Here is a 576,716-nt window from a genome sequence, read left to right as displayed (position 1 = left end):
CAAAACAGAAACAAATGCTTGATGAACCTATTTGAACCCTCGACATTTCAGCCCTGTTGGTCAGGGAAGATCTTGCTATTTTCGCAGGGGCATCTTTTTCCCCTTGAAATCACTTTGGAGGTAACATAATTTTTTCCTTGTTACTCAAACATTTCTTTACTTGTCATAAAATAAAGTGAAAAAACCTCCAAGCCCAAGCACATAAAAGCCTTAAATGCATGAACTTTATCATTATCTTTCCTACTGTAGTTCTGTTAGTCCTTAAATTTCATGGTGCTGAAAATGTCCTTTTTTGCATTTGTCTTCTGGATCGTTCCCTCTCTGAGCAATGGTTACCAGAATCTTTTAGAATGACATGTATTTGCTAATTGGATTAAAGGCGAGATAATGAGAGAGATTTTTTTTCAATATCCTGGTGACATTCTTAATCTGGGAAACAGATGTTTCCACACGTTTTTGCATCTTTATGTTCAGCGATTACGGGAAGAAAAGGTTTCAGAATCTTCCTGCAGGAGGGAAGAGAAGTGTGGTAGAATGTATTATTTGTTCACAATTCTTCCTTCTATCCCCTTTATTGTGCCATAGCTTCAGTAGGTAGATTATGCTTCTTTGTCCCATTGACCTTGATCTTGGCCATATGACTTGCTCTGGCCAAGGGAAAATGGGCAGAAGTGATCATGAATGAGTTCTGAGCTGAGATATTAAAAGACATTGCATAGATAAACAATAAGTTTCTTTTGTATAGCATAGGGAATGATATTCAATATCTTGTAGTAACCTATAATGAAAATGAATATATGTATATATATGTATGACTGAAACATTATATTGTACACCAGAAATTGACACAACATTGTAAACTGACTATACTACAATAATAAAAAAAAAAAAAGGCATTGCAAATTTCTGCCAGGCTCTTCTTGTATTTCTGTCATCTATCAAGAAAGGAACATGCTGCAAGAAGCTGCTGATTCCAGAATGAGACCCATACGGAATAGGCCTCAATCTGATTCACAGCCTTAAGCAGAGCTGCCATAAGTGACCCATGGACACATGAGTGAGAACAATAAATAATGTTTTAGTAAGTCACTAATATTAGAGAGAGGGAGTGGCTATTGTTATGCAGCAGCAGCAAAGCATTAGCTGACTAGTACAAAAAAAGTAACTGCCATTTACTCAGGACTCACTCCTTGCCAAGCACCATTTATATTAGCTCATTTATTCTACAAAATTTCCTTCTGAGGTCTACTAATGCTTCCATCTGTCATGAAACATCTGCCCAGAGAAGGCAAGAACCCACAGCTAACAGGTGGTTGAGCCAGAAATTCAAATTCATATGTGCTCATGTCCAAACAGTGATTATTCCATGGCTTTTTCCTACCTTCATGCAGTTTACACCACAAGTGATAGCAACAACAACATAAAAAACAATCTCACTCTTTTATGAAGTACTTTATAGTTCAGTGCACTTTCATGTGTCTTTTTTCATCCATAAGAAAACGTCCAACTACTAATTGAGGTGGTTCTGTTTAATTCTGCTCTAGATTGAATCATAACCCATGAGATTTGAAATGGTAAGTCTTCAGTTTGGAAAGTATTGTGCCTTAGAAACCACAGGAAGGCTTAAAATAGACTGGAATATTCTGAGGTTATAGGTATGAGAGAAAATGTACCAGATAAAAACCAGTTGAGCCAGTGTTTGGAACTTTTCTTGACCAAAGCAGACAGACTCCATAGAAACTACTCGGGATCCTCCCTGTGACCCCACTGCAGGGGACAACCATTCAGAAGGCACCACCAGTATTGTAACTATCAACACTCAGAAGGAATGATATTTTCCAACTCTGGATGTACATTTGAATCACTTGGAGAGCTTAAGAAAAAGAAATACCTGGCTCCTGGTGACAAACTATTAGTGTTTCTGGGTGGGAGGCTGCACATCTGTGTTTTTTAAAGTTTCCCAGGTGATTCTAGTAGTTAGCCAGAGTTGCATCCACTAAACTAAAAGATGGGACACAGAAAATGTATTTGCTGACATTTAACATTAAAAACCAGTCCTATCAAAAGCTCCCAGGAGATTGGAGTGAGCATCAGTTTTGCATATCTTTGAACTTCCTACCCAGTCACTCCCGTATCATCATTCTTTATCATTTTTCTTTCCTCCATTGAATGTTTACTGAATATTTATTTACTGAAATCCACATCTATGTCAATTCCCAAAGGAGTGTTTGCCAAGGGCTAAACTGTAAAAGTCTACAGAGTTTGTAAGGAATTCACTAAAACTGTTACTTGCTCACTTAACAGGAGCACTGTCAGTGGCTTCACTAGGCAAATAAATAAATAAAAGCAAAGACTGTCATTTGTATTGTTTCTATACATGGTTCATACTCTCCTATGATTATTTCGGAGCACTAACATTCTGGTTTAATTTGCATTCGTAAATTTCCAAGGCTTAGCTTTGATCTGCATAGTTGTATGCTAACTTGCTCCTGCATACAGAGACCTATCGTGGCACTTATCTGATTGCCTCCCCAGGTTATGTGGGAAACTTTCTATTTCTTTTACAGTTAGACACAAAACTCCCTTACTGCACTGGTGGCAATGAATTTCAATGCATTTGAATGAAAATAGTACCTAAGATTTATGGAGTATTTTCTATGTGCCAGGCACTATTAGTGTTCTACGTGCATTAACTCATTCAATCCTTAACTCTATGAAGTAGATGATTTATTATCCCCATTTTACAGATGAAAAAACTGAGGCACAGAAAAAGTTAAGTAAGGTGCCCAAGTTCACACACTCATTAAATGATAAAGCTGAAAGTTAAACCTAGAAAGTCTAGTTCCAGGATCTGGATTCCTAGCCACTAGAATATACCGCATCACCCAGTAGGTAGGGGACTGGTGTAAGGACATTTTAGGAGCAGATGTAGAACAAATGACAGTCCTGTCACTGCTAGCGGAAGTGCAAATTGATACAACTACAAACAAATTAGCAGTATCTACTACAGTTGAACATATGCTTACCCTATGAGCTAGTAATTCCTGAGTGTATACCCAACAACAGTGCATACTTAAGTTGATGAAAAGACATGAATTTAAATGTTTATAACAGCACTACCCGTAACAACACTGAACTGGAAACTACTCAAATGTCCATCAAAAGGAAAGTGGATAAATAAATTCTGCTGTGTTTATGCCACTATGCAGCAATGAGAATAAACAACCTCTAACTACACAGAGTAGTAAGGATGGATCTCACAAACATAATGTTGACTGAAAGAAGTCAGGAAAAAAGAGCACATGCTGTATGATTCTCTTTATATAAAGTTCAAAAGCAGGCCAAAAGAATCTCTGCTATTAGGGGTCAGGCTACTGGTTACCCTTAGGGGGAAAAGTTGTATCTTGAATGAGTATTTGGGGGATGGGGTTTCTGGGGTGTGGGTAAAGTCCTCTCTATTAATCCAGGTACTGGCCATAGCACGTGTGTAAGTTTTGAAAGTTCAGTGAGCTGTACACTTAGGTTATATGCACTTGTGTTTATATATACTATATATCAATAAAAAGTTTGAAAGGGTACTATCTGTGATCAAATATTACCTAGAGTTAGAAGATTTTGTTAAATATTTTCAAATACACAGTGCATATTTCAGGAAAATAGTCATTCCAGGAAATCAAAGAGTAAGATTCTGATATCTCTAATTCTTCCCTGCTTTCCTACATATCACAGATGGCAACCTGATGAGGTAATAGTAATAGGAGAAAATGATCAACTCAGTCAGGTATATGGAACGGGTTCAGTGTGCTCGCCTCCAGACAGGAGTTCAAAGGCAGGATGACTAATGAGAGTTGTATGAAGGTATGGTTGGTAGGAGGCATCAGAACAAAGGGTCCCTGGCTTACTCCCTTTGTGTCTCCTGGAGCACCCACTTAAAAGGGTGTGGAGATAGGTATCTTCTGTAGAAATTGTCAAGAATGAGGAAATTGATGTTGAGGGTAAGAAGCGACTCCATGTGACATTCTGCTGAGGGGCAATTCTCTTAAGGAAGGATTCAACGGAAGCGGGTGGGAACAACTCACCCCAAGAATTCTCACCACTCCTGCTCACCTGTGGAATCAACTAACCAGCCACCCCCTACATATTTGAGAGGTACAGCCCAATCCACAAAGCCCCATTCATCCCACTTTGCCTTTGAGAGAGAAAGACTTCATTAACTGTCACAAGGCAATGCCTTGCCAGGGAAAGCACTAACTTCTGTTTGTTTAAGAAGCATGCCTATAAAAAACTTTCATCACTACAGATGCCCTCAGCCAAGTTCTTTCTGGTAAGTTCCACAGGGAACAACTTTTGAATCTCTATCAAAAATTATAATCAAAACAGCCACAAAATTCACTTCTGTTATCAGGCAAGACAACGGTTTCCCTCCTTGTCCTAGCTCATGAACCTGGCCACCTTACCAGATAAATAGAAGCGATGAAGTCAAAACCTCTGTTTTCTTTCCCTTCCTCTGTGCATGGCACACAATGAGGGACAATTAAATATGAGATAACTTGGGCAAATACTTAAGAGTTCTGCTGATTATTCTGAGAGGAAAAATCATATTAAAAAGAACCAGGTTGATTTAATTACTGAATTCACTCATCAATCGTTTAGTGAATTTGTTTCCAGGTCTGATTTCCAGTTGCATTTTAAATTGCAAGCTATTTTCAGAATCAGATTTATTCCTCTCTCTCCCATTCCTCTCCCTCTCTCTCCATTTAGACTCACCACTGCTCACCTGAAGTCTTTCTTTCCCACAAGGGCTTAGTGGGACTGAAGCTGAGAATTCCAACGTGGCTTCTGTGGTAGGAAGAATTTCAAAGATTTCCCTGTAGATGGGTCTGGATATTCAAATATTGTAAAAAGGCCTCCACTCCCTTCTGAGCTACCGCTTGGGGACATTGCTCACCACCTCAGTCCAGTGGTTTGGTGCCCTCAGGTTGGAGATGAGAACAGTTGCCAATTTCAAAGCTTTTTCAATGCCCTTATGACAACAGAGCTGAGGCTTCTAACTCCCGTCATTGCTGCAGACTTGATTTACTAAGGAGATACAGTGTGGGCAGGAAGGATCTGAAAGAGGGAAGAATCTTTGTATTCTATTACAAGTTAATCACTAAAGGGATGTCATCTATCAGCTTAAATTATACATAATGGCCCACCTCTGGGAACTCTGCCTCCCAGATATTGAGCATTAAGTTGAAATATCTTTGTTTAGCTCATAGGAAACATCCTGACCAGGCCCACCTGTGAATGGCTGCAGGAAGGCAGAAATTAACACACCCCTCTGGAGTCTGGCTGGAACCAGGACTTTACCCCCTTTTAGTATAAAAGAAGCCTGAATTCTAACTTGGGGAAGATGGTTCTTTGAGAATCTAGTCCATCATCTTTTTGGTCTGCTGGCTCTCCAAATAAAGTCTCTATTCCTTGTCCCAACAACTCATTTCTTGATTTATTGGCCTGTTGTGTGGTGAGCAGTATGAGCTTGCATTTGTTAGCAGGTCATCATGAAGCAAGGTGTCCCAGGTGGGTCCCCAACCAAGAGTCAGTGTCAACAGAACCCCCAGGCTACAGATACCTGACATCCTGGTCTTACCTGAGTTAATTTGAGATGCTTTTTATTTGGGGGCCAAAAGAGGAGGAAAGACTCCCAGAGAGAGGTGTGAGGGGAGACAAACTCTTGGCCTGGTGTCTGCCCTGTGCCTGATCTGATGAGAGTTCCGAGTCCTCAGAAAGTGAGGGATCAGGGCCTAATGGCTGAAGGGGCTCTGTTCGTAAGAGATTCTCTGACAAGTTGGGCCCAAGAAGAGGTTATGCTCCCCGAGCCCTACTCTGCCAGAGATCACCACACACCGTTGGCACCATGGGGCCTTAAAGTGGCTACTAATGGAGAATGGCAGTTCATAGAAGAGAAATAGGTGCCTACCTGGCAACTGTCAGGAACTGGGTCCTTGACAAAAGGGCAGCTCAGAAGAATGTGGGCAAGTATTTTCTTGAATACCTTTAAGACACTTGCCCTGTGAAGTCAGAGGGATTTTGCGGTGTAGTGATGGGCTAGGAGTCCTTAATTTGGGCATAAATGTAAATGTGACATCATTCATACCCCTAAACTGCTAAGATATGGGAATATTTTAATTATTGTAGAATTCGGTGTGCTCCCCAATCTCTTTGAAGAAAATTGTGTTTTGTTGGACTACTTCCGTAATACTAAGGTGCTCTGTGAAAAGAACATTCAATAGTCAAAATAGTTTGAGAATACTGGATTAAATAACATCAAGCAAGTGTCTTTACCAAAAGACTTCTCATGTCCTTCAACGTGCTAATGGGGTAGCGAAGCCCTGTATTTATCAGGGTAGGCTAGGTTATGTTGCAACAAAAATTGACTCCAAAATTTCAGCAGCTGACATCAAGAAAGGTTGATTTCTCACTAGTTCTGCTGCACATCATCTTTACTTTGGGACCTAGGCTGAAGGAACAGACTTTATTTTTTTGTTTGTAGAGAATGCTCTTTATTTTTACATGTAATAAAGTGCACAGGTTTTCTGTGATTTTCTCTGTAGAAGTGCAGGGAAGTTAATGCCTGTGGGGCAAAGTTTGACCGATGGAGAGATGGGAGATGGCAGAGAGTCAACAGATAAGTTCCCTAGGCATTCCCTCTCTGATGGGCTGTAATGAGGCACAGTTCTTTCATTTAGCCTTGGGGCCACATGGGCGCACCCGAGAGAACCATCTCTCTCATACGGTTTGATGGAAAGTTTGTTGGGAAGCAGTGGCCAGTGTCACAAGGTATCATCTTATGATTGAATCTCATTCTTTTCTCCTCACTTTAGCTGCCCTGGATTATACTCGCCCTCTACCTCCAACATGAAAGCATTAGCATTGAAGCCTTGCCTCAGGCTCTGTTTTCCAGGGTACCCAGAATAACACAATATGGGAAAACATCAGAGCTTTATGGTCTCATAGACAGACCAGTGGAATTGTGCTCCCTTAGGCCTCCATGCTCTTCCTCCATCTTACAAACAGCAAGTGCAAAAGCTGAGCGTGTAAGGAGCTGTCCTTCTTCATGGCTCAGGATCTCTGTGAACATGGTATAAAGAGCACTGGACCTTGAATCAGACTTTGCAGATCTGGATTGGATTTGATGTAAACACCCTGTGTGACCCTGAGCAAGGAGAATCATTTACACCTGAACTGGGCTTTAGAGTATGCAATGTGCCTAAACGATATTTTCTCCTTAAATCTTGAAAAGAACTCTATGGGATGGGTAAGTCTTAGTGTTGTTTTAAACATGGGAAAACTGGAGCTCAGAAAAGTTAGGTGTCTGCATCTGGGTCACACACACACACAACAACAGAGGAATCACCACATGAGGGAATAGCCTCCAACCCCTTCTGGTTCGAAATTATGAGTGGATATATAAGTGAAGGACACCCTGTATCAGGGAAACAAGTCCCATGGTAATTTGGCAAAATAGTATCAAGTATTTCTTTACCCCATTGATGTTAACTAAACAAATCCCCAGAAGGTATGTATAATATTTCTAAATTCAAATGACTTTTGCAAGGCAGGAAACGATTATGTTCTGTCCTCACAGTATTCCAAGTGCTTTTTTTGTCGTGTGTGTGTGATGTTCTATTTCACAAATGATAGAGGTTCTCTTTCTGTCAGGTTAATTGTCTTTGAAAACTACAATCTACTGTCAAGTGCAGAGAGAAGAGTCAGCCAGTGGGTAAACATTGGGTTTATATCATTCAATAATTCACTTATCACAGCATTCGATCAATGCTTTTGATGATGACAAAGAGGATGGTGGTATTTGAGAACCTGCTAGAGGCCCTGTGCTGAGACTGAGTAGGGTAGAGATGGGGTTTCGGGGGTGTAGATACAGGAATAGACATTAGTCAAGCAGCAGCCACCCCTTCCTCCTCAGGATCCTGGACTAGGAAGTCAGCAGAGGTTCTGGTGGCTTTGAGTTGTCAAAACTTTTCATAAGCCAATACAGTCAAACCCCAAAGTTCTCCATTTTAAAGGCCTATGAAAAGGGTTAGTGTCGGGAAAATGTTGCATGAAGTGTACCCAAAATATTGGAGAGTTTGGCAGTAGATGATTTCCTCCCTTCATTCTTGCCAGGTGAAGTTTTGGACCCAAAGGACACCCTGGAGTGTGCAAAGTTAAAATTCTGCTCTAAAAGATACAGTCCCTACCTGCTAGGAGTTTATTCTCCATTAGGCAGGCAGGAGAAACACTTATGTAGAAACTCAGAAGAAAACAAAACATATAAATAAGAAAATGGAGCTAGGTTGGGATCCAATATTCTCAGCGTTGAGTTTTAGCTCTAGCTGCTAGCTGAAGTGACAGGGAATTTAAGAGAATCTGGTTAGTGTCACCCCTGGGAGGCTTCCTTTGGGAACATTTTTTTGAAGACTACCACATGGGTGGCTTCATGGGTGCCTGATTGGTGCCATCGCACAAGGCCCTGTACTCAAAAGTGCCCTGACTGTGGTTTAATATTGTACTGTTGTCCTACTGAAATTCTTAATAATTTCATCTTTGAATTTGGTAACTGAAATCCTATGGGACAATGGAGATGTAGGGGGCAACGGTTTAGATCCTGGCCCACCTTGAGTCTAGCTTGTGCCACCTCCCCACCTCTCCCAATGGGTTCTTGACCATTTCCTCTCCCTGCCTGGCCTCCCCTCTCTGCTCTGTGACCACTGCCACCCTCTACCCTGGCAGTGTCCAGGTAGCACTGAGGGGAAGACATGGAATGGTGTGGATAGGGTAAGATGGGGGTTAGGGGAGAGGAGGTCCATGTTCTACCTGACACAGGTGCTGGGAATGTCATGGTGGGGATCTGGGTTGGATGTGTGCCCCACACGGAGTCTCAGGTGGGGCATGGCAGAAGCTGTCGTCACCCTGGGCTGGCAGCAGACAACTTGGTAGGTGTGAGCCTCTATCCCATCCCTGATCCAAGTGTGGAAGTTGCAATCCCTTGAGGGCTGGCCATTTTCAATGGCTTGGGACAGTGGGCTGTGGGAAGGGGGATTGAATTCCCAGCTGGGGCTGGGGCACTGCACATGGGTCCAGTGGGGTGTGGGAGGGGGAACCTGGCAGTCAGTGGACCACATGCACCTCATCATTAAAAAGGAACTAAGAGAGAGGGAGGGGAAGAGGTAGGAGAGACGGAGGGGAGGGAGAGGGAGAGACTGCAGAGGAAAGGAAACATTTTACATTTTAGGACCTTTAACGGCACTCTTCCTGCTTTTTCAACAAGTGGCCCTACATGTTTATCTTGCACTAGGCCTGGCAAATTATGTCGCTGCCCTAAACTACAGAATATATTTTCAATAGTTACAATGAAAGTACAGGGAGCCATATCCACCATGTTTCCACAGACTGCTGGCCTGGAGAGTGAGGCAGTGCCCACTGGTCTATATGTCCAATAAGCATATAAGTGGCCCCTCTCAGCCCACTCTTATATATTTTCCTTCTGTGTCCTATTGGCTTGGGCCCTCACATTGATACCTGCTGTAAGACCTGGGAGCAAGAATTTGGAGTTGTTCTCCTTACTGGTCCTGATCCTAAAACGTAACAAAATGTGTGCTTTGTTTTTCTTTTGGCTGGGGATGGGGGGAGGTAATTAAGTTTGTTTATTTATTTATTCTTGGAGGAGGTACTGGGGATTGAACCCAGGACCTCCTGCATGCTAAGCACACACTCTACCACTTGAGTTATATCCTCCCCCTGATCCTAAAACTTAAAGCTCTATATCTCATCGTTTTGCATTTAGACCATGTGGGGCTTGTCCCCACTCCCTCTTGCCTTCCTGCCTTCAGTGTGCATGTGCCTTGCTGCCTTCCAAGCCAGCTGGAACATACCAGCTAACATTCAGGCACAGGCTTTCTTGCTTTAGATGGTTTTGCACCACAGGTGGGTGAGACCAGAACAGACATGTTCACGAAACTTCCCAGAACAACCATGCTGGAGTAGCGTTTAGTAGAGGAGGAAAGACAGGAGAAAGGGGCAATACATTTGTAAAGTAATATATAGTTGTTACCATTTCCCCTTCAAGTGTTAAAATGGAAGCCTAGTAAATAATCTAATAATTAACCAAAACGCACACTTCTGTAGACAAGTCTAAGGGGAACCTGATGGTGTCAGGCAGTGGGAGGAAAAAAAGAATCAAACTTCTGCTTTGAGAGAGTTTGATGCATTTCCCATTCCAAATTAAAAAACAAAACAAAATAAAAAACTCCAAATGAATTTCGCTTTCAGGATTCATGGATAGGTTAGGAAAGAACTGTTGGGTCAGCTGTGCTGAATATTTTCTTCGGTTACTCCCATCAGCAGTTGAGCGCATCAATTTTGGAAGGCATCCTAGTATGTCTCATTAGGCTGTGTGAAACTATTGATGTCAGAATATAGCACTCTTCTCCCTTCCTTTTTCATCGCTAATTAATGGATTAAAAGTCCACTATAACAGTGTTAGAATCTATAGCCCAGGAAGAAGGTGGTCCTAGACTGTTGCCTAGTTGCGTCTGGTCCCGTCCAGTGCTGCCAATGCCTGGCCGTCAGTGTGCATTATGAAGGAGACAACAAAAACCCACCAGACATCTGGAGTGCTTGCTAAGTTTAGAGGCATCCACTAATGGACTCCTGTTTTTAGCGAAATGGAAGTTTGTTATTTAGAAATTTTGTTTTGAATTATTAATTAATGTAGAAATAAGAAATGCTTGGATTTTTAAGCCTGATCAGCTTGGGTCCATAAAGTCATTCTGCCTATTTTAAGATGAGGAAAGGCTGTCTGTTTGTCCAGAAGAGAATCGACTAGCTCTTGAGTACCTTGTGAAATAGCAAATGATGGACCATTTTAAGTGGGTTGGTTTGGTTAAGTCGACAGCCTACTCAATATTTTAATTCTCTATTTACAGACAGCCCAATGTTGTGAAATGAGCATAAACCCCAGTTCTGGTGGCATCTAGCTGTTCATAGCCCTTGCTTAGTGCCTTTCATTCTAATCGTAATAGCTTTTGCTTACTCAGTGCTTGCTATGACCCAGGAATCACATTTGATACTTTCAACATGCAGTTTTATCTTCACAACCATCTTATGAGCTAAATATTATTATCCCCATTTTAAAGATCAGGAAACTACCATTTAATGGGGTTAAGTAATCTGCCCAGGGTCTCATAGCCATTGAGGAATAGAGCCACGGCTTTACCATGTTTGCATACTCCCAAATTCAGGCTCCAGGGCTTAAGGAAAAAGGGAAAAGGCCATATAAAAATTGTTGAGTTCTAAACTCTCAAGTTGTAAAACTTGGATGATCCGCATAGGACCCATCCTTCTGGCATATTTCCAAAGCTGGCAGAATCCACCTTGTTCAGGAAGAGGGACACACACACACATACACACAAATACACTTGATACAGATGCACACACAAAGTCCTTGGCCATTCACACCAGGGCAATCAGCAGACACCTGTATTCTGGGATCATTCATGCTCAAAGCCGAGTTATAAGGCAGACCAACAGGATAAGTGCTCCCAGCATCAATCTGTAAGGGCAATAATATTCCTAATGGAAATTAGAAATATGGTACCATTTAACTCAGCTCTCCACATGTGACTACTTCTATAACCATCAAAATATAAGTTGGCTCTGCTCTAGCCACGTAAATGGTAGAAAAGAAAAAAAAAATTATCCTGGTGCCAGCACTGCTCACCTACTAAGAAACTGTTGCATTAATATTGAAAGGATATTGTATGAAGTACACCACATTCTTGGTCTGCCTCGAGTTCCAACGTGTCTTGGTCCAGATCTGTTTGTGCCATGGGTGGTCGACCCCACTTCTGGCACCAAAGTACCGGAGTCTTGAGCGCTATGCCTAGTCGTCTATTTCAATTACACTATCTTAGTCATCTATGTGTGGTCCAATGCATGGAGTCCAGTGCTTGTCTCTGCACTTGGACTTTCCCTCTGATCCAGTATGGAATTAGGGGAGCAGATCTTGATTGTCTTGCTGGCCTTCAAGCCTCTCCTAAGTTTGACTTTACATACTAGGTTTCCATTTTGGCTTGGGGTAAACTACTTTTCTCTTCTTGTTACAAGGCCAGCAGACATGCTACTGAGTCCATCGAGCCTGGGCCTGGACCGGCCTAGCCTTTGGCCACTTGGGCCAGTAGCCTTCTCTTGCTTCCCAAGCATCCCAGGAATGTTTCAGGGGTACCCCTGCTTGTTGAGTGTTCAATATCTGTCCTCTCCTCTGAATGTAAACTCTTCATTTACCACTCTTTCCCCAGCACCTTGCGTGTGCCTGCCATATAGAAGGTGATCAGTAAGTATTTGTTGAATAAATGGCTGGATATTTATTTACTTACTTGGCAGGTACATGGCACTTACTATGTGCCTAGAAATGGCGTAAGGATTTTATACACACGAAACTCATTTAATTTATTGTTTTACTTTGCCATATCCCCCACCAGACTATATATTTAGACTATATGTTTCTTGAGGACAGAATTTGTGCTGGTCTCTAGTACAATGTCTGAAAATAAACATATATTGATTACATGAAGACACCTATAGTTTTAATTTTGAAATTATATTTCTGAATCTTCGTCTTTCCACTGGAAGCAACGTGAACACTCGCATATCTTAGTTAAAGTAGGATATAATTCCCATATTTGTAAATTCTCACATTTAAATGGCTGCGTCATGGCCAAATTATTTTAATTCGATTCTCTTGAATGAAAATATCTGCTGCTGTAAAGTTTCATGTTCTGCTCTTCTCTTTTACTGAACTCTATTTTGTCAATATCCTTTGCTTTGGGTCAGATTTACTTTGAAAAAGGTAAAATAAAGACATTTTTGGAAGGAATTTCAGCAGACAATTATAAATAATGTGGCTCATGGAACTTCAAAAGATGCTATGTTTCCTCCCATTTTGTTTCCATGATTGTTATATATAACTTCTAGATCCCATCAATCTGGAAAATTCTCTTTAGAAGAGAAATTTCTCTGCTGGCACGACACACACTGCTTCATCACAGGTCAGGTATGTTCAAAATGTGTCCAAAAAATGTAATACTTTACGTGGGTTGCTCAATGAAAAACCAATTTGCTTCTCTTGCAAGGGCCTTTGCTAGGATATTCAAACACAATTTCATTCAATTGAAGTTAGGTGGTCCCTTCTATCTCCAACATGAGGATATTGAATTAGTTCTTGGCCACTACTTTGAGACTTTGGAAAGAAGGTGAAACTTGAAATCAAGAACTGTTTTTGGAAGATCAGCTGGAACCTGCCTCTTCTCTTGCTCTTGAGGAAGATAGTTTTGAAAGGGTATTAACTTCTTATGGGGCCAGGAGCCTTTTAGTTTTTGCTGGAAATGAAACTTCCTGAGCTTTTTTTTTTTTTTTTTTAAAGACAGGATTATAACAGAAAAATCTACATGGCAAATATTCCAGTTATCTATTGCCACATAACAAATTACCCCCCAATTTAGGGTAATTTTATACATATTAAAATTCCATTTCATTTTGCTCACCATTTTGTGGGTCAGAAATTCAGGGAAGGTTCAGCTGGACAGTTCTCAATGGGGCTGTCACACAACTGCAGTCAAATGTCTGCTCTGCCTACAGTAATCAGAACCTCGACTGGGCTGGACATCCACGATGGCTCGGTCACAAATCTGGCAGCTGATCCTGGCTGTCAGCTAGGAGTACAATTACGGCTGTTCACTGGAGTACCTACATCCTCCCCTCTCCACATCCTGACCTTTTTTGATGCCCTTGTTCTGGTTGAGCGTCCCAGAGCCGTAAAAACAAAATTTGAACCCTTCCTCTGTAGCTTCTGCCTCTGGGCTTTCACCTTCTCCTCACTTTCACATCTGATATCTGCAACCCTGATACTTCAGCTGAAGCTGAGGTGGGAAAATTCCATTCTAACCCACTGTTATATAGATTACACTGTCATATTAAACGTAGACAATAACCGATTTTTTAAAATAATAATTTCTGCATTCAAAAAAAGAAACCCACAAACCTCAGCCAACATTTTATGAAGTCCAATGTCATTTAAGACTCCTGCTTCTTCAACTCAGTTCTAGAGATATGCTAACAGTGTAATTTTTCTCTAATCCTTGGCAATTTTTTAGCCAGAGATCACTTTTCATCATGTAGCAGTCATTTCCAAGGCATCTCTGAGATATGTGGGGCCAAGTACAGTGACTTACATTTTTGCATTTCTTACTCCAGCTGAATTAATCTAAGTGGAGAAGTCCATTGGGAAACAAGTTTAGAGGAACAAAAGCAATCTCAAGTGGTCTGTCTGAAGCAGCTCCAGTGCCAGTACTGCTTTGTGTAGACTCATTTACCAATGGAATGTTTAATATAAGTTGTAGTGTGTTCATCAAAGTCATGCTTAAACAGGCATTTTAATTACAAGAGGGTATTCTTTCTTAGTGGTTTTTACATAGTCCTTTAGAAGAGAATGTATCTTACTTTGATAATCAGAATATATTATTTACACATGTATAGGTTTACATACAACACACAGACACATATAAAGGGTGAAAGAATGGGATAGAAAATTCAAATGGTCTTTACAGTGCTGTCCAATAGAAATATGATGCTATGCACATAATGTAATTGTGAGTTTTCTAGTAGCCATGTTAAAAAAGTGAAACAGGTAAACTTAAATTCAATAATATATTTTATTTAATATTTTTTATGTATCCAAAATATCACTTTACCATGTAATCAATATAAAAATTATTCATGAGATATTTTACATTTTTTTTCATACTGAGTCTTTGAAACCTGGTGTGTATATTACACTTATGGCAAATTTCAATTCAGACTAGTGTCGGGGGAAGGGTATGGCTCAAGTGGTAGAGCGGGAGCTCAGCACCCAGGAGGTCCCAGGTTCAATCCCGGTACCTCAATGATGATCTTATAATAGATGAATATTAAAGAGCTTCTTTTTTTTTAAACACCTTTATTGTGGTATAATTCCTGTACAGTAAACTACACAGATTTCAGATGTACAATTTGATGAATTTTGATAGATGTATACACCTATGAGACCACCACCATACTCAAGATAGCTAACATTTCCATCGCTCCCCAAGGATTGCAAGTTTCAGACTCCCGATTTATTCCTTCCCACCCTCTTTACCCTCTGGTAACCATAAATTTGTTCTCTATGTTTGTGAGTCTGTTTCTGTTTTGCAGATGAGTTCATTTGTGTCCTTTTTTTAGATTCCACATGTAAGTGATATCATATGATATTTTTCTTTCTCTTTCTGGCTTACTTCACTTAGGATGATGATCTCCATATCCATCCATGTTGCTGCAAATGGCGTTATTTTATTCTTTTTTTATTGCTGAGTACTATTCCATTGTATATATATATCACATCTTTATCCGGTCATCTGTCAATGGACTTTTAAGTTGTTTCCATGTCTTGGCTATTGTAAATAGTGCTGCTGTGAACACTGGTGTGCACGTATCTTTTTGAACTATATTTTTCTCCAGATATATGCCCAGGAGTGGGATTGCTGGATCATATGATAAGTTTATTTTTAGTTTTTAAAGGAACCTCCATACTGTCCTCCACAGTGGCTGCACCAGTTTACATTAAAGAGCTTCTTATTAGTCCTTGTTGATTGAACATGGATTTGTTTTTATGTGCTTGATCAAAATTCTGGAAAAATTCAAAATTTTGCACACACACACAAAAACTCAGTTATTTAAGTAGAACATCCTTTTTTGTTTTGTTTTGTCTTGTTTAACTTTTTTTATTGAGTTATAGTCATTTTACAATGTTGTGTCAAATTCCAGTGTAGAGCACAATTTTTCAGTTATACATGAACATATATATATTCATTGTCACATTTTTTTTTTGCTGTGAGCTACCACAAGATCTTGTATATATTTCCCTGTACTGTATAGTATAATCTTGTTTATCTAAGTAGAACATTCTTGTATTTGTCATCCTACAAAAGTTGTGTTTATGAACTGAACTTCCCATTCCTTTTAATGATTTGTTAAATCCCAGAGCAGTTTACTGCATCTCAGAAGCATGAGTAAACCCTAAAGGAGAATGGATTCGTTCACTTCATCATCTGAAGTATGGAGACCACTGCTCTCCAATATTTATTGGTACTTATCTCTTGAGGTAACCCTTCAAATCAATAGTTCTTTTCTATTTTTAATGTCCTTCTGCCATTAATCCATTCTTATGTCCATTTTTCTTGCTCACCAAAGATTTGTGCAGAGGCTTGAGTGTTTTTCTAGGGTTTTTTTTTTCCCTCCATAGGAGCAGATTGTATTTCATTTGGAGTGTGTTAAGTCACACTGGGATTTAAAGATTGGCAGTGTACCTTCATTTTAGACAAAAGAGAAGTAATTCTCAGGTCTGCTGTATGAAAAATAAAAGTTGGGTCTTATGTGTCTTTTTTTACTACTGTGGTAAAAAAAAAAAAAAGCGCGTAACATTGTTTACCATCCTAACTATTATTTTTATTCTTGTTTTTTTATTGAAATGTAGTCAATTTGCAATGTCAATTTCAGATATACAGCAAAGCAATTTAGTTTTATATATATATATATATATATATATACACACACACATTTTTTTTCAGGTTTTTTTCCATTACAGCTCATTACAAGAAATTGAGTATAGTTCCCTATCCTGTACAGTAGGTCCTTGTTGTTTATCTATTTTATGTATCCCTTTTAACTATTTTAAGTATACAGTTTAGTAGTGTTACGTATGTTCACATTGTAATGCAACCTTTTGCATCTTTGTGTACTTTTTTTTGGTGCATCTTAATCAGAGAAGCAAGTATCCTCTCACCCTGTGTAGACAGGACAATTTGTGGTCTCAGGCCTCAGACATGGTTGAATGGGGAATTTAGAATTAGGTCATGGGCCTGGAACAAACCAGGGAGGCATTAACTCCATCCAACCTACTGTGCAATGGAGGCAGATGAGATGTCCTCTCTCGTCACTGTGAGGTTAAAGGATGGGGTATTATCTTTACTACATTACTGCTTGAGTTTCAGAACACTCTGGGCAAGGGTCATGATGGTGACCTGTGCCCCTAATGTTTCTCCTGTGACACTCAGTCATCTTGCACCCTTTTGCTTTTAGACATCAGTAGATGGGTAAGACTCAACTGATGGTGACAAAGCCAGAATAGAGACATGTAATTTCAAAAGCTCAGATCGTTCAGTTAAACCACATTTTAATACCACCTGTCCAGAGAGACCCAATAAATGTATTTTTAGGCACTGATGTTCAGAAATCTGCATCTTAATAGATTCCCATGTTAAACAGTGTCAGCTTGTGACTCTCCTAAAAAGTCATTTTCGCTGCTAGAAAACTTACCAGCCAACATGCATGATCAAATGATAGATATGAAACCATATGAATTTTAGATCACAGCTGGTGACCTCAATTTAGCAATCGCTAAGTGATTTCTTAGTTTTCCAAAGACATTTCATTGTTACCAATTTTGTATTTTGAAAAAATTTTAACCTAACCAAAAAGTTGCTAGAATAGTACAATGAATTCCTGCTAGCCTGTACCTAGATCCACCAATTGCTAACATTCTGCTACATTTGTGTTTTCTCTCTCATTAGACATATATTTTGTTTATTGAGATGAAATTTACATAACATAAAATTAACCATTTTAAAGGGAACAATTCAGTGGCATTCAGTGTATTCACAATGTTGTGTCACCACCACCTCTATCTAGTTTCAAAACATTTTCCTTACCTCAAAATAAAACTCCGTGTACAGCAAACAGTCACTCCCGTTTACCTTCCCCTCAGCCCCTGGCAACCGCCGGTCTACTTTCTGTCTCTGTGGATTTGCCTATTTTGGATATTTCATATAAATGGAATCATACAATATGTGACATTTTTGAGTCTGGCTTTTTAGCAAAATGTGCTCAAGGTTCCTCCACAGTGCAGCATGTGTCTGGACTTTCATCACAGATACTTTCATCACAATACTCAGTTGTAAACTGAGCACAGGGGAGCATCCCATCACCTATGTTCTCCTGCTCCAACTTCACCCCACAAACAGGCTGGATAGGGTCTTGTAGTCTTGAAACTGAGCAGGACCCTGTGGGGCCTTCCTGGGGAAGACATCCCCTGCCCATGTCCCCTGCCTCTTGTTTGTAAAAAAGCTTTAGCTTCCTAGACGGTCCCTGAGTTCCAAAGTGCAAATTTAATCAGAGAGGTGAGAAGTACAGAAACAAACAAACAAAAAATAACAGTCAAGCAAAACAAAATAATAATAGTTGAGCCATAAAACAAAGTCAAGGACCTTTAGTTCCTCCTTATGTGCTATAGATATTATCCTGAGCTATATCCTTAAGCTGTTTTGCAGATACAAAAACTCCCACCAGGAGGAAGAACTTAACTGCATGCTGATTGAAAGCACACAGACCCCAGACCGGTTGGAGCCAGAAGGTTGATGATGTTAAGTTCCAATACACCACTCACTTACCTTAACAACAACCAACCAGAAGAATGCCCACAAACTGATCACACACCCTACAACCCTCACCCCCAATGTTGACTTTAAGAACGCTTCCTAAAAGCCACCAGAGAGTTCAGGTCCTTTGAGCGTGGCTGCCTGTTCTCCTTGCTTAGCCCTGTAATGAATGCTGTACTTTCCTTCCCTACAACCTGATGTAACTAGATTGCCTTGCTTGAGTCTGGCACGTGGACCCAAGTTTGGTTCAGTAACGGTCTTTTAAGACAAGTAGTTCCTTTTAAATCAAGCGCCTCTTTGGGGAAAGGGTGGGTGTTTTTTCAGTATATGTTCATCACATCCCATAAGCTTATGTAACAGTTTAAGTGGGCATCAAGAAGAAAATAACCAAAGTAACCACACTAAATAGCTATGTCGCTCTGGATATGCCACTTAATCTCTCTTGTCCTTAGTTTCTTCATCTATAGAACGGCCAGACTGGATCCAAGCCCTAAGAGTCGTTGTAATGAAAATTGCATGACTCTATTCTCCAGACAATCCAGCTTATCCATTCCTAAATCTATTATTCCAAAGAACTATTTTTCCTCTGTAGTATATTAGAGCAAAATTCATATTGATGAACCACTGGGTGTGTGACCCTAGAGGTTATAAACTATAGTTTGGATAAGTTTACAATTCAATTGGAGCTCATGACAACAGGGGGTACTCGGAACCAGAGGACAAACCTGGTTAAGAGAGATTTCAACACTGAGCCACACACATACCCTGTAGAGAAATTGGTAAAAATGCCAACAAGAAATATCAGTCTGCCCTCATTTTCATGTGTCATTGCCCTCTTTGATTTGACAAGTCATCTGTGGGTCAAATGGCTACAGAATGCTTTGGGAAAGCAAGTGGCATTTTAAAATTAAAGTTTAACTAGCTAGTACACCAGACAGAACATCTTCTCTTGAATTTAATTTTAGTGCTGGATTTATTTTTATTTGTCCCAGTATTTTGTTATAAAACTTTTCAAACACACAGCAAAATTGAAGAACTTTTGCAATGAACCCCTGTACACCTACCTCCCAGAGTCTACCATTAACATTTCACTGTACTTCTTTTATCACATATTTATCCATTCCTTTATCCATTCATTGATCCATGTTACTTTTTGAAGGATTTCAAAGTAAATTACAGACATCAGTATGCATGTCATTAATTAGAATTCAGTATTTATTTATCGATTTTTTATGTAAAATATACATACAATGAAATATATAAATCTTAAAATATGTTTTCATTGAGTTTTGACAAATGCACACATTTGGGTAGTCCAAAATCCTATCAAGGTAGATAACATAGCATTTATTTTTTAATTTAATTTTTAATATAAATAGTGTTTTCAGAAATACAATAGCATGACTAGTCTTAAACTGAAAGACTGCAGTCACCTGCTCCTTCCTCCCAATCCCACTTTCTGCTTCTCAAAGGCAACTACTTTCAAATCTTTTACATGTTTCTTCTGGTAATTCTTTATATATCCCTGTGTAGAATGTTATTACTTCTATTTCTTATGTTCACAATTTTAGAATCATCCATCGATTAGCTACTATGGAAGAATAGGATTTAGCTATCTCAACCAATTCCCTAAACATACACTTTTTCTTCCCTCCATTCCCAATATATTTATAACAAAAATTTGGTTAAATTAATATTCTGTGTTTATATTATTTTAACAATTTAAATATTGTTCATAATAGACAGTAGATATGATCACATTCTATAGCCTATCTAATTTTGGTTTTTTCCAAGTTACTAATCACCTGTTTGTTTGCTTTTTGAATGTATCTCTCATCAATTCATCTCTAAATTCTCTAAGAAAACTTTAAAATTCCTTTCAGTGTGGTTTAACCCATTAAATAATGCATCAGTTCCATTTTCTCTTGGAGGTATCGCTCTAGTCTGTATTATTTGTTCCCTAGGTTCATAGCAGGGCTGCCCCCAGGACCCTCCTACACCTCCTCTAGACTGTGTTGGATTCCTTATTTCTGGATCCTATGTCTTCCTCATGGTTTCTGCCCTCCTTTTGATGAAACACGTCTTGTAGTAGTTTCTTGAACTGGTAAACTTTGAGAGGCAAACCTTTTGAGATCTTGCCTATCTAAAAGTATTTTTATTCTACTATCATATTCCAGTGATCATTTTTCTGACTATAGCATTCTAGATTGGGCATCAGTCTCCCTCAGAAATTTGGAGATAATGTTCTACTGTCTTCTAGCTTTCAGTATTGCTATCTGAGGTTATCTGCTTCTTAATACTTTATATACACTTTTGGAACATTCTGTACCCAAGTGTTCTGAAATTTTGTATTTATATGCCTTGGCATGCTCATTCAATCCAGAAACTCACATCCTTTATTCCTTAGGGGATGTTCTTTGATAATTCCCTCTGAGGGAATATTTTCTCTGTTCTCTCTTTCTAGAACTCTTATTAGTTGAATGTTTGACTTCTGATCTGAGCCTCCAATTTTATCTTTTTTTCATATAAAATATGCTTTAGTGAATATTGAATATGTCAAAAAATTATCTTTATAAAATGTTATAATTTATAAAGGATAACAATTTAATTATTGTTAATTAGGGTATGTGAGTGATATCACATTGTGGTTTTAATTTGCATTGCTTTATTGTTAATGAGGTAAGCAGTCTTTTCATGTTAATTGAAAATTTGTATTCTATTAAATACTTGATCAAGTCTTTTGCCCGTTTTAAAAAATTAGTTCTTTGTCTTATTTCTTATCTACATCTAGGACATCTTCATATATTCTGAATACTAATCTTTTTTTTTTTCTGTTACTTATGTTACAAAATTTTCTTCCAGTTTGTGGCTTTTCCTTTCAGGTTTTTAAAAAGTATCTTTTATTGAACAGAAGATATTAATCTTTATGTTATTTTGATCTTATTTAAGAAATGTCTCTATTCTCAAGTCATACAAATATTTAGATATCATCCACACTATCTCCTAAGAGATTTTGGATATTGCCTTTTGCATTTAACTTCTTAATCCATTCAGAATTTATTTTAATTTTTTTCCATGTGGAAAACCATCTGGAACTGGTGTTTTCTCTGTGGAAAAATTTGACTGATGATTCAACTCATTTAATGGTTATGAGGCTACTCAGGTTTTCTATTTCTTCTTAAATCAGGTTTGGTAAATTATGTATTTCTAGAATTCTATCCTTTTCAACTACATTAAAAAATTTATATACCTAAAAAAAGGAAAAAAAGAGGACACTAATGAACTCATCTACAAAACAGAAACAGACTCGCAGACATAGTAAACAATCTTATGGTTCCTGGGGGGAAAGGGTGTGGGAAGGGATAAATTTGGGAGTTTGAGATTTGCAAATGTTAGCCACTATATATAAAAATAGATTAAAAAAACAAATTTCTTCCGTATAGCACAGGGAACCATATTCAATATCCTGTAATAACCTTTAATGAAAAATAATATGAAAATGAATATATGTATGTATATGCATGACTGGGACATTGTGCTGTACACCAGAAATTGACACATTGTAACTGACTATACTTCAATTATAAATAAATTTTAAAAATTTTATTACCTTAAAGTAATGTATAATGTCCTTTTGTTACCTTTTAAAATTCCACAGCATCTGTGGTTACACTCCTGATATGGTTCATTCTTGCCATTTTTTCTTCCTTCTTGCTGTATGTTTGTCTGTTTTATTAGTTTTTTCAAAGAACTAAATTTTGTCAAAACTCCCTATTTTATGCCTTTAATTTAATTATTTTTACTGTTGTATTTATTATTTCTTCTTTTTACCTTCTTTGGGTATATTCTGTTCTTTTCTCATTACTTGAGTTGGATACGTATTTTACAAATGAGTTCTACTAAATACTCAAGGAAATAATAATGCTAATCACACACAAATGATTCTAGATTATAGAAAGAGAGGGGTTGTTTATCAACCCATTTTATGGAGTTAGCATAACCTTGATACTAAAATTTGACCAAGAGAATATGACAAAGGAAAATTATAGGCCTAGTTCTCTTACAAATATGTAGGTACAAAAATCTTTTTAAAAATCTAGCAATATATAAAAATGATAAAGACAAGTTTTCCTCAACAATACGGTTTCATTGATTAGAAAATCAATGAATACAATTCTCCATAAAACCAAAATAAATAAGAAGAAAAGGCATATGGTAATCACTAGAGTTGCAGAAAAGCATTTGTTAAGGACATTATCCACTAATTTAAAAAATTCTTAGCAAATAAGGAATGGAAGGAAATTTTCTTTACCTGATAGAGTACCAAAAATACACAGAAAATATCACAATTAATAGTAAAACATTGAAAATATTCCCCTTAAGATCAGGAGCAAAAAAAATGGCTGCTCTCACAGCATCTTTCCAACACTGTACTGCATAGCTTACCCAGTGCAGTGAAGAAAGACAGAGAAACAAAAGGTAGAAGAATTGAAAAGAAATAAACCAAAATTTATTATTCACAAATGATATTATGACCTCCAAAGAACCCCCCCAAAAATCTAGAATTAATAAGAGAATTTAGCAGTTTTTCTGTATATAAAACAATCAACCTACAAAGAGCAATTGCACTTATATACAACAGCAATCAAAAGAAAATTTAGAAGAAAACAATTGTAGTTTCTAAAGATATAACACACTGTAAAATAAACATGACAAGAGACGTGTCAGACCTTTAATGAGAAAGTAAAAATTCTGCATTGTAAAAAGCAAAGGAGGTCTAAATCATTGAGAAAAATACCATGTTTATTATGGAGAAGCAAATTCAATATTGTGAATTCAATATTGTTCAATATTGTATACATGTAAGTTGATGCAATTCCGATGAAAATTGCAAAAGGTGTCTTTCATGGAGCTTTTACAAACTGACTAAACTATTTGTTGATGATCAGAGAAACAAGAATAGCCCAGATAGTCCTAATAAAAAGAACTAAGCGGAGGAACTCATCTTACCATTTTCAAGAACTATTTGAAACATACAGTAATTAGGAGAGTGTGATATAATATACACCAATGGAAATGAATAGACAGCCCAGAAAACAGATCTCTGTTGGGGAAGAACCGCTTCAAGGACCTTTTTTGCCTGCCCAGTGCTGTCACACGAGCAAGAAATACATTTCCATTGTGTTTCAGCCATTTTATGATTTTGGACCTATTTTGTGAACAAGTTGGCGTATTTTGATACAACTTCTATTGCTTTAGTAGTTACCCTGTAAATTTTGATATTTGAAAATAACATCAATATTTAAATTAAGATGTTTGCCTTTCTGTTTAGAAATATAAGCACTTTAGAGTACTTTGACTTTTATAACCCTCCACCTGATTTACATGCTACTGTTATTGGAGATTATGGTTCAATTTTTTAACCTTATGAGACATTATTGCTTTTGTCCTCTATGATGTTTTAGATTACCCACATATTTATTACTGTATTTGCTCGTTTTTTAATTATATCTCCAGCCTTTCATCTGAGATCACTTTTTTCTATTCACAATACATTCTACACAAGTTATTTTATGGGGACCTCAGTTGGTGTCAGATTCTCAGTATTTGGAAATGTCTTTATTTTGCCTACAGTCTTTTTTCTAGGCAGCAGGGAAGAAATTCAATGTGTTAAAAGTTCACATTGAAATCAAATGCAACAAAATCAGGATACAGTTAGACCTTGATTAATATATCCTCGAGCAACAAAGATCCTGAAAGCAGAGTGAAGTGAAGTGAAGACTTGTCCAAGTGCTCTTTTGCCTCAACACAAGGTAGGCAGCAGTGGGGGAGGCGTGACATCACCCCTCAGATCCCTCCATGACAAGCCAGGAGCCTCACAGAGCAGAGAGCAAGGTTGCACTGTGCTGAATCAGGTGACCCAGTCATCCGGGAGTGGGGAGGGACTGTCCATGCCACGGGTTTGTGCTGACCCCATTTTGCTTCACCTGGTAGGGAAGGAATGGAGTTTCCTGCCAAGCTCTGGTGGAGCTTCAGCACTGCATGACCTCCGTTTCTCTAATTCACCTGCTTAGGGGCCAGACTCCTAGACACTGAGCCATGGCTGACAAGAGCTAGTGGTCGAAGTTTAGAGACCTGCAACGTTATTTTCATATCTCCTCGATGGGTTTCCTGACTTGCCATCTTATGCTACTGCTGCCACCTAGCTTTAACCAGATATGGATCCAAAGATGATGTTTACCGGCCTCAGAAAAAAAAAGCTCACAACAGTGAGAAGCAGTAAGGCCACAGAACAAGGCCGAAAGCCTCCATTTTCTAACCCCTTCAGTCTGACTCTCCTCCATTCTCAGGAATTATATATAGTCATTTCCATGCCAAGATCAGGGCACTTGGAGAGTTCTTAAAATCAAAGGGGAACAAAGTGAGGCTTACCCAGATTAATCCTATTCCAAAATAATTTCCTCAACCATCTAAAGCCTATGAGTTCTTAATGAAAGCTGTGAGCTTTGTTTTGGTTCACCAAAAGAGTGTTTTCCTAGTAGTGATAAACCCAAGTATCACCTGGGTAAAGTGTTAAAATTATAGATTCTCTCAGCTTTAGTATACATTCTGAATTCTTACCTCTAGGGCAGTGCTATCCCATAGAAGTATTGTGTAAGCCACATGTGTGATTTTAAATTTTCTAGTTATCACATACTAAAAAAATGAAAAACAGGTGAAATTAATTTTAATAATGTATTTTATGTTATTTAAATAACATTTGATTTTAATAATATATTTTTAATATATTTAAAATAAACTTTATTTTACTTAAATATATTTTATTAATTTTAATAATATATTTTATTATGATTATTATTTTTTTAACATGCCAGCACTATTTTTTAATCTTTATTTTTTATTGAAGTATAGTTGATTTACAATGTTGTGTTAATGTCTGGTGTACAGCATAGTGATTCATTTATACATATATACATACTCCTCTTTATATTCTTTTTCATTATAAGCCATTACAGAATATTGGATATGGTTCCCTGTACTATACAGTAGGATCTTGTTGTTTATCTATTTTATATATAGTAGTATCTACAAATCCCGAATGTATTTTATAATTTAGAATATAAAGAATATATTTTACTTATATATCCAGAATAGTACCATTTTATCATATGAGCAATAAAAAATCATTGACATGTTTTATATTCTTTTTTCATATAAAATTTTAAATTTCTTTGTGTGTTTTGTACTTATGGCACATCTTCATTTGGACTAGCCACATTTAAAGTGCTCAGTAAACAAATAGCTAGTGGTTACTGTTTTGGACAGTATAGTTCTAGGGGAAGGCCCTAGAAACCTGTATGTTTAAAAGCATCTCAGGTGATCCTTATCAAGTAAGTTTGGAAAATGCTGCTTCAAAAAATGGTGGACACTAAACAATGAGCTTTTGAGCCATCTATGGCCTCATAGATCCATGTGTAATGTTGGAGGGGAAGAAGCCTTAGAGGTCATTTGGGGCAATTTCCCCCTTTTACTGATGAGAGAACAGAAGTAATTGATTTCCCAAAGTCATTTGTTCTGCTGGAGTCGAAGCTAGAACTAGAATCCAAGTCTCCAGATGTTCCATTTTTATTCTTTCCAATGCAGTTATGGGTGTTCTTTAGACTGTCTGAATTATGTGGGGAAAGAACTGTCAAAGAGATATCTGGTGTACCCTACCTCAATCCACATTTGATTTTGAGGCAATGAAAACACCCCTTATTGAGTGTTTACTATGTGCCAGGCACTGGACTATGTGCTACTTACATGTTAAATTTAAACTCTCACAACAAATCTGTAAGTATTAAGCCCATTTTAAGGATGAGAAGAGTGGGGACAGGTTCACAAATGGTAAGTGGCGGGGTGGGGGTTGAACTAGGGTCCAGCTCCTAGGCCATGTCCTTCCCAGCCTGCAGTCCTCAAAGACAGGATGCCCTACCTATACGTGCAGTTGAGACAAGAGCTGGAGGTTCTAACACTGCACCAAGATGGAGTAATGATCTTCCACTGGCTTGGGACCCAGTCACTGCTGCCATGGTTCTTCCTGATGCTTGGGAGCATTTCTCCACCACAGCCCACCTTTTCTGAAGGTTGCCAATCCCCCTCAACCCCTTGCTGTGGACATGATCTGTGTCTCACAGCCATCATGGCAAGGATGGAAAAAGTCATCCTGCCCTTTGCCTCTACCCTACATCTCCATTCATAGCGCCAGTGTCTAAAGCTCTGGTGGTTGGATTTCCAGGTTCTCAGTTCAAATTGCAGCTGGGGAAGATTCCTCACACACACAAATTTGCCGTTCATTGAATTTGGAAAATACATCCACTGGAGGAACACGATGAGGTTGCCATGCCTCTGTATTTGGTTTGGCAAACATCTAGGAGACCTTTCAAGTATTTGGGGTTGGTATAATCTAGAACCTAGTCATTAGTTTGGAATTGAGTGGGTATTTTCAGGAAAATGAAATTGGCCTGTTCTGATTCATATACACACACAGAACTCAGGAAAATGTGTGTCTAGAGGGGGTTGGTGAAAGTCTTAAAATTGGTATACTGAACTCAGAATAAGCAAGGTTATTCTTCCATTTCCTAGAAGGATGGGGAGCTTGGAGCAAATGCAATTTCTCCCCTTCACCCACACTGCAGTGTTTTTTAAATGGGTAAAATCAGGTTAAAATCTGCAACAAGCGATCATGGAAATTAGCCTTATAAGAGAAAGTCAAGAATGGTATGCAGAGGGATAGTATCAAAAGTGAGGACAAGCACAGGACTTTGCCTTTGGGACTGGGTAAATGCACTGACCACAGGGATTGTCTCATGGACAGACCAGCAGCAGCAGCAGCAGCAGCATTTCTTGGGAGCTTGTTAGGAATGCAAATTCTTGGGCCTCATCCCAGACCTACTGCATCAGACCCTCTGGGGTTGGAGTCTAGCAATCTTTGATTTGACCAGTCCTCCAGGTGATTCTAATACTGCTTTTGGACAGTAGTTCTCAGCTACTGGTATATTAGGCTTGTACCCTGGGGGCATTATGGGAAAAGTGCCCAGGCTCTGTCTCTGAGACATTCTGATATTTAATTGGTCTGGAGTAGGGCCTGGCCATGTGTACAGTTTTAAAACTCCCCAGGTGATTCTAATGTGCAGCCAAGGATGAGAACCACTGCTTTAGGGAATGACGTCCTTAATCCTGGGCCCAGCTCCGCCCCGACCAGTGTGACCTTGGACACGACATATTAGCACCTAAGCTCTGGTACCTCTCAGAAGGCACTGGGAAACCAGTTGTCACTGATCTCTAGGGCATCATCCAGTTCTAACAAGCTTGGGCACACTAGCTGGTGGTGACCCTGGTTTCCTCCTAAGTCCCTGCCTAGTGCTGGTTAACTGGGAAGTCATGCCACTTACGGGTGGAATCCAGAGCAACCACAGGCATCCAGAACTGAAAGCGCTGACTGGCAGCTGAAAAATAACATCCCCAAGGAGTTGATATGGTCTGTTCAGCTTGCAGAAATGACCATCTAGAAAGCTCCCAGCCTGTTATCATCTGAAATGATGTATCAGTGGGAAAATTTTCTCTTTATTTCTGTAAAACTGTTGACAGGCCAAAGGTTTAAAAAATTTATTATTGCTGGAGAAGGTTTTGCCTTGCTACTCAAAGTGTGGTCCTTGGATGGGCAGTGTCAGCATTACCTGGAGCTTGCTAGAAATGCGGAGTCTCAGGCCTAGATCTACTGAACCAAATCTGCATTTTAACAAGATCTTCAGGTGATTTGTAGGTACATTAAAATTTAAGAAATGATACTTGGAGCATGTAGGAAACTTTTTAGTTTGTAGCTTGTTATAGACTGAACTATGTGCCCCCCCCAATTCATGTGTTAATGTCTTAACCCCCAATACCTCAGAATGTGACTGCATTTGGAGACAGGGCCATTAAAGAGGTAATTAGGGTAACTGAGGTCCTGAGGGTGGGCCCTAATCCAAAATGACTGATACCCTTATAAGAAGAGAAAAAGACATGATGGGCGCTAATGCACCGAGAAGAGGCCATGTGCGAACACAGCAAGAAGGTGGCTGTCTACAGGCCAAGGAGAGAGGCCTCGGGAGAAGTCAAACCTGCCAGCTGCTTGATCTTGAACTTCTAGCCTCCGGCACGGTGAGAAATAAATTTCAGTTGTTTAAGCCATCAAGTCTAGTATTTTGTTATGGCAGTCCTAGTAAACTAACACAGGGCCTCTGCTAGAGCCTAAGCTTCATAAGATTTCGTTCACTGATGTATATCCCTAGTATCTGGCACATAATAGGCATTCGATGAATATTAATTGAATAAAAAATAAATGACAAATTCCCACTGATTTGGCATAATTAATCCAGGGACAAGTTCATAGACTACATCTTTGAGAGGGAAAGATTATAGGGTGTTCTGTTCATTTTTTTAAAGAAATAGTATAAAATTCAAGGTATAACCTTTTTCCAAATAAGGCCTTCCAGAAATCTGGGAAATTGCACAAAATCTCCAGTGCTTACCTTCCTTTCTCTATGCTGAACTCTGTAGCACGTTTTGCTCTGTGACCAGTATCTTTTTAATCTCAGAGAGAACTCAGCATTCTCAAATTTTTTTCCAGCTTCATTGAGGTATCACTGACCAAAAAAGGTTTTGTATATTTAAAGTGCACAAAGTGATGGTTTTATATATGTATACATTGTGAAATGATTACCACAATCAAACTAATTAACACATCCATCACCTCACATGGTTACCATTTTATGTGTGCTGAATACACCTAAGGCCTACTTGCTTGTCAAATTTCAAGTATCCAATACAGTATTAACTATAGTTACAGTGCTATACGCTAGATCTACAGAACTTACTCATCTCAAAACTGAAAATTTGTACACTTTGACCAACCTTTCCCATTTTCCCCACAACCCCCAAAGGCTTGGAAACCATCATTCTACTCTCTGCTTCTATAAGTTTGACTTTTTTAGATTCCACATATAGGTGAGAGTATACAGTATTTGTCTTTCTATATCTGGCTTATTTCATTTAGTATAATGTCCTTCAGTTCATCCACATTGTCACAAGTGGCAGGATTTCCTTCTTTTTTTTTATAGCTGAACAATATTCCATCATATGTGTATAACACTTTTCTTTATCCATTTGTCCATCAACAGACACTTAGGTTGTTCCCATATCTTGGTTATTGTGAATAATGCCGCAGTGAACATGGGAGTAAAGATATCTCTTCAAGATACTGATTAAATTTCCTTTGGATATGTATGCAGCTATGAGGTTGCTAGATTATATGGTACTTCTATTTTTAGTTTTTTGTGGAAACTTCATGTTTTCTTTAATGGCTGTACCAATTTACATTCCTGCCAACAGTGTACAAGGGACTTGTACCCTTTTGTCTATACCCTCACCAACACTTATCGCTTGTCTTTTTGATGATAGCAATCCTAGCAGGTGTGAGATGATATCTCACTGTGGTTTTGATTTGCATTTCCCTGATGATTCATGATGTTGAGCACCTTTTTGTGTACCTGAGGGCCATTTGTATGTCTTCTTTGGAAAAATGTCTATTCAGTTCCTTTGACCATTCTAAAATCAGATTATTTGGTTTTTATGCTATTGAGTTGTGTGAGTTCCTTATACATTTTGAATATTAACCCCTTATTAGATAAATGGTTTGCAAATATTTTCTCCCATTCCATAGGTTGCCTTTTCATTTTTTTAATTGTTTCCTTTGCTGTAGAGAAGCTTTTTAGTTTGATGTTTCATTTATTTATTTTTGCTTTTCTTGCTTGTGCTTTTGGTGTCATAACCTAAGAAATCATTGCCAAGACCAATGACAAGGAGCTTTCCTCTGTATTTACTTCAAGGAGTTTAAAAGTTTCAGGTCTTATATGTAAGTCTTTAATCCATTTTAAGTTAATTTTTGTTTATGTTGTAAGATAGGGGTACAGTTTTATTCTTTTGCATGTGAATGTTCAGTTTTCCCAATACTATTTATTGCAGAGACTACCCTCTCCCCATTGTGTATTCTTGGCACCCTTGTCAGAGATTAGTGACCACATATGCGTGGGTTTATTTCTAACAGTTTGGTGGAGACTTTACGGTGTTCTGTATATAAGATCATGTCATCTGCTAACAGAGACAGTTTAACTTCTTCCTTTCTGATTTGGACATCTTTTATTTCTTTTCCTTTCTAAATTGCTCTGACTAGGACTTCCAGTACTATGTTAGAAGTAATGGAGTCGGAGGGCTGCTTCAACAATCACAATCAGACTGAGGTCGGCAGGCCTTCCTTTGAGGGCATGGACTGCTCCTCGACCTTGGCAGAGAGGGGCTAGAGGCTGCTTCAGGGTCCACAGCCAGGACCAAGACTGGTGGGCCTGTTACCCAAGGTATGGGCAGTATGGCTCTTCCCAGGTCCCTTAGTGGATAGTGCTGATGGCAGGACCAAGGCCAAATGGGACTGTGGCCACGTCCACAGAGAGACGGGTCTGTTTCTGGGTCTGTAGCTGCCACCTGGGTGTGTGCCAAAATGGCCCTCCTCAGTCTCCGGCTCCACCAGGGTTTGGCGACCTCCTATCTAGATCGCAAAGCTGCCACAAAGGCATTTTTGTTGGTGGATGCTGCCAAATTACTGTTGCCATGGGGGTATAAGTAGGGGACCTCCTATTCTGCCATGTTGCTGACATTACCCCCTGTTTCTCAAAAATTTTTTACAACTATGGTTCATGTGCTCTCTTCCCAAATGTGGGCTTTATCCTGCAGGCAATTGGAAGCCATTGAAAGATTTTCAAACAACAATATGACATGAGCAGATGCTTATTTTAAATGGACCATCAGTGACTGCACAGAGTGGAGATGTAGCTTTGCCAGTAGTCCAGGCAGAGGTGGAGGTGAGCTCTGGAAATGGGGCAGTGGGAGCTGAGATAGAAATGAAGAAAAGAAATAGCCAGGTGACAAAATCAACAGGGCTTGGGGACTGACTGAGGTAGGGGGAGAGAGATGGAGCTGTGGAGGCTGGTTCTCTGAGGGGATATGTGGTTAGAGATGACTCCACCTGGGACAGAGGAGGATAGAAGCGGAGCTCACTCTGACCGGTCAAGATGTGCTCAGGCTGAGTCATGGTGAGGAGAGGCTGGAGAGGCTATCCACCTGGACTAAAGCGTTTTCCATATTCTCTTTTAAAGAAAACAGCCAGTGTGGATCACACTTTCAAAGCACTTTATTTATTTTTTTTAAATTAAAGGGTCAAAATGAAAGATCTGGGCACCCAAAGGAACTAGTTTCAATTTTTCAGAAATTATGGGATGGGAGTTTCCTTGTTCCCTGAGAAATCCCTATGATATAAATATGCCTTCACATGAAGTGAATTACATTAGTCACACAGGTTGTCCATCAGTCGTTTTTAAGACTCTTGGGGACTTAGAAGTTGTGTATTTATTTTATGCATCTGAATCTCTACAAAACTGTTTTGGAGAAACTTTGGCCTTAGCTCAATTTTTCAATGACATGTTTGAGGTCAGAGGTGAATGTAATCATCTTCTTAGAACACAAGTGGATTTCCTAGAAAAAGAGCAGCAGGGAACACCATGAACAGAATTGCCTCATGCTCTTGGGACAATCTATTCACCACCCAGGTCACTTGAGAAAAGAAACCAAAATCCATGTCCAGAAAGTGAAGAGGGAGGGAAAGGCAGAGTTACCAGAGCCTCCAAGTGCTTTTGCTGGTTGAGTCCACTTCAACATTCACCACAAACCACTGTGAAAATGAAAATGGCACTTACACACATCTATTTTTAATATTATGGGATGTAGAAAGTCTAGCTGAGTTTGTTAGCATCCTTCTCGGTGGTTTTTTACATTTAGTGACCTTCAGTGAGGTGTTTGAAAAGCCAGTCCACCTGTTAGACTTGCTACAGGCATAGAACCCCCACATCAAGACAACAGGATGTGTACCGAGTGCCAAGCATATGTAAACTCACCACTGGTGCTTTTCTTTTGTTAGGTGAGCTGAAATTGAACTAGATTTCAAAAAGTAAGATTCCATGTAATCGTCACCAGGGTGTATTGAGAACTTACAAAGTGCTAGGTGCTATTGTAAGTCCTTTACATTTGCAAAGTCATTTGCTCCCACACACAATCCCATTTCACAGATGATGGTGTGGAGGCACAGAGAGGGTCAGTCAGTTATCCAAAGCCGCAGCCAAGAGGCGGAAGAACTGAGATTCAGACACAGAATTCTGGAGCCTGCCCTTTTAACTCCTATAATATGCAGCCTCTACCACAGAGCAGAGACCCCAAAAGAGGAGAACGGGGAGGGAGATAACTCAATGCATTTATATCAGGGTTCTGGCAGGCACTGGGTGGGCATGGCAGGGATACAGAGGTGAGACAGACATATGCCTCCAGGAAGTCACTGGTTTGTAAGAAAGGGTGAGGCAAAGACACAAAGAACACCACCAAGGAGCAGAGCAAGAAAAGCGCCCTAAGAGGAGCACAGATGGATGTGAACACGGGATCAAAGGAGGAAAGATTTCTTTTTTAATCAGTAAAAACTCCCTAGAGGAGACAGAGCTAGATAGTAATTCCTTCTGGCTGCAGTCAGTGCAGGTCAGAGGTAGGAAAGCAGCGAGGGGAGAGGTGGAAAGAGAGGCTGGGGCCTCGTTTTAGGGGGCTTAGCCCTCTCCCCGCGCTGCACTAGAAGCCAGCGCGCTAAGCTGAGCTCCGGAGGGCGAGTGTCCCGGTGGGAGAGTCAGCTGTGCCTGTCTCCTCGCCCTGAATCTTACCTCTCCCTCGCACTTTTGTCATGTTGATACCTGTTGCTTCCCCTTGCCCAGCCTCATCTCTGCCCCGACTCTTTTCCCCCTTTAAAACTCTGGCCAAGCATGAAGGAAAGCCTCTTTCTCAGCTTCTTTTGCCGAGTAGGGGCATGCTGTCACTTTCAAGAACTGTGTATGTCCCAATGCCAGGGTCTCCTGACTTTGACTTTCATCTGTAAACTAGGCATAATGAGCAATGATTGAATGGGTATTGTATAGGAAGAGCCTAGCCTAGTGTCTGGCACATAGTAGACACTCAATACATGGAAGCAGTTATTAAGATCATTTAGGCAGATAATTCTGAGCAGCGTAAGTATAGTTAGTAGGGGAAAGGGAAGCTAAAATAACACTTATTGAGCACATACTGTGTGCCACATACTGTTCTGAGTACTTCTTATTTATTAAATCAATTAAATCTCACAATAACCCTCTCAAGTAGGTACTATCATCCCATTATATAGGTGAGGAAAGTTGAAGCACAGAAAGATTAAGTAAATTTTTGAGGTCACACAGCTAGGAAGCTGTAGATGAAGTTTGAACACAGGCAATCTGGCTCCAGAGCTTTTACTCTTAATCTTATTTTTTTGTTGAGATGTCATTGATTACAGTTAACCCTTGAAGAGCATGAGTTTGAACTTCCCGGGTCCACTTCTATGCGGACTTTTTTCAATAAATACATGCTACAGTACTACACAATCTGCAGTTGGTCCAATCTGCAGATACAGAACCTCAGAGGGCTGACCGTAAAGTTGTAGGTGATTTTCAACTGCTTGGGGGGTCGGTGCCCCTAACCCCCGCATTGTTCAAGGGTCAACTGATTCGTTTCAGGCAACGAAACGAATTACAAACCTAATCATTTGATATTTGTATATATTGCAAAATAATCACCAAATATGTGTAGTTAATATCCATCATCATAGTTAGGAAATTTTTTTCTTGTGATGAGGGCTTTTAAGATTTACTTTCTTAGCAACTTTCAGATACACAATATAGTATTATTAACTATATTCACCATGCTGTGCAATACATCCCCATGACTTAATTATTTTATCACTGGACGTTTGTACCTTTTGACCTCCTTCACCCAGTTAGCCCCCTTCAGTCTCCCTCCCCCAGCGCTTGCTCTTAATTACCATGTGTACCACCTCTAAGCAGAGAAGTCTTTTAGAAGGGAACTTTCAGAAGGGAAGATGAGGAGTTCATGAGGCCAGAAGCAGACCTGGACTAATCTAGTGCCCAAGGGCATGCAATCAGTTGTATGTTCTAAGAAATTACATCATGTCTTGAGAAGTTATGAGATATTTGAGAAACTTGAAACATCTCATACAGTGGATGCAGAATCACTCCGATTTTGGACTGTCACTGTTAAACTATGAGAAGACAAGTGAACTTCCACTTGGTCTTTCTTCAACTCAGAGATTCTACTTCTTCAACTGTTATACCAATGTCATCCATGTCAGAAGTGCTCTCTGTGTCCAAGTCTTAAGTAAGTAGAAATTAACAATAGGCACATCTGACTCCAATATGGAATGCCTGTCTGAAAGTCAATCACAACTCTCCACATCTTCCAAAGAATGACTCCCTCGCACGCCCTCCAACACTATCACTCACCAACAACTCTTCTGTCTTCCTTTGGTGAGTTCGATAAACCTTTCTTATACTACCAATTCAAATTTATTTGCTTTAAAATTGTTTATTACACACAGAAACATGGCTTCACTGTTCAAATGATCTATTTTTCTATCTGCAAAAATAGTTTCAGTATCTGGGGTTGGGATAGAATATACCTTGATTTTTTCCACTAATATTAATGGAAACTTTTTTTTAAATTTAATAACTTCACTTAGCAGCAGGGCTTTTAGGATAAAACACAGAATGGGTTGTTTTGGTCATGTAGTAGGAATTTGATATGTGTTTGATGAATGAATGGGTGCATGCATCAGGGAAAGTCACAGGAGGAAGGAGTTTCAAGACAGAGAAAGAGAGACGGTGCTGCTCCCTATGGCAGGAACATGTAAATGGTATATTCTTTTATTTCTACTCTCTTATTTCAGTCTCTTAGTAGCTATTTGGGAGGTTTTTTCCTCATTTGGTCCTTTGAAATCTAAGATTATGAGATCTAGAGATCAATAATCTTTGATTTTTATAAGTAGTCTCCTTTTGAAATGGTAAAGGTCTACTATGTCCATCTCCAAGTTCTACTAAGCTACCCTCCCTCATGAACCAGGCCAGTCCTCAAGACTAGGGATTATGTGATTAAAGGCCTGTGTTACATTGTGGACATTGCCTGAGAAAGGTAAAAAATGAATCCATTGGAAGACATTAAAGTATTGGCATTAGTTAGTGCCCTGAGAGGTGAGTTCTCCTCTGCTATATTGTCCAGAGGTTGAAACTTGGCCCTGAGAAGTGTATATTTGAAAAGAGGCCCCTGAAAAGACCAAAAAGGTCTTGTGTAGGTGCTAGATTCCTGAACCTGGGAATGGGTTGATGGGAAGAGCTATAGACTGAATGTTTGTGTCCCCCCAAAATTCATATGTCGAAATTCTAACTCCCACTGTGATGGTATCAGGAGATAGTGCCTTTGGGAAGTGATTAGGTCGTGACAGTCAAGTCTTCACAAATGGGATTAGTGGCCTTATAAGAGACATGAGAGGACCTCTTTCCTCTCTGCTCTCCACCATGTGAGGACACAGCAAGAAGGCAACCATCTGTAAAGCAGGAAGAAGACTCTCACCACAACCCAACCATGCTGGCACCCTAATCTCGGACCTCTCAGCCTCTAGAACTGTGATGATAAATTTCTGTTATAAGCCACCCAGTCTATGGTACTATGTTATAGCAGCCCAAACTAAGACAGGACGCTATCTAAATAAAAGACAAACACTCTAAAGATAAACAATCAACTTCATTAGTTTCAGTGGAGTTGGCTCTACTTGTTGCATTTAATATTACTTAGAATGTGTTATCCATTGGCTAAAGATCAGACACATGGTCATAGAGATTTTTTCATTCCAGTGGAATTTGTTAGAGTGAGCTTTGAATTCTTTTTCAAAAAACCAAGCAGTGCCCATGCAAATTAGAAGTCCAGTCTTGGACATTGCCTATGGTGGACACTCTTGGCTGACTACCAAATGGCTCTGTTACCTCCTTTCTCCATACCAAATAGAACTCTGATTTTGTTTAAGCTATGTGTTTCAAGGGAGGTCAGGGCACTTCTAGCCCCACAGGATGAATCTTGAGTAGTCAAAGGCAATCACTGGTAATTGGTTTGAGAACAAATTTGTGACACAATTCTGCTCAGTTGGATATAAAGGAAAGTCTTCTGGGAAAGGGTTTTCTTCACTCAAAGAAATACATAGGGAGACACTGGTCTTTCTGCCTCTGTCCATGGCTGGGTTAGTAGGTGATAGTAGGCCCTGCTGCAGCTTTTTTACAGCCATGAGGAGACTAACTTGTGGACCAATATGCTGAGGATGGCAGAGAGGAAAGAGAAAAAACCTGGGTTCTTGATGACAGAATTAAATTTCGGAATGAACCAACCCTAGAACTTCCTTCCTACAGACTTGTTGCACAAGGTAATAAAGGTTTTTACTGTTTAAGCCCCTGCTACTCAGGATGTGGTAAGATTACCAGTAGCATCAGTATGCCTGGGAGCCCCTGGTGATTCCTAGCCACATTAAAATTTGAGAAGGGCTGGTTTAAGCTGTTTCTAATTAAATTTCCTGGTACTGGCAGGTAGAAAGCAAACTGATACGCTATCTTACAAGCCAATAGCAAAGATCTTGTTTTCATACCACCAAGAAGAGGATGCAAGGTAAAGATGAAAGTGTTTCTATCTATGCAAGTCTTTGAAACCTATTAGAAAAGTTCCCTGGCTCTTTAAACTGCTTTATTTCTAATATCGAGAGGAAACAACTTATCACGTAGTGAATGAACTTTTTGGCTTCCAAAGGCAGTGAAAACTGTTCTTAAAGTCACTAAAAATGCAGGCTGTACAAACACCTCTTGAGTTTACATCTCCAGGTAAGTGAAGACTAAAAGGAGCAAGAAATGGAAAGAAAACAAGGCATCGAAAGAAAAATACCATATGATATTACTTACATGTGGAATCTAAAGTAAATGACACAAATGAAGTTATTTACAAAATAGAAACAGACTCACAGACATAAAACAAACTTATGGTTACCAGGAGGGAAAGGGAGTGGAAAGGGATAAATTGGGAGTCCGGGATTTGCAGATACACACTAACAACTATATATAAACTAGATCAACAACAAGATCCTACTGTACAGCACAGGGAACTATATTCAGTATCTTGTAATAGCCAATAATGAAAAGGAATATATATATATGTGTGTGTATAATTGAATCACTGTGCTGTACACCAGAAACTAACATTGCAAATCGACTATACTTCAATTAAAAATAAATACATAAATAAAATGGGAAAAAAAGAAGTTCTAAATCACTTACTTGGTTTAGATCAATAAGACATCTCAGATTTCCTCAGAAATGTAGTTACTCAAAAGTAACTGCAGTGCCCATCCAGATTGCAAACATGTTAATAGTACAAAATGAAATAATTCTGAGTTGTAAGAGAAAACAAGCTATTCTCACAGCATTGTTATTCCTGAAAAGACTACTCAGATTTCTTGAGGTTGCCCAAATCAGGTGATTTCATAAGTCATTCTGTGTTTACCCTGAGTTTAAGCAAATGTTAACAATAAAAGAGGCCACTTAGTATGATTACTTAATGGTCCATCAGTAGACTTTTAATTTCAACAAACAAATTCTGCAGCTTTTTTTTTAAGGAATCTTCTCTGCTCTGTTTTGATTGTCTTTCAACAACAAGCTATTGGGAAATCATTTAAGTCAGTGGTTAGTATGAAAACATTGTTATTAAGATTATTTCATAGCCTGCGTTCTTGAAATCCCATTCATTACATTTGAGAAAGAAACAGCTGAGCAAAAATTATTTTGAGGATTTAAAGGTTAAACCAATGTAACATTTGGTGATAGTCTTTAAAAAATTAAGGCCTCGGGTTCACAAATTTCATTGGCATTTCACATTAGAAAAATCACCGTTTACACTATGGAATCACTGGGAGAAAAAAATGGAGATACACTATTCTACAGTGTTCATAAAAGCTGTCACGTGACATGATACAAACCCAAAAGAGATTCCAGAAGAGATTCCAAAAGAATAAGCAAGCCACTTCAAAACTTTGCTTCAGTCAGTTATTATCTATGGGAAATGATAGCCAAAGCTAATCAGAAATACCCCTGAACAAGATATTTTCACATTTCCCACTGAAGAACTGACAGAGACAACTTTTTCCCAATAATTCACTTGGAATTTCGTGGCTCTATTTGTACCTCGGCTCCACAATCCTTTCCCCTTGGGCTGCCTGCTTTACTTTCCTCTTTACCATCTCCAGGGATGGAAATGTACCAGAGAAAGAAAGGGAAAAAAGTTGAGACACATCTTTGGCTTCAAGGGTTCACTGAGAGACTTGCCTCAAGAGGAGGTGGCAAGAGATGAATGGTGTTTGTGTGCTGCACGTGGAGCTCACATATCTGTGTCCTCCTGGACTCTGTTCTCACGGGAACCTGGCTCTATTTCTTCTATCAGTTGCATCTGTGATCCTTAGTATTCAGACAAAGATGAGGCTGAAGAGTTTCATGTGGAATGATCAAATACTGGTATCTACTGTATATCTGCCATGAGAATCTCTAGCCTGTGGGGGATGTGAGGATACAGGTACACAGGGCTTGTTCCCTACCCTCAAAAGACACTTACAGTCTAGCTCAGGAATAAAAACTAAGTCACAGTGAAGTTTTTGCTTTTTCTTCTTTTCCCTCAAACTTTTATAGCTTGGAAAAAGCTTTTGGATCATTGAGTTTAGCTGCCCCCTTCCACAGATAAACTCTTTGGGCCTCAGTTTTATGAAGAGACTTATGGAAGGTCTCATAGATGCTGAATAATGGCAAGAGAACGCTGGGCTTTTCGGTTCTCAGAGCAGTGCTCCCTTTTTGTCCCTCAGTGCCTCTCGGTGAATAATCTCCTTGGAATCCTTTGTTCACACAGCTTCCGGGATGCCAAGCTCTCTTGCCTTTCCTCCTACTTCACTGAAGGGTTTTTCTTGGTCATCCCTGCTGCATGCTTTTCAACTGCCCAAACTGTAAACATTGGAGGGCCCCAGGTCTCTCTTCTCACAGCACTTCTCCATTTCCCCTCCCTCCCTTCCCTGGTGATCTCATCCAATTTATAGCTTAAAATATTATCTGTGTGCGGATGCATCGCCCCGTTCATTCTAGATTTACATATCCATCTGTGCCTACCTGGCATCTCTATTTGGATGTCTAAGAGGCATCCTTAAACTAAATATATCCCCAAACTAACCCTTTCTCTTCTCCCTCAAACCTGATCTTCAGAGAATCTTTCCTAATTCAATAAATGGCAACTCTCTTCTAAGTTTTCAGGTCAGAAACGTGGGCATCACCCTTGACTCTTCTGTTTCTCTTACACCCCATGTCTTCTACATCAGCAGCTTCTATTGGCTCTACTTTTGTAATAGAAAAGAACAAATCTGACTCCATATTAAATCTGTTCCTTTGACTTTAACCCTGTGCTCTGTTTTCTAGGCTTACTCTTGCTGGTTCTGTACCTTTTGTAAAAGAATGTTGCCTACAGCCTGAAATATAGAGGAGAGCCTGTTCTCAAGGCTCTGACCTTTAAGGATATTAAGGATATTTTCCATTCTTATAAAGATAAGAAGTTGCAGAATAGAAAAAAAGTTTGTTTTGTTGGAGATTTACAGGGACACCATGATATGACCCACATGGACAGCTGCAAGAACAAAAGATTCCAAGAACAAAGAATTCCTACACCAAGAAGTTTGCAACAACAAGCATACCCCCTCTCCTTTTTAGTATAAAAGGAGCCTGAATTCTGACTTGGGGAAGATGGTTCTCCAGGTCATTAGTCTGCCATCTTCTCGGTCTGCTGGCTTCCCAAATAAAGTCATTATTCCTTGCCTCACCATCTGGTCTCCTGATTTATTGGCCTGTCAGGCAGTGAGCAGAATGAGTATGGACTCGGTAACACCTTCAACATACAACCGAGATCTGACAACTTCTCAGCACCGCCATTGCTACCATCCCAAACCATGTCACCATCAATTGTCAACCAGATTATTGCAATAACTTTGTAACTGGTCTCATACTTCCACCCTTCATCTCCTAGAGCATCTCCTTAACATAGGAGCTGGAAGGATCCTGTTAAAACAGAAGCCAGATCATATTCCTATGTGGCTCAAAGCCCTCCAGTGGCTCCCCTTCCCACTTAGATTAAAAGGCAAAGTCCTCATAAGGGCCCTCCAAAGGCCATCTGTGACCTACTTCCTTGCCCTCCTCCCTTCACCGCCTCTTTGACTCTATCTCTTGCTCTGCTCTGCTCTAGCATGCTGACTTCCTTTTGTTCCTCAGTTATACCAGGCATAGCCTCACCTCAGGGCTTTTGCACTTGCCATGTTTTCTGCCTGAATATCCTCCCCCAGATAATCTATACTGCTTGATTCTCTCAGCTCTTTTACACCTTTCTCACATGTCAGCTCAGTGAGTCCTTGTTCACTTTCCATATATATAAAACTCCTCCCCCATGTCTGTATTCTCTATTCTCATCACTCTTTGATTTTTCTCCATTGCATTTATCCCATCTGACATACCATGTCTTATATATTTGTTCACTATGTTAGTTACGGTATTGCCAAATGGCTATAAACAAGAAACTCCAAAATACCATGGCTTGAAGAATAGAGAAGTGAACAGTCTAGACCGGTGGAGTATCTCTGCTCCAGACATTCAGAGATTTGGGGTCCTTCCATTGTGTTGCTCTGCCACCTCCTAGGGCACTATTCTCATCCACATGATTGAAGCTGGGTTACTACCTGGGCCAGGTTCCAACTGGCAGAAAAGGGGGACAAGAACGTGAAGGAGGCCCAACCAGTCTGAAAGCCCAGTCTAGGAAGTTGTGTAAGTCACTGCCACTCTCACTTCATCAGTGAAAACTTAGTGTCATGACCATACCTACCTCTAAGGGAAACTGGGAAATGTAGGTTAGCATCCCATTTTCCAAGGAAGAGGTGGAAAATAGATTTTTGGTGGACAACCATTAACATTTGTTATCTGTATCCTTTCTCCCCATTAGAATAGGAGCTTCATGAAGGTAGGGATTTTTGTTGTTTTATTCACTTCTGTATTCTGAACACCCAGAATAGCTCCTGGCACATGAAAAAAGATCAATTAATATTTGTTGAATAAATGCAGGAGTTGTGGCTGTGAAGGCTTTCCTCCTGGAGTTTACCACAGCAAACATATCTCCCCCAGGATAGCCTGCCATTGACTTTTTTGACTTTATCACATGAGAGCTCAGTAGAATACTTCATTCAGGGAAATGGGGTCTAAGATTTCTCTTGCTGCATCTCACTAGTGAAACAGTTGAAAATATACATTCACTAGTATTATACAGCAGCAGCCCCACAAAGGGTCCCCCTGTCTATTGAAAGATGATCTTGGCCAAAGAAAGAGGAGTATTCTCCCTGGTTCAGTAGACGGCCCTAGAACAGTGATTAGAAATACAGCTGTATTAGAAATACAGCTCCCTGCCCCTAACTATGGGGGGTGATTGTGTTGCTAATTAGCCAAAATTAAAAGGACCCAAAGAGCCTGAAGAGTAGCCGGAGAAAGTCTCTGATGGTCTGTGAACTCAAGCTCCTGTCTCCCACACCCGCTCCCTTCCCCCGGGCAGACAAAACTCTTCCTCAATTCACTCCCTTTCCCAGACAAAGCATAGGTACACAACAGTTGTCCTTCAGATTTCAAAATATAGCTTTTAAAAACTTACTGAGTAACCCAAAGTTCCATGCAACAACCTTATAGGGTCAGTCGTATTTTACCAAAAGTTTCCTAGTGCAAACAGATGCCTGTGATGTAAGGTTTGGCTCTATCGGGCTCCAACAGTGGAAGGGAGGAAATAACCATGAAGCCCGGGAACAGAAAAAAAGTTTCCTTCCTTCAGGAGAAAAAGAATCCCAACACCATTTGCAATTTAAACTAAGCAATGAAACAAAACATGGGACTACAATTTCTGTCTCTTTAGCAGTCTTTATTTATCTATGTTTGTACTAACATTTTCAATGGGTGTTGTTCTAGCTATCAACTCAAACCCAAAGAATTAAGCTCTAAAGTGTTAAGCTGGCTAAAGTCATTTAAAACCAATAATAGTGAGGTGTTTGGGGGCGGAGCAAGGGGAAGTGAATTTGTTTTGCTCTTCACAGCTCAAAGTGCAAAGATTGAAACTCCAAATCCTCCAAGTGATTTTTATAAACAGAACCAAGATGGAGGCATTATCCCACCTCCTTTTTGGAGAATATGTTGCTAAGTCACAATATGTTGATGAGGTCTGGTGTGGAATCCCTCTTAGTAAGAAGACCAGTTGCACATTTGTTTTTGGAAATTATTCTGAGATGCTTATCTATGGTTCTGAAGCCTTCTTTTCAGGTCTTTTGAAAATGGTAAATGCTCAAAAGTCTTTAAAGATTCTGACATTTTAATTTGTATGCCTCCCTTGTTGAATATTCTGGGGCACTGAATAAAAATATTAGAGAGGAAAGCAGCAGTGAATAAATAGAAAGAGTTTCAAGACGGTGTTTTTAAAAGAAAGGGGGAAATTAAAAACACACACACAAGTCAGCAGATCCATTATCTGTGGTTAATGTTTGTTTCCATCCACTTCCAAACGATTATCTTTTGGCCTGTTTTTACATTATGCTTTAATAATATTATTCTTTTAAATCCATTCTTTCAGATGTTTAAAAAGGTATTCTTCCATGAGAATATTGTTTGTGTTTGAATTTCATGAAAGTCCTGGATAACACCATTCACGGGGACCTGAAGGCAGACCCTGCCATGCAGACCCAATCTACGAGAAAGCATTTTACATTGGTTTCTTGTTTAGTTAGAAATCTGTTAATGCTATTCTGAAGGGAAAAAACTAACAGCTTCTATTGAACATACTATACTTCTATTTTCTCCTGGAAATAAAATTAGCATTGCCTTTTCTGATTTTGATTTTCATGCTTAAGTTTAGATTTTGGGTGGTAAAGGTTTTATGTTAGCCATTGAAGGAAAGTCTATGTCCTCAATCACCAAAGAGCACCTAAAAGTTGAACCTTAAAAAATAAGTAAGTGTCAGTCATGAAATGTCCAGAATGGGCAAATCTATAGAGACAGAAAGATTAGTGGTTGCCTAGACCACAGGACTGGGGGTGAGGGGAGTGACCACCAATGGGTGCGTAGTTTCTTTTGGAGGGGATGAAAATGTTCTTAAATTAGATTGTGGTGATGGTTGCTTAATTCTGTGAATATAGTAAAAAACATTGAACTGTACACTTTAAATCAGTAAATTGTGCAGTATGTGAATTTTATCTCAATAAAGCTGTTCAAAAAAAAAGCATGAGCCATGACAGGCCTAAAACAATGTTCAAGCAATGGCCCCCCAGCCCCGCACACCTTTCCTGCCTCCTCCCTTACAACTCCATCACTGGCCTCATGAAAGCAGGACACATGGAGGCATCCACTAGGCTGGCCTGAATGGAAAGAAGAGGCTTTCTTCAGCAAGAGAGATTGAAAATAAAAAAAGGAAATTTGGATCATTATTGTTTCCATTTGTGAGAAAATGATTGTTTTCCTGAGTCATTGTCACCACACACATTTCTTAAACACTGAAAGCAAAAGTCTGTGAGTCCCCTCAGAAACACGAGCGACAAAGTCTCACCCCATACACCCTTGTTCACACCTCTGCTTGGGCAAGTGACAGTGTGTCATTTATCTTCAGGGATAGACAATAAAGGATTTCAAAATGTTGGAAATACATTTTAAGTTTTATGAGAGAGGCTAGCATGTGAGTGGGGAGGAATTCTACAGACTCCATAGAACTACCAGCGTATGAAATGAAGAAAGTCAAGAAGGAAGCAAAAGGAATCCTCAGTATTTGATCTGCATACAGTTGTTTGGACGTAAAGGAAGGTACAGTGGCCACATTCCCCACCCCCATCCTCTTTGCCCACTTCAGGATCCTAATTGCCAAAATGAGGAAGGGCAGCCGGTCTTGGGGGTATGGAAGGGTTTGCTGGCGGGGGGGCTGTGTGTAAGATGGGGTGTGTGCACACATGTCAGTTCTCTATTTACCGCTTTTCTCACAGCCTGCCTCAGGGAGGGAATGAAGATCATAAACCACTCACAATATTCAAGGGTAGGATAATTTTTTAAAAAGATTTCCTTAAACATTGACTGGATATTTAATAAGGAATTAGTGTCAAACATTTTTAAGAAGTGATAATGGTGCCATGATTATATTTTTGAAAAAGAGTTCTTATCTTTCTGAGATACACATTGGAGTATTTATGGATGAAATCATACTATTTTTCCGATTTGCTTCAAAAATGTAGGTGAAGAGAAGTAGGTGGGTGTAGAGGATGAAACAAGACTGGCCAGGAACCACTCATTGTTGAAGTGAGTGCAGCAAGTGACGGGGTTCATTATACTGTTCTGTCTACTTTTATAAATGGTTGATCTTTTCCATGACAAAAAGTTTAAACATTTTGAGAAAACAGATTTTCACAAACATTCAGAACAAAAGTTAGGGCTCATGGCCAAAGATGCTAGAAAGGGGGCATTTAGTAGAAATGAAACCCTTGCCAAAACAATATTCTAACATGACAGTAAAAGAACAGTTGCCAAACATGAATGGAAATGCTACTCAAAATCAAGTTCAAGTGGATGACAGCATTCCAGCAGTGTCTACCTCTGTCACCCATTTCAGAAGGGACTTGACCTAAATAGGAAGTGGCCCAGCTGAGGCTAACTGGGAGTAGTAGGCCGACGCCGGGCAGTGCAGAGAGCACTGGCCTGGTGGCCTCTTGGACTGCACACGCTGCCAATCCAAGAGGAGTTTCCCAGCTGAGTGTAGGAAGAAGGGATTTAAGAAAAGAATGGAAAAACAACCTTTTTTTAGGTTGGAAATTATTCTGGTTTTGTTTTTTGTTTTTTGTTTTGTTTTTTTTTTTTTGAGTGGAAGGACAAGAATTAAAATTTAATTCTTCCCTATGTGAACAACATAAATATCTTCCCTTATAAAACTTTTTATTCCTTCACTTCACATTCATGCAGTTTGAGCTGTCTATAGTATGACACACATTGGGATTTTAACTCACTAGCATCAAATTGATCAGGGCCTTATATTAACTGGCATTTTGCTACATTCTCTGTTCAAGAGAAAATTTAGACTACTAACCAAAAAGAGTATAGGAGGATTTGTTCTTTTTCTCAAAGAAATGTACATTTTTACACCTAATTCACATCCATAGTTATAGTATTTTATTTGTAACTATACTCGCGATCAGGGGTCACTTTCAGTAAAAGATTAAACAGTTTAGGCTCTGCAGGCCCAGTGGTCTCTGCCATTACAGCAGCCTTGGATGATACCCAAACAAATGGCTACAGCTGGGTTTCAACCAAACTTGATTTACAAAAACAGGTGGCAGGCCAAATTTGGCTTACAGGCCATTATTTACCAACCCCTGATAAACTTTATCAATAAAGGGCCTGTATTAGTTTCCTATTACCACTGTAACAAATTCCCACAAATGTAACTGCTTAACACAGATTTATTATCTTACAGTTGTGGAGGTTAGAAGTCTGAAATGGGTCTCTCTGGGCTAACATCAAGGTGGTGGGAGGGCCGTGTTCCTTCGGAAGGCTCTCCAGGAATATCCCTTTCCTTACCTTTTCCAGTTTCTTCAGGCTGCCAGCAGTCCTTGGCTCATGGTTCCTTCCTCCATCTTCAAAGCTAGCAATGGCTGTCAGTCTTTCTCACATCACGCCACTCTAAAACTCCTCTTTAGACTCTCTCTCTTCCACATTTAAGGATCCTTGTGATTACATGGCGCCCACCTGGATAATCTAGGCTAATCTCCCCATTTTAAGATCTGCTGATTAGGCACCTCGATTCCATCTCAATCTTAAGTCTCCTTTGCCATGTAACATACCACATTCACAGGTTCTGGGAATTGGAACATGGACATCTTTGGGGGAGCCACTATTTTATCTATCACAGGGCCTAATAGGAAATAACCCATTCACTAATCACACACTGGATAGGTTTTTGCTCATTCTTGGCAGTTGGCTCATGTCATGGGAAGGATGAGGGTACATCAACAGAGGAAGAGTAACACTTCCAGTTTTAAAGACAGGACAGGGAGTTGACTGTGATACAGAGGACTGTGAGTGCAACAGTGTATATCGGAGCACACTGGGGAGGCAGTACGGGACACAAATGAGAGTGGGCTCTGGAGTACAGTGACGCACATTCCTGCTCTGGCACTTAGGAGACCTTGAATCAATTACTTGACTTCTTTGTGGCATCATTTTTCCCATGGATTAAATGGGAATAACAACCCCTACCTTAAAGGGTATTGCACATATTAAATGAAATTAAACAGGAAGCAACTAGCACAATGCCTACCCTATAATTTAACACTATTTCTGCAGAACTATGGGATTGATTCTACTTTGAGTTGAACCATGTCCCTTTGAACACAATAGCCACATGGAGAAAGCATGCTATGACCTAATTTCCCTGCAAGGCCCATTTTGATTCTACCCCTACTATAGCATTATAATTGGGTCCTAATTATGAAGTCTAAAGCAACATTCAGAGAGCCTTAAAATAGCACTATACATAAGCATCTAGTTAATAAAACCTTTCTCAGGGTGATAATACCTCAGAATATTTACTCTCAAATTACTCTGGCAGATCATTCACTGGGGACATTGCTGAGGGCTTGCCAAGTACAGCTCTCATCGTATGTTAAAAATAGATGTCAGAAGGCCATTTAATAAATGCAACAGCTTTTATTGTCTTAAGCAATGCTATTAAATTGCTTTAGCCAGGATATGGGATAAAGCTTTTTCAGATATAAAAGCTGTATTATTTTTCTCATTTTGAGAGTCAATCACACAAGATGTTTTCAACAAGCAGAGTTTCAACTATTTGGTGCATCATATATGTCCTCTGGCAGTAAGGTATTTGTAAAAATCTCATTAGCATCTCTTAATTATTTGTGTTTTAGCATTTTACAGAACTTGATAAAAAAGGCAAAATTAGTTGCCCAAGGCCATCAAAAAAAACTAATGGCAAACCGGAGAAATGTTGACTTGCAAACTGGCCACATACACAGAGGGCAAGGAGCGACCCAAGAGGCAGACCACACCAGACTGGTAAGTGGCAGGTTTAATAAGCAAGGGAACTTATCTATGAGGCTTGTCTCGGGCAGCTGCAAGACAAGTAGATCTCCACACCCACCCACCAGAATCCTAAAAGTTTATAGAGACCTTAACGGGATTCAGTCACACACACAATCCAGATGGTCTCATCTCCACATTGCTATCTCAAGGCCATATCCTTGGGGCAACTTCTGGGAGCGGGGAAGGCAGGTGGAACACATTCCAAGGGCAGGGGAGGAAATGAGGAGCTTCTAGTTGACCAGGTCCAGCTGAAGGGTGGAATCCTAAATCCCATTTTGATGCCCCAACCACTAGCATACTCACTTGTAGCATTAAATGAAAACAAGTCATTCCCTCATAGAGAACTTCCATAATCACAGGTGAAATATTGACATACCGCATCTGAGTCACTTTTCTGTGGTCTGTCTGAATATCAAAATCTGAAGCCCTCCAAGATGCACACCTATTTTGTTTTAACAGAACAAAATCTAGAGTGAAGAGATCATTCTCAAATGCATAGTAATTTGACATTCAGACTGTTTTCATGGCAGTTCACATAGAAAGGAATTCTTTGAAGAAAATTATTCCGACTACTAATAGCTTTCTCCTTCCTCATCCCTAGGGCTTCCCATGTTTTTTGAGTTCTCCACTTCAGAGTAAATCCTTAAAGTGAAGCTGACTCATGTACCCCATGATTAACTGTAACTTCTTTTCCTTTCTTCCTTCAGATCCTTTCCACAATGTGACTATTTCCTGTGGCAGCTAGCCAAAATTCCTCAGCCAGCCAAACTAGGCGAGAGATGACCACTTTTTTAGTAAGGGAAAGGTCTTTGAAAGCAGTTTCAAGATCTCCTATGAACTTGGAGGATAGGCTACTGTCTAATTATATTTTTAAAAATTTAATTATAATAGCAATAAAATGAGCAAAGGGCACAAACCGATAAAGTGGTTGTTGACTGCTTCACCTAGCTATTTAAATCTGTGTCAATGGTTTTGATGATTTGTTTATCAAAATAAATTTATAAAATGTAATAAAAAGTTATCTTATGTCCAAGGAATGTATGTTAGTCAACCAGATTCCAAAATTTAAGCCCTTGGAAGAACTGGCCACAGGCATAAAAGGATGTCATTTCCATGCTGTGAATATTGAAGAATTTGTTCCTTCTTCATATTTGCAATATCTTACTCTTGTTTCTTTTAGCTAACACATGTGTTTTGAGGAGTAGCTCTCAAAAAAATTCCACATTTTTTAAATAATAGCACTCACTGGTAGTAAGAACATGAAATGAGCCGCAGACACTTCTGCTGGAAACTAGAATACCCTTTTTGCTATTTGGCAATAGTGTATCAAAAACCTTAAAACTATGCATCACCTTTCATTCAGATATCCCATTTCCTAAAATTTATTCTTGTAAACTATCAGTAAGTCATGGGGAAATGTATACTTTTGTACAAAGAGGTTCATCACAGGATTGTTTATAATATAAAAGAACTAAAAACAGTCCATCCCCAAATTGAGACTCAATTAAATAAATACATTATAACAGAGGTCCATATTACAGGATACATCTATTCACTAAAAATTGTATTTTAAAAGAATTTGGTAAAAATATTTAAGATATGGTATTGAGTTGAAAAAGTAAATTACATACAACACTTGTACAGGCCCCATGACTGCAGGGAATTGGGATGGAGTGGGGGTGGATCTTAGACATGTGCAGAAGTCCAGTTACCAGAACCGGGACATAAAGTTGAGGCTAAACTAGCAGCCATGGTGACGTGTTGAGCCCTAGAGAGACAGGCTACATTTCCTTAAGTCTCTTTTGAAGATGTCAGAATTGTTCTCATTATACTCTGGAATTCTTGTCTTGCTCTCATGTAGTCCAATTTACCATCTCTTTAGTGCTTCCTTCCAACCTTTGGCTTCAGGGCTTCCCTGTCCACCCAAATCAGCTTATCAAATGCCTTTCTTAAACAAAGACAGTTCCTTCTTTTAGAGAAACTTAGGGACCAGCTGGAAAGCATGATATCTTTGCTTGCTCCACTGCACAGATATTCTTTGTGTCAAAACCTGCTAGGTATTCCCTGGAATGACTAAAATGAAAATGACTGACAACACTAAGTGTTGACAAGACTGTAGAGCAATTGGAATGCTCATCAGCTGCTAGTGGAAGTGTAGAATGATGAAACAGTTTGGAAAACTGAGAGTTTCAATAAATTTTAACACACATCTATCTTGTGACTCAGCAATTCCACTACTAGATATTTATTCAAGAGAAATAAAAAAATAAATGTTCCCAGAAAGATTTGTACAAGAATGATCATAGCATCCCTAATCAGAATGGCACAAAACCAGAAACAGCTGTATGTTTATCAATAGAAGAATGGATAAGCAAATTAAGGTACATCTATACAATAAAATACTACTCAGATTTCATAACATGGATGAATCTTACAGACATTATGCTGAGTAAATAAAAATTGAACATAAGAGCGTATATTAAACAATTCTATTTCTATGAAATCATAGACTAGACAAAACTCATCTTGATGATAGACATAAGAAAGTGAGGTAAGAGAAATTTTCTCTCTTTTTCCAAGCAATGGCTACATGGGTGAACATAATAGAAAAACTCACCTAACTGTGTACTTACAAACTATGTATTTTACTATATGTAAATTTTATCTTTTTTTTATCAGAAGAGGAACCACCCAAAAATATAACCCACTAGGACACATTTGGACCTTAAAATGAGTAGTTCACACCCACAGGGGAAAAGGTGGGAATTAATATTTGGGTTTTGCTGTGTACCAGGCTCTGTGTGAAACACTTAATCAGACTTCCCCCTGAAATACTAGGTAATTCCAGGAACCAAATTCAATTCTGTGACATTTCTTATCAGGCCCTTTCAAGAGTAAGCACTTCACACATTTTAATGGCAGATGAACTTTTAAGGAATTTTCATTTCTAGAGGGACTAATAATTTTCCCAATAGTTTATCTTGAAAATGGTGGTAATACTCATCAATTTACTACCACAGTAAAGAAAGTATTTCTACATAAATGCCTGATGAATTTTATTTGTCCCAACAAAATTATATTTGTCAGTTGAAGAACTTAAATTGGGATTGAAATGCTAAATTTACATATGACAATGATAAGTGTTCCACGAACTGGAAAGCACACCAAACAAAATAATAAATTTTCCTTTGAACCACAACAAATCTTTTAATAAAATTTTATTTCAAGAATATAACAATCCAGGAAAATTCCAGATGTTCATTTTATAAAGCCAAAAGGAAGAATAGAACAAGAATAATCCATAAAACAGAAGTTGCTATTTGGGGGAAAAAAATGAAGTGTTCAGGCAAAAAAAAAATAGATTTAGATTTTCTTAAGAGATAAACAGAAGATGAAAGGTGGCTGGTGAATAGAATCTATTATCACTGCTCTGGTTGACTACACAGATATGACCCTTGGCACTTTAATTTAGTGCAAAAAGACATTTGTGATTTCAAGGAATTTACTTTTTTAAATGTATTCATCTCTTAAATCATGTAAAAAACAAAAAAAATAAAATAGAGAAAAAAACAGTACAGAAAATCACTGTGATACTAAAGTCAAACAAAGACACTACAGGAAAAGAAAACTACAGACCAATATCCCTTATGAACACTGATACAAAAATCTTCAACAAAATATAGCAAACTGAATAGAGCAGCATAGTAAAAGGATTATACAACATGACCAGGTGGGATTTATTTCTGGAATGCAAGAATGGTTCAACATATGGAAATGGATTGATGTAATACACCACGTTAACAGAATGAAGGAAGAAAAACCACATAATTTTCTCAACTGATGCAGTGAAAGCAATTGACAAAACTCAATATACTTCCTCATGATAAAAACACTCAACAGACTAAGAATAGAAGGAAACTACCTCAACATAACGGAAGCCATATACCAAAACCCTACAACAAATACCATCTTAAATGGTGAAAGACTCAAAACTTTTCCTCTAAGATTAGGAACAAGGCAAAAATGCCCACTTTCACCACTTCTACTCAACATAGTATTGGAAGTTCTAGCCAGAGCAGTTAGGCAAGAAAAAGAAATAAAAGGTGGCCAAACTGGAAAGTAAGAAGCAAAATTATCTCTGTCATCAGATAATATGATCTAATATGTAGAAAACGCTAAAGATTCCACAAAAAAATCTGTTAGAGCTAATAAGTGAATTCAGTAAAGTAGCAGGATAGAGTCAACACACAAAAATAAGTAGCAATCCTATACAGCAATTAAGGACCTGTCACCTTTCTGTCAGCTGAATCCAGCAAGATTTTTAGGGGGTGAGGAGAAAAAAGAAGAGGAGTACAACATATTTGCACCATGTATTTCATGCAAAATCCCACCTATTTTTAGATATAAAACTAGCTCCTGTGGGATTATTATTGAAGATATGTAATCTATGTAATCTAGAATCCTGCTGTAATTCTGGACCACGTGTGATTTTTCAGGATCACTGTGAACTAGACCTAGCTCCACGTGGGGTTGTTAGTAACAATTGTTTTGAAAAAGTCTTAGTTGGAGATAGCTGTCACTGGTCTACCTTGTTAGAAGACCAAGTGCCCAGAAATGGGTCCTTTGATCCTGCTTGAGTGATTTTCTAACAAATCACTCCTTCTTAGCAGTGAAAAAAAAACATCATGAGATTCCATACAGTCCAAATAAGATTTAAATTATGACAAATGCCAAAACTTTATTGGAAGACTTGAGAGAACTACTTGACTTTTTCAAACAGTTTCCAGTCCCTAGGCTTTTCAAGTCTTAGCTGGAAATACTAGAAATAGATTTTTTCCTGATGTTTTGAAGTTTACCTACCAAAATCACAGAGTGATTCTGGTGCTTTAAAAAAGAAGAGTTTGAATGTGATCCTGTAAAACAAAGTAGCGTGTAATGAAATGATTTAAAATAACCTAGTAAATTCATTATCTGTCCATTATATTTGGCATGATTACAATGAAGCTGCATTAAAGTGTAGGATCTGTAAGAGAAATATGAAATGGTCAGGTTTCAGAACTATCTGATTTCTTAATGAAGAACATTAGGGCATTTAGTTGGTTGAGAAACAGTAGTTCCTTTGAATTGCAATTTAACTCAATATTGGCTTTTTGTGGTTTTGGTGTATTTGATATTTCTTCACAGTAGGAAGTCTACCAGGCTTGAGACAGAAAATCTGAATTCTAATTTCAGATCTGTTGCACATACTTTGACTTTGGACAAATCAGTTAATCTCTCTGAGGCTCAGTTTCCTCATCTGTAATATGAAGGGACTGTGTTACAATATTCTCAAAGGTTTCTTCTAGCCCTAAAATACTGTGACTCCATTCCCCACAACTCCCAGCCCTTTCTGATCCCTATAGCTCCCTCCTCTATTGTAGGCTCCCTCTAGGCTACTCCTGTTGCCTCTACTTCCTCCACTGCCCAGGGTTATTCCCTGTGACAGCTGCCCATCCTGTCCTGAGCTTCTTCCTCAGGGACACTGATTAAAACTTACTCTCATGTGTCCCAGAGCCATACTATTTATGGATGTAAAGAAGTGAAATGATGCTGAGTATTTGAGCTACTGTGGCCAGGTCAGGGTAGGGTAAAGATCAAGCTCTGGGGCCTATAAACTGCCGGAAGCCTGTTCTTTGAGAATTGAAGACCATATGCTTGTTTCTAACGTGGGTCTATCTGTAAGGAAGGTCCTGGTGGGTTGAGAGACTAGGGAAGGGAGATGCTTGCCTTGCTTTGAATGAAATCAAAGGGAAAGACTTTTCCCAACATGAATAAAAATCACTTAACCAGCTACTTCAAATTTTAATTTGCACTTATGTGAGTGAAACAAAGTATATGCAGTTGCATGTATGTACATAATTACCCATTATGTATAATATTATAGTACATAATTTATCCATCGATACTTACACCAAAAGCAATAAAACACACAAGTGTTTTCTTTTTTATTTTTGCCTGTGGAGGTCTCACCCAAAACCCTTGTGTGTTTGTCTAATTTCCTCTCATAGCTTTCTTCTCCCCACTGTGGGCTGGGATGGGAATTTGCTGGGCAGTGAAGACGCCAAGACATTAAGAATAAAAATTATTGGGGAAGAGTATAGCTCAGTGGTAGAGTGCGTGCTTAGTGTGCACAAGGTCTTGGGTTCTATCCCCAGTACCTCCATTAAATAAATAAATAATTACCTCCCCCATTAAAAAAAAGAATAAAAATTATTTCATAATCCCATATATTGTCTCTCCTCCCCAATTCTCATGAGTCAGTCAGCAGATTTATGCTATAACCCTGCTGCCATGACACCCACCCTGCTGTGACCCTGACATAAGGTTATAGAAGTGCATGTGTGACATTCACAAGCTCTCTTGAACCAAAAATCTTCTCCACTCAAAAGCCAAGTTACCCTGAATATCTCCCTCCTCTCCTGGCTGGATTGACATGGTGGTAGCTCTAGAAAATCTAAAAATCAGCGTGTAATTGTGCACATGTGTGTGTTTATCATCCAGCCTGAGTGATTGCATCTTTTCTTTTAACACACTTCAGTGAGAAATGTCTCTGGCATATAGCCTAAAACTTGATTTTTCATTTTAAACAAAACCTTATCTCTCACCTATCAATATCTCGGCCCACATGTTGTTATGCCAAGACAGAAATACTGAGTCTGAGAAAAACCAAAGTCAAGGAAATTCTCTGTCGTCTCCTTTGGTACTCCGCCTCCCCACCCCCACCCCCGTGTCTAGACATTGCCACAGGCTTTGCAGTTACCACCCATTTTTTCCCCCACATTTCATTAATAATTGTACAAGTCAAACAATAGCTAATCTGGCAATTATGTGCAAGTTAAAACTCTGGAACATGTTACCCTGAATTGCCTGCCAAATCACACTAAAATTTGGATCAGTGAAGGTGCGGAAAGATTTTTCAAAAGTTTGTCCTGCCTTTCTTCCTGCTTTTTGGGCTGACTTCTAAAAGGAACCGGAGTTCGTGGTTCTAAAAGCAAATCAACAACAGCATGAAACCTGTCTCCTTGTGTCTCTGTTTTTCATAGTGAAACCAGAGTTTGAAACCCAGAGTTTGGGGGTGGGGGAAAAAAAGGGGGGGGGAGTGAGGCGGAGAGTACCCACACCCTGAGATAATTGCATCAGGGTAAAAGAATGAGCACCACACCCCAGACAGTCAGCTTTCTGGGGTCATTTAATCACGCTCTGTACACCTGTGCTATGAGGGCAGTGCAGCTGCAAAGACAAATGCTGTTGGGCTGAGAGGCCAATGTTCCTGTTCCCCCTTAGATTTAGCTACTTCCAAACGTCCAAGATTAGCCGCAGAATTTTTGAGGAGTGAAGTAAAGCAGAAGCAGGACTGGGTCTGCGGCATGCTCTTCCAGAGTCAGTCTCGGAGCCAAAGCTTGTCCTCCACACCCCTCCAACCTGTGCCCGGGCTTCCAGCTGCCCGCGGGATCTCAGCAACCCGCGGCCGTGGTGTCCTGTGCATGGGGCGAGCTGCATAGGCAAGGGTCTCCAGTGACCTCCAGAAGTACCTTCAGAACTCAGATTCATCTCCTAACAATAGCATCAACTCTGCCCACACCTCCTCCTCCTGGGTTTCCTCACTTCCAGTACTCCCAGTAGATATTACTAAGAAGTAAGAATATGAATGCTCGCAGGAAGCAGAACATCTATCATTTCTTCATAACTGATTTCCATGGAAATCCTGGAGAAGAAACAGAACGGAAGTTGATTGAAGGACTCCTGTAGGCTGAAGTCTAATTCTCTTGAAAGTTCAGTAAGGGAGACCTTACTAGACAATCTCAAAGGCCAATTCAGACCTAAAACGCTTCAATCCTTTGCTGGCACACCTGATTGGGATTTGGATCTGGATTGGGAGCAAGATGTAATATACCAAGGCCATGCTGGGTTCTTTATGCAGGAGACGGAGGCTGAATGCTGAACTTCTTGGGTTCAAAGGACATGGTTGGTTGTTAAATCTTTCTAGAGATTTGGTCTACCTCACAGCTAGAGGTAAAGACTCAGCATTTGGGCAGGAATCCTGGGATGGTTCTGAGATTGCCTTCAATGATCTCGAAGCTACCAGAAGAACCCAGAGTAGAAGAGGACCTGGGGCTGGCCTGGAGCCTCTGAAAGAAATTACTGGCAGAGTCTCTTTCCTGGGAATCTGCTTCAATCTTTACCTTCATCTATTATGTCTAATATACTCTGTCTCTTCTCTCAGTGGCTTTTTCTCTCTATAAGAGGAAAGGCGTCCCATTGGTAAGGATTCAAAGATGAAGAAAACAAGAACTTTGTACCTGAAGATCTCTAAGCCTAGACAGAAACAACCACTCTAAAGTGACAAGACTATAATGGAAGGATGAAAGAAGTGTTGTGGAAGTAGAGGAGGAAGACTACTGATCTGACCTCGGGAAGCTGGAAAGACATCATAGCAAGTCCCTCTCTTGCTCCAAGCTCCTACTTATCCTTTGAGATTAATTCACCTCTTACCTCCTCCTTGTCTTCTCCCCTCTATCCCTTTCTGAGGTTCCCTCAACCCGATGCAGAATGAATCCAACCATGGTCCCACAGAACACCTATCAAGTTCATTGAGTCTGAGGAAATTTCTGCAAGTTAGTTAAAGTGGGAGTCAGGCCCACCAGATGCCTGATGCATGAGGCTAAGGAACCTCTTGAGAGAGAACCTAACCAGGGACACAAAGAGCTTGAGCTAATGCGAAACCTTGGTCATCCGGCAGGAGAGGCAATCCAAGAGCCAAAGGATGAGAAGCAATTCTGAGTACAACATGATGTCTGTCACTCAGATTTTCTTACCTCCAAACTCCCAAAGGAAACTCACAAATTCAGGAGCTGGAAAGCCATAAATGGAATCCAGAAGAGCTGTTTCAATAAGAAGTTTTCAAGGATTCAGATATCAGCTGCATGCTTTGGAAACATTCTGACACTCTGAAACACAAAGGAAAGATGGATATTCTCCCCTTCATTGCTGCAGACCACGGCTCTGGAACCACAGAACTCTGATGAGCCTGGCTGAGCAGCAGTGGCACCTGGCAAAGACTTCAATGCCTAGAGTAGAGAGACAAGCACCTCATGAGACAAGACAGCTCCACGGGGTTGTATATACCAAATTGTGGAGCCTGATGCATTCATGGGTCATGAAATTAATTTGGTGGGTCATGACCAGCAGTTTTTTGATAGACTAAAATAGGATGAAAAACATCAGAGTTCCTCACAAATAGTAAGTTTTATGTAAGTAGGTATATACATATATGCATCTGTGTGAGTATATGCAAATACGTACTGGGTCTTTATGTAAAATATCTCTTCCTGTGGGCCATGGTTTAAATCGCAAACGGATTGTCTGTGGAGCAGAAGTAGTATCTAATAGAAATAATAGTTATTTTGTACTTAAGTTCATAAAGATTCTCAGATGTAGTCAATAGGGTTTGCAAGGGCTAGCTACACTGTTCATTATGGCAGCCACTAGCACATGTGGCTATTAACATTTTTTTTGCATTCTTTTTTTATTGAAGTATAGTCAGCTTACAATTTTGTGTCAATTTCTGGTGTACAGCACAATGCTTCAGTCATACATATACATAGTTCCTTAGTCATACCAGCCACATTTCAAGTACTCAATAGACACATGTGGCTAGTGGCTACTGTATTAGACAGTGCATAAATGGAACATTTCCAGCATCTCAGAAAGTTCTAGTGGACAGCACTGGGCTTGCTCTAAACCTAGTGGACCATGGGCATGGAAGCCTATATATTTTTAAAGTTCTTCAGTGACTGGGGAGTGCAGTCAAGGTTGATACCATTCTTGACCCGAGGCAGCAGAAAATACAAATATGGAGCTTGAGAAAGAGGTTAAGCTGGAAATTGAGATCTGGAAGCCATCAATATGTCAACTGTAGTTGAAGCAAAGAGAATGGATGAGCTCATCCATGAAGACTGGAAAGTAAGAAAAGAGTACCAAGCACAAAACCCAGCAAGAAGCAAAACTAATAAAGGAGCCTGAGAAGTGGAGGTCAGAGAACTAAGAAGGAACATTATTAAGTGTGTTTTTTTGGTCATGTAACAGGAAATTCAGAACTAACACGGACTCCAAGCATAGTCCATTAGGGCTCCAACTTCACGTCCCTGAAACTTATCCAGAATAGTGTTGGCTTCCACCTCAGGCTGGAGGGAAAATGGCTGCAGAAGTTCTTCAAGCAAGCATTCATTCATTGTCAAAGAAAATAGAACCACCACGATTGGCTTAGACTAATCATATATGGGTTTGAATGAGTACTGAGGTGTCCCTGGGACCACGACAAAAGAGAAGCAATAGAACTGGGTTTCAGAGAAGCCTAGGAAGAAAGTAAGGTGACAAGCAAAGTCACAGTGCTGCACTGAGGTCAGAGTGCATACCTTGCACATAATGGAATTGAATGATTTTTAAAGTACATTGTTTAGTGGCTGATCTTGATGAACTTGGCTTATCTAAGTGGAATCAGCTCAAAATTCTAGCAGGTCACTCAGAGGAAAGAGTTCAAGAAACAAGAAGTATCATAATAAAAGAGGACAAGAAAAAAAGAAGGGAAAGTCAAGAGCAAAGAGAATCAAAAAGTGCTTTGAGTTGTCATTAACAGCATAGAAGACACCCCCCTCCCTGCCCCACATCCAGCCAAGGAAAAAAAGTTAAAATAAATCAACCATATTCTACAGATACAGAATTAAGAGCAACTGTAACTTGTGACTTATGGTAAATTTAAAGAACATCAGTGTCTTGTTGTACTTAGTGTTGCCAAGGCAACCCCATAGCCTTGTGAACTTTGGCAAAATGCTCCTTGGCCAATGGAGAAACCATCTCTCAGAGGCCTCAGCTGGCCATTGCCTACTATGCAGATCAGCTCCTTGATGCTATTCTCAGAACAAATTTTCCAGCAGATGCTAAGTCAATGAAAACACACTGAAAATTGTAAGATAATTTATTTTCCATCTGTTTTCACCTGTACTCAATTGAGGATACCAGCTCATAGCCCAGGCAATATATAACAGAGGCCAGGGGCTATTCCACCCATATTTCATAAAGTGCCAATTGTGCCAATTTTAGCATTGCAGCTGTAAATAACAAGACCCTAGAGTCACAGGGAGTGATATCAGCCCCCAACATACATCCAGAGCTGAAAGAAGGCTAGTGTGTCCATATGGATCATTGTGTTAGTGATGTTGCTGAGCTCACCAAAGCTCACGTGGTCCAGCCTGATTTCAGGGCTCCTCTGTACATGCTCCCCTCCCTTCTCCATCTGGGAATTGCATATACTGTTTCCCAGGGCCCAAAATCGAAGAACCAGGCACTAGGAAATCTGGTAAGAAGAGGGGAGCAACATCATCTCCACTGACATAATCAGGTAGTTTCATTTTTGTGTGACTCAGGGGGAAATTCAACAGCAAAGCACGCTGGAGACATGAGTTGAACACTCTCCTTAAATTCTGTCAACAGCATTTCATGGTCTTTGAAATAAAGATCAAATTTTTAACGTGGCTTATGAAGCCCTCAGGATCTGCCAGCCCCTCCAGCATCCTCCATGCTGCCTCTCACGTCTCACAGTCCTCTATCCTCTGATTCTTTGCCAGAGGAGGCCCAGTTTCCTCTCGAATCTTCTCTACCTCACACCCAGTCTTCATCTAGTTTATTCTTAATAATCCTCAAAAGCTTAACTCAAACATCACTTCCTCAAAGTAGCCTCCCTCCCTTCCCAGATGAGAGTGTCATGAGTATGGCGACCACGCCTGTCTTGTTCGCTCTCCTCAGCTCTCAACCCAGTGCTTGGTACATAGTAACTCAATAAATATCTTGCTAAGTGAATGACTGTGGGAGTGAATTTCCATTCCTTACATCTTTACCGCTAAGGAGGAGTCATCTGTTAAATATCAAAATAGAGCAAAAGTTTTTTCTTATGCTATTTTTTCCATGCTATTTTCCTCCTTTGTTCAAACACTTTTTAGTAATAAGTTTTATGGAGATGTAATTCACATACCATACAACTCACCCATTTAAGTGTACAATTCAATGGCTTTTAGTATGTTCACAGTTGTGCAACCATCACCACAATCAATTTTAGAACATTTTCATCACCCCAAAAGGAAACCTTGTACCAATTAGCAGCCACTCCTCATTTTCTCTCAGCCCTATGCAATTTTCTGTCTCTATAGTTTTGCCTTTTTTGGACACTTTATATAAATGGAATCATGCTGCATGTGGTCTTTTGTGACTGACTTCTTCACTTAGTGTAATGTTTCAAGGTTGTAGCGTGTATCGGTACTTCATTTTATTGTCAAATAATATTCCATTCTGTGGATTTACCACACTTTATTCATCAGTTGATGGACATTTGGGTTGTTTCCACCCTTTAGCTATAATGTTGCTGTAAACATTGATGTTCAAGTTTTTGTGTGGACATATGTCTTTATTTCTCTTAGTATATACTCAGGAGTGGAATTTCTGGGTCACATGGGAACACCATGTGTAACCTTTTGAAGAATTGCCAAACTGATTTCCAAAGCAGCTACACCATTTTACGTTCCTACCAAAAATATATGAGGGTTCCAATTTCACCATATCCTCGAAGAACTTAAGAGCTGACTTTTTGGTTAGAGCCATCCTAGTAGGTGTGAGGTGATATCTCACTGTGGTTTTGATCTGCATTTCCCTGATAGCTGATAATGTTGAGCATCTTTTCATGCGCTTATTGTCCATTTGTACATCTTCTTTGGAGAGATATCTATTCAGATCCTTTACCTATTTTTTAATTGGGTTATTTTTAATTACTAAGTTGTAAGGGTTCTTGATATATTCTAGATACAAATCCCTTCTCAGATATATTATTGGCAAAATTTTTCTCCCATTTTGTGGTTTGTTTTTTCACTGTCTTGATGTTGTTTTCTGAAACACAAAACTCTAATTTTGATGGGACCAAAATTGTCTACATTTTCTTTTTTAACATGTGTCCTCACATGGTGGAAGGGACAAACTGGCTGTCTGGGGCCTTTTATAAGGGCACCAATTCCATTCATAAAGGCTCTGCCTTCATGACCTAATTGTGTCCCCAAAACCCCACTTACTAATACCATTACCTTTGGGCATTAGGCTTGCAAAATACAAATTTTGGAGAGATACATGCATTCAGACCATAGTACTTGTCATCCTCTTGAGTTTCCTTTGAGTTCCTCTGCATTTGTCTTTTATGATGTTGACATTTTAAAAGAATACAGACCTTTTCCTTTTTTTCAATGGAATGTTCCTTAGATTACAGTTATAGTACATCCAAAATACTATATGTGTTGTGTCCTTCCCAGGTTATCATGTCCCTTATTCATGATGTTAATGCTGATCCCTTAGTCCAGGTGTGACTCAATTCTATTCAATTACTAATAGTCTAAAATTTTACCATTTGTTCTTCCTCTGTTCTGAATGTATATCGTTAAGCTTTTTCTCTGTCAATGATTTATTATTTCACCTTGTGTCAGTTCTTGCTGCTTCTAATTAATTTATTCAATCTCTAATAACATTGTTCTGGTCTCAGTTTGCTTCCTTAACTCTGACATCTCCCTTAGTAGCCACATCTGCTGTTTTAGCATTTCATCTTGATTTTTTGTCTTATTTTTATTTTCTCATTGGCAGCTGTCTGGACCTTCTGTTTTCTTTGACATGTATGAGTGAATTTTTGATCCTCTTCTAACTTACCTAAAACTCATTTATCTTCTTCATGTAGCTCCAGGCTGAGGTCTAAACAGTGTTCTATATACTTTTCTCTATACTGATGGTAAGGTCATAGAGGTCGAGGTAGACAGTTCAGCTGGAGTTCTGTGCTTCCTTTGCTGGGGGACATGAACTGTCTTTAAAGAATTTCTTCTGTGTTCTATAGGAGGTGTTCAGACCTCATACTTGGGGACATAAACTGTTTTTAACATGTTGTATCCTTAGGCTTGGAATTATGCCCCCAATTTTGTATGAATCCATACTAAATGGTACACTCAGGGTTTGTTTGTTTTTTTTTTTTTTTTTCTGTCTCTGATGAAGCACTCAGGTCTCTTTGCTGATAAGAGCCCAAATCATCTGTTTCTTGCTCCAGCCACCCTTTTTCTTTCTTTCTTTCTTTCTTTCTTTCTTTCTTTCTTTCTTTCTTTCTTTCTTTCTTTCTTTCTTTCTTTCTTTCTTTCTTTCTTCCTTCCTTTCTTCCTTTCTTTCTTCCTTCCTTTCTTCCTTCCTTTCTTCCTTCCTTTCTTTCTTTCTTTCTTCTTTCTTTCTTTCTTTTCTCTTTCTTTCTTTTTTCTTTCTTTCTTCCTTCCTTCCTTTCTTTTCTCTTTCATGACACCAGATAATACCTCTTATCTTCTATGCTTGCTGTTGGTAAATTTTTACTATTTTTAAAAATCCCATGTTTTTTCATATTAAGGGGAAGAGATTCTATGATTGGCTTCATCCTGCCACCTTACTCTAGGTTTCTCTCCCTAAAGTTTCTTTGGGTCTTTTTAGGTTTTATGTGCTATTTAGAAGCAAGAAGAAGATAATAGCATCTGAGACAGTAATCGTAAGTCTTCCTCAAAGTGCAGACACTACTGACTAGAGTTGGAAAAATAGTAAGTAAGCCCTCTACAGAGGAAAGTCAATTAAGAAACAATATAGTAGAACTGTGCAATTTCAAATAGATGATATTTGAGGATAATGATGGAGATAATTCACCTTGAAGAAAAAATGATATTCTAACACATGGCAAACGGCTGGCCTCTTATACATTCCTTTGAAAAGAGACTTCAAAGAATCAGATTTGGTGAAAGGTGCTTCAATATTTCCAAGAATGTAAGGGAGTTGCTCAGGTATACAATGCAGTTCATGTATGTGTGAGTGTGTGTTCATGCGTGTGTGTATACACATATAATTTTTCCAAATTTCATTTTAAGGAATTAAGGATGTGTTTAAAGGATTCCTTACTAAATAACTCCTTACTGAAACAAATCATAGAATTCTAGTCAATTTTTCCAATAATGCAGTTGTTCTTAGCGCTGGCTGAACATTAAAATCACCTGGGGAGCTTTTAAAAAACACAGATGCCAGGACCCTACTCCAAAAAATTCTGATTCAATTAGTCTTGGGTGGGGCCATGTCATTTAGTATTTTTGAAAAGCTCCCCAGGTGATTCCAATCAGCAGCCAGGGTTGTGAGTCCCTTGTCATAATGTAACATTTAGCACCTTATTAATAATCCAGAGAATCTACTAACGTAATATATTAACCCCCAAAATGGATAGTAATGAATAGGAAAACTTGTAAAGTTCCTGAAGATGTTTAAAGAAAAACAACATAATAATCACAATATTGTTCAGATCTTTTTCGGTTGGGCCTCCAAATGTTTTATAATGAAAAACAGTATACATTGATTAATGGAGCAGAAGTTTATTGAATGTAATAATACCTTGAAGCTGAAGACTAAAAAATAGTATGTTTTTAGTTTTTCTCTTTGTCAAGATTGTCCGTGATCAGGATATCAGCACATCCAGTTATTCGTCAGGCTGAGAGACACTGTGAGCCTTCCACAGTAAAATCCCACTGATGTGTTTTAGTTAAAATAGGAGTAAAAATGGATCCTTTCTGAGGAAACTATTTCTCAGGAACACAAATGAAAATTATAAATAAGATCTCTAAAAGATTTAAGGAAATAAATTTTCCCCAAAGGATTGACTACAAGGGAATTAATTAGGCTTATTAGATGCCATAATTATCTAATCACTGAAACAGGGTCCCTAGAGATCTCTTCTACTTTCTAGCTTAGATTTAATTATTGCATGTATTTAAAACAATATAGATTTTTTTTCTCTATTAATCGGGACTTTTTTAGCTACAAATAACAAATCCAATTAAACTGAAGTTAAGGAGGAAAGGAATTTATTGGTCAATTAACTGAAAAAAAGACAGAGACTGACTTCAGGAAAGGCTTGATCTAGGGGCTCAAACAATGTCATCAGAAATTGACCTTGCTCTTTCCAACTCTCTTCTGTTTTCCCTCTAAGTAGACTCCATTCTTAGGTGACTGTCTCCTCATGGTAGCAAGATAACTGCCAGTAGCTCTAGGCTTTCATACAACTGTTCAACAGAACATCCCTCCATCCCAGGAATTCCAATAAAAATCGTGGAGTTGAATCATATTGGCTCAGTTCGGCCTGACTTTGGTCATGTGCCTTTCCTTAAACCAATCTTTGTATTCAATTGAGTGTATTACTCTGATTGGCCAGGTTTGTGTCACATGTTCCACATGCTCATTCCTGGAACTGGGGTAGGGTCAGCTGTACCTGAATTACAAGACTGAGGGTGGGATACAGGGTGGTCACCCAAAGAGGGTTAGGTTATTATCAAAGGATTTGGGGAATGCATGCTGAGCAAAAAAAACAGAGTTTCACTACAATTTAGAAAAAAAATTCTTGAAATGCAAATGAAACTTCCCTGCCTTTCTTTCCTCCAATTTCTCAGTTAGCTGTAGCCAGTGAGGTTTTATGGTATCTTAGAAATTATCTCATTTTTCAAAATTCAAACATAATATCACATAGCCTTTTTGTATAGTGAATAAACCATCTTCTGATAAGAGTTAGGCACTTAAGTAATAAATACTGTAGGGGTTATGTTATATCAAGCCATTAGTAAACTTCAGCATAATACTTTTTTTTTTTTTTTTTTTGCCTCAACCAGCGCTAAGAGCTATTTGGTAGGAGAAATGCAAGTTTTTAAAGAATAGAGTAACATGGCTAAAACACTGCTCTCAAAACACTCCTTAGCCGCAGAGACAAAAGGCCCTATGTCTAAGTTTCCTTTGAACCCAAAGCCCATGTCTTGAGATTATTTTCAACCTAGGAGGAACCCTTCTAAATGCAGATATGAATATATAGTCCCTCAGAACACCATCAGCTTCCACGTTCTGAAATGGACTGTTAGAAGTGAGTTAGTGACCAGTATTGAAAGAGTTCATGATTTGTGTTTTGTTAGTCCCAGTTGTCATGGCAACCAATTGGTTCTACATAAAGCCTGAAGCCAGCGGACTTGTAATGGAATACATTCCTCTGAGTGAGTCAAAGCCTTGTTGAAAAGGAAGCAATCACGGTGTTATGGAAATAAATCATAAACTCCTATGAACTGCTCAGGGTTGAAATAAGCAACTTTTTTGGAATCACATTCCCCCTCCTCCCACATATTTTTGATAATAAGTAACTTGGCAGTGTTTTATTTCTGATGACACTGTCCATCATATCTTTGAAAAGAGGCATAGTAATATGTGGCCTGCCTACCTCGTAAAGTTTCAGTGAGGATCAGTCAAGAAAGTGTGTGTGGAGGGCTATGAAAACTGCAGTGGGCCACACTAAGTGACTAGTGCTGTAGGTGAAGAGTCCTTAACATTCAGAAATGGAAGTTGCAGATATTATTTTAACCCACCCCTGAGCCATTAGAGATTACTTCCTATGACACACATACTAGTATTTTGTTCAGTCTAAAAACCCAAGTGATGAAACTTCCGCTGTTCCCCGGGGCGTCCTACTCCACCACAGGGCCAGAAAGCTTACGCCAGTAGAATATAGAGTTTAACAGCTTGGACTTTGGAGTCAGGCAGATGTGGATTTAAATCCAGCTCCACTGCTGTGTAGTTATGGGAACTTGGGCATGTTACCTGAAGTCTTTGCATTTCAGTCTCATCTACGAAATGGGGGTAATGGTGTCTACTTTATAGAGCCATGAGGAAGATTCAGTACAATCATGTTAACAAAAGCACCTAGCAATCTCTGGCACAGAATAAGAAGTGAAGAAGTGTCAGACATTGTCATTAGCTTTATTCCCGTTGGGACATAACCATCTTTACTTTCTTGCCAATCTTTGGATTAGTTTCTACCAGATTAAATTGCTTTTTCTACTTGATATAGTCTGTTGCTTTCAAATAGTACTTCAATATTTTCTGCTATTTTAATCCCCGCCTTTTGTTATCTCATTGATTAGGATAAATCACTGACTAGTTTATCTTCAAAAAGTAGATTCCGTAAAAAGATTGTTGGCAATTTTAGATACCTTTTACCCACTATGATCATTAGCTTTGTTGGGCCCAACTCACCACCGTGTTCTTATAGGACCTCATTGGCTCGTAAATGAGAACGTTTTTCAAGAATCAGTAAGATAGGCCACTTCTGGCAGGCTGTATAGTAGGGGTCAGCCACATGCTCCCCCATACCCTCAGCTGGCATGGTCCACAAAGCCAAGTTGCACTTTGGCAACTTTGGCAGTGAATTTCACTTACTGTTTATCCATTACTTGAACAATCTTGTTAAATTCCTGCAGTTTGGGCTTATCTGAGCTCTTCATCATTTTAGTGTTTAGTGCCTGAGCAGACTGATTTCTGCTTCTAGGAACAGTCCTTTGAAGATGAGCAGAAATTTCAACAAACGCTCAAGTGCTCTTCAAACTCAGGAATTGGTGAGGTCCTTGAGCTGATTCTTCTCATAGACTCAGAAGAATGGTATTTGAAGCTGCAAATTTGCATAGGTCAGTTTTTCCAAGAAATGTGGTCCTTCTTTTGGATAATTAATTTGGAGAGGTTGGCATTTTCTTTTACCTGGCCACATTTGTTTTCTCCATCTCCTTGGAGACCGATCTTAAAATAGTTTCTCTATCTCCATCCTTCCAGCATTTTTGTCTATGCTCTTCCAGCCTCTTCATTAATTTTAATACCAGGCTGATTTTTCTTTGCCATAAAAGGCTTTTAGCTTCTTTAATAGCTCTTTGACTCCTTCTGAACTTGCTTCTCTAGTGCAGGGTAAGGTTTAACAAAAGTGTTTTTTTTTTCTTTTTTTTTTTTTTTTTTTACAGGCACATCATGTCCCTTAGTGACAGACATTCTAAGCAAGACACTCTTGGCCTCTTTCTTTTACCAGCAAACCTCAATAGTTGGAGGGAGGAGTGGTCGAGGGTGGCTAACAGTGGTCAATTCCCAGAACAGATTTTTTCCTCCTTACTCGAGGACACCTTTTGGACCTCGTGTTCAAGCCAGAAGTATTTTGGGTGGAAAGGAGACAGGACATTTGATAGCTTTGTGTCTGGTAAAATCCTTCCCAAATAGCACTAGATTCTCATCTCTTCTTTGCAATTGCTAATGGTTAAGATGTTGATTCTACTACCCTCTCCTTGGTCTGCACTTTGAACCTCAGACCACTTCCTTTGAAGCTAGGCATCTCTTTAGTTAGAACCACAATCTGAAGAGAAAATGCTTTTGATTAGAGAGGCAATTAAAAAAAAAAAAGACTATGTGCTCCAAAACGATTTTATTTCATCCGACCAACTAGCCTGGTTTCTATTTTGAAAAATGTTGATTGTACACACACACACACAAAAATCCAATAAACTTGCCAGTTTCCAAATGCCACAAACTTTAAGGCAATAATATTTAATGAGTGACTTATACGATATTGGTAAACTCAGGATACCTAACTTCATTGGAGTGTGGCCTTTAAATTGCAAAGTTATTATTTAACACTAATTTCCTTGCTAATGGAGCTGTAATTTTAATTCAGAGAAAGGTTTCTCAACCTCGGCACTATTGACATCTGGGGCTGGATCATTCTTTGTCGCGGAGGCTGAACCGTGCCTTGTGGGACGTCTGGCAGTATCCCTGGTCTCTCTCCACTAGATGCCAGCACATCCTCAGTCCAGTGGTAATAATCAAAAATGTCTCCAGACGTTGTCAAGTGTCCCGGGGAGGAGGGGGCACCATCGCCCCTGATTGAGAACCACTGATGCAGAGGACCCGGTGAAACAGTTTTTCCCTTGCTTGCTTTTCTGGACTATGAAAATCTTAGAGGCCAATGAAAGATGAGAGCACATTAGGTCTTGGAATGTGCTATTTTGATTCTATTATTATAAAATCCTTGACTTTTCTCAATTGAGATTTTTAGAAAAACAATTAAACTTCCAAATATAGCTGCAATATATAAACACTGGTCCCTGGCACGTCTCACCTCCCTGCTAATGGGTCAACAGGAACAGAATTTTTCATGAGGTTTTCCAAGAGTTTGCAGGGCCCTTCTCTGGCCTAGTTCACTGAGGGCCAGGGTAAAACTACTCATTAGCAGAGTGACTAATGCACAGGCTTATTAGTTGAAATAGTCAGCGAGGGGAAAAGGAGAGTAATGTTTCCTGTGTACTGTTTTCTCTTTTAAAGCAGAATATGCAGTAGTCTAATAAGTGGCCACATCCAAGCTGGTTTTATAAACTGGCCAGTTTGGTCTTTGCTGTCCACCGACCCTGAAGTGAAAGGGAAATGGTGGCGTCCCAGGCAGTCTCTGCTCTACGAACTGTTCCTCTCTCTGCTCCATCCCCTCCTTTCCCTCTGCGGGCTGCTTTTTCCTGACTTGGGCTTCATGGTTATTCTGAAGAGGGGTTGCGGGCAGGGGCCCCTGAAGGCAGGGAAGCAAATGTGAATTAGAATCACCCGGAGAGCTCTTTACCTCACACAGACCCACCAACCATCCCACCCACAGGGTCCCGCCTAGAAATGGAGCAACTGAGGAGAGTTTAAGGAAGGGACGATTTGCAGAGAGACGGTCAGGGTTTAGGGACATCCCAAAGGAAAGCTCAGCACCACAGGGCAAGTAACAGCAGGGAGCTGGTACCACCCCTCAGGCTGGAAGGGCAAAGAAGAGAGTGGTGACCAGAGCCCAGATGGGAGCGGCCGTCTTGTGGGAGGTGTTTCTTACACCACACAAACCAACAAGCCCGGTTGACTTGCCAGGGAGGGGACCTGCAGAATAAATCCCCCCTCACTCTCCCCTTCCGTCCAACTTCCTGCCGCTATCTCCCCTTGGCTAAAGTCACCAGAAAAGACAGGGCAAGGGAGCCTGGTGATGCAGTCCACATGGCAGGAAGCAGGGTGGGGTAGGATGGAGGCTGGATCTGGGAAGCAAATGAAAGATACCCAGTATCCAGCCTGTGCTGCAATGGCAAGGAACATCAGAAGCCCTCGGAGTGGGGAAGGCTCTTGTTTGAAAATTCTCCCCAGTAATTCCTCTGTATCCCCTGGGGTTGAGATCAGCTCCCTTAAAGCATGATGGACTATTTCAAAGCTCTCTGATCTCCTCTGAAGGGTTCCATTGCTGAACCACCCAGAAATAGACCCAACTTCTACAATCACCATTCCACTCCCTGCCTTTTCCACTGTTCTTCTGATTTCTACATGACTCTGCTGGGAAATCATCTGCCAGTCTGTTTTCTCCTCACTTAAACTCCAAGTCAAAATCTTCTATAAAGCAAACATTTCACTTCACACTGCAGGTCAAGAATATTCCTAGGGTGCTTCCAGGACAGGCTTTGGGGAGTGAGAAGCAGACTGGTTGAAGTTCGGAGTTATGGCTGGGTAGAAGTCAAAGCCAGGACTAACTGCCTTTACTATCCATCTGCTTCTTAGAAAAGTGCAGGCATCGTGATCACATGGGCAAACTTTGTGTAGGCTTCTGGGGTTTGTTTTGTTTTGAGGTTTTTTGGACAAGCGCACAAAGTCACCCTGCTGTCTGGAAAAGCTGCTATTTCGAATTAGTAGTGCTAGAAAAAATTGAAACCCTAGAAAATCGGAGAATTCCATTTCATATATCCATCTAAATTTGAAGTGTCTCCCAAAACATCCCCACTATTCAGAAATATCAGTGACAATGTGGTTTTTTTGTCAACTAGTAAGGGAGTTTTACAGGGCATGATGTACAAGCTAATTTAAATACATCAGTCTTCTCACACAGCAAAATAAGTAAATCTCACAGAGAAAAATGGATACTACAGTTTATATCATAAAAACACGATGGAGAAGAAAATGGGGAGGGGGTGTAAGAATTACCCTTCAGTTTACACTTACATTTACAAAGGTACTTATTTTGTGATGGTTACACTTAGGTAACTCGTTAGTGTCCACTCATAATGAAAGCATTGATTTCATAAGCATCTTTGAATTTTACAACCTCTGTATTACATGTAAAGCAAGAAGCCAAGTTTAACCGCGTCAATGCCTTCAATTTAAAAAGAATTAGAACTAACAAACCCAGGCAGACCTAGGAGATATTGCGGGTTTAGTTCCAGACCACTGCAGTAAAGGAAAGATTGCAATAAAGCGAGTCACATACAATTTTTGGTTTCCCAGTGCATATAAAAGTTATATTTACACTCCTGTAGTCTATTAAGTGTACAATAGCATTATGTCTAAAAAAACAGTTTTCATAATTAAAAATACTTAGACTAGACTCTTTCTGTTGTCCCTTCAAATGTCAGCAGATGATGACGCTTGGCCTCTGGGACCAAGTGCTGTGACATTTGTAGTCACTTTAAGTTTGGGATTTTCGACATCAGCTGCCACTGTGCGCAGAAAACAGTAATGCCTGAGGTCAGAAGGCGAATTCCCTCAGGCAGAGACAATAGAAGTTGGGGAAGTGGGTAATCACACACTTCAATCAATGGAGGATTTTCTCTAAACATGAGTGAATACCCAGTAATCACTACTATAAAGCTGATTATAATTTTTTGACAATGGAAGCAACCTAAACAGCAATCAACAAGTGATTGGTGAAATTATACACTCTAGGCAACCATTAAAAATTGTTATGTTTGGACAATTTTATTGACATGGGAAGCTGACATCATGTATCATGGAGTGAAAAAATGGGAGGTTACACCGCGGCATGTATAGAGCGTAATTTTCTTTAAACGGAAACAACAACAAGATGCAATGCCTGACCCTAGACTGCATCTGGTACTAGAGGTGAAAAATGCTATAAAAGACATTATTGGGTCAACTGACGAAACTGAAACACAAATGGTAAATTAAATAAAAATACTGTATCAACATTAGATTTCCTGATGTTGATAACTGTACTATGGTTATTTAAGAGAACATTCCTTTTCTTAGGAAATGTTCACTGAACTTTTCTCCAAGTTTAAAACTATTTCAAAATAAAGAAAAAAATTTTAAGGAATATTTAGGAAGTTCACAGAACCTCTGGGGCGTGGGGATGTAGCACAGAGATTCAGGCTCAAACACAAGGGAACCAGATGACGGTTGTCCAAACCATCAGTGGTCTGCTCCAGCCAAGAGTAGACTACTTCTCAGACAGACCCTGCAGCTCCCACAGATGACAGTGGGGACTGGATGCCCGAAATTCAGCCACTGCTGCCTCCAAAGAAGGCACCAGAAATTGGGTTCCTCATATCACCTGCTCCAACACATTACTGGTTTTCAGATCCAAGTCTTATCCAGGTGCATCTGATTGGGGGAAAGTAGCTGAACTTTGGAAAGCAAATGTATGATTTCAATTTTTAAAGTCAGCATCCATGTATGAAGTTCTCCAAACATAAGATGAGTGGGTGTTCAAAAGATGCCAAGTGGCCACAGATGGGACAAATGTCACCAGAAAACAAAAGTTATCCTGTAATGATGACTTTTGTGGAGTCATCCAGCCTGGGTCTGAGAAGCCTTCCTTGTGCTCTTCCAATCACTTTCTCACAGAAGCAGCTGCCTAAGGCTGGCCCTGACACAGCAGCCGTGAGCTAGTCACTGTGCACCTCAAATCTATGACAGAAATGCAAAGAGAGCATCAATGAGACATCACTACATATCCACCAGGAAGGCTGACACACTAAGTGATGCTGAAGATATGGAAAACTAGGGCTCTCTTACATTGTCACTGGGAGTATAAACTGTTACAACCACTGTGAAAAAGCTGAATCTCTGCACACTCTGTGACTGAGCAATTCCACTCCTGGTATCTAACCAACAGCAATGAGTTCTTATGTCCACCAGAAGACATGCACAAAGTATTCATGGGATTGTTATTCATAATAGCCCAAAACTGGAAACAACACAAGTGTCCATCAATAGTAAAATGAGTAAATATTGCAAAATGGAATACCACACAGCCATCAAGAAAAGAATGGACTACCCTTGCACACAATCATATGGATGAATCTAGTCAAGAACGTTAAGAAACAGAAGCCAGACCCAAAAAAGCACATGATTCCATTTGCATGAAATTCAAGAACAGATAGACATAAGTGACATGTCAGAATAGCAGTTATTCGTAGGGTAAGGGTGGGAGATACTGAGAAGGGACATGAGGGAGCCTTTTAGGGTATAGAAATGTTCCGTATATTGATCTGGGTGGAGGTGTCACAGGTGTATACCCATAAAATTCAGGCTGTCTAAGATCTGTGCACTTACTCTTTGGAAATTATATCTCAACTTTGGAAGTAAAAAAGACTACAGAACTAGAACCACAAATTTTTAGAGCTTTAAGAGACCTTTCCTATTAAAAAGAAAAAAAGAAAGAATAGTCATTTGAAGAGAATGAAGTCTCCTCGAGCTCTGAAGTGACTTTGGTGTCATGCTATGATCTCTGCCAGATTTAGCTGTTGACACCATTTTCCTGACCCTGCCTCACTCCTTCCCATCCTTTCAGGAAAGTAACTTTTTGCAATGAAACCCTATGAAACTAGTTGAAAATGGTTGTATGGAACAGTCCTGCATATTTGCACAGTACTTTGCCATTCACAAAGAATACGGTACCACATTTGATCCTTGCAACAACCTTGGCAGATGGACAGGGATGAGTGTTCATCTTCATCACCATGGGAAAGATCTGGAGCTCAGAGAGGTTAAAAGGTCATTTATACTCAGTGCTTCTGACTCCTAATTTAACGCCTTTTTAGTGGTTTTCCTAAGTGCTGATTTCCATGCAGTCACTAAATACAGCAAGTCATCGTGGGTTGGATTCTGAACAAAAAAAAAAAAATGCTATAAAGGACATTATTGGGACAATTAGTGAAATTTGAATACAGACTATATGGAGAGAAGAATATTGTATCCACCACTTTCAAATTTCTTGATTTTGATAATTATATTGTGGTTACAAAAAAAAACTTTATAGGAAATGCATGCTGAAGTACTCAGGGTGAAATGTCATCAACTTGTGTAGAACATGTCTACAATTTAATCTCAAATGGTTTTTAAAGCTTATATCTATTTCTATTTCTATTTCTATTTCTATTTCTATTTCTATTTCTATTTCTATATATAGAGAGAGCACAAATGTGGCAAAATGTTAACCAAATGTGAATGTAGGAGAATGATGTACAAGTATCTGTTGTATTGTTCTTGCAGCTTTTCTGGTGGGATTAAATTTTTCTAAATAAAAAAAATCTTTAAAAAATTCAAGAAAAAATATTTCTTTCGGGTAAAATCAAGTTGTGCCCTCTGTGGTGCACATCAGGGTAAACCGCAGTCGTCTTGGGCAGTGTAGAAGAACGTGACGGAATTGCATCCCTAACAGATTTATGAATTGCTTCATTTCATCACTACACAAGGGAAATGTTCTTTCTCTCATTAAGTTAGCACAGTCTAGTGGACTTAATAGAAGGACTTGCTTTGTTGGGAACCATCGTAGTTTTCACAGAATTCCTTAGAATATTCTATTATAAATCTCTGAGGGCAGGGAAGAGTCTGCAACCTCGTGATCCCTGCTGTCTTTGTTAATACCGCCAGAAAATGGCAAGACCTTGGAGGCATAGCCATGCGCTACATTCAGGGACACTGAGTCCCAGGGACAGAGGCTCCAGCTTTGCTAGAGTCCCATGACCCAAGTGTGTCTTGGAAGCACCAGAACTGTTGGATTTGAAAGGGAGCATCGATCCCGTCCAGGACAGGAAAATGGTTGGTGATCATAAAGCAACTGCACAGCTGTGACGTAGCAGCTTGTCGACTTCTTGTGATGTTTCCTTAGATGCTGTATTGTCCACACAGTTTGTTCAAGAGATGACTGAAGGGGACGCTAGGGAGGAGATCTGGTTATCTCTTAATTATTTATTCTTCATTTCTACTTCTTTGACCTATGGAAAGAACCAACAGGTTAGGCAAGGTATTGTGTGATCAAAAGATCTGAAAGGTGTGCTTGGACGGGAGATGAGTAGGGCATGGGGGTGCCTGGTGTAAGGTTAGTGACAGTATCGCTCTGCTATAGTGACAAAAGAAAAGGAGCCTCCTGCGGAGGGTGGTTTCCTGCCAACAGCAGCTTACATGCTAAGCACATTATAATGACTATCTCATTTTGTCCTCACAACAACTCTATGACCTAGGTAAAATAATTCCCATTTTACAAATAGGGAAACTGGAGCTTAGAGAGGTTAATAACTGCTTGCCTGAAGATACACACAGCCTGACTCCAGAGTCCAGGCTCTCAGTCCCTCTGCCATGCTTGGAGATGACCACTCACGACCCACTTTTAGCTCCTAGCTTACAGAATAGGGCATGTGATTTACTAAAGGAGGATGCTATTCTGTGGTGTACCAGAAATGTAAGAAGATTATCCCAGCCCAACAGAGCACAAGAAAATCATTAATTCCATTCTTTGCAATAGGCAGCCAAACCCTCCACAGTGCAGATGACTAAAAGACAGAGCTGTTGTGCTCAGGAGGGTGGGACTGTGCTGCTAAATGTCCTGGCTGGTGAGTCCTCCTCTCCTACAAAGAGTGAGGTGCTTCCAAACAACACCACTGCCTCCATGGATGTGTGACTTAGGTAAGTCTGCCCAAGTCACACACTGCGCCTCCACCAGGGCCTGAAAAGAGCTGGTCCCACACTAAAGGCAATTTGTGAAACATAATTAATTGCAGATTCCTTCTGGAGCTGCTTAAGCTCCTTGATGTCTCAGATGTGTGGCCAGGATGGAGCTCTCTTTGGCAGCTGAGGATCCTTCCGCCTCCAGCTGGAGAGAAAGTCCAAAGACAGAAACCAAGGGCATCACTCAGGTCAAGTTTGGCCTTCCCAAGACTTGGTGGGGCAGGCTCAGATGCATGAATGGGGCTTTGGGGAGCCTACCCTTCCAGCAGATCCAAACCACACAGATCACAGAGATCTATGGAAAATAATGTCTTCCTGATGAGCTGACTGAACATGAGTGATAGTCTCCATTTAACTCAACAGCACTCTGGGTGGGGAAATGAAGGGAAAGAGCCTTTTCCCGCAGTAAAAGGGGCAACATGACCAGGAACCTAATGGGAAAGTTTTCCCAAGATAATTTTGCTTTCTGTTCAGAGAAGCCCATAAGCTTTGATTCTGCTGCTATAGTGTTTCCAGTTATATTTATTTTCTATTATTATCAAACCACAAGACTAATATGAATACAGCTCTGTATAAATTTATTTCTCCCCCAAACCCTAAGATGCAACCATTATAGATTCCATTTTGCAGATAAATAACCAAGTTAATATAAGTTTGAAAGGATTTTAATTTTAATGAAGGTCAAGTCAAACTTTGAACCAGAGGACATCCAACAACACAGATGAATGTCAAAGATACTGAACCAAATGAAAGAAGCCAGGTAAGAAAGAGCACAAACTATATGATTCCATTTCAATGATGCTCAAGAACAGGCAAAACTAATCAATGGTGAGAGAAATCAGGTGTGGTTACTTCTGGGACGGTAGTATTGGCTGGAAAGGGTATGAGGGAGACTTCAGGGATGCTGGAAACATTCGAGATCTTGATTTCAGTGGTAGTTTCGCAGATGTACACAAATGCACAAATACATTGAGCTGTACTTCTACAATTTGTGTACTTTATTATATTTAAATTATCTCTCAAAAAAGCATTCACAATTAATTTATGACAAGGGAGCCAAGAATATACAATGGAGAAAGGACAGTCTCTTCAATAAATGGTGCTGGGAAAACTGGGCAGCCACATGCAAAAGAATGAAACTGGACTCTTTTCTTACACTGTATGCAAAAATCAAGTCAAATTGGATTACAAACTTGAATGCAAGACCTATAAAACTCCTAGAAGAAAATACGAGGAGTAAGCTCTTTGACATTGGTCTTGGCAGTGATTTTTTGGATCTAACACCAAAAGCAAAGGCAACAAAAGCAAAAATAAACAAGTGGGACTACATCAAACTAAGAAGTGTCTGCACAGGAGAGGAAACCATCAACAAAATGTAAAGGGACCCTACAGAATGGGAGAAAATATTTGCAAATCATTTATCCAATAAAGGGTTAATATCCAAACTATATAACAGAAATTTTAGAGAAGATTTAAGCTGTTAACTCCAGCGCTTTTGAAGAAGCAAAGCCCCGAACTGACAATCAGCTTTTATTTAGATAGCTGGGAGCAAATAGTTCTTATACCAGTTACCATAAAAATTCAGTGAATCTATACTTGTTCTGTTTGTTGACCTCATAATGTTGCCCTTAAAAATAAAAGAACAACAAAAATTCAAAAAGTTTCCTGAAGTCTTGAAAGGTTTGCTTTAGTGGTTCCAAAGACTGTTGGCTTGTAGACTTGGAACGATCAATGTTTATTATAGGAAGTTACATTTTTTAGAATATTTGTTCACTTAAAGTTGCAGCCTCTGTTCACTATGAATGATTGATTTTACTCAACCTTCTTTGATTACCTGGATGGCCATGACTTAGATCTAATTCTAAATTATTCAATCAGTCCAGAAAAGACTGTGTGTTCCATGGAATTAAGAACATAGTTAAAGGCATTCTCCCTGAAAGGACATTTAGAAGGCAAATAAAGTGACCAAACAGATTCTCTTAAAGCACAAAAAAGAATCTTGAGGGGTGAGATAACTAGTCCTGGGTTGCCTGGCTACCAAATATCAGAAACAGGCTGGAGCTCAGGCTTTCTGTTTCCTGATCTCATCTTTCTGGTGTCTTGTGGCTCTTTGGATTTTTTCAATCTTATTTTATATTTAAAATGCAAATGTGTATAGTAAAAAAGTTCTGCTTCAATGTAATAAAATTAGATATTAACAGAAAAGCATGTCCCTCACCCCCCAAAATTTCTGATCTGGAAGTTTAAAAACACATTTTTCATTAACTCTTGAGTTATCCTATTCCACTCCTGCTCCCACCCAAGACCAAGGGTACTGCAGCTACAGAGGGCTGGTCTTTGAACACTTCATGCTTTGCCAGCCTTCCGTGTGCTTTGCAAATGCTTATCCTTCTTCCTGGAATAGTCTTTTCCCTCCTCCCTACCTGATGAATTTCTGTGGCTCCTTTAATACCTAGCACAGGCATCACTTCCTCAGCAAGCCTCCCCCAAGTGCCTCAGGCAGAATTTACTCCCTCAGCTGCGTTCCCTCAGACCTCTGGGTAAGGATTTATTTGTGCTTGTCTCTCCACTGAACTGTGAGCAGCTTGTTACAGGCAGGGCCTGTGTCGTGTTCGCTATTCTGTCTCTAGTGTCCAGCATATTAAGTGACTGATAATGTTTGTCCTATGAATGAAATAATTTCTTGAGGTGCAGTTTTAAGTAAGAACACGTAATCCTAAGCATGCCCACTCTGGAGGGGCAATTGTGAACTCTGCACATCTAGGGGGGCCAGAGCCATCTGGAGAAGCACCATCGGATCCTCAGTGTCCAAAGACTCCTGCCCACTCCATCCTGCTCTGTGATGGCAGCTCATAGAAGGAAGACTTTCAGTTTCTTAGTGTGGAGCTTCAATAGACCAAATCACTTTTTTTATTTTTCTAATATTGGCCATCTCCCAAAGCCTACTGTGTATGAGTTGAAATACCATATTCCATCAAAAACTACTCTTCTTTGGTGTGGAAGATAGGAATAAGGGAGAAGGGCTGGGAGGAGCCCATCCTTCTATACAGAACACGTTCCCTATACCCAGCATCCTTGAAGGTTAACAGGCTCTCACCCGAAGGCTGTTGCTAGCTTTATGAGAGTAGGAGATACTGACATTTCACAACTGCAGTTTCTCTAAAGATTAACAGTCTCCCATGCCCACCTCCCTGGCATTCAGAAAGCTCAAGTGATTCCCATTCTCTGTGGCCCACAGGGCAAAGACAGGAAGGTGTTCTGATAGGAAATCTCAGTGCCAAACCCCTCTGGAGTCAGCAACCACATTCAGCAAATCAACCTAGGTGAAGTTTTTTAAAAGTCACAAAGGTGAAAAAGGGTAGAGAAAACATGACCTTCAAGAAAGGAAAAAGAGAACCAGACAGGAGTCTTTGCATAACGTCATTTCCAATGAATGTGGAAAAGCCTCTGAAATAGACAGGTGTGAGTTAAATGTCTGAGTCTTAAATATACTAAATTATTGTATCAGTGAAGGTCCCAGCAGAAAAGAGAACATACAAACTGGGTAAGTTAAGACATGCATAATAAAGGGTATATTCACAAAGGATTGGGCAAGCACTGCAGAATTCCACAGGAAGGAATTCCACGGGAAGTACTAACAGTGACCCCTCTCAGCTTCTGTCTCTTACTGGTGTCACTCACTGGTTGGACCCAACAGGAAGCGAGAGAACAAGGGGGTCGGTGGATATAACTCATGCAGGTCAGCCTCCTGGGACACAGGATGGGGAAGGGTGGAGAAAGTGGAGAGTGGAAACAAGATACTCAGCACCACAGCAAACCCAAACATGTCAGATGGGCTTATGCCCCACCTTTGCTGAACACATATCCACTGGGACTCTCCCTTCTTTACTTCCTTCCACCCAAAACACCTGCTCATGTCCTGTACATTTTACAACCCTTTATTCGTGTTTGCTGTCCAGTCTCTGGGTGTCTGTGTCTTTCACGTGCTTTGACCTTTTGATGGACTCTCCCTAAACTTACCAGTTTTGATAGCCTACAGCAGCAAGGAGGTACTGACGTTGGAGCCAAGACAGAAGAAGGTAGCTGTGCAAAGATCTAGGGGAGACTGTTCTATGAAGAAGGAAACATCAAGTTCAAAGTTCAAGTTTTGTCCCTCTGAGACATAAGGGAGTTTGGAGTGTTTGAGGGACAGACAATGCATCTCAGCATCCAGAGCTGAATGCTTTGTTACTTGTCAATGATTGGAATGATCAGACCTGTTATCCCACACGTAGGCACAGGGAGTCCATTGTTAGATGAGGAAAGGAAGGCTTGCTTTGACAAGCTGTTTCGGTTCTCTGGACCTGTTTCCTCATTCATGAAGTGCAAAGCTTGACTCAAGTGTTCATTCCTGAACTCACGTCCCACTCTAAAACGGTGTGACTCTTCTCCAGATCAACTTCTGCTGAAGCCCCACCTAAGACAGCTAGTTACAGTGAGCAATACCACGGAGTGTAAAATATTTCTCCAGCCACAAAAAGCTCACCATTTAGTCATTAGTTTTTAAAAGTAGATGTTAAAGTCTTGAAATACAACCTTTGATCTAGCAGTTCAACTCCTAAGGATACATCTTAGGAAAATTACCATAGTTGAACACCTCCCATCAAAGCATTGAGATTAATAGATGAAATTAGAAGATGTAAATGTCCTATGGTGGGGAAGTGAATAAATAAATAATGGTACATCCACACAACAAAATACCATGCAGTCATTAAAAACCATGTTGTAGAATAACACTTAACAACACGGACATGGTTCATGAGGCACAATTTAAAAAGAGTTGCAAAACAGTACCTCCAGTACGTATAATTTTTGTTAATACTAATATATATATGTGCATAGAAAAAAATACTAGAAAGCAAAAACACCAAAGGATTAAGTCGCTAGCAGTTTCTTGTCTCTGAGCTTATCTATATTTTCCAAAGTTTCTATAAATAACATGTATTTTCTTACTTTTTAGGCGATGCATTATTGGTTTATGTAGTCTAAGACAGCATTTCTCAGTCTCAGTAATGTTGACATGTTGGACTGGATCATTCTTTGCTGTGGGGACTGCTCTGTGCCCTGTAGGATGTTTAACAACATCCCGGGTGTCTACCCATTAGATGCCAACAATCCCCCACCCCCTGGCTGTGACAACCAACAGTGTCTTCAGACATTGCCAAGTGTCCCCTGGGAGCAAGATCACTCCCGGCTGAGAAACAACAATCTAAAATAATCTAAAATCATTAAAAAATGATAGTAGTTAATGACCATGACGTGAAATAAGATTATTCAAAAGTTGCTTCAGAGTTGCATGACTTTTTTTTTCACTTTGAAGAAACCAATGTCATGTCACCATTTAACCTAAAGTAATATGTCTTCCAGAAGATGAGGCCACTTCCTCAAATGTGTAAAACAACAGCAAATGACAGGTTCCAAGACATCATCTGTTTAGTTCTAAGAAGCTTAGACTTTACAAAGTTAAAGTCATGGTTTACCAACTCCAAAAAAAAAAAAAATTTTTGAAGTCATGCCAACCTCATGGGAGGCCCTCATCTGTTCATTTCTCATCTGTCCTGACACTGGAGGAAGAACGTGAGATAAACAGAACCCCCTGTAATGTTCTATATCAAAGACTTCCTAAGTACCATAACGTTCAGTGATTAACTGTGATTCCACGGAGGGACGTAAATGCAACAACGCAAGAGAATTCTCCAAGGGGTTTGCTAAAGTTACGATTCAGCCTGAGTGGAAAAGATTCCATCAAAATGTGCTTATTGAGCACCTACTGTGTGCCAAACACTGTCGTAGGCTCTGAGGATACAGAGGTGAACACCGTACTCAAGATGCTGACCCTGGAGGAATCCCCCACTCTAGTGAGGGGGGCAGATGATAAACATGGGCACATGTATGCAACAAGCTAATTCTGTGAAGAGAATTACACCCCATGGAAGAGAGTCGCTTGCTGGCAGGGAGGGGAGGGGGTCCCTTTAGCTGGTCAGCCTCGCTGAGCGGTGCGCTGGGTGAGGGCTGATGAAAGCGTGCCTCCGAAGCCCTGAGCTGGGAATGAGTAGAGTATTTGAGGAAAAGAAAGAGAAGCGGCTGGACTACAGCAAACATAAGGCAAGGGAAAAGGGAGGAATTTGGAGGCCAGGTCAGGTGGATCCTTCAGCGGTCTTAGCAGGAAGTTTGGGTTGCACTTTAACTGGAAAGGTGCTGCCGGCTGGTAAGCAGAGGAGGGCCAAGATCTGGTTGACGCTTTTCGCAGTTCCCCGCGCCCTGACCCCGGGTCGGAAGTGAACCCGAGCAGGACGAGAGTGGCACGGGGAGATGTGCCCTCCGCAGAAGCCCAGGTGAGCCTCGGGGGTGGCGGCGATTCCCGAGAAGAGCTGGCGCCGCGCACAGACCCTGCAGCGCCGGTGAGCTGTGCCAGCTGTGGGCGAGCAGGGGCGACAGCCTGGGGCTGGGGGCTTGGCAAAGCGCTTGGACTGCTTGAAGCCGAAGCTCCAGGGAATGAAGCAGTGACTAATGACAGACAGCACGAATGCCAGGGCCTTGTAAACCCATTTTTATTTTTAAATAGGCTAACATCCAGGAAGTAGGGCATTTTGTAACTTCCTTGGGAGTCAGAGCCAAGTGGCGCCAGGAGCTCCCGGCTGTGTAAGCAGCACAGAGCAGAGGCCAAAGCACGGCCGGGCTTGCGGGGAGAGGCTCATTTTCTTACTGGAAAAAATCCCTATTCGGTGGCTGATGGCTGAAACACCACCATTTGAGATGTCTTTTTGGTTTAGGTTTTTAGCTCAGGACAAAATGCAAATTCCCTTCCAAAAGGCACAGCAGAAGGCAGTGGTGGAGACTGGGCCCTAAGGAGCGGTGTGACCGTGAATTTCAGGGCTGTCAGAGGTCTAATGGGATAGATGATCATTTCTGGGTTAGAAACAGCTTTCAGGCTGCGGCACCGGAAGTGCTGAGGGTGTTCAGGGGGTGACCGCTGGGGGAGCAGATTTTGACGGGGTGAGGGGAGCTCAGGGAAGAGCAGTCCAGTAGGGGCCGAAAGAGCAGGTGCGAGGGCAGGAAGGCAAATATGGCCACATTCCCTGAGGCCAGCCCTCCTCCTGTGTCTGGTCTGCAAATTGGAAGGCCCTGATCTCCTCCTCCCATGGCTGCTCGTCCAGCTCAGCCTTGGATAGACCAGGAAGCTCCCTCCAGGGAATGAATCCCCCTGAAAGCTAATAGGCAGCTCTCCCAGGCTCCTCTGGGTGAATGACGCCAACATTTAAGTTAAAAAATCAAGTTCCAGAGCAATGAAATGACAAAGATTTTTTATGGCTATTGAAAACTCACTCAAACCTAGTTTTCTCAATGAATTTTATCCTTTTTGATATACTTTGCTATTTTTCTTATCTTTTAATTCACTGACTTTTAAAAAAATCTCAAACTTGGAAGGCATTTAATTGAATATCATTGTTATTTCTGTCTCAATCACATTTCCCTCCTCATTGCACCCTACCTGTCCTGCTGTAGGATACAGGAGCCCTGGGAATAGAGCTCAAAGAATCTAGATTTTTATGCTATTCATGTTTTCTTCCCTCCTTGTTCACTGCCCTCTCACAGTTTTATTCATTCTTTCTTTCACTATTATGCATCAGCTACTGTAGGACAGGCTGGGGGAGGTAGAAAAGTTAGATATTTGGTCTCTGCCCTAGAGGACCAATGGTGGGAAGTGAGTATAAATAAGCCATTAAAAAGCAAAGAATAAGCACTGTAATTAAGATATGTCCGAAGCACTTGGAAATATACATACTATACATATATATGTATATATAGATATTTTTATTGAAGTACAGTCAGTTTATAATGTGTCAGTTTCTGGTGTACAGCATAATGTTTCAGTTATACATGAACATACTTATATGCATTTTCATATTCTCTTTCACCATAAGTTACTACAAGATATTGAATATAGTTCCCTGTGCTACACAGTTTGAACTTGTTGTTTATTTATTTTATATGTAGTAGTTATTATCTGCAAATCTCAAACTCCCAATTTATCCCTTCCTACCCCTTCCCCCCCCCACCCTGGTAACCATAGTTTTGTTTTCTATGTCTGTGAGTCTGTTTCTGTTTTATAAATAAGTGCTTTTGTCTTTTTTTTTAGATTCCACATATAAGTGATAGCCTATGGAATTTTTTTTTTTCTTTTTCTGGCTTAGTTCACTTAGAATGATGATCTCCAGGGCCATCCATGTTGCTGCAAATGGCATTATTTTATTCTTTTTAATGGCTGACTAGTGTTCCATTGTATAAATATACTACAGCTTCTTTATCCAGTCATCTATTGGTAGACATTTAGGTTGTTTCCATGTCTTGGCTGTTGTAAATAGTGTTGCTATTGGGGTGCATGTATCTTTTTGAAAATATATCCCTCTGGATATATGCCCAGGAGTGGGATTGCTGGATCATATAGTAAGTCTATTTTTAGTCTTTTGAGGAGTCTCCATACTGTTTTCCATAACGGCTGCTCCAAAACACATTCCCACCAGCAGTGTAGGAGGGTTCCCTTTTCTCCACACCCTCTCCAGAATTTATTGTTTGTGGACTTTTGATTGATGGCCATTCTGACTGGTGTGAGGTGATAACCTCATTGTAGTTTTGAGTTGCATTTTTCTGATAATTAGTGATATTGAACATTTTTTCATGTGCCTAATGGCCATTCATATGTCTTCATTGGAGAAATGCTTGTTTAGGTCTTCTGCCCATTTGTGGATTGGGTTGTTTGTTTTTTTGTTATTAAGTTATATGAGCTGTTTATATATTCTGGAAATGAAGTCCTTGTCAGTCTTATCTTTTGCAAATATTTTCTCCATTCCATAGGTTGTCATTTTGTTTTGCTAATGGTTTCCTTTGCTGTGCCAAAGTGTATAAGTTTAATTAGGTCCTATTTGTTTATTTTTGCTTTTATTTCTATTGCCTGGGTAAACTGTCATAAGAGAACATTGCTAAGATTTATGTCAGATAATGTTTTGCCTGTTTTCTTCTAAGAGGTTTATAGTGTCTTGTCTTATGTTTAAGTCTTTAAGCCATTTTGAGTTTATTTTTGTGTATGGTGTAAAGGAGTGTTCTAACTTCATTGATTTACATGCTACTGTCCAGTTTTCCCAACACCATTTGCTAAAGAGACTGTCTTTACTCCATTGTATGTTCTTGCCTCCTTTGTCAAAGATTAATTGACCAAAAATTTGTGGGTTTATTTTTGGGCTCTGTATTCTGTTCCATTGATCCATATGTCTGTTTTTGTACCAATATATGCTGTTTTGAATACTGTACCTCTGTAGTATTGTCTGAAGTCTGGGAGGGTTATTTTACCCAAAGCAATGTACAGATTTAATGTGTCCCTATCAAATTGCCCAGGACATTTTTCACAGAACTAGAACAAATAATCCTAAAATTTATATGGAGTCACAAAAGACCCAGAATTACCAAAGCAATACTGAAGAAAAAGAACGAAACTGGAGGAATAACCCTCCCAGAGGATTACTTTAAATAAATTTAAATATTGTTTAAACAAATATTGTTTAAAGTTATTTATAAATTATTATTTAAATAAATTGTTTTATTTAGAAAATATTTAAATAAATTAAATATTATTAAATAAATAAATTTAAATAAGTAAATTTTAATTTATGCTTTAATTTACTAGCTAAATAAATCCTGTAAGTTAATCATCATGTATGTCATATCCTTTCTGCTTATAAATCAAAAGACTTTCGTTACAAAAATGCAAATTATTCCTATTGTTTGTGTTAGAATGTCATCTAATGGAAAGTTTATAGAAACACAAGAAGTATAGCTTTGATTTCTTATGTTAGATTGTCACCCTGTGGAAATTTTCTGAAAGTTCAGCGCCAACCTTTTCCATTTCTTATGTTAGAGTGCCATCTAATGGAATTTTTATATAATTGCAGCGCCGGTTTTTCTATTTCTTGTGTTAGAGCGCCATCGTGTGGCGATTTTCTGTAATTGCGGATGACATTATATAATTATTTTCTTTCTTGTGTTACAGTGCCCCCTAGTGGATTCATCGTGTAATTGCAGATCGTGTTTTTCATACTACCGGTATCTCCTGCTTCCTGAAGTTGTTTGTTCTTCGTTTCTATGAAAGACTTACATTAGTACCTATTTTCAATAACGAAAGACGTCTGAAGAGGAGTATTTTTGCTCTTACCAAAAAGAAACCATTACTGTACTAATGTTGGTCTGTTGTTAAAGTGAAGTGGTATAACTCGAACTTTCAGAGAGCAGGGATACGCTCTGCTTTATGCCATTTCTGCTTGCAAACGTTTCACAGGAACTTTACCTTCAGATAGGTGTGTAAACCTGTAACAGTAAAAAAAAAAAAAGTGTTCTGCAATTGCATATTAATTCCACCAGGTGGCACCCCAGCATGCCATCTGGTGGAAATACCGTGTTACTGCAAAATAGTTTTCCTATTACTCAGGTTAGAGCGCCACTCAGTGGAATTTTCCTGCAATTGCAGAACAGATATGTTTTCAATTTTTCATGTTAGAGTGTCACCTGGCAGGGTTATCTAGCAGTTGCACAAAAAAAGTATATATATTTTTGTTAAAGAGTGCCACCTGGTGGAATTGTTATAAAGTACACCAGTAGTCCTCAAACTTGGCATCCAAATCACCTTGAGAGCTTTTTCAAACCAAGATTTCATGTCCCCATCCCCAGAGTTTCTTATTCAGGAGGTTTGGGATGGGATCTGGAGATTTACATTTCTAACGAGTTTCCCAGTTTATGTTGATGCTATTTGTCTGGGACTGCATGTTGAGAACCACTGGAGTACCCACTTCTTAAATATTAGTTTCACACATAACTAGGTTTATCTTTTTACTGTATAATTTTTATAATTCTTTCAGTTTTGAAGAGCTGTCAAGATTGGAAAACTTTGCTCTCCTGAGTCTTTCCAAAGAACCTAGGATACCTGTTGATTAAATCTACCAGTTGCTTTTGATGCCAGTTTTTGCAAACTTATCTAAGCCATTTTACAATGTGGGATAGATTTTGTTGGTTTTCTGTATCCCCCAGTCCTAGAATAGGCACTCCCTACATACCTGTTGGATGAATGAATGAATGAATTTGGACCTTCAGCATGGCCAGGTTCTTAGGATAAATATGGCAGCTCCCTACAATTGAGGTAGGAGGAAACTTTGTCTCTTTCCTTCTCCACAACTTCACCATCATGTTAACAATGAAAGAAGGAAAGAGTGTATAAGGACTTCTCTATTAGAGGGAGAACTTGGGAATGTATAATTCAGGTAACGAGAATCATGGTCTTTATACTAAAAGATGCCCCAGGGAGATGGAAAATCAAGTTTGCCAAGCAGCTGAGGGGGAGGGAAGGCAAATCAGTGGGGAATATTCCTCATTCAACGGGTGCTGTGTTTCCAATCTTTTCTCCCTGTGGCAGACATCTGTCCTGTTTTGGTACAAAACTCAGCGGCTGAACACAACAGACCTTCATTATCTCCCAGTTTCTGTGGCTCAGCAATCCAGAAGCAGCTGAGCCGGGTGTTTGGGGTTCAAGGTCTGGAGAGAGTGCAGCCCACTTGTGGGCGGGGCTGCGGTGGGCGCGGCCAGGAGGGGCGGTTCCCAGCCCACTCACGCCGGCGGCGGGCGCCACGTGGTCGGTCTGCCTACCCTGCTGCTCCGCGGGGCGTCAGGCTTATCCCAGCACCCGTGATCCAGAGACGGAAAAAAGCCTACTGCCTTTATGACCCAGCCTCAGCAGTGACAGAACGCGGCTTCTGCTGTGTGCCGTGGGTCGGTCGGTCGCACAGACAGACCAACCCTGGTCCCCTAGGCGGGAGGAACGCGCGAGAGTGTGAATGCCAGAGGGCGGCACCGCTGGAGCCAACGCGCCTGCGCCTGCCCCTGCGCCTGCAGACTCGGATGCCGCGGACCCGCCGCTGGGGAAGCTGTGTGAGCAGTACCCTTGCCCGCCAGGCCGATGCTGTCCTCTTGGGGGAAGAAAATCTTGCTTCCCTGTGCTTTCTTCAGTTCCTCTCACATGTCCCTCTTTCAGTATTCTCCTCTCCAGGAAAACCACCATTTTCTCCCCTTCCCAGCCGATTCTCTCAACCTAGGTCCCTCCTCCTCCCCTCTCTTCCTTTTTTTCTTAATTATCTTCTTTCTTCCCTCCACGTTCTTTTTCTTTCTTTCTCTCTTATGTATTCATTTTTGAGAAAGCCCAGGAGGATTTTAATTTTCAAAATGATTGCAAGGAATGTGCCTAAGAGAAAGGAGGAATACGAAAGTACTGTGGCCCTTTAAGATTCGAGTTCTTCACTCTGAAAAGACACCTACTTCGGCTGCCAAAAGACACTATTCTTTCAGAGCTGAGGCCTGAAAGCTGCCAAGAGAAGCAAATAGCTTTTCTCAGTGAAATATTTTATTGGAGGCACAGAGGCTCATTTCGGGGAAATCCTGTCATTTGGGTGAAACCTCACGTCCCCGTGGGAATAAAGCACAGCTGATTCTGCTCACCCTCTCAAGGAAAGGATTCACAGGGACCCTTTCTATGAGGTAGTCTTACACTGCTCTGTTGTCTTTAGAAAAATGCAAAATTCCTTAAAATCGAGGTACTTTGGAAACTGCATAGAATCGTAGTCTCGTAACATGAGACTGATTAAATACTGCTCATGCAGGCAAGGATTTAAAGCAGACTTTGAGCTGGTCCCCAAACAAGCCATATCATCATTACCTGAGAGCTCGTGGGAGATGCAAGGTCAGCCCCACCCAGACCACCTGGATCGTTAACCCTGGGGTTGGCACCGCCAAGCCCACTGCAAGAGCCTCTCTCGAGTGAGGCTGGTGAGCGCTAAGTTGAAGAACCACTGGTTTGAGAAAACCATGGCCCGAAAGTACACGTTGGGACCCTTCCATGAATGGAGGAAAAGAGCGGGGCGGCACCAGCAGGTAAGACAGAAAAAATAATGGGATGTGACATGACTGCCATCTTTGCTTAAATTTTCTGGGTATGAACAGACACATGGGGCTGGCATTCTTTCCCTGGCCCCTCGACCGCTCGCTTTCTCCTGCATCCCCTCTGCTCAGCCACCTGCATACTAACAGGAGTGAACTCTTCAGAAGCATCTCCTTCTCCAGAAATGAGGATTCACTTTAAGGAACAGTAGCTGTGTGGCTTGGGGGTGGGGGTGGGGCGGGGAATCCAAATGACGATAAATGGGAGAGGTGACCAAGGACAACTCAGGGAGTTTTGTGTTTTTGAGGCTGGGGGCTGTGGGGTGGGGGAAGGGGTCATTTCTTTACCACGTTTTGAAGCCGAAAAGCTTTTAAGCCCAGCCACCGGCTGAGTGGAGCACTGCTCGTGTGCACCACTAGGGGTCGCCAGCAAACTGCGCTCAGTCCTGTCACAGCCCAATGCCAGCTTTTTATAACAAATACTTTGGACTACATTAGAGCCAAAACGTAGTGTTTGCATGTTTGCACCTCAACATAGAATTGTTGTGACCGCGGCAGCTGCGGGTGGAGTGGAGTGTTAAATCACTGACTTGAATACCACTAACATCATTGCTACTGGCAATAGGATTTTTCTGCAATGATAAACAAATCTTGGAAAAGCCTGAAACAAAACGTAATTTTTTTTTTTGCAGGGGGGAGATAATTAGGTTTATTTATACCCTACCCTGCCCCCAAAACAAATTATTGACATAATTTTTCCTCACTTTACGTAGTGAATACCTTTGTATTCCTGGAGAATTCCTTCAGAAGCTTTTTTTTTCCTTCAATTTCTCTGTAGAGTTAGAATCTAGGTCCAGCTATTACATACAGCTTTTTTTTTTTTTTAATTGAAGTACAGTCAGTTAGATGTGTCAATTTCTGGGGTACAGCATAATGTCCCAGTCACGCATATACATACACATATTTGTTTTCATATTCTTTTTCATGAAAGGTTATTACAAGATATTGAACATAGTTCCCTGTGCTATATAGAAGAAACTTTTTTTAAATCTATTTTTATATATAGTGGCTAACATTTGTAAATCTAACTCCCAAATTTATCCCTTCCCACCCCCTTTCCCCGGTAACCATAAGATTGTTTACTGTGTCTGTGAGTCTCCATACAGGTTTTATTTATTTGTTTTTATTTAATTAATTTTTTTATTTAAGTACAATTACAATGTGTCAATCTCTGGTGTACAGCACAATGTCCCAGTCATGCATATATATATACATACATATTCATATTCATATTTTTTTCTATTAAAGGTTATTACAAGATATTGAACATAGTTCCCTGTGCTATACAAAAGAAACATTTTTTAAAATCTATTTTTATATAGAATGGCTAACATTTGTAAATCTCAAACCCCCAAATTTATCCCCTCCCACTACCTCTCCCTGGTAACCATAAGACTATTTACTAAGTCTGGGAGTCTGTTTCTGTTTTGTAGATGAGTTCATAGTGTCTTTTTTTTTTTTTTTTACATTCCACATATGAGTGATATCATATGGTATTTTTCTTTCTCTTTCTGGCTTAATTCACTTAGAATGACAATCTCCAGGTCTATCCATGTTGCTGCAAGTGGCATTATTTTATCTTTTTTATGGCTGAGTAGTATTCCATTGTATAAATATACCACAACTTCATTATCCAGTCATCTATTGATGGACATTTAGGTTGCTGCCATGTCTTAGCTATTGTAACTAGTGCCACTATGAACATTGAGTGCAGGTGTCTTTTTGAATTAAGGTTCCCTCCAGATATATGCCCAGGAGTGGGATTGCTGGATCATATGGTAAGTCTATTTTTAGTTTTTTGGGGGAATCTCTATTCTGTTTTCCATAATGGTTGCACCAAGCTACATTCCCATCCGCAGTGTAGGAGGGTTCCCTTTTCTCCAGACCCTCCCCAGCATTTATCGTTTGTGCACTTTTGAATGATGGCCATTCTGACTGGTGTGAGGTGATACCTTATTGCAGTTTTGATTTCCATTTCTCTGATAATTTGTGATATTGAGCATTTTTTCATATGTCTATTGGCCATTCGTATGTCTTCATTGGAGAGATGCTAGTTTAGGTCTTCTGCCCGTTTGTGGATTGGGTTGCTTGGTTTTTTGTTATTAAGTTGTAGGATCTGTTTATATATTCTGGAAATGAAACCCTTGTAAGTCTCATCTGTTACAAATATTTTCTCCCATTCCATAGGTTGTCGTTTTGTTTTGCTTATGGTTTCCTTTGTTGTGCAAAAGCTTATGAGTTTAATTAGGTCCCATTTGTTTATTTTTCTTGTATTTCCATAGCCTGGGTAGACTGCTCTAGGAGAATGTTGCTAAAGTATGTCACAGAATGTTTTGCCTATGTTTTCTTCTAATTTATTGTGCATTTTCTTATATTTAAGTCTTTAAGCCATTTTCAGTTTATTTTTGTGTTACATACAGGCTTTAGATACAGGTTTTTCACCTACATGATTGTCCAGAGTAACATTTGAAAGTCATGGGAGAAATACAGAACACTTCTGTTGCACAGGATGTCCGCGAATCTAAGTTCAAGGGTACCCCCCCATCATTATGACAACAAACCCCCACCCACAGAAATGGCCACTGTGAGTCACTGGGGGCAGCTCTACTCCCACTGAGAATCACTGGGATGAGAGGAGCAAGGATGAGAGAGGAGAGACTAAGAAATGCACATCTAGGCTCAGCTTGGGTGGAGGACCACAGCCGCGGAGATGCAGCCACGGGGCTGGGGGGCCACGCAGGCAAGGGTGCACATGTGCCCTGTTGCGCGCCAGTGTGAAGGGGGAGCACACGGACTTATGACAGCATTCACTTTTTGTCCAAGTTCCACTTTTTAGTCCCTCCACCACCACCCTTAGAGTCAACAAAATATTTAAATACCTAGAAATCCGTTTTTTATTGGTATAATTTTTTTTTGGAGCCCCAAGTGAATTTCTGAAAATGGATATAAGGCTTCCTAAGGAGCAAAGTAGCATTATGAATCAGATCCCTGAAATGTTTGCATACTGTTGGACCCAGTAATGTCACCTTGAGAATTTTATCCTAAAAATAATAATTTGGATGAGGTGATAGCTACAAATATGCTCAAGCATGGTTTATGATTGTAAAAAGGAAAACCATCTAATTGTGCAACAATAAAGGATTGGTGGAATAAATTGTAGCTACAATGGAATATTAGGAGTTAAAAATCAGGTTGTTGAAAATATTTAATCATTTGTGGGAAGGGGTTACAAACTATTAGGTACCTTCTGATCTTATTCCTATAAAATTTTTAAGTGTGTAAATGTGTAGCAAAAGTATATTGCTGAGAAAAGATATACTGACATTAACAGGGGTTTGTGTGGCCTGTATGGTTGTAGAATATTTTGGTTTTTAATTTTGATTTATCTTTAGTTTCCAGAATTTCTACATGGAACAGGTTTCTTCTTGTTTTTGTATTGCTTTGCATCTTTTTTTTTTAATTGAAGTATTTACAGTGTTGTGTTAATGTCTGGTGTACAGCATAGTGATTCATTTATACATACATATATCTATTCCTTTTCATATTCTTTTTCATTATAGGCCATTACAGAATGTCGGATATAGTTCCCTGTGCTGTACAGTAGGATCTTGTTGTTTACTTTATGTATAGTAGTATCTACAAATCCCAAACTCCCAATTTTTCCCTCCCCACCCCCTTTCTCCCCTGGTGACCATAGGTTTGTTTTCTATGTCTGCAAGTCTGTCTCTGTTTTGTAAATAAGTTCATTTGGGAATGCATTTCTTTTGTAATAAGAAAAATGCTGGTTATAAAATGATGAGAAAACGCTTTATGAAAGAATTCTATCATAACTGTTTGGTACAGTCCATAAGTGCCCCTACTCTGTGTTTCGTAACTCCCAGTTTTAGTTTCTTAAAAGCTGGCAAGTTTCTTAAGATTGGTGAAGTTTATTGACAGTCAGGCCAGTTAGACACACAGTTGGCAAGGCCTGGTGGATTTTTGTGAGTAGAGAACTTGACCCAGAAAGAAGCTTTGAGCTGCAGGATGAGTTCAAAGGCCGCCGAGCACCCCGATCCCACCTGCCATTGGACATCTGCCTTTGGCCAGGTTGTTTAATTAGCGACCTTTGACCGAGTACAACAGAGGCGGTGACAGAGGTTGTTTGTGTTTCTCTAGTGGTGCTTGCTGGTGGTCCGCAAGCGGCAGTTAACTATTGACTATAAGGATAACATTCAGCCCTTGAATCTGCTGAGTACGCAACCGGTTCATTCTCAGAGTGCACCTGGAAGACAGAAGTTTCCAAAAGTGGCTTTACTAAATGAGGACGGTGAGGCACCAAGGGGTGCAAAGATTTGCACATTTACCAAATTCTAGTGTAGGGCTCATTATGGGTCGGGCACTGTTCTGAGTACTTGACAATAGTGCACATGAGCTTCGTAACAGCCCAATGAGCAAGCCCAGGCGCTGAGAGCTTAGGCAACTTGCCCCAGGTCACCCAGCTCATAAGTGGTTGAGCCAACATTTGAGACAAGACAGACTGATTCCAGAGTCCAGACGCTGGGCTGCCTGTCCACAAGCCTATGGTTTCCAAAGGCTGCTTCTGTCTGGGGATCAGCCACAGAAAATGACTGACAGTAACTTGAGGCCACACTCATCAGGCACGGTTTGCATGACGGGAAGCAAAGCCGGACTTAGAAGGCTGTGCCGTGTGAGGCAATCTGTGGTGTAGTGAGAGCCAGCCCAGGTTCAGGCTCACATCCTCTCCAACCTGAGCACACCCATGCTTCTGTGGAAACACTACGGCTCCTCTTTCAATTGGTTTCCCTTGGGGTCCTGTCACAAGTGGGTACATCTTATCTTCCATACGTACAAAATGCAAAGCTAATGTTAAAATCCTTCTTTGACTTCCCGTTATTCTTAGGACAAATGTCTGAATCCCCAGTGAGGCTAAAAGGACCAGGATTATCTACTGTCAATCTTGTTTCCATTTCTCAAAAGCATCTTTGACATGGGACTGCATGAGTCTTGCCCTCTTCCTGCCTCGCCTACACTGGTTAGTCAGTACAGCTTAGCTAGCAGATCGCATCTAAAAGGCTTTTCCTCAGCCTCTCCTGACCTCCCCTGACCCCTCAGCCCTCCATAACACTCTTGGCAATGGCAATGGAAATGCATTCATTATATGTATACTTTTATATGTAATTTATCCATTTAATATCTTCCCCTTCCCCCAGACCCTGGACTCCATGACAGCCATCATGTCCCTGACACCTACAACTCCAGGGTCTGCTTTACAGGTGTTTGGTGTGTACTGTGGAAGGAAGGAATGAGTATTCATAAATGTTTGCAGTTGCCTGACATAAGCAAGTCCTTCTGTCGCATCAGTACACTGTAGCAAATACTGAAAGGTGAAATGTGGATTTTCTTAAAACAACTGAAGATAATTGTTTAATATGTAACCCCTGATGTCTGGCATCTGTACTGCTCTTTCTGTAATGAGACATTTTCAAGTATCAACAAGAGCAGAGAGAAGAGTACAAGGAACCTCTATTCAGGCACCACCAGCGTAAACAATTGTCAGCTCATGGTCCATCTTGTCTCCTCTGTATGCCCAACGCAGCCACCACTGTCACTGGATTATTTTAAAGCTACTCCCAGGCACTGTATCATCTCAACTGGAAAAACTTCAGTATGTAACTGAAAAGATAAGGACTCTGTGTAACATTACTTTAATAGCATTGCACATCTAAACAATTCTTTAATACAATTAAACATTCAGTCAGTGTTGAAATTGCCCAAGTTATCTGATAATTTTTTTTTAACAGTTGGTTTGTTTGGGATCCAGGCAGAATCCACAGGTTGCATTTGGCTGATAAGTCTCTCAATCTCTTAACAAGTGACAATTCCTGCATCCTTTTTTTTTTTTTCTTTTTTCTTTTAATCTTACTATTTGCTTACTAAACATACTAGGCCATCTCTTCTGTAATACTTTTCACATTTGTTGATGTTACACATTGCATCCTGTAAGCTGGTTACAAAGTCTGAAGGCTTGATGGGATTCTAGTGTGATTTGGAGCCAAGAACGCTCCCCAGGTGGGAAGGCATTTCCCTCGTGTTGCTTCTTCCTGTATCTTGAGCTACACTGTCACAGTCATTGATCTTATGGAACTATACACTTGGTCAATTGTTTCAAGTCGCCTAGTCATTGTTACTTTTATCGGGGGCTCACTCACACATTTGGGAGTGCAAGAAATAGTAATCTTGTAAAAAAAAAACAAAAAGGCAGACTACAAGGAATATAGCTAGTCACATTAATAAGGTCACAAGTAAGTATTTGAGCTAAGAACTTCCAGTGAGTGGGCCCCAGTATCTCCCCAGGTCGTCTGAACAAACCTAGTCTGTTCTGTACCAGTTGCTGTCTTTAAAGAAAATGATATATCGGCATTGTACATGAAGTTCACCAAAGATGTGTGCACATACGAGGTGAGTAGTGTGTCATTGTGATCTCGTACAGGATTGCGAAAGGAATGTTATCTTCTAAGGAGTTACATGGCTGGTGCTGGAAGAAGAAACATTGATTTTCATGGTTGAGCAGGTATTTCTGGCCTTGAGGAGGTGGGGTTAATGCATCGTGTAGCTGCACAGTGCACACTAGGGGGGAGGGAGGAGGCCTGAACGGGCAGAGAAAACATTTTTGTTTAAATTTTTCTTGTCTTGCCTTAAATATGAATTTTATTTCATCAGACCGAAAGTTTGTACTTTTGAGCACCCTCACCCATTTTGCCCACTCCTCTACCCCCTCCCAGAATGGTCTTAAGTGATCTTGGAAATAGAACTTAAGACATGTCACTTCTCTGCTCCTATCCCTCCAAGGGCCTCCCGTCCCACTCAAAACAAAATTCAGTTTCCTACCAAGAAAACACAAATCCCACTGGGGCCCTATGTGTTCTGATCTGTCTCTTTGCTAAGTTGGCTTTCTGCCTGCTTTCTGCCACCATTGCTGCCTGCTCTTCTGATGATTCCTCTAACATACAAAGTTCATATCCACCTAAGGGAGTTTGTATTTGTTGATCCCTTTGTCTGAAAAGCTTACCTTGGGGGTCTTTGCATAGTTGGCACCTGAGGGCACTCAGGTCTCTGCTCACAGGTCCCCTTCTCAGAGGAACGTTTCTTGTTTGTTTGTTGCATTTTCATATTTTTCATTAAAAGTTATTACAAGATATTGAACATAGTTCCCTGTGCTATACAGCGGAAACTTTTTTAAAATCTATTTTTGTATATAGTAGCTAACATTTGCAAATCTCAAACTCCCAAATTTATCCCTTCCCACCTCCTTTGCCTGGTAACCATAAGATTGTTTACTATGCGAGTCTCTTTCTGTTTTATAGATGAGTTCATAGGGTCCTTTTTTCTTTTTTAGATTCCACATATGACTGATATCATATGGTATTTTTCTTTCTCTTTCTGGCTGACTTCACTTAGAATGATGATCTCTAGGTCCATCCATGTTGCTGCAAATAGCATTATTTTATTATTTTTATGGCTGAGTAGTATTCCACTGTATAAATATACCACATCTTTATCCAGTCATCTGTCAATGAACATTTAGGTTGTTTCCATGTCTTAGCTATTGTATATAGTGCTGCTGTGAACATTGGGATGCATGTATCTTTTCAGAATAGAGTTCCCTCTGGATATATAAGTCAGTCGCATCATTTGCAAATATTTTCTCCCATTCCATAGGCTGTCTTTTTGTTTTGCGTATGGTTTCCTTTGCTGTGCCAAAGCTTTTGAGTTTAATTAGGTCCCATTTGTTTATTTTTGCTCTCATTTCTATTGCCTGGGTAGACTGCCCTAGGAGAACATTGCTGCAATTTATGTCAGAGAATGTTTTGCCTATGTTTTCTTCTAGGAGATTTATCACGTCTTGTTTTGTATTTAAGTCTTTAAGCCATTTTGAGTTTATTTTTGTGTATGGAGTGAGGGAATGTTCTAACTTCATTGATTTACATGCAGCTGCCCAGTTTTCCCAACACCATTTGCTGAAGAGACCGTATTTTCTTAGTTGTATGTTCTTGCCTCCTTTGTCAAAGATTAATTGACTGTAGGTCTGTGAGTTTATTTCTGGGCTCTCAGAGAAGCATTTCTGATCCTCCTCCTGGTACTACCTGTCCCATCACCCTTTTGTATTTCTCTTCGTACCATTTGTTGCTAGTATTTTAAGTTCATATGTGTTTATATGCACTTGTTAATTACCCTCTTTGGGCTGTACGTTCTGTGAGAGTAGAACTTATGTTCTACTTGTTCCTTGCTGTATCCCCAGTGCCTGCTCCAGCATCTGATACATAACTGGTACACAATACGTAAATGTTGAATGAATAAATGAATGAGTTTATTTGTGTTCATATGTCCCATAGTGCTCTTAGACATATACAAACCATATCACCCTGTGGATGAAGGATGTCACCTGCCATATCAGTAAACAGAGGATGTTGTGGCCATCAAGCCATCAGCCACTGCTGCTGCTTCCGACTATGCCCCCTGAGGGGATTCAGGATACAGAAAAGCAGGCTACTGGCCCTAAATAGGTAAGATACCGATCAAATGAATGATTTAATGAGCCCAGACTCTTGCATCTTCTCATACATAGAAAAGCACTAAATTCATTCACTTGAGAGGTCTGATTTTCTTTAATTTATAGTAATCTTTTGATATTCAGAATCCCTGGTTTTTGTGGCAAAGCTTCCTATATATCCTGAGTCCTCCCTGACCTCTTTGGCGCAGTCCCTCAGAGCTATCTGAGAGGCTGTCTCCCAGGCTTAACTCCTCAAAAAGTCAACCAAATAAAACGTAATTGTCAACTTTAGGTTGTGCACTTTTTTCGGTCAACAGTCTGTATGCAAATAACTCCCAAAGTCATATTTCCAGTCATATGTTCCAGATTTACCACTCCAGCCTCCTAGCGGACATCTTCAGAGAGCTGTTCCACTGCCACCTCCAGGTCAACATATCCCAAACCATAACCTGGACATTTGGCCTCCAACCCTTTTCCTTCCCCTTTCTTCCCCCAGCATATTCAATCAGCAGCAGCGTCTGCTGAAATCATGCTGTGCAGTGGATCGCATTGCCATCCCTGCCTTTTAATAGCCCCCTCTCCCTCCCTTAGGGAGCATTCTTCTCACCATAACCTGGTCATAGAGGTGGACGGAATCTCCACGGTCTGAGTCCAGGTTCCTGCCAGGGCCCAAGTCATTTTTAAAGCCATTTGGACAGCTGGTTATGCTTTGAGCTCCTGCTTTGAGTACCTTTGGTGACACCAGCAGGGAATTATCACATTGCAGAGTTCTCATCGTTATACGGAACTGAAATCATTTTGTTCTCACACACTCATACAATAGCTCTTTCTCCGGGAATGTGACAGGCCTGAGAATGTGTGAAGATGGATCTGATGCTCTGTGGTTTTATGTTCATCCAGTTTTCAATCTCCCTCCTGACAGGAGGATTATACTTTACCCTGTTGGAGTCAGACATGGTTGGGTAGCTAGCTCTGGTCTATAGAAACTGAGAGGAATTGGCAGGTATCACTTCTGGGTAGATACTCTGAGAACCTGTTTGAGTGGCCTCCCATCCCTCTACCATGAGACAAGCTAAGCTTCTCACAGAGGTGGCTCCATCAGGCTGGGTTCCAGAGTGAAGACGACGTGGAGCAGAATCCCAGGCAAGCCATGAGGTGACGAGAGTCAAGTGATTGAAACGTGGAGGTCCATTGTTGGCAAAACCTAACCTAACCTAGCCCAAGTTAGTCTGGCTTTTTCCTCACTCCTTTCATCATTCTTCACAAGTCACAATTTCAGCCCCCCACCATTCTGACCACTGTCTCTGGCGTTGCACCCATTTTTGTCATTATCCCCCTTAAAACCCAAATCTGAACCCAGTACCCCAGGTCTAACCCCACTTGCGCATAACCTTTGACCTGGGAACCCCTCTAAATGGAGCCTGGAGTTGCTTTTGTGTTTGTGTCTTTGTGTGTGCTTTTATCATCAGCTGTGTCATACTATTAACTCTTGTTGAGCTTGTGAACTGATAATTAGAGCCAAAGGTTTTTCCCATTGGTCTCTCAATATTCCCCTGGGGAATGGATTTTTAGATCTGTCAACAAAAAATTAATAGCCAACCTAAGAAAGAAATGGAAGATTTTATTTGAGCCAACCTGCAGATTATAACCTGGGAGACAGTCTCTCAGAGAGTTCTGAGAACTGTTCCAAAAAGGTAAGTGGGGGAGACCAGTGTATATGTGATTTTAGAGGAGTATGTGTAATCAAGCACACATCTTGGTAGAAGGTTACTGCTATGCACGAGGGAACAGATATCTTAGTTAATGGTTTTAGTGCCTTTCTAAGTATGTGAAGATGCAAGAAACAGAGTTTATAAAATTTTCTTCTGAAAATATCTAGCTATCTGAGCCAGTTCTGCCAATTTTCCCAGAGCACAAAATGCCTCATCCTGATCTTCACCCTGAATTCCTTTTAGGGTGTATTTTAGGTCAGCAAATGCAGTGGCTAATGACTTGATTCTTGTAGAACTGGATGGTGGGCATCATTCTTTATTTCACAATCTCCTCCCTTTATGTCTTAATTTCAACCAAGGGAAATTGGGAGGTATTTCATGACCAACTTTTCTCACAATGCTAGGAATTCTCATTCCCAGGTCAGGTGAGGATTTTGTTGATAGGACCCTCAATGTGCTATTACTGGACTAGACCCTGTTAACAGTAGCCCAAAGTTTCTGGACCACCCGTCTTACTGGTTTGTTATGGTCCAAGCAATGGTTCCCTCGTGTTCCTCCTTCCTGTATCTAGTTATACTATCACAGTCATTGATCTTATGGAACTATACACTTGGTCAATTGTTTCAAGTCGCCTAGTCATTGTTACTTTCGTCCGGGCCTCACTCACACATTTGGGAGTGCAAGAAACAGTAATCTTGTAAAAAAAACAAAAAGGCAGACTACAAGGAATATAGCTAGTCACATTAATAAGGTCACAAGTAAGTATTTGAGCTAAGAACTTCCAGTGAGTGGGGTCCAGTATCTCTCCAGGTCGTCTGAACAAACCCAGTCTGTTTTGTACCAGTTGCTGTCTTTAAAGGAAATGATATATCGGCATTGTACATGAAGCTCACCAAAGATGTGAGCACCTACAAGGTGAGTGGTGTGTCATTGTGATCTCGTATAGGATTGAGAAAGGAATGTTATCTTTTAAGGAGTTACATGGCTGGTGCTGGAAGAAGAAACATTGATTTTCATGGTTGAGCAGGTATTTCTGGCCTTGAGGAGGTGGGGTTAATGCATCGTGTTGATGCATAGTGCATACTGGAGGGGAGGGAGGAGGCCCGACCGGGCAGAGAAAACATTTTTGTTTAAATTTTTCTTGTCTTGCCTTAAATATGAATTTTATTTCATCAGATCCTAGGTGAAGTAGACAGCGCAGCCTTTTACAACTGTTACATGACCTCTTAAAGACAAATTAGCGGCAGAACCATTTACAGAAACCAGATGGTATCTTTTGGCCGCCAAGGCTATTTATCATCTGGTATATTAAGCGAAAGCTGCAAAGCTGCGGCACAGGCAGGACTGAGCGCTGGGTAGAATAGGTCTTGTAGGATATTGAATCCTGCATAGCTCAGCTTTGGTGCAAAATCCAAGATGGTCTGTTGCCCGCGGGGCCCCACTTTCCCACGCAGGCGCCTTCAGGTCCCCAGGTCTTGACCCGCCCACCCGGTGGCTATCTAGGGAGCCCTCAGCCGCTCCCTCTCTGGCTCCGACACCCAATGGGCTGCCGCGAGCCTCTCATGTGGGCGGGGCACGCCCTGGGGGCCGATCTGGTTGGCCCATGACTCGGCGCCGCGCATGACGTCTCTCCGTCTCCGTCGCGTCGCGCTGTCGTTCAGTCGTAGCGGCCACTCCGGGCGCCTGAAGGAGACTTGGAGACACCTGGGCCACCTTGCTTGGGTCGCTGGGAGTCGCCGCCGCCGCCGCCGCCGCCGCCGCCCGTCTTCCGTCGTAACTGCTAGCACTCCATGAGGAAGATGCTCGCCGCCGTCTCCCGCGTGTTGTCGGGCGTCGCCCAGAAGCCGGTGAGGCGGCGTGAGCTTCGCGGAGTAGGGCGCGAGCGAGGCCGAGGTGGGGCCGGAGGCCGCCAGAGGGACGGGCGGGCAGGGCAGGCCGGGCCTCGGGCACGCGGCATGCTCGGGGAGTCCATGGCCTTGGTTTTGCCACCACGTTGTGTGCTCAGCTCGCGACCCTGGGAGAAGCGGCGGCTCGGCCCACCTGGGCCGACTCGGGGAGGGGGAGCTCGGCAAGGTCCGCGTAGAGGTCAGTCGCGGCTCCAGGTGCCGGACTAGTCGGTGCGCTGCAAAAGTGCCCGTTCGTTTACTGCAGACAGAAGAGGGAGCCTTGGGCTTCCTCGAGCCTCCAGTTGGTCGTCTTTTTCCGGTCCACTCATTTTAAATCTACCGAACTTCGTTCCTCTTGACCGGGAATCCGGAGACTGAGTGGCTCCGTTTAAACACCGGCTTCACCATTTACTAGTCCTGTGACCTTGGGCAAGAGTCGCCGCTGCCCTCCCCCACCCCCCACCCCCGCCAAAACAGCCAGATGCTGAGTTTCCTCATTTATAAAATGGAAACGAGTACTTAGCCCGTGGGATTGTCTTGAGGCTGAAACGAGTGACACGTTAGCGCCTGGTAGGTGCCGTCTGCGTTAAGTATTATTTGTGTGCCCGGTTTTGTGTACATTTGTTGAACACCAGCTCTCGGCTCTCTGGAGGGTTCATTAAGGATTAGACACCCCAGAAACACGCTTCCTACCCTTTCCTCTCCCTCAACGTTGAGCTTTTCTTGGCAGACAGTTCAAGAGCAGTCAGGCAGAAGAACCCAGAGGAAAGCTCCGTCCACTTTGCATACACCCTTCTGCGGGCGCGCAAGCATACACAGAGACACACTTAGGGTAAAAGTAGCTAAAGAAAACGGCAGTGGTGCTTGGCAGAGTGGGATTAGAGGTTAGTGCTATTTCTGGCGCCAGCTTTTAGATGTGCCTAGTCTAAGTTTGGAGCATTTTGACTTATAGGCCCTGGGGCGTAGTATTACTTGGTATAACTGCAGCCAAGCCTTTGACTTGCAATTCTGGCTCTAGTAACTCTCCAAGACTTTGTGGCAACTTTGCTTAGTATGGGCAGAGATCATCAAAAGGTAGGAAATGTACACCTCTGGGAATGCCACTGACTGAAACAATTACAAAACACTATTGGATTAATCATTATTAGTATTTAAGTTGTAACTGGATCTACCTGAAGGACTAGCGCATGTCACCGTTATTTATTTCTGCATATACCCATGATATAGCCAACATTTATTGAGCTCTTAATATGTGCTAGTCACTTGGCTATTTAATCTCCATAACATTTATTTTTAGTTGACCATAAGTAATAGAAACATATTTTCAAGATTATACAGGGTCTTAGTTCTGTATTATGTTAAATTGAAAGGACTACATTAAAAAAAGAAAAACTTTGAATTGGTGATGTTCTACAGGGCAAGGAAAATTTGTGAGTTTTCAAATTACTCTTACTTCTGTGTCCCTAAGTACAGAGAGAAGCTATTACTTAAAATCAGCCTCATTCCCTCAGCTGTCCACAATACTCCTGGTTGTGTTTTTGTCTTTCAGCAATATGTTGACATGAAAGGCAAATTGCACTTCATCTTCACTTCAGTGAAACTTTGGCCTTTTCAAAAATCGTATAATACATCTCAAATCGAATAGAAAAGACATTTGGGCTACTGGATCTGTTAACTGGATAAAACAAGAATGGAATATAACTTAGTTCTTATTGAGAGAAAAGATTATTACAGTGGATTCCTGTGCAGAACATTTTTCTCTTTTAATTAATTAATTTTTTAAATGGAGATAAGAGACGTTGAACGAGTTACTGTCCGTTACTTTGAACCACCCTTCTTTTTGGCTGTTTTGCATGTGTTTCCTGCTGCCTGTATATGGGCATTAATTATACTAAGGCACAGGGAAAAATACTTTGAAGAATTTTGTATTAACCCCAGATTGTGTGTCTGTGTGCTGAAGCCCTGTTTAATAGCTCCCCCTCCATGCAGCAAAGCAAATCAGCTAATCAGTATTTCCGTAAGCCATAGTAAATCAGGAGATGTCTCCAGAGTGTTCAGTGCACTTTGAGCTCTTGGGTCCAGTGTGCTCATTCATCTGTCAGGTTTCAGGTGTGTTAACACAGGGCTACTTAGAGAGTTTAAAGTGTTTGTTTTGGAATCATCATAGACTTCTACTTTCTCTTTTTAACGTATACTTCTTAATGCTAAAAAGATGATTGTTCGCCGAAGGAAAAAGCACTTAAAACTGTCAGTCATGGGCTGGACAAGTTTCTTGTTCCACAGCATGTGAGGTCCTCAGTGATTCTGGGTTTGACACTTTGATTTGCAAAAGTGTCTTTAAAATTAAGACAGCATATCAGATGTTAGTCACATCAAGATAAATGACCAGTTTCTTATCTAAGCATGAGTGATACAAACATGTTTAAGGAATTTATCTTTTAACAAACTCACTGTATGAATCAAAGTTGGTTTACTATCTTTATTATCTTAGAGAATCTAAGTGGAAGTGTTGTAAATTGAAAGATGTGTTAACTTCTCAGGGTTTGAGAACATCAAGATTTACTTGGGGCTGGTTCCTGCGGAAGCTTTGAGACACTGGCCCACTCTTTCTTCCCTCAGCTTGCCACCCTTCAGCCAACCCACCGAAACCTTCAGGAACTAGATGCTAGCATGACAGAAAGTTGAGTCTCTAAAATGAAAGCAGAGAGTCCAGTGTAACTTAAGCTACTTAAGAAGTACCTGTGATTTCATCTTAGAATGAGGTTGAGTTTTCAAAGAGCTTATTTCACAGAAGGTTAAATTGCATTTTAAAATTTTATTCTTTGTCTTATTGTTTGTATTCCCATTATGACCCCTTTTGTGAGATTTGGTTTTTTTAATTAGTAGGTAAGATTTGGTAGAATCTGGAATTTATGAAATATTTTCGTTTCACTTGAATGATTCCCATATATTTAGGAACTTAGCTTTTATTTTTCAAAGTTTGAATACACTTGTCCATGGTCTCTCAAAGGAATCCTTTTTTTTTTTTTTTGAGGTCCCTTTTTTTAATTCTTATTTTTTATTGAAGTATAGTCGATTTACAATGTGTTTCTTGTGTTCAGCAAAGCCATTCAGTTATACATATACAAATATATATGTTTGTTCAGATTCTTTTCCATTACAGCTCATCACAAGTAATATAGTTCCCTGTGCTGTGCAGTAGGCCCTTGCTGTTTTTATCTATTTTACATATAGAAATGTGTATCTGTTAATCCCAAACTCCTAATCTATCTTTCCCTCCCTCCTCCCCAACCCCCATAACCACAGTTTCTTTTCTGGGTCCATAAATCAATTTCTGGTTTGTAAATAAAATTTGTATCTTTTTTTTCTTATGATTCCACATATAAGTGACATCATATGGTATTTGTCTTTCTCTGTCTGATTTACTTAATATGATAATTTCTAGGTCCATCCATGTTGCTGCAAATGGCATTATTTCATCCTTTTATGGCTGCATAATATTCCATAGAATATATATATATATATCATATCTTATTTATCCATTCATCTGTCGATGGACATTTAGGTTATTTCCATGTCTTGGCTATTGTAAATAGTGCTGCTGTGAACATTGGGGTGCATGTGTCTTATTCAAATTAGAGATTTCTCTGGATATATGCCCAGGAGTGGGATTGCTGGATCATATGGTAGATCTATTTTTAGTTTTTTAAGGAACCTCCATACTGTCCTCCACAGTGGCTGCACCAAACTACATTCCCACCAGCGGTGTAAGTGGGTTCCTTTTTCTCCATACCCTTTCCAGCATTTATTATTTGTAAACTTTTTAATGATGGCCATTCTGACTGGCGTGAGGTGATACCTCCTTGTAGTTTTGATATGCATTTCTCTAATAATTAGCAATGCTGAACATGTTTCATTTGCCTATTGACCACCTGGGTGTCTTCTTTGGAGAAATGTCTATTTAGGTCTTCTGCCCATTTTTTTAGTTGGGTTGCTTGTTTTGTTTTGTTTGTTTTATATTAAACTCTATGAGTTGTTTGTATATTTTGGGAATTATTCTCTTGTCAGTTGCATCGTTTGCAAATATTTTCTCCCATTCTGTACGTTGTCTTTTCATTTTGTTTATGGTATCCTTAGGTGTGCAAAAGTTCTTAAGTTTAATTAGGTCCCATTTGTTTATTTTTGCTTTTATTTCTGTTACTTTAGGAGCTGGTTTAAAAAAAAAGTATTGCTGCGATTTATGTCAGAGTGTTCTGCCTATGTTTTCCTCTAGGTGTATTATGGTATCTGTTCTTACATTTAGGTTCTAAGGTCCCTTTTATAAGGGCACTAATCCCGTTTATGAAGGTTCCACCATTATGACCTAATCACTTCCCAAAGACCTCACCTCCTAATAACATCAGATTTAGGATGCTTCAACGTGTGAATTTTAGGAGTACACAACATTAAGTCCATTGCAGTAGAATGTTTAAGCTTGTTTGGATGCAGTTATGATTTATGTGTCCAATGATGTTTCTGTATTCACAGTTGCTCCACAGATTTCTTTTTTTCTTCTTCCAGTTTTATTGAGATGTAATTAACATATAGTGTTGTACAAGTTTAAGGTGTACAGCATAATGATTTACATACATCATGAAATGATTATCATGGTTGTCATTTAGTGAACATCCATTATCTCATAAAGATACAAAGTTAAAGAAATAGGAAAAAATTTTCCTTGTGATGAGAACTCAGGATTTACTCTCTTAACTGAGTTCATATGTAACATACAGCAGCCTTATTTTTATCATGTTGTACATTACATCCCTAACACTTACCTATCTTATTACTGGAAGTTTGTTTTGACTTTTGACTGCCTTCATCCAATCCCCCTTCCCCCTACCCTAAAGGAATCCTATTTAAGAGAGCAGCCATTTATGGCTCTCCAGAGAAAATGAATGGTAATCTTTTCAACAATCTCAGCAGTTTAAAATAATGATATATTCGACTTTTGATAGGACTTTTAGCTTAACTTTAAGTTACCTTGGCTCCTTTCACTCACTATATTAGTGATTCTTACTATTTTGGGGATTTATCTTAATGAAATGGGGAGAAAGTAAGCAACTTCCTGGCAGTCGTACTCTTTGACCTCACCTTCCTGTTATTTGTTATATAGAACTGTCATTCTTCGTTGTTTCCACTATAGGATGGAGTAAGAAAAATTTTCCTTTTCTTGGTTACTGTTGCTTGGCTGGTTTGGTCTCCAATTTCCCTTCAGAAACTGCAGTTTCTGTAGCAGTATCTGGAAACTTATTTTGTAATATAGAAAACATTTCTGGCCCCACAAAATAATTTGTTAATTGTCAAAAATAACACGTCCATTTCATGATTACCAGACATAACCTTTTGTTTGTCACCTTACAACCCCTCTGCTTTACCTGTTCCCAAATTTCTCAATTTTCTTCACTGTATTAGATGTATTAATGGACTGTCTCTATTGCTAACATAACTGAAGCATTTATTTCTCCTATTTAAGGTTTTTTCTTTCAGCGATATCATTGTCTTTGTTGGCTTTATCAGATAATGGTGTATTAATGAGTGAAGAGATGAGTAGATAATAGCTTTCTGTCAGTTGGCTTGTATGCTTGGCATATCAACCTTAACCCTTCTCACCAAGGTCAAGTCCAGTGCTAGAAGTTGAATGATAATACACTGTATGAACATATCAAAGGTACTTTTTGTGGGATTTGAAGAATGTGCTTCAGGTCTCCAAGAAAAGAAGTCTTGTTGGTTTACATATCAGTGTGACGTGGCAGAATGTGGCTAAAATAGTGCCGTACTACCGACTGGTTAAATCTGGTCTAACGTGGACCTTAGCCAGCACAGAGTACTTTTGCTGTGAGCAGGTGTTCAATTGAAAGAGTGTAAAGGAAACATTTCCTTCAGCTTTCTATCCCCCTATGCAGTGACAGTCACCCGAACATGAAGAAGGGAGCACTGTTGCAGAGAACATCTCCCTTCTAAGGCTTCAGGAGGAGCCTGCCTAAGATACAGGCTGTTCAAATCCTAAAACATCCTTCAAATCCTTTGTTTTAAGTCAGGGAATGCTGAGCATCTTTTCTTTTATCCTGTACATTTCTCACTATGGTGTTTATCTTATGCTTTGAGTAGTTTAAAATATTTTTCTTAAGGTACTATTGCATAGAGAAGTTATTTGCCTGAAATAGGAATGGAATCATAGTTTTATTTGAAGAACAGTTCTGAAAGTGAAGCTTTAGTTTGCTCAGTATATCTGGTCATGATTATGAATAGCATAAATAAACAAAGCCCACAGAATAATCACTTCAGTTTGGCCATTGACTTTATTATATTTTCACTATAATTTCTTTGGAAGCAGAGTAAATAGATAGGTTTGGTTTTTTGCTCCCTTCCTTTCTCCTGTTTGCCTTCAGATGGGGGTACAACTGTGTTTCATTAGCCAAAGCAAAGATTCATTTTGGAAGACAAGATCCTAACACAGTGAACAGAATGAAAGAGAAGTCTATGAATATGTTAGTGCTTATTAAAGTTCTAGGACTGCATCCTGATAGCTGATTAATAAGAATAATGACTCAAAAATAATTGACAGTAAAGAGCACTAATATATTTGTGTATTTTGATCTTTCAAGGCAAGCAGAGTGCTGGTGGCATCCCGTAATTTTGCAAACGATGCTACATTTGAAATTAAGGTAAGAGATGTTTTCCTTTGTGTTAAAATTTTTTCCATAAGTACACTTTGATACATAGTTTTACCTTTGGGATAAAACATTCTGATATTCATGCTTTTACATCATTTTATTCCACATGTTCTAGAATCAGATTTGGAGAAGTTCAGCAAAGATTCGAATCTACTCTTCTTACTTAGCAGCTTGCTGGTGGTTGGTGAAGGGTAGTAAGCTAATAAAATTAAAGACATTTTAAAGTTTAAAATGTGATTCGGTAAAATGTTTGAATAAGAAGATTCTTAGAGTGCTTCTTTTTGAAAGTTTGTCTTTCAACCTACAACTCAGTTAACTTCTAGGAGTTTTCAGTGAAAGTCATCTTAGAAAGATTTCCTTCCTCTGAAACCCCATCCCACTGCACAGTGAACGCTGTGATTTAAGGAGTCAGAAGCAGTATGTAGCATTTCTGATGTGCTTGTCTGCTGGTTTTAAGTTAAATGTTTACAGTGGAGTTAGATCTTACAGTAGATTGGCAGTGTTTACATTGTAGTGACCGTGAGAGAATTGTCTGATTACATTTCAGAAATGCGATCTTCACCGGCTGGAAGAGGGCCCTCCTGTCACTACGGTGCTTACCAGGGAGGACGGGCTCAAATACTACCGGATGATGCAGACTGTGCGCCGAATGGAGTTAAAGGCAGATCAGCTGTATAAACAGAAAATTATTCGTGGTTTCTGTCACCTGTGTGATGGTCAGGTGAGTGGCAGTTTTGTAATAAAACTGTGTTATTTAGGAATGTAAGTATGGTGTGTATTTTTTGTTTTTTACCCTGCTTTACCTATTAGAGGGTTTGAGGCTGGTATTTTAGAACGAAAATGGGAATACTGAGACCTGCTATGAGCTTATGCTGAAGAGTTTACTTATGCATCACGTTGCTGACTTCCTTTGCTGTATGGCATTGTGATTACCTGTACTGGATATATTTTTGTGTTGTGGGTTTAGGCCAAGGTTTACAAAATCAAAAGCCTACCAGGCATTAGTTAGGTAGGATAAATGAGTGAAGGCTGCCAGCTATACGAGGAATTGAGAATGGTGACAGGGACTGGTGGTGAATGGAAGCAGGCAGCACCTGCCGGTCGCCCACTTCAGGGGAAGTCATGACCTGGTTCCAGCCAGCCGGTGCCACATGGAAATACAGGGCTAATACTTCCTATTTGTTTTTTTGAGAGAAGACAGAAGTCTCAATTTTCATGTGAAATTCCCCCAACACTTTAATGTTGACATCTGATTCAGGATTTTTTTCTCCAATCACTGTACAGGCTTAAAGGAAACACCATATCTGGGTTGCCAAATTATGGCTCTGGCTTGAGCCTTATCCTTTACTCTGTTTCTGATGAAAAAATACAGCTACTTGCTGTGGTTATTAATGAAGAGTTGTACTGGGCCAAATGTTTCATAATAGTCTAGGAAACCTTTTATCTAGAAATGTGTACTGTATTGACTTGTTGCTGCTTTTTCCTTGAATGCAGGAAGCTTGTTGTGTGGGCCTGGAGGCTGGAATAAACCCCACAGACCATCTGATCACAGCCTACCGGGCTCATGGCTTTACCTTTACTCGTGGGCTTTCTGTCCGAGAAATTCTCGCAGAACTTACAGGTTTGCTATTAATTTACAAAAAGAGGAAATTAGTGAATTGAGTTTTCAAATCTCTTACTAAGATGCTAACCACTTATAAGTTAACATTAAAACCTTTTTGAGGTTTTAGAAAAACACCAAAACCCAGAAAAATCATCTCCCTTTTGGTGCTCTGGTACCTCTGTTATGCTTTTGAGTAAACTAACCATTTTTGAGGTTATCTGAGTTCTCGGTAAAAGTTTTAAAAGGTCAGCTCTATAAAATCAGAATAGTGTTTATCATTTAAACATGCCAGCAGAAATCTAGCAGTCAAAGAAAATAAATTGAGTATAAGCATTTCATTGTGTACACGTAGAATTCTAGGAATCTTGCTAATACTCCCTTGTCACCCTTGATTCTTGAACTGTTTAGTGTACCAATATAGGAGAAATGGGAAGATGTTTGTTACTGGCAGAAAGAAAAAGTCTAGGTTACCACGTTAACATCTGAAGGAAACTAGGTGATTAGATAGTTGGAAAGGTTGGAAAGATCAAGGACATGGGACTGGTTTGACCTTTATTATAAAAGGACCAGGAGACAAGGAGGAATACATATTTGCATAGAGGGACAGGTGCTTATATAATTGAATTGGCTTCTGAGTTCTAATGGTTGAGCCTTTAAGCAAATACTTGGGGTTTTTGTTTATTTCATGTATTTGGTTTTTTACGTGTTATGTGTGTGTACTGCCATTTCTAGGACGAAGAGGAGGTTGTGCTAAAGGAAAAGGAGGATCGATGCATATGTATGCCAAGAACTTCTACGGGGGCAATGGCATTGTGGGAGCTCAGGTAGTTGAGGATGAAGATTGCATGGTTTCCTGGATTTGACCCTGGCCCACGTCTTTGCAGTATTTCATACCCAGAGGACTTCCCTCTGAAGTTTTTTAGTATTTCGAGTGGCTTGGTGTGCTTTAAATGACCCATTGCTTCACACCCTACCACTTGAAAATTTAATAAATAGATCTGAACGTGATTTAACGTTTTTCCTTTTACATATTTGTTGTGTTTTATAAGTAAGCAGGAGCCTCTAGTAATAGAGCTATACCTTCACCTTTTAACTTATATTTCAGTACACTGATTGCCTTGTCGCATCCTCTTTGCCCACTTCTCTGCCTGCTGTAGACCATGCTGGCACTGGTGCGAGGCCAGGAGAGGCTGGTCGTCAGGATTTTAGGGGCCTAGTTTGAATCTAAAACCATCTTCTGTGATTGTGTCGTCCTCCTCAATTAGTAAATAATGAACAAGTAACAGTGTAAAATCATATCTACGTTGTTTGGTTTACTTTCTAAAATACTAAGATTCTAGCATTTTATTGTTTTTATTTTTAAACCCTTGGTTTCATTTTGGGGTTTTGTTTTTGGATTAGTAGTTGAATCTTTGAATCAGAGATGTTATTGCTTAATAGTTGAAATAGAATATGATAATAATTATTCATGTTATTTCACCAATTTGGTTATAATATTGGGGGTGGGATAAACAGAGACAAGGTTGGAGTAGGGAGAGTTTCTAGGGACAGTGTCATTTCTAGCTCATAGTCTGGCCAGGGGTTAACATTGAGAGCATCAATTTCTCCCCTTGTGGATTTCTGTGGTTTATTTCTTGGTTGTTCTTAATATTAGGTGCCCTTGGGAGCTGGGATTGCTTTGGCCTGTAAGTATAATGGAAAAGATGAGGTCTGTTTGACTTTGTATGGCGATGGTGCTGCTAATCAGGTGAGTGTGTATCTCTTTGCAATAATGATTATAATGTTTTCCCCAAAGTGTTGACTATTTTTAGTGGAGTTTGTGGAGAAGTATTGTGTTACTTATTAGTTGAAGTGGACATTCATATGGCAAGCTACAACTTGGTTTTATGGCCGCAGGTTAGAGATTTACATCTTAGCATTGTTTCGCAAGCACTTTGTGTGGGTGCACTCCTGAGAAGGAGCGCTCCTTTGTTCTACTTCCATGCTTCACAAACTCTGTGGTGAAGGACCATTTTACTTTTTTGTCCATTGTAAACCAGGTCTTAAACCAGTACTGTAATGTACAGACTCATTCTCTTGGATGCCATGGCATCGTCAGACACCTGTCATGGTTTCTGAGCCATGACTCTTTCTGCTTTCGTGTGACAGTCTCAGTAATCAGCAGTCTGTAGACGACACTCTGTGAGGCCCTGCTCTGGATGCTGATTCTCAGACACTTGTTCACTCTGGTTATCCAGAGGGTCTCATAGAATTCATAATAGAGCATAAAATTAGATAGCTGTACATGTTTACATGTTGATCTTTTCCCATTGTCGTCTGTACTACCACCTTGGCCCCACAGAAACAAGTAGTAGTATTAGGTTTGTCACTTAGTTGCAGAGAGATGATGCGCTTGCTGCTTCTCCCCCTACCTCCCCCCCAACACACACACACTCTCCTTTGCCTCGGAAGTGGACTTGTAGATGAGGGGAACTTTTTCTGCCAGGTAGAGCAGCAGCTCTTGTGGATGATGAAGTCTACAGAAAAACAGCAAAATGAAACCACTTGATCTTTTATACACACTTCCAGGGTCAGATATTTGAAGCTTACAACATGGCAGCTTTGTGGAAGTTGCCTTGTATTTTCATCTGTGAGAATAACCGCTATGGGATGGGAACATCTGTGGAGAGGGCAGCAGCCAGCACTGATTACTACAAGAGAGGCGACTTCATTCCTGGGCTGAGGGTAAGGCCTCCTTTCGTGGAGTTGGGGCTACACTCTCATGGCCTAGTGTCTGTGTGCCTGCCCTTAACCTCATACAAATTGAAGAGGTCTGTTTTCTCAGTGCATGGGCAGCTCATGTAAAATGAAAATGGTTTTAGGCAGTTGCATTATGCTGTGCCCTTTCCTATTTATTAACAGGTAGATGGAATGGATATCCTGTGTGTCCGAGAGGCCACGAGGTTTGCAGCTGCCTATTGTAGATCTGGAAAGGTAAGAGTTTCCTGTAGACCTCTAGGCTAGAGATTTCTGATGACATTTATCTGTCTGAAAAGAATGCCTCCCACATGTCTGTTGTAGCTATTTAGGGGTAGCTGTTAATTGAGGTGAATAAGATGGAAGCAGAGTCCAGTTAAGTGAATTGGTTCCCTCTGTAAATAACGTGGTCCTGGTAACTCATCTTTTGGGGAATATTCCTTGTTTCCCCCATTTGGGGTAAATCTTTTCTTCCAGTGCTTAGTGTTTTGCCTGTCTTCATTGTGACAGGTTTGTTTTATTACATGCCTCTAATTCCCCTCCCCTCAATTAATCATAAGCCCCATAAGTGAATAGACTGGGGACACCCACATTGCCCAGCACAGACCTTTGTTTATGTATTAGGCATTCAGTATAAGTTTGTCTATAATGTAACCATAATATTTAATTTATAGAATAGTCTTAGTCCTGCTGTTTCAGTCCTGAGAATCATGATCATTCAGTTATATTACTGGAGGGGAGAAGGGAACAGTGAGATTGTCCTAAAAAGAGGGTTACATGCCATCCAAGCCCGTGGGAAGATGTTGTTCTCCCTAAATCAGTGTTCCACAGCCCAGAAAGCGTGCTCCCGAGGTTTACCTTTCCCTCATGTGTGTTGGGCAGTAACGCAAAGAAGATTTGACTGCAGTGATGAAAATGGGAGAGAGGACGAAGTGGGGAGGGAAATACAGAGCTGTTGAAGAGAAAATGAGAAGAGAATAAAATAGCTGATGGCAGGTTGGTGGCAGTGGACTCAGTGGTCTACATCAGGAGTCCAAGATGAGGGGGTTCAGGCTCTGGGTGATAGGTATCCTCCTCTTCTCCCCCAGTTCCTGAAAGAATAGGTGGCGTCCACCCCTACGTGGAAAGGATGAGTAGGTTATAGTGTGTATTGACGTTTCCATCCTGACCAGAGCTTGATCTTGGAATTATGGGAGCAGCTGGAAAAGTCCCTTTATCCCCATCTCCTTAGCCCAACCCATTGTGCTTCCAAATAGCTACTGGATGACAGAGCAATGACTAGCTGACAGTTAATGAGGGATTGATAGGTCAGCCAACGCACTAAGCAGTTTTTATGTATTCCTTAATCAGCGCAACTCTGAGTTAGGTTATGACCGTTTTGTAGGTGAGGAAACTGAGGTACAGAGTTAGCTACGATATATTACAGCCAGGATTGGAACCCGGGCACCTGGATTCAGAGCCCCCCTAATTTTTAAGTACTACACCAAACTGCCCAGGGACCCTAGATCTACCCCATCCCCTCAGTATTCCAAGTTGTCTCCCGGGAGGGGGCTAATGCAGCATGAGCAAGCTCCTTGGTGGTAGCCAGACTCGCAGAGGTGGGGTCAGGTATCAGGTCATAGGAGCCTCCTAACTTTGTGACACACTAGCCAGACCTGCGTGAAGCAGGATTCGTTGCCAGCCCCTACGAAACACTGCAGGAGATGGGTGTGAGGTAGAAATTTCCCCTGTGCAGCCTATTTTTATGTGTGCTGAAAAGTGCAGAAGGACAGGAGAACTGGAGGTTTGCTTTTAATCTTGTGTTATGGTGTATGTTAGTGTTTTTCACTAGCTTAAAAGGGTCAGAGAATGCTTGTAGATGATTTCACCTGTGACTAGGGGGAAAAGAGTGGTTTATGGACCCTGAAGATAAAGGCCATTCCTGCTGTCTAATAAGCCTTGATGCATTAAATTCGAGCTGTTCTTATAGAATTATATATCAAATGCAATACTGATGAAACAGACCATTGTTTATGTAATGTCATTGGGGTCTGTAGATTCAAAGTAAGCTGCAGTAGGTAGCTTTTACTAAGTTCCTGTTAAAAATAAGGATGAAACATTTGATGAATAGGTATTAGAAATGAGAAGAGTTAGGAAAGAATCAGTCGCATAAGAAGAAATTCTTAACTTAGGAGATGTAATGAGAGTATCTGTGATCCTGAAAGGGTGTGCATTGGAGGCTGTGCACAGCGTCTCTTCTCACCTCCCCTGGGTTCCGTTGTAGGGGCCCATACTGATGGAGCTGCAGACTTACCGTTACCACGGACACAGCATGAGCGATCCCGGAGTCAGGTATAGTTATGGGAAAACTGAGCATGGTGTCCAGAGTAGGGGGGCTTGAAAGGTGCTACTTGTATGAAAAAGCAAAGTGTTTCAACATTTGCTTTTGAAGCCAGACACCAGTTGGCTTCATGCATTCATTTAGGAGTTAGTCTTAGCCTGAAAGGAGTACCTCCCAGTACATTGGTTCTAGTATAGAAAACACTCTGAAAATTCCTGCAGTATAGAGTATGTACATGTTAGCATGAGCAGCAGTAAGAAAACAATACAGAGAGAAATTGTTGTCTAAAACAGGTCTGATGATAGAGTAGACGTGGGGGCATTTAGCTTTCGTAGGCATTAGCCCAAATTAGCATACTCCTCTGGCAGAGTCAGTTTGAAAATGTTCTCGCTGGTATGGAGCGAGGCCCGCTGGTACGTGGGGATATCCCCTGTGTTGAAACAGACCAGTCAGTCAAAAAAAGATAGGCTATACTAGGAAGATAGGAGTTTTGTCACTTAGTAACTCATGTTACTCAGTGGCACGTGGGGCTACTGTCCCAGAGTATGGCACAATTAAAAGAGTAGGTTTAGTCATAGTAAGCCGTAATAAGCCTTTGAGTGGAATGAAGGTCTAAGGGAAAATGTTACAAAGAGGAACTTAGATGGAAAGCAGCCCTTTGTGTATTTTCAAAAAATGGTAGAGCCTTTGTTTTTAGTGTTATTGCAGATGATATAGGACAGGGATGTACTGTTCAGTCAAGAATTGGGAAACCTGGTCCCCAGGTTGTCGCCAGCAACAGTGCTCGAAGCTCTGAAGGGAGAAAGGAAAGGCACATTTACTTCCTGCTTGGCATTCTGCTGCCTCAGAGTCTATAGCTATCACTACACAAAACCGTCTCCACTGTCCCCACCCACTGAACATGTAGGAGCCCAGAAGGGGGGGACAGTTGGGATATAAAGAGGCTGCACTACTACCTTCATACCCTACGTCTACATCAAAGAAGCAAATAAAGACTTGGCCCCTGTTGTCAGAAGACCAGAGAAGCCAGGGGAATTGCCCCTGTAGAGTTTTCCATAAAAGAGCCGCTCTTACGGAATGTAAGGCTGGCTTCTTGTATTTTGAAAGTACAGCTCTGCATTCCTCTGGTGACATCAGCATTGATACGCTCCTTCGTCTCCGAAACGTACTTCTGTATTTCACAGACTGTCTTTTCTGTTCCGGAACTGTTCTTACCTACTTGTACCTGTGTTTCCCCCCTAATAGTTATCGTACACGAGAAGAAATACAGGAAGTAAGAAGTAAGAGTGACCCTATCATGCTTCTCAAGGATAGGATGGTGAACAGCAGTCTTGCCAGTGTTGAAGAATTAAAGGTATAGTCACTTTTGATGGTTTAAAAGTCTGCCTTTGAAGGTTGGCTCTCCTTTCTGAGCAGTTTTTCTCCCCAAAAAATGCTGTCGCTCCTAGGTGAACTAGCTGATGGGGAAGTTCATAGCATTTTCATGAGCCGTTAATCAGTCATAACTGGCAAAGCCTTTAAACTCCTCCCATAGCACAGTTCTTTCTTCCTAAAAATGCACTTTGGATTTTTAGTTCACAAAGTTGCCTCGCCAGGGTGTATCTGGTTTAAATGTTGATGTCTGTATTCCGGAATACTTCTGTGTAGCTGGGTGTCATTTTTAAAATAACATCTTCAAAAGTAGCAACAGTGTATACTTCGAATACTAGTAGAAGAGTTACAGGTAAAGTACCAAAAGGTTCCAAGTAGAACTAGTTGGGTGCCTGAGCTGCTGTCTATTCGGAAATCTCCTGAACTGTAATCTGATTTTTAGGAAATTGATGTTGAAGTGAGGAAAGAAATTGAGGATGCTGCCCAGTTTGCTACAGCCGATCCTGAACCGCCTTTGGAAGAACTCGGCTATCACATCTACTGTAGTGATCCGCCTTTTGAAGTCCGGGGTGCAAACCAGTGGATCAAGTTTAAATCCATCAGTTAAATGGGGAATGGTTACTATCCATCGGTGGGCTATTTGGCAGCAACTGTAAGGAATGCTTTCTTTGTGTTCTCAAGTTTGTTATGGAGGAAAAACTCATAGGAAGAAAGTGTGTAGATTAAGATAGTCATTGCATGTGGTCTGTACAGTGTTGCATTAAAAAATGTTATTGCACACTTAAGTATTAGTATGGATATTATAAAGGTTATTTTAGATTTATATAGGTTATTTTAGATTTGTATAGGTCTGAGGTATTTTAGAGACCTATTTAAGAGTTTGTTTAACCCTCCTTCAAAGTATTTCTTTAAAGTAGTTCTATTTGATTTAGTTGTATACTATTTTAACAAATGCCTTTTTAGTTACTAAAAGGAAAACAAGTCCTTACGTGCCTGTCCACCTCTGCCATGTTTTTGTGTGAAGGGAATCGTTCGCAGTACCTTACTGTGCACAGACGCCTCTGTCCTTGTGCATTTTGGTGCTGAAGCTTGTTCACACTGAACCATCGATTCTCCTTAATAAAACACAATATTTATTCACACCAGGTAGGGGGTGGAAGGACAGTTCCATTTTTAAATAAGACTACTTCATTTCAAAGGCCAAATAAGTTAGGTTTCTCCATTTATACATTCAATATAAATACGAAGCTATTTTCTTAATAGTTTTCTATTGACATTCATATCAAACAGTAAATATAAGGCATATTCTTATCAATTTTATCTTTTTCAAATTTAAGTGCAATGCCAGTTAATAGTAATGTATGTAATGTGTATATATAGAAAACAGTGATTCCCAGCCTTTGTTATTTTAAACACCTATAGTTCCACCTTTCCAGCAAGTGTTTTTCATAGAAGTAAATTAAACATCCTTTTAAGAATTCCATAATAGTCTGGGATGTCACGAATAGGTTTTACAATCACTGTTCTCACAATGCATACAGTTCTCACCTTTAAAATATGCTGATAAATGACAGGTTAAATTTTTACCATAAGTCTTTAAAACTTCAAGTTCTTAAATTGTTCATTGAACAATGGTGTTTTACCTGTGTAAACACAGCAGAATTCGTGTGTATGTTAACAGAAGCTTTACCAACAGAGATGTCAGCTCTTTGCTCCCTCTGTCCCCTGGCTTACCGGATTAAGCCTCCTCTTGGGTGGCTGGGGCTCCCTGAGCCTGTCTTCTGTTTTGGGAGACCACAGTCTAGAGCAAAACAAATGAGAGTCTTTAGAGTCATGAGGAAAGATAACTTCAAAGCAACACCACAGAAATACTTCTTTTGGAGCTGTTATGGCCAAAGCTGTACTATATATACTTTTAGACTTGTCTAGATTTGCTGTCTAGTCTTAAGATGCAATCCGTAACTTAAAAACTAAAATTGGAATATGTTCTCTTTACATATATGAAAGTGACACTTGTGCCTTGGCAGGAGTGGGACACGGCCTTAGAGGTATGCGCAGGAGTGCTGCTGGGTCTGTGCAGAGTGCGTCATTTAAGATGACACGTGGAAGAATAAAGAAAGAAGGGTTTGAGTGTAGCACACCAGCATCTCGTGTCTTTCTTCACTCCACTCTCAGCCACGCCAGGATGGCAGTCTCCTGACTTTTTCTACTAGGCCTTTTCGCAACTTCAAGTTTGGAAAACTCCAGTGTTTGGAGCAAGGTTGGGTAGTTTTTGGGGAAGAGCGCGGGGAGGAGCGGAGGGGAGGGGAGGGGAGGAGGGAGGGAGGGAGGGAAGAGTGCAGGGAAGGAAGAAAGGAAAGAGGGAGGGAGGGAGGGAGGGAGGGAAGAGGCGAGGAAGAAAGAAGGAAAGGAAAGAGGGAGGGAGGGAGGGAGGGAGGGAGGGAGGGAGGGAAGAGGCGAGGAAGAAAGAAGGAAAGGAAAGAGGGAGGGAGGGAGGGAGGGAGGGAAGAGGCGAGGAAGAAAGAAGGAAAGGAAAGGCAGGGAGGGAGGGAGGGAAGAGGCAAGGAAGAAAGAAGGAAAGGAAAGAGGGAGGGAGGGAGGGAAGAGGCGAGGAAGAAAGAAGGAAAGGAAAGAGGGAGGGAGGGAGGGAGGGAGGGAAGAGGCGAGGAAGAAAGAAGGAAAGGAAAGAGGGAGGGAGGGAGGGAGGGAAGAGGCGAGGAAGAAAGAAGGAAAGGAAAGAGGGAGGGAGGGAGGGAGGGAGGGAAGAGGCGAGGAAGAAAGAAGGAAAGGAAAGAGGGAGGGAGGGGGGGAAGAGGCGAGGAAGAAAGAAGGAAAGGAAAGAGGGAGGGAGGGGGGGAAGAGGCGAGGAAGAAAGAAGGAAAGGAAAGAGGGAGGGAGGGAGGGGGGGAAGAGGCGAGGAAGAAAGAAGGAAAGGAAAGAGGGAGGGAGGGAGGGAGGGAAGAGGCGAGGAAGAAAGAAGGAAAGGAAAGAGGGAGGGAGGGAGGGAGGGAAGAGGCGAGGCAGGAAGAAGGAAAGGAAAGAAGGGGGGAGGGAGGGAAGAGGCGAGGCAGGAAGAAGGAAAGGAAAGGGAGGGAGGGAGGGAGGGAAGAGGCGAGGAAGAAAGAAGGAAAGGAAAGGGAGGGAGGGAGGGAGGGAAGAGGCGAGGAAGAAAGAAGGAAAGGAAAGAGGGAGGGAGGGAGGGAGGGAAGAGGCGAGGAAGAAAGAAGGAAAGGAAAGAGGGGGGGAGGGAGGGAAGAGGCGAGGCAGGAAGAAGGAAAGGAAAGAGGGGGGGAGGGAGGGAGGGAGGGAAGAGGCGAGGAAGAAAGAAGGAAAGGAAAGAGGGAGGGAGGGAGGGAAGAGGCGAGGCAGGAAGAAAGGAAAGGAAAGAGGGAGGGAGGGAGGGAAGAGGCGAGGCAGGAAGAAGGAAAGGAGGGAGGGAGGGAGGGAGGAGGCGATCGCCTGCCTCTCTGCCTCTCTGCCTCTCTGCCTCTCTGCCTCTCTGCCTCTCTGCCTCTCTGCCTCTCTGCCTCTCTGCCTCTCTGCCTCTCTGCCTCTCTGCCTCTCTGCCTCTCTGCCTCTCTGCCTCTCTGCCTCTCTGCCTCTCTGCCTCTCTGCCTCTCTGCCTCTCTGCCTCTCTGCCTCTCTGCCTCTCTGCCTCTCTGCCTCTCTGCCTCTCTGCCTCTCTGCCTCTCTGCCTCTCTGCCTCTCTGCCTCTCTGCCTCTCTGCCTCTCTGCCTCTCTGCCTCTCTGCCTCTCTGCCTCTCTGCCTCTCTGCCTCTCTGCCTCTCTGCCTCTCTGCCTCTCTGCCTCTCTGCCTCTCTGCCTCTCTGCCTCTCTGCCTCTCTGCCTCTCTGCCTCTCTGCCTCTCTGCCTCTCTGCCTCTCTGCCTCTCTGCCTCTCTGCCTCTCTGCCTCTCTGCCTCTCTGCCTCTCTGCCTCTCTGCCTCTCTGCCTCTCTGCCTCTCTGCCTCTCTGCCTCTCTGCCTCTCTGCCTCTCTGCCTCTCTGCCTCTCTGCCTCTCTGCCTCTCTGCCTCTCTGCCTCTCTGCCTCTCTGCCTCTCTGCCTCTCTGCCTCTCTGCCTCTCTGCCTCTCTGCCTCTCTGCCTCTCTGCCTCTCTGCCTCTCTGCCTCTCTGCCTCTCTGCCTCTCTGCCTCTCTGCCTCTCTGCCTCTCTGCCTCTCTGCCTCTCTGCCTCTCTGCCTCTCTGCCTCTCTGCCTCTCTGCCTCTCTGCCTCTCTGCCTCTCTGCCTCTCTGCCTCTCTGCCTCTCTGCCTCTCTGCCTCTCTGCCTCTCTGCCTCTCTGCCTCTCTGCCTCTCTGCCTCTCTGCCTCTCTGCCTCTCTGCCTCTCTGCCTCTCTGCCTCTCTGCCTCTCTGCCTCTCTGCCTCTCTGCCTCTCTGCCTCTCTGCCTCTCTGCCTCTCTGCCTCTCTGCCTCTCTGCCTCTCTGCCTCTCTGCCTCTCTGCCTCTCTGCCTCTCTGCCTCTCTGCCTCTCTGCCTCTCTGCCTCTCTGCCTCTCTGCCTCTCTGCCTCTCTGCCTCTCTGCCTCTCTGCCTCTCTGCCTCTCTGCCTCTCTGCCTCTCTGCCTCTCTGCCTCTCTGCCTCTCTGCCTCTCTGCCTCTCTGCCTCTCTGCCTCTCTGCCTCTCTGCCTCTCTGCCTCTCTGCCTCTCTGCCTCTCTGCCTCTCTGCCTCTCTGCCTCTCTGCCTCTCTGCCTCTCTGCCTCTCTGCCTCTCTGCCTCTCTGCCTCTCTGCCTCTCTGCCTCTCTGCCTCTCTGCCTCTCTGCCTCTCTGCCTCTCTGCCTCTCTGCCTCTCTGCCTCTCTGCCTCTCTGCCTCTCTGCCTCTCTGCCTCTCTGCCTCTCTGCCTCTCTGCCTCTCTGCCTCTCTGCCTCTCTGCCTCTCTGCCTCTCTGCCTCTCTGCCTCTCTGCCTCTCTGCCTCTCTGCCTCTCTGCCTCTCTGCCTCTCTGCCTCTCTGCCTCTCTGCCTCTCTGCCTCTCTGCCTCTCTGCCTCTCTGCCTCTCTGCCTCTCTGCCTCTCTGCCTCTCTGCCTCTCTGCCTCTCTGCCTCTCTGCCTCTCTGCCTCTCTGCCTCTCTGCCTCTCTGCCTCTCTGCCTCTCTGCCTCTCTGCCTCTCTGCCTCTCTGCCTCTCTGCCTCTCTGCCTCTCTGCCTCTCTGCCTCTCTGCCTCTCTGCCTCTCTGCCTCTCTGCCTCTCTGCCTCTCTGCCTCTCTGCCTCTCTGCCTCTCTGCCTCTCTGCCTCTCTGCCTCTCTGCCTCTCTGCCTCTCTGCCTCTCTGCCTCTCTGCCTCTCTGCCTCTCTGCCTCTCTGCCTCTCTGCCTCTCTGCCTCTCTGCCTCTCTGCCTCTCTGCCTCTCTGCCTCTCTGCCTCTCTGCCTCTCTGCCTCTCTGCCTCTCTGCCTCTCTGCCTCTCTGCCTCTCTGCCTCTCTGCCTCTCTGCCTCTCTGCCTCTCTGCCTCTCTGCCTCTCTGCCTCTCTGCCTCTCTGCCTCTCTGCCTCTCTGCCTCTCTGCCTCTCTGCCTCTCTGCCTCTCTGCCTCTCTGCCTCTCTGCCTCTCTGCCTCTCTGCCTCTCTGCCTCTCTGCCTCTCTGCCTCTCTGCCTCTCTGCCTCTCTGCCTCTCTGCCTCTCTGCCTCTCTGCCTCTCTGCCTCTCTGCCTCTCTGCCTCTCTGCCTCTCTGCCTCTCTGCCTCTCTGCCTCTCTGCCTCTCTGCCTCTCTGCCTCTCTGCCTCTCTGCCTCTCTGCCTCTCTGCCTCTCTGCCTCTCTGCCTCTCTGCCTCTCTGCCTCTCTGCCTCTCTGCCTCTCTGCCTCTCTGCCTCTCTGCCTCTCTGCCTCTCTGCCTCTCTGCCTCTCTGCCTCTCTGCCTCTCTGCCTCTCTGCCTCTCTGCCTCTCTGCCTCTCTGCCTCTCTGCCTCTCTGCCTCTCTGCCTCTCTGCCTCTCTGCCTCTCTGCCTCTCTGCCTCTCTGCCTCTCTGCCTCTCTGCCTCTCTGCCTCTCTGCCTCTCTGCCTCTCTGCCTCTCTGCCTCTCTGCCTCTCTGCCTCTCTGCCTCTCTGCCTCTCTGCCTCTCTGCCTCTCTGCCTCTCTGCCTCTCTGCCTCTCTGCCTCTCTGCCTCTCTGCCTCTCTGCCTCTCTGCCTCTCTGCCTCTCTGCCTCTCTGCCTCTCTGCCTCTCTGCCTCTCTGCCTCTCTGCCTCTCTGCCTCTCTGCCTCTCTGCCTCTCTGCCTCTCTGCCTCTCTGCCTCTCTGCCTCTCTGCCTCTCTGCCTCTCTGCCTCTCTGCCTCTCTGCCTCTCTGCCTCTCTGCCTCTCTGCCTCTCTGCCTCTCTGCCTCTCTGCCTCTCTGCCTCTCTGCCTCTCTGCCTCTCTGCCTCTCTGCCTCTCTGCCTCTCTGCCTCTCTGCCTCTCTGCCTCTCTGCCTCTCTGCCTCTCTGCCTCTCTGCCTCTCTGCCTCTCTGCCTCTCTGCCTCTCTGCCTCTCTGCCTCTCTGCCTCTCTGCCTCTCTGCCTCTCTGCCTCTCTGCCTCTCTGCCTCTCTGCCTCTCTGCCTCTCTGCCTCTCTGCCTCTCTGCCTCTCTGCCTCTCTGCCTCTCTGCCTCTCTGCCTCTCTGCCTCTCTGCCTCTCTGCCTCTCTGCCTCTCTGCCTCTCTGCCTCTCTGCCTCTCTGCCTCTCTGCCTCTCTGCCTCTCTGCCTCTCTGCCTCTCTGCCTCTCTGCCTCTCTGCCTCTCTGCCTCTCTGCCTCTCTGCCTCTCTGCCTCTCTGCCTCTCTGCCTCTCTGCCTCTCTGCCTCTCTGCCTCTCTGCCTCTCTGCCTCTCTGCCTCTCTGCCTCTCTGCCTCTCTGCCTCTCTGCCTCTCTGCCTCTCTGCCTCTCTGCCTCTCTGCCTCTCTGCCTCTCTGCCTCTCTGCCTCTCTGCCTCTCTGCCTCTCTGCCTCTCTGCCTCTCTGCCTCTCTGCCTCTCTGCCTCTCTGCCTCTCTGCCTCTCTGCCTCTCTGCCTCTCTGCCTCTCTGCCTCTCTGCCTCTCTGCCTCTCTGCCTCTCTGCCTCTCTGCCTCTCTGCCTCTCTGCCTCTCTGCCTCTCTGCCTCTCTGCCTCTCTGCCTCTCTGCCTCTCTGCCTCTCTGCCTCTCTGCCTCTCTGCCTCTCTGCCTCTCTGCCTCTCTGCCTCTCTGCCTCTCTGCCTCTCTGCCTCTCTGCCTCTCTGCCTCTCTGCCTCTCTGCCTCTCTGCCTCTCTGCCTCTCTGCCTCTCTGCCTCTCTGCCTCTCTGCCTCTCTGCCTCTCTGCCTCTCTGCCTCTCTGCCTCTCTGCCTCTCTGCCTCTCTGCCTCTCTGCCTCTCTGCCTCTCTGCCTCTCTGCCTCTCTGCCTCTCTGCCTCTCTGCCTCTCTGCCTCTCTGCCTCTCTGCCTCTCTGCCTCTCTGCCTCTCTGCCTCTCTGCCTCTCTGCCTCTCTGCCTCTCTGCCTCTCTGCCTCTCTGCCTCTCTGCCTCTCTGCCTCTCTGCCTCTCTGCCTCTCTGCCTCTCTGCCTCTCTGCCTCTCTGCCTCTCTGCCTCTCTGCCTCTCTGCCTCTCTGCCTCTCTGCCTCTCTGCCTCTCTGCCTCTCTGCCTCTCTGCCTCTCTGCCTCTCTGCCTCTCTGCCTGCCTCGAACCTACAACCTCCTGCTTACTAGTCCTAGCTCTCTACCCCTAACCTACAGGCTCTCGCTAGCTACCAGAGTTTCCCCCTCACTCACCTTTAACTCCTCAACTAACGAATGATGCTGAATCCCTGGTGCCTCAGGCTGGGTTGCAGCTGAGGAACCAGGGACCCAGCATCCTCCCTCAGCTGGGGGAGATAAACCTGACTTGACTCGGGGAAACTGAGGTAGCTAGCGAGAGCCTGTAGCTCAGGGGCAGAGAGCAGGGCTAGCAAGCAGGAGGTCCTGGGTTCAAGCCCCGGGGAAGGACAGAGGAGTTTTTGCTGGAAGCAGAAATCATATTCCATTTTTAGATACGTGGAGTCAGAGTGCTAACTACGTTTCTAACTTGCTATCTGTGCTTATGAAATTTCCCCAAAGGTCTCAATGAACTTATGGGCCTGATTTCCCCAACAGACTACTCTGGACTTGATGGACACTGATTCACCATTAGGATCAAAAGTTACATCTCACCCATCCTTTTGCTCAGTCACAATGATCACAGGTAGGCGGTTGGTGAATGTGTAATTCTGGCCACTGTTTGCCTTGCCATAATGCCACGTAGACCAGAACAGCCATCTGCTAGGTTTTGAGGTTGTAATTCCGCCCATGGGTGCAGAGGTATGCCCGATAGTTAAACACTTATTTTACCTCTTCCGCCTTGAGTTTAAGGGTTATCACTCATCATAAAGTTATTTCAAGTCTTTAAAAAAAACCCACTTCATTTCAGGGACATCCTTCACACAGACCACTTATCCATGTAACTTAAATGTGGTTCAACGACATCCATTAATTTGGAAGTGTGGCTCTCACTCTGACATGAGTTCATTGCACTGAGCCATGTAGATGAATGATAAAAATCAGGCCCAGCAGACGCTAGTCATTCTTGCTAAACTCAAATCCAGTTTTTTGGTTTGTATGTTTACTAGTTTGGCAGACTTTTGATCCTACTTAAGTTGGGCATGTAATAACACATCCACGATAAGTGGAACTGTTCCAGTGTGGACTCATGAACCTGCCTTTCGAAACGCCTGATTTGTTCCAGCATACCTTTCCCACTACACTTGTCCGCAGACGATGCCCTCCACCAGGACCACGCCACCTTGCAAACACACCCTGTACTTCACATATAGAGGGAAAGGCTCCCTGATGGCTTTTAAGGTTTCATCTTTCCGTTTAGCAAAGGTACAACATTTAGACTGTGAGCACACTTTTTGATCATCGAGATTAGACACAGGAGACAATAAACTAACAATGCAGGTTTCTATACCCTGCTAAACTATCGCTCAAGAATGAGGACACAGACAATCTGGGAAAACTGTGATGGAAGATAACGTCTACAGTATCTCATCATCACCGCCTGAAAACAAAATGACTAGGAGAACAGAACCAAAACCCACAAACAAGAGCTACCAAAAAAGAAAAACAAAACACTAGGTGGTAAGCCATCTTGAGCCCTAGCATAGTGACGGTACAGAAAACCAAGGCCAAAGTGGCAGACAGAGCAGACTTGTGGCTTTCAAAGGAATATGCTTTAGATGATCAACTGATTATGCAGCAGGACCAATGGAAGCCAGCGGGCAAAAGTGGCTCAAGGAAAACAACTCTCAGTATAGAACTCTACACTCAGGAAAGTTTATTTTACTTATTCACATACATTTTTGTTGAAGTACAGTTTACAGTGTTGTCCAATTTCTGGTGTACAGCATGAGGGGCGGGGGGCAGCGGCTTCCCCATGTCTAGACCGGAGGTCTTCTGCTTTCAAAGTCTCTAGCATGCCGTGATGGTCTGTGATGGCTTTCTCCCCTCCCCCACCCCCTTCACAGTCTGTAAGGGAAACTCATTTTTCACTCATCTGTCTCTACATTTAAAGCACACCTCTTATAGATAGTATATCGCTAGGTCTTATTTTTCCTTATACATTCTGGTAGTCATCGACTTTTATTGGCGTGTACAGTCTTTCAGGGGTATGGAGGCGGCGGCCCCAGAACTGAAACTCTTACAGGCACTCAAGTCTCAGTTCAATGGATGCGACTCGGCTCCATAAATGGATCAATCCATTCATCTTTGCCTCCTTTTACTCTGCCGCCTTTCTTTTCCTGATCTCTTTACTCCCAAGGTAAAGGCTACTTAATACCCAGCCCAAGTTCCACTTCCTCCATTGAGCCATTCACTCAGGGCTCAGGGGGTCATTCATTCACGGAGCACTGAGTGATTAGGGGCCTCCCATGCGGTACTCACTCCAGGTAGTAGTAAGTGCTCTGATGAACTAAAACGGGGATGTGAGCGCGAGCAAGGCTACGGGCAGCAAGGCATGGAAGCAACGACAGTACAGACCGAATGACCAGGAAGGCCTGCGGTTTGCAACTAGGCATCAGAGACAGCGCTGACCCCGACCTCTAGCCCAGTGTGGCATCTGGACTAGCTGGTTACCAAAGTGATTTCCTCCTATTCTTGAGCACAGATGCAGCGGGACTACATTTCCCAGCCCCGCTCGCAGCTGGGCGTGGCCAGGTCTTGCGGTCTAACAGTAGCATGTGAACTTCCAGCACAGCCCATAAAAATCTCCCACCCGTTCTTCACATTCTTGAGACCTGAGAAGTCATAGACCAAAGATGGTAGAGTCACCGGATAAAAAGAACCTGGATTCCTGAACTCCGGCTAGGAGACGAGCCACCCACCAATGAAGAAAAACCCATTTTGGACATTATTATGCAAGTGAAGAAAAAACCTGACTTGCATTAAGCCACTGTGACACTGGGGGTTGTCAGGACAGCTCACATTGCACTGACTGGCTGAAGTCGCTGTGTCATTGCCGTGGCTACTCCTTTGGCCCTTCCTCAGCCTAGGACACGGCCTCACCACGCGCCCGTTTAGCTTTGCACTTCCAGGTTTCCTTTCCTTCCTATAGGTCCCACCCCATCAACTGGGATGGCAGCAGGGCAGAGGCTTGTCCTTCTAAGGTGAGCGCTTTGACGTGCTAGCTGCCCTCACTGCTGTAGCGTGGCAACGGACGCGCCTAGGCCCTGTACGGCACGCGTACCTTTAGGTGGGGGAACGACGAATGCTTTCTCTTAGTTTGCTTAGAACACATGCTTTCTAGACTCCCACAAGTGCAGTCTTTGCCTCAGTCCTTCCCCAAATTACGACCACGTCTGACCTGGCGGGGCGGGGGGAGTGTGCTAGTGCTGCTCGCGCTGCTGCCGCTGTTGCCGCTTTCTCAGGACAAGGACTATTCCTTGTGCACCAGGCACACTGTCAGGCACAGAGTAGGTGCTCAACGACCGCTTGCTGAAGGAACGAGTAGGGCCACTCAATGCTGTCAAACACACTGGGATGCTATGGAAATAATCTGCAGACGTTTCTGCTCTTCAGAAAACATCTTTAAAGCCACCCCCTCAATTTACAGTCAGCCGTGACAAAAGCTTGTCCTTGAAAACCAGATGCATAGATGGCAGGCTAAATTATGAGTCGCTTTGGGGCATCCAGAGGAATAAGGATGGTGCGAGAGGGCACGCTAAGTAGGACTCTGCTTGCCTGCTGCTCTGCTAAGTGCTTTTACCCTCCTTTGATTTCCGGATGCTGTAAGTGCTCCATTTAACCCTAGAGAACATGGCAGAAGGCAGGAAGCCCACTGAAGTGGCTCATTGGCAGCCAAACTGTGGAGTTCAGTTCAATCACCATCTTTTCCCAGAGTCCCCATCTTCTCACCAGTTACACCTGAATCCCGACTTCCAAGTTTTCTAAGCACTGAATGTGCATGTACAAGTGACTGGGCCTATTGCATTTGGCCCCAAAAGCCAGAGCATAGGCTCTGGGAGCAAGTAGCCATCTGTCGGCTGAGTAGGTGTGGGGTTTTAAACTTACGTGTCTGCCCAAACAGATGTTGAGCTGCTCCAGGCCCGAGACCATGTCTGGCTTAGCTTTGTGTCTCAAGCCCCCACCACAGGGCCAGAGGTTTCATAGGTGCTCGATAAATGTTCGTTGAGTAAACAGTGAAGAGGCCCATGCAGTAGCTCCGATCACCATGCCCGTCCCGTCGACCCCTTATGATCTGGGGGGCAGCTTAGAGGATGACTCAGTCCAGAAGAAACATAAGTCAGGTGGACACCCAGAGCAGCCTTTAATGCATTTGTGATTCATCTGGTTCTGAATGTACTGGTAGTTCATTATTGATCAGCATTCTGGAATCTACTGGAGTGCTTAACTGGTTTAACAGAGAATAACCTCAAGTATGTTAAGGCTCACTAGAACTAGCCAGATTTTAAATGGTCTCATACACGCACGCACGCATGCACGCGCAAGTGGGAAATCACTCACCATTAGATCTGAATTGTAACTGAAGATGATACAGTTGAGTGTTCTGTTCTAGAGTTTGCCGTGAAAGATTTTGGTACTCTCTTTTTGTTCCAAAAGTCTGGTTAAAAAAAAAAAAAAATCCATCATCCAGAGAGAGCCCAACACCAATTTTAATTCAGACATTTGTAGAACCTTAGAGGGTTTTTTTGTTTTTTTTTTTAATGGCATAATCCCAACGGTCAGGCTTCTGCAAAGTCCTGTGATCAGGTTTCAGCCTGTACACGGGCACCTTCTTTGTATTGCCTCCTCTTGAAAACAAAGACCAGCACTCGGGGTAGGTATATTTTGTCTCAAAATTTATCATGAACCAAAAGAGAACCTGATGGTGTTCAGTAGGACTCAGCCAAATAATTTCACCTTGTCTAAGTCAGGTCAAGTCGCTAAAACTAATGGTCAGGCTCTTTCCTCCTCACAGGAGACGAAGCCAAGGAAACGGAAGCCCTGCTCCCATTGGAACAGCTGGGGGAGAGGAGGGACCGCAAGAAAGGTGCTGCTCTGATGGTGGGAGGAACACTTACGGAACCCAGGCCTGTGCTAAATGCTTCATGGGAACTGGTCTCACACACCCGTCAGGACAGACCTATTACTCCTGCCAGCCTCACTAGGGGGTAGCTGCCTTCCTGCTGTGCCCAGCAACAGCTGAGGCATCGCTGTACTACAAGGGCAGGTGTGTCTGTAGGAGTCACATGTTTGGCAGCCATTTGCAGTTGAGTGCTGGCTGTTATTACTAATTCTACTGAGATGGAAGATAATAGGATGCCAGTCAACAGTGGAAAGGAATAACCTTGAACCCATATATAAACCATTTTATGAATTTGGTGATTATAAGCCTTACCAGAAAAAAAAATTTTTTAAAGAAGTGCTAAGCATTACTATCAACTTTCACATTTGTCGTATTTTTAAAACTTTAAATCTTGCCACCACCAGTTAATTAAAACTCCAGGTCTTTCTAAAAAGAAATGATTAGATTTATTTGAGGTTAGACTTCAGAGATCCCTAGGGGTGTATATAACTTCTTCCAAAATAGGTACACCTGACACTTTATCGCCTGTTAGATATTAGTCAGCTTTCCCAATGAGCATATGGCAACAAGGCATCACTTGGAACCAGTACCAACTAGTGTGCTATAGCTGTGGTTTATATATTTTGCAACCCTATTGATGATGTGATTCCCTAGAGCAATTGGGAATCATTTTATTTATTTCACAAGCTTTTTTTGAACAGCTACTATGTGCCAGGAAATGAACAAAACAGACCGGTTTTGTTGGGGGAAACTCCTGGCCATGCCAGGGTTCCTTGCCTGGGAAGGTAGACCACAAATGCCTGCCTAGGGATCATGACAAATCACAAGGCAGAGATTGAAAGACGAGAGGGCAGATTTCTTCGGGGTCAGGGTTATGGGATATGCGTCAGTTGACGAAGTGCTACCCGCCTCCCAACTCAGCTACTTAAATCACGGTGGGCGCAGATGTCCCTTGCCGAGCTTCTGGACCCACACACCCTGCTAATGACCCCATCTTGGTGAACAGACATCGAGAAAGAACTCTGGAATGTTGCTGCCTTTAGTGTGGCCTGTGGCAAGGCACAGTACCTCTCTGGCCCTGTGGTGGGGGCTTGAGACACAAAGCTAAGCCAGACATGGTCTCGGGCCTGGAGCAGCTCAACATCTGTTTGGGCAGACACGTAAGTTTAAAACCCCACACCTACTCAGCCGACAGATGGCTACTTGCTCCCAGAGCCTATGCTCTGGCTTTTGGGGCCAAATGCAATAGGCCCAGTCACTTGTACATGCACATTCAGTGCTTAGAAAACTTGGAAGTCGGGATTCAGGTGTAACTGGTGAGAAGATGGGGACTCTGGGAAAAGATGGTGATTGAACTGAACTCCACAGTTTGGCTGCCAATGAGCCACTTCAGTGGGCTTCCTGCCTTCTGCCATGTTCTCTAGGGCTAAATGGAGCACTTACAGTATCCTAAAATCCAAACAGTCCCAGGTGAATCTGATTGATGGATGAGCTGTCAAAGTCCAGGTCCACCTTTAGCTTTGATACCATGGATGCCATCACCCTGTGCTCTGAGGAGCGGATGAAGTCCCTCAGGATCCCAATTATTTGTTGACGTGGCCGACTGAGAGATGCAACTCTTCAGAACTCTGATCACCAACCCCCACCAAAAAATAAATCATTGAGAAAATCAGAGAGGGAGGGAAAATCCAAGAAAGACTGTGGGAAACTCGATTAACCAGACTGTCCATTATTCATTTCCTAATGGAACTGGAGAATCCCCAGGTGAGAAGTGGTCTCCGGTCCTGGAATTCCCTCCGTATCTTTCCTGTTGGGGGGCTGTGTAGCCCCATCTCCCCTCTGGCCCGCATACACACAACTAAGTCCCTCAAGGAAATGGCCCACCATCCTGCTTAGCCACTTGTAACACTTCGCGCCTCCACCCCAACAGCCCTTGTCAGAAGGCACACTTCATAGTGGCGTAATGGCCTCTTGGTAAAAGGACCTTTCCCCATCCCAAATAAAAAGTCAAATATTTCTATCCATAATTTTTCTCCCTAATGTGGCTATTCTCTCAGCTTCTTAGGGCAACTCTGTCCTGCAGCTGCGTGTTAACTCAGCTCCAGGGCTCAAAATGGGGGTAACGTGAGCGCCACGCTAAGGCAGGCTGTGCGCTGCCACTTGGCCTGTTTTCCACCAGGAGGCAGCACTGCCTCATCAATGCCCAGTTTCACCGCAGTGTTCCGCAAATTCAGGTTTCAGTGGAATCTTTTTTTTTTCCTTTTGTTTTATTTGAAGAGGAAAGGACATTGGGATATACTTACAGTGGTTAGTGTAACTGTGCGAGTGTTATAGGGTAGCAGGAACATCAGTCCTCTTTGGACCTGTTCCGGGACTTGGCCAAGGGCGGAGGGAGCAGGATTAATTAGCAGCTCCCAGCGCAGCCTCTACTTGGGCCACGCACTCCTACAGGTTGGAGTCCACCTGGTTCTGCTCCTCCCAGAGGATTTTGTACAGGATGGCGCTGCGCTCGTTGTCCTTGTGCAGCAGGAAGAGGGTCTCTGTCCTCGGGGGATGAGGCTGCACTCCGGTCTTCTGAGGCATAGCTGTCATCTGAAACACTGCGGATAAACACCCTTAGGGACCCACTGAGTACCCCAGGCAGTCTCCACACCGGGACACCATGGGGGCGGGGCTAAGAGGTGACTCCTCCGCATCCTCACCATCAAGAAATGAAACTGCAGGAGGTCCAGAGAGCATTTTCTAACCCCCGGAGCACCAGTGTTGGGGGATGGGGGAGTGAGTGTAAGGGAGAGAATAAGGGATGACAGGGGAGGAGGAAGGGGTGGGAGGGAAAGGGAAATGAGGAGAGGGAAAGGAGGAAGAAGGGACGAGAAGGGGAAGGAGAGGAAGGGACAGTGAGTGACCGCACTGCCCTCCTTGCTTGCACGGTTGACCAGCTGCCTAGCTGCCCTATCGACCTTGCAAAAAAGGCTGCACAAGCCTTTCATGGCCATCTGGTTTATACCTTGGAGGGACTCTGTCCCCCAACTGGTTGGGGGCGGGCTGTACCTGAGCCTGTGCTTGGGCACCTGGGCCTTCTTGAAGAACCTGTCAGGCTGGGCATCTGAGTCAGGGCAGACTGAGCTGTGCTCGCTGCTGCTGCCGCCCACCGGCTCCCGCGACAGGGACAGTGCCAGCACAGAGCCCCAGGCAGCCCCTCAGGCCAGGTGACCCACCCAGGGGCCTAAGGCTGTGCTGCTCTCACTGGGGATGCAAGCAATCACCCCAGAATCCTGGGGAGATGTAGGTTCTGCTTCAGCAGGTCCGGGATGGGCCCGACACTGCATTTCTAGCCAGCTCATGGAAAACACTGGGGTAGCAAGTCACCTTCTGGGAACAAGATGCTGAACTGCTCTGTCCTGGCTTCTGACCCCATCCATGCCAGGGCCACTCTAATGTCACACGCTCAAGAGGACTTACTGCCCTACAAGGGGCTGCTTGCTCCAGGGACCTGCGGGACAGACACTCCTTAATCAAGGTTGGGAGCAGCACAGGGTGACAGGCCGGGCGCCAAAAATGAAGCACCAGGCCCTCCAAGTGGAAAACACACGAAACCGCAGGCAAGGTGCCTCTCACCTCCCTCCTCGGCACAGTCCTAGAAGAAAGGCTTTAATGGAGAAGGGAGTATGTGAGGGCACATCGCTGTCACCTGTGGGGCTCCCTGTGTCTCTGCCAGGAAATCAAGGGACATTCACTCATTGGGTTTTGACAGCTCCACGCCTACTGCACCAATCCCTGCCACCCGTCACAAAAACGGGCACCGCGGGGGAAGCTGGTGTGCTCTCTCTGAGTAACAGACAAGCCCCGGCCTAACCCGAGCCCAGCTGTCCAGGTAGGCCTCACCTGCCAGCCTGAACGCAATTCAGTTCTTCTTGCCCTTGTTCACCTGCCTTAAGAAAACCTCTTGGAGCAGGCCAGCAGCAGTGACACGTTTGTGGGGGTCAGACTCAAAACAGAATAAAATGAAGGCTCTGGCTTCGGCTGAAAGGGTTTCCGGAATCTCAGGGTGAATCTTAAACATCGGTGCCTGCATTTGAGAGAGGTAACACGATGGGTCAGTGAGGCCTCGGGCAAGTCCAGGTGTATATGCCGACAACACAAAGCTCCTGCACCTGCCATCCTAGGAGGGGCTGCTGATGGATTCCAATAACGGCCTCGATGACTCGTGCCCTGGCTGCCCTCTAGAGACTCTGCCCACTTGGCTGTGGGGGAAGTGATACTGGGGGGCTCTCAGAGCCTAGACCTTAAGAAGCCTCGGGGCTTCTACTCTAGTCCTCTTGAAGCCCTGAGACCAACAGGCAGGGAAGACACCCAGGATGAAGGGCCACCACGTGCAAGTGGCCCTCCAAGAGCACTGTACTGCACTCAAGCCACCACACAAGTGAGTCCAGGCAAGAGCAGTGGCAGAGCCGACCATCAGCCCACAGATTTGTGAGAAATCAAAGGTGATCGTTTGAAGCCTCTGCAGTTTTGGGGTGGTTGGGTGTGCAGCAGAAGAGAACTGAGATGAGGCTTGGACCACAGCCTGTAACACGATGCTCTGAGGGTGTTCAAAGGCACCTGAGATCTGCTCTCTGATACCCAGGGTCTCCAAAAGACACCTGACACACCTCTCAGTCTCTGCATTCACAGCCCAAATCTCCAACCTACAGCTGTAAACCACAAGCAGACCAAACCTGGAGGCTGCTAACTCACAGCCCACACCCTCATCCCCACGGGGTACAACCGGCTGAGGGAGGAGGGCACTGCCCTTTCCTGCTTGGGCTTCTGCTACAATTTCTGCTTCAGCTTCCACTTCTGGCTAGCTCATCATTCTCCTGCTACAGGCTCCCTGTCCCTGCGACCTGTAGGGGAGCAGGAGTTGGGATGAGTTGTCACATCTCACTGTGACATGAGAGTGCTCATCCATCCTGCATAACCCCCACCCGTGTAACTGCTCCCATCAGGGGTGGGTGGCTCTCTAGTCATCTGAGCGGTTGTCATCTTTAAAGTTTGCAGTCTTGTCTTTTCCAAGCCCACTCAATAAGCCAGGAGCAGCAGCCATTCTGTCCTGCGGATCCACCCATTCCCAGCCCCTCGACAACCATGGGGCTGGCAAGGCCTCCTCTGCCCCCTCAGAGAGAACAGGGCACTGCCAAGAGGGGACGGCAAGCCTCCAACTTCACAGCCTAAAGTCCATCTCCCAGGGGCACACCCACCGTTTCTGCCCCGCTGCTCCTCGTGGGCAGGACGGACAGCTCGCGAGTTTGGGATTGAGGAGAGGAGGAGGGGGGCGTTACTATTCAACGAGCACAAGTTTCAGTTAAATCAGATGAAGAAGTTCTAGCGATCTGCTGTACCTTCAGTCAACAATACTGTAATTATGCACTTAAAAAAATCGTCAAGGGTCGATCTCATGTTAAGTGTTCTTACTACAATCGTGTAACAGTTTTTGAAAACAAGTTTTGGATTTTGAGACACTAAACACTGCATGTTTCAACCCCTAAGACCTGAAATGCAGGGCACGTTCCATGTGGCACCTCTCACCTGAGGGGGGCCAGAGACAAAAACTCTGGACAAGAACTCAAAAGAGGAAACGGGAGCATCTCCCCTGGCTCTTGGAAAGAAAAGAGCAAACGTGGGCACCACCCCAGCACCCTGCAAGCACGTTACTTTTACAGGCGCTCTACTCTCGAGGTCCCTGTATTTGTTTCTTAGGGCTGCCGCAAACTGGGTGGCGTCAAACAATGCAAATGTATTCTCTCACAGTTCTGGACGCTGGAAGTCCAAAATCAAGGTGCTGACAGGGCCCCACTCCCTCGGAAACCTGTAGGGGAATTCTTCCTCGCCTCTTCCTAGCTCTGCTGGCTCGCTTCTAGATGTGTCACTCCCATCTCTGCCTCCACGTGGCCATGTCCTCCCTGTGTCTCTCCATGACATCTGTGAGTGTCTAGCTCTGTGTCCCAGATTCTGCCTTTTAGGAAGATACCAGTTCTACTAGATTAGGGCCAGTATGATTATCTCTGCAAAGATCCTATTTCCAAAGAAGGTCAAATTCTGAGGTACTAGGGTAATGACTCCAAAATATCTTTTTCCAGGGAGGGGACACAGTTCAATCCATAACAGCCCCTTTGGGAGAAAGACAGTTCCCTGTTTCAGATACTGCCCACAAGACTCTTGAAGTTTTCTGAAGGATTCTAGAGTTTCCAGAAATAATTTCTATAGTCTTTGCAAAGAGGACACACGGGGCGTTATTTACTTAAGAATAGCTTTCTAGTTTGCAATAAAAATAGACCTGACATACCATCCAAAAGCACCTGCATCGCTAACTAGCTAACCAAACACAAGAGCGAGGAAGAGGGCCAGGGGAGCCGCTCGGGCCCTGTGGACCAACTGAGGAGTCACAGCCTCCAGACGGGTGTCCAGAGTGTGGCAGGAGTTGGCAGCAGACCAGAGAGCAGAAGCCATGGCTCTCGGGGGCCCCGGCGTTTCCCCGGCACCAGCTGGCATTTATTCTGAGGCCTGTGACTGAAGCTGCAGGAAGACCTTTGCTGGCCCCAGCTGGCTGCATCCTGGACAGACACTGACAGGCTGGGGAGGTCACTGCTGTCCACCAGCCCTGGTGTTCAGGGTCTTGTTGGGATTGCAGGTTCTAGGAGACACTTGTCGACTTGAGGTCTTGGCTTTGGGGTGACCTGACAGCTTCTGGGAGGCTGGGAAGTTTGGAGAACCTTCTGCAGGGGCTGGGCAGAGGAGCGCTTGGCAGAGAAGCCAGAAGCAAGGCCTCTGGAACGACGTTCTATCAGGCTGCTTCCATGCGCTGCGACCTGGTCATCCAGAAATGCGGCCACTTGGCCTTTTGTGACTCTACTCTCTTCCTTCCTAGCTTTGGGCCAAACGAAAGTGCTCCTCAGAAGGTTCTCGGTGCTGGTAACAGGCTCGGAAAGGCTACAGCTGCTCTTCAACTTCTCCAAGCATCCAGGGAGCCCCAAGCCGCACACCCGGCCTTGGACACACTGGGCTGCCCTGGCATCAGCTTCCCTTGGGGTGGCAAGCATGCATGTCCCTTCCCGAGGGAGCGTGCCCAGCGTAACCCCCCACTGGCACGGCCAGTCAGTTCCACGTGGGCCTCAACACCCAGGTCACCCTTCCTGTCAGCTCTGGGAAGGTTTTCAGAAGGACAAAGGAGACAGTATCTAATACTCAAAGTTCCCTCTCTCCAAATCTAGTCAGAAGTGTGTCCTCTAAAGACACAGACCCATGTGACCTCTGAGCCTTACAGTGTAAAAGCAAATACAAATTAACTAAGAGGTTTAATTGTCCTGGTTGGAAATAAAGGAAGAGACCTCCCCACACACCTTTCTTAGAGCATGCACTTTAGGAAACCTGTCTGTCTCTTTGAGATGTATGTAAATCTTTTTAAAAGCTAAATAAGCCTCTTGCCAGAAGTGTCTTTCTCAAGGACCTGGGGGCCATCCCTTTGAAATGTCATCATCAGGGCAGACAGCGCCCCAATTTGGGGGTTTCTGTGGGAGGGCAGGAGCCTAACTTCAGTGGAACCTGACTCCAAAACTACCTCCCGTCCTAAAGATTTGAGAGGTTGATTTTTCCTCTGGGTAAAGCCGATTAGCTAACACTAATGTCACCCCAGTTACCAGGGGAATCTCAGATGAACTACTGTGACCGGTGGTGCTGTCTAGTCCTTGCACCCGAGTAATAGTTAGCAGCTCTCTTGAGAACATAGACGTAAAGCGTTGTATCTGCTTGGCTGTAGGGAAGGCCGAGAGTTCTGCCTTTCCGGGCTATTAGCAGTTTGCCTGTCATGCACATCACCTTCTGATTTCATGCTTATTCAATAATACACTGTTTTCTTTCCCTTTCACCTCTGGGGAGAGATTTCTGGACTGGGAGGAGATTTCTGATTTTAATTCTATTTCCCCAACACCAGCAACCTAAATCACCAGAGATGTCTTACTTTGAACACTGCTGCCTGTGGTTCACCGAGCTCACGGAACGGAGGTCTGCTGGTGGCCATCTCAATGACAGGGCAGCCCAGGGACCAGATACCAGCTGGGACACCGCATCCACAAGGTCCTTGATCGATAATTTTGGGCGCCATGTACTGCAGAGTGCCTACTGGGAAAAAATGAAAGATCATGGGCACCATCTTGTTTAAAACCTAAGGGGCTGATCAAGGAGGTGAAAGACTTCAACATGGAGACCTACAAAACACTGATAGAGGAAATTAAAAATGACTTAAAGAAATAGAAAGATATCCCATGCTCTTGGATTGGAAGAATCAATATTGTTAAAATGCCCACACTGCCCAAGGCAATCTATAGGTTTAATGCAATCCCTATCAAATTACCCAGGACATTTTTCACAAAACTAGAACAAACAACGCTAAAATTTATATGGAATCACAAAAGACCCAGAATTGCCAAAGCAATATGGACAAAAAAGAATGAAGCTAGAGGAATAACCCTCCCAGACTTCAGACAATACTACAGACCTACAGTAATCAAAACAGCACGGTATTGACATAAAAACAGACATATGGATCAATGGAACATAACAGAGAGCCCAGAGATAAACCCACAGACTTACAGTCAGTTAATCTTCAACAAAAGAGGCAAGAATATACAATGGAGAAAAGACAGTCTCTTCAGCAAATGGTGTTGGGAAAACTGGACAGCAGCATGTAAACCAATGAAGTTAGAATATTCCCTCACACTGTACACAAAAATAAACTCAAAAAAGCTCAAAGACTTAAATATAAAACAAGACATGATAAACCTCCTAGGAGAAAACATAGGCAAAAACATTATCCAACATAAATTTTAGCAATGTTCTCCTAGGGCAGTCTTCCCAGGCAATAGAAATAAAAGCAAAACTAAACAAATGGGACCTAATTAGACTTACAAGCTTTTGCACAGCAAAGGAAACCACAAGCAAAACAAAATGACAACCTATGGAATGGGAGAAAATATTTGCAAAGATAAGACTTACAAGGGCTTCATTTCCAGAATATATAAACAGATCCTACAACTTAATAACAAAAAAACAAACAACCCAATCCACAAATGGGCAGAAGACCTAAACTAGCATTTCTGCAATGAAGACATACGAATGGCCAATAGACATATGAAAAAATGCTCAATATCACTAATTATCAGAGAAATGCAAGTCAAAACTACAATGAGGTATCACCTCACACTAGTTAGAATGGCCATCATTCAAAAGTCCACAAATGGTAACTGCTGGAGAGGCTGTGGAGAAAAGGGAACCCTCCTATACTGCGGGCAGGAATGGACTTTGCTGCAGCCATTGTGGAAAACAGTATGGAGATTCCTCAAAAGACTAAACATAGACTTACCATGTGATCCAGCAATCCCACTCCTGGGTACATATCTGGAGGGAACCGTAATTGAAAGAGATACATGCACCCCAATGTTCATAGCAGCACTATTTACAATGGCTAAGACATGGAAACAACCTAAATGTCCATCAACAGATGACTGGATAATGAAGTTGTGGTCTATTTATGCAATGGAAGACTACTCAGCCATAAAAAAGAATAAAATAATGCCACTTGCAGCAACATGGATGGACCTGGAGATCATCATTCTAAGTGAAGTAAGCCAGAAAGAGAGAAAAATACCATATGATATCGCTTATATGTGGAATCAAAAAAAAAAAAAAAAAGGACAAATGAACTTATTTACAAAACAGAAACAGACTCACAGACATAGAAAACAAACTTACAGTTACCAGGGGGAGAAGGGGGTGGGAAGTGATAAATTGGTAGCTTGAGATTTGCAGATACTAATATATATAAAATAAAAAAGAAGTTCATACTGTACAGCACAGGGAACTATATTCAATATCTTATAATAACCTTTAATGAAAAAATATGAAAACAAATATATGTATGTATATGCATGACTGTGACATTGTGCTGTACACCAGAAACTGACACATTGTAACTGACTGTGCTTCAGTTTAAAAAAAAAAAGTTAATGCACTTAAAATAAATAAATAAATAAAACCTAAGAGGACCATTAGTAAATAAGTGTGTGAACTTTAACTCTCATATTAACGACAGATGGGGTCTGGGCTCATGCATAAATGATGTTGTTGCATCTTTTCGTTCACCAGAGACATACAATATGCCTTCCATTAAAGGCATTTAATACTAGTCACATTGAGAGAAGATTCCTTAGATCCTCAAAGGATAAATGGGACCAATTCAATTCCATAAACACATATTACTGCATGGCAGATAGAGGGAAACCACAATATAAGAAACACAGTGCCTGACCTTTACAAGCTGCCTAGTGGAGAAGACAGACATGATGATGGTGGTGATGACGAGGGTGGCAGTGGTGATGGTGAAATGTAGTAAGTGTTCTAACAGGTGTACACAGAGGGCACTGACAACATGGATGGAAAAGTGCTTGATTCTGCCTGGTTTGAGTCAGGGGAAGCTCTAGCTGTGTCAATTTGAGTCTCTGAGAAATAAATACTAGGACAGAATTAGACATACAAGAGATGTACTGGGGAGAAGGTATACAAAGGATAAAGGGGGCGAGAGCAGGCAGGGCAGGGAGAGCTGTCAGACCCCAATGCAGGTCTGGCACCTGCAAAAGGAAGGGGGAAGGAAAAGTCTCAGGTGGCAGAGCAGCTCTGACACAGCTTTAGCCAGGCCACCAGGGAAGCCCGGACCCAAAGCTGTTCATTGGAAGAGTGTCACCAGGGTTCTAGTATCCCCACCATGCTCAGTCACTGGCCGGGAGCAGGCAGGGCAAAGCGTGACCTTGCCACGAGCGTGGTGGCTGACCCAAACAAGTGGTGGCTGGGACTGCCGGTGAAGTAGACACCTGCCATGAAGCTCGAAGACGTAGACAAAGGAATAGGAAGACTTCTAGGAAAGGGGAAGAGCTCTAGCCAAGGCCTGTGGGTGTGAAGTATAGTGATTCTGGGGAGACGGGAACCATATTTGACATAAGGCAGGGGGTGCAAAAATGAAGGAGGCAGTGACCTGGGTGCAGCCCAAATGGCAAACTGTGTTCTGAAGGCTGTGGCTTTGGACTTTCTCCTGTGGATCACGAGCCACCAGAGGTTGCCACAGGGAAGACGATGATCAGATACTGTATGGAGAGGAGAAAGGGTTATTGGAGCGATGGGGCAGAGAGGTCAATCAAAGGCTCTGGGAATAAGATCTTTGGTTTTCTTTGAAACTAAGCCTGAAGAAAGGGGAAAGGGGAAATGTGGAAGCAACAGTAGCAGGTGCTATGTGCTGGCAAAGAGGTTTATAATGAACAGCAAACTCAGAGATGATAGTGGCCAAGGTGTGAATATAGAACACTGATGCCCAGAGACATTCCAGTGCCTGTCTCAAGACCACACAACCAAAGCAGGTTTCCTGAGTCCTGATGAATGACAAAAAAAGGCCCATTGGTTAAAATAAGTTTGGAGATGCCACCTACTACCTGCTCCTCTGAAAGATCCAATGTCTTACCATTTCTTTCCTGTAAGGATTTTAAAGGCTCTAGAACAGCTCTGACCAATAGGATGTTCCGTAACAATGGAAACGTTCTGTTCTGTGCAGTTCAGTGTGGTAGCCACCAGCCACATGAGACTGTTGGGCTCTTGAAATGTGACTGGTGAGACTGAAGACAATTTACAATTTTTTAAAAACTTCAATTTTATTTAATTCTTCCTCATTTAAAGTTAAATGTAAATCGGGTTGCATCAGTGAGTGCAAGAGATGAGCATGGCAAAAATGACAGCTTTGGGGTCCTGAGCTGAAAGCCTGGTGCGGAAGTGCTCAGTTGGCTGCAGGGCTGGGCAAGCTGGAGGCTCGCGGTGCCTGCTGCAGTGTTAGGAGATCTCGGCGCCCCAGGAAGGGAACTTCCAGTGACACAATATCCCCTACAGGCTCCCACTACCGTGAACAACACAGAGAGAGGCCTTGGCAGGGAATGTGCCTTCTAACTAACCCATAAATCATTAACTAAGAAGACTTGACAGAGCTGTTTATTAAGCTGTTCTCTCTTGGCTCTGCCACACCAGCTCTGGGATTCTGCAAACCACACTTCTGCCTGGCGTCCGCCACTAGGCGGCTGGGTCAGAGGAGAGACAAGAGTGCACGTGCACAAGCGCCAAGAAGGAGGGGCTGCTAGCTCCTTCCTGCCTGCTCACTTTCTTCTAAGCAAGCCTCACTTTGGACCCTCAGTTGGTTCCAATAGCAGCGCTTGGCTCATTTTCAGCTTTTTCTTTTTTTTAACCCCCCTCATACTACCAGAGCCAGCCTCATCTTGCCCCGTTCAGAGTTACCTGCTCCAGCCCAGTGGCGCCCCCTCCTGAAAGGTGTGACTGCCACCCTCCTCTTTGCTCCCCCAAGCCCTAGGGATGTGGGTTGTAGCCATAATGTGACTTCTAGCCATATAATTGGGAGGTGTAGAGCAGTCATGGAAAACTGGCTGCTCCGTTTTATTTACTACTATATTCAAAGGGAAACTGTCCACTCACAGCAAGCAGCCCAACAAAGAGAGACGGATCCACACAACTATTTCCGAGAGTCGAGGTTCCATCTCCAGGCAGTGTGCACATTGTGGGTGTGTACCAGCTGTACTAAAGGCTGGCTTCTGCAGAGAAACCCAAGTGAGGACGTCATGGGGGGCAAGTGAATGGAGAAATCCTGGGAAATTTGCTTAAATCTGGCTCTCTTAGGGGTTTCATGTCTTTCGTAAACTGCATTTCCCCCAGGGTATGCCCACCACACTGGTCCCTCAATCAGCCAGCCAGCCAGCCTTGGCCCTAAGGTGCAGCGATGCAGAGTTCAAAACAACGCAGGAGACCCACAGGTGTCAACCCAATCCCCTTGGGACATGAGATCCATTGCGGTCTCCAGGACAATTGTCCAAGCAAGTTTTTCAAATTATCAGCAAAGGACAGACATGGCACAGGACAATAATTCAGGAGTTATGACTGAGGTGCCAAGATATGACCCAGATACCAAGGAAAGGGGTGAAAGAGAAACCACAGACGCATGTTTCTATGGGGGCCTCAAATAACTGGTTACACAACACGTGGGCCCCTAGCCCCGGGGTCTCCCACCAGATCAAGGTTTAAAAGGGTTGAGAGAGGGACTGGAAGGGGGAGGTTGAAAGCAACTTCTTTAGACAGCTGTGCTAGGAGGTCTACCCTCTCTAGTTACAGAAGTCAGGGAAGGGCTGTCCCCAGAAGGGTGCGGGCCCATGGCGGCTCAAGAAACTCAACATCCACTCAGGATAAATGCACTTGAAAGGAGGCCACACATGTTAGCATCTTCTATAGGCCTCTTGAGGGAGCGTTAGAGCCCAAAGTTTCCAAATTTAATATTAATGAAGTAGCAAAAAGAGAAGTAAGGTGCAGCTTTCCATGGTCCTGGGGCCACCCCGGTTGCCCTGTCCCAGAGATGGGCCTGGAGGGAGGGGCCACGACTTCCTCCTAACCCAGAGCCCATCCCCACTGGGCGCACTCAGAGCTCCACATGTATGTGTCCCCTGCAAAGAAGCTGCACATGGTTCCCATGGGAGCAAAAGCAGCTGACAGCAGCAGAGTGGGGCCCATATGGTCTGGGGACATCGCCACATCCTCTTGATGAGGGTGAAAGATGCATGAATCTTGGACACCAGATTCTAATTGTAGAAATACTGCTTTAGGGTCTTTTAAAAAGGAATCCCGCCCAAAGATAGCCTTCCAGGGCTTGCTTCCCTCAGTATGAAAAGATGGAGGGGTAGGTACAGCGTGCAGGGTAAAAGATCAGGGTGAGGGGGTTGGGGGCGGTCAGCCAAAGGTCAGGCCCCTGCCCACGACCTGGGAATTGTATTCAGAGGGATCCGGCAGCAAAAAGGTAACAGCAACCATCAGCCAGGCCAAGAGTACAGGAAACCAGCCTAGAACGGTGCGAGTCAAGTGACAACTTTCTGTCCCCCTTTCCTCTCCTACTCGCAGCTGGTGAGTAGGGAAGGAGGCGAGGGAGGGAGGGAGGGCCGACACCCCGACTCCCCGGCTGCCTGCCACAAAGCCAGCAGGGGCAGGGGAGAGGAGTCTGCCCCTCGAATGAGGACCAGTGTGCTGATGAGCACAGGCAGACCCCGGAGACACCGCGGGTTCAGTTCCAGACCACAATAAAGCACATTTGGCAATAAAGCGAGTCACATGAATTTTTTTGGTTTCCCAGTGTATATAAAAGTTATGCTCACACTATACTGTGGTCTATTAAGTGTGCAGTAGCGTTATGTCTAAAAAATAAGGTACATACCTTAATTAAACAATGCTTTATCGCTAAAAACATGCTGACCATCATCTAACAACGCAGGGTTGCCGCAGACCTTCAATTTGTAAGAAATGCAGGATCTGTGAAGCGCAATAAAGCCAACCACAATTAAATGGGAGGGACGCCTGTGTGTCAGCCGGGACCCTTTCAATGACTGGATTCACATTGCGTTTGCTTCTCGCGGTGCCATTAAGACTTACTCTTTGTTATCTCAGGGTGACTGGAAAAGTCATGGAAAGGATTACTTCCGTGAGCAGGATGGAAAGGGCCGTGGGAGACAAAAATAAAAATAAAAATCACACCCTTTGAGTCTGACAGGTTCAACATGTTAGTTATGCACATAAACTCGATTCTCTCAAAAACTCCTGCCAACTCTAAGAACCTGTGACTTCTAAGTGCAAATTAGCATTTATTTAACACAGACTTCAGCTGTACTTGCTATAAACCAGGTACTGGTTAAAGCACTTCATCAATATTAACTCATTTAATCCACATAAAAACCCTATGAAGTAGGTATTATGATTATCTCTGTTTTACTTATGAAGAAACTGAGACACAGAGAGGTTAAGTAACATGCCCAAGGTCACACAGCTCGCAAGTGGTTGAGCCACAATTTGAACCAAGGCTGTTTACAGCCATAGATCAGAACAGAGGTCCCGTCCCGAGTTCCACTTCGGGTATCTACCAAAGAGACATGAAAACATGTGTTCACATGAAGGCTTGTATGTGAATGTTCACAGCAGTATCATTCACAATAGCCAAAAAGGGGAAACAATCCAAATGACCATTAACTGACAGATGAGAAAACAAAATGTGGTCTATACAATGGAATACTATTGAGCCAGAAAAAGAATGAAGTACCGATACACACCTCAGCACGGGTGAACCTCGAAAAGATTATGTGAGGTGTAAGTAGCTGGATACAAAAGTCACACATTGTATCATTCCATCTATATGAAATCTCCAGAGCAGGAAAGTCTATACAGAGAGTAGATCAGTGGCTGCTGGGGGCTGGGGAGAGCATGGGGACAGACTGCAAGGTGACACCTTTTTGGGGTGATGGAAAACAGGCAAAAATTGGATTGTGGCGATGGCTGTACAACTTGGAAAATCTACCAGAAACCATTGAAATTGGCACTTTGAATAGGTACATTTTATGATGCGTAAGTTAAACCTCAATAAAGCTGTTGCAAAACCAAAAGCAAAGGGGGCTGACCCTGGCCATAAGGGCCCTTCCTCCTGTTGTGGCCTGTTTACACCTACGGGGAAAACCCTTCGGAGGAACACAGGATAGGAGGATCTCGGGCCAAGAAGTTGCCTGAAGATTTTGTCTCTCCTTCCAGGCTCTGACAGCCTCCAGGCATTTGCGTGGAAACGCCCCACCATGTCCACCTGCACCCAGTCGGAGCTTCGCACTGAGCAGCTGAAATTTCTTTACAGAACTGCTCTGTTTTGCAAAGAGTAATTACATGCAGGGGAATTTCCTACCCAAAATGAGACCCCTTCTTTATTATCCCCCAAACACCCCTGCATTATTTTGCAATGCAAAATTCATGCCTCCTCAAGCCAATTACTTGGGAAAATGTGATATGCAATAATGAATTATACATGCGTTTTTCTTATGAATTTTTTTCTCCTTGGGGATGCTAATTATGAGATAAATTGTTGGGGGGTTTATGTCTTGAAATAATTCCTTGTCATATCAGAGCCCCTCTTGCTACCTATTGCCAAGCTAATTGGTGGCTTCCAAAGAGAAGGGTATAAGTCATTTTCAGTTAGGCTAGTGAAAAAAATATACTGGGCATACATATGTATGTGTATATATATACATGCATACTCACTGACATATACGTGCTGATACATGTATATTTACATCAGAAACAATGAATGAAAGTTCAATACACTCTTTGGGAGACTCTGGTTGGGTCCTTCGTGCAATATTTTCCCATTTTGAGGTGCATGTACCTCCCTTGGTGTTACGACTGAGAAGTCATTTCTGATGCATACAAGTTCCATTTAGAAAGGGAATGAGTCTCCACTATGGGTGTCCAGTGGCTGACATACAACAAGTTGCTTGTTGAAGAAAAGTCTTTCAAAGCTGAGACATTATTTACCAAAACTGATGCCAAGGCTGTCCACGCTACAGTTTGGTGCTATAGAGATAGAAAACAGTCATCCGTCTCGTATAGCTTATTTCAGAGCTATACTATTATAAGCACTGTTTCATAATTTTATCAAGCAAGATTTTTGTGATCCTTTCCTTGAAACTTAGGCGACCATAAATCTTTACTTATTCAAAGTCAGTGCTTCTTTCCAAGGATCAAAGTTTCTGTTTCACTTTTAGGCAGAAATTTGAAAAAGCCAAAGGTAGCTTTTGAGCATCATTCTACTCCCTGGTCGTGTAAATGGAAAGCTAGCTGGCAATTTTATACCACTCTTTGAATCCAGTCCCTCTCAATACTTAAATGATTCCATCACTGACAAATGGAAAAGAAAACCTAATGGCTCAAACCCACTTAGAATACCATATTCCCCAGAAGAATGAGACTCTCTTGGAAACATAATCATACCAAAAACACAAGGCACCAGAATTAATTAAAGTAACAGGCTATTTTTATAAAAGACCAATCAAATGTCCTAATAAATTGTCTGAGTATACCTGTTATTTGGAACTACCCACGATTCTGAATAATGTGCTATTAATTTAAAAGAGATGCTGCCGTTTGGCTAATTGGTTAGAAACCCTCAGAAAACCTCAAGCAGATCACAACACCTACTCAACCTTGGAAGACAAAGAAGAATGTAAGGCAGTGTCGTTGCCACAAGGAGCTGGCAAAGTGCATCATTATGCCAGAGTTCAAACGCTTTAAAGCTGAGGACAATATACCATTTACTTCAGTTACCAATCGCCCACACTGCACTCAGGTGCTCAGTGAGTAACTCTCAAAGGACTGCAGCTCCAACAAGCCTAACACCAGGATGGGCACCTCATGCTAAGCTCTGTTCTGCCTACCAGCAAAAGTCTACATACATGGATTCACTCCTGCAAGATGTTTAGAGGTTCCAACATCAGAGATTTTCACCACTCTGCTGTAGGTATTCACCAGAACGTTATCACCCTTTAGAAAAGGAAGAATATCAAATGCTTAAAGACAGATTTAAATAGACTAACATATAACAGATCTGGAACATAACAAATGGTCATGAATCTCTACGAAGACTAAACTCTGTGCTCTGGGGACTGTCAGGCTCAATCCTCGCCATTCTGTGAACTGGTCCACCTGCAGACACTGCCAGCAGCTTGCGTGATCCGAGATGCCCCAGCAAAACCTCAGTGGCTCAGACAACTACCTTTCTGTCTCTGTGCACAATCTGGTTTTCATGGAGATACTTGAGGCCTTCCAGGATCTGCTTGATGTAAAACTTGATGATAGGCTTCTTCATTGGCTCCCATTTTGATCACGAAACAGCAGAAAGGCTTCCTGGAAATGGACACAGCAGAAAACTCCTGAGGGCGATGAAGATTCAACGATAAGGGTTCAGGGAAATAAAGTGAAGTGACGTTTCTAACCCAATGTAAGCACTCGCGCTCACATCACTGTATCTGGGCTACATGAAATCTCTTTCCTCCCTCTCTGTTGCCTGTTCTCAGACACGCGAGCAGCTCAGCCAGAGAAGGGACTGGCGGTGAATGAGCACATCACCCTCATCAGAGGTGAAGGGTGGAAAGGAACCCCTGGTAACCCCTGAAACACGGTCGGGCCACCTTTGGGCTCAGCTCTGTTTAACTGCACAGAGTCAGGAAGAGAGCGCAACAGTGCTCTGAACTGGGGAGGGCTGGCCCGACGCTGTAGACCTTGCACAACCGTGTCAGCCATTCGGCTTGTCAAAGCCACATTCTATACCTCACCTTGAAATCAGAGGCAGATAGGACCAGAGCGAGGGGCCCTTTAGGGAGACAGGGACCAGGAGAGGAGGAGGTTGGGACTCTGTCCTTACTGTGAGAAGCTCCCAATGCCAGGTCCCGGCAGCAGGACTGTCTTAACAACGCCCCCTACCCTCCTCCCTGCCACCACCCCAATTATACTATTAAACAGTGAACCTTTGGGCCAGAAGAAAACCTCCCTTCCCTGCATTCTGACCATGTGTTTCAGAGATCATCACCCAGGCCCTCGGCATCAGCTAGTCTCGGCTTCACCCTTACGCCCTTCTATTGCCGTGGAACCTCTATAAAAGGGGGGTGGCACATCTATCTCCAACTCTGTTGTCATCCTCAGACCTCATGTCTGGAATATCAATTCATATTTTCTGCTAGACTATGAGCAACTTGAGGAAAGAAGAAACTGTACTTGATCTTTCATATAACCCTCAAAATCTAGCTCACTGCTCATCTCTTAAGATATACAGTTAGGCTTTTAATGGAATGGTAGGCTCTGAATAACTGTGGGTTGAATGAATGAATACAGATTTCTAACTGAAGCCTTTACATCTGCATTCAGATTTTTATTAATTTTACCATTATTTTCTTAAATGAGCACTTACTGAGCTCTTGCCCTCTGCCAGGCACCGTTTTAAGAGCTTTATATACACTGTCTCATTTACCCTAGGAAGATTACTCCCATTATTATTACCACTCCAATTACCGTAGTAATGACTACTCCAGTTTTACAATTCATCTCTTCAATAAGAAGCCTGAGATCACACAGCTTGCAGATGGAGGGACCAATTCAAGCAAGATGGTCCGGCTCCAGATCTGAGGAACTCTTACCCCTGTAGTCTACTTCCTGCTTTCGGGGATTTTATGGATAAACCACTGGTGTTCAATTTCACTGTCAACATGTTATTTCGTGATGTCATTTAAAAAAACCCTCTGTCCCCACTTCTCCAAACCATATTTCAGCTCATAGACTGTGAAGGCCTCAAGGCCAGAGACCATGGTTTATTCATCTCTATGTCTCCGGCGCTCGGCCCAGCAGCTGGCGCTCAGTAGATCCTCCATGAATATTTGATGATTGAATCACCAGACCAGGAATAGACTGTTTCTGTGACATTGGAAAATTTGTATCCAACTCCTGTGAAAAACAAATGCTCTCCCATATCTAAAACGTCTGTCATTTTTTAATGACAGGATGGATCATGATGTTCATATCCTATTTTCATCAGTGATTTTCACAAGGTGAGACCAGAAGACCAGTGACCACTCACCCCCAGGCACCTGCTCCATAAATATCGTAATGTAGCCGTGCTCGGACACAGAGCCCAGGTACTGAACGATACCGCGGTGCTTGAGGTACTTGTGCAGGGCTATCTCCTCGTGCAGCGGCTGGGAGTACCTGGGAGGAAAAACAAAGCCAGAGCCACCTGCCAAATCCGGGGGCTTAGGCTCCACGTCGCACCTCGCCAGTGCCTGCTGGCCATCCCTTCTTGCTGGAAACGTTCTCTCCTTTGGCTCCCATGACACTACTCAGCTTCCCATGTGTAAAACAGGGGTTATTAGTATCAGCCACGCAGGGCTGCTGGGGACCAAAGTGTGCCGAGTCTCTCAGGCTCCCAGTGGAGTGCCTGGTGTGTGGGAGGTTAACCCAATGAATGGCTACTGCTATTACTATCGCTACTGTTAGGGCCTGAACCCCCCCAATCATACTTGGTCTCTCTCAACAGCCCTTTTTCCTCTGCTCTCCCATGAAGGGAGTTCTAGAAGGTTCTGTCCTCAGCTGTCTTCTAGTCTCATTCCACAGACTCCAGACTACAGCAACAGCCACCTAATGGGCCTTCTAGCCTCAGCCTCTGGCCTCCTCAGTCTATTCTCCCCTGGCCACTATATTCCCTCTTTCCAAAACACACACCACATACCACTTCCTTTCATGAAGTCCATATAAAGACCATATTGCTTAACACGGCACACAAGGACTTTCCAACTCAGATCAGACTACATCTTTAAAAATGTTTGCCTCATCTCAAGAGCACCCCCTCCCACTGCCTCATATCCTACATTCATGTCATGACAATTTGTTGTCCTCTGAATACACTCTGCTTAACAGCTCTGTTTTCCCTCAGCAGAGAACGCTCTGGCCTCCTTTTCGGCCAGATGAACTCCTATTCGTCCCTCAAAGGCCAGCTCAAAGATGGCTTATTTTTTCCAACTTGCTGCAACTCAACTAGAAAAAGTAATTCACTCCTCTCCTATGTTCTACACACACTCTGGGAACTTCTCTATTACAGCACTTGTCATCTTGATACCTAGGTAAGGTATGTGCATTCCCCACCAAACCGGGAGCACCCTAAGATAAGGACCGTATCCTAGTCACATTTCAGTTCCCAGTGCCAGCCCAGAATCTGGGAGGGTGACCAATATCATAAGTTCAGCCTGTAAATTTAGGGAATGGGACAAAACAGTCTCTAAGGTCCCTTCTAGCCCTAAAATCCCAGAAACAACTACCAGCAATGAAAAGCTGAAACAATGGTTACAGCCCATTGAAGGAGGTGGTAGATGCGAGAAATTTCCCCCAACAGAAAACTGCAACACCTTATCCATCCTGAGAATAAGAGACACAATACTGGACAAGGAATTCGAGACTGGATCCCAGTCTTGTTTCTACACATCCTTGGAGAAGTCATTTAACCTTCTGAGCCTTGGAAGAAGTTGGATGAGTTCATCTCAGGCCTTGCCTTATGATTCAAATACCGTAACATGCAATTTCATTAAAAATGAATGAAGGAATGAGTGGACGAATGAACAAAGGAATGATGAAGGGTCTTACAGCTGCCAGAAATCACTTGTAACCCATCCTAATAATTCACTGACTACCTGGATGGAAGGATGTTTGCACACGCCCATCGGCATCCAGCACTGAAGGCAACGCTGCAGATGTGGCCTGAGCACTCCTTTGGAGCACAGAGCTATTACTCCTTATACTGTGGCCATTACTGTGTATGAAGCTTCTCTACAAAAACACCTGACAGTCAATACGTTCTAGTTTAGAATTGGGTGGGGTATGAATTTAAAAAGGAATAAACATTTCATCAGACTCTAAAAAATGTGGAATAAATAAATTGGTAGTACTGAGGGTTTAAAAAAAATAGCCCCAAATCTAGGATGGCAGGGTATACAAAAAAGTCCGTAAAGCTTATTTTTCTTTTTACCACATTTAATTTTCTATAATGATACATCTGAAAAAATAATAGCCGTTTAAAATGGGTACAATGTAAATTAAAGCATAGTCACATTTAAAAACATTTGCAAACATACCCAGAAGGAACCCTACTTCAAAATGACACCTGCACCCCAGTGTTCATAGCAGCACTATTTACAATAGCCAAGACATGGAAACAGCCTAAATGTCCATCAGCAGATGACTGGATAAAGAAGATGTGGTATATTTATATGATGGAATACTATTCAGCCACAAAAACCGACAACATAATGCCATTTGCAGCAACATGGATGCTCCTGGAGAATGTCATTCTAAGTGAAGTAAGCCAGAAAGAGAAAGAAAAATACCATATGAGATCGCTTATATGTGGAATCTAAAAAACAAAACAAACCAAAACATAAATACAAAACAGAAACAGACTCATAGACATAGAATACAAACTTGTGGTTGCCAAGGGGGTGGGGGGTGGGAAGGGACAGACTGGGATTTCAAAATGTAGAACAGATAAACAAGATTATACTGTATAGCACAGAGAAATATATACAAGATCTTGTGGTAGCTCACAGTGAAAAAAATGTGACAATGAGTATATATACGTTCATGTATAACTGAAAAATTGTGCTCCACACTGGAATTTGACACAACATTGTAAAATGATTATAACTCAATAAAAAATGTTAAAAAATAAATAAAATAAAATAAAATCTCAAAAAAAATGCAAACAAGTATCTACAAAAAAATGTAAAACTTCAGATTTAGTTGCTGGGTGGAAATAAAACTACAGTCTTCTTTTAAAACGTGACTCTGCAATCCACATGCCTCTAAGTGAAGTTGTTCCATTTTTACAATCTATTAATAACATGCAGAGAACAAAGGCAGATCACCCTTATTACACGAGAATGACAAATTTTTGGATGACACAATGCTTTCCTCCTCGTGCCTCTGCACCGTCAGTGGCGGGCCCGGGATTAGGGGTGTGGAGGTGGCAACAGAAGGAAGGCCCACCCCGACTTGCCTGCTATCTCTCTCTGGGATCTCTTTGATGGCTGTTCGCACTTGATTGCTCAGATCTCTCCCAGCATACACTATCCCATACATGCCCTTTCCCAGCACCACTCTCTCACCGTTCGCACCATGGTCATACTCATGCTAAGGAAGAAAAAACAAGATAAAAAAGCATGCAACTTGTGGTGGAGAAGTCCCGTCAAAGCCCAAACAGATTTTGTCCCACATTTTTTTAAAAATTTATAAATAACGTGATTTGAGTACCTGGCAGGTCACATTTCTTGGGTTATGTACTTTTCATTCAATAATTACTTTATAGGGGTAGAATTCTCAGTAACTCATATATTCCTAACATGATGCAATGGAAGGCAAGAAATTTAAAAGTATGGCTCAAATCTAACGCAGTGGGCTCAACTTTGGGAGATTTCTCCCCACTTTAATGCTGCAATTTAAAAATGTTTCTAAGCAGACCAAGTACCCCAAATAAGTGCTTTCTTGCATGATCCTTTATCAACTTACCAGGAAAACAACCACTTTCGATAGATAGCCTGGCAATAAAATGAAAACTGTCTTAATACAAAGTACATACATTGCCCCACCCCTGTTTTTAGATGTACAGATCTAACATTAAATACATACGGCAAAATCTGACTTGTAATCAATATTGCTATTTTATTCCCCCGATCTTATCATCAAAAATTGTACAGCTTGCATTCTAGTTGGTTCTTCTCAATGATCAAAACAAATGTAACTCAAGGTTGAGCAATATTTATTTAAAGCAGAGGAAGCAAGGGTTTCTTTCTATTGTTTTCTATGCCTGCTTACAGAAGCGCACAGAATGTGTCCCTTCCCATCTACTTCTGGGGATGCTCAGGACCATTAAGATCACAAGTAGGTCCCATCACTGATTCAGTCAGACATCAGCCTGCTCCGTAACAGGCTTTCATCTCCCACTTTTCCCTGTCCCCACATCTGTTACCTTCAAAGTGCATCACTCAGTTCATTTCTACAAGAAAATTTGATTCTAAACTAAGAATTCGAGTACCTGACTCAATTATTCAAATGAATCCCTTTGATATTTTCCGAAAGAAACCTCAAAGAATTAATTTCACCCTAACTTAGAAGTATACGAAAATCTCACTAAACTGCAATCATCTGGAGGACCTGAATGAGTGGCAAGTCTGAGTAACTGTGCAAGAATGAAACATCTGTATGGTGCTGTACTGTCTGTGGACTACCACTGTGCTGTCCAAAAGAGCTATGATGATCCTACTGTCTTAACAATTATATTAATATTACTATATTTAATATATTATGTGCCAGCAGATGTAACTAAAGTCATTTTAGGTATAAATGAAAAACACTGCTTCTAGTTGCCAACTCTTTCTCTTACAGTCTCAAAAACACTATTAATTAGCTTAGAAGAAGCTTTTCCATAGGTTGAGTACAAAAGGGAATTTTTGTCTAGTCCATGCCAAATTTTTCTTACACATTCTGGTTGAGAGGATCCCAAAGCAGTAAGGTTTTTCTACAGAGATGCATTGAACTTAATCTCTGAAAGTCATGGAATAGTGACTGCTAGCTCATTCAAAAATGAGTATTTAAAAATATATACATATAGGATTTTCACACCAAAAACAGGACATTTTCTTTAAGTATTAAAGACAGAATAAGTAACTTCTGCCATGTTGTAGGTCTTCTGTGACTCACCTCTAAGGTGTCCCCGTCGGATTCTCCCTCCAGCCCCACTGTACAGCCCGCTGCACTGGTTATCATCTCTTTGACCAAAGAGCAAAACCTAGAACACCAAGATGTTGCTAGTTAAGATCACTCCTATTCTCTACCTTTAACTTTACCTTATTACCTTAAACCATGATTAAATATAAACCAAGCTTTTATAAGTTATGGAACCATCACTCCACTCTTTGATTTGACATGGTTCTTTATTGGTTATCTAATCTAGTTCAAATACTCACGGGATACTTGAATTCTCTCTATACAGTATCCCCACCAACTGGCTGGCCAACTGATACCTGAACACCTCCAGTGACAGAGAACTCACTACCTCACAAGGCAGTTCATTCTTTGGGGAACTCAACGAGAAATCCTTCACTTATAGCGAACTAAGACTTCTTTCATGTGGGTCCCATCCACAGACTGCTTCAAATTAGTCCCCTTTCTATGTAACTGCCCATTAAAAACGCACATAGATTTATTATGTCCCTAGAAGTCTTTCCTTCTTTTTCCCTCAACGTTTCCCCCAAGACTCGTTTATGAGTCACTTCACTAACTGGTAATTCTTCAAAAGTGTCCCTGTATTATTCTTCAAGTCTGGCCGTGAGCCCAGTGTTGCAGGGATGATTTAAGCAGTGGTAAGGATAGTGGGACCATCACCTCTTGAGTTGCCAACACTCTAGCTCTTAGTGAGAAATAAGGTCTAGTATAAGGGGAGGGGTGAGAAGGAAATGCATAAGGTGGCCTCGTCATTCTGCTGACACCAACTAAGCTTAATGTCAACTATCAGTCACAAATCTTTCTCACGAATGCTGCTGGGCCACATCAGCCACTCCCCAGACTTACGTAGTTGTTCATTTGCATACAAATGATTTGACTCAGATTTGTGTTTAGTATTCTCCCTTAAGATAGCAGGGAAGAATATTGTATACTTTAAGATAATTTCCACAAAACATTACAATGTTCTTTTTTCTAACTAACCCCTCCCACCTCTGCTTCTTCTAATCTTTGAAAGCTGGTAAACCTAACAGTCAGGCTTCTTAGGAGACACATGGTATGCACTCAACAGAATAAATATAATTTAAAAGATAGTATCAACTGTTGTTAAGAATGGGGAGTAAGGAGAACTCTCATGCTGCTGGTGGGAGTATAAACTGATACAACCACTTTGGAGAACTATTGGCAGTATCAACCAAAACTGAATATAAACCTACCCTATAATCCAGTAACTTCACTCCTAGGTATATACTGTACAGAAATCAATGAACATGTTTACCTAAAGGCAAGCACAAGAGTATTCTTAGCAGTTTTATTCATAATGGCTCCAAACTAGAAACAATTCAAATGTTTGACAGAATAAACTGCCATATATACTCACACAATGGAACACTACAGAGCAATAAAAATGATGAACTGATACTTACATCATGGCTGAATCTCACAGATATTAATTGAAGGGAAAGGAGTGAGAAATAAGAGTACATACTTGATTCTATGTATTTGAAGTTTAAGAAGAGGCAAAAGTAACCACTAGTGATAGAAATCAAAATAGTTACCAGTGCAGAAGGGTTAATGACTGCGAGGGGGCGTGAGTCACCTTCTGGGGTGTGATATACTTATCACACTTTACACACTACACTTATATGTACGTTACACCTCAATTAAAAATTATTTAAATGTATGGCAAGAAAAGGCACTGAAGATACAATGAGGGTCAGAAAGGTAAACTTTATAGTAAAGGGATGTCCTGCCTAATATTTGGCAGCATTTTTCAACTCTAAATTGAAGATTGTGACCCAAGGCTCCCCTGGTCTGACATTTAGGCTGATTTCTAAATATGGCGTGATAATGATTGTCTGATACACACTAAATTTAAATATTCTCAAATTACATGATGCAAACGCTCAACAAACTAGGAATAAGGGAATCTTCCTCAACCTGATAAAGGTTATCTATGAAAAAGCTACTGGTAATATCATGTTTAATGGTGAAAGACTGGATGTTTTTCTCCTAAGATCAGGAACAAGACAAGGATGTCTGCTCTCGCCACTTCTACTCAACATTATATTGCAGAGTCTAGTCAGGACAGTTAGGTAAGAAAAATAAAGAAAGACATTAGGTGGGAAAGGAAGAAGTATAACTAGCTCTATCTGCAGATGACATGAACTTGTATATAGAAATTCCTAAGGAATTCAATAAAAACTATCAACTAATAAATGAGTTCAAGGTTGCAGGATACTAAATCAATATACAAAAATCAAGTGTATTTCTATATACTAGCAATGAACAATCTGAAAATGAAGTTAAGGAAATAACTCCACTTATAATAGCAACAGAAAGAATAAAATAAGTATATATTTAAAGATAAAAGGATAAGACTTGTACACTGAAACTACAAAAATTGTTGAAAGAAATTAAAGAAGACCTAGACAAACAGAAAGATATACTATGCTCATGGGATGGAAGACTTAATATGGTTAGGATGGCAATGCTTCGCAAATTGATCTACATATCCAAAGCAATCCCTGCCAAAACCCTAGCTGCCTTCTTTTGCAGAAATTGACACGCTGATCCTAAGTCACAGGGACGTGGAAGTACCCACAATAGTCAAAACAATCATGAAAAACAAGAACAAAGTTGGAGGACTCACATTTCCTGATTTTACAACTTATTACAATGCTATAGTCATCAAGAAAATGTGGTAATAGCATAAGGATAGACATATAGATCAATGGAATATAAGTGAAAGTCCAGAAATAAATGCTTACATTTATGGTCAACTGATCTTCTAAAAAACTGCCAAGATCATTCAACGGGAGAAGAAATAGTCTTTTCAACATATTTTGCTGGGGCAACCACATATCCACATGCAGAAGAATGAAGTTAACTCATACCATTTTTAAAAAAAACAAAAGGAACTCAAAACAGATCAGAGACCAAAATATAAGAGCTGAAAGTATAAAACTCTTAGAAGAAAACATGAACACCATAGAAAACCTTGAGTTAAGCAAAGCCTTCTTAGATATGACAGCAAAAGCACAAAAGACAAAAGGAAAAATAGATAAATTGGACTGCCACACAATTTTAAACTTCTGTGCTGCAAATGACACCATCAACAAAGTAAAAAGACAACCCTCAGAATGGGAAGAAACACTTGCAAATCACAATCTGATAAGGGCCTTGTATCCAGAATATATAAAGAACTCTTAAAACTCATTAGCAAAAATACAAATAATCCAATTAAAAATGGGCAAAGTTTGGAGAAACTTGGCAAACACCACTTTTGCTAGGTGAGCCACGTTAATATCCTCAGTAATCAGACAAAGATACTGTCTTCTGATGTGATGCCTTAAGAAGGACACGGCATCACTTCCGTGGTGTTCCTACCCAAAATGCACAACACTAATGTCATCATGAGGGAACAGCAAACAAACTCAAGGTGAAGGATTACACAAGACAATAAACTGCCTGTACTCAGTGCAAGCAGTAAGTCAATAAAGACAAAGGAGGACTGATGAAGAACTGTTCCAGATACAAGGGGACTATACAGACATGACAGCTAAATGATAACATGTGATCCTGGATTAGATCATGAAAAAATCTTTTGTTTCACTGTAAAGGACATTAGTGGGACAATAAGTAAAATTTGGATAAGGTTTGTAGATTATAGTACCATATCAATCTTAATTTCTTGATTAGATAACTGTACGGTGCTTACATAAGTGAATGTTCTTGTCTTCAGGAAATACGCACTCAAGTATTGAGACGTAATGGAGCATTATATCTACAACTTACTCTTCAACAGTTTCAGAACAAAATAATCATCTGTACATAGACAGAATGTAAAACAAATGTGGTAAAGGGTTAACATTGAGGAGTCTGGGTGAAACATATGGAAATTCTTTGTACTTTTTTTTTGAAACTGTATTGGTAGATCTGAATACTTCCCAAAATAAAAGGTTAAAAATTGTTTTAATTGGGTGAAGGATTTGAGGAAACAGTTCTCTAAAGAAGATACATAAATGGCCAATATGATCATGAAAAAATGTTCAGAAACATTAGTCAGTAGGGAAATGTAAATCAAAACCACAATGAGGTTCCACCTAATACCCAACAGGATGGCTACAATGAAAAGGACAGACAATAACAAATATAGCAAGGATGTGGAGAAAGTAGAACCTTCACACACTGCTTGATAGGAATGTAAACTGGGGAAACAGTCTGGCTGTTCCTCAAAGTTAAATATCAAATTACCATAAGACCCAGTAATTTGGCTCCAAGAGAAATTAAAACATAAGTCCACACAAAAATTTGCATGTGAATGTTCTTAGCAGCATTATCCACAATTGCCAAAAAGTGAAGACAACCCAAATGCCTTTCAAATAATGGACAAATCAATATATCCATATAATGGAATATTATTCAGCCAGAAAAAGGAATCAAGTTCTGACACATGTTACCACATGGATGACACTTGAAAACATTATGATAAATGGAAGAAGCCAGACACAAAAGACCACATATTGTATGACTCTATTTATATAAAATGTCAAGAATAAGCAAATACATAAAGACAGGAAGTAGACTCAGTGGTCTACTGATTTAGGATTAGAGTTTGGGAAAAATGTTAGGTTGTGGGAAAAATGGAGAGTGACTGTTAATGGATACTGGATTTCTTTTGGGGGTGATGAAAATATTCTAAAATTAGATTGTGGGAGAGAGAAGCAAGATGGCGGACTAGATGGACACTTGTAGCTCACCCTCTCCCACAAATACACCAAATATCACATCTACGGACCTACTCAGCCAACCAGAGCACCTGCCGAACTCCAACAGAACGTTGCCCTCTTCGAAAAACAAAGATGCCAAAAATCTGGTAGCAGAAAAGGAAAAAAGAAAGAAGGAAAAGCAAAACAGTGCGGGACTGATCTCACGGGGAGGGAGCGGCAAAGGAGGACTGGCACTCGTTCGCTGGGTCTCCCCTCTCCAACGGAGAGGCCAGCAGGATGGAGGGGGAGCCTCCAAGGCTCAGATCTGCCCCGAGCACTCCTTGACTGACAGAACTGAGTTAAACAGGCACAAAGGGTCCCCGTGACACCCAGCCTGAGATGCGAGCCAGCAGCTGGGGCCAGGACAGGTCGCCTGAGCCAGGAGGAGGACTGCAGTGGCTGTACTGAGGCAGCCCCGGGGGGTTACGTGCTGTGGCTGGAAGGGGATACGGAACAGAACAACCTTGGTCCCCCATAAATTGTGAAAAAGCAAAGCAACATGGCTGGTGTGCCCTGGGGGGAGGGGTGCCATAGCCTTTGTCTCCTCAGACCTACACCGCCATTACTGGCACTTCTCGCGGGAAGAGAGGCGGGGCTCAGCCACAGCCGCCATCTCCTCCTGTGCGCAGCGCCCAGGTGGGGGGTGGGGCCGAGGGAGGGGGCGCAGTCTGCTAGCCGACAGCCACTGGGAGCAGCACAGACAAGGGTGCCAACAGAGGGCCTCTGGAAACAGCAAGCTGAGTTCGCAAAACAGGGCGAAGACGCAAAGACCTCTTGATAAAATCATTAAGAGCACACTGTCTCCAGGAGAACTAGATAACTGATACTCCTTAAGCCACAGTGCCAGAGAGATATGAGCAATATGAAGAAGCAGAGGAACCACTCCCAATTAAAAGATCAAGAGAAATCCCCTGAAAGCACAATCAAGGAAATAGACATTGATGGCCTACTAGATCAAGATTTCAAAAAAGGAGTGATTAAAGTACTGAAGGAACTAAAAGAAATAGTGTTAAGAGATATAAAATATGTTAAAAATGAAATAGAAGCTATAAAGAAGAACCAAGTAGAATTAGTAAACTCATTTGCTGAGATGAGAGCTGACCTAAAGGCTGTACGAAGCAGGCTAGATAATGCAGAGGAACGAATAAGTGACCTAGAAGACAGGACAACAGAGAGCACCCAATCAGAACAGCTGAGAGAAAAACAAATAAAAAACAATGAAAACAATATAAGGGACCTATGGGATAATATAAAGTGTGCCAATCTATGCATAATAGGGGTTCGAGAAGGGGAAGAAAGAACAAAGGGGATTGAAAAGGTATTTGAAGAAATCATGACTGAAAACTTCCCAAACCTAAAGGAATCAGATATCCAAGTACAGGAGGCTCAGAGGGTCCCAAACAGGAAGAACCCAAACAGACCCAAGTCAAGACATACCATAATCAAGATGGCTAGAGTCAAGGATAAAGAAATGATCCTAAAAGCAGCAAGAGAAAAACAAAGAGTGAGTTACAAGGGAACCCCCATAAGACTCTCAGCTGATTTCTCTACACAAACACTACAGGCCAGAAGGGAGTGGCAAGATATATTCAAAGTCCTGAATGAAAAAAAGATGCAGCCTAGGATACTCTATCCAGCAAGGCTATCCTTTAGAATAGAAGGAGAGATAAAGAACTTAACAGACAAGCAAAACTAAAAGAGTTTAGCAACACTAAACCCATGCTAAAAGAAATATTGGCAGGTCTACTCTAAATAGAAAAGAAGCAGGATGCTACAAAAATGAGAAACTCATAACTGGAAAGGAGATAACTGCCATGAATTACAAAAAGAATAAGCACAAAATTGTAAAAGAAGACATCTAAATCATTAAGAGTGGGAGAGGGAAGCAAGGAAAGCCACTGTGGAAAACAGTATGGAGATTCCTCAAAAGACTAGGAATAGACTTACCATAGGACCCAAGAATCCCGCTCCTGGGCATATATCCAGAAGGAACCCTACTTCAAAATGATACCTGCACCCCAATGTTCATAGCAGCACTATTTACAATAGCCAAGACATGGAAACAGCCTAAATGTCCATCAACAGATGACTGAATAAAGAAGCTATGGTATATTTATACGATGGAATACTATTCAGCCACAAAAACTGACAACGTAACACCATTTGCAGCAATATGGATGATCCTGGAGAATGTCATTCTAAGTGAAGTAAGCCAGAAAGAAAAAGAAAAATACCATATGAGATCGCTTGTATGAGGAATCTAAAAAACAAAACAAACCAAAACATAAATACAAAACAGAAACAGACTCATAGACATAGAATACAAACTTGTGGTTGCCAAGGGGGCAGGAGGTGGGAAGTGATAGACTGGGATTTTAAAATGCAGAATAGATAAACAAGATTATACTGTATAGTACAGGGAAATATATACAAGATCTTGTGGTAGCTCATAGCGAAAAAAAAAATGTGACAATGAATATATATATGTTCATGTATAACTGAAAAATTGTGCTCTACACTAGAATTTGACACAACATTGTAATATGACTATTACTCAATAAAAATGCAAAAAAATAAATCATTAAAAAAATACCTTTATATTAAAGAAATAATAAATAAAATAAAATAAAATAAAATTAGATTGTGGTGATGGTTGCAAAACTGTGACCATACTAAAAAAAAGACTGAACTGTGTACTTTAAAACAGGCAAACTGCATGGTATGTGAATTATATCTCAGCAAAGCTGTAAAAATTATTTTCTGTAAGTTAAAATTTCAGGAAAAGCAGCATAGCAAATTTTTTTCCACAACAAAGACCCTTTAAAAGTGATTCACCATAATTAGATTGAAAATATCTGAATCAGCTATAACTCAACTACTGCACTGGTCTTCAGTGGAAAAGTAGATCTCAGAGCCATCAGAATTATCATGGACATAAAGAAAACAACACCATTCATCAAACTTGGATATGCTATAAAATTTCAAAACATAAGAATGCTCATTATATATGAATTATATCAATTTCAATTTTTTGAGAAAAATACAGTAAGAGCTTTTTTTTTTTTCCATTTTACAAATTTGAAAGATTCGTTAATGTTTTAACAAATACACCCCCTCCAAAATTGACTTGTTTCTCTTTGAAATTTAAATAGCAGGGGCATTTACCTTGCTTATGTTTGAGTTTATATTCATCAACTGACTTTAGAATGTATCAAGAACTTATTCTACATTCACTGCTAAGCAAAGCATATGGGCAGCAGAAAAGGGAATAAAATATGGTCTCTGTCCTCAAGAGTTTAAAATGTCATAAAAAGGTATTTGTGAAATAATTTATTATGACAGCGAAGGAATTTCTAGACTTGAAAAATATTAGGACACAGAATTTGTGGTCACATGAGGGAAGTAGAAATAAACATGGCATCTTAGCTCAAAAAAGCCCTTTAAATATTATCTGGTCCATCCCCACCCAAGGTTTGGATCTGACTCTACAGCTCCTTGAAGAGGTAATATTCAGCCTGTCTGGAATATCCAGTGACAGAAAACCACCATATTCCATCTCCTGATGGATTTCACTGCTATAAAGTTCTTTACCTACATAGTGCTACCTACAGGTGGCACTATGGAAAGGGCTGGATTCTTTTCTATGATTAGCCCTTCAAACAAATGATGCCACTTTATCTTGCCCTTTCTAAGTCATCTCTTCCTTGAGATTACAGCTTCTTTGACCATTCTTTACGTGTTATGGATTACATGACAAATAATGAGTTGAAACAGCAATAGTATAGAGTGATTCAAAAAGAATTAAAACTAGGTTATACATAAGTAAGTTCTGAAAGCTGATCTCTAAAGGAATAATCACAGTTAGTTGGACAGCACTGGGAATGTTCAACGCATGCTCTTTATGTCACATTGGCTGCAAGGTCTGATTCACCTCAGGCCCTTTGCACATCCCTGTTGATGGTTGAAATGGCAGCAAGAGGTATCCCTTTGAGAAGGTACAAACGGAAGGGTCTTGGCTCCATGTTATCTTACAACTTCGTTTCTGAGTACTACATTTTTGAAAATGTTCAACACCTTTTCAATTATATTTTCTGAGCTGTATTATTCAGACACACTACCCTGTTCTTAAATCACTTCCCGTCCTCTAAAGTGATGTAAACATAATTCTAATGTAAACACTGATGTGTCTAGGAAAGAATCATGCTGCATCTGGAGGGAATAGGAATTCATTCAGTGGCCCGTGGTCTCAGAATCAGAGAAAAGACAAAGTTCTAGTCCAGGCCCTTAATTTGATGGAAACTATGAAGAAACTGAGACCTAGAGAGGTTGAGTGATTTTTCTCAAGGTCAAACAGCAAAAGAGGAATTAGAACTCATATCTACCTTACTTAGAGCTGCTCCCACCCTTGGATGTGCTGGCAGGGTGAGACTCAGAGTACAGCCACATGGTTCAGGCCTACGGGGTCACCATTCCTGATCCAAAGAGCAAGTACCACACCTCTCCTGGGAATATACCACCCTACTCGCCTGCTAATAGCAATGCCCTTGGTTCCAATACTCTGTCCGGGAAATCCCAGCCAAGTTCATTACCAAGTAACTTCCAGCTTCAGTTCTTGGGGGCCCTGAGCACTTGAACATCATCGGCTCAAAGAAGTAATACTTTGTTTCTATACACATAACTTCATTTTTTAAAAAAAGTTTAAGACAAGAGAGTTTGGTCTGTTGGATACAAACAAACAAACCCACTCTGCTACAAGCCAAGCAGCCCTTAATAGCAGCACGTTATGAACAAGGTTGGGCAGAGCAAAAAAGAGAAACTAGTCCATTTTGGATTCTGTTAAAAATGAGAACATCACATATTGTAAGTAAGTAGAAACATTAAAGTGATAAAAATTATCATTATTTGTATTAAAGCAATAGTTACATTTTCTCTTACGTTCTTACTTTATTCCTCTAATGGAAGAGGCTGTAAAATTCCATTCATGAATTTGTTTCTGTAAGTATCAAAGACAAAAGTCAGTAGCTTGATCTTTTCCATGCAAAGAATCATTTTTGGTTTCATTCTATGGACAATCGCTTCTGCTATTTTTTTACTTTCAATAGGATTTAGGGGTTAAAGCAAGATATTTCACATAACTTGAAACACCAGAAACATTTTCTAATGTATTGTAAAATTTCATTTGTATCTCTAATGCAGTTTAGAACAAATGATGTGACTTTGAAATAGAAACAATAAGCACACAGTAAGCAGCCTTTCATCTTCTGTCAACCTACCAGGAAAACTCTAAGATGAGCTTGGGAACAGCCCACTCAAGTTGAATGACCCACAAAAATGTCTGGAGAAGCAAGGATGTGGCAGACACTAGTCAGTGTTCACCAATCTATTTTTTTCTCCCTAGGCACATAGCTGGACTACATTTCCCAGGCTCCTATGCAGCTAGGTGAGGTTATATGATGGAGTTTCTGGCCAGTGGGATGTAAGCAAGAGCGATGTGTCCCACCTGTGGGCCTGGATCATAAAAACCTCCATAGCAATTCTCTAGTCTATATTCACTTTCTTATCCACTACGAGATGGAATGGGAACCCTGCTAACCCGGACACGACACGAGGCATAGATAAACTTTTATCATGTTAAGACAGTGGTATCTGGGGGCTGTTTGTTTTAGCATCTAGCCTATCATGACTGATACAAAGGCTACCTGGGATGTCAATCTATACAATGCACACTTAAAAATATATGTAACTCTGTTCTCTCCTTCTACCACCATCGCTTCCCCTTAAACTTTGTACATAGCTAAGCCTCAGAGGAAATGTCTAAATTCCTAGTTTTAGAAGAGCCATAGGCTACAAGATCAATACCTTACAACAACAGAAAATAATTTTAAATAAAATACATTTGGTTAGCCTGAGGAAGGCCATAAATGACCAGCTAAGCCCGTCTAAGAGCAAAATGACTCGGTATATGGCTCAGGAGGACAACCATGAGCGGCCGGGTGACAAGTTTCCTGCCATCCTGAAATGACGGAACAGGGACAGCTGGGAGGATGGTTCCCAAGGGGAGCAGATGCATTCAGACATGTTGATGAAGCACCTACTGTGTGCCAGGCAAGGCACCGGCACTGAGGACATGGCAGAGAACAACAAAATCCCTGTCCTCATGGGGCTGACATGGGAGCTGGGGGAGACAGGCAATAAATCAAATAGCAAATAAAGAGCCTGGTGGAGGGTGAAAGGTGCTATGAAGAAAAATAACACAGGGAAGGGCATTAAGGTGAGGCAGAAGTCAGGATGTTCCAGGCAGAAAGCTAAAGGGAGTGACACCGGATCCAGAAATGATTAGGGAATATCAAGAGGGCCATTACAAGTGGTCCTTAAAAATTATTATTAAACTTTTAAACTGAAATATAGCATATATTCAGAAAAGGGTACTGTGACCAGGTCCATAAATTTCCACAAAATGAGTATCACTACAACCAGCAATCAGCAGCCCAGAAGCTTCCCTCCTACCCTCTGTTCCCAGTCATCACTTTCGACCCAAAGGCAACTGCTATTCAGAGCTCTCCCAGCACGCAGAGTGTTGCCTGTCTAGAATATTATACAAATGGAATCGCGATGTCTGTGCTCCTGTGTCTACGAGTGCAGTTTTTCATGATACATGTGGTGGCAGAGGGAGGCCTGGGTGCACTGCTTCTGACTTTTGTCCTGGTGGGTCAATCGGGAAAGCTGTGACTATTCTCCTGTCCTCAGGCTCCTACTCGGCAGCATCCTCATCTTTCCTGCGAGGATACTTTACCGGATCTAAATCACGCTGAGGAAAGAGATTCGAGGCTTCAGCTTTCCAGGTCACTGTCAGAAGCCCCCTGTACAAGTGCACTGGAAGCAGAGCCAGGGTGGACTCTGGAGAAATGGGCCAGGAAATCAGAGGAAGGGGATGCCTCCAGGATCCGCTGGGTGCTGACGTAGACTCTGCCCTCCTACCCTGGAATGCTGACTTCTTGGTTGGAGTGGGGGATCCTTTTGTGTTAAAAGCATAGACTTTTTATGTAAATTTTTCCTCTGGTTGATGTAAGTATAAAAGGCACCCCAAAAAGAGCTTTCTAAAAATAGCAGCCCTTCCTGTATGGACAGCGATGGTGGCCACTATGCACCTGCTGGTGACTAAGGGGCCCAAAAGAAGCTGGGGGCGAAATGCTGCATTTGCTCATGCTCTGGGCAGCCTCCTTGCATCAGTGTGCTGGGTGCAGCTCGCATCAGCTTGGGAAGGCCAATTTTACACATCACTTCCTAACCCCATGCTCAGTGACCCGATGGAGGTTGCTTGAAACTGGCCGTGATGGGAGTATTTACACCACAGAAATCAGCAACCACCACAAATCAGCCCTCTGGTTCCTGCCTCCCCTGGAAAGCTGGTAGTTCAACATTTATCAGCGTAAGTTTCTGAATCCTTGGCTGATGGAGCAGAACTTAGCCTCATCTTCCAGCGGTGCTGTCCACGGGTGAACATGTGCCTATGTCTGACGGCTTCTCACCGTCCGTAGCCCACTGGGAACTCTGTGTAGAGAAACGGCATTTCACTCTAGGCTAATCTGCTTGCTCTCACAATCTGCAGAGTTTCAAAAATGTAAATGAAGGCAAAAGCAAAGGCTTCCTCCTCAAAGTAAAAAGGCAATTTATATTTCTCTCAGACGTTTGCACTGACAACTACCAAGCACTGTGCAAAACATTTCATCAGTCAAGGAAAACTAGCATTTGCTGCTTATATAGTCCTTTCCATTTCTTATTACGGACTCCAGGCAAACAAAGTAAAACATTTACAACCAGTGAGATGGTATATGTACCAACGGAAATTTCCTTTAAAGGCCTGCAATAATTATAGGTTTGTAAAATTCCATGAGAACAAAATCATTTTGCTCTAAAAGCAAGAAGAGTCGCTTTAACAGGATTAGTTTTTTCCACAGCTCCTTGTGAAAATATGAGCTCTCTGTTACCTGTATCAATGGAAGAGTGAGGTTACAGATGAGAATTTTGAAAATTCTCTTGTATCAGTGGCATCAATGACACAAAAACTAAAAAAAGCAAAGTTGGCCTCTAGCACAAGAACTCCAACACTGAGGACAGGGTGCTTCATGGGGGTAGCATCTGGAGCAGGGAACATAAGTAGGGCTTTGGGGGTGGGAGCTTGCTAATGGTCCCTTCCTTGAGTTGTACTGGTTACTTGAGTGTGTTCATTTGGTAAAAAATCCATCAAATTGTACGTTTATGAGTTATGCACTTTTCCGTGTGTATGTTATACTTGGATGAAAGGTTAAAAAAAAAAAAAACCCAAAGAGGCAAATCTAGTATAGGTTTCATGCATTCTTCAAATGAGACATATCTGTATGAACACCACATATGTATCTTATTCTTTCTCTCTTTGGCACTCAAATATTTAAAGCACACAGCACAGGAAAAAGCCTCCAGCACATTACAGCAGCTCGTCTTCGCTAATGGCGACTGACTCTCTTATCAATGAGAGGCAGGTAGCTTCACTGTTAACTATTAGACTAGGTTACTGGCTTACATTTGTGCCATGGACTGAATGTTAGTGTCTGCACAAATTCATATGTTGGAGCCCTAACTGGCAGTGTGATGGTGTTAGGAGGTGGGGCCTTTGGAAGGTGACTAGGTCATGTGGATGGAGCCCTTGAGATGGGATTAGTGCCCTTTAGAAGAGGAGACAGGAGAAGCTCCCTGTCTCTCTTTTTATCATGTGAGAACAGGGCAAGAAGACCACCATCTGCAAACCAGGAAGAGGGTTCTCATCAACACCTGACCATGCTGGCACTCTGATTTCTGATCTTCCAGCCCCAGAACTGTGAGAAATACTTTTCTATTGTTTAAGTCTCCCAGTCTATGGTATTCTGTTACAGCAGCTCAAGCAGACTAAGGCAACTTGAAATACCATTCATGACTATATCTTTTTGATATATACCCTTATTGAGACATAACTGATATACAAAGAACTGCACTTATTTAATGTGCATAATTTCATGAGTTTGGACATAGGCAAATACCCATGATACTATCACTACAATCAAAGTAAGACACATAGCTAACAACTCCCAAAGTGTCCATGTGTCTCTTGGGTTTTGTTTTCATTTTGTGTGTGTGGTAAGAACACATGAGATTTGCCCGCCTAACGGATTTGAAGTGCACACCCCCATACTGTTAACTACAGACACCATGCTGTGCAGCAGCCCTCTATGACTGACTCATCTTGCACAACTCAAACTTTATACCCACTGAACAATGGGAAGTTGTGTCATGACTATTTTTCTGCTAAGGAGTTTCTAATATGATTTTGAGCCTCTCCTTATTCTCCAATGATCTATTTAATTTTTGAAGATATTGCTATTTTTACCTGATTAAGACATAATAGCTCAGACTCGTGTTTCCAGGGGAAAAAAAATCCTTTTTTGCCAAGTTAATGGCAGAACTCTCCCCACACTCCATGAAAACATATACATAGCAAATAGCTCCATGTAACACACTTGTCAAAAGTGCTACCTCTTTTTATTACTACAAACTATTTTGTGAAAGAAAAAGTCTGATGAAGTACTTCAGACACATCTTGAATCCAGCAAGTCCAATTCTGGAAATCTCTGCTCCTGAAATATCTGCATGTACATGGTAGGGCATAACCCCCATGATGTGCACTAGCGTGTCTACCATCAGCTAGAATGAAAAGTTGAGACCTAAATGTGCACTAGCAGGAAAGTGGTAAGATAAATTATGGGTCACCCACACTCAGAAATGTACCACCATGATATAGAAATACAGGGAATATTACACTTTAAAAAATTACGTGGATCAGTGTGTGCTGTACAAAAAAATGTCCGTGATGTACATATGGATCATTTAAAAAGAGTAAGTTGTGTTAAAATGGCCATACTGCCCCAAGGCAATCTGCAGATTTAATGTGATCTCTATCAAATTACCCAGGACATTTTTCACAGAACTAGAACAAATAATCCTAAAATTTACATGGAATCGCAAAAGACCCAGAATTGCCAAAGCAATATTGAAGTAAAAGAACGAAGCTGGAGAAAAGACCCTTCCAGATTTCAGACAATACCAGAGAGCTACAGTAATCAAAACAGAGCAGTATTGGCATAAAAAACAGACATATGGATCAATGGAACAGAATAGAGAGCCCAGAAATAAACCCACAGACCTACAGTCCATTAATCTTCGACAAAGAAAGCAAGAATATACAATGGAGAAAAGACTCAGCAAGTGGTGTTGGGAAAACTGGACAGCTGCATGTAAATCAATGAAGTTAGAACACTCCCTCACACTGTACACAAAAATAAACTCAAAATGGCTTAAATATAAGACAAGACACGATAAACCTCCTAGAAGAAAACACAGGCAAAACATTCTCTGACATAAATCTTAGCAATGTTCTCCTAGGGCAGTTTTCCCAGGCAATAGAAATAAAAGCACAAATCAACAAAAGAATCCTAATTAAACTTACAAGCTTTCGCACAGCAAAGGAAACCACAAGCAAAACAAAATGACAGCCTACAAAATGGGAGAAAATATTTGCAAATGATGTGACTGACAAAGATTTAATTTTCAGAATAGCTCATACAGCTTAATAACAGAAAAACTAACAACCCAATCCAAAAATGGGCAGAAGAATTAAACAAGCAATTCTCCAGTGAAGACATACAAATGGTCAATAGGCACGTGAAAAAATGCTCAATATCGCTAATTATCAGAGAAATGCAAATCAAAACTACAATGAGATATCACTTCACACCAGTCAGAATGGCCATCATTCAAAAGTCCACAAATAATAAATGCTGGAGACGGTGTGCAGAAAAGGGAACCCTCCTACACTGCTGGTGGGAATGCAGTTTGGTGCAGCCATTGTGTAAAACAGTATGGAGATCCCTCAGAAAACTGAAAATAGACTTGCCATATGATCCAGCAATCCCACTCCTGGGTATATATCTGGAGAGAACTCTAATTTTGAAAAGATACATGCACCCCAATGTTCGTAGCAGCACTATTTACAATAGCCAAGACATGGAAACAGCCTAAACATCCATCAACAGAGGACTGGATAAAGAAGTTGTGGTATATTTATACAATGGAATACTACTCAGCCATAAAAAATAATAAAATAATGCTATTTGCAGCAACACGGAAGGACCCAGAGATCATCATTCTAAGTGAAGTAAGCCAGAAAAAGAAAAAAATACCATATGATATCACTCATATATGGAATCTCAAAAAAAAAAAAAAAAGAAAAGAAAAAAAGAGGATACTAATGAACTCATTTACAAAACAGAAACAGACTCAAAGACTTAGTAAATAATCTTATGGTTACCAGGGTAAAAGGGGTGGGAAGGGATAAATTTGGGAGTTTGAGATTTACAAATGTTAGCTACTATATATAAAAATAGATTAGAAAAACAAGTTTCTTCTGTATAGCACGGGGAACTATATTTAGTATCTTGTAATAAGCTTTAATGGAAGAGAATATGAAAATGAATATACGTATGTATATGCATGACTGGGACATTGTGCTGTACACCAGAAATTGACACATTATAACTTATAGTACTTCAGTTTAAAAAAAAGTAAATTGTACTAAATATAAAATAGATAAACAAGTTTCTACTGTATGGCACAAGGAACTATACTTAATATCTTGTAGTAACCTATAATGAAAAAGAATATGAAAAGGAAAATATGTATGTATATGTATGACTGAAACATTATGCTGTACACAAACTGACACAAAACTGTAAACTGACTGTACTTTAAAAAATTTTTTAAAGAGTAAGTTGCAAAATAATGAATATATACCATATGATATCACTTTAATGAAAGTGCTTCTCCCCCCTCTCTATATATATTAAATATAAAATGGATATATGTATACACATACATTATACAAATATAACTGAGCTTAGAAAAAGGTATAGATGGAAATCTACCAAATCATTGGCAATGGGAATATAGACCAGGTTTGGGGGATTTGGAGGGACTTGCACTTTAATCCTTATCCAGTTATATATAATATATATGTATACACACATATTTTATATATATATATACACACATACATACACACACACATATGTACACATATATAACATACACACACACACACACACACACATGTACACATATAAATATATGCTTCCTTCCATCTGTGATTCCACTCTCTTGTATACTCCTGTAACTCAGAAGTTAGGTGTGGGTACCTGTTCTTTCAAGGACTACAACATAGTTGACTTTCCTACTTGAAAACTGAATTTTTCATTAAATAATACAGAATAAAGAGCGCTGTTTATGATTTTTTTTCTTACCATTTCCATGGATGAGACATGCCACAGAGAAACCATCCTCTCCTCAGCTTCATTGTTTATAGAGACAAGAAGTAAGAAGGCTGGTAGACTTTGGTTGGTTCTATCACCAGAACCTAAAAGAACAGATTTCTGTAAAGCATGGGAACATGCCACATAGGTTACCCTGCCCAGTGAGGAAGTGGGAAGCTCTGGACCCCACAGATATATTCTTCAAGTACCAACGATGCACCAACACTGCTTTAGCACCCGTGGATGTGGCAGCCCACAACATAAGTCCCTTCCCTGTGGGAGGTCCATGCTCTGATAGGGCAGATGGGGTAACCAACACAGAAGATATGTAATATGATAGCATATAGACCTCTGAAGAAAATAATGTAGAATAAAGGTAGGGGACACTTCTTTAGACAGGGTGGCCAAGAAAGGGTGCCTGAAGAGGTCACAGAGGAAAAAGAGGAAGGCTACAGTTTTTGTGAGAAATGAGGAGGTAAACTGGATGATCCACAGGTAGGTACCCAAGTCAGCAAAAAAATGCAAGAGGATGAAGAGTGAGGTGACATTCCATCAATCAAATTTTATTTTGCTGGGGGAGAGGGAGGGAGGGAAGGACAGGAGGAGGGAGAGATGTAGAGGAGGCAGGTAAAAAAGGGGGAAGGAGACAGAATGAATTTCCAAAGCAAATAGAGGAACACGTTTATTGCTAAACCTGGGTAGAGATTACATGAATGTCTGTTCCGTTATTTTTTGTACCTTTCAGTATAACTAAAAGAAGATTTAATAACTTACTACTCAGGAACAAAATCATTATCATAATCATTTCAAATAATGTAATCTTTTGTTAGATGTTTCATGAAATTCTTAAACACTGAATGGTCACAGCATAAATATGAAACACAATTATCTAAAGTTCAGTTTCCAGGATGCTTAGATGTCTTACTTGTGACTCTTTTATAAGATGGTCACAAAAAGGAAAAAAAAAAAAAAGAACCTCAATGAGAAGCTAAAAGCAATTCTGCTTTTCAATAAAGTTTTAAAAATTAATTAGTGGCATTGGAGGCAAATCAAAGGTCAACAGGAAACAGTCTGAATTCCAAAATTTCACTACTAGTGCTGCATCGTTTTAGAACAGAGTTTCTCCACCTCAGCACTATGGACATTTGAGCGGGGTAACTCTGTGTTGGGGGCGGGAGGCTGTCCTGTGCAGTATGGGAGGTTTAGTGGCATCCTTGGCCTCCACTTCACTAGCTGCTGGTAGCAACATCTTCCCAACCATTGTGACAACCAAAAATGTCTCCAGATGTTGCCAATTATCTCTAGGGGACAAAATCACTCCCAGTTGAGAACCACTGTTTTAGAGGCTATAGCCAACTTTTTCTAGTGGGTTGATCTATCACTGGCCAATTCTACATAAAACTGATGGATACCTTAACATTTTCAATTACTCTAAGGTTTTCTTCCCTTCAGAGTATTCAATAATTAGATAGTACCAATCCCGGTTTCTTTTTTTTTTAATCTTGAAGAAATGGATTTAGCATCTCTTACTGGAAATCTGAGTCCACTGGTAACTTCATTTGTTGCTTCAAAAATTATATCTAACCAGAAGTTCAGCCATTCTTGCCTGGGTGAATGTTCAATAATGGGTTTCTTGAAGCGTTGAAGTTCTGAACTAATGATCGCAGGTACCTGGAAAAAATTACAAGCGCCAATAAATTAGATTCCCAAAGAGAAAAGTCAATTCTACTCCCTTTACAAGAAATTTCCCAAAAGCTTCATTTGCTTAAATTCATATTATGTAGCAAGTGTTTCTTAATCATTTGGCAGCCACATACTTAATTAAAAGAAACCCAAATGGGGCAAAATAAGCTTGTCCAACAAAATCATACAACATGGCTTTTTACCAACATTGGGCTAATCTCAGTTTTGGTACATTGTGTTCAAAGCATACAGACTGGCAGGCATTTGCTATCTTAATTAACAAAAGCAACTGCTTTGAAGCTCAAAGCAACCACAAAATGACAAAATTTCAAACTCAGTGTCTTCTTTTCTAACTACCCTTTTAATTTTGAGGTAATTTTAGATTTAAATACAGTTGAAAGATAACAAATACAGAGAGATCCCATGCACCCTTGGCAAGATTTACCCCAATGGTAGCATCATACAAAATTCTACAACACTATCACAATCAGGATACTGACAATGATACAGTCAAGATAGAAAACATTTCCATCACCACAAGGATCCCTCTTGTTTCCCTTCTATAGCCACACCAACTCCTCCTCGCCCCGATCCTCACTTTGACCTCTGGCAATCACTAATATGAAACTCAATGTCTTTTCTTCTTTTATTATTTTTTGGGGGAGGAGGTTAATTAATTACTTAATTATAGAGGTCCTGGAGATTGAACCCAGGACCCTATGCATGCTAAGCACATGCTCTACCACTGACCTATACCCTCCCCCCTCCTCAATGTCTTCTCTCTCTTTTTTTTAATTAGATCTGACCAGGGGGATTTTGAATTTATGAGGTCTTCAATCTCACCACACCTTTACTATCTTCAGGCAAATTGAACTTTTTGAATCACAGTTGCTAAGCAGTGATGGTCACATCCTCTCTGGTAGTGAATGGAGCTGGGGAGAGGTGGTTCCACTAATAGTATCAGAGTACTATTTTGCCCTTTGAGGATAAAGTCTGGCGCTATCCTGGGAAGGCAGATCAGCTAGACTCTGCGTGACTTGCTTGGATACTGAGCAGTAAAGGATTAACTCAGCAGGCCTGGGTTGTCCAAACTACACATTCCAAAGAAAGGTCTGGCTCTTGACTGGCTTCTGAGAGATCACTTCTCAGTCCTTGGGACATCCTGCCTGCTAAGAGTGTCCTTCATAATTGTGCTTATATTATTGCTTGCTATAGTCTCATAATTGATGCTCAGTTGATATTTGTGTAATGAATAAATAATGAATGGTGGATTTTCTCCAAAATACTGATAGTGATTATCTCAGGGAGTGTCCTTTCTAATGGACCTTAATGTCTATTGGGAAATCAGCTCTTGTCCAACCCTCCCAAACCCTGCTGAGTCACATACGAAACACAAATTTTTAATTAAAATGAGTCCGTATAGAACAGTAGTTCTCAAAGTGTAGGCCCCACACCAGCAGCGCCAGCTTGTAATTTGTAAATGCAAATTCTCAGGCCCTACCTTAGACCCTCTGAACCAGAAATCCTAAGAGGAAGCCCAGCAATATGTGTTTTAATCAACAAAGGTGATTCTGATACATGCCAAAGTCTGAGAATCACTGAAGAGAAAAATAGACTGTGCACCTGGCTTTTCTTATTCCATTATAAACCATGAACACATTTCCAGGTCTCCAAGTAGTCTTTCTTGCACATTTCAAGGGCTGTAAAATGGGCTAACCTAGGGCCACTACTGGGCCACCATTTTCTTGACCATATCTATTATTCGTGTTTTAGTTCCAGTCTTCATTTGTGATGAACATCATTTTCTTGGTGTACTTTGAGCTTTACTATCTGCATGACTCACCAGACTGGAGGTTTCAGTTTGAACAACCTCTCTGCTGCCTGGACAGCCTTCCCAACATCACTGGCCAACATGCTGACATTGAAGAACTGACTCACATCCCACTAACTGTTCATTTTCTCCAAGCTCCCTTTTCTTCCCAACAAACTGTTCAGCCGGACATCTTAAGAATTCGAATTTTAGATAAAGTTATGAAAAATCTTCCTAGTATCTATCATAGTATGCAAGCCTTTAGATAGAGGAGAAACCAGGCATTTCATTTTGGCTACTGCCTCAGGTGTGCATCAGAGAGTAACTGCTCTTTTTGAAATATAATGCTAGTTATTTGAACATAATTTTTAATGCTGAACTTGTGTTACCAAAGCATGTCAACATCTGCAGTAAGAAGCAGCTTTACCTATTTTCCTTAGTTCCATGGAAGTTTCAAATTGTTGTCCAGCAACTATCAGCAAAACTGCAAGGTTAATTCCAGAATAAAGAGATGACTGGAGCTCAAATCCTTTGCGATACCTGTAATTACAGAACCACTGAATTCTTATCATATCATCTTATGATGATAGAAGAAAAAGAGTGTAAATAACGGCACAAACCAACCTTTTCAGGAAAATTTTTACTACTCTAATTTATTTTCCGGATCTCCTCCCCCAGCCAGCACACCCATCTTTACAGATAGTTACGTGCAGCAGCTGAATGGCTTCTTTAACATGTCATAATAGCAACACAGTAACTAACAGGAGAGAGTTTTAAAATCTTTCTTCGTCGGGTTTTTTTTTTTTTTCAAATAAAAGCCACGAGCATCGTATAAAATAAAGGAACTATATTAAAGTGTACAAAAGAAATTTAAAACCTATTAAAATTCGACCCCCCAAAGTAGACCACCATTTGATGTTCAAATCTCATTTTTAAAGTTACACCCCATTTGAACACTGAGCTTTTTTATTTCATGGAAATCACAACAGGTACAGGTTCTTTCTCTGCAGTACATTTGTTTGCTTATATTACAAAATGGAATCATTTTGTCACATATGAAGCAGTACTGCCAAAATCCTGGACCCCAAAGAGCAGTGGCGTAAAGTGAGAGAAGGGACAGGGATCTATTACATGAGAATAAAGAACAAGATCCAAAGCTGCAAATACCATTTTTATACCAAAAGGTTAACCATGACATTTTTAATTCTTACTCTTTTTTCTATACATAAAATGTTTCTTTCTCTTCCACGAGCAAATAGAAATATTATGACCAGGGAAAAAAGAATTTAATCAATGAAGTAATGACACAAAAATGTCTTTTTGTAAACCAGGAGTGATTTTATCACTCAGTTGACAACAGGAGAATTAAACACCAACAAAACATCAGTTGTGGAAGGGAGAATTTATCAGTTAAATCAGAAATCATGAAATCAGTTAAAACCTGATTTGATGAATTTTGGGACATAAGTACCCTCAGATGGACCAGAGGACATTAAGAAAGTCCTTCCAATCCCAGTCAACAAAATTTCAATGAAATTAAAACCTCTCCCCACTCCTCCATATGTTTTGGAAATTTAAAATTACATACGTTATTTGATTTTTTAAATTTTCTTTTACTATGAAAAGTTATCTGGGAAGAGGGCAGAGAGGGTGACTTCTTTATGCCTCTTATCCATAAATCAAACAGGTCCAACTTGCAGACAGACAAGACTTGAACTCAGAGCCAGGGCTGCAACTACAGGTTTGTGTAGGACCAGCCCCACGTCTCCCTGAGCTGCATGTTTCACTTCTGAGAGCTAGACGATCCCCGAGCTCTTACCAGAGCCAACATGCCCTGACCAGAAGACTAAGATTCATCTGCTCCTGTGCCACTGCCACTCCTCATGACGTGGATGGAGAAAGGCTCCTGTGACTTCCTTGAAGGAGCTGTAGGCAGTCATTTTCTGACCTGGGGTTGAATTCCTGGCCACCACAGTGGGAACACAGCTTTCTACTTTGGCCCTACCAAACGTTAATTTCCCTTCCTTCACCTTCCATTCAATACCCTGAGTGACTCCTCCCCACCATACAGTACACTGGGTACTACCGGGACTAACTAAGAATAAAACAAGTTCCCTGTCCTCTAAGAACCTGTCCCATGATGGAGGTGATAAGATCTACACACAATTAGTGAAAATAGTACATTTTCATGGATGTGGTAAGTAACCTGAAACCACACAAATCCAAGTCTAGAGAGACTCACAGAAGACAAAGAGGTTTGAGATGTGGCATGAAGATGGATAGAATTACAATAGTGATTTGGAAAGGGAACCCCTAGCATAGAAAATAGTAAGAGCAGAGATAGGATTTGGGGAGCTCTTAAGGAACTTCAGTTTACTTGGACATGTATCAGGTGGTGGGAAACAGAGTTGGGGGAGTTGGGAGAAAGTCTGCAGAGCACCTAGAATGGTGATCTAAGAGTTTGAAGTTTTATTTCATAGGGAGTGGAGAGCCATTGTGGGTCTTTGAACTTTAGGGGGAATAAGCTGTCAATCTACGAAGGATAGACTTGATAGACACAAAGCCCAGAACCTACTTGGGATACTGTTAGAACATACCTAGCAAGAAAGTAAAAAAAAAAAAAAAATGTTGCTGATTAGGTGTGGTGGTGGTGATGGGAAAGGACCGGCAGGGAGTGAGTGAAGACTCACAGAAGGGTGACTTGGAATTGGGAATTGGGAACGGACTGTATGGGGAGATGAATGAGTGAAAGTTATCAAACACTAACCAAAAGTGTATGCCTAGAAGGCTAAAGGATGGTGGTAAGAAAGAAAGACAATGGTTTTGTTTCTTTTTTTTTTTTTCCCCTTGTGGAGAGGAGGCAATGACTTCAGGCTTAGACATGCTGAGTCTTAAATACCAGCCCCTGAGGTAGAACAGGTGGGCAAAGAGAGGGCAATGTGGTGCCAAAGCTTAGGGTGGAGGCTGGGCTGGAGATCAGCTAAAGGTTCCAAGGTATGAGAGTGACTGGGATCACCAGGGGAAAATGTGGATGGAGAGAGGAGGGCAGGCGACAATGTTCAATATGCATGGAAGGAAAACAAAGAGGAGGGGTGAAGGGGAGAGGAAACAGATTTAAATGACACTGAGTAAGCCAGAAAGAGAGAGAAGAATACCATATGATATCACTTATATGTAGGATCTAAAAGAATGACACAAATGAACTTCTTTACAAAACAGAAACAAACTCACAGACATAGAAAACAAACTTATGGTTGCCAGGGAGAAAAGGGGTGGAGGGATAAATTGAGAGCTTGGGATTTGCAGATATTAACTACTATATATAAAAAAGATAAACAATAAGGTCCTACTGTATAGCACAGAGAACTATATTTAATATCTTATAATAACCTATAATGAAAAAATATATAAATATATAAATAAATAAATATATATATATGTATATATATGTATATATATACATATATATATATAAATGAATCACTATGCTGTATACCAGAAATTAACACAACATTGTAAATCTACTATACTTCAATAAAAAAATTTTTAATTGGCACTGGACCAGTGATACCAAGAGCTCTTCATAGAAACAGATAACGTAGGCTGTTGGCTCTACCTTCAAAACATATCTAGTTTCTGACATCTTATCATTTTCATCACTACTACCCTGGTTCAAGCCACCATCAGCTCTTCTCTGAATTTCTGCAGTAGTCTCCTAACTGTTCCCTGCTTCTGCCCTTGTCCACATGGTACATTATTTAATAGCCACAAATTCTTCCCATCCCACTATACACACGACTTTGTCATGTCTCCGACCCATAGGTGGCATCTATTTCTCCACCCCTTTGAATATGGGTTGCCTGAGTGATTTGCTTTGACCAAGAACATGTGGCAGAACTGAGCTCATTTCAGTTCCTGGGCCTTAAGAGACTTTGTGCTTCCACCTTCACTCTCTTAGAATGCTGCCTACCAGGATTAGAACCACATGCTAGAGAATGGAGGCTCACCACCAACAGTCAAATATGTGTGAGGCCATCTTGGACCTTCCAGGCCTACTGACTCTCCAGCTGACTGCAACTTGAGGAGTGAGTCCAGCACTTGAGGATTAGAACCAGCAGAGGAACTGCCTGGGCAATCCACAGAATCTTGAGAAATCATAAATCATTGTTTTAAGCCACTAAGTTTTGGAGATGCTTGTTATGCAGCAAATGATAGCTGATATATCCCCTAAAATGTATTCTTTGCATAACAGTGAGTGTACTCTGGTTAAAAGGTATGTCAGATCTTGTCACTCCTCTGCTCAGAACACTCTGGCATTCTATCATCTCATTCAGAAGAAAAGGGTCTTCTTCTCTCCCATTTCCTGCCACTCCCCCCCTTGCTCCCGCCTCACCATCCTTGGGCATGCTCAGCACACTTCCTCCTCAGGGTCTTTGCCCTTGCTGTCCCCTCCCGCTGGAACACAGTTCCAAGGCTCATTCCCTCACCATCTTTACATCTTTATTCCTCTTCACTGACTATCCTATATAAAATTGCAGACAACTCCTCCAAACCCTCCGTTCCCTCGTATCTGCTTAACTTTTCCCCAAGGTCCTCACCATCAGCTGACATCCTATATATTTTACTGTATTTGTTGGTCTTACTTCCCTTACCAGCAATGCAAGGTCCTTGAGGGCATGGATTCGTATCTGCTGTGTCTTTATCCCCACTGCCTAGAAAAGTTTTTGGCATACAGTAAACCCTCAATAAACACTCGTTGAATAAATGAATAAGCAGGAATGAACATCTCTCACTGAGAAGATGATGCCCTGACGGTAGTGGAACAAGGTTCTAGAAGGAGTAGATGGAAGGTGTGTGCTGAGCCTCCTTGCCCCTATAAATGAGTAAATTTGGGGGAAGAATGTCACCAGTAGAAAACCCTGTTTCTAATGGTTTCCTTTGGGAAAAAGGAATCTGGAAATTCCCAAACCACATTTATGGCATTTTTTCACTGCCAGCACACAGGAGGCAGACATAGGGAAAAGACCTGGATCTTTAGCTACTGGAATTCTATTCTTTGCAGAGCTGATTAGAGCTGAGGGCTTACCTCTCAATGGCGCTGTCGAGGCTGGCATCATGTTTGCAGTCTGAATCCAAGAAGATGTCCTTGTAGATCCTCTGCACAGGCAGAACATGCTGGGAGCTGGGTGGTCACAGCTCTGCAGAACTTGGAGCATGATCTGCAGAGCCTTCTCATGATCGCCTGTGCTGTTTCTCCTGACAAGTTCATGTCATAAGATGACAAATGTTTTAATCAAGACACAGGAGTATACATGCATTCATTCTCTGAATGAGAATGCCACTGTTACATTAGGGCTGGTGTAGGGATACTTGGCTTTAGCAGGAAAAAGACATCTAAATTATATTTCATTTTTCCTATGTGAATGAAACAACTGCTTAAGATCAACACCAGTAAGTCTCAGTCAATCATACTCAGTCCCTACCTGATCCTTTCTCTTTAAATTAGACCTAGACTGTGGATGAAAGCATATGCAGATCAAGATATTTAGAAAGAAATAATAATATGGCGGCCTCCTGTCGCTGGATGGAGAGTAATGATTTCAGAAGCTAAGCCTGAATCATGAGGATGAGACAGTTTGACAAAAGATTATTTTGGAAAAGTGGCAGGGTCCTCAAATTCAGAAAGTCAAGATAAATTTAGAAATCTTGGCATTTCTTGAACTGAAATGTCTTGCCAACCTCAAACAAGGAAGGACTGTAGTAATTCCTATCACACCCACCAGAATAAGAAATTTAAGAAATTATTTCTATATCCATCAATCATAGCCTTCTGTATTATTAAATTATATGGTAAATTTTTCATTTTACACACAGGAAATGGATTCCTTAGACAGTTGTTAAAATAATTTTTTTCCACAAAATAACTGGAGTTTGTGGTTATGAAATATTAAAAGTGTTCCTGTGAAGGTTTGGAAGCATATGTCCATCAGAAGTGAGGACTGAGTAAATTAACTAAGAACAATGATATTCATGTTCATACTATAATATAAAATATTTGTAAAAAGGAATGAAACAAATTTTATATAGTACTGCTATGGAGAGCTCTCCAGAATATACTGTTCAGACGAGGAAGCAAGGTTTTGAATACTGTGCACAGAATGCTCCTTCTTTATTTAAGAAAAGGGAGGATGTGAATAAATACATATATCTGCTTTTATTTCTTCAAAAATGGAAGGATAAAACAAAAGGTAATAAAAGCCGATTCTGATAGGTGGAGGGAAAAAACATGATGAAGAGGACAGGGATAGATACAAGTTACATTTCTTAAAATCTGATTTTGAAATTACCTAAGATTTTTACATAATTATAAATGAAAGTGAAGTAATTTCTTAAATATTGCCTAAAAACACTGTTTGCCAATAAACATACCATCCGAATTTGTGGCTGGGGCAAAACAAATGAACCTATGCATCTGGCTGATGGCTGACTCATAAAAGAGAAACGAATTTATCATGGGATTTAAAAACACAGCAGTTTGACTGTATTTTCCTAAGAAGATATAACTTAAGGAAAAAACATAAATGTAAAGAATTCTTAAACAGTTTCCAGTAACCACACTGTTGGTGATAATACTGATACAGGTATTTTGAAAATGTTATATATTTACATTATAGAATACAACAAACAATATTAATATCATTAGGAACCAGATTTTTCAGCATAGGAGTTACAAATATGAAACCAAAGAAATTATGTAAAAACCCTATAGTCCTAAATTTGAATTGGAACATCAGTATCATGAGATGGTTTCCCTAGCTCTGTCTACCAAAAAGGTCCAAAGCAATGGCCAACTCAGTAGCAATGAGAACCTCCAAGCCCTGATTGGGGTCTGTAAACATCATTTCTCACTAAAAGAAACCAGGACTCCCTGAAGGAATGGCTGATCCCAGCTATGTCTAAGATGATCTTGGAACATTTCAACACACAAAGAAGCAAAGAAGCTACTAAGCTCGTATCAAAAAGACTTAGGAGCCAACTTGAATCAGTTTTTGGCCAAAGAGGGGGCAATCTGAATGTTAAGAAGAACAATAACTATAAAGAATGGAAACATATCAACTATCACTAAGATGATGAGTTCATTACGATCTTATAAAACCTCACTGGTCACTTCTGAAAGATGTTAATGAACCAATTCATTGTTTCTGAAAACTGATCAAGGCACAAATTAAGCATATAGCCTCTTTTTTCCATACAAATTGTATATCAAGGTAACCAAGTTGATGAGGAAAAATTTCTCCTTATAAAATATTTGGGCTAATAACTCAGAAATTAATCATGAAATTCAAATATCACTGTTTTACAATCCCTAATGAAAAAACAGGTCTAGGCAATGATTGTCAAGGGTCACTAGCATCACAAAAAGAGAAAAAACAGATAAAGTACACAACCAAATATTAAGTATTCTTTCCAAAAAAAAATAAATAAATCAAACCAGAATCTGAAATAAGCCTCTAGACCTAATGACCAACTTGCACGGGGGTCGGGGAGGGACTTTTAAAATTACATCACAGGGATACGATCAGCAAAACCCATAAATTTGGAAACTCTACAGGACAAATGCTTCTTCAACAAATAAATAATAAGGAAAAAAAATAAGAGAAGGGGAAATCTATATACTAAATAAGAGTTAAGTGTCATATCAACCAAATATAACGTATAGACCTTGTCTGGATCATGTCAAACAGACCCACCATCAAAAAAAAAAAAAAAAAAAAGAGAGAGACGGACAAACAAACACACACAATTTGGAAAATTTGAACACTGATACTAAGAAATTATTGTTAATTTTTAGGTATGATAATATAATCATGATTATCTATTATAAAAGTCTCCTTAATCTTTAGGGACACATACTGAAATATCCATTGAAATGGCTTATCTTTGCTTCATAATAAACCCAGCGTTGGGGTATGGTAGAGTGGGTGGCAGTGAGTGAGAAACAAAACTGGCCTGTGATGATAATTATTGAAGTGGATAAGGGGTAAATAAGGGGGTTCGTTATATTATTCCCTACTTTTCAATATATTTGAAATTTATATAATAAAAAAAGGACAAGGTACTCATCCTGACTCTTCTGGAATCTATAATATAGAAATACTTACATAGATATTCAAGAATTTTTGAATAAATGTTTATTATGGCATTGTTTATAATAGTGAAAAACTGAAGATGATCCACATGTCCACTAACAGAAGAGTGGTAAAATATATTTTGCAACAACCAAATTATTGAATATCATGCACCCCTTAGGGCCAAATCCACACGGAATTATACAGAAGAACATCCGTAAAGTTCATGGGGAAAAAACTGCGGAACTAAATGAATAGCAAGACCCCATTCTTTGCATTAAATACTATTTACATATATGTTTATGTGCAGAGACAAAAGTCTGGAAGGACACACATTAAATTGTTCAAAAAATCATTGCTGAGATTTGTACAAGGTGTTCCTGTGTATATTTTACTAATAACTACTCAAACAAAGGAATAAAGAGATTTTTAAAAATTTCTTGGTAATTTTACAACAGGCTCTTTCATGCTTTCTTTCCTGAGGACCTGTACCTCAAAAGACTACTGCATCATCAAAGAAGACAAATTAGTACCTAAAACAGCCTTTCTCAAGGGTTCTGCTAGAGAATTAAGCCCTAGAGAAAATTATTTGATTATTCAAGTGACTATTTTCTCCATTCTCCCAAGGATGGTACATGACCATCCCATTCCGGATGTCTAACAGAGTTCATTCAATTGATACAATGAATGCCTTATGACATTAGGGCTTAATTCTCTTGTGGAACCCAACCTGGACTGAAAAGGACTAATCTAGACACTTGGCATCCTTCTGGAAGCCTGCAATAATTAAGCCTCTATTTCAACTCAGACCTTTTCTATTTTCTACCTTGGTCTTGTTCTAATACATTTGATTCTTCTTCTCTTTGTCCATAGAATCCAATTTTACCAGCCTGCTGACCAGATCTTTTGATGAACAGCTCACCCATGATATTCTTTAATTTTTAAGAGCCAAAAAATACCAACTCAACTCAAAATTTACTAAAGCATTTAAATAATGTCCTGAGTCTGTGGTGAGAAAATGAAAAAGGTAAAAACTTTAATGAGGTACAAAATTTCTACATCTGTTATGAGCCAACTTTTGAGGTGTGAAATATTCAGGATTTGGAAAAGAATGTACTTAACTCGTTTAAGTGCTTAATTATTGATATGAGTTCAGGTTTGGTTGGTTTTCTTTAGACCAACTGCATCAAGATTTCCCTTGAATTCTTTCATTAACTTGAAACGAACCCTTGTTACTCAAAACAAAAGGTCTTTTGAGGATAAACAAAACAAAAAAAAATCAAACATTTGCAAACAGTGAAAAGCAAAGGGATTTTCAGCTTAAAAGCCACTTTAAGACAGGTGCTAAATGGCTAATCCCTTTAGTGGTTAATAATCAATTTTCAGATCTGCTTATCATTTTCAGATCCCAAAGTATCCAAGAACAAGCCTACAGATACATACTCCTGTGCTTAATCAGTCCAGCCACAGCCATTTCTGACAATAAAGCCATTTCACAATTTAGGAGAGGAGGTTAACTAAGACAGTGGGGTCTCAACCTTGGCTGCATACTATAATTACCTGGGGAGCTTTACAAACCTTGGTGTCCAGGCTGTACCTCAGACCAATTAAATCAATCTCTGGAGAAGAGATCCAGGCATCAGTGTTTCTTACCCTGGACATTCTAATTCAGTAGGTCTGTATCACTGCTAAATCCACTGATTAATTCTCAGCCTTTGTCTTATCTGACCTACCAGCAGCATTAGACAGTTGAGCACTCCCTCCTCCTTGGATCACCTTCTTTATTTGGCTTGCAGGGTACCACACTTTCCTGATTTTTCTCCTACTTCAGCCTAATTCTCTGGTTCCTATTCATCTCCCCGATCTTTTAACATTGGAGTGTCCCCAGGCACAATGCTTGGACTTTTCCTCTTCATATCCCTTGGTGATATCATCCAATGTCACGAGTTTTTCAAACCATCTATATTCTGATGACTCCCTGATTTCCATCTCCAGCCAAGAGCTCTCCCCTAAACTCTAGACTTACATATCCAACTACTTTCTCAGCATCTCACTTGCATGTCTAATACCTCAAACTTAACATATCCAAAATGAAACTCGTGATTGTCCCATCAAACCTGTTCTCACAATCTTTTTCATCTCATTTAATAATGGCTGGTCCATTCTTCCTGTTATTCAAGCCAGAAACTTTGGCGTCATGCTTGATTCCTCTAATGCCCTTTATTCAGCCAACAAATTCTGTTGACTTGTATTTCAAACCATATCCAAAATTGGCCTACTCCTCATGACTTCTACAATGACCACCCTGGTCCAAGTCACCATCATTTTCTGCTTCTACTCTCACCCCTCTACAATCTATTTTCAAGAGAGCAGTCAAAATGATCCTGCTAAACTCTTAAGTCAGATCATATCACTCCACTACTCAAATCTCTCCATACAAATCATCTGATAAGAGGTTAACATCCAAAATATATAGAAAACTCATACAACTCAAGAGCAAAACAAAAAACAAAAACTGATTAAAAAATGGGCAGAGGATCTAATAAACATTCCAAAGAAAGCATGTGTATGGCCAACAGACACATGAAAAGATGGTCAATATCATTAATCATCAGGGAAATGCAGAAACAATGAGATATTACCTCACACCTGTTAGAAGGGCTATCATCAAAAAGACAAGAGATAACAAGTATTAGTGAGGATGTGGAGAAAAGGGAACTGTTGTGCACTGTTGATGGGAATGTAAATTGGTACAGCCATTATGGAAAACAGTATGGAGGGTCCTCAAAAAATTAAAAATAAAACTCCTATGATCCAGTAATTCTACTTATGGGCATTTATATAAAGGAAATGAAAATACTGAGAAAGATATCTGCACCTTCACGTTCATAGCAGCACTATTTACAATAGCCAAGACATGGAAGCCACCTAAGTGTCCACTGATAGATGAATGGATAAAGAAACTATGAAAAAATATACATATATACATACATACACAATGGACTATTACTCAACCTATAAAAAAGAAAGGAATCTTGCCATTTGAATAACATGAATGGACCTTGAGGGCATTATGCTTGGTGAAGTAAGTCAGACAGAGAAAGACAAATACCGTATAATCTTACTTATATGTGGAATCTAAAAACAAAAACAAAATATAGATACAGGGGACAGACTGTAGTGGGTAGGAGGTGGGCAAAATAGGTGAAGGGGGTCAAGAGTACAAACTTCGAGTTATAAAATAAGTAAGTCTTGGAGATGTAATGTACAGTGTGATGACTGTAATAACACCATATCGTATACTTAAAAATTGCTGACAGATCTTTAAAGTTCTCATCACAAGAAAAAAAATTTTTTTAACTATGTGAGGTGATGTATGTCAACTACACATTGTAGTGATCATTTCACAATATATACATATACTGAATCAATATATTGTACACTTGAAACTAATATAATGTTATATGTCAATTACATCTTAAAAAAACCCCAAAACAGTACCTCTTCAGTAGCTCCCATCTAGATCAATCGTCAATTCTCTTATAATGCCCTGCAAGGTTCTACAAGATCTGGTTCCCAGTTGTTTCTCCAACCTCATCTCTTACCATCCACCCACCCCCATATCACCTACTCTGCTCCAGCTGCACAAACCTCCACACTGTTTCACATGCTGATCCCTCTGCCTGGAATGTTCTTCCCCCATATGTTTCCATGGTATGTTCCCTCATCCGTTTTTAATCTTTTTTCCAAGTTATTCTCTAGTACCTGAGGTCTTCTCTGAGCACTCAACTTACAATTGCAACCTCCCTGTCCCACTAGCCTTCCCTATCACCCTAACCTGCTTTAATAATTTTACTTATTTTTTGATTGTCTCTTCCCGTTTGAGAATGTAAGCTCCAAGAGGGAGGGATTTTGTCATCTGGTCTATTTACTGTGGTGCCCCAGTGTTTAGAACTGGATCTGACACATAGTAGGTGCTCAAAAAAATGTCTGTTGAATGAGTGACAAACCAAGCAGGACTAAATACTGACATGGAAAGATCTCCAAACATCAATTGCTAAGTGAACAAAGGAAATAACAGAACATCTCCTGTATGGTCTTGAGATGCAGTATGACATAGTTTAATAGTATGTAAATGCACACAAAACTCTCTGAAAAGACATACACCAAATTGACAAGAGATGTTACTTCTGGAATAGAAACAGGATCAGTGATTAGAATTATAAGGGATAACTGCTTTAATTTTTTTCAATTTTTCACAAGAACATATGGACATATCCATATATTATTTATGCAATAAAAATGCATAGAGTAAAAACCCAATACTGGACTGGGAATCATGTAGAGCTAGATTTTGGTGAGTTTCATACCATTTCCTACCCATTTGAATTTGAAGCAAGTTACTCTCCCCATCTATGCCTCAGTTCTTCACCTGAAAAGTAGGTTTGACTTTGCTTACCTTACAAGGTTACTGTGAACTACAGATCTGCCAGAGCACGGGTGTGTCACCAGCCGTCCTGCCTTCCTGCCCATCTGTTCTACATTGTATGTCTATGAGAGAAAGTTCATAGGGACGGAGACAGAGTTCCAAAAAACCTTACTTCTAAGCCAGACCTGAGAATTAACAAACAAAGCAGCTCATTAGACTACTGTCCTTTCTAGAGAAAACTTTTCCTTAGGTGCCCCATCAAAAACCTTTGAAAAGACCTTCTGCTTCCAATCAGGATGTAGAAGAATGTGAAGGGCCTTCGACTCCTGTGGTAACAATAAAAACCCAGACAATATAAAAATTATACTGAATAGAAGGAAGAACATCCTTGATTAAATGAATTCCAGAGAAAAACGAACCTTTCAGAGGTGAACACAGAGCTGTGATAGCTTCCGTAGTTGGGTGCCTGGTCTAGGTATGGATGAATGGAAAGTTTCACAGAGAAACTTTGTAAGGACAAGGAGAAAATCAGCCAAGCCTTGAACAATATTATGGACTGATGGGATAGAATGGGATCTGGAAGGGTCCCCAAGCAAACATAGATTACGTAGCCTAACAATTCTCCTGCCTCACACCCATCCCCTGAATTTTGCCAAGAAAATCACAGTGAAGGAAAAGTCCAAAGGTAGAAAGATACCACAGCATTATCACAACATTCAGATCCTGGGGCCCGGCAAAAGTGGAATCCAAAGATATCAGAAACGGCAGCCCAGAACTTTCTCTGCTCAAATATTGACAAGATCAAAAAGGCAGCAGCGAGGCAAGGGGTTGGGGCTTGAGCTAATCACAAATGAACTGAATCTGCTACTGGATTAGCAGACAGCAACTTTAAATCAACTATTATACATTGTTCCTATAAATGTAATGTACGTGTATGTGTGAAGAAAGAAGGTAGTTTGCAAGAAAAATGGAAACTCAAAAAACAAATGAATGGAAGTCCTAGAGCTGAAAAATTCAAAAATATAAAAACAAATCACTGAATGGGCATAATGTCAGATCTGGACACTACAAAAGAAGGGATCAGTGAACTGAAATACAGGTCAATCGAAATTATCCAAATGCGGCTGGCTGGTGGGGGAAAGTGACCAAGAAAGAACAAAGGAGAACCTTTGGGGATAAAACATTCTATAACTTGATTGTGGTGGTAGTTACATAGGTGTATTACTTTGGCCAAAGTCATAAAATTGTGCACTTCAAATGGGTGCATTTTGTTCTATGTAAGTTAGACCTTAATAAAGTTCACTTAAAAATATATATAGACACTGTGTAGTGTTTCTGAAAGTTGTGTCCTGTGGGCCAATCATTGGTCTATTTGCCTTCAGTACATTCTTCTTTCCCATGCTTTGCTCTGTATCACAGGGGAGTTGACTCCTCTAGGCTTGTTCCCAGGCTCCCAGTTCAGCTGATTATAGGCAATGAGCAGCCAGTTGGAGGCACTGGTGGATGAGTTACCAGAGGAGGGGAAGAAGGAAGAAAGCAGAGTAATGTTTCTCTCTTTTTTTGTGTTTTGTCTGGTGGTTTTAGCAACCAGCTGCATCTCTTCTTCAAACCTAACTCCCAACAGGCTGGCTCACAATACTGGTTCTGGTAATATCATCTCTTTTCTGTGTCTATTCAGCCAAGGGAGAGATGGTAGCTTCTTCCCGCTGATGCAAATTTCTGAGCTGCCTCAGTTCCCTGTTTGCCTTTGCAGTCTTTTACCACCTTATAATCAGTTTCCTGTATTAAACTTCCTCTGTTTTAAATACTTAGAGTGGTTTATGTTTCTTGATCAGATAATGACAGATATACATCTGCTACAAGACAGCAGGTGCCCTACTCCTGCCAGATACCTTAAATTTACATAAGAAGAAGGGGCAGTTAGAGGCATCCTGTGTTTTAGTGTGAGCAGTGTCCAGAGCCAAAGAAACACACAAACCAGAAAGGTTGCTTTCCTGCTCTACAAATAGGACCTAGTTTTGTATCAAGGCAGAACCAGTATTAAATCATCCCACTCTTGCTCCCATCATCCCAACCATTCTCAGTCTCCTCGGATCATAGAATCTGTGAAGACTGAATCCTACACTGGGCTGGTGGGCCCTGATGAGCTGGGCATCTCTCAGGCCAGCTTTCCCATTTTCACAAAGGCAACAGGAGCTGAAGACTATCCCTGCCTGAATTCTTGGTTCTGCTCTCTGATACACTCCCAGGGATCTCCACACAGATGGATCCAGTAAAATTCTATTCCTTATTTGCAAGTTGGAGCAGAGACTAGGATGTGTCCACTAAATCACATCTATTTTTTTTTCCCCTGAGCACTCAGCCAAATCATATTTGCCAACTTCCCTTGCAGTTAGATTGGACCACGAGACCAGATTTTGGATAGTGAAATGTGCTAAGAAGTAATAAACATCAGTTCCTGACCAGACTCAAACACATCTCCCTGGTACAGTCAAAAAGTGGAAACGATCCAACCATCCATCAACTGATGAATGAATAAATAAAATGTGGTATAAGAGTATAGTGGAATATTAGTCAGTCATAAAAAGGAATGAAGTACTGACACCTGCTACAACATGGATGAACCTTGAAAACATTTTGCTCAGTGAAAGAAGCCAGTCACAAGAGATCGCGTAAGATTTTGTTTGTATGACACGTCCAGAACAGGCAAACCCATAAAGACAGAAAATAGATGAGTGGTTTCCTAGGGCTGGGGAGTGAGGTGGGGTTATAGGGAGTAACTGCTAATGGATTGCCAAAATAGATTAGTGGTAGTTTAGGGCTGGAGAGAGAGGTTAGGGGAAAATGGGGTGGGGTAGGGGTGGTGACTGGTAACAGGTTCAGGGTTTTGGAGGGAGAGATGAAAGTCTTCTAAAATTGATTATTGTGATGGTTATGCAACTCTGAGAATGTATTACAAACCACTGACTTGTACATTTTAAATGGGTGAACTGTATGGTATGTGAATTATATCTCAATAAAGCAGTTACAAAACACACAAAACATCCCTGGAAATATACCATGGTCTCCCTTGTCATTTGTCTGAAAGGAGATCTGAGGAAGTAAGAGAGGACAGAGCCTGAAAACGGAAAGACTCGATCATCAAGTAATCACCTAGAGAAGAGACTGCCCAATCAGAATACACCCACATTGGAACACTGCATAAGTGAAAATAAACTTTCATTATGTTAAGTCACTGAAATCATGATGCCATTTGTTATAGCAGTTACCCTAATACACAAGTGAACAACACTAAGGCACAAATTTCCTTGGTGAAAAAGATCAGCTCTCCTCTGAGTCTGTTGAATCTTGTTTAACAGACACCTGGAATCCCACACTAGGATGACTTCCATCACCACAGCCTCTGACCTAGCCTATGCAGCCCTACACTTTTCTGAATTCCATGCTTTGGGCCCTGCCCTCCGTTACCTTTGAATGGTAGTATTACCAGTAATTGTGTTTTTATATTTATCTGTATACAATGAATATGGATGACTCAGCTGTCTCTGCTTTTATGCATATAAAGAAAAATGCAATAGATTCGCTTTCTACTACCAAACCTTTACTCAGATACTCATCGTACGGATCTCTTCCAATTGTATAGCACAGTTTGATCATTTAGTCTTTTATTCATTCATTCATTCATTCATTCAATAAATACTCACTGAGCACCTACTGTGTGGCATGGGGCAGACAATGGCCTAGTATACCATGGCCCCTGCTCCCCTCAGGCTCACAGTCTAGTGGGAGGGATGATAAATATAAAATAAGTAAGCATAGAAATGTGAGCACTATGAAGGAAAAGAGCAAATGCTATGAGAATAAGTAAGAGTAGGGACATGGCTTTTAGATGTGGTATTCTTTGCAATATCAACCTCTCTCAGAAAGGGATATTTAAACTAGATCTTGAAGTGCCATTTGTGACAACATGGATGGACCTAGAGGATATTATGATAAGTGAAATAAGTCAGAGAAAGACAAATACTGTATGATTTCACTTGTATGTGGAATCTAAAAAACAAATGAACAAATATAAGAAAATATAGACCCATAGATAGAATAAACAGTGGTTTCCAGAGGGGAGGGAGGAGTTAGGGGTATGAGTGAAATAGCTGAGGGAAATTAAGAGGTACAAACTTCCAGTTACAAAATAAATGAGTCATGGGGATAAAATGTACTGCATGGGGAATACAGTCAATTACGTAATCTCTTTGAACAGTGACAGATGGTAACTAGATAGACTTACCATGGTGATCATTTTGTAACGTATAGAAGTATTGAATCACTATGTTGTGCACCTGGAACTAACAGTGTTGTAGGTCAATTATACTTCAACTTAAAAAATACAGAGACATTGGGAGGAAATGCATCAAAATGCTAATGATGGTTATCTCTGTGGGGCTGGGGATTATAGGTGATTACTCTTTATGTTTTCATGTATTTTTAGTTATCTGCAATGAACATGTATTGCTTGTAAAACTGGAAAGAAAACAACAAATGTAAAAAGTAAAAAGAGCAAATGTCAATAAAACAAACAAGACTCTGAAGGACGGTCGGGTTACAATGAGCATTCCAGACAGGAAATTTCTGCAAACACCCACAGGGGAGAACAGGCTGCTGCTCTTAAGAGCAGAAGGCAGATGAGGGTGGCTAAAGAGCAGTGAACTAGGAGGAGCAGGATGGGAGGCAAAGCAGAGCCAGGTTTCTCAATCAAGGGACTCCTACCCGGAAGAACTGAGGAGTTGTTCACTAAAGTTTCACATTTTACTCCAAATGGCTTTCCAGATCCTATCTCTTCGCAACAAACCTTCCTCAAATACCATCGTTGAAGATGACATAACACTGATGGTTGAGATTCTCTGCTGGGAAACAGAAGGGCAATTAACATTTATCCAGCATCTCCTATGTGCTAGGCACTGTGCTGTAGTTTTTTACTTACGATATTCTTATTTAATTATTAAAACCATCCCATTAATTCCCATTATCCTCATTTCTTCCACAGCAGTCCAGCCCATGGTTTTGTGGGCTATCAACAGCAAAGTGGCTTTCAAATATTTCTCAAACCACCCCAAAGTTAAATGTTCTCTGGACAACCAACTCCTGGTCAGTTAAGAGCTACAGGCCACTATTTGGCTAAATGACAAGTAGTTTTTCTCATTTACTTTAAAGAGCCATACTTTCTATAGACTAAGCCAGTAAGTCACTTCACACTTGCTGTGTTGCCTCTTCTGCAGTCTTTTTTCCCCCAGAGGGTACAACGTGATGATTTAATATACATGTACATTGTGAAACAATTACCACAGTTAAGTTAGTTAACACATCCATCACCTCACATAGTTACTTTTTTTGTGTGGTGAGAACACTTAAGATTTACTCTCTTAGCAACTTTCAAGTATACAATACAGTATTATTAACTGTGTAGTCATCATACATTACATCCCCAGAACTCATTCCTGACTAAAGTTTGTACCCTTTGACCAACATCTCCCCATTTTTTCTATCCACCACCCCTGGCAATCACCATTCTACTCTCTGGTTCTGTAAGCTTGAAATTTTTAGATTCCACATATAAGTGAGATCATACAATATTTGTCTTCCTGTGCTTGGCTTATTTTACTTAGCATCATGTCCTCCAGGTACATCCATGTTTTTGCAAATGGCAGGCTTTCCTTCTTTTTATAGTTGAATAATATTTCATTGCATATATACATATATATTATATATATACATATTATATATATAATATATATATATATACACACACACATATATATACATACACACACACACATTTTCTGTTGCCATTCATCTGTTGACCAACACTTATGTTGTTTCCACATCTTGGCTACTGTGAATAATGCTGCAATCAACAGGGGAGTGCAGATCTCTCTTTGAGTTACTAATTTCATTTCTATTGAATATATACCCAGAAGCGGGGTTGCCAGATCATATAGTAGTTCTATTTTTAATTTTTTTAAAAACCTCCATACTGTTTTTCATAATGGCTGAACCAATTTACAACCCCACCAACAGCGCACAAGGGTTCCCTTTCTCCATACTGACCAGTACTTGTTATCTTTCTTCTTTTTTATAATAGTTATCCTAATAGATGTGAGGTGGTACCTCATTATGGTTTTGACTTGTTCTTCCCTGATGATTAGTGATATTGAGCACCTTTTCATATATCTCTTGGCCATTTGTATGTCTTCTTTGGAAAAACATCTATTCAGGTCCTCTGCCCATTTTTTATCGGATTTTTTTCTGTTGAGTTGCATGAGTTTCTTACATATTTTAGAGATTAACCTCTTATCACACAGATAGCTTGCAAATATTTTCTCCCATTCTGTAGGTTTCCTTTTCATTTTGTTGATTGGTTCCTTTGCTGTACAGAGGCATTTTAGTTTGATGTAGTCCCACTTATTTATTTTCGCTTTTGTGCCTGTGCTTTTGATGTCATAGTCAAAAAAATCAGTGTCAAGGCCAATGTCAAGGAATTTTTCCCTATGTTTTCTTCTAAAAGTTTTATGGTTTCAGGTCTTAGATGTAAGTCTATAATCCATTTCAAGTTAATTTTTGCATATGGTGTAAGAGTCCAATTTTATTCTTTTGCAGGTGAATATCTAGTTTTGTCAACACAATTTATTGAAGAGACTGTCTTTTCTCCAATAGGTATTCCTGGCGCCCTGTCAAAGATTAACTGACTAGGTATGTGTGGATTTCTCTCTCAGCTCTCTATTCTGTTCCACTGGTCTGTGTGTCTATATCATTATGCCAGTATCATACCATTTTGATCACAACAGCTTTGCAAAACATACAGTTTAAAATCAGAAAGTATGATATAGTTTTGTTCCTTCTGAAGATTACTTTGCCTATTTAGGGGTCTTTTGTCTTACACAAATTTTAGGATTGTTTTTTCTATTTCTGTGGAAAATGCAATTGGAATTTTGATAGAGATTCTATAATCTTTTTATATCACACTAGGTAGCCTCCCCATTTGACTTAAGAAATGAAAGGTGGGGATAAATGGAGGAGTAACCGAACTTTTGGAATTTAATTTTATTATTTATTTTTAGTGGAGGTACTGGGGATTGAACCCAGGACTTCGTGCATGTTAAGCATGCACTGGAAATGAATTTTTATTAACAGCCTTCTAGCTGCCAGGGTCTGTGCAGGACATTTGCATATGGTGTATCTCATTTAATCCTCACCACAGGCATCTCCATTCTGGTTTACAGATAAGCAAACTCAGGTTTAATCAGTTTAATTACCTTGTCAATATCATATTGCTATTAAGTGATTCAAACATTAAAGCATATGCTCTTTACCCACCCCACAATGACTCCCTATAAAGCAGTGGTCTCAAGCAAGGCTGATTTTGTCCCTAGGGAACAGTTGGCAATGTCTGGAGATACCTCTGGTTGTCACACAACTTGGGGGGGTGGTGCTACTGGCATCTAGTGTGGAGACTGGGACTTTGCTAAACTTCCTACAATACATCAGACAGCCTCCAAAACAGAGAATTATGCAGCTCCAGATATCAATAGTACAAAATTGAGAAACATCCTATAAAGTAATAAACTGAGTTTTACCAAACATAATATTCTTTTTTCTACAAATAGCTACATTCTAACAAACCCTATCCCATTCAAAATCATCACCTCAAAGGACCAGATATTTATCCCTATCCCAACAATGTTCTTATGCTAACAACACTTCTACCAACATTTCTTTATGAAATTCCTTCCTTTTAAATATCTTCTTTGGTGGCAAATCTCTATTTTCCTAGTAGTTTTGATAATTGGAAATGGTCAAAAATTCTCAAACTTGGTAAAAATATGGGTCATCAAGCTACACAGTAATCATCACAGCCATAGCCGAGCACCTGCTTCACTCCAGAAGAACCTCTGTCAATACTTACTTCTTGGTAGACGTTAGTGTCCCATTTTACAGATGAGGAATCTAAGGCTTCAGGAAACTTAGTGGCTTGACTATATGCCATGCCACTTAGGTATAAGAGCAGGAGGCGGGAAGGTATAGCTCAAGTGGTAGAGCGCATGCTTAGCATACACAAGGTCCTGGGTTCAATCCCCAGTACGTCCTCTGAAAATAAAATAAATAAGTAAACCTAATTACCATCCACCCCCACACACAGAAAAATACAGGAGCAGGAATTCAAACCCAAATCTGTTTGCCTTCAAAGCCCACAGCAATGATACTGATTTCCTATGCACCCTGTTAACTGCTGTACAAGCCAGCTCTGAAGAAAAAATATCGCCCCCCTCCCAGTGATACAATGATATTCTGAATAATGGCAACATTGTCGAAATAAAGCAGAGAACTGCGGCACAATTAGTTTGAAGAGAACAAGTTACTTGTCTGCGTAAGTTCAAATATGTAATGCACACTCGTGGCTGCATTTTGAGATCACCGGTTAACTTTAGTCACCACTAACCAGCTCTCTCCTTCTTTAGCACAAAGCCCTTCCACTGGCACACAAATAAGTCAGTAAATGAAGGAAGGGCAAAAGAGAGGGAACCGAAGCAGGAAGCTGACAGAACAGGAAGATAACACAGGCTCCAGAAGGCCAGCCGGAGGAATGAGGACACTGGGAGTGGTAAGTTCTCCGGATATTTATTTTTCAAAAGGAAAATCTGTATTATTGGCAAGGCCAGTGCTCAGAAGCTCATGGGTTGGTCCATTTCTCAGGAAAAAAAAATGCAACTGGTCTTTTGGTAGGAAAAGTATATATCATAAAAGTGGCTACCGTCTAATGCTCTTGTCATATATGAAAAAGCAAGATGTATAAAAAGCATGGCCCTACAATTCCAAGAGGCCCATGGCTTATTGTGGTTGTCCGTCAGGCAAAGAAAATATAAGCTAAAGCTTTCTGGGAAGTTTCTTTGATGACGCCATGATATTATTACACTAGTGTATGTAGAGCATTGTGCTAAAATTAGGGAGTTCTGGTCCCAGATCACTTATTGACCAGCTGTTTCATTTTAGGCCCTTCCCTTTCCTTCTTTTTTCCTCCTCTCTAAAATAAAGGATTTAGACTAGATGACTCCTTATAAGGTCACAGATTTTGTGCTGCTCTTCACTGCCAGGAAAACAATCACCACAAATATGCATTCTTCTTTTGCAGCATGGTTTTAGGAACCTGGAGACAAACGCACTATAAAAGTAGGGTGATATCATTTTCCTACTCTTTGCAAACATGTAATAAAAAAATGGCTCTTTACATGAACATACAAATGAATACGGTGAGATCGCACGGTGAACAGAAACAAAAGAAAAAGAAAAGGAGGCTGGTGGTTACTGCAGAGACAACAAGCGCACACCGTCCCTCCACCTGAGCAATGACCTGGCTGGGGAGCCCAGAGGCCGAGGATGAGGTGACTGCTGTAGATTCGGGAACAAGCCTGCAGCCCCTCTGACATGGGCTGGATTCAGTAACATTCATGTAATTTCCACTCCGCCCCTGATACACACATTTCTAGGGCCCGCGGAGTATCTTCCTCTCCCCATCACTCCCCTTAACTTATTTATAGAGCGACTCATCAGCTATTCCAATAAACACATCACGCATTCAGTTTCACCTGCACTTGCTGAGTAATTTAGTGAGCTCAGTTTTGCCAGGGTTGGCGGTCTGGACCTGAAGATGCAGGGAGTAGAATATGAGCACACTCCTACTTTGCGACAGGTGAGTTTTGCTGTTTTTAAATCTAGGACTTTGATCCTCCTATTCTTCCAGACCATGCCTCTGCCTGCTGCGTGAACTGGTCAGCATCTTCCGGCTGCATGAGCATATCTAGTAAAGCCCTGTCTGTAAAAGCAACATCAAATAAAAAATGTTCATTCCATGCCATTGGGAGGCAAGAAATTTCACCACTAAAGGAAACCTGAAGTAGCTTTGAATGGGCTTCTGAATTCAGAGAAGGGAAAGCTATCAGGAAAAGACTCAGCTCAAGGCAGCTTCCCTAATACAGGGGGTCCTTGTCAGCTGAGGATTTGATCATTTGTTATTGCCAATCTTCAGTAACATTTACGGCCATGATTTGCTCCACTTCATAGGAGTTAAACGTCAACTCTAATGCAGGAAAATTCATTATCTGTCCATCACTATGTTGCTCTTTATAGGCACATGGTGATCTCCGTCGACTTTCTCAGAAATGTGCATAATGCCAAATCCTACTGCGGCTACACTGACAGCTGGCCAAGTTATCCCTAGAGCGAAGACACGAAATCCAGGATCTGACTACATGTATAAATGAAGCAAACATTGCCACGCTACAGGAAATCCCTCTGTGGTTCGAGAAAATAAGGTTCTTGGCATTGAAGGAGCCAGCCTGGCCTCAAAATGTATTTGTGGTGATTATCTTCCTGGCAGTGAAGAGAACCACTGTCTAACAGAGGACCATCGGACCAGAAGGAAAAGACCCATCATCAGAGAGAAAGGGGGCTCTCTGGGGAACAATCCCAGCCATTCTGCTTCCAAATGGGAAACACATATCATCCGGGGATCACTTCATCCTGCCACACCCACTTCTCTTAGATACTGACTCTTTATTTCAAAACATATTTCATTCTTTTATTACTTTGAGTGGAAGGTAATCAGATTATTTCATTCTGTTTGACAACAGTTACCTCTCCTTGGTCTGGGAAAAGACTTGGTGGTGAGTGACTTAAATGGCTTTCTTTTTTTTAATCTAACAAACTATTTTTTAAAATAGCATTAGTGTGCCAGGCATTCTTCTAGAAAATTCACCAGTGATAACTCATTTTATCCTTGAGTCAAGGATCAATCAAGTATAATTAAGTACAAATAAAAGCTGAACACACTCCTCTGGAGGAACAGAGTTACAGGACTTTTTTTTCAGGCTTAAGGAAGATGCCCTTCCCAACACTCCTTGCCCTGGGATGCTGAGTTTAAGGACGACTGTGGAGAGATGAGGCACATTTTCACAGAGACCATGAAGCCTCCCCTCAAAAAGGAATCAAAATCCTGACCACCACAGTTTGTCAGTGTCTAGTACAGCAGGACACACGCATGTGCTACGTACCCAACAGAAATATGTCCATATGTGTGCAAATATCATGTGCAAGAATGTTCACAGCAGCACTGTTCTTAGTATCCCCAAGCTAGAAACGACCGAAAGGTCTATTGGTAGGAAAACAGATCATTAGTTGTGGAATATCCATATAACGAAAAACTCCATAGCAAGGAGAACGAACCAACCACATCCAACAGCATGGACGAACCTCACAAACACGATGCTGAGTGAAAGAAGCCAGACACAAAAGAGTACATACCGTGTGATTTCACCTACACAAAGATTAAGGACAGGAAAAACTCATTTATGGAGACAGAGGTTGCAATAGTGGCTGCCTATGGAGGGGTGGGGACTATCTGCAAAGGGGCATAAGAGAACTTTCGGAGCTGGGGGTGGAAATATTTCATATTTTGTTTACATGTGTATATCTATTTCTAAAACTCATCAATTTGTATGAAGACCTATGCACTTCACTGTCTGTGCATTTTACAAACTTCAGTATGAAACAGAGATGCGGCCTCACAGGCATTACAAGAATCCTGGAGCCGTGGGGTTCTGTGTTGTTGCTGTCCCACAGAGGCTGCCAGTGGCAGGTCTACAGTCTGCAGCCTAATCCAGCTGCTGTAGCAAAACAAAGCCTGTGAGAAATCAGACACAAGAGTCCTATGACTCATGTCACTGCCAACCCTTACTTTATTCATCCCCTGTGGAAGACGCTGGCCGTGGAGGAAGGTTGCTAGGGAGGTGCCAGAGCTTTGCTTCTCAAGCCACATTTGAAACCCTCCCAGAGTTTTTTGCTGTTATGATTCAAGCATGACCAGTTCCTAGCCCCGGCAGAGGTCAGGCCCAGCGGAAAGGCTATCTGGGCCTGGTTCTCACCATGTTCACATAATGCTACCCCTCTTCCTATATATTATCAGAGGAGGAAGGGTGACTGTAGGACTAAGACATTTACGCAGCTGGGATTTTGTGAGATTCGATATGGCAAACCCCTAGTTATCCTCCAAATCCACAGTAGTTGAATTTGGATGGGCACATGGCCACTCATCTCGAGACTACATTTCCCAGCTTCCCTTACAGCTAGATGTGGTCATGTGACTATGCTCTCATCATTGGAATGTAAGTAGAAGTGGCCTGCGCAAATTCTACTTGCTTTAAAGGCAGTTGCTTGCCCTGGGCTTCTACTCTTTACTCCTTTCATTAGGCTGGAACACAGAGTAGCAGTGACCTAGCTTCAACTAGAAGAGGACGACAGTCTCGGGAATGAAAGAGCTACAAAATGGACAGAAGTTAGGTCCTTGAACAACTCCTGGAACAGTGCTATGCACCACTAACTGGTCCACTCACCTCTAGACTATGTGAAAGAGAAATTTCAATTTTATTTAAATCATTGCATTTGGGGTCTCTTTGCTACAGCATCTTAGCTGATGCCCCTGGCAATAGCTTTTGAGGCTCATTGTCTCCAGGTAGGAATTTCCAAGTCTCACATACTCTACCTAGCCCCTTAATTTGTATTTCAAAGTTCAGATTATACTATTACAAAAAGGCAGCACCCTCATTCCCCATCACACAATGTGAGTTCTGTTGTTTAAAGTAGCCCCACCCTCCCCACCCCACCAGTCTCCAGGTTATTCTCAGCTCCTTATACGTGTATACAAGGTCCTTCCAAGACACAGTCCCACCCTCCACACTCTGCCTCACTGCATGCATTTGCTTCACCTACATCTTGCGCCCCGGATGTTTCCTGAAGGCACACTGCACACGAAGAACTCTACATTCACACTTCTGGCCGAGCAGAATGGCCTTTTCACCACCCCCATCCTGCACTCTCTCCCACTCATGGAGCAACTCTTACTATGTCTTCAAAACCCAGCCCAAAAGACCCCAGAGAAGCTTCTTTAAATCCCCTAAGGAGAATGACTTCCTCCCTCCACTATGCCTCGATGTTCATGAGGATGTCTATCACTATGAGCTGTAGGGATTTAGTTACATGTCTGGCCTCACAGCTAGAATATATGTTCCAAAGACAAACTCCCTGAAGACTAAGACCATGCCTTACCCATTTTCATAACCTTGGCATTCCAGCTCATGATCTGGCTCATATTCAGTGAGGGTTGAATGAAAGAGGGAAACAGAATTTAACAGGTGGCAGGTTTCAAAACTCTATACGTACATTATCATTCTTACCTATTCAGTGCAAATGCATAGTGGAATTTAATATTGTGCTGGTCGGCCAAATCACATGTCAGCAGGGTTTCCAGTGTTTCTACCAGCTTCACTATAGCATCGTAGTCCTGTTGGCAAGAGGTCCCGAGATGAGAACGAGGAAACACCGCTCTTCACAGATTTTCTTGAACAGTTACAAACATGAGACCAGCATTTAAATACAAGCCTCTCCCTACAGACAGCACTTAGTGAAGTTAAGGCTCTTGAGAGAACAGCAATGAGATTTAAAAAAAAAAAAAAAACCAACAAGATGCATGAAAGAGAAGACAGAGAAAGAATCCACACTATCAGAGGCCACAAAAGGACCAAGGGAAGGAGGTGAGATTCAAAGCCAACAAAAGAAGGCAAATGATCCAGCAGCTAGGAAAAAGCTATGACATTTTGAGTGCAAGAGAGTCAACACCACCAGCAGGGCTGTGGGCTAAAATGAACTGGACATAAATATATAAGAAATCTTTCAGGCATTTGCCACATAAAGTCCTTCCTATTTTTCAGAAACAATCAAATTCATCTAAACCTGAGTCTCTCAACCTTGGCACTGCTGATATCGGGGGCTGGACCCTTCTTTATGGTGAGGGCTGTGCCGTGCAACACAGGATGGTCAGCAGCGTCCGTGGCCTTGACCCACTAGATGCCAGCAGCATCTCCCCCTCCCTCCTGAGTTGTGACAACCAAAAATGTCTCCAGACACTGCCACATGTCCCCTGCTTGACAACAACAGCTCTAAACTACATAATTACCCAGGGAAAAATGGCTACCGTGTCTGTCTGAGCTGTGTCCCCTCTGAGCAGAGCCATCTGCTACTCTTTCAGCCAGGCTTAGAATCACTGTTCCTGGCCAACTCGATGACAGCCGGCCACAGTTAGCAGATGAGGACTTCCCACTGAACTCTCATGCCTCTTTAATGGCTTTATACCTCGATGCTGCTGCCCAAGGAAAGGGAAAGCAGAGTATTTCAAGAAGCTTCCAAATCACCCTTGAGCCTGACAGTTCCACCAACGGAAAATTATAAATAGGAGAGATGCGTGAAACAGAAGGAAGCCTGCAGCCCAATGGAAGAAAGACTTCAAAAAAGTTCATTCCCATTCTCTTGTTGCATGGGGCACAATTTAATCATTGTCATAATTCCTAATAGCACCTGCTATTAAAATCAATTAGATGCATCTGTTTATCACTAGGGGCATGAGTTCCTTAAGTGGGTGATTCTGTTCTTGGTTCAGGTCATAAATGGAAGCCTCACTCGTTTAAAGACTCGTGGCCAACAACCTCCAGTATGGCTTTGTAGAACTCTGCAGGTTACGTGCATTGCCCTGCGTTCCTCCAAAGGAAAGGAAGGCAAGACATCCTTAGAAATGGCTCCACGGCACTAAACTTGGAGGGAGGAAATGACTCATTTCCTCCCCCCTTTCACTAATAAGTGGTGGTAAACAAAGAAGGAAGTGACAACGGCCTAGAGGAAGCTGCAGAGCAGAGGAGTTAAGAGCAAGGGCAACAGAGCTGGCTGCTTCAGTTTGAATTTTGACTTTGCCACTGCTGAGTGACCTTAGGCAAGTGACTTAACTTCTCTGTGTCTCATGCTCCGCATTTGTAAACTGGGGATAATCAGAGTATACACCCCGTAGGCTTGTGAAGGGGATTAAGTGAATTACAATTTGCAAAGGGCTTGGAACAATGCCTAGCACAAAGTGCACATAAACTGCTCAATTCTGAGATCCTTTTATCGAGGAGTACTGTCAATGAGATTTTGTTGGAGCAACCTTCTGATATGACAAAACCCTCTCCAATATTTCCACCACAACAGGTATGCTAAGTGACCTATGACCTACCCACATTCCTATTGTATCTACAGAATAGCTACCTAACCACACACCAAGTGTAAGAGCACTTCACAGAAGGAATTCCCCATGTCAAGGGAGAACTCAGCATGCATTAGCCTCAGCTAAACATATTTCATACCTGGATATTGCGGTAGGACAGCAGTAAATTAATGACAATGTCTGCGGTCAGAACCTCAGTATTATCCAGGCAGAGTTTGATCCGAGCCAGCTCCTTCACCAGTTCATCACCCTGGTATTTCTCTCTGGCTCTCTGGATGTCATTTAACAAGGTTTCTTTGTAATAGACACTGGAGAGGGAAACAGGAAAACCTCTAGTTGCATTCACATGCATCCAGGACTCTGTTTACTCTAGCAGCTGAAACCAACTCGGTTCTCATTGACATGACAGGCTAACACATGGGAGCCTCGCCTGGGCCTGAGCCTCCCTGCATCAGCCAACAGGAGACACGTCCTACTTGTGAGTCACATTTTGCAGAAACTAACCACTCAACAGTAACAAAGAAAAATCAGTTCATTTCGACTTAGAAAATATTTTCAAAGTTGATCCCATATGTATTTGCATGTATTTGGATGACACAGAGGCCTTGCTATCCACCCCACCCCTCTTCCCTTCCTCTGGTATTTTCAAACTCAGAGGCCAAGAAGGTACCTTACTTGAACAGTAATTTCCCCCACTGTTGAGAAATTTTCAAAAGCTGAACAAAACTCCAAAGCCATGAAACAGAGTAAAATGAGAACCTCTTTAAACTATATGTATCAGGTGTCCCCAGCGAATAATCATAAAGCCTTTTTCATTTGGTTGAGAGCCAGAATCTGGACGTGTCCACCAGCAATCCAAGAAGCCGTGCCTGGACCCTTACAGACAACCTCTGCCTTTATCCGCCACTCTCCTTGTCATTTTCAACAACCAGAATGCTTTTCTAATGTAAAACATAACTTCCCTCATCTGGGCATCTGGATAATAACATGGATGGATGACAACACATAAAGCAGTTTAAATCCACACTGGAATGTCTCACCATAGCCTCTCAGAGAACCAATGCTAGGATCTGGTACTTGGTTTAAAATCTTTAAAAATGACCTAATTTGGTACAAGGAGGCCAACTTACAATGACCATAGATTAATTTAAATTGCCCACTTTCCCAGTAATTTTTTTTATGGAGACTAGGCATTGCCAAGCTGTAATACTATCAACCCATTAAGTAGCTGAAATAATTTAACTGTAGAAAGTAAAATGAGTTTGTTTACTAAAAAAAAAAGAGTAAGTTCAATTAAATACTAGTCTTCAGAGAAGGAGAAACAACACATAAGAATAACAAATGTTACTCACTTTGAATAGTTTTTAAACGATGCCCCCCAAAAGTGTATACAGTACACAGCCTGGTCCAATGCTTAAAATAAGATCTCAATTAACACTTCAAGAATGAAGTGACGCCCCACAGCAAGCACTCTGATGTAAAAATATCAGTGCACTGCTTTAATTTTTTTATTTCCGTATTTGTCTATTGGTTAGTACCCAAATGATGAGCCAATTAGCAGATTCTACTAATGTTTAAAATTCTATGATTAATCAAATGAGTCATTAAGCTGGGTGAAAGCCATTGGCCATTTGGTGGACTATAAAAAGGCATCAAAGCTATTAAAGTGTTATTAGGTTAGCCTGACAAGTAAAAATTTACACTTTAGTCTTGTTTTCAAGGGTAATTCTGAAAAATAGCTTTAATAAACTAAGAAACCTAGTAAGAATGGTAACTTGTAAGTAAATAAACAAAACACTGAATAAAGTATGGCTTGGGGACATCATATATGCAATAAACATGCAGCCATTTCTCCCTCTAGAAACCAGGAAAGATGCTGCTAATCAATGTGAACTTGGAAATGGCTTCAAACCCCTTTCCAGCACAGGGCTCCGGGTGGCTTTTACCAATCTATCAAAGTTGGCACTTGAGCTGAAAACTCATCCACCATCCCCGTTACAGATGTGTTAAACCATAAGCACCATAAACCCTCTCGCTAACCCTTGCCAGGTACCTAGTAGGTCAAGGGATGCAATCAGCCAACAGGTATTTGAAGTTCTTTGAAATTAAACCAAATAAAAAGAGTTGTTTTCCTACTGAAACATACAAAAAACTGAATGAGAAACAAACTTGAGTCCACCTCTTGCAAAGACCTTGCTCATCAAGCGGACTTAAGCTAGCCTACTTCCTTGTCAAACCTGAAAAGACGATATGGGAGAGTTTGCTCCCGGAGCTTCACTAAAATGTTCACTGAACAATCAGGCAACAGTTAGCAAAGTGTGACTGAATGAGGCTTCCCAGGAACGTGCCACGAAAGGTTCCCCCATTTGTTTTCTACATTGGCATGTAGTCACATGTGTCTGGGTTTCCAGTCTTCTTCTCCCATTAAAGTCTGTAGCAGAAACCCTGTGTCCGCAGAAGAGGTGACAGGATAGAAAAGGGGAACAGACGGTTAACGAGCGCGCACCGGACATCAATCCTACAGCTGTAACACTCCACGGTTCAGGGAGCCACTGCGCCAGCCAAAGGGACGTGAGGTCCCGTACATTTCATCTGAAGTCAGTTCTGCCAAAGCTTCGGATTTTCATTCATTTTGGAAGGACAAATCCCTCTCCTTATAACATAACTTTCAGGAGTAAATCCTTTAAATTGGCTGCAGGCAAAATAACTGGATCCTTTGGTTGAGTAGAATAATTTTTCTGCCTTTAAGCTTTAGAAGAACATTTTAAGGACTGGTTTCTTGAGCACTGAGGCTCAAAGAGGTGAGCAGACTGTTCCAAGGCTACATGACGAGGAATCCCCTAAGCTGGGATTCAAACCCAAACCTGTCAACCCTTGAATTCGTACTTCACACCTTCTCCAACATAAATCTACAAAGAACACATCACAGGATACCATGAGGTCAGGATGGCTTCAGCCTGACTCAGTGCATCACAGATTTTAGAGCCCAAGAACTTACGGTCAGAATGACTTTGCTGATGCACTTTAACAACCTCAACAGCTGACTGGGTTGGGGGTGGGTAGGAAATCATGTTCAGAAATGATCTTGAAACACGGAACCTCAGAGTTAAAAGCACTGAAGAAAATCAATGACTTAAGTTCCTTATTTTCTAGATGAGACAACTCCAGAGAAGTTATTTATCACTTACCAAGGTTGCACAGGGAGTTGGGGCCAAATACAGGCTCAAACCTGACCTCAACTTCAGTCTTTTTCTCTTTTGGCTACACCCAAACAGCCAACTTAGTGAGGTAGTACGGAACGATAACGGATTCCAGGTTGACTTAAAAATGATTGGCCGGGTTCCCCACCCTCTGGGCACTATGGTCCCTTAAGGGTACATCATCCCCATGGATGTGAAGAGAAAACTCTGACAAAGCTCCCAGGGTTGTTGATGTCTGACGGGAATTACCATGAGGTCACGTGGATGTCCTTGAGGATGCTGGTAAACCAAACCTGTCCACCAGGGACACTCACAGCAGACCCAGGATGGTGTCCCACTTGGGCTGCATGTACCCTGAGGCACGCCTCTAGGCATCACTCTCGTAGCAAAGATAATCAATGCACGGTGTCACAACATCCGGGATGAAATAGTAATTTCCACTAGATGCCTGGAAAACAAGAAATAAAAATGCTTCACAAAATAATTGATGCAGAAGCATGACCGTGGATTTGGGCAGGTGGAACCCTGATGGGACCAGAGGATGAGCAACAACTTGCACAATATGACTATGAATCTATCAGGCGCAAAACAGGAAGCCGCTCAATTTCACAAGCTCTAATACATGGACGTCTGACAAAAATTTGGTTTCAAATGCTGAACTGATCTCTGTCTCTGAACTTCATCAGCAGAGATTTTGGGGTTTTCAGTCTCAGAAATCACATCATTTCATTACTTGCCCTGCCCCGCCATCAGAGGGAACGTGAGCCCATTGATAACCAAGCATTACAATGTAAAGGCTTATTTTCTTTCTTTCAGCACAGATGGAAAGGCCTTGTTATTTGATAATTTAACCACAGTTGAACTATTTATAAACTTTGTTGGGTAAAAACTGTTTGGCAGGAAGCAGATATTAATAAATAAAATTAGTCTCAGAGATGTTTTGAAAAAAAGGATCTGTTGTAAAATTTTTATTGACAAATAATGCTCAGGTAAAACAGTTTCTTTTCCCTATGGAGGAATTACAACTTGACTATGACTCGTGATCCTTTGTGAAGCGTAAACACTACTTTTAAAGAGCATTAAGCCAACCCAGTTTTTAGCCTGTCTGGAGGACTAAAATAAGTTCTTATACGACATTCTTCTGTCATAGTCAATCTTCTGTCTGTACTGTCAAAAAAAGCAACTAGGTTAGAATTTCAGACTTTTAAATTCCTACCTCTTTACTAAATGTTAAAGAATTTACATGATGTCAGAAGTAATTCATCTGATTGCTTTCCTCTAATTTTTTAAACTAAACTAAACTAATGGAGTTATTTAGCTATTTTGGCAGGATGCAGACATAACTTTGGCACGCATACTTTCACCAAGAATGAGAAGTCAAATCAGCAATACAGCTTCTTCTAAATTAAAAAAGAAATTCATTCATCACAGAGAAAAGTGTCACAATGCCACAATCTCCAATCAAACAGAAGTCCTGGGAAAACTTACCACATTGGGGAACTAGTTTCAAATACGTATCTGACAGACATTTTAAAGTTTTCCTTTTGAATAAGATGTGCTTGCAGAAACACAGGTGGCATTCTTCTTTCTACGTAAATTTAAGATGTAAATAACTGCCTTGAAATTCTCCCTTTTGCACCTTCTAGGGTATCTCTAGCCCTGTCTATACATGTCTTTAGGCCCTAAAATATTTTGTTAAGCAAAAATGACTAGTGCTGCTCTAGTCAAACATATTTTAGACTGTGTCAGCAAACGTTTTTTGTAAAAAGCCAGATGGTAAATATTTTTGGTTCTGTGGGCCATACAGTTTCTGTTGCAGCATGAAAGCAGCTGTAGACAACATGTAAACACATGAGCATGGCTGTGTCCCAATAAAACTTTATTTATGGCCACAAATGCGAATTTCATCTTTTTACACGTCCTGAAATATTCTTCATCTGCTGATTCTTTTCCAATCATTTAAAAATGTACAAACCAGTGTAAAATCACTGGTTATACAAAATCCAGTGGTGGGCCAACCCTTGTCTAACACTAAGCTTTCTGATCTTGAGGTCCTGGGTTCAAACCCCAGTACTTCCTCTAAAAATAAATAAACCTAATTACCTGATGTTTCATTATTTCTGGTACTACGTTTTATGAAAGTACTTAACCTGCTGCAAAATAGCAGCTGGACACTGTCCCTGTGAGCACCAGATGCTGGTGTTAAACATGTCAAACTACAAATGACAGTGTCTTATCAATAGAAGTGGCAGAATGTTGGGTGTGTTGGTGACACCTCGGTAAAGAAGGAAGAAGGCTCGTGGCTACGTCCCAGCAATCGCTGGGCATGGCCTACATCAGAGGAACAAAGACTCTCCCCTCCTTGAGAGTATCTTCAAATTCTCAAAGACAAACTCAAATTGCCCAGCAAAGTAAGGTTCTGGTAGGTTAGAGACGAATTTCTCCCTCATCTAGAACAAGAAGACTATGTTGCTGAAGTAAATTAAATGAAATGCTATTTATACACTCAGAAGTTAAACTGGTTGTTCTTCCACCAGAAATAGGTTGAGTTCACGGTAAAAGATTTCCCAGTTCAGACTAAGGGAGAAAAGAGCTGTGTGAGTCAGTGAAGTCCAGAAGGTAAAAATTATCTTTGAAGAAATGAAGTTCGCTATTTTCACGAAGTTAGAATAAGACTGGACTAGTGCCGAGCTCTCCCCTCAGAAACAACCATAACTGGTAAAAAAGATATTTTAAAAAAAATCACTTAAAGCCTCTATAAATTGTTTTAAGAGCATACAGCTATGGGAGGAACATTTATTCAAGAAAATCCATCCAATCTCGGTAAGAGCAGTGAGTCTAGCATTTGAGCTCTATCCTGCTCTTCCCCTTACCCTCTAGTGACGGTTCTACTCTGGATGGGTACAGCCTAGAAGTCGGGGCTTCCCTCTCACCCCCAACCTCCAGTCCAGTGACAGTTCCTCCCTGGGAAGGCCAGGCCACCAGCATGCTCATTCACCACAGTCCTGTGCGGCAGAAGCCCTCCTCCAGGCAAGTGTGGTCAGAAAGACCAGGGCTCCATTTCTCCACCCAGTTCCCCTTGCGGGGCGGAAGCTCTACCCTAGGTGAAGCAGGCCGAGAATACTGAGCCCTGATGGTTTATGTCCCAGCTCAAATAGGGCGTAGGTTCCACGCCAGGAGAGGCTAGCTCAGGAGACCAGGGGCTGCTCCCCCTGCCCGGCACCTCACTCAGAGCAGGGTCTCATTGTGATACAGGCAGGCTGCTACCCCCTCCCTAGGTCTGGATCGGTGGTGCAGAGGCTCTGCTTAGGGGTAGCGGCATGATGTAAGAACAGAGAGCTCTGCAGCTCTCGCTAAGGGGGCTGACTTTACATGGAACATAGCACGGGGAAGTGCAGACCTATGGGCACTGTCAAAAACGATGGAGATTTTCGTGGCAGAAAATTAAGAGGAGGCTGGTAGCGGTATGATTGCAACAGGTGAACGGTAGACCAGCTAGAAGTTTAACAAAGAGAAACAGGGGAAGAGAAAGCTATGAAGGCTTTCCTGAGGTCAGAGTAAACCTTAAAGACCAGCCTTAAAAACTACTCCTGCAAAGGAGCCCAGTGTTAATGGTATCGGACTGTGGAACACTTGTATCTCAGGGCGTTGTCAAAAACAATAAAGCAACCGGCTAACAACAAGAGGAGACTAACAACCGGATGTAGTATCAGTAGGGGAAGATGAGTCAGAAACTTGACAGGGAAACTGGGGGAAAACAGAGTCCAAGAGAGCCCATCTATAACCACTGTCATCCCTGGGCGGGGATGGGAGGGTTAGGGTGGCCGTGTACATGCCCAAGGCTACACCTTCCGAGGAGTGACATCAGAGGCTGCACACTAAGCAAACAGACTTCAGTGAACCAGTCTAGTGAAGTCACTAAATAAATAAATAAACCAGCAAACAACAACATCCCAGATGCAGGAGGGAGAGAAATCAGTATCCAGAGTTGCTATGATATATTATCTAAAATGTCCAGTTTTCAACAAGAACAACAAAAAACACAAAACAGGCAAAGAAACAGGACAATGTGATCCATGTACAGGAAAAACAGCAAACAAGTGACTGCCTTTGAAAGGCAAGTACTGCACTTAGGAGACAAAGACTTGAAAACAGCTATTACAGATACGTTCAAAGAACTAAAGGAAACCATATGTAACAAATTAAAGGTATGATGACAATGTATCATCAAATACCGACTATCAATGAAGAATCAGGAATTACCAAAAAAAAGAAAGGAATGGAAATTCTGGAGTTAAAAATTATAATACCCCAAATTAAAAATTCACTGAAGGGGCCCAAGAGAAAATCTGAATGGAAGAAAGAATCAGCAAACTTCTATATACATCAATAGAGATTATGTAAGCTGAAGAATGGAGAGAAAAAAGAAGGGACGCAAATGAACAGAGCCTGAAGGACTGGGGGACATCATCAAGCCCATCAACAAACACAAGTCACAGTGGGAGTCCCAGCAGGAGGGGAAAGGAACAGAAAACTACTGAAAGAAATCATTTCTTCAAACTTCACAAATTTGATTAAATGAATCTACATATCCAGAAGTTAAATAAATTCCAATTAAGACAAACTCAAAGAGATCCACACCCAGATACATCACAGTCAAAATTTTGAAAGGCAAAGTCTTGAAAGCAGCAAGAGAAAAAAGTGTATTACAATGTGCAAGGGAAGCCCAATAAAATAAGCATCTGACTTTTCATCAGAAACAATGAAGGCTAGAAGGCAGTAAATGACATATCCAAAGTGATGAGAGAAAAAGAAAAGTCAACCAACAATCTTGTATCTAGCAGAACTATTTCTTAAAAATCAAAGTGAATCGAATTTAACCAAAAGTACACAGGTCTCTAGAGAAAACTTCAATACCTTAATAAAGGATCTGAAAGAAAATCTGGGGTGAAATAAAGACATTTTTCAGTTAAACAAAAACTGAAATAATTTATTCCTAGCAGACCTGTCTTACAAAAAATACTAAAGGAAGTTCCTTGGGCTGAAAGCAAGTAACACCATATAGTAATTCTAATTCACACAATAAAAACAAAGTATGCAATAAAATTAGTCACACAGGTCATTGTAAGAGACAATATAATTGCTAATTTCTCCTTTCTTTTCTTAACTGGTTTAAAAGACAATTGCATAAAAAAAGACAACTGCATAAAATGATGTGTATAATCATATGTTGGAGACTATAACATATAGAAATGTAATATATTTGATACTAACAATACAAAAAAAAAGGTGGAAACAAAGCTGTATTAGAACAAGGAAATAGCACCACTTGATAACTTGAATGCACAGAAACAAATGAAAAGTGGAAATGGTAAACAAAAAGGTTAATATAACAAACTCTATAAATATATACTTATTTTCCTTTCTTCTCTCAGCTCTGTTAAAAGATAATATTATATAGGGTAGTAATTGTAACAAAAATATTTACAAACATTACAACTAAATAACCCTAAGTCTCCATAACAGGTATATAAATCAGAGGTGCAAGAATCCAACCTATTTGGATAGAATCGTTAAAAGGTCTTAAAACGATTTCCAAAACAAACATTCCAGTTGAAATCTTTTTTTTTTTTTTAAATTGAAGTATAGTCGATTACAATGCTGTGTTAGTTTCTGGTGTACAGCATAGTGACTCAGCCATATATATATATATCTATATATGTATATATATATATCTGTATCTATACATAGATATATATATATATATATATATACACACACACACACTTTTTCATTACAGGTTACTACAAGGTATTGGATATAGTTCCCTGTGCTCTACAGAAGAAACGTGTTGTTCATCTATTTTATATACAGCAGTGTGTATCTGCAAATCACGAACTCCCAATTTATCCCTGCCCACCCCGTAGTCACAAGTTTGTTTTCTATGTCTGTGAGTGTTTCTGTTTTTTGTGAATAAGTTCATTTGTGTCATTTTTTTTAGATCTTCTGAAATCCTGTTGACATTCTTCCTTTAGCAAACCTATTCTTCCCAAACAGCATAAAAGTTAACTCTGCCTCAGTCCTGCTCAAATCCTAAATAATGAAGTGTGAAAAAATAAGACTTTTAATTTTTGTCACAGGTTATGGCTTAAGTGTAGGCAGAGCAACAGCGGCTGATGAAGCCCTGCCCACAGCTGGAGGGGCTCTGACCCCCTGAACAAGCGGTTAGCCTCAGGTCGAGAAAAATAAGGAGAAAGAGAAGGAACACATGAACTCTGAAAACAACTGATTGGTGTTTAATGAACAGGATGGAGGAGGCAGCAGGAATCTGGAGCCTTGGGAAAGTAAAAATACTTCTTTTGAGAGACTCTTTCATAAAGTGTATAAAAGCTTAAGAAATTTTATAGAAAGAAATTGGGGCTAATGACTACATTTTAAAAAGCAATTCATAAACTTTCAAATGAAAGCACAGGCTCTGGAGTGCAGTACTTTTGTTCTTACAAAGAAGGGGCCCAAACATCTTCAAGTGATGGAACACATTCAGACTTCTGTGGGTGGGGAGACCCAAAATTAAAAGAAAAACATTGATTAGCATAACACATGTTCAATAGCAAACCAGACTTAAATATTTGTAATCATTGCATTTGTAAATGGAAACATCTCAAGAATCCAGCTCATTAAAACAAATTTAACAAAGGCAGCTTAGTTTCCTACATAGAGGGGCATTACAGCCAGCATGCTAGGCACGTTAACATGTAAACCCTTATTCCAAACACTCTCTCAGTATTTCCAAAAGGATGATTCTGATACAGTAAATGAGGTCAGAGAGCAGAGTAAAAGCCACTGGTCTCTGATACCATGAGGGTAGGGAGTGGAGGAATCTGTTCTCTGAAGTTTTTAGTTCCTAGCTTAGCAACTGAGATTTCCACAACTACTATCATCTACAAATATTACCATAATGAACAGTTTGTCCTACAGCATCACTAAGTTAAATAGGCGTTTTTTAAAAAGCTCTCATTACAGACAAACTTATTTACGAGACAGACTCACAGACATAGAAAACAAACTTGTGGTTACTCTGGGAGGGGGTGTGAATTGGGAGCCTGAGATTCGCAGATACACACTACTATATATAGAACAGATAGACAGCAAGGTCCCACTGGATAGCACAGGGAAGTGTGAACGAAAAATACTGCAAACCTTATCAGTAAATAAAGAATGCTGAAGCCATCAAGTCATCAGCTGCTGCCACCAGCCCCCAGTGAGCTCTGGGTGCAGACAAACCTGCAGCCAAGCCCCTGCAGCCTGAGGGGACTCAGAATAAGAAAGGACAGGATACTGGCCCTAGATAGCTAAGTGCTTGTCAAAGGAATGAATTCAATGAGCCCAAATGTTTGCTTCCTCCCATACATAGAAAAGCACTAAATCGTTTAACTTGAGATGCCTGGTTTTCTTTAGATAACAAGTAATCTTTTAATGTCCCAACTACCTGGTCTGTTTTGTAAAACTCCTATATATTCTAGCTCCTCCCCTACGTCTTCAGAGCAGTCCCTCAGAGCGACCTGAGAGGCTGTCATCCTGGGCTCGAAGGGGTTTGAGTCCTCAGAAATGTCTGCCAAATAAAACATAACTCTCAACTTTTAGGCTGTGCATTTATCTCAGTAGATAGAACTATATTCAATACCTTGTAATAGCCTATAATGAAAAATAATATGAAAAGGAATATATATATATGTGTGTAACTCAATCACTATGCTGTATACCAGAAATTAACCAACATTGTAAACCAAATATACTTCAATTAAAAAATTTTTCTCAAAAAAGTTCTCATTACAAGAGTGGTTGTATCGTCTCAAACACCGTAATTTTTAATGCCTGCCTAATACACCTTCTGGTGAATATATATAATGTGCTTCATTTTCCTACTGTTTAACTTTGTTTTGAAATTTTTCTTACTATACACTGAGACAAACACCTTCACATACGGCATCTTTATACTGTGGTCTTTTCCTAAGAGTAGCTTTCCAGGAGTGAGATTACTAGAGCAAGTTCAATGTTCTTGCTATGTGTGGCCAAGGTGCTATCAAAAAGGACGGAACAATTTACACTCTCACCAGCAGTGAGGGTATTTCAATTTTAGCATCCTCTCGGGAGAGGTGGGTAGTGTTGTTTTTTTACCCCACATTTCCTAGGTAGGTAAAAAAGAAATACCCTATCAATATTGAAATAGGAAGTCAGTATCAGCTCAAGCATAGCAAGATGATGGAGAATTCAGATGGCCAAAGACTGAATCTGAGTTCCACTCCCATACTAGATGTGAGACAGGATGGAAGGGGGCAGGGCACAGCCATTCAAGGAATGCTACAGCAATTAACATCAAAATGGTGAAAGAGTTGACCCCCAGTGGGCCTTGAGGCTCAAGATGTTAAGAGATTTAGCTTCCAGCAGATCCTGAGCTTCATTATACACCCATTGTAATATATTAACATGGTGAATAACACTCCCACAGGCACCATGGCAGTCCCAAGGCTAGCCACAAAAGGTCAAAGAGTGGGAAATGGCCAAATTCCTGGGAATTCCAGCCCCTTCCCCTTAGACTGGTCCTTCTACTTATTAGCATATGAAGCCACCAAGCCCATAAAAACCAGCAACACGGTGACTCGTGGCCACCCTCTCTTTCTCCCTCTTCGGAGACAGCCCACATTCTGTCTATGGAGTGTATACCTACTTTTAATCTGAGCACCCAACCCCCACACCTCGTGGCCTTTCTCTTGCCTTTCAATGTATCTCTCTGAATAAATCTACCTTCATTCAACTGTGGCTCACTCTTGAATTCTTTCCTGCACGAAGCCAAGGACCCACACTTGGCGGGGCACGTCCCAGGGGCTCAACTGAGACATGGGACACAGCCCTCCTCACGCCCACATCTGTTTTCCTGCATCAGACGGATGACCTTGGAAAATGTATTTATCCTTCTAAACTTCAGTTTTCTCACGTTTAAATTGAGGACAATAATACTGTCAACTTCATTAAGTGACAGAGGCTTAAATATAACCATAGCCTATAGTGGACATTCAATAAGTACTATGTTCAGTAGTTCTAGACCAGACTGTGAATTCTGAACCTGGGGCCCATTAAATCTTGGGAGTCTGTGAACTTGTATGAGAAAAAAAAAAAAATTGCACTTTTGTCATCATTGGCCTCTAACTGAAATGTAACAGTGCTTTCCATCAGGAATATAGGTAACATCTTTGTTTTAGCAGGACATGGGACTTTTTCACTAATAGAAATCACAGAATTTTTCATATTACATTACAGCTCCTGCAGAGATCGCAAAATAACTTTTACACTCATCATTACTCCAAAATTATGACAGTTTTTAAACTTGCTGTTTGATATTATTTGAGACATTAATAAAGGAGGACATAGAATACAATACACAACTCTTAAAATATTGATAACTATATTTCAGTGTGTGAACGAAAAATACCGCAAACCATATCAGTAAACAAAGAATGCTAAAGCCATCAAGTCATCAGCCGCTGCCGCCACCCACCCCGCCCAGTGAAGACAAGCCTGCAGCCCAGCCTCTGCAGCCGCTCACAATGGTGCCCTCTGAGGGGACTCAGAATAAGAAAGGACAGGATACTGGCCCTAGATAGCTAAGTGCTTGTCAAAGGAATCAATTCAATGAGCCCAAATGTTTGCTTCCTCCCATACATAGAAAAGAGCTAAATTCTTTAACTTGAGATGCCTGGTTTTCTTTAGATAACAAGTAACCTTTTATTGTTCCAACTACCTGGTCTTTGTTGTAAAGCTCCTATATATCCTAGCTCCTCCCCTACCTCTTCGGAGCAGTCCCTCAGAGCCATCTGGGAGGCTGTCACCTCGGCTCGAGTCCTCCTGCCAAATAAAACATAACTCTTAACTTTTAGGCTGCACATTTATTTCAGTCGACATATCCTAGCTCCTCCCCTAGGTCTTCAGAGCAGTCCCTCAGAGCGACCTGAGAGTCTGTCCTCCCAACTCAAGTACTCCTGCCAAATAAAACATAACTCTCAACTTTTAGGCTGTGCATTTATCTTAGTCGACAAGTGTAACTCATCTCCTCGGTAACCTTTTGTATTTATTTAAGCATGTTAAGATATATTGAGAAAAGGTCTATAGGCTCCTCCAGATTGACAAAGGAGTCCCAGGCCCCCAAAATCTAAGAGACCCTGCTCTGCACTCTAAGCAGCTGTTTCCCATAGAACAGCCTACCTGCAGCCCTAAAACATCAGAGCGTCTTCAGTGGGCTTCATGTATCAAGATTTCCATGATAAGAGAGTGATTCCCATCCATAAACAGTTGCCTGGATTCTCCAGGACAGCCCAGGAGAGCAGAGTGTGTCAGAGTCTCAAACTAACTGTCCATCAGGTTCGATCATGGCCACTATGCAAGGATACCTAGGACTCGCCGGTCACTGGGCTCCTCTGCAGGCACCGAGGAGGGCCAGTGCACAAACGCAAGCCAAGGGGCCTCATTACCCCAGCACTTATGTTTATGTATGGCTAGGAGCAGGTCACAGAAATTGGTCAGTTAACAGCACAAGTCTTATTAATTAATTCTCTGGAGCAAATAAAATATGTAAGAATTTATCTCAACAGACTGCATAATGAGACTTTCGGCTTGATTTTTCAGACTACATTTTAAAAATAATGATACAAACATTTAATCAGTCAACAAATGGCCTAGTCAGAAGAGCAGGGAACATCTAAGGCAGATGGAAGGTAGCTTAATACCACCCAAGACAGGCTGACCTCTGAGCACTTATGCAAGAAAGCATATCTTGACTGATGGCAGAAAGTGGTACTTTGGAGCTTGAATCTTAAAATACAAAAGGGTTGCAAATCCTTAGTGAAAACTGAAATTTAAAAAGCACAGAAAATTGTTCCCAAGAAAGTTTAGGAAGCAAATCAATAAACATAAGACAACATAAAAAAATTATTTAACATAACCATGTGTGACAAAGTCAATTTATTCAGGAAGCAAATCCAAGTCAGGCACTACTCCAAAAAAAAAAAAAAAAAAAGATTACAAGGTTTCAGCATAATAGATATAATTCTAGTTAGTTAAAGAAGAATTCAAAAAATCCACATGCATGCACATCAGGGGAGTGCAGAGTTTTTGTTTTTTTTTTTTTAAGATCAATGCAAATAGCATTCTACATTGCTGCTTTTCTATATTTATCTGATCATAAGAGGGACAAATACATACACAGACGCTGAGTAACAATTTCAATTGGGTAATCAGGCTATTGTGCCACTGAAAGTTGAATGAAGATATCCCTGCTGGAAACATGCCATGTAGCACCAACTGAGCTACTGTAAGAGTCCATCTGCTTTGTTCAAACAACAGAATGGCTACCATAAAGTCAGAATTATTTCAGAGCTGGCATGAATCACAGTAATCACCTGATTAATAATCATCTCACTTTCTAGAGGAGGAAACCAATTCCCAGCAAGGTTAACCAACTGGCCCACAGATGACTAGAAGCCAGGCAAATCTCATGTCCTCCACCTCCAGTCCCAGGATTCTTGTCACTAACTGTCAATCCGGCTTAATTCCGAAACAGCCTTAAATAAAGACAGACATGATATACAAAACAAAATGCCCAACACCAGCAAATGGGTGAGTGGTGAAGTTTATGGTATGTGAATTACATCTTACTCTAAAGAAAATAAATGGGTATCATGGGACACACAAGACTTCTTCAATTGGTAGGCAGAATCAAGTATTTATATTTTGGTTCCAACATTGGCCCTGTGAAATGTGACATTACTCCTGTGATACTCAAGAGGAAACTTTTATGGTTCACACCTCCAGCGTACTCCAGTTTAACAGAGAACACAGACCATAGGCATGAAGGAAAAGAATGACAAGAAAACTTGAACAGAGAATTTATGATGAGGTAGAAATAAAAAATAGCTACACAAATGAAATAAAGGGCCGATATTTTTACATAAATCATAATCAATGTGTAAAATAAAATTCTCCCTCTCCTACTCTGAGAGCTAGCCTTCTTGTTTGAAATTGAGTCTTCACTAATAGAGGTAGTAGAAATTCTAATTCTGAATCCAGAAAACCCAAAGGATATAGAAAGTAGAAAAGAAATTTAAATTGCCCTTTTACCAAAGTGTCCCTAAGCAATCTATATCATCCTGGATAATTTTGGATCCCAAGTCAGAGCAAATTGAAGAATTGAGGAAGGCAAGAGGGAAAGACCAGGAAGACATCCTGTTACCTTTTATGAGGCACATTTAGGCCTCGAGTTTAGAGTAAGGTAGAGCCAGGCAGCTTACGTACAAGGTAAAGTAAAAGCCAGGTAAAAGACTTCCTATATTGTAGACAAATAATCCCAATGTTGCCAATGTCTGTTTCTCAAAGAATTTCCAATTTATTTGGAACATAGACATAACTATTTTGATGAGAACAATGAGTTTCTTTTAAATCTCATTGGCTTTCCAGAAAAAAAAATAATCACCTAGTCCAGAGGTCAAGAACCAGATTAGTTTTTTAATAAGGTGTTTTCAGTAACATGATCCTAGCTTGGAAATTTAACTCTGCTTTTAAAAGCAGAGCTCTGAACTCTGGCTTTAGGACACGACAGATGAAAATAAGGTCTAGCATACTTTTAACAATTCCTTCTACAAGTATGGAGTGGAATAGCTGATGTTCTAGTACTTTTCCCAAGGGACAGGAAAAGTCTATGTCCCCGTTTCCTCTCTGGTGAAGCTACGTATAGCTTCCAAGTAACTGCCCACCAATTCAATGGGAAAAATTATTTCTGTGCATCTCAGCCTTAGATACATTCTTGGGGTATATATGACTTATTTATTTCCTAAATGAAATGATTATAATATGGTGAACACTCAGGCTCAGGCACACATTCAGACCCTCTTCAAGGAAGGACGTGTTACCCCAGCTACTGGAAACACTGCAGCTCTCACTCCCTGCTGTCAGCCTCTTCTGGGACTGCCTCAGCTACAGAGAGCACCCCACCCAAAGTCACACTCCTTCCAATGAGGGATGGATGCAGGAGTATAAAGGCTTGGCCATCTCATCCCAACTCAGAACTACTCAGAAAGGTCATTCCAGCTCAGAGTTCCCCATGGGGTCAGCCAAGGCTGTCCCTGAACATGTCTCCCAGCTTGATTTCTCTCTCTACCCAGTCCTGCTTCCTTCCCTCCTCTTCCTCAGTGATCCTCCCAAGGGCACTCCTCAGTAAATCTCCTGTTCACTAAACTCAGTATCAGAGCCCACTTCCTGGGGGGAATCAACCTGCAAAATACACTGTAACTTTGAAGGTATGGTTATTTTTACAAAGGAAAATTAAAACAAAGAATGCCTGTGGACTATGTATAATAATAACAAACTACCAGGAAGTTCCAAGGTTTAATCAAGTAGTCTCTCAGGGTTAGCTCTATTTTTACAAAGGCACAACCTTGATCTTTCATTATAAAAACACATCTTCTGAAGTAATAAAACCCTGAAAGTGGCTATCTTTGTTATCTCTAAAGCTGTAGAAAATAGTGTAAGAATTAAAATGGATGAGAATAATATAAGAAAAGAAGTCATTTTTATGGAATTCTGAATTCAAAAACTGAATTACATTTTTTTTTATTATTAAAGACCCATTTTATTACAGTGGAATTAACAGGGAAATTTCATTATCTCTGTAACAAACATTTTTAGGTAATAACTAGACTTATGACTGATAACATTATACTAGGATATATCCAAATTTTAGGACTTTTATATAATACTGCATTACATTTTTAACTCAAATATTGAATTATGAAGTAAAATATGATAAGTATTAGAGATTTTTGTGAAGTGTTTTTTAAAAATAAATCCTAAAAAGAAAATTAAGAAAACAATTTCATTTACAGAAATATCCAAAATAACAAAATATCCAGGAATAAATTTAACCAAGAAGGTAAAAGACTTATACATGGAAAGCAATAAAACATTGCTGAAAGAAATTAAAGAGGACTTAAATAAATGGAAAGATACCTGTGTTTTTGTATTGGAAGACTTACTATTTTAAGATGTCAGCACACCCAAATGATATACAGATACAGTGCAATCACTATCAAAATTCCAATGGCCTTTTTTGTAGAAATGGAAAAGCTGATTCTAAAGTTCATACGGAATTGCAAGTGGCCCCAAATGGCCAAAACAATGTTGAAAATAAATAACAAAGTTGGGGGAACCAGATTTCCTAATTTCAAAATGCACTATAAAGGTACAGTAGTCAAAACAGTGTGGCACTGGCATAAGGGTAAAATACAGATGAATGGAATATAATTTCAAATCTAGAAACAAACCCTTATATTTATAATCAGTTGATTTTGACAGAGGTGCTAAGACAACTCAATGGGGAAAGAATCATCTTTTTAAGAAATGGTGCTGAAACAACTGGAAATTCACATGCAAAAGAAATTGGACCCCTACCTCACACCAGACAAACAAATCGACTCAAAATGGATCAGAGAGAAGTGTAAGAGCCAAAACTATAAAACTTTTTCAAAGGAAACATAGGATTAATTCTTTGTGACCTCAGGTTAGGTTAAGAGTTCTTAGATGCAACACCAAAAGCATGAGCCATAAAAGAAATAATTGGTAAGGTCTCTGTTAAGGGCCTTGCTTTCAGAATATACCAAGAACTCTAACTAATAAGACAAAAAATGCAACTAAAAACTAAGCAAAAGATTTGAATAGACATTTCACCAAAGAAGACCATGAATGGCTAATAAGCACATGAGAAGATGCTCAACATCATTAATCACAGGAAAATATAAAACCACAATGAGATACCACTTCATACTTACTAGAATGGATACAGTATTGGTCAGGATGTGAAATAGCCAGACCTCTCATTGCTGGTGGAAATGCAAAATGGTACAACCACCTTGGATATCATTTTGATAGTTTCTTAAAAAGTTCAACATATATTTACTATATGATCTGGCAATTCCACTCCTAAGTATCTACCCAAAAGGAATGAAAACATATTTCCAACACAAAGACTTGTACTTGAGTGTTTATAGCAATAGTATGAATAATAACCAGAAAGTGGAGATAATCAAATGTCCATCAACTGGGGAACAAGAATAAAAAACAAAAACCAAAAAACTCTTCCTTCTTCAAAGTGCTGAGAGAGTAGCCTCAGCACTTTGAAAAAATTGCTGGATTTATTTTATTAAGAAACATATCATATCCAAAGAATATATTTAGCTTATATACAAAGTATAAAGTATAATGAAATGAAAGCTCATGCATCCACCATGCAGCCCAAGAAACAAAGCATTATCTGTACTGCCTCCCCCTAAACCCGTCTCCTCCCTCCTGCCTAGAGAACACCTCTATCCTGATCTTTCTATTTATCAGTTCTTTGCATATATCTGTGTAAACATATTACATATTACTATACTGTATGAATTCCTAGACAGTACATTGTTTAGTTTTACATGTCTTTGAACTTTATATAAGTAGTGTTATACTGTATGTATTTTTTGACTTGCTGTTTTTGGTGTGAAACAACCAGCTTGTCTAGCTCTAAGTTCATGCATTCTCACTTCAGCATATATGGTAACTAGATGGCAATTTCTTTATCCATCCTGCCTAAAGACATTTTGTTCATTTTTTTCTTTTCCTAGTTCAAACTGGTGTAATGAACACTCCTGCACCATGTTCCTGGTGCACATGTCCACCATCAACTCGACAACACAGATCAAATGCCCCTGGAGTTGTGTCCAAGAGACACCTTATTCAAAACAGAGAAGCAACACAGCACATCAATAAAGAGCATGTTTAAATTTGCCTGGCAGCACTGGACACCATTTCAAATCTCGTCATTTTTGAGAGAGTAGCAGAGCTCCAAGTTTGGCTGGACTTTTCCCACTATGTGGAGCAGAAACTTTGGGAAGTAATGTCCAAACACATGCTCGTGCTGCTGTGACTCACAGGAAGTCATTGAAAATCCCAATGAAACAGAACAGAGGCGAGGTGAACAGGGGCATGAAGAAACAGGGCAGACAGAAGCTGTGTCAGTGCCAGGCACCACTGGCTCTGGGCAGAGGCACTGGAGGACCTGAGCCCGAGCATCAGTAAGCCCTGGATGTGCCTTTTATTCTCTAACTTGTAGGTTGCCTATTACATGCCAGGCATTGTGCTCTGTGCTAGGGATAGAAGTGTGAACAAGAAATAATCCCTCTCCTCAAAACAACGTATAATACACTGGGTGATGCGAAGGAAGCGGTGGTTGAAATCAGGGTGAGGAGGGCTCCAGTGAGGGGATGAGGCACCCCTGGGAGGGTACCGAACCCACATTCGGATCGAGGGTGGTCAAGGAAGGTCTGGAACCTGAGGCTCCATAAGAGGCAGGCAAATTAGGGTGTGGATGGGGAGATGGAATGGGAAGGAAAAAGAGTCACAGGGAGAGAAGGCAGCAAGTGCGAAGGGCCAGGGGTAAGGCGGGGTGCACATGTTGGGGCCACTGCAAATCATTTCACGGGACCAGAACACCTGAGCAGATGAACTTGGAAGGGTTAGTAGGTGGCAGGCAGTGAAAGAGTCTGAAGGCCAAGTTGAGAGGGTTGAACACTAGCTTGAGGCAATGGGAAACCTATGGTAGGTTTTTTTTTTTTTAACTTATTATGGAAAAGAACAAATACATATATCAAAGTTAACTGAATAATGAAGCCCCCTGTACCCCTCACCTCCCTCAACAATTATCAACTCAGCCAGCCTTGTTTCACCTCTACTGTCATCCACACCACCCTCTTCTATACTATGTTAAAGCAAATCCCAGATATCATATCATTCATCCTCAAATATTTCACTATGTTTTGTTAAAAGAACTCATTTTTCACATATGTGTTATATGTATGACTGAAACATTATTCTGTACACTGGAAACTGACACACTGTAAACTGACTTCACTTCAATAAAAAATAAATTTAAAAAGAACTCAGAGAAAAAAGACAAACAACCACAGCATCAATGTCTTATTGTTATCTTAAAAAAATAAACATTAGGAGATTAAACAAGAGACTATCATATCCCAATTCACCCTTTAGAGGTTACTGCTCAAGAAAGGACAAATGTATATGCTGAGGAAACACTTTTACAACCAAGTCTGGTTAATTTATCTCCAGTGGATAACCACTCCCCACAGACATTTGCTCAGAGTCAAAAACCACAATGCCGCTGAATAAATTAGGCATTCTGCCTATTTGATTGTTCCCTGGACTCTTTTACCTACTCAAATTAAAAGGAATGTGTTTCCTAGTGATGTTATTAAGAAATGGCAACACAGATGCTAATTCCAAGGCCATGGGGACGGCTATAACTGCTTAATAAAGGAAAGGAAGCGAACAGAAAAGAAAGACAAAGAAAAGCAGTGGGAAGGGGCAGAGGGCAGGTATGAAGGACTGCAGCCCCACGTCATGCAGGTCATTTTCATAGGAAAGCAGCAACTTGGTGGAGTAGCTTATTGCCAAGTAGATTAAATTTTGACCTGGTGATATGACTTCCTTCTTTCCTCTACCTTCTCAACGTTCTGGGCTGGGACCTGTACCCTGGCCTCACCACCTCCACTAAGGAGCCCCTCTGTGGCTCCACCGAGAGTGGAGATGGAGACTTTTCTCAGTGCCTCATTGAAATAGGACAGACTGACACTGCTAGTCAAAAAAATTCTAAGTGATTCGTGTTCAACCGGAAAAATGCCTCAAACCCAAAGTTGGCATTTTTGCCTGCCATTTGTCACTCAGGCCAGTTGACTGAGTTTACTTGGAGAATTTATACCACAACAATATTCAACCAGCTTATTTTTAGAACTTTTAAGACACTAAGTTATCAGACTTATAAATGATAAATATGATAAAATATCAGATTGGAATTTTTTATTATATATGCAAAATTGAGGGGTTTTTCCTAAAGACACTATAAATTACCTAAAAGCTTTAATCATCACAATGGTCACTTGCTTTGCCATTTAAAAAACACCTCCACAGACATCTCAGTTGAATTTCAGAAGCACCCTGTGAGGCAGGCAGGGTTAGTAACTGGTTCCACATGCAGGTGGGGAAATGAAGCAGAGAGAGAGCAACATTTCACCCAAGGTCACACAGCCAGGGCACGACAGAGTCAGGGCTCAAACTGAGCCCCCCAGGGCCCGGATGAGGCTCACCACTTTCCAGACTTCCTTTCGCAAACCCAGCCACTAGCAGGGAGGGAGACGCAAAACAGTTCAATCAATCCTAGGCAAACAGATCACAGTGAAAAAGGCAGGTAGAAAATTCAGATTTTCATTTACAAATGCACCCTGTGCTCCAATTACCTTCTAGTCCCCCCTCCCCCCTCCGTGTAGGCGAGTCTCAGGGGAGAAGCCTGCACAGAACAAAACATCCTCCTTGATAATGGACCACACCCCCCCACACACACACACACACCTATCTTGGCTTAACAAACCTTGAGAAGTGATACCACATCAGAGACCCCACATCAGGGTACCACATCAGGGACTGCAAAATGCCAAGGCTCCCGTTAAAATCTACTCTTAGTAGGAAAGTGTCTGAATTTAAAAGCCAAGCATCCTTCAAGCAAGAATGAATTATAATTATCCTACTACATGTTTCTATGAAATAAGAAATGATATAGAAGATTTTAGTTCATTAAAAATTTTTGAACATTATTTTAGTGAAATGTCTTAAAAGTACTAAGTAAAACTGCAATTTCTACTGGAGTTTAAAAGTATCTGATTTCCAAAGCAAAGCCTTAGTCAATAAAATGATATGATAGCAAATGATTTCCCATATCGTAATCCTGGGATTGTACTGGCTCATACCAGTTCTTTAAATATATTCCAGCTTATTCTAGGTTATCTGTAAACCTATCTCACTCCTAGCAGAAAAAAAGATATAATGCATATAAGAAAGACTGGCTGTGTCTAAATGAAAACTAGACTTTAGAATAATTTTCCTGCCAAAGACATATCTGACAAAACCTGATTGGATTTATGGCAACGTTGGTCATCTAAAATCTACCTAAAAACAACAAAGCATAGATTTACTGGACAGAAGGCATCTCTACTAACTCCTACCATAATTTAGATCTTACTTCATCCACTGCTGCTCAATTCCAACATACTTGAGGGCAGGTCAATGGAAAGAATGTTGTGAAGTGTCATTTAAACTCAATTTTCCCATCTTGTAAGGAGGAGATAACTGACCAATTCAGTGTCAGGAGGTCAACAAATCCTAACCAAGCACCACATGGGACGGGTACTAGTTGCCTGGAGTATCAAGTTTCAACTGGGAAGTGGGGTGGGGAAGAGTGGGGCCATCAGGAACCTATATCTGGTCCCCTATCTTTTGCTTTTTAGTATCTTTTTTGTAACAATGGCCCAAAAAATCATTTTTATACTTTTTAATTATGACTGAGATGTGTCCACTTACTAGTTTTTTCAAAAGAAACATGCCATATACAAGCAAACCATTTACTCACTGAGGTGAACGGACTCATTGGGCTTAATTTCAGACCACTCACAGCGAAGTATTTGTAATATAAAGTGTAACATGATTTAAGTCATGTATTTACACATTTAAGTCATGTATTTATACACTTATATGCTGCTCTTCCAACCAACAAAGCAAAAAAAATGTGCAGCATTATAATGCAAACTTGGGTTCATTCATCACTTATTCTAAATTGTATTTTTTATTGAAGCATAGTCAGTTTACAATGTTAGTTTCAGGTGTACAGCAAAGCAATTCAGTTATACATGTTTTTTCAGATTCTTTCCCGTTATATGTTATTATAAGAAACTGAATATAGTTCATCACTTTAAATAGTAACAATTTCATCACCGTCATCCATGATGTTACACCTTTCAGTTCCAACTGTGGGTTCCCTGGCAGCCTTCGAATAGACTACATCATATATTCACCTTTGTCACCTGACAGCTCCTCTTCAGCTTCCTTCAATTCTTTTAAAAAGGAATCTGCTTTGACATGACTCTCTTTGGCAAGTGTTTTGAGACATCTTTCTTAAAGGCTTTTCTGACCAGCAGATAATGACCTCCTCTTCTAAAAGGTCTGTGTCATACATCGCCTTCAAGATGTCGACAATTTTAGAGACGAGGAGAGCTTGACGTACTGCTACCGCACACTGCAAACTGTGAAGAGGGTACTGCTGAGCTCTTCTGTTAAGAGTGTCAAAACTGTAGGAAATTTCTTAATTTGCTCTCTGATCGTCTGATTAAAATGACCATCAGTCAACACCAGAGGACCCGTGACTTTAACATCTGCTTCAACAATAATACCCTCTTTCTTTTTCTTAAAAAACTCAATTGCTCCTTCAAGATCATCGTGAGGTGCCAGGACTTTTGCATGACCGCTGATTTTTAACCCATACTGTGCTCTAAGCTTCTCAAGTGGTGTCCATCCCTACAGCCTGTGGAGGGGAACTGAGTTCATCCGGTGGTGGTAGTGACTCACTGCTGGATGAAGGGCCACTTTCCTTTGTCCTTATCCCTTCTAATTTCCTTTTTTTTCTCCCATGTACCAATTTCCTTTTTCTTAGGTGGTTCTTTGAGAATGAATATGCAGCGTTTATGATCTCCATCAAGCATGCCTCACTAGCCACAGGCTTTACAAAAATTACTTAGCAAGGACAAGTATTTTGGATGCAAGATTTTCATTCTCAGGACAGAAAACATGGTGTTTTTTGTTTGTTTGTTTTATTCTGTTTTTGTGGGGTGTTTTATGGTGACAGTTTTTTTTAATTTTTACTTATTTTTGGGGGGTGGTTAATTAGGTTTCTTTAACTTTAGAGGAGGTACTGGGGATTGAACCCAGGACCTTGTGCATGCTAAGCATGTGTTCTACCACTTGAGCTATATCCTCCCCTGAGAATATGTTTTTTAATGAACCCATCCAATAAGTCTTGAAACTTTAGCTTCGTGAGATCCAATGACAATCCTATGGTCATTCTAAACATCAAAGTGACCTTTGGTCTCAGCCCACAATCAAGATATTTGGAAGGGTATGTTGGAGGCCAATCAAGCACCTTTATGATGTCAACCATCTCCTTTTTTCCCATTTATTCTAATTCCTTTGCCCCGAGCCTTAACAGCCACACAGAGTATCACATATGGACAGAACTGGTCTGATACAACGCAGCGGGCACTGGGGATATTTTTGCTTACTGGTAAGCTTGATTGATATGACACAGAGATGCTTTACTGTATTCTGGTTACTACTGCTGCATGACCAATCCTCACAACATTTAATGATACAAGTTTGAGTTTGGTTCCAAGTAAGAGGGAATACATACACTCCACCCTGTCTCTCTCCATGAGTGCAGCTATAAAAGCTGGACAGAATGGATGGAATAGCTATTTTAGGAGTATGAAAAGTAAGTGGTAGCAAGCTGATTGGAGAAGACAACCAAATTTCAAAGTACCACCAAATCAACAGCAAGTTTCACACTTTCCCCCAGGCTCCCCCAGCCTGGACTAAAGGCAGCCTAAAACCCAGCAGTGGCTGTTGGGTAAGGACACAGCACCAGGAGAAGCCCTCTTAAAAACATTTTTAAAAAGGCAGGAAAGGGGACTCCTAATGCTCAGAGAGAGTGAGGGAAATTCTCTACTATTTTTCATTTTTTTCTGTTCTCTTGCACCTCCAGGCCCCCTGCAGTCCCACAGTGGTGAAGCAGAGGTAGTCAGTGGTAGTGGGGGCCTACAGGTGCCTGGAGCTCAGAGAAGGGAATCTTTTGCTCTGATTGGAGGAGCTGTGGTCCCAAGGGTGGTGGTGGTAAATCTCCACTGCTTTTTTTTTTCTGTTTCTAAACTCCTGGTTTCAGACATGGGCCAGTTGTGGGAAGAGTGAGGCCAAGTGGGGTAAGAGAAGCCCCAGCTTTTTGGCCACGGGACTGCAAAGGGGAGCCCCAGTAAACCAGAAAGCACAAGGCTGAACAGCACTAAAAAGGATCTGAAATCGGAATTGACACAACTGAAATAAAACTTGGCAGCTTGAACCAACTAGGCTGACTGCCTGCTAAAGCAAAAATGTCAGCAGACTCCATGGGCTTTATAAACAAGGGCCAGAATCTCATAATAATACTCCAAACGTTCAGGATATAATCCTAAATTGCTTGACATTCAGAGAAGCAGGAAAGTTTCAACTCACATGGGAAAAGACCACCAACAGACTCCAGTGACAACATGACACAGACATCAGAATTATCTGACAATGACTTTAAAGCAGTTATTGTAAAAAGTCTGCAAGAATTGAGGGCAAACACTCCTGAAAAGAATGGAAAAAATAGAAAGTCTCAACAAATAAAGAACCAAATGGAAATCTGAGGAATGGAAAATATAAGCAAAAGAAAAAACAAACTAGATAGGCTCATAAGAAGAATGGAGATAAGAGAGGGGTCGGTGAACTTAAAGATAGTTCAACAGAAATCATCCAATCCGAACAAAAGACCAAGGGTTCGGGCCCAAATACAGAAAGATGGCACAGAAATCAAGACCCTCCCCCAAAGACGCATAAACCAGTAAGATACAAGGGGGGAAGGGTTACAGATAGATAGCTTTCAGAAAAAAAGGGAAATATTCTCAACTTCATTCAGAATAAGAGAAATACAAACTATAATTAATTGAGATACCATGTCTCACACATCAGATTAACAAGAGTCCAAAAGATTGGCCACCTGTTTCGTTAGTGAGGCTGTAAAGAAAGACAACAGGATAACCCACGGATAGGAATCTGACACTATCTACCAAAATTATAGGTACATTTCTTCTTTAATACACAAATACCACTCTTGACTACCTAATCACAAATACACCTACAGACGTATTAAATGGCACATGTATCAAGTTATTCATTGCAGCTTGGTAGTAAAAAAACAAAAAACAACAACAACAAAAAACTATACATCCAAGTGTCCCTTAAAAAGATATTGGTAAAATAAACAGACTGGGTGGGAACACAGCCCCACTCATCTGCCAACTTCCTGAGCCACAAATGCCTCTAGACATGGCCCTACCCACCAGAGGTCTAGAACCAAGCTGCACCCAGCAGTGGGCAGGCACTCACTCCTCCAGTCCAGCCTCATCCACCAGGGGCAGATACTAGAAATAAGAAAACAACAGCCCCAAAGCCTGTGGAAGGAATCCACAAACACAGGCCAGACTCTACACTGGGACCGCCTGGACCCTGGCCCTCGGGTGACAAGAGACACACAGTAAGTCTCCCACAGAGGGCCACTTCTCCAAGGTCAAGAAATGTAACTAACCTACCTAAAAATACAGATAGAAAGACAGACAATATGAGGTGGCAGAGGAATATCTTCCAGACCAAGGCACAAGATAAAATCCCAGAAAAAGAAAGAAGTAATGAGGAGATAGGCAATTTATCTGAGGAAGAGTTTAGAGTATTGATGGTGAAAATGTTCAGAGAACTCAAGAGGAGTATACATGCACAGAACGACGTTTTGAGCAAAGAGTTGGAAAATATACAGAATACCCAGAGTTGAAGAATAAAATTACTGAAATGAATAACACACTAGGAGTAACCAAGAACAGACTAAATGAGGCAGAAGAACGGATCAGTGAGCTAGAAGACAGATTAGTGGAAATCACTACTGCAGAACAAAGAAATGAGGATAGTTTAAGAGAACTTCGGGACAACATAAAGTACACTAATATTCGAATTATAGGGGACCTAGAAAGAGAGAGAGAAAGATCTGAGAAAAATTCTGAAGAGATAATAACTGAAAACTTCCCTAACTTGGGAAAGGAAACAGTCACCCAAGTCCAGGAAGCACACAGGAACAACCCAAAGAGGAACACACCAAGGCACATAATAATCAAATCAACAAAAATTAAGGATAAGGAGAGAATATTAAAATCAGCAAGAGGAAAGCAACAAGTAATATACAAGGGAACTCCCGTAAGGTTATCAGCTGATTTTTCAGCAGAAATTCTTCAGGCCAGAAGGGAGTGGCACGACATATTCAAAGTGATGAAAGGGAAAAACTTACAACCAAGAATACTCTACCCAGCAATGCTCTCATTTAGATATGATGGAAAAATCAAAAGCTTCACAAATAAACAAAAGCTAAAAGAATTCAGCACCTCCAAACCAGCTTTACAACAAATGTTAAAGGAACTTCTCTAGTCATCAAAGCACAAGAAGAGAAGAAGAAAGAGGAAAAAAAAAAAAAAAAAAAAAAGACCTGCAAAAACAAACCGAAAACAATGAACAAAATGGCAATAAGAACATATGTATTGATAATTACCTTAAATGTGAATGGATTAAATGCTCCAACCAAAAGACACAGACTGACTGAATGGATACAAAAATAAGACCCATATATATGCTGTCTACAAGAGACTGACCCACTTCAGAGCTAGAGACACATACAGGCTGAAAGTAAGGGAATGGAAAAAGATATTCCATGCAAATGGAAACTAAAAGAAAGCTGGAGTAGCAATGCTTCTACCAGACAAAGTAGATTTTAAAATAAAGACTGTTACAAGAGACAAAGAAGGACACTACATAATGCTTAAGGGATCAATCCAAGAAGAGGCTGTAACAATTGTAAGTATATGTGCACCCAACATAGGAGCACCTCAATATATAGGGCACTTGTTAACAGACATAAAAGCAGAAATCGACAATAACACAATAATTGTAGAGGACCTTAACACTCCACTTACATCAATGGACAGATCATCCAGACAGAAAATCAATAAGGAAATATAGGCCCTAAATAACACTTTAGACCAGATGGACTTAACTGACATTTGTATAGCATTCCATCCAAAAACAGAATACACATTCTTCCCAGGGGCACATAGAACATTCTCCAGAATCGACCACATGCTGGCCCACAAAGCTACTCTCAGCAAATTTAAGAAAACTGAAATCATACCAAGCAACTTTTCTAAACACAATACTATAAGGTTAGAAATCAACTACAAAAAAAAAAAAAAAAAAAACCCTGCAACATGTGGAGGCTAAGCAATGCTATCAAACAACCAATGGATCACTGAAGAAATCAAAGAGGAAATCAAAAAATACTTTGAGACAAATGAAAATGAAAACAAGATCCAAAACTTCTGGGACACAGCAAAAGCAGTTCTCAGAGGGAAGTTTATAGAGATACAAGCCTACCTCAGGAAACAAGAAAAATTTCAAGTAAACAACCTAACCTTCCACCTAAAGCAGCTAGAGAAAGAAGAACAAACAAAACCCAAAGTCAGTAGAGGAAAAGAAATCATAAAGATTAGAGCAGAAATAAGTGAAATAGGGACTAAAGAAAATAGAAAAGATCAATGAAAATAAATCTGGTTCTTTGAAAAGATAAACAAAATTGATAAACCTTTAGTCTGACTCATCAAAAAAAAAAAAGGAGAGGGCTCAAATTAATAAAATCAGAAATGAAAAAGGAGAAGTTACAACCAACACCACAGAAATACAAGGGATCATAAGAGGCTACTATGAGCAACTATACGCCTACAAAAAGGACAACATAGAAGAAATGGACAATTGCCTAGAAAGGTACAATCTCCCAAGACTCAACCAGGAAGAAATAGACAATGTGAATACACCAATTACCAGTACTGAAATTGAATCAGTAATTTAAAAACTCTCAACAAACAAAAGTCCAGGACCAGATGGCTTCACGGGTGAATTCTACCAAACATTTAGAGAAGAGTTGACACCTATTCTTCTGAAACTATTCCAAAAAAATTGCAGAGGAAGGAACACTTCCAAATTCATTCTATGATGCCACCATCACCCTGATACCAAAACCAGACAAAGGTATCACAAAAAAAGAAAATTACAGGCCAATATCACTTATGAATATAGATGCAAAAATCCTCAACAAAATACTAGCAAATCAATTCCAATAATGCATTAAAAGGATCCTACACCATAATCAACTGGGATTTATCCCAGGGATGCAAGGATTTTTCAATATCCACTAATCAATGTGACACACCACATTAACAAATTAAAGAATAAAAACCATACGATCACCTCAATAGATGCAGAAAAAGCTTTTGATAAAATTCAACATCCATTTATGATAAAAAAAAAAAACTCTCCAGAAAGTGGGCAGAGACAGAACATTCACCACAACATAATAAAGGTCATATATGATAAACCCACAGCTAACATCATACTTAATGGGGAAAAGCTGAAAGCATTTCCTCTAAGATCAGGAACAAGACAAGGATGCCCACTCTCACCACTTTTATTCAACATAGTTTTGCAAGTCCTAGTCACAGCAATCAGAGAAGAAATAAAATGAATCCAAATTGGAAATGAAGAAGTAAAACTGTCACTGTTTGCAGATGACATGGTACTATACATAGAAAACCCTAAAGAAGTGACCAGAAAACTACTAGAAGTCATCAATGTATTTGGTAAAGTTGCAGGATACAAAATTAATATACAGAAATCAGTTGCATTTCTATACACTAACGATGGAATAGTAGGAAAAGAAATTAAAGAAACAACACCATTTACCATCCCACCAAAAAGAACAAAATACCTAGGAATAAACCTACCCAAGTAGGCAAAAGACTTGTACTATAAGACATTGATGAAAGAAATTGAAGGTGACATAAACAAATGGAAAGATATACTGTGTTCTTGGATTGGAAGAACCAATATTGTTAAAATGGCCATACTGCCCAAGGCAACATACAGATTCAATGCAATCCCTATCAAATTACCAATGACATTCTTCACAGAGCTAGAACAAAAAATATTAAAATTTGTATGAAAACACAAAAGACCCCAAATAGCCAAAACAATCTTGAAAAAGAAGAACGGGGCTGGGGGAATCACACTCCCTTGACTTCAGACTATACTACAAAGCTACAGTAATCAAAACAGTACAGTACTGGCACAAAAACAGACACATAGATCAATGGGACAGGATAGAAAGTCCAAAAATAAACCCATGCACTTATGGTCAATTAATCTATGACAAAAGAGGCAAGAATATACAATGGTGAAAAGATAGTCTTATCAATAAGTGGTGCTGGGAAAACTGGACACTACCTGTCAAAGACTGCAATTAGAATATTCTCTAACACCACATACAAAAATAAACTCAAAATGAATTAAGGACTTAAATGTAAGACCAGATACTGTAAAACTCCTAGAGGAGAACATAGGCAGAACACTCTTGGACATAAATCACAGCAATATATTTTTTGAACCAGCTCTTGGAGTAATGGAAATAAAAGCAAAAATAAACAAATGGGATATAATTAAACTTAAAAGGTTTTCACAGCTAAGGATATCATCAACAAAATGAAAAGACAACCTACAGAATGGGAGAAAATATATGCAGATGATGTGACTGACAAGGGACTTATTTCCAAAACATACAAACAGTTCATACAACTCAATATCAAAAAAATAAGCAACCCAATCCAAAAATGTGCAGAAGACCTAAACAAGCAATTCTCCAATAAAGACACATAAATGGCCAATAGGCGCATGAAAAAATGCTCAGCATCGCTAATTGTCAGAGAAATGCAAATCAAAACTACAATGAGATATCACCTAATACCAGCCAGAATGGCCATCATTCAAAAGTCCACAAATGATAAATGCTGGAGAGGGTGTGGGGAACAGACGACTGGGTAAAGAAGTTGTGGTGTACATTTATACAGTGGAATACTATGCGGCCATGAAAAAGAATAAAAGAATGCCATTTGCAGCAACATGGATGGACCTGGAGATTGTCATTCTAAGTGAAGTGAACTGGAAATAGAAAAGAAAAGTATCATATGAGATCGCTCATATGTGGAATCTAAAAGGAAAGGACACAAATGAACCACTTATTATTTATAACTTAAATGATTGATTTCTTGAATATGTGTAAGCACATTTGACTGTCCTTTATGATCGGATTATTGCATTCTGTTCATTCTTATTTTGTGGTTGGCTTTACCCCTTAGATGACTATGTAAGTTTGAAAAGCTAAAGCTCTAAACCATTCTTAGAAACAATGATCAGTACTTATATATAAACTAAAAAAAATGTTAAGTATATTGTATATATGTATTTACATGCAATATATTGTATATGTGCAGTCAAATTGTAACAATCTACCTAATAAAACTGAAAAATGAACATAAATAAAATAAACAAAAAAGTATTGGTAAAATAAACAATGATACATCCACCCAATGAAGTACTATTTAGCTATAAAAAAGAAGGAAGATTCCTATATTCTGATTTAGAAAGGTGTCCAAACTGTTAATGGAAAACAGCAAGGTGTGTAACAATGCATTTGGTCTGGTACCTTTTGAGTAAGAAAGGGAAGAATGTATACTTGAATGTGCTTGTATTTACACAGCAGAAATGGTCAAACTTCTGTAAAGGACCAGATAGTAAATACTTCCGGCTTTGTGGGCCACATAATCTCTTTTTGTAGCCCAAAAGTGGCCACAGATGAAAGGGTATGTTCCAATGGAACCTTACTTAGAAAATAAAGGCAGCCAGCTTGCAGGCTGTAGCTTGCTGACAACAGACATAAATGAACACTATAAGGATCATTAGGAAACTAAAAATAAATTAGAGCAAACAGCATAGATGAGATAAAAATAGAGAAACTGGGCTTCAATATTAAAAACTTTTGCATTAAAGCACAGTATCAAGAAAGTTAAAAGCAGCGGGGAGGGTACAGCTCCAAGTGCTAGAGCGCATGCTTAGCATGCTCGAGGTCCTGGATTCAATCCCCAGTACCTCCTCTAAAAACAAATGGACCTAATTACCTCCCTCCACCCCAAAAAAGGAAAGTTAAAAGATAAACCACAGAAAGGGAGAAAATATTTGCAAATCATATATCTGAGAAGGGATTTCTCTCCAAATTATATAAACAATTCTTACAGCTCAATAACAAGATAACAACCTAACTAGAAAACAATAGACAAAGGACTTGAACAGACATTTCTCCCAAGAAGATATACAAATGGCCAACCAACACATGAAAAGACATTGAACATTCTTAGTCATTAGGGAAACGCAAATCAAAACCACAAAGAGATACTACTTCAAACCCACTAGGATAGCTGTAATTTTTTCAAAAGGCAGAAAATAACAAGTGTTGGTGATGATGTGGTGAAATTGGAATACTCATATGTTGCTGATATGAATGTTAAGTGGTGCAGCTGCTTTAGTAAAGTTGTTTGGAAAGCAGTTCTTTAAATGGTTAAATAAAAAGTGTATGCACCCAAGTGTCCATCAATGAATGAATGGATAAACAAACTGTAGTCTATCCATACAGCAGAATATTTTTCAGCCATAAAAAAGGAAATTCTGATACATGCTACAACATGGATGAACCTTGAGGACATTATGCTAAATGAAGAGTCACACACACACACACACACACACACACAAATACTGTATGATTCCACTTACATAAGGTAGCTAGAGTCGTCCATCTCAGACAGAAAGTAGAATGGTGGTTATCAGAAGCTCAGGGGAGGGCAGGGTGGGGAGTTGTTGTTTAATGGGTACAGAGTTTCAGTTTTATAAGATGAAAAGTTCTGGAGATTGGCTACACAATAATATGAATGAATTTAAGATTACTGAACTGTACACTTAGAAATGGTTAGATGGTAAATTTTATGGTGTGTTTTTTATCACAATAGAAATTTTTAAAGGAACGTTAGAGTTGCCAGGACCAAGCTTCACCCAGCAGTGGGCAGGCCCCGGCTCCTCCTGCCAGGAACCCTGCATAAGCCTCTAGTCCACCCTCACCCACCAGGGGCAGATACTAGAAATAAGAAAACAACTATCCCAAAGCCTGTGGAAGGAGTCCACAAACACATAGAAAGACAGACGGTATGAGATGGCAAAGGACTATCTCCCAGGCCAAGGCACAAGATAAAATCCCAGAAGAAGAAATAAGTGATGAGGAGACCGGCAATTTATCTGAGAAAGAGCTTCAAGTAATGATGGCGAAGATGTTCAGAGAACTCCAGAGGAGTATAGATGCACAGAGTGAAGTCTTTAGCAAAGAGTTGGAAAATATAAAGAATACCCAAACAGAGTTGAAGAATAAAATCACTGAAATGAATAACACACTAGAAGGAACCAAAAATAGACTACATGAGGCAGAAGAATGGATCAGTGAGCTAGAAGACAGATCAGTGGAAATCACTATGGCAGAACAGAAAACAGAAAAGAGAATAAATAGGAATGAGGATAGTTTAAGAGAACTGGGAAAACATGAAGCGCTCTAATATTCACATTATAGAGGTCCCAGGAAGAGAAGAGAGAGAGAAAGGATCTCTCCAAAAATTTTCTCAGATCATCACTGAAAACTCTCCCAACTTGGGAAAGGAAACAGTCTCTCAAGTCCTGGAAGCGCAGAGAGTACCACACAAAATCAACCCAAAGAGGAACACACCAAGGCACGTAGTTATCAAACTGACAACAATTAAGGATAAGGAGAAAATATTAAAATCAGCAAGAGAAAAGCAACAAATAACATACAAGGGAACTCCCATAAGGTTATCAGCTGAGTTTTCAGCAGAAACTCTACAGGCCAGAAAGGGTAGCACGACATATTTAAAGTGATGAAAGGGGAAAGCTTACAACCAAGAACACTCTTTCCAGCAAGGCTCTCGTTCAGACCTGATGGAGAAATCAAAAGCTTCACAGGTAAACAAAAGCTAAACGATTTCAGCACCACCAAACCAGCTTTACAAGTAATGTTAAAGGACCTTCTCTAGCCATCAAACCAAAAGAAAAGAGAACAAAAGGAAGAAAGAGGAAAACAAGACCTACAAAAGTTCGGGGGTTTTAGTGGTTCCTTATAAACTTTGGAATTGTTTGTTCTAGCTCTGTGAGGAATGTCGTGAGTATTTTGATGGCGGTTGCACTGGATCTGTGGATTGCTTTGGGTAGTGTGGCCATTTTGATAGTGTTGATTCTTCCAATCCAAGAGCATGAGAAATCTTTCCATTTCTTTGTGTCATTTCAGTTTTCAGAGTATGGGTAACCTCCTTGGTTAAGTTTATTTCTAGGTATTTTGTTGTTTTTGATGTAATGGAAATGTTTCTGCCGGTTATAAAATTCTGCTTTTTGAAGTGCAAAAAAATAAAGTGAGTGAAGGGCCGCAAATGGCAAAGTATCCTTCTTTCTTATGGTGAGCTGTATTCCATTACATATATGTGTGCTGCATCTCCATTATCTGTTCAACTATTGATGTAAACTTAGGATGCTCCCATATCTTGGCAATTATAAATAATGTTGCTGTTAACAGCAGGGTGTATGTATCTTTCTGAGTTAACTCTTATTTTGTGGTTGGCTTTATTCCTTTGATAACTATGTAAATTTAAAAAGCTAAAGCTCTAAACGTTCTTAGAAACAATGAACAGTACATATATGTAAATTAAAAAATATATGTGGAGTGAAAAAAAATGAGCTATCAAGCCATGAAAGACATGGAAGAAACTTAGAAGACATATTACTAAATGAAAGAAGCCAGTCTGAAAAGGCTACAAACTGTACGATTCCAACCAAATGACATTCTGGAAAAGGCACAGCTACAGAAACAATAAAAAGATCGTGGTTTCCAGGGGTTTGGGGAGAGGGAGGGAGGGAGGAATGAACAGATGGAGCACAAGGGATTTTTAGGGCGATGAAATTATTCTGTATGTTACTATAGTGGTGGCTACATGTCATTATGCATTTGTCAAAACACATAGAATGTACAACATCAAGAGTGAACCCTAAGGTAAACTATGGACTTTGGTTGATAATAATGTGTCCATGTTGGTTCATCAATTGCACCAAATATGCCACACTGATGAGGGATGTTGAGGGAAGGGGAGCATATATGTGTGGGCGGGGAGGGCTATGTGGGAACTCCGTATTTTTCTGCTCAACTCTGCTCTAAACATGAAACTACTCTAAAAAAAAAATAAAGTCTATTAAAAAAAAAAACATTAGAGTTACCATATGACCCAGAAATCCCACTGCTAGGCAGGTATTCAAGAGAAATTCTAACATATGTCCACACAAAAGTTGAACAATTACTCACAACAGCCAAAACTGGAAACAAACCCAATGCCCATCAATTGAAGAATGGAAAAATACAGTACAGTGTCATCTATACAACAGAGCATTATTCAGTAGCAAAAAAAGTAACATAGTACTGATATATGCTACAACATGGATGAATCTTGAAATTTTAAGTGAAAGAAGACAGTCACCGAAAACCACTATCACATGATTCTGTTTATACGAATAAACAAATCTATGGAGGCAGATAATCTTCACTCTTGGCCAGGCTGGAAAACAGAAGCAATCACATTCCAAGGTGCTGCTGGCATTCACTTTTTTGATCCAGGTGCTGGGTTACACAGTGTGTACCATTTGTGAAAATTCATAGAGCAGTACACTTAAAACTGTACCCTTTTCTATATATATGCTGTACCTCAATCAAAAGAAAAAAAAATAAAGAGCTTATCAAAGCAGGGTTTTGTGCTTTTTCCTCACCTCCATTCTTCAGCACAGGACCAGGAATGAAGTTAGAATGGAATCTCCAACCTCAAACTTGGGGATTTTTTGTTGTTGTTGTTTGTTTACCAATTGCAGGAATAGAAGGTGACCCTACTACATGATTGTCCAAAGGATTTGAGCCCCTAGTCTTTATTATTTCACAAACCACATTTCCTTCCATACTGAGGTTCTGGTGTGTTCACTGCTGGGAGCAAGAGGAAGACAAACACATGGGGGAACTGACATCTGAGCACTTACTAAGTTCAGGGCACTGTGCTTCAATCTCTACCTAGAGATTTTTTAAATGAGGCTCAGAGATGTTACATAAGTTATCCAAGGTCACACAGCCAATAAATGACAGGGCAAAAATTAAAACCTGAGCCGTAAAACCAATGTCCTTTCTCTTCTGCCACTCATATTACCAGAGGCAGTGGGTCACAACAATGGAACACAGGGTGGTACAGTTTCATCATGGATCTGTTTTGTCAGTTTTTACCCTGGAAGGCAGAAAGACAATTTGCCTAAAGGACAACCTGCATTTCGTGTACTTTCCTGAATGGTGAGATGAAAAGGAGGCAGCCATGGTCCTGCCAAGTAGATTCAAAGTGCCTGGAGGACTCATCCTGGGGCAAGACCCATCTCCTAGATGCTTGAGGCAAGGTGTCAGGCATGGTTTATCCAAAGTCCCCTGTGTCAAATCTAAGTTGAAATGAATCACAGCCCTCAATGTAAAAGCTAAAACTATAAAGCTTTTCGAATAACACACAGATGAGTATCTGCAAAACCACAAGCTGGAAGTAGGCAAAGATTTCTTATAGAGGACACAGAAGGCCACCTTAATAGGAAAAGATCCTAAATTAGATTTAATCAAGATTAAAATTTTCTGCTCATCAAATGCACAAGCAGATGAATAAGCAAGCCACAGTCAGGGAGCAATTGTTCAGAAAATATACTTCTGACAAAGCACTTGAATCTGGAATAAAGAACATCTTCTAACTCAATAATAAGACAAGTCAATTGAACAGTCTCCTCAGCAAGTGGTGTTGGGAAACCTGGACAGCAGCATATAAATCAATGAAGTTAGGACACTCCCTCACACTGTACACAAAAATACACTCAAAATGGCTTAAAGACTTAAATATAAGACAAGACATGATAAACCTCCTAGAAGAAAACGTAGGCAAAACATTCTCTGACATAAATCTCAGGAATGTTCTCCTAGGGCAGTCTACCCAGGCAACAGAAATAAAGGCAAAAATAAACAAATGGGACCTAATTAAACTTATAAGCTTTTGCACAGCAAAGGAAACCATATGCAAAACAAAACGACCTACAAAATGGGAGAAAATATTTGCAAATGATGTGACTGACAAAGGCTTAATTTCCAGAATATATAAACAGCTCATACAACTCAATAACAACAACAACAAAAAAACAATTCTAAAATGGGTAGAAGACCTGAACAAGAAATTCTCCACTGAAGACACACAAATAGTCAATAGGCACATGAAAAAGTGCTCAATATCACTAATTATCAGAGAAATGCAAATCAAAACTACAATGAGATATCACCTCACACCAGTCAGAATGGCCATCATTCAAAAGTCCACAAATGACAAATGCTGGAGAGGGTGTGGAGAAAAGGGAACCTTCCTACACTGCTGGTGGGAATGCAGTTTGGTGCAGCCATTATGGAAAACAGTATGGAGATTCCTCAAAAAACTAAAAATAGACTTACCATATGATCCAGCAATCCCACTCATGGGTACATATCTAGAAGGAACTCTAATTCAAAAAGACACCTGTAACCCAATATTCATAGTAGCATTATTTACAATAGCCAAGACATGGAAGCAACCTAAATGTCCATCAACAGATGACTGGATAAAGAAGTTGTGATATATTTATACAATGGAATACTACTCAGCCTTAAAAATAATAAAAGAATGCCATTTGCAGCAACACGGATGGACCTAGAGATTGTCATTCTAAGTGAAGTAAGCCAGAAAGAGAAAAAAAATACCATATGATATCATTCATATGTGGAAAAAGAAAAAAAAAGGACACTATGAACTCATCTACAAAACAAACAGACTGGCAGACATAGTGAACAATCTTATGTTTACTGGGGAAAGGGGGTGGGAAGGGATAAATTTGAGAGTTTGAGATTTACAAATGTTAGCCACTATATATAGAAACTTTAAAAAATGTTCTTCTGTATAGCACAATGAACTATGTTCAATATCTTGTAATAACCTTTAATGAAAAAGAATATGAAAATGAATATATGTATATGCATGACTGGGACACTGTGCTGTACACCAGGAATTGATACATTGTAAATGACTGTACTTCAATTTAAAAAAATTATGTACAAGAGCAAATGTAGCCCTTCAAAAAAAAACAAGGAATTATTTCATTCTTTTTTATGGCCAAATAGTATTCTATTGTATAAACATACCACAACTTCTTTATCCAGTCATCTGTTGATGGACATTTAGGTTGCTTCCATGTCTTGGCTACTGTAAATAGCATAGCAGCTTTATTTGTAATAGCCCCAAACTGGGAATAACCAAAATGTCCTTCAACAGGAGAATGGCTAAACCAACAATGGTATTTTCATGCAATGCAGTAGTACTTGGCATTAAAAAGGAACAAACTCCTGATAACATACAACAATATGGATGAATCTCAAAAAAGCCACACTGAGCAAAGGAAGCCAGACACTGAAAAACACACACTGAGTCCACCTACGAAACTCTAGAAAAAGCAAATCTAACCTAAAGTGACAGCATATGTCATTGCCTGGGGCCAGGAATGGGAGTGGAAAGGGTAATGAACCAAAGGGGACATTAGGGAACTTTCTGGGCAGATGGAAACTATATCGTGATAGGGTTTGGTCATTTCTCAGTTGTACAACTAAGATGTGTACATTTCAATGTACATACATTTTACATTAAAATGTTTAAAAGTATTATTTAAATATGAGATGAGGAGTGGGTAGAGGTCAAGAAGAAATAAAAATGGCAGAATGTTAGTAATTGTTGAAGCTGGGTAGTGGACATGTTTGAAATTTTCCATAAAAAAAAGTCGAAGAGGAGAAAAAAATCATCTACATCTAATGCTCCTGCTTTTCCCTTGCAGCTCCGTGTCCAAATCTGCCTGGCCCCTGGGCTGCCATCCCGCAGACCCCAATTCCTGAGTGACCTCTATTCCCTGCCAAGGTCCACCACCCAGCTCCTTCCTGCTCTACAACGCTCCACCAACAACCAAACCCAATAACCGCCAGGCATCTTTGCCAAGCACTGTCACACCCAGGAGCTCAAGATCTGTGCAAGGCACTAGGAGGCGAAGTTTTTCAGCTGCTTTTGCAGGAGTTCAGTCCTCTCCCAACTATACTATTCGACTGGGGTTTCAATAGCCCCTATCTCAAAGCCTGATACTCAGAACACTTGAAAAAATAGTTTATGGCTCGTATCCCAAAAGTATGTCTGTAAGGTGACTGCTGGGAACCAAAAATACATTTTCCCCTGTAACAAATAATATATAGCCAATAATGCAGCAGGCCAGTCCACAAATATCTATCTACCCACTGCATGCACACAAGGCTCAAACAGCAACTATACTATTATGTATAAAACAAACCACAAGGATTTATTGTACCACATGGGGAATATAGCCAATATTTTCTAATCACTATAAACGGAGTATAACCTTTAAAAGTTGTGAATCATTATATTGTACACCCGAAACATGTAATACTGTACATCAACTATACTTCAATTTAAAAAATGCTACAGGTGTAACGCTTCTCTCATCAGCCAGTTCATGTGATTAAGAGTTGAGGAAAGTTCCAGGCTCAGTGCTGAATCAGTAGCAGTAACAACAGTTCAAAAGGAAGGAGGCTCAGGGAAGGGCCCCCATGGGCAAGCCAGCAGCCAAGTCCAGCAGAGGACAGCTGAGGTCCGGCCGGGGGCTCGTGTGGTCTGGTCCCTGGGAGTACGGTCAGCATTGCCTGGGCCTGACCAAGCCAGCAAGGAGGGAGGGAGAGAGGAAGAAGGATTCTGACTTACAACCCCATCTTTAATCTCCTACTGCACTTACTCAAAATAAAATCTCATGTCTATTTTAGAAAATAAACATTACAGAAAATGTGGACGAACAGTAAGAGCGAGTATTCACAGCACACAATTCAAACCACTGTTTCCATTCCAGTGTGCCTGATGTCAGTTCTTCTAGTCTCTTCTACTGGATACGTACCACCTGGGTGAAAGGTTCAGGCCGAGAAATGTGTCATTACGATGTATCTTACTTTTTTAATAAAATCACAGTCGCATTCTATCTACACCTGGCCATCATTTTCAACATGCTTTCTAGAGGAAACCACTCGAATTTCCTTTTGAGGGTACCCAACAAGTTTTGCTTCATCTCAATAGGAGAAACCAAGGGTCACCTGTATCCACTGAGAGTTATTCTAAAAAGGAGCTGGATAGATATTCCTAGGAATCAGAGTAGCAAAGGAAACTGCATCTGGTTCCCTGCTATTGAAGAGTTCGCTGTCTGGTAGAAGATCAATTATTCAATCAATAATTATTTAATCACAATTGTTTTACTTGCTAGGAAAGAAAACTGCAGTGTGTATAAAAGCTGACAGAGAGTGAGGAGGAGTCCATGGAGGCTTCCTTAAAGACCTGAGATGTGAAGGCTGAATAGGTTTTGGGCAGAGGACTGCCAGGTGGCAGACGGTGCCAGGATGTGGTGGCTTCTAAGCAGATGATATGGACTAGAATGTACCAAGATTGGCCCAACACTGAAAGACCAAAGCTGTTGCCAGTAACCTAGACAAGCGAAGCCAACACTTGGACCAAGATGGTGGAAGGGGCAAGTAGGGAGAAGTGAACCATTTGGAAGAAATAGACTGGATTTGGCAATGAGGGAGGGGATGGAGTCAAGACTGACTCCTAGGTTTCTGACTTGAACTGCTAAGTTGATGATTTCACTCACCAATGTTTACTTATATTATTGCCCTTATATTCTGGTGGAAATAGATTGGGCCAGTCTCCTGACCATGTGTAAATGGCACACAAAATGTGCATTCTACAACCATCATAACCATGTGTCCCATAAGACTGTCTTCCTTTGAACTTTATGCATTTTCCAGAATAGTGAGGACAGAGTATGCACCAAACTATAAGAAGTCTTAAGACGTCTTTAAGGCTCTTTCTTGAGCAGGAGCAATGTGGATTAGTCTATTAAAGTTAGTTGAGAGACACATCCAGGCATTTCCAGCAGAATGCACAGCAAGCTAATTTAGTCAGGATAAGCTAGGCTATGCAGCCACAACAAACTCCCCAAATTTCAGGGTCTTCACTGCCATCTTGAATACACAACTTTCAAGTTTGCTGTGACAGAGGCAAAGAGAGGTGGAGGCGGTGTACCACCTACCCTTCTCAGTTGCTTTCAAAGTGACACTTGTGGATGCTGCTCACATTTCATTGGGCAGCACTGGTCATAAGAACCCAAGCCAAGTGCAAGGGAGATTGGGAAATGTGGAGGAATATATGGAAGCCTAGTGGGCACTCTCTATGCCACACGACGCATCAAGCTAGTGAAGAATCTATGAATAACATCATGGATGGTGCCTGTGGCAGTTTCCTTTCACAACAGTATCCAATTGTTGCCTCCTTACTTAGGTTGAATTCCTCCCTGCGGTTCCTCTGCAGCCCATCAAATCACCCAGGCACTGGTGATGTATAATCTCTGATTTAGGCCCACAAAGGAGCACATCAAATTCTACAAGGAGATGGAAAACAATCCAACCTTGTATAACACAGCCTCGACTTGTTATTACAACAGGAGATAGATAGGAAGTGCTTAAATTTCACATCTGTGATCCCCTCAAAACATACTTGAAACAATTCAGTAGACCACCCCCCACAACCATTTTTCTAAAGCAGCATCATCCGATGGGACCTTCTGCAATGAGGGAAAATGCTCCCTTTACTCTGCCTGCTGAGCTCTTGAAATGTAACAAGTGCAAATAAGGAACTGACTTTATTATATTTTAATTAATTTAAATGTAAACCGTCACCTGTGGCTAGTGGCTATCAACTGAATAGTGTGGTTTTAGAACTTTTTACAAAGAAGCCCAAGTGACAGATTTGTATCTTTTTGGTGGAGATACCAAAAATCTGTGAGTGGTAGAGATTAGGAAGCCAGGAGAGATGGAGGGTCATCTGTGTAAACTCAGTAACCTACTTATTGGAGCTGTGCATATCCTTTGTCAAAACTGTGAAAAGAACTTATTTACGATGATGTACTGGGAAATGATTTATTCAAGACCAGGCTAAGATCAACCAAAGGAGGTACATATTGCAGCTAAAAATTCTAGGCAATCCGGACCCAGAGCAAGAAAAGGTGATGTGCCCACTGAATAGCTTTGGAATGGAAAGCCCAAGATTTCTGCTTAAATGAACCTTCACGCTCAGCCAGAAGGAAGCTGTCCTGGTAGTACACGAAGCTCGCTCTCCGGCTCTCCGGCTCTCCGGCTCTCACCATCTCTCTCCCCACATCTCTCTCTCTCTCACACACACACACACCACCCCAGAGAAACACAGCCATTGCACATCAGTTTTTCAGAGTTGGCAGCAACAGGCAGGAGGCTACAGTTGTGCCTGATGGCAAAGGGGAGATTTAACCATTCAGAGAAGAGTTTGTCCAAACTCCATTTTCAGAGGAGAATAAACAGAAGTTGAGAAAGCTGAGTGGTTCCGGGTGAAGTGGCCTCCTGAACAACTTTTCTAAAAAGATGTTCTGCTGAAAAGTATATCCTGAGTGGTCAGAAATGTCAGGTGAGTGTTTTCAAAGGGCGCAGCTGCCACTTGTTTGAACAAGCCGGATACCCCGCCCCCTTCCAGCTGAGGAGGATTTGCTCCGCAGCCAACAGATCCCTGCGAAGAATGGATGATAATAAACGAACTTACTACTTCAGCACGTGTAGCCGGCACCTTAAGGAAGCTCCCCATTAACCTTCTCCCGAGCTTTTAGATTTAGGGCAGGTGTCTTACTCCCTTTTGACCAGCGGAGAAAACAAGGCACAAGGACTGCCAGGTAATTACCATCTCACATACAATGCTTGTGAATGTCACCCAAGGACCAGAGGCTTGTCATACAGATTCCAAAGGTTCAGTAAGGAAAACAGCCAAGCAACAATCGTTGCACACTTGTAAGAACTCTTGCCATCCAAAAGTATCAATTTAAGGCTGGGTTCTTAGGGTACCTTTATTACAGTCAGCTTAGTGTCCCATTCTGGCAACGGAGATCCTGAAGCCCGAATGCTTGCGCATTATAGGATAAAATACATCCGTCACACTGGTGGTAGAGCACAACCCCACTGTCAACGTCTGTTGGGAGCAGAACACTGGGGGCATTTCTAAGAGGCCCGCCCCACCCACCCACCCCCGCCCCAAATGTAACACACCTGATTCTCATTCTTGGCTGCAAAATGGAATCACCAGGGGAGCATTAAGAAGTCCTGAAGCCTGATTTTGATGTCACTGGTCTGAGACAGTCTGGGCATCAGTTTTAAAAGCTCCCCCAGGTGATTCTAATGTGTAGCCAGGATTGGGACCCACTGCTGTAAGGAACGCCAGGAATAGTAAAGTAAAACTTGGATAACCGGTGAGGAGGGGGTTCAGCCTCGTCTGTTTCTCGGATCATCTGATGTTAAAGGGAACTGAAGAATAAAGAAATCTAAATGCCAGAGACCTCTATTCTTCTTATCTGTAAAAGGGTACAAGGCTACCTACTCTCCTCTCCCCAAAAGGTAGGGCGGTCCTGTCGAAAAAGTCAGGGGGTGCAGGATGGGGAGGAGCTGGTGCCATGGCTTGTGTGAAGATAAGGAAAGCAGGCAGGAGTGGGGTGGGGGCGAAGGGGGCTCCGGCCTCACCTGCGTCACAGACGTCGAGCACGGCCGTCTCCCCGAAGTCGAGCTCCCCGAAGGGCACGGAGGTGAGGTGGGCGCCCTCGGCCTCGCAGGCCCGTAGCAGACACTGCCGCGCCCCCGCCTCAGGACCGCCGGCCCGGCGCCCTGGGGGCTCTCGCTGCGCACGTACACTGCCCGCAGCGGCCGCCGCGGCCCGCTCCCCCGCCCCCCGCGCCCTCCGCCGGCCTCGCGGGCCCCGCTGCGCTCTCGCCCCACCCCACCCCCACGGCGGCAGCAAGCACTGTGGAGACTCAGCCACCGCCCCGGGCGCCCCAGCCGGCGGAGCCCCGCTGCCGCTGTCCATGTGGCCGCCCTGCGCGCCCTTCCTTGTCCCACCTCCGCGCGAGTGGCTGGCGGCTGCGAACCGCAGGGGGCCAAAAGCAGCCCGGGCACCCGCTCCTGGGGCGTGAGAAGGGAGCTGGGGGCCCCAGCGCCCGCCGGTGGCCCCGCTCCGGGCAGGTGATGGCGGGGGTCCTGGGCTGCACACGGAAGCACCAGCCCCGCAGCCTCCGAGCGCCCTTTGAAGGCCCGCGCGCGCGAGAGGCGGGGGCTCCGGAGGCCTGGGCGAGCGGAGGGCGTGGGGAGGGCTGGGAAGGGCGGCGGGGCAGGAGCCCGCAGAGCGCCCCCTGCCGCCCCCCTTGGGCAGCTCCCAAAGAAGGGCGGATTCCTCAATTTGAGGATTTTGTTGTTGCTGCCCTCCCTCCCACTTGAACAACGTTAGGAGCCTCAATTTCCTTTTTCCTCAAAACAATTTAAGGCTTTTCAAGCAGGGTAAAAGCTCTTTCAAAGCGGTGGTTGGATGTAAATTTTCAATTCCCAACTAATTACAGGCGTAGTTTTAACCCAGAATCGAGATGAGAAGATGCTTACTTAAAACATCACTGATTTTGTTCTCTTTGCCCCCATTTGCCAAGAGCATGGCCCTCCTGAGCCCATGTCCTGGAGACCCGCTAGTCCTGATCTCTGTGACCTTGACAAAGCACCATGATGCACCAGCATCAAATTCTGTTGGCCTGGAAAATAGACTCCAAGTAGGCTGCCTGCCCAATCATTCAAATGCTGTTAACCTAAAGGGCCCTTTACTCTGGATCTTACCCACCTCACAATTTTAGTCCCAGATATTAAAAAGTAGTTGTCAGCCGAGGGAGGCTGAAGGGGGATTTGAGGAGGTGAGCTGCCCAATTGGAAAAAATGCCCAAGGAGCTGACATGGAGCAAAACAGCACTTTATTGCAGTACAAGCAGGCGGCGCACGCTCAGGTGTATGCACTTGTCCTTCTATTATGCTAGTGGCGCATGTGAATTGTTTATAATGCTGGCTCATGTCACTAGCGCATGCATACATTTACTTCTTACCTCATACACATGCAAGTTATTGTGAACTTTGACCTGGGTCCCACGGCCTACTCACTTAAGACTGCCGACATTCTACCCCCTAGGTCGTGGGGACCCTGGCCCATAGAGCGGAGCCCTGTGCCCAAAGACCACAGCAACAATATAGTGAACAGCATCTAAATAGGCAGCTACAATGGCCAGGACAGTTAGGTCCCATCTCCAGGAGGAGGTTAAGGATGACCACCAATTTTTTAAGGGGGTTTTGAGTTACATGGTCTATGTGATCTAGTTTTTGATCTATGTTTTGTAGTGTCTTAGTTATTTTTTTCTGGTGATCTGGTACATAGATACAGCATTTAATATGTAATATAGCACACGTGCTGCCTTGGCTTGCAGTGAGCATATCTAACACCATTTTGTTTTGTAAGACCTCCTCTCGCATTTGGGTGGTCTCATTTAATAATTTTTTTATGGCTTTCTTAGTAACATTTAATGTAGCTGATATGTGTTGAGCTAAAGCTTTTTTACCTGCAACTTTATACTGATGGTCCTGGCACCAGGGAGGAACAAGGCCATGGGATAAAACCATCAAGCTGTATGCTTTTCACGGTGTTACTGGGTGTGTAGCGGATCCCAAATCACAGGGCTCTCCGTTTAAGTAGGCTGGATATGCCCAGGCAAGTATGCTTTACCCCAAGTACAGTGCCTTGTCCATTTAGCCGAGATACGTGACCATCCATGGGTGCCACATACCCATAGATACCCTGGCAGCAGGAAATCGGTAGGTTTTCTGCCAATTATGTGCCATCTATCCCATCAAGTGGAGGCACTTATATTGTGAGTGATGTGGGCACATAGCCCTTTGGGGAGCCACCCCACTGCGCGGTTTGGGGCCTCGCGTTTAAACTGCTGCTCGATACAGAAGGGGCTTAGACTTGTCCATTTTATATGAACAAGTACTGCCATAGAGCAGGTTTCCCTGCCTTTTAAGTACTGCTACAGAGCAGGTTTCCCTGTAATAATTTTTCTAGTGGGCTCATACCAGAACGCTTTAGTGGCGGGATGTAGTGCTACTGCAACCCAAGTGGGCAGACTGCCCTTGCAAGAACCATCTGTATACCAAGCAGTTTCCGGGGGTGGCCCTTTCCCTTCACGAAAGGGACTAGGTGCGGCGTCCACTCCCTGATGTGGGAGCGTCTGTACAGCAGGTGCAACAAATTTTATAGGCCCTAACACCGGCTGCAACTCTGCAGCCAAGGGGCTGGTGGCGTATCGGGCCCACTGTTTTAAGTAAGCACCCCACTTTGTCAGAGTTGCGGTCTGTGCAGTCCCTGATTGGGATTGCCTTGCCCACGTATGTATCCATCCTGCAATGGGGTACGTGGTTTGTACCTGGACCTCTTGCCTCCCCATCAGGGGTTTAGTGGCTATTAAGGATATATAAGTTGTTAATATATATATATTGAGAAACAATTGTTTCTCAATTAAAGAATAATGATATTCAGCCCCTTTTTATAGCTGAGACCAGAACCCTACGGGAACCTTTTGTTGCCCATGCTTTTGCCATAATCCCCAACCATATCCATCATTGTCCACAAGGACTGTCAGTCAGAAAGGGAGGTCTGGATCTATAGTGCGCAGCGCCTGCGCTTGGGCCACTGCCCTCTTAGTTTTTACAAATGCACGTTTGGCCTCATCTGTCCAATCTCAGACTTCTTCCTTTTTAGTCAATTTATAGAGGGGTTTACCTATTTGGGCCAAATGAGGGATAAACACCCTCCAATATCCCAGAAGGCCCAAGTAAGTCGGTAACTGTTTAACCGTCTCGGGATGGGAATATGCCTGGATCTTGCCTATTACCGCCTCAGGCAGCACTTCTGTCTTACCCGACCAGACAACACACAAGAATTCGACAGAATATCCAGGTCCTTGCACTTTGTCCTCGTTTATGGTTTACCCCCAGCCCGCCAGGGCTTCTCGCAGAGCTGTGGCACTGGTTTTCAAATCTGAAAGAGAATCAGAGGATAGCATTATGTCATCTGTATAACAGAACAAATGAACAGTGTCCGTTTTGCTCCATGTAGCCAGGTCCTGGACTACCGGGCCATGGCACAGTGTGGGGCTATGCAAATATCCCTGTGGTAACACAACAAACGTCCATTGTCTGCCTTTCCAGGTGAACGCAAACTCTTTCTGGCTCTCAGGGGCTATGTCTATAGAAAAGAATACATTGGCCAGGTCAACCACGTAGTGGCAAGTACCCAGTTTATGGGACAGCTGATCCATCAAGTCTGTTATATTTGGCACAGCCGCATGCATGGGTGGGGGGGGGTGACTGTTTAGTTTTCTGTGGTTCACTGTCATCCTCCAGGAGCCATCTGGTTTCCACACTGGCCACACTGGAGAGTTATATGGGCTATGTGTTGGCCGAATAATACTGGCTTTCTCAAGTTTTAAGGTAGTCTGTCCTAGCTGTTTTCATCACGTGAACTCTCAGGTGAAATTTTCCTTGGGTCGTCTGTATTTGCAATCCTAGTAAAATGTCTATTCCCAGGATATACTCAGCTACTGGGGATATATGTACTTTATGTGCAGCAGGGGGCAAGTGGCCAATACCCAAAGTCAGAGTCACTCATTTAACTCGCATTTGCTTGCTTCCGTATCCCGCTTTATCAACTCACGGTCCCCGAAAGCAATCTGGATTTTTATACAATAATGTAATTTCGGTTCCTGTATCTATTAATGCCAATGCCTGCTGTTTGTTTGTGGGGTACCAGTGGATAGTCAGTTTAACGTGTGGCCTCCAGTCGCCTGGGTTCCCTACGTCCTGGACACCTTGGCCTTTCCCCTAGTCTGGGAGGAAATCAGTAAGGGCCACCTCTCGGGCCTGTAGGGAGGTCAGCAACAGGGTATATTGTTGCTCAGGACGTAATTTCTTTCATAGGGTCATCAGGATCTCCAGTTTCACCTGCTGCTGCACCACGGGTCGTAGACGCAGCGGAACAGGGCGGGGTGGGGGGGGCCTGGGCTTACCGCTCTCGAAGCAGTGGTGCAACTGGAGCCATGCAGGCATCTTTCTGTCATACCGAGTCTCTGCTCGAGTTCCTCTTCCTTGTGCTGTAACTGCTCCACTTGTATCTGTAATTCTCTATTTCCTCTGCTGGTATGGCATAAGACCGATCAAAACATCCAGGCTATCTTCCTGGCCGCCTCCCAGTGGGCCTGTGGGACATTGGTTTCCAACAACTCCAGAGCCTTCTGGACGTCATCTGGTGCGGGGTGGGGCACTGTATCCCAATCTTTGGGTGCGGCCCATGCCAACAAGTAAGCCGCCACCAGGTACCATAAAGAGGTAGGGGGCCACATTGTTTTCATCCGAGCCTCCCCGTCACAGGAAGGGGGAACAGAAGGGGCACTCATCTCATCCGGCCGGCTACGCCAAGTGTCAGCCGAAGGAGGCCGAAAGGGGATTTGAGGAGGTGAGCTGCCCAACTGGAAAAATGCCCGAGGAGCCCACATGGAGCAAAGCAGCACTTTATTGCAGGACAAGCGGGTGGCGCGCACTCAGGTATACGTACTTGTCCTTTTATTATGCTAGTGGCGCATGCCTATTATTGCTTATAATGCTGACTCATGCTAGTGCCACATGCTTATTGTTCATAATGCTGACTCATGTTATTAGTGCGTGCGTACATTTACTTCTTACCTCATACACATGCAAGTTATTGTGAACTTTGACCTGGGTCCCACGAACTACTCACTTAAGACTGCAGGCCATAGTACTACCACTGCAGGTAGTAATTGTATTTAAAAGATAGGATGCATTGGACGTTGTCACAAGGTTTTCATTTTTTTGTGGGGTTTTTTTTTTTTTTTCATTTTAAATAACAGTTTTGAGATATAATTCACAAACCACCCAATTCACCCATTTAAATAGTTTTTAGTTTATTCACAGAGCTGAGCAGCCATCTCGATACTCAGCTTTAGAACATCTTCATCCCTCCCCCTCCAAAAAAAACCCCCAGTACTCATTTGCCATCACTCTCCATCTCCCTCAACACCCCTCAGCCTTGGGCAACCACCAATCTACATTTTGTCTCTATATATTTGCTTATTCTGGACATTTCATATAGATGGAATCATACAGTGTGGACAAAGGTTTTTTTATTTATTTGGGGTATATAACTAGGAATGGGATTTCAAGGTCATATGGCAACTCTATCTTTAAGCTTCAGAAAAGCTGCTTTCCACTGCGGCTCCACCATTTTATATTCCCACCAGCAATGTACAAGTGTTCTAATTTCTCCACACTCTCACCAATGCTTGTTACTGTCTTTTTGATTATAGCCATCCTAGTGGGAGTGAAGTGGTACCTCACTGTGATTTTCATTTACGTTTCCCTTAAAGACCAATGATGTTGAGCATTGCATCATGTCCTTATCCTCTATTTGCATAACTTCTTTGGAAAAAAGTCCACTCTGACCCCTTGCCCATTTTTAAATAGGGTACTTGTCTTTTTATTATTGAGTTGCAAAAGTTCTTTGTATATTATGGATACAAGTCTCTTGTCAGATATGTGATTTGTAAATATTTTCTCCCGTTCTGTTGGTTGTCTTCACTTTCTTGATGGTGTCCTTTGCAGCATAGCACAAACCATTTTGACACAAGCAAGGTAGGACTTACCTTATAAAACAACACTTTGGCTTCTCGTCATGTTTCAGTAATAATATAGTCCATCCCTCCACCTCACCCCCAAAAGAAAGCAGAAACTGCCAGGATAAAGCTTTAGAGAAATCCTAATTCCTGTCCTGGTAGAAATTAGCAATTTCACCAGTGACATCAATGTGCACCGACTTTTGTGGCCAGTGAACGGAAAATAGGCTCTGCGGAAATCTGTAAAACACACCGATCAGAACTGGAAAGAGGAAAGCTAGAGAAAATTTTCAACACTTCTAAGATTCTTTTTTAACTATGATGCTATAAAAGGACACCTTTTCTTTGTAAACTTGTAATGCATAGTAGTAATTTTCCTAATGTGCCTGTTGATCTGAGATTATTTCAATGACTGGCACAGCCTTTGGAAGCCTTTGTGCTGATTTTCTAATTGGAATGTTTGGTTTCTTACTGTTGAGTTTTGAGTGTTCTCATATATTCTAGACTGGAGACCTTTGTCAGATACGTGGTTTGCAAATATTTTTCTCCCAGTCTCTAGCTTGTCTTTTTATCCTCTTAGCAGGGTCTTTCAAAGACAGAGCAAACATTTTTAATCGTGATGAGGCTCAATTTATCAAATTTTCCATTTATGTATAATACTGTTGATTCCAAGTTAAAGAACTCTTTGCCTAGCCCTAGGGCTCAAAGATTATTTCCTGTTTTGTTTTTTTCCCCCTAAAAGTGTCATAGTTTTGCATTTTACATTTAAAGTCTACTCTGAGTTAATTTTTGTATAAGGTGTGAGGTTTAGGTAGAGGTTCAGTTTTTGCCTTTGGATGTTCAATTGATCCAGCACCATCTGATGAAAAGGCTCTTTCCTTCATTGAATTGCTTTTGCCCCTTTCTCAAAAATCAGTTGGGCATATTTGTGTGGGTCTATTTCTGGGTTCTCTATTCTGTTCCACTTACCTATGCATCTATCCCTCCACCAACACCACGCTGTCTTGGCTACTGAACAGGCTATACAGTCACCCTTACTGTTGGGTAGAGTGAGTCCTCCTTTATTTTTCTTTTCCAGGATTGTTTTAGCTAGATTTCCAGGATTGTTTTACTAGAGCCTGCGTTTCGCCATAGAAATTTCAGAATAAATTTGTCTATGTCTACAAAAAACCTTGTTAGGATTTGTATAGGAATTACATAAACCTATAGATTAATTTGGGAAGAATTAATATCTTTATTATGTTGAATCTTCTAATCTATGAACATGGTATTCCTTTCATTTATTTAGACCTTCTTTGGTGTCTTTCATTAGAATTTTCTAATTTTCAGCATCCAGATATTGTACATAATTATGAAGTTTATACCCATGTATACGTAACAGTTTTTTAGAGTGAGTGCAAACGGCACGGTGTTTTAAATTTCAGGTTCCACGTGTTCATTGTTACATGTAGAAATGCAATTATTTTTGTGCATTGCTTTTGTATTACATGACCTTGCTGAGCCCACATATTAGTTCAGGAGGGGTTTCTTGTTTTTTTTTTTGTTTTTTTTTTTTTTTTTTTTACCCTCCTTGGGATTTTCTATATAGACAATCATGTAATTTGAAAATAGGGATAGTTTTCCTTCTCTTTTCCAACCTGTATCCCTTTTTTTTCTTGCCTTATTTCTATGGCTAGAATTTGCAGTTCTGTATTGACTAAGAACAGTGAGAGTGGGTGTCCTTACCTTGTTCTGATCTTAGAAGGAAAGCATTTAGTTTTTTGCTCAAAGTATGATGTTAGTGCTAAGTTTTTTGTAGATTCTATTTATCAAGTTAAAGAGATTTCCTTCTATTTCTAGTTCACTGAGAGTTTTTGTTGTGCATGGATATTGGATTTTTTTTTCAAATGCTTTTTCTGCATCAATTGATATGATCACATGATTTATTCCTCTTTAGCCTACTGATATGGTAGATTACATGGGTTGATTTTTGAATGCTGAACTTGCATACCTGGAATAAATCCCACTTGGTTGTGGTACATAATTCTTTTCATACATTGCTGAATTTTATCTGCTAATATTTTATTAAGGGTTTTTTGCATCTAGGATCATGAGATATACTGACCTGCAGTTTTCATTTTTTTTTGCACTGTTTTTGCCTTAATTTGGTATCAGAGTAATACTAGCCCCAAAAATGATTTGGGAAGTGTTCTGTCTTCTAGTTTCTGAAGAAGAAAGAAGAGATTGTGTAAAATTGCTTTTACTTCTTTAAATATTTGGTAGAGTTCTTCAGGGAAACCATTTTGACCTGGAGATTTCTTTTTTGGGGCCTTTTAATTACAAGTTCAGTTTTTTTTTTTGTTTTGTTTTGGTTTTTTTTGCATTAGTTATGGAATCTGTTAAGATTTTCCATTTTATTTTGGTTGAGTTTTGATAGTTTGTGGTTTTTGAGAAATTGGTCCATTTCTTCTAATATACTGAATTTATAATCATAAATTTGTCCATAGTATTCCCTTATTATCCTTTTAATTGATACAGGGTCTGTAGTGATATTTCCTTCTTGACTTGGTGATTTGTGCCTTCTCTTTTTATCAGTCCTGCTACTTATTCAAGTAAATGTAAGTATTTAAGTCTGCTGATGAGCCCATCAGAAACATTCTTCATTTCTGTTACTGTTTTTGATTTCCAGCCATTTGATTCTCTTATAGTTTCTATCTCTGCTTAAATTACCTATCTGATCTTGCATATTGTCTACTTTTTTCATTAGTGCCTTTAACATAGTAATCATAATTATTCTAAATTCATTCTTTGATACTTCCAACAGCTGTGCCATATCTAAGTCTGATTCTGGTGATTCCTCTGTCTCTTCAGATTGCATTTTCTTGCCTTTTGGCATGCCTTGAAATTTTTTGTTGAAAGGCAGACATTTTGTATAAGGCAGTAGATACTGTGGTAGTGTTGAGGTTTATTGTCTCTATGGACATCAGAGACACTGAATCCCTCTAGTGATCTTTTTTGGCCCTCCCTCTTGGTTGGGGGGCTCCCCTTTGTGCTGTTCCCCAGTCTATCTCCTGCAGCTCTCCCTGCTGTAATCCACTGTTGTTATTCCTGGAGACTTGTTAGTGTGCTAGTGGAGCATGGTGGAGAGGTGTCTCTAATACTACAAGGCTCAGTTTCATCACAAGTGATTCTGCTTCTCCTCCAGGTATAGAGCTCTCCCTCTACCTCTTTCCCCAGAAGCTGTGGGTATCCAGCAGTGTTCTCAATCAACAGCCTTGAGGCTCTTTTCCCTGAAGATTAAATCTTTATTTTTTAGGTGAGATGGGGACTAAGGCTGAGTAGAACTGATTCCTGCAGCTGCAAAGGTATTTCACCAGTGCCCTCAGGCCAGGTGCTGTTCCTGCAGAATAAGCCTTTTGTTCCTTAAGGGAGAAGGGTCTGAGTGGAATTCTTAGTGATTCCTGAGCCAGTGCCTCCAGTGTGCACCATGAGTTTTCTCTGGATTTTCCCTGATCCCCCCATAAGAGCCAGGGGGTGGTTCCTGGACAAAATGTCTGCAAAAAGGTGGACCCTTTCCTCCAGGAGCACCATACTCTCAAGCTAGTCCATACTAAGCCTCCAGAAATTTGTTAAAATTTCTAGTTTGATATCTTTATCCATTTCTATAGTACGTGGTGGCTTCTGTCCCTGGTAATCAAATGCTCAAGTCCTATGTCTTAAAAAAAAAAAAAGTGACTCTCTCTCTCCAGATTTTGAAATGGCTGTTTGTTCTGAAAACTCAGTTCTCTTTGACTTTCCAGTCTGTCCAGATTTTTTCTTGTTGTAAGCACAGGAGGGACATCTTGCAGCTCTCTCCATCTCTGAACTGAAACTGGAAGCCCTATTCAACCATATTTGACCTACAAATGTCAATTCCATATAGGGCAACCTAAGAGACCATGGCATAGTTTTTGGACAGTCCATCTTGTTTTGCTGCAGCCAAAGTCTAACTAGAGATTTCTGGAAAAGATTGCTATGGATTATTCTATACACAATTCATGGAGCGTAAGATGACCCCTCCCCCCCATGACAATGGTCCTCAAACTTGAGCATGCATAAGCATCACCAGGAGGACTTGTTAAAACACAGATTGCTGGGTTCTTCTGAAGAGTTTCTGATTCAGTAGGCCTAGGGCAGGGCCCAAGAAGTTTCATTGCTGCCAGTTCCTGGTTGGTGATGCTACTAATACTCTTTCAGGGATCACACCCCAAGAACCCTATCGGGTGTCTTGGAGGCCCAGGGCTCATCTACAGGTCTTACTTATTCATCACTCTCAGGGCAAATGGTCAGCCCTGAGGGGCAGCAATTAGGTTCTCAGCTGACTTCAGAGAAGTGTCAAGAGTAAAGTGTCAAGGAATATGCTTACCTTTGAATACATTCTTTCTCTAGAGTGAATCTAATTTAAACATAATGCTTTATGTCTTAAAACAGAGGTCACCATGCAGAAGACCTAAACAAGGAATTCTCCAATGAAGACATACAAATGACCAATAGGCACATGAAAAAAAAATGCACAATATCGCTAATTATCAGACAAATGCAAATCAAAACTACAATGAGGTATCACCTCACACCAGTCAGAATGGCCATCACTCAAAAGTCCACCAAATGACAAATGCTGGAGAGAGTGTGGAGAAAACTGCTGGTGGGAATGCAGTTTGGTGCAGCCATTATGGAAAACAGTATGGAGATTGCTCAAAAAACTAAAAATAGACTTACCATATGATCCAGCAACCCCACTCCTGGGCATATATCCAGAGGGAACTTTAGTTCAAAAAGATACATGCACCCCAATGTTCATTGCAGCACTATTCACAATAGCCAAGACATGGAAACAACCTAAATGTCCATCAACAGATGACTGGATAAAGAAGTGGTGGTATATTTATACAATGGAATACTACTCAGCCACAAAAGTAATAAAAGAATGCCATTTGCAGCAACATGGATGCCCCTGGAGACTGTCATTCTAAGTGAAATTAAGCCAGAAAGAGAAAGAAAAATACCGTATGATATCACTTACATGTGAAATCTTAAAAAAAAAAAAAAAAAAAAAAAAAAGACAAACTTATTTATAAAACAGAAACAGACTCACAGACATAGAAAACAAACTTATGGTTACCAAGGCGGGAAGTGGGTGGGAAGGGATAAATTGTGAGTTCAAGATTTGCAGATACTAACTACTATATATAAAATAGATAAGCAACAATTTATACTGTATAGCACAGGGAATTATATTCAATATCTTGTAGCAACTTATGGTTAAAAATATGAAAATGAATATATGTATGTTCCTATACGACTGAAGTATTGTGCTGTACACCAGAAATTGACACAACATTGTAAACTATTTCAACAAAAATATATTTAAAAAAAGAAATAATTCAAATAAAAAAAAAAACAGAGGTAGCCATGGTTTTCTAATAGAGGATGAAATCTTAGATAGGTGTACAGACCATGTGAACTTGTTTTAAGATCCATGGTGATGTAAGCACATTCCTTCAGGTCCAGGTGTTGGCTGAGACTCAAGTACAAGTGCCTCTGAAGGCTTTCTTCGTAACTGTTTTCTTATGTCATGAATCCTCCTGAATGCTATAGTTTTGCACTTAGAGTTTTGGTAAAGGTAAAACTAGGCAGCTCGTATTTAAAGAATAAATTCCATTTGGCATGAGTCATAATGACCCACTCATCTATTCAGTCAACAAATATGTATCAAGTGCTTACTATGTACCTGGCAATGTTTTAGGTGCTGGGGACATAGCAGTGAAGAAAATAAAGTCACTGTCATCATGGTGGCTTCATTCTAGGGAGAGGAGACAGAAAACAGACAAGTAAGTGTGTGTGTGTATGAACGCAGCAGGCTATCAATATGAAGGTTTGCAAGAGGATCAAGGCTAAAGTTGCTGTTTTATTCAGCAGGTTAGCAATGGCCTCTCTGATGTGACATCGAGCAGTGACTAGCCAGAAGGAAAAGATCCAGACTTGGCACCCATGGAGGTTTAGGTAAATACAACTTTAGAGGTGGATGGGTGGTTAGTCACTTTTGTATACTAATGGTAAATCAACTATGTTTATAATCAGGCAAAAACTATTCTTGCTAAAAATCTCAGGTAATTCAGACTCACACTCCACTTCTAGGAACTGTCTTAAGGATAAATTGGAAATGTGGACATAGATTTATGCCCAGAGATGCTCATCATAGCTTTCTAACATAAAAAAATGGAATTAACGAAAAATGCCCTTCTTTTCCTGACCTCCACACCCTCAAGGCTCCGCAGTTCCAAAGCCCCTGGACTCTTCCCTGTGGTCATGTTCTCTTGCTGTAGAAGACTTGCCTGCTTACCTGTCTATTTCCCCCGATTTGAGCTGCCTGAGGACAGGGGCTATGTTGCATTCAACACCTATCATGGTGTCCGGCACATTGTAAGCAACTCAATCCATGTTCAAGAAAAGATTGGTTAAATACTCTCCGGCATATCTATAGACAGAGTATTATACAGCCATTACAAGTCACGTTTCTAAAAAATTAATGACAAAATAATGATAATACGAAGAATAAAGAGTAGATTATAAAACTATGTACACAGAATAACCTCCATTATGAGACACTAAAATGATGAAAAGCTGTACATGAATTAAATCAGGACAATTTCTGCTTTTTGCTTTATACTTTTAATTTTCTAGTTTGGGTATAATATTAGCTTCATAAAGTAAATTAGTTAAAAATACTCAAGGTGACTGACTGGGTTTTACATGTGAGTCTACAGTCATCACTCTGGTTCTCTAAACCTTGGAAGATTCGTTGGTAGGATTCCTGTGAACAGGCCCCTCCTTAGCATGTGCTATCCTCTATTACCTTGATGGTTCTCACCCTCAGCTCTGCCTCCTCATTTTGTCTTGCTCATCACCCCCTGCCAGATACTCAGCACTAGATGTGTGCTTTTAAGACTTCTCCCTCTTGCTTCATTCCAGATTCACTTCCTCCAAGGAGACTGCCCTTAGTGCGGACAAAAAAGGACATTTCTCGAGAGCCTCCTGGGGCCAAGGCAAGGGGACGGGTGGGTGTTCCATACAAGGGTCTCTGTGCATCGACCTCCCTTCAGCAAACGCCACGTTCCCGGTGCTCTCAGATTCACCCCCAAACTAAGGAATACTCATGAAGCTTGAAGAGAATCTACTCCACTTCTCCTAAGACAGATGTCTTCTCAGTTTTCCTTTCTTTATGGTTTTTCTGTTCGGCTTCAGGATAGCCTTATCAGTTTGGTTAGTTTAAAAATTGGTTTGTAAACCTTTTAAAGCTTTTTCTTAAAAAAAAATTAGTAACAAATGATAATGAAGTTTTGCTTTCCCCAGGCACTTCCCCATCAATGAGCTCAAAGCTTGCTAACAAATCTGTTTCTTGGAGCATTAGTTATATTCTCTAGGGGTGACAGAGAAGGGAAGCATTCACAGCTTAACTGACATTATCTGTATAACTGAATTCAACGTGTTGTCATCTAAAGAGAGCTGCCCCATGAAGCTGGTTCTCCGGGAACTCAACGCTTCTTTTTCAGTCAGTTTTTTCTCTTTCTATTTTTGCCTCAGAAAATCCTAGCCACAACCTACCAGGTTACCTTGTTCCATTGTGTGATTGAAGTATTTTACCACCTGTTGTTTCAACAAGAAAAATGAAACAGCCCATTTTACTATGAATTCTGAATTCACAAGTATGATTAGAACACACTGTCATTTATGGGAAGGGGCTTCCCCCACAGCCACTCCAATTTGGGGTCACTTAAAACAGCAAGAAATAAAACCACCTCTCAGGAGTCGGCATCTACTTCATGGATTCTCCTTGGATTCAGGGGCTGCCTTCTGCTCCACGTGGTGGACAACAAGCCTTGGTGACCCTGGGGACAGAACTAGGAGTGACATCAGAGGTTCATCACCTTGAGAGACATGACCCTCTCTCTGTCCTTACACCACGGACAAACATTTATCTCTGGCCAGGAAAGAGTCTTCTCTGCCTTGGCCAGTGTGTTTCCTCATTAGAGCCAACTTTGGGGACGGCATCTTCTTCCCCAGGCTTAGGTCATACGCACTAAGCCTTCCCTCTGCTGGACACCGCCATCGGCCATGCTCAACACCTATCACCCACACATGCAGTGTTTTGTTATAGTTTTCATTTGTACAAAACCAAAGAGAAAAGCTTTTTTTTTTTTTTTTTTTTTTTTACCAAATCCTCTTGGTGCTAAAACATCTTGACATTAATTTGTGCTAAAATAACTAGAGAACTAAAACCTAATCTAATACAAAAAAAGAGACCATGATGACCTCAGGTTACAATACAAAGGCCTTCGTGGGACCTGGGGATTATTTTTGTACAGATAATGGCAACTGTAAGCAATAAATTATACACCCTGTGGTTTTCCCATCAAGAAACTGGCTATGAAAGGAAATAAAAACCCCACTATTAGTAACCAAAGACACAAACGTGATGATAGACATAGCCTGTCTTTATAGGAGAAACGAATCAGGTACTTAAGTATGCTGTCTAGATGGCTGTGTATGAATAAAAGTGGCTTTACACAATTATTTGAATAATAATTTAATGATTTTTTACACTAAAAAAGAATTTAGACCTAACCAGAATTTTCTGCTTCAATATGAATGTAAAATTGAACAACTTAGAAATGGAATTCACAGCCACAGAATTTAATGGATTATTTCTCTTTACTCGGGAAAGATGGAGGGGCACTATATTCCACGCCTTCTGAAGACATTTTTCTAAGGGTAATGAAACTGTGTAAAATGGAGAAAAATGACTTGAATTCCAAGATATCATTCCTCTTTGACCATGACAACTTTGAACAAAAATATTTTCACAAAACTTCATTTTAATCATCTTCTTTACAAACCACAATACTTAAGACTTTTCTAAATACAACTTTAGAAAATGAAGCAAAAAAATAATCTCCATAGATGCTGGTCGAGTCCATGCTGAATGCAAAAGAATTTTTTCAAAAGTGATACTTCCAAGCTTTTCAGAATTCTTGACGGGTCCATTTTCTAAAGAGTAAAGATGGTGACTATTTGGGCAGTGGCTCGTCCAGTTCCATGATGTAGAATCCTCTTGCTGGTTAGCCCATAGGGCAGTAATGAAGCTGGATAGGCCACCTTCTCCTCCTAGAACTGCTTCTCCCTCTCCTTATACAAAGAAAGCCAATGGCTCTATGAGGAGAAGGCGACAGCCCTCTATATTGCAGGTCGCCAGTGCCCCACGAGGGCGCTCCAACCTCTCACTTTAATTATTAACAATCCTACTCTGTATACACATTATATAAAACTATAGTAGGGATTTGCATGATGAGTAAACGAGAAATCCAAATGTCAAAGATTCCAATCTTCATTCTTATATTAGGTGGTGGGAAATCTCTGAAGGCTTCAAGTTTAATGTAGAAATGCTTAGAATAGTCAAAGGGACAGGAATGTTTTATGCTGCCCTTGAAAACCTGGTGCTCCTGGCCCTGAGCACACTGAGAGCAAGGCTGCTGAAAAGGCAGTATGTCCAGATATGAGGGTGAAGGATGCCAGGCTTCTTTCTTTGCACGCTCCCTCCCCTTACCTGGGCTCCCACTCTGGAACCCTGCCTGGAAGACCAGGGTGTCCAGGTTCTGTAAATACTCTAGAGGAAGCAGCGGCCTCAAGCAACAAGGTTGAGTATGTAGGTAAGAGGGAGGCGGGGGCGGGAGAGGGGACGAGACATTTGTTTGTAATACTTTCGGTGATCAAGAACATGTGGTTTTTTGGTGGTGGTGGTTGTTTTTTTTTTTTTTGCATCACTCCTTCAGTGTTATCAATTCTCATTCTTTGTGGTGGTGCAAATCTACTAATGTTTAGTAGTTTCACACTAAAACTCAGAAAATAGACAAAGCAGCTTTTTAGAAACACATCAAAACATCTTCAGGAGCCATTAAGGGACCACCCCCACCCCCACCCCAATCCCCAAACAATCTTGCCATACAGAATGTGCCCCTTATTTTCAGCTAAGGATGAGAAAACAGTTACATAGTCTAAGGCTGAACTCTTCATTTGCTACAAAGATAAAGCAGACAAGCAAATACCAGTTTCCTCAGGTCGGTGGGAAAAAGCAGTACCATAAGAGCGATCCAACCCGCTACACTTTAACAAGAGCCTCCCCCCTTTCTCTTGGGCCTGAGGAAGGGGTTACAAGAGAGCAAGGCAAGTGACATTATGTGAGTACAGTTTGAACAGCAGCACACACGGGTAACCCAGAGCAGGAAATAATACAACTCCCCCCCCCTTTGTTTTCATTTGCATTTTACTTTTATTTATTTTCGCTTTAATAATGCATATTCTGTTCACTCAAAAGGTGCAAAGGACAGGAAGCGGGGGTTTAACTTGGCTGATGAAAAATCAAGCAGGGCTGACATTTCTAGTTCAAGAACTTAAAACTAGGAGAAAAGTCGCAGCTGGTACCAAAGAGCACACCCAACTTCACAGCTGTCTCCTCTTACGACCTTTGGTTAGGCAAGAGAAGCTTTGAAGACAGTGGCCTCTAGTGGACTTTGATAAGTGGCTAAAAAAAGTGTGTGTGTGTGTGTGTGTGTGTGTGTGTGTGTTTTAAATCATGGTAGCTGCATCACAAAAGCTCCAATCAAGAGGGTGGTAAAAAGAAGGCACAGATCATTACAAATACCAGATTTTCTCTTTCTGTTTTTGTAAATATACCATCATATATAAGCTAAAATTTATCTTAGGGTGGTGAGGTTTGCTGGCAGGGGAAGGGACAGGTTGGACCTAAAATTGCATATGTAATAGAATCCTAGGGGGGGACACAAAGCCAGGCAGCTTTCCGCCTAAAGCAAAAGAACGGGATGCTCGCTCCAGACTGTATGTAATACAAACACTGGGAGAAATCTGTGACAAAACACGATTAAAAAATGATAAAATTATAAAGCTTGTAAACGAATAATCTAAAATTACATTTTATTCATGGAAAATATCATCAAAATAGTACCACCATGGACTAAACTGCCTGAGTTTTCATTTCACGTGTGAGATCTCATAGTAAAAAAGCCTTTAGCACAATTTGCTCTAAGTCACAACCAGTGCCAGACCCAGGACTATACCATGGGGAAGAGAGTCTCCTCTTGGATGGAATTTGTGTTGTGCTATCAAGACTTTTGTGCTAATCTTTCAAACAGGGACGTGTTGGGGCAAACCTTTAATCTTTTGGCACAAGGTTATTTTGGCTGGGGCGGAAAATTTGAGTCTTGGACTCAGGATGAATGATGCGACATTTCATTTATCAAGTATTCATTTTGATTGAAGAGCTTTCTTGATGTCATTCACTTCCATCTATGAAGGAAAAACAAGAGCCGAACAAAATCACAATGAATCGGCTGGCTGGAGAAAAGCTGAAAGATAAGTTGATTGAAAGAAAGTAATCCACTTGACAATTTGAAAGGTAAAATGAGTGAAATGACATGTGAATGAAGAGTTGATAGCCATGTCAGAAATGACATAAACCTAAAGAAAAGGCGCACCAACACGATGCACTAGGAAAGGGTGGATGTCTGAATTCTCAGGCTACCAGTATTCCACATTTGTCAAAAGCAACAATACAACAACAATTCCAGTTTCTTGGCCAGAGGCTGGAGCAGGCTGTCCGGACACACTGGACCATCTGGCAGGGCTGGAAGGCAGCTGTGGTTGGGCACAAGGGGTATCTATCAGCACCCCCAAAATGAGGACAAGCAGTTACCAATCCTTTGAGCAGCACGGATCTGTCACCGCCAAGGGCCCCAACTGGCTGAGAGCTGAAAGTCTACCATTTCCCACTCCTCCACCCTCTCTGCCATTCGGTAATGGCTGAGTTAGATCAGAGCGGGGTAGAGGGGGACAGAGCTCTGATGCCCTGGCAGGACTGCCATAGCTGCCAGGGAAAAGCAAAGAGATAAAGAGCAAGTGTTGAGTGCGAACAGCTATGGTCCCTGGAGTCCTGATGGCCGTATGATGGAAGCGCCAAGGAGGTCTCCCCGGGGCCATGCCCTCTGGCGGTCACTACAATGAGGCCTCTGAAAACTGGGGGGAACTTTTCCACAGAGAAGATGTTTCAGATAAATTCCAAATAAGAAATCCAACTAGGGGCACGTTTGCTAATGTCCCCCTTCCCCTAGACTTCCTGGACCCAGGAGACAATGTGTAATAAGGCTATATAATTCTAAGAAAATTGTCACAGGAAGCGCGTCTAAATCTGCAGAAAAAGTCACTGTCATTTATTTTCAAAATAAAGCCCTGACTCTGCTCCCACCCCCAACTGAGCCTCTTAAGGGGCAACAGGACACTAGGGACCTACCTGCAACCGAAGCCTGATTTTCTTCTCTTCATCCAACTCCGACAGTAACTGCTTAATCTCCCGTCTGGAAAGCAAACAGCGATAAAATTAAACAAAAGCCCAGACTTCCCCAATAGGAGATAAGAAGTCTCTTATCACTTCCAAATCCTTCTGATCCTTTTACAAAGAAAATGTGGCCAGAACATTCTATTTTCTTTGCACAGCTACGGCTTGAAGTCTGTTGCAGATGGAAAGGCTTGCCATTATTTCCGGGCTCCCAAAATACATAGTCATCAAACAGTAGGTCCGAAACGACCTTTGAAATCCCTCAGTCCAAGCTTCTCCTCAAAGAAGAAGATGGGGGAAACTGAGGCCCCGAGAGGTGGCCTGACTTGCCCAGTGACTAGACTCCAGGCATCCAGGCTCACACTCTGTCGCCTCCCCTCTAACTAGTCCTCTATTACGGAATCACTGGTCTTTCAATGTATTTACATAATAATATTCATTGCAGACAGTTTCACTACTCCATTTATATTTCCTTTATTGTCCCAGAGTTTTAAATTACTAAAAGGCTAGTGGTAGGTTTTCACAGAGTCTCACAAAATCCTACAAATAGTAACAGTCGAAAATGTGGAGGTAAGATAACTGAGTAACGATGGAGTAACTACATCATGGAGGAAGCAGACACGCGTTCGGACACAGTCTTGTGCCCCTTCCAACACTAAATCATGAAGCAGAACTTGCAAACTTGCAAACTCAGGGCTCTATGTGTAGGACGATGCAACCAGCCTAACTCTGGTCAGAGAACTGTCCTCCATTTTAGGGTAGCAAACACTCCATTTTACACATACATTTTTACAAACTGGATTAGAAAAGCAAAAAACAAAGACTGCAGAAACAGCACAACAAAAAAGGGAGAAGTGACGCAGCATTTGCTCACTTCAGATGAGCACCATGACGGCCCCTGTACTTGGGCCAGGGTCCCAGCACTGCCGTCAACATGCTGGGTTTTCTGACACGAGCCAGCTGTGATCCGTTACTGTATTTACTGAAGCACACGCTATGCATCACTGTCTCAGTGGGCACCACCCAGGGCTTAGGAAAGGAGAAGATGGGACCCTAAGCAGACAGCACGCCTCCAGGAAGACTCTGGCAGGCAAAGCCTCGAGCCATCCAGGTTGGGGGAGTTAGTTGCGGAAGAAGGTGCGAAGAAAGTCACTATGTCTTGAGCTAGTGACATACGAGCTTCCTCCCCTACGAGGGGGGAGGAAGATGGGGGAGTTGATGGAGAAGAGCCAGGACAGAAGCAGGGGGTGAGAACCGCACATTTGGGGATGAGGGGCGTCGACACAGACTTCAGCTGAAGGCGGAAAGGAAAGTGACGCTGAAGGCAAGGAGGGGAGACTGGGGGGGACGCGGTGCCCTGGGGCACAAAGGCCAGACTGAGGAAGGCAGGCCTTGGAAAGGGGCCACTGTGACATTTGACTCAAGATGTTGGCGGGGGGAAGGTCAATTGCAGGCGACTATGTCCAGCTTCACAGTGGAGAGAGGAGCATGGGGGGAGCAGCCCCAAAGCACTGGTGATTCTGCACTCGGACTCGGGCGCAGGCCTTTTCAGACGTGCAGCACAGTCCTAGGCACTTCTCAGAGGGAGGGCCCCAAGGGACGGAGCCCTGGATCCAGGTCAGTCTGACCCAATGATAGTCTTATTCAGAAGGCTGAGAACCAGTACTCTGGGATGGACTGGGGTTATGGCGTCACTGTCTAGGCAGGGGACCCGTCACCTGGACGTGGATGGGGCTTTTGGGTATTTAAAGAGATAATGCACAGGGCCAGATAGGAGCTGGGGGCTTGAAGGAGTTAGGGGCAGCCTGGCTGGTGCCCTGAGACCCTCTCTGATCCCATCTGCTCTTCTGCATATTTATCAGATGAGCCCCTTCCAGGGAGGGGGTAAGTCTAAGGGGCCCCAAATTCATATGACATTCCCAGCCCGAGGCGGGAAGTGGGACAGAGCCACAGTGCTCACAGCCCGCGCCGCTCCCTCTGCGGGGCACTCTGCTCTTCGCCATCGTAGGTTGGCTTTCAAAACCCTACTTAGGAAATGCCCCCTTGAGATGCCTCGCCATTCCCTCAGGAAACAGCTAACTGTTCCCTAAACTCTCTGCATCTCAGCTTATTCAGGTAAGTGCCCCCTGATTTCTAATCCTTTCACCATTGTTTTTTTGTCACTGCACACAGCACCCTGAGAGATAGACGTATAATATTTATTTTTGTTCACAGGTCCCTCTCCCCATCTCAGTGCCCCTTGATGGTCAGAGATGTGGAGAGTGTGTGCGTGCAGGCACGCAGGATGAGCCCCGGGGTCTCCTGGAGAGAACATCCTGCTGAGGTTTAAAGATTCCCTGCGTCTTTTTCATACACCGCAGCCCCGAAATGCAAGCCAATTCCTTCATGAGGCAGCTAGTTGAAGACATGGCAATTTTTCTGATGCTAGAAGCAAAGCTGGCTGTTGGGCTTATTAAGAAGTGGTGCATGTACATTACTGTGTTGGATGGGAATCTGAAGATCTTTCTTTTTAACAGCTCGCTAAGCGCATCAGTCCTTGTAACCAACTCCTCCCTGCACGCTCCACGGCCAGCCGTGCCTTCCCGCGTGCGGCTGGGCCAGCTGACGTGTGGAGCAGAACTAAATGAAGCCTCTCGGTTCACACGCCCATTCCCACCCCTGCTGCCACCATCACGGGGTGGGGGGTCCTCACAGACAGGCTGGGACCCAGGCTGGCAGAGCAGGCCCTGACCCGGTGGAAAGCACCACAGGAGGCAGTGAGAGAAGGGGCCGCAGACACTCACTTCTGCTGGTCCTTCATGGTCTCGATGGTGCTCCTCAGCTCGCGGACCTGTGTCCTCAGCTCCTCCAAGGCTGCCTGGCTGCTGGCCACAGGCTCCATCTTTGGTTTTCCTTCCGTGCCGAACAGAGATGGGGAGTTGGCTCTGTGTCCAACTGTTCCCAAAGAGGACGACAGGGGGGAAGATGCTGCTGAGGACAGAGGGGCTGGCCCGCCGCCGCCCGCCGCCATGGTCCCCGGCTTGGGCGGGAGGGGTGCTTTGTTGTCAGAGACCTGTGACGACGGGGGACAGAGAGAAGTCAGGCCAGGGGTTCATGCGCTGCATTTCCCCGTCCTGTTTACTAAGACTCTCCAGCTACATCACTGTCCCCACGTCCCTCCACATGCTCCACTCACTCATTTGACCTTCCTCCACAAGCGCTCAGAGGCCCACGTGGTGCAGGCATCCCCCTAAATATTTTCAATCCGACCAGCTAGTCTCTAACTAGTTTAATGTACACGGCCAGAGGTCCATGTACTCACTAGGCTCCGCAAACTCTGCAGTGAGCAAAACATTTTCTTGGCCCTCAAGGAGCTTAGAACCCATTGAGGTACAGACAAACAGACCGACACACCACAGATGAGAGGAGAGTCTGCCCACAGGAGGGAAGCACACAGAGCTGCAGAAGCCCACCAAAGGGACCAAGCGTCCGGGAGGGAGGAGCTGACAGCCCCATCTTGGAGGAGGAAGATGAGGGAGCAGTCAGAAAAGAGGCAGGCTGAGGGGAGAAAAGAGTTCTAGGAGGAGGGAACGTGCCAGGCAAAGGCCCAGAGCCTGGAGAGTGGATGCATTCACGGGAAGCAGCCAGCCACGCGGCTGGAAGGTCAGAGATGGCAAGAGAGAGGTAGGGGGTGCTCGGGGGCTGGTGGAAAGGGTGAAGAAGACCACGTGCCAAGCAAAAGATCACTGTGGCTGCAGACGGGCTGAAGGGCTAGCAAGTCTGCAGGTCTAGAGAACTGCTGGGGGACTCTCATCTAGTGACAGCTAGAAAGGGTGAGGGTTTGACTCAGGCAGCGGCCAAGAGAATAGAGAACAGACAGCTTTGAGAGATGCGGCAGTGACAGGCTCATCCAACGCAAAGATGTAGTCCCTACCCTCCTGGAGCAGACACCCCAAGACCAGGAGGATGTGGTCCTGGACAGGCTGTAGCGGGTGAGGAGGAAGTACAGATTGAGGGCCAGGGAGGCGGGGGATGGAGGAAGGAGGCATTAAAGTTGGATCTTTTCATGGGAGGACAAACAAGTTGGAGGCCCAGACAATGATCTCGGATTTGGGCACAGTGAATTTTAGGGGCCTGAAGGAGAGCCGGGGGAAGGCCAACGGGCAGAGCCAATGATTCAAAGAGTAAGGTGGGCCAGAGCAATCACCAGAGGAAGTGGCAGCCATGGGGGTGGATAATACAGAACGAAAAGAGAGGAGGCTCAGTGATGGAACCTGGGGATGCCCCAAACTGAAGAGGTGGAAAGAAGTGAGAGCCCTTGGGGACAGAGTGGTGAGAGAGGGGAGGAAGCCAGGCAGGAGGGGCCTGAGTTATGGACATCTCCTGGAGGGGGAGCTTCTAGAAGGGTGCTGAGAGGAAAATTGGGGGGGAGGGCCCATTTGGTGGAGCCAAGGGAGACTGAAATCTGACCAAGGCAGGTTAGGGCCTGAATGGGAGGTGAGGTGTGTGGTCTGCAAGTTGAGAACTCTCTTTCCGAACCATCAGCTGAGGAAGGAAGATGGGAGGGAGGGAGGGAGGGAGGGGGGAGAAAGGGGGAGGGGGGAGAGAGAGAGATCATGGAGAAGCCTCGGGAGGCAGGGAGGAGATAGGCTCAAGGAAGGGCTTTGCTTGCTTTCAAAGATGGGGGAGACCCTGAGCTGGAAGCTATCTCGAGGGAAAGAGCCAAGGCTGAAGATGCAGGAGAGAGGCGGGGAGGCCCGATAGAGAAGTGTCCTGAGGGGCCAGGAGGGCACAGGGAGTGGGAGAGTCACAGGTGGGAGGGAAGAGGGGCCAGCGGCAGGCCTGGTGAGGGGCGGCAGCAAGGGAAGGTGAGATGATTGGCAGGTGGGGAGGGGGCAGGTTGTAGACAGGACGTCGGGAGGGGAGGGGAGGAAGGGGAGGCTGGTGGTGGAGCTCCCAGGGCAGGCGCCAAGATGGGACCAGGCTGGCAAGATGAGGAGGCAGAGTCTGGATTCAGGCTGTGCCAGAGGGAGAAACTGGGCAGAGTCAGCCAGAAGCAGATGGGCCATCATTCCCAGCCTCTCTGCTCGCCTTTTCTCTGCCAAGTTATCATTGAGGAAAAGCGCTTTCTGCTGCCAGGGATAGCAAGCTAGCATCCTGTGCTTGTTGTTAGTAGGAGCCATAGTAAGAGGGAAGAGGAACTGACATTTCTGGAGCACTGGATATATGCCGGACGTTGGCTGGACAATTGAAACAAGGATCAGTTGGCACACACGTCTGACGGAGCAGGAAACTGAGGCTTAGGGGTGTGGCTGAGAAATCCCCCAAGTCTCACTGCTAATAAGTGGCAGAACTGAGATTTAATTCCCTGCCTGTCAGCTGGACCCTCAAGCCTGGTATGGTGACTCTGAGTCTGAAGACTGATGCTCTCCTGACCTTACGTTCTTCACTTATTTTCTATTCCTGGGTTTCTACTCTCCCCCGTTTCCCACCCTGCATCCGCCTGCGCCTCCCCAGACCCACCAATGTCCTCACACTGACCAACTTCCGGGCACTTCCTGAAACAATGCTTCTCTTAGCATTTCCTACGTGACTCACTCTCCCAGCCCACTTCAGCTAAGAAGTGCTTTTTTAAGTCCCCACAGAGTATAGGCCACCAAATGTCCTGATCAAATTAGTTCAAGTGGAATTTCTAGAAGCAATAAACAACATGAGATGACAACTCCAGGGAAGGGAAAAAGGCTAATGGGATAGAACAGTGCAAATCAGAAACGTGAAGAGCCACTGCCCACCAGTAGATGTCACTAGAGAGACACTCTAGGGATGGAGGAGCACCTGCAACTGTGGGCATACCTATGGTCACCAGAGAAAAACGGGTCTAAATCCAATTTCTGCAAATGGAATCCTTTTAAAAAGGAAGTGCTTCAGTTTTGTGAATAATTACAATCGATCTGTTTTACAGGATCATACTTTTGCTGACTATATCGGATTTTAAAGAAAATCTATACATGTAAATTCTTAAATCTACGAAAACGAAAATTCTACATCACCTTTGACTTCTTTGTGTTAATTCCTGCGTCAAGTGCCTTAAGAAGTGACTTCACTTTTCTGCCTTTAGACAGAAAACAGTTGCTAATGTTGACAGAAAAATAATTCCAATTGACTGGGTTCTCTTAGCATGAAAAAAATGGAATTTTAAAATCGTACTTCACATTCACAGGATGAACAAAACTTGTACGGGGAACCCTTCAGAAGCCACACACAGTTGCTAAACAATGTCTTCTCTGTTCCTCACAAGCTAATAATAAAAGAGCTATACCATCCCCTGGGCATGCAATGAAGTCAAAATGTTTTCAGACTACACATTTATCCTAATAAATTAATCCAAATCAGCATTTCTTTAAGAAACCCTTATAGTGATTCAAATTCATGAACTGCCAACCATAATTTGTGACACCGCTAGTTTTGAACATAAAAGTCACAATCTGTGGGCAGAGAGCCTGGCATTTAATATATTTAATGTATTCTTTCTAGACATCCCTAGGCTTTTAAATTTGTTTTGGTTGTTGTGATGGTGATGATAGTGGTGGCGGTGGTGTGTGATGACGTCTGTAGAGGGGGCGGTGACGTATAAAGAGGAGATCAAACCACAAGAGAAAACATGAGAAATGAACTCTGAACCTGTATCTCAGGGATTCTGCTCAGTTTGGGAGACTTGTAACATACCTTAGGGATTTTGATGACCAAAATAAATCACTGTCACTAAAGAATGACAAAAACCTGCATTGTCTGTTGCAGTGGACTGAATGTTTGTGTCCTCTCAAAATTCGTACGTGGAAATCCTCACCCTCACTGTGATGGTATTTGGGAGGTGGGGCCTTTGGAAGGTGATCAGGTCATGAGGGTGGAGCTCTCATGAAGGGTAAGATTCGTGCCCTTTTAGAAGGGACCCCAGAGAGCTCTCTCATCCTCTTTCCTCCGGGTGAGGATACAATGAGAGAAGTTGGCAGTCTGCGACCCTGAAGAGAGCCCTCACCAGAACCTGACCATGCTGGCAGCCTGATCTTGGGCATCCAACCTCCAGAAATGTAATAAATAAATTTCTATTGTTTATAAGTCGCCCCATCTACGGCACTTTGTTTCAGCAGCCCCAAATGACTAAGACAACTGTTTATCCTCGTTGGGTTTATAACTCATCATCAGAGCACACATGAAAAGGCAGGGATCCCGTGCTATTGGGACGCCCTCACCACGGCTGGGCACTCACTTGGGATATGGTAACAGTCTTTGAAGTTTTCTTTGACGTGTCCACTCCTCTGTGTGCAAGCGAAACGTGTTCTTCTTTATCTTCTTCAGGACTTGGGGAGTCAAAGATATCAGGGCTTGAAAGCGAAGACTGGATAAAGCCAAAAGAAAATGCTTTTTGTCAGAATTACGCCTTAGCTGACATAGCTTTTGTTAACATAATGCTGTATGCTTTTGAAAGCACTCGACACTACTATTCCGTTTGTCTCCTCATTACAATCACGAGGCAGGAAGCGTGCTGTTATCTGTGTGCTGGAGAGAGTGGCAGGGCTGGGACTAGGAAGCAAAGAGTTCCTAGACCAAGGATCTTTCTATGGGCTCTTTCCACCGGTGCCTGTTGGTCATTTCATCCATGCAAGCATCCGTCATCCACCTTTTCCTGCTCCCTCCATCCCTCAGAGCCTCTCTCTCTATGTCAGCATTTGCTACTGTGTGCTAAGCACTGAGCTAGGTACTGAACTTATTAACATGCCAGCACGGTCCCTGCTCTCAGGGGGCTGACAGTCCGGTGGAGAAGGACACTCAGGTCGAGAGGAAGCTGCCTCTAACCTGCCTCTCCTCCATTCCCTCCTGATCCTTTTTCAGAACCATTGAACCTGCTGCAGAGTGAAGTGCCTGAAAGGACTTCTCTGCGAGGAAACCATTTCTGGGGGCAAGGGAGCAGCAGCCCTGCTGTCAAGTGACCAGAGTTCCCGCAGCCCTGGAGCACAGCTCTACCTGCCAGCACAGCAAGCTCACATCTGCTCCTAAAATGCTGTCCTCATTGCCGTGGACAGTCCTCATCCACTGCGGAGTCCACCTCTGCTAAGGTATGTTTACAGAACTGCAGCATCTTTTGGTAAAATATGGGGATAACACTCCTATCCTTCCTGCCTCACTGTGAAGATCCAAAAGCTGGATAAATGTGAACCAATTCACTGGAATCACTCTGTCATTTCCAGGTTTTAGGACAAAGCAAAGGAAAGAGTTCCTGTGGCAAGGAATCATTTTAAAGGAAGGCTCTTGCAGAGATATCTGCAGGTGAGTTCATACTCAGCCTCTCCTCTCTACCTTCTACCGCTATGGTCAAAAAATTGTCACATTTAGCATCACCACTTGGTGCCATTATAGAAAAATCACGCCTACAAACACTGCTTGTTTCCTTCTGTTTACTACTAAGGCCATACATTTAGGGAATTTTTAAGCAACATTTTAAAATCAAAAGGTCTTGTTTGTTAATCTTCATTTAATCTGAAAATCCAATTACTTCGAACAACACCCCCCAGCTAAGCTTTCTTCTTCATCTAAGCTTAATTGCTTAACCACCTTGCAATGCCTCTATCCTCTCATTTTGAGATTTTATTCAAAGAGCCAATTTCCTCCTACAGAACCTATGGTTCATGAGCTGCCAATCAAAGCTTGCTCTCTGAATTCTATAAACATAAATAGCTCAAACTAGGGTGAGAGGCCACAAGCTGGGGAGTCAGGACTGATATATCTCCTTGATCATTCCCTCTAATGGCCTTTTAGGAATATGTCCATATCCACTAATCCCATTCTGCTATGAAAAACTGACAGGTGCTACCAGGAAGAAGAATGAACATGAATTGAACGTATACATCCCTGTGGGGATGGACAGGAATGCAGGGAGAAAAGTGTTTATACTTCTTTAGAGCACACATGTATCTTGTTGTCTTAAGTCTGCAAATAAAATCGTTCCATATAAAATGCCAAACTGAGCCACTGTGCCTTAAGCTTCCCGTGGGCAGGGACCACGTATGTCTCATTCCCAGTTGGAGCTGTGGTACCTGGTACAGAGCTGAGCCTGCAGGAGATGCCCATCAGTATCTGTTGCATGAGTGAGTGAACAAATGTGTAGTCTAGAAGTGGAGTGAAGATGCCGTGCGCCCTCCCCTAAATATAAACCAACTCTCAGACATGGGATGTATGGACCAAGGGTGGGGTGGGGATGCTAATTTGAATTTCCCTGTCTTTAATTCTGATGCCCCAAGGCCCTCTGGATCTTGAAAAGTTGGGAAGAATTTGGAGGGGAAACAAAAGTGATGAAGGATTTGTAGAGAAGATGTGGGAGGTAGGATTAAAAATTTAAATATCGAGCCACTAAGAAGCGATGATTTAGGTTGTGTGTATATGAGGTGTTTGGGAGCGTGTAGGGGGGTGAGAGGGAGGGAGAAAGAAGGCAGTATTGACACAGTACTCCATAGAAGAGTGAAAAAGTAAGCCACTTTCTCAAGTCTTTCTCCCCAAAAGATGTCAACACATAGGTAGATATGTTTCCTATGAAGAGGAAAATAGGACGACTGAAACCAAACTTCCAGACTCAGCGGATATGAGAGAAGAGGCTCAAAGGAAGTGGCATTCTTTTTCTTCTACATGATGAGCCCTTAGGTAGGATCAGGGATGAGGTGAAAGTAGAAAGTATCCTAGGAAACCTGGACAAGGTTAATTCCTTGGTGTATCTGGGTGACGGTCCAAGGCCTTTGGCCCGAATTCCCAGCAAGGACAAGGCAATGTCATATATACAGAGAGATAAATAGATGGACAGACAGACAGACAGATATACACATACACATACACTGCCTGCAGAAGCATCAAGATTTTTCTACGATGACATTCACTTCAGTGTTTATGATGAAGAAGTGGAAACATAAATGTCGAGTATTCACAGGCGAGGACAGCAGGTAGCCATTCACCGTGATGTGATGGAAGAAAGTGTGATGACTGGGGGAAGGGGTGCCATGTAAGGGGGGAAAAGCAACTTTCAGAACAGTGCGCCCTATGTGATCCCATTTTTGAAGAAAGAATGGCTATACAGCAAGAGGTTAATAGTTCTTAGCTGTGGGGAGCAGGATTACAGGTAACTTTCTTCTTTATGCATTTTGTTGTTAACAATTTGGTACAACAGATGTATTACAGGTTTCTAATAAGAAAGGAAGTTATTCAAAAAGATCCAAATGAAAAACTTCTGCAGGTTATCCGGAGCCTTCTGACTGTTCTTTCCTGCCTGAGCAGGTGCTTCATATGTTAAAACCCAATCTCCTAAAGGTCTGTGCGGGGTTCCCCAGAGGGTGCTGAGGACAGCACTTTGAGAAAAAAAGGCTTGGCCACTGCCAGGCACCATATAGTGGCCGATTTTTTTTTTTTAAGTAAAATTCTGCTTTGTTTGCAGACTGAATCAGCTTTGCTCTCCTTTTCCACCAGAAAACATGACTTTTTTTCTTACCCATTTCCAGTTCAAACAAGAATCCCTCTGGAAGGAGAGAGAAAGGAAGTGGGATTAGGGCGTTCCCACTTCGCGGGCAGATACAGAAAGGATAAAAAGAAAGAAATACTGCTTGATTCCAGAAGACTCTCAGATCACTTCCGGTCAGTAGTGTAGCGCATGCCCTCCCTCTCCCCAGCGTGTCCTCATGTCAGCCACTTGCAGAAGAGTCCTTAGCTACAGGCTCTAATCCTTCCTGCTTTCCAGCTGTCAAGAAGCGAGGAGGCACTTACGGATGTGAGAGACTGTGACGGAGGCCGCCTCCCCGTGGCTTTTGGTCTGCTTGTGGTTGGGTGACTGAGTTTCTCAGTAGATGATACCACGGAGTCAAAACCTTCTAGGTCTAAAACAAAAGTAAAACAGATTTTTTAAAGAACAACAATAGGAGTGAGGGAAGGTTTTGATAACATGCCACATGCCCCTCTTTTCCTTAATAATCATGATTTGCATCTGGATTACACTTTGAAGTCTGTTTACATCCTTTGGTCATTCATATACGTGACTCAAACTGAATAACACAATCATTTCCTCCTCGGTTTAACAAGCTAACATGGCAGAAAGAGAAACATGATTTTTTCTTTCTCTCTTCGACAGCTATATTCATAAATCTTTAAAAGCTACAGAAAGAGCAGTAAAGGAGGAATCCTCTTCCTTCCACAAATCCAAGTCCATTTTGGTAGATAAAACATTCTTATGGTCGCAATACAATCAGCAGTTATCACAAGATACAACATCCTCGGGCAAGTGAATGCTGGTCGCTGATTCCAAAAGACAAGAGAGGGCAGCCTCCTCGGCTGGCTGTACCGCAACACTCTGACCATCACCCTACCGTTAGACTATTCACCCCCTGGAGGTGGAGGGCAAGCTTCTGTTTCCCCGGATGGCTCACAGAGTCCGACACCGTTCTGTTTCCAGAGGCATCACTCAGTGGGGACAATATCCTCTTCAGTCATCAGTCTGCTCATTCATTCACCCCATGATGAATGAGCAACTACTCTGCGCCACTCACGGAGTCAGATGCTGAGGCTACACCAGTGAGCACAGCAGAAACGAGCCTGCCCTCAGAGAGCTCCCATCTCTGTGACTGACGTCTCAGATGAACGTAGCATCGTTCAGTCAGGTCGGCGCTGCACCTGCCACGTGTCCAGCAGGAAGGCCTTTGCCTTTCCTTTGCCACCTCCTTCAACAAACGCTCAGGCCAACCTGGTTCTACAGCGTTCTGGGGATTTCCAAATCGAGTGTACACGTGTGTACAATGCACAAAGGAATGGCCAGCAGAAAAGGGCCGGCCCTCAGACTCATCATGGTGACGCCATCACTTCCTGACGGGTAGACTGTGTTTCATTCGCCATGCCAGGCACTGCCTTCCCAAACCATTTCATTCACTTTCCTAACAGAGCCCCAGTTTTGTTTCAGGACAATGCACCCAGCTGAAGCATGTTTGGTCTAAGCCAATGATGGCAATCCAGCTCCTCTTTGCCAATGACTGGTTTAGAGGTGGCTGTGTAGCCCAATTTGGGTGATTGAGAAATAAAAGGAATTCCACCGAGAGCCACTGAGAAAGAGATTTCCTCTGCCTAGAGTGAGGCAAGTGAGAAGAAGGCCATCCGTGTTGCTGCTTCTCCCTCCTTCCTGCTTGGGATGCTGCTGTGTAAGAATAGGCTGCCTGGAGCTGTGGCAGCCATCTTATGAGCAGGAGGGAAATGCTCTTGGAGATCTTGGGGATAGCAGAGCAGACCAACGGAAAGAGTTTAGGTGACTGAGCACCCCAATGAGCCACTCACCAACCCTGGAATGACCTAAGGCCCAGACTTCTCACCGTGTGAAATTAATAACCCCCCTGTTATTTCAGCTAATTTTAGCTTTATTTGGAGCTGAAAACATCTTAACTACCCTAACTGCAAATATGTTGGCTCAGGACAGAAAAGATAAAAACGATGTGTATGTTTTTCCCTCTATTTTGGGGCGAGCTCTTTTGTTGAGGATTATAAGTGGTCTGGCCGTGTGACAGCTTTATTCTATTAATGAACAGGCAGGTGTTGTCTGCAAACCACTTCCTTTAGTAGAATATGCAAAACCAAGGACAAGTCATTGGTCAGGACAGACCACTACATTACACCTGGGATTATATTACATGACTTTATTCTAAGCACCTGGTGACTAAATAATTACTCAATGTGACTCATCTTATTGGGGCAAAGCAACTGTAACAAAAGGTTAACACTCTGCAGAGACACAGCACAAGAAAAGTATCCGTGGCGCTCTGAGGCCAAGGAGGAGCCAATCAGCACCCAGCGCCAGAGTGCGGCACCTTGCCGGCGGGCTCAGTAGGGCTCAGGGAGGGCCGAGGTCCCTGCTGCTAGGCGGCTTCTCCAAAGCCTGCTCGCTGGCCTGACCCTCTCAGGGGCCTTCCCTTCTAGAGAACCTTACTTTCCTAAAAGATTCCCCTTCAGACCCCACCCCAGGACTCGCCTCTACCAACTCCACATTGTGTGAAATTGAGAGTCCCAATGACACATATGGATTGATGCCAGAAGCCATCATCCAACATCCCCCAATTAATCTTTAAAATCGCCTTTTTTCTGATTACAAAAGTAATACAGGCACAATGTATAATTTTTAAAAGCCATAAAATTGTAACAGCAAAACAAAGTCTACTATAATCTTACCAGACCGAGACTAACACTGTTAGTATTTTGGTCTATTTCCCTTCAGGCTTTTTTCTATAAATAGATAGCCTAGTTCACATTATCTGTAGGATTGCATTCTGCTGATTTTCCTTAACATTGTACGCGGTGACTCTCAAAATCCTTCATAAATATGTTGATTGTTGCAGAATCTTCTATTGCATTGCAATTCATGATTCAGTGAATCCCCTTTCTCTGGGCAATTAGTTTCCAAATCATTCCCCCACCCTCCGATTTTTTTTTTCTTACTAAGGAAAGTTCTGCACAAATATCCTTGCATACACTCTACAGACGATGAGTTTAGCAGGTTCTCCACGCGGCTCCCCAAAAGGGCCCTGGAGAAAGGGAATAAGGGACAGGACAGGGAGGTCTGCTGGCGGCGAGGTGGGGGTGAGGGGTGTGGAGGACCGGAGGAGCACACGGCCCCCAGGGGAGAGGAGCGAGGACACACAATTGAGAGACGCTGAGCAGGCAGCTGGGAGGAGGTGAAGGACAGGGCCAGTAAAGGTTCCAGTAAACGAGCCAGCACCGGGGGCCTTGGCTGGGCGCTGCCGGGGCTGAGAGGGACCACTTCGATCAAGGTTCCCACCTGGAAACTGAAGCAAGCTCTGAAGGCAAAACCCAAGCAGGCTGAAGCAATTAGAGAACAATTAATGGCCAGCTGACTCTGGTTCTCCACCTTGGCTGCAGAGGCGAGCCATCTGGGTGATTGAAAAACAAAAGGCTCCTGCCAGCCTGGCTCCCCTCCCGGGGCTGACAGAATGGGTCTGGGGCGCAGTCCAGGCACAGGTAGGTTCTCCGTCTCCCCAGGTTTATTAGGATGTTATTAGCAGCCATGTAGGGAAGCACTGCTCCAGCAGAGGCTGGGGGCTGCGGAGAGGCAGGGACAAGTCAGGACCCGACCACGTGGAGAAGGGGGTGCGGGGCGAGGGCCGCCGGTGAGCAGGGCCTTCCAGGGCCTGGGGGAGGCGCCGGGAGCAAGGCTCCTCACACAGGGGTCCTCTGCTGACCTGCTGGGTGGGCAACGGAAGTGATCAAAGTGGCAACCAGAGGTTTGGGTGACCACTGGTGACAAGTCAGAAACATGGCAGCTGGAGTGAGAAGGAGGTCCTCAAGGGGCCCTAGCCTGCAGGGAGGGGCGGGAGAGGGGAGCAGATGGGATGGCCTCAGAGTGTCTCCTAGTGTGCAGGGACAGACGAGGCCATACCCAGGAAACTTCTGCGGGACTCCATCTGTGCTCCCCCACCCCCTGTCCTGGGCCTACTGAAATAATGAAGTCTCCAGGCGAGTCGAGGGGTTGACAACGTGTGAGATCACAGTCTGTCCTAAGTCACACTGTCAAAACAACTTGGAGGCATGGTATCTGTCTCCCGCACCAAGGCTGTGAGCCCGGGAGGGTGGGGCCCCACCTCCCTGCTCTCAAAGTCCAGTGCCTTCCTGGGGAAAATGTGCTTAATGTTCTGTGAACAAAGGGACAAATGAACCAGCCAACGAATGAACTGACTATCTCAAGGAAGAACTCCGATCGCAGAGGTGTTGCTTACAGAGGTGGCCGCTAGCGGGCGGCAGCTGCGGGGCGGAAGGCCGCCTTCTGTTGGGCCCATTTCGTTTTCCTGGCTGAGGTCTGCACTTAAAAAAGCCGCGCAAGTTGAAGTCTGGCTACACTCAGCCAGCATCTCCGTGACAGATGGCCCAGGAGACACCTTGTCTCTGTCACTCAAGAGTAAAGGGAGGGCCGGAGTCCTGCAGGGGAGCTGCGCTCTTAAACTCATCATGGGGATTCAACGACGTCGAACTTTCTACAGTGGGAGCTCGTAAAAGAACTTTTGGGAAATGACAAAGCCCAACTGCCAGAAAGAAGACACACTGAGGATGAGGTCACTGGCCGAAAACGGAACCTCAAATCTTGAACTTCACCACACTTCTGCTTTCTGACAGTGCAGGGGGAAACTCTTCAGTACTGTAATGTACATTCTCAGGGACACAGAGCAGTGCTCTCATGACTGTGGCCGTGGTAGCTGAGATGAAGGCAGAATTTCCATGACTAACCCATTGTGGTGTGAAGAAAATGTCCCAATTTTCATGGTGGTTTTGAAATGAATCAGGCTGAAACTTGATATAAGCTTTCTCAGCCTGGCTGGGAATTTTTCCTCTTAATAAAAAATGATTCTAATGCCAATCCAAAACTCTTGAACTGGCAAATGTTGGGTATTTTTTAAAAGTTAGTTTCCTAAGGATGAGAGGCCCTTGGCTTTCTTGATACTTGGAAGACTAACCCTTCACAGACATATGGGGATAATTCGTGTTGGACGCAGAGTCGGCCTGGAAAGGCCTTTGACTCTTCATGGCACACGGAGGTGCCCATTTTCCATGAGTTTCAGTCACACCCTATTTAGTTCAATTACAAAATGTGGGCTTCTTTTCCATGGATGGGAAGGATGGTACCAGTGACCACAGGTGACCTAAAACACATCGACTGAAAACACAGAGGAGAGAGTCCAAAGTCTCAGATGGGCCAGCTGTCACCAAAGGAACAGTTTGTGAGCTCCTCAAAGGCTCTGTTTACTGTAGCTTGCTGCTTGGGCTGGAGAATGAGCTCAGGAGAGGAAGTTTCCTACATTTGAAGCCTGGCATCGTCACTCCCTCCCAGTATCTCTGTAAGCTAGCCCATCTCCTCCAAGTCCCTGTCAAGGATCATTAAGGCTGCTGGAACTTTTTGCCTGGAACTGCTGTAATGGATTTCTCACTCCGAGTCATGTACCACTCCACAGGCTGCCACCAGAGCACCTCTGTCCCTCGAGTGACTGCCTCTCCTCCCCTCCCCTCCCCCTTCCCTCCCTTCCCCTGGGGCCATCAAGGCTTGGCTTGGCAACTAAGACCTCTGCTAAGAATCCAGACTGTACCCTAAAGCTGACTTGGCTGCTCCCTAGGCGCTCATCACTCCAATCTCAGCAATTAGCACCCTGAACTAACAGCTTTGCTGACCTGTCTCCTCTACTAGCCAGGGAGGAAGCCGTGGCTTTTATCTCTGATTTTCCCAGGCCTAGCATCATTCTTGGCTTGCGGTGAGTGTTCAATAAATGATTATTAAATAAATGAACAACCAACCTTTTGGGGCTTCAGTTTTCCCACTGGAAAACAAAGGAGAGAATTACCTGAGCTGTGCAGGGTTATTCTTTTGTAAATGAGAGGTTATATGAAAATCCTTTCAAATCACACAGGTAGAATTTTGTTTTTCTACACCACTGACAGAGTTGTGGGATTTGGGAGCAGAGATCTAAGAGCAAGGCTGAATCTTTAAATACAAAAAAAAAAAAAAAAAAAAAAAAAAAACCAAAAAACAAAAACCAGCACAAAACCATGAACAATGTTTTTGTCTTTTTAGGATTTAAGATGAGAAAACCCTAAACCCCGAGGGCTGCAGGTACCTTCTCCACAATGAAGAAGCATCTCAAGGGAATCTGGGCAGAAGTAAATCTTGCCCTGCATGTCAACTATTTGCCTAGTGTGGAAAATCTGTGCAGACTACAAAGACGGGCCCATTAGTAGGGGTCAATGAACACCTGTGTTAGCTGAGTCACCAACTGAAAAATTCTCATTTGAGCAATGATTCAATTCTGCGCGAAATGAAGCCCTCCAGAATGTGTCAGGATAGAGCAGATCTGCTACTGTGTTTTCATTTATAAACCAGGTGTGAAGTTTTCAAGACACAAGGTGCTGAGAGTAAACAGGTCTGAGCTACCGTTCAGCTACCCTGCTCCTCCACACTTCACACGTGCATGCTCGTTTAGCACTCATGAAACCCCACGCCCTGCAGGCTACTCTATTCCGTAAAGGGAGAGGTGGGGGTCAGATATTAGACAGCTTGATCAAGGGCACAACCAGAAAGTGGCAGGGCCTGCATTCAGATTCATGCTTGTGGAATTCTGTCCACTGCAGAGCACTGGGCAGACAGCAGGAGACCTTCACCTTACTTCTCATCCAACCGAAAGTGAATTCTGAGAATTGTTTCTACATCAAGAACCAGAAAAGATGCCAGGAAATGAAGTTTTCATGTGTGTGAAGAAACCAATCTGTCCTCTGATAACAATCTATCCTCTGATAAACTGTATTTTTAAAAGGACTGAAAAGGGGGCCGGGTTTTTTAAAGAGCTCTTTGGCAAGAAGCGTAAGTTGTTAAGCCAGTTCAGGGACAATGTTGGGCTATTCAGTACAAACTAACTTTTACATGGAAACTTGTAGCTCAAGAATAAGAGATGGAGATATAGAGTTTATTTACTCATTTACTTAATCAAACATTATTAAGTATCTACTGTGTGCCAAGCAAAGTGAAACTTTTGCAAGTAAAAGGACAGCCACTCTGTATCAGTGCTATCCATTAAGACTAACTGTGATGATGGAAACCAGCTATATCTGTATCATCCAGTATGGTACCACTAGCCCCATGTGGCAACTGAGTACATGGAATATGGCTAAGTGCAATTATTTAAATTAAATTAAAATAGCCACATGGGACTAGTGGCAGTGAAGATCTCTAACGTGATCCTACATCACGCGATTTCTTCTCATATATGTTCAGTTCATTCATTCAGTACATATTTCCTAAGTGAGCAGTGTGAGCCAGGCTCTGGGCTAGGTACAGGGGAGGGGTGCGGGGGTGAACAAAACAGCCACGGTCCCTGCCCCACAGAGCTCAGAGCCCCCTGAGAAAGAATTTTACAGACACAATTACAAATTCTGCTAGCCATTACGAGAGAAAGGTAAAAGAGGAAATTAGCAGCGATAGCATGGTGACCTAATTTAGATCAGCAGAAGGGTTCGGGGAGGGGATGGGGCACGTCTAACAGAAGTCTAGCCCTAAGAAGAGCTTCACGTGCATCCGTAACAAGCAATGATAAGTGAGGGAAAGTAACGTTTCACTTCTGCATTGCTTTAAAAATTGCTCACTGCCGGCCCAAATTTGCTGTGCAAAATGATGTAGTAAATAATGTATGTACGGGAACTCTTAGTTATGCTGTTATTCACAGGGATGTTAATTGCCACAACCTTTTCGTAGTGCTGTTTGACAACACCTATCACGAAGTATAAATATTCACTTTCAGGTACTCCACTTCCAGAAATTAATCCATAGAAATGTTTGTGTAAGTGTAGAGTGACATTTGTGAGGCCAGTGGTGTTCAGACTGTTTACCAGTGTACCTCCCAAAATAATTTTCAAAGCCTATGTACCCCCCTCACACATCTTAAGTGGATGTCTAAAATTTTACACAAGTTTTAGTCACAAAGGATATAATTTCTGCTAAATTCTAAATGTTGCTATTTTAAAATAGAACTATTGCTCTCTTACATATATTCCATATAAATCTGAATACCACAGCAGTTTAACAACTGCCATCATCCATTTTTAAAAAATCATGAACAAGCTTTTCTTCAACAGTTGGAAATTCTGCACCATTCCTTCCCCTCTTAGAATTCCTATCTCCATCCTACTTCCACTGCTGAATTTACTCTAATGTAATAAATTTTATGCTTTTGTTAATTTTGTCCTCTGTTAATTATTTTTCATCTTTCTCTGCTATAAGAACATGTATATAAATTGGAAATGATAATTTTTTTATTTCCTGAAAAAATGGCTAAGTGTAAAAATTACTTTTTTTCTGGACTAAATTATCATTACAACTATTATTACTCTGCAGATGATCAAAACATGTATACATGCACTACACATTTTGATAAATAATTTAATAGCATAAAAAAGTAGGATTTCATTGGGCTTTTCCCCCAATCACTTCATGTACGTATGTGTGTGTGTGTGTGTGTGTATACATATATATATATATATATATATATGACTATTATCACCAGAATGACATGGTTTGGGATTAATTCTATTTCTGTTTTTCATTTTATAGATGTAGGTGCCAAGAAACTTTGTTAACATAAAAATAAGTAGAAGGAGGGGGAAGGCTATAGCTCAAGTGGTAGAGCACATGCTTAGCAAGCAGGAGGTCCTGGGTTCAATCCCCAGCACCTCCCCTAAAAATAAACAAACAAAACAAACCTAATTACTCTCCCTCAAAGAAATAAGTAGATGAGAATGGAAAGAATTTTGTTACCACAATGTCACTCAATTCTTTGAACTCCTTCTGAGTTATACATCCAAAGTCAGACAGTGGGCTAGCATCACCAAGAACTATTTTTAACAATCTGTCAATGAACAGCTCAGTGGGTACCTCCTTCAAAATTTTGTTGGAAGCAAAGAATTAGAAACCAACCGACTTGTAAATGGATTTTTTGGTCCAGTCAATATTGTCTTTCAATTTCTCAAGTCTAACACCAATCTCAGAATTGTTTCTGAGTTTGCACCAGGGGTTTTTATACCCCTGGAGTGGGCAAGAGATCGGTGTGCCATTTGAGGTGGTAGAGAGTGGATGGGAAAGGGGAGTTAGAAAGAAAAAGCAGCATGACACCAGGGCTCTCAGGAGATGAGTCTGAAGAAAGAGCGCATAAGAAGATGAGGCACTATTCATGGCCAGGTAAGTCTCTGTGGTCCCCAAGGTATAGGTGATCCTATTTGCAGATCACTGTCCAAGGGTGATCTTTGTAGTTTTGCTCCTAGTGAACTGATTACGGTAGAATCATACAATGGAATATTATGTAGTCTTTAAAAGTATAAGGTTGATGGATGTGACTTATGTGGAAAGATATGTGACATACATGATTTAGTACAAAAACAGAATTGTGGACTTGAATTGTATTATAACATGATCATATTTTTAAAACATCCATTCATCCATCCATCTAATCACAGAAAGACTTCTAAAAGTGTGTACAACAAATTAACAGCGATTATCTCAGGGAGACTCTGAGATACCAGGGTACTTTCACTTTCTAACTTCTCGTGTTCTTTCGTTTTTTTTTAAAGTGAGCACCTTTTCCCTTTGTAACTGGGGGTGGCGGTGGGTGGAGAGAAGCTCTCTAAAATAAAAAGACAACTGAGTAAATCACATATGAAACAATTTCCAATGCTGCAATCAAAATCTCAGTCAGCTGACTGATGTTATGTGTTCAAGAACTTTCCTAATTTTCAGTAACAGTAGTCATGATAAGAATGTAGGTTGATATCTAGTTCTCTCTATCTGAACTGCACTTATACCAACTACCATTCAGAAAGTGCCTGTTTTCTGTCAGCCACACCACACCACGATGTCTAAATTTTACAACCCTCTGAGGCCAGTGGGCATTACTAACTAACCCTGTCACATAGAAAAGGAAAATGGAGCTCAGAGTCACTCAACCTGGACTGCAGAGCTAGGAATTCAAATCCAAGTGCACCTATCAAAACCCCACGGTTTATCTAACACATCACCACTTCCCTGGCTGACCCTATGGGACTATCTTGCCCCTCTCTAAGGGTTTGCTCTAGGAACTCAAACTTATTTTGGACTGCAAACATCCTAGCCTTTTACATTTTTTTGTAAGAATCTGGGCCAGAAAAATCATAATAAGTATTCTTTAAAGGTGAATGAATAATTTTTTAAACCTTATAAAAAAGTTCTGCCAAAACTGTGACTGATACCTATAATTATTAATTACTTTAATTTCCATATGGCCAGCCAATCTCTTAAAAGCAAAAATCTTTAGGCCAAAGATAACCCTACATTAGACCTTAGAAAGGACCAAATTATCAATTCTAGGTTAAAGGAACTAACAGAACTAAGGGAACTGAGGTGAAGAGACAAATGGAAGGATAAGCTGTTTCATCCTACAGAGGGTTCAGAGGTTACCAAAAGAACAGTTTTCTCCACGTGCAGAAGACTCAGCTAAAAGAAGTAGAGTCAGAAAAATAAGACAGCAGGGCTGAACTCGGCCCCTTCGATCATTTCTTCCAAGCCCCTGGTTTAAGGATTAAAAAACCAAGATCCAAAGAGGTGTGACACCCTGCCGATGGCCACTTCAGCGGGATGTGCAACAGGCAGGCAGAGGCCACGTGTCCTTTTAGGAAGCAAGATGAACGGAACACTTCATCATTTTCAACCGCACTCTACTTAGAGACAAGAGGAGTGGTCAAAGAGGATAGAAAATGTTACTGTGAGTGTGAAACAGTAATATCCCAATGTCCAGAATTGCATGGACACTGAAATGATGCTGAGGACAAAACTCGAGGAGGAAATTCCTCCTGGCTGAAGCACAGCGCTCTTTCTCCCGCACTGGGAGAGGCAGGGGCCCCTAGCCTTGGGGGTAGGCATAGGACAGACGGTTGTTTTCCGGAGTCACCCCAAGAAGTGATACACACCCATGACAAAATGACCTCCAGTGCAAATAGTGCCAAGAAAAAGGTCAACATTGCGAGTCTCCCAGTAAGCCCAATGTGTTCAATTTTTAAATTGGAGGTTCTATCCTTTCTTCCAGGCGATGGCATTTGTTTTTTAAAATGGGCTTCATTGGTAAAATAAAAATGAGCAGTCCCACAAATCGAAAGCCTTTTGTGGGGGGGATTCAGGGTAAATGAGCCTGAGAAATTCCAAAGACGATGAACCACCTCCGGGGAAATGACTTGGGCCTGGGGAGGTGATGGGGGCGCCAGTATATGTTGACCCATCAGGAAGCTGAATAAAGAGCTTTTTTTGGTTTGAAATCAGGGTTCCCTATTAACTGACACCTCATCCTTAGCTTCTCACCACCAGATCCAATTCCCTTCTCCTGGGCCTCCCAAACTCACTGCGCAAGAGTTCATCACTTTTCTCATGTTATGAACCAAAGGTAGCGGGAGGCAGAGGGCGCCGAGGTCCCCAGACCAAGCCTCAGCAAGAGCCCATGGCTAGAAGTTTGATAACTCAACTTTCCTTGTTAATCAAGTGTAGTTTGTCTACACTGCTTTTTGCATGACAAAGGGTTACTGGAGCGTTTTCCAGCAGGTCCTGTCTCCCTGTGGATATTTACAAGTCAAACGGAAGCCATAGCTGGGCTCTGCCAATCCGTGAATCCACAGCCAGTGGGCGGAGGAGGGCATCGCAGGCCAAGTAGATGCCATATGCAATCTGAGAGTGGACTGTCACTTGTTCCTTTCTGGCTGCCACATTCATTTGCAGCTCAGAGGCCTCCGTGGGGCACACTGCAGATGTAACAAAGGTTACTGTATACGTCTCTTTGCTGTGGGAAGACTATTTGGAACCCACTGGGCATCCCTCTGCATTTGTATTCTCAAAGCTGAATCTGGTCTCAGTGTGGAGCAAAGGCACATGCATTTGAGACACTGGGCTGAATGATGAATGCCAGGGCCCTAAGAGGCAGGTGACCAAAATACCAGGGGGGGACACATTGCCTCTGCACACAGTTAAGCTTCTGGGGCTGGCCATCAGTCCACACAGCTAGCGGGCACTGTGACTTGCTCCAAGCCAAGAGCCATCTGAACGGATGCTTGCTGCCCACCCAAGTGACCCCCCACGTATCTCAGCGCTCACTTTTCCTCAGGATAGGCTGGTGGCCGCAGATGGCCTTGGCAGGATGGCACCGTTCGCTTGCTGTGCTTTAGAATAATTCACATCACCAAATACATCACTCCCAGGAGGTTATGCAACATTCATCATCGTCGTCCCACTTTGATTTGTTTAACCTCCACCTGTGTTTCGATAGTATTCATGAGACTTTTCCCACTGGCGCTTTGGATGTGGATTGCTTTTGTGCTTATTGGATGTGATGGGTAAAAGTAGTTTGTGGAACCCATAAAACTAAGCTCAAATCCAACCAGTGTGACAGGTTGCCAAAGGCCAGGACTGCCCTGTGGGGGGCAAGCAGGCAGAGGTGAGCACCTCAGTTTTGGTTTAAACCAACTTTTCCAATGGTGAAGGTCTGTCAGCAGACACCTTCCACTGGCACCTGGGATCAGAGTCTTGGAAGTGCTGAGAAGGACCATCAGCCCGTCTCCTCTAGGACTGTGAGGTGATTTTGAAACCAGTGCTGGTTGCCAGCTTGACCTCGTTTACTCAGCACAAACCTAGGCTGTGAGCCCTAAGAGTCTTAGGTGAGTGGTCAGGAACCAGGGGAAAGGGCACTGGAGGGGGAGGCTCAGGCATAGAACCTCTTCTGAGCCAAGGCCAAGTCCAGAGGTGCAGGGAGGAAACCAAAACTGGTCAGAGGGACTAACCCGGTTCAAGACCTGCCAGTTAGAAGCTCAACCTGTTTCATTTCCCTGGTGTAAAGTTTTTGACCATCAGCACAATCTCTTTTGCTTTTTGCCCTCACACTTGAGAAATGCATATTCCTTCTCAAATCATCCTGATATAAATTGAAGTTTGATCATGGCCGGTGTCCCTGGATAGGAGCCAGAGCTCCACACACGCACACCCCACAGCCTCATGTACAGATTTGATGGCGACACAGCAGGGACCACGGCTTCCTCTCCTCTGCACTGGTAATGCCAGCCACGTTCCTGATCCCAAAGGCCATGTCTGAAGGTCACTGGTAAAGAGACACTGTCTGTAAGAGCGAGCTGTGGCTCTCGAATGAAAGGTCTCACGTCAGAGCAACTAACCACAAGAGAGCCCAGAGGTGTGGCTCGTTCACATACATGCTCAGCCAGTAGTCCTTCTGGAACACTCCAAATGTCACTCCTGGGGTTCTTTAGGGCAGGCAGGACACAGTATATGTTGACCTATTAAACCTGAGAAATTGCTCAACAACCTGAAATGCTGCACCCTCCGAAAACTGGCTCTCCAGCTCCAGAAGGAGAACTTTAAAATATGAAAAAGGGGGATGGAAAAACCAACAGCCCAAAGCCAGGGAGCTAAGGCTTCCCCTAAAATCTGTCCAAGAAACCATAAGAAACAGTTTCTTATAGTAAAAGGCAGAAATTTCAAAATAAGTTAAAATTTTAATCACTTGGTTTATAGAGATCTGGTGTCATATTAACAAAAATCTTGTGCTACTGATCATGATTAAATTGCTTCATACTATATGTCTTAAAAAGCTTTACCATATTCTATTTTGGCATTGATTAATTTCACGTTTGTTGTTCTTTTATTTAATATCCATTTAAACATTGCATATTAAATCTTGGGAGAGTATCTAATCCCAAATATAATACCCTTTCTGTATGAAAATCAGATGCAAATTGTATTTTTTTTTTCTAGGGCAAGGAGAAAGAGGATGAGTGTTCTCTCAAAAGTCATGGCAACTTCCTTGGTCCGTGTTTAGGTGAAATATTTCAAATATATTGACTTTTTTGTATACAAAATTACCAGTTTCCAAAAGCTCTGAAAGCATTTTCAAACTATGTTTTATAGAGATTCTCAGGAAATTAGATGGCCCATTCCAGGACCATGAGGCTGTACTCAGTTGGTGGGGGGGGGGGGGCACATGGTCCCTGGCCCAGCTATTCCCAGTTCACCACTGGATTCCTGGTGCTGACTGGGCTTTCTCAACTTCGGGGTCGGATCAGTCTTTGCTGTGGGGGCTGCTCTGTGCACTGTGGGATGTTTAACAGCATCCCTGGTCTCCACCCACTAGATGCTAGTAGCAACCCCACTCCCACCTCCACCCCCATGTTGTGACAACCAAAGATGTCTCCGGACAGCACCAAATGTTCCCTGGGGAGAACCGCTGATAGAGACCAACCTCGTGCACTAGAAAATATGGGCTCATGGGTCAGGGAGAACTAGGTTCAAATCCAACTCTGCAAGTTACCAGCCAGTTAACCTTGCCCAAGTTACCTGGCTTTCTTTATTCTCTGTCCCTTCCTGAGAGGCATCACACCTCCCTCATGGGGGCTGGTGAGATGCGCGATGTATAAAATACATCAAACATCTAGCAGGCACCCAGTGACTCTTAGTTTGTTGTTTCCTTTCCCTTGCTCGCTCCCATTGCTATGATTTATCTCACCACTATAACCTCAGGACAACAGTAAAGGGAGATGAACAGAGGGAACATACGCCCTTCACTGCACTGGAGGAATGACCCCAGGACTAGGACATTGTGCACACAGCCATGTTACTCAGAAGAAACTATCACAAATTGTATCTCAAAGAGGAATCAAAGACGATGAAAGCATGTCCTATCCCGAAATATTCTTAGAAAACACTGCTAAGCCTTCCAAACACTTGGTGATTATTCTATCACCACAGCTGTAATGACGCTTATCAAAGCCCAGGTGAGCCTCAATTTAAGAAAACCGTGTAAAACAGTTATTTAACACATTGAGGGAACCTGTGTTACAAAAACGATTCCACTACAAGCTTTTAGAGAGCTTTCTTGACACATCTAAAACATAATCCTATTTATAAAAGACTGGTTTATAGACAACTCAGAAACAGCAGTATAATGGCTTTGAGTCTAAATAAACACAACTGTTTCATAAAGTGAGGCAAAGGGGCGCTTTTAATCCCATACTTAAAAGTTAGTGGTGTGTATCTCTTTTTTTGACATTGAGAGCTCAAAGTGAATGCCGAGAAAATTTCCATTAGCTCTTTTTTCAACAGCTTTATTGAAGTATCATTTTTATATCATAAAGTTCACCCATTTTAAGAGCACAACTTGATAATTTTTAGTATTTACAGAGCTGTGCAACCATCAGCCCAATCCAGTTTTAGGAACTTTCCAGCACCCCAAATCAGCTAGCTCTTACCAGCATTCCCAAGGCATAGGTAGAAAAGTGCTTTTCCATTTCCTGGTCTGAATGAACAGAGGCATCAGTGACAGGCCTGAGGAGAAGTTGAAGTATGCCTCCAAAGCTTTCAAACCAGTTCCATGTCGTAAGACCATCGACTGTAAAGCTAGCAACACTTGGCCCCCAAATTGACTACCATGTGAAGCGTGGGTCTGTGGGTCTGGCTGAAAGGGTGGAGGGCAAGCAGCTTCCTCAAGGGAACAGGGGTAAAGAGACAGAAATGGGAAAAGTCTGATGAGATTTGAACAGGATGGAAAACAACCGTCAAAACAAAGAGGGCAAGCAACTGGGGATGAGAAGGGCTTTTTCAAAGTCAATGAGTTGAAGCTTAGTTCCCAGGCTGCTTTGCACCTGGAGGCCCGTTGCTACGTGCTTTAGTGGGAAAGGAACAGAAAACCTCTGTCGCACAGAAGTCTCACAGTAAATCCCACCATGCCGTGGGAACAACAATATACTGCATAATGAAAGTAAACGTTACGGCACTTAACTTTGTGGCCTGTAATCTCCCATTCGATCGGAACAGAGGCTCTTTCGTCAGCAAGAGAAAACCGGACAATTTAATTTTCATTTCCATTCATGCGCAGGCCTGTGTTGGAGCTCGTCCACATCTCCTATTATGTTACTTGAAATATGGCCCCATAGTTTGATACAAACAGTATCTCAAACTGACATCAACAACTTAGTTTTGGACCAACTGATTTCATTCTAAATTATCTTGGGCTGACAGATGCTGGTAGCTGCCCACACGAGATCTGAAAAAGTCATGTTCTCTAATTTAATATTATAATAATTTAAAATTATAGCTTTATGAAGAGGAAACACAGATGTATTTATAGCTAACGATGATGATTTCTAAGGCTTTCAAGGCTGTATTCTGTTATGCACTGAAGCCCACATTTGGACAGCTTTAATTGTCTGAATCACTAACAAAACCTTCTGGTACAAATAATTTCCTTCTTGATTCAAAGCAATGAACAAATGCTACAAAAGCAGATATACCAAAGCAGCCCTGAAGAGAGCCAGCCCCCCGGCAATGTCCTAATCTTGACTGACAAACCTGCAAAGAACATTTCTGCATTTGGGCCTCAGACACTTTGCTTAAAATCCTCTCCACTGGCACCTGTGATGTTGCAAGAGCCCAACTTTCCCTTAGGTGCGGGCTTTGCACAGGGTTTGGTCCTCAGTTCTTGGTCCTTCTTTCTCTTTTCTCATGGTAAAGATTTTACTTCTCTTCCTGACTTTATCTCTTCTAAGCAAGCAACAACATTAATAACAAGCTTCTCTGTCTTTTGGCAGCTCACAAAGTGAATTTACACAATTCTGGAAGACAAGGTGAGGAAGCTGGTAGAGATGTTAGTATCTTTATAGGAATATATACTCTCTGACTTTTATATAGGAATATATATATTCTCTAATTTACACCAACTCTCTGAGCATATATATATGTAGCACTCAAACCCAGGTCTGCAGATACCAGCCCTGCATTCGTGTCTCCTGGAAGGTTCTAATCTCCACTGCAATCCCTGCCCATCTCTCCAGCCTCGGCCCTCCACCTTAAGTCCTCATCCGGCATTGACATGGAATGTCTGACCAATTTCAATGTCAACATGTTTAAATTCATTCTGTTCCCCCACCCCTAAACCAGTTCCTCCTCCAGACTTGCTTATTTCTACCTAAGTCATTTTCCCCCCACCAGTCATCCAACCTTAAAACCTCAGCGCTAACCAATCACTCTCCTCCTGCCCACTCCCAATCCCTCTGTTGCTAAGGACGAGTAATAATTCCCCTGCATCGCTGCTCCCACGTCTACCTCCTCTTTCACGATCCTCTTCTGAGCAGCTTCCTTCTGGCTCTCTCTCACTCCCTCTTACCCAAACTATCAAATACCCTGACCCCTTGATGCCCATCTTTCCTTCATCTGATTGGTCCCACAAAGCCCCATCAGTTATCACCTGAATTTTTAGACCTGATCATGTCACTGCAGTGTCAACCGTCAATGGCTCCCGCAGCCTACAGAATAAATTACAAATCCATCCCTCTCAAACTCAATCCAGTCTTGACTTACATTTCTAGGTCAGCACCCCACTCCATGCCAGCATGAACCCTCCACCGCAGCCAGGCTGACCCATGCTCAGTTGTCAGTGCTCCCCATGTGACTTCCCTGCCTGCCTCTGCCTCTACCGAAGAGACTCCAACTTCCAGATCCAGCTAAGTTTGTCCCCCTTCACGGAGCCCACCCTAAAATCCTGGGCACCAAGCAGCAGCCCCAACTCTGATCAGTATTACTTTCTACCACTCAGTTGGCATTTAGACAGACTGTCAGTGCGACACTGTCCACTTGCCATCTTTGGGGCCTCAAAGCCTCTGGAAGGCAGGGCCTGGGTAAGAGGGCCTTGGCATTCATTCAACCTTGCACTTGAATAGTAGTTACTCAAGTATTTAGTGGTTGCTTATGAGGCTGCCAATCACCATTTCTGGCAATGCAAATAATCTATACATTAAATTATTAATTTGAGGAATTATAGTCTTCTGAGATTAATGTCTTCTTGGCAAAATGAGAGTGAAGCAAACCTCGGCATCGCTTTCTGGGCTCCCAGGTACATACAGAGTATGAAAAGCTTCCGCAGATCAATGCCCACAGCGCTGCCAAACTAGCTTGTCAGACCGAAAAACCTGGGATTCACATTCTGGCGACAGTCACCTTAGTTATTGCTGGACCCAAAGAAAACAAGGCTCAAAGGCCAATGCTCATCACAAGCAAGCCACAACCGTGTGTATCCTGGAGGTGGGCGAACACCTCCCGTCCTGTGGGGGGCCTCGTGTTATCTTCAGTGATGCTTCGCCAATGGGCCAGCCCACCTTAAAGGGGGCTAAATGCTGAGGCACAGCAGTAAAACCAGAATTCAATGAGGCTCACTCTGACAATTCCTTCTAATTCCCAGCCAATCGCTGCTCTGGTCCTCTCTGCCCTTTAACCACGCCCAAAGCTACAGCAGGCTAGTGTTTGTATTATCGTTGCATTAGTCCAAGCTCTCAGAAGCTCCTGACCATGCCTCTCGACTGGGCTTCTCAAAGGCTAACTGAGGATGTAAAACAGCTTCTGGAACCAGGGCAAGCACTTTTGGTATTTACAGTCACAACAACACATCTGACTCCCAGGCGGTCATAAGATCTGATCAGAGACTGCAGCTCAGCAGTTGCAAAGATGCAACTCTATGAGCAGGTTCAGAAGAAAACAGCGCCCTCAAAAGAGTAAGCCCAAGTGACGAGAGTGCTCCTGTTAGGCACTCAAGCGCCTCTTAAAAGGCCTGCCAGCTGTGGGACATCTGTTTTTAAATTGAGCAGCCAGTGCAAATAATACTGGAATCTTCCATGTCAAATCAATCCCGATAATGACTGCCAGGGGTTAGGGAAGAGGAGGGGGGCAGGACGGAGGGAGGTGTGGTTAGTGGTCATAAAAAGGCAACATGGGGGATCCTAGCGGTGATGGAAATGTTCTGTTTCTTGATTGGGATGGTGGAGACACAAACCTACCCGTGACCAAACTGCCTAGAACTGCATGCACATGAGTTCTAGGACAGCCAGGGAGTCTGGGGGGCTGCAGCAACGTCAGTGTCCTTCTTGTGACCTTGCACTATTGTTTCATAAGATGCTACTCCTGTGGGAGACTGGGCAAAGGGTATGCGGATCTATCTGCCTTGTTTCTTACCACGCATGTGAATCTCTAATTATTTTGAAATGCAAAATTTAACATATAAAAGCCACCTCTGCTATGTAGAATATGAGAGAGTGCTAACTTATGACCATGGTGGGTCCAAACAAAAGATGGAAAGCTAAAAGAAATTTAGTCTCTGAATCTAGACCTCTTAAAAGGGCTGTCACCCAAGTCAGACCCATAGTGGCCTCGACCAGCACACAGCTGACCGCACACCACCCACGCACACCCCCGCTGAAGCCCTCTGACTTGTTTGCCCACAGACTCCAGCTGCCTTCCCACTTGTCACATGGTAGTATGCTGACCTTGGGAAAACTCACTCATGTTCCAAACTAAGTGGCAATTATCGCAAAGATCATTTTTAAGTCAAAGTCAAAACACTCAGTGCTGTGTCTACAGTGAGCCCGGCAATGCTGCATGTCCACCCATTCACCTTTTTACACTAAATACATAAATCACTGGAAAGTATGAATATAAGTGCTAATGCCCACTCTTCCAAAAGGTTTAGTCATCATTTCTTTGCAGGAGACCATGCAAGGAATTTCTCCCAAGGCCAGGGACAGTCAAACTCCCAGGCATTCTGCTTTAATGTGGAAACCATCACTTCCCTTTTTTACAAAACTGCAACATCTAAAACCAACTGAGAGCTGTTAGCCTCGCATTTAAATGGCTGTGTTTGTTCTTGCCAGGCTGCTAGAAGGGACAAACTGAGCCCCACAGTTCTTTTCAAGTTCTGCAAAGAAAAGCAGGAATGCGCTCTGTACTCACCGATGTCATTGCTGCGGTCCGAGAGGTCCTTGTCCAGGATGCCGGATATCGAACTGCTCACCAAGTCAATCTTTGGACCATCACCCCTACATTAAAAACACAAGTCCAGGCGTTTAATAATTGGTGTGTATCCTTGTTATTTTGTCAGCTTCCTTGCTGTACGCAAGTTAGGGAGGGGGCTGCGTGCGGGTCAGGCCACACTGTCGCCTGTGGTGGGGGGCCAGTGGGAGCCAACGAGCTGTCCAACCACATGGGCCTTGGTACAAACCGGCCGACAGAGTGGATGCCCTCCTCTCCCGCACACATTTTCAAAGATGGCTATTTTAATAACGACTGTTCAGCAGTGCACCTTCAGCCACAAACCCTCCTGCTGGTCTGCAGGGTGCGACGTAGGGCCTGCTCCCGCCCCATGGCCAAATAAGCACCAGCAAACGATAACCAGGAGCTTCCCTTTTAAGGAGCCAGGAATTTAGCCAATGCTGCTTGTCAAAGGTCGGCTACTTTTAACCTTGGGAAAAAAGGTTTCTGGCCTGAAGCTGAGGCATCAGCCTGGCTGTTGACAGGCACAAGGTGTCAAGTTGAGGTCTGGCAGCCTGAAAGCTGGCGCCGGGGCACAGGCCTGTAAAATGAGACAGTCGTTGGGTGGGTGCCTCTATGCCCATCAGGACACGAGAGACTTTCCTCTGTATCTGGGCTACGAGCAGCCCTTTGGGATGGGGACAGGCCCCCAAGATGATGAAAGAAACAGCCTAGTCGGGCATAAGTAGAAGGTTTCTCCAAATTCCTCCAAAAGGGCAGCTCTTTGGACCCTTTAGTGGGGAGTGAGCCCTGAATGAGATTACTCAAGGTCTGTGATGGCAAGTGAAATAGGAGAAGATCCTCGCCCTTAAAATGAGAGGGAGAAGCCAAGGAGTTGTTCCCAGGAAAGCAACAGAAATCGTCCATCTCACAGTCCCCGGTGGTCACCCTGTGGCTAAACTACACAATGAGTAACAGATGCTCCATGAGCACTTGACCAATGCCCATCACACTGGGGGCAATGAAAGGGCCAAGCCAGGTGGTACCTACTCTAGATGGTCTCATGGTCTAAATGGGAGAAAGAGACAGACAGACACTTATAAGCCCACATGGGACAGGCTGTGTAAGATACAGGCACATCGAAGTCCTATGGGAAGAAAGAACAGGGTCCATGCAGGGATGTGCATGGCAGGGCCAGGAGCACACGCAGGAGGTGGTGTGACAGTTGGGCCTTGGAGGAAAAGGGAGAGAGGACATATCTGTAAGAGGCATGAGGGAGCAAGGACTTCAGGGTAAGGGGCAGGGCCCGGTGTGGCCAGGGGTTCTCAGGGCTAAAGCTTGAGGTCCCCAGAGAGTAGTGAGAGGAGACAGGCTGGGCTGAGTCCCACAGGGTCCAGTCTGTTCTGGAGGCAGTGCGGGCGGAGGAAAGCAAAAGTCAGTGGACCTGTGGGAGGTGACAGGGCAGACTGCTGGGTTCCTTCCTCAAGAAGAGGTGGTGGGGCGGCATTCAGTGAGACAGGCATATCCCGGCAATGGCGGAGAAGGCCCAGTGGAAGAAGGTCCGCCTCCCTCAGCTCCCAGATGAATAAGACTGACTCTCAACCTCAAGCACTCGCAGCCAGAAGATGAAAGGTGAGAACTCTAGGGAACCAGGGTTGGGCCAAAAGGCCTGGTCTCCATCTGGAGAAAACCCAGCTCTCAAGCTGTGTGTGTGTGCATTAGGAGACTGCCTCACTTCAACCTCTTAAGGCTGTGAGCCCCCCTGGGCCAGGTTTCCATAGCAGACCCCCTCCACCCGCTGGCTACCAAGGCTCAGGCCCCACCGGGCACACTGCCCTGGACAGACACCGAGCCGACAGGAGCGGCGGGACTGAGGACATTTATTTGAAGGACTTTTATATAGTCATTAAAATGATATTTTCAAACAATTCGTGACAACAGGGACGAATGTTTATGTTACAATGTCAAGGGACAAACGTAAGTTAAAGATGACATACACATCATGCACATGCACCTCCACACCCTTCTGATAGAATAGAAGAGAGAATTTGTTCAAGGTTGGAAAAATATGTGTATTTGCAGTGGTTATTCCTGGGGAGTCTGATGAGTGATTTTTAGCACTCAGCTCAGCACCTGGTACGTGGCAGGAGCTCAAAACTACTTGTGGAATGAATGAACATTTGCCCTTTTTTTCCTGAAGTGAGAATGCATTATGTATCTGTAGAATAATTCCAATTTTTTTTCCAAAGGACATAAAGTTGCATGACATTCAGCATGATCACATCTATGTAAAACCAATGAAGAACAAACCAAATCATACACAGGAAAAAGATGGGCAAGAAACAGTCCAAAATGTTAACAGTGGTTGTCTTTGGGATAAGACTATAGGTGAATTTTTCCTTCCTTTTAAAGTTCTGTTTTTTTTAAGCTCACATTTAACAGCAGAGGTTCGCACAATTCAGGCAGCTTATGTTCACTCTCCTTTCTCCCCGACAGGATCATTCAGGTAAAAGATGAGATTGCATGGCCCCTACCTACAAACTCTCCTCTAAGAAACTTCCCAACCACAGGTGCCCTGTGATCACCTGTGACCACACCTGGAACTCACCTGGGAACCAGATAGGGGAATGTGGAGTTACAAATCCTAGACCTGAGAGGTCCAGGTCATGAGGAACCCCCTCACCAAGAAATACAAAGGACCACCCCTGCATGACCCCTCCCCAGACTGTAAAGCACCAGCTGTATTCTGACAGGAAGGAGATTGGGGTTCCCCCACCATCTCTCTAAATGAGCCCAGATCCCTCATGCCAAGAGCAGACACAGGCTTGTGACTGAAATGATCTTCTATACAGGGCCAGCGGCAAGACTATTTTGAAAACACAGTAGGTGTAGCTTAAAAAAGGTTCTGATCCTTCCAAGTAGGGAAGCTGCAGCTGGTGTTTTGACAGTGTTCAGACTGTGGGTGTGGAAGCATTTTACAATGTCTATTTGTAAATGCCTTTCACTGTATTTATAGACGCTTACAACAATGCTAATGAATTTCAGTTTTGAAAAATACCAGAATTTCTGAAATTCTCCAAAGCTCATGTTTGAAGTGGCTGACACCCAATGAAGCTGGAGCCCTCCATGGTCCCTGTTCTCCTCCACTCGGCCCAACACACGGGTACCGTTTTGGCAAAAAGGATGTTACTAAATTCAACCAAAGAGGAAAAAGCTCATCCTTTTGTAATTTACTAGCTCCTGCAAGGATTTTTTTTTTTATGGTGCATTTCTATGCCTGCAGCTGTTAAATAAAAGGAGAAAATAGAAGAAAGCAGGCATATCACCATGTATCCAAAGATATCAGAACAAGGCTGCTCTTACTCATCTCTGATTTTTAAATCAAAATAATGTTACTTTCTTGTATTTCTTCAGCAGTGTTGGTTATGGTCGCAAATGACTGGCATAGGCAACTAGCCACTAAGAGTCCCCTTGCTTTGCTGGCCAGGGAACTTAAATCGCAGAGAATGGGTTGACCAGCCCAGGGACGCCCAGCAGGTATAAGTGGAACGGACAGTCCCACAGAAAGAACAGCAGCACCTGTGGTTTACTGACCACCTACCAAGAGCTAAGCCCTGTTCGTGCATGATTCAGGTGCCCCAGCTGCCTCTTGAAGTACCTTCTCTGTGGGGTGGACACGGGGCCGCACCTCCCAGAGCCCCTTTCTGTGAAGGGCTGGTCACCCCTGCTGCTGGGAGTGCTATCAGCCTCTCCGGGGACCACCTCAGCTGCAAGGAGCCCCTCAGCCTTTCCAGGGCGGCCCATACTCCACTGTATAAAAGTCTCAGCCATCTCAGTCTGATACAGGACAACTCAGAGAGGTCATTTTAGCCCCAGAGCTCCTGTGGGGTTGGCTGAGGCCTTGGTGAACTAGCATCACAACCTGACCTCTCCCTCTGCCCAACGCGGCTTCCTCCTCCCTCCCCACAGGCACGGATGCTGCCTCAAGACTGCGACCTAGAGAAGCCTACCTGTGAGCCCTTCTTTTTACCCTACAGATCTGGAAACTCAGGCTTGACGAGATGAAGCTGCCTGCTGACAAAGGTCGCAATAGTAGTAGAGTGCTGGGGTCGGGATCTGAACCTACTAACTTGGACTCCAGAGCTCCAGGTCTTGATCACTTCTCAAAGCTGCTTCACTCAGCCTCCTGGTCCTGGAGATGGTGAGTCACCAAGGATGCCAGGCAGCCTGTGTCACTGCAGCTCAATGCCAGCTGGGTAAATCCCCTTTGCTCCCTGAGTTAAAGAGTATTAATACTAAACACAAATCACACACCCGACCCGCCCAGAGGGGCCTGGTCTTCCCACTCAGACCCGAGACACGAGACGGGGCGTGTGAACAGTTGGAAACGTGGAGGACGTGCCATGTGCATCCCTTGAGAACATGAACTCAGCCAGCGGCATGGCCCAATTTAGCCCAAGTTGGGACAGTTAAGCCAAGGCATGTGGCCTGGAAAAGATGTTGAAATGCACAGGAAGCTGAGGCAAGCAAACAAGTACATAAGTACACGAGCAGCAGCACTAACGGCAGCAACTAAAAACCACCAAAAAGACCTCACGACCCTTCTGGAGGTGAGTGGGGATGAAGGGCAAAAACAGAGTCCACGGCTTCCTACCGAGCAAAAGACCCCAAGCCCAGATGACGATGGCTCTTTTTGGCAATCTCCCCTCCCTGCCCTCAAAAGGATCACTTATCCTAATGTAAATATTTGGGTTTTAACTGCCTAAACATTGTCATAGGGGGCTAAAAAAAAAAAAGGCTGAGAAAGAAAGAAAAGGAAAAAGAAATAGAAAAGCCCTGTCCCCTGTACTCTGGAAACCACTGAGGTGCCCCTCTTGAATCCTCAGTTTTTCTCCAGCTTTAATCCCACCTAGGAGTTGTCTACTAGTACGGATGGAGGATGGCAGATGGCAGGTGTGAAGGTCCTAAAGGAACAACTGGAGTTACCCTCTGTTCTCTCTTGCTCCAACCCCGCAACCCTGTTTTATCAGCCCCTTCGAATGTAAAACCACTCAGTCCTACCGCTCACCTCCCTCATCCCGGGCCAGTCGCGCTGAGGATGCGAGGCCAATGGAAGTGAGCACTTCCTCCCTGCTTTCCCGGCTGCCCACTCATCACATCTCAGACTTGGGCTCTGACCATTAAAATTGGGTAGAGATTACCCAGCTCAAGCCCCCATTTTATTACAGACAAGGGTCCTGTGCTCCAAGGCCAGAAGTTATGTGCCCAAGGTCACACAGCTAATTGGTGGTGGAGCTGAAACCAGACAGAGAAGCTTCCTGACACCAAGTCCTGTCTCTGCCCACCACACTTGGGATGGTAATAATCAAAATGCACGTTTGATGCTTCTGGAGATCTTTCTCAAATAAGCAATGATAAGAGGGCTCCGCCCATGGGTGGAGGTAGCAAGAGACAAGTCAGTCTTTCAGAAGCCATCTGCACTGGGCCATTACTGCCCCAGAGAGGTTGAATCCTTCCTTCAGGAAAGGATAAAATGTAGCAGCAGAGAACTCCTCCCTCCCCTCTCCCAGGAATTCAGATCCCAAGTCCCTGCTGATCCTGTGGAGTCCCTACATGCCCACCTTGTGGCCTAAAATGTCCCAGGAATCCCAGGTATCTTTTGACTGCAAACTTCCTATCTCAATGTGGGGTAGCCCGAGTGAGGCCAGGGGCGCAAGAAGCGGGAACCAGAGTGGTTTTCCTGGCAGCTCTCCCCTTGCATTGCGTCCTTGTTCAGATGAGCACAAATAGGCCTGGCTATTTATAGTTGGTGAAGACACACTGGAAGGTGATGGGACATTGCCCACTCAATTCCCCTCCAAATTTCTGTTCTTTGTGCAGACTGTGTGAGTGTGTATGGAAACAGGCCTCCATCCAGAGCCCAGCCAGGGCATGATAAGCCCCACAACCCTGAAGGCAACGGGATGACGTTACCCGCAGCCCTCATCTGCAAACCCACAGCTGGGCATCATGGAGGGGCAAGGAAGGGGCTTTTCAGATGCCTGGATGGGGGAATCTCACTATCATGCAACTAAGCTGGTGGAGTGTCACCAGGAGGAAGAGTATCCAAAGCAACAGCCCGTGGGAAAAGCTTTATACAAACCAATTAGTACCCGGCATGCATGAGGTGTTAGTATCTCCTCATGATCCCTTGCCTGCCCTTGGCCATCACCAGCAAGAAAATCAATGTGGCTCAGCCTGGGCTGAGGCTAAACCCATCACTACTGTTGGATCTCGCTGCAGGGAATACAATTCATTCTAGATGTGGGTGGAAAGAAATCTCAGAGAGGTTATACATACAAATGAAGTAAGGCCAGCAAATAATGCAGACGTTTCTACAATGTAACAAGGTATTTGCCCCCGTGCCCTGTGGGATTCCTTGCTCCATAAATTACCTGCCCTCCCTCAGTCCCCAGCCCTCCCTGAGCACTGGCTTCCGCTGACGCCCTAGCGGCTTCCTCTTTCAGTCCCTAGAGTCTTCTGGATGTGCGGTCTGAGGGCGTCCGGGTTTCCTCGCTCCCTCAGGACTACCAAGCATAACCCGCTTGTCACCACGTGGAAACTCCTCTCCCTCCAAGGTCACCCACTGAGCTCTCTCTAGGGAGGAAGAAAGATTTGCTGGGGGCCTCACAAGTGCCAGGCGAGGAACTAGGTGTCCTAGGTGTGGCGGCGGAAACTGAGTGTCAGGGAGGTTGCGTACCTTGCCCAAAGCCACGGGATAAGGAAGAAGAGGAGTGGGGCTTGGACCCTGGTGTGTCTGGCTCCAAAGCCCAGGAGGCAGTGGGTGGGCAGGAACCATGTCTGGCCTGGTTAGCATAGTTAACTACCACCTAGAAAAGGGCCTGGCCAAATGGAGGCACTTGATGAATTTCTGTAATGAATGAATGACACCACATAGACGCACACACACTCACTCCTCTCTTATCACTGAATCCATCCATATCTGGCACCCATTTTCCATCTTTGTCCCACAGCCGAGTTCCTCACAAGTCTACACATACTTGGTTGCCTGCTCGGTTTTCCTTCGACACAATCCCAAGTCTGCCCCCAACCACTGAACAGCAATGGCTTGACTGGGATTACCAAGGGCCAACTCGTGACCAAAGCCTATGGGTGCCTTTCTGCCACCCCGGCTGGCACTTTGGTGGCAGTTCTCACAGTGCAGTCGGCTAACCAGCAGGAGCAGCTGCCCTGGGAGTTTGCTAGAAATGCAAATTCTCAGGCTTTAACCCTGACCTCCTGAATTAGAAACTTGGGGAGCAGCATTTGGGTTTTAACAAGCCGGCAGGTGATGGCGATGCACACTCAAGTGCGAGATCCCCTGGTCAGTAAAGGCTCTACACCCGGCTTCCTCCGGCTTCCAGGAGCTCACAGCCCACCCACCCTTGCCCATGGCTCCCCGTCCTTCCTGCCCTCTGTAAATAACAATTTTCCCCACCGTCATCTTCACTCTCTCCTCTACTTCTCCATAATCCCCTGGAGTGATGATAGCCATCCCGTGCTTGTAACTACCATCTATGAGCCAGCGACGCCCACCTCTGTAATTTCTAGCCAAGCTCTCCCTCCTGAATTCTCCGAAGACATGTCTTGGTCCTGACTTGTAGAAAAGAAGGCAAACACTCAAACACCACACACGGCCTCCCTAGGAATCTTTGAAAAGACATTTAGAATACTTGAGTAATCCAAACTCAGAATGATGGCCTGACCACCCAGGTGCACGTTTTATCTGCCTGCTTAGGGCAACATTTGCTTGCACTCTAGCTGTCTCCTGTGCTCTCTCTCTCTTTTTTTAATTTGATTGATTAGTTTCTAGCTAATAAGAGTAAAGATCTCTGTTAATGCTTTCTTTTGCTGTGCATGGGGACCACACACCTCACAGAGCCACCAGGACCCTAGAAGCTTATTTTCTGCTAATTTGTATCCTAAGGGGCTTGAAGCAGCTGGGATGCCTGTGTAAATCTAAAGAAAAATTAACTTCCGTGTGGGTAAGTTGGTCTCCAGAGAGACATTTGCCCTCCCCTAAGCACTTAGTTGATATTTGGCATCTAAATGTTTACTTAATCTTTGCCTCAAGCTAAAATGTCTCAGAGCTCAACAGTCACCCATCTCCCAGTGCTTCTCAGATACCCAGGGCTCCCTCTTCATTACAAGGAAGACATCTGCAGCTCCACTGCCCCCTCATCCGTGTTCTAGTTCTCTCAGGATAGCCTTCAGCCTTTCACAGGAAAGGTATCTGGTGTGTTGAAGATTTAAAGCAACAGGCCATCTCCAAGTGGCACAGGTCTGGGAAGTCACGAGGCCTCATGTCCACAGCCTGGTGTCCAAGACCCAAATGCCCATCTTCTCACTGAGATGCCTTCTCTGACACAGGCTTCCACATCTGAAGTCAGCGGACAGTGTCCTCTGGAATGTTCGAGTCGCAGCAACCGACTCCTCCCATTGGAAACCTCTTGACCGAATGCCCCCTGACTATTGAACCTTGCTTGTCACTGACTGTCATCAACTCCCAGAACACACTGACATCCACCTGGGTGGATATGGGCTCTAGAACATCAGCCTCACATCACTTCAGCTCTTGCCATCTTCCTGAGCTTATGACAGCCACATGGGTGATCCATCCCCAGTGTCAGCCCTTCCTGTCCCCGGTCCCTTCAGCTGTCATGACCTTCATCCATCCTCAGTCACCCACATTCAGGGCCCCTCCCTCTGTGGATACGTGCATCTTCAGACCTATTCTGCATCTGAAATTGTGGGCACCATCCTTCCCCTTTTGACCAGTATCTCCCGTATTTCTGGCCATTGACTTCTCCCACTTCCTGCTCCCACTCCAGCCTTGCTCACTTCACCTCCTCTTACTTCTTTTAGCTTCACTTCCTTCTCCTCCATCTCAGACCCTCTATCACTCAACTCCCCACCACCCCCCACCACCAGCCCCACCCATCCCCACCCTGCCAGTCACCTGCCCCTCCACTCAGAGAGCACTGGCTGCTTTGTGCTATGGCCGACAATGGGCACAGCTCCCTCGCAACTGGGACCAGAGGTCCTGCTCCCAGCTTGCCTGCTCTTTGTGAATAAAACAAAAAATTATTACAACTTGGGGTGTCTGGGTTTGGGAGAATTAACAAACCTTTTCTGGTCTAACCAGCCTGCTTCTACCTCTTTCCCTGTTGGGTTTATTTTCTTTTGAAGGCACACACCTGTTCTGCCCCTCAGGTTTCTGGCTCGCTGCCTCCCACTGCAGGCAAATCGCTAGAGCTCAGGACAACCTCCTTCTCTTCAGCTTTTCCTTGGATTTTTCTGTTATGATCAAATATCAAAACAAATGAGTAAGCTCTATACTTTTGAAACTCCACCTTCTCAAGTGTGAAGACAGGGGCACACAGAATGCTCTTTGTACCACAACTACCTTAGTTATGTCATGGGCTGGATGAGATGGGCCAACCCTGTCTTCACACTGTGAGATGGTAACTGACGCAGCCTCAAGGCATGGAATTTCAAACAGAAGAGGCACTTCTGACCCAGAGGAATCTCCTATCATCATTCAGTTTTTCAATTGACTCTGTATTAATTTTTTTAAAGTCTTTTTTTCCTGTTAAAATTCTACCCCTATTTACTGTCTGGAAGTAAGTGTGTTAATGACCGCTGCTTGCTGAGATGGACACAAAATCACACCGGTGGTCTAGTGCCCGTAGACATGAGCGCGATTCCTGAAGGCCGTGATCTGCAGTGACTGAGCCCCACCGTTACTAAGATCCAGAACAGTGCCTGGTACACAGTAGTCCCTCAATCCATTTTTGTTAAATAAACTCATCTAAAAATGACTCCTCTCTTCCTAAACTTCTGTATCCCTTTTTCTAAAAGATGCTAGCTCCTGTTTAAATAGAAAGAAATGGATCTCTTCTGGAAGCCACACTTGGCAGCGAGCTTTCTGGCTGGCGAGAGGAAGTTTGAGCCCAGACACTGCAGCTGGAGCGGCAATGCCTTGTTCCCAACAAGAATAGCAAACAGTGACTGTGTGTCCATGTGTTCAACCATCCGTCCATCTACCCATCCAGTCAGGTAAATCCTGGTGACGATTTGGGTTGGCACAGCAGACAATACCCCTTCTCCAGGGCACCAGTGACACAAAACTGTGTGACCGACGTTAACATTCCTACCTCAACTAATTTGACAGAATGAAACAAGTTCATAAACCAATATATGGGTTGGTTGTTCAATGTAACTGCTCAGCAAAAATTATGAAGGGCACGAGATACTAAGAAACAGTAAGTCTTTCTTTGATCTTAAGTTGTTTCATGTTGAAATCTATGGCACACTAGGTGACTTAGAACATAAGACACACACACTACAGAGCTTGTACAGGGGCTGGGAAGGATGACAGCAGAGCAAAAGTGAACAAAATGTAAGCCCTGACACCTCCCCGCCTTTGAGGAACCATGGCATTCAACAAGTGTATTAAATGAGCCACTACCATATGCTCAACCCCATAAAGCATGTGGAGATGACAAAACACACTCCTGATCTGCTTTAAATCTGGTAAAGGAGTCCGGGGGTGTGAGCAACCCAAGTGGCAAAGCCTGGGGCCCTGCACCAGGCTAAACATGGGGTGTCAGGCATTTGGAGGAGAGAGCAATCGTGAGTGGTAAGAAAAGGCTTCCAGAAGAGGGGCATGCTAACTGGGCTCTGAAGTCAGGGAGCATGAACAGGTGTACAAGAGGCAGCCAGGGAAGGAGGGAGGCACTATTGCAAACCCAGGAGAATCCAGACCTGGGGTTCCCACAACATGGATGGAGGCCAGCCGTTGCGCCATCACCTGAAAGCTTATTAGAGATGTAAATCCTAGACCAACGGAATCAGCAACCCTGGGGGCGGGGCCCAGCAAGGTGCGCAAACAAATTCTCCGGGTGACTCTGATGCACCCGCAGGTTGGAGAACCACTGAGTTGGAGCGAGCACTGTCCTCCTTTCAACTGGCTGAGCAAACGGCCAGAGAAGGTTGCTGCTTCCCAAGCGCTCCCAGCCTTGCCCAGGTCTGGCACTTTCTAGGATCGTCAGGAAGGAAGCGTGGGGCTTTCCTCTGCTCTCTCCTTTCTGTAAACCAGTGCCTTGGAGGTGGGGCAGCCGCAGGCAGAGTGGGAGGTCGGGGGCCTCTCCCAGGCTGCTCAGATGTCACACACAATGTGAAGAACAGCTACGCTTCCCACTGGCTTCTGTATGAACATTTCCTGTGCATCTTTCTCGGTGGCTCGGACTTCAAATAGACAACTGGATGTTGGGTGAGCCGGAGGCAGGGAAGAGCTAGGCAGAGGCGGGAGGTAAACGGGGCCTCTGTGAACCCAGAGGGTCGGCCGTTACCATTCGCTCCCTGCGTCGGTGCAGGGCTAATCGATGGCTCGCAAAGCCTGCACCTATCTCATAACGAGACAGTTGAGAGTAACCTTCGAAGGTGAAGAAGCCATTGGAATTGCACTTCTCTTCAGATCATATTATTAGAGAGAGCAGCAGAAATATTCTGGAAATTGTTGTTGACTTCACCGACGTGACTGCGGCCCCTGGAAGACTATAAGCACTCGGCAGAGCGCGGTTTCAGTGCTCCTTTCACCCGCCACCAGGTGACGCGCGCCCTCTGCTGCTCCGTTCTCCCTGCGTGTGGAGCTCGTATTTTCTTCTGAAGCACCTAGGTTGATATAACCTTTTCCTTCTAAAGAGAGAGCTTCTGGGCCAACTATGCTACTGGGGTGGCCCTTGCTAATGTCATTTGGGCTATCAAGTGGCCCCATCGTGCACATGCCAGTCAGCAGCAGAAGTCACAACCTGTAGGAGCCCAACCAACTCAACAGTGGCCCTGGTCCCATCAGTGTCTCTGGGGGCCGTCATTTGATTGGACCTGGGGAGATATCTGCAGAACGACCCAGGTAAGCCAGCCGCTCCTCCAGTGGGCTCCCACACATCTGAGATGACGGCGGCTGTGTGCTTGGCCGGGCAGCCGGCCTTCCGCACGCAGGCTCATGTGCGTCCAGCACGGCTGGCTGAGATTCGAACATCTCACAACCACTCACACGACTGCCTGCCGCTAGATTTGGGTAGGTGGGTGTTGTTGGAGTAGTAGTTAGTATTAAGAGGAAATGAATCATGCTCCGACATGGACGAACCTTGGGGACATCAGGCTAAGTGAAATAAACCAGTCACAAATAGTATATGACTGCACTGACATGAGGCATGGAGAGCAGTCAACTTCCTAGAGACAGAAAGCAGAAAGGTGGTTGCCAGGGGCTGGGAGAAGGTGGAAGAGGGAGTTACTGCTTAAGGGATGCAGAGTTCTTGTTTTGCCAAATGAAGAGTTCTGTGGATGGACGGCGGTGATAGTGGCACAACAGTGTGAACGTATTTCAAGTCACTGAACTGTAAACTTACGAATGGTTATGATGGTAAATTTTACCCTGTACTTTACCACAACTTAAATTTTTTTTCTGAAAAGTAAATGAGCTATTTTTGTTTTACTCCAGTATACCCAGTTTGATTCACAATAATACAAATGACAATAAAAGTAAAGTTGATTTGCAAGCATGGGGCTACCTACTTGGGAATTATATCCTTCCCATCCTTTCAGACACATTCCATGATCATCCTCAGCCTACAGATGGGGGAGGTGAGGTCAGGTGGCAGGACGGCTGAGGCTCTCCCTCCTCCTATGAGGTGGGGTGAGACGGGAGCCCGGAAGCCTGCCTGACTCCAACAATGAGGGCTCTGAAGCCCCAAGAGATTCTCACCACTCAGACTTAGCTCAAGAGAACAAAAATCCGGTGAGTGTGTGTTGACAGGTCCATGTAAAGACCTCTAGACCATCACCTTGCTCTGGTATATATTACATCAACTCATATAATATACACGTAATGTAGAAAGTTCTAGCAATGGACTTGTCGAGAGAAGGCAACACTTTGTGATATGCATCTCAGTTCTGGAAGGCACAATGTCTGAGTCCATTCCTAATGCATGTGTCCAGCCACCTAGTGAAAGAATTTGAGTTTTTGTCAGGCCCATCTCGGCACTCGTGCTTGTACAAAGCATGCCCCTGGCCGTTGAGGGTCTCATAGTTCAGAGCCATGATAAGATGATATTTGCCAGATGGGCTCTGGATTTCACACAGGGCTGTGCAGGCAGGGGCAGGGGAGCCTGGGAGTATGGAGGGAGGCACCCTAGAGTAGGGAGAGGGTCAGGGGACGGAGCTGCCAGTGAGACGCACAAACCCGAGACCAGCAGGACATCCAGGGATGCAGGCGGGCATGCCCTCTGCACTTCCAGTCTGAATGGCAGCTGGCCTTGCTCTAAGGAAACACGGGGGAAATCCGCATGGGTGAGAAGGGCCTAGGTGCTGGGACCTGGCTTCTCATCTGCTAATCCTGAAACCCACGCTGCACCTCCCAGCCTCGCACCCACTTTTGCCTGAGCACAGGAACAAGGACCCAAGTGGCTGGAGTCCTGTGTCCCATCGCTGCCCTGCCTCACCCCACCCCTGCCCTCAGCATCAAGAGTGGAGCAGTACCTGGTGTGGGTCAGGGGACCCACCGGTCGTTCTGGCCTCCTCGGGGGCAGCGCGCCTGGTCTGCTGAGAGAGTTGGTCTTGGGTGGCCGCGGCTTTTTAGGCGGGATGGCAGGAACAGAAGGCTTCTGCAAATCCAGTTTTGGCTCTCTCTCTGGTCTTTCTTTAAGTCATTGTTCAAAGAAGCATAAAGAAGACAGGTAGATCTAGTGTAAGTGACAGTACCACAGTGAAGACTGCTTGTTCCCCGCTTAAAAAAAAAACCCTGATGCCACCTGCCAGGGTGAGGATGGGCGGTGAAGAGCGTCATCTCTTCTCTGTCAGGTTAGGAAGCCCTACGGAGCCGCAGCCCACTGTGCGCCCGTGTTCAGGCTGGTCCCTCTGCCTGAGGGCCCTTCCGGCCACTGGCCAACCTTGGAAAACTCCTACTCACACTTCATCAGGCCTACTCACCAGGCCTGGCTGAAACATGACACCGTCATGTTCCCTTCTCAACAGCTGGAGCCACCCTCAGAGGTGGACTTTCCTACTTCTTCTCCTGAGCCGCAAAGGACAGCTCTTTATAAACAGGCTCCACTCGAGGACTTTCTGGGCATCTGCATGCTTGGCATGGTCTGCAGGCTGTCAGCCCCCAAGAGTAGGGCCCACGTTTGGTCATTTCCCTAGAACCTGCGTGGTGCCCCGCACAGAGCAAGCGCTCCGTCCATGGCTGATGGGTTTGGTCAGTGACCCTTGGGACCTGCTGGGTGTAGGGAGGAAAGAGGCCTGACTTGTCCCAGGTTGGCCTGAGTAAAGCACCGTTAGCTTCACAAGAGCGGGAGCATTTCAGGGAATAACAACTAGTTCTGGAGTCTTCTGTGCACAGTTTAACCTTGGAAGGTAAACTGGAAATTCACAGGTATTTGGTTTCCAAGTGGTTTTGGAGTAAGAGCTATTTGAATGAAGTTAAAGCCAGATCTGGTGGCCAAACTGAGCAGCATTTGGTGGCAGCTTCATGGTTTCTGTCCCCAATTAGCCTTGCTCTGCATGTGGTATAAAAAGCACAGATCCATGTGCTTCTTTCTAAGGACAGAACTTCAGAGAGTCACCTACTGCAAGACGGGCAGCTTTCCTGTGTTCACTGGGAAGGTGGGACTCTGAACACATTTTCCTTGCAAACACAAACTCATGTTGTCTGGGTGACCAGGCCGATTGGCAAAGCTTCAAGAAGTCTATCAGGGATTATACAGATATCACTGTGTTCCTCCCCCACAATCTTCCAGCAGGGGAAGTTGCTCCATCCAGGAATGCTGGGAAGTCTTCTACTGGTCCACAAGGACCAGAGAAGGGGCCAGAGGAGGAAGGGCCCGGCTGAAATACAAAGAAGGGGAGATTCCTACGGCTGGGATGGGACGGGAGCTCTAGCAGCTGGCAGAATGAATGGGAGAGCGGGTTTGTGCCCACCTACTAGGGAGGCCAATTCTCAAGGTGGGGTGGGTTCACTGGTTTCCCTGGTGCTTTTGCCCAGGCTTCTGCCTTCCTGACCCACTGTGGTGCAGAACAAGGCATCATGGGAGGGGAAAGAATCAGAAGCGTGCAGCCACTTGGCCAGCCAACTGGGGTGGTTGTTCACACGTAAGCTGAGTCCATATGCTAGTCAGCACGGAGCAGAGCAGGCAGTGTCCTCAGCACAGAGCCTGGCTAGGAGCCAAAAACCAGCCAGGTGTCCTCTGTGAGGACAGGGGCACTGTTTGGTTATGTCATGACGCATACTTTTACCAAAGAACTATTTGTACAGTACACACTTAGAGCTCTTTTCTCAGTGGTCTGTGACATAGACCTGGCCTTGACAATGAGGTGCCACAACTCAAGGTTTAACTGTTCACTGTGAGAGACAGAAGTACAATTTCTTAAGAACTCACCATGTTGGTCAAACTTTTGGCAGGCTGATATAAAATATTAAATTTCACACTAAAATTTCATGAGGCCACCTAGGAGCACCTCCAAAGAATTTCATTAATTAATTCAGCATTTCTCTTGTGACTCACAAATAACTGCTTTTTAAAATGGAATTTGCTCTGCCTCCTGTTCATAATAATAACATCACAGTTTTACCATAAAATGTGTGATCAATCAAACCTTAGACACCTAATAAAACAAGTCCTCTCACAGCATACAGATTTCTTTGGGAGGAACACTCAGACCGTGGGAGTCAAACGCATTCATAAAACTGACTGTGTGATACAGGTTAAGGTACTTCCTTGAAGATGACATCTTTGACCCCCTTAAGGGAACTGTGGGCACTGGGCTGCTTCTCCCAGTTTTGCCATGCCACCCCTCCCTCAACATTCCTGACCAAGGACATGTCTCTGTAATATAGTAGCCAGAGTCCAAGACCCAGCAGAGACTGACCGTTTTCATTTGTCTGGATGGGAATTTCTCTAAGCCACATCCACCCATCACCAGTTAATGAGCACCTGGGGCACCAAGCCGGATGGAAACCACAGCAGATACATCTGGGCCCTCTAGGAACTTACAGCTGGCATCCCGACTTCGGGATGCTGCTAGTGTGGGGACGACAATGATGCAGGAAGATTGGGATGGAAGAGCCCCAAGGTGTTTTGTGACTGGGCTGGTTGTTTTTCATTTGATGAGAAATTCTGGCCCAAAGAAGCACCACATAACTCTCTCTCTTATTGCCTTGGAAACAGGAAATTAAAAAGCAATCAAAACAAAACCATAATCTTCATATTCCAAAGAAAAAGCAAATTCTGTGGGTAATCCGGATGAGCCCTGTAACAGACAGCTTTGTCTCCTGCTGTTCCGTAAGTGTCAGCGAAGACTTGATTTCATACCTTTCTCTTCTGTTCTGTTTGGAAGCGTTTCTGGTCTTTCAGGAGGTATCTTTTTAATTTCATGTTTTCTTTCAGTGGTACCTGGGGCGGGGGGAAGGATAACAACCATTAGGAAGTGTTCCTCCCATCCATTTATTAGACATACTAGCATTTTAAATATTTATCAGGTATGGCAAAGTCAATAGTTTTTTTTTTTTTCCTAAGCTGAGTGCTAGTGTTATCTGGCAAACACAAGCTGCTTAGAAACAGAGCAGAAGCCATTGCTGGCATATGTCATTAAGTTGCTTGCCTATACGTCCTTTATTTATAAGAAAACCACTAATATTTCTTGGTATTTAAATCTGACTTTCTTAGGCATCAAAGTAGTCACAGGAAATCACTTGGTGTGGGTGGGGAATGTATATAAATAAGCAAATCCATGGGCATAAGAAGATTGCTTTTTCACGCTACCAAATTTGGACTGGTTTGTTATGTAGCAAAATTAACCAGAACATGTATTTTTTAAAACTGGATTATAGTTGACTTACAATATTGTATTAGTTTCAGGTGTACAGCATAGTGATTCAATATTTTTACACATTACATAGCATAAAAAGTTATTAAAATATCACTGGGTATATTCCTAGTGCTGTACATTACATCCCTGTGACTTATTTATTTTACAGCTGGCAGTTTGTACCACTTAAACATATTTTTAAGTGGAGGGATGTGCAGAGAAGATACGGTGGTTTTCCCTAGGTCTTTTCAGTCTGCATCTGAATCCCTCAAGTATTACATTTTCCCATATGTACCAATTAACACTTCCTTTTTATGCACATGGACTGTAGCTGCTCCCTCAAGTGGGGTCTTCATCAGTGTCAGTGGCCTCAGGCACGGTAGAGCACTTGGAAAATAGATAAAGCATGAAACCCATCACAAGTGTTCCCCTGATTTATGGACTTGGGTGAGTGCTTGACAAACTCCTTACATGATCAAACCTATGGATGGATGCGTGGTAAGTAACTCTTAATTACGTATTATCAGAAGCCAAAAGAACTTAAAATAAACTCTCTTGAACACACTTTACATAAATCTCCTTAATGACTCACTATAAATTAAACACTGTACGTGATTTCTGTCAATTCCATATCTAATTGTTTTGGGCCAAATAATCAAACTTGAGGAAAGGTGATGACAGGGGAAATGAGTGTATTTATCTCCCTGCCACAAAGTAGTTCCCAGGATCATGCAGCAGGATAAATGAGCAAGTGAGTAGTAATCTAGGAAGGTTAAATACCATCTTGCTTTGCCCTACAGAGATCCAGAATAACCTTTGGTAAAACTGTTTTAAAAGGATAAGAATTTGCCTACCATGCTACAATCTAGTCTCCTGATGAGAAGAAGTTCAGTATCACTCCTAGAGACACAGGTGAAATGAACAGTCTTCCTACCATGAAGAATCCAACCCTAGTCACATTCTAGGCTACTTGAGTGTGGACCACTTAACTCATCTCCTTGGTCTCTAACCTGTCACCAAGGCTTCAAGGAACAGGGTCTTCAGGAAAAAACAGATCAATAGTCTGCTTTCATTTCAGCACAATGACATATTTATCCAGCCAGAACCACTAGGTGGCAAAATTAAACTGCTCGACACAAACGAGGGCGGGGGCTGAGCAGGAGATGTAATTAACATCCCTTTTCAGGGCTTAATCTCTGTAATGCTCAACTCCGCTGAAGGGAATGGGAAAAGAATGTGGGGTCCAGCTGACTTTTTCCCCTAACTTCGTGGGCCAAAAGAATGGAAAAAAAAATCATTCCTAATAAATCTGTTGAATAAACCAATCCGGAAATGTATTCATACTTTAAATGCTATAGAAATATAATTATGAACATACAGAACTAAAAATACCCCCAGTCTTCTTCAGTTCTAGTTGTTAATTTTTCAAAATGCCACTTAACTAGTTATTCATGAAGGAAGTTCTCCCTATAATTAGTTTTTAACAATTATAAAGAGGAGCTCTATTGGGAACTACAAATACTGATCTTTATGTCTGAGAGTCCAGGGTGCAAAGGATTACCAAGTATCCAACAACATCAAGTCTTCCTCTATTATTCAACCTTGACATTTGAACCACACAGAAAAAGTGAATTAACTGGACTCCTTTCCAGATTAGAAAAGAATCATGAGGGAAAGTATTGCTAGAAAAACATTTTTGGGGGGTCTGGGGTAAGCAAAGTAAGTACAAATTTTGGTTAACCACACGGGACAGAAACTGAAAATTGAGCGCAGCTCTCCATGCACAGCGCCGCTGTGACTGTGGGAGGCAGCTCCCCTTAGGCTGACCCTCCACCGACAGGCACCGGCAAAGGAGACAATTCATTCTTCTCTCTTCAAAAGTGGTTTATTAAAAAAAGAAAAACAAAGCAAACAAAACTGGTTTATTCAAACACAAAGTCTTTGGGAGGCCAGATTTTTACCCCTGTATATCTGGGATACATTTTAATGATATGTTTATTTTTTAGGGAAAACAGTAGTATATTTAAAACCTGCCTGCTGAGACCAAATCCTTACTTTCCAATCTGGTCATCTGTGGCATGTGACTCTAAGACTCCTGAGTTCTACCAAGGATGCTATAAATATACACAGAGAGAAAGACAAACATCGTGTTGACAGAACTGAAAGGTATATTACCTGCCCCTTGCTTGATGACTGGAGCGGATGGAGGAGGTGGCTTCTTGGGTCTCTGAAAAATTAATCAAAGTGATACTACATGAGATTGTTGGCAAGCCCGGCCGCTCACATAAGGACCACAGACAGTGTTTTCTAGATGTAGTTTGGACAGTCCAGAGAAGCTCTCCAAAAAAATTGAGCAATTCTCTCTCCAGGGATGTCAGGTTTTGGCACCTTTAAACAAACACTAAAATAAATTCAGGCTGCAAAACAAAGCTCTGATGGACAAATGAAATACCATTTCCCCCTTTCTAAATTTGTAACAGCCTTCTGGAAAAGCACGGCTCAGCAAAAAATGGCCTGCAACCAGCAAGCACAATGGTACTCCTACACTGAAGTCGCATTTGCAATTAAGATTTAATCTGCTGAATAACCAAGCAATTCAGAAAGAGTCGCTGGGATGGCTCTAAATTAGATCTGCTCTGGATGTGGGACCTGCAACAAAATGCAGGCTGGGGGGCCCCTGCACCTGGGTAGGGTGCGAAGCCTTCTGCCCCTTTTCAACCCAAGGCTAGTAGGTCCCTTGCAAAGTCCCCCACAGACCAGCTGTACCCTGGAGAACAAAATGGAGTTTCTTTGCATATCAGCCACTATTTGTTTTTCTCTCTCATCCTATCACTCTGGAGGTGACGAGGCAGCAGTGCAATCAATGGCATCTCCTTGCTCACCCAGGATTGGCTGTAGAAAGGAGACAGTCAAGCTGGACTTGGCAAATGTCCTGGGGCTGAGAGTCCAGCCAGGGCACAATTCTTGGACACCATTCTTGGACAGGGGAGAAGGGAGCCAAAGGCAAGGGGAGAATCATCTCATCACCTAGATCATTAAGGAAAGATGGAAACGGGGACGGTTTGCGCATATGATCCATGTCACTGCTGACACTTCAGACCCTCTCTGGGTATCATATACTTGTGACTTTAAAAAAGCTCCATGGACTCTCCTCTGCACAGAGAATGTACTGCTGTGACACTGCTGTGGGGACCAGAGAAAGCACCCGGTCATCCTTGGCCCCACCTACCAGTGCCTCCCTGTGCCTGATACATTACCAGGGCACAGGAAGAAATGGTTTGCAGTAAGACCCAGAGAATATGAGACCCACAAAGAACCTTCTCAGGAAGTAGCACAGCATGTAGGCTCTGCATTCGATGACATCTCAGCTTTGCTCTTTACTAGCTGGGTGATTTGGCCAAGTGACCCCAAGTAAAACTACAGCATGGTGGGTAAGAGGTGGGGCTTTAAGACGTGACTGTTATTACACATTGTGGCTCTTTCCATTTTTAGCCATGGACACTGGGCAGGTGACCTCACCTAGATGAATCTTCCTGACTGTAAAATGGAGATAATATTACCTCCCTCTTAGGAGGAGGAGATTTCACAAACAGAGGAAATCAGTAAGCACTGCCTTGTTCAGTCCTCGTGACAACTCTATAAGGAGTGATATTATTAGGCCCATTTTGCAGATGAAATAATTGAGGCTTCGAGAGATGAAGTCATTCCCCAGGTCACCATTAAATGGGGCAGGGGGCTGAGAATCCAGCCCAGGGCTATCTGACCCGCAGGCATGCTCTTAACCACTGCGAAGGGTCCCTCCTGCCAGATGGCGTCCGCAAGACAAACTATCTCTCAGTCATAAACCACAGAGAGTTTACAAAAGCACAGGGAACTGTAGTATGTTAACATTAAGGAAAAAAAGTATCAAATTGCAGCTACAGTATGAGCTCAACCATGTTACAATATATACAGAAAGGGGAAAAGACTGGGAAGAGAGAAATTTATAGTGCTGATCTCTTGTAGGATTATGAGTGCATACATGTGTGTTTCCTTATTATTTTTCTGTACTCTCTATATGCGTATAAACTTTATTATAAAAAGGAAAGAAAGAAGGATACTCCAAGGGCCCCTCTGCATGGGAACAGGCCCCCCCACCAGATGGATCTGTTCTGCTCACAGATCTTACCACTCTTACCCCTGCTGCCAGTCCCTTCTAGCTCTCTCCCTCGATCCTTCCTTTTGATTCCTCCCTTCTCAGTCTTTGTATAAGTTAGGCTGGGGTCGGATGTGTGTTTACCTAATGAAGTTATTATTGAAACTCTGCCAATTAACCCTTCTTAACCTCAGGATCAGAGTAATATCTTATGCGTGAAACTGCCAACACCCCATGACCTGATTTTTCCCAGCCAAGCCTCAACAATGCCCACCCCCTGGATGTCTTCCTTCCTCTCTGTTGTTGGAACACTTTTCTAACCAATTTCCCATGAACCTCCACTTACTGAGGCCGTTCCCCCAGCGACCTTGCCTCAAACCACAGGGCCTCAAATAAAAAAAGACAATTACAAGTCATCATATTTTCCAAGATTACTGTTTAAAGAAAAAAAATCCTTAATGTTGTGTCAGATTTGGCATGTAGCAGACACATGAAATGCAACCGGCAGAGTGGAGGGGCACCGAGAGAGAAGGAATGGGAAGCACTGTGCTGACAGCCTTTGGAGACCAGGGTCAGGCCAAATGTGTGCTTGGATGGCAGAGGAAGGAGGCAGAGGTGTGACATTGTGCTGGGAGGCCTGGCAGCTGCGGAGGCAGGTGGGGCAATTTTGAAAGGAAGGAGCAGTTTGTGAGCTGTCTGTCTTGCATCCACCACGCTTGATCGACGCTGGCCAGGTGCCGGCTTTGCTTAGCAGCAGAGGAGGTTTACCAGTTGTTGGTTTTTTTTTCCCCCCCTTGACTGATTTCAGCCTCTGGTTCCATCAAATTTAGCCTTCCTGCCTCCTTGGATGAGAAATGATGCCACGTTTTCCAGAGGATATGTCTTGCAAGATAATTCTGAACAAAAATCGGGGCCAGGGTTCCCTATAGCTCTAGACCACCCCCACCCTGCAAATGATTCATAAAGTATTCACATGAGCTGACAATGATTTTTTTTCTTTGAATGCCACAGGAAGATAGGGCAGTGAGGACAAAGCAGGCAGACTGGGGAAATCTATAGCAAAATGTGGCAATAAAAAAATTCATCATGGGAGTTCATGATTCTCAAATAAGAAGACGTAAACACAACATGTAATTGATTTTCCAGGTTAAGCAGTAGGTCAACATTTTCTCTATTTAGTTAACCAGCATTAACCAGCTCCTGAAGGTGCACAGACAGAAACATCCTTTCAACTCAGTCAAGTATTTTAAGTCATGAATTTTTTAGAGGCACTTGTTCTATTTATTCTCCTCCCTCCATAGTGAAAATAAAACACTCCAGCTTCAAGCTCAGGTGGCGTCATCCTGTTCCATTTACAGACTGATGCTAAGAACAGAGGACATTACAGCTCTGAGTGATCAAAGGGTCCCCTTTAAGCTGAGAAAACTGAGGCCAGAGGGGCCATGTTAACAGCTAGTTGGTAGCTAAAATGGGCCCAGGACTCACATCTCTCAGTGTCCAGACTGGAAATTCAGTAAAAAAGAGTCAACATAAAAATGTTCATAACAAAATCAATGGGCCAACATTTTCTGATTTCTGGGAGAGCAGAATGCCTTCCACGGTCCTCACAGGTGCAGAGCATCCAGGCCTGTGTGTGCCTGCGTGTGAATCTGCCTGTGGGTAGATCCGGCTTGGACAGAGAAGCAAACACCATTCTTCAAAGGCTATGTTAACTAGATTAGATTTCGTACCATTATTACTGGGAAGGAAATAGATCTGGATGTTCTGGAGTGAAGACAGCAAGAAGGCAAGTTGTGCTTCCAGCTGAAGCATTTCAGAAGTGACCCTGCCCTTTGTGCAGCAAGTCTGGCCAGTCCCAAATGAAGGAGCTTGTCAACTGGCTCAACTGTCCTCTCTGGCAGGAATTCTGATTTGCCACTTGGCCTCTTAAGCCCATTTGCCTTCATATCTCTGGCCCCAGACATGTGATTTGCTGAAAATAACCAGAGGAGAGTACTCCTAATGGCTGGGTACCCTTCAGGGGGGGAGGCGCTTTGTTAGAGGACTATGGTAAATTTCCCCAAAGCAAATTTTAGCTTGATTTTGAGCCCTGGGAAGCCCTACTCCAGGCATTTAAGTTCTCTGGAGGTGTCTCTCTTTGAGGCTGGAGAGTGGACACCAATGGACAGTTCCTGACCAAGGCCCTCATGGCTCTAGCAACACATGGAGGCCTCCACTCTGCCCTTTCCTCTCCTTCCCTGGGTGGATTGACAAGACCTTTGAAGAGTACATCTGGGGCTTTGCTCCTCTGCACCCTACAGAGTCCCCAGCCCATGAGATTCCCCAGGAGCTACCACAAAACCTGCTCTTGGCAGGCTCTCTCTCAAGCTTCCTCTCCTTAGCCTCTGGCCTGGTGGCTTACATCCATGGTCTCCCTCTTGGCTAGGCCCCTCCAGACTGCGGCCTACTGGGTAGCCACCCAGGCTTTGGTGTTTGGTTTTTCCCTACACTCTCAACTCACCCCCTTAGCTCACTCCTTCACTCCATCTACCCCACCCTGAAAGTGATGCCTTGACTCCATGTCCAGACCTCACATCTGGATGATGGATCTGGGCCCCGCTTTGTCTGGGAAGAGAAATCTGACAAGGGATCTGGCTTCCTCTTGCCCCTCCCATGACTCTTCCTCTTCTTTCAGACTATTACAGGAAGGAGCAGAAAGTAGGAGGGGAGGGAGAGGAGGGAGAGGAGGGAGAGAAACTATACCTTGTCATTAAATGACCAAATGACAAGGGATTCCTGAGTGCCAACTAGGGTATCAAGCATGCTGCTAAGGACTGAACGTTTGTCCACTGAATGGACACAAAATTCTTACGTTGAAACTTAATCCCCCATGGGTGGCCTCTGGGAAGAGAGTAGGTCATGAGGATGGAGCCCTTGTGAATGAGATTAGTGCCATTATGAAAGAGACCCCAGAGAGCTCCCTCATCTCTTCTGTCACATAGGACACAGCAAGAAGACAGCTATCTATGAATCAGGAAGTGGGTCCTCACCAGATGCCAAATCTTGGACTTCCTAGCCTCCAGGACTGTGAGAAATAGATTTCTGTTGTTTATAAGCCATCTAGTCTACGGCATTTTGTTATACTAGCCTGAACTGACTAAGACACACACACTGTTAGACCCCATGAAGGAGAAACCTGGGACACGGGCTCAGCCTTCAAAGAGATGACAGTTCAGATGGCGTGATGAGAGAGAAGCACTTTAGGCAAGAGTAGACTGAATGAGGGGCTCAACCAGGAGAGCACAGGCTCTAAATACCAACAGAGAAGCAAGAAGGAGAGCCACCTGGGCCACTTCAGGGCAACTCAGCGGGGGCTCCGCCATTTGGTCAGACATGGGCAACACCAAAGTCTTGATGAGCCCCATCTCTGCATGTGAAATTACCCAGAAAATTAAATGTACAGACAAATAATGTCATAGGTGAATTTTATTCATAATGCTGCTTCTTATAAGCACATATTTCTTTCTTTTTGGAAGACTAAAAACAGGGAAAGAATTCATTGGGCATCTTCAGAAATTAGAAAGAATATTGGTTCTCAAAAGGCTGAAGGACATAACTAGGAACAAAGAAAATTTTGGCTGAGGACAGTTTTATAAACTGGATTGTCAGATGATAGGGGCTAAGGTCAGGGGCCTCCTAAGATCTTGGTAAAGAGAATGCAGTCAGAATTAAACCACAAAATTCAGCTACAGTGGATTAGCCATTATGGGAAAGAAGCAAGAGACGTCCTTTCCTGCAAAAGTTTGGAACTTACAAAACTCCTGCTGAGCAATCTTAAGGTTGGCACTCAATTGTAACAGAGACTGTGGGGAACCTACTTGACTGTACCATGATGTGTTGGAGATTGACAATGGACGGGAAGAGTCCCATCAGGCATGAAAATAGAGGAAAATGGTGAGTTGCGGAGGCCATGGGGGCAGCACTCTTGCAAACATCATTTGGGCTTAGCTGAACTCAACATACAGTTCCCTTGGCTCCCCTTTCCCTCAGTGCATGAGGGGGCCCCTAGCTCTACCTGCAACACCCTTCGTGAGAACAATTAGCTCCTCTTCTTTTCATTCCTTGCTCTCCCAGAAAGCACCAAGTAAATGCAGTTTCCTGTAGCATCTGGCTTCTAAGGAATCAGGCCCGCAGGGAGCAAATGCCCAGGGTAGGCAGACCCACCGCTCCACATGGGCTGACACTTTAGTTCTTATTGCGATCAGTAAACTGGCAGTCTGCTCCCTGGTAAGTCTCTGTGAGTTTGCAAATGGGACCCGGCATCAGTCACAGGCATCCTTCGAAATCTTTGAGGGCAGGTTTCTGTGTCCCTGAGGCTGAGAGGCAGACCCTCCACTAGAGCATTCACTAGGGAAATACCTCTGGGAATCTGAGCAATGCCCCAGTTCTCGGCACTATACAAACTCAAACTCAGAAGAGCCCCCCCAAATCAGTGCATACTAGTGCATTCTGGTGACCTGAACAGTTTCTCTTAAAAGAACTGGATCCTGAGACTTTCTTAAGATACCATCTTACAGAAACATCACCTTTCAGAATACCTGTTCTATATTTTTTTTAATGACAGTAAGATATTGTTTCTGCTGTTCAGAGTCCAAGGTCCCCGTTTTGCTTCAGTCATGACAGAGCATGCGTGTTGCCTCATCAGCGCTGTTGGAATATTTAATCTTTCCATTCTGATATTCAGTTTTATTGTCAAGGCTCAAAATAAACAGGCAGCCATTGAATCTAGGTTCTCTCATAAATAGCTTACATAATTGCTCCAAAATCTGCACCAAGAGACCGACTGGTACTCTCCGGGAACATCTTGAGGAAAAGCCGCAGAGCCTCTGCTGCCCTGGTGAGAAGAAACGCACTGAGCGCCCTTGGAAAGAAAGACCTCCAGGAGTTCCGAAGGCCCCGCAGTAACCACTGGAATCCGTGCCCCAGCAGAAAAGACGCCAGCCTCATTAGGATGCTTTGGTGATGCTACTGATTCAAGAGGTCTGCTGTTGAATAAAGGCTGCTTGCTGCTGTCTACCCTAATCATCACAGATCGTCCTCTTTTCTGGGTGAATGACTGCAACCCCAGCCACTGGCAAGACAAGATGACATCTGCTGAAACCGATGGCAGAATAATGTTGCAGACGCTGTCAGCCCCATAGTGCACTTGTGTTAATGACGCTAATCATCTTTACACAGTCACCTCAGCACACCACAGCCCCGTCTCCAGTCACACTGTCACCAACACGCCGGGGGCAGCAATAAAGGCTCAAAAAACAACCAATGCAAAGCCGGCTGGTGGGTTTTACAGGCCAGAGGGGATGAAAAGGATGTAATACTCTGAATCTTCTAAAAGCTAAATGTCACATTATCCAATCACTCCTCAGCTGTAGGTATTACTTTGACAGGTGTAACTATTGTTTCCCTAAAATGGAGTTTTCTGCTGCTTAGGAACAGGGTTAAAAGACCTATCAAAGAGATGGTGGCAGCCCGTCTCGGGTGGGAAAGATGCCCATGGGCCCCAAAGAGCGTGCACGCCTCAGCGAGCAGGCCAGGACGAGCCTACTCATCACTGACAACTTCGCTCTCTCAGCGGGAGTCCTCCTGTAACACCTTACGTAACAGAGCAGAGCTTCCAGAAAAGTGTGCCGTGGAGTCTCTCACTTGAGTGAATTTATTGCCCCACTAAAACACAAGTGGGGACTTGAAGACAGGGTGCTACAATGTAGGCAACACAGGCTTCGCCCACGTGTTAAAAGAATAATCCAGATTTTACCTTAGCCTTCAAAATCACACCACCTCAATCGGCAGCAAGTGGGAGGCAAATGTCTAGCAGGATGGCATGATTGCTAAGACTCCTTGGCCAAAGGGAGGGGAGTCACTAGAAAGGAATTGGCATCCAAATGCTTCGGATGTGAACACCCTTAGCCAGGTTCGCAGAGACTGGGGAGAAGGGTGAAACGGGCAGTCTGGGTGACCCCCTGCAGCCCCAATCTAAGCCCACAAAGGCAGCCACTGTGTGTCCTCCTCACTTCCCATCCCCCGCACAGAGGCCAGCCCCAAGAAGGGACCCAATAAGTACAAAGTGAATGAATGAAAACACATAAAACATCACTGTCAGGGATCTGCTGATCCTGCCAAAACATGCAAAATGACATGAAGATTATGTCATCCTGTGCTCACTTGTCTCTACAAATATATATTATAAAGCACTAGATTCTCTGAACCTAAACTTAATTCCTAGAAAGAATAACAGATGTGGAACAGAACATCCTTTAGTTAAACAATACAAGCAAGCAAGCTATCAAAAAGCCTCAGAGGTGTGGCCCCTAGCTTCAAACCAATCTAAGGATCTACAGGCCATAGTCTTGGTTGGTACCAACACCATCGAGTTTCTTGAACAACCATATTCATTCATCCAAGCAGTGTACACACCAGCAATGCTGTTTAGTATCCTTGGCAACCGATCCACCAGTACTGTAGCTACCTTTCCCAAGCCTCAGCTCCGCAGGAATGGTGGTGGGTCAAGGAGGTGCTATGTGGGATGCAGGCCATCCACTTACCAATGGAGCACCCAGTGATTCTTGCCATTTCTTTGGGTGCTTAAACGTTCCAGGTACTGCGCCAAGTGCTTTATACACATTACCTTGTTTATGCATGCCACAACTCTAGAATAAGGCTCAGCGATGAGGAAACTGAGGCTTGTGGAAGTTAACAGACTGGTTCACACATACCAGGTACAGGGCAGTCAAGGGCTCAGAACCCAGGTCCAGCAAAATAAAATGCCGGGGCTTTTAGACAGTGAATGTCCCCACTCCACATCCCAAGCCCTATCATGGAAGCCACAATTCTGACAGCGTGCAGTGCACTGAAGTCAAAGCCACGAAGACTTACATTCCCCTCCTTTTCAAAGTCGGGTGGCAGTAACTTCACGAAGTTATCGGGGAACACTCCTCGTCTGCCGTTGAGCTCGCCTTCCCACCAGCCGACGTCGATGCAGTCCTAGGAAACAGGAGAGAGCAGAGAGTGAGAAACAGGGCGAGCACCCCACAGAGAGAATGGAGGCCCTTTCCTTGAGGCTGCTATCAGTGCGACGATGGTTACTAACACTAAATCAGCACAGATCCCAAAGTCGGATGGGAAAACAAAAGCTTAAGTGTGCTAGAGTGGCTGGCTGGGACTCAGCCCGGTGCTGCGTTTAGAGGCCCTGGATTAATACGATCCTTTTTTTTTTTTCTTTAAAGATAGGAGGGTATGTATTTTCTTCATTTTAATTTTACTGAAATAAAATTATTTCATTAACTGCAAAAGTGGTTTCGAAAACATCACATGCACAAATGTTCTCTTTGATTAGCCTGTCACAAAGCTTGTCGGAATTAAGAAAGGCTTGGTGACAGTCAGCCAAGTGTAAGAAAAATCACACCCTACGCAAGCTCATTAATGTACTCCCTCCTTTCCGCGCTGAGGGGGCACAGTTGTCAGCATGAAAAGCCCTTCCCCCACTGTAACGAACTCCATGTTTGCTCACTACATGAATGGATACATCTATTCATTCTTCCAGATCAAACCTGTTTCCCTTTGAATAATCCCTATTCTGTGCATCTACTTGTCAATCATGTACTGAGCACCAACTCTGTGCCAAGCGTTAGGGAGACAGCGAGGGCTCAGGCTTTGCAGGTTTCCATCCTGAGCCTAATAGCCTCCCAGGCACTCAACCTCAGGCCACAGAACTACTTCTGTTTTTCCCTACATCCAACTGGTTGGAAGCCTGATTTGCTCTAGTTTGATGAGATCTCTTGCGTTTGTCCTCTGGGTCCAATGCCACTTCTACCGCCCCAATCCAAGATTCACCTGGCTTGCCATAAACCTACCCACTTGGGTATTTCTGCCTTCCTGGTCTGTGTACAATATACACACCACTGTCAAGTACACGTCCTTGTGTAAAAACCCAATTCTCAGACTAAGATCGACAACTTCCAGCTAAAGCCCAAAATGAGCAAAGGCTTTCCCCCAGATGCCAGAAACACCGAGGACTTTTAAAAATAAATGCTCAAGAAAGTAAGGAGATTCCTGCTCAGGGCCCATGGAGACACACTCAGGGTCCTCCACAGGACCAGGGGGGTTGGGGAAGGGGCCAGGAGGGCTCAAGCAGCAGGGGCGCAGCTGGCCTAGGGCCTGGCAAGAAGCCCCCAGAGGACCATGGCTTATGTGAGTCACGTGTGCCTTACGAGAGCCTCCATTCCAACAAGATGAGAAACACTTCTGAAGTTTTCACCTTTACTCCCCCAGCCCAGTGCACAAGGCCCAATATAATAAATATTCATCAAATCAATGAAGACTCTTTCTAACCCTGAGTTCTGTGTTTTCCTGTAGTCCAAGACTAGGATTCCTGCAGGACAAGACAGCCTCCATCTACCTCAGCTTGTGATGGTTCTCCATAAGTCAATCATGAGAAGTAAACACTCGCCGCCTTCTCTTCCCTAGTGGTATCTGTTACAAGGACAGACTGACCCTTTAGAGAGAACGTGGGTTTGGGAAATGGGCCCCCACTCAAAGACTATAAATTCTAGTCCCAACCAACACCAAAAACCAAAGACACTTGAAGCATCAAGTTCAGATCTACTCAGAACAAAACAAGGTTCAAAAGACTAACAACATGAAAGAATGCTTATCTTTCTTGGAAAATGACAATGAGAAGCCCAGGTAACTAATCAGGTCCTGCCCAGGTCACATCACCCCCTAAACAATCTAGCATCAGTCCCTAAAGAAGGGAGTCACAAACAAGGGTGGTGGTGGCAGAATCTGATGCTTTCTGAGGTTCTTCCAACTCTGAGAAACTGTTATGTCATCAACGATACCAGAAAAATCTTAGGACAGAGTAGGGGGTGGAATTTCTTCACTCCTAATCCTTAGACATTAAGTCTTTCAATCCAGAGCCTCTGTTTCTGAAGAAATGTCTGGCATATTGTTTTTTTTTTTTCCTTCTCTTTTTCTGGACAAGTCCTTCTCATCTTCAAAACCCAACTTGAAAGTCACCTTTAGGCAAATGACTATAATGAAAGCGTTCTCTTTCCTCTAACACTCAGAACTGTGTTAATTTGCACTTCACGATATTTTATTCAACAAACCTCTAATAAATGCAAACTATATTTAAGTTCATTCTGTAGGCACCAAACATTAAACATGCAAAAGAACACGATCCCTAATTCCAGGTAGCTTAGAGATTTGTGTGAAACACACACGTGCGCATGCACGCACACACACGATATCCAACGTTCTTTTTTGGTAACAGGTATCAACCATGAGCTCTGGTACCAAAGAAGAGAGAATCATTAACAATGTTTCAAATAATCTTAAATCTTTTCACATGTGAACCATTGGCTTATGTGAGGACTGGACTTCTCTCCACATTCATTTCAGACCATCAGATAATAGAATTCTGTCCAGAAAAGGCAGTCAAATACTGTTTAGCACTACATTTCTTTTAAAGGCTGTCTTTCAAACTTGCTAAATGGTGCAAATCCATTAGCTTTATGCAAACAGTCACCCAGGAACCACTGTCATAAAGCCTTCTGCTTCGTATGTGAGAAAAACAATAAAGAAAAATTTAATAAGCAAAAGCATATCCAGAATAACTTTAGAACTTATGCACGCCTACAGGGGAAAACAGTGAATGTGACATTATGTTATACCTCCCATCAGTGGCAAATAGCTCAGATGGCTCATCTAGATTCTGCTTTTTAAGGAAAACATTAATAGCGCTGATCATTGAGTACTTCGAGGTAAGACAGAGGCAAAGCATGAAGGCAGAACACAGTATGTCTAATTGTTCTACTTGGTATAAGAACAAATACGAGGCTCATGGATAAGGTTACACATTCAAAAAAGAAGACTGCCAGTGTGCCTTAGAAAACCAAGAAAAGTGAGAAGCGAGTCCACTGCAGGACAGAAAACAGCCACAGGGTCAAGATGCCCAGAGTGAGATAGAGATTTAGAGAACTGAGACTTTTTTCCCCCTAGCAATAGAAGCTAATTTAAGGGAAACAGGAAAAGTTTTGACAGCAAAATGAGAAGTGAAAATAAGTCCACTTCAACAAATCAGACAAAAGAACTAGGCTTTTGGTGGCAGTGATGAAGAGAGAATTATTTGCACAAGGGCTCTGCTTCCAGAAGTGGAAAAGAGCAGCAAATTCAATGTATTTACTGAGGACCTAAAACATGCAGGAGAGGAGAGGAATTCAGGGGGAAAAAGAAAATCATCATGTCCTTATGGGGCTCCCAAGCTCAGAGCCCGGCGGGAAAGGCAGACACAGTGAGTCAACACAGCACAGAAACACGGGCAGGAGTCTGGGCCGGATTAAAAACAAGCAGGACCAAGAGAAATCAGGCGGCCTGGAAGAAGAGAACGAGGGCAAGAATTCAGGTCATGAGAAAGGTCAAGGGCGGGATCACCAAGTGTGAAAGAAGGGAAGACGTAGAGTGGGAAGCTGGGGTCATGGAAGACAATATTCAAGAATTGGCACTTAGAGTGAAGGCAATGTGCTTGGCTCCCCGGAGGCTCCCAACCAAGCTCTACTGAAGAGTGTCATGAGGGGTGAGGCAAGATGACACCCACTCATGAGACCAGAATGTCATCAAGGTGTGGTGGATGTCCCCAAGGAGGATGGCAAGGAGTGAAGGCAGGACAATGAGGCCGTAGCTGACCACTAAGGAGAGAGGCAGTGTGGCCAAAATACTGGAAGATTTTAGGGTGACCATATAATCTATTTCTAAACCTGGGGCACCATTAATAATTATATCAGGACCACAGGCATAACCCAAGATGATGGCCACCCTAGTGGATTTTGAGACTCTAGTAAGGATGAGAAAATGGCAGTATTGGCAGGTGAGGGGATGCCCTTTACACGAGGCAGGAGTCTGCAGCGAGAAAGAGTAAAAGATCAGCATGTAGAAGAAAATTTCCAGAACACTGATAATTAGAAATAAGATCTATTCACATGAAAGCAGATGAAAGTAGACCCTGACATTCATCAAGAGTCACAGCGTGTGGAAAGAATTCTATTTCTGACACAGAATGTTCACTCTTCTATGATCAAGTCCTCTAAATGGTCAAAATGGTTTCTCTCTGCCTCATCACCAGGCAGATATTAGAGTAAAATATGGAATTTTTCCTTATAAAATACAAACGATAACTTTCTTTTTAAGGAATGAATAAATAGAGCCTTAAGTGTACTGTACTCCAACCTCTATGTTCTGCAAGATATCTCAGAGAGAGGAGGAAGCGAGCAAACTTGGGTCATCTGATACTTAAGTGGTCCACTGGTAATAAAAACTCTGGGTCTTAGTTTCTTGATTCAAAGGAAAAGATGTTTGAGGTGTGAAGAGCAACACAACTGCTGGTGGTGGTTGTCATCATTACTAGGGGCTGGGCCCGGAGACCTCGAGGGGCAATGAGGCTGGAGAAGCGTCTTAATTAAGCACACATGCATTTGTCATGTGACTCAGCGCCATCCTCCTGCGAACCGCCCCCCCTCCTTGGGCAGCAGCTCACTCACTTGGAGGGCCCAGGGAGGGATGCTCAGGCCCCAGGGTGTGTCTGAGGAGGGAGGCCTGGCCCAGACCTCAACGTCATGCCTTAGTCTGCTTCCTCCTGCCAGAGGGGCCCTGGGGAATGCGGCCCAGTGAGCTCTGCCGTGTCTGCCTCTCATTTAGGCACTTCCAATCTTTAGAAAAGACACACTTGCCACCTGGCTTGTAAATTGTAAAACCTGGCTACAACCTCATCTTGGGCTCTATGCTGTCAAGAGTGCAAAGCAACATCTTAGACCAGTGTTTCTCAAAGCTGGCCGCGCATTTAACATCACTTGGGGCTATACCCCATACCAATAAAATTGTAATTCCTGGGGGTTGAGACCAAGAAATCAGTGCTTTTTAAAGGTCCCTAGGTCCTTCCAATGTGCAGGCTGAGAATTAATGATTTAGATCAGTGCTTCTCAAATGCTAATGTGCATACTATCCACTTGGGGATCTTGTGAAAATGCCGATACAGATTCAACAGGTCCGGGGCTGATCTGAGATTCAGCATTTCTAACAGGCTCCCAGATGATGCCAATGCTGCTAGTCCACACTTTGAGTAGCAAGGTTCTCAAAAATGGTAAGCTCCTTGAGTGAACCCTCCTACACTGCTGGTGGGAATGCAGTTTGGTGCAGCCACTATGGAAAACAGTGTGGAGATTCCTCAAAAGACTAGGAATAGACTTACCATACGACCCAGGAATCCCACTCCTGGGCTTGTATCCAGAAGGAAATCTACTTCAGGATGACACCTGCACCCCAATGTTCATAGCAGCACTATTTACAATAGCCAAAACATGGAAACAGCCTAAATGTCCATCAACAGGTGACTGGATAAAGAAGTGGTGGTATATTTATACAATGGAATACTACTCAGCCATAAAAACCGACAACATAATGCCATTTGCAGCAACATGGATGCTCCTGGAGAATGTCATTCTAAGTGAAGTAAGCCAGAAAGAGAAAGAAAAATACCATATGAGATCGCTCATATGTGGAATCTAAAAAACAAAAACACAAACAAACAAACAAAAACAAAGCGTAAATAAAGGACAGAAATAGACTCACAGACAGAGAATACAGACTTGTGGTTACCAGGGGGGTGGAGGGTGGGAAGGGATAGACTGGGATTTCAAAATTGTAGAATAGACTACACTGTATAGCACAGGGAAATATACACAAAATGTTATGATAACTCACAGAGAAAAAAATGTGACAATGAGTTTGTATATGTCCATGAATAACTGAAAAATTGTGCTGAACACTGGAATTTGACACAACATTGTAAAATGATTATAAATCAATAAAAAATGTTAAAAAAAATGGTAAGCTCCTTGAAAACAAGAAATCTTATTTTTATACCTCTGTACCCACCAAACACCTAGCACAGTGCCTGGCAAGTACGGGTTATGAATAAATATTGGCTGAATGGGTGACGTGATGGATGGCCCAATCTCCCCCCAGGCTGCTAATCTACTTCTCTCAATTTTCAAACATTAGAAGTCAAGTCAAGTTGAAGGAGGAAGAGGCAGGTCTAGATTAGCTATCCAAGAAACCTTCACCTGTACAACCAGGTTTATTGGTTGGTCTGTACTGAATTTATTAATTTGTTCATATTTGTGGTAACAACTTAAAAGTACCTTCAAAAGGGAGGCCACATTTTCTCAGACATCATAAGTGCCCTATTTGAGTTCGGACAGGAATATATAGCTCAGAAATCAACACATCAAAACAAAAAAATGGACAGATGAAAATGGCTTCACCTGCTGGTCCAAATGAAAAAGAAAGGCACTCTGCCTGGCCACTTCTCCTAGTGGTTAGCTGTCCCCACACTCCCTAGTACCAATTTCCCAAAAATTATCCAGCGTGGCTGTTTTTCACGATCTTCTCTGATGACCGAAACAGTATTAGAGGAGAAAGTGAGTGTTGTAAGACTTCAGTGTGGCTGTCAAGTGAGCCCCTGAGTGCCCCAAGGGGGTCTCACACCCTCAGCATCCCACCAGCAATATGAAAAGTGCTGTTTAATACTTCCTAATGAACGCCTTTTGCATGGAGCTTCGGGGGGCTGCTGAGAGAAAGCTTCATGGAACCCGGAGCCCAGGAGCACTCAGTTCTGCCTCTGCTTGTTAACGCCTCCCCAAGAGATGCAATTATTCTGCACGGCTGGGATTTCTGCTCAGAATTTCCAACATCCCATAAGTCAGTTACTAGAGCAGGCTCTTCAATGTCACGGTTTATGAGGTAACAGGAAAAACGAGAACTACAGTCTATCGCAATGTCACAAGAAATGCCTGGAAGATCATAGTTAATGAGGGGAGCCGAGGAGACCGTCCCAGGGACGAACCCACTCAACAAAATGTCACAGCGCAAACATCCACATCCCAGGGCGGGTGAGGGTGAGATTTAGGTGGCCATTCACTGTTCTGCGGTACTGGGAAGGCATGACCTCAAAGAGATCATCTACTGACCGTATTGGGCGAGAGCTTACAGGCTCTGCTGTACTAACTTCTGACTTTTTCATTTTACATGTTGAATAGCTGGTAACAAAAAATTGGATGAGTAACACACAAAAAGCAGTAATCAAGCTTCCTCTTGGTCATGTCAGTATTAATTGAAACACGTACTGATGCTTGCAAACTGTGCTCAGAAATGAAGCCATGTCTTCTACAAGCTACCCATACCATACCTCATGTTCTCCTGCTTCTTCATACACCTGGTAATGTGTGGCTGTATATCCTCAGTGACCGTGCATGCTACGCTGTAGAGGGACTGGATTTTGCTGTCTTCCTTACAAGAGTGTGGCGCTTCGTTCAGGTGGGCATGTCACTTGCAGATCAGCCTGCCCAGTCACAGCCTGGTTTCAGGCTTCATTAGGATGGGTCTAGGGTATTGTTACGGCTGACTGTTCTGGGTTCTCAATTGGATGCCAAGTGTGTTCAGCAAACTTTTTCTATTCTGCTTGGCCAGAACTCCAACATCTCCATTCACTGGTGACCTCCGGGATATCTCCTCAGCTCACAGCCCACCCACATGCCCCCTGCCCCCCAGATTCATTTTCTGCTGGGCCTGGTGGAGTCTTGCCCTGTTGATACACAGCTTAGTATTTGGCCAAAGATTCCAGGGAGCCCTATATATAGACTTCTGGAGCTCTCTCTTTGCACAGCTTGCTCCTCTGCAATTCCCTACCCTGAAAAAGTCCATCCACCTCAGCAGCCCTGAGGTACCATCCCTGTTTCCTCTATCCAACAAGCCTTCTGCTCTCTGTTTGGGCTCCAGTGCCCTGTGCTGCAATTTAGAAAGTGCCCCCAAGCAAAAAGCCAGGGTTTACGTGGAACTCACTTTACACCCCCCCTTCTCTCAATGCTCTGCATTGTCCAATGTCTAAAAACAGCTGGTTCATGTATTTTGTCCAATTTTAAAGTTGTCCATGGCAGGAGGGTAAGTCTAATAACCTGTACTCCAACATGGCCGCAACCAGAAGGGATATTCTCACTTTAAAAGAGTATGTCTTTAATTAGAGTGAATTTATTTTATGCTAGATGTAATAGGACTTTCAGCTCTCTTTAAAAGTCTGAGCTATTTCAAGGTCTAATTCCCAAAAGAAGTCCTAGAGAAAGAATTTCTGAAATAAAGATACATACAAGCGTTTTTAATTATCTTGGAGTTTCCTTTACTCGTCATATATACCTTTCTCTACCAAGGAAGGTGGAGAATTCCCGAAGGAAAAGTAGAGTCAGTGTTAAACATCTTTATATGGAAAAGTTAAATATATGCATTTAAGTTAGTGCCACCCAATCTTTTCCAGGTAACAGCACACACATAAAATGATAATGTTTTGATGACAGGTGGCCGGAGGCCTAACATTGTTGGAGGCCATCAATCCAGAGTAGGGGTTCCACCCACCTAAGGCCCTTCACATCCACCCAGGAGAGCTGCGGGGGGGTGGGGGGTGTCACTCTCCTATACTCCTATAACCCAATCAGAGCACATGGGTTAGGAAATGTTACAGAAGTAACCTCTGAGTCCAGATGTCACTAAGAAATGAAAAAAAAGCTGAAACCAAATCTCAGTTCCCAGAAAGAGAACAGAGCTTTCACAGGCATTATGAGAGGCAGGCAGACAGGAATCAGGAAGGCCTGAGGGGATTTTCACAGGAGACAACCCAGAGCAGAAGCCCCAAAGGCCCCAGTGCTCACAGCTTATTTCCCTCCCAGAAAAAGATGCTGCTACCTGGAGCCTCGCCAGAGAACAGCACCCAACAGATGCTGCCATACTGGCCCAACTCCAGGGTCACCATTTACACTGGACGTCTCCTGGAGCTGGGGACATGGCTGTATAGTTTGTCACAACAACTATACAAGAATTGCTTACTGATTTCATTCTTTCATTTGCAGCTTATACAATCTGAAGTCTCAGGAAATGTTTATACTTTTAGCCTTTTTTCTAACAGTAGAATGAAAGACTTTATACCCCCATAAATCTATTTCAAAAATCAGTAATCATGTGAAAAGGAGGTGTTTGCAGGGAGGGCCTTTCCTGTGTACTTGTAATCTGGCTCTAAGAATGATCAGAGACGTGAACATGTAGGGCACATGAATAAGTCATATACAAAATGTCAATCACCAAGGTAGCATTTTTGCATTTTTGGGGTCCTTTTAAATATAATCAAGTAGGTGAAATTATGTAACAATATGTTTTCATAGAAACTTCTCACTTTTGACTTGTTACGTCATTTATGTTGAGAAGATCACTTAATACTTTATTTTAGAAGCTGTTTCTAATGGCGCCTTCAGCTCATCCAAAGCTTATGGCTAATTGCATAATTTACTTCTCAAGGCTGTGCATCCTACAGCTGAGTGTTCATCTTCATTTATGTTTAGAGAACTATATTGATCCTGCATCCAAATACATGCTCTTCTTCCATTAAAAGGAGAGTAGATATAATAACAAATCATTTTCCTTCATTACAAAGACACTGGCATTTATAAAGCATCTTTCATTATGTTTTAAGAGATGTTCTTAGCTCCTATACCACGTCTAGGAGACACATGAAGGCTGTAAGCGTGAAGGCAGGGGAGTATCTTCATTTCGCAAATAAGCACTGTAAGGAATAAGAAGTGAAGGGCACAGCCTTGGTCATTATGAAGAACATCCGAGTCAGCTGCAGCAGCTACTGGTCAGTTCTTACCTTCTATCTTCCCTTTTCACGAAACAAATCTACATTTCTTTTAAGACTATTAGGAAAATTTATTCCTTGGCATAAAAATTTGTTTGGAGTCTCTTCCTCTAGACACAGTAAATTTAGCTTCCAGGCCTGGGCAGTGGGCGAAATATACAATTCCCAGGTCAAATCCTGGTCCTCAGGCTGCTCAGCTGAGTCCAGGCCTGACTGGTGGAGTGAGGCTACATTTGTTCGCCACCTTGGGGAAGAGGGGGTTCAGGGGTACAGAGGTGGGGTGCAGGGAAAGGCTCTGCTGGGGGGGGGGAGTTCACGGTCTTGTATTACAAAGTATATTCCCAGGAAGACTCAGAACAAAACCAAGGTCCTTGAAATTCATGCAATTACGTATCAAGCAATTATTTACTGAACACCAGGGCTCAGCTGGCCTTGTAAGAAACACAGATCAACCAACCACATTCTCTCAACAGTATCTTTGCAGAGCAAAAGTTTTTAATTTTGCCAAGGTCCGATGCAGTAGGTTTTTCTTTCATGGATTGTGCTTTTGGTGGTATGTCTAACAACTCTCTTCTCTTATGTTTTTATAAATAACTTTTTAATGTCTTATGTTTTATATGCAGCTCTGTGGTCCATTTTGAGTTCATTTTTGCATAATGTGTTAGGTTTAGGTTAGGGTTCTTTTTTTTTTTTTGCCTATCGATGTTCAGTTGTACCAACACCAGTTCCTGAAAAGATTATCCTTTCTTAAATTTTCTTTGAACCTTTGTTGAAAATTAATTGGCTGTATTTTTATAGGTCTGTTTCTAGACATTCTATTTCAAGGGCCAGCAAACTACAGTCCATGGGCCAAATCTGGCCTGCCACCTATTTCTGTACAGTCTTCACGCTAAGAAGTTTTTACATTTTCAACTGCTTTTAAAAAATCGAAAGAATAATATTTCAAGGAATATGAAAATGACAGGAAATTCACATTTAAGTGTCCATAAATAAAGTTTTATTGGAACTCAGCCACACCCATTCATTTCTACCAATGACTGCTTTTGCATAGTTGAGATAGATCCTGTATAGCCCATAAAACCTAAAACATTTACTCTCTGGCCCTTTACAGAAAAAGTTTGCTAAGCCCTGGTCTAGGATAGGAGGATGCTTATATACATCCATGTAGAATCTCAGGGGTTCTCTGAATGCCACTATAAAAGAAATACTGTAAGGACAGAAGCTTTAAATAGAACCTCTGAAAGCCCTGAGGAAGACAGAAAAGGAATGCATTTAATAGCCAGCTATCCTTTCCAACTAGGACTCAAATATAAAAGCCCTAAGTAAAACTATTCTTAAAAGGATGAATTTTACTGCACTATGTAGTTAACTATAAAATGGGGGAAATTTTAAGTCTAAAATGTATTTATTTTTAATGACATTTTCTTAAATATCTCTGTGAGTCATAAACTAAGAAAAAACAGTTGTAATGTGAAAGATGACAGGTTAATGTCATGAATATATGGTATTTTTATTAAAATCAATTGGAAAATGACACATAAATTTTTCAACTTGAATCATTTTTTTAAAAGGCAAACACCTAACAGATTAGCAGAGATTAGAAAGAATGATAATATCCAGGGATGACAAGAATAGGGAAACATTCTCATACAATCCTGGGGGGAGACTAAATTGGCACAATCTTTCAGAACATCATTTAAATGCCTTTAAAAGACACTGAGGCAGCAATGCATTTAGCAATTATCATCAGGAAATAATAACAACTGCTGACATTTATACAGAATATACTATAAGCCAGGCATTGTAAGTGCTTTACCTCCTTTAACTCATTTAATCTTTACAACACCAGGAGGTAGGTACTGTTATCCCCATTTCACAGATGTGGAAACCAAGGCACAGAGAGAATGAGCAGCCCACCCAAGGCTACACAAGTAGTAGAAAGTGGCAGAAATAATTATGTGTACATGGATTTACAAACAAGGTGATGACTACATGCAACATGGTCTAAAATGCAGAAAAATTAGAAACAAGCAAAACATAAAAGAGGATTGCAGTGCTCCATTCATTAGGATGCTAAGGAGCCATTTAACCATGCTGACAAAGCTAGGCATGATATATCTTGGACAAAGAGGATTACAAGAGTGCATATGATATGATCTTATTTTTACTTCAAACTATAATTGTGTGTGTGTGTAAAAAGTCTGGAAGAATATACCTCAAATATTAAGAGCAGTATCTGAAGGTGGTGAGGTTATGGGTGATTTTGACTTTACTTTGTATCTCTATTTATCTGCTTTCTTCTCATTCATTCTCCAAGAATAAGTATTACTTACATAATTTTCAAGTATTACTTAAAAGTGTATCCCATGGCACTTTCCATCTCAGAGAAGTATATTCTAATAAAATGCAAAGATGAATGGAAAGAGCTTTGAGATACTTTAATAAGATAGGGTCTACACAACCATAATGAATTACTTTCATCCTAAGAAAAGTTCAAATAAATAATAAAGGGGAATTTCAGGGAAACCGCTTACGTGCTGACCTTAATTTCAGGAGAGTTCAATATACCAAGAAAGAACTTCCAGGTAAGGGGCGTTTGTCTTTTCCTCTTCCTATCATAACTTATCATAGCAATAACTATAATTTAACGTTCATATCTCTAAAACACTTTCAGCCACAACATCTCATTTAATTCTCAGAACAGTCCTCTCAAAGTAGTACAAATAGAAAGCTTGGAAATAGAAAACAGGAAGAGTTTCTCTAATTCCTTAAGACACCCGCAGAGTTTTCTGCGTGTTGCAGGAAAAAAGTATCCCAAGATGTTCTGGCAAGGATTACTAATGCCCTGCCACTAAAGCACAGGACTCAGGAGAGAGATGACAATTAGGCTGAACAAACACAGGGTCCCTTTAGCCAGTTTTATATAATTTGAGAAGGCACACAAATCTGGGGATTTGTATCAACTGCGAACTCATCTGTCTTTGAGAAATCTGCAATTATCAAAATTTGGGGGTGGCAATGTTTTGACTGTCAACTGGTAAACTAAAGGGAAATTGTCTCCCACCGCAAGTCTGACTTTTCCCATCCTCAACCGTGTCTCTGTGATGGGAAACAAGCTCAAGAGGAAGAGTTTTGATCAGATACACTTATGGTGCCAGGAATCTTCCCATCTGTCCTGGTGTCCTGGTTACTTTAAAGAGGAAGATAAAACAGCAGCAAATTGTACTCCTTGGGGTTTCTAACACTCTAAGGAGGAGACAGACTGTGACTGCTGTCCTCAGTAAGGACAGATGCAGTCTAACAAGGCAGGCTATACTGCAAGAAATGCATCCTAGGACATAAATGACTCATTTGCTGAATGCTGACATTTTTCAAACGTGTGTAAACCTAGAAGATCCCAGACCTATGCTTAACTTCTTCATTCACTCATAAAACACGTCCTTCTAATGGGTCTGTCAGCATGTCATCATTTTCAGGGTGACACCTGCTAATTTACTCCTCACCCCTGAAACCACATTTAATCCTACATTTTAGCTCTGCTAAAAGCTTCAGCAGTTCAGAGAGAAAGGGCCAAGGCCAGCAATCCATTTAGCTGATTGGCTTTCTTATACCAAGCTGGGACACTTTCTCAAGACTCCTAAAGCCACTTCTCTGTGAGGAAACATCCTTACTTCCTATGGGGTGGGCAGCAAGGAGATTTGGAAACATTCTTCTCATGAATAAATATTACAATTAATGAATTTATGGGAAGGAGGCAGGAAGGGAAAATAAACATTAGAACAAACAAAAACTCTTATCATTGTAGAATGACTTGGGAAGGAGCTCAGGATTTCTACCCTCCCTCCCTCCTTCCTTCCTTTCTTTCTTCTTTTTTTTTTCATGGTAACAGCAAACAGAAAACTAAGTGATACCCAGGTCCTGAAGAAAAGAGGAAGGCAACATAGGCGGGGCATGGGAAGAAAGCAGAAGAACACAGTGGGAGAGGAGGGCTTTGGGCACAAGAAGAACCAAAGTCAGCCCTGAGCTGAGCGCATCATCTGATTCCCTAGCATTCCATTTTTGTAGTAGTGACGATGGAATCAGAAAGTCCTGGTTGATCCTGACTCCAAGAGATCAGAGACATGGACACTAAAATGTCTGAAACGGATAGGGGGGATGGCGTGGTCATATTGTTTTCCTGATAAAGTAATGAAAATGCCATTAATCTAGAAAGAAAACCCCAGGCATTTGCCCTAGATATCTCTAGTAACAAGGTGTGACTCAGTAAGTAGGCAAGAGTCACCTCGGGGAGTGACTGAACCACACCTACCACAAGCATCCAACAGCCCCACAGGAAACAGCGCAGTCCCGCCCTGCCAGCCCCCACATTCAGGGTCAGGAGATGCCTCTGCCGGCTCTGCTGCTGACTTGCTCTGAGTCCCTTGGGAAAATCACTTACAGGCTCTCCTGTTCCTCCTTTGTGATCTGGACCGAACACCCATGGTCCTGCCTAACTCCCAGGGCAGCTATGAGGATGCGCTCGGGGACACGTGAGGAATAGGAGGGGTGCTGAAGGGTCCTGGGCTCTTGCTGCCAGTCACCCAGAAGGGTCCTGTGTTGGGACGCTATGGTCCTGCAGGTCTATTGAGCTATTATTAAGTTAAAGGTTCAACCATCGCCTGGGAAAGTGGGGAGGGGAACATGCTGCGGGAGAGATGGAGGAAGCTGGTGAGTTAGTATTCAGTCCTAACTCCACCCTCACAGCAGGTCTAGATCCAGATATTTGGAAATTCCTAGTTGGTATTTTTTCGTAGTGGTGACCTTATACTACTTCTACCTTTAGCTACTCCTCTGGGTTCCCTTTTTGCGAGGCGCATAGATTGGTTTTCTTCCCTGACTATCAACACTGGCTCCTTCTCCGTCCCTCCAACCCTGCCACTCTGTGACTTTAGTCAATAAAAGTACCTTTCTTCGGGCTTACCTTGATATTGTCAAATAGGCTTATACCATGAAGAAACGGGGCAGGGAGGGGGAGGGTTGTTTGCTTCATTAAGGGTCTAAGACACAGACACTCTGGGGAGCCTTTTTATAAGAAATACCCAAAGATCTTTGTTCATTAGAGTCACGTGGGAAGCCCTTCCTCCCAGGTTGGGGGTCGGGGGCTGGGAGGAAAGGGCCATTGCTCCGAGGCCAGGGGCTGTCAGCCAAGGGCAGGGACATTGTTTCTCTCCACAGATGGGCTCCCTCTGCCCCAAGTGGCAGCGGCCAGGGCAAGAGGCATCCTTCAATGGCGCCACCATCACAGCTGAGCCCCTCCTGACCCCACCAGGCTGCTCCCAGTCCTTCTCCAGGGAGCTTCTCTGGTTGGAAACCAGACCCGGAGGCTTCTGAACCCTTTCAAGCACGCTCTGGGCACAAATCAGGAAGGCAGGGATGGGGGAGGCAGGAACACAGACGAAGGAGCTATTTTTGAGTGACTGGAAATAAAAGTTAAACACAGGTGTGTTCTGCACCCGTGGAAATGTTCCCAAATCCACAAGAATTCTTTATAAATAAACTAAAAAACAAACCATTTGGATTGCCACATTTCATCCTCGTTTCCAGGGACACACACAAATAGTTCGGGCCTTTGCACATTATTTCAGGAACCGAGGAGGGCTTACAGGCACCCACTAAAGGTGTCTGACTCATTTTCTAGAAAGCTATACGAAGTGACAATCTGGGGCTAAAAATGAGGGCAACGTCTGCCCTGTGACTCCTGCCACAGCTCAGAAAAGAAGGGCAAAGAGAAACCACTTTAACTGACTATAAAAGGAAACCAGCACCAGAACAGAGGATACATCGAGAACTTCTACAGAAAAACCATCAAATTTAGAGAACGGAAATTGAGGAATTTCATCTCAACTCATAATAAAGAAGCATATCAAAATGCATATTCAACAAATCATGGCAAAACTATCCACTCTGCAATACGAAAAGCACACAGTTGTCTAAGTGAACTTCTGGGCGATCCCTATGCTCAGACCAAGAGTAAGAATTTTCTAGGAAGCAGCGTTTGACAGACTCAGATTCTATTTCCCCCACTTTCAGCAGGCAAAATATTTATGGCAGGTTTTCCTTCCCAGTTCTTGCTGAAATATCACCCATTGCAAATTCCTACCCAAGGAGAATTCTTACTTACTTTAGGTGTATTTTTCACCACTGTTACCCACCTCGTTTCACGGCATTCCAGCCCCCAGCAGCAAGCTGGACCCAGCCACAAGAGCCCCTGCATTTCCATTTCCGAGGTCAGAGACAGAAAAATTAAATTGACAATTCCTAGGATTACAGGCACCACTGATGGGCCCCTCCCCACGAGAGGCACTTTATACACAGCATCTTAGTAAATCCTCATGGCAGCCCTGTGCGTTTAGCTTTATGACGATAGAAAATGAGTCTCAGAGTGGGTAAGTGACATACCCAAAGACACAGCCAGGAAAGGTGGAGCTGGGACTCAAACCCTGGTGTCTCTGAGCTGGCAGCCCAGGTGGTACTTGTCATTTTAACATGCTGTTTCTAACAAACTGGAAGACTAGATCAAGGCTGGCAGATATTTTACGGGAATACAAGTCAAAATCTGTAGAAGTACAGGCATACAAGAGAACTGATTTCACAGATCATATAAAATAACAATAAAAACAAAATGATAGAGCCTCAGGGACTTTTTGTAAGGAACAAGCTCAAAATGGGCCCAAGCACATGACGCAGCATGAGTTAAGACTGGCTATATTATTAGCGATTGAAAACCAGCTAATGGGTAGGCAGAGAGCATCCCACACAACGAGAACACGGTCTGGGTCAAGGTAGGGAGGATGCACGAGCAGGAAAGGGACAGCCCGGGAGAGTTCGCGCAGGACGGCAACGTAGCAAGGCCAGCAAGTCAGACGGTGGCCAGACGACCTGGCCACACGAGTGCCCGGATACCAAGCCGGACCTCACAGTGAGGGAGAGGAGGTTACTAAGGGCCTTCACTGGAGCAGAGCGCTGTCACAGGAGGATACGAAGAAGGGGTTGGGGTGCCAGGGATGAAACAAGTTCAAACTGAAACTGGGGAAAGCATCCTTCCATTGGCCACCCAGGGCTCCCCTCCAGCGCCAATGCTGTGGAAGGTGCTGGGGAGAGGAAAGGGGAGGATGCTCGGCTGCCTCTCCGCTCCCCTAGCCCAGGGAGGTGCAGACCAGTCTGGGCCTGGCTCTGCCACGGACAGAAGTGGCTGGGAGGCAGGAAGGCTGAATCCTCAGGTGCTGGCACTGCTGGGCTTGGGAGTACGGGCAGGGCAAAACCAGGAGGAGCAAGTGTCCAAGTGACAAGGGCGCTCGAGCCCGAGGAGCAGGATGAGTGTGCGAGCCAGGTCAGAGGACCAAGTGGACAGTGAGGATGACAAGTGCTCATTTTGCAAATGTCATCATAACACTTGTAAGCTGCTTCACAGGGTCCAAACTGCTTCTAAATCCATTCAGTTATGGAACCAGGGACATCAGATGCAATCCTCAGGACACTCTTGAAGGTAGCCTTCCATGCCTGCCCATCCCTTTCTCCCTAATGTGCAGGTGGGACCAGGAAAGAGTCCCTCTCTGACTTTTCTTTAGAACTCTCCAGTTCTTATCAGATTGGATCTCAGGCTGGGAGGGGAGGTAAGAATGAAATCAGAAGGAATGTGTTCTCATCATATACAACCAAACAACAAGGACTAGACCATAAGATGTTAAGGTAGAAATAGATGTGTTCAGATAAGAGACCATCATCCATGCTGGGTTTTTTTCTTTTCCCCAAACCTTACTAAATATTACTGTACATCTGGTTTTCAACTGAAAAGAGGGTGAACAAACAAAAACGAAAACAGGAAAGTGAGCACCCTCACTGCAAAGACCGACAGTTGTTTCATCCTGTGGTCACTTTATCATCACAGGGGAAAAGTGCTCCACCCCCGGCCCTGTGGTAGTAAACCCAAGCATCTGTGCCAACAATCCAAGTATTCATATCGTGCTTCACACCCAAAGAACGTATTTGGTTGGAGGTCTGACTTAAACTAGGAACTGCGCTGGGCCTAGGAAAGCAGCGTGCAGTGCCCAGGAGGGCGAGGGGCAGGGCAGTAAAGAAGGAAGGAGCGCTCTGCTTCCTCGGCAGGAAGGAATGAGAAGGGTGGCGTCTCCCTTCCTCTGATTTCCTCCGGCCATGTTCAACACCTACAGGGATGAAATAAGTTCACAGAAGAATAGTTCACAGGTGCAAAGATGGATGAGTTTTTGGGCCATCAGCCAGAAAGGCGCTCTAGCACTGTCCAGCACACCACTTTCATATGGGGAGACTGAGAGGGCCAAGCTCTCTCCCGAAAATAATTTGACCTTTGCAAGCTGTTTAACCTCTGGCGTCATTAATTCCCTGGCATCTTTGGCTCAGGCTCTTTAGAAGCCATTTCTTAGAGGTAACTGTCCTTGATTATAAGGTTACAAAGGTAAATCCTACCAATCACTAATGGACACACTTGGGGGCGGGGGATGGGGGACGGGCAACACCATGGCCCCTTCTCGCTCTGTGATGGCCAGAGGCAGCAGGACCCAGGACCTACTTCCCACCTTAAACCCTGGCTCTCTCTCCCCTTTGCACGCTGCACCCTCCACCCCATCAATGCTTTCTGGCCCTGCATGAACTCAGGCCACCCGGATGCTCGCCCGTCACACCTGTGCTAAGGGAATTTCACATTGCTTGCCGCTCCCCTGGAGGCAAGAATAAATGTACCTTATGCGTTCTAAAGACTGCCCTGCTTTTCGTCATATTCAACCATCATAAAAAACCCTCCACTTCAGAGAAAAGGCCATACATTCTAGGAATTACTTAAATTTAGTAGGTGGATTTTTCAATCCCCTACCTGGTGAGTACTACTGTATGAAAGCATGAACAGTTATCTGGTCCAGGCCCTGTTAAGCTGTGTGACTTCACAGAGATGTTTACAGGGCTCTGTCTGCAATGATGATAAAATCGTCCGATCTTCTTGGCCCAAACAAGACAGACAAAATTCTCTCAGGCATGCTGTCTTTGATCTGGACGGTAAACATTCTTTAGGCCTTTTCTGCCTTTTGAAAACCCCTCCTGGGAGACCTCACGACACAGAGCTTTGCAGCCAGGGCTGCCACGGAGGGTGGGTTCTCCCGCCAAGGAGGCTGCCTTCCACCTTCTGGGTGAGCCCTTCTGGGACAGGGCCATGCAAATCTGCAGCTGGCTCCAAGGCAAACAGAATCTATTCAATTTTCAAGTTCATTCATTCACCTGAATACATCTGGCTTAGCCTGATCAAGAGGAAAGACACGAGATTCTTCCTTGGGAGTTTAGGACCACGAAAATCAAGTGTTTCAGGGGCTAAACATAAGCTGGTACTATCCAACCAACACCTCAAAGCAGTTCATGGTTTAGAAGGCAGGAAGGAACCTTTCTTTACCTTATTGATGAGTGTGACTATATCTCCTTCTTTGATTGTCAATTCATCGTCATTCTGTGCCTCATACGGAAAAATTACTTTGCAGTAATCCTTGGCTGTAAGAAGAAAAGAAAACACAACCTTTAAAATGCTTTCTCTGATGAGCTGGCCCATTAGATGTTCACATTACCTTCAGAGAAAAGCACACTTAATGGACAGGACATAACTACTGCATAAAGAAAGAAGGGTCACCCTCAGAACACAACCTAACCTTGCTCATTTTTGGTTCATGCACATGTATTCTCATTTTTTCCCTCACAAATCATGACATCATGAAAGCCTGCTTTGCCTCTCTCAGGCAGAAGAGCAAAAAGGTTTCCTTGTTCTCGGGAAAACAGATGTGTATTTTTATATTCTCTTTATTTTTTACACCATTTAATATGTTCTTCAGGCACACACATAAGCAGACTTAATCTACAAAGAGCAAAAAGCTTAAATTTTGTGCTCACTGCCTCCTTCCACACACCACTAAATCAGAAATGGGGTAGCTGTATATGTTACAAAGCCGAGGCATTACTCAAAAGGATGAAAAAGGCTCCATTATGGTCCGTCTTAAGAGACAGATGTGAATGTAGCTGTATGTGAACATGTGTCAACCAGAGATGGCCAACATATACTGACCAAATGCTCTTTACACACAAGTGTCCACGGGGTGAACTTTTCATATCTGTCCCATGGTCTCTGTGGGAAGCTGCCTACTCAGAAATGGGGCTGTTCGTCAGCAAGGAAATGCACCAGCTTTCACCAAAGAGACAAAAACACTAAGGCCACTCACAATCCATTCAAATCTGTCCTGAATTATATGCTTTTGAAAGTCTACCTGGTGTTAAATCTTCTCTATTTACACAAAAGCACCAGTTTAGATGACAGTGCAAATGTGTGTAAGGTATTTGGGAAATTAAAACTTAGAAAACAGGTTTAATGACTCAGGAAGGAAGGTGGAAAGAAAAATTCAAGAGAATGAGTCTCTACTGGGACAGGTATTTATTATTCTGCATCAACGTCAACAACTGTAATGGTTTTGAATGGCCTGAGATATTTCCCAAGGATTAGGCCAGTTCCTGCAGATAGATTATAGCCTAGAGCTATGTACGTAAGTATCAATTATATTGTCCCTAGTACAATTTTTATCACTAAAATGTGGGTTTTGTAAAATTATAGTTAATGTCACATCAATAAAAGAGAGTGATATATAAAATCAAGGCAATAAGAAATCTGTAATACAGACACACTGTGGTCTAGGGTTGGGACAGAGAGTAGGGAGGGGAGGAGAGAGGAAGGGGGAAAGGAAAAGGGAAAGAGAGGGACTTACTTTGTTTACAGATGTTTTTGTTTTCTGCCCAATGGCTTGAAGGTATCAGTTACATCCCCTGTCCTGGTGCTAGAAACCTCCTGTCTTAGGTGCTCTGGGAAGCTGATGCCTTTTGTTCCTTAACTCACACTAAGAGTTAAGTTCTAAATGCCACCAATACCAATCTGCACAAATATTCCTAAGCCCACATAGTTAACCAACGTTCCACGTCTCTTAAGTTATCGCAAATCTCCCAAATTCTGAATTGGCAAATGTTCTAAAGGGAGGGGGGAAAAGTTAAGCATCTTTAAATTGGATAATGACAGCTCCTTCCCAATTTTCCTATTGACTGTGCTAGTGAAATATGACTACCCAACTTCAAAACTTACAATAACACTGAAATAAACACAGTATTATTGAAGAACTTCCCTGCAGAGTCCTGGCTTGAAGAATAATTTGTTGGATCAAAGTCATGGAGACGTTTTACACAGAAGATAAGACACCCATGACCATCAAAGAAAAAGGAACAAGTCATGTTTCTATTCCTTTCCATCCAAAAAAGTTAACAAAGTGTGGCAGACACCATTAGTTAACTTCCCAGCCACCATTACCATTTTCTTCCCAGTTCATAGAATCCTAATTTGTTCAGGCATTATACTCAGGAATAGGGAACCCTCCCACAGCCCTAGGGATGAGTAAAGTACTCTAGGCAACTAGTATTAATTTTATTCCCCTTTGCTGGTGCTTGGTTGAGGGGTGAGCATGTGATCTACTTTCAGCCAATGAGATGTGAGAGGAAATATGCTGGTGGGAGGGAGGGCTGTTGGATTTTGTTCCCAGATGAAAAAAGAAACATGAGGGAAATAGTTGCCCCTGCCCTTTTGCTTTTAACATTGTTTCATCCTTGTTGGAAGACAGTACAATGTTTGGCGCTATCACGGCCATATTTCAACCACGAGAGGAAAGCCAAGAAAATCAAAGAGAAGGTGAGCCTAAGCCCTGAAACTTTTGAGATGTCTGTCAAAATAACCAACTTCAAGGGGCCTATCTTTGGATTTCTTGTTATCTGACTTAACAAAACTCTCTTGCTTATCATTACTTTGTGGTCAGATAGGTATTTATCACTCAAAGGAGAAAGCTCCGTGACATGAAGGAACTCAGTAGAAGGAAGAGGACACTTCCAGCAACTTCTTCTGAAACACCTGACTATAATCTGCCTCCCCACCCAAACCCCTCTTCTTATGTACCTCTGTCATTCCCTTTTTCCCCAACGCTTCCCTTGCTATCTCAAGACCCGACCCTGTAGTAGGTCAATAAATGACCTTGGAATTGACTTGTAACCGACATAGTGAGAAAACACAAGTACTAGCATGCCTTTAAAATTTCCCGGGGCCATTATGTTTTATGCCCACAGCTTCCCCATCAGCTAAAGAAGGGCAGGTGTCCCTCTGCCTTTTGTAAAAAACAGCTTGAATGACATATAATTTATAAACCATAAAATTCACACATTTTAGTTGTGCGGTTTGAAGAGCTTTAATAAATTTATAGTTATGTGACCATCCCCATAACCCAGGTTTAGAACACTCCCACCACGTCACTATGCTGTTTATATGTGAGGCATTAGACACAAAATTACCTAGAAAAAACCAATTTTAGATAATAGGAGGAGATACTGGGGCTAGTGGCTACCGTCTGTCAACTACTTCTCTCCACGAAGTAAGTTCACACGGCATGCCAGCCCCTCTTCGTGTCCCCAGAACCTGACACAGCGCCCACTCAGTGTTTCTAGATGGTCTATGGCAACACCTATAAAGCGGAGGAAAATCTGAGGAACGGCAAAGTAGAGAGAGAGGATTCTGGGCTAGAGGTCAGGACAGTCGAGACTGGGTTTGGTCCCACCTGGTCTTTCCCAACCACACGACCTGAGGCCTTCACACTGCAGCTCTGGACCTCACGTCCTCAGGTGTACGAGAGGCCAGCCAAGGAGGGCCAAGAGGAGAGAGTGGGTAATTTCAGCAGGACGCTTTTGGCAAATTGAAACTTATTCCAGAACACTAATATAAAACAACTAAAAACTGAGCTGCTCTGGTTAAATCTGAGAGTGAGGCTGGCCCATCTCCCACCCAGGGCCCCAGAAACATTCCAGTGAAGTGCTGGAGGTGTCAAGGAACACACTGGGCTAGCCCGATGCCCCTGCCGGCTCTGCCATATCAGGGCTCTGGTCACAAGGCCTGTAACTCAGAAACTCCTTCCTGACCAAACATGACAACCATTAACCTCACATTTGAAGTTATTATGATACACTTGAAAATAAGAATTTGGTTTTACTCCTGAGGCATGGGGGCTCTAATGCAGCAGTATTGGAAAATCAGAACACTATGTTGGTTTGGATATACCAATGATTTTAAGTTACTCAAAAATAAATTCGTATGCCAAAAAAATTTATTAACTCTGAGACAGTGATTTTAATTGTATAGTATATGGAACAAAGAGATGTACCCTACTTTAATTCAAACATTTATTGAGTCATCACCATGAAAAAGATATTGTCAGTTCTTGGGCCTGTGATATACAAGTCAGACCAACCACCCCCTCCCACCCCCACATGGAAGTGACAACCTAATGCCTAGAGAAAGGCCAGGGGAGAAGAAGGACAGTAAGAAAAGACAGATACACGAATAAGCATCAACTGGCTGTGATGGAGCACTGTCACGGGGTTGCAGAGAAAGGCAAGACTGCACTCAGGAGAGAGCTCACAAAAGAGGCGGCATTTGATATGTCCTGAGAGAAGAATATAAGTCCAAATCCTTTTTGAACGTGGGAAGATTATACATTTTAAATGAGTAGCAGACAGAGATGGAGAGGAAAGGACTGAAATTAATTTTTAGAGGCAGGCATTTTCCATCTATTCATCAATTAGATGGATTTAATTAGTCCAAGATCAAATAGGAATGAATACACATGCACATAAAGAAATAGAGGCACAATTTATCCAGTGATTAAGATGATTTTGTCTCTATTTTTTCTTTAGATTTAAAAATACTAATAAATTAGCATAAGACTGAAATCTTAAGTCAGTTCTTCAGCTTTTTGTGTTGTAGAGTCCTTTAAGAATCTGATAAAAAGCAATGACTCTCTCTTTCTAGAAAAAGGGAAAAAAATTTAGACACATTTAAAGGTGCAAAGAAAATGTGGTGCACAGTATCAGAAGGTTCGAGGACCCTGAAACTCTTGTCCATATCCCAGTTAAGAGCCCCTTACTAAATAACGATAGGCATTCCAATTTCAAGAAACACCAAGAAGTCCAGTCGTAATTCACACCCCCTCAAAAAAAAACCCATTATGTCAATCTCTAAATTTCAAGCAATTTACATGAGATTAAAAACAGACAGTTTAAAGAACTGAACTCACATGCCCACATCTCATGACTCCCTTCAGCTGGTTTTATAATCTATTCATATAAAAAATAAACAAACAAACTTTAAAAAATACCCTCCACTTAAAAAAAGCAGAAGAAACAGAATAAACACATCAGCAAAGAGAACATACACACACACACACACACCAAGGAAATAATGTTAAATCTAGGGCAGTTTTTTGGGTTCAATTTAGGACTTAAAGATCAAAATCCCATGTGTCACAAAGTCTGGTAGGAAGCCTTCCAGAACTTTCAGCAGGGGTGAAAAGTACCAGGTCATGCCTAGATTTGGAAATTTTCTCTTCCTTTGGGACACTCAAACAAAAATATCAAGCTTGGCGATGTCTACTTCCACCCACATGAAAATCTGAAAATTCTTTCATTAAACTGACAAATATTATCTGAGACATAGTCCCTTATCCAGAAGCCCTGAGGACAGAATTTTTCAGATTTTAGAAGGAAATACATTGCACATTCTACATAATATGTCACATCCCCAGGTGGGGTCTAGGGCTGCACCCAACCATCAAATTAAAATTTTGCAGCAAATAGGTGATTTGTCACCCCAAGCGGGATAAATAAGGACTATACCTAGATACATGTTAGTCCAGAACAAGTTTTCTCACCCAAGGAGTGATAAAACCTTTCAGTTTTCTGAGCTTTTTGTATTTTGGAATTGCAATAAGGGTGTTGACTTCTACCATGTTCTGGGGAAAAGTGAATAAGTTAAATAAGACTAGTATCTGGTTCTGAAGGAGCTAGCTTATAATCAAGGACAGGAAAGAAGGTGTGTAGACACAGAGCTCTGGACAAGGCAACAGTGAGGAGAGGATGAGACAGATGTGTTCAGCTTAAAGGATCAGAGATTCAGAAATGGGGAAATTACTTCCCAAAGAGACTCAGGGTCCCTTCTTGGAAGAGGAAGATGGCGCCGGGCCCTGCCTGTACAGTGCTCTAGGACTGTGAGTAGAGAAGGAAGGAGCAGGAGTGTCTCCCAAGCATTCCAATGACTCGGGGCACCTGTTTCTTCTATGCCTTCCCAGGGTATCCCAATCATCAGATCTGAGGTGGGAGCAAGAACCACCTACTATACCAGCCCCCTGGTAAGTCTCAGCAGCAGGGATGCTTAAGCATCCTGAGTCTAGGTCAGTGGCCCTCACGCTTGAGTGGGCAGTGGCTTTAGGTGGAGGACTTGTCAAAACAGAACCCCCAGGGTTTCCGATTCCACAGGGCTGGGGCGCCGCCTGGGGATTTGCATCTCTAACAAGTTCCCAGGGATGCTGATGCTGCTGGTCTAGGGGCTGCACTGTGAGAGCCACATCTAGCAAAGACTCAATGCTAGGAAGGAGCAACTGTGGAGACCTGGACGGTGAACCAGTGTGGCGGCGGTGCCAAGGCGGCGTGTGCTGTATGAGAGATTTGAATGGGAAATGCAGTTCTGGGTCAGTCTGAGGACCCAGGGAGAGTGAGGAGGGGATGAATATGAGGCCTGTCATGTGTTTAATAAATATTAACTGACTGTCCAGTGTGCGCCCGACAGCAGAGATGCAGTGGTGCCCTCCCGGAACTTACTACCATCTACACCAGTGGTTCACAGCTGGGTTAAGTTTGCTTCCCAGGAGACACTGGCAATGCTTGGAGACATTTATGGTTGTCACAACCTGGGGGGGGGGGGGGAGGAGGTGGTAAGTGTCATTGACATCTAGTGGTTAGAAGCCAGGACTCTGCTAAACATTCTACAATGGACCCAAGATAGCCCCACAACAAAGAACGATCTAGTCTAAATGTTAAGAGGGCCAAGGTGGAAAAACTCTGGTCTACACTTAGATTCAGACAGGAAAATGAAACACAACACGTTCATCATTACGTTGTCATCTCCAGTCCAACATCTTCCTTCATGAAAAAGCTGACCATGACCCCAAACCACATTGACCACTTCTGGTCCTGGATGCTGCTGGGAATGTGACTTTCAAATTATTTCACCACTATGATTTATGCTACTTTTTATTCTCCCCCTTTAAAAAGAGGGAAAAAAATTTAAAGCAATAAAAATCTGATGAGCAAAGGATGCCTTTCTGTTCTGTAGTGTGGAGCAATCACGGCTCCTCTCAAAGGCACTTTCTCCCGCTCAGATGACGAGAAGCTCTGAGTCTTTGGCAGGAAGGAAATCCACCAGGCTAGCAGAAACGGAGTTTGCTTTTTCCTTCCCAGAGGACTAGGTTTGAAATCTAGGTCATCTGCAGCATGGGTAGGTGGGGCACCCTCACAGGAAGACCCCCGCCCCTCCCACTCTGAATCTGGACAGCAAGGTCTGTGTTGGGGTCACCTGAGGAAAGATACCTCCCAGGGAGAGTGGGGACCCCAGAGACACCCAGCCTAGGGGCTTGAATTCACATCATGTGTGGGAGGCGCTAAAGCACTGTGTAGGAAACGTTTCACATTGGATGTACCTAAATTCCCAAGCCCAGGGGTGAGTAAGCTTTGGGGAGGATAAGTGAGCAAAAACATCTATCCTGGCAAAATAGCTGAAAAGAGTTCCCAGGTTAAGGCTGGGGAAAAAAACCAACATAAAGAATATGACCCTTTTTTTCTCCTATTCAGACATGTGGTGAGCAAGTCAAAATTAGCTCAAACTGAGAAAGTAAAAATCCACAAATGCGGACACAAATTCGGATACAGCCAGATGCAAAATGAACCGGAAATAGTATCTCTCCCAAGCACACGCTACAGCTGGAAAGAGTCCTAGCAACCGCCTTCTCTGGGTGACTACCGCTTTCCTATTCCCTGGAAAAGTCTGTCCTCTAAGACCACAGACTATCAGAAGCTTTGCTTTCCTATATTGTATCAGTAAGAATGAGTTCCAAGAAACAAGTCACTTTGACACAGAAAAGAAGCCTTGGTTCCCTGCACACGTGCAGGGCCTCATATAAGGGGTTCTGGACACAGCCCCACACATCTGTCTTAACTCAGTGGTTCCCAAAGAAACAAGACCTGGGTCCAGCTCACAGACCAGACTCGATTTTCCCATTCACACAGCCCCGTTTTGCTTTGACCCTCCCAAACCACTGCTGCTTCATTTACATTTCACTCAGTTTCACCTCTCCTCCAAATCTGTAACTGCTCTTTTTTCTTTTGTTTGGTGCAACGCTCCACAGGGCCTCCAGTGCAACCTCCTCGTTGCAATAAACCCCTAAGCCTGACTGTGTCAGACAAGCCTGGTTTGCCCCTGGCACTCAGGCTGACTGGGCTGGAGCTGTGGCTGGAAAGAACAAAGGGTCTGTCAAGCCCCACAGACCAACTACTGCTGACCACCAAAAATCCAAAATACGCTCCAGGGTCTTATGTGAACAAGTGTGTTCTTTTCCTTCTGGTGACTGTGCATTTGGGAAAAGAGATCTGTGGCTACCATGCTGCTTTTACAAGACTCTGAGACAGAGCCTGGTAAATTGCAAGTCATTTTGAATTCTCCACTTGCTCAGTCACCACTGCTGTCAGTGCCAGTGAGCCCATGGGACCTTTCTGGACTGTATGGTGGGGAGATGGAGTAGAAGACACAGTCCCCACCGTGAGGGACCAATTACAGCCACGAGGCACTATGTGTCACTATCACAGGGGACAACTCCTAAGAAGCGAGTCAAATGCCAAAGTGATCAGAAAGGTGGTAGAGGTGACTGGTGATAACGTGGGGGGAGGTTAAGCAGGGAACATTTAGCCTTTGCCCCCCATTATCATGTATTCAGAAGCCTGACCTGCCTTTGTACAAATTCAGTAAAGGATGATTTTTTCTCTAACCCACCTGCTCCCATGATCCTGTGAATCTCTAAGACTGAACTGTTTGTTCAGGAAGATGCTAAATAATCCTTTCTCCAGGCTATTTTTTTTAATCTCACGGAGGCCACAAATCTGCACCAATTGTAGTAAGAAAGAGGGGAACTCCAGATGTGGCAGGCTGGAGGAACCTTGGGGCACTTCATTGATGAATATTTAGACAGTTTTCCTCTTGTTATGAAAATTATGGCAATCTGTTCCACAGCATGCATTTCAGATGAATTTCAATATCATAAAAGCTTTATTGGGGGAGGGGAGATGATGTGAGCTGTTTAAATAAATCCTGATCAGCTGAGTTTCACTTTCTCTCAGAAGATACCAATTCACATGACCATTTTTTGAATCATCAGAACTCGTACTTGTGACGTGGACTCGTATTTTAGTGTGCTAAGGAGCCAGCCTGGCGGGAAGGGACTTCTCTCCTCTGTACCTCTGGGCAATTTTTGTTACACGTGTGACTTCCAACCAGAAGGAAGGAGATGGTGCTGTCACCAAGCTCATGGTCATTTCTGATAGTGGGTCAGCACTCCATGTCCTTCCACCTGAACTTGGGTGTTGCATCAAATTCCAGAAGCAGTGAAAGGTTCCAAATGGAGGGGACTTTTTAGTGAACTTGGATGCCTGGTGGAAATCATGGGAGAACAAACATCACAGAATTTGCTCTTTACAATGAAAGGCAGAGAGTGTGGGAGGGAAGAGATTAAACTTCAGAAATTCTTGCTCTGGGTCCACGAAAAATGTCTGTCAATAAACATCTTTCAAGGCTTCGCTGACAGTGATAATTCGGCCTGACCTACTTCCCTGCTTACATACAGATTTATACCTGAGACATCTATGCCAAATGACATCTTATATTCTACTGAATTGTTCACCTCTTTCTTTAGTCTTTCCCACTGGCTGATCAAGTCTTCTGAATACAGAAAACTCTCACTCTAAATTGTGAAGCTTTTGGAATTCAATCAGAGAGTGAAGATGCTGGGAGAAACCTTAGGGCTTCTCTCTAGTACAACCCTCTGACTTCACAAACAATGCAGACAATGAAAAGAGAGGCCAGAGAAATAAAATGATTTGCCCAAGGTCACATAGCTAGCTAATAACAGAGCTAGTCCCAGAACCTGTGCTTCCTGACTCTTGGCCAAAACCCTGTAAAACACCACCCACCCTGTAAAACCACTCTTTATTAACAACCTGCCCCTACTCTGTGATGCATCTGGAGATGGACGTAGTTAACAGATCCTTGTAGGACTGAACCAAGCTTGGGCTGAGTCAGGATCCTCCCACAGGCTCAAGGGAGCTGAGCATTCAGAACTGTATTAATATCCAGGCCTGGGAAGCCCATCTTAGATCCCAGAATTACTTTCAAACTACGCTGTCCAATATGGTGGCTGCTAGGCACATATGGCTACTGGGCATTCAAAATGCAGCTCGTCCAAGTTGAGCTGCAGAATACAGGGAAAATACACGCTGGATAGGGAAGACGCATATGAAAAAAGAATGAAAGCATCTCATTTGATAACTTTATGTGGGTTACATATTGAAAGGATAATACTTTGGATTACTGAGTTAAAGAAATATATTTAAATTAAGTATACCTGTTTTTTTAAACCTGTTTTTCTTTTTTTTTTTTAAATGTGGCCAGAAAATATAAAATCATGTATGTGGTTCCCATAGTATTTCTACTGGCCAGCAGTGCTGTAAAACACAGCTAATTGCCTCCAACCCCACCGCCTAATCCTTCCAAAAATGACTTGAGTCTCTTGCCTGCAGACATTACAGAGGGTGGAAAAAAAACCCAGCAAGAACATGCTCTTATCTGAAGGCCAGTTCTTGAGGCCCAAGGATTAGTCATTTCAGCATGCCCTGCAGACTGTTGTTTTGTGCCACATCCTTACAAGTGACTCTCAGGTCCCTCCTGCTCAGCCTGCCCCCAAAGCAACTCACAAGTCATGCAAGGTTCTATTTACTCTGCAGAGAGAGGAACAATCTATAGGGAATTTCTATTTCACTTCTATTGAAACTCTTTTCCATTAAAGAAAAATTTCCCTAGTTCTCAGATGATTATTTCTGCAAACATGAGTGAGGCTGGTGAAGACCGCTGGTTGTCACATGTCATGAGGATGGACTATCCCAGGGACCACATTCCAATTACCTTTGGGGTTTGACATGTCTTCCCCACCTCCTGCCCATCCCCCACTCTAGCAACTTGCCTTATAACCCAGATCATTTATAAGCTTGTCAATAGCCAGAACTCCAGAAGCAGCAGCTGAATGGAAAGGACAGGCTATTGGCCAACACGAGAAAATGTTATCAGAAACGGTTTAACTTGTAATTCTTGAAAAAAAAATTTTAGGACTCTTCCAAGAATCTTGAAGGTTTTAGTGTCTAAAGGCAGGTTTTGGAGGGAGGGCATAGCTCAGTGGTAGAGTGTGTGCTTAGCATACAGGAGGTCCTGGGTTCAATCCCCAGCACCTCCATTAAATCAATCAATCAACAAATCTAATTACCTCCCTACCCCACCTCCAAAAAAAAAAAAAAAAAAAAAAAAGAAAAAATAAAGGCAAGTTTGGCATGCTAAGCCTACAACCCATATGAATAAATGCAGGACCAGTTTCTTTTTAGGACCATCTATAAGCTCAAAACAGTGGTTCTTGAAGTGTGGGCCCTAGTGCAGGAGCAGCGGATGCACCCGGGAATTTGTTGGAAAAGCAAAATTTCAGGTCCTACCCCAGACCTACTGGCCAAGAAATACTGGAGGTAGGGCACAGCTCTCCAGGTGATTCTGGGGCACACTCAAGTTTGAGAACTGCTGGATTAGATCATTAGACTACTGTGCTTTCTGCCTATTATCTGGAGTCTGATTGTACCATCAACAGGTAAAAAGCATACAGACCTCATCTGACCCTTAAACATTAAGACAGTGCTCGAGCAGCTGCATTGGTATCACCCATGAACTTCTTTATCTAAACCACCATTTCTGGCTTGGCAAGTCCCGGAAATTCATTTTCTTATGTCTAAGGCAGTATTCCTTATTTGATCTCAAAACTACCTGTTTGGCACTGCAAAAGGAGTTCCTGGTATGTTTTTTTGCAATTAAAAGAATAAATCTATGGCTGCTCTTACATTAATCATAATTACATACACACGATACATCTTCCCTCAATCTTTGCCTTCCCAAACTAGATTAATACTCTGTCCACGCTATCCTCGTAAGGAAAGCTGGAGCTGAAAAAAAAAAAGAAAGTAAAATCCCTAGAAGGAATTGAAGTCCTTGTTTCTGACTAGAGCACGTTCAGAACATTCCAGTTATTAGAAGAATGACTAAAGGAATTGGAGAATTGCCAGATTTAGCGAATACAAACACAGGATGTCCAGCTACATTTGAATTTCAGATAAACAACCCATATTGCATGGGACATACTCATAACCAAGAATTTGCTCATTATTTATCTGAAATTCAAATGTAACTGGGTATCCCATATTTTATCTGGCAACTCTAGAATCAAGAATACTAACCATTGGGCAGGTTTGGGGAGACAATTGTCCTAAAAAGCTTAAGACTGTTAGGGGAAAAATGGGCTAACATCACTAGAGATCCAGAGACTACAACTCCTGGGTAAAAATTACAGAAAGTGCATACGTGGCTCAAGAGAAGAAAGGCATCTGATCTGGAGGGATTCAAGCAGAGATGTGCTGAGGAGGCTCGAAGGACGTCAAGCTGTGGGAGTGTTGGTTGAGTGGTTAGGCTGGAAGATAAGGCCTCTCTGACTCAAAGGCTTGTGAATCCTTAAATTGCTTGAGTTGCCATTCTCTAGAATCTTCCTGCCTCCTGAACTATGCAAACTGCTCTGGGTAGACACGGATAAGCCCTGGCTCGGCATGTGGGTGAGCTATATATGGCAGGAGAGAACCCTGTTCCATCAAACTAATCTAACTTGTCCCTCCACCCCATCCACCCACTGGTAGGACCTAATGAAACATATTTGTGCATTTTTTCCAGTGTGCTTTAAAAAGCCATTAAGATTATGTAAGGATGTTTCAAAAGCGTGTCAATGATTAGAAAACCCTTTGCTGCTTTCAAACATAAAATAAAGAGGAAACTCACTCTTTGTCCTGCTGTCCATTTCTGTTTTTGACGAGTCTGGAGTAGCTGTCGTTGGAGGTAACTTCTTGCCAATAGTCTGAGGGGGGAAAAAAGAGGATTTTACTTATCAAGATGATTCTCTCCATTAAGCAGAGGATTAAAAAAAAAATCCAGATCATAATGACGAAATGCTCACAACTGGTCCTAAAAAGCGTACACTTCAGTTTCTGTACTGCTCTGTGTATTGGCTGCCCTGGTTCAACAGGTCTGAACCTCAGTGAGAAATAAGTGGGAAAACCAGGTAAAAAGGGCTTTATACTTGCAGGCACTCCGTACCTTTTATCCCCATTCCTCCTTGGTGCTTATTAAAAGGTTGATTCTGTTCAGTAGAGAAGATGAGTACATTTCCCCTCATTTTATGAGAAGCTGACCGAATCTCTGGAGGCACAGCACCCAGCCCAGAGGAGGGGCTCGGAAGTGCCTACAGTGTGGAAGGATGGCAGGAAGAAGGAAGGGATAAAAAGACAGAAAGGAAAAAGGGATGGAGGAATGGACGGCCAGAAGGATAGACAGATGGACACGCAGGAGGAAGGACAGGTAGAGGCCAGAGTGTCCAGAGCAACTGTGCCTTGTTGTGTCTCCTTCTAGCCATCTCCGGTTCCACCTGCCTTGCAGCTGTGAGCAAACACGCTCCTGTCCTCCAGGCCGGGTCTGTCTGCCCCCAGGGTGGAACGAGGAGGGCCAGCAGCTCCCTCCCCCATCCCCACCAGGGCTCTGGGAAAGGCCAAAGTGGCAGACCTGAAGCATCTAGTCAGTAGTTTAAAAAAAAAAATACATGAGTTTGTTTTGAGTTCATTTCCTTTCCTTCATTCATAGCTAATTCCATTATCACTCACTATTTATGAACCATCCCTAGAAAAGACTGGATATTGTCTCTGACTAAAGGTATTCCCCCGAACACAGGTAACTCAGCTGCTCAAAGCAACAAAAACGAAAGACAAGATGACAAGCAAAACGATGGCTCCAAAGGTGAGGTCTACTCCCACTCTTCTCCTTGGCCATCGCATGTGGGTGATCATGATTAATGCCTGAGGAAAATGTCCACCGATACCAGGGCAACAGCTGTCAACACCAAGCAGCTGCGTGCATCAACCTCCCCAACAATTAAGAGTTTCCCCAGTGAGAATTCCAGCCACTGGGAAAACCAAACACATCTGCCCCTTGAACAGACGAAGAGGAATGAACTGCATAATTCAAAATCTGGCACGCTGACATGTTTCTTCAAATACAACGGATTCACCACAGTTTTTAATTTGAAAAAGTTCTTCATGCTTCAAATGCAGAAACTAACATTAAAGATGAATAAATCACAGAAAGAGGGTAAGATAAATCTAATCCTCAGCCCTTCGTGAATTTTTAAAAACATTTGTGACAGAAAGCCTTTACATTTTACACGGTGACATTTTTATTTAGTGCCACAGGGCTTTCTATATTGGATAAAAAATGAAACCCCAAATATGCCATTCCTCAACCGCCACTAAGTACTCAAACCAATCACACTGTGTGATTCCGAGGAAACATCAAGGAGGAAGAAAGCTTGTTATTTGGCCATAAGGTTAAATTTGATGAAAAACTGTTCTGAGAATTATCTTGAAAAATCAGGAATTGACAGTCAAAATAGATGCTGTCATAGTGTCATTCATATTTCTGTTCACACATCCAACAGTATCCCCATCGTTCTCTTTTTCCCTTTTGGCAACCAGAATAAAGCATCACTATCGTTAACATATTAGGAAGAAGAAAACAAAAACAACAAATACTTCCATTATTACTGACAGTAGGGAGAGGAAATCAGGAAAATACAGCGGTGAACACTACGCCCAACCTTAGCTTTGTTTCCTTTCCTGAAAAAAGGGAGACCTCCAATGGTTTGGGTTTTAAGCCAGATGTTTCCTTTAGAGAAACTTCCACAGGTTGTGTATTTTTACGACGCCCTCTTATTTAGTAACAAAAGGAAGTGCTGCCCTCCATCTCTGGTGTCCTCATTTGCCAGGCCGTCTAAGCCAACAGACATCAAGAAAGGCCACCAGTTTGGTACACTTACTTCCAAACAGAAAGACGTAAGAAAGCAAAGCTTACTCTATTGTTTTTTTTTCTTGCTATTTCAAAAAACACAGCCCATTGGCCTCTGCGTGGATCCCAATATCGGGGTAGGGGGTGAAGCTGATCCTGCACTCATTTTCTGGGGCTGCTAGATCTTAACTCCTTTCTTCTTCCTCCTGGACCATGATTGAATGTCCAGAGTAAGGCAAGTTCTTCCCCTCTCAGCCTGGTCTTCCAAGGGTCCCAGAGATGGGAGCCGTTCAGGTGTTTTTCTCTTCTCTAGGACCGAGACCTAGAGAAGTGTGGTTCCCAGACCAGCAGCACCAGCATCACCTGGAACTTGTTAGGAAGGCAAATTCCCAAGCCTCACCCCAGCCTTTCTCAATCAGAAACTCTGGGGATGGTGCCTGGCAGTCTCTGCCTGAACACACCCTCCAGGAGATTCTGATGCATGTTCCAGTTTGAGAACCACCAACGTGGATGTAGGAGAGATTCTATTAGCACTAACCAAATACCTTTTCTTGGATAAACAAGTTAGGCACCTATTCTCATACTTAGACAAATAATAGAACATCTTCTCCACTCTTCTTCCTCTCTTCTCTACCTCCTTCCACCAAATGCATTCCACCTTCTCTTTTTCACTGGCATGAGAACTCGTCATTGCCAGTAAATGAGTCAGTTCAGAGAGGAAATGGAGTTTAGTAGAGCAGACAATGTGACAATATGACTGAGGGAGAAAAGGAGGGGAGCATAGGTGGCCATGAGACCCTTCTCCCAAGGAGTACTGAAAGGACGGATGGACAGATGGAAGAATGGATGGTAAGAGTGGTTTTGAATCAAAAATGGAAGACTGCATCTAGCCTCTCAGGGCTCGGACTACCTTGAAGACCAAGTGGGCAGACCCCCTTGACGGTACCAACCTTCCGGGACAGCCAAGCTCTGCTGCTACTCTGTGGCGTTTCCCTTTACTGGCGTCTTGGGTAGGGCATTTCTTCATTGTAGACTCACACACTGAAGGGCAGTGAGCAACCCTTGCTCCTGCTCACCAATGGCCTACAGTGCTCCTTCATCTCGTGTCCACCCCAAACACCCTACATCTTTCCAAACACCCCATTTGAGAACCTCTACCCCCTGCCCTTCCTCTAAATACAAGAACAAAGACAAAAGGTAGTGAATGACTGCTTTCTCACCAGGCTTCCAGCTTCCCTACCTCTGTAAATATTTTTGGTCCACTGGGCTAAACATGAACAGAAACCCCAACTTGTACAGGGCACATGTCATGAGAGTGAGGCCTAGCTCCAGTACACACAGAGGTCATAGACAACTGAAGGGCCACCACAGTGCAGGTCTGAGGGAACAGGAAAATCAGAGTATCATATCCCTACATCTCTCATCACCCTACAGGCAGTAAAGAAGGATGCTAGGCTTGCAGTGGCTCTGGAAGAGGATCAGGAGCTCCACTTGAGGTTTCCTTGGCACAGTTCAGAGTTCCTGCCCTCCTGGGTATCATAAAGAAGATGGTTTATCCAGGACAAGCAAGCGCCATATACCGAGGGGCAGCGTGTCGATGCTGCTCAGGACGCAGCTCTTTCACCTCCCAAGAGGTCTGCCAACAGGCCCATTTTACCATATGCCTGCTGAAGGAAGGATGGTCAGGCTCTGCTCTATAGCTCAGGCCAGTGTTTCCTTTTCTGTGCCGTGGCTAAAGACTTCCCAGTACCCACATCTGCGTTACTCTGGTCTGACCACCCCTCTCAGCTCAGAAGCTGCTGCTTGGTCTGGGAGTGGATGTACACATGGATGGCTGTAGGCAGCTGAGAGCTCTAGAGACCATTACTAACAACCTACGTCAACCCACAGTAATCACCAAGTCGGTGTCAACTTTTGTCTCTCCTGTCACATCCTAATCTCCATTTAAGGCTTGATTTTTTTAAAAAACCCGATTCTAAAAAGTAGATAATTCAAAAAAGTCTTCCCTTTGAATATTTAAAAGCAGAAGTCCCTCTCTTGTTAGCTCGCTTGACAAAAGTACTAAATGCAGTTCGGGAGGGGGTGGTGGTTTTGTATACAGTAGGAGCATCACATATACTCTCAACTCTGTATGAGCTGCTAATACAGCATTAGGAAAAGATAATCCACATATGATTTCAGTTAGTGGAACAAGTAATTTTTTTTCTTCCCTGTGCCAAAATGAAGAAACTAATACTTGTAGGAAAGACAATCACTAGATTCTACTCTAATGGAATCCAGTTCCCTAATGACTAATATATCTGTTTCTCTTCATGACTGCTGGAACATGAGACCAGGATCCTGTTCAAACCAAGCACAAAATCCTCTGACTTGATTCTAATTCAGATGCAAACTCTTATGAGTGTAAAAAAGTTTCCAATTATAGGGTAATGCTAAGGAGAAGAAAGCATGGTTATCCCAAAGCCTGGTCATATACAGAAACAGAGAGACACAGGTTACAGGAGACAGCGATGGGAAGAGAGACGAAACAGCACCTGAATATGACCATATGCACAGCCTTTTGGTTCTCCTTTACCACCGTAACTCAGAGAGACTCACAACTGCATTTAAAACTCACTGTGAACTTTCTTAAAATTGAAGTTAGTTGATCTACAATGTTGTGTTAATTTCAGGTGTACAGCAAAGTGATATATATATATATATACACTCTTTTTCAGATTCTTTTCCATTATAGGTTATTACAAGATATTGAATATAGTTCCCTGTGCTATACAGTAGGTCCTTGTTGTTTATGTATTTCATATGTAGTAGTGTGTATCTGCTAATCCCAAACTTGTAATTTATCCCCACCCCCTTTCCTCTTTGGTAACCATTAAGTTTGTTTTCTATGTCTGTGAGTCTGTTTCTGTTTTGTAAATAAGTTCATTTGTCTCATTTTTTAGATTCCACATATAAGTGACATCATATGATATTTGTCTTTCTCTATCTGACCTACTTAGTATGATCATCTCTAGGGCCATCCATGTCGCTGTAAATGGCACTATTTCATTTTTTATGGCTGAACAGTGTTCCATTGCACACACACATACATACATACACACATACCACAACTTCTTTAACCAGTCATCTGTAGATGGAGATTTAGGTTGCTTCCATGTCTCAGCGATTGTAAGTAGTGCTGCTATGAACACTGGGGTGCATGTATCTTTTCAAATCAGTTTTTGTCTTTTCTGGTATATGCCCAGGAGTGGGATTGCTGGATCATATGATAATTCTATTTTTAGTTTTTTAAGGAACCTCCATACTGTTCTCCATAGTGGCTGCACCAATTATAAACTTTTTTATATCTATTCTTACACACTCCTTTCATGAATATCTATGACTGGTGGTATTATGAAAAGTCTTCTTGGTGCTCAGCAGAGGGTGGTAGGAGCGGAGCAGAAGCCCTGCGAGCCAGCTGATGTCAGGACCAGAAGAGAACTAGCACAAGAGAGTCTCTGTACAACGGAGCACCCGTGCACTTCTAATGGAAGGCTTTTCTACTTGCTGGGAAATTTACATGAGTAACTGTCAATTCGTCTGCTTTTGGTTGGCCCAGCTTAAATTAAACGACTTGATATCAACAGAAGATACACCAGAGTAAAATACAACTCAAAATTCTAAAAATCAAATGCATGGTCCAGTAAAAGAAAAATACATTTGTGGTACCATTCTAGGGATAGAGGTTACCTTTGAAATACCTACATACCACTGTGTTAATTCCGACATCTCCAAAGAGGCATGCTTCACATAAGTCTATTTTAAACTTGGCTATAAGAAAAAATAAAATGTAAGAAGTAATCTTTTGATTATGAAGCTGGGCTTAAGACTTCCAGTTATTCATGTAATATTTATTTCCCTGGTTGTCTTGAAAAGTTAGTGATAATTCAAGTTACATTAAACCTCTTTGCCCAATCACAGTTAAAGACCTTGTCAGATTCAGAATTGCTTTAGAAGCATTTGTTAACTGTACACTTAGAAGTTTAACTGCTTTTCTCCCCCGTTCTCTTCAGAAATAGTGCCCTCCTTGAGAGGAGGACACAGATGTTAATCATTCTCTTATCTCCACAAAGTTGAGGGTCAGGAAGTGTCTTGTCTGCTGAATGGAGCTGGGAATTTGGCGATGCCATCCACTCACCCTTGCCTTAGCGTTAGCATCCTACCACAACACAACAGGTAAATGAGGTGAGCTGTCCTCCTTGACAAACTAGACTCCTCTTGGAGCCCCACTATTTGTCACTGTCCTGCTCTTTCCAGCCTGGTCTCTGGTGACAGCACATTGTCCAGGATGTCTTCCTAGACCTCTGTTGCCTCTGCTTACTCCCTTGTTCTCATGCACATGACCCCGATCTCTTATTAATTATTGGTCACCATAAAGAAGAATCCATTCTCAGCCATGTTTCTGGTGGACCTCTCTCTGACTATGACTTTCAAATACTCATCTAGCCTGCTCCTTCACACTCTCTCAAGTTCTTATGTATTATGATCAAAAGACCCTTACTTGGAGGGGTCATTATCATTCAGGTATGTGTATGCACAGGCGTGCACGCGCGCGCACACACACACACACACACACACACACACACACCCCATTCTCTTATTCTGAAATCATTTTCGAAGTTTGTTCCTAAGATGTTCCAGCAACCAACCAAGCACCAAAACACCTACCACCACAATCTGATAAATTTGCGAAACACAGACTACTTGCTCTAATCCTTGTATAACAGCATATTAAAGGCTCTGACAAGTCCTGTAGTTACTGTTTAACATTATCTCAGTGTTTTCTAAACTCATCTGAACACAGAAGTCCTACTTCTTGTGATACCTATCAATGTATCACCAGAATGAGTAGTTTACAGAATAGTGGGGTGAGCATCACATCACGACCTCTGCTTCCTAAATTCTCTGTCCCCTAGACTCACACTTGGAGCCCTGCCTTGACTACTCTCTTACTGCACCTTCCCATAACAAACCCACCACCCAGCATCTGCTTTCAGATTCATCCCTTACTCTTTGACCCCAGCCTAGGACTTTGCTGCTATCACAGGGATTATTTCAGTAGTTTTCTAGACAAGGATTCTATTCCCCAATTCAAGGCACTTCATTTGCTCTCCCATAGACTCAAATTTTAATCACCTTCCACCATCACCCCTTACTACGTCTACTTCAAAGCACTCAGAATATATACTGCTTCTCAATGACTATCCATGTAAATTCCCAAAGCCCTGAAGAAATTTAAAGGTTTACTTCCAATTACAGCAACCTGTCATGTTTCTCAATGGCTGACATCTTTCTCTTGTCCTCTTAAGACTAACAGCAAAGTTCCTCTGGATATAAAACACCTAATCCCAACTTAGATGCTTCCTTAGGTCTTCCAGGGTTTATGCTTTTGATCTTCCTAATGGAAACTTTAATATCTATCATTCTACTGAACATGTACATATGAAGTCTGTTCTGTATTTGTATATGAAACACACATGCACACATACACACACGCTCTAAGACACACATGTGCATTAGTAGAAAGGTGTACCTGACAATCTGAGCCAAATTATAGCATTTATCATGCACTTGAACTTCTGCCAGGATCTGATCATTTGGTTCATTTGTTTTGCTTTTTGAATACCTCACGAGACCATGCCCTGAAAAACCAGAAAGAACCATCCAACACATTCACAGGAGGGGTAGGATTGTCTCTTTGTTAAAGCAAAACAACTTTCTGAAGGTTTAGTAGGGGCTTCCACTTGTGCTGGGGAAATGCTGTGTTGAAAAACGAATCAAAACCTACTTAAGTGCTCAATGAGGTGGAGGATGTGCATTTAGACAACACTAAAATCATAGAAGGCAGCTCTCCAAACGTCTGCCAGGCTATGAAAATCCTGTTCCTATTTTACCCCCACTGTTCCTGAGAAAGGAGCCTGCGTGCTATTTTGTTGTAGGATCATCTTATTCACAGAGAATAAACAAGCCAAAGTAAATTTCCATTTCATATACTACTTAGGAAAAACACAATTCGCCATTATGCTTTTTTTGTCATTTGTAGTTTTTTGAAGGGGGTGACTAGGTTTGTTTGTTTGTTTATTTAATGGCGGCACTGGGGATTGAACCCAGGACCTCATATATGCTAAGCACGTGCTCTACCACTGAGCTATACCCTCCTTCCCATCATTATGCTTTAAAGAGACCATTTTCCACTGCTATGACAGATAAAAGGAAATCTTAAATCTTTCTTCTACCAGAGGATGAGTTTTACCTTTTGATTAATAAGACTTTCCTTTTAGATGCATTTGGAGAATTTAAGAAGAATGTCGATGAGGAAGAGAGAATGACAGGATGGCAGGAGTGAATACCACAGGGCCAGTTGGAGTTTTGTTCATCTACTGCTTTAACGTGAAACCTGCTGTATATACATGGACCAAGTCCTAATTTCCCAATCAAGTTAGCTGTATAAATTCAATTAACACACAGTGAAACTAAGGATGTAGAAGAGAGGCTGGAGGAATATTTACACTGTCAACTTGTCCATACTTCGTAGTCACAGCAGGGATACATCAGTGATTGTGAATTGGTGTGAATACAGATGGAAGAACACCCAAACTCTGTTATGTTCCTGAGTCTACATACATGCATTCTACAGAGGCAATGAGTGCCAATGGTGTACGAAGAACATTACGTTCAGACCCTGATTAGAGAGGCTCAGGGAAGCACAGTGGAAAATCTACTCTAACGTGAAGAATCACAGTGAATGTGTTTCTCAGGTCTCTGATGCTGGCGTGGTGACATGAGTGAAAAAAATCATAGGCCTGTGGTAGTTTTGAACAGTTAGCTTACTGTTAAAACACCGATCAATCTACCATCTGAAAACGAAAACATTAAAAAAAAAAAAACAGGCACAGAAGAAGCTCTTGACACATATGAAAAAGCATCTTTCTAATCGGACAAATTTAAAGTAAATAGTTTAGTCAAATATGTCTCCATAAATGTCTTAAGCTAGAGACAAAAAATGGTAAATTTCTTTCCCCCAAAAGGAATTTCGAGAGAAGTTTTTCTGCCCTTCACAGTAAGGGAGGGAAATGAAATAGTTTCCATCAGAAAAGAGGTAATACTTGGAGCAATGCTTTGTTGCTCGGTTTTCAAGTCAAACTGCTACTTGAAAGGCTAGGGCAGACAATGGAATATTTTTCAGTCTTAAAGAGAAGGAAATTCTGATATATGGTACAACACAGATGAACCTGAGGACATTACACTAAGTGAAATGAGCCAGCCACAAAGGGACAAAAAATAGTGTATGATTTCTCTCATGTGAGACACCTAGAGTAGTAGAATTCACAGAGACATAAAGTAGAATGGTGATTGTCAGGGGCTGGGGGCAGCAGGAAGGGGTTGTCACTGGATACAGAGTTTCCGTTTTGCAAGATGAAAGGCATTCTAGAATTATCAGAGAACTGCAAATCAAAACTACAATGAGGTATCACCTCACACCAGTCAGGATGGCCATTATTCAAAAGTCCACAAACGATAAATGCTGGAGAGGGTGTGGAGAAAAGGGAACCCTCCTACACTGGTGGGAATGTCATTTGGTGCAGCCATTATGGAAAACAGTATGGAGATTCCTCAAAAGACTACAGATAGACTTACCATGCGATCCAGCAATCCCACTCCTGGGCATATATCCAGAGGGAACCTTAATTCAAAAAGATACATGCACCCCAATGTTCATAGCAGCACTATTTACAATAGCCAAGACATGGAAACAACCTAAATGTCCATCGATAAATGACTGGATAAAGAAGCTGTGGTATATTTATACAGTGGAATACTACTTGGCCATAAAAATAATAAAATAATGCCATTTGCAGCAACATGGATGGACCCGGAGAATGTCATTCTAAGTGAAGTAAGTCAGAAAGAGAAAGAAAAAATACCATATGATATCACACTTGTATGTGAAATCTTAAAAACAAACAAACAAACAAACAAACTTATTTACAAAATAGAAACAGACTCAAAGACAGAAAACAAACTTATGGTTACTGGGTTGGGGGAAAGGGCGTTGGGAGGGATAAATTGGGAGTTCAAGATTTGCATATACTAACTACTATATATAAAATAGATAAACAACAAGTTTATACTGTATAGCACAGGGAACTATATTCAATATCTTGTAGTAACTTGGTTAAAAAGAATACAAAAACAAATATATGTATGTTCCTATATGACTGAACTATTGTGCTGTACACCAGAAAAAGACACATTGTAAACTGACTATACTTCAATAAAAATACATTAAATTAAAAAAAAAAAAAAAAGAAAGGCGTTCTAGAGATGGATGGTGGTGATGGGTGCGTACCAATGTGAATGTAGTTACTGTCACTGAACTGTACACTTAACAATGATTAAAATGGTAAATTTTATGTCATGTTTATTTCACCACAGTTTTTTTTTTCAAAGGCTTAGGGTATCCTCGTCTTTCCTCACAAGCCTCTCTCTACATAGGAATATTGACTAGAATGGCAAAAAATTGCTCCTGAGGCTCTGATATCCTGATATTTAATATTCAACCACAAAAATAATCAGGGGTGCAGACAGCATGTAATAAGGTGAGTTAGAGAAAAAACCCATCTTTGTCCAGAAACTCACCTTAGTCTTACAGGAAACGCTCCTTTTACTTCTATGGAAGATACCCTACTGCTGATCAAAACAATCTCTACATCTGGCTAATGCTAGATAGCTCTGGCTTTAATCCTCATCTGGGCTCCCCAATTTTACAGGAGGAGAGAAGAGAAAACTGCATCAAAGGTTAAAAACTCAATGATATTGTTTTTGTATTTTATTTTTATTAGAAAGAACGAGTTCACATCACATACTTATTCAAAAGAGGAATTTTCTAAATATACTCAGAGTTTAGGCACTACCTTGGTTACATCTTCTAGACATAGAGCGGAATACTTAGAAAGATGACCCCAAGGTGCTCCGAGAACGGAGACCTTCAAAAAGAGATCAAATTCAGCTCAGGGCACTTCAGTTACTAGTTACTAAGACATTAAACAATAAAGGGTGAACCCAAATTGTGTGCCTTCCGTGAAAGTATCCTGGATGCCAATTGTTGGAATTCTCTCTCACTTTCCCCTGTTCCTACTGAACTTACTTTGAATCTCTGGAACAGCACTCACTACCCTCTGCCTTCTACTTATGACCGCTTATGTACGTGTCTGTGTAACTGACTGGGATTGTAAGCGCTGCAGGGCAAGGAGTCTGTCTTGGTATCCTTGTATTCTGTGATGTGCCCTGCACACTAGAGGTACTCAATGTTCATCATTTAGTTCGGTCAACAATAAATTCAACATTCATCAAAGAACACTCAGATTTACAACAGATGAATGGATAAAGAAGATGTGGGGTGTATACACACACACACACACACACACACATATGAAATATTGCTCAGCTATAAAAGAAATGAAATAATGCCATCTGCAGCAACATGGATGGACCTAGAGATTATCATATTAAGTGAAGTAAGTCAGACAGAGAAAGACAAATATATGATATCACTTACATGTGGAATCTAAAAAAAAAAGAAGATACAAATTCTATTTACAAACCAAAAACAGACTCACCAACATAGAAAACAAACTATAGTTACCAAAAGGGGAAGGGCTGGAAGGGATGTATTAGGGGTTGGGGATTAACAGATATACATTATTATATATAAAATAGATAAACAACAAGGACCTACTGTATAGCACAGGGAACTATATTCAATTTCTTGTAATAACCTATAATGGAAAAGAATCTGAAAAGAAAATATATATATATATATGTTTGTATATGTATCACTGAATCATTTTGCTGTATATCTGAAATGGACATTATAAATCAACTACAATAAAAATTTGTAATTAAAAAACCCCAAAAACATTCAGATTTAGGGAGAAAAGTACGACATGCAATGCGTTTGCTAGGTGCTAGGGACAGAACAATGGAATAAAGCAACCCATTCCCCCTTTCATGGTAGCATCTGGTGGTAAGAGTGAATTACCATTAAGTAGGAATCCTCTCTAAGATCAGACTTACCAGCTCCGTGATCTTGGGCAAGTTACTTAACCTCTCTAAACCTCAGTTTCCTTGTCTGAAATGGAGATAATGTGTACCTCATAGATTTTCTAAGACGATTAAATGGAAAAATGTAGATAAAGTGCTTAATCATTATTACGGTTATTGAATTTTATTGAATAAATTAAAAAAATCAATCATCATAATGCCTCCTTATGAATCTAGTTACAAAGAATGACTGTTTCAATGACAACAGCTTTTTAAAACAGCAGGTTAACCGCCCCGTCTCTTTGCTTGGGGACTGGAGAGCCTGGAGCAACTTTTACAAGACAGTCACACAGCAGAGATGGGCTCAGAGAAAAGCGGTAATTCTGAAAAATGAGCAAAGAAGAAAAGCAACAGCCATCACCATGGAGTCACTGCCTGGGAAGAAAGGCAGACAGAACACAGAGGAGAAATGAGTACTGGAGCCAACAACCCACAGAGCTTTCAGGTCAATAAAGTTTTGGTTAAGGTGGCGCCCAACAGCGAGTGGCCGGAAGACTGTTCCAGAAGCCCCTCAAGTACAGGCCTATGCTTCTGGCGGCATCCAAACTGTTATCTACTGTTAACGATGGAAAAACAAGGCGTGTGTCTGGAGAAAACGGCCTGTTGTCAGAGAACAGAAAGCCTTTTATTGAGCGGTTTGATACTCAGGAGCAAACACACCACCATAGAAAATCACCCCAAGCCATCTTTTACAAAGCCTGGCACCCATTCAGTCACGGATGAAAAAATCCGAAATCGCTAGGCCAAACAGATACTCCTCCCAAGGCAGTTAAGAAACAGGGGCAAACTGAGACCATAAACTCACGTGGTACAGATTTCTAAAGCCGCTCGTGGACATTACTGACAGACACTTCGACGTGAAAAGCTGAATTCACAGTCCTCTACCTGGAAAGGGCCAGGCTTTCCTGCCAAAGGCTGCTCTTAAAGGCTTCTTTCAAAACCAGCCAGGAAGGGCCAACTGGAATTCTGTTTGGATCCTATAGGTAGCACATCCAATTCAACAAACCTTTGTAGAAGGCCTACTGCTCCATGGCCCACAAGCACAAATTACTTTCCTATGTTATTTTTTATTTTTATGTTTTCAAGAAAGTGCTGTGTTCTCATCTATAATATGAGAGATTGAGGCATAATGTTGACAGGAGTCAGTGCAGCCACCAGACTCCAGCTCTCTCAGACCCTCTAGCTATCTGTAGCTGTAAAACTGAACATTCTGCAGCCTTTTAAAAAGATGTCTATTGAAAGTTTGTAATGACATGGGAAATTATATACAGTGCTGAGTGAAAAAAATATATACAATTATGTGTACGAAAAAAATATGCATGTCGTAGTATGATCGCAACCAGTTAAAAACGTAGGGCAAGACGAGTAAAAGTAAATACAAAAAAAAAAAAAATGCCAACAGTGTAGGCCCCAGGGTAATTAAATTCTAGCCCTTTTTTACTTTCTTTTTCATTTTTCTACTTTCCAGTGATTCTACAAACCAGTGATGACTTTTACAATAAAAGTTTTAAGAAAATAGCACACACTAACACAGCTAAAAAGGATGGCCTATCTCTCCACATTATCGATGCCTTTCCATAAGGTCTGACTTGATTTGCAACACTTCCTCACTAGAAATAACATGCAGCTTTCATTAGTGTGTCATTATATTTCCTTTTCCAGGTCTTCAGTAAGGATGTGAAGAACATCAGTTGTAAAACGAGTTATGACAAGATCCCACTCATATAGAGCATCCCCGCCATTTATCATCACGTTACTTATAGTTTTTCATCAGTTTATATCCTCAGTGACCAAGTGAATGATATAAAGTCATTTTCAATTAACACTGTTCACTCAATAAAGTACTGTCATTTTATCAAATGTTTTCAAAGTCAAAAAATATTTTTCCTGCTCTTCTTACTAAACTCACGAATTCCTATTCATACATGTGAAAGGGACTGTAAAAAGAGTTGAATTTACTTTGCAACTGTTTTTCATGTATGATTCCTCAGAGATTCCTCATTTCCCAGGATATGAAGAAGTCGTGATTTAAGGAGTGTGATCTATATAGGCATAGGGTCCACAGCTTAATTGTTCTGTTTTCTACCAGTTCTCCAGTTCTTCACATGTAAAAACTCTTTTTAATACAAACCAAAGTAATTATTACAAACAGTTTCTCAAACAGGAGAGAAAAATAAATGTGGTGAAAACCAGCCCCCCGCCCAAATTTTAAGGTTTGATTTTTTTCCCCTGCTCTTAGGACTATTTACTTAAGTATATCAAAACCTTAAAAGTCATACAGATTTCACAGTTCTTTTCACTTCTCAGCTATCTGACAGTCATCTCCACTTAATGTGAACATAGTTGGATTTTGCAGCCTTTCAAGAATCAAGCCTAACTTTTTAAAAAAATGGCATTCAAGTTTGTGGTGTGGATGAATTGAATAAATGCACTTTTAAGAGGAACCCTTTTGTAGAATAACTTCAGGGCTGCTGGAGCAAAAATTCAGTCTGTGCTTGGCTGTCATTCATATTCATTCATTCCTTCAAACTTTAGTTTAGTAGCACGTGTCAGGAGGAAAAAGAGTTCTCTTAAGGCTATAAATTCTCTTTAGGATGCCTGATGAGTTTTAGGCAAATCAGATCCTCACCATATGAACAAATGGTATGTCTTTCATTACTCATTTCGCATGTTCTCATTTTCTTGTACTAAAATGTTTTCCCATTCTCCTCGTCTTTCTCTGTAACATATACAAAAACTCCGAATCACACAAAATAGAGAGGAAGAAAACCCTCATTTAAAAGACAAAACAAAACATGAAATCACCTATTTTAATTATATGTTTCCTTAAGTGGCACTTTTTGTGGTTATATGTTATTTTCTAAAGGTATATTTTGGTTTTTTATGGGGGTGTGGGGAAGACAATGTGCACAGCAAAATATCCCAATCGATGCATTTTCTAGTCTTGAGAAATTCAATGGAGAACGTTCATTTCAGCGCTCTCCACGTTTGAGTTCCCGAGAGCAGCAATTCCCCTTTGTGCTTTCCACAAAGGCTCACTATAGGCTTGGCACAGAGAAAACAATACAGATTCACGGGAGATGGTGACAAAGGAGAACAAACACCAGAAATGGTGCTTTGGAGTTTATAATCCATTCCCTACTCCCGAGTTATCATACTTAATTCATTTCAGACGGATGCGTTTCAGATGATCATCTACCCAATTCGACCGGGACTTTCAGTGAAAGATTTCCACACCCTTCCTGCCACAGGACAAAGAAGAGCTTATCAGTGCTCACTACTGGCTATTTATCCCTTACTCCCCAGTGGGCCACCATGCCTCAAGTTAAAGGGGGATCCCCTTTTTTCAACCATCAATGGTACCAGAGAACAGTCAGCCATTAGCCCCCACATAATTCTCCATTTCCCCCTCAACTCTGTTTAGCCTTCTCTCCTTGCCACAATGACCATCACTTCTCCACATTCCTGAGCAATCTTCTGATTTTTTGTTTCCTAATAATCTTCATTCACTGTCTTCTGTCATTGCCTCTTAGGATACCCTTGCCTCTTCCTAGTCATTCAATCTCATGACAAGACAATTAACCCATGTTAGACCTTCATTTCATAAGGAGTTTCTAGACTAATGTCAGGCTTGAGCTACACACAAATATACTGCTCTGTGGCCCCATAAAACCATTTTTAGTACCTGGAACCTATGATGCCCCCCGACCCAGCTGGAAATCTTTCGGTTTTTCATTAATTTTCTCAAGACCCCTTGTCATCTCTTATCTGAACCACTTTTCTCCTCTCCTGCCTAATGACCTATGACTGAAGGCTCCAGTCAGAAAAACCTGGAGTTGTTTGAGCTCTTGGGCAACGAATACAAAAATTACACCAAAATGTCAGAGATCCCATAATCCTTAACTGGAAAGCATAGTAAAGTCACCCATCAGTTACATGCTGCTCACCTCTATACTGCAAATCGACAATACAACATGTACTGCTTAGGCAGATCAGTTACGTGCACAGGCATAGAGTTACCATCTTTGTAATGTCTCAGCCTCTTCTGAGTCAAAAATAACAGTATCTGTATTCACATCACTTGAAAAAATAGGGTTCTAAATTATGAGCAAGTCTACCTTCTCTGCTTCTAACAACACCTGGATGTAGAGAGAATACTGGGGTTTGAAGCAAAAGAAACTAAATCTAAAACTGAGACATATAAGACATCTAATGTGGCCAGCTCACCCAACACAGTAACTGGACAGTGTTAAGTACTGTACCACGAGGACAAATTTGGACAACTTCGGGAACTAAAGTCTTGACATGTTACATCATTACCTTATTATCAATTCTGTTAATAGTCTAGAAAAGATACCCAAGAAGTTTCAGAAAAGCTGTCTCTAGCAGAGAGAAAAAATGAGAACCTCAACTAAGAAATCAAAACAAAAAGAAAAGACTGAGCAGATGCTACCAAAACAAATGGAGCAAAACATATTAAAATCACTGGTGGGTGAAAATGCTTAGTAAGTGAAAGAAGAAAACAAAAAATGAGGCAGTAAATCCATCTTTGCCACCTCTAACTTCCTCATCTTAAATGAGGAAAACAGAAATACAGTGTCTAAGTGATTGGGACCCCAAATGCCTGCCTTCAATTTTCCATGCACTGCCTATTTTATTCCTAAAAATTCAAGGATTAGTTTAATTGAGGCGACACTCTGGAGTCACAGGCCATCTGTCAGATGGCTTAACGATGGCCTTTTGATAAAGAAGTAGCTCTTAAGGCAATTCTGGCAAACTACTAATATGTAAATTGTTAATTTTATAGCCCAAGTTGAGACAGAGAGAAATCTCTATTAGAGGTGTAAGTAGGGGTTCCTGTACTTCTGCATCCAAGAGCATTTTTGTGAGTATACATTTATTTAGGATTTAGCCTCCAACATTAAAAGTCTGAGTTGAGAATAGGCTGTCATCTCATAGTTTTTAAATGGCCTCAGATGCCACAGAAAAGTAAAAAAGAGGTTGCTGAGTGACTATCTGATCTCTGTGATCAAAATTCTTTAAATGTAAGCAAAGACATACCACCATGCAGAGTAAGCTAGATGGCTTGTTTTAAAGTTGTCAGTTTTCATAGGACATTAAACTTAATCATCCTGTTGAAGTCTAGTTGCCTAGAACATCATTTTCCAGCTAGTGAAAAATCTCAGAGAGAAAAGGACAAGCTCGGTAAATTAACATCATCATTTTAATGGCCACATAGAAAATTTTAAAACCTGGAATTTCAGGAACCAAAAGCGTCTACAAACTCTAGGATTATAAATATTATGAAATAATTATTAATATAAGAATAAAAGCGAGCCACGATAAAATACAGATACTTCAGCCTGCCCCACTGAAGAATGCCAATTGAAGCAAATGAATGCTTCAGCAATTAATGTGTCAAAGGAAGGACTTTCATTTCCTGTTGCCAAGGAATTTCAGAGCAGAAGGTGAGGAAAGAAAATCCATCATAAAACTGTTTTTCCCCACAACATAAGATAACACAGGTACTAGTATTTAGAATTAAAAGAGTGCAAAAGAGAAATTCATCTTTTCTCAAAGAATGCTTTGGAATCTGCTCTCTAAAAACCTGTGTGGGGCTAGGTGAGAGGCAGCAGCCCGTCACCCTTAAACCTCTGAATCCAACCAACCACTGAGGCCCTCCACTCATCTTTTCTTCAGGAGCTGCAGGAACAGGGGGAACTAGTCCTCCCTTTAAGCAATTTGTAATCTCTTGGGACTGTGTAACCGACTGGCCAGTTATTGGGGATTCTCAGACAGAAGACATTTTCCTCAACACATTATTCTAAGAAGAAGAACAATATCCTTTCCTCTTAGTAAAAGGCAGTATGAACATATGGTAAACACCGATTCCAACCACAATGTAATACCATTTCACACCCATTAGGATGGCTATTATTTAAAAAACAAACAGAAAATGACAAGTGTTGGCAAGGATTTGGAGAAACCAGAACACTTGTGCAATGCTGGTGGGAATGCAAAATGATACAGCCACTGTGGAAAACAGTATGGCAGTTCTCCCAAAAATTAAAAATAGAATTACCAGATGACCTAGTGATTCCACTCCTAGGGATATACCCAAAAGAACTAAAAGCAGGGACTCAAACAGGGTTTGAGTATGCCAGTGTTCACTGTAGCATTATTCACAGTAGTCAAAAGGTGGAAAAACCTAAATGTCTATCAATGGAGAAATGATTAAACAAATTGTGATATATCCGTGCAATGGAGTATTATTCAGCCTTAAAGAGGAAAGAAATGCTGACACATGCTACAACATGGATGAACCTTGAAGACACTATGCTAACTGAAATAAACCACAAAAGGGCAAATATTTTATGAATCCATTTATATGAGGGCAAATATTTTATGAATGCATTTATATGAGTAGTCAAATTGGTAGAGACAGAAAGTAGAATGGGGGAAGGGGAAGGGGATTGAGAGTTATCATTTAATGAGTACAAAGTTTCTGTTTGGGATGATAAAGTTCTGGAGATGGATGGTGATGATGGTTGTATAATGATGTGAATATATTTTATGCCACTGAATTGTACATTTAAAAAGGAATAAAATGGTATTGTGTTATATATATTTTACCACAATAAAAAGATTCTACATTTTTACAGAGTACACAGAAAGCTTTTATGGGGATTTCCACTGGGAAGTAAAGCTGAGTGTGGGATTGAGAAAGTCTTAGTTTTGTTCTGTTGGATTTTTTTTAACTGTATACTTGGGTTATTTTCATTGAAAACAAAACAAAGCAGAATTAAGTGAGCCTGTAAATTCCTCTTTTAAAAATTCAGCCAAAGGGAATAATCAGGGAAGGTACAATGATGCATATACAAGAATGTTGTTTTTCATATTAAAAATATGACAGCAACCTAAATAGTTACTGCATGGGGATTAGTTCGGTAAGTGGTGGCACATCTTGACAATGAATGATCATGCAGCTATCTGACAGAAAAGGGGGGCCCATAATATGTTAAGTTTTAAAAACAGGTGACATTGAATATGACCTCATTATTGTATGAAGAGTGATGTGTGTACTGCATGTACAGTCAGGCTCAGATAAAAGTCTGCAAGGATACATATAAAATGGTGACTATAGTTACTCCTGGGTAATAGGATTAAGGGCCATTTCTATTTGTTTCTTCACATTCTGTAACTTTCAGTTTTTATTATTATTAAAATTGTTGCAAAGGGCTCCTGTAGTCAGAGAAATAACAGCTATTTCCATTTTGAGAAACAAACAAGCAAAAAGTTTGGGGGGCACTCAGCACAATGAGTAGTTTATAGGTCACCAACCTTTAAAGGTCCTAGGGGCCACCCTTCCTGTCCCATCTCCCGGCCCTAGTCTGAGGGAGACAAAAAAAGCTCTCTCTCGAGAGAAGCCAATGCCATCGCCAAGACTTTTCCATATTTCACAACTTACAATCCATCAAGTTTTCGCTCATTTCCCAAATGAAGAGTCACCATGTGAATTTTGCACATAAATACCTAATTCTGATTTTTACTTTTCAGAACTCAGATCGGTAACATCCAGCAATAATAATAATCAGTAAATTTAAGGTATCTTTCAATAGGAAAATTCTTTCAAGCCATTGCAGATTAATCTATTTTTTATTTTAGCCAACTGCTGCCTGCACTCACACCCTTCTACAAGTAACAGACGCCATTAAAAAACTTTTCAAGAAGTCCTCCTACTCTTAAAATAATGTGTTAAAATAATTTGCTTCCTTTTTGTCATATTATTTTTCTTTTTTTTTTGTAATTTTGTAAACATTGTAAGTTAAAGCTGACAGAAGAAAGACATAAAGGGACATATTTTATAGATATCACCAACTCTCCCGTTAACATTTTTTTGCAACGAGAAACAGCAATATGGAAGACATATGACGCATTGTAAGCCTCACTTATCCTGTGGTTTAATTAGGGAATTTTATTTTGTGTTTGGAAAATGACAGACTTCTGCTTTTAGATAGACAAATATGAACAATTCACAGAGAGAAACCAGACCACCTATTAGCAGCAAACTTTTAGAAAATCAAATAATTGAGTGTCTCTATTTTACTCTGTATATGAGCCAATGAATATAAATGGCCAGGACTACCAAATCAGTCAAAAATCTTTACCTTGATAAAAAGCAGTTCAACAGCACCCAGAAGTCACTACTCACAGCTTCTCCACTTCCCAGGAAAACTTCAACGTCCACACCCCGCAAGACAGATACACCCCAGAGCTGGCCCGTTCTGCGTGGACGTGCTCTCTCCTAAGCTAACCTGGAGAGCAAGCTGGGTTTGTTTACTGCACAAACATCTGTAATTGCTAAACATTTCGGTGACATGGTGTAACAGTTACTGCTTGTGCAAACTGCCCATCCAAATTACTCTCTGTAGCACGAGCACATGAAAACTCAAGACACAGAGAAATTGGAAACATCTGTAAAAATTAATGGCCGAACTGACCAAAGGGGGGGGGGGCGGCATTTAAAACAGCTAAATAGTTCCAGTGCAGCATTTGACTTTTGAGAAGAATCCTCCACATTATAGGTTGCTCCTTAGCACATCCACAGCCCCCTGCTCCTTGGGGGATCTTAGCTGCAAACACTTCATTTTAACCCACCAAGGCCAACCCATTACAAATCTTGTTACAGAATGGTATAGATAAGACATAAGTGAAGGGAATTTATTCCAACTCTAAAAGAAAAAAAAAAGAAAAAAAGAAAAGGAAATACCTCTTCTCCCATCATGCAGGCAGCCTCCTCTCTTCAGTTTGAAAAGGTCCCAGAACTACCCTGGAACCCTCCCACTTCCTTCCAACAGCCAAAGGCACAGAGCCTGAAGGACCCAGCCTAACCCTGAGTCATACTTGGGACCAAATGAGCAATGGGGAGAACAAAGCTCGCATTTGTTTATGGTTCAGGAAGCCAGAGCCGATTCATGGCTTGGGTGGCTTCGCGAGAAGTCCTCCTCCCTCGCCCGCATCGCTGCAAGAATCCAGGCTGCCGCCTCCAACCCACAGGTGTGACCATCCGGACAAGGAACACACCGGGGAGTGTTTATTTGGCAGGACCTAGCCACCACTCCTGTTTAAAAACGTCAGCAAGAAAAATAAAAAGCCCACTCTCAACAGATAACATGACTGGAAGGGGACGAGGGAGGTCGAAAATATATGGTTTGTACAATGAAATGCCCATCGTGGAAATGCCTGTATTTTAAAGAAATCAAATTAGCTGTACGACACAGAAATTACACAGTAAAAAAAGAACTGAAGAAGGAAAAACAGCCGTGCCTTTATAGAAACACTTCCCCTAGGAAAAACAGAGCAAGACTGTTGCCAGTCATGTCATCAGCCGTATCCTAGTATCCTAACAGGTTGGAATAAAGTGTTTCAAGAGCAATCCTGTTTCTTCCCCAGATGAGATATCATTTTAATTACCATTGTAATGAATTCAGAGCCCAGTGGTTAAGAGTTCAAAACTCGAAGAGCCAGAATGTCTGAGATCAAATTCCCAGCTGGGTCACTTCCTGGTTGTGTGATCTTGAGCAGCTTATTTAACCCCTGTTCACCTCAGTTTCCTGATCTATAAAATGGGGATAATAACACCAAGATACAGGGTTGTCTGGAAGATTAAATAAGTAATATAAGTAAAGGGCTTATAAAAGTGCCCGGCACACAGTAAGTAGCCTATTAGCTACTATGACAAATTCATGACGACTTTACAAAGCAGGATACCACATATCAACAGTATCCTCACCTGACCACAGTTCTCATATACATAGACTTGGATGACTGGTCTGTTATTAAGTATGCTTAATTTTTAAATTTAGCATTTATTCGAGATTTATTAACCACTCGTGGTGTGTAAGGAGCTTTGAATAAGATGCTGTCCCAGTCCTCGAGAAACTGGCAATCTGCTTGGGTGAGTAAGACCTAGATCTGTTCGTGTAACACGCCAAAGAACATGTGGGAAATGTCACTTGGCTGTAAATGGCAAGTGTGATGCAAGTGCCACTGAATTAGTATGTGGAATCAGAGGACAGATAAGAAATCACCTTATCAAGACCTAATTAGGATGGGAGAGATGAGACAAATAATCTGTGCAGAAGAAGAATTAACACAGATACTCCTCCCTAAAGGAGCTAAGCTTAATTCCTCGCTCCTTAAGGGTAAGGGGCACATCATTACTTCTTTTCAAAAAGTCGAATGTAGAAAAGGGGAAAAAAACATACCAGCTTGACAGTGGAGAGACCTGACGAACACCACCTCAGCCAAGTGATGGAGGTCAACATCAGCAGTGAGAAGTCACGTGGAGAGAATGTACCCTTGAGCCGATATGATGAGGAGGGCCCTACACCTCTGTGGTCTTCCTCCTTGAAACTCATCACTTCAGCACGATCATGAGGAAAACATTAGGCAAATGCCAATTTAAGGACATCCTACAAAACTCCCCCAAATTGCCAAGGTTATCAAAGACATAGCAGGTCTGAGAAACTGTCACAGCCCAGAGGAGCCCAGGGAGACAGGGTAAGCAAATGTAATGTGGTATCCCGGCTGGGATCCTGGAAGAGAAAAGGAACTTTAGGTAAAAACTAAGGAAATCTAAATAAAGGACAGACTTGAGTTAATAATCATGTATCAATATTGGTTCATTAATTGGGACAACTGTACCACATTTATGTAAGATGTTAACAACAGAGGAAACTGGGTGTGGGGTATGTGGGAACTCTGTATTAACTTCCTGACTTTTCTATAAATCTAAAACTATTCTAAAATAAAAAAATTATTAAAAAACAAATTCAGAAGATAAGTCTGAATGTGCACATATACATAAATAAATAAATGTATACGTGCGATTTATAGACACCCATGATGCTGCTCATGAGTATATATACATAAATGTACTTAACAAGGCCCTCCCAATTTCATTTTTTTAATCTTTTTATCCTGAGCCTGGCTCTTAACATAGATAGTCGAACGCTGACTCCTGGCTTTTTGCTTTCCATAATACACAAAAGAGTTTTCTTTGAAAGGAAACTTGGCTCTTCTGTCAGTTCTGCTGCCAACCCAGGCTACGGCGGCCCAACTCAAAGAGTGTGCATGAGGTGGGCCCATCTGCCCCTTTCCAAGAGCTACTAGAAGTTCCTGGTGCCTGGCCAATTAGTCATCAACCACGGAGCCCTGGGACTGGCAACTCTCCCAGAGACTTCCTCTCCCAACTCCAGTCCACACTGCCCAGCACCTCCCCAGTTATCTCTCTAAAGTGCCAATCTGATCATTACATGGCCCGAGGGAACCCCTCCCCCAACTTGCCAGCCCACCCAGAAGCACAGCTTGAGAGTGGACTGCCAGAGACCTGGGGGAAGAGGCTCAGGCTCCCCTCCAACTGCCCCCCAATCCCACATCCCCTGCACTCCAGCCAAAGCCAGCCCTTCTCCATAACCACTCTCTCCTTGTCCATGTACACACTGCCGGCACCACGGACCCCAGTTACCTTTTAACACTTTGCTCAAACATCACTTTTCTTGAAAAGATCTCCCCGACATCCCACCCCTTCCTTCTGGACTTCCAGGAAAGGCAGATTCTCTATTGTCCTTCCTCTGTTCTCTTTGATGTTTTGGACATACCTCTGCCAGTCTACTTCCCCTGCATCATAATGACTTTTTTTTACATATATATTTTTGCTTTCTTTTTTAACTTACAAAGGGTAACATTTTTTTTCTTTTTTAAAAATTAAAAAAATTTAATGGAGGTACTAGGGATTTAACCCAGAAACGCATGCATGCTAAGCACACACTCTACCACTGAGCTACACTCTCTGCACGATAATGACTTTACTACATGCCCACTTCTCTCCCATGTGGGCACAATCAGAAGCGCTAAATGAGAGGCCAGTATGTGACAGATGATCTCAGGCGTGAGGTGTGGGAGGAGGCGTTAACTTCATTCCAATTAACTACACCAGACTCCCCCCACCCCCATACAAATAACCTGTCAGGTGAAAAATCTGCACAAATTATGCTAACACAGCATCCAGGCAAGCCGCCTAGCCAATCCTTATCCAAATGGACTGCCATTCCTCAGCTCATTTATCTAGAAATTCCAGAGCTGTCACTGCTGATCCATAAAATACATTCAATAAAGCTTCAGGGAATGCAGGAATGAGCCAATTAACAAACAAATGGAAAAGTAAATCTCTAGCCAGACTACAAGCAGTCCCCAAACAGAATAAGTCTTCCTGTACAATGGTGACTGGATTAGGACAAAACGTTATCTTCACATACTTGGTCACAAAATATTGACTGAGGGCCAGGTTTAGTTTAACAATGATTTTCCAAGGAACTGTCAATACAGTGGTGACTAACAAAGACAAGGTCCAAAACCGTGCCCTTACTTTCTAGTGGCTGATACTGAATACTTGGTGATGTCAAACAAACAGCTACCACAGATGCAGCAAAATTCATTTCTACATCTCCGAGTTTTAAATTACCCTTAATAAAAAGGTAAAGAAATGATCCTGGAAACTGCATTGCTTTTTATAGGCATGCCTTCTGTTCTAATAACCAGAAAGGCAACAATAATAACTACTAACGTTAATCAAGTGATTATTATATGCCAGGCACTGTATCCATTTTTTGTGTTACTTAATTCTCTTAACAACCATATGGGCCAGGTCCTCTTGCTATTCTGATTTTACAGATGAGGAATCTAAAACACTGAGTGCTTAAATAATCTGCCCCAGGAAGAGGCATAGTTGGCATGTGAACCCAGGCAGTGTGTCCTGCATGCTTAATGACCACCGTATTTCTAAAAACACAATTTTAAGGCCTCCTGAGAAGGTGATTCTTGGTGACCACCTGCTGCAATTAAACACTTTTTAGAAAATACACTAAGCTGAATGTTTTAGAAAGTATGCATCAAACATACATAAAACAGTAAACAACACCTAACACGTCAAAGAGTAACCCTGTATACTGTTTTTGCTTCCCTTTTCCCACCACCAGCTCCCTCCTGACTCTTCCTAGGCAAGGAACCATTAACACATAAACTGAAGTCTGAAAATCCAAGACCCTTCATTCAGCCCAGGCAAACGGTGGGCATCTTAGTAGCATCTGCTCGTTGAAAATCATGGGTCTTTCAACTGCTCAAGAGATGTCACATAACCTTATCTTTCAACCACTATGAGAGACATCCAATACTACAGGTCTCAGATCATCACAACAAGGTTTTGACCCAGTTATGTTTCATTAGTCAAAGCATATACCATTAGCTCCTGGAAATTCCCCAGAGCTTATTTCTAGTCTTCAAAGGATTAGAGACATAAATTTCTCATTTTTAAGGAACTAGGATCATCACTTTAGATGTTTACATGTTTTAATTTTACATAAGCACACATCTTGATGAATTTTTACTGGTATGGATAAAAAGACTGCCTGAGTTATGGGTGACGATGTTAAAATTTCTCTTCCTGTAATTTGACTGATTAAAAAAATTGATTAGTAGTTCATCTGTATGTGACTGTAATTCTAATTCTCTAATTCTCATGTAAAAGCTACAATATTGATATTAAAGGCATTAATTTGGATGACTGTGATTCTATAAATGAGATTCAAGATGATGAGAGCTGAAAAAGAGACAATGTCTAGTTATGGAACTTAGCAGAAAACGTAGAAAGAAAACAGAATCACTGCAAAAGTGTCAGAAGTCACTAATGGAAATCAACTAAGACAGAAGGACCATGGAGCTTCCTGAAGCATTTCTTCATAGGGAATCCAGTCGAGTAAACAACCAGCCTGGAAAAATATCTTCCCCAGTCTGGCTGTTTGAAGAGCCCAGGCCAAAAAGACTGCTTTCCTCAATAATTAAAGGGGCCAAGACTACTTGTGTCTAGAGAACTTAAGCGTGGAATCAGCTGGCAGTGAAAAGCCAGGATTATTTTACAAAAGACTTATCAGGTTAGGTGGGTCCTGGGACTCACCTGAGCATCTGTAATATATCTACCCATGTGTAATACCTGACACTCCTTCCCTGAAGTATTTGGCCAGGAGTGATCATCTGAGTGACTCATGAGAAGGCAAGGAGTTCAGAAAAATAGTAAGGCCAGGCTGGGGTCACAGGGAAGCAGCCTGATGAGGAAGTTCCCTCTCAGGTCCACAGGTAGGAGACAAGGTATCAGCCATATTCATGAGAATAAGGTCCTGTCTGGGTTGCCTTCTAGCTTATAGTCTTCCAACCCAATCTCTAGATGGATGACTCCAAACCCTACATCTTCAGTTCTCTCCCCATTACCAGGCTTATTTATCCAACTGCCTAACGGATGCCTCCACTTGATGGTCCCACAAGTACCTCAAAATTCAGCTAGTCGAAAACTGAACTCACAACCTTCCACCCCAAATATCTTTCTCCGCCAGTGTTCTCTAATCAGGGAATGATACTGCCATCCAGCCAGCTGCTGAAGTCAGTTGCCCAAGGCATCATCTTCCAGTCGTCCCTCCCCTTTATCCATCCCCCACATGCTATCAAACTTCTTCATTCTACCTCCAAAATTTTCCCCCAAAACGTTTATTAGAGAGAAAAGCTGCTTCTCTTATCTTGATGCTTCCTTCCACGTAAAGAGGAATCCAAATAGACGTTCTCTGGATACTCGTGGCCTCTGGACAGAACTGAACACTCCTGGAACTCTCTGTCCCCCTATTTACTGTCTCCTGCAAGAGTGAAATGACTTCTCTGATACGTGAATTTAGAAGAAACAAACTGGGCATCTTCAGCTCAGCTCTTTTCTTTCCTCCTCTTTGAAGGTGGCCTTCTCTGCTGTTCCCTACAGGGCAGGCCCTTCTACCTCACATGGGTCTGCCCGACTTCAGTGTTGCTGAGACTGGGTGGGTGAGTTTGCCTAATTCTGGAGATCAACCGGTAGGCCCATTTGGCTCTTACCCTAATCTATATACCCTCAGACTTTGCCTCCATCAGCAACAACAGTGCAACGTAACACAAGTAGAGAAAGATGTGCAAATCATAAAAATATAACTTGAGAAAGTTTTACAAAGTGAAATAAGACCTACATAAGCAGATGAATATATCGTGTTCATAGACTGGGAAGGCGCCAATGCTCCCCTAAACGTATCTATAGAGTTAATGCAATCCCAATCAAAATCCTGAGGATTTGGGGTGGGGGAATGACAAGCTGATTCTAAAATTTATATTAAAACACAAGGGAACAAGAACAGCCCAAGAAATCTTGAAGAAGAGAAGCAAAGATTGCGGACTTAAACTACCAGATACCAAGGCTGACTATAAAGCTACAGTAGTTACAGTAGTATAAAATGGCCACAAGGACAAACAGATCAACAGAACAGAGTCTGGAAATGGACCGACACATACACAGCCACTTAAATGATGACAAAGGTGATATGTCTGTGCACTGCAGAAAGGGTGATCTTTTTGATATAATAGTGCTAAGTCTACTGGATATCCATACGGAAAAAAACGAACAAAAATAGTATTTTGATTCTCCATCCACTTACTCATCTTATTCATTAACTGGTTTAGAGCCTACATTGGGGGGGCATTTATTGGGAGAGCCAATATAAGTTTCTGTTAACCTCTCCCCTGAATTCTAGATACCCTGTCTTCTGTAATCCACTCTGCCTACTGCAGCTTGGAACATTTTCTCTAAACCACCTATCTGATCATGTCACTCTCTTGCTGAGAACTACTTCCCCATTGATAGCTCCCCACTGCCTCAAAGTCAAGTCCAAACTCCTGAACAAGTCTCACCAGGCCCTGCTTTTTTCTCTATTCTCATCTTTCCCCACTTCCGGCTAGAGCCTCAACACATACTCTGGGCGATTTCCTGTTCCCTTTGAGGCATTTATACATGTTGCTCTCCCCACCTGGACAACTCTTAAGATCGTTTGCTTGATGACTACGTACTGGACCAATGGTTATCAGCCTAAACATCACTTCCTGTAGGCCTAAAAACATAGGCCTTCCAATAGGTCTAAACATCACTTCCTGTAGGAAGTGGGTACACATACATGAATACACACTCTCCAGCCTCCCTAACAATTCGCCACTTCCTGCCATGCCCAAAGGCTACCAGGGCACAGGACTGTGTTCTCAACTTGGTCATGGCATTCCCCACACTGTATTACTATCGCTTGTTTACTGTTCTGCAGCTCCCGGAGGGGTAGTGACCCGGTCTTGTTTACCAGTGTTACCTCCACTGCTGAGCATACAGTGAGTACTCAATAAATACTAGTTGAAATGAGTTTCATTTACAGTGTCCAAGTATTTTCAGCTATATAGCATTTTTTAAAAAGCCCTATGAGGTAGGATAAGTATAAAGAGTATTCCCATTTTACACATGATCCAATTGAGGCTAAGTGACTGTCAAGGTCAACCAGCTAGGATAATGGTACCACGCCCTTCTAATTTTATTATACATAATTTGGTTCACCTTTAGCCACACTGTATTTTCCACTGTTTTGATGTAACACATACCTCTGGGCTTAGTTTAAATGGTACATTTTTACCTAAGGTTCTTTTTTTTTTCTTTATCAAGGGAAATTTCCAACATACACAAAAACAGAGTACAGAGTACTGAACCCCCATGTATGCACCACCCAGTTTCAACAATTATCAACTCCTGATAATCAACTCTTGTTTCCTCTGTGCCCCACCCACCCTTCCATCTTCCAAATTACTAGAAGCAAAATCCCAGACATTAAATCATTTCATCTGTAAATATTTCAATTAAATGGTGCATTAAACAAATCATTCACAGGCGTATCCAAATGGCAGTATTAAAAAGACTCATAAATGGGGTCCTTCCTTACAGCTCAATAAGAGAAGCGAGACTATGCATTATTTGCTTGTTGCTGGTGGGGTGCTTTACACAGGCTCTCTCCTGGTGTCAGCATCCCAGCACTCTGGGTACGGTGGCAGGGATGAAAGCGTGGGTGAAATAAAGGCAACACTGTCAACCGACTTAGAAAAATGGATCTCCAAACTTCACAAACTGGAACGGAAAGTATACTAGGATGCTTGCAGCTGTTAATAATTATCATAGTCCTTTTCCCCCTATGCAAGTTATCAAACAAGCTATGTGAGAAGCTCCGCTGCCCCAGCCTGAGTGGAAGACCTGCTCGGGCTTCACCTGACAGAGATGCTGTCACATACAATCCAGTCTGCGCTTCCGCACAATCCAAACAGTGAGCTCAAACTTCCTTCCTTAAACATAAATCTTGGACACAGAATCATCTCAAAAGTGATGAGAACCAGGTTGTACACTAGTAAAACATTATCACACTCATCAGCTCCCATGCCAGGTTGTGCAATAACATAATGGATCCCATAAATCTATGTAACTATCCATGGCGCCAACGACAGGGGGTGGAGAGAGCTCTGAATCCTCTCAGATGCCATAAAATTGTCTGCAGCCAGTTAAGCAGGCTGGGAAGTTTATGTTTTCCCCAGAGGCTTCACAATGAGAAGCAGGTTAAGGGAACTGCCAGCACATGGTTTCATTCTGCGAACAAATCGTGAATCAAGATGCACACATGCATGTATGTGTATGTGTGTATATATATTATTCTGATGAAGTTAACATTTCATGTCACTAAGACCAATGCAATAAATCTTCTGTTTCACAAAGATGCAGTGAACCATGCAACAACTATCTGTCCAACTAAATAACTGTTATCTGATCCCACCCAGACCCCTCATTTTATAGATGCCTGTAATCTCTAAAGTGCTATATTAATACAGTTTGAATATTACTCATTTAACTAACACTTACTGAGCACGTACTATGTGCTACACACTGTTCTAAGCACACTGCATACAGTAGTGAACAGAACAAAGACTAAACATAATAAAAAAAACATTGTTAGTAGGGGGTACATGCTGTGGAAAACAAAAAATGCAGTGCAAGTAAGCGGGATGGGCCATGAGGGTAGTTTCAGAAGGAGTGGGAGTCAGGGAGGAGGAGCAGGCAGCCAGGTGGGCAGGTGGGAACAGAGCGTCCAGGCAGGGGATACTGCTGTGGCAGAGGTCCCCAAGTGGGAGCGTGCCTGGCAGGTGTGAGGAAGAACGAGGCGGCCAGAATGGAGCAGGCGGGGAGAGAGCAGTGAGGGAGGAGGTCCGAGTGGTAATAATGGTCAGGTCGTCCCAGGTCCTGGGCCTCACTGGGGATTTTCACTTTGGTTCACAGGGGAGCCTCTACAGGCGTGCGAGCAGGAGTGGCATGATCTGCCTCAAGGTTTCAAAGGATCACCCTGGCTTCAATATTGAGACTAGATTGGGGAAGGGGGAGGGGAGAAGAAAGAAGCCCTATTAGGAGGTCACTGCCGTGATGGCGAGAGAGCAGGAGGATAGCAGAGGTGATGAGCTGTGGTGGGTACCAGCTGCACTTAGGAGACAGAGCTGATAGGGTTGCCTGATAGATCAGGTGTGGGATGTGAGAGCAAGATGGGAGTCAGGGACAACCCTAGGGCTTTTCTCCTGAGCAATGGGAGGAGGGGAGACACTGCCTTCTACTCAGATGGGGAAGGCTGTGGGCAGAGTGCTTTCAGGGGGACGATGATGAGTTTAGGTTTAGACAAGCTGATGAGAATTGAAGATCTCCGAGTGGAGACGTTCAAGTCAGCAGTTGGACACATGGCTCTGGGGTGCAGAGGAGAAGCATGCTGAGGTATCAACTTGGGAATATTTCTTTTTTGCTGATACTGCTATTAATAATAGCAATTTATTATTAGTGGTTAAACCAAACATTAATAGCAACAATACAAGTTACACACACACAATGTCCTCCTACACAGAGAAGAACAAGATCAAGAATCATAAAACAAACAACAGAAATTAACTGTTTGGTGACTGAGTTCTATTCATTTCAACCACTTGAGTAAAATGAAGAAAAACTGCATCATCGTTCCTTCCCAAGATGGGATCTTGCTCTTCTGTAAATATTTATGGGAATCTGGAAAGGACCATGTGAAACAGAAATGAACTCACAACCTGGGGTACTAACTAGATAGTCTTCAGATCCTGAGAAATACCAAATCAATTACTGAAAGAAACAATGCTGGCTCAGAGAAGCTTCAACAAAAGAAGTTTAAATGAAACGGTCCTTCATTTCTAAGTATCTGCCCCTTCTGCCTTATTCATCTCTGGGGGTGTTAAGTGTCCAAAAAGTTTCCATTCTAGATTCTGTTTCTAATGCATGATGACACTGGGCAAGGTTGCTGGGGGATGAGGGGGTGGGAGGTGGGTGGAAGTTCTACAGCTGCAGAAGATGATGTAACTTTTAAAAATTCATCTTACCGAAAAATGAAACACATTTAAAAGCCACCAATAAACCTGCATTAGAGATGTTGCCAATGTCCCATCCCCCGAGCCGGCTGGCACAAATGTCAAAGCAAAAATTTCAACACTAAATCAAATTAACAAACATTCCTTAAGCACAGCATGAGTGTAGCTTATTACAATCTGGAAAATTCCACAGTATTTATCAAATCCTAAGCAAGGCTATGATGCTTAAAAGTGTACCACTGTAGACGTCATTGACAGCCACAAGCACGATGGCTCTGGGTGTGTTGCTGTGGCAACCGCGTACTCAGCAGCAACACTCTGTCTGCCTCTTGCTAACCCAGAACCAAGGGCAGGAGAAAACAGCCAGCTTCCTGATGGTAACAACCCAGGGATTCACAGCGTGGGCCACCTCCACCATTCACACACGCAGGAGACTTCTTGCGGCAGTCTGAAATCAGTCCCACCTACCACGGAGAGAAAAAATGCACAACCCCTTTCTCTACTGCAGAACCAGTCAACACACTCAAGCACAAAGCACCAGAGAAACGTACAAGGAGAGGAGAGAGATGGGCGGGTGCTTGAAAAGTATCAAGGTTATAGGTTTAGCTGGGTCCAAGCATGTCCAGGGACTTTTCTGAGAAGGAAATAGAGAAGGGCTGGTCTATTTGAAAAGTCATCCTAAGAAACATTCTACAGAGAGGTGATCAGTAAGAAAAGCAGCAGCAAACGAGGGTATGAGCCTTTCGAGGAAAAGTGTACCCACACAGAAGAAGAGCTGCACACGAGGACAATGAAACCCCAAAAGAGCCACAGGAAGTCTCAGATGCCCAGCCCTAAGAGGTAATTTTGGATACGCCACATTATGCTGAAATAAAACAGAAACTGTCGAACATACCTTTTCCACTGGTAGAAAGTCATTTTCTACTTCAATCGACCTTGGTCTTAGTTTTATTGGCTTGTCTTTGAAAATATCTCCAAAGCCCACTCCCTTAACTTTCTTCGGCTGGATTGCGGCAGTTGCGACTGTCCCGTTGGCACCCTCGGATTTGGTACTGCTCGAGTCACCCCCATCACTCTCGGAGCCTGTAGTTTCCCTTAAACCTGTCAAAAGTGGGGATGGGGAAAGAAAGAGCTCAGAAATCAGCCACAGCAGTGAAGCATCTCATAGTCAGCCAGGAACCACCGCTGAAAGTGTCACTGGGTATGGATAACTTGCACTGGGGTTTTTCCTTTCAGTGTGTGAATATGTTGCACTGGAGTCGTGGCTCTGAGTTTTGCCCCATCTCCCCACCTCCAGATTTTAATTTTAAGAAGTGAATCAAAACTTTTCAGAAAATCTAATTTCAAGGCAGATCTCTCTGTACATGTGACATTTCACCTCTCTTTAGCTGGAGCCTGGTTCTCAGCCAAATTTGTTTTGCTACAATCTGTGCAGTAACAACCCTTCCCACCCCCTCCTCACCTCCTCGCCCAGTCAATACCACATACTGTACCTCAAATCTCTATGACTCATGTCAATTAGCAATTAGCACTGAAAGTAACATTTCCTAAAGGGAAACTGTAAAGCTAAAAACCATTTAAACATATTAGCAATTAAAGAAACCACACAAAATTTTGACTGCCAAAAGAATGAAATCTCTTTGGATGGCTTCACAAGGAATAAATGCACGCAGACATGTTTCTCTAGGAAAGCATTAAGCCAGACTTGACATTGAAACACTTTCACTGGCAAAATGACTGTATTTGTTAAAGTGGGAAAGGAAGCTGCCCTCCTGGAGGCTAGAATCCTTCCCTCATCTAATAGCCACGTTTCCCCAGAGCTGAACTCCTTTCCAAATAAGAACACTGTGGGGACATGACACCTGTCCTATGACCTCCGGTGGCATGTGCTGGAAGTCATAAAATAGTTATCAGCAAGACAACATGGACACTTACCTCCCCAGATTCTTTATTCCCCAGGATCTGCCCACAATCATGTTCCTAAAAGGAGAGCCTATTTGTTTCTAGTTAATTTCTGGGTATACATTTTTACTTTGATGGTCAGTACATTAGTCATGCCATCAAAGGGCAGGATTCAAAGGATATTTTATGGAAAGTCTGCCATTAAGCCTGTCTCTAAAAGCCTCTAGATGTGTAGAATAGCTCCTGAACATTGACTGTGTATCTCTGGATGACAACGATACCCTTGGGATGAAAGTACACCATCAAATTTTGTACTCTATTAGCCACAGTGTACATTATCTTCTTATAGGTAAGGTGGCCTCCTAGTACATCAGAATGATACACCAAATAACTGCTCACATAAAATGTCATAAAATGTTGCAGTCACTCAAATAAAGAAGTCTCAGTGCAGGAAGAAACTGTTAAATGAAAACAGAAAACATAGAAAGGTCATTATAAATTGCTAACAAGTTTTAAAATCAAATCCTTTAAACAATGGCTGTGTTTGTTGCTGCTGCTATTTTCAATAAAATGGTATTTATAAGCCAAAAGAGGTGGGGAATCCCTGGTGTACATTTTAATTAACTAAAGAACAGCACTTGTGAGCAAGAGCAGAGGGCAGAACAATGAGGAACAGCCTACCACAAGGGGGTCGGCTGCAATTTGCAGGACTAGATTCGAGTGTGCAAACATGGAGACCTCCCTGGATTAGCTATCCATCCGTGTGTTTATCTGTTCATTGTTTTTGGAAATATCCCTGCTGGAGATATAATTTTGGAGTCTAAATATTGTGTCATTTCCCCTTTAACATGTTCTCATTTTGCCGTATGGATTCTTTCTGTGTGATAAATGGCTTGTATATTCTTTTCTGGTTTGGAAAGAAGAATTTCAGAGTGGAATAAAGAAATGGTTAGTGAAAAGAAACCATCCCATGTTCCTCCCACCCCACCCCCACCATCACCACCACCACCAGCAGAAGGCAGCAGGGCAAATGGATTAGGGCAAGTCTGTTTTAGTTCTTCAAAGAGAAGAATTTGAAGGATTCTTTTATCATTCCTCATTAGCTAGAACCGCAATATTTTCAACCATTGCTACTCTGATTTCACTGGGCTTCTGGTTTTAGGATTTCGCTGCCTTCTGGGCTCATCTTGCTAATTTCATATCAATCATTGTGAGAAATACTCTTTATGTTACACAGGGAGAGGTTGCATGGTCACTCAACCACACAAGCATGGGCTGGGAAGGAAACACATGGCAGATATTTCTCTGGAAATTATGGCAGCCTGCTTCTGTCATTTTTTTTTTTTGGCTTGGGGGGAGGTAATTAGGTTTGTTTGTTCATTTGTTTATTTTTAACGGAGGTAAGAGGGGTTGAACCCAGGACCTGAGTATGCTAAGCATGTGCTCTACCAGTGCGCTCTACCCTCCCCCCATCACTTTTAAGTACTATGTAAACTAAATATCTGAGTATCTGGATTGATGAAATAACTCAAAATCTAGTTCCTTTCCTTTGGAGGAAAAGAAAGGTGGCCTTCCCTTTTCACATCTGTTTGGTGCTGTATCTTATAGCTACTGGTGCCCATTACACACAGTATTGTGTAAAATGTCCCTGTGTCATGCTCAGAACGCCAGGTGACACTCAAGGGCAGTGCAACCCAAGTGTGGTCCATGGACTGGGGCCAGTTCATGAAGGGTTCGTTACTGTACACAGCGACACAAGCACAGAAAGTGTCCGTGTTTGGAAATGCTTATAGCAGTGTGTGCTGGGGCGACTTCCAGACGTGTAGCCAGCGGACTCATCTAGGTAAACAGGGCACAGACCAACCTTGGTCCGTCTACTACCACGGGGAGGCGCAGGTGGTATAGCGCATGCGTAGTGAAGGCACGTATAGCAGGACCAGGTATCTGGCCACAGGGGAATGGAAATAAAAAGACACTTCACCGCACACAGTTTGAGAAGTGTGGCTCTGCTGTTCACATCTGAGCCTTCTCTTTCCTCACTTGTGTCTATGTATGCCTATGTGTACATGCACACTAAGGTGGATGTACACCTTTCTTTCCAGGTGAAAAAAGAACAAAGCTTCCTTAAGTGTGCTTTGGCCAGTCCTATAACAGGCCAAATTATACAAGCATCATTTCCAATAATTTCCTTGCTAGTCCAGCACTGATCAATTCAGACCCGTGAGCCATTTTTATTTATTTTCAATTTTACACTCACACGTGTAATGCTTCCTGTGCAGCAGGACTGTTCTAAGAACTTGACGAGATTCATTCATTAACCTCATTCGTCTCCTTTCCCTCAACTTTTGGCAGCTTTATTTCACAGCACAAAAGGCTACACGCTGATCCTGCCAAAAGAAGTCTGCCGTGTGGTGATTGGCTAAATGAGCAAAGCAAAACACCCTCTCAGGCATGGACTTGTCACGCCAAGTTCTTCTTTCTTTGAATCACGCGATGAAGAAACAACTTGTTGGTTTCCAATGACCCGCTCAGTAAAAGCAATAACCACGAGAGGGTGACATCTCCACGGGAAGCCATCTTACACCACCCCAGAAGCCCAGAGATACTGGTACGAATACATATGCCATGACAAATGTCACTGAGCCCTTCTCTGCACGCATGGTTCATGCACGCATGTCACACACATGATAGAGGCACAAAGCAAACAAGACAGCACCGGGGGCTGGTGATGGGAATGCTTCTGCAGCACACACCAAGGAGACGGCACTTATCTCAGGCAAATAAGTCCATGTCCTTGGATCAGAAATTCACACAGACACTTGGCAGAAGCATGAGCAGCTCGGGAAAGTGCAGCTGCATCAAAAACCACAAGTACCCAGATCTTGTCTTTACAATTGCCTCCTGCTGTTAAAGGTCACTCACTGTAATAGCGTCTGTGGCCCTCCGTCTTTCCCGGTGCAGCTCGGTACAGAATTGTCCCTTCAAAGGTAGTCTTTCCTGACAGTGAATGAGAGAAGAGAAGGGGAGAGAAAAACAAGAGAGGGGGGAGGGAGAGCAAATGATGGCAAAAGAAGGAAGAGGGAGAGTCTTTAACTGAACTTGCCTTCAATGAATCCACTGTAAGAGCTTCATCCGCAAAATTAATTAGAGACCATTAGGCAGAATTTAAGAATGTTACAGAATGAGCCCAAAGTCCCCATGCAACCGTGATGGCAATGAGCCCTGGAATTGGGGCTCGCCTCTGCAAATGACCAGCATGTAGATTATGCCCAATTTAAACCTGGAAGCCATTTCAATGTTATAACTCGAGAATAGGAAAACCTCAATTAACCAGAGGAACTCCAATCAATCGGATTCCTCAGTTGAGTCAATCTTCTCTTTGGAGAGTGTGACCCAAACATACTATAAATTTCCACCCACTATCCTTTGTCTTCTACCCTTAGAGCCCTGTATGATACAAACTGGTATTCATTACCCCAAGAGTCTAAACAAGGCACAAAATTCTTTTTCGAACATTTTATCATCCTCAGTACATTTAAGCAAGAAAATATACTAATATTTTAGAGGGGGGTTTTTATCAATAAGGTTTGAAACCAGTCGTGGCTTCCACGTTGATGTAAGGGGTTTTCTCCTTAGCACCAAGGACACCAGAAAACCCTATTTCTTGAAACATCTTAATTGAGGTTTTGTCCTATCAGTCATGAGACTTGTACTTAAGCATGAGGACATAGGACTCACCAGTGTCAAATGTCAAATTATCTTCTTTTTTTGTTGTTACAAGTAGAGGTTATTAATAGCATAAAGACTGCACACATGGCCAAAGCCCAAATCTCTCTGGAACCATGAGTAAGTACACAGAATACAGACAGTCTGCCCCAGTCTGAGTGTGCACATGTACACACACACATACGCACATACGCACACACACACACCCTACAGAGAGTACCATCAGCAGGTAAAACGGTGTGATAAAGACAAACTCAATTAGTATATGCATTCCTCTAAATTATCCAAGAAACAGTCTCTGTTGTGGCTTGTGAGCTAAGTATCAAACTGGAGGCCAGTCAGATAGCTCCCTCATAACAAGTCTGAGGATGAAAAGGTAGGCTATACTTACAGAGAGGCAGAGAGTGGAAGTGAGGGGGGGGGGAGCAAACTGCTTCACTTTTTAGAGAAACTCTTTAGGAAAATGGGAAATCCCATAGGAACCATCATGTCCACTTTCTGGGTCACGGCACCCCTAATACATTGGAAAAGATTTGGAATGAAAATACACTGAAAAGAATTGGAAATGATGAGGTCAACAAATTAAATGGAATCAGGTATTTCTAATTTCTGGGTCCTACAGACATAGGGTAACACCGTTGTTTTGAAATCTGCCCTTTTTGACAGATGTGTTCTGTCCAATTAAAGCAAAAACTTAAGACGTTCAAATCACTGACTACATAAGAATAATCTAAAGAAACAAGTGTTCCCAATGTTCTTGTTAGGCTCGTAGCTCTTGAGGACTTTGATGACACCATGGAGCAAGTAACAGCTGCTAGTTTTTATTCGGGCAAATTTTTATTCTGCTTAACTTCCATCATGAAGGTAACATTACTCTTAGGGAATGCAGCTGTTTGCTGAGCCAGTTCCCCACCAGGACTGGATGGCAGTAGCCCTTTTGGTGTCAGAAAAAGTAAGTGTAAGAAAAAGAAATCAGTATTTCAATAAAGTTTCTCCAAGTACAACAGAACCTCCCTATGTTCTTCCCCAGGACCAGGTCTGAGAATCACGAAGTAGACATGGCCCTGATGTCTCTGAGTGGCTAAGCATTTCTGTAAAGTTCCCTGTCCACTGGCAGCAAGGTGATGGGAAATGGAGCCTGGGCTGGGGGTGAGTGAGGACACACTCACTGTATCTAAAGAGCAAAAGAGATGGGCAATTGGAAAGTTCATGAATATGAATGCTGTTTATTTCATGGGGGAAATACTCTACCATCACTATTAAATATTAGTACTTAAAGGCAGCAAATGCTGTAAAAGGGAAGAATTTTAAAATTTCAACAAAAAATCATATGCTTATGCTAGCATCTAATTTGCCTGAAATTCTTTTTCTTCACTTTTATAATTGCTCTTTCCTGCCAACAGAACATCATACACAAAGCTAATACTAAAAAGAAAAAAGTATAGAGACATCAAAGTGTGGGGCGTTGTCAGCCTGGCTTTAGTTCTTATAGGTAGGGAGCACTAAGTAATTCACTTCCTACAGCTAATGAAATACAACATTTCTGTATCATGGGAGTGGTTTGCCCTCAGTTTTAAAAGGCCATCTCCATCTTTGTCTTCCCTTGACAAGTCACTAAAGAATCTGAACCAAAAATTCAAAAATAAGGAATTAAGAAAATAAGAAAGTCAATTCAAACTGAAATCTCATGGTTATTAATGGTTATAGAAAGAAAATGCAAACTTTCCCTCTGAAAATTAAGGGAGAGAACTTAAAATGTTTCTGTAGCTAAGTAATTTTTTTTTTAAATATTTTTTACTTTTACAACAATTATTTTATAATCTAAGAACAAAACATCCAAGAGTTTGTTTTTACCTAATTTACTCAATACTTGTTTTCACTCTTGATCTGTTACCTGGGAGCCCATTTCATTCTTTTTTTTTTAAATTCCTTATTGGTACCATTTAGCAACCCCTAATGAGTGAATACATCTGGGTAATAATCATCAGTGGCTGCTGATATTCAAAAAGAAAGACAGCCAGACATTATGAGCTTCCAGACAGACTATCCATCACCACCTATGAAGCAGATTTGTCCCCTCACCAAATATATCTCTCAAACCTGAATTTAATCAAGGCCTGAGATATAATTATCAATTTATAGGAATAGAGAGTAAATGGCATGGCAGAGATGAAATGAGCCAAAGGCAGACTGTGGGAAACTAATGGACAAAAGACCTCAATTTCTTCAGTAAAAAGTAGCAAGGGGAAAAGGAGATATGAAGGAAGAATCTACAGAGTCAGAGAGTTGAGACATGTCAACCAAACTAAAATGCATGGACTTTCTTTGGATGCAGATTGAAACTAACAAATTGTATTAAAAAACAAAAAAGTAGAAGACTATTAGTGGAAAGTGAACACTGACCATATAGTTAATTACTCTGAGGAACTGCTATTATTATTATTATTATTATTATTATTATTATTATTATTAGGAGTGATAACAGTATTTAAGATACCATTTTATTGACACATACTGAAACATTTGTGGATCAAATTATATGATATCTGGGGTTTGCTTCAAAATAACATGGGGGAGAACTGTACAGTGGTATAATTACAACGAACTGGCCATAGGCTGCTAATTGCTGAAGCTGGGTGATGGGTACACAGGGTCTCATCAGACTATTCTGTTGACTTGTGTATGTTAGAAAATTTTTATAATAAAAAGTTTATAAAAGGCTTTCTGAAAAAGCACCTTTAAGGTTTCATAAATTATATGAAAAATAAAGATGCTTTCAAATTTAAATATACAGCAAAAAGTTTCTGCTACTAACAATGAACTGAGATAAAATGTTTAAATCAACATAGCAACCAATACATTTGCTGTAACTCTTTCCTTAATAGATTAGCTTACCCTGAACAAAGATCTAAAGTTTAGCGCTTTTCATAACCAACCACCATATATAAAAATACATTAGGGTAAAAGAAAAGCCAGTTCAAGCAATTTGCACCTGTCATTCAAAGCTAAAAACACCTCCTCAGAGTAAGCAAGGATTCAGCAAGCATTTAGTGAACACCTACCATGTGTCAAGCTGTCTCGGCACACTTCCTTATAAATATAATGCATTGTTTCTTCAATTGCACTCATCCCTTATTTGACAAAACTCAACTGAATAACTATCCTCAAAGAGTTTCTGGAAGTAGAAATGTGAAGAGTACAAATATCAAATAAGTGTGCACACACAGGGGTATGTATTACATGTGTGTAACAAAGAAACGTATAAGGTTACACTGTAAATAAAGTTTTCTTCATGTGTACCAGGGTACAGGTTTTATCTGTCCTAAAAAAAGAAAAACCTCCTATAATATCTACTAGCAGCTAAGTTGAGAAGATTTTTATATGATGTCACTAGGATCTCTAAAAATTACCAAAATGGTGCAAATAGGAAGTATTAGGAGTTAGACTTACTCCCAGAGCTGTGTATTAAGCAATCTCTTTGAAAACTAACTGTAATTTATGAAGGGTAGTTAGTGGGCTGGTATAACAAAGGCCTTTATTAACTACAGTTCAGCTCATACAACAGTAAAGAGCTAGATATCTTTTGTGCATTAACTACTTTTGTCTTTCTCAGTTCGATGATAAAAGGAAATGTGCATTTACTGTAGTTAGACAAGATGTTATCCCCGGGGGAAACTGCATGAAGGATTCACAGGGCCTCCCTGTACAGTATTTTTTATTTTTTTTGGTAACTTTCTGTGACCCTATAATCATTTCAAAACAAAAAGGTGTTTCTTTTGTAAAACATCTTGAAACTACTAACCCCATTCTCTGAGGGATAGGGAATAAGCAGATTTAGTCTAAAACCAAAGGCTCCACTTAGGTAAACCCTACCAGTATACATAATTTCTGCAAGTGATCTGATCTAATTATATATATTTTACCATCAGAGTTAAACAGCTACTGAACAGCCCATCAGAACACTAAGAGATGGTATTTTTCTCTCTTTCAGGGGATTATTTCAATTTAGCAAGCCACAGGGACATTATAACCACATCTGCTTTCCTGTGAAGCCCTTTGTGACCATTGTTGTCCCGACATCTCCATGGGACTGGCCTCTCTCCGCCTTTGTATCCCACTGTTCCTCAGGTACCCAGCTAGCAGAGCACCTGGGGCACTTTCCCAAACTTCTGCGAATCTGTGCACCCCATTTCCGCAAAGCAAGCTGACTGAAGACAGGGACCTTCGCTGACTTGTCTCTGTAGAACCCCAATGTCTTGTACAGAGTCCTAGTAACAAGAAGGGCTAAATAAAGGTTGAATGAATGAAGAATAGAAGAAAAGGAGGAAAGGAGAAAGGAAAGAAGGATGGATGGATAGATGGATGGATGGATATGGACAGACAGATGGAGAGATGGAGAGATGGGCCCTCCTCTCCTTAACTGCACATACAAAAAGATTACAAAAGCCATGTAGTTCTTTCACAAGCATCCATCTTTGTTAAGAGACCATGCATCTCAGGGACCTCAAAACCCCCAAAAGGGAGGGATCCTGTGACAAATAAACATGGCTGCTGCAATGACTGGACTCTCCTAGTCCTGAAATGACAGGCTTTTAATTGAATGAGTGTGGGGGAGGGCAGTCTCTAGAAGAGAAACAGCCCCTTCCAGGCATGTGACGGAAGGCTAAGTGATTGTGGAGACCATTCCACTCAGCCTCCTAACATCTTGCCCCAGAAATTCCAGCACCATGTGCTTTGAGCTCAGGGTCAGGCAAGGGTCAGGCAGGGTCAATGTCCACATTAATGGCCTGGAGTGAGAGGAGACAGTTTATTTCAACAGCTCCAAAAGTACAAGAGGCATTACTGCTCCGAGCTCCATCTCTGAGAGCATACCCAACGTGGCAGGACACCAAGAGGTCGAGGTTCTCCCAAAGATGTTGTACAGTACCTCCCCAGATCTCCTTTTCTCCATCAGTAGAAGAAACCCAAAGTAATTACCAAATGCAGAGACAATGCTTCGGTCAGCCTGGTACCAATCAGTACTCAAACAATTTCAACATACTAAGTGGCTGTCTCCGAAGACTTTATCATAATTAACAATGAAAGTGACCATTTACAGAGGGCCTTTTATGGGTGAGGTGGTTTATATACATTATTTTTGGAACTCATAACGCACTTATCCACAGAAATAATGGTACAATGACCCAATGTGGTCCTCCCTCCCAGAAACCCCATTTAATCCACTATATCCCTGAGATACAGCATTGCTATTATAGGACACAATTCCCAGGTACAGTGTATAAAAGTACACAGCAGGGCAGTTGGAATTCTAATGTGCAATTTGGAAGCTACAGCCACTCCCACTATCACGGAGTCAAGGACACTTTCTGCCCCCCTGGCCATAGTCATTAGCTGGCCATACTGGCAGAGAAATCTCCTTGCCCCAAACCAGAGAAGGCAGAAGCCACTTCGAGATGCTTCATTTGTTCCAAAATCATCTCCTGTCCTTCCCACCACAGACCCCAGAATGGAATGGGCTTCAGGGGTTGGGGGTCCCAGACTTTGGAAACAGAGGGAAACGATGTAGCTGAAGCCACTGAGCCAACTGGCCAGCGCTGCTGAGACACCGAGTGAAGGAGGTCACCTGAGCACTATTCCAGAAACAGCTTTACCTCCAAACTGGGAATCTGCCCAACCATGCTACTGGTTAAATACAAGAGACAAAACTAACTTGAAGATCCCACTCAAGTTAGATTTTTCCAAATGGAAAAGAAAGCTGTTTCAGAATTATTTTGACAGGACTAAACTGTCCTCCTCTTGTTAGGAAGGAAAGTCTGCGGCCCCAGGGAGTGCTGACCCGCTATGACACAGTCGAGCCTCTATGACATTCACACTCATGACCTTGGCTCAAGACGGCACAAGAGATACACAGACGCCCACGTAGGAAGTTGGGTTAGCGACTGGGAGAATAGAGCTTCCCGGTCCTGACCTTTGGCTCCGTGAGCTGGAAAGGGCAGCAGAGAAACTGGAGGGAGGAGAGCTTCTGGCCCTGGAGAGAGAAAGACCTGGAGTTCGTTCTCACCATCGCAGAAGGACACTCATGCTCACCGAGGTGGGGCTGGACTCTCAGCTGGCTTGGCAGCCTTTAAAGGGAGCTGGCACCCACTAGTTCTGAACATCACACTTCTCACCACTGATGATGTGTGTGTGCGTGCGTGCGTGTGCGCACACGCGGTATTTCTCCAAGTTCCTCAAGAGGTGCTGAGAAATATTAACAATCTCATTTGATTCATTTTAGAAATAATGATTAACTTGCAGTGAGTGACACTGGAGAAGTATATGGCAGCACAGCACTATGGGCCACCTCGGGGGAGCACTAGCACGGCGTGAAGGCTGAGCTATCCGAAGACGTTCACAGTGTGAGTCTGTGTGCACGTAAAGGTGTGCACGTCACACCTCTACAAGGATATAACCCCACTAAACCATGGTGGGTTAAGGCAGCATAACCAAGAAAATACTCATGAGCTTCTGTCACAGCACAGGCAGTGGAATAGAGGGGAGGCTGGAGCAGCACCCATGGTTGCCCCCACCCCTCTCCTGCATGGTAGAGGACTTCCTTACTTGACTTGGAGAGCTGCTCATCCTGGGAAATGCCGAGGTCATCCGAATCCCCCGACAGCTCCTTGATGAAGTTGGAAGGAAACATTCCAGTCTTTCCATTGAGAACACCTTCCCACCATCCTTCTTCTACCTGCGCAGATGCGAAGAGAAGAACAGAGAGGCAGGGTTCAGGTCAGACGTGTTGCTTCCCAGTTTGCTCTCCCATCTGTACAGTGCAGAGGGCAAAGCCCACGTGGGAAGAGCTGTAGGACCCAAAGTTTACAAGTTAACAGGGAATGAGAAAGCAGACCTCATAGAATCTTAAGATTCAGACTAAGGAAATGGGATTTAACCTGGGGACCACAAAAACAAGAGGAAAAGAATTAACACTTAATTTCCACTAACCTCCAACTGAAATTTGTCATTTCCTTTGATTAAGAATATAGGTAACATACCATAGTAATAGTAGGTCTTGTGACTTGACACTAAACAAATCATATTTTCATATCACATCATAGATGCTGTGGGTATTTCAAGATATTCTTTGCACTCAATGCTACTTTGAAGTGGTGACAGTTATTACATCTACTAGGAGACCTTATTATTTAATGTATTAATAAGGAATTATTTATTATTTATAATAAAGAAGTACACATAAATTAGTATATCAAAATTTGCTTTTAAAATAGCTTGATAGCTACTTCAATATAAATGGGTCCCTTTGTAATCTTGTATGTTTTATTTTATGCATATAAACCATTATTTAAAAACTGAGAATGGCTTTCCCTGTCTACCAAAATGAACTAGACAGCCTAACAAAAGCAGTTAAGAATCTGTGGAGAATATGAACTCAATCAGAAGGTAGAAGGACTCCCTGCAGGTTTCTAGAAGGTTCTAGATTACCCTGAGATGAACTAATATGGGATGAAGGGAGGTTGGAAGGGCAGCCAGACGGCAGTCATCTGGGTGGGGGAGTGAAGGCTGGATTTGGGGAAGGGGTGAGAATGAACAAGGCAGGTACAGATTGGAGGACCTGTGAGGCATAAGCTGGTCTTTAACAACCAATTAGCTGAGATGAATGGAAAAATAAGTCATCCCAAGATTTTGTGATGGAGCCACTAACAGAATAACAGAAGTCAGAATAGGAACTGGCTTCTTAGGGGAAAATAACAGGGAATTTTGAGAACAGGGAAGTATTCAGTGTACTGTATGGTACGGTATAACAGAAAGAAATCTAGAATCTTCGGAATTTTTTTTTTTTACCATGTGTATGTATTACCTTCTCAAGTCAATAAATACAATTTAAAATCTTAAATAATTAAAACAAAAAAAGAAAATTAGAGTTAAAAGTCCAGTTCAAATCCCATCCCAAAACTTAGCAGATGTGTGACTCTTCAAATTGCCTACTAAACTGACCCCTGGTTTTCCTATCTATACAATGGGATAATTAACATACTCAATCAGTGTTAGAAATAGATGCATTATGATTCTGTACTAGGGGCTAGGGACACAGGACTGTACAGGGCATGCTCTTTTTTCCCCTCAGGAAGTTGACAATCTACCAAGGTAGAAAGGGCACATGGTTTAAAGATGGTAGAGGATGGGCGTGACCAAAATTTAGCAATGCAAGGTATACAGACAAGAAAACGCCATGACTTAGCACAAACCAAACTTGTTACACAAAGTTAAGCTCGCCAAGATCTGGGATGCTAAAGGAAGGTTTGGAGAAAAAAGGAATTAAAGTTAAGATTGGCCTTGTAGAGCAGAAATGACAGGTGTAAGTAGGGGAGGGTGTGTGTGAGACATTCAAGGGACGCCAATAGAGCACGTGTTAGGGAGCTCATGGGATACAGACTCGTAGAGTGGCCATTGTATCTGCGTGATAACTGAATCTTCGGGAAAGAATCCAGACAACGGCACCCATACGTGACTGACCTTATGAGTATTCAATATCAAATAGTACCATTTAACAGCATTTCAGTTGAAATCATTCCACGTTTCTATGCCAACTCAACAGACATGTATTATTCTTTCAAGGAGCTTTTTACAGGATTATGGTTAGGAAGCTTTGCCATAAGCCTGAATATAAATAGTCACCGGATTTGTAGCATGGGGTCCTTTGTGCTTGCCCTGAGTAAGGAACCATAAGATGACTTTCTCCCTCCCAGAAATCACAGGGCAGAAGGGAAAGACCAAGGGCATGTACCACAAATGAGCAGTCCCTGGTGTAATCCCTGACAGCGCACGACAGCTGGGCCAATTCCATTTGATTCAGTTCGACAGTATCTAAAACCTTCCTGCTCCCAGTAATAAGCAGCTCCAGCCCAAGATCCCTGAGGGAAGTGCTCCTGATGTGTGGGATTGGCAGGCTGCCTGCTGGGAAAACAGGGGTGTCTGCACCTCACCACACCCCCAGATGCCCGAATCACGGTCACAGCACAGTCTGAGAGGAGTGGCCAACGGGAAACGGCAGACATCTATCATTAGCCTCACAGTGGGCGGAGGAGCAGACAATCAAACTACTGCTCATCGCCTGGGGGGTACAATCCCCATTACAGGCGCCACGGAGGGGGTGGGGGTCTGTCCCCAGGAGCAGCAAGAGCTGTTCAGCACTATTTCTTCCTATAGCCTGCTGCTTTGGTTGTGAGATTCAGGCTGCAGATAGGAGAAAAATGATCCTTACCCTCACACTACCACTCTTCAGCAATATTCTAGTTCAACTTCCTGCATAAAGATAAGGACACTGAATCCCATAGTGACTACATTCATTCATGAATGGATAGACGGATGAATGGATGGATGGATGGATGGATGCATGAACGGCAGGGAAATCAATTGGGGGAAATCCTCCATGGGGGCCAATGAAGCCCTGATTCCCCCACAAAAGGAATTTTCCTTCCTGTGAGAAGCAAAAGGGACCAGAAGAGCCTGACTATATTGGCCACTGTTCTTAGTTAGGTAGCGCCACACCCAGGTCGGTGTGCCCCTCCCAATTCCACCCATATTTACGCAGAACCTATCCTGCATTGCCTCAGGACCTCGGGACAGATTCACTGGTGAACAAACTTCACCCTTGAGAAGCTTCTACAACAAGAGAGGAACGTACAGAGCCTGCCTACCCCCTGCTTAGAAATTGAGATGCTTATGCCCATGTTTCTATATTTACAGAGAAAAAGGAATGTGTCCCTTTGTAGTAAAATGAGGACTATGGATGTTACTAAGGGCTTATAATTTCTGCTCCTAGAAAAGTAATAAAATGGGACAGACACCTACCTTCTCCCTGCCAACACACACTCATCTTCTGTAGGCCTTGGCTCTAGGCTGAGAACAAACCCCCTGTGTCCCTCTGTGACCAACTCAGCCGGCTCTGGAGCCCGTGGCTGTGTCCCCAGAGAGAACCCCACCTTCAGCCCAGAGCTGGGAGCAGGGCAGATTCACATGGGAGTGTTTGAGAAAGGCACAGTGAAACCACTTAAAACAGTTTGTGTCTGTGTGTCCTGCAATTCCCAAGTCTTCACAATCACCAGCATCTAACTGGGTTCAGGGCTCAACGAGGTAGTTTCTAGCTTTTAGCCCTGTTGTAAGTTGGGGAAGCAGCTGGGTGAATTTCAGTCTCTCCACCTCCACCCGATCTTACAAACATTGCCTACAATTGTAAGGCACTGAAGAGGATGCCTGGGAATACAAAGATGACTGTGCTGTCTGGGATGCCGAGATGTTTAGAAAACAGGCACAGCTATTTTATCACACTTTGCTTTATTGCATTTCACAGGTATTGCATTTTTAGTGTAAACATAACTTTTATATGCACTGGGAAACCCCCAGATGCGTGTGACTCACTTTATTGTGATATCCACTTTATTTCAGTGGTCTAGAACCCAACCCGGTATCTCTGAGATATGCCTGCAGGGCCTACTTACCATTGTTGAAGTTTCACCTGCCAACTGTACCAAGAAAGGGAACAACAGATTCACCAAGTCTAAAGTCTACTTCAGGGTATGAGTAGCGAGACAGAAAACTCCATTTAAGGGCTGCAATAGCTTTTTACATCCAACTACCTTTTGTTACCCAACCTCAGGCAGAAGCACACTGGAGAGGCAGGTGTGAGGAACGCATGGGAGAGGGAGAGGCACATGGGCAAACAGTCAGCGTCACTGCTCCAAGAGATGTTTTAGCATTCTTTCCAGAAAGAGAAATGGACAAATCAAGCTTTAAGGAAAGGCCCACATCTCTACATGACTAAAAGTTCCCTCAAAATGTATTCATACTTGGTAAGTTATATGCTTCTGGGAATTCATCGGTTTCTTCTAGGCTGGCCAATTTGTTGGTAGATAATTGTTCATGATAGTCTCTTACGATCACCTGTATTGCTGTGATATCAGTTGTATGTCTGGTATCAGTTGTATCTGAAATAAATCATTTCTGATTTATTTGGGTTCCCTTCCTTTTTTTCTGGGTGAGTCTAGCTAAAAACTTGCCAATTTTATTTATCTTTTCAAAAAATCAGTTCTTATTTTCATTGATCTTTGCTATTGTCTTTTTTAGTCTCTATTTCATTTATTTCTGCTGATCGTTGTTATTTCCTTCCTTCTACTAACTTTGGGCTTAGTTTATTCTTTTTCTAGTTCCTTGAAGGCATTATGCTAACTGAAATAAGTCAGAGAAAGACAAATATTGTATGATCTCACTTACATGTGGTATCTTAAAAAAAAACACAACAAACTCATAGACAGAGACTCATAGATACAGAGCACATACTGGTGGTTGGCAAAGGCAGGGGGTAGGGAAGAGAAGCAAAACAGGTGAAGGGGGTCAAAAGGCACAAACTTCCAGTTATAAGATAAATAAATCCTGGGGATGTAACATACAGTATAGTGACTATAGTTACCAAGACTATATTGTATATTAGAAAGTTGCTGAGAGCAGACCTTCAACGTTTTCATCACAAGAAAAAAAATTGTAACTATGTGCAGTGACAGATGTTAACTAAACTCACTGCAGTAATCATTCTGCAATGTACACATATATTAAGTCATTTTCTTGCACACCTAAAACTAATACAATGTTATATGTCAATTATCTCTCAATTTTAAAAATGTATTCAGAAATAGTTAAATGAGAATTTCAACACAAGTGCTTTCCCCTAGGTAGGAAAATTTTGGAAAATTTTTAAAAACTAGAAAAATATTAAGATAGTTCTTAAAAGGTTTTAAAATTGAGATATAATTCATTTAAGTGTATAGATCTTAATGGTACAAGTCAAATCATTTCGACAAATGCATACACCCACGTAACCCACACTTCTATCATTGTACAGAGCATTTCCATCACTCCAGTGGATTCTCCTGTGTGACTTCCCAGTCACTCTACCTCCAAGCAACCACCAATCTGATTTCTATCGCCTATGATTGGTTTTGCCTTTTCTAGAACTTCATGTAAATGTGCTAAGACATAGTTTTACCTTTTGAATATTGCTGAAAAAAATACAAATTGCTTTTGGAAAACATCTTTTTCTATTACTGGAATTACTGGAAAAAATATTTTTAAGGGAACCACTTCCTGACGGCATAAGCACTTACACTATTTTCCATTTTAGTTGCTTTAAAGAACCATCCCAGTTGATTTGGGGACATGGAAAGCTGGTTGTACCAAATATAAACAAGTGTTATCTAGGTCCTAAATGCCTGAGCCCATCTTTCCCTCCAATTCCTATGTACTGTCTGATTACCTCTTTCAGACAGGGCCAGAACATTCCATACATATAGGAAGTTGATTTTTATTCCCTCCCTTTGTTCTTCTGAGAATAAGGCTATTCCATAGGAGAGGTATCCCTCAGAAGAGAAATCTGCAGGGTAACTCAAAGGGAAATGATTTAAGAAAATATATATGATTTCTATTTAAGACTTAAGCAAACTCTGTCCAGTGAGACAGAGCAGCATCTGTGATTTTCCTGACAGGAGAAAGGGTTTCTGGTGGGGCTCTTACAGACATCCATTAGCAATCCCGGAAAGTCTTGTCCTTCAAATTAGCTCCAGGCTAGTCTACCGGTCCTCAGATTCCTAAATGACTCTAGGCTAAGTTCTTACTATCATTCCAACTTGCAAATATGAACAAATAATAAACCAAGTCAGAAAGATAACCTTTCTGATGAATCAATATCCTGAAGTTTTATTCTGTTACTATTTCTAGATGAACAACTTGTCTACGGGGATGCGTTAACCTTAGAAAAGCTATATGTAAGGAAACTTCGAATGGGTGTTTCTTTAAAAGTTCAGCATGGACAACAATATAACTTTTTATCTCAACCCCATGTGATTGCATCTGCCAGCTCCTGCTTCCTGTACTCCACACCTGCTCCCCAAGCTTCACAGATCATCTTCAATTTCAGAGCAAAGCTGTACTAACATCCTGTCCTCCATCCTCAAGACTAGCCCTGCACCTTACACAATACAAACTGTCCTTGCTGAATTAATCTATTCTTACCTTCCACACATCCAGTTGAAATGTCACCTATTCTAGGCAGCATCATCGTCCCTCTCGCTGAGTACCTTTGTTTTTAAATTCCTCTCTCATATGTCAATATCATTATTTTCCACTTAAATCTTGGGTTATTAGTTACCTTCTTAGCTGAGTTTATCTTACCCTCCCAAACATGTTTCAAAGCAGAGTTCCATTCAATAAATCTTTAGATCTCTAAAAACACAGTTTCTTTCACCGAGTGAGCACTCAAATATTTGATAAATCCCATACCTATGACAATCTATTATAAATCCATTTAAACTTGCAAAGATGTTACTTTTATATGGCTGTAGCCTGTTTTGTATGCTGTTGATTTTAATTTAATCACCATTTCTTCTAAACAAGGCTCCCCTCTAGTACCCTTTTTAATGGAGGTACTAGGGATTGAACTCAGGACCTCACACATGCTAAGCACGTACTCTTACCACTGAGCTATACCCTTCCTTCCTCCTTAAAATGACTGCTCTACCATCTCTGTGCACTAGGAAATCAGAGACGTACACCCCAAAGTTATTTGGAGAAATAACCGTAGAGCAGCTTGGGCTCTTTAGATGATTAAATTCTAATAAACAAAATTTTACATTAATGTTATCTTTTTTGGAAAAGGGATACAAGTTCTTCTAAAGCAAAGGGCACCTTAATAGGTAAGAATTTAGGTATGCTTTGATCACCTATTAATCAGTCACCTTTTAAATGAACTTGACTTCTCATGGGCAAGCATAAAACAAAAGGCATCTTTTTTCACATGCAAGTCCTTAGAATTCTTACACCAAAAACGAAAAGAGGACAACTGCCCATCCACACCCATAAAGGTTGTCTGATTGAGTTACAGTTTTGAAGAATTTCAAGGATCTCTTTAACTCAGCTGAGAGAACCAAATCTCCTTCCATGGACACAAGAAGTAAGATGCCTACATTTCTGGGAAATGCAAGTTACCTTCTTTGCAAACGACAAGACCAAGTTAAGCTCTAAGTCAGAAACTGCAGCCAGCAGTGTCTAGCCAGCATGACTGGGGGACCACAGGGAAACCAAAAAGCTAACCACAAAGAACAAATAACAGCCAGAATCTCTGAACATCCCTTGGGTCACCACTAGGAGAGACCAGATGAGACCAAGCTCATCCAACATAAGAAGTGTGGCTCCTTTCCCAGGCTCCAGATAACATAGACAGGAAAACAAAGAGGTTTCAAAGCACTTTGAAAAAAAAAAAAAACAAGAACCAAACACCAAAAAACAAGCCAGTTTCAAAACTCCAGAGGCCCTCAAATGCCATTTCCCCTGGTAACCCTGTCCACAGGCCATCTCTGTTCTTTCCATTAGATCTTCACCTGTAATGATCAGTCCTCCCCACTCTGGACAAAAATGTCACAAGTATGTAATTACATGATTTCTTAAAAAATACCTCCCAGGGATTCAGCCTGCTAGCTTTCTTTTTGAATTGGCAGCCTAGTTCCATTAATATCACAATGACACTCTTCCCCCTCACAGCAGACCACGCCCCCACCCCCCAGCCAGGAGGCAGAAGCACGGTAAGCACTTTCTAGAGCAACCTTCACTTTACCAATTCACTCACCAAATGGAGACCACCCCATACTCCCCATTTCTCCTCTAAGCCATGCTGCACAGGCCCATCCAAGCTGAGTGCTTGAAGTTGTGACTTCTGCCAGAAGAGCTGTTCGCCCTACCAAGGGTCAACGCCATGTCCACACAAACCTGCTTCGGCTTGTTGCCCTTACTGCGAGCACACAAGTTCGTTAAATAGCACAAAAAGATATAAGATTGAAGAGACTGCATTAGTGGTGAGAAGGGATATGATAACAATTTGAAGGTTTAAAACAAAAACAGTGCCAAATGAGGTGTAGACAAGACAACTAACTAAAAGAGATTGGGGATGAGGGACTGTAGCATTTTAGAAGAATTATTAACTCCACTTGCTTCACTTACCCTGTTATCAATCCACTTTAAAGAAACCGATGGGAATCGGAAAGAATGCATTTTGGATTTGGAGAGGATGGAACTCAAACCAGCAAACCCATAGTTAAGGAAAATGCCTTGACCCTATGAGGCTGTGTGGACAAATGGCAAATGAATATACATTTTTATATTTTAAGCTAAGATTACATGTTAAGATACACATATATCAGTTTTTAGGAGTCTCTACTTGATTCAACTGTTTCTAAAAGCCAGTCCATACATTCAAAATCCTCCTAAGAGTTATCTCTTGAGGGGTAGGGTGGAGTACAGGCATTTGTATGTGTATAGCTTTGTAATACTATAGAATTAATCTACTAATCAATCAATCAATCAAAATATAACATGTTATATATATATATATATATATACACACACACACACACATACATAATACAATGTTATATTTTTATTAACCAATAGATTGATTCTATAGTATTGCAAAGCTATTATTATGGTCTTATCTCAACCTGTCCCTGTGATTTAAGGGTTTTTGTTTATTTGGGATATTTATTTTGTTTTTAGTCTTCAGTGGAATTAGACAATAGCTACCCACTGGCATTTATTCAACATCCATTATAAGAGAAAAGGACAGATTTTTATATTGTACAGTGACAATGGCCCAGGATCTGACCTATTACAAGTAAATTGGAACAACAGGAAAATTAATTTTTGATGATATAATTTTTAAAAGATGGATTAAAAGGTTAACCATTAGGCTTTGTTTTACATAAATAGCACAGGCTTCACCGTGAGTTTTCCTTTTTCCTACCTGGGGCAAGCCCCGATGAAGCAGAGCCCTGCACGGGCAGGGGTGGAAGGAGGCTGGGGCCGGAGCATAACAGCCCTGCAACCACTCCTCTCCTTTAGTGACCCATGCTCAGCTTCCCTGGAGCCAACAGGTGAGAGCAGGCAATATCTCCCAGAAATTTACTAATTATTTTCCTGATCTTGATTTGTATTTCTTCAAACAACATTAAAGGGAAAATCATCTTCTATGACATAACCATTTTCAATTCTTGTTCCCTTTCAGACTTTAATCACGTGAAAAGAGATAGATTTACACTGCCATATCCTAGGGTATGCAATTCTGGGTTCTGATCTGTTCATTTACTTTGAAAAAAAACCTTTTTCATACTTCCATTTATTCATTTACTTATTCAGCAACCATTTATTAAAGTACGTATTAGGTTTCAGGCACTATTCCAAATACTTTGAATATAAAGATAGATAAAAACCAGATCCCTGCTGTGGAAAATCTCTCAGGTTAGTAGAATACAACAGATAATTACAATGCACAGCAATAAATACAGATTTAAAGCCTCTGTGTTTACCATCTTAATGACTTCACAATCTTCTAGCTGGATAATATAACTTACTTCACATAACTATTTTCTTTCTTGATGATTTTTCACTATCACAAGCATTGCTGCAATTAACATGTTTCACATACTTTTTTCTGTTAGCTATTTTGCATGGATAAATTCCTAGCAGTGAGATTACTGAGTCAAAGGGTATTAATTCAGATTTTTATAGTTCTTGATATACCTTGCTAAATGGCCTCATACAAGGATCATAAAGCTATACAAAGTCACCAGTTCTTCTAAGCACTGCCAAGTCTTACCACTAAATATTTTCTTAGGATTTTCAAAAGAAGGTGCTCATCATTGTCTTAAGTTGATTATTTTTAATAGCAGGGCAGAACATTTTCTCAATGGTTAAGATTTTTATTTCCCCTTGTGGGATGAGTGCTTATGGCAGATTTATCTATCCTTACCGTTATTACAGTAGCTTCCTAATCTACTGTCATATTTTACATATATAATAACTTTTCATCATAATTTATTGCAAATTTTTTCTTGTTTGTTGTCCTTTTTCTTTAGCTAAACTCACTTCAAATCAAACCAACGTTAGCTCTCTTTTATTATTAGTCACAACTGTTTATTTTTAACCCTGGAACTTCATCCATGGTTTCGGTCTTAAGAAATATGTCCTTCTACCATTGCATAAATATTCTATTCTGTTGTTCATCCGTTTTTCACTCATTCAACTTTCTACAAATGTCTCCTACGTGCCCTTCTTGGCACCAGGGATACAAAATGATGAAATAATGCCATACTAATACGAATTATCCAGAACTGGGGAATAGGCAAAGGGGTTATGGCACGTCCTCCCAGTACCACGCTGGGAACCCCATTAACTGATTCTCTAGGGATGTGTGTCTTTACTTGACACACTAGTTATTATTTATGAGGATAGTTTACAACTCTGTTAGCACAGATATTAACGGGTATAAAACCAAAAGCGATGCAAGTGACTCCTGTCAGATGACGATGAAAATAAACTTTGACCAGCAGAGATGCGAGTGATTCATCCCCTAGAAAAGATAATCCCAAAGGTTACAGTCTCGCTGCCTTATAGGATACTAGTGTAGTTTTGCATTTAACTTAGCATTTTTTCTTTCATTCATTATAAACACTTGGCTCTTCCACAGTTCTCCTAGAGCCAGCCTTACCATCTTGCAGATCCCCTCCTTAATGAGTTAAATAAAGCTTTGATGCCTGCTCGCTTTACGTTTATATGAGAGTCAAGAACTCTGGCTGCTAGCATCAGCCCTGCCACTTCCACCCATGTCACAGTTCACTTAACTGCCTCCTTGACTTCCAGCTTCCTTTTTTTTTTTTTTTTGTAAATCATGGGTTTTTGTAAGGTCAAATGGTATTCAGGAAACCAAAGCAATCAGAAAACTGTATTTCTATACACAGATATATGTGTTTAATCAGAATGAATGCTCGGATTCTAAGTCTAAAGCCCAGGATCCCCCAGGCCTGAGGGGGTGGAGCCCAAAAAGCCCGTGCCAGCATCCAATGGGACACTTCACCGGCAGGGCTGGCTCCGGGCAGTCGGGACCAAGCAGGAAGGAGGGAATGAAGCACCGTGGAAAGAATAAGACCTGGCTTCAGCCCTCAGTCCTGCCTCTTCTAGGCTCTCTTGAGCCTCTTCATCTACAAAATAAAGTGGTTATGAAGAGCCAATAGGACAATGTGTAAAGGATCTTGTCACGCCTGTCACATCCTAGGTCTTCTCTAAATGTCACTTCTTTTCCTTCCCTCTGAATCCACTGTGTTCCTCATGATGAATACTGACTCCATCCTCTGCAGATGGATCAGGGTCACTGTGGATACCCAGAGCCTATGAGCAACTGAAGCAGAGGAGAAAAGCTGAGGCCTCAGGTGTGAATTTCAGAGGTACCTAGTATGCTGTTGGAAAGACAATAGCTTTAAATGGCCCCACATCTGCTCTCAACGGGCTTGGTGGCGTGCCTCTCTGGAGGAAATTTCCCTGAGAAGAGACTTAGCTAGATGATGTCTAAGGTTTCTTGAGTTCTAACACCCACCACAGCCTGGCCAACCAGCCACAGGTGGGTTCTGACAGCCCACGCGAGGCCACCGCACCCACCCGCCTGGCCCACATACCTCTCCCACCACCTCTATGATGTCGCCGACCTTCAGCTCAAGCTCATCATCGTTCTGGGGTAGGTAGCTGAACGCCACCTGGCACCGGCGCCTCCGTCGCTCACCTGGATGGGAAAAGTGAAATATTTGGATACAGCTCATCTAAAAATTAGATTTTAAAGAGAGGCGTCCTAGGCATGCAGGCAAATTAAGCTGACTTGTCTCAAATATGCTCTCTGGGACATAGCTAGAGGCATGGCAGCTCTGGTCTCTGAGAGAGAGGCGGGAGAAAGCAGAGCAATGCTTCTCGGTCTTTTAAAGCTGCTGGGTCAGAAAGGCATGGATGTGAGAAACCGATCCGTTGGCGCAGAAGGCAAAACCCCACCCCTGAAGCGCAGGAGCACAGTGTTGCCTTAAACGGTTTTCTGTGGATAGGGCTTTGGATTTGCTGCTGGTGATTTTGAATGAGAGCTGATGTGATATGGGAGAGTAAAAAGAATGGTCTGCTTCAAATGCTAGCAAGGCAGAGGAAATTTTCCCCAAATGTGCAAAAGAAAAGATAAAGTATCCTGGCCTTTTTCTTACTCATCATCACCCTTTCACATGCTGGAACTCAAGGCTGATAAGCAAAGGCTGATTAGATTCCAGCCGGCTCTAGGTACCGTTTCAACCCCACAGGGGTTCAGCAAATCCACTTCTGTCCTCTTCCCTCTGTCCCGGGGGATCCATTAGCAGGATCCTGGCTGCTTATACAGAACCAGCCCAGGCAAATCAAATAAAAGCCAGGGCCACTCTTCACTTGACCGAAGGACACTCAAGGTCACAGCATCTCACTCACCTAGTGTAGCCCAAATGCGAGGCCCTGGCTTAGAGCTGGTAAAAGTACAGATGCAACTGTCCACTCTGCAGACATGCGTTGTGGGGAGAAAGAACACACATGGGGTACGTGTGATAGGGGCGTGGGAGGGGGCGGGGCAGAGACAGACAGACAGACAGCAGTGGAGGCCCGAGCTGGGAAGAGGTGGAGAGGAGAGGGACTGAGACCTGTGTTGCTCAGAAGTCTGTCACTCAAGGCTTGACCGCATTCCTTCCTGTTAACACAGGGCCTAGAAAACCAAAGGCATCAACGACTTCAAGGAAATACATTTAGAAATGCTGACACTGTTTTTGGACACTGCCTACAGGGATTCTCTTCCTTTTCTAATCTTTCCCTGAGAAAGCAAGTTCCCACAGGAGTGGTCACAGGCCACACTGTACAGCGTGACATCGTACAAGGGGGAGGCCTTGGCTGCATCTGATCCGTGCTCTTGGATCAGTATTTTTCAAAAGCCAGTGGCCTCATTCTCTCTGGTCCATTTTTCTCCACCTGAACCTCCCTAAGGAAGAATGGAGTTGAAGAGAGAGAAGAGCGCAGAAGTTCAGAGTCAACATCTCGTCTAATCACATCCTTGGTGACGACATGGATATACTCCACCCCTTTGTGCAAAATCACGAGCCGCCTGGCCTTGATGAGAACAGACGCAGAGCTCTCTGGCCAATTCCTAGGGGCTACCTGCACTGTCAGAGGGCAGAGGAGGGCAACTCTGGATGGCCTGGCTCTCCCAGGGACAGAGGGCCCACCCCAATTGGCTCTCCCCAGGCGGGAAGTCGGTAGGAGCAGTACTGCCCAAAGACCTCCACCAGATTCCCTGGCTTCCAACACAAAGGAAGGTAAATCGAACACTCTGTCATAAAGGACACAGACATCTCATTCTAGCTGAGAAAGTCCAGATGACAAGGTGATCTTGGCTCCCAGCTCCTACTCCCTGTGACTCTCCTGCCCCCGTATACACCTCTTAAGATGAAGTTCTACAATAAACTTTTAAGAGATTTGCTAGATGTTAAAAAATAAACCCTGCAGATACAAATCCGGACATGAAACAAGTAAACATGACATGTCTGAAACCCGACACTCATAGCCACAGAGGTCACCAAAGTCCTGACCAAAGTGACTTAAAAATAACATCTGAAGACCTAGTGTTAACTGAAATCATAAAACTTAGTTATATGTAAGTTCATGTCGTCACAAAACCCTCTGTAAAAAATAGCAACGAACTCAACACTACACAAATGGCAAAGGAGAGGCGATATATTCTTTAAGAAAAGATGAACCCAGCTCAGGATCTGGAACAGAATAATATTTCTCTCAAAGCAAATCTTTCCACCGGCCTCCTATAAAGCCCTGTCTGGAATCAGGAAGAACAACATACTAATTTCTCTCCGCCAGGCTAGTCAATATTTCTTAAAAGCCTCTAAGAAAGCTGTTCAGCTGGTGGCATGAAGACCTATAAAGCACACTGCCAACATACAGGACCAAGAAAAGTGAGCCCTACAGGGAGGTATCCAGTGGTTGCGGGTGGGAAAGGTCACGTGACCTGACCCCAAGCAGAAACCATTCTTCCCTCTGGCACAGGGATAGTTTGTGATCTTTTCTAAAGCGCCTCTGATACCCCTCACCCTAACTCATCCTGCCAACCACATGAGTTAAAAAGAAAAAAAGCCAGAATGAGTAACCATTTTACAAATGAGGAAAGTGGGGCTCAGTGACTTACCCAAGGTCACCAAGCTAGTAAGTGGCAGTATCTCCTTGGCCTGAGTTCAGAGCCTTCGCTCCGATGCTGGATGAACCAATTTAGTTCAAATTCGTCCCCAGTTTTCTGCAATTTGTACTTAACTTCTTCCTGCAACATTGCATAACACAGCCCCAGGGCTTCTCTGTGGCTCTCTCATTACAGATAACTCCCAAACTCCTGTACCACTGCTCTCCAACCTCACCTTCTGCAGGTCACTGTTTCAATCTTGTCTGCCAGTTCCACCCAACCTAAAACCCAGTCTGGGGCAGGGAGATGTTTGCCATTAGGAGACACTGCATTTCAGCAGCCTCCGTCCATCTTAAATCTAAGGGAGTTTAAGGATGTCATTTGCCATTTTTTCCTCTCCTGGCATTTCACTGATGTTTACCAGCTGATCTTGACCTTCCTCGAGGAAGTATGTAGACAACAATATCATCTTCTTTCAATAGCTGGTATAAATTGGAGGGGAAAAAAATGTATGACTTGCCCAAGGCTATGGTTTGGAATTCTTTCATTTTAAGCTACCACCTTCATGCCCAGAGGCCAGTCCACATGAACTCAAGTTAATACATTTCACTGAGTTTTTTTCTTTTTTCAGTATGTGTATTTTCTAGGCAGGACCACTTAACTCCTTACACATAATTGAAAGAAGTAATGGACACAAGTTTTATGGAGATTGAAGCAAATGTATATGGGCAGATGGCTTACCAAAAACGCATGACTAGGGCAGACTTCCCAAGGCATACCTGATACGCCTCTACTTTACTGCCATGTTGTATGACGGCCACAAGACACACATGCATGAACACGCATTCATCTAGAGGAACACGGCACACACAGATGGCGAGGCAGACACGCCCAACTCTCACGCGACCTCATCACCACCTTTCATTCATGATCAGCTTTGTTTAATAAAATAGTAATAGCTAACATTTATCGAGCACCTACTGTGTGTCAGAGACTACCAAGCACCTTAAATGCTTTAGTCCATTTAGTTGTCGCACTGAGCCTCTGGGATAGATCCTGAACCTCCTTTCACAGACAGGGAGACTGAGGAGGCACATAGAGACTTCAGCATTTTACCAGTGGTCTTACGCCAAGAAAGTGCTAGAAGGGCCTGGGGTTTCAAGTCAGGAGATGCAACTCCAGAGACTGCCTCCCCTGTCTGACTATTCTTAAGAAGAATTCTCGGCTCTGAGTTTTGAGAGTACAAAAGGGGCCAGCTGGGCTAGCCTGGTACACGGTTAAGATGTGAAACCGAGAAGTGAAAAATTCACAAATCAGGAGTGTTGCCTTACAGCTGCTGGGAACTGGGGCCCGTATTTTAATGAAATGAAGCTGGTTGGAGGGGGAGGAAATGTCGTATATTCACAGTCTCTCAAAATGACATAGTAGAAACTGAAAAGGGTGCCATGACCCAGCCTCAGAAAAAGCACACACATCTGTATTTCAGAGCCTTCCAGAGCCTTACGACATGTGAAAACTTTACTAGGTCAATTCATTCAATGACCACAAAAATATAACAACAAATAGTGCCGTGATTGAAAAAATCTTTGGGTCAACTGAAAACTTTCAGCACTCATACAGTCTATTTTTTCACATCCCACAGCCTCTGCGACAGAACAAGAGTATAACTATGAGGCTTTAAATCACTTGATATTACCAAGGAACTCACTAAGTTAATCCAACAGATCCCCACCATGTGCCTAGGGAACACAGCAGGATCCTGACATCATTTAACAAAAGAGAAAACATTTATAAAATCAAAGAAGAATATCAGAAGAGGCCCCTAATTCTCAGGGTTACTTCTGGCATTTTCTCCAGACATGGCCTGGGGACCACCTGTGTCAGGATGCTGACGTGCAGGGCAGACGTACGGAACTGCCCTCTCTGAGGTTGAGGCCAGGGACCTGACTCCACAAGTGACACTGCCCACAAAAATCTAAACCTCACCAACGAATCAGAGCCACTAATTACAAATGACAACAGGAAAACACTTTGTGGGAACAAGCAGTCTCCCTTTGGAGGATGCTAACCAGCGGTTCTCAGTCTTGGCTGCACATTGAAATTACCTGGGGAACTTTCATAAAACTACTGATAACTTTCTAAATAGCAGCCCCTGAGGAACTAGGTCACCATAGAAAAATGACTTCTTCCCAGGCCAGGGCAAAGAAAACACAAAGCAAGGCTGGAAGATCTGGTTATGCCGCAACTGACCAAGTGCTCTAACGCTTCAGTGGTAATTTCAAAAGGACATAAGGATCAGTTTGATGGGGCTCCCACTGGCTCAACTGGGGACAATAACAGCATATACTGAAGGGCTTACTCATTTCAACAAAAAATTCATGAGCCCTTACTGATATATGCAATAGGGAGCAAGGCTGATAGTTAGCTAGAGGGATGGATGGTTAAGATTAGACAGGTAACTAACGGCCAAGAGGGGAAAGACATTACAAAAGAATGTCAACTAATAAATGTAGAAATGATAGAAACAGAAAATCACCTTTTTATAACCAGAATCAATTGTTGCTAAAACCACTGGGTGAAATCTTGATGGGGCTTAGGATATTTACAGAGTCTCAAAGCATCTCCTCACAGATGACTCAATTACAAAAGGAAATGGTCCCCTTCATATGAAGAAACCTGCCAGACACAGCCTGAAAGTTCACGTCACCAATGATGGGACAAATTGACATCAGGTGCCTCCTTATGTGACATGCTAAGAAGGGCTTAGCATCACCTTCAGAATGCCCCTGCCCAAAATGTTTAACCTAAATCTGACTGCAAAGAAACAACCATGCAAATCCAAAATGAGGGACAGTTGACAAAAACTGACCCTTTAAAAACAATCTTTTTAAAATCAATATCACTGAAGATTTTTAAAGGTTAGGGGACTGTTCCAGATTTTAAAACAGTAAAGAGATATAACAACTAAACATAATGCAATCCTTAATTGGATTCAGGGTTTCCTTTAAAGGTTATAAAGGACATTATTGGAAGAACTTGGGAAATTTGAATATGGACTAATATTAGATAATAGCATTATATTAATGTTACATTTCCTGAGTGTGTTAATTCTATTGCAGTTACATAGAAGAATGTCCTTGCTCTGAAGTATTTAGGGATGAAGTGTGTTCTGTTCTCTGTAACTTACTTTCAAATTGTTTAAGAAAAAAACAAAAGGCATGTGTGTGACACACACATACAGACACATATATACACACATATATTACATACAGTGAGTGAGTGAGGGAGAGAGAGGGGGAAAACAAATGTGGCAAAATGTTGACAATGGGCAAATCTAGATGGGTGCTCATCGTACTGTTGTTACAGCTTTCCAATACATTTGAAATTCTTCTCAATAAAAATGGGGGAAAGGAAAAAAAAACAGATGCCTGGGCCCCACCCCTAGATTCTCTGATGTCACTGGTCTGGGGTGCAGCTTGGGCACCTGAATTTTAAGAACTCCCTGGCTAATTCTAACATCCAGCCAGGGTTGAGAGACATGTAGACAGACCAGTTGTTCAAAAATGAATGGGACACTTCCAGGACCATGACATACAGGTCCTATATTCAGCTTCTCCCAAAAGGGAGAAAACTCATACTTATTTGGCAGTGACATCCTAATACATAACTCAGGGGAATGCTGCTGTGCTGGGATTTTTATTTCATAGACCTTTGGGACAGTTGTACTAAGCAGTCTCCATCTGTGGAAATGAGTTCCTGAGGGCCCTGGGGTGGGAAGACGGTGATCTCTGCTACCGTTTGTGAGCAAACACTGCTGGGGGTGCAGCCACTCCCTAACTTACTGAGCAGTATTCTGGATTCCTGAAGAAGCTGTTTTTGAGTCAGAAACATCAGTTTATGCAAGGGGCCAGGTTTCCTATTCCAGGATAGAAAAACAATACAAAGTGAATCAAATAAACGTGAAGAGCCACCCTGTATACTCAGGACATCCAGTGGATGCTGGGTGCAAGGGAAGAGAAAACGGAATTACTGATCTGGTGGACTCAGCATCACACTCTCTCCTGGAAAGATTCCCATGCATCATCTGTTTCCAACATAATGTAACTCAGAGGAAGAGGAGGCCACTTCAGAGGATGATGGCAAGCCAGAAAAAACAAAAAAAGAACTCATGGGTCTTTCTTTCCAAACCTCTCTTGGCTGTGGCTGGACTGTGGCAGTGGAAATGTACAGTATTTAATTAACCAGCACTGCCTGGTCCCTGGAGATGAGCCTGTGTGATTCTCCAAGGGATGTATATAATCAGCATCTTTGCAGGGCTGAAAACAGTAAATCTATTTGCCTGCTACTTCAAAGGCAAGGTTTATTTGAAAAGCAGTTAGAGCTATGGCAGTGCTCATTTGCTTCTAACTCCCACAAGAATACTGGAGAAAAGTGTAGAACCAGAAAGGAACCACTTATTAGGGCCTCTGAGCCACAGAGGGCAGGGAGGGAGGCAGGTGAAATAAAAAATCACATAAGGAAAATCAACTGAATCTTTTTGGTGATAAAGACAACAAGCATTGACTAGGTGTCTGTCTGCTGTGCGCCAAGAACGTGCGAGGCATGTTATCTGCCTCTCCTCAAGTCCCTGGACCAACCCCATGAGATGAGTGGTGCTGGCTCCATTTTTACGGATGGGCACAGAAAGCCTGGATAAATTGTATGAGGCATATGTGTAAAATAAGTTATGGTGTGTAGCTGTCTTCTGCCAACCCAAGATAACACCAGGAAGACAGACTGGGAATGTGTTTCTAGGGGACTTTGGATGCCAAGCGAAGGATGAGAACTTAATTTTATGAGAACCTGCCCAGAGGAGGTTTCTGGGCAGAGAAGTGACAACAAGATGTGAGGAGGACAGCGATCTAGGGAGAAGTGCCTGGTGTCAGGGGCATGCAGGACAGCTTGCGGGAGGGAGCCTAGAAGCAGGCAGATGGCCCAACAGAAGACAATGAAAGAGAAAGTCTGAAAAACATGGTGGAAGGAATCAGATACACAGGGAAGGAAAGGCAGATACACAGTATCATCATCAGTTGATGTGTCTCGGTTGACCCCTTTGGGGGCCAGTGACCCTCTCTGAATTCTTTGATCCTCTGAGGACCTAGCTCAGAGCCTATTAGAGAAGACATTCAATCCATTCTTGATAAATGGATGGATGAATGAACTAGTGAGTACCTAAGTACCTATACGATATTCTGTCTGGGGGTCATGGTTTTGTGAACCCAAATTCCCAGGCAGTGAGAGAGGCACTGGAGAAGGACTGGAAGGATGGAGGGAAAGACTTAAATCCTTAACTCAATGTTAAGCAGGGCAACCACCAATGTTTGATTAAAAGCCAATGCTGAAATGGTTAAGATGGTAAATTTGACGGTATGTGCATTTCACTAAAAAAAAAAAAAAAAAAGCTAGTGCCACCTTGAATTGTTGCAAGGATGGGAAGATGGCATCCCCTGGAGTCTTGCCACTATGTTAAAGATGTCTCGTTCTCCACCAACACCGTAGCCCAAAGCAGCTGTGATACTAAACAGTGCCTAATATATTCCTAACTGCTCTCTTCTTCCAAGTTTAGGGTCCACTGTCAATTACACCAAACAGTAGAGCGGGGCTAGATCTGAACAAGAAATTATGTATATTTGTTTAAATTTAGTCCTCTTAAAAGACAGAAAACACTTGTTTTAAGTAGGCAGAGATAAATGTGTAAGGATGTTCAAGGCAGCATTGTTTCTAATAACAAATGAGGACGCGCGCAGAGATCCACACAGGAAATATCCTGAAAGTCCACTGTGAGGGAATGGCTTCATTAATCATGGTTTATCCCGGTCGTGGGAAACACAGCAGCCAATTAAACCAAGCAAGCAGTTCTATGTGTACTGATGTGTAAAAGGTGCCCGTCATACATTAGGTTAAAAGACCAAACCACATAATATGTATGATATGATCCCAACATTGCAAACACATACACACACCACCTCCCTCCCTCCTTAACCTCCACCATGGATGCTTTTATTTATTCCTAATACCCAGAACCTATCAAGAGTACACACTCAACAAATGTGTATTAATGAATAAATGGATTCATTCAAGAGTCAACTGATATGTGAGGGCCTAACACAATGAAATGAATGAGAGAAAGAATGTGTGCACGAACATGATTGTGGAGGCACCAGAGTAACACGGAAGGGTCCACACACAGTCTCCACCGTGGGGGCCCCTTCTCTGGGTTCCCCTAACAACCACTGCTTTTCTCTAGCACTGCCCACATCCCACAGCATGTAAAATCTCTCTGAGTGTCAATGTATGTTCTTCTCCACGCCTTCAGCTCCGACACCTCTCAGCTTTCAGGCACACCTTTTTCAAGAAATGCAACTCATTTACCAACACCCACGTGTGTCTCATGATGGTTACGCGGCTGCCATCTCATCATGAATGCCCACTCACCATCCATCTGTGAGCCCAGGTGCCATGTATCTAGAAACAGAGGGAGGGACCTGAATCCCTGATCCTTCCTCAGCCCTAGAAACTTCAGAATCTAATGCCCTGTTTAAAGAAGCCACTGAAAGCATCTTAAAGTCAGCCAATTAACATATGACCCCCCAAAAATCGAGTTTCTACTGCCAGCATAATTCAGAAAGGGGCTGTCCATTTAATAAGCTGTTTCTGCCAAGAGCAGTTACATGTGGATATTTTCAAAGTTCCTGAGAGCTCCTTAGAAGCCACATCTAGAACTGTAGTGCCAGGGGCATGAAGAACTCATGACGTCCACCCCAACCCAGCTCATAACAATGGTGTGAAGTAGCCATCTGAAAGGACAGATGAGCTCTGATTTTACAGCTCACGGACACACGGCTCACAATGACATCATTAAGGCACACAGAGAGAATCCTGGGCCTCACAACCCCAAAGAGACAGACAACCCCGGGGCCCCAGCATCGCAACCACGCCATGCAGCCCACTTGAGCTCTCCGTCTCAGTTTTCTCATGGATAAAACTGGGATGGGGACAGACCTAGTTTACAGAGGGGCTGCCACCACCTGCCTCCTGCCCTTTTCTCCATTTGTCTTTAAAATCACGAATGTGTTCAAAGGCAGCTTTGTTAGTTATTCAGACCAGTTCAACTTACTTTCTTCCGGCTAGTCTTCCCTTCCTATTAGAGTGAGAAAAGGAATCACACGGAAAAGCACACTCAGTGACGCCTCTAAACAGCCTCCTGCTTTTCTCCTTTCCCTGGGCTGGTCCCAGTGCTTGGTATGGCCTTTCAGCATGCCCCTTAGTCCAAATGACCAGACCCACAGCAGACCACACTGGGGGACACTTCTCCAAAGTGTCCCTGGCCCAATTCCCCCTGCCCAGGCCAGCATCTCTCTAGGGGAGGGAGTCTGGAGGTTCAAGAGAAAACCTGATGCATAAAGCACATTGCTGCTCTCCGCTTTAGCAAGGCTGATTTTGGCAAAATGCCCAAAAGAACTCAACATATTTATAGAATTTTGTTTGATCTACTTTTAAACGCTCCATGCAGAGTCATTCAAATGAAATAAGAATACAGACTTTCAAAGGAAAAACTGAAGGAAACTTCTAAATATAAGTTATTTGCTGAGCACAAACAAGATTTCTCCTCTCTCTCCGACACACTCCCTTTAACCTATCTATTTTTAAAGGCCTTCTCAAACTTTGCTGCTGACAAACGGATCTATCAGACCGCTAACTTTTGCAGTGAAGTGGGGAGGCAGACACGGGAGAGGATGAGGGGAGAGGGAGAGATGAGGAGCATGGGCATAGAACTGTAACAAAGGTCTACAAAATCCTAGAAACCCTCATCTGGGGTCCATCTCTCTTGCCTACGCTTAGAGAAGTCTCAGGGAGAAATATCCCATCAACAAATTGCGAGTTTCCCAGTTCTCAAAATCAGTACCAAAAAATGGCCCTTGGACCGGGAAATTTAGAGTTAGAGAATGACAGAAAATTCCACATCTCTCTCTCTTTAGGAAGAGGGGGAAAGATCTTTATTGCAGGTAGTCAAAATGTTTTTTAAATTCTGCCTCATTTTTCATATCATTTCCTTTCTCATCCCCATCAGAATAAAGAGAGGGGAAACATGAGACTTCACAAATTTTCTTGATGCAAACAGGGGTTTTCATCCCAATTCCTTCTTCTGTATTTAAAAGCAGAGATTCTTAAATGGGATCACGCGTGGATTTCAGAGGGGTCCAGACATGGATGGGAAGAAAATTACATCTTTATTTTCACTACCCTCCGACTGAAACCTGGCCTTTCTTTCCACCAGGCGTACAGACAGCAAGCCACACTGCAATTAGCAGCACCTGTGGCTTTTATTTATTTCCCATTCCATGGATAGATATTTTCCTTTCCTATCACAGTCATGGCAGCTACCTTGAAATATAATTTACACTCATCCCTACTTCAAAATTATGACAGCTTCTAGATCCACTGCTGGGTCTTGCTATTTAATGCATCAATAAAGGATATGTATTACTTAAGCTTTTGCAATATTTTGATAACTGTATTTCAGTAAAACTGGTGCCCTTTGTAATTCTATGGATTTTATTTTCTTCATGTACAAATATTATTCTAAGAAGGGTCTGTAGGCTTCACCAGACTGGCAGACAGGTTCCATGGCAAATGTTTTTAAAAGTGAAGAACTCCTAATCCCTGCTTTCAAGATTATGGTTTGCAAGGAAACTCAAAAGTGCAAGAGGGAATTATATCTATGCAATAAAACAGTAAACATAACATTTGGAGTCTGTCTGTCATACTGGTTCCCAGGCTTTAGAGCAGCACATCATGACAGAAGGACCACACTGGTCAACTGGACAGGTCCTGATCCACGAATGGCCGTGTGGCACAGCGTTCAGGAGGCTACTAGCCAAGTGCCCTCTTATTACCTGGGTCAGTGGCTGGCGAGAGCCCTGCTCTGTCATCTGGCACCTTTGCTCAGCTGAGCTTAATGCCCACTGCTCCCTTTCATGGAGGCTAGCACAGCTAATTTGCAGGCTGACGCCTGCCACCGCCTAAACGTCCCCCCTCCAACTGAGCCTGGCATTTCTTTCACTTTGTAAGCTGGCAAAGTTATGGAAAGCAACACAAGGTCCCCCTGCTACCCCTGGATGAAGAGATCACTTGGGCTCCCGTGCACCCACAGAGCTCACATACACCTCTTCCTCTCAGTGCTCGTCAGCTGCATTATCTTCTTTGCTTGCGTGTTCCCAGTGCCTGCTGGGCAGTGAGTGCATGAATGTTCCAGGAAGGGAGGGAAGTTTGTGCCCATGTTTATAACGGCACAGGATTTGCCTGGAGGGGCTACCTGACTTCCACTGAGGTCCCATCTTTGTGGTATCACTAGAGGATGAAAGACCCTAAGGTCAGCAAGTGCAACAGAGACCAGGGGCATCTGACCCACTCAAAAAAAAAAAAAATAGAAATCAAGAAAATAGCAATTCCACTTTTAGGAAGTTATACTCCAGATAACTTACATGAAATGTACAGAGACATATGTATAATGCTCACTGCTACATTATTCAGAAGAGTGAAAAACCAGAACCATTCCAAATGTCCTTCAATTAGGGGACTGGTAATCAAGTTGTGCCATATCTACAGGTGGACCGTTAAAGAGTGGCACTGCTCTAACTGAACCAGGGTAGCAAGAGTTCCAAGATTCTCTTCAACCTAACATAACAAATTGCAGTATACTATAAACAGCATGATCCCATCTGTAATTTTTTGTTTTTTTCACTGATCATAAGTTATTTTTAATTGTAAAAATAAAATCTGGCATGGTTAATTAAAACAGTAAGTATAATGACTGGTGAGTCTCATCTCCAATTGCTAAGATGCCCTAGCAACAATCACTCACAATTTCTTACACAACCTTCCAGAAACTTTTCATGCATACGCATGTATACATAAAATTACACGATCATTTTAACTGGTACCTTTTTTGGGGGGAGGGGGAGGCATATTTTAACAGCTCATCTGTATTTTGTTAAACATCAATGTCTGTATCACTATGTACTTAGATTAGGTCATACCACTTGAAATCTCTGCAATTGCTTATGGTTCATCCTAATAGATACAGGCGGAGATCTTCCAAAGAGATAACCACAAAGCAGATCTCCTCTGGGGAATATGACTGAGGGAAGGGATTTTGTTACTTTTTGACTTTAGTTACCATGACTTTCCTTTATTAATTTTTTACACTAAGCATGTAATATTTTTATAACAAGTCTAACAAAGAAAACTTAGGGTGTTCTTAAAACTAAAGTCTAAGTCTAAAAACTTAAAAGAAAGCGTACAACTGAAATTTTAAGAAAATTTGTGAGGTCTAAACAACACTATAGCACAAAAGCTGCCTTCCTGAGCGGGCAATTTTGTGATGATCACAACAAAGCCCATTACTGAGGGCTTCCCCTAGGGGCTACAAAAAGTTGTATTGCCAAGGCCCCTCTAGGGAGTGTCATTCAGAAAAGGATGGGTTTCTAGGCAAATGAGCAGTGCAGACAAAGGGACGAGGCCACCTGTAAGGGAAGCTTTTTAAGCAGACTCTTTTTTTCCCTTCCAAACAGTTTACTGATGCATATGTTATCTCTCTGTTCAAAGCAAATAAAGATTTTTCTCCTTTATTTAAGCAAGTCCTACTTTCTTTAAAGTGTGGGAGAATAGCAAATGTGCATTTAAAAAAAAGGTATCTCGCATTGAGACTTCTCATTTTCCAGACCGATTTCCACCTTTACTCTCCCCCTCCGAGGGATGGAACAGAGTGTCGTGAAAAGTGTAAATTTAAAAATTATACACCTAGAAAGTGTCAATCTAAAAATTTTGAGGCAAGAAAACAAACATAGATTCTTTCATGGAACAGAGAAAGGAAGAAATGAGGGAGAGGAGAGAGAAATAAATGCACATGAGTTCCTCCAACAATGCTGATTTTTGTTTGTACCACTTACTTGCCTCAGCACTTAAATATCTTCACCTCAACAGGCTTCATTATAAAGTTTTCTATATGTTATACCTAAGTAAGTCTCCTTTGCAGGATGAAACTTCCTAGAGGGCAGGAACGGAATTTTTCTATCCATCTACAGCAGGGGTTGGCAAACTTGTTCTGTAAAGGGCCAGAGAGTAAGTATTTCAGGCTTTGTGGGTCAGTCTCTGCGGCAACTGCTCAGCTCCATTGTTGTGGCACAAAAGCAGCCACAGGTGATATGTAAATGAAGGGGTGTGGCCTGTGCCAATAAAACTTTATTTCCAAAAACAGGCAGCACCCGATTTGGCCCAGGGGCTGTGGTGTGCCAACCTCTGGTCCACACAAAGGAGTAAAGGTCCAAGTCACAGACCAGGGATGATTTTTCTTTTAAGGAAGAGCAAGAGACATTGCTAAGGTTGAATCATCAGATCAGAAGCAACCACCTCACAGATGCCTGCCCTGACTTGGGGCAGGACTTGGGGCCCCCACAGCCATCACAGTGCTCAGTCAGCACAGCACCCACTGCTCAGTGCTCTCCTCATTTTGCTCCCACTGCTCCCATTGCCCAGCTGCCCGGGACTGTTCGATTCTTAAATCTTAAACTCTTGGGGGAACCAGCTGAGCGGATCTCCTTGCAGATTACAAGAGGTTAGCCCAGAGCCTGGCTCAGAACAGGATTTTTTTTTTAATTGAAGTATAGTTGATGTACAATGTTGTGTTAGTTTCTGGTGTACAGCATAGGGACTCAGTTATACATATATATTTTTTTTCACTATAGGTTATTATAAGCTATTGAATGTAGTTCCCTGTGCTGTATAGTAGGACCTTGTTGTCTATTTTGTATATAGTAGTTTTTATTTGCTAATCCCAAACTCCCAGTTTATCCTTCTTCCCCTTCCCATTTGGTAACCATACATTTGTTTTCTATGTTTCAGTCTCTTCCTGTTTTATAAATAAGTTCATTTGTATCATATTTTAGATTTCACATATAAGTGGTATCATATAATATTTATCTTCTTCTGTCTGACTTACTTCACTAAGTATGATAATCCCCAGATCCATCCATGTTGCTGCAAATGGCATTATTTCATCCTTTTTTTTTATGGCTGAGTAGCACTGTCTTTAGTGATGATCTCAAAAACAAAGGGAAGAACAACAAATGATGAAGAAGATGAAGGAGGAGGTGTGAGAATGACCCTGAAGTGTCGACGGGAAGAACTGAAGGCTGGGATGATACCGCCAATGAAAACGCAAAGGAAAGCAGGAGTGAGCCTGACAGGCAGGAAAACCTGTGGCTTGGCCACATGGGGACAGCTGGGGACTCCACTGTGGACAACCAAACATGGGCTAGGTCCAGCAGGGATGGGTTCAGGGATGGGCAGGCAGCCTTAGCCAGGGTGGCACAGTGAGAGACAGAGATGGGTCTGCCCTGGGCATCTCAAAGAGGAGATGCCCCTGTCCTTCCCCCACAGGGAGTAACCAGGGACACCCACTGCCCTACTTGCTGGCCACAGCATGAAGCCAACTCAGCAAGCAGCAGGGCGAAGAGAGAAGAAACCTGGGCCCCAAGGCCTGCCCTGCCTCTGGACTTCCTGTTGTACAAGACAGACAGTTCCTTACAACGTAAGGGTGTCTGTGACTTGCGGCCATGAGACCACTAAGCAGCACGGGGTGGCTGAGAGTGGACGTGAGGATAAGGGAAGCAATGAGGGAGTTTTGGCCCAGAGGTGAGGTTCAGGGGCTTGTACACCTTGTGGCAGTGGCTGAGTCCAGGAGGGAGTAGACAAAATCAAAGATGCCAAAGACAGAACCATACAAACAGCTCACATTTAAGAAGCTGGTGAAGAGGAACTGGCAAAACATAAGAGAGAAAGAGATGGAGCGGGGGGGGTGGGGGTGGTAAATACACAGAAGGCAAAGCAGATGTCTACAGAAAGAGGCAATAATCCATAGTGCTGTGGGGTTGGGCAGAGCAGCATGGAAAAGAGGGTTTCACAGGCCTGGGTTTGAACCCAACCTAGACCACTCACTAGAAGCATAACCTTGGTTGGGTCACAGAAGCTCTGTGAGCCTCCATTTTTCTGACTATAAAAGGAGGACAATGCTACCTTCTTCTCGGGGTTGTTCAGAGGACAGCCTCGGCGTCTCTACTACAACACTGCCCAAAGTCAGGGGGAATGATCGCATTCAGGCCCCACTTCCTCACCCCTCCCCATATCCATGCCCTTTGCCACACGACTTTCGAGTGCCTCCCTTAAAGACAGAGAAGATTTCCCCACACAACGTGACTGCTTAGAAAACAAAGTGAAGTGAAGTAGCAGTGTGCCAGCTCGGAACCCAGGCCCCAAGAGAACTTGGGTATGTCCGCTCGCTGCTGCATCCCTGCCACCGCCATGGGGACGTGCTCAAGCTGGCCCGCTGGAGCACACAGAGCAGGCCTGAGGTGCCCAAGGCATGCACTGAGGCCAAATCAAATGCTACTGGACCTCCAGACACACAAGGAAGCCCAGTCAAAATCACAAAAGCCCCCAGCTAGCTCCCAGTTGACCCCAGACTCAGAAGCAATAAATGCTTACTGTCTTTTGCCACCGGGGTTTTGTGGTTGTCTGTTACGTGGCATTACTGTGGCAACAGGTAACTGATACAACAATGCCTGGCAAGGAAGAGGTCCTCAAAAGATGCAGTGGTACTGCCTATGTTTAAAACGCACATTCAGGAAGCTTAAAGGCTGCAAATACACTGTACCATTCTTCTAACCTGTAAGCTGAGTGTTATTTCCCTTGACTATTTCTCCATATTCATCTAGGCCCAAAGGGTAAAAGAAGTTTCTAGAAAGATTTCTTTTTAGAAGTTTCTCAAAGCACTCATTTTACAGGCCAGGAAAAGGTTATACATTTCCTACTTGTTTAGTGCGTTTATCTTTAGCTAACAAATGCAAATGGAAAACAAAGCAGAAGGAAAGTTCTCCTGTCACAGAATTCTCTCACCCAAGTCACCCCTCGTTCCTCAAAAAAACACACAATGTGATTGAGGCAGGGTAACATACATGACATGTCAATTGTTAATTGTTAATTTTTTTAATTTCTTAGCCGATGGTGGGTAGAAGTGTGTTATCATATTATTCTTAATCCCTTTTCTATTGTGGTAAAATATACATAACATAAAATTCACCATTTTTATCACTTTGAAGTGTATAGTTCACTGGCATTAAGCACATTCAGCCAACACCACTATTTATCTCCAGGGCTATATTCATCTTCCCAAAGCAAAATTCTATACCCGGGAAGCAAAACTCCCCATCTCCTCCCTCCCCTCAGCCCCTGCTAACCACCATTCTACTTTCTGTCTCTATGAATTTGACTACTCTAGGTACGTCACTCAAGAGAATCATACAGTATTTGTCCTTTTATGACTGGCATATTTCACATAGTATAATGTTCTCAACGTTCACCCATGTTGCAGCATATATCAGAATTTCTTCCTCTTTAAGGCTGAAAAATATTCCACTGCATGGATGGACCACATTTTATCTGTTCATCCATGGATGGACACTTGGGTTGCTTCTACTTTTTGCCTATTGTGAATAATACCGCTTTGAACACTGGTGTACAAATACCTGTTTAAACCCCTTCTTGATCTGATTTTATGTACATTTATTAAAACTTTATTTTGAATAACAAGGTCCTACTGTATAGCACAGGGAACTATATTCAGTATCTTGTAATAGCCTATAATGAAAAAGACTAGGAAAAGGAATATATATATATGTATGTATAACTGAATCACTATGTTGTACACCAGAAACTAACATTGTAAATCAACTATACTTTAAAATGTTTTTTAAAAAAACCTTATTTTGAAATATTAAACATGCTACAGGACACACATCACTTAGCTAGCAGTCTTCAGGCATCACCTAACAAAGTTGGGGGGACAAGACTGGTACCTACAGTTTGCAATGCAATCCAATTTGTCATGAATGATTTTATCCCACACGCACTGATATAAACGTGGAGATGATACTAAAAAATCCTTTGGGGGAGGTAGGATTCTGAAGCATGCTAAGCTGAATGCAAAATGAACATACATCTCACCACCCATCCAACCCCATGCAATCCAGCTGAGCAAAGAACCCGCACAGCCACACATTGGGCAAGAATGAGTAGTTTACCAAAGGCAGAAACACTGTCTTAAATTCATTACTCAATAAAACCACCATAGGGCTTTCTCAGCAAAGAACCAAAATCCTCTAAAGCTTTTCAGAAGTTTCTCACAGGTCATGTGGGAATCTGATTCATTCAACAAATCTTTGTTGGCCGCAGGAGCTCAAGTGGGCTGCAGAGGATATGTAGAATGGACCTCAATATTCCTTCTTGGGGACCCTGGATAGCATTTGCAAAGAGAAGAGTGGGATCCTTTAGCTTTGTGACATTCCAAAAGGCTTAACAGCCCGCATGAGGGTGCACAGGTTAGAAAGTTTTACAGGACTATATGTAAACAGTACTGTGACCCTAATCTGAAGACCTAGTTATGTGCTCAAGAAGATAAGGAATTTTTCATCCAAAGAGTCAAAAGCTTTTAGCAAGGGTCCCCAGATTTAAAAATACTGGAAATCTCAGTCAACTTTCCAACCTGCAGATGAAGAAACTGATGCTTCAAAGGTGAAATGACTTTCCCAAGATGGCTAATTGCTGGAAGAGCTGTGAACTATAAAAATATCTCGTGAGTCCACAAAGGAGGGTCCTCTGACTCATCCCGGGCAAAGTATAAGGGAGGAAAAGGAACACAAATGGGTTTCCAGCCTCAACAAAATGACGGTCAGGTTCTAAGACACTGAAAATGAACAGAATATCCGTCAATGGTTATCAAGGCTTGCTGGTTACCCAGACCCCATTTGCCTCTGGCCAGATGCAATCTAAAGCTTGGAAGGGAGGCCATCCGAGCCTGTGTGGTTTGGTTTTGTTCCATTTCCATACAAAGTTGACACTCCTCAGCTCTAATAAATGATCACTTTCCATTTTGCACTTCAACTTGGGCTTTTGATAGAATGAGTTCATACATCAATACGAATTGATCGATACAGTTCATAATTTATGAAGATGGGGACGGAGGGAGAGATTGATCCTGCAGAACCACCCAACTGATGCTTGACTCTCTTCCTCTCTTCCTTCTCGCTGCTTAGGTTGGTCATTTTTTAATTGATTAACACCTCTACCCGAGAGGATCAGCAGGGAATGAGAAAAGTAAAATAGCAACCCACATCAGCCTATCTGATAGACTGCAAAAGGGTTTATGTGGGTCAAACCTGGATTTCAATGACCCCTTTTATTCTGGTCCAGGCTGCACAAATGTAAATAAGAGCAGATGACACTCATGGAATAAACGCAGATTTATGCATACCCTGGCCAGGCTTCAGAATGGGATAGAGCTTGGAGTAAGGCATCACAGAGGAAGGGATGGAGAGGGAGCCAGGGGAAGAGGGAAGGAAGAAAGGAAAGAGAAGGTGGGGAAGAGGCTCTTTCTGTATAGCACAGTTTCTTACTGTATAGCACAGTTCAAAATGACTGAATTGCACACAAATTCTGCACAAGAAGGTCAGGGCTACAGGGCCAAAGCTTAGGAGGCGAGTGTGAAGTATATTTTTAGGTGTACATATATGTACAAAATAGAATCAGAGTTTTCATTCCTCGCTCATTGGGTGACAGTCCCTGTCCACACAATGTCAGACACACCGGCAACTTACTTTTTCTCTTTCTCTATAACTTTAACTGTCTTACTTTTTATCTTAATGATTTAGACAAAAGTAAATTACAAAGAAAGCTAATTTCCTCAAAAGAAACAAACTACTCCCAAAGATATTATCAAAGAGTTGCTTTAAAGCTTTTTAGAAGTCAAACTTAAAACTATTGGTGTCATTTTTTTCTAAACAATGTTTTTATTTTTTTATTAAAAAAGATAACTATTAACAGTATGCTTGTGTTCATTTGTTTGCTTTACTCTATCAAATACCAGGGCCTAGAAAAAAGAGTTAAAAGAAGTAAGGGGAAAACTCAATAGCAAAACATTCTGGAAATCTTTTCCTTTGCCAACAATGACAATACGTAAGAACCCATACAAGCCGGGCCTTGGGAAGAGGGAAAGGGAGGGAAAGGGGAAAGACAGAGAGGGTGAGGGGCAGAGGGGAAGAGGGCTCCCTGGCCCAGAGTTCCAGAATCTTCAAGCCAACAGGAGGTGGTTACACAGATAGATTTTACCAAAATCCAAACCAAATCTGAAAACACGATACTAATCACTGGTAATGCATAATAAATGCTGAGCTCCTGACAAGCAAAATCAACATATAATTACATAATCCAAGCATCTCTTTTGATGAATACCTTCACTCTCTCTCCCTGGCTCTGTCGCTGGTGAGGCTGTGCACTCAAATATCAGAGAGGGAGGAGCCCAGAAAGGAGGGAAGAGTGAATACACTGTTGTACATCAAATAAACTCAACCTATACACTTTCATTTAGAAAACCTTGGGGAAGCATGTAAAATCAAATAAAGATTAAAATGATGACAAAAAAGCTAAGCCTTCCCATGCCCTAGATATATTTCATCTCATGTTATACTAAGAAATATGAAACACTGAGAAGCCTTCGCTCAAACACAGTTAACTTAATTCAACGTTCAATCTTGTTACTCAAGATCTGGTTCCAATTTCCTCCTTTGGAAATGTACTTCGCTTTCTCACTCTCTACTAATGGCCCATTATCAGGCCTAGGGCTAGATAAAGCACTTACTCTCCTAATCCACTTTCCAAAACAGACACTTAATAAGTCTCCTCTCTCCTCAGCACTCAGTAACCAAAGACAATTTCTCTGAATCACAGAATTTCAAGAGCTCCTCCCTAAATATATAACTTAACAAGCTTATAGTTTTCCTTTGGGTATCTCATTTTGCAAAAAGGTTAGGGTGTTTGAGTACAACTACATACAGCTGACCCTTGAATGACATGAGGGTTAATCTGCATATTAATTTATAGCCAGCCCTCCACATCTAAGGTATCCGTGGTCCCTCCACATCCACGGATTCAACCAACCACGGACCAGGCAGTCCTGTAGTATTCACTATTGAAAAGTATCTGTGTATTAAGTGGACCCACGCAGTTCAAACCTGTATTGTTCAAGGGTCAACTATACTTCTATCCAACAAAGTTGACTCCAAGACAAATATATTGTGGCTTCTTCCATCAAGGAGCTTACAATCTGGTAAAGAAAACCAAAATCTAAACACACACACACACAGAGAAGATGACTTTAGGTGTATTGACAGAATGAAATGCAGTCACAAGTGTCCAAAAATAATCATTTAAGGTCAGCCATTCACTAAGGCTTTTACATCACCATTACTCGTGTTACCGTGTATATTTTTGTGAGATGGAGGCAGCAGGAGAGCTTCCGTGTCTCCCTTTATTGGCATTTGGGAGAGTCATTTTTCACTTCTTCCCACTTCAGTTTCTTTATACTTAAAATGGACTGATATTGATGCTTCTCTCACCACACTTCACGGGGTTTTCTAAGAAGTGAAGGAGTTGTTCAGGCTCTTTCTCTACATAAACTGTAAGCTCTCTCCAGGTTAAGGAATTTTTGTTTATAAAAACAAGATTATACAGTATAGCACAGGGAAATAAATACAAGATCTTGTGGTAGCTCACAGAGAAAAAAATGTGACAATGAATATATGTATGTTCATGTATAACTGAAAAATTGTGCTCTACACTGGAATTTGACACAGCGTTGTAAAATGACTATAACTCAATAAACAAAATGTAAAAAAATAAAAATAAAATAAAAATGTCATTTGTTCAAATATAGAATTTTGTAATTCCTACTCATCCACCTTCTGAAAGCTAGGGACTGGTAAGTACTAACAATTCCCCTAATATCAAAGGGGAACATTTTTTAATTAACGAAGTGTTCCACAAATGGCTACTAGAGCAGAAATATTCAAAAGTTCAGTTCTTCTGTGGATCAGCAATAAGAAAACAATAAGAAGGGGAAACGATCCTTTTTACAAAAGCCAACAACCACCACAACCTACGAAGGAAAAAGATTACAAGGAGTAAGCAAGACAGCACAAATAAAACCCTAACTTGACTCAACAGAGTAATATCCTATGTCATTGGATCACTAAAATCAGCTGTTTAAAATTCAGAAAGGAATATGTTTTAATGTGGTGATGGATTTGCAAGAATTGGACCTGATGTTTGAGGAGAAGAGGTGAGGGGGAGGGGAGATTTTCACTTAAGCACTTGTATAGAAAGACAATTTATAGGACACTTAATACAAATCTTTTGAGCAGAAAAAGCTGGGAAAACGTCAATTCTTTCTCAGTTGACATATAATTTTAATGTAATTCAAATCCTGATGGAATTTTTAACTTGATAACACAATTTTAGAAGAAACAAGTGAAAATAGCTCAAACATTTTTGAAAATAATGAGTGATAATAAGGACAAAAACCTTGCCATATATTAAAATGCATTATAAAGCCACAATAGTTAACTACATTGATACAAGAATGGTGAGACAAATTGATGGTACAGAAGTGAAAGTCCAAAAAAATGCCATATATATATGTATATATAATAACATTATATGATAAATGAGGTACCACAAATTAACGAGGGATGGGCTGGATTCTTCAATAAATGGTCCTGGAAAAGCAGCCACTGCAAAATAAAAATCAATTTGTGTACTAACCTCATATTATACATCAAAATTTTGTATTGATTAAAATTAGAAGTAAAAAATGAAGCTGAGAATTTATTCAGAGAAATCACAAAAGAAAACATCAATATATGAACCAGCATAAAAATGTACTACTTCTGTATATCAAAACCAACTGTAAACAGAACGAAAAGCCAGCAAACTGGAAAGCACAATCTGCCATGAATGACAAAGGAATAATACACTAATCAGTAAGAAAAAGACACAGATCTCAATATAAGAGCAAAGAATATGAACAAATGACAGAGGATAAAGTGTTTAAGCACTCTATTAATCAAAGAAATTCAAGCTAAAACCACTAATAGGGACTCTCCCCACTTCTGACGGTGGTGTCAGTTGGTGTAAGCCTTCAAGAAATCGATCTGATAACAACTTAAAAGTCCCATAAAATATATACATGCTCTTTTCCAGTGACTCCACATCTAAGAATCTTTCCTAAAGAAATCATCAGCGCTGCAGATAAAGATTGACAAGCAAAAATAGCCAACGCAGAGTTACTGACAATGGCAAGAAAAATTAGAACCATAAAGGGGTTCTTTCTTTTCCTGCAAAGGCTCTCTCTGTGAAGCATAGAATTTAGAATAGAAGAGGTTTGGCTTTTGATTTACAGGGAAACTCCTCATTTTTTTCTCAAGAAATGAACAATAGAATGTCATAGTCAGTCCTCTACCCTTCTCAAATCGATTATCTAATATTTAGGTCATCTCTAGCAAAACAGTGTCTTTTTAATCCCTCAGACTCACTATCTCCTAGGCAACTGATTGAATGAAGAAAAATACAGCTTCACTGAGAAATATATAATTTTTAAAGACTTGAATAAATGGAATGACACATCTTGTCCCCCAGCTGGGAATTGGGTAGTGGCAGAGGACATAAAAGAGAAAGACAGACAGACAGGCACAGCCAGACACTGCATTTTAACACTAATCTGTGTGGTAGTCTTTTTTTTTCCCCAAACAGCTTTACTGAGATGTAATTTACATACTATAAAATTCATCAATTTTTAAGTGTATAATTAAATGGTTTTTTTATATATTTACAGAATCATGCAACCATTACAACAATCTAATTTGAGAACATTTCTGTCACCTCCTGCCAAAAGAAACCTCATGCCCATCAGCAGTCACTTTCGATCCCCACACCCAGTTCCGGGCAAACACAAATCTACTTGCTGTCTCTGGGGATTTGTCTATTCTGGACATTCACACAAGTGGAATCATACAATATGTGATCTTTTGTGCCTGGCTTCCTTCATTTAGCATAGTGTTTTCAAGGCCCATCCATGTTACAACCTGTATCAGGACTTCATTCTTTTTTATTGCCAAATAATATTCCACTGCATGGATTAAATCATATTTTGTTCATTCATTCATCAAGTGATGGACATATGGATTGTTTCCTTTTTAGGCTATTATGAATAATGCTGCTATGAACATTTGTGTACAGGTTTGTGTGTGGACACATGTTTTCATTTTTCTTGGGTGTGCTATGCTGGGTCATATAGTAACTCTATACTTAATGCTTTGAGGAAATGTCATAGTCAGTCCTCTATCCTTCTCAAATCGATTATCCAAAGCAGTGGTACGTCTTACATTCCCACCAGCAGTGTATAAGTTGTTCACAGTATTCCCTTACAGTTCTTTTAATTTCTCTAAGATGAATAGTGATGTCCCTTTTTCAGTTCCTCACATTAGTAGTTTAAGTCTTCTCTCCTTTTTTTCTTGATCAGTGTAGCTAAACTTTATCAATTCTGTTGACCATTTCAAAGAGCCAATTTTTGGTTTCATTGATTTCCTGTACTGTTTTTCTATTCTCTATTTCATTTATTTCCACTCTGATCTCTATTATTTCCTTCTTTCAGCTTGCTTTGAGTTTAGTTTGCCCTTCTTTTTCTAATTTCTTAAGGTTAAAAAGTTAGGCTATTGACAGTCCCACTTCTAGGTATATATCCAAAGGAAATTAATCACTGTCTCAAAGAGATATCTGCACCCTGATGTTCATTGCAGCATTATTCATGATAGCCAAGACATGGAAATAACCTAAGTGTCCACTGACAGAAGAATAAAATTTTAAAATGTGATACCAAAAAAAAAAATTAAAATAGAACATTGAAAAAGTTAAAAAAATAAATTAAAATGTGATACAAACACATGCACACAGACACAGAAACACACGTGCAGAGAACTATTATTTAGTCATAAAAAGAAGGAAATCCTGCCATTTGCTACATGAATGAAATTTGAGGGCAATATGCTAAGTGAAATAAGTCACAGAAAGACAAATCTTCTATGTTTGCACTATCACAACAACCAAAAAAAAAAAAATGGTATAATTATGTGAGGTGAAGGATGTGTCAACTACCCTTACTGTGATAATCATTTCACAAAATATAGGTATACATTGTACACTTTAAATTCAGACAATATGTCAATTATATCTCAATGAAGCTAAAAAAATAAGTTAGGATACTGATTTGAGAGCTGTTTTCCTTGTGAATATAGGCATTTGCAGCTATAAATTTCACCCTAAGCATTGCTTCAGCTGCATGTAACAAATTTTTGAATGCTGTGTTTTCATTTTCACTCCTTTCAAAGTATTTGAAAATTTCTGTTGTGGATTCTTCTTTGACCCACTGGTTATTTAGGAGTATGTCGCTTCATTTACATATATTTATGAATTTCCCAAATGTCCTTCTGTTGTTGATTTCTAATTTCATTCCAGCATGGATAGAGAACACATTTTGTATGATTTTAATCCTTTTAAAATAACTGAGACTTCGCTTATGGCCTAGCATATAGTCTATCTTGGAGAATGCTCTGTGTGTATCTGATTGCTGGTTGCTTCATGGAAACAACGCCTTATTATTATTTTCCGTTTATCTATCATTTCTTTCCAATACTCTGGGGCCTTACTAACAGTTTATCACTTTTAATAACAACTATACTATATTCAATGAGGTTACTCCCCACCCTCTGCCCCCAAACTTATTCTCTTTCTTAATTTTTCTCCCCACAATTTCCTTAAGGGAATTAGCAAGAGTTGTCCTCTTACTTTACAGATTAGAAAAAAAGGTATGAGACTTGCCCAAAGTTCCACAGAGACTTTGGGGCTGTAGCTGAAGTGGGGTCTGGATTCTTCCTGCAGTGAGGCCCTGCTGCCACTGAGCTTACTCAGGCCTCCAGAGAGACACAAATGGAACAAGCAGTTCAATCCTCCTCGAGTGTGCTTCCCCTGCCACGTGCACACACACACCCAGGGAAAGCTTCGAGCTGTTCTCACATTCCCTTTCTAGTTGCGGATAAAAGGGTGGCCCACCTCACACTGCAGCTGGGCCTGCTGTCAGCCAGACCATGGTTTAGGAGGGTGGGCCATGAAATGTCCTCACTGTTCAGGGCATAACAGTCCAAAGACTACAGTGAGACTGCAGGTGGGATCAGGGGGACCAGGCTATGATGACAGACCAGTAGGACCGATCTGTGTAATTAAAAGAGAATGAGGAAACTATAGAAGAAAAGGGCCCCTTTCCAGGGCTTTCTCTACAAGTGAGGACAGCTGCTGTCACAATATAAAACCTCTAATTAATTACCTTTACTCAACCTACCAGCTCTTTACCCAGAACAACCTCCCTTTGGAAAGGAGGATCCCATGTGGGTCTTAGCAAAGGTTAGTTCCCCAAATCAGAGGGGTGTTCTTTCAGGTCCCCTAGGCAGAGGCTCCCTGTCCTCTTGCCTGGCATATTGACTAATGGGTCCCTGTTTCAGGCCAAAGGCTGGATCACTATCAGGGCCCTCAGCCACCTCAGGAATTCTGGGATTCCAGAACTCTGAAACAGCAGGCTACATGGGTTTTCCTCACAGCCTCACGTGTAGATTCATTACCTGAACTCAAAATGGCAGCCTCTTTCATTAGGAGGGGGAGAAAGTGAACAAAGCTCTTCTTCGTGTCCAATCAGGGTTTTAATGGTATCAATAAAAGCTAAAATTCCCTGTTTTTCAGTCGACGCAGAGAGAGAAGGCAATGGGAATGTTTTGACTACGTGGAATCACTTTCTGTCATCATCATAAAATCTGCCCCTGGATTCCCAAGTTCTGCCCTGACCCAAGTCCCAGGAAGACCTGGCCTTATAGGTCACCGGGTCAGCCCACTCAGCCCACTTTTCCTGCCAAAGCCCAACCCAGCGAGACACTCTTAGACACAGGACCCAAGAAACAATAAAGGCCTGTCACTTGAAAAACTACAAAAAGACTGGCTTTCAAGTTTTAGATTCAGGGATGTTCTCCTAGCATCATCTAACTTGTTTTCTCACGGCTATAGGCTTGAGAAGCATCATCAGTCATTTCTTTCAGTGCCAGCAGCACCATCTCCACTCATGTTCACAGTATTTGTGCAAGGTAGAAGCTGAAGATGATCTTGGACATGCTTAGACAGCTCCTTGCCCTGCATTTTAAAGTCCAGCACATTCCAAAGTGGAGTTCCAATTTGTTTTCAGTAAAATGCGGTTCAGTGGTCAAAGAGAAGCAGGTTTCCTTACACAGGGCATCTGAGAGCCTGTGAGATGCTAATTTGCTTGTCAGTCTCTAAGAGGGTGTTAGGGCACCCAGGGAAGCTTTGAGCTGTTCTCTCTTTCCTTTTCTAGTTGGGGACAAAATGTTTTGGTGGCTGTAGCCAAAAGTTACTTGTCCAGAGAGCCAACTTTCTCTCCCTCTTTGTCTCCTTATCTCTCTTTATCCCTATTTTGTGGCATATTTTACAGGGCTACAGTTCAGCACAACATGCACTGGGAAATGCTGGTCTGGTTTCTATCTGAGTGTGTCACACTTGTTGCACGGTCTCCTCCCCAGTAGACTGAAATATACAACAGCACCCTCTTTTACAACATGCATAATACAGACAGACTTGGGCACACCAGGGTCCAACTTAGGACCTGGGAAAATGAGCACTGCATACAATGGTGCAATGTGGCTGAACTCAGTGCTATCCTTGAAGCCTGATTTACTGCAGAGAGCTTGTTCAATTTCAGCATTCTGCACCACGTGAATTGTGAACTCCTCCACAACATGAGAAAACTTGTTATTCCCAATTGTATATCCAATTATATGGACTCTCTGACTTTTAAAAGGTACCTAAGGCTTTATGCCAGCAATATAAAAAACAAAATAGAAAATCAAGTCAGATTTATAAGTGAGGTATGCACTCTGCACAGTGTTTAGAACTCCCAATGCTTTCCCCCATAGAAACAAAGTCGTAAGTGGTAATTAAGTTCCCAGGCTAATCCACAACGTAGCTAAAACAAGGCACATCTACAATGTCATCAAGTAACAAAAACTTAAAAACAATGAAATTAAAGAAGAAATAAATTTATTTATCAAAAACACTCATACTTGGTGGTATACCCAGAGTGGGGTTGGGGCAGCCCACGCCCAGGCAGGAGGGGGCCTCCCGTAGAGAACTGACAAACGATAATAAAGCTGGCGAAGTCAGCTGGCTTTTTATTTCACCACCTGCTGACAACTGAAAACAACATCAGTAAAAAAAAATATTGTTCCTTTGAGGAAAACTGGGTTCAACAAGAAGTAAAGAAGTAATTAGGGATACTTGGAGCTATTAAGGAGGAGACCATAACTTACCTACACGGATTTTAGTGTAATTATTTATCATGTCCAAATTAATATCTATACCTAGTCATCCCCATAGGAGTCTTTTTTTTTTTTAAACACTTAACGATGATCCTGGTCAGTAGGGGTATAACAGATGGAACAAAGATGTAGAAACAGATTCTATAAGTTCAAAGAGTAAATATTAGAAAAGAAAGGAAAGGAGCTAGAGAGAACAACGTGTGAAATGTGAGAAGCCATGGGTCCGAGATGGAATTGCACAGATTGAAACACTAAATCAGAGGAACCAAAGGCATCCCACACAGGAGTCTCCCAGGGAGAAACGGTGGAGAGGAGGAGGAGTTTCCTAGGAGAGCCACCAGGTGGAGCCACCACCACAAAACCACTGCAGGGATGGTCCTCTGCGTGGACTTGGGTGGCAATCCAGCAGGAGTGTGGCGGAAGTCCAAATCAGTGATCATTCCCTGGGACACTCGTTACTCCAGACTTAACATCTTACTACCAGAACACAGAGATTCAAAGGAGATAAATATAATAGAAGAAAAATTCTAGATAATTTTGTCAATGACCCATATAATATCTATAAAATTATAGGAAAAATATGATAGCCACATCTCTCCAGAATGGCTTCTTTTCACCGATTTTACCACCACCCCCAGGTCCAACAGCAGTACTACTCAGATAAGAAAATGGACAAGGGAAACATTCTCTAACATCAATTACTGGTCCTAACACGGGCTCCTAATAAAACACATCAGAAATGCAGCCAGGGATCAGTTACTTTCCTCTTTATGGCCCTTTTACTCTCAACCTTTCAAGAATGAAGGCCCACTGGGACAAAAAAAAAAAATCAAAATGCATATACAGATGCATTTACATAGATGTATATATTATTGAATGACTATATATTATATCCATCCACGTTCACTGCCAGGGTGCCGGCTTTATTTTTATCTTCCGTGGGAAAGAACAGCTCAGATGATAGCCAAGAGCTTCCACACAAAAGTAATGCCTTCTCTTAACTCTTACTCTTCTGTCTGTCCATAAAAGCCAGCAATTTAGGTAAAACTGGCAGATGATTTGGAAAGTTGAAGAAAAATCTAACCCAATACACCACATTTTCAGATTCTGAGTTAACTGGAGGTAATTCACATCTGCTTCTTGAAAAACAAATTTGAAAAGAAAAAAAGTCTTGTTTCTCTAAACAAATCCCCAGATCCCACATCTACCTTGAACAACAAAGCACTGGAAAACCAAAGTGGTTGCTATTTTCTTTATTAAGGACACACTTTTTCCGCCCGTGGTTTACAATTTCATTTCAAACAAAGAGCCCACAGCCTGTCAAGATTCTAACCATGGCCTCCAAGCCAACACAAGAGTTTCACGCCAGCACGAGCATGCTTATGTTCACACACGCACACACACTCACTCACTCATGTTATGATGAACAACCCAACAGATACCTCAAGGATATTATTCTGGTGTTAGCCAAGTGAATGCTAAAGAAATGAAAGCTTGAACAAACATTTCCCCTTCAGTAGAGTCAGGGGAGGAAGGTCACTACGGCCAGATCTGTTGAGGGACTGGAATGACTAGTAGTGAAACTGTGAGGAAAAGAAAGACAAACAGTAGGTAAAATTCTTCTGACGGTTACACACAGCAGACCAACATGGACAGCCCTTCTGTGCAGCCAACACTGGGTCCATATTATGTTGAGGGGCATGTCGCATCACCCATCCACACACAAAATGAATTCTGGAGAATTTCTGCCCTAACTTTTAAAGCAACAGTGTGCAGAGGCAGAGCAGCTGTTGGACCCTCTGTTAAGAATAACTTCTGAATTAAACCTGTCTGAAGGATTAAACACATGAAAAATGAGCCCCAAAGAGTCATTTTCTACTAAGAAAGTCATATCCACATACCAACTTAGAGAGCAACCCTCCCCCACCCTCAACTTTAATCTTATCTCAGAGCATCAGTGCTACACCTGTTACAAATAACATCCTTTAAACCATCAGATCTTATAGCATTCATCTCTGGAAGGGGCAGTAAAATGCAAATGCATAACAAACCTTAAAGATGGTAAAAGCAGTTTCTCTTTTGGAAGGCAGATGCCAAAGTAGCAGAGCGACTTAAAAAGATGATTATAAAATACATTGTGTATCAGGAGAGCATAACAGTAATAATAATAATAGCAAAGAATAATAAATGTGCAAAATACAATAGAGACTTACCAAACACTGAATTCATGATAAACTGGAAATAGAAACAGGGACATATAAAGCCAACCAGAAACCTGCGGAGTGGCTTCACATTCAGAATGACAGAAGTAAATAAGAGACATATCCCCACCTTGCCAGAAAAAAGATATAAGAAATGTGCAGCACTTTCTTAACATTTCCCAAGTGACAGAACAGATTAGAACTGCTTGCAGGCAAGACCGGCTGCTATTTTTCTAGTCTTTCTATCTGCCCCAGGCCCATAGTAGGCACACAGTAAACATATGTTATTGAACCTTTGTTAGTATCCACCCAAATGTGAGTAAGGAACAATGTCCAAAATTACAGGCAGCAGGAGGGGTTCAGAGAGAGGCAGCTTCTCCATGAGGTCCGCAAACGGTGCAAAAACTGGGAACCAGAGCCCTGAAATGGAAGCTGATCCTCACACAGGCCAGCAGGGTATTGATTACAGCCGATACTTAGCCTATCACATGGATAAAGTTGGTTGGGAAACCCTTATAAGGATGAAACCAAAAGATTTTTTCATTTCATTTTGCTTCAAGTAGAAAACAGTCCGTATTCAAATGAACAAAATCCTTCTTGCTCATTTTCAAGTACGTATTTAGTGTATTTGCTGCTAACTGTTAAAAGTGTCCACTTTATGCAACTTTGGTTTTAAACTCGAGGTGTGAATATTTTAAAAAAATTCCTCCATATAGCAGTGTACCAATTTTGGAGGGCTCATCACTTTCTGGTATGGGTTCAATGATAGAAGAAACAAAAATATAAATCATTCTCAGAAGGAAACAGACAACCCTTTTCTTTCTGGTTCATGAGAATGACTTTTGGCCCCAAGAAAAGTTTTCAGATTTTCTGGCTGCAATTTGTCAACATTCTGGAGTCTGGGATAGTTTTAGAATATACAACATCCATGCTGCAAGTTTAAATAAAAAATGACCTCTCACTCCTTGAGGAAGGCTTTTTTTAACCAAGAAGCTCCTTCACTGTGACTCAGGTAAAGCCCAGAGAATTGGCCAAGGGTGGGAGCAGACACAACTGTCCTTAACAGTGCTAATGCCTGGAATGTATTGTCGACAGCTACCAAGCCATCTGGAGGATCTGCTCTCTCTCTCTCTCTCTCTCTCTCTCTTTCAGTCACATCTTTTTTCTCAAGTGAAAAGCCGGTGGAGTCATTCCAGTACCTCCCTAAATCAACTCTGTAGAGATTTGCAAAGGTTAAAGCTGAAAACTGAAACTAATCGGTCCCCAAACTAATGTTTCCATGGTCTTGGCCTTTTTTCGAGGCTATGAATAGCTTCCTCCAAATGTAGAGTATCTTTTGACCTTATGCAGGTGTCTGGGGAGGGTGAGCTCATCCCACATTGTGAGCTACTACAACCCACTCGCCCCTGCTACAAAGTGAGGTGTGTCCCCAGTGCAAAAACTGCTGGACTCAATGGGGCAAACTTCTTCAGCTCAATCTATCTCAAGTTCAGGACCCAATGAAGTGGGTCAATTTCAGACTTTTAATAGAAATAGACTTTGATCTTTCTTCTTTAAACCATTGCTAAGCCTGTATTAAATGATAAGGCCCATATAAAGTAAACATCAAAGATGAAGAAAAAGAACTTTTGTTAATTCAATGAAATTCACACAGGGTCCAAGGCTGAATCACAAGGTGGACTCATATACTATAAGGAAGAGCCCATGTTAGTGAGTCAGAGTAGCCTGTTACTAAGCTCTGAAAGCAACTTCCCTCTATAACAGCAGCAAGAGACAAAAACATCCAAGTGATTTCTAGGGACAAAGCTTGATGGACACAAAGGGAGGAAGGAGACTTTGTTCATTTACAATAACTCATAAAACTTGAAAAATTAGTTGGACGGAAGTGTTTACCAGTAACTAGAATCATCCCACAGATTTAGCCTCTGATCCTTATTTTAAGGGGGAAAAAGTGGTTTTTCATTGATTTGGGGTTGGAAAAAAATGTAGCTTTTGAGCTCAGCACAATGAACTATTTATCTGGCCTGACAAGGCCAATCAATCCACCCCGCTGTTTATTATAAGGAGTAGTAGGATACTGTTAGCCTTGATGGCTGGGGGGCGGGGCCAAAGACAGCATTGGCCCTGGTACACAATGCTTCCCTTCAACTGGAAATTTATGTTTGGCCCAGGTGACCTGGGGGTCAGTGTGAAGCCTGGGACAGAATGAAGATGGTTTGTTACGTGTTTCATATTTACAGGACACCCCCATGTGCTACTAAGGTCTCAGAGCCACTGGCAGATTCATTACATAAAATACCTAAGAGTAAAAAGTTGGTCATAATCAGGCTGTAGGCCTAAGGTGGAAGCTTAAAAAGGAAACATTAAAACAGTAAGCCACCCCTTTTAATGCCATTTTCTGGTTAATGAAAAATTCTGTAAGGGACCTTAAAGGTCAGAGTTTTCGTTATAAAGAGAATATTATCTGAAAAGTTCGATTCCTTCATTGATAGAAAGTACGCACGTAATTTTATCAAACTCATCTGGATAACTACCTTAATTCCTTAACTTAATTAATTCCTTATCTTGTTAAATTAATGAATTACCTTAATTTTCTTATTTACTTTACAAAAAACAGGGCTGGCCAGAGCGGCCCTGCCTCTGGTCAACGTGTATGCACTTCTTCGGCCCCCTTGACCCAAGGAGCATCAGGAGAAACGAGAGGGCCTCACATCGGCAAGGGAGGTTGGGGAATGCAGACACACATGCTGAATCCTAGCTCTCCAAGGCCAATAAGGGCATGCCTCAGGCGTTCTGGAACTTATCTGCAAGAATGCAGGAGGTGCTTCTGGGGATGACTACAGTTTTAGGACAAAATAGGTCTAATTCTTAAAATGGAAAATCCCCTCCATCGGGAGGATGGTATTAAAAAAAAAAACAAGAAAAAAAAAAGTCCTATAGCTGCTAACCAGCGTGGGCCTCCTGCCAATATTTCATCTGAATAATTCAAAAAAGGAAATGTAACCCAGGGCAGCTGGAGGGGGTAGCGGAAGAAGCAGGAAGGAAGAGAGACACAAAGCTGAGGTCTCCAGCACTATGATCAATGGACAGTTTATTGGACAAATTCTTCTGCTGTCTAAATTTGATGAAAGATTAGCTGTTCTTCCCTGTGGTTATGTAAACTTGCCTTCTTTTTTCTTTTTAATGGAACTCTTTGCTAATACATTTCCGGCTCCTGCTTTTGAACAGCTCTATGTTTCTCTTTAAGGAAGTAATAAGCCCCTGAAAAGCCTGCAGCTGAAAGCTAACCTATTGCGGGCGCGCTCAGCGTGCGCCGGGCTGGGCCACGGTGAGGGTGAGGCTCAGAAGAAACCGAGGGAATCTAGTCTGACCTAAAAATGTGGGTCTAAAACTGAGTCGTCCCTGCCATCTTATAGTCTCTCTCCTATCATTCCAGACGACAATGTCACAGAGGGCAGGTAGGAGAGAAAACAAAACTCCAATGAGCTGACACCTGAAAAATCTGCCTTGAGGTCTCAGAAGAGGAAAACAAGATGGTGAAAGGTTTCCCGGTTAGACAGATGGATGGATGAGCTGTATCTCTGCATGTTCTGCCTCCTAAACCGAAAGAGACAAGGCCGGTGTTCGGGAGCCCAGCGGTTGGAGAGAGAAAGACCCTGCTGAAGCTTGCCCTTAAGTTGAAAAGAGAGCACGGCCAGACGTCCCCAGTTCAGCCTTCACCATAGGGTTCTCTAAGGTCACCTTTCATCCATAAAAATAGATATGAAAGCGAAAGCTAGAGTCCTAGACTAAATTTGTAAATGATGATTTTTCTATTTCCCACTGTCAAAAATTTTTATTAGTTCCCCTTATTATACTTATTGCATCGTTACTTGCCATGTGTCTGCACGCACGCATCCAAAATTTATACCAAACCTGCCCCCCGAAACCAAAAGGGCAAATGCCATTCAGTTTTCCAGCAATTCAAAATTTCATACAGTTCACCTAGCAGTTTCCAGTTTGGGTTTGTGCGTGGGGAGGGGGCTCTTTCTTCTTTCCCATACCTCTCTTGTTGGTTCTTAGAATTGTTTCAGAAGACAGCAAAGTGTTTCCACTGGACACTTCGTGCATGGGCTTTTCTGGAGCTTTGCTGGAGAGAGGGTCTTTCTTCATCTCTTTCTTTATTTCCTACAAAGATAGAGAAAAGGAAAACAAGATTGTAGTTTAACATTTTAGAATGTCTCTGACTATTTTAAGCTTCAGCTTTCTGGAAATGAACTATAATGACCTCAACTCAGTGTAACGTTTTAAAAACACCATTTCCTATATTTCTGTAGCTTGTTTCTCTTATATTTATTAGAGAAGCATCTGGTCCTATAAATTGGAATAATGTCCAAAGTAGTTATGCAATCTTCTGTGACTATGGTCATTCCAAGTGATCATAAAGGCCACCAAACAGCTCTAAGTGTTTGAAGAAGGATAAGCTTTTTGAACAAGGATAAGCTTTGGCCAAGCAGAGTCCCTCCTCAAAAGCCTTCTGGTTTTCACTTTTCCCAACAAGGGTTTAAAGAAGTATATTTCCAAATCACCATTGTGCTCATGATTATTCTAAACCCAAAAGAAGATCATTTAAGTTTATTTATAGTCACCAAGGTCCTCTGGTTTTTTAATTCTTGACCGAGAGAAATAGAAAGATCACAAACTAAAATAAAAACTATAATTCTAGGCCAGGGATCAGCAAACTGAGCCCACCACGTGGTTTTGTACATAAAGTTTCATTATAACATAACCCCCTTCATTCATTTAAGTGTTTTCTATGGGTGCTTTGATGCTACAAGGGCAGAGCTAAGTAGCTGGAACAGAGATCCAAGCCTAAAATACACGGTCCTTTACAGAAAAAAGTTATAATACGTGGTCTCTTATCAAAGCTCCATTAAGATCTGGATTTTTAAAACCTGATGCCTGAGACAGTTATTTCAAATTACTTTAATAATTTACATAATTATTTTCAAAAGCATGAAGAGCCAGAAATAATAGTAACTCACAGACTGCAGACCTGGGCAGGGGAGTTCTAGGCTTGTCTGAACCCATGATCACACTGACTTGGGAAAAAAGAGAAGGGGAAGGGGCGAGAGCCAAAGCATGGCTGAGTGGTTTCAGGGCTCCAGAGAAGTGTTCTCTAGAAAGAAGCTGGGACAACAGCCGGGCATGGGTCTTTCTGTGAATGAACATGAAGATGGAAAATTAAGTAGGGGGCCTCAATTTGGCCTGGGCAGAGAGCAGAGGTGGAAAGAAGAGAGAGAACAAAAGCTTGTCAAAACATAGCCACTGCCTGGCAGCTTCCTACACATCCGCGTGTTAGTTACCGTATCCAATTCCCCAACTGCTGGCTCTGTTCACGACAGCCTCGCCCTCTCTCCCTAACCAGGGCCCCACCGGAAACCAGCAACTGCGGCTGGTGCTCTGCTGGGCTGAGAGTTTCAGCTGACACCCCAGGCCAACACAGCAAAGCTGCGTGCATGCATGTGTATGTGTGTGTGTGTGTGTACACGCACTCCCACCTCAGCAGCCCAGGCACCTGCTAGAACAGCAGTTGCTGGGGGTTTCTGCAGCTTCACAGGCAGATGGCATCAGGGGACAATCTGCAAACATTGCCAGCGTGAGCCGCATGAAGGGATGCTTTCTTAGTAATGGCTGCCAGCCTGCTCTGGTTCTAGAAGTAAAGAAAACAAGCCACGATGGGGGCTCATTCCTGAATGGTTGCTTCTCCAAGGGTAGAACGGTTGCTCAGACATCACTTTCCACTGCAGTGTGTGGGTACAACTGTGCAAACGCAAATTTCCAACCCCCTGGACACAACACAATCCAGTGATGCAATGTCCAATTTGGCCAAGGAGTAATTCAGAGAAATTCAGTGGGTTGTGGGTGACATGGTTAAACATTTGCTTAGCACTAACCACTAATGGCACACAGTTGGGGCAGGGTGAGGGAGTGCAAACTTTTGAGAGACTGGGGTGGTCACCAGAGAAAGCCTCAGAAGCCATGGTTGTCAAGAATGTTCATTCCCCAGGCTTCAGAGCAGCACCCCAGGAGCTTTGAAGGACTGATCTGATCAAGCAAGTGCTTAAGGGCTGAGAAACCAGCAACAGGAGAGAGGTTGGTTTGTAAGTTTCAGATTCTGTTGTCTCCCAATGACTGTTCACATTTGCCAGATAGATAAGTCTAATGACAACTTCATTTCTTAAGTTGCTTCTTAGATGGAAGCAGGGAGGAGACAAAAAATAAAGCAGGTCCTGTATTTTGTCCAAAGAAACCAATCAGACACATAGGCATGGCAGCACATTCAGCAGACCCTCCACCTTCCCAACACCCAGGTACACCAGCCTCAATGCAAGAGGGAAGCTATCTTGCTTGACAGCCCATCATCTACCCACCTACCCAGGCTGGAAAACTCAGTGTTAACCCTCAGATCGAAGCAGCCACCCAGTTGGGCTCTATCTACTTCCTCAATCTGTTTCTCCTTCCTCCCCCACTGCCTTAAAGACATGCATACCAGGCAAAGAACTTGAATAGACATTTCTCCAAAGAAGATATACAAATGGCCAATAAGCATATGACAAGATGCTCAACATCATTATTCAGGGAAATGCAAATCAAAACCATGAAATATCCCTTCATCTTCACTAAGACGGCTAGAATTTTTTTTAAAGGAAAACAAGTGTTGATGAGGACGTGGAGAAATTGGAACCCTCGTATATTGCTGGTGGGAATGTAAAATGGTGCAGTCACCGTGAAAAACAATATGGATGTTCCTCAAAAAGTTAAACACAGAATTACCACATGACCCAGCAATTCCACTCCTAGGTTTATACCCTACAGAGTTAAAAGCAGGGACCTAAACAAATACTTGTATGCCAACTTTTACAGCAGCATTATTCACAAGAGCCAAAAAGTGGAAACGATCCAAGTGTCCATCAACAGATGAACAGATAAACAAAATGTGGTATATATACATACAATAGAATATTGTTCAGCCTTAAAAAAGGAATAAAATTTTGATGCACACTATGACCTGAATGAGCCTGGGCAACATTATGCTAAGTGAAATAAGCAAGACACAAAAAGGTCAATATTGTATCATTCCACATATATGAGGCACCTAGAACGGGCAAACTGAATAGAGACAGAAAGCAGACTAGAGGTTACCAGGGAGCGAGGGGAATAGAGGGATGGGAGTTAATGTTTAATGGTTATAGAGTTTCTATCTGGGGTGATGAAAAGTTTTGGAAACAAAAAATGGTGATGGTTGCACAATATTGTGAATGTAATGGATACCACTGAACTGTATTTTTAAATGGCAAAATTTATTATATACATATATTTTACTACTATAAAACATACACATGAATACCAGCTTACATTTGAGAGTTTACCATGCACCAAAGCCTCCTCTAAGAGCTTCACCTGGATTGCAACTTTTAACCTGCATAGTAGCTCTATTCAAAGATGCACACGCCAAGACAGAGAGCTAAGGAAACTCAAACAAGTAGGAGCCAGAATTGGAACCCAACCTGTGTAGCTTCAGAGCTCACCTCTTAACCACTCTTTCCCCAAGTCCTGCTTGCCCCCAGTCCCTCCCCTCCCAGTTCAACCTCCACACTGCCTCAAAAGACACTCTCCTAAAACAACTGTCTGCTCTTTTCACTCCTGTACTGAAATCCTCCAGTTACTTCCAAAAGACCACAGGGCAAGCTCTTTCATTTAAAAAGTTTTCAAATTGTACAGCAAGCCACAAGTCCCTGTGTATTCACTTCTGGCTCAAACTATCTGACATGCGTGCTGACCCCAGGGTACCAATTACCATGCAAATGCAAGTTGAAGAGTACACTTTTTGAACACCATGATATTCACAGATGTTTGATGTCATGGACTCCTATTGGCAGGCTCCAAAAACTGGTGACGATGTTGGGAAAGCCACAATCTGACCCTGGCTAGGGCTTATATAAATTAAAGTGCTTTAACAGATCTTTTTTCACTTGCTCCTCACAATAACACTATCATTTTTCTACTGAAAAAAAAAATCCTGATTTTTCTAGACTGATATATTTTGGCATATACGAATCATGAGACCCAGTCGCGCTGGAGTAACTCCTGCCAACCTACAGCAGCTAGCATCCATGTACCTGGAGCTCTCCGAGGTTCTGATCCAGGTCATGGGACTCTGACTTTCCTGGGTATGGGCATTCCTAACACCCAGCCCTCAGTCTCAGCTTTCTAATCATGAGGCCTATATTTTTAACCATTTGTTAAGAACCTGGATCCTACTATCTCAGTGGTAGGATTGGGCCAGAATTGTGGGCCACAGGGGCTTACAGATTTATACATACCCATGGATATAAGTCAGCAATGATTCCACTTGCTTTAAAACACTAGAGAATAGTCAGGTTATCAGCTAACCTCTTTAGAAAGGAAAGAAAATCTAGCTTCTCTTTATCTCAGATCTGATGCCTTAACAATGGAAACTTCGCTTGTACAGTAAAACTGAGAACATCAACAAACTATCGATGCTCTGACGACACTAGAGCTGTGTAGCAAGGACCATCTGAGTGAAAGGAGAGGGGAATTCACACCATTCCTGTTTCCTAAAGCACTATGTTGATCACTGCCCAAGATGGCTTCCCCATTTCTGGAGGCCATGAAGCCCCAATAATGCCACTCCAGCAAAAATTCTGTGACACATTTAGCAGCCTGCAAACGGCAGCCTCACTGGGCAAAGGCATACTTTGTACACAACTGGGAGCTAAATTAGCATCGTCTGCTTTCTGATCAGCGGAGTTGCCTGGATGTGGCTGGTGGCTGAGCCAAGTCGGCTCCCTCTCCTCCTCGACTCCCATCTGTTACATATGAAGTGTGTGCTGGGGAGTTGACTGGGTTGAACCTTAACTTCTTTCAACTAACCAAAATACTACACAGTAAAACACCAATGAAGGTCTGGTTTGGGGGCCCCTCCTTCTTCTCATCCTTTATGTCTTCTACCAACCTCGACAAGTCAAGACATAGGTGTCACAGTGGACAGAGAGAATGCTGCTGTGAGTCAAAACCCCAGAACTAGTACTGACTGGGAGGGGCACAAGAGAGCCTGCTAGGAGAATGAAAATGTTCTATAATTTGGCCTGGGTGATGGGTGCACAGGAGTATAAAAACCTAAAAATTCATTGAGCTATATTTCTAAGATCTCTGCACTTCACTAAGTGCTATTTCAATGTAAAAGAACATCAGTACTTAAACCAGAAGAAGACAGACTCTTTTAAATTGAAATGTGCTAATCTATCACCCTAGAAGGTCAAAAACTGGAAAAGCTAGTGCTTGGGTGTTTTAATATTCAACTCAGGGGGTAGAAAGCTTTCTGGGATCAACATTAAGGGGATGGATGGGCAGAATGTGCCAGATGCACCTACCAAGTGGCGTCTCATTGAATTGGCACAATCAGCTGAGTGGCTCTGCTCCCTCCATGGCGCCCTTCCTCTCCACCTCAGCTGCTTGCCTCACATCCTGCAATGCTTCCTTCTCTCCTGCCACCAAGAGTACAGGAGCACAGAGCAGGCTGGTGCCACTGACACCAGGGGAGCTTCGGGCTGCCGTGAGCAGCCAGAAACACTGGTCCTGGGCTTCCCTCTGCATTAGAGTAAGGCTGGGCTGGGCCCCCGGAAGCTCAGGGTTGAAGCAGGGAAGGGAAAAAGAGGCATCATTTGTCAGCCTGCCGTCAAACCTGGTCTGTTTCTTTCTGGAGGTAAGTCTTCCTTTAGAGCCAGATGTGGCTGTGGGATCACAGCTGTGCCCCCTACGCTAGTTCACGGAAAATCTTTTTGCAGAGTTAACCACTGGCAGGAGATAAAAGGAAGTCATTAAAAACAAACCCTTACACAAATCTACCGATCAAGAGAGTTTTAAATAGATACAGAATCCTGGAATAGCACATCATCCTCCCGACACAGACACACATGCATGATATCTTCCTGCCTGCCCCCCACACAAATGGCAAATTTAAGGAGCAGCCGCCCCATGAACATTCACTGCTCACAGACTGTGCTTTCCCAGCATTTGGCTCCCTTTGCAGTAGGCTAGTCAGTCTCAAAACACCCAGGAAGACATAGCAAGTATCCTGAAAGTAATGGTAAACACCAAGGGAACTTCAGCTCTATCTGTAAGATTTCATTTCCTTTAAAAAAAACTTCTCATTATCACAATATTTTTTTAAAAAAAACACTCATGCTGCTGAATCACAAAATGCACTAACTTCATTAAAAAGAATTGTAAAGAAAATATAAATATATATGGCAAAATATGAGGATTTGATACAGCAAGATGGTGAGCACACTGGTATTTGTTATCCAGTTTCTGTCTTTTTCTAATGCTTGAAATATTTCATAATTTCCCCTAAAAACTACATAGTGAAACCACATCAATGTCTCATACTGCAATGGCTTTCTTATATTTACAAAATACGCTGCCACTTAAAAAAGTGCTCTGACATATCATCATAAATATATCTAAGACATTTTCAGCTCAATAGATAAGAAGGAAAGTTGTTTTTTTTTTAAGTAACGGGATACCTATTGTCATATCTCTATGTAATCTTCAACTGCATATCTACACTATCATGTATTTGTAGTATTAACTCCCAAGAATCACTAATAGCACAAGCCCAGGCAAAAGGCTCTTGACCTGTAGGACGGGAATGAATGCTCCTAGATTCCGGACAAAGGTGAGACTGGCTAAATTCGCATCCTAAAGAGATGACATAGCTTCCTGATGTACGACACAAATACCTGCATGATAGTTAATGCCTTTATATCTGTCCATGCCCTGATAAACAGCTAGATTATTACCATTGGATCAAAAGGTGTCAATACCAACCGTATGGACATGCTTTAGCAGGCACTTAATAAATATTTGTCAAATGAATGGCCAATTTAGCAAGAGTGTTATGAGCAGGATGGTTACCTACAGACGAGGGGGAGTATTTTCAATTCAGCTCAAAGCTACGACAACACGGAAATCTGTATCACCCCAACGATAATGCAACTGGTGTTCACTGGTTGGTGGTCATAATCAACTTCTCACCTGACAGGATGTAGATCTGCCTTAAGAGCAGTAGGAAGAAGATATGGTAAGAAAATACAGTGCCTCATTTTTTAAAATAGGCAATACTATTTCTTTATTAGACTGTGAATATTAGACATTCAAAACAAATTTACTCATTTAAAAATTAAACCCTAAAAGCACTAGAAGAAAGCGTGAAAGAAAGATTTCACAATTTCGGGGTAGGAAAGACTCTTTGACCCTCTGACACAGTATCCAGAAGCCACAAAAGAAAGGGCTGATGAATTACAGTAAACTATAAATACAACATAGAAAAAAAAGAAAAAGAAAACTTATCAACAAAGAGAAAAGTCAAAGTGGGAGAATATTGCCTGTTATATAGAAAGAACTCTTTCCACAAAGTATCAGCAAAAAGATCAATGACACAACAATAATACAGCAAAGGACAATTCATAGAAAAAAATGACTCAAACATATGAAAAGATGCTTAACCACACTTATAAGAGAAATGCAAATTACAACGGGATTCATTTGACAATATCTGTGCAGTGTTCAGTACACAGGACCCTGAATCCTTTTGGCTATTTTCTTACACTAAAATTGTAGCATTTACACCTTCTATATTAAAATGTTTACATAAATCCTCTCTAGACTAGAGTGTGGGTTCTCAGGATACTGTCTTGGTTTTCACAGCACGTAGTGCAGTGCCTGGCATGCAGCTGGTACTCACGCAAAGAGTAAGGATGAGAGACACAGAGAATAGCAAGCACAAAAATCTCCAGAAGTTGACAGTCTACATAGAGAGGGATGTACGTAATTTTTTAGTTATAATGAGATATTATTTTTCTTGATGTTCAATATCATGAAGTTTCTCAATGGGCCTCTCCAATACCCAGTGAATTTATTAGTTCTACTGATAAAAGATATAATTTTTATCTGTTATATCGGCAATAATAAAAAATTGATAATATAATGTTAGCAATGCTGTAGAGAAAGATACTTTCTCATACTGTCCACTGAGAGTATAAATTGATATATCAATTGGTACAACCTCTGTGGGAAGCAATGTGGCAATTATCTATCAAAAATGTAAATACCCATGCCTTTTGACTCAGTATTTCCACTTCTAGGAAATTAAACTGCAAATATACTCGCACATGTGCAAAGTGGCATATGCAGAAGATCAGTCATTATGGCACTGCTTAAATTAGCAAAAGACTGAAAGAATGTAAATGCGTGTCAGTAGCAAACTGGTTCCCTCAATTACAGCAAATCCATACCATGCAACTCTCTCCAAGAATGAAGCTGGCCCCAAAGTGCCAATAAGGATAATCACCGAGACATGTGGCTAGGTAAAAAAGTCTAATAATGTTTGCAAGCATTTGTACAAATTTGTGTGCATGCCTCATTGTGTAATACAGAACAATAGACTGGTAACTGAGGCTGCCTTAAGGGAAAGAAACAGGGTGTCTGGGAGACAGAGAAAACATATATTTTGTCCCTTTAATTGGTCCTATGTGCCTGTGTTAGCTATACAAAACTTTAGTTGATTTAAAAGTTCATAATTAAAATGTGCTTAGTATTTCCCAATCATTAGACTATTGACTGCTACCTTTTCCGCATCAAGGAAGAAGTTGACTCTGTCCCTTAATATAATTTGGTTACATCATTTCCACTGCTAGTTTGAAAGATACCAACACAACTGATCACAGTGATGACACTACATATGAACATACACAAAGCTTAAAAGAACGCTCTTTGGTCCATTTAGTTCATCAAGAAGGGGAGACAGGGAAGTAAAGATGTGGGGGAAATCATGCCAGGCCTACTAATCAATTGTTTTTCAATTCTGTGATATAAAATTCAGTATTATGGAAATACAATTATAATTAATCTCAAGATAACAACCCAGAAAAACAAATAAAATGCATATAAAGAGGCAATTTTTAACCTTATTGGAAAAATTTAAAAGCCAAAAAAATTTTTTTAAAGGTGGGAGGGAAATAGCTCAGGGGTAGAGCATGTCCTTAGCATGCATGAGGTCCTGGGTTCAATCCCCAGTATCTCCAAAAAAAAAAATTAAATTTTATTCATAGTTTTATTGTGGGGAGAAGACATTTTGCTTTGGTGCCCAGAGTGCAAGTAACAAGAGTTAAAATAGTTTGGGATTAGCTAATTATACTCAAAAAGGTTAATTACATCATCTCAAATTGAGCTCCCTAGGGAGTGGGAACTTTCTCTATCAATCTCTTCTAGAAAAAAATTTTAAATGTTTCTGATAGCATCATACTTACTCCATGAAGCAGTTCTACCTGAAACACAGAAACTGTTAGGCCTTTTGCTAGGTAAACAGCTTGCTCCTAAAGAAAAAAAGAAGGGACATCCAAGGTCCAAAAGCCATTTCTTCCTTCTGTTTTTTTTTTTCCTGTCATCTTTTTAACAGCTTTGATGATGATTAAAAGCCTGTGCTTTTGTGGCCCTTTGTTAGAATCCCTGTCATAGCACTGCCCCTTGTACTCTAAGTATGAGTCCATAAGTCTCTCTCTCGGTTACTCTGTAAGTGCCTCAGGATAAGAAATGGGTCTCACTCATCTTTCATCCCCACACACTCAATAATCTTGGCCAGCAGGTGCTCAATAAATGTTAGCCGTTACCATCAGCTCTATCATTTCTTTTAATAGATATCTGAGTACCTACTGTGTGTCAGATATAAATGAAAAGAGTCCATGCATCTAACTCAATGTTCATTTTTGCAGTCGTAAGTGCTTCTAAGACTAATGATCTAATGGGAAAAAATGTAAATACACTAGGATCTCTTAAATATAAAGAGAAACCAAACACATTCCTCATTTTCCTAGGACTTCTAAAAATATGGAATTCACTTGCAATTATGAAAAGTATACTATGAGCAAAGTACTCGTCTAAGGGTTTACACGGAGTAACTCATTTAATGCTCATAGCCACACTAAGAAGTTAGGAGCATTATTATCTCTCTTTGACAGAGGGGGGAAGTTGGTCTCAAGAAGAGATGAGCACATAAGGCAATAAAAAGCTAAGTAAGAATCCTGAGGGGGGAAAAAAAACAAAGCCAGAGGTACCACTTCTGGATTTCAAATAATACTACAAAGCCATAGTAATAAAAACAGTGTGGTACTGGCACAGAAATAGGCACACTGACCAGTGGAATAAAATAGAGAGCCTAGAATTAAACCACAGCATATACGGTCAAATAATACTCAAAAAGTAAGTCAATAATACCCATAGGGAAAGAAGAGTTTCTTCAAAAAATGGTGCTGGGAAAACTGGAGGAACACATGCAGAATAATAAATCACTACACTGGCAACCATATTACCATACGTAAATATATCAAAGTAACACATTGTATACCTGAAACTTACATAATATTACACATCAAATTTATTCAAGTTTTAAAAGGGAGGCACTGAGTGAGGACTGATGTCTGGGCAGTCCTGTAGCTGAGCCCCAGCTCCTGACAGTCACACCAAGCTCCGCCCACACAACGTGTACATTATTCATACTGCCTTTCTTTTGCTCCAGAGGCCAACTTTCATAAACTGCCATGTAAAACAGGAGACACAAGAAAAATGACCATAGAATAAACTTCCAGAAGTGACTAGTGCGAGAGCCAATGATTTGAAAGCTGCTCCTAAGTAAAGAAATTCTTGAATTTCTACCAACAAAAAAAGCACCTGTTTACTGGTTGTTGAAAGATTGTTTATGTACATTTCCATCCAGGATAACTCGATTGTCAAGAATAAATTATTCCAAGCCTGTGACAAAACAATGCCATTTCATGCTCATTTCCTGATTAAAGCTTTTAGACAGCTGGGCATTCTCATTTCTCAGAGCTGTAGGGAGCTATGCAAATTTCCACTCAGCAACTCCAAGATCATTAATCTAAGGAAAGCATGTGCAAACAGAATCCCAGATTTTATATTGTTTAAGTAAAGAGGAGGAGGGGCGGGTTAATCTAATTACCCTGTGTGTGGTCACCTGACTGTGGTTAACAAAAAGATCAAACGCTAAACTGTACAATCAGCAGAAAACTGCTAAGTAATGAGGCATTTCATATTACAAAAGGAGTGGGAAGAGGTGGGTGAAATTATTACATGACTTGGAACCAGATACTGCAGCAATAAAAATAATCATACCAAGCTTATGGGAATGATAGGCAGAGTATTTTCATTATCACAAGGAGCTGGAAGCATAACTATAAATCAGTCCCTCTCTCTCTCTCTCTCTCTTCCCCTCCCTCTCTCCCTCTCTCTTCTCTCACACGCATGCATGCACAGTCAATAAGACTGAAAGACACTTCTAGCAAAGGATGGCTAACTAGAGCTGAAGTCATCGGCAAGCAGACTCAGGCGGGCACTCATAATTAGACTCACTCTGCAGCCATGACCACACATTTGGCACTTATCACTCAGGCCCCACTACTGTTATTTCTCTTTCCAGTGGGGAGGAGCAGCAGCTGGGTTTGGAAAGGTAGCCACACTGGCTCACAGGCAGCTGACACTTCAGCTCAAGTCCTGCCTCTGACACTGCTGAGGGTGTAACCATTGGTGCCTCATTTTCGTTAGTTGTAAAATGGGAGATTCAAATATTATGAAGCTCAAATGAGATCTTGGGGATGAAGGCACAGCCTCCGGGTCCTAGGGTTGTCAGGCTCCATCAGCAAGAGTGGGAAGCCCATCCACCAATGCAGAGCCAAGTCCTGAGGGGTGGTGAGTATTAAGAGGGAAAAAGGTCCCAGTGTAACAACTCGTAAGTGTGGCTGGTCTGGCAGAGGTCTCAAAGACAGACTTCCATGCACTCTCTCTCTCTCAGAAAGCGACCAGGAAGTGTGTTCTGCCAAATCAAGAGAGTAAAATGAGAGAGAGAGAGAAGTCTCCAGGACCCAGGGTGGTCAGTAATGGAAGATGGGGATGGGGGTTTCCTGGCTGACCGCTCACTGGGCAGCAGCCTCAAGAGCAACCAGTTCAGGTTGGAAGGCGCTGGTATTTTTCCAGGAGGGGGAGGAGAAAGGGAAGGAGAGAGAGAGGGGGAGAGAAAGACTAAGAGGTATTTCATAGAACTGTTTAGTTCAAGGTTTGAGAAGATTTGGATGTCCTGGGATAACGCAACAAACAAGAAAGAAAATTATTCTCTTTAGGGAAACCAAAAAGTTATATAAGGAAATTAATCATAGTATATTCTTGCTTCAATAAATATCAAGATCACTATAATAATGAAAACATTAAATATACTTTTTTTTTGTAATAGAGGTACTGGGGATTGAACCGAGGACTTCATACATACTAAACACGTGCTCTACCACTGAGCTAAACCACCCCCACCCCCCAAAAATATTAAATACAGACTGAACCAAAACCTAAGACAAGAGCATATATAGGTAGGACAGTATATTGGGTGGGGGGGGCGTAAATGAGCTAAAATCCTCAACTACCAGAACAGGTAACAGACAATGTCTAGAAGTGAGAACGCAAGAGACAGCAGCACATGCGTGTTACTTAGATGTAGAGCAGCAAATACCAGAAGCAACAGCTCCAACTGAAAAGTGCCTGTCTCCTAAAAGTATGGCAAGGGCATGGGAAGGAACAAGGAGCTGCTGTTTACTCGTATAGGAGTTTTAAAGCATATATATATTATATATATGCACACACATATTATATACATATATTACATATACACACATATATATTATATATATATAACTTTGATTTTAAAAATTTGACAATTTTAGAGGCACACATGCTTGTTCCAAAAAAATAAATAGTAAAAGAGGGTATAAAGCAAAAGGTAAAGGTATACCCATAGCCCAGTAAAATCTAATTCCTCCTCCCCTAGGAACCATTAATGGCTACTCTGTGTGTCCGTGTCTGTGTGTGTGAGTGTGCATCCATGTGTGTCCCTACTTGTTTTTAATACAAATGGACTCACACAATATGGGGTGTTTTGCATCTTGCTTTCTTCCATTTAACAGTGTATCCTGGACATCTTCTCCCATTAGAGCTCTGCCTCTCTTTGTCAAAGCAGCACAGAATCCAACTACAGAGAATACCAGTATCAGAGTGGACGATCTGGCTGTGTGGGAAAGGAGCTTCCAGAACATGGAAGTCTGACCAATTGCAAATACCCAGATTAAAGGGTGCTAAATCAGAGCTGGGAGTGGGGGGAACCTGGGGAAATGGGAGGGTGGAAAGAAAATCAAAGTGGAGACACCTCTTTGGGGACACATGGACACTGCCTCTGCATTCCACTCAGCCAGATGGACGCATGCAGAGCCACATGTTTGTCACCATACCATAAATGGAAGTACACCCACTGTCATCGCTGGCTCCTCTGGCACGCTGATGGAGAGAAAGACTTGTGGCACAGCAAACTTTGGCTGTTTCTGCAGTCTGGCAGAATCTCCACTGCCACGTACAGCACTGGGACTCAGTGGGTAGAGACTGGAGCATGAAATACACAGCACTATACACCTCATCTGCTCCTGCCCTGAGGCCACCCCTCTTCTGCTAACTTTCTGTATCCTTGGCTAGTTAAATGGGGAACTTATTTGAACCTGGGGCTGGAGACTGATAGTCCTCTTCCCTCCAGGCCATAACCCACATAAAACCATCCAGTTGTCTCATGTCTTCAGCAATTACAAATAACACTACATCAAGCATCACTGTGCCTGTAAGTTTGCACACATATGCAAGTATAATTGGGGACAAATTCCCAAAAGTGAAATTTCTGGGTCAAACACTTGGTGCATCCTTACTTTTAACAGATAATGCAAAATTGGCCTCCAAACAGTCTCAATTACACTCTCACCAACAGCATGAAAGAGTGCTGGTTTTCCCATATATTTTTTAAATGTACAAAATATTTGTTTTAATTTTAAAAGTTTGTTTTTCAAAGACACAGGTACTTCATTGCTACCCCCATCCCACAAGACTCACATGAAAATAGACACTTCATAGAGAAAAAGAAGAAAAAAGTCAAATGAAAGGAAGAAAAGAAAAACTGGGTCACAGTATTTGATTTATTCCTGGACTCTCTGGTATTCGAACAGGTTTGTGGGGCCTCTTCTGTCTGTGTATCTGAGCATTCCATATCTTCAACATTAGATTCTATGCTTTCCTCAATTTCTTTCTTTCTCTTCTTTGTTATTGTTTTTGCTTTCAAACCTCCATTTTCCACAACACTGAAGTCCAGTTTGCCATCATCCTTACTTCCTATAGCTTTTAGTCCCTGCAAAAGAATATCTTGTAACTTTTGATAGAGGTTTTTCAGCATAGTCCAGTAATTTCACTGTTTCCATGTATTTAGCAATTTCATCGGGCTTTTCTCAGGAAAACATTTGCCCATCAAACCTGCAATGTCGTCTCTGTATCTAATTTTGGACTCTCTCTGAGTTAAGATCTTTCTCATCTTTAAACTTGATTTATGCCAATCTGTTAACAGAAAATGATACTTAATTTACATTGCTAAAGCAAAATTAGTGAAAATAAGGTTGATCAGCTCTTCATATGCTCACTATCCATTTGACTTTCTTTTCCTGTGATCTCCTAGATTTAACCCTACAGCATCCAGGACATAGCAACAGGAGAACGAGGAAAGGTATGGAACATCATCATTCAATCCTTTTGCCAAAGTTAGGATGTCCAAACTTTGTGCCAGGCACTATATCAGGTGGTGGGGTTCAAGGTGGCCCCTGATCTCTAGGGCCTTGCCACCTAGCAAGGCTGGAACTCTTAATCACTTGGTGACCTCAAACAAGGTACTGACCTCCCTGAACTGAATAGTCCTTATACTGGTTTATTACCAACAACTTGGATTTATTCTCTTAAAGTTCTGGAGGTCAGAAGTCCAGAAACTGTCCCACTGGGCTAAAATCAAAGTGATAGTGGGGCCAAGTTCCTTCTGGAAGCTCTAGGGAAGAAACTTTTCTTGCCTTTTCCAGCTTCTAGGGTTGCTTGCATTCCTTGGCTTATAGCCCCTTCCTCCATCTTCAAGGCCAGCAGTGTAGCATCGTCAAAGCTCTCTTTCTCTCGGGTCTTGGCTTCCATAGTCACTGACTCTGATCCTCCCATCTCCCTCTTTTTTTAAACTTTAGTTATGGTCAGTTACACATAACAAAATTTACCACCTTAACCACTTCTGAGTGTATGGTTCAGTAGTGCTGAGTACATTTACATGATGTGCAACCAGTCTACAGAACTTTTTTGTCTTGCAAAACTGAAACTCTGTACCCACTAAACAATGACTACCCACTCTTCCCTCCCCCCAGCTATTTGGTAACCACTGTTCTACTTTCTGTCTTGAGGAGTTTGACTACTTTAGACATCTCACCTAAATGAAATCATCCAATATTTTTCTCTTTGTGACTGGTTTACTTCACTTAGCAAAATGTCCTCAGGGTTCACCCATGTTGCAGCATGTATCTTCTTCTGAATAGTATTCTACTGTATGGAGAGGCCACATTTTGTTTGTTCATTTATCCATTGATGGACATTTGGGTTGTTTTCACCTTTTGGCTACTGTGAATCTATGAACATGAGTATACAATATGCCTTTGAGACTCTGCTTTTGATACTTTTCGATGTACACTCAGAAGGAGAATTGCTGGATCATATGGTAGTTCTATTTTTAATTTTGTAAGGAACCGCCATGCTGTTTTCCATGGTGACTGCATCATTTTACATTCCCACCAACAGTGCACAAGGGTTCCAATTTTCCCACATCCTCACTAGCACCTGTTACTTTTTTTTTATAGCATTCTAACACGTATGAGGTGATTTTGTGGTTTTGATATGCATTTCTCTAGTGATTAGTGATGTCAAGCATCTTTTCATATGCTGGTTGATCAACTGTAAATCTTCTTTGGAAGAACGTCTATTCAGGTCCTTAGCCCATATTTAGTCAGGTTATACGGTGGGGGTTGTTGTTGTTGAGTTATAAGAGTTTTTCACTATCCTGGATATTAACCTCTTACCAGATATACAATTTGCAATTTTTCCCCCATTCCATTTTATTTTCACTCTGTTGACTGTGTCCTTTGATGGACAGAATCTCTTAATTTTTATGCAGTCCAATGTATCGATATTTATTTTTGGTGCTTGTATGCCTCCCTCTTATAAGGACCCTGGTGATTATCATCTCTGTATCTTAAGAACCTTAACTTAATCATACCTACAAAATCCCTTTTGCCACATAAGGTGACATACCCAGATTCTGAGGATTAGGATGTGAATATCTTTGGGGAGCCATTATTCAGCCAACCTCATCTTTAAAATGAGAATAATGGCAGTATGTAACTCAATGGTTGTTATGACAACTAAATAAGATAGTGCATGACCTGAACTTAGAACAGTGCCTGGTAAATGTTAGAGATTATTATAAAACAATACAAAGTGTTACAGGAGAGTCAGGGGTACTGGTAAAAACAGGAGCTGGAGCCATTCACTCTGCCTGGGAGAATGAAATGCTTTCACAAAGGGACAACACACCAATTTGGTGACAAGAAATGAGTAGGATTTAGAGGGTCTGAAAAGGGAGGCCAGGAGGGACAATTCCAAATTGTCTTCCACATTCTGACATTGGCATTAACATTTCAGAAATCGTCTTTCTTTCCCAAGAAGCCACATCTGCTTTTGGACAGTAGCTGCATGGTGATTACAGATACATAGACAGACAGACAGACAGACAGACAGATCAATCTGAGATAGATATAGATATAGATGTAGATATAGATATAGATATGTTTGGGAACACACTCAGCTGAACTTCTGAGTCTCTCTTTAATAAACAATTCAGAAGCTTTTTCCCAGTAAACTATTTTTAGAGTAGAAAGGGATTTTTTTTTAAAAGAATCATCAGCAGCTCATATTTACAAAATTTGTCCTTAAAGCTTAAAAATGCATCTAACACTTTGGTGAAAGCCCTGCCCCACCCTCACCACCAGAAACACAGGCACAGCATGCTCTGAGATGCTGGGGTTTTTTAAGTGAGCCCCTGCTTAGCTCTTCTCCTTGGAATGGTCACAGTCAATGGCAGGTGGACACAGTAATGAAGAAAAAGAATCACTATGGCGGTGGTTGTCTTTTCTCCTTTCATACATGCCGGGAAGCTGCAATAATTGCCTGGCTGAGATGTTCAACAATTTCTCACCTTCCCCTTGTCCTCTCAGGATAAACCTTCTCCCTGCCCCCACCCTGACAGAGGATCTGAGCTTTGGTTCCTGCAGAGCTTCAGCGTTTGTCACGTAAAAGTTAATTTGCTCTGTACTCAGGGCACACTGGGGAGCCTGGCAAATGAGTGGTGTGGTTTTAGGTCACACGGAGGAGACATGTTGATAACAATGCACCGCACTGGTATCAATTTTCCAATCAATGGCAATCAAATGTGAAATACATGGACACACAAAACACACATGCTGGCTACAATTTATGAGATTTTTGCCCAGCCACAAACACAGATAAAGAGGACCACAGGATTTATTATCCTTCTGAGCCATCTTGTTGCTCTCCATCCCATTTGGGCCAATCTGCTATAACCATCCCAGCTCAACAATAAAAGGCACCCACAAAAGGTCAAATACAGAAAGGGCATGCTGGTGATTCTGTCTGAAGTCTCCATAAAATGTTGGAGGGGGAAAAAAGCAAACAGTATACACGGGGTTCAACCAAAATTAACAGCATCATTTTATAATTCATACCTCACCTTATAAATGAGACATTCCAACTCAATACATGTTATCTATGACCATAATAATCACTCAGCTTTAAAATCCACCTAATGTAACTGACTCAGCCACACAACCAAATACCATGTATCACAGGCATTCCTGGACACACCAAATAATTTTGGCTGGTATTTGTCTTAGAGCTTAGATAATATGGGCAAAGAACTGTGTTCTCCTTAAAGGAAAAGAAACAGATACAAAATACTTATTTGTGGTGTCTATGTTTGGGAGAAATAGAGTATGCTGAATTTTCAAAATGAAATAGATGTTCACAATAGGAAGATTAAAATGAAGCCAAAATGCTCCAAGACTGATACTCAATTCTGTATTTTTGGGTGAGTAATCCCATGGTCTGATTTGTGACTCAACGTATGAGTACAACATTAATTATTTCAGACATTTCCAACATCCACAAAAGCCTACATGTGGCTGTTGCAGGCATTCAGGTTGAAACGATGAAGAGAACTCAACATTTTACATCTTGTTTTCTTGTCGGCCCAAGTTCAGCACATATTTTTTGAATTAGTAAGAGTCACGTAAAGTTGCCTATCTTCAAACAGAGAAACCTCCCTCTGAGGAGAAAGAGGCTCTCCACTCTATTTACAAGATCGTATTGAACATTATTTTAAAGCTGCATTATAATTTATTTTCAATGCAAATAGTCATGGCATGTTTTTGCTCCTTTTCAAATTAATGTTATTATTGATTTATCATCACTTGGCAAACAAACAGAAGGAAACAAAACTCTTAACTACTTTCCAGGCACAGACACCCAAAAAGAGGGTGCCACTTGTAAGGCTGCCATTACTCATAACATAAATGCCAAAATTCACATGGGGCACTTCATGTTTTTCTCAAGTAGAAGATGTTTAACACAGTACGCACTTGTAATAAGTCAAAAATTGAACTCTCACATTCCAAGTTGAGTAGAGAGTAATAATGATAAAGTAAAACCCCTAGGAGAGTCTCCAAACAAGGCAGCCATTGGCTTTAACCTTCTCTCTAATCAATATTATGAAGCATTTCTAAATGGCAGATAAGACTTATGATACCATGTAATCGGAGACCAAAATCCAGAATGTTATCCTTTCCAAGTTCCTATGTTGAAATCCGACTGTGAGAATCTCGGCCCACAATCCTCCTTGCCCATTTCAAATTTAAATACACAGTATAGAGCAAGGGTTCTGACCTTGGGATTCAAGGACAAACATTTATATGTTAAAATGGACAAAAGTCATGAATAATAGTTCACCAGAGAAGAACTACATATGGTCAACAAACATACGAAAATATAAACCAATAGTAACCAGAGATGCAAATAGCAAACAATGAGATACAATGCAGGAGACACTGAATTTTTAAGGGAGAGTCTACCCAGGGGACGGAGAATGGAGCCTTCTACGCTACTGGTGGCAGTCCAAGTTGGCACACTTTGGGGAAGACCAGTTGGCAATAGGGATCATAAGTCTTAAAAAAATATAAAACACTCATACTCTAAACCCAGTAACTCACCTTAGGCATTTATCCAAGGGAAGTCATCACAGATGTGCTCAAAGGTGGATTTAAAGGATTATAACTTGTTCTTTACGAGAAAGCTAGAGCAATTTAAGATGTTAACAATTGGGACACAGTGAGGTAGGGCTGTGTGTTTTCAAAGGAGCCGTCTAGGCTTTGGGGAGGGTAACCGTGGACCGTGGCCTTGAAAGGATTGGCCTGGGCTCCCTAGTACCACCTCAAAGGTGCAGCCCTGCTTCTGTCTTGCCTTTGAGAAGAGGGTTCTGCAACTTCAAAATGCTTGCAGAACACTATTGATGTTGTAGAAAAGTAAGTGACATTATGTTCAACTTAAAAATTGATTATAGAAAAGACTTTGTATCCAGCTAAAAATGAGGTGGTTTCTTTTAAGAATGTAGATTTTTAGTGCACTATTTTTAATTTTGCTCCTTTGCGAAGCATTTGTTTTATTTTAGTTGTTTTATGTATCCTAAAAATACATATATTAATAGCGAATACTTTTTAAAAAATTGGTTACAGTTTTGTTATGTGTATTTTGCAACAATTAAAACTTTAAAAATATTGGTTGCAAAACAGCACCTACAGTATGACCATTTTTGGAGAAAAATAATATTTATTCATGTTTAAGACAAATGACTGGGAAGTTAGAAAGTGAACTCTCAACCACGGTTATCTCTAGAAGGTGGGATAAAGATCATGTGCATCTCGTGTTCCTTCCTTCAGTTTATAAATTTAAAATGTGTACATTAAGAAAGAAAACACCTGTGTTGTTGGTAAAAAATCCAAGAGATTCAAAATATTGATTAAAGTGGAAGAGAAAAAGAGGGGAAACAGCTCAGGAAAAGTTATACAAACTATTGTTGATGACAGTGTCCTTTTTAAAAATTCAAAAGTTATGACAGATAATGAGAGAGTCCCTTCTGCCTCTGGGAGTGATGCTAGGAGAAACCCATTGCTAGCGGTGAACTCAAACAGCTGCAGAGAAATCTTTCAATGAAGGGAGCTCCCAGTCACCTCTAAAAGCTTTGGGAAGCTTTGGGACCCTGAAAGCAGAAGCAAGGGGGGAAAAAAGAGAAAGAAATAGAAGAAGAGCGGTCAAAGGAAAGATAGCAATCAGAAAATTCAGGCCAGAACAGCTCGGGGCCAGGTTTTAAATATTCAAGGGGAAAATTCTAGACATAATAAGGGATATTTCCCCAGCTTCCTGAGTCACCACCCACACTCCCTCATTTCCTTTCCTTTGCAACACTGAACATGAAAATTAACGGGAGCTGTAATAATGACTCCCAGGAGGAATGGTTTCTGCACAAGAGAAAGTCAAAGAAAGCATTCAGAATTCTGGGAATATCCCATGGAGATGGGCGAGGATGAAAGTCATGCAAAATGAGAAGTGTGGGGGTGGTTTGTCAGGGAAAGGGTGGGGCAGAGGATGTGAGCCCCAAATTAAACACAATTCCAAGACTTTCAGCTCTCTCTTCCGCCTCACCTGCCCCCGCCCCTATGACAGGTGTCATATGACCATGAGGAAACCTGTTCGCTGCATGGGGCTTTGAGGCGCACTGCGCACCTATTTTTGCCTGCTTGCAGCATTTTTGCACTTGTCAGAAACCAGATGTGGCTTCAACTCATGCCAGCTCACCCTGCACGACAAGGGTTCCTGGAGCAGCTTATTTACTCCAGGAGAGACAGAGACCCACACTCAGACGCACAGACACAGAGAAATGGACACATATACACAGAGACACAGACATACAGACACAGACATGTACAGAGAGAAATACAGACACACACACAGAGACAGACACATAGACAGCAGAGACACCCAAAGAAGAGACCCCTCAGGTCCCAGAGGCGATCTGACTGAAGGTAACCTTAATAGCTGTGTTTCATGCCTCTCTCCACCTCCAGCTCACCAAGCCGTCACTCATTCCTGGGGCTCCTTTGTCCTAGATCACAGCTCGCTCTTTGGAGTTGTACCTCATTTCCAATTATTCAAATTGAGCAGAAAATGTATTTTTCTTTTCGGTAAATGTAAAGCCACAGGTTCACGTGCATATCTGAGTCATCCACATTCACCAGTCTTCTCTTGCCTGCTGCCTTCACAGATGCCAGCTCCTATCTCTGAACTCAAATGCAAATTTCAGCAAGCAATTCTCAGCCTTGCGCACACACGTCTAGGCGAACCATCATTTTCTGAACAGCTAAATGAATAGCCAGGGAGGGTCTGGACCGGCGTTTCCTCCCCAGGCCCCAGCTGACAGCACTGCCGTGTGAAAGGCATGTAGCTTTGGGGAGCGGCTCATGTCCTGAGAACACCCTGTCACCCAGTGCTACCCTTCTGCAGAAAATGGAGTTAGCAGCTGTTCGTCAGCATTCACAGATGCTACACGACTTGAAGAGGCAGAATCCTGGGAAATCAGTGACTTCACTGCCACCAAAGTCAAATGGTCCTCACGGCTCAAAAAAAAACCTCCCCACAGTCCTAACTGTAGGGTCTTTTTTTTTTTTTATTATTGTCTTTTTTAAGCATTTGACCCTGATTTTATATTTTCCCTATTTTCTGCTATAAATAAAATTTTATAAAAGTAGCTGATTTCCTCCTCTGTAGTGTGTACTTCGGTTTTTATGTCTTAACTTTTATAGACAACCATTTGAGTAAAGTGAAAATAAATTTCCATGTATATCCTTTTGGTAATCTGCAGAGATGCTGCTAACTTGGTTAACTTTTAAACCCGGGGAATTACGAGTTCACGCTGCTTTCCCCAGTAAACTTGGAGAATTTATGACAACACAGAAACATGAATCTTCACTTTCACATTTTAAAAACTGTATTCTTAACTTCTAGAGAAATCGGAAAGGTTTTGATTAGATAAAAGGATTAACTGCAAGGCCCATCCCAATTTACAAAGCTAGACCTCAAAACATACCAGACCTGCCAAGAGGCTGTCTGAGAGCTGCTCCATCCGGGCCTCTGAGGGTGGGGGTGGTGGAGCTAACAGCTGAACAGCACTCCCCCGTTCCCCTCCCCGAAACCTTTGCAGTCTCATGGTGTCACACAGAATTCTCACAAAGAATTTGTCACCAGTCGCCAGAGCACAGTCTGTGGAAATTCCATCAGAGGCCTGACTTTAGGGGATTTTATCAGACTCGAGGGTAGAAGTGATCCCCCCTGATTTGAGGCAATTCTCTCTACAGGTCTTCACAAGTGCCCCCCAGAAAGACTTAAGTCAATGCCCAGCAACGCACCCTCTATTCCTGTCAGCCTGGCGGAGGTAAAGCACCACACCAACTGGCAGAAGCTCCACCATATGCCAGGAAAGGGACAACGTCACAGAACCAGAGAAGAGTTTCTTTTCTTTCACACTCACTTGGCTTCTAAACAATTTAAGTATTGGGTGGGCTTGATTATCTCCCAATTAGCTGCTCTTATTCAGCCTATAAGCCTTTGGGGAAAGTTTTACCTCACATTTTCAACGAGTCATTTAAACATCATGCCTTGTTCAATGCTTCTCACGAAATATTAGCACTATATCTTAAACTGACATGCCTGCTTTCTTGAAATCATTCACTACTGGGAGAAATTCAGTGTAATTAACTCCAAATGGAAGAATTAGCTGTTATTAGTCAAGTGTTGATTCCAGTCCATTAATAAGCCATACAATAAACGAATCCTTGGTCTACTGGGAATACCTGGGCCCTCGATGGTACCATCCTGTGTTCTAGGCACCTCTGCTCCATGTTTATTCACCATTTTCAGAGACCCGCTCACCCCAATTCGTGCTTCTTAGTGACCCAAAGGCACTAGAGATCGGCCTTATATGGCCTTAAAGAAAATTACCTTCTCAATTACAGCTAGGAAGCTATCATAGCAGCTGTGTTTTCACTGAAACAGCTATAATATCAAAAGATTTGCAAGCTACTTCACATTTATTATCCCCCATTGATATTTAATGATTTCACTCTCAAGCACCACAGCCTAATTTCCCCCTCGCACACTGGCAAAGGTAAGATGGTGTCCTTCTCCCCCGGTGTCCACAGGGAGCTCAGCTGATATTTAGCAGGAACATGATGAACCCAAAAGACAATAGAGTGTGCCAAGAATTCATCCCCCCAGAAAGGACTGATGTAGCTGTTTCCATCAGTTTATGGAAAATAAAGACTTCAGAAGATACTTTCTTCAAAAAGACCTCGAATCAGAACTCTCAAAATACCATACAATTGTAAATGGCTACACTCCCTGGGGGGAGCTGGAATCACTCCCACGCTGTTGGAGAGAATCTGATACAGGACTGTTTTCTGACCTGAGCCTGGAGATCCTTGCTCAGGTGGTCCAGCAAGAAGATGCTGGGGGATGAGGGAAACTGCCTCACAGATGCAACTCCCTGGAGCAAACTCCCAGAAAGAATGAGGGGAGGTTGGGGGATGAGGTGTCCACTAGGCAATGAGGGCCCTGGGCTGACAGGCAATAGAATGAAGTGTTAATCTAGTTTGACAGCCTGGCCCTTTAAGCCAATTCCTCTCAGTTTTCACAGGAGCCCTCGCCATCTTGACTATTTTAACGTACCTCTGATTTATACCAAACCGCCAACCACCTGCCACCTGAATCTGAAACACTGAAACAGCACACAGCCACTGGCAAGACTACAAAGACACACTGAGAAACGACTGAGTAGTCAAGACAAAAGTGACTCAAGATTCCCTCCGTCTCCCCTAATCGTCTCCAACTCCCATCAATTGCCCTCAAGCCTTTCGAGGTAAATGGAAAAGCTAAGCCCTCGAGGCCTCCAGATGGCAACGCAACTCCAGGCCCCAGGGCCCGCTCCCTTTTCCACTGAGGACCGAGGCTGTGTGGGGAAAGAGCCTGCTGCCTTCAGGGCCCTTCCAGTAGAAGCCTCCCTGCCCCAGCCAAGGGGGAACATCCCATGTGGCAGAGAGGCAGTCTAGAGAAAGAGCCGGGGCTAAAAGGCTACAGTGTTCAGCTCAGCCAGGAGCTAATGCGAAGACGAGGGCGCACAGCAGGCCAAGGCCCTCGAGGGCCCGTGCCTGTGGGCTTTCTGGATCAAGTTCCCACGGGGCCCTAAGGGCCTGGGCTCCTGTTCTTATCCCAAGTCCCCTATTTCCCTAAATGACTCAATAATCCCAGCCCAGCGATGTGAAGTACTTGAATGAGCTGCTGCTCCTTATACTCAGAAGGGCCTGTCTCAAGTCTCACTCATTAGCTAACGTCCACACTCAACCAAGGGAACAAGCCCACACCATGGCACGTCACTGGCTGCATCTGGAGATGTGGGCACGACCCCTGACCGCAGAAGCCTGAACACACCAGTCCTCCAGGGCCTTGCTTCACCTACTGGGGAATGACTGCAGGGGAGGGAAGGAGGTCCCGAGCAGTGGCTCAGGAGATGGAATTCCAAACCAGCAGCATCCCCCGGGAATCTGTCAGAAATGCAGATTCTCTGGCCTCACTCCAGACCTACTAAACCAGAAGCCATGGCAATGGGGCCCAGCAGCCTATGTTCTAGCAACCCCTCCCAGAGGTGCTGATACATGCCCTGGTGTGAGCACCACTGTCCAGAGGAACAAAAAATGTTGCCTACACTGCAAGGTTATAGGAGGTCCAGGACCCTCAGAAGCAGTGAGCTGGATCTGAAGTTTCAGGAATGAGCACTTCCATGACGTCCTCCTCTCTGCTCCCTACCCACCAGGAAAAGAGAACTGGTTCCTGTCAGGAAATATTAAAGCAGTGGAAAGCTCAAAGAACATGGCAGCACAGAAAAGGAAATGGGAAAATTCTGACTCTCCCTCTTAGAAGCATCCAATTACTCCTCAGCCTAATGACCCTGGCAACAGGGTAGGTAAGAGGTAGATACACAAAGCCCGATCTCCTTACTTACTTCCCAAGTACCCAGGACCTGGGGACACTAGGAAATGTTTAAGAGACTATGATTCTTGTGACAAGTGGGAAAACTGAATCGGAAGCCCAGTGTGTTCTGAGGAAGAGATTGTCACTCCCATGACCATAACCTTCCCACCTATGAGGAGCAGTGAGCCATACACCATCTAGGCAGCAGGGGCTTTTAGGAGGAACGTGTAGGGCTGCTTGTAAGGGGAGAACTTACCAACGGAGGTTGGGAGGTGAGGGAGGATAGGATTCTAACAGAAAAGAAGTTAGTACTCACAGGTCCCGTTTTTTTTTGCCACTTTCTATTTCACTGCTGCTTAGTAACAACCTGTACTTCACCTTATGGTGCCATTTTCATTCATTATCTCATTCAACAGTGAAGCTAATGTTCAGGAAGATGGAGGTGAGAGTTAGCAAGACGCTCTTAACATCACACATTGGGGTCGAGATTTCCGTTTATTGGCTTGGCTTGAGGTCCAGTTTCCAGGAAAACGGTACATTAAATGACCAACTACACTGATCAGCATTTATATACACTTTCTAATTTGTAGCAGTATATTTATAATTATTGCCTTAGGATAAATTCCTAGAAATGGAATTACCAGCATAGTGGATATGAAACTATGCAAAGATTTACACACGCAGATGGCCACCATAGTTTTATTTTCACTGGCAAAAAAGATGGGAAGCCTGGTGCCTGCCCTGAAATGACTGGTTAAATAGATTGTGGGATATTCTTACAATGGAATCTTAAATGTTCTCAGAAGAGATTTAATGATTTGGGGAAATACTCATAATATAGTAAGGGGACAAAGGATCAATATAATATGTAAATACAACATTTCAGTGCTTCTATAAATCTAATATGCCTAAGAATCCCCCAGAGATCTTGTTAAAATGCAGATTCTGAAAAGCAAATTTCTTCTGTATAGCACAGGGAACTATATTCAATATATTGTAATAAACTTTAATGAAAAAGAATATGAAAATGAATACATGTATGTATATACATGACTGTGACAGTGTGTTGTACACCAGAAATTGACACATTGTAACTGACTGTACTTCAAGTTTTAAAAAAAATGCAGATTCTGATACACTAGGTCTAAGGTGGAGCCTGAAATTCTGCATTTCTAATGAGCTCCCAGGCGATGGGATTGTATTTTTACACATGTTACAATCAAGAAAAAATGTATTTTTTAAGTTTTAAATAAAACTCTATATGAAACATTCAGAAAAAGCAGCATTATAGAGAGACAGTGTGCATTAGGGCAGAGGGTGGGAAAGAGAACTACGAGTGGGCATGAAGGGTCTTGTTGGGGTGATGACAATATTCTAAAGCATTTTACAATGGTGGTTGCACAACTGTGTACATTTACTAAAAATCATCGAAATGCACACTTGAAATGAGTGAATTAAATGCTATGTAAAGTATGCCTCAAAAATTATTTTTAAGTGTTTTTAAATGACCAGGTCGATTTTTAAAATAATCACACAGTACTTCTTAAAAAATGAAAGAATTTTAAAATAATAATAACTGGAGGGGAGGGGAAGGAGGGTGTTTGTGTTTAATAGGTAGAGTTTCCGTTCGGGAAGATGAAAAAGGTTTGGTGGTGAGGGTTGCACAACAACGTTAATGCACTTAATGCCACAGAACTGTACTCTTAAAATGATGAAAATGGTAAACTTTATGCTATGTATAATTTACCGCATTCCCAGAATCTGAAGATGTAAATAAGTTAAGGGTCTTGCCTCACCACCCCTTTTCTCACTGCAAACCCCACTTTTTACAAAGAATCTTTTTCTTTGAAAAGCATTCAGTAAGACGATAGAATAGCAGACCCTAGAATTTTGAACAACTCTCTGAAAATGGGGAATAAAATCAGATGAGTATACTTAAACATCTATTTGTATTCATGAACTCAAGTCTCAGAAAACAAATGGGAAACAAAACTATAAACACTAAAAATAATTCTCATCTAATTTTACAAATTTAACCACTTCTAAGGCTGGACATTTGTAACTGAAATAAACTGTCTCCCTATCCTTAACTTTCTATCCCAAGTACATCATGCAATCAATTTGCTGGTTCCAATTTTCCAGGGGTTACTTCCAAGACATGAGAGAACTCAACTTCTAAAAAAAATCGTACTGGCATTCAAAGACCAATAGAATTACTAAATCTTTCTACTGGAAAATCCAGGCCACTGTTCCCCAAATGGGCTTAAAATGAACATATATCAATTATCTGACGACCATCTGGTTGCCAGCAAGAGACTTTTGGAAACCAGGCTTAAAACAAAAATGCAGAAACTAGCACACAGTTCAGAAAATCAACAAGATTCAATACTCAAATCACATCTCCCTCCATAGGTTCTTACCAGCTTTTTGATTTCTAATTCTGGAATCTTCATTTTCCTCAGCTGCTACTACCTTGACTTCTCCTCCTGATAAAATTATCACTACAACTTACTATGAGATCCTTTGTAAAGATGCTGATGTTAAGAGTAGGTTTGTTTTCTATCCATGAATATCTAGGAAACGTGGTACACAATTAAGCTAAACTTAAAATAACTGTTTAGCTGGTGGCTTTTTGTTATTCAAAGAATGTTACCACCGCACAAAGAGGAAATCTCAAATCCAAAATGTTATTTTAAGAAATACTATATCCTGGGGTGGTTCTGTTTGTAGGTGACTGCCTCTGGGGTATAGTTTGAGGGGTACTGAAACCATATCTACCCAAAAATCCCTGTCGCCCACCCACCACTCTCCGGTCTTCCAGAGTTGACGTTTACATCATGAGATTTAATCATGGACTCAAACAGGCTCCGATTCCAAAAGGAGCCTTAGAATTCATCTGGTTGAACTCCCTGATAACACAGATACGGTATGTGCCTGGTCCAAAGCAAGGTTCATTCTATAAAAAACATTTTCCGAGCACTCAACCACCAACAAGCACAGGGCAAGGTACTGGGCAAAGGAAGATGCTTTCAGTCACAAGAGCAGAAAGGAAGGTTTGCTGGTCTTTGCAAGACAAGACACTGGCAAAAAAAATTACTAACTGCTCAGATTACCCTCTTAACTAGGGCTGCTACATTCTGATGGGCTATGGCAGGAAATTATTATGAGCCACAAAGCCCCATATTCTAAAAGGGGCAAAGAGAAAAGTTGACCTCAGAGTTCACTGACAGATGAATGGATAAACAAAAATGCAGTCCATCCCTACAATAATATGTTCTTTACCCTTAAACAAGAAGGAAATTCTGACACATGCGCCAGTATAGATCAACTCTGAAGGCATTATACTAAGTGAAATAAGCCAGCTACAAAGTACAAACACTGTATGATTCCACTTATATGAGGTACCTCGTGTAGTCAGCTCCACAGAGGCAGAAAACAGAATGGCGGTATTCAGGGAAGGAGGGGGAATGGGGAGTTATTCTTTAATGGCTGTAGAGTTTCAGTTTTGCCAGATGAAAGAGTTCTGGAAATCAGCTGCACAGCAACGTGAACATGCTTAACACTACTGAACTGTACCCTTAAAATGGTTTACGTGGTGAATTTCAGGTTATGTGTATTTTACTGTAATTTAAAAAAATTACACCTAATGAGATGGGTCAAGTTCAGTTAAAGAAAGTTTTTTCCACCTCAAGCATCCAATTTTCTCTGCATGTCTGCGGTCATGGTGGGGCCCAGGAGGTCCAAGTAATACTTCTAAATAAAACAATCAGAAACACATTGCCTTCAAAAGAATCAAGGTTGGGGTGGAGAGGGAGATTAAGGAGGTGGGAGAAGCAGTGAAACAAGATTGGCCGGCAGTTGGTAATTGCTGGAACTGGATGATGGGTACAAAAGGGTTCCTTATACTAGTCCCTCTACTTCAGTGCACGTTTGAAACATTTCTAGTGCTAACCAATAAAAGTGAAAACCTGGTTAAGAGAATTTCCTTCTATGGGCAAATGCAAGCGCTTATTCCTTAGATGTCTAGTGCAGACAGCAATATTCATTCATTCTGTCCCAGCAAGGCAAAGCCCCTGAGACATTTCAAGCAATTTCAGAGAAGCAAGAGTGTGAGCAAATATGGCTGTCAGCATACCTATCTTTATTTTTACCTGTCTGAACAGATACATTTCTATTGTTCAAATCTCAAAAATAAACACACACACATACAATCCAGCCCCTATTACCCCAGTTTAACACTACCACTCCTCACGTTATTAGTTTCTTGGGCACCTTCCAGTTCCTTTAAGCAAATATCGTGTTAGTGTACGATCCACACTATCTTGAACCTTGCTTTTCTCACTGAACAATATATTTGGGAGGTTCTCCCATATCAGTAAAAAGTGTTCTCATTCTTTTTTCTGGCTATAGAGTATTCCATAGCATATGCAGATATACTATAATTTATTCTTCCCAAGTCGACAGGCAGTTTGGTTGTTCCCAATATTTTCCTATTATAAACCATATAGTACCTATGCTGTGAATGAGATTAATTTTATTAATACAAGGTTGCTCAATATACACTGGGACTATTACGTACCTTCATGGTTTGTTCTAATTATCCTGGGCTAGTACCCTCCCTCTTCTTCTTGGATCTCTAACTGCTCCAGGTACAGCCCAAGCTTAAGCTAAGTTCCTCTACAAAGCCCTTCTTGACCCTCTGGCCCACAGGGAGCACTCTTTTCTTCTTCATTTCTAGACTATACATCCTCACGCAACTTTGCAAGTATTACTGTGTATTTTTCAACAGTCTGATGTGAATTGTGAGGTGCTGGAGGCTCTAACTATTGCCTGTAGCACCAACTGCCTGAAAAGTCCCTAGCAAGGGTTTGATAAACAGAGCATATATTCAATAAACACTAACCAATTAACTGGAATCTGTAAATGCTTCCCTTACTCAACTTGCAGGCTTTCTAGACTTGGGATGTCCTTCAGACAAGAGTTCTAGCCAGTTTTTCTCTGTGAATGACTGTAAAATCATAATCAAGTTGTGATTCACTGCAAAAAAAAAAATCAAAATCCAACAGATTGAGTCCTCTTGGCATGCACTGCACACAGAACAGGAAACATCATGACATTTGGGAGGTGCCCGACATCTCAATTCACAGGCACAAAATGATACTTAAATAGCATCTGTAGTGGTGACACAGCCAAGATACACAAGAAGCTACAAGTAACATTCATGCAGCGTAGAGGGAAGCTCTCTCACGCTTTTAAGGGCAAAATATCGGCATAATTCTCAGTCACATTTCAATCTTACTCCGTAATCTATTTCATTCATTCAATCAATCTACATTGAGAGGAGCCACAGGAGGCATCTTTGAGGAGGTGACTTCTGAGCTAAAACCTGCACGATGAACGGAAGCTGCAGACCAGGCGAGGGCACTTCTCCCGGGAAGCTGCCAGCTGCTGGCCGAGCTATACAGATGGCAAACTGGATTCCAATATAAATTGGTGTTATGGCTTGAATTGTGTACCTCCAAAGCTGTTAGAATCCTAATCCACAATATCTTATTTGGCAATAGGGTCTCTGCAGGGGAGCAAGTTATGACGAGGTCATCTGAGTGGGCTTTGGTCCAATATGACTGATGTCTTCATGAAAAGGAGAAATTTGGACACGGAGACATGCACACAGAGAGAACTCCATGCAAAGATGAAAGCAGAGGTCAAGGTGATGTATCTACAAGCCAAGGAACATCACAGATGGCCAGCCAACCCCTGGAAGCTAGGAGAGAGGCCTGGGACAGATTCCTCCTCACAGCTCAGGTCTGTGGAATCAACCCTGCTCATACCATGACCTCGGACTCCCAGGCTCCAGAGCTGTGAGACAATAAAGCCCTGTCCTTTAAGTACCCCAGCTGGTGGTACTTGTTACGGCAGCCCTAGCAAACTAGTACAGTGGATGTTAGGTACAGGAAGTATCTACAGCACACCGAAAGTCGCTTCCAATCAATTTTAGTAGCAGAATCCTTGTCCTAAATCAAACTGTACCTGGAACCCCAGTATGTTAGGAGATTAAAAGCTGAAAAGGATTACTCAGAAGAAAATATTTCATTGCTTGCTAAAGCCATGAAGTACCACCTCCTCTGATCCCAGGAGTTCTTTGCAATCCTGTTTGAAAAGGACTTAAAAGGAAAGTGCAAAGAAAAAAAGAGAAAAAATCCTCAAATTAGGTTGAGGCCAGAAAACCTGGGTGGGGGACAGGGTAGTGATTTTTATCACTGCATTATTAAATCACCAGCATCATTTATGAGTACCTTCCACAAGCCAGGATGAGGTCTGTTCCTCACATAGACGCCAAAAGGTAGGTGGTGTGGTCCTCTCTTTAGCGATGGAAGAAGCAAAATTGGAGGAGCCAACTTGCTAAAAGCACCTATATTCATTTGCCAGAGCCGTTGTAACCAACACCACAGGTTGGGGGCTTAAACAACAGAAATTATTTCTCACAATTCCAGAGACCAGAAGTCCAAGATCAAGGTGTTAGCAGGTTTGGTTTCATCTGAGGCCTCTCTCCTTGGCTTGCAGATGGTCACCTTCTCGCCATGTTGACGGTCTCGCATAGTCTTTGCTCTGCATGTGCACCTCTGGCGTTTCTCTGTGCCCTAATCCCCTCTTCTTAAAAGGGTATCAGTCAGACTAGCCTCATTTTAACTCAATTACCCCTTTAAAATCCCTGTCTCCAAATATCACACTCTGAGAAACAAGTAGTTAGGGCTTCAACATGTGAATTTGGGGGAGACACAATTCAGCTCGTAACAGTTCCTTAAGGAAAAAGTCACAGAGCCCACATTCCATCCCAGAATCATTTGGCTCCAAAGGCCATTTTCCTTGGACCACACTGCCTGTCTCTAAAAAGTCCTCTTTATTTGCTATAAAAGAAAATATATTACTTGAACAATAAGAAAAATAAATAAAGTTCTTTGGTTTCGTTCTTTTTAAAGATGCTCTGCTGAGGTTCCAGACCGAGTCAGGAAGCTCCTGGGGGAGTCACGTCAGCAGGGCCCCGGTGTAAGCCCTAGGGGGCTGAGGAGCGGGCAGAGGAGGCCCCTTCATCCTCGGCAAGGAGCCCTGTTGGAGGCCAAACCTAAACGGACATCAGCTTCCACCTTCAGGGCGCAGGCCTCAAGCCCCAAATTCTTTGGTCATGTCCTAGCATTAGCGAGAGTATTGGAAAAGGGGTGTGGACCAAGAGTTGCCCTGATTTCAGGCTCACTGACATCTGAGAAGTCAGTGTCCTCAGCCCTGCTTTCCTCTCTGTATCTCAGCCTCGGGATGGCTCGCCCCAGGCCTACTCATGAAATTCTGGCCAAGATGGCAATAAGTGAAGACTTGCAGTGCCCGTCAGAAAGCCCCCGGACTTCTCAGAGAACACAGGCGCCCACACTGTTACCCACGGCTGTGGCAGCTGCTGCACCCACCAGGGATCACGGAACCATCTTCAAACGTCTGCCAGGCTCTACTGCTTCAAACACCAAATCAATAAAAGATGGAACCTTGCTGTGCCCTCCCCTGGGCACAAAAGCAAGGCCCTGAAGAGTGAGGCAACAGAGACCTTAATGAGTACTGTTCTGGGGGCCAGAAAAGGGGCGGGGCTTTCCAGGCACAGTCCTCTTTTACCAAGCCCAGAGACCTTGTAAGACCAGGAGAATTCTAAACTGAGTAGCCAATCAAAATATGTATGTGCCAAACATCATGCTAGGGTGATGAGGACTAGAAACCAAGGGCTGGCTCAAATTTGATTAGGGAGACAGACTCACAAACATGGAAAACAAACCTAAGGTTACCAAAGGGGAAAGAAAGCGGGAGCAGGGCGGGAGGAGATAAATTAGGAGTTTGGGAATAGCATATACATATGCACTATGATACATAAAATAGATAAACAACAAGGACTTACTATATAGCACAGGGAACTACATTCAATATCTTGTAAAAACATAATGGAAAAGAATCTGCAAAAGAATATAGATATATATCCACAACTGAATCACTTTGCTATGTATACCTGAAACTAACATAACACTGTAAATTAACTATACTTCAATTTTTTAATGGTAAAAAATTAAAAATTAAAAATAAATTGATTAGGGAGCCATAGCTGGTCAAAAATAAGGCAATAAAACAATAAAAGGTCCAAAATGCAGTACTGACCAATAATTACCATTTCTTTAAAGGACAGTACCAAAAAAAATCAGCATGGAGTGGACGAAGATGGAGAATGGAGAAACATCAGAAAAGACTTTATGGAAAAGGTAAGGGGAGTGAAAATGATTATGAAATGATTGTATCATGCAACATTTACATTTATTATATTTACATGTTACATTTGGTACATTGTACCAAATGCTAAATAAAATAGCATGCTCTTCTATTTCAGAGACCCATTGAGAAGTTAAATATTGCAACCTCCTTAGTAACGAAGGTCCATTTCTAACAACCTCAATTCTAATTGAGACACGCCATCAAACATCACCGGAAAGTTGCCTACCTGGGTACTGTCTCCCAACTTCACACATGTACTTCTTACTCTATGGTTGACAAAAGTCAAAGCCAGTTCCAGGCCAATCCCAGGAGAAAACCAGTAAATACATAACCTCCCAGGTGCCCCCGAGGCCAGAAACCAATCCCTAGAATTGTCACTACGAAGACTATGATCTCCTCCTAACCAATTATGGCCCTTCCCATAGATGAGGTTCAACCATGTTTCCAGTTTATTAAACCATATTTTATGCTGGGCAGAAAACAAATGCCTGACAGAAGTAAACCAAGGTTATATACTGTTGGTGGAAGGGCAATTTAGCAATATCTATGACAATTCTAAGGACAGACTCTTAACCCAGTAACACCACTGCAAGGATTTATCCGATAGGCACACACATAAAATAGGATGCTTTGTTGCAGGAGGAAAAAAAAAGCTTAAAACAAGCCCAAATAGGGCACCAATTATACAGAATAAGGTGCAGACATAGAAAGATACATTAACTGAAAAGAGCCAGCTGGATCAGACCTTGCATATTGTTCAGTTTGTGGGTTTTTAAAATTTTTTTGTATATTTTTATTGTTTTTACTTACATTACAAATTTCTAGAGAATGAAAACAACAAGGGGGGAGTAAAATGAGGACTTTATTTAAGCTCTTCTGTACCGCTCCAATGTTTTCACCATGAGGTTTTTTTTTTTTTCATTTTAAACACATATAAGAAAAATACCTGAGCAATGAGAATTCATAAGAATGTAGCCCTAAATTGCTCTCAGCAGTGAACAGAGTCTTAAAGAAAGACTCAGTGACTGTCAGTGGGCTATAATTCCTACTCAGGAAGTAGCCTGATACAGTTAAGAGTAGTTTTCATGAACAAGGCATGAAACCTAAACGGTTTCTTATTAGTCATCATTTAATCAGAAAACCAAAGAACTTTCCATACGCCATTCTGCAAGCTAAGAGCATAATCAAAATTTCATCAGTGCATTTTCCATAATTTTAAGGGGAAAGGTATGGAATACAATTAAAATACAATCCAGCACATTATGAATTAGATATCCTGTTCAATGGATGCTAAAATTTCCTTATTTCTATAAGGAAAAAAGGAGTTCAAGATTTGCATATACTAACTAATACATATAAAATAGATAAACAACAAGTTCACACTGTATAGCACAGGGAACTATATTCAATATCTTGTAGTAACCGATGGTGAAAAAGAATATGAAAATGAATATATGTATGTATATGTATGAAGCATTATGCTGTACACCAGAAATTAACACAACATTGTAAAGTGACTATACGTCAATAAAAATATACATACACCAAAAAAAAAGCTCTGAAGGGCTTAGAAGCACACACATGAATCCTCATTAGAGTTTCACATGTAATAGCAAAAGCAAAATTGGAAACAAAACAAGAGGAGGCTGAGTGAATAGACTGTACTGTAGCCATACAATGAAATGCTCTGCATCCCTATACTGCAGATATAGAAAGATGTTTGTGGCATATTTAAGCTAAAACAAAAAGCTGATTACAACAGCATTTGTGGCACAGCCCTATTTGGAAAAAGATACGTGTATTTACACATGCGTGTTGGGAAAGGTTAAAAGGAGTTAAAGCATAAATGTGACTTGTGGTTATCTCTGGGCAGTGGGATTACAGGAGAATTTGTATGTGTATATTTCAGCTGATCTCTATTCCAACTTTTCTATTAAAAAACAATTTTAATTTTGTGATTTTTAACTTGAAAACTGCTGGCTATCTTATCCTTCCTAGGGACAGGAACCCAACATTCTTCTATTGAAGTGAATTCCACATGAAATGTGTTGCTTGTCCTCTTTTCTTCCCCTTTGCGGGTCTTTCGATAGTTTTTCTGATGCTTTAGAAACTAGAGAGAGAGAGGGGGAAATGACAGGTCTAACCTTTTTAAGGTTGTATTTTTCCCGCCTTTAAATGCTGCTATTATATTTAGGCCAGGGCTTCCTAACCTGGGGCAACTGTGAACCAGGGGACATTTGACACTGCCTGGAGACATTTTTCATTGTCACAACTGGGAGAGGAAGGGAAGTGTTTGCTATTGGCACCGAGTGGGTACAAGTCAGGGATGCTGCTAAACATTCTACAGTGCACAGGACAGTCCCCACAATCGGCTTAAATAGTCCCAAATGTGAACGGTGTCCAGATCAAGAAATCTTGTGTTAGGGTTAATGAGTTTCCAGGGGTCATCCTAATCTTCCACTAACAGCACCCTCAAATAGCTATACAAGGCATGGCCGTCACGGTGGAAAATGCACTGCTGGTGGAGACAGAATATCTGAGTTGAATCCTGGATCAGCTCCTTTTCTGGCTGGAAAACCTCAGGTAGGTGACCACATCATCCTGCTGATCTTGCACCTTCCTTTATAAAATGGAAATACCACCACCCATGTCACGGGGCGTACAAGAAGTTTCAATACAATACTGTCAGAGAAAGGGTTTTGTAAACCACATGCACCATGCACGTGTAAACGGTATTATCACTCTAGGATACCAATTGTCCAGGTTCACCAATGAAAACACAGAGAGGGTTTCAATGGGTCTTCACCTAGCACACACCTACTGCCCTGTGTCACCTACCACAGCAATGATTTTCACTAAATATGGAGACTGAAAAACATCAAACATGCTGTTTTTATACTACATGTTTCTTGATCTAAGTTGTGAAGCTGCAGATCTTAGTGGTCAAGTGACAAGACCTGAAGTCAGACTCCTAGGAAAGAATCCCAGCACGCCCTCAAACTGGCTGGTGACTGGAGAAAGTGACGTAGCTTCTCTCTGCCTTGGTCTCCTTATCTGTCTATCCAAACCAAAACCCTTCAGAGTGAAATAATTTATCATCTGACCCACGACATTTGGAAACAAAAAGGGCACTAACAATGTCAATGCTAGGACAACAGGCAGACACCAGGACAGTCCTCTAGCAAACAGGGACACGAGGTCACTCTAAAGATACGGATATTCACAGCGCCCACCTCACAGGCTTGTTATGATGACTAGATCAGAGAAAAGAGGCAAAGCACGTAGGACACACTGGTAAGTGCTGGCTGTGATTTACCCCTCTTTTCTCTCCATTCATTCAGCAAGTACTTAGTGCCCTGGCACGATGCTTGGCTCCAAGAAAGGAACAGTACATCAGATACACACACTCCCTGTCCCCATTGGGGTGTGTCCTCTTGTGCCACAGTGTGTGTGTGTGTGTGTGTGTGTGTGTGTGTGTGTGACAGTCCTTTTCATACACATACACAATCACAACACATACAGAATTAAACACAAACCCACAGTGAGCACCACAGATCAAGAATGACAGGAAACACATACCCAATGTCTAAGAGTTCAAAGTCTCCTTCATAAACACGAACAATGAAAAAGAGCTTACCTAATCCACAAAGACAAAAGGATTTTATCATTATCCCAAAGTCCCTGATTCAGTGGAAGCTGTTGCAGTTTGACAAAGTTAGCTATCATTGCATTTCACCAAGCACATTAAGTTTTGTAATAGCATGTAATGTTTAAAAGCACATTAAAAAGTAAAAATAAATATATAAATAAAAGCACATGAAAGTATTTGCTCCCTTTCATTTCTACACATATTCCGTTACAACGAACTGAGTATAATCTGTCCACCCTGACAGCTTTACAGAACACATACATTATGAACACTAAGTTACTCTAGCTAGCTTTTGTATTGAGATCCACTTATGTCTTTCGCCAAGAAATAAGCAGTTTGATTCAGTATGTTCAAACAATTTTCTCTAAAAGCCAATACTCAACAGTAAGAGGTGGACGTTCCTTATTTCAAACAAAAGTTCATTGGCTTCTAGGGACTTGAAACACTAATCACAAGTTCCCTTCCCTCCTTCCCATGCACCCCTCCCCAATTTCAGTAAAACTGATCTCGATTTCATACTATTACCATAAATCCTCATACCTGAATGTTTCTGCATTCAGCTGCCGGCCCTGCCTTTTCCTCCTCCTCCTCATTCCCATTTGCCAGGCCCACCCTCAGCCAGCCTTCTTTTGTGCCCACTTCTGACCACCCCTACGGAGGCCTCATTCCAGTCCTTGAGCAGCTGTTAGATCTAAAACGCCAGTCAGGCCCCATCCCTGGGAACACAAAATATAGACCTAAAAAAGAGAAATTCTATCAAGTAACCTGGATGTACATAATTCAGAACAAATCATGGGCCTCTTTCTGTTGTACTCCATGCCTGTCTTAACTCAAAGAAATTTAAATTAGTGGTGTGTGTTTTGATTCGATGGTTACACAGATATGTTCAGTTTGCAAAAATTCAACAAGCTTCCTCTTATATGCATTTTATATATGTATATTATATTTCCATAAACATTTTTTAAAGTCACCTATATCATGTAAACCTCCATGTAAAGTAAGCATATATTACATATCACCTACACTAGTGTGTGTCAAATTGTTTCCAAACTTTGGGTTGCCATCAATCAATGGGCCACATAATCAATTTAGAAGGTGCTCATCAGTATTTTTTGTGTGGTGAGAACATTTAACTTGAGAACCTGTAAAAAATGAAGTGCACAATACAGTATTGCTGTACAGCAGATCTCTAGAACACATTCATCTGGCATAACTGGAACTTTATACCCACTGAACAGCAACCTCCCACTTTCCCCACCCTAGCCCCTGGCAACCAAAACATGGAAACAACCTAAATGTCTATTGACAGATGACTGGATAAAGAAACTGTGGCATATACATACAATGAAGTATTACTCAGCCTTTAAAAAGAAGGGAATCCTGCTACATGCTGACCAGCATTCTTTGAAAAGAATGGAGAATCTAAGAGTGTATCACACACAGGGAAGGCAACTACAGCTTCAGGAAGTGTTTTGCAGCCACATGTATGTGTGCATATAAGCACATGTGTACTAAGTTGCCAGATTTTTTTTTTTAAACTGCAGGACATAGTCCAAAAAAGCCTAAGAAACACCGAGTATACCAACTAAATACATGGATTTAGAAGCCAGGGAGACCTGGGTTCAGACCCTGGCTGGTTAGAACCTATGTAACCTCTGTAAGCCTCCATTCCACCATCTCTAAAATGGGGGTAATATTATCCACTCCCTGGAGTTGCTGTAAGGGATCAATGAGCTGACAAACAGCCCACCACACAGCACTGAGATACTGTCCCTGCCCCTGCCGCCATTTTCATGGTGGCCTGGGCTAGGTTCCTTATCTACAGGATGGATGTTTAAAGGAAACAGCCAAAGATGAGCAGTATCAAGGCCAGTCCCCATCACAGGACCCCTTCAAGCCCCTCAGGAGAACAAACCGCTAATGTTTGAGACCGGCAGGGCAGTCAAGCTATTGCCCAGCATACCAGGTGGTAAATTGTCCAGCTTTAGATTCTGACCAGAGGGAAAACCACTTTGCAAGATAAGAGGGTTTTCCTACTATTCTTGGCAGGGGGCAGGGAAAGGCAGAAGGGGAGAAGGTCTCGGTAAAGAAATAAGTATTTGTTTAAAGCAAATCACTTTCAAGACAGGTGGTTTTCATTTTGAGAATAAAAATGATGCTTAAAACAGAGGGCTACTCTGGACACCAACCAGGGGCTTACCAGGAGAGGGAAACAGGGCCCTGGGGTCCAGAGTACTCCCAAAGTGCCAGAGCATTGATGGAGACATGTGAGGTGGGGAGGGTCCAGCACAGAAGAGATGGAACTCTATCAGCTTGCAGTCACACACTACTTAAAAGTCATCCACTGTATCAATCATCCAAAGCCACTATTCATTCAACAAATATTTGTTGAGCTACGTGGGTCGAGAACTGAGTTAGGGGCTGGGAATACAGTGGAATAAGACAGACAAGTACTCTGCCCGCACCGGGGCTGAAATCAGAGAGGGTGGGGAGACAGCAAGTGCCAAGTAAATCAATGAGGCAAAGAGGGATTTACAGGCTGCGACATAATGGCTCTGCAAGAAAGAGATATGGTGATGTGACAGGAAGGGAGAAAGGAAACTTAAGATGGAGGAAGTCCCTTTAGATAAGATGGCCCAGGAGGGCTTCTCTGAGTAACGCCCGAAAGCGGAGCAAGCCAGCCAAGCAAGAGCCAGAGAAAGGAAGGGTGCTCCCAGGAGAGGGCACCTCAAGTGCCCAGGCCCAGCAGCAGGAAAGGACTCCGCAGGAGCTGGGCAGCCAGGGCGCCGGTGTGGTGGAAGACAGTGGCCAAGGGGAAAGATGACCGCGACGAGGCTGGCAAGGCGAGCACGTGCCAGACCATACAAGGCACAGCGGCCATGGGCAAGAAAGCAGATTTCAGTGAAGAGCAGTAGACAGCTACTGAAGGTTGGTAAACTGTGATACATGATTGTGATGTTGGTTAAGAAAAAAAAAAGGTACTCTTAAATCATCGTTCACGAGAAGTATACAGATGACACGATGTCTCCAAAATCAATCATAAAAATTAGCACTGTGTTAGAGCTCATGGGTACAGTACCTGAGGAGTCCTGCCAGCTAGAGGCAAACAACTGTAGCCTAAATAGGTGATAAAATATGTGGAATTCAATGGGGGGAAGGGGTGGGAGAACTTGTAACTGACAAGGAAATGCTATCATTAGTAATTAAACTTGCAGTCAGCAAATATAAAGCACAGAGTAAACCTAATTAACAAGACAAGCTCTAGAAAGTCCCCTAAACAAGCAAATACACATAATGGTGAGAAGGCAACTAGGACTTGATCACTGTGCATAGTGGTTGCCTAAATCCATGAACAAGTTGTCTGAAACAACTGAACGGAAAGTCACCACAACAGTGTCCTACACCGACTTCTGAATCAGAAATCAGATGAACTACTGCGCAGTGTTCTTCAAGGTTTATCTTTTCTTTGTCCTCTCCCTTGTGCCGGCTGAATATAGGTGTTCATAACTTGGAAACTCAAAGCTGAACCAGAACTGGCTCTTCTGAATGATCACTCTCCCTCCAGGACTCATGACACAGCCTCCTGACCTGGGTCCCCAGTCCCCATGATCTTTCATGCAAACAGATCTGTGAGACATGAGAATGATCTTCTCACACCTTCCCCCGGAGACCTCCTTGTTCCAGGGAGTCGCTTGGCCATGACCAAAAGGGCAATCAGGCCAACTGGCCAATCTCAAGATAAACCTATGACACCAACCAAGAGAATGCAACAGCCACAAAGGCTGCCCCCAAACAAGCTGGGGGCATTTCAGCACACTACTTGCATTGATGGTATAATAACCCACTACGGAAGCAGAAGGGGTAAAAAGGGCAAAATACATCACTCAGAGAGTGCCTACCAAGCGCCAGGGGCTTTCACTCTCATTACTTCAAATAATCCAGCAATACCATGACGTGCAATGATTACAATTTTCAAATGAGAAAATTAAGACTAGGAGAGATTTTTGTTAGTGGCCCAGGGCTACGGTTAGCTTAGTGAGGATTTGAGCCTTGCCTGCCGCCTTGACAGGCACGAGCAACAGGACAGTGCCCTGAACAGACCCCAATCTAGAGCTCTGTCCTGCCTCCCATCTCAGTCTCACCTCCCGCCCCTTTATTCCTGCCTGCCCCAGGAAAGCTGGGTTCCACAGCTTCATCCCAGCCTCCCACACCTGCCAGCGGCCTCAGAAATGCTACCTGCTCCCAACCCTTGATAAGGACACTTCAATGCTGAAAGGGCCACCTGCAGGCGTGGGGATTCTGGAGTGGGCTTGGCTGGCTGGGGTCGTCTTGTGTGCTGTGTCGCCTGGAAAAAAACGCATTGATAGCAGTCAGGAGAAGGAACAAGCCCTCATACCAGACTGACAGGGCTGTTCACCATCTTTACAGATGCTGCTACGCAGAGGGCTCAGCCAAAAGCCACTTCTATCACAGAGGAGGGCTTGGGGAAAGACATTCTCTTCCTCCACAAACAAGAAAACTGACACCAGGGTCCAAATGGAAAACGGTGTTGCTCACCATCGCCGAAGGACTGAGCCAGAACCAAATTCCCCATCATGTCTCCCGCCCAGCCTACGAAGTAGTCAGACAAGAGGCTACAAAAGATGCAGATGTGGTAACAATCGAAACAGATGTATGGCCTACTTACACTCTCAGACGCATCCGCGGCACTCGGGGCTTTGGCTGTGGAAAACTCCATACTGTGGAGTATGAAATGGTGAGCGCGGGCTGACTGTGTCTGAACTCTGGGCAGGAGTGTGTTCCGTGCTTGCCGAGAACTGCAAGTCTCTGTGATTCACTTGGCAGCAGAATTATTCTAAGCATCCTGTCCCGTACCCAGCCCGCCCGCCCCTCCCACTACACATTCACACTAGGTGGGTTTTTTTTTTTCTCCTCTGCTCTTATTTCTGTCACAAATCAAGTGAAACGCTTTTTTCAAAATTAATCCAGTCTCTGGCACTTGAGAATGTGGAACCTTTGTGACCCAGGAGGAGAAAGAGGAAGACGAGCCACCTAATTAGGAAGAAGTTGTAACTAACGTGGGGGGCGGGGGGGGAGTTGGAGAACCGCAAAGTCTGCAGCAACAGCAAAATGGAGATTATTCGAGACAGCTGAAACACTCCACCCAGCCTCCAGGAGGGGACATGCACGGGAAACAAAGGGCATATGGTGTTTGCTTTCTTCAACATCCGTTCTCACCATTAAGAGCTGCACCAGCAAACGCTCAGTACTTACATGAGGACAAACCTCACTCCAAAACAGACTTGAAAATACAGCTCATAATCAAATAAACTACTTTGCAAAGCAGAGGCCTACCTTGCTTTTTCACTACATATAAAGCAAAATTTAGTAAAGTCCAAATAACTGGCAGACTGTCTATTTGGCTTAGTGAAGCGTGAATTATACTTGAAACAAAGTCAATTTTTGTTCATTTCAAGTTCATATAGTAACTCGAATACTGACATATTCAGGACAGGATTATATTTTTTTTCCTCCAGGAGAGATTCCAAGGGGCTAACTTAATAACTAGATAAGAATGATGTTCTATTATTTACTACTAGTGACACAGTTAAACATTTCGAGCCTAAAGCAAACAGGTTTTTCTAATGAGACTTAAATCATTTATTTCCCACATAAGTTAATGTGACCACCGGTCCCAATTTTACCCACACTATTATATTATCCAAAAGTAAACTTCAGAGCACTCCCTGACTAAACTGTGATGAACTCCTGAACTAGAGAGATCTCAATTCATGACACTTTTCACAGAGACAAAAAGCTAGGGTCAGCTTCAAAGATGCTCATGTATTGTTCCTCACAAGCCTCCTGAGCAGATCCCACTATTGGTCACAGGTGCCCACCCAGCCCCCATAGAGCCCACTCCCAGCTCCAGAGAGCAGCCTAGTTAATTGGTTTAGGGTGGGCAACAGGAACTAAGCTCACCCATCAGACTGTAGGAAGGAACTCCTCCTACCTACCCACTATGAAGGAGGAAGCAGGGGGCCCCACTGACAATGGATGCCATCCTACAACTGCCTCACGACCAGAGAGGCCAGCACTTGGGTGAAGCTACTGCCAGACCGACACTGTGGAGAGACAGCAAAAACACAGGTCTCTGATGTTACGTTAAGCAGCTGATCATACTGCCCTCTGGGTCTACCCTACCTGTAGCCTCCCAATTACATGAGACAGCAGGCATCTGTATTTAAGCCAGTCCCAGACAGGTTTCTGTTATATGCAATCTAAAGCATTGCTGACAGGAATGGTCTGGGGAGCCAAGAGTAAGAGTTTGTAATTTGGCAAAGAGACTCCTTAAAGTTAATAAAACACTCATAGAAAACATTCCCCTTAATGTTAAAGAAAAAGGAGAAATTACAAAGATGACTTCTTGCCTATGGCTGGACATGGAAATGGGAATGACTGCAAATGGGCAGAAAGTTTCTTTGAGGGGTGAGGACATGTTCAAAAATTAGATTGTGGTGGTTACACAACTTGGCAAATATACTAAAAACCACTGAACGGGACACTTCCGATGGGTGGATTTTACAGTATATAAATTAGATCTCAATAGACTTGTTTAAAAAAAAAAAAGCTGCATGGGCACAGATTCTCCTTCAGAAGTCACAGGTTGAAGGAACTTTCCTCCATCCACACGTGACGGCAGCACACCCCTGCTTAAAATCCTTCCTTCTGTGCTTCTTGATTCCCTTTAGAATCCAAGTTCCTCACAAAGGTATGCAAGTTCCTGTCACCTCCTGGCTTCACTTCCCATTTTACTCAATGGCAAGACTGACTTCCAGAAACTCTTCACACTGTGTCCCCTCTGCCTCTGCTCACACTACATCCTCTTCCTCAGTCCTCTCCACCTGATCTAGCCCTTCCTATCCTGCCCAGGCTCTTAGGTCCCCTCCCTTTTGGCTCCCTGAGCATATACGGCACTCACCACATTGGGGTGGAAAAGTGTTTCTGGGTCTGTCTCTCCCACCAGACTGTACTCCAGGGCCTAGAACAGCACTCCAGACATGATAGACACTCAATGGATGCCCACTGAATTGGTCTGATCTTTCTCTTCGGGGAAGGATACCAGCTTTTCCCGTAGGTCACTTGTGTCATTGACACTGGGAGTGGGAGAGCGAGAGGTAGGTTCCAAGTGTCCTGGCTCCCACCCACGTCCACTTTCCTACAGTGACTTCGGGCTCAGCAAGGGACACAGGCGCCCATATCGTGTACATGCAACCCTGTAAGAAATCCCTTATCTCCTACCACGCCGAGCATTTCTGCTTCTCGGCCAGAATGCTCCCTGGTGCAGAGGTAACAGTGACAATGCACATCATCCCTCTGGCTGTGTACAAGCTTTCAAAAAAAGGAAGAGAAGGAACGTCCGACTTTTTTCTTTTCTGACTATGGGGTTTCCCTTATTTTTTCTAACCCTTAGACAAGGTAAGGAGCTGGGGCACCAAAAGTCACAAATGCAACAAAAATGGGAAATACCTGATTTTAAAGCAAGACTACACATTTTAAAAGGGACCCAATAGAAGGAGGAATGCCGGCAAGATCGTCTCCACCTGGTGTCTTACCTTCCTGCGGGATCTCAGGGGCAAAGATCAATAGCAAAATTTCAGAAATGTTAAAAAGCCAGTTGCTGGAGAGCCTCAGTGATCAAAAAAAGAAAAAGCCACACTGAAAGGAGCAACCCACAGAAGCCCACCATGGAACTGGTGTTTCGTCACAACAAAGGCATAGGCCAGCCCTCCCACCCAGCTTGTCCTGGCTCTCTGAACACCACCCAAAATGAAACTCAAACCCAGGAGCGCAGGAAAGAGCTGAAACAACACTTTATTCGCGACAGTAATTTCAACTCCTACCTCATAATCATGACTCCTCTTTTCCATATTTGGGCCCCAGCTTCCCTGGACGTACTCCGGGAGCCTTCGCAGACATTATCTAATGCTAAGCAGGTCAACAAACTAATCATTAAGTGCTCTCCTTTTTCCTCTGTGCTCTCTGATTTAAGGCAGACTGGGCACAATCATGAAGAAGAACCGGTCAACTCCCTTGGGTGCGGGCGGGGAGGAGGGTGGGAGGGTGCTAAGATTTCTCATATAGCTTAGATCAAACAGGAAGCTCTTAGGATGTCAGAAAGTTTGTCTTTAAGCATCTCAATCTGATTCCTACAGTGAAATTTTCAAAGCTGTCATTACCTGCTCCCCCCACCGAAAAAAAAAAAAAGCTGGCAGATTTATTATCAAATCACTTCAGTAGCTTTTTTTTCTTCCTAAACATCTATCTGGCCTCAGCCCCAGTGACTCTAATGTATTGGTTTGGTGTGGAGCCTGGGGATCCACGGTGTTCAAACTCCCCCAGGTGATTCAGGTGATCAAGACAGCCCTAAAAATAGAAGGCTGGGTGGACAGGGTCAGTTACAGCCCTGCTACTCAAAGTAGGATCAATCTCAGCCTTCCCCCACCCACCCAGCCCAGACTCCCTGAATCCGAATCTGCATTTTATCAAGATGGAGTAGGCAGAATGGATCTGTAAGAAGGCACTGTAGAGTTTGAGAAGCTCGAACTACACCATCATCTGGCTTCAGAATCTCCCTGGTTGTGTCTTGCTTGTTTCCCTTTGACAAGTGAGAGGAGCAGTGGGGCGGGGGGGTTACCATCAGAATTCAGGCTGCTCAATTTGTCAAGATCTTTCGGATGAACAACAGGGCCAAATCCCGCTCCCTCCCTCCCTCCCACCCTCCCAGAAACTGTGAGTAGTCAGATTAAATGTAAAGGGAGTCAAAAGGCTAGACACAGCCTGTTTTTTCAATTAAGGCGATACATTTTTCCATTTGTGCTGGCAGCATCCACACGTGCATTACTGCGCATGTTTAAAGCTACCAGCCACGTCTGACTCCTATACCATCACAGCAGCAGAAGCTGCAAAGTCTCTGTGTATTAAAAGCTCCATGTGGAAGCAAAGCATGCCAAGATAAATAATCCTTAGGACTAATGAGAACTACTAATTGCATCCATTCTTAAAAATCAATATAATTCAAGAAACTTTTTAGAAATTCATATGCTTGTTGCCCTTCTTCAAATAACATCATAAGGCATTCACAGGAAGTCGTGGTTCCAATTGAATGTGGCTACATATTAAAAAAAAAAACTCTCACAGTAGCCTCACACCCAGCTCAGCCAAGACTCCTAGCAGGTTCTTAGAACCTGACAGATTAGGGTACCCCTCATGCTAATTAGGATTTGTATTGTTGCTGTTGCTGTTGTTTTAATGTAGCCAAGGCCACCAGATAATTCTGTAACCCTGTACTGTAGTACAGTTCGGAGTGAGAGAGCAGGGACTCGAGTTAAACCACCCACAGGTTCAAATCTAGCTCTGGCAGTGACTATCTGTTTTCCCCTGGGCAAGTTACTTAACCTCTCTGGTCCATGGGAAATGGTGTATAAAAGTTTGCTGTTTTTCCCACCCAGCATCCAATACCATGAATCGTACAGTAAGAGAACTATGCACACAGGAGATGCTGTTATGAGTACTGGGTAGAGAACACTTCACCCAGATTGCATTTCCTTCAACAAATGTTCCGTTACCAAACACCAGCAACCCTTCAGTTGTGTCAAGAGAGGTGCTTGTGGGGAAGTTTTTTTTAAAATTCTATATTGAAGTATAGTCAATTTACAGTGTTGTCTTAGTTTCTGGTGTACAGTATAGTGATTCAGTTATACACACATATATTCTTTCTCGTTAAACAGTAGGACCCTGTTGTTTATTGGAAGGATAAAGTAGGAGTTTGGGATTTGTGGGGAAGTTTTTTTTTCTTTCCTCTAATGGCAAAAAAACCTCAGAAATCAATGAATATATAAAGTTCTTCTCTCTGATAGTGTACTTAATATGGTATATGACTTATTCTCAAAGAATAAGAATTATTATAGAAAAAATTATGAAAAGCATTTGAGCAGGTGCAAATGTAGTCTACAAAACAGCAGATGGGTATCAATGACATAACAGTTATTGAGATCACAAATGCTGATTTCCAGAATATTCTGGGTTCGCAAGTGCCAGACAATATTGCCTTCACAGTATTAATACTACAGAGTAACATATGTAGTAGTAAGACAGCAGAGGGAACTGGGATGTTGAAACTATTTAAACCAACCATTTTCATCTGTATTTAAGCACACATGACAAAGGAACAAATGATAGATTCTTCAAAGTGTGTTTATTAAATCCACTCCCCTGGGCAGTTTCGCTAACCAATACTTTAAAATAAATTGAGTTATCCTAAAAATTGAACAATGATGTCCCCTCCCTTTTTTTTCACCAGAGGCTCATTTTGAGAATATCCATCCTTCCAGTTAGTTCCTACAAGGCAATCATGGGAAGTCAGGCTACTGGGGTTCAAATACCAAGGTTGACCTATAATAGATCTGCAATCTCCATTAAGTCAGGTAACCTCTCTGGGCTTCAGTTTTCCCATCTGTAATATAGGAATCATCACTACGTGGGGTGGGGGAGGGGTGAAGATTAGCTGAATTAATGCACATTCTCTACAATTATAAAGAATAACAGACTTTGGATAAATAATGAGGCCTCTGCTCACAACAGCAAATTTATACTCCTTTTCACTCTGTGCCAAGTCCTGGAGTGGTTATAAAAAAGGTATAATGAATTCTCCCAGTCCCCCAAAATGCAGGAAGAGAGGAGTAATTCCTGTATGTCTTTTAAAAAGAGAAAAAGAATTTGATGGAACCCACCTACAATTTCCTCCCTGGGTTAGCCTTGACAGTGCAAGGGTTGCTTTCATCATTCCCAAAGCGCTGTGACTTTCTAGAGCACTAATATTATGCTGAGGGGAGCCAAGATTATTCATGCCTCAGGGCCTTTGCACTTGCTGATCTCTACTTAGATGGCCCTTAGGAATGGAAGGACCCTGCTCATCACTCGAGAGTGAGCTACAGTGTCACCTCCCCCAAGAGACCTTCTCTGATGACTCTGGTTGAAACAGCTCCCACATTCCACCAGTCACTCTATCCTTTTCTTCTCCTGCATTTCCTTGTTGCATGTTTCACGATCTATAGTTACCTTTTTGTTTGTCTGCAGTTATGCTCTCTCTCCTCTGTTAGAATGTACGGTCCCTAAGGGCACAGACCTTGTTAAGCACATTCCTGAAATGGCACCTGGCACATAAGGGGCACTCAGCGGACAGAGCTACCTAATAGACGTGTTTTTACTTGTTTGAGGGTTCCAACAACTGTGTCCAATCTGTGTCCACTGTGATGACTGCTTCCTCTCTTCAGACCACATCTTCTTGCCTTCTGGCATGCCTTGTAATTTTTGGTTGAAGCCAGACATTTTGTATAGGGCAGTAGATACTGGGGTACATGAGCCCTTAGTGTGGGGATTTATGTTAATCTAGTCACGAGTTGGGCTGTGTTGAGGTGTGTTATTCCGATAGACATCAGAAACTTCCAATTCCTCTAGTGATCTTTTTGTTGTTGTTGTTCCCTCTCCCAGCTTCAGGGCTTCCCTTTGTGCTGCTCCCCAGAGACAGCCTGTCTCATGCAGCTCTCCCTGCTGTAATCCATTGCTGTTATTCCTGGAGGCCTGTTAGCATGCTGGGTTCCCGAATATTCTAAGCCTTAGTCTTTGGTGTGCACAGTGGGCCTGGGCCTGTGTCTGGGGGGTGGGAGTTAGCCTTTGCAAGTGCTTCTGCCCCTCCTCTGGGGGTGGAGCTCTCCCACCCCTTGCCCCCAGCTGCAGGGGGTGCCCACCAGCTTCTCAGTCCCCAGCCTTGAGGCCCTTCTCCCTGTAGATTGAGACTTTTGGGGGGTGAGGTAGGGGGCTGGGGCTGAGTGGAATTCCTTCCTCCAGATGCAATGGAATTTCGCCAACGCCCTCAGCCCATGTCCTTCCCCCTGCAGAATATGCCTTCTGTTCCTTAAGGGACAAGGGTCCCAGTGGATGTCTCAGTGGCTCCTGAGCCAGTATCCCCAGCCCGCACTGTGAGTTTTCTCTGGATTTTCCCCAGTCTTCCCTGTGAGAGCCAGGTGGGGTTCCTGGAGGAAAGGCCTGCAAAAGGGTGGGACTCCCTTCTCCCCCACTGCTGCCCCCAGGACCTTCACAAGCTCAGACGAGCTTCACACTCAAGCTAGCCCACACTCAGCCTCCAGCAATCTGTCCAAACTTCAGCTTGATCTTCCTACCTACTTCTGTGGTGTCCAGTGGCTTTGGTCTCTAGTACACAGAAGTGTTGTGTCTCAGAAAGTGCGTCTCTCTCTCAAGATTCTGAAATGGCTGTTTGCTCGTGAACTCAGTTCTCTGTTAATTTCTAGTCTGTCCAGATTTTTTCTTGTAAGCGTGGGAGGGACGTTTCTGCAGCTCTCTACATCTCTGAGCTGAAACTGGAAGTCTGTTTACTGATTTTTAAAGAATCAGAAATCAGTATGATAAAATGGTAACATTTGATAAAACTTGGTGGTGGATAGGTAGATATTTATATTCTTATGTTCTGCTACATTTTAATAGTTCAGTAACATTTCAAAATCAAGGTGTGGGTGGCTGTGGTGGAAAACAGTACTGTAATATAAATAGACTGAGATACGAATACAGCCTTGGTTCTTGTTCAACAATATATAGAAATCACCTGAATTTTTAAAAACAACCAGCATTCTTGGCAACACTTCAGAAACTGTTACGAAAAAAATACAAATCACCCCAACACACCATTAAATTTCAGTGTCAAAGAAGTGAAAGAAACTCAAATAGAAAAATAAATGTCCTAAAGAGAACAATTTATGTGTGCATGTTTATAAGTCAAAGTATATGACAATATTACATGTTAATTGATTCATTGTCCTTTAAATTGATAGCCAACGATTATTATTCATATTCACAGAAATTTGAAGTTACTGATGCACGTGCCTCTGGACCACAGGTCATTCAGCAAGTGTTAGATCCCAGGCTGCAATACATCATGAAACACCTGGGAACCTAATATCACAAACCTGGGGCTGCCGCTCCTCCCCTTACCTGCGTTCCTAACTCAATATAACCAGAAATCGTATATAAATGAAAGCAACAATGTCTTGGTAAAATCTAGCTCATGGAAAGAACGTCCCCTTATTACTTAAATAATTCACTACCTTAGATAATAGCAAGTAAATTATATGCTGTGGGGAAAAAATGAACCATTAATGATTCCAAAACTTCAGATTAATCTTAAGGATTGTATATTAAATTCAATTAAACCAGATGAATATTTAACACACTTCTTATCTGTACTTAAGACCATTCTAGCCACTCTAGGGGAGAAAATGGACAGACATGAATAATCTACCAATCTCTGCCATCCTGACAGACACCACGATGGGTTACAGGGCTGCGAGGAGCCTGCATGACTGGTGGTTTGGGGACAGCAATGCCTGACACAGGCCAAGAAGAGCCCTACTGTAAGTTTCATCAGCAAAGAGAGTGACTTTTAATTATTTTTATGCTTTAGTATTCACTTGTACGTTCCAATTAAAAGGGGGAAAAAAGGAAACCATTTTCAATAAAGTGGAATGCATCTTCATTTGGCTTTTATTACAACGAATGAAGAGAGGCCTCAGTCTGTATGTAAGAAGACTAAAATGGGATGCTGCCACCAATGATGAATCTATAGTTTTAATTACCATGTGTGGCTCTGGGAGATGCACCCCAGGTAGAAGTGCAATCAGGGTGACCAGTGAGACAGCTAAATAACACACTTCCCCTGTCCGAGAACCATCGCTTGTCAACTACATTATGTCGTTACAAGGGTTGCTTACAAATCAACTACATCCCTGCCTTGCAACAGGCTCGAATCTAGAGTTCATCTCTAGCTCGAGGGCTGGGGACTATGTTTAGCTGAAAGTTGGCAGCACCCTAGACTTAATGGTCACCTTAAAACATCTGTTAATGGAACCCATTCGAATTCAAGTTTTAAGATAAAAAGATGAGTTCAACTGAACAAAAAATACCAGAGGCTAAAAGAGAAGAAAGGTGTACAGATTTTTAACCACCACTGACAGGAGAAGCTCACACTACAACTGCATGGATCATATGGACCAAAGAGATCACCTGTCATGTGACATTTTGAACCAAATAACAGAGCGTTCCCTAAAAAAATACCAATAAGCACAAAGAGCAATTTCTCAACAGTTGAAACCACACATAGACGTGCTCTATATTCAAATGTGTTTCAAAGTTCACATTCTGTACCACCAGAGCCTAATGTCATAATTACTTGTTTCATACAGAACAGATGAAGCGACTTTCATATCGCAGATGTACTTTGTTTCTAGTCAGGTTGGCCATTATTCCATTTTTGAGATTTGAAGAGAAAAAAGTTGTGCACGCACTCATGATTTTGCAACTGAAACAGTTAAAGATTGAATATAAGCCAAGTTGTTAAACAGCAGTTACAGAATGACAGCAATAAACCTGATTCCTTTCCTATTTGTGCCTATGAAGGCCCCAATATGACAGTGTGACTATGGGTCTAGCAGTTATAAATTGATAATAATTATGGTTTTAAATAGTTGTAATGTATCTTTCGCCCATAATCTGCCAACCTATTGCTCTGGAGGTCGTTTCTTTCCTATGAATTACATGTGGTCAGAAAGCCAATCCCAAGCAACCAAAGTGTCCAGCAGCCGGCATCACACTGCAGACAAGGAGATGCTGTCCAGACACGCAAGTCTGGCTAAGAACATGGCCACATTTTAACACCTACATCGATGCCAATTACAGTTTATTACAGTCATGACTAAAATGTACATCTTTTAAATACAATTTTCATTTATTTTTTCTTCCATGATTTGCAGAAACCAGTCCTTTTTGGTGGTAACCTGGCCCCCACTGTACCGGTACTAGTTATCTCAGATCTTGACAGTGGCCTTGTTTTACAGTCAGGAAAATTACAGCCCTGAGAGCTTCAGCACGGCCACCAATGAGCTGTTCTGCCTCCTTTGAAGAAAGGCTCGGTGTAAGAGGAGACAGAGGCCAGAACGTCCCCACACCACCTGGGAACGGAGTGCCCCGCCTCTCTCAGCACCCTGGGCCTTTCGGGAGAGCCAGGTTCGCCCAGCTCCTCGGCTCCTCCCTCTGGGCCTCCATCTGGGACCACCTGCCTCCAGAAACCTGGGGCAGGATGTGGTTTGGCTCGGACAACCTCTCGGCTAACAAACGCAGGCCAGCCCACTTTGTTTTCCACCCGGACTCCCAGACACAGGATATCATCCCTCTGTTGGTTTTCTTGAGAAAAACCTGGTGGTCCCAGAGGAAAGATGACAACCAATTAAACACTCATTCCTTCGTGACGAGTGAAACAGGCAGTGAAGGCCTACACCAGACCAGCGTCCTGCACCTCGTTCCACAAACAGCTAAATACACACGTGTGTAGCTTTTGCATCAATGCGTGTGGTGACCACACGTTAAAGAGATATTCACGTTTTCACCTCAGCTCTCCCTGAACCTCCCGCAAGAACTTCTTGTCTAATCTTCCTCGGTGGCAGAAAGATGAGGAAACGTACCCCTGAGCCTGGGGAGGAAATAACGTTACTTCAAATCCTCTTGGGAGTTAAAAAACTAAAGTGAAACAAATGTCTCCTGGGCAGTCCTGGAGGTGCACTGCCCACACGTCCCTTCAGGACAGAACTCATGTTTTCAGCCTCTGCCCCAAATCCTAGCTTGTCTTCCACCCGAGATCACCTTCCTCCCGAGATCACCTTCCTCCCACCCCCAACCCAGGCACTGCTGGAGAAGGGGAGTGCCAGTGCCCGGCCATTTCTGCTCTTCTGTCATGCAGGCTTTGCTCAGAAGCTCCCTGCCAGGCTGGCTGGGGCAGAAGGCATTGCAGTCGGCGGCCCTCCCTGCTCTGCTCCCCGGCCCTTCCATCTTCCAGGGCTGTTACCTCCCTTCCACAAATAAACCTGTGCTCTACCTCCACCTGGGCACCACTGCTCACAGCATCCAGCTGACAAACACCATCTCTGTATTTTTCCAGTCTCTCCAGCTGGCTTAACACTTATATTAACAGCTAATATTTGTTGACGGATTAGTAGGCATCACACACCACTCTGAGTTGCCCCACGCGCATCATCTCAGGCCCCCCGAGTACACTAGCAAAGAGGTACACTGATGTTGCGCTTCCTGTATTTTCACAGGAGGAGATCAATGGCTACCTGGGCCGAGGGATTAAATAGCTTCCCCAAGGTCTTGGGGCTAATAAACCCTGACTCCAGCTTCTAGGATCACTGGGCACAACTGCTCCAGGTCAAAGCCTGCTGAGTTCCGGCACAGACCTCGGTAAGGATGTGCTGAATGCAGCTGATCTACCAGGCTCAAAGGTTACAGCAGAAGAGGCTGAAATTACTTGGTAGGAAGACAAGGGCACAAGAGACTTTCTTCCAGCACACAGTGTGCGTATTGCACGGAAGGGAGACGGTCGTCCTTTCACTATTATCTACGCTACGGATGTGTTTACATGTATTTCTCTACCTCCCCCCTGAAAAAGAAACCCTACGTGAAAATACAATTTTAAAAAGGTCTTCAAGTAAAAGTTGAATGGATAAGTTGAAAAGCTAAAAAGAAGTTTCGTGGTCATGCAACTTGTTCACATATGAAAACTTTTATTCTAAAAATTACCATTTTTATTTCACAGGACTACCATTCATTCCATTTCATGTTTCTCAATAAACTTAGGAAGACAGTATCTGTTCCTTAAGGCTTCCCTGAATAAAGATGTCATGCAATGCATCACATTTACTCTGCATTATAAACATGGAATGTCCTGCTTCCTGTTTTTGGAGACACTGACTTTTTTTTCATGTCAAAATTTATCAGTCTGAAGAATCTGTACATTTAGCGGGCATGTGAACCAAATTTTTTTTCAAATTCTAACAATGTGGTTTAAGACCTCCAATAATACTGATCAGATTAAAAAAACAAAACAACCTTACAGGTACTCTGTACTTACTTGCATGAACATAATAGAAGAGTGTAATATTTGGGGGTTAAGAATAGTAGCAATTTTCATTTATATGCCCAAATTGGACTTATCCTGGAAAGGGGCCAAAAAAGCCCCTACTATGAGCTCCCTTTATACCAGGTGCTCATCATTATTAATAGTAATATTAATAATGTGTAGCTGGACTCAACATGCATTTTTATTTATTCATCCTTGGGTCCCCAGAGCTTCCCAGTACCTGGCACTTAAGAAAATAACTGCAGCTCATACAAAAACTCTACCAGGATCTGGGTACCGTCTCCCTTCACAGACAAAGAGGCTGCTTCGGAGAGGAAGGCACCATCTGAGGCTGCAGCCATGGGCAGTGACCTGGGGCTGGCCCCCCCAGCCCCTAGAACCACCTCTGCAGTTCCTGCCCCATTCTGGGAGCCACCTGCTGGGAGGCTCTGGACCCAAGTGATCACTCTCTCCCCAACCTGAAGCATCTTCCTCCCCTGCCTTCTAGAACATTCAGTGGCCTGGCTCTGCTCCTCCCCTCCTCCCATCCAAGTACTAACCAGGCCTGATCCGAGATCAGACGAGATCGGGCACGTTCAATATGGCCATAGATGCTTTTCCTCCTCTTCTGGCCACTCCCTGTCAGTCTCAAGTCTGATTCTACTTTCAACACTGGGGTGCCCAAGGCTTTTCTCTCCTCTGATCACACTTTCTCCCCAGGTGATCCCATCCAGTCTGGGCTTTGAAAACTCCCAAATTCCTACTTCTAGCCTGGCCCTGGCAATCCAGACTCACATCCTCAATGTGCTTCCCGGTGCTCAGGACAAAAACCTTACGGTCAATCCTCTCTCCTCTCTCTCTCACCATACATCCAGCCTTATCAGCAAATTCTGGCAGTTTCCTTTCAGAAAGATTCAGAATCTGCCCACTTCTCCCTACTACTGCTGCCACCCTTCTGGTCTCCCTCTGGCTTCCTGTGTTGGCCTCCAAACTGCCCTCCCCGCTTCCACCCTTGCCCCTTGTAGTCTGTTCTCAACACAGCAGCCAGGGGGCTACAGCATCGCTGGCCACATCATTCCCCAGCTCAGAGTTCCACGATTACTCCCCATCTCACTCAGAGTCCCAAGGCTTAGGCCCTACCCGATCTGGAACCCCATGACCTCTAAGCTTATCCCTTGCTGCTCTCCCCTGGGTCTCTCCCCACCAGCACTCTGGTCTCTGTTGTTCCTCTAACACACCACTGACTTTCCTCCTCAGGGCCTTTGCACGTGCTATTGGTTCTGCCTGAAAGGCTCTCTCTGACAGATCTCCCCCACAGGGCTCCCCTCCTCACTGCCTCAAGTCTTGACCTTCAGTGAGGCCTTTGGTGGCCTCCTTATCATAAACTGCGATCCCACCTCCTACACAGATATGCATAACCACCATCACAATCAAGATACAGAACTGTTCCATTTTAACAAAGTAACTCCCTTGTGCTACCCTTTTCTAGTTCCACCACTCTTCTCCCTACCCTGTCACTGTCCCTTGGCAACCAGTAGTCTTTCTCCAACTCTATAATTTTGTCTTTTTTTTGAGAATGTAATATAAATGGAATCACACACTACATAACATTTGAGACTGGTTTTATTCCCAAAGCACAGTGCCCTTATGATCCTTCCAAGTTGCTGCATTTATTCATTCCTTTTCATTGCTGAGTAGTAGTCCCTTATAGCAATGGACTGGAGTGTGTTTAAACATTCACCCACTGAAAGACAGTCAGGTTGTTTCCAATTTGGGGCTATTATAAATAAAGCTGCTATGAACATTCCTGTACAGGCTTTTGTATGGACATAAAATTTTATTTCTCTGGGATGAACATCCAAGAGTACAAATGCTGGGTCATATGGCAAGTGCATAGTTAGTTTTATAAGAAACTGCCAAACTATTTTCCAGAGCAGCCATGTATGAAAGAACCAGCTCCTCCACATCCTCACCAGCATTTGGCATTACCACTATTTTTTTTTTTTTACTTTAGCCATTCTAATGCTCATTCTAATACATACATAGTACTATCTCCTTGTGACTTTAATTTTCATTTCTCTAATGGCTAAGACGTTGAACATGTGCTTATTTTCCATCTGTATGCCTTCCTTAGTGAAATGTCTGTTCACATCTTTGACCATTTTTAATTGGATATTTTGACTTCTTACTATTGCATTTTGAGAGTTCTTTATTCATCCGAAATACAAGTCCTTTGTCAGACATATGGTTAGCAAATATTTTCTCACAGTCTGTAACCTGTCTTCATCCTCTTCACAGGGTTTTTCACAAAAGTTTTTAATTCTGAAGAAGTCTAACTGATTGATGTTTTCTTTAATATTCTTCAGGTGTGATGTCTAAGAACTCTTCACCTAGGCCTAGGTCCTGAAGATTTTCTCCTGTGTTTAATTCTAAAACTAACAGTTTCATATTTTACATTTAAATCTATGACACATTTTGAGATAACTTGTATAAGGTGTAAGGTTTAAGTAGACGTCCATTTTTTTTGCCTCTGGCTGTTCAATTGATCCAGCACCATTTGATGAAAAGGCTCTTTCTGTCACCAAACCGCTTTTGTACCTCTGCCAACAATCAGTTCGGCATATTTGTGTGGGTCTCTTTCTGGGTTCTCTATTCTGCTCCATTGACTTATGCACCTATCCCTCCACCAATACCACACTGTCTTAATTACTATAGCTATTAAAGTAAGCCATAAAATAGGGTAGATTCCTTCTACTTTGTTCTTTTCAAAACTGTTTTACCTATTCTAATTCGCTTGATTTTCCATATAAATTTTAAAATAAGCTAGTCTACAAAAAAAAAAAAAACACTTTACTGGGACTTTGATAGGAATTACCTTAAAGCTATAGATTAATTTGGGGAGAACTAACATCTTTACCTTGTTGACTCTTCCAATTCACAAACACAGTATCTACCTCTCCATTTATCTAGATCTTCTTTGAATACTTTCATCAACATTTTGTAGTTTCAGCACACACACCATGTCCATGTTTTGTTAGATTTATGTCTAAGTGTTTCAATTTTTTTTTAGGAGTGATTATAAATGGTATTGTGTTTGGGTTTCCATATGTTCACTGCTAGGTCATACGTAGAAATGACAATTTTTGTATGTTGATCTTGCATCCTGTGATCTTGCTGAATTTACTTATTAGTTCCAGGAGTTATTTTGTAGATTTTGGGATGTCCTACGTAGAGAATCATGTCAGCTGCAAACAAAAACAGCTTTATTCTTCCTTTCCAATACAGATGCCTTTTATCTCTTTTCTCAAGAAAGCATCCAGTCTCCCACCATTTAGTGTGATGTTAACTGTAGATGTTCTTTACCAAGATAGAGAAATTCCCCTATATTCCTACCTTGCTGAGAGTTTTTATCATGAATCGGTGTTGAATTTTGTCAAATGATTTTTTTGCATCAATTGACAAGATTATGTGATTATTTTTTCCTGCCATAGCCTGTTGATATGGTGGATTACATTAACTGATTTTCAAACCATTGAAGCAGCCTTCCATACCTAGAATAAACCCCACATGGTCACAGTACATGATTCTTTACATATGTTGCTGGATTTGTTTTGCTGATACTTTGCTGAGGATCTTTGTATCTATGCTCTTGAAGGATACTGGTCTGCAGTTTTTTTTTTTTATTAAGACAGGGAATAATTTATTCAAATCCATCAGAGAAATGGATAGCTTGGGCCTGTAACAAAGTGTTGTGTTTTAAAGCATAGGTCAATAATTGTATATGAGAGTATACACTGCTATATACAAATTAACTGATCAGACCACAACTTTTCAATGTTTAAAACAGAATAAGCTTCCCTGTAAAAGCAGCACCTTTGTGACATTTTAACTTGAGTATTCCTCTCCTTCTTCCTCTCCCTCTCCTTCAACAGAATCTACACCAACCTCCTCATAATCCCTCTCAAGGGCAGCCATGTCCTCACGGGCCTCAGAAAACTCTCCTTCCTCCACGCCCTCGCCCACATACCAGTGAACAAAGGCACGCTTGGCATCCATCAGGTCAGACTTGTGGTCCAGGCGAGCCCAGGCCTCAGCACTGGCGGTGGTGTTGCTCAGCATGCACACAGCTCGCTGTACTTTGGCCAGGTCTCCACCAGGTACCACCATCGGAGGCTGGTAATTAATGCCAACTTTGAAGCCAGTGGGGCACCAGTCCACAAACTGGATGGTACCCTTGGTCTTGATGGTGGCAATGGCAGCAATGACATCTTTGGGGACCACATCACCACAGTACAACAGGCAGCAAGCCATGTATTTACCATGGCGAAGGTCACATTTCACCATCTGGTTGGTTGGCTCAAAGCAAGCATTGGTGATCTCTGCTACAGAAAGCTGTTCATGGTAGGCTTTCTCAGCAGAGATGACAGGGGCATATGTGGCCAGAGGGAAGTGGATGCGAGGATAGGGTACCAGGTTGGTTTGGAATTCTGTCAATTTGACATTCAGGGCTCCATCAAACCTCAGGGAAGCAGTGGTAGAGGATACAATTTGACCTATCAACCTATTCAGGTTTGTGTAGGTTGGGTGCTCAATATCGAGGTTTCTACGACAGATGCCATAGATGGCCTCGCTGTCTACCATGAAGGCACAATCAGAGTGCTCCAGGGTGGTGCAGGTGGTGAGGATAGAGTTGTAGGGCTCAACTACAGCTGTGGAAACCTGGGGGGCTGGGTAAATGGAGAACTCCAGCTTGGACTTCTTGCCATAATCGACAGAGAGACGTTCCATCAGCAGGGAGGTGAACCCAGAACCAGTTCCCCCACCGAAGCTGTGGAAAACCAAGAAGCCCTGAAAACCTGTACACTGGTCAGCCAGTTTCTGAATTCGGTCCAAGACAAGGTCAGTGATCTCCTTGCCAATGGTGTAGTGACCACGGGCATAGTTATTGGCAGCATCTTCTTTGCCTGTGATGAGCTGCTCAGGGTGGAAGAGCTGGCGGTAGGTGCCAGTACAAACTTCATCAATGGCTGTGGGTTCCAGGTCTACGAACACTGCCCTGGGCCCATGCTTGCTGGCGCCTGTCTCACTGAAAAAGGTGTTGAAGGAGTCGTCTCCTCCCCCAATGGTCTTGTCACTTGGCATCTGGCCATCGGGCTGGATGCCGTGTTCCAGGCAGTAGAGCTCCCAGCAGGCACTGTCGATCTGGACACCAGCCTGGCCAATGTGGATGGAGATGCACTCACGCATAGTTGCTGTTTTGCGGCTGCCGAGGAGATGGCATAGAGGAGGAGGAGAGGTTGTTGCTTCTTACAGCACGACTCTTAAGCAGTCGATGTAAGAGAACCCGCCTGCAGTTTTTTTTTTAATTGAAGTATAGTTGATGTTAGTTTCTGGTGTACAGCCTAGGGATTCAGTTATGCATACATACAGATTCTTTTTCATATTCTTTTTCCTTATAGGTTTTTTACAATATACTGAAGATAGTTTCCTGTGCTGTACAGTAGGACATTGTTGTTTATCTATTCTGTATATAGTAGTTTGTATCTGCTAATCCCAAATTCCCAATCTATCCCTTCCCCTACCCTTTCCCTTTGGTAACTATAAGTTTGTTTTCTATGTCTGTGAGTCTCTTTCTGCTTTGTAAATAAGTTCATTTGTGCCATTTTTTTTAGATTCCACATGTAAGTGATATCATATGATATCTGTCTTACCCTGTTTGACTCCACTTAGTATGATCATCTCTAGGGCCATCCGATCTGTAGTTTTTTTGTACTGTCTGTCTGGTTTTGACATCAAGTTATAATAGCCTGGGGGTGGAGGGTATAGCTCAGTGTTTAGAGTGCATGCTAAGCAATCCCCAGTACCTCTATTAAAAATATATAAATAAATCAATAAACCTAATTACCCCTCCCCACCAAAAAACAAAAACAAAAAGGTGAAAAGTTATAATGGCCTCATAAAAGGAACTGGAAGGCATTCCATCCTCTTCTATTTTCTGGAAGAGATTATGTAGCATTGACACTAACTCTTCTTTAAATGTTTCGTGAAAATCGCCTGTGAAACCTTCTAGTCTTGGAGATTTCTTTTTTGAAAGCTTTTAAATTATGAATTCAATTTCTCTAACAGTTACAGGACTATTGAGATTATCTGTTTCATCTTGGGTGAGTTTTGGTAGTTTGTAGTTTTCAAGGAATTGGCCCATTTCATTTAAATTGTCAAATGTATGTGTGTAGAATTGTTTGTAGTATTCTCTTAACTGTCTTTTTAATAGATGCAGGATCTGTAGTGACAACCCCTGTTTTATTCCTAATATTGCAATTTGTATCTTCCTTTTTATCTTTGCCAGTCTTCTCAAAGGTTTAGCCACTATATTGATGTTTCTAAAGAACCAGCTTTTTCATTGATTTTCTTTTTTTGTTTGTTTGTTTGTTTGTTTTTTAACATTTTTTATTGATTTATAATCATTTTACAATGTTGTGTCAAATTCCAGTGTTCAGCACAATTTTTCAGTCATTCATGGACATATACACACTCATTGTCACATTTTTTTCTTTGTGAGTTATCATAACATTTTGTGTATATTGATTTTCTGTTTTCAACTTCAATGATTCCTGCTCTTACCTTCACTATTTCCTTTCTTCTGCTTGCTTTGGTGTGTGTGAGGGGAGAGGGGAGCGGATCTTTTCTTTTTCTAATTCCTTGAGGTGGAGCTTAGATTACTGATTTGAGACCTTTCCTCCATTCTGATTTAAACATTTAGTACTATAAAATTTCCTCTCTGGACTGCTTTAGTTGTGTCCCATAAATTTTAATATGCTGTATTTTCATTCAGTTTGATTTTTTTTAATTTCCTTTGAGACATCCTCTTTGACTTACGAATTATTCAGAAGCGTGTTATTTGATTTCCAAGTATTTGGAGATCTTCCTGTTACCTTTCTATTATTGATTTCTGGTTTGATTACATTATGGTCAGAGAACATACTCGAGTATTTCCATTCCTTCCAATAAACTGAAGTTAGTTTTATGAACCAGGGTATGGTCTATTTTGGCAAAAAGATGTGTTTTATGCTGTTTCTGAGTAGTATATTCTATAAACTCATTAGAACTGCTTGGTTGATAATGCTGTTCAGTTCTTCCACATCCTTGCTGATATCTTATTTAGAAGTTCTTTCAAATGCCAAGAGATGCTGAAGTTCCCAAGTATTATTGTGGATGTGTCTATCTTTCAGTTCTATCAGTTTTTGCATCATGTACTTTGCAGCTCTGTTGTTTGGTTCATACATATTTAGGATTGCTATGTTTTCTTGGTGTAATAACATTTTTATCATTGTGTAATGTTCCTCTTTGTCTCAGGTAATTTCCTTTGCTCTCTAGCCCTCTTTATCTGATATTATATTATATATAAAAAGCATTCCTGCTTTTTTAAAATTATTGTTTCCATGGTATACCTTTTTCTACCTTTTTAGTTTTACTGTACCTACATCAATACATTTCAAGTGAGTTTCTTTTAGACAGCACATAGTTGAGTCCCATTTTTTATCCATTCTCTTATCTCTTTCTATTGGTGTATTTAGACTATTTACACCTAAAGTAATTAATATTAGGGCTTAAGTCTGCCATTGTATTATTTGTCTTTTCTTTATTCCCTGTTTATCATTCCTCTTTTTCCTTTTCTTTTTTTTTAACATATATTTGTTTTTTTTTAAACTTTGTTTTGAGGGGGAGACCATTAGGTCTATTTATTTATTTATTTATTTATTTATTTATTTATTTATTTATTTATTTATTTTAATGGAGGTACTGGGGATTGAACCCATGACCTCAAGCATGCTAGGCATGCACTCTACCACTGAGCTATACCCCACCCCTCCTCTTTTTCCTTTTCCTTGCCTTCCTGTGGGTTACTTGTACATTTACCTATAGACCTTTTGAGTATATCTCATTGTATAGTTTTCTTTTATTGGTTTTTACTTCTTTAGTGGTTTAGGTTTTGTTGGGTTTTTTTTTCTAGTTATTACAATATACACACAGAACTCATTAGCGACTACTGGTATCAGTGTTTTCCCATTTCAAGTGAAGTATAGAAACCTTACTTCCATCAAGGTCTCTTTACACTTTCCCCACTTTTTAAATAAAATTTTCTCATATATTGTCTCTACATACACTGAACATCACACTAGATGATATTGTAACTTATGCTCCAACCATTAGATATAATTTTAAAAGCTAATATGGATAAAGACAGCCCATTAAATATACCCTAATTTTTACCCATCCATTTTTTTTCCCTTTCTGGAGTTCCAGGTCTCCTCCTGTTACCATTTACTTTTCTGTTTAGAGAACTTTCTTTAGCCATTATTTAAGGGTAGGTTTGCTGTTGACAAATTTTCTTTGTTTTCCTTCATCGGAGAATGTTTTGATTTTCTCCTTATTCTTGAAGGATATTTTCACCAGATGTAGAACTCAGAGTTAAATGTTCTTTTTGTTCAGCACTTGAAAATGCTGTGCACTTCCTTATGGACTCCATGATTTTATATGAGAAATGCGCTGTCATTCAAATCATTCTTCCCCTGTAGGTAACATATTGTTTCTCACTCACTGTTTTTTCTTCATCTTTAGTTTTTAGAAGTTTGATTATGATGTATCTTGGCAAAGATTTCTTTGGGTTTATTCTGTTTGGGTTTTACTCAGCTTCTTGATTCTGATGATTTATCCCTTTTGCCCAATTTGAGGAGTTTTCAGTCGTTATTTATTTGAATATTTTTTTATTTCCGTACTCTTGTCTTCTCCTTCTGGGACTCAAATGACACAAATGTTAGACCTAATGTTATTGTACCAAAGGTCTCTGAGGCTCTGTTCATTTTTTTTTCCAGACCAGTTGCTATCTTGTCCAGACAACAGATAGCTAGGGTGTATTTTATTGATCTGTCTTCAACATCATTGTTTCTTTCCTCTGTCATCTCTATTATTGAGCTCATTCAGTGAACTTAATATGGTGATTTATTTTTCAGTTCTATAATTTCTATTTTTAATATCGCCTATTTATTTGCTGAGATTTTCTAATTTTTTGTTTCAAGAGTGTCTGTAATTGCTCATGAAAGCATTCTTCTGATGGCTGCTTTAAAATCTTTGTCAGATAATGCCAACATCTCAGTCTTCCTGGTGTTGGTATCTGCTGATTGCCTTTTCATTTAAGATACGTTCCTCGTTCTCAGTAAAACAAGTGATTTCTTTATTGTATCCTGGGTATTTAAGCTACCATAAGACTCTGGATCCTATTCAAACTTTAGCAGGCACTGACCCTATTTAGATTAAGCATGCAAATCCTAGACTACTTTTGTGGGCTGTGATACCAAGGACAGTTTAGTTTCCAGAGCCCTCACAATGCTAGTATGGTCTTCTTCATTTGTGTTACCTAGAGGTCACTCTGAAAACCTGGGTGACATTCCACACTGTAGTTTATTTTCTCAAACTTTTTGGCATGTTAATTCTAGTCAGATCCACGTATGTGTCAGTCAGGATTTTGCTCAAGACTTCTTATTTGGGTTTAATGAATCCCTCTCTCCAGCTCCCTCCTCTCCAAGATCTCCCCTGCTATCTTGTGGAGAAGGTGAAGGGGGCCACTTACTACTGCTGAGCCCAGGGCAGGGGGTGAGAATCCAGACTTCCCATTTGGTATCCAATGACAACAAGCCGGCAGGGAAGGAGCAAACCATTCCAGGCCATTTGCTATATGTATTTTAAGCCACACACTTAATAGCTTAAAACAACATCCATTTACCAGGTAAACTCAACTGGATTCTCTGCTCAGGGTCTCACAAGGCTAATATCAATAATCCAACCAGGCTGGACTCTTACCTAGAGACTTGGGAGAAAAATCCACTTCCAAGCTCACTCAGATTGTTGGCACACACTCCAATTCCTTGCAGCAGTAGGTCTGAGGTCTCCATTTCCTTGCGGGCTGCCAGCCAAGGTTTGCTCTCTGCTCCAACAAAGTTGCCTGTATTCCTTCTCCCGTGACCATTCTATCTTCAAAGCCACAAGTCCTCCACAAGCCCTCCACAAGCTTTGAATCTCTCTGACTTCCTCTTTCGCCACCAGGCAGAGAAATTTCTCTGCTTTTAAGGGCTCATGTGCTAAGATTAGGCCCATCTGGACACCTCCCTTTTGTCAAGTCAACTGCACCAAATGATGTAACACAATGACTGGAATGACAGCTCATCACATTCACAGGTTCTGGGGATTCGGGAGTGGAATCTTGAGAACCATTCCTAGAAATTCTGCCTGCCTCACTATCACTGGGTAGAAGGTAGTGTTTAGTCCAATATTTAGTCTTTCCAGAGTTTCTGCAATTAGAATGTATTCATTCTAATGGACTCAAATTCAGCATTGTTTACATATTGCTATGTTGTTTGCATATTTGTAATACACTTTTTTTTTATAATTTCCAGCTTGATTGTGCTCCCTTACATATTCATAAAGCTACTTTAGAAATAACATAATATTTTCCAATGTAGAACTATAGGTCACAGTCTACGAGCCCATGTGCCTGAGAAATAATATTAAAGATGACACTGCCTATCAGTACTATTGTACAGAAGAAGTGCTAGAGTTTTATCAAGCATCAAATCACCTGAACTTTTAAAAAATATGCTAAGGCCCCTATCCCAACTCCTGCCCCTACTCCAAACTTCTGACGATGCAGTGCGCCTGGAGCAGGGTCAGACTGGAGACCCACTGGCATGGGGTACCCTGTGGGACACCCACACTTCACAAGTTTAAATGTCCATTAATGATCACAGCAACATCTTAGATGGCTTAGATTTTGATCGGCTAGAAAGCTGGGGGTTGAAACACATGATTTCAAAGTCCCTTTCTAAGCTCAGATTTGATAATCCTGTCACTAAGAAAATAAGACTCCGTTATGCATAATCACCAAGATCAACTCGGTCAGGGGACTGTTCTCCCTGAGTCACAAGACACCTCTCCACACACACACACACACACACACACACACACACACACACACACACACACACACTTCCTACACTGCAACAGTGACAAAGCCTGAGGAATCTGCCAACTGGTATAGTTCTTACTGGTAACACCTCTTTAATTACTCCGCACCCTTCCTGGAATGGCATTTCTCATAACAGCATTGAACAGGCTCCAGTTGTGAGTTTTAAGATTTTACTTTTTAAAAGAAAACTATATGTTTAAAGTTAAAGAATAACTTAAGCTGGAATGGGTTGCTTTAAGGGCCCCATGGGTGGAGAACGACTAGATTGTCACACATCTGTATTATTTCCCACTCTTAGAAAAGACAAACTCCTTCTGAAAAGCTTATCCTGAACACTGCAAAATAACAAGCTTCCTTACAAACAAGTAAAATGAAACATTTTTCCAAATTGCCTGGCTTTCAGAATTCGTAAGAAAAACAGCTCAAGCCCATAAATCCAGGCAAAGGGGGCTCTTTTGAGTTGAAAGTGCTGACTTCTGAAGAGAATCCTTTAAAATTCTCACTATCAGTTAACAACGAGGATTCTGAAAATAGACGAGCAACCCAGAAATCTCTCCTTGATGCCACTTGTTGGAGTAATTCTGTCTTACCTCCAGAACAGCAGAGTAACTGTGCGGTTTATCTCAGAGTGGTGCAAATATGCAAAGTACTGACTGGACACTCAGAGAAGGTAGGATGCAGCGGGTAAGGATAGTGAGGGGCTTACTCCACCAGGACATTCGGACACCATTCGGCCGGCTTGAGCTCTGGTTCCAAAGCACTCTCTACTCCTCACTAGCTTGTAACTCTTTTAACCTTGAGATGCCTCAGTTGCCTCTTCTAAAAAATCGGTACCTATGCCTTAGAGTGGGATGAGGATTTAATGAGATAAAACACGTGACGGGCTCAGCCTCCTTCCTGCCTGGCATAAGTGTTCAACGCATTTCAGTCGCTGTACACAGACAGACATGGGCAGATTATACATTCAATGCCCGGCAGCCAGTAAGCCTGCAACAGAATGGAGTCATTATTATTCCAGAAAGTAACACAGCAATCAGGGCCAAAAGATAACTGTAGGTTCATTTAGCACGTTCCAACAGCGCTGCCTGATGAATCCACTCAAAACCTCCTCAAGTGGCATTTTAATCAGGAACATCTTTGCAGAACACTGTCTGACACGTGCTCTCCAGGGTACAGAATGACTGAAGGCCAGGTCACAGGAGCTAATGCTGTCCTCCCGCAGTAGAAGTTACATTTGTAACAATACAATATTCCATTCAGTGTGTCTCATTTGTGCTGAGAGCCTCTGGTGCCGGCACACAGCAGACACCCAGTGACCACTCCCTTGAGGGGTGTGGACAGCAGAGAGAGCTCCCCACACACCTGAGCACATCGCAACTAGATGCTGTGAGCAGGAAGACACCCCGCAAGCTCTAAAACACCTGGAAAACTCCTGCTACCTCTCCAAGAGAGACAAGTCCCTTGAAAACAGTACTCCAATAATTCACAAAAATTAATGGCCCTTGGGTTGAAAAACAAAGTGAAATTTGATCAAAGAGATCTACTTCAGGGTCTCTGAGCACAGAACAGCAACTTGGAAATCTCGACTTTATGCCAGTTGTTGAAGTAAATTTGTGATTCTTTCTGAAATCAAGAAAAACAGAAACAGACTCACAGACATAGAAAACAGACTTATGGTTACCAGCAGGGGAAGGGGGTGGGAAGGGATAAATTGGGAGTTCCAGATTTGCAGATACTAACTACTGAATATGAAATAGATAAACAATAAGGACCTACTGTACAGCACAGGGAACTATATTCAATATCTTGTAGTAACCTATATTGAAAAAGAATATGAAAAGGAATATATGTATGTTTGTGTAAGACTGAAACATTGTGCTGTACACCAGAAATTGACACAACATTGTAAACTGACTATACCTCAATTTAAAAAAAAAAAGGAATTCAAAGAAAAACAAAGTAACTCCTTTATCTCAGACTGGTGCAAAGATGCAAAATCCTGACCTTTCACCTCATCAATTAAAAAACAAGCATCTTCACCAACCACTCTACACAAATGCAAAAAAACAGGCTCTGGGATATGCCAAAGAGAGATCTAAAACACCTAGCAAATGAGAGCCGAGGCCACGGGAAACCAAGCTAAAAACTGTTACACACCGCATAAGACATGCAACTACAAGTCAACACACCTCAGCCTTCAGCAAAGGGGCCTGCGGCGTGTAGAGCATACTTTTACCTCACACTTCCTCACAGACAGCATCAGACCAACTTCAAGATCAACAAGCATATTCTTTTAACCCATGCTGCAGCTTCCTGCTCTCTACTCGTCTATTTGTGAGCAACCAAAGGTCGAGAGCCTGGGTCCCGCTGCACTTCATAAAGGTTGCCCCCAAAGCAGGCAGACCCAGGCATGGAGGCCCAGGCTGTCAGTTCAAGGCCTTGGCATTTTTAAATTCCTCTGACAGGCCGTTAAAGAATGAACGTCTATGGATACAGGTCAAGAGAACCCAGAAAAAGGGCTGCTGGTAAATCCTCTGCGAGACTAAAGTCCAGTGTTGCCTGGCTCTGAGGTAAGGTTCTGAAAGGGGGACAATGGTCACTGAATCCAACATGGGGGAAATGAACCCTTGTCAAAGAGCCCACATCTGCCTTTGAGAGGCAACCGTCTTTCTGTTCTATGCAGCTCTTTCATGTCTCAGAAGGGCAGCGATATTTTTTGAAAATAAATGACTTTGAGAATTTCACCCTAGTGCCTCCTATTACTGCGCCCTATGTTATGGTCTATTGTGGTCTATGCAGAAAAACTATCCAAAACTTGGAAATTAAGCAAAAAATGATGATGGTGTGATCTTTAATGTCAAGCTGATGTATTTTCTAATAAGCCACAACCCACCCCCTCCAAGAAGGGTCATCTGATTCTCTCTGGAAACATAACTTGATTTAACTAACACTTTATCAGGACATTTTACAACCCTCTGAAAGTCAGAGGATAATATGTAGAAAAACAATAAGGTACACTTCTTCCTTTTTCTCTTTTCTGGTAGAGATGATAACCCCAGAGGTTAAGATTTTATTGTCCTCTAAGACATGAGCCCATTTTGATCTTTGAACATGCCTTTGCCCACTGACTCTTTTCTTAAGGGGGGGGGGTAATTAGGTTTATTTATTTATTATTTATTTTTTAATGGAGGTACTGGGGTTTGAACCCACGACCCCACGCATGCTAAACACACGCTATACCCTCCCCCCACCCACTGACTTTTTAATCAGTTCCTCACATCCTCACTGAATCAGTTTTGTTATTCTGCTCATTCTCTCGTTAAATGAGTTCAATAAAACTTTGACACATGCTCTCCATTTGTATGTTTTTAACAATCTAAGAAGTCGTCGATAGTTCGTGGGCTCAACAATCAAATGGTCCCTGGGAGATTGAATTGTGTGTTTAAGAACCCTTCAGTGGTGATCGTACTTACAGGACAACTACACGAAGACCACCAGATTCAGGCACAAATGAGGCTCTAGCACAGGTGGGATCCTCCCCTCCAATCCACACAGGCCACAGGTGTAAACAGAGAAAAACATACGGTGAAAGTGAATGAGGCCAGCAATTCTATTCCTACGTGTGTAGATACAAGAGAAGTGAGTGCCTGTCTCCATAAGAAGATTTATACAAGAATGTTCAGAGCCTTTATTCATAAAAAGACCCAAACTGGAAACAATCCAAATGTCCATCCACAGAAAAATAGTTAAACAAATTATAGCACATTCATAAAGCAGGATACTCTAAAGCAAGAACAAAGTACTGATATACACAACAACATTTTGTTGTGCAAACCACATATGAAAGAGCACACACTGTATGATTCCATTTACATGAAATTCAAGTACAGGCAAAACTAATCTATGATGACAGATTACCTATGAAAGGGGGATGACTGGGAAAAGGCAAGACGGAACTTTCTGGAGAGATAAATAGGATTGAGCAGGGTGACGGTTACAGAGGTGCACTTCTGTAAAAAAGAAATCATCAAGCCATACAATTATGACTCCATGTAAATGTCATCTGAAAAATGAATAAATTTTGTTAAAAGAGGAAGGAAAAAGAAACCTATATACTAAAAGAAGTGGGTGGGGAGAGAGGTAGGGAGAAGAAAGGGAACAGGGATTTTAAAAGATTCTTCTTTCACATGTACAGTAAATAAGAACTAAATAAATAAAAGAAAAAGGGGAACAAACTCAAAAGGCCTTGGGGCCTGGTTGGGTAGATTTATGTGCACCAACAAATCTCAGCCAGAGAACTGATGAAACCCAGGCATCTTCTTAACGATGATATGGCCAGACTGCCTGGTATTTTTCCTTTGAGAAATTGAGACAATACAGAGTTGAGGGTGGACCCTGAATCCCCACAATTCAGGGGACTATGCTCAACTGGGACAGTGATTAGGGATCTGATAAATGAATCAAGAGAATACTGAACCAATTCTCCAATGAAGACACACGAATGACCAATAGGCACATGAAAAAATGCTCAATATCACTAATTATCAGAGAAATGCAAATCAAAACTACAATGAGGTATCACCTCACACCAGTCAGAATGCCCATCATTCCAAAGTCCACAAATGATAAATGCTGGAGAGGCTCTGGAGAAAAGGGAGCTCTCCTACACTGTTGGTGGGAATGCAGTTTGGTGCAGCCATTATGGAAAACAATTTGGAGATTCCTCAAAAGACTAAAAACAGACTTACCATATGATCCAGCAATCCCACTCCTGGGCACATATCCAGAGGGAACTCTAATTTGAAAAGTTACCTGCACCCCAATGTTCACAGCAGCACTATTTACAATAGCCAAGACATGGAAACAACCTAAATGTCCATCAACAGATGACTGGATAAAGAAGTTGTAGTATATTTATACAATGGAATACTACTCAGCCATAAAAAAGAATGAAATAATGCCACTTGCAGCAACATGGATGGAACTAGAGACTGTCATTCTAAGTGAAGTAAGCCAGAAAGAGAAAGAAAAATATCATGTATCACTCATATGTGGAATTAAAAAAAAAGACAAATGAACCTATATATAAAACAGAAACAGACTCATAGACACAGAATAGACTTGTGGTTGCTGGGGGGAGGGGGGTGGGAAGGGGTAAACTGGGAGTTTGAGATTTGCAGACAGACTGGTATATATATAACAGATAAACAAGTTTATACTGTATATCACAGGGAAATATATTCAGTATCTTGCAGTAGCTAACAGTGAGAAAGAATATGAAAATGAACATATGTATATTCATGTATGACTGAAGCATTGTGCTGTACACCAGAAATTGACACAACATTGTAAACTGACTATACCTCAATTAAAAAAAAAAAAAAAGAAAAGAAAACGCTGAAAGTAAGCTCTCTGACAGCAGGAACCTTGGCATCAAGGCACACAAATTAACAATAGGATTCCACAAGATTACCCAATTCAGCCTGCGGACAAATGATTCTTAAGCTAAATAAGGCATGTGTAAACCCATTTTCAAAACTGTGAACTCTTGCCAATATGATTCCTATTACTTAAAGATGTATTTTCAGCTTCTAGAACTCTCTACAGCAGTTTTCTTTATTGTTAAACTCCAATGCACCCACCTACTGGATTTTTCAATAATAGCCCTAAAACATTCCCAGGGGGTGAAGACTTGAAAATAGACTCAGCCATCTGAAAGAAGAGAAGTTTCTTTTTCTGCCAAATGTAACAGCCCCAGGTGGTGCAGGCCCAGCCGTCCCTGCCACATCCTTTCTGGCCCAGGTGGAACCAGCACCTCCCGAGCATGTGACTTTCCCTCCCTTGGAGGTTCTCTAGCCGAGGAGAAACAACAAGTGATCAAGCGAGGGTAAGGTCTCTTGGGACCGGGGAGAGAGAGGGTCCCTTCCTTCACCAGGTAATAGGGATGGTGGCACTCTTGGTAGATGGCCGGCCACGTGCTAAGTGAATTCCATGTACCAGCTCAGAGTGGCCTGATAAGGAGGTCGGGCTCAGGGAGGAAAAAGCAGATGGCACATGCGGCAAATTAATCTGAGGCAGGATTAATAAAGAGACTTTTACAAAGTAGGTAGGAGCTGAGGGTGAGAAACAAGTAAGCCCCAGGCCCGCCAGAACAGGGGAAAGGCGTGTAGAGGGAAGTGACTTCATGGGAGCCGCCACTGTCTGGTGGAGGGACCCAGCCAGACCCAGACAAGCCCTGGGCAAGGAGCCAGCAGGATAATGCTTGCCTCACTGGCCTCCTCCCTCCCCGCCCTCCCTAGACAAAGCCCACAGGAAGCCACAGGGCAGGACCTGCTGCCCTGGCCCACGCTGGCCCAGCGTAAGGCCGAGCAAGCGGAGAAGGGTAGGGAGAGGCCCTGATGGTGGAGCACATCACCCCCAGGCCCGGGGATGAGCTCCTGCTCCTCAGGGCTCCCGGGGCTCTTCCTGCGCTGACCCCCTGCCCCTGGCACCCACCGGCCTCCACAAATACTCATGGTGCCCCAGCCCTGAGCCAAGGGCAACCCTGAAGTTACTGAGTCTGTGGATTTGTGGTTTGGAATGAGGGGCACTAAGCCAGCAGGACATGTTAAAGGCTTTCAAAACAGGGACCTTCCTCAAAATTGGAGAATAGCTGGAGTCCCTTCTCCTTCCGTGAGTCCTCCTCTGTCTTTCCCACGGTCCTCCCCTCCTTCCCACAGTCCTCTGCTCTCGTTCCCATGGTCTTCCTCTCTCACTCCTTCCTCCTTCATCTTCACTCCAAGCTTTGTCTCTTTTATCCAGAAAAGCTCCTTCCAATCAAGAATTTGGCTCAACTTCAAGGATGGTCTTGGTCCCCAAATTGGGGTTTTCCTTTGGAAGGGCACCCCCATTTACACATCAATAGACTCAATCCTCTGTGGCCCAGATGTGATGCTTTCCTCCTTTTAAAATGGGAGAGAGAGAGCTGCCAGGTTCAACTGTAGCCCAAGGAAAAAAGTCCCTTCTCCCACAACTGTTTACAGAAAGCAAGGTTTATCAGCACGTTACCCACAAACCTCTCCCCAGCTTTCTGCACACCAAAAAGAAGGAACAAGAGAAACGTTAGTAGGATCCTCTGAGGTGAGATCCTGAAGAAAGATGGAATCCGGTTTCTATTTGTTCTAGAATGTAGGGTGTGGTACCCCAGGAGGGCCCAGGGAGTGGAAAGCTGGAGCATATCACCATTTTTCCTCAACACCCTCTTTCCATAAAACCCTCCTGCGTAAGCTGCACAGCTCTTTGATGGGGCACCTGCTTCTCTGGGCCTAGCGTTGCCCACACCACCTGCTCAGCACAGCCCCAGGTCTCAGGCATGGGCTGGTACCACCGGAAATACAGCAGGGTCCCTGAGGATTCCTGCAGCCTTTCCTACCGAGAACAGTCCCGTCTTCCCCAGCGCTGGACAGGACAGTTTGGTACAGGCACTTTTTAACCCTACTTGGCATTTCCCTCTGGGAACAGCCTGCAGGTGATTTCCCCCCCCCCCCTTTTTTTTTTTTTTGCCTAATTCCAGCTATTTACAACCGTGTGATATGAAATTTCTTAACATGAATGAACTACATTTTTGTAATTAACCCTTCTGCAAAGGGCATAGTTTTTAAGACTATACTGAAAAAATAGATTTGACTCAATACTTCATGGCCATAAAGGGGGAAAAGAAAATAATACTGTTCCTATCAAAACAGTAATACTATACAAAGGTGGAAACATAGCAGAATTGGAATTCTGCATGTAGTTGGACTGCTCCTTGATTTAAGTGGGCAAAACTGAGTTTCACCTCCATTTTGAATGGCATGGAAAAGGGCAAGATTCTTTTAAACTATCAAAGCAAATAAATAAGTACAGAAATAAAACAATTTGACAAGCTTTACATTTTTCCAGCGTTTTCTCAATGATACACAGGTTGGAAAGAGACCATTCTAGGCCTTAAGAAAGTGATTTCAAAACAAGCATCCCCTGATATCAAGGACAAAGTTGTCCATGCTCTTCCTGACAGTCCACAAGCAGTCAACTCAACCCCTAAAAGAGTCCCATGAAATTCCTCAAGTGCCCCCACAGCTTTGGTCAGGAGAACCCGCCCAGGAGACAGGAAAAGGGTTTCGCTTTGTACTCACTCTTACAAAGTTGTCAGGGAACAAACCTCTCCTGCCATTGATCTGTCCCTCCCACCAGCCTCCATCCTCCTTCCTGATGTTGGTGATGATTTCACCCACGGTGATCGTCAGCTCATCGTCGTGCTGGGCCTGGTAGTCAAACTCCACTATGGCCTCCACTGGAAGGAACAGGCACAAAAGAAAAACAGAGCACTTTAGATCAGGTGTTGGAGAAGTCTGAGGCCCGGCAGCCCCAGAAGGTCAGGAAAGTCATACTAAAGGGACTTCCCCTCTACCAATACTTAAAATAACAGGGCCACACATGACAGCCCGACCTCGGTTAACCTGAGGCCTGCAGCGCAGAAACCACGAAGTGCTGGTCCGTGGTCAGGCCCAGGTAGGGCGGGCTACAGGTCTCAGGGCCAGCAGGGGCTTCAGAGGGGAAACCACACAATGGCAGAAGGCCAACAACATGTGCACGCCACCCCACCCCCAGAGGGAGTCCAGCGTCATTTCCCCAAGTGCAGAGATGGCAGATAACAACAGGTGCGAGTTTGGCTCTTGGGTGCCCCCTCCCTCCCGTCATGACTCCGTGATGTTAACCCCTCTGAGCCTCAGTTGTGCAAAACATGGGTAGTGATAATTCCCACCCTACAGAGAGAATGCCCCCCTTTCAGCGACAATGGGTATGAAGACAGCCGATACAGAGGGCCCCCGCTGGCTAAACCAACGTCCCAGACCGCTTACACATGCAGGCACAACTGTCCTCTCAACACACAGCATTTCCCAACAGATTGATTCTCCCAATCCATGGTGACTTTGGATACTTGGAGGGGAGGGTATAGCTCAGTGGTAGAGTGCATGTTTAGCATGCACAAGGTCCTGGGTTCAATCCCCAGTACCTCCATTTAAATAAATAAATGAACTAAATAAAATTACACTCTCCTCAAAAAACCACCACCACCACCAACAAAAAAAACCCCAAAGAATTAATGTATACTTGGTCACAGGTGGAGGCAACGGATGAGGCAGACAGGTTTCCTGATGCCGACGCAAAGGAGCAGAGCCAACCAATCCAAAACCCGGTTAACTTATCCATACGTGGATTTTACAATCCATCTAGTCTTTGAGCCTCACCTCAGGCCCACCTCAGTCAATCTCCTGTCCTTTTCCTTTTTTATTTGCAGCTTGATATGAATGAATGAACAAACGAATGAACAAAGGGCAAATAAGTGAATAAAAGGACAGCAAAAAAAAAAAAAAAAAAAAAACCCCAAGTGGTGAATTATCAACTAAGAAATTACAGTAAAAGAATGGAAGAGGAAAAGCTAAATGAGCTCTATGAGGGGCACATACACAAAAAATGAACTCAAAATGGATCACAGGCCTAAACGTAAGAAGTAAAACTGTAACACTTTTATCAAGAAGCACGAGAGAAAATATTAGTGATCTTGGGTTTGGTAAAGATTTCTCCAATAGGAGACCAAAAATTACAAATTTTTTTTTTAAATTCACTGTATTGGGGTAGGTTTTCCAGGAAAAGGGTTGGTGGGTGAATGGGCTCCCTGTCAAATACGCTCTGCATATCCATTAGGGACAAATTCCCAAAGTGCTTCCAGATCAAACGATCCCTCCACCCAGACTGGAGCACTCAACTCGTCCACTCAAAATGTCAGCGAACCCAGACAGTTCATAAGCAACTCAAAGTAGCGTTTCCTTCCCTAGATTATTTTTTTCATTCCAAAATTAGCTGGCTGACTCTGCTGCCATAAATCTGCCCAGGCTAAAGTTGAGTTGTGAACCATCTTCATCACTTATCAACAGAAAGGAGAAGCAGAAAAGCATAAACAAGGCAAACTTCTCCCATTTCCCCTGGTTCCTGACAAGTGCAAAGGCAGAAACACTCCCATTTTCTTGTATCATGCTCTCTCCCCAGCAGTTGAAACTAGCCATCAAAGCAATCGGAACCAGGTCGATTAAGAAACTGCTTTCTTCAAATTACCTAGACATGGATCTACTGAAGCTTTGCCATTGGAACTGAGATTACAGTAACCCTTGTTTATGTGCCCGACACCTTTCCAGCATTATCTCACTTAACCCTCACCATGTGATGATGCCCATTTTCCCAATTAAAGAACCTGAAACTGAGCAGAGCAGTTAAGCTTATTTTCTGAGCCAGTGCTCTCCAAAGTGGGATGCACTCACTTCAGGAATTAGTTGACATGATGAAAAAAAAATGAGAACGTCTATTCATCTTATTTTAACTTAAAAAAGAGAAAAACTCAACTTCTCTAAGATTCCATTTGCAGAATGACACTGGCTCCTTCATTCAGCCTCTAGGTCAGGCAGTCAGGGATGCTCCAAGGGCAGTGAGCAGCCTGAGGGACAGCAGTGGCCCTCGACAAGGGTGATGCCAGAGCCCAGCTCCCCGGGGTGCCCAGCAGTTCTGGGAGGTCTCTTGGCAGAGCCTCTTCATAACCATTACCCCTTTAACTAAAATCACCCTCACTGAATGGAAGAGGAGCTTGAGGAGATTGGGGTAAAAAAAGGAGGGGTTGTAGACGATACTCAACACACAACCAAGTCAACAAGAAAATGATGGAGCTGCTACTTCAGCTCCTGGGAGGGAGCCCTTTGTCAGCCACACTGGGAGGTGAACATGGAGACAAAGCACTCTAAGCTATCAAGACAATTTGTCACACAGCTTTTCTTCCACTCTTGATACAGGTTTAAGTTACCTAATTATAATATGGAACTATTGAGATTAGTAAGATATTTTAAATGAGGTACCAGAACCACGAAGATTAATGTCTTCATTTTTCACCGATGTCTGAAGTCATACAATATTCAATCTCATGCTTTCCAAAAGTTTGTTAAACTTAGTAACAAATATTTAAAAGCTTCTTTTGGGTTTTCTGAATCAATTAGTATAGTGATATGTGCACATAATCTATAAGTAAATATATAGAGAAAAGAAAAGGCTTGGAACACTGACCTAGGCTCCCCAAGGCTGATCCTATTTTAGCACTTAGAGATGAAAGCTTATAGCTTTTCTGATGGGGACAGAAAATCGTGGTAAGAGGACTTGGGGGGGAAACAACACATGAGACCAGCCTGAGGGAGAGAGAGGAGGAAATCTGGTCAAGGGTCCATTTTGACACTGAACTGAAACCCCGTGTGCTTTGCGGAATCTCAGAACCCAATCAACTTCCAGAACACAACTTTGCTGCTTCTTTCCTCAACAGCCAGTCTCACTTTCTGCACGCTGGTGGGCTTTATCAAGGTAAAGCTGGAAGACGACCAAGGAATCAGCTTCAAGATGGTTTCCAAGAATTGAACAGCTGCTGCCTGTTGTTGCAAACTGGAGAGAAGCGCATCCTGGTTTTGCTTCAATCACCCTCTTACGATGAGCCCAAGGACACACCTTAATTGGTGGCTGTTATAAGTAAGGCTAGGGGTTAGGGACTGGGGACTCTGGGATAAATAAAGCATGACTGCATAATTTTCAAGTCTTCCCAATATCCTATTGAGCTGGTTTACCCTTTCTTTAAACTCCCAGACGCTTAATCACATGCACTCTGCCTGCCATCTGGGTCCAGCTGGACCCCGGCTGCCTCCTAACAACTTACAGGCTCCTCCAGCCCCCAAGACTCCCTGGGCCCTGGCATTGAGGCGATCCCCTGCTGTGGTGGCCTCCGGGTGGGCCTCTAAATGCCTTCTGGGTCCAGATCTCCCTTAGATCTGTTGTGGTCCCTCCGAGCATCCGTGACGTATAGCAGGTACTCAATAAAGCCTTAAGAAACCAACGGCTCAGTGTGCATTTTATAATGGCACAGAATTCTCTGCCCAACAAAGATGCTACTAAAATGCCAAGTGTCAATCACATTTTTGCAAATTGAGTCAGATCTTCAGTGCACTAAGGGAGCTTGCTATTTAAAGGATCCTGTGGTTAATTCTTTTGTAACATGAATAATCACTTCCTGCTTTACCTTTCCTGTCAAGAAGAATTTTTACATATCAGGTTTCTCTAAGGGGAGGAAGCCTGTGTATGGCTTTGTTAAGAGCTCACAAAACATGAGGTTATGTCTCTCCTACCTCCTCTAAGGGCTCTTCCTTTGTCCCTTGTAAGCCTGTGAAAGGTTTAGAACTTTGCTGTCCACTAAAGGGACACTCGCCAACATGCGGCTACTGAGTACTGGAAGTGTGCCTTGCCCGCATTGAGATGTGTAAAATACGCAGCCGGTTGCAAAGACATATTAGGGAAAAGAGAATGTAAAATATCTCATTCATTTTTATATGAATTGCACGTTGAAATGATACTATTTTAGATAGGCTGGGTGAAATTACTCCATTTCATTTCAAGTATTATTCAACTTAATTTCACTTGTTTCTTTTTCCTTTCTGAATGTGGCTGCTAGGACAATTAAAATCACATATGCAGCCAGTATTGTATTTCTATTTCACAGAGATAGTTTGGGATAATACTTGGCAGACAGGAGCTCCAGATGTCGCACTGCACAAACACAGTCAAAATATTCACAAGAGCTCATGAGAAAGTCTGTGCCCTCCAACCCCAGACCCATCTCCTTGCCTTCAGGAAGCTGCAGGTAACTGCAGAAAGGATAAAACACAATCTAAGATTTTTTTTAAACAGTACCCAGTGGGAAACTACCCCTGGGCATGGGCACAAAATTAAAACATTAAGCTAAATGAAATATATCAGAGGTGTAATTAGGCCAACAGTAAACAAAATCCCATATTTCGACACACCATAAATTACAAAACTTAAGGACGGCTCCCTGTCAGAAAATACCACCCTCAAGCTGCCTGCTGAGCCAACTGCCAGCCTCCACAAGTCTGCTCCTGCCACCATCCCTGCAAAAACCAAAGCTACAGTTAACCTGAGTGCACAACCAGACAGAGGCAGAGCCAGAGGAGATAAGAGATCTGCTTCAAAATGCAAAACGCTGCAACCTCCCCATCTCCGCCCTCAAACCTGCTGGGATGTCTCCTCCCCGCAAAGATGAAATGGGTGGTTTTTAACAGCCGGTTGGCTTAACCAGCTGCCAAGAAGTTTCTCACGGTGGTGGCAGTGGTGGCTGCACAGGCGTCTGGCTCTGGGACCGGCCCCTCCCCACCCACCGCCTAGCGCTGAACTTGATCTCTCCTGGCACGTTCACCCTAATCAGACTGCGAGCTCCCTCTGGGAAAAGCCCCTATCTTTTTCAGGACTCTACCTCCCTTGCCAGCATCATGCTGTGTCCTGGCCCCCTGACTGAAGAGAGCATATAAAGTCAAGAAGTAATTTTTCACCAAAAAAGATCATAATTGCTGATCATCAGCGAGAGAAAGCACATGAGTTATCATCTTGTCAAATACTTAATTTTACAGATGAGGAACTGAGGCCTGGAAGTTTCCATGACTGAGGCTTACAGAGCTAAATAACCGTAGCATCAAGACTAGGACTGAGAAACATTAAATAAAATTAAATTAAAAAAATTTTTAAAGATCTTAAAAAAAGACTAGGCCTAAGCTCTCTCAAATTACAGTGCATATCAGAAAAGGGAAAATCTAAAGTGAAGAGGAGGGAAACTTAGACCAGTGAGGTACAGACTGCTACACCATTGGCTTGCTTTCTTTCACCTATAGCTAGTTCACAGGATACCCAGAAAAAAATCACACCAGCCAGGAACATATAAGAACCTATGTTCAAATCTAAAGAGACAGAAAACAGGTGAGGGGTTGCCTAGGCCTGGGGTGGGAATGGGGACTGACTGCAAATGGATATGAGATCTTTTGGGGGTGACAGAAATCGTCTAAAGTTAAATTCTGTTGAGAGTTTCACAATGCTATAAATTTACTAAAATCATTAAACTGTACACTTAAAATGGGTAGAATGTGATACCTCAACATTGCTTTCAAAAATACAAAGTCTGTGTGAGGTACATTTTGGAATTTAGGACTGTAGCTATTTGCGCATCGAGGTGGTTGACTGTGCTTGTGTCTCAGGGAGAAACTATTCCCCACTCGGGGAGGGGAAGTCATGTGGGGGCATTTCCCCTCCCTGATGAGATACAGTCTGACGGGACTGTCCATCAACAAGCCCTGCCCTCTGCCAGCACAGGACTCGACGATGCCACACAGCAGCAGCCATGACAAAGACTGGAACCAGCTACAGCAGATCCCTAGGCAGGGCCCACAGATAAGGCGGGGATCCCCGGGGCTGCCTGGTTGCCATCTTTCCCTGATTTGATCCTCCAGCTTTTCCTTCCATCCTATAAAGCAGCCCATGGCCTTTCAGTGAATCCTCTTCCATACTTCAGTTAAAGGAGAGTTGGTTTCTGTTGCTTACAACCAGAGAACACTAATGGACACACTCAAGCATCAACTTTTTAAAAAACAGACTCTTTCCTACACAAGTTGGCACGCGGCCCGGTTCTCATCATCCCAAGCTTTCTTGGTAGTGTCAGGGCTGAGGGTTTGGGGACCTGAACTTCCCAAGTCAGGACTATAGGTGCTGCAGGGACCTCAAGTCCAACAAAGCTGAAACCAGCCACATTTTCCTTTGGTGTCTTCACACACACCACTAAGGGGCACCAGGCCAACAAGGGAGTTATTCCTAAGGCCTGAAACTGCTAGAAACTGAGCATTAGCTTCCCCAAGGAAGACAACCTCAGAGCACAGACCCCAGTGAACAAGGGGCCACTGGGCCTGAACTGTCTCCCCAGGCAGGGAGTGAATTCTAGCTTAGATGTTCACTAGCTGTGAGACGTGAGGCCAGATACCTTGCTTGAGTTCATTTCCTTTATAATTAAAATTGGGAGATGATCTACCCAGTGGGTTGCTGCAAGGAGGGTCAGTGCTACCATGAGGGTTTCTCCACGTGTGTTCTCCCTGTCTGCCCCCTGGCATCCCCTCCCCTTGCCTGGTGTCTGGCACACAGCAGGTGCTCTCTAAATGTTGGTGATTGAGTGCCTGTCTGGAGAAAGTGTTACCCCCAAACCAGAGCTTATCACTCAGCACAGCGAAACACAGCACCATGAGCCTCGCTGTTTGTCCGTAAGGCTAGAGAAAGTCAAAGGTCAGGATGGCCAGTTAGTCACCAAACAAGTACAGCGCACCGGGCCAAGCCTCTCGAGGGCTGCTGCGATCAGCTTTGACTCCATCCCCACCTCTGCCACAACCAACCACTGCCCCTGACAGCAGAGGGGCACTTGATTACAGCTGAGAACGGGGTACAGGGCCAGCACTGTGGTGGGTCGCCCCCCTCCCTCAATGGGGAAGTGCTTCAGAAAGCCTCAGGGTTGAGTCCCTCAGCCTGCACTGGGAAGCCTTGGCCTCACCAGGGGCCTCACCCAAGGAGCTAAGAACAATGAGTTATTGAACACTTTTGGACAAAATTAACCCCTGCAAACCCCATGCACAGCTCTTTTAAGAATGCATTAGATAGCCCAGATAAGGATAACTGAGCCAGAAAAAAGACTTTTTCAATAAGAAAGGAAGCATTAAGAAAGTGTACAGATGGTTTCACAGGTTAAAAAAAAAAAAAGTGAAAAGTAAAGACAAGTGATTACAGCTGGATAAGCCTGTACAAGGAAGATTCTCTATGACAATTGTGGAGGAGAAAATAACTGCATCTTAGGAAACCAATTTAATAAAAATTCAGTTAAGTCAAAATGATTTAGTCAGTTAAAGAGAACAGAACCTTTTTTTTCAAGCAAAAGAAAGCACATTGATGATGCTTTACATAAATATTTAACAGTTTTAAGTAATAAAATGGCTGGAGGATAAGGAGAGATGGTATTTTTTTCCCTGACTTTATAATGACAGCCTAGTTCTCAGACTCAAAGGAGACCCAAAGATAGGTGCCTGATTAGAGGGTGATGTCCTATTTTTCTCAGTGAGAAGATCGAAAAAGTTTGGGGCCAACCAAGCTTTAAAAGAGAAGAAGAAACAGTCAAATGTCTGCTTCCACTATGTATTAATTTAATTAGAGATTATATAAAGATAAAGTAATTAGAAAAGACTGCTTTCCCCCAACTCTCACTGATTTCAGGAACCAAGTTTATTCAACACACACTGCATGGATGGTTGAAACAAGACTGTGGATAAGGTATCTAAAAGGTCTGCTTTAACTTATTTATTAAAAATTAATTCATAGACCCTGTACTGCAAGTGTAGTGTAAGGACTGTAAAAGAATACACAATGCGGGCGGCTGGAGAACCGGCTTTAGAGTTGGACACATGTGAAATAAGAAAGGTAAAAGCCTTTCTGTTGATTTCAGCATAGCTAAGCTGAATCAGCTGTAAGAGGTAATGATGTTTAGAAGAGTGGAAAACAAGGTCAAAAGGAGGGAAGTGAAGAAGATTCCAGAGAAAAATGTGGTCAATCTACCCTGTGGGGGTTGGGGGTGAAGGCTGAGTCACCCTTCTGTTAACAAGAAATGCACTGTCTGGTAAGGAAGAAAGTAGACAGAGAGGTGACAGGAAACCACAGTAAAACTTTTGCTGCCTTTCCTGGCAGTTTGAGTGCCCCTCTTCAGGCTTCTTGTATACCCCAGGTATAATAATCCTGCTAAAGAATACAAAATTAACATACAGAAATCAGTTGCATTTCTTTACACTAACAATGAAATAGCAGGAAAAGAAAGTAAGGAAACAATCCCTTTTAAAATTGCATCCAAAACAATAAAATACTTAGGAATAAATATGACCAAGGAGGTGAAAGATTTATACGTGGAGAACTACAAAACACTTAGGAAATTAAAGATTACTTAAAGAAACAGAAAGATATCCCATGCTCTTGGATTGGAAGAATCAATATTTTTAAATGGCCATACTGCCCAAGGCAATCTACAGATTTAATGCAGTCCCTATCAAATTATCCATGGCAGTTTTCACAGAACTAGAACAAATAATCCTAAACTTTATATGGAATCACAAAAGACCCAGAATTGCCAAAGCAATACTGAAGAAAAAAGAACAAAGCTGGAGGAATAACCCTCCCAGACTGCAGACAATATTACAGAGCTACAGTAATCAAAACAGCATGGTATTGACATAAAAACAGACATATGGATCAATGGAACATAACAGAGAGCCCAGAGATAAACCCACAGACTTACAGTCAATTAATCTTTGACAAAAGAGGCAAGAATATACAATGGAGAAAAGGAAGTCTCTTCAGCAAGTGGTGCTGGGAAAACTGGACAGCAGCATGTAAATCAACGAAGTTAGAACACTCCCTCCCACCATACACAAAAATAAACTCAAAATAGCTTAAAGTCTTAAATATAAGACAAGACATGATAAATCTCCTAGGAGATAGCATAGGCAAAACATTCTCTGACATAAATCTCAGGAATGTTCTCCTAGAGCAGTCTTCTCAGGCAATATAAATAAAAGCAAAAATCAACAAATGGGACCCAACTAAACTTATAAGCTTTGCCACAGCAAAGGAAACCATAAGCAAAACAAAACGACAACCTACGGAATGGGAGAAAATATTCGCAAGTGATGTGAATGACAAAAGTTTAATTTCTAAAATATATAAACAGCTCATACAACTTAAAAAAAAAAAAAACCAATCCTAAAATGGGCAGAGGACCTAAACAAGCAATTCTCCAATGAAGACATATGAATGGCACATGAGAAAATGCTCAATATCACTAATTATCAGAGAAATGCAAATCAAAACTACAATGAGGTATCACCTCACACCAGTCAGAATGCCCATCACTAAAATGTCCACAAACGATAAATGCTGGAGAGGCTCTGGAGAAAAGGGAACCCTCCTACACTGCTGGTGGGAATGTAGTTTGGTGCAGACATTATGCAAAACAGTACGGCGATTCCTCAAAAGACTAAAGATAGACTTAACATATCCAGCAATCCCACTCCTGGGCATATATCCAGAGGGAACTCTAATTCGAAAAGATACATGCACCCCAATGTTCACAGCAGCACTAGTTACAAAAGCCAAGACATGGAAACAACCTAAATGTCCATCAACAGATGACTGGATAAGTAAGTGGTGGTATATTTATACAATGGAATACTACTCAGCCATAAAAAAGAATGAAATAATGCCATTTGCAGCAACATGGATGGACCTAGAGACTGTCATTCTAAGTGAAGTAAGCCAGAAAGAGAAAGAAAAATACCATATGATGTCACTTATATGTGAAATCTAAAAAAAAAGAAAAAAAGAGGACACTAATGAACTCATCTATAAAACAGAAACAGACTTGCAGACACAGTAAACAATCTAACGGTTACCAGGGGAAAGGAGGTGGGAAGGGATAAATTTGGGAGTTTGAGATTAGCAAATGTTAGCCGCTATATATATATAAATAGATTAAAAAAAAACCAAGTTTTTTCTGTACAGCACAGGGAACTATATTCAATATCTTGTTATAACCTTTAATAAAAAAGAATATGAAAATGAATATATGTATGTATATGCTTGACTGGGACATTGTGCTGTACACCAGAAATTGACACATTGTAACTGACTGTACTTCAATGAAAAATAAATTTTAAAAAAGTCCTGCTAATGTGTGAGCCCCTGGAAGGCAGAAGGAAGTGTTAAGCTGAGGCTGTAGGTCTCCTAAAAGAAAAGTCACATTGCCCAACACGTCTTCCTTCCTCAAGTGCTGAACTGACTGCTTGCCCCCATCAGACACTCAAGAAATGCTTGTTGTTGAGGGGAGAGAAGCTTATAAGGATGATTTTGACAAGAAGCTCAGAATCCAAGAAGATGGATCTGAGGCAAATGTACAGGGCTTAGAGCAGAAAATAACAGCAAAACAGCAGCTCTTCAAAGCAATCTAGAATTTCAAACTGTCAGAAGCATAACTACTTTGAACTCCGCAACAGCCAAGCGGGAAATAACACCTAGAGCACATGCAACACCATAACATGTAGGTTATTTGGGCTGGTGCATTTGATGGTTTCATGTATGGTATTATAGAGTTACTATGAGTTTATCAACATTGTAACTACCAACAGTTTCCAAGTCTTTTTAGTTGGCATTTTTAATAGAATAGGAATTTGAACTCAAAGTTGCTTAGTCAACTATCTACAAGAACATTTTCTTTATCAATTAAATTATAAATACTTTGTCACAATAACAGAAAACTACTTAGTAGGTATGCATCTAGATAGATTAACAAAAAAAAAGGAAGTGAAGTTAAAACCCCAAAATTTTCTTTCCATTGAAGGTTATAATTTAAAGATGGAGGGGGGAGGGTATAGCTCAGTGTATAGAGTGTGTGTTTAGCATGCACGAGGTCCTGGGTTCAATCCCAGTACCTCCATTAAAAATAAATAAACCTAATTACCTCCCCCTACCAAAAAAATACTAATAATTTTAGAAAATAAAGATGGACAAACAGAATCATACCTAAATAAACTGGAGTGAGGTTTAAAACTTTGGAAATCTTTTCCAAAACTGAAACATGAGGTTAATAAAAATAAAACTAAGAGGATCAACAGCCCCCAATCAACAGACTTCTAGGATGGTCCTAATAGAGTAATGTGTAATTTTTTCAGAAATAATTATATCTAGTCTCTAAATACCATTTTTCATTTTTTAAAAAAAGCCAGGTAGCCTCGGAGAAATGGTTGATTCCAGGTCTGGGGCAGGAAAGGTGACAAGCCTGAAACATCTTGTCATAAAAACATCTTGTCAAAGCAAAGAAGCTATCAAAGACTAACAGAGTCAGGTCAAAAGAATTCAGAACTGAATGAGAAAAGCCTCCCAACTGGCCACGAATGGGACAATCTGAGTATCAGTAAGAATAACCACAGTGGACTGAAATACATTAAATAGATTTGATGTCTCAAATACATGTTAGGTGAATCTACTTTTCAAAGTGTCGTTTTTTTAATCAATGCTTAGGGAATCAACTCACTCTTCTGAAAACTGGTAAATTAAGGGAAAGAATCAAACATTTCTCCTGCTTTTCTCACATGAATTCAGGATAACCAAATTGTAAATGAGAAGAAATTTCCCTTTATAGGAGTATTCTGGCTAATAAATGAAGAAGGAATGAGAGAATTAGACAATCAACATTTTGCAACATCTAATGTAATCAGGGGTATGGGCAATGGTCACTAACGGCTGCTAACATTACAAAAAGAGAGACAATCAGGCTTCGAGGACCTCATGACGGAAGTAACATGCCAACCCCATAAAGCACACTTGCCAATGAACTAAACCTAAATGGGATCAAAATTCTAGATTTACTTCCAGTTTATAGGGAGGATGGGGGTCCAGGAATATGTTAAATGACCTCCAAAGGTGCAGTCAACAAAATCCAGACTGCAGGAAACTCCACAAGTAAATTACTTAGTTTCTTCAACCAAAAAAAATAAAAATTGCAAAAGGAAGAAGGAAAAAGATGGGGGAACCTAAATTAAGAGACTGAGATATAGCAGAGGGAACTAAATTCATTATCTTGTAGTAACTTCTAATGAAAAAGAATATGAAAACAAATATATGTATGTATATGTATGACTGAAGCATTGTGCTGTACACCAGAAACTGACACATTGTAACTGATTATAATTCAATAAAAAAGAGAGAGAGAGAGACTCAGAGATAACCAACCAGTTAGGAAGTTCAGACCTTCCAAATCTAGATTCAGATAAATGTCTTTGAAAATATTTTAACTATATGTAATAACTGGATATATGAATTGGATGTGTGATGATAAGGAGATAGTTATTGTAGGTGTAAAAATGATATTGTGATTATGGTTTTGAAAAGAGTCATTATCTTTAAGAAATGCATGCTGAAACACTTCCGGACTGTTAAAATGTTCTCAATGTGCAAGGAGAAGAATCCTGTTCCACATTCAACCAAAAAGATGAAGAGAAAAATCTGAATGCTGGTGTAATTTGAGCTGGTGTAATCAGTAGTTTCACAAGTGATTCAGTCAACCATGTTATGCACAGCAATGTGCTGGAAAAGGAAGATGGGGTATGTAAAGGCAACAAGATAGTAAGAGTGTGTGTGTGTGAATACCTGAACTTGTTATTAAGGGCACTAAGTATCCACAAATATTTTTAAATAAACAATTGATCCAAAAGTACTTTTTCCTTTTTACTGCTACAGTTTATTCTCTGTGAATAATTATAAAATATATGTCCAGGAACCAAAATTGTGATTATCTCCCCACAAGACACGTCTTATAAAAGAAATCCTCAGGCAATGGGGACATAAACTGTGTTCACTTTGGAGGGTGTACCATGCTTAATCCTAATTCCTTTGTTAAGATATGTTTTTAGCTACTTAAAAGATATAATAAGCAACAAGCACAATCAAAAGTGTATTCGACACCACGTGACTGCAAGCGTGGACTTTGGGAAAAAAGCTGCAAGGCCACCTCTGTGAACATTCTTAATTCAGACTATTTTTGGTTGCTTTGTGCATCAACGTGTATGATGAGGCTATAGCTTTATTTTCATCTGTCATGTTTCATGTCTTTTTTCTAAGCTTTAGTGAAATGTAATTGACACATAACGTTGTGTAAGTTTAAGGTATACAATGTAATGATTTGATACACTTATATACTGCAATATGATTCCCACAATAAGGTTAGTTAATACATCCTTCTCCTCACATAATTACCATTTTGTTGTGGTGGTGGTAGGGTGATAACAGTTAAGACCTACTCTCTACTCTCTTAGCAGCTTTCAAGTACACAACACGGTATAGTTAACTACAGTCACCCAGATCCTTCAGAACGGATTCATATTATTCCAGGAAATGAGAAATACTCTTTGACCAACATCTCTCCATTTCCTCCACCCCACACCCAGCCCCTGACAAACACCATTCTATTCTCTGTTCCTGAGCAGCATTTTCAGACTACACAAAGTGATATCATACAATATTTATCTTTCTCTGTCCAACTTATTTCAGTTAGCACGTGCCCTCGAGGTTCACCTATAGTGTTGCAAATGACAGGATTCCCTTCTTTTATGGCTGAATAATATTCCACTATATATTCATATCACATTTTCTTTATCCATTTATCCACCAATGGACATGTAAGTCATTTCCTTGGCTATTGTAAATAACGCTGTGATGAACACTGGGGTGCAAATATCTTTTTGAGATAATGATTTCATTTCTTTCTGATATAAACCCAGAAGTGGGATTGCTGGATTATATGATAATTCTATTTTTAATTTTTTGAAGACCCTGCCATACTGTTTCCATCATGGTTATACAAATTTACACTCTGATTTTGTCTTTCTTGAGATGTGTTTTGTATAAGGAAGGCTGTCATTTGGGTTGTTTAGGTATAAAACTGATATCACAATTCTGGTTTTTAACGGGGTCCTCATCTTTAAGAAATGTGTGCTGAAACATGGCAGAAGTGCGGTAGGTCACCTGCCTAGCCCTCGGCGCCTCACTCTCTGCAAGCTGGCCCTCAACTGGCGGGGTAAGCCTCCGTAGGCCTCTGTGTCCGTCCGTATCTTGCTGCTCAGCACCAGGCCCTGGCCTCACCCATACCCACTGAATCAGAAGCTTTAGCATAACAAGATCCCCAGGGGACCGCCACACACAGTGTCATTCGAGAAGTGCTGGTCTATGCCACAGGGATTCCTTTCCCAGGGGTCAGAATCACCTGTGCAACCTCCCCTTGCCTCTCTCCCCACAGCCTGGGCTACATCAGAATGAGGGGGTACATCTAGGTTGAAGATGGTCCCCAGGTGACTCCATACCTCCGCCGCTTTCCTAAACGCCTTTTTAGGAAGGAGGAACATAAGTCTACATTGAACTACAGGGTCAGGGGTGCCTGCAGATCCTGGGCCTGATGATTTCTGAGGCATCCTTCAGGGCTATGAGTCTACAGGTCCACCGAGCTACCACTAGCAAGAGAGCAGCGAGCAGGACCATTAACACCAGGCAGATTGCCCTTCCTCAGCATCCATGGAAGGAAATTCACTTCATTCTCACTTCAAATGAAACAAACAAATCCAGACACTCAACCAGTCCCTCTCCATGAAAGGACATGGTATTCCAAGTCTTTATTACAGATCTACTCATGTGGGATTGCTGCCTGTGTCCCTGACTAGAGTGAAAGCTACAGGACGGCAGAGAGCACGTCTGCTGTGGCTGCCCCTATAGACCCAGGGCTGGCCTAACATCCAGCACACAGCAGGAATGTAACAAATAGTTGCTTAATGAAAATATACTCTTAATTCCGAGGTTGCTAGTTGCTTTTATCTTCATCACATCATTTAACTATAATGACCACCCTGCGGCTAATTATATTTTGCAAGATGGCTACAGCAACCTTTCCCATCCCTCACGCTCTTCCTGAATGTGACCCCAGCCATCAACAGAGGAAATCTAATCTCCTTCCCTGGGCCTTTGAATTTGGGTAGGCTTGTGAGCACTTTGACCAGGAGAGTGCAGGGAAGTGACGCTGTCTGACTTCTGAGGCTGAGTGACAAAGGGTTAATACACAGCTCCAACCCACTGACTGGAATACCCCGAAGATGGCCACGTTGTAAGGAAGCCCACTCATACTGAGGGACCACATGCAGGCATTCACCGCCACGTTGCTCAGTCATCCCAGCCAGGGCCAACACATGAGTGTCAGAGGCTTCAGATGATTCCAGCTCTCCTGCTGTCAAGTCACCCTCTGTCTTCAAGTCTTTCCAGCTTAGGCCTCAGACATTGCAGAACTGAGACAAGCCATCCTCACCATGCCTTGTCCAAATTTTGGACCCACAAAATCCATGAGCGTAATAAAATGGCTGTTTAAAGGTGCTAAGTTTGGAGTAATTTGTCACACAGCAGTAGTAACTGACACACACTCTATGGGGTGTCTACTGTGGTTCCCAATTTATGAATAATCTGGTTCCCAGAGAGATCAGATAGCCTACTCAAGGGTGGGGAGCTGATATCCCAGCTGCCAGCCAGTCTGAATTCAAAGCCTGTCTTCTTGCCCCTGTTCCTGCTCATATTTTTTTCCATCAGTGAAGATTTTCTGAGACATATGCTCCTGACAGTGCAGCTACACAGATGAAAATGGGAAGATATCAAAGTGCACGCATGAATACAGGTAGCATGCTCAAATATGAAACCAGGCCAAATTAGGCCTGCCCACCCCCATAAATTCTTAGCTGACATTTTCTTGGACAGTGTAGCTCTTTGAGCTGGGAAGTATTTACTGAGAGTCTGGGGGCCCTGGGCTGGACAGCAGGAACATGAGTCAGGGACCCAGCACGGTAAAGATGGCTAGTGATGGTCAGGTGTGAGGAGAGAACCTGAGGAGCTTGAGAAAATGATCTAGAACAAGCTTAGTGCAAAATGCACATGGGATTTTCTTTTGCATCGTGTGTGTGTGTGTGTGTGTGTGTGTGTGTGTGTGTGTGAGAATTCACAAAAGAAAACAAATGACTGGATAAAGAAGATGTGGTATATTTATACAATGGAATACTACTCAGCCATAAAAACCAACAACATAACGCCATTTGCAGCAACATGGATGCTCCTGGAGAATGTCATTCTAAGTGAAGTAAGCCAGAAAGAGAAAGAAAAATACCATATGAGATCGCTCATATGTGGAATCTAAAAAACAAAAACAAAAACAAACAAACAAACAAACAAAAACAAAGCATAAATACAGGACAGAAATAGACTCATAGACAGAGAATACAGACTTGTGGTTGCCAGGGGGGTGGAGGGTGGGAAGGGATAGACTGGGATTTCAAAATTGTAGAATAGATAAACAAGATTACACTGTATAGCACAGGGAAATATACACAAAATGTTATGATAACTCACAGAGAAAAAAATGTGACAATGAGTGTGTATATGTCCATGAATGACTGAAAAATTGTGCTGAACACTGGAATTTGACACAACATTGTAAAATGATTATAAGTCAATAAAAAATGTTAAAAAAAATAAATAAAAGGAGTAATGAGGAGTCAAAAAAAAAAAGAAAACAAATGAGTAGGTGACAGCCAGCACATTGTAGGTCTGAAATCAATATCTACTGTGTAAGTGAATGTTGCCTTTGAAAGAAAGTACACGTTTAGGAGAGACTCCCATTCTCCATCCGGGAACTCAGAGGCCACCACCATCTCATGCAGGTTTGACATTGACAACCTCATCTGCATTTATCCCCAGCCCCCAGCCCCAGTTGCAGCTGGAGAGTCCAGGTCCCCATCACCCCACACTTCCCCAGAGGGCACCATGTACATTCTCATCTGTGAACCTGGTTTCTTACTCCTCACATTACAAAGCACCCTCCACCTTCACAGCTTCAGGTCAACTTTCAGCTCCATCTCAGGCCGCCCACCACTATGTTCTCAGACTCACTAACTACAGCGGTAACTGGCTGAATCACTTCTAACCAGGAGACACAGCCTCGTCACATCTTTTGAAATATTATCTTAGATTAAGCGTTGGTAAGCTTTTTCTTCAAGGGTGAAATGGTAAATATTTTAGGCTCTGTGGGTCATAGATGCTGTTTCAACTACTCAACTCAGTCATGATGGCAATAAAGCCTTGGACAACACGTACATGAATGGGCATGGCTGTGTTCCAATAAAACTCTATTTGCAAAAATAATCAGCAGGCCAGATTTGGACGGTAGGTCACAGTTCACCAATCCCTGTCTTAGACTGTTACATTAACTCATCTCTTAAATTATATGTCCTGCCACCCCACACAGATTTAAGTTCCTGTAAGAGAAGGGACCAGGTATTATATATTTTCACTTACTCTTAGCCTCTACCTGGCAAAGTACTACACACTGAAGGCATAGACACATTTTCTGACAGAGCCTTTGAGTATACACTGAATGATGGGCCACGTATGGCAGCTGGACTCCTCATTTAGCATTTCAGCGGGGACACTGATGGTGTAAACATCAATCTCTAAGTACTAACTTAATCAAACTGTGTGCCATGAAGTATTTTTTTTTTAACTTTCCTGGTCTGCTCCTTTGCCAGATTTTTTTCTTCTAATTGTTTCTATAGGTGGCCTAATACCTTCACTCCACCAGTGACTTATCAGACTGGCACATTCCTCAAGCTATTGGGCATCAGCAGCAAGACCTAGGGAGGCTCTCTGCAGAAGCCCACTTCCGCAAAGAGAGAAAGGTTTGCACAGGTAAAAGGGACGCTTTCAGGAAAAAAAGGTGATGAAATCTATCGCCACTGTTCCCCGCAGAAGCAAACATGAAATAATTACCCGTAACCAAAATAAAATTAACTTCACAGTGAATTAGTGACAGTTCCTCTCAGATGCTTCTAGCTCACTTCTAAATCAATGACTGCCAACAGAGAGAAAAGAAAGTAGAAGAATTTCAAATATGCAATAAACTACACTGCCCCCGAAAACCCTGCTTTTGAATGTGTTAAAGTAGATCCCATATAAGGAGCTAAAAGGCAATTATGTTCTTTCAGAATGGAATGATTAAACAGGTCTCAGAAAGTCTAAGACGTCCCTTCTCATCAGTATGACATTTAAGGCCAACACAGTCCTCACTTCCTTTTTATCACCTCACATGAAGGCACCAGCAGCTCCGCACAGACAGCACAGGCAAAACGTATTTGCTTAGTGAAAAGTTCATTAAACAACTGATTCAACTCCAGACTCTCCCTCCCTTGTCTTCATCACCTCTTGAGAGGTCCAGTACCTCAGATGGTCTGTCCATTTCATCCTCCTTCAAAGCCTTCTGACCTGGGGGGGGGTGAGTGGGAGGCTGCAGTGGAAGTGAGGGAGCTAACCACATGGCGAGGCAGGCTCTGGCCTGGATACAAGCTCAAGAGACTCCATGATCTGCATGCACGGGGAGGGCCTGGAGGTTGGGGAGCAGAGGGGAGGGACAAACAGACTCGTGGGTTCTCTGGAGATGCCTATGGCAGAAGGTGGACTCGTGGGCAGAGGCTGCAGGTGGCAGAGAAACCAGTTAGACAGCAGAGCAACAGGTTGAGAAGCAGAGCTAAGGTGGGGTGAGCTCTACAGACACAGGATGCTTGATTAAGAGACATTCCCAGGATTAAAAAAACAAGTCTACATTAACAAATGGCATTCTAGGAAATGTGAGTGCAAGTTAAAACATCTCTATTTAAAGATAAAATGACACCATTCCTCCACATCAATACTAAACTTTCCAAATTCTACCTTTTCAACTGTAGTAAATTTCTTTTAAAAAACAGAGAGAGAGAGAGAGGAAAGGGGAGATGCTTTCTAGATAATCTGAAACAAAGAATCAAAGGCCATAAAAATAAATCAGAGAGTCACAGAGCTAAAGGAAAACTATGCAGTCCAGACCTCTCTTCAAAAAAATAAATCTCTAAGGAGGCAGACTTTACTCCAAAGCTTCTCTCAGTCGAGATCAAAAGTGCTCAATGATTTCTGAGGTATTCTATCATCACATCCTACCGCATTCCACATAGGTTGTGCCAGGTCCCAAGAATTCATGCAGTAAAGGAAAAATATATTATAAAAAATAATTAGGATCAGAAAAAATACAGCTAAACGGTGAAGAGCCAGGAAAAGTTAAGGTATCAGTGGGTACTGATATATGACACCACATCGAGACCTCCCACGTGGTCGAGCCAATTTGGCTCTGAGTTTCCTAAGAGTCAAATGAAAAAGGGAAACATGATCAATTACACAGTTTACAGTGTTCACAGGGCAGGGGTGGGGAGGAAGAGGGAGACCCCATAGAAAAAGAAAAACTAAATTGCACAAAGAACTTTGTGTGGGGGGCTTCATACAGCACTGCGTTTTCAAGCCAAGGGCAAACCAGGTCATGATAAGCTTTTGTTTTTAATGTAATAGTATTGAATCAAAAACATCAGGGTACATTTCATGTCATAAAAGTAAACGTTCTCTGTGAAATGAGTATTTCAATCATCACTAAGGATGAGTGTGTGCACCAGGTTGCAATGTAAAATGTATTTCTTACTGGGAAGTCTGGTCACAAAAATCTGACAAAGAAGTAGGAGGAAAAAGTAAGTAGACTTAATTCCTGGGCCGGCCCGTGTCAATTCCTCCTGCCTGGCTCCAGGTGGTAAGGAATGAACCACCCTTGCTGCACTGCATCGGGGTCCTGACCCGTACTCTGCCAGTCCTTCCCTTTGACTCTGTCCAATGGTCCTGCTTTGCACCTTCTAGGCCTCCCTCAACTGGGCAAGTACAGAAGCTGGGGCTCTCTCTCACCTGCTGATCCCCCAACCTTCTGGCACCCATCTCTGAACACCCCTGCCCGCTCACTGCCCCACCACACCCCACCCCAATCTCTCTCTCTTCTGCAGAAGTCTTCATCCCACAGGGGACGGGAGAAACAGAAGACCACTTTTTCCTGCCAGCTCCAGTCTGTATCTTCTCCAGTTCCACCGCATTCCTTTTGAAAATGTGAGCCAATCACTTACACACCCATGTTCACAGCAGCGCTTTTCACAGTAGCCAAAAGGTGGAAGCAAGGGTCCATCAACTGGTGAATGGATGAGGTGTCTCTCCATACAAAGGAATGAAGTTCTGACACAGGCTATAATGTGGCTGACCCCCTGGGACATTAGGTAAGTGAAAGAAGCCTGTCACAATAGGACAAACATTACATGATTCCACTTATATGAGGTACCTAGAATAGACAAAATCAGAGAGACAGGCTGTAGAATAGAGGTTATCGGGGGCTGGGGGGACGGGGTAATGGAGAGTAACTACTTAATGAGTGCAGAGTTTCTGTTTGGGATGATGAAAAAGTTCTAGAAGTAGTTGATGGTGATGGTTGTACAACATCGTGAATGTACTTGATGCCACTGGATTGCACACTTAAAATGGCTAAAATGGTCACTGTTATGTTATGGATATTCTGCCACCATTGAAAATGCATGCAGTCCAATTATGAGGAAATCCAATGTGAGGGATTTTCAACAAAATACTGATCAATACTCTTCAAAAGTGTCAAGGTCACAAAAGACAAGGAAATATGAGGAACTATGAAAAGATTGCAGGGGACAAAGGAGAAATAACAATTCGGTGCAAGGTGGCATCCTGACTAGGATCCTAGAACAAAAAAAGGACACTAGTGGAAAACGGATGAAATTAAATAAAATCCATAGTAAATAGGATTATACCAATGTTGACTTCCTGGTTCAGATAACAGTACTATGATCTTGTAAGATGTCAACATTAGCGGAAGCTGAGTGAGGGATATACAGAAACTCTCTATACTATTTTTGCACCTTTTCCTTAAGTCCAAAGAAAGTTAAAAGTTAAAATAATTTAATTTAATCAATCTACTCTTGAAAAAATAGCCAGGGTAACATAACAGACATATAGTCATGAATCCTTACCCTGAAGGTGGTCAGTTCCTATGTGAAGAACCCAAATCAGAAAAGAACCCTCCAGGGCTGAGGGGGCAGCATTTGAAAGACTAAGCAGAGTCCATCTGCCCCGGAGTTGGTCAATTAGCACAATGGAAATGAGCAACAGCCCCCTGCTCTCTAGATCGAGTGAAAATATTGGGCCAGCATCTCGACCCTAGCAAGAACCACAGAGAAAAGTCTAGGAAGACCAGCAGTCCATCCGCTTAGAGAGGGGGTGCAGGACTCTGTCAGGTCCATGCTTAGCAATGGAAGGAGGGCCCCGTCCCCGCAATGGGGGCTGCGGATTCCTACCACTGGGGCAGCAGCAGCATCACAGCTGCCTTGACGTCTCTCACTGGGTCAGAGTGCTCGAGCCTAAGGGACAGAAGGAGGCTCTCCCCCGGCCTGCCTGCTAACAAGTGTGCGTGAGCAGCTCAAATCAGTCTGAGATGGGCTCTCCCTGGAACCTCCCTCCTGGTCATGGGACTGTGGGAAAGAACGTGCAAGGTTCCCATCAACCGTTTCCCAAAATAATCTGACAATTCTTCAAAGGCCAAACCAGCTTAGGTCAGTTTGCCACAGATTATTTCCTAGGATTCCTGAGGACACGGCTGTGGCCCCATGAGCATGCGCAGGCCAGGTCTGCACTCCCCAGAGCGGAGCCCTCCCAGGACGGCGTCTTGAGCCGGGCTGCTACTCTCTCCAGAGAGCGCCGTGTGGATAGTGACAAGCCTTCCCTGGGCCACCAAGTGTCCACACTGAACCCTCGGGCGTGTCGGGGCTGGAGTGCACTGGATGCCCAAAACATGACCCAGCACTCCAAGTTGACTCAACAGTGAAACCAATCACAAAGCGCACGAACAAAAAGCCCAAGCTTTTACTTTCTGTGGGGCCAGATGTAATCAACCCCATCTTCTATTTTCTTCCTCCCAAGGGGCAAACTCATCTGTCATTTCCTGCCTTCATCCCCCTGCTTCCTCATTCCTCGCTTGCTGGTCAGCCCAGCTGTTCCCAGCCATCCCAACTCCCTGTTCCCCTTCCACATCACCCCAGACCCCAGTGGCCCTCAGAGGGTAGCCCTCGGTGACAGTCCCAGCTGGGATCATCAAAACTCCAGGATGGGCCTCCAAAAAAACAAGGTTATCTGATCAACTTCACAGCCCGCCAGGCTGAGACAAACGTCCCTCTCAACTTCCTCAAACTGCAAAGATGGAAGCTGTCTCCCACACAGACTGCCACCAAAACAGCTACCCCTTTGGCCCTACCTGACGTGGAGATCAAGAAAAACAGTGTCCCTGGTGTGGTAGGCAGAGCAGTGCCCCCTCCAGATGCTTACACCATTACCCCTGGAACCTGGGAATGCACAGCAAAGGGACATTAAAGTTTCAGATGGAATTAAGGTTGCTAATCAGCTGACCTTAAAATAGAGAGATTAGCCCGGATTATCCAGGTGGACCTAACATAATCCTGAGGCTCCTCAGAAGTCTAAGTTGGGGACAAAGAGAAGGGTAGGGTGATGTGACATGAGAAGGACACGAGCCACTGGTGCAGGCTCTGAAGATGGAGGAAGGGACCCTGAGCCAAGGAGGAGGAGCAGTCCCAAGATGCCGGCAGAGGCAAGGGAATGGAACGCTCCCTAGAGTTTCCGGAAAGCAACAGAGCCCTTTCCACACATTGATTTTAGTCCAGTGAGACCCACATCAGACTTTTGACCTCCACAACGGGAAGACAACAAATTTGTGCTGTTTTAAGCCACTGATTTTGTGGAAATTTGTTATGGCAGCAACGAACACGGCTGGGTGTCAAATCCACAAGAGTAGGTTGTTTCAAGCCTAGTGACTAAGTGAGTCTTACCTAAGTAAAACCACCTCTGCAAAGTCCACCGCACTTTCAAGCTGCCTCGCCTGAAGGCCTGGCTCCATGCCACTAGCTGCCACCGGCCTCCATTCTCTTAGGCCTTCCCTCCGAAGAGACCAGTGCACAGGGACGGCAAACACATGTGGTTTTGTGTCACAGGGCAATTCTAAATGGAACAGTTCGCCTGTGCCATTTTGATGAGGTATCTGACACAGATCTGTAAAAAGAAAACCCACTCAGAGTTATTTCTGTAACTGAAGGTGGGCAAGAATGGGGATAGTAAAATGAGATTATTACTTATGAAATGAGCAATGGAAGTTAAGCCTCTCCTTGCCTATCACTGAACGCATCGATTTGCAACTAAGAATAGCGATGGCAACTCCCACGTGAGCGCACCCCCACCCCACAGAGCGTGGGTGTGGGTCTCCGGGTGGGTGGTCTCCAATGCCGCACTCCAATCGGTGCGTTCCAGTCCGTTTCGGTTATTTGTTTGGCCAGTGCGCTAACCTCACAGAGAGCCAGAATTCACTCTTCTCAATGTCTTTTTCTTGTGGCAAGGACCCTAAATGCACAGCAGAAGTCTCCCAGGTAGAGGGTGCGGGTGAGGTAGGGAGCCACATGGTGGTCAGCCCTCTACCTTTCAAGAGCTGTGGATTCTCCTTCCAACAGGCTGGGAGCAGGGGTCAAACTCTAACAGCGTCCAACTGACAACAGCCTTGCTCTGTGATTCCTCTTAACCGGGCTTGAAAAAAGGTAGGGCTAACAAAGGCTGGCCTAAGAAGAACAAGCCATGATTTCCAATGCCAGAAGAGTGAGGTCGTTTAAGCTCTATTTCTAGCAAGTTTCAGTTACCTGTGAAGCAGCATATGGCTTCTATAATTCTCCGAAGAATGAAAGCATTAAAAGATTGGAGTGCCTGTGGACAGTGGGCTGGGCCCCAAATGAGTGTTCACACACTGACAAAAGCAGCCAGCCAGTGGTCTGGTCGCCCCACGGCTTCCACAGGGACCGGCCAACATGCTGCCATCTCTCACCCATTAGCAACGGTTAAAATATTAAGCCAAATGACAGAGGAGTTTCTACTACCAATTTATGATATTGGAGACTGTGTGTTTTTGACAAGAAGCCATTTTCTAAACAATTACTCTCTAAGGAGGAAGAAAAGAATCCTGAAGCCAAACACCAGGGACCAGGTTCAGGCTAACGATCAAGTAGAGCAAGAGGAAAGAAGAAAAACATCTTGCGGCGCAGGGCGCACAGGGGACTGGCAACACTTCCCTAAAATGCAGGATGAGAGCCCTGCAGAAATGAGCCCTCAGACTCCCTTATCGCAGGTCTACTCTGCACAGCCCAGGGCACATGCACGCACTTCATCACGTCCCCGGGAGGAAGTGTGGCAAGCCTGAACGCTGACCGCAACTGAGAAAGATCAAGTAGATGATTTCTTCTGTGGTGGACCCAGGAGGATCGGTAAAACAAGCCAGCCTGCCAGCTGCCCTAACGACACAGCGCGCCCCGTGCCAGGAGCCAACCACCAGTCTTCTCTTGACTGTGCAACAGATATGTCTGTTAATGGCTCATCAAGAGCCACAGGAAGGTTCCTGTCACTTACTTTTAAACGTGCGAATACACCTTACAAAATGATGGGCCAACAGCAGGGAAGACTCTGAGCGGCGCTCTCTCCATTGCTCCTGACCACATGTGATGCACATGAGATGTGAATAAGCAATACCATTAAAGATCAATTTCTGGCCCTGTCTGGGGAAACGAGACTCTGGCTTCAGAGTCATACATCACCCGCTGTTTATACTCATTCAACAAATATTTTTCTTTTGCTACTCATTCTGGCTGAGACACCAGGCCAGGTGCAGGGATGCCAGCGTGGAGGAGACAACCATGGTCTTTGCCTTGACGCCGAAGGAACTACAGGCTACGGAGCATGATCTGTGGGGTCCATGCAGTCTCTGGTGAGGCTTCCTGAGCCAGCACGTGCCCTGTGACCTCTCCTCAAGCGGTGACCCTTCTCCTGTGCATCCGGAAGCATCCACATCCGAGTAAGGGTGGGAGGGAGAGAGGAAAGGGAAGAGGGGTGATGTCTGGCTACAACAAATCGGATTTCCTTGCGTTTTCCAGCAGACCAAGTAAAGATAAACAAGATGTCTCATGATCCCCCCCTCAAAAATAAATAACTCATCCTCAATTGGTGGTTTCTTCCTGTTCATAACTGTAAGCCCAGGGAAGTGAACGTGTGACTGCTGCAGGCATGAATTAGTCTAGGCAAGCATGCTCTTCCCTTCCACGTCCTAAGCAAGAACTCATCAGCTCCAGGCTGAGAGCCAAGATTTCCCAGGACAGGGCCTACAATACGGATGGCAGGATCAGGCGAAGATCTAGCAGAGCTCAGGGAGGGCAGGGAGGCGATGGGAAGGTGCCCAGGATGGTGCCACTGGAGCCAGCAAAGGACTAATGAGACTTGCAGACTCCTAAGTCACCACTGTGGAAAGTTTTCCCTACCTGACCAAAATTGGTGCATAGAAACGTGACAAATTATCAACCCAGCACCCCTCCCCTTATCAGAAGGAAGTAATCAATGGCAGAAGAAAAAAATAAAGAAGATTCCTAAAACAAGCTGCCAGTTGTAGCCGGGGGTGGGGGGGGGGGGGGCAGGGGGAGCTGAGCTAACACAGAAATCAGATGACACTCAGCTCCTCCTCCGGCTCCTCCCCCCACCCCCACCCCCACTCCCACCTCTACCCCTCATCCCACCCTACCTCCTCAAGGAGTGTGGAAATTTGTTTTCCCACAGCACTCCCCAAACTGGCCCTGGTTTTACTTAACTATATCCCACACCTATAAGACATCCCTAAATGGGCTGATTCAGAACTCTCCAGTTATGCTGTGCCTTTAAATTTCTTTTCTTACCACTTAAGGTCCACCACCTGGGTGCTCTTGACAGGAGAATCTATTTTATTTTATTTTGGGGGGCGGGTAATTAGGTTTACTTATTTATTTATTTTCAGAGGGGGTACACTGGGGATTGAACCCAGGACCTTGTGTACGCACTCCACCACTTGAGCTATACCCTCCCCCCCAGGACAATCTATTTTAAAACAGCAGCTTCCAAAGTACATCCAGCCAAGAGCCAATACACACGTGTCAGCAGCCAATGTCAATGACGACGCTGGTCTAAAGAAAGTGCAGCAGATGCTGGTGGTGTTTGGTGCTCAAATAAACTCTCAAATGAGGGGGACAAGCCTGGGATACTGGGAACTATTGGTATTTCTCACTCACCGTGGGTCAGGCAGACACATGGTGGGCCCAAGGTTATCAAATGAAAACCGACATACCAACCCTGCCGGGTGTGACTGGGACATTCAAAGGAGAGTGACACGGAGTCCACCATTAAACAGCAGTTCACCTAGAGGTTCACAAGTTCTTGTGACCTACACATTTTCAGCCACTCTCTCTGTAAGAATGATTCAGCCTCAGCAAGGAGAGCGCAATCCGGATATAATTTCAGGAGAGAATTCAAACTCTTGAGGTGTGGGGTGTTTGAAGGCCCACTCAATGGTCTCCTTGGGTAGAGGCAGGGCACCCAAGAGGTTAAGGAGACCCGAGAACAAGGGCACGAGCCTGATTATCTCCAGCCACTGGCTGTCAATCCCAGCTCATGTCTGGGAGGCAACAGGGTGTGGTAGGGAGCATGGCAAACTGAACCCGCATGCTCACCCAGCTGAACAGAGCTGCCGTGACTGCAGCCAAGCGGGAACACCAGCTCAAGGTTTCCAGAAGCCTGGGTCTTTCAGAGCAGCCAGGGATCTCAAATGTTATGTGAAATCTCAATCTGATTCTCAAACATGAGCAATTCCAGACTTGGAAAACCCCTCGGGGCACCATGAGACAGTTGGTGGCTCTCCCTCTTCCCAACAACGCTAAGATGATTTTCTAGACTGGATTTCCAGGACAGCCTTCCCACAACCTTATTACTCATAAGCCCCGTGTTGTCAGCCCCCACTCTCAGGCCACACGACGGAGTCCAGCACTCCATTTTAAGATGCTCTGAATTCATCAGAGAGATAAGTCTTGATTCGTTTTTATGTTATTTCTACATTCTGACAGAAGAAAAAAATTGTAATTTCAGATGATTCAAACTGGGTTATTTTCCAAAACTTCTGTGTATCTCTCAACACTGATGTAAAAATTTGCAGTCTTCCACCAAAGGGACAAACCCAGGGACTGGCAAGTAGATCCCACTGTAGTTCTCATGGCCCCCCTTCTCTCCGTGCCGCCTTAGTCAGTCTCGGGTGCTGGAACAATACCACAGACTGGGTGACTTAAACACTTATTCCTTACAGTTCTGGAGGCTTACAGTTCAAGATCAGGGTGCCAGCATGGTCCGGTTCTGATGAGAACCCTCATATCATGAGGTGGGATAGTGGAAAGGAGAGCAGGGGAGAAGGGGAGGGGGAGAGAGGGGGGTAGAGAGAGAGAGAGAGAAGGGAAGCAAGCACTCTCCTGTCTCTTCTTATAAGGGTGTTAACCCTTTCATAAGGGCTCCACCTCATGACCTAATGACCTTCCAAAAGCTCCACCTCCATGTACCATCACATTGGGGATTAGGGTTTCAACATATGAATTTTGTATAAATGCAAACATTCAGTTCATAGCACATGCCAAAAAAATCTGTGACTGTCTGTGTGTTTGTCTCTGTCTGCCCCCCCCCACTCCCCCCCACACATACACGGAAAACAGATGAACACACAAGGTGGAGGGCCAAAAGGTACTGGGGAGATATTTGATCAGTGAACCTACTGTGTGCACAAAAGGTACAATGAGGGGGTCTTCACACAGGAGAGGGCTCTGGCAGTGTGCTGGTGTGGCCTTTTGTTGTATATCTTAAACTCATTTGAGCCCCTACTATGTGTCAACAAATACACTCACCATGTAATTAATCCTAGGAATGCTAGCAGCTCTGGTAGCTTCACTGAGGAAACTACAAGCAGAACAGCAGTTGGAAATGGCCTTCAGGAAAGGAACACAGCAAACAGAAGATAGACGGAGGACATTGTCACTCGTGAGAAAGAATGGAGACCTCAAAAATAACAGTTTGCTTTTGTGATTATTTAGACATGTGAACCCTGAGAACCACGAAGTATGAGGAAACAAAGTCCTATCTTCAGCAAGCTCACCGGCTCTGACAATTTAATACTTTAAGATATAGCCACAGCCATGAGATTGGCAAAAATGCAGTCATATGATGCAACAGAGACTAATAATTATCTCCCAGCATCCCCTCCTCCTTTTAGAAATGGAACCCTTCCTTCCCTCCACGGTAGACCTAACAATGCCCCCCAAATAAGTCCACAGGCCAACTCCCAGAACCTGTGAATGCTACTTGACCTGGCAGAAGGGACTTTGCAGATGTGGTGAAGTTGAGAATCCTGAGATGGGGAGGGGGTCCTGGATCATCCAGGTGGGTCCAGTGTCATCACAAGGGTCTTTAAAAGATGGAAGAGGGAGGCTGAAGAGCCAGAAAAGGAGATGTGACAACAGAGGCAGAGGACACCAAAAGCTGGGCACAATGGGAGCACAGAAATGTTTACCCTCTAGGGACACACGCTGGAAACACCAAGTAGGCACTCTCTTCTAAAGCGCACATATTCGCTCCTTCAACGACTACATTTTCCTCTTCGCTACTTAGTTTGTTCATTCACTAATTTGTTAGGAACATGCTAGTACAACCACTTCGGAAACCCACCAACCTGAAACCCAGCAAAACCATGCCTTATTATATAGCTTTAAAAAAATGTATTTCATATGGGCACCTGGAGACATTTATTAGAGTGGTGACAGGATATCCATTCAGAGTAGCAAAAGCTGGAAGCAAAGCAAAACTCCATCACCAGGAGGAAGGACAAAGCCCCAATGGCACATTCAAACAATGGAAGACCAGACAGGACAAAGAAAGGAACTACTGAGTGAGACAGCAAGCAAGTCACAAGTCTCTATGTGGTTTGGATGCTGGTTTTATAAAAAAACTAAAACCAAGCAAAACCAGACAATATGTTTTTAGAAGATGCATATGGAAGTGATCAAACTATTTCTTAAAAAAGAAGGGAAAAATGAGTTTTTAAAAGACTCATGATGCCTGTCTCCTCTAGAGAAGGTGGGGGGAGAGGACGGAGCTGGAGCACACTTCAAGGGATGGGTTCACGAGGACATACTTTACACATTGATGCTTGCTGCTGTCCACGCAACACATGGTGTGTGTGTATCAATATCCTATCAGCTTTCAGAAGTGGTTCTCATGCACAGCACCCCGCGCAAAGGCTGCAGAGAGCACTCTGTGAAGAAGGATTCTCACAGTGGTTCGAGAAAGAAAAGAGATGGGAAAACCAAGTGAACTCAAAAGACAGCGCCACGTCAAGCAGTGTGGGTGCCCTGTTACGCCGCCAGCAACGACAGCATCTCTGAAATACGACTGTCTCCTATTAGTGTTGATCTGAGCTTTACTGGGTTAATTTAGCCTTAATTTCTGAATCTGTTTCAGGTTTATACAAATGAGGTAAAAGCAAAAGGAGCATACATCTAGTTAAGTGCCTATTGTTTTCAAGTAGCATTTTTACTTAAAAAGTTTAAGACAACTGAAAAGGAATGAAATTCTGACACATGCTACAGCATGAATGAACCTTGAAGACATGATGCTAGGCGAAATAAGCCAGACACCAAAGGACAAACACTGTATGATTCCACTTACATGAGGTCCCTGGAGGAGTCAAACTCAGACAGAAAGTAGGATGGGAGCTGTCAGGGGCTGGGCATGGGGTTGGGGAACAGGGAGTTACAGTTACGAGTTTCTTTTTGCAAGATGGAAAAAGTTCTACGGACGGATGTACAACAATGTGAATGTACTTAATGTCATTGAACTGTACACTTAAAATGGTTAAAATGGTAACTTTTATGTTATATGTATTTTAATGCAATTAAATAAATATATAAATATATAAATAAATGAAGCTAGTCAACCTTTTTAAAAGTTCAAGGCAAAATAGAGATTCTTGGTAAATGCTTGCCTTGTGAAGGGAACTTCAGCATTACTCACTTGAGACACTGTTCTATTCGGTCGCTCTCTAGACCTCCAGCAAGGAGGGAGTTTCATAGACTGACGGATGACTGTTGTTTCAGAAAGTTGTCCTCTAACTTGATGGGTGTTCCTCAAATTGACATCTCTCCTTCTTTCAGGATAAACAAAACTTGTTCAAACAAACAGCCTTTGGTTTAACTGCTTATTTCATCACGTGGTTCATGAGATGATCACATCACGATCTCCGCCCCCCCCCCTCAGTTGGGGAAATGAAAGTTAACTAAAATGTGGCATCAAGGGGAACTTTAGATATCTTTGAGTTCCTCTGGTTATCAGAGCTCACATCTAACAGGCATTCAATAAAAACCTGGAGAATTTCACTGAATTCCAATACACAGCAGTATTGTACTGCCTGTCTTGTTTGTCCTACGAACGCAGGCAGCCAGTTATGGTCACAATTTGAAAATGAAACACAAGGAGAAAGTATATGGTACCCGTTAGCTACTAAAGCTTCCTAACACGTATTATCATGAAGTTTAGAACTTTCACAGACTCTTGGCCCTGAGAGGGCATCAGAAATGTTCAGCTCCTTTCAGCCAGGTCCACAGCTGGCATTTGACATGCACTTGGTGGCTGAGGAATGAATACTTCACACACTGCTGTCCATTAGCGAAAGTGACACAGCAAGAAGGTGCGCTTTGAGACCACTCTCTCAGCCTGGGTCCTGGGGTTCTAGCCGCCCTTATCTGATGCCCTTTGAAACTGAAAGCCCAATTTTTTTCAGGAGAGTGTATGATCATGACATAAACCTAAGCCAGGAAGTCCCAGAAGGGTTATTACAGTCATAACCTTCCCCCTGTCAGTACAGAACTTGGACCCACAACACAGCCAAACGTGAAGTCCCATGGAGGACCCAGGGCCTTCAGGACAGTTTTCTCTGTGGTTCTGGGAAACAAAGTCCCTTTAAATGCCAGTCAGAGCGTGAAGTGAAAGGAGAGAGGGAAGGGAGAATGAAAAAGAGAAGGGACCAAGTCCCTGAGGCTTTCGCCTTCACTGCGTACCCGCTACTCTCACGGCTGAACGCTGAGCCAGGATCAATCATCTCAAAATGGTGTGGCGCAATGAGTACCTGCTGTGGAATGTCAAAGCCCCACCAGCAGTCTCCTTCAGAGACGTCTCCCTCTCTCCCTGCCTCTCTCTGCCTCTGTCTCTGTCTCGCTCTCATACACATACACACACACACACACACACACACACACACATACACACACACCCAGAACATATAGCATAGAAGGGATGGTAAGTCATATGAGTAGAGTTTCTTGAACTAAAGCTGAAAGCAAACACAAGGACGGCAAGTACCCTGCCGATCCCCATGTAATGACCCCCAGGGACTTACCACCATTATCATCAGCATGGGCCATTGCAGTCATTTGGAGGCTATAGAAACAAAGAATGGATGTGAAATGTCACCCTGTCTGCAATCTGATTTCCTTAAAGGATAAAAGGGAACATTGTGCTCTTCATGTTCTTACTTATAACATCAAGATTTACAGAAGCAACCCAAATGCTCAAATGGTGGGGAAATGGTTATAGAAGTTAAGATTCAGGAACTCAAATTTTCAGCTACTAAAAACACTAGCTTTGGAGATGACTGTGAAGTAAAAAAAACAGGATGTACCATTATATATACTACACATATATTAACATTATACACATATTACATTATCCACAAGTGTATAGTAAAAAGTCTAGAAAGACATACACCAAAATAAAATGAAAGTGGTTGTATTGGGGTACTGTATGAGTGCTGAATTAAAATTCTCCTGCTTCCTATTTTCTAAACTCTGTAACAGAGTCACTATAACAGAAAATTTTTCCAGAGTTAAAGAATACTGAAACTAGAATAAGACACCTCCATCCTAGAATCTGCCCCTCCCCTCGGTCAGGGATGGAGCCCTCTACACCATCCTCCAAGAGGAGGTGATCCGTTAAGGTAACTAACTACCCTCACTGGTGGGGAGCCGGGGTCCCTGCGGGGGAGCGGGAGCTGTTCCCACACAACCTCATGTGGCCATTTTGACCTCAGACCGCACTGAACACACTACAGCTGCATCTAGCTTCAGCAGCTACAGTGCTTTCTGCTGCGCAAAGGAGGCGGTCTACCAGTTGAAGATGCTGAGGCAGGGGCAGTGCTGTGGGAGAGCCTTTAGAGGGAGAGATGGGAGGAGAGAGAAAGGGGAGATTTCCAGAGAGAAAGGGGGTTGAGGGAGAGAGAGTGTTGGCCAAGGTGGGCGGCAAGACAGCACAGAGCAGGGGTCCAGGGAGAGAAGGAGGATGGGAGAGAGGGAGAGTTAGAGGCCAGAGGGGTAGGGGGTGGAGGGGTGGGAAGAGAAGGAGAAAGAGGAGGAAGGAAGAGGAGGGGCTTAGTAAGAAGCGGGAGGAGAATGCAGGAGCAAGGAGGAGAGAAGGTGGGGGGGCCTGGAGGAGAAGGAGGACAGAGGGAGGGACAGGAGAGGAGGGGTGGGGAAGAGAGGGTGGGGGAGGGCATGAGGAAGAGAGAATGAAGGAAAGGAGGGAGAGGGGCAAAAAAAGGGGCTGAAGAAAAGGTGGGGAGAGAGAGCAGGAGGGCAGGTGGTCAGTGAGACAGGAGAAGGTACAAGGGAAAAGAAAGTTTGGGGGGAGACAAAGAGTGGGGCAGAGAGGAGGTGGGGGAGCGGGGAGAGGAGGGTGGGAGGAGAGAGAGGAGGAAAAGAGAAGAGAGACACAGACAAGGGGCCCCAGGCCCCTTCCCCCTCACCTACATCACTCTGCCCAGTGGTTAACTCCCGGGCCAGGGTGGCTGCTTTTCTTCATCTCTTCCTCCACTTAAAACCCGCAGGTTCCCTAAAAGAGCCAATGTCACAACTGTAGCCCACCCCCAGAGCGTGCTATCACCAACCCATCCAAGTGCCCCCAGAGTCACAGCCACACTTTTCAAGAAGAAAACAAATTCAGTTACACAATTCAGAGTCTCAACGGGTAAAAATAGCCCCGTTACTCACTCGGATCAGAAGCCCTCCCTCAGGGGAGCCTCGTGAGAGGGACTCCAAAGGTGGCCGGGCCATCCCTGAAGGCTCTAGCAGCACCTCACGCCAACCACCCCTTTGTTCACAGAAAGCCAGCAAAAATGGGCCTGGGACCCCTTCAGGTATTCTGGCTGCTGACTTTCAAGCATCCTCACCTCTAGTACTGCCCCAAGGGGGGCCCTCAGGCACCCCACCTCCAGGGGCAGAGCTGAGTCTGGTCATGGCTGTGTCCCAGCACCTAGCGGACACCTGGCACGGGGCAGGCCCTCCTTAAACATTTACACAGAATTGAAACTGAGAAGTCCCTCCCCTCACAGATGTGGGCACAGAGGGAGCATGTCTTGTGTGTCTCCAGGGGAGCGACACCAACTCCAACGGGCTCAGAAGCGCCCTAATGGGAATTTGGAACTGGGATTGAATCAAGCCACTGTTAACAAGTGGATGGAACTGTGGCGCGTGCCCTGCAAGTGAGGCGCACGGAGAGAAGGGGCCAGGCAGGGGGCACACAGGGCGGCTGACCCACCCCTGGTTCTGGGACTTCTTGGGGCCCTTGGGCTGCATCAGAGGCCCCCGTGGCCCTTGAATAAACCTTTTTTCAGGTAAGTAGGCTCTGCTGGGCTTCCTCACTTGAAGAAAGTCCTTACTACATACACAGCATCAAAGTGGGCAGACACCTCCTCAGTTCAGAAGCGAGGTCTAGATTGGGTAAGTTTCTCCCAGTTAAGAATCTAGATCAGTTGAGACTAAGGAATATACAGCCGAATCTCCTGGAGAACTCTTCCAAAATACACCTGTCCCTCCATAGAATCAGATGGGAGGACCCAGGCACAGAGTTCCAAGGCACATTCCCAGGGGAAAAAATCAGCAACTAGAGTGTCTTCCCGTTGACAATGAATCCTGACGTAAAACGGAGGCAGGGAGACCACAGAAGTACCTACCTGCTGCCATGTGCACGAAGTCTCCCTGGAAGAACTGCTGAGAAAGATCAACAGTGCATGGGGAGGGTCACCGAGAGCCCAAGGACTGGGACGGAGGGGAGCCTTTTTACTATAAGCACTTTTCATCTTTTAAATTTGGAGTCATGTGGACGTTTAACTTATTCTAAAAACTAACTTTAAAAAAAGAATGTAAGCATGTCTCAGGCCAGCAGCTGCAGCGTCTCTGCCTAACAAACAGGGACAGTGCAAACCGCCACCCCTTACAAATGTCTTCCTCTGTCGGTGACACCCCTACCTTCGTTCTGCCCTCCCAGGCCCTCCAAAAAACCGAGTACTTTCATTTCACTCCTTTCCTGACACAGGTAGCAATTAAGCTAAAAAATCCCTGTCAATTAACAAACACTGACTTTGCCCAGCCTGCTGTAGGTATCACCAACGAGCTGACTGACAGACTGGATCTGAGTTGGCGCCTCTGTTCCCCATCTAACATTGTGCTGAGAACAAAGGGGCAGTGAGAACATTGGATAAGTGGTGAAAACTGTTCCATCTCGTTCAAGGTGTCAAGAGGGTTTTGTGTGTGTGTGTGTGCGCGCGCGCGCGTGTGTGTGTGTGTGTGTGTGTGTGTGTTTGATGATCAAACAGGAGAAAGGCAGAGCCCATTTAGGAAGCCATGGGTGTCAAATGAATCTCACCCAGCTAGCATGTAAACTCCTCAAGCAGAAGGCAGCCAAAGGGAGCATCCGGAAGGGTCTGGCGTGGGAGATGGAGCACCACGAAGAAGCTGGCAACAGGGCGGAGTGAGCAAAGGCAGAGCGGCCCTTCCCAGTCCTCACCCAAAACAAGATTCCTGCACCTCCTTCCAGCCCCAGGCACAAAAGTGAGAACTAGCTGAAATGATTAGAGGACACTAAGCTAATTAAAGACTTTTCACTCGGGGAGCTGATGTGCCGTGGAAAAAACTGGTGCAGCCCCAGAGGACCAGACCTAGAACTGGGCCCCAAGTCTTCTGAGTCTAGAACCGTCTAGAAAAATCTGGCAAAAGCACAAGGGCTGATGTTTGAGTACTGACTGGTAAGATGCTGAAGTTTCATGGGCCAGTCATTTCAACTGTCCATACGTGCCGTACTTGGGTGCTTACGGACTTAAATTTGTTATGCAAAATAAGTAAGTAATGAGCGCTGAAATATTTATAGTATTTAATCCAAGACACAGTGGCATGAACTGAAGAGCACGTCATCTCACCACCCTGCCCCCTACACCTGCAGTGGCCCCTCCACTTCCTCGGCCACTGGAAAGCAACAAGCTAAGCCCTTTACTGGGCTTTTCTTGCAGACAATACTGCTCAGGGAGAACAAATAGCCCAGGATTTTTTTGTTATCACTGTTTTTCCCTCCTGAGCTTAACTATAAGCACACTTTATCAGTGAGGTAAGGTCCACGAGCTCCATTCTGCTTTGTTTAAGTGTCCCCTAACGTAAACTCTACAACTATCTGCAAGATATTTATTCAGAAAATAACAATCAAGTTGAAAACCAAGTGCTCATAATCAACCAGTTGCCAGTGTACCTCTGCCCACTGAAGGACCGTGAGCGCAGAAATGTGAAACTCCACCAACCCTCCACGTGTGGATACGAGAGACGAGTTTGACTGCAGTGCTTTGTCCCGTGAGTGAAATATTCTTAATGGACCCCCATAATTGCCAAGGAAGTTGCCCGAGCAACTAACTCACAAATGCATCAGGATATAAAAGGAAAGGCAAAATTCCCCTACAGGATGAAAGGGATATAACCAAGGGAGCGGGACAGAGCAAAAATGAAGTATCCCCCCCCCAAAGGAAATATCAGCTAAAACCATTAAAGAACAACAAAACCACACTTTCTCTTTCCCTATATTCCTTTGGAATCTTAACTGGAATCCTTGGGCTTCCACCACGGGTTCCCCCAGATGGTGGAGGGGGTCCAGGAACCCCCAGGGGACACCTTCCAGTTAGAAACTTACAGGGAGGGGTGATGAAAAAGTTTTTAAAATAGACAAATAGCTGGTTGCATAGCTCTGTGAAGGTACTTAATGCCATGGAGTCGTGCACTTAAAACTGGTTAAAATGGCAAATTTTGTTATGTATATTTGACCATCATTTTTAAAATGAATACAGTAATATACAAAAAACATTGAATTACATACTTTAGATGAGTGGATTGTATGATAGGTGAGTTGTATCTCAATAAAGCTGTTTGAAAAAAACCTCACCAGGGAAACAGGCTGAGGAAAGCACCTCACTGGGGGAAGCCGGGGCCTGATATTTACTGAGCCCCTAGATAGGCTGCTGGTTCTCTCATACTGAAAGGGAGCTGGGTTCTGGGGACCATGTCAAGTTGCCTCTCTGAGTCTCGGTTTCATCATCTGATGGCGTGGGCCATGACCGCCAAGGACCCCTCCAGCCCTTCAGTTCCAAGGACCGATGGGTGGGTGGCGAAAGGACCCATCATCTGTCAGCCGGCATATAAGCACATACCACAGGAAAGGCGGAAGACATCAAGGGAGCCGCATATGGAAGAACTAAGTTTAACCACTTCGTGATCAAGGTCTTAACAGAAGGGGGGCAAGAGCTGTGTTAAGACACTTTCTATTCAAAGGATAAAATGGTGAAGACGTGCCAAAGAGTTCTGCTCTCCAATAACTTCTTGGTTCATTCATAAAACAAAAGCTGAGGCTGCAAAGGAAAACCTTATGTTCCAGGGCAAGCGGCTAGGGATGAAGGAAGGACCCAGTGCTTTGAGCATCTGTGTAATGCCCCGAGCAGGCTTCCCCGATGTTCGGAGCAGGATAACTGGGGTGGGGCGGGGACTGCCTGTGCACTGCAGGATGTGGAACAGCATCCCTGGCCTCTACCCTCCGGGTGCCAGTCAGTTGCCCTTCCCCAACCAGCTTCGACCTCCAGACACTGCCAAGTGTCCCCCTGGGGGGCAGGACTGCCCCTGGTTGACAGCCACTGCCAGAGAGAATCTGCTGTCTTGAAAACTTGTAGCTCTTTGTTGAAGCTATGTGAAACGTGTGACATTACCCTTCTCACCCACTGCCGTGCAGGCCACCACAAACTGTCAGCCAATGGACCTTGGCAGCGCACTCTGCCTGAGGGACTTTACAGAACTGCACACATGCTCCTGGCAGCCAACAGCCTCGGAGAATTTCAAGTAGTAACTGTACTTGGGTGAAAGGGTTACTCACTCACTCACTCACTCATTCATTCATTCATGAACATACGGCACTTCCTGAGTGCCAGGCAGTGAGCTAGGGCAATGCAGTTGGGGACACCCAGTCAGAGATGAGCAGCTGACTACAAGATGAAGTGCTGCACTGCAGCCTTCAGAGCAGGCCTCAAAAGATGAATAAGGAGTGTGGTGGGCTGAATAATAGCCACCCAAAGATGTCCACACCCTAATCCCCAGAACCTGTGACTATGCTACCTTCCACCACAGATGGATTAAGTTAAGGATCTTGAGATGGGGAGGGGATCCTGATCATCTGGGTGGGCCCAGTGTATTACAGCAGTCCTTCCAGAGTAAGAGGGAAGGAGACATGGGGACAGAAGCAGAGGTTAGAGTGATGTGGCCACAAGCCAGGGAATGCAGGCCACCTTCAGAAGCTGGAAAAGGCAAAGAAATGGATTCGCCACTGGAACTTCATCCCTGCTGACATTTCACTATCAACCCAGTAAAACCCACTTTGGATCTCTGACCTCTGGAAGTGTAAGGTTACACATTTATATTGTTTTAAGGCACTGGGTTTGTGATCATTTGTTACAGCAGCAAGAAGAAACTAACACAGGGAGACCACAAGGCAGAGAAGAGACTGAAATCTGTTCTCCACCAAGAGAACGACATGGGAAAGGCTCAGAGGCCTGAATGAGCAGGGAAGAGAAAAAGGCACAGGTGGGTGCCCAGCATCACGAAGCCTTTGCTAAGACATCCAGGATGGAAAGCGTTGGCAGAAGGGTCAAGACATGGGGTCAATCCCAGAAACATTTGGGGCTTGACTGTTGGCTGGAAAGGGCTGAGAGAGGGGACGGGGAAGGAAGAAGGGCAAGGCAATAAGCAGAATACCTATGGAAGCACCAGGAAAACTGGTAACACCCGCAAGGCGATAGGGAGCAAGCGAGTCAGGATGGGTGTTAAGAGGGAGAAATGCTGAGCTCAGTCTGCCGCAGGCTCTGTTTGAGGTGTCAGGACACACCTGGGGGAAGTCAGCTACAAGTTAGGAATAATAATGAATTTGACCAATATTAATTTTAGGCTGACTATGAGCCGGGCACATGGACATAGTGACCAGACAGATGTAGCTCCTGCCCTCATTACACATGGAAGGGAGAGGCCAAAGAGCCAGTATCAGGGTGACATGTGAGAAAGACTTGGCCGGCCGTTCCCAGCTTGGGAAATGGAAGGGGGCCATGAGCCATGGAATGTGGGCAGACTCCAGAAGTGGGGAAAAAGAAAAGGGATGCTCCCCTAGAGCCTCCAGAAGGAAGACAGTCCTGCCAATGTGGTGATCTTAGCCCAATGAGATTGTGTTGGACTTCTGATCTCCAGAACTTTAAGATAATAAACCTGTGGTATTTTAGGCACCAAGCAGGTGGTTATTTGTTACAGCAGCAATTGGAAACTAATACAGGTACCAGGTACAGAAAACCACAAACAAATATCAAAAACCTTAATAATGCTAGCAATGTATTTGCCATGTCCCTTCTAAAGAGGATGGAGGGGGAAAAAAGGATGATGTATGATACTTCAGTAAAAGTCCAAGTGACTAACACCAAGATGGGCCGGCTAGCATCACTAATGCCCAGGTGTTGGAGATCTGGCTTGGACTGGATTCATGGGTCAATCAACTGTGAACTCTTCTAGTAACTCCATGAGAGCTTTGTTCTGAACTTGGATCACATTTTTCTCCTTCTCTGAGGTCTTGTGTCACTTATAACAGCATCTTAATGACCAGGGTGCCCGTGCACCCACACGCTCTGGACCTCAGTTTTCTCATCTGCAAGGCAAGGAGGTTCTACACTTGACCTTGACCATGCATCAGAACCGCCTGGAGGGCTCGTTAATATGTAGATTGCTGGGCAATACCCAGAGAGTTCCTGCCTCAGTAGGTAGAATTGGGGCCAGAGAAGTGATATCTCTAACAGGAACCCTGGAGGCTGAAGCTGATGGCTGGGGACCACACTCTGAGAACCACTGTATTAGAGACCCTCCTCCTCCCACACTGCAAGGAGTCCAGTACTCCCCTGCCCTGCACCTTCCCCATTAAGAGCCGCACTGCTTCTTGGTTCTCAGCACCTTGCTCTGTTCCCCTGTCTCTTCCCGGGTAGAGCGAGTCAGTCGTCTGTTCTGCTGAATGCTGAGCAACAGTGCCCAGACTAGAGCCACCCGATATTAAGGAAGTCACCCCCAAATACACCTGGACAACCATTCTCCCCACCGCCACCACCTCCTAATCCCTACCCCCACTCACTCCTTAGTTAACTCAAGACAGAGAAAAGCAGCCCCTGGCATCCATCAGGAGCTGGCCGGGAGCTCTCCTGTTGAGCATAAACAATTCCCCAGAACCCCAACATCAGACCAGGCCACTCTGTGAGCAGGATGGGCCAGGACAAAAACAAGACTACTCAGGAATCATGTCAGAACCCGGACAAAGCAGGAACTTGTCCAAACCACAGAAGTCCCTAGCTCCTGACTCATCTGAGTGACTGCTGCTTCTTCACCAAGCCCAGCCTTTGCCTGGTCTTCCCGCTTCTTGGGAAGATTAGTAAAGCACCCGATCATGGAATCACCCCTGCTTCCTGACAGCATCCAACCCAGGGCAGTGCCTGGCTTCCTTAAATGCTCCCCAAAGCACCTGACACAGGCCCCACTCCTAGTGCGGTCCTTCCTGACCCCCTCTCACGGGGATGCCCTGTGGTTCCCCATGGTGTGTGTTCTCCTTCCGCAAGGAGCAGGAGAGGCCAGTGGGAGGGAGGGGAGGGCAGTGCCAACTCCAACTCAACTTTCAGGTTCCAACTCAAACACCACCTCCTCAGATACTGTCCTTACCACTCTGAGGCCTAAGTCAGATTCCCCCCCTCTAACCTCCTTTCACGAGACCTACCACAGCTTATAATTACGAATTATCTTAAGTATCACACTCAAGCCTACCTCTCCCACTAGACCAAGAAGCCAAGCCGGCAGGTCTGCGTGTGCTGTGTGCCTGCTCCCAGCACAACACCAGGCGCAGAGCAGGAGGTCAATAAATATTGGACAGATAGATGGATAAATGGATGAATACTGACCACTGTGTGCAACTGACTTTAAAACAAGCTGATGAGACAATGTCAGTAACGCAGAAAGAACTGAAGCGGTCAGAGAAGAAACAACCAAGGTCTGTAGACCAGGAAGGTAGCAGGGCTTTGCCTGAGCCATGATGGATGGAAGGGGATAAAGGAAAGGGCATGACAGATAAAGGCAGAGCCTTTTCTTCCATTTCTAACACCAGCCTGTTTGTGGAGGTCAACATGTTATACTCATTTTAGCTTTTGTTGATTTAGCATAAAGCAGTCCCCCCCCACCAATACCATACATTGCTAAAAACAGTCCAAACTTTGTTGTGACTCTGAAACTCTTAAAATAGAAATCATTCGCTGGGTTTGCCGACCCTCCACTACTCACAGATTTGAGTCATAATAATATTTGCGCAGTTGTAATTACAAGAGCCGAACCCTGCATCTGGCATTGAATGCAGCTCCCTGCAAGCTCAGAGGGCACATTCTGAGCGGGCTTTGGTAAGAGGCCATTTCACAACTAACTGGCTTCATCTCAGTGTTCAAAATTTGATGCTCTGCAGGTATTTTTTCAGATCAAACACTATGTAATACAGTTTTATTGTGTTATCCACTAACAGAAAAATCATTATCAGGCCAAGTAAGAATGGAAAGGTATCAAATCAATAAACTGGACAACTCTTCTGAAAACCAAAGAGATATGAGGGATTGGGGGAGGGGGTATGCCTGTGTGTCCATGCACACTCGGTTCAGAAACTGCACTGTTCGGTGGACCCATCAGAAGACATACAGAGTGACTGTTAAATACTTGTACCTCATCAGAAATACATCGCTGAAGATGCTTTAAAAATTGCAGGTGATCTTTCATCCCAAACTACTACAAGCACCTCAAATCCCGCTCTAGACATTATAATGAGTTAAATGACAGCATCCATTTTAATCTTAATGCATCTAATCGTAAACACCTGAAATAAATGAAAATCACTTTTGGCGCCACCCCCCCCCCATTTTTGTAATGATTACAGTAAAAAAGATTAAGCCTGAAAGGACTCTAAACTACAGAAGCACTCTCTAATTTTCTTAGGAGGTTCTGGAAGATGAAAACAGTTCAGACTTGAATGATAAACAGGTCTGTTTCTTCTTAATCAGGACTCCATCCTCTTTCCACTGAGATACAGAAAGCACAGTATAGCCAAGGGAGAAGACATTTGGATCTAACTTCTTTTTTTGTGCAACCCTTTAGGTGACCCACCCAAAACTAGAGATGATCAAAACAGCATTTTTGGTTACCTCAGGAGAAACCAATCTGTTTATTAAAGTCATGGGTGATGTTTAAAGCATATAGTTTGTTAATGAACTAAATCATCTTATTAGATGCCAAAGCAAAACAAGCTAAGTGTCAAGCTAAGTGTTTTGCCTTCCACAGAGCAGGCAGGTTTCATACTCCTTCCTCCCTTCATTCATTCATCCAATGTTTATTTAGAGTCTGCTCTGTGCCAGGCACCAAAGAAAATAGTGCTGAGCAAAACAGTGCAACACAGCACTGTCCCTACGGTCATGGGGCTTACAGTAGGGGACAGAAATGTTAAAACAAACTCAAATAAATAATGTTAACACTGCTATTTCTTAAACAGGTACTATAGGAGAAAGGGTAACAGAAAGAAACTAATTTAGACTAGGAGTAGTGCAGGGATTGGAGACAGACACTGAGAAAAAAAGTGACTTTGAAGTTGAGAGGCCATCAGATCATCAACACTTTGGGAAAAGAAAACCATTTTTGGCAAATGACCACAAATGGAATTTTAACTTTACCTGTCAACAACTGACTGGGTTAAACCTCCAGTGCATCTGTCTTCAAGAGCCTCCTGAGGCAGCTCACAGATCACTGTCGGACTCACCTACCTAAATCTTATGGCCTGAACACAGAAAGGTCTCACTTCATTATGATTTATTATAATCGGCAGTCTTCCTATGCTTGGCCTAGAAACACCTAAAAGTAATCTGCCGGAAGCATGAAAAACAGAGGCTGGTTGCCAGCAAGAATATTACCTGGGTGGGCCAAACGCTTAATAGCCCAGGCAATCTCAAGTCCAGTGCCCAATAAAGTGCCAGGTCCTCTGGGCAACGTGGTTCCAGTACTCTGGGGGTCTATATCAGATGATACCCTGGGGGCCTAACGATTAGCTGCCTACTTGGAACTGATGCTTGATCAGTAATCAAGGACTGAATCACCGTTTCCAGATCCCCAACCCCGCAGACTTAGAGGGTGTGGGAAGTGGCCTTTGAGCATCACAGAACGGAGAGCTTGCCAGGCTGGAGAAAGGCAGGGAGGCAGAGAGGCGGTCAGGACTTGGAGGAAGAGGGACGCCAAGGGAGGCGCGTCAGGCTCTCCGGACCCGAAGACCGCACGCCAGGCCGGGTACTGGGGCGTTTCCCGCACCCCCACCACGCCAGCCCCCGGCAAAGGCAACCTGGCCGCCCGGAGACCTCAAGATTCGGGCTTCCCCCGCGGCGGGGTCAGGCGGGCACCACGAGCCCCGCTCAGGGCCGGAGTCCACCAGCTCTCGGTATCCTCAGCGCAGAGGAGGGCGCGCTGGGGGCGAGAAAATGGCCAAGACAAAACTCTCCCCGCCCACCCGAAAAGCCAACCACACCCCCTGCATCCCTCAGCCCGAGCCGCCCAGCCGGCCCCCGCGTCCTCCGCCCAGGCCCCCGCGGGGTTCCCGTAGGCGTCGCGCGGGCTCGGCAGGGATGCAGACGCGAGTGGGAGTGAACGGGGTTGCGTGAGGCAGACGGGGTGCCCACTGCGGTGTCACCCGCCGGGGCCCTGCCCCCGGGACGCCCTCCTCGGCTCCGCGGTCCCGGGACAGGCGCGCCGCCCCCAGGCTGAGGTGGGCTCCCGGGCGCCCCCCACTCACCCATTGGCGTCGAGCCGGGCCGGGCCGCCGAAGCAGCGTGAAAGTTAGCGGAGGCGGACGCGAGGGTCAGGGCGCCGGGATTCGGGAGCGGGGAATCCGGGCGCCGGAATGTGGGCGCGGGGGTCGGGACGCGGCGGCGGCTGGGCTGGCTTTTTCCTCAGTAGCGGCGGCCGCGGCGGCTCAACGCCGCCCGCTGCTGCCTCTGCTGCTGCTGCCGCTGCTGCCCCGGGGCGACTCCTGCTGCTGCTGCATCGCGGCCCGCTGCGCCCGGCTGCGCTGGGTTTCCTGCTCCCCGCAAGTGGAAATTGCGAAAAAAAAAAAAAAAAAAAAAAGCGCCGCCCAGCCCAGCGCCCGGCAGCCGCGGCCGCGCCGCCCGCTATCCCCTCCTCCTCGCCGCCTCCGCCGCCGCCGCCGCCGCCGCTATGCTCCTGCGGCTCCGCCTGCCGGGGGCGCGCTGCCGCCGGGGTGGGGGCGGGACCGGAGGGGCGGGGCCTGTGGCGGGGCCTTCGAGGGGCGGGGCTGGCCCCCGGGGCGTCCCTCTGACTGCGGCGCACGGGCGCCCCCCTCACCGCCCGCTGGGGAGGGAACCAGCTCCGCGAGGCCGCCCCCCACCCGCGGCGGCTCGGTTAACGCCCCGGGAAATGCCGCGAGACTCCTCGAGACAAGCGGTGGGGAGGGAGGGTCCGGGGGGAGGGGGCGTCCGAGTGAAGGGACACGTGGGAAAGGAGATGGAAAGAGCCAACCGTGAGGGTGCGACGCGAGGTGGTGGACAGGCTGGGGGAGGGGAGACCATGGACAGGTGAGGGGCCAAACACCTGCTGAGGGTGATGACAGGTAACCCCGGGTATGTCGAGGCAACCCAGAAGAAGGCTTCACAGACGGGGCTGTTGGGAAGAAGGGGTTCATCCTATGGAGGGAGAGAAATGCTATGTCCCTTCACTGCCTCCTGTGAAAGGCAGGCCAGGTGTAAGATCGCTTTGTAGGAGGTGGTGGGATGGAGATGCAGAAAGAGAAGGGTGCAGCGAGGCCGGTGGGGTGTATCACCAGGCACCGACCCTAGCAGGGACCCCTAACCCCGCACCCCTGTGCCTGGGCCAGGTGGAGTTCGGTTGTTCAGTGATGTTCCCAGGTTCTGATATTCCCAGGAATCCACTGAGGCAATCCCTCCCCAACAGGCAACTAACTTTGTGCCATATTGACCCCCCCCCAGGTCTGGGCAGCTGACCTTTGAATGGGCACTAAAATGAAAACAGGGAATTCATGGGAATTCATGGGTAACTCACAAGCTCCTTTTTGGGTCCATTCACCAGCACACCTTTTGCCATACTCTGACAGCCACCACAATTACCGTCCGTTATTTCCTTTTCCCTTTCCACCATCTGGTGGTAGGAAGAGATAGTGAAATAGATGGGAGACACTGAGGAAGACAGAAAATAAGACAATAAAGAAATTAGACTGTTTTAAAGAAATTAATTTACTGACCCCTGAAAAATGGAGGAAGCTAAGGGTTAGGAGGACCGACAAATGACAAATAAAAGCTGACTCCCTACCCAATACAGGGCTGTCTTCATACCTTACCTATAATGTTGGGGCAACTCTTGTAAACTGGTTACATCCTAGGATTTCTGAAGAAAGATGTACTTATAATTGTTTCATTGGGTTTAAAAAAAAAAACCCTCAAAGTCAGGGTCTTACCAACAAGAGAGTGGTAGCATCATCTTTCTAAATACTTTTCATGTGTGTCAGAACCATCTAAACAGGAGACTAATCAAGGGGCAGAAGACCCATCCAACACAGCTGCTGAGAAGGTGGTAGTGACATCAGTGACAGACTCCTATGAAAAGGATTAAAGAACATGGAAATTAAGAATCTGAAGTATTGAAGGCAAGGGTGAATACACTCAGTTGTACCTGCTCCGGGTACCATGGCACTTCATTCATTACATGCCTTGGCCTATCAGGGTGATGAGACCTTGTGATATGATCTTAGCATTGACAAACACTGAAACTCATAGAGCCTGGCTAAGGCTCACTGTAACCAGGACTTTTTTTTCTTGAACCTCACCCAGAAGAACTGGTCTGGGGTCTGCCCAATTCCAGGGGTGATTCTCTTTGCCAAGGCCAAGGTCACTAGGTCTCCTTATCCCTCTCTCAGAGAGACTCAGACCCCTGAAACTAACTGGGCATATTTCAACATGGAAAGAGCAGAGCTGGACTTAAGTGTTTTTTAATAGAAGAGTTAGTACACTACTTCAAATGACAAGAATTCATCTCATGAATATGGCTGGAGAAATACTATCATATTTAATGTCACATATTTGTCCCACTGAATTCCCATTGCTACCAGAACAGATGATGCATTTGGGGGAATGGAGAGTAGCTGAACCGTGACACTTAAAATGATATCACATGACTGAAAATGCCCCACTGTGTCGCTCGGTGGTTTTGGGGGCTATGCAAAGTGGCTGCGCCCCTGCCTGTGCAGCGCTCACTGTCTGTCACGCTCGTGCTCTCTGGGTACTCGGACTTGACATCTGTAATTTGCATTGATGAATGATACTTTGCTTTGATAACCTCTAATATCATCTTTACGTTAACATAAATTCCATGCAGAGTGCTTTACAAGACAGTCATTATCTGGTGCTTCTGATGAGCTTTATGGAGAAATGTGAAAATCTCGTGGTGCCAGCAAATAAGGGAAGCGCTCGATTAAAAAAAGGGTGGGGGCAAGTCAAAATCCAAGGCACAAAATAAATAACAATGCTATTGTATTCAAACTGAAAGAATAAGTCCCGCCTTTAAGTCCAGATGGATGTAAATAAATAACTGACTGAAGAAGAAAATATGTCAGGGAGAGGGTACGAGTCTTCCTTACTAAGGAATTCCAATTAGTAAATGTAGAAGGAGTGAAGGAAAGAGAAAATCACCATTGAGAACACCATGGTAATGTTTGATGTAGTCAAGATCCCCATTAAATTCTCAAATTAGTGGGTGCAGGTTTAAGAAGAAACCCCGCAGACAGCAAGCAAGCCTTCCAGGCTCCGTGCTGACAGTTCTGAGGCAGGCTTGCCCCGCTTCCTTTGCATAGTGTACACTGGATTAAAGGTAACCTGCCCACATCAAGCCGTGGAAATAACTTCTCGCTCCATCCAGTTGACCCAGCCCGATAACCACTCGTGGAATGAGCCACTCATTTCCTGTTTTATCATGTTCAGTGAATCCTTGGCAACAAATCCAAGAGAACTTTTTTTACCAGCTCTATGGAGATTTTAAAAAACTAATCAAATCAGAGAAGCAGATCATTTATAAAACCAAAGTCTGATTCTCTTTACAAGGTTTGTAGGAAAGGCTTGCTTTGTAAAGTAAAACACGAAGGAAGTAACTAGAAGGCGAAATGTGCTCTCCCACCAGGCTATAACACTGGAATAGGTGTTCTTGTTTACAAATCCAAAGACTGCCTGAGTAAATGACTTCAAAGTTGATCAGTCACAGGAACTTACATCTGAAACACACAAGAAAGGCCCCAGTGTATAGACTAACCTGCCAAGAACATTTTACAGCCTTTTCACAGCTCTGCTTTGTCTAAGAAAATAGTAAATTGGGAGAACAGTCCTAGGATATTAACAAGAAATACAGTTTCTACTATTTTCTACCTACTCTACCAGGCCCCCCTCCTCCAAGATTATAAGAGGTCCTATGTAAAGAAGGGCATTTTTTTCACAATTAAAAAGTTAATCAAGTGATATTCCAAAAAAGTTCCCAAAGCACTGGACATTAATTTCCAATCATATGTGTGAAATATGCATTGTAATAAATAAATAAAACTTTAAATAAACTAATTGGCATTTAACATCAGAATAAACCAACCTGAAAGGCCAACTTTTAAAACCGGGAGATAATTAACAATAGAGGGCTCTTGAGCTTACCAGTGATGAAGATTTCAAAGTAGGGATTGCCTTGCAAAAGTGATTTCTCTCTTCTCTGATCTTCCAGGTGAAGTTAAGCTCAGAGGCCCCACCATAGACTGGGGTTCTACTGGAGCTGGATCTATATACAAATGTTTGCCAGCACTCCAGACAGAGGGAAAGACGTGTGAAAATACTCAGAGTCTGGGGAACAGGTGATGTTGGAAGGGGGCTTGTGTGGAAGTGATGAGAGTGTGGCCAAAAGTCTGATTGGAAGCAGTCTCTGTACCAGGCCCAGTGTGAACAAGACCCTGCCAGCAATGTGCAAGAGCAAATGTTTCCAAGCAGACTGATTCCAAGAAGGTAACTGGCCAGCCCTCAGCAGCAGGACTGGAGGAGGGAGAGCCTGCCAAGTGCGAGGCCATGGACGGGCCAGAGATAGTAAAGGCAAGAAATGCTATGGCGTTGACACTGAGGAGAGGTCGCATTCTAGAGTCATTTGTGAACTACATTTCACAGATCTGGTGAGGGAGCAGATATGGGGAGAGGATAGGGAACACAGATGGACAATTTGAAAGAAATATTGTGTTAGCTGGTTTGGAAGCTGAGAAGATGGAGAGATCAACCAAGTGGAGGAGGAAGTCATTGAGGGTGGGGAGGAGATAAAGAGTTCAAAGTTGAATCTTCTTAAGGGTGGATACAAAAGGGAACGAAGCAGTGGTCCATGCTACAGCATGGATGATCCTTGAAAACATGATGCTAAGTGAAAGCCGCATATAAAAGGACACATAATCATAGGATTCCATTTACATGAAATGTCCAGAACAGGCAAATCTAGAGAGGCAGAAAGTAGATGAGGGGCTGGGGGAGGGGGCTGGGGGAATTAGGCAGTGACTGCTAACAGGTACAGAGTTTCCTTTGGGAGTGATGAAGTGTTTTTAAATTGTGGTCATTGTTGCACAACTCTATGAAGACACTAAACAATGGTTGGATTATATATCTTAAAATGGGTGAATTGATAGTATGTGAATTACATCTCAACAGACTGTTATATGTGTTAGAAGACTGATAGTGAGGCCAGAGTTTCAGTTTGGGAAGATGAAAAAGTTCCAGAGATGGATGGAACAATGTGAATGTACTTAATGCCCCTTATCTGTACACTTAAAGATGGTTATGATGGTAAATTTCATGTTTACTTCACCACAATAAAAGACAAGAGAGAATAACTGCATTTGTGGGGCCTGGTGGGGATGGTTTTCCCTGTGTTTTGCCTACTCCAGTAACAGCCCCACGTTCCGACCCAAACAGGACAACAGTATTGCAATAACCACTACCCCATCACCCTCAATATCACTTCCTCAGGATTCAGAGAAACCACATCTGCTAGCCTGAGCTGAGCCACGGCCACCCCCCAGGTCGTGAAGCACCCAGTGCACGCAGCCAAACCAAATGGGTCCTCAAGCCCCAGAGGCCATGGAACTTAATTGAAAAGTCTCTGAACCAGGCACCGAGTTACAGGCACACCTCATTTTATTGCCCTTGGCAGATACTGCATTTTTTTCAAATTGAAGGTTTGTGGCCACCCTTTACCCGAGCAAGTCTATTGGCGCCATTTTCCCAGCAGCATTTGCTCACTTCCTGTCTCTGTGTCATGTCTGTGTAATTCTTACAATATGTGAAACTTTTTCGTGATAATTTTATTTGTTATGGTGACCTGTATGTAATCTTTGACAGTACTACAACTTGCTGGAGGCGCAGATGATGATCAGCATTTTTTAGCAATAAATATTTTTTAAATTAAAGTATGTACATTGTTTTTGAGACATAATACTGTTGTACACTTAATAGACTACAAGATAGTGTAAACATAAGTTTTATATGACTGGGAAACCAAAAAACTTGTATGACTCACTTTAATGCAATTTTCACTTTATTGTGGTGGTCTGGAACTCAACCCCAATATCTCTGAGGTCTGCCTTTAATAATATAGGGAAACCCTTTCTAGCACAACTTCTTATTATACAGAGCCAGTCAATTCAAGTTCCTCTCCTCAAAAATAATACAGGCCATCCAGAGGCAAAAGTGGGAAGTAAGTCAAGTTCATTTGTTTGGCTGTTTGTTTGTTTTATTTTTTCACTGAAATACAGTTGATTTACAATATTGTTTTAGTTTCAGGTGTACAGCAGAATGATTTATATTTTTCAGATTATTTTCCATTATAGGTTCTATGACAAGATATTGAATATAGTTCCCTGTGCTATATAGTAGGTCCTTGTTGTTTATCTATTCTATATATAGTAGTGTGTATATGTTAATCCCATGCTCCTAATTTATCTCTCCTCCTTTCCCTTTCCGCTTCGGTAACCGTAAGTTTGTTTTCGAAATCTGTGAGTCTGTTTCTGTATGTGGTGTTGGGAAAGCTGGACAACCTCATGTAAGTCAATGAAATTAGAATACTCCCTCACACTATATACAAAGATAAACTCAAAATGGTTTAAAGGTTAAATGTCCTAAATATAAGACATGACACCATATAACTCCTAGAAGAGAATATAGGCAAAACATTCTTTGACATAAATTGTAGCAATATTTTCTTAAATCAGTCTCCAAAGGCAAAAGAAATAACAGCAAAAATAAACAAATGAGACGTAATCAAACTTAAAAGCTTTTGCACAGCAAAGGAAACCATCAAGAAAATGAGAAGGCAACCAATAGAATGGGAGAAAATATTTGCAAATGATGCAAATTTCCAAAATACGCAAACAGCTTATACAACTCAATATCATAAAAACAAGCGACCCAATCAAAAAATGGGCAGAGACCTAAATGAACATTTCTCCAAAGAAGACATACAGATGGCCAACAGACACATGAAAAGATGCTCAACATCCATAATTATTAGAGAAATGCAAATCAAAAGCACAATGAGGTACCACCTCACACTGGTCAGAATGGCTATCATCAAAAAGTCTACAAATAATAAATGCTGGAGAGGGTGTAGAGAAAAGGGAACCCTCCTACACTGTTGGTGGGAATGTAAATTGGTGCAGCCACTATGTAAAACAGTGTGGAAGTTCCTTTAAAAAAACTAAAAATAGAGCTACTGTATGATTCAGCAATCCCACTGGGGTATATATCCAGAAAAGATGAAAACTGTATTCAAAAAGACACATGCACCCCAACGTTCATAGCAGCACTAGTTACAATAGCTAAGATGTGGCAACAACCCAAGTGCCCATCAACAGCCAATTGGTTTAAAAAGACATCACACACACACACACACACACACACACCCCAGAATATTACTTAGCCATAAAAAATGAAATATTGCCATTTGCAGCAACATGGATGGACCTAGAGTTATCATATTAAATGAAGTAAGTCTGACAGAAAAGACAAACATCATATGATATCACTTATATGTGGAATCTAAAAAAGAAACAATAATGAGTCTATATACATCTTTGTTTGGCTTTGAGTCCCCTGTTGAAGTTTTCTTTCCTGGGCCCCAGCATTTCCTGAAGTGTGGTCCCTAGAGCAGCTGCTACATGAGCACATGGGAATTGTAGCGATGCCAGCTATGGACCCTTCCCCAGACCTTCTGAATCAGGAACTCTGTTGAGGGGGGCGGGGCACTGACCCGAGTTTGAACCAGCCCTCCAGGGAATTCTGGTGCAGCTCAAGTGTGAGAACCTCGCTGCACCTCAGCTACCCGGAGCCCAGAGGATCCGGGTGGCCATCTGATGATCTGGTTGATCCTTAGTGATGAAAAGGGGCTCAGGAGAGCTACCAGGGACACACACCTCCGAGCCGATAAAATCGCTTTGGTGTTTATTAGCATTACAAAAGTAATACCTCTTCATTATTTTTTGAAATTTAACGAAATTAAACAAATATAGTCTAGAAGGTGAAAATCTTCCATAAGCTCACAATTACCAATTATTACAGAGATAATTGATAATCACTGTTCAGTTCCAATGGAATATCCCTTCAGGCATTTTCTAAGGGTGTCATGACACTACGACATATGAAGATTTCCACACAGTACAACTGTATTTTTTTGAGTTGGTAACTCTCTTTAGCGCGCTGGTGATACGAACTGAGAACCTTTGGGAGGGAGGACTTTTTTCTTGGAGGATTCCCGAAACACCTTTTCTTTTTCTCATAAATTCAATTGTGAAATATTAAACCTGTCTAGAACAGAACATTTGGAGAACGTATTTCCTAACCTTCTGGGAAGAAATTAGAATTCCTGATGAAACGCTAAAGGAATTGTCTGGTGGTCTAGAATGAGGTTAAGCTCTTTTCGGGGAAACTGGCTACCTCCCTGCCCGCCCGCCCTCTCAGCTGACCTCAGGCCCGAAGTCTGGTCATCGTTAGCTTGCCATTCTTGCTCTTCTTGTGACCTAACGGTGATCATCTGCCTAACCAGTCTCTTCCCAGAAAACGTCCTGACCAAGAGGGAATCTTGAAAGGAACCTTTGCTGTGTGTTCATAATTCAATTTTCAGAAAAGTTTTATATAAGCCTTTGTCTCTCCTGACTGTAAACAACACAAGTAGCCTATCAGATAGAGACTAGGCCTTTTCTTAGCACCCAAATAAAGGAGTAAAAAGGTTCAACCTTACACAAAAATACAGCATGTTACCTACGTTTTGAAACTCTCTCCATCTTAAGATAATTACTTCTGTTCACAGAGAAGCGGGGAGCTATGATACTCTTTTATCCTCTTTTAAATTCTCCTGACAACAGTGTAAGATCTTACTAGCCCCACTGTATAAGTGAACAGACTCACGTTCAGAGAGGCTAAATGCCCTACATCCCTTAGCAGGAGAGAGGGGCAGGCCTGGCAATGTAAAGACAGCTGTGTCTGATTCCATTAGAAACTACGGGGTCAGCTGAAGTGGAACAAAGCAACCCAATTTTTTTCATGGTTTAAAGTTTCTATTCAGTGGCCTTAATGTAACATTTAAATGGATCCTAGAGAATGCTTTGCTTGGTAGGAAACTGGGTATAAAATGCTTCTGACAGGACACCAAGTGACAGAGCAGAGACTACATATCTTCACATACCCTATACTTACGCTTGCCTTTTAACTTAGCAAATACATTAGAAACTTGGGAAGCAAATACTCCAAAAGGTTAAAAGGTCATCTTGGAATCACGTGGCTGTATTTGGCCCTTTTCCCTTCTATTCTCCGAGCCAGCAGAGGAGGGGGGTGCAGCCACTGGCCCGGGGATGAACAATGCAGCCTTCACCCCGGACTAGCTGGCACAAGATCTTGGGAGGTTTGTGAACCTCTCTGTGCCTCAGGTTCCTCATCTGGAAAACGGGTTGGCCTGTGGCTATAATGAGCTAAGGCTTGTCAAGTGCTTAGCTAGTGTCTGGCACTGTTCCAGATTTTCTTCACTGTGCAGAATTTTAGTAACAAAAGTGATTGCTTTTGAAGGTTGTTACACCTTTATTATTTCATATTTGTCCTTATTTTAATATCTTAGAATAAATGATGACTATAATTGAACAAATTAACATTTAAAAATTATTAAGCGTTAAGAATGTGTATGTATGACTGAAACACTCTGCTGTACATCAGAAATTGACACAACACTGTAAACTGACTGTATGCCAATAAAAAGTCTATTTTGTCTGATATAAAAAAATAAAGAAATAAAAATTATTATCACAGGACCTTCAAGTGAGCATCTCATTTGACAGTTTGGAGCAGTTGTAAGAAATACATACTTTGGTTAATCGTAGCACACTGGCTATTTGCATCACCATCTCTCCCTCTCAAATCCCAGTAAAATAACAATCAGAGAATAAAGAGGGACTCCACCCCCAAGGACAAGGAGAACAAGAGAGGAAACAGCACAGGACAAGGCATTTCAAGGCACCGTTGGGGTTCAGACGGCAACCTGCAACCAGGGAGGAGTAACAGACTTAGCAGGAAGCTGCCAAATAGGAGTCTGCCTCCGACGCTGGGAAGGGAGTACCTCAGCTGAGCAACCTTCAGGCGAGGCTCAGGGCTGTGATCAGGGGGACAGTGTTGCCATCTGGCTGGACCTCAATCCTCTCCTTATCTTGCTCCACCAGACATTAACCCTGAGAGGACCCAGTTCCTGGAACCCTAGTGACCAAGCCTGGCCATCCTTCTGGCCTGCCCTCCCCGCCAAGGGCAGGAGATGGAACATTAAAGATCCCCAGATGCAGATGTGCAAGAAACTGAAACCAAACACCAGTTCCCTGGAGGCTGTGGAAACCAGACATGGGGGTGGATGAGATTCACAGCAGCTTTCCATTAAGCTTTCGAGAACAGTTTGCCACTCTATACTGGGGTGATTCATGGGAGAATCTTCTTAGAGAGTCTCGAGAATCACTGCAGCATCCAATTCCGGAACATTGGGCCAAGGCATTCAAGTGTCAGCTCCTCTGATCTTTAGGGCAGCGTCCCTGACCTCTACTCTCCAGCTCTTCCAAGTCCCTCCCCAATTCTACATTTGACCATTTATACCTGAAACACGCTGAGTGGCATCTGTTCTCCTGATGGACCCAGACTGATACAGACTGTGCAGGAGGCCTTCCTTTTCCATCCTTGGTCCTCCTCCAGCCTGCCCTGGGCCCTGGAAGTATGGATGCGTCTGTGTCAAGTTCACCCAGTGGATGGCACTGGCAGGGATGAATAGTGGGAGGAGAAAGAAGTCACAGTATAGAGTCCCTTCACGCCCTCCCTTCCATGTCACTGATTGGCTGTGTCCTTGTGCTGAAGACCACAGCTCCTGCCAGCTGCCCTTCCCTTGTGGAGACCCTTGTGAAGCTCCAAACACCACTCCCTCCTTCTGCCCTTTGAGCCATAATATACTGATCTAGTCTTTGCTGTTTCTCCTGAACCCTGCCCACAGCTTCATAAATGACCCCTAATGAAATCCTTCTTGATGGCCCAGTTTAAGTGTCACATCTGTTTCTTGCCAGGCTGATGCATTGCTCCATCACCCACACCAGAGTCCCAGCCAGGCTCACTAGATGGCTGACAGACTTTGAGGTACACTGATGTTCAATTCCAGTGGTCAAAGATCACCAGACATTTGAGGAACAAAGCCATTGTGAAGGAAAGAGACAAAAACATACCAAAAAAGGAACTAAGAAAAAAAAAATAAGTATATAGGGAACAAAAGAAGACTTCATCAACAACCAAACACTACAAGATTGAAATAACCTAAATGTCCATCAACAGATGAGTGCATAAAGATGTGGAATCTATATACAATGGAATACTACTCAGCCAGGAAAAAGAATGACCTCTTGCCATTTGTGGCAACATGGATGGACCTTGAGGGTATTATGCTAAATGAAATAAGTCAGATGGAGAAAGACAAATACCATATGATTTCACTCATAGGGATGGACTCTAAAAAAAACAAATAGAAAAACAAATGAACAAACCAAATAAAAACAAACACAGAGAATGGAGTAGTGATTATCAGAGTGGATGGGTGGAGGGCAGAGTAGGTAAAGGGGGTCAACTGTATGGGGACGGATGGAAGCTAAATTTCTAGTGGTGAGTGCGCTGCAGGGGATACAGACATTGAAATACAATGTTGTACACAAGAAACTTCTATCATGTCATAAACTAATTGTTACCCCAATAAAAAATTTTTAATAAAATAAATACTATACAAAGATGAAAAGAAACCCAAATGCTAAAAGAGTCTCAGAATGTTAAGAGACAATATTGCATCCTTGAAACAAGGACAGGACACAAATAAAAATGGAAACAGAGAGAGAGAAACAGGGAGATGGAGAGGGGGAGAGCGAGAGAGAGGAAGGGGAGGAGGAGGCGAAGCTGTTGCGATCAAAGGATGAGAAATATTTTAAAAATTTAAAATGATAGCCAAAATTTAAAAAACTGAATAAAAGAGTTGTTATAGAAAGCCAAGGAAATCTCCCTGGAGGTTAAAAAAAAAAAAAACACACAGTGACATGGAAAAACAGAACAGAAAGGATAGGAAATATAGAGGATCATTCCAAAAGGTCCAATAGCCAACTTTTATGCAGTTCAGGAAAAAAGTAAACAAAGAAATGGAAGGACTGGAATTATCAAATTAATAATAAAATAAAATGTCCCTAAATTGAAGGACAATTGTCTCCACATGGAAAGAGCCCAACAAGTGTCCAGGACAATGAATGAAAAAAGACTCACACCAAGACTTACTCTCATGAAATTCAGAACCCCAGTGATCAATCCTAAAAGCTTCCAGAGGGAACGAGCAAGTTGCGACACAAAGGGGTTGGGGATCAGGATAGTGCCAAGACTTCTCAGTCAGGTCTCTAGAAGTTGGAAGATAATGGAGCACTAGCTTCAAAATTCTGAGAGTTCATGATCTTCAACCTAGAATTCTACACTCAATCAAACCATCAATCAGATATGAAGGTGGAAGAACAACCTTTTCAGACACATGAGAACTCCAAATGCATGCCTCCCGTGTACTCTTTCTTCAGAAATGTCGGGGGGATGTGCTGCAGCAGAGAAAGGGGTACACTAAGAACGTGGAAAACACGAGACCCAGGCAACTAAGGGTGCCATCCCAGACAGCAGTGACAGGTCAGTCCCCAAGTGACTCTGTACGGCGAGACCACAGGGCAATCCGTTCAGCTTCAACAGGACGGAGAGCTCTGGGAGGGAGTTCTGCTTTCACTGAGTATGTGGAACATGTTATTGATAACCTTTGGCAGATCTGGTGGAGGATGTGGGGGGCGGAATAATGCCCCTCCTAAAGACACCCACATCCTAATCCCTGGAACCTGTGAATATGTTAGGTTTAGATGGAAGAGAAAAATTAAGATTGCTAATCAGCCAACCTTGGGAAGGGGAGATGGTCCTGGATTATCCAGGTGGGCCCAGTGTCATCACAAAGGTCCTTAAATGTGGAATAGGAAGGCAGAAAAAGTGTCAGAGTGATGCACCGTGAGAGAGGCGGGACCAGCTGTTACTAGTTTAGGAGATGGACGGGGCCAAGGAATGCAGAGAAGCTCTGAAAGCTGGACAAGCCAGGGAATGGGTTCTCCCCTAGAGCTTCCAGAAGGACTGCAGCCCTGCCAACACCTTGACTTTAGCCCAGTGAGACACAGTTTGGATTTTTGGCCTTATTAGAGCAGCACGAGGAAACTAACACAGAGGATTTCAATGACTGTCTAAAAATGAAGCAAATAAAATCACAACCGTTATTAACACCAGGATAAACAAAAATTGTAAAAAAGAAAACAATCTATAGTATAACCTAGGTTGTCCATCAGAAAAACAGTATTTATATGGTCATATGTCATAAAGCAAGTAATACTGATTAACCAGAAAGTATGATAATAATATAGCGGGAGACTTTGAGGTTGGAAGTTGGCGGAATAACGTAGACTCAGTCCTCTTCTATTCTAAGAGGAGCTCGCTAGATTGTGCCTGAAATTAGCAAATCAAGAAACAGCAGAATAGGCATATGATTTAGATAAAAGGAGGTAAATCCAGAAGACAGAGCTATAAGATTTGAAAGTGGATTTCCCTGGGGAGTGGAACTGACGCCCACAGGGGGTTAAGCAGGGTCCACTCACAGGGAGAGAAGCCTTATTTAGGACACTTGTTTAAACTCTGGGTGCACCAGGTTCCTATCACTACTGTAACAAATTGCCACCAACTCAGTGGCTTAAAACAACCCAAATTATTATCTTACCATTCTGGAGGTTAGACATCCAAAATGGGTGTCAGTGAGCTGAGACGGAAGCGCTGACAGGGAGGTTCCGGGGGAGAACCTATTTCCTCGCCTTTTCCAGCTTCTAGAGACTAGAGGCCACAGTGTTCCTGGGTTCGTGGCCCTTTTCCAGTCAGCAATTACCTCTCTCCGAACTATGCTTATATCATTACATCTCCTTCTGTGACTATCTTGTCTCCCTCCCTGTTTTTCTATTTAAAGGCCCTTGTGATTATACTGGGCCCACCTGGGTAATCCAGACCACTCCCCCTAGCTTGAGATCATTAACTTGATCACATCTGCAAAATTCCTTTTGCCAGGTACAGTAAGAAACCATCCCAGGTCCCAGGGATGAGGCCATGGACATCTTTGGTGGCGTGGCATTATTCTGCTTACCCCAGTGTGTCTATATTATTTTAACAAAAATATTTTTTAAAACATGCACCCTTAAAAAGAAACATGCACCCTTTGACCCAACAATTCTACTTCTAGGAATAAATGCTAATGGAATACTTAATCATGTGTACAAAAATTGGTGTTCACAGACTCTGTTCATGATGCTGAAAAGTTATAAACAAATACATGTTCGTGATAAAAAAAAGTTTAAGTTCCAGCTATAAAAAGACTATGATGTAGCCGTTAACCGTGATGCTATAAAGCTTTACCATGAATAGAAAAGGATATTCACTGTATATTGTGAAAAAAGAAAAATACAAAATGGTAAGTTCACTACTATCTGATTTTTATTTTTACAAAGTGTGGTTGTATTACATGTGGAGAAATGTTAGTGTTTTGGTATGTATGTACGTGTGTGTGAGTTTACGTAGGGAGAGAGACAGAGTAGAAAAATGGGAGTGTGTGTGAGTGTGTGTGTGCATGCACAGTGGGTATATATGTACCAAAATCCCACAGGATTGAGACCAAACTGTTAACTCTGGTTACCACTGAGTGGAGGAAATAATTTTCTTCTTTATGCTTTCTCGTATTTTCTAGGATATTTTCCCCCATCAAGCGTGCATTACTCTTAAAACCAGAAGAAAAGTTATTTTAATTTTGCATAAACAAACAAACAAATAAATAAATACCTTTTTTAAACGAGCGTCCGAGGCCCTGGAGACTACAGCAACAGCTGTGACCAAAGATTGCACATGTAGTGATTAGCACAACTAAGAAAAGAAAAGATGTCAGCTACCCTTATGAATTAACACTCTCTAACATGTGCTGTGGCTATACATGCTGTAGGAGGATGTTGAAGCCATGACTATAAACCTCCACGTCTTGTTCTCTTTGAGTCTTGTTTCGGGCTAAGGTATGTGAGGCCAGAACATCTTGATGGATGCTGAATCTCAGCTGGTTTCCAGGCAGCAGTCAAAAAAGGAAGCTCCATTCCTTGCCTTGCCCATTAGGTGGGGCAAGAAAGCTTTAGAAGACTCCCTAACCAGCTAAAACATGAACAGGAAGAGACCAAACTGCAGAAAAAGACAGGTAGAAGGGCTCAGAAGTCATCCTGGTCCATTTGGGTGGGATATGTACTAAAATTTTTCTAGGATGAAAACTATTTCCAGAGAGTTTTCTAGAGACTATCAAATTGAGAGTATAAAATGTGTTTCGATACCTGCCGATCACACTTGCAACCAAAACAGAAACATACTCAGGGACATAGAGAACAAACTCATCAGGATATCAGTGGGGAAAAGGGAGGGGCAAGGTAGAGGTAGAGGTGGGGAGTTAAGAGCCACAAACTACTATATATAAAATAAATAAGCAACAAGGATATATCGTACGGCACAGGAAAATGTAGCCATTATTCTGTAATAACTTTAAGTGGAGTATAATCTATAAAAATATTGAATCACTATGTTATACACCTGAAATTAATATAATATTGCAAATCACCTATATTTCAAATTAATTAATTAAAATATACCTGGTTGAAATGCAAATTAAAACAACATTGAGATACCATTTTTTATGGATCAGATTGGCAAAAATTCAAAAGCTTGTCAATACATACTCCACCAGGCAGGCTGTGGGGAAACAGGCAGCCTCCTGCGTTGCTGGAGGCAACGTGAACTCCCCTGGACAAGAGCTGGCACGATGTAAGAGTGCTCCATATAGTTTACCCTTCAGCCCAGCAGGCTCATTTCTTGAGATTGACCCTGAAGATTTACCTCCAACAAGATGAAAATAAATATGCACAAAATTATTGATTACAGCGTCATTTATAATTGCAAAATATCAGAAACTACCCAAATGTCTGAACATAAACGTGTGGTTGAATAGTGGCACAGAGACAAGTGCAGGACTGTGCAGATTTAAAGGAGAATGAGGACAATCTCATGAACTGATATGGAGTGATTTCCAGAATTTCTTAAGTAAGAAAAGCAAAGTGCAAAAAAGGATATGGAAGATACTACCTTCTGCATAGGGAGAAAAGGCAAATAAGAAAACATACACATATCTGCTTGTCTTTACCACAAACACAGCAAGAAGCCAGAAGTTGGTCGCCTACAAGGCGTGGGAGGGAACAGTGTTGAAGGAATATGGGAGGGAGTGACACTTCTCTTAGTGTAGCTTTTTGTATAGCTTTGATTTGTGGACGTATGTTAATGTTCTATATATTCAAAAGATCAAATCAAATGAACAAGGATGGAAAGAGGGGGAAAAGCTAGAACTGAAAGCAAGTTGAAAAAAACCCAACTGTATTTCAAACAAACAACATAATCACCCCATGGGGTGGGTAGGGAGGATTAATCCAAGTAATTTATAAACACAGTGTTTATACCTTCTGTCTTTAGGGGTGTGGGGGTGGAGAACAGCAAAGAAATCCTGAACTGTTAGTTTGTTTCCTGTAGTGGTATGAGCCACGCTATTCTGAAAGTATTTTAGATGTACTGTGGGACTAAGCAAGGGGTTAAATGATTTGATGTTGGGAGCCAGGGTCCTCACTGTGGAAGAAGGGACACACAAATATGAAATAGGGAAGGCAAGGAAGAATCCGATGGGGATGGATAGGCATGACCTCTTCATTTCTAAAGTATGTCTGTATATATAAATGCATGTTTGTGTGTGTGTGTGTGTGTGTGTGTACACTACCTATGGCTGCTGAAAAGGCTTAGAAACAGACACCCCAGTAGTAATGGGCACTAGTGCTCAAATCTTGGTCTCTAATGCCATTCCCCACTAAAAGGAATCAAGGCTCCTTGGAGAAATGGCTGATCTCAAGGCCAGGGCAGGAAATGTCCAAGATGAGCCTGGAGAGTCTTGTTATGCCACAAAGTAAGGAAGTGCTAGAAACAATTATAGGGGCACAGCAGGAAGACATAGCAATCAGCTTAAAGAGACTCCCATCGGCAAAGCTTGGATAATTTGAGCACCAAGATAATCAAGGGCAAAATTGAATCATAAACCGCTGAAAAAGTAGAAATGGATCCAACCTATTAATAAATAGACAAATAGGAGAAAAGGGAGGCGTCTTGCTTATAGAATGCCAGTGCCAGTGAGCATGGAGGGAGTACCGCAGTCAGGAAAGCATCATTTTGCAGCCATAACCGTAAAGATGGGTTAAGACAAAACTCATCAATAGATACTAAATGTATGCGGCTATTTTCATGAGGAGCAGCATATACTGAAGTCTGAAAACGCCTCCTCATAGACTGCCTACTTATTGCAAGACAAAAAACCCCCCCAGTAATTATTTAGTGGAAAGAATAGACAACTCCTTGACCAGGTGATCGAAATGAACATCATCAGTGAGACGCAGATGGATGTTCCTCCTGAGAGGCCCACGGCATCATTTATATAGTATTCTGGCCGGGAATGGAGCCCTGCTGACGCCTCAACTGTAGCCCAATGAGGCCCATTTCAGACTTCTGTCCTCAGAACTATAAGATAATAAATTTGTGTTGTTTTAAGTCACTAAGTTTGTGGTAATTTGTTACAGCAGTCCTAGGAAACTGACACATTTGGAATATGGACCAAAAACTAGATAAAAGTACTCTATCAATGTTAACTTTTCATATATATATATTTTTAACTAAAGTATAAGTGACTTATAATATTATATTAGTTTTAGCTGTACAACACAGTGATTTGATGTTTTTATACATTACAAAATGATCACCATTATCAATGTTAAATTTCCTGATGTTGATAACTACTATAGTTATGTAAGAGAATGTCCTTGTTCTTAGGAAACATTCACTGACGTA

General features: G+C 42.5%; 4 protein-coding genes and 1 pseudogene across 12 annotated transcripts; 1 reads left to right on the top strand and 4 right to left on the bottom strand.

Annotated features, from left to right (window-relative positions):
* The first annotated feature begins 99,474 nt into the window (after positions 1 to 99,474).
* On the top strand, positions 99,475 to 116,577 carry PDHA1 (pyruvate dehydrogenase E1 subunit alpha 1). Its single transcript, XM_031445782.2, has 11 exons — positions 99,475 to 99,657; positions 106,344 to 106,403; positions 106,960 to 107,133; positions 107,907 to 108,033; positions 108,748 to 108,839; positions 109,670 to 109,762; positions 110,584 to 110,739; positions 110,917 to 110,988; positions 113,015 to 113,082; positions 114,317 to 114,425; positions 114,885 to 116,577. Exons 1-11 carry the CDS (start codon positions 99,601 to 99,603, stop codon positions 115,047 to 115,049), a joined length of 1,173 nt encoding a protein of 390 aa, XP_031301642.1. The 5' UTR covers positions 99,475 to 99,600; the 3' UTR covers positions 115,050 to 116,577.
* Positions 116,578 to 125,309: 8,732 nt separating this feature from the next.
* MAP3K15 (mitogen-activated protein kinase kinase kinase 15) lies at positions 125,310 to 243,880 on the bottom strand. The gene is given in 31 exon segments (XM_064483209.1): positions 125,310 to 125,446; positions 126,448 to 126,544; positions 128,453 to 128,601; positions 128,604 to 128,637; positions 129,440 to 129,545; positions 129,547 to 129,601; positions 130,017 to 130,208; positions 130,895 to 131,078; positions 135,006 to 135,163; positions 144,370 to 144,475; positions 144,708 to 144,838; positions 146,562 to 146,689; positions 149,526 to 149,659; positions 151,226 to 151,332; positions 158,898 to 158,989; positions 160,962 to 161,011; positions 168,384 to 168,452; positions 168,455 to 168,496; positions 169,923 to 170,038; positions 170,041 to 170,063; positions 171,919 to 172,078; positions 172,313 to 172,425; positions 176,972 to 177,044; positions 177,047 to 177,141; positions 197,721 to 197,827; positions 199,716 to 199,884; positions 203,026 to 203,066; positions 203,069 to 203,224; positions 243,189 to 243,463; positions 243,466 to 243,572; positions 243,574 to 243,880. Coding segments are annotated over 31 exon segments (3,501 nt in total). The 5' UTR covers positions 243,669 to 243,880.
* Positions 222,535 to 224,263, bottom strand: LOC116150794 (eukaryotic translation initiation factor 5-like; annotated as a pseudogene).
* Positions 243,881 to 259,113: 15,233 nt separating the features above from the next.
* On the bottom strand, positions 259,114 to 559,172 carry SH3KBP1 (SH3 domain containing kinase binding protein 1). Of its 9 annotated transcripts, none has more exons than XM_031445773.2 (20): positions 558,869 to 559,156; positions 515,362 to 515,519; positions 442,048 to 442,171; positions 407,831 to 407,934; positions 395,886 to 396,015; positions 395,254 to 395,313; positions 388,482 to 388,556; positions 384,553 to 384,758; positions 352,116 to 352,191; positions 339,438 to 339,532; positions 320,128 to 320,235; positions 311,256 to 311,307; positions 308,585 to 308,665; positions 305,754 to 305,913; positions 292,155 to 292,240; positions 272,555 to 272,664; positions 269,022 to 269,150; positions 264,559 to 264,827; positions 261,731 to 261,794; positions 259,114 to 260,730 (listed from the first exon to the last, which is right to left on the bottom strand). In XM_031445773.2, the coding sequence occupies exons 1-20, from the start codon at positions 558,870 to 558,872 to the stop codon at positions 260,689 to 260,691; spliced, it is 2,133 nt and encodes a 710-aa protein (XP_031301633.1). In that variant the 5' UTR covers positions 558,873 to 559,156; the 3' UTR covers positions 259,114 to 260,688. The 9 variants fall into 9 exon arrangements, with proteins under 9 accessions (XP_031301633.1, XP_031301635.1, XP_064339422.1 ...); XM_031445775.2 differs by lacking the exon at positions 558,869 to 559,156 and adding an exon at positions 547,038 to 547,069 and having other exon boundaries at positions 515,388 to 515,519; XM_064483352.1 differs by lacking the exon at positions 558,869 to 559,156 and adding an exon at positions 547,038 to 547,064.
* On the bottom strand, positions 499,096 to 501,754 carry LOC105095310 (tubulin alpha-1A chain). Its single transcript, XM_031445780.2, has one exon. It carries the CDS (start codon positions 501,433 to 501,435, stop codon positions 500,074 to 500,076), a length of 1,362 nt encoding a protein of 453 aa, XP_031301640.2. The 5' UTR covers positions 501,436 to 501,754; the 3' UTR covers positions 499,096 to 500,073.
* Positions 559,173 to 576,716: the final 17,544 nt, after the last annotated feature.

This window comes from Camelus dromedarius, chromosome X (genome assembly GCF_036321535.1).
Source record: "Camelus dromedarius isolate mCamDro1 chromosome X, mCamDro1.pat, whole genome shotgun sequence".
Lineage (NCBI taxonomy): Eukaryota > Metazoa > Chordata > Mammalia > Artiodactyla > Camelidae > Camelus > Camelus dromedarius.
This window is presented reverse-complemented; position numbering and strand designations above follow the sequence as displayed.

Excerpts from the sequence above, each read along its gene's own strand:
- PDHA1 (XM_031445782.2), top strand. The coding sequence starts at position 99,601 with ATGAGGAAGATGCTCGCCGCCGTCTCCCGCGTGTTGTCGGGCGTCGCC. Across the intron at positions 106,404-106,959 it reads ATGCTACATTTGAAATTAAG|AAATGCGATCTTCACCGGCT; the intron begins GTAAGAGATGTT and ends ATTACATTTCAG. Across the intron at positions 110,989-113,014 it reads CCTATTGTAGATCTGGAAAG|GGGCCCATACTGATGGAGCT; the intron begins GTAAGAGTTTCC and ends GTTCCGTTGTAG.
- LOC105095310 (XM_031445780.2), bottom strand. The coding sequence starts at position 501,435 with ATGCGTGAGTGCATCTCCATCCACATTGGCCAGGCTGGTGTCCAGATC.
- SH3KBP1 (XM_064483352.1), bottom strand. The coding sequence starts at position 547,062 with ATGGCCCATGCTGATGATAATGGTG. Across the intron at positions 320,236-339,437 it reads TAGTCACACTCATCAATAAG|GACTGCATCGACGTCGGCTG; the intron begins GTAAAGAAAGGT and ends CCTGTTTCCTAG. Across the intron at positions 269,151-272,554 it reads CGTCACAGTCTCTCACATCC|TCTTCGCTTTCAAGCCCTGA; the intron begins GTAAGTGCCTCC and ends GGCTTTATCCAG.